Source organism: Lepeophtheirus salmonis, chromosome 4 (assembly GCF_016086655.4).
Source record: "Lepeophtheirus salmonis chromosome 4, UVic_Lsal_1.4, whole genome shotgun sequence".
In the NCBI taxonomy this organism is placed as follows: Eukaryota; Metazoa; Arthropoda; class Copepoda; order Siphonostomatoida; family Caligidae; genus Lepeophtheirus; species Lepeophtheirus salmonis.
The window spans coordinates 29,046,267-29,622,982 of record NC_052134.2 but is presented as its reverse complement, the minus strand read 5'-3'; the positions used below and the strand labels follow the sequence as shown (position 1 = coordinate 29,622,982).

General features: G+C 30.5%; 2 protein-coding genes across 2 annotated transcripts; both read left to right on the top strand.

Annotated features, from left to right (window-relative positions):
- The first annotated feature begins 26,245 nt into the window (after positions 1–26,245).
- LOC121116696 (uncharacterized) lies at positions 26,246–29,887 on the top strand. The gene is made up of 12 exons (XM_071887791.1): positions 26,246–26,359; positions 26,415–26,591; positions 26,657–26,848; positions 26,920–26,943; positions 26,993–27,160; positions 27,719–28,112; positions 28,722–28,819; positions 28,898–29,074; positions 29,134–29,325; positions 29,397–29,420; positions 29,488–29,655; positions 29,717–29,887. The coding sequence occupies exons 1-12, from the start codon at positions 26,293–26,295 to the stop codon at positions 29,725–29,727; spliced, it is 1,692 nt and encodes a 563-aa protein (XP_071743892.1). The 5' UTR covers positions 26,246–26,292; the 3' UTR covers positions 29,728–29,887.
- Positions 29,888–104,144: 74,257 nt separating this feature from the next.
- LOC121116704 (zwei Ig domain protein zig-8) lies at positions 104,145–547,493 on the top strand. Its single transcript, XM_040710994.2, has 7 exons — positions 104,145–104,318; positions 256,246–256,295; positions 377,807–378,107; positions 428,816–428,937; positions 459,512–459,734; positions 517,369–517,674; positions 546,885–547,493. The coding sequence occupies exons 3-7, from the start codon at positions 378,005–378,007 to the stop codon at positions 546,989–546,991; spliced, it is 861 nt and encodes a 286-aa protein (XP_040566928.1). The 5' UTR covers positions 104,145–104,318; positions 256,246–256,295; positions 377,807–378,004; the 3' UTR covers positions 546,992–547,493.
- Positions 547,494–576,716: the final 29,223 nt, after the last annotated feature.

Genomic DNA, 576,716 nt, shown 5'->3' with positions numbered 1-576,716 from the left:
GCTGGAGTTGATGTGATGAAGATTACGGACACTGTTAAATATTATAGGAGCCTTTTTTCAAGTTGGCCAAGCAAGAAAAAAAATGGAGAAAATCTTTCCAGGATATCAGGAAGTGGAGGGAATAATTTAAAAAGATACAAAGTTCTTGTTAAGTTTGGAGAAAAATACAAACAAGGATCCCAGTAAGTAGATGGATGGCCTCGCCAACGACTTTTCTGTGTCTCCTAGGACCATTATGAGGCCTATAAAGTGCAACTTGGGATTAGTTTCTTTCACAAAGACCCCCCACCATTTTCTGACAGAGGGCATGACCCCCTGGAGCTCTATAGGTGCATGGATATCCTCACATAGATAAAGGCAAATGAGTCAATTGTGAAAATCTGCTCGGACAAACAGTTAACAGTTAATCAATTCTACAAGCACTAGAATAACCGCTGGCTTGCAGAAAAAAATTAGAACTCCAAGGGGTTTATCCCCATCAAATAGCCAAACCACACAATGGTCCTCGGCGTTGTGACCTCTCATAGAAAGAAGATGCCTCAGTTTTTTTTAAAGGGTGGGCAGAAAAGAGGCTAGGGGACCAGTTATAAGGCCCTTAGTTAGACCATCTTACTATGGCTGAAGCCAAACTACCCGGAGGGTAACTACGTGTGGAGTCAGGACGGCACCCCCACTCACACGCTCGCCAAGTGCCAAAAATTATGAGGACATAACATGGCTCGAATCTGGTCCAAAGAGATATGGCCACCTTCCTCCCCAAATTTGAACCCACTGGCCTTTTCTATATGGGGCACTTTCGAGAAGGAAACCAACACAACCTCACACCCAAATGTGGACTCACTGAAGTCCTTCATGGTAGCTGCATGGGACAACTTGTCTGAGAAGTTTGTCATCAACTACTGCATGACCTTCAGGCAAAATGTAAAGGCTGTAATTAATAATGAAGGTCGTCATATGGAGTTAATTAATTTCAGAACAATAATTGAAAAATCCAAGAACACATAATTGTTTTTTGGTAGCCTATTGGGTTTTATAAGGGAAAAAATTGTTATCAGAATGACTCCTAAACAGATATTGTGTATGACGATACTCCCGCAGTTACGCATGATTTGAAGACAACCCAACAAATTGCAAAGATTCCAAATAATCAGTAACATTAAACAATCAACAGATAGCTACGTAACAATACCTCAGTATGTAGCTGAACCAAACTTATGATTAATAATTTTTTTGTTGATGTTTTTTTCTATAACACAAATAAAAAGTTTATTATAATAACTTTTACAAATTAAACACTGTTCAACCTCATATAAATAAACTAACCTACTCCTAACTTGCCTAAAGTAAAGTTAATACATGCGCTTAATTCATAACTATTTTAAAATTACTTTACATCCAAATAAATTAGTATCCTGCGTAATATCCAATGCTTCAATAGAATGCTCAGAAGTGTTCATTTGAATTGTAGCAATAAAAGACGAATTAACTGGTTAATGGAATATCCCCTTCATGTTACTACCTGATTAATTATTGAACAGATTGAATTCTCATAAGTGTTCATCCAAGACGAATTAACTGGCTAATACAATCTTCCCTTCACTTCTTATTTTTAATAGTAGATAGAGCTAGAAGAAAACAAATACTGTTGCTAGGCAGCAAAGACGGAGGAGGAAAATAGATAAGTTTCTTTTTGTATATATAAGAAGATAAAAAAAAAAAAGATACAAGCTAGCTTCGACTTTTTTTATCAGTTATTTACATAAAAAGCTGAAAACCACAAGTAAAAAAGTCGAAATTAAAGCAATATCTCAGATAACATATTTAGTTCTTCAGTATTTTGAGCTACAAGAAACAACAAGTTAAGAAAATCCCTCTGATAGTTGACTTTTATCGAATTTACTTCGAACATCAGGATAAAATAATAATTGGCTAATGGAGTTATTCTACGAGCCAATTTTTCAAGCCTTGTAATCCTTAAAGAACTGTTATTGGAAGTGGTACGAAATGAACCATCCAAAGGTTATTCTCCAACAAGTATAGACTATTTACACTGACTAAACTCATATTTTTATACTCCAGTCATAATTAGTGATAGAAAAATTAATTGGAATAAGAGAATCGGGTGTTTTGTCTGGGATCGGTATCGTGTAAATAATGTTTCATTTCTTTTTCCTATTCTTATTTATTATAGGTATTTCACCAAAAAATTTAATTTTTGAAATTTTTTTTTGCATAACAGTTGGAGATTTTTGAATTTTTTTTTCAAGAAACTTTAGTTTTTTTTTGAAAAAATTTAAATATCAAATTGTATGTTATGAAATTATTTTCAAAAATTTTATATTTAAAAAAAAATATAAAATATCCAAATAATTGAACTTTTTTGAAAAAAAAAAAAAAAATACTTGTTGAAGGAAATGTTTGAAGAATCATAATAATAGAACGACATCATGAATATGTTGAAATAGCGGGATAAGAAATAAAAATGGTTGATTCCTATCAAATTACATAAAATAAACTATTATTTGTGAATTTTAATACAGTCATAACAAGAGAAAGGTTCATTTCCATTGATTGAAACATTAAGATGCGGAACCCTTTAACAACAACAGCCGGAGAAGATTGATTTGATTTTCTTTGGGAATGAATTTGTAGAAGAATATAATGAAGTAATTTTTTGAAGGAAAAATAGTAGCAGAAGATTTAAAGGATACAGGTTTAACCCTTTTGAAGCATGTCTTATATTTATCGACTTCTATTTCCTTCTTGCATCACAATAAATAATTTCAGTTCAAATGATCAACGTGAAAAACAATAGTATTAAGCAATTTCTCTCCCTATCTTCTGCTCTGTATTTTTTTTTCATGAGCTTTATTAGAAGTTTTAAATTATTATAACATATTCAACAAATATCTGGAATAAAGTAATAATATTCAGAAATTGATGGGAAAAGGTTTCTATTACATTTTCACGACCAAGAAGTTTCACTTAAATTCCTCGTTATCCCAGATTCCAACCTTAAACATTACTACACACCATATAGATTTCTGGTTTTATTCTCTTTTTGATCCAAGGGTTGTGAGATGACTACAAATTAACATATCATTGTGTTTTTTATAGCAGTCAGGCTCCTCCGTCTAAAAAAAAAGTACTTCATCAAAATTACAAACATATATTTCCCAAAATACCATCAAATTTGGAAAATTTAATTTATAAATACAATCAAGGAAAACTTTTTAACATTTTCAATAAATATTGCCGCCTTTTACCTTATTGCCCAGTTCCAGTCTGGTATGAAACTTTGCACAGCAGTTCCTTACTAATCTCGACTCTATGTTGGGTCAAGCAGTCCTGACGGTGTCCTTCAGTTGGTTTTTTGTTTTCTATAGGACTCCAAAAAGCTTCCTCTTGAGATGCACAAAAATATCCCAGTCTAGGGGGGAACAGTCGGGTTTGTGGAGAGGCCAAAATCTTGCTTTTCAAGCTTCCTGAGGAAAATTTTGCAGCCGAATCACATACTTTAGTTCATCAAAATGCTTCAAACCCTGAAAAGGATTTCTCTTCCATTCATTAAGGGTTAAATATTGATTCACCAAGCGGCGCATGGTAGAGTAGCTGCTTTCAAACTCACAAGCAAGACAATTCACAGTAATCTTGCTTCTTCTCCCTTCAATGGTGTCTTGACTGCCTCAACCAATTCTTTTGGTCTCTTTAGCCTTGATTTGGACCTTGTGGAAGCTTTTGGTGTGCCTCTGGTGGTCGTTCGATCAATAGAAGAAGGGTTATAGCTCAACACTTTAGAGATCTCTGATGGTGATTTTCCACTCGCAAATAGCTCCAGAATGGTAGTTCTGCGTTGCTCTGTTGTTTGGTTATAGAGCACTTATTTCTCGGTTGACTTTGCTTATTTTTGGCTTACAATTTCTTTAGACTAGTGTTGAGGATAAATTTTTGGTTTAAACATAGAAATATACCAAATAGGAAAAATGCACCCAATTTAAAAAAGGGTTACATTATAGAAGGAGGGGCCTTTATTGTATGTATGCAATTTCCCAAGATATTTATCCATATGATATTTACCTCCACAACGAATTGAACAAAGGTTATGTTTTTGTCTCGGTTTGTTTACATGAAAGTCAAGAGGATTATGAAAAAAGTTACAAATCGATTTTGACTAAACTTTATACGAAGATTATATATGGTCACAGTTAGAGGCCATTAAAGTTTGAGAGGTCAAACTAACACAAAACGAAAAAAATGCATAATCGACCATAACTTTAGAGACACATTACTTAATTTGATTTAAGCGGAAATTTTGCACCCTCCGGAGTGCCCATTCTAGTCTTGTATCTGTATAACCATAAGATATTAATTAATATTTAGGAAAACAATTTATAGGATTGTAAGTTGTTTTAAACTTTTATGTAGTTATTAAATATTTGTTTAATGTTTTTCAGTTTATGATACATTTAATGTATAATACCTACAGTCTTCATAACTTTAAAAAAATTTATTTTTTGTTTTGTTATAGAAACAGGTAGAACTACCATAAATAAATATGATGCTGAACAGATACATTAAAATCTACTCGTAGGTTTAATTAAATTATTATTTTTTATTAGTTTAGGGGATTACTATACAAAGGTAAAGTAATTGGAATAAAACACTCTATGAATTTTCAAATGGTTATAAAAAGTAATCAGATTTGTGCACTTTTGATCCCATCAAAGTATTTATTTTAGAAATAATTTTCCAAAAAAATATAATATTTGGATTTTTTTTAAAATCCAAAAACCCTCTCCACCTCCCCACCCAAAAAATAAAAATATTACATTAATAAATACTCCTGTATTTCTAGAAATTCAATCATTTTATTGAATATTAATTAATAAGATTATAATGCTTGGAAATGATTGAAGAACTTTTATAATATATTATGGTTTTATTATACAGCCTAATTTTTAATTGGAATCCATAAAAAAATTCCACAAACTCAATCGATTCTTGACTTTGGATCACATTTCATTTTTAAATTCCACAAAAGATTTAGTCGGTTGCTGTTCAGACTTAAAAAATGTATTACCATTGTAAAAATTCAACGAAATCAAAAATAAATTTGAGTAGTTTTATCATTATATTATATTGGCTCTTCCTTGAAAATGACAATGACCTTTATATGTGATTGAGAGATAGGAGGAATATATTAACTCTTAAGAATTATACAAAAAATATAAAACTTGTCTAATAACAATACAAACACTTGAAATCTTAGATCAAACTTCCACTGATTAATGCTACCTTTGAATCTATAACTGTTGCAAAAACATATTCTCCTGACCTACATCTTTTTAATGGATTTTGTCTATAAGTTTTGGCTTAATATATCTTAGGATCACATTGGACCTAATTTCAATATTTTTAAGGTCAAACAATATTGTTGGGATAATAAGGATAGGCTTGATGCTATTTAATGCAAGAAACTTCTAACAAAATGGATTCAACTTGAGTGGCATGAGACAGAAATTAATTTATTGAATGTCATTTATTTTATAAGTCTTTTAAATAAACTAATTGAAAAGTTCAAAAAATAATGTTTTGATAAATGAATTAATATAAAACGAAAGATTCACATCATTATGTGTCATCTAATCTTATAAAAAAGAACTACATATAATTAATCAAAAGGAAGAAAAAAAAGTTTAAAAATAAGGTTAAAATATTAATATTTTTTATGCAAAAGAGTTTTAATTTTGTATAAATTGTTTTTTTGGAGTTAAGAAAAGGAATAATGAAAATTCAAGAACTTATGAACAAATGCAATTAAGATGTGTCTCTCAATATTTCATTGAATTCCAAATGGGTGTCAAAAATGATACCCTTGTCGTTCTAGTGTCAATGTGTATACATATAAAAAACATTAAACGGTCATTTTCTATTAGAAAAATGATGGAATTATGCCCCAAAATCTCAATGTATACAACAAACAAATCTCACTATGCAATGAGCTCGAACCTGATACAAGCTAGGTAATAAAATGAGTAAATTAAGAAACACAAAAATGAACTAATACGGTAGAGATTCGAGTGGAAGAAGTGCTCATCACTTATCCGTTATTAATTATCCTAAGATATTTTGGATTATTCATGCTAGAAAAGACTTCATGGATTAACGAACAAGAATATTATGAGGCAAGAGCATAATTCCATAATTATTTCAACAGAAAACAAACATTTAATGCAATTTATAATAATAAACACTACATTAATTGATTAATAATTCAAAGGGAACATCGATTTCATCCAAAAATAAGCAATAACGAAGTATAAGCCTCATTAATGTATATATTAAGGCTAATATCCTTGAAGCAAAATGGCTTTAGGGCAATATGGGTTAAGGCAAAATGTCCCCAGTTTAATGCAATGGTACGGAGTACCGTTTTTATCATGTCTCTGTTACAAAATTCTCCATCGGTGAGTGACTTACTTTTTTCGCATATAAGTTTGGTGACCTAGTAGCTGGCTTGCACACATGCTTTAATGGTCAACACAAAAATGTTATATGCTGGCTTTTATCTCCTAATTTGACTTTTACTAATAATACTTAATTGATTTTATGTAGTCCAGAGTATACTAAAAACTCAATACTTGTGTAGTTGCATGTTATTTAATTTATAACCCCTCCCCCTTCAATTGAATAAGTATGGATAGAATTGTAAATCCTAGGCATTCACTCTTGAAGAGATATGTATAAGTATAAAGTGTAACCACGAGTGTGCATCCTCACAAATGATGGAGAGTAATGCTAAGGAGTTACAAGTGTAAGTCCTGGTTGCACTCCCAAATACTCTTCTCTTAGACGAATGAGAGCATGGGCAAGATATGATCAGTCTAAAGTAGGGTAGAGGAGAGAACCGAGGAAGACTGGTACGTTCTATTAAGAATGAGTTCCATAGTTGCACTTATGAATCAATAACAAAGAAAGCCGACGAGATGACCAATATGGGACTACTTGGGCCGGTTTTACTTAATTAATTAAAAGCCTATACGAGCAAAAGCTAGCAGGCCTAAAGGCTGAGGTAATGTTCAACCTGTGTCAAAACCAATCAAGCCTGCATCCGTTTCTGTAAAGGATAAAAAGATAATTTAATCTAGCCAACGAAGTGGGAAATTCTGTTTATTTTTTTGATAAGATCAATAGACGAGTTAGAGAAGTGCCCATCCCCAGAAATTACATATAATCTTACGAAAAGTCCTACTAAATTCTTATTGAATAACTCTTGATTACAAAAATAAATTGATCAGGTTTGTGATATCATGTTGGAGCTAAAATACTCAGGGCTTGACGGGGGGTCTCCCCTAATAGATGCGTTCGTATCAAGATTGTTAGGAGAGATCCCTAGAATAGAATTGGGGTTTAATGATATAATATTTAATAACTTGTATGACCAGGAGCTCTCTGGAAGTTATTTAGAGGATAATGTTTCTCAGGAAGTATTTAATAACGAAGGTGAAGGAAGTTGCCCATTGCGGACTGTCCCCCATATCGATTGTGCTACAAAATTAATGACTCATCCACATGCATACCGAAATTTCCAGCAACATCAGTAACCTCTCTATTATTCGAACTAGTAGATGTAAGCATTCCAGTGCGCCCTACCTCCTTATTCCCACGTTTCTATGAAATTAATGACTCAATATCTTGCATACCAGAAACTCCGGGGGCATGAGTTCCATCTCAGACGCTATCGGATGGGAGCGTAGCTGGAGATACTGTACCTGAGAAAAGGATGCAAGAAATAAATCATGGTTGTGACTCTTCCCAACCTAATAAATTTATAAAATTAGGTAATTATTTACTTAGGAGGCTGTTGTGGAGTTACTATATGCTGATTTAATTGATTTATGTGCCCTTGACATCCCAGCTGTTGAAGTTGAGACTATCGGTAAGCCTAACGACCCAAGAATTAATAACATCATGTAGAGTAAAGAGGAGTTGGATTGGGTGATACTTGAAGCTTCAAGTCAAAGTGCTGAGGTATTATTAGCTAATGATGAGTCGTCGGTTGTATGATAAAAGTCGTGACGATAACTATTTTTATAGGATTTTGTTTGTAGATGTCCTCACAAAAGCTTTCCTTTAAATTTTATGCATTAAATTGAAAAAAATAAAATGTGTATCATTGAATAAGATCAACTCTGTATTTTATTAATTATATTTATCAATGATCATTAAATTTACATGGTAAATGAACAATAATACTTATCATACTATCATTCTAAATTGAATTAAAATGTACAATCGTATACATAATATATTAAATACCATTGTTCGGGCAAATGTCCCAAATAGTCTTACGGCAAAATATATGTACGGCAAATTCTCCTTCAGGAATTGTTTTTCCACTCAATAGTCCACTTCTGAATTTTTGGTACCTAAAGGTTTGTTAAAAATAACGCAGGGAAATGATTATTGTGAGTGGAAATTTTGTGCAAATGAACCGAAGCTAATAATGAAATTTATCTTGGAGTGTTGAATCCAAAATCTTATTTTTTCTCTCAGTCGTCGAATTCTGAAATATATCAGAATATAGTAATTGCGAGCTTTTATCGTTCAGAGTCATATTTACCCTTGGAAACAATCAGCAAAAAAGTGTGGGGAAAAAATGTAAAAATATTTTTAGTAATTCTCTAACTTGTTCTAAACTCGATATATATTTCAATTTTTAGGCTGAAAATGTCTAAAAACGACCCTCTTTTCTAGACTCTCATAACTTATTCATAATGCATAGTGCATATCTTATATTACAGAAAAATGTTTAATGTATAATTTTAAAAAGGATCTATTTAAAAAAAAATTATATAATATGCACCACCAAGGATTATTGTTCCATTTTGTATTTTTGAAATGCTCCCATTTTTTATTGCAGCAAGTAGGCAACATTATCATCATATTGTTTATAATTTCATGACGTGACACCCAATAATAAATAATATACTAACGCACTTTGTACAAATTAAAATTAAATATAAAATAAATAAGGGTTATTAATTAGGTATATATGAAATATTAAGATTATCTACTCATCATGAATGGATAATTTATTGTTTTGATCCTGGTATCGCATTCACAAGGAAGGAGTCCACTCCACTCTCTTATGAAGTACGGTAGTTTTGCTCAGATGAATTATCATCCCGTCGTCCCTCGTGGAATTGGGAATCCGAATTCGAACATCTTTTGAGATAGATAATCAAGTTAAAAGTATCGTCCTTCGATTGCTTCGATCTTCCTTTGGTCCTGACTTTGGGAGAACATAGAAGTCCACTTCCTTTGGTCTCAATGCTTGAAGAATAATTTTAAGCCTTTAGCTTTTAAATGTGTTGTATTTTATATTTTTATAGTAATAACTTCAAATTGTTGCAGTACCCATTTGTAATTAACATATTTCCCATTCAGAGCCATTCATTGACCGAACATTGAATATATATAAAGAATCCACTCTACTCTCGTATCATGCTTAGTTTGGTTTGGTTCTCTTCTTAGGATAAATGTTTATCCCATCATCATCCCCTTATATATAAGAAATCGAGTATCTCTTGTTGAGGATAAATTATCTTGAATTACATACGTATAAAAGAACAAAACATGTTCCTATAATATTTTTTTGGACTTACAAGGTTATTAATATACTATTTTTTTGACATAAATATAACCTCCTTTCTACTTTATCTTTTTTTATAGCGGGTGTTACATTAAAATCTGAGCCGTTACTTATTCAACAATAAATGAAGGTTTAGTGATTGAAATTAGATCATATTTCGATATATTAAAGCATAAACAATAAGTTAAAAGCCAATGCAAACCTCAGCTCTTTAGTTTACGTACAAGTCGAGAAAATGACTCTTGAATATGAGTAACGAATTTCTAATCGCGATCTCCAAGCAGTTGTGCGTCTCCAGAACCGCCGTTTACGCCGTTAACAAGTCCGATACGTCTCATCTAAATCAGGAACATCTTTACTATGATAATGAGTATATCATTGAAATATTAGTTTTTTTATTAAGAAGTAAAATAAAATAATACATCATAAATGATTTTTTCCACTTGGGGTTGTCCTCTTATACAAAGATCCCACGCCACCTGTTGACGAACACTCTGAAGGAAAGGAAACTACAGAATGGCAAGAAAGTTCGTGCATGGATCAAGGCAAATGGATCCACTGTAAAAATTTTATCTAACGAGAAGATTTGTAACGTGGGCCAGGTCTACAACCATCGGAACGACTGCTGGCTTGGGGGATCACCAGAGGAGGTCAAGGGGGTGTTATGTACAAAACATCCAGCCAAAACAAAGGTCCTGGGGGCTGTGGCGTCCGGCGGCAAGTAGATGCCTCCCTTCTTTTTTAAGGCTGGGGAGAAAATCGGCTGGGTGGTCTTCTACAAGGTGATGAGGTTCACCATACTGCCATGGCTCAAGGCTACCTACACATAGGACAACTATACGTGGACCCAAGATGGTGCCCCCTCACGCACATCGGCCAAATTCCAGAAGTTCTGCACCGACAACATGGCTGATTTTTGGCCCAAGGACGTGTGGCCATCCTCTTTGCCAGATTTGAGCTCGTTGGACATTGCTGTGTGAGGCACATTGGAGAGGGGGAATAACAGAACATCTGACATGAACGTGGACTCCCTGAAGGAAGCCATTGTGACGGAGAGGAACAACTTGTCCGAGAAGTTCATCATCAACTCCTGCAAGGCTTTCCGCTGCCGTGTGGAGACTGTGATTGATACTGAGGGTGGCTATATTGAGTGAACATGTTCACAATGGCCGTGTCTCAAAGTTTTGTAAAAAATATTCAAAGTTATTTATCAAAAATAAAATAATTGACATTTTTCTAAAATCAGTCATTCAGTCCACGTTTTGCTTCCGAACAAATATACTCTCAATAATATCGTTACTGTTATTTCATCTTTGTAAACTAATGTCTCGAGTTCCATGTTATTATGTAATTTTTATGAAATGATAATAAATATTTACAAACTTTTATTAATTTATAAATAGCATTTGACAGATAATAAAAGCTTTTTGGAAAGTGCACTTGGAAGTCATATTAAATGATAATGAGCACTTAAGTATATTAAAACATGATATAAATTTATTTTTAAACTAAATTATATTTTTATATGAACAAAAGACTACTTTTGATGTAATGTGACAGAACATGGCAAGTAGACATACAAGTAGATGATTCAAACATGCGACACTGTTGGTTATAAAAATGTCACATTAATTCTTATAAAGCTTCATTTAATAGTAAACAGTTGTTCAACGTACGAATATTCTAATTTTTTCCCAAATATCACCCGGGCCGGCCAAATCTTCCAGCGCCGTGTGGCAAAGTTTATCAAGAGAGATGGATCTCATTATAAATAATTGAATGTCATTAAATGTAGCCTTGAAATAATAATAAAAAAATATGGTTTTACTTCATCTAGTTCGTTCGTTATAAGACTTTAAAATGGTTCCAATTTATCTGGATCAACCTGTACTCCACATTTCTCTTACTCCAAAGAATGTTTTTGTTCATATGATGTTTTTCACTGCTAAAATAAACCTATTATTAAAATTTTAGACTGTTCTTTTATTTGTCAGTGGGAAAACTTTCAAATTGGCCAGTAATCAAATCCTGTTTTCTATACTGTATACACAGTTAAATTTGGAAAGAAGTATCTACTTTTTTTCATCAAAAATATCCCACTTATCTGGAATTTCCTCTTGCCCGAAAGGAAGAAAATGTGTCCAACTTTTTACTAATTTAGTACATTGGTGAATAAAATAAGATAATTTGCTACTCATTGTAAAAACATATTTGCAGTCATTTGCAAAAGTTTAGTATTACCTGGGATATTTTTTAATTCTTAGCAGAAAATGAATATATTTCAGAAGTTTCTTTTAAGTTAAATTCTTTGCTCAAACGACGTGACAAAGTGTGACAGTTAATTTGGATTCTTTTCGAATCAAATTAGACTGATTTTTTTTTGCAAGAAGTAGCAGAACATCTTGAGCAGTCAACTTCATCTCTCGTGGACGTTTTCTTTGGCCACTCTGGTCTATTTGTGTGCGTATAAATCCAAATTTTTTAAAAGAAAAAGGAAAAAAAGAGGACTATGTGAATAGCTGTTTTGTTACAGGACATATTTACGGCAATTTGGCGCTCATAATAGCCTTCTTCCTGTAATCCCTTTGAACTTAAGAAAATGTAGCTTTTTTGGCCAATAGCGAATAATATCAATTACAACTAATATGCAAGGATAACCTTTTCCTGCAAGTTTCATTATCAAAAAGTTAATAAACACACTCGCGAGACCCAGTGGAGCATGACATGTACCATATTTAATATTATAATAAGTGTTCATACACGTATATAAAACGATTATTATTCAATTAGGTGAAATATCAGAGATGTTTCAAACTTTTTCAAATAACTGTATTACATATATTTTTCTTTGATGAGTCATCCATAATTTTGATTTTATCCTTCAAAAGCATTTTCTTTAAAGAACTAATGATGAATGAGTTACTTGAAACTGATAGATGCGTTTAGATAATTATTAATGAATGAATAAAAGTTGCACACTTAAAAAAATCTAATAATGAACAGAATATATAAGTGATTCTCAAATTGTTGTAGGTAGTGACATGACTAAGGGCTGAGTAGGGGATTAAACAACCCCTTATTAAAATTTTGCTCCTATAATTAAAAATAGATTTTCTTTTTTCAAAAAATAATAATAACCATGTCATTTGTATAAAAAATGTTATCAAATACTGTATTTTATATTAATTTTGCACAATATTCTGGTCATTTTTTTAAAATTTGAAAACCTTCAAGTAATGAAGATCTTAACATTGTTTCAGGGGATTTTCAATGTAAAAAGAACCACTGTAATTAACAAAAAACAAATACCAATGAAAAAATTGAGGGAAACTGCTGGGGATTGGAGATACCATGGTACCATGTTTGGGCTCAACAACCCGTTGTTAGCCTTGCCTTTATCCTAGATTAGAAAACTACAATTTGTCTAACACGAAATTAAAAATATTTATTCATCATGACTTCTGTGTACAACTGCCAATAAGTATGTAATACTCTTTTCGTGAACTAGGATATTACACAACCCGAGATTTGTAAAAATTCTTCATATTCCTTTGAATCTATATATATCGCACATGCTTTTCAGTATTATTGAAACATTAACTCGGATTATATGCAAAAAAAAAAAAAAAAAAAAAAAATCTTGATGCATTGATTAAGCTACATAAAGAAGGTAATTCATGACTTCTTATATCAATATTGGTGTGACCCATATAAAAAAGATCAAAGTAGCAAACATACGCATACTATGTTTAATAAGTCGAAGTGTATCAAGCTTGGAAGAGAAAAATTGAGACTCATTGTACAGGCCTTCAATGGACATGCCCCTTTTCTAGCCCACCTAAGCAAGTGGAAAGACATAAGCTCAACGTGCAATGTCTGTATGGAAGAACTGCAGAGTTGAGACCATATTATCAATGGAGTTCCCGCCCTATCTTATGTGAGACATCAAGCAAGGAATGAGGAATACGAAGACTTTCGTATTTTAAAATTTATAAAATGTACAAAAAAAATATTATTCATCAAAATTTTAATATATACTTAGTTTTAGAATCTGATGTCGTAGCACAAATGCCCCGTTCTGTGGTCGTGTTAGTTCTCTTAATTTTCTAAAAATTTATTTTGTTTATGTATTGTGAGCAGTGAAATAAATATTTAACTAACTAACAATGCATTGATTAGGATTTATTAGTTTATTTAGTCATTTTTAATCTAGGTTCAGTGAATTTATTTAACTTTTTTACTTGCAAGTTGTTTTTTAAATTTATTTCATTTTTTTTTCAATGTGAGGACTTAAGAATACCAGAGTAGCCACAATATTATAATCTATTATAGACTACATGTATATAAGGACTATTCGTTAAAAGAGGAGGCGTACAAGAGCTGTCATAACAAAACGAAACGCATCTAAATAAGTTAAAGATAATATGAACAATTATATAAATACACACCTATAGTTAGGTACATAAAACGACATAGGCAGTGGTGTGACTTTTTTGCAAAATAAAAATTTATAGAGACAAAATAAGAAAATAATTATCTAAACAAAATATATTATCCTCAATTATTAGATCTTTTGACTTTATGAATGTAGGATGTGAGATGAACAACTTAGGGCATAATTTCTTTTCAATTGACAAAATTTTGAAAGCAGTTTCTTCCAGAATAGATTTATTCTTGAAAAGGGATTCTTACGAGAGGCGATAAAATCATACAATGAATTCGATGGCAAGCTGTCTGACCGCAAGGCTATCCAACTAACATTAAACCCTCTATCGAAGGAAACAAGAAATGGAAAACAGTGGATACTTAATTCAAGTATCATGGATGATCCTGATATCAACGAAAATATTATAACATAATTAATGAAGTATCTTCAAAGAACAATACGGCGAGGATGGTCTTCGCCAATGCGGCCAAAAATCAAAAATATGTGCAGAAGGAAGGGATTTATTTTGTCTGTAATAAAGTGTGAGTGTCTCAAAAATATTGAATAAATTTCTAGAAGCGACATCAGCGATGAAGAGAAAATGGTTAAGTTGGAACCAATATATAGAAAGGGGGATCTTATGCACAGAATGAAAATGAACGATATAGACGATCTATGACATTCAAGATTGCAGTGTGTGCGACAAGAAGAAATCAGTAGTAAGATTAAAAATATTTATCTAATGGATAAGAATGGCATAGCATCAAATGAACCAGAGTACATATGCAGAGAGATCAAAAAAATTTTACTCCTATCTATACTCATGTTATAAATGTACGAAAGAAGTCAAATGCAGAAGATACATCACGAGCACTGCCTCTTTTTGTGAAGAATTAAGATGTGAACCTGATGATGATTTTGGAATAGGAGAAGAAGATAAAAACCAAGGGGATAAATATTTGACATGAGAAGAAATTAAGAATGCCATAAAAAATGCGAAGCTTAATAAATTCCTTGGGCTGTCTGGCTTTACATTTGAATTTTATAAAAAGTACGTTGACCTTTTAAATCCAGTTTTGCTCTTTTTTTATGGAAAGGGGATTTCGTTAGGTAATTTTCCAGAATTTGCATCGGATGGACGGAGAGTTCTATTTCTGAAGATAAGCAGGAACTTTGGACAGCTGAAAAATTAATGCCCATTAACTGTGTAAAATTACATATAAAGATATTTTCATATATATTGGCGAATAGAATAAGGAGTATTAATAAATCTGTATGGAGGGCTGTAAGAGTCTTCTTTATGGTCTTAAACATCTTCATGAGAGGGGGATTTTCTTCTCCAATCAAGAATTTACGGCGTATAGTTACCTCATGAATAAATAATCTATAATTCGTAATTGTAATATTCAACAGTTTTTTGTAGAAAAAATGAATGTATACGTGTAGTGTCTTCAAGGCCCTCAACTAATAGTTCACTTTTAAACATAATTAAATATATATATAATAATAATAATCTCTTCACTCGCTCAACACAAAAACACAACTCCTTTATTATTAGCAGTACATACATGTATAAATTAATATTAAAAAGGATGAAGAAACAGCGAATCACAAACTGAAGGATGAAGAAAACAGGGAATCACAAACTGGTAAACTCCACAAAGATATATGATAAAATAATAATAGTTTATAATGATTAGAGGCACCACATACGTAAATAAGATTACTTTTTCAAAAATGGGTAGCTATATTTGAGAGATTAGGAACCCCTTCACAAAATGTAAGTATATATAATTTTTATATTTTAGCCTGTCAATGTTTGACTTTAAAAAAAATATTAACAGGTGTGTTTAATGAACTAGAGAAGATTCATAATTTTATAAAATTATAATATGTAATGAATCATTATTTTAAAAAGTGTATAAATTGAAGAAAGACGGAATTTTTTACCTTCAGAGTTGTAAAGTTATTAAAAATGAGTTTCAGTGAGACCCCCCGCCCCTCATCCCCAATGGAGAAAGTAAGGGATAAAGCCGGATATTTGTCGGAAAATTTAAATGATAATTTATGTAATAATTGGAAAAAAAATTAAACTTCCCTTCTAAAAAAACGGGATGGCCTTTAGAAAAATCAAAATAGGCAACATTTGTGAAGAGATACTTACTCAGATGATTGCATATCAATGTAAGTCCCTTCGTGTTATAGGTAAGGTCGAACTGAGCAAATCTGAAGTATAACACAGTTAGTAAAAGTCCTACACCTTGATGTGTATCAAGCAGCATTTGACGATCTGCAAGCTATTGACTTCACCCTAAAAGTGGCTTTCGCAGGAAAAGTGGGGTTTCAGGACCATCGGAACACACACGTAACTCAAGAAACTGAGGAAACTGTGGAAAAAGTGATATATCAAAATTAAAATGTAAACTGTCTTGATAAGTCTAATCAACACAAAACAAGTACCATTGTTTATGATTTGTGCAGGTGGTTCCACGGAGGAAATTGCAAATGTCTATGTTGATGCTGGCACTCATAAAAATAATTGTAAAGATACTCCAAAGGCCAAGAAAACTGGCAGCGTCAGAGAAACTGGTACTGAGGACCAGGGAATGCCAGATGAGCCAAGAGGAAGACCTTCTAAATCAAGAAGCAGGTGTATGTAGAAGACTCTATAAAATATTCAAATATATATTCAAAAAGTCGTGATGGTAAAAAATAGTCCCAAATAGATATGCTCCTCAATTTGGTTGCCAAATCAAAACGAAAAAAAATGATATAAAAGGATAAGCAGCTCTTATATCAAGAGGATGAAGAACTTCGTAAATTTATGAAATGTACAAGAATATTAAACAAATTATAGATAATAACCATAAAATTAAGTAGGATTAATTAAGTATGGCAAACAGCAATAAATTATTAACTAACATCACCCAAAGAGAAACCCTAGCAACGTCCTTGACTATGAACCCACATCCGTTAGACCTACCAAGACTTCTATATTTGACACCACCATATCACTTAATCCTATTGGGGTAAGATTTTCATATTACTCTTTTGGTAAATTGATTTTTCTTCCAATTACCAGTACTAAAAAAAATTAAAAATATAGTTATTTGGATTAATTAAATACACATTAGTTTATTAAAGTTCATTAAAGGGAACATAAGGCATATAAATCATTTTGTTATGATGCTAATATATTTATATTGCAAAAATCATATCTTTTGCCCAAAAGTTTCCCATATTTGAGAATTTACTAATATAAAAAGTTAAATGATAAACTTTTGTAAAAAAACAAACTAACAAACACTCAATGTCAATACTTTAAACACATGTTCATATTTAGAGAGAATATAAAGTTATTATAGTTTATACATTGACTGAAATTCATAATAATTAGGTATGTAAAAGATCTGATCGTTTTTTCACTTAAGTTTGACATTAAAATTAACATAGTTAGGATTATCTAATTTAAGTGTTTCCAAACGGTTCTCTGGCCAATCTTAAATTCCTGGGTAATTTAATAAATGCTCACATGCCGGTCCAATTCGATTTTCACCTTGGTCATAGTGATTCTAAAGAATGTATCAATTAAACTTTTTTTAGTGTACACTTACCCTTTAGAATACTTTAAGCTGTATTCTTTAATGCAATGTACTACTCATGAGATATAGCTCACTAAAGACATCTAACGAAAAACACTCTGTACTTTTTGCTAACTTAATATTCCTTAGTGTCAAATATATGTATCCAAATTTAATTCAAAATCTTTTTCAATAAGTATATTAAATTATATATCAAACATTGTTTCCATTTATTTGAAACTTCAAAATTACAAGAGTCAAATACATTTAAATGAATTGAGACACAACGTGTATATAAATTGGTGTTTTAGTAAACACTTACTTTATTCATTAATCTTGATCAAATGTTTATTATTAATTTTGAGATTTGATCAAGTACCAACTTTTATTCTAGTTCGGTTGTAAGTGCTTTTGTTAGACCGATTTAGAAATATTTTTGGGTCCAAAATGCGGTCTTATACCTTCTTTTTTGTCTCATCCTATGAATTGATTTTGTTTCGGTCTTATATATTACGAGAGAACAAGTTTATTTTTTCTAAATGTTATATCCTAGAAGTTTTCATTGTATTCAAAAAATATATTGCATAGATTATAAATTTATTGATGAATTTGAAAATCCCAAACGTACACAATATGTCCTAGAAGATATATATATATAACATGCAGAATCTATCCATCCATTTATGAAATTTTAACCATAAATCTAAATTGCATAACAATTTTAAATTTAGGTATGTATTAAATTTGATAATTGCTCAGACCTATGCTCATTTTTAATTAATTAAAACCTGAATATATGCACTTTTGTGAGTTAGAACCTAACCTTTTTAGCATTTTGATATATACCGGGTGGTCCATTGAACTTTGAACACTTACTAATTCAATAATTAATTAAGGTTGAGTGATTTAAAGTCATTCATAGTTCCATTTATAAAGGTATAAATAGCTAGTTAGTAAACAGATCCAATTTGAGCTCTCTAGCTTACATACAAGTCGAAAAAATGACAATTGAAATTGATCGGACGAATTTCCATTCGCGCACTAGCAGCAGTTGGGCATATCCAAGACTACCGGCCAGGCCGTTAGCAAGTCGAAAAAGAAAACAGCTTAGACCCATCCCCTCAATTCCACGAGGACCCATTGTTTCGCACCAGACTTTCAAGAGAGCTATTTTTATATAGTTTTTTATTTAGTTTCAACTATATATTTATGTAATGACTATTTTAACATATTGAGTGAGTGGATGTACAGAAAATGTTTTGCCAATGGTTTTTGACACAACAGCATCAAATACTGGGAAGCTATGTGTGTCCTGTATAACTATTCAGTAATTGTTGAAGAGAGTTATCCTGGATTAATTGTATACATCCTATTGTAGAAAGATTACTTACAGATTTTTGAGGTGCATTAAAAATGGAAATATTATAGAAGTTTAAAGATAGAATTTATTTGGAAGCTTTGAAAAAAGTTTAGAAATGTTTAACGAGAAAAACACTAATTGTCTTTCAATACCTAGAATAAGAATATAGATGAAAACACAAAAGAATGATCAATACCTGGTGCTCTTCACAATGACTGTTTGATAGAAAAAATGTTATACTCAATTAAAACGATACTATTATCTGGTCGAATAAGTTCATTTTCTGAACAAATAGTTTTTTAACCTAGAAAATTGGGAAAGTATAAACAATTTTTACATTTCCTTGTATATTGTTAAATTCCTGTGTAGATATCTGACCAATCTTCAACTTTGCTCCTATAAATAATTCAAATCTAATTCATGCTGTCTTACAATATAAAAATGCACAGCCTAATTTTTCAGAAGCCACTATCCAAGAAATAGGGTTCCATATGTCAGGGATTCTCAACCCTTTTTTAATGATGTACCACTTGTAAAATATTTATTACCCAAGTACCCCCTCACCAGAAAATAGCATTTTTAGCTTTGATGACAGCGAGGTTCTTAGTTTTTGGAAAAAAAAAATTGAAAACTATTTTTTTCGAAAAAAATTTCAAAAATCCTTCACCCAAAATTAAGTTTAAAAAAAAAAAAAAAGTACAGCTGTTCACAAAGAAATAAATTTTTTGGAAAAAAATTTCAAAGATTAAACTTTTGGAGAAAAATTTATAAATCCATATCTCTTCATTGAAAGTTAACTTAAATTTCAAATATTGAATTTTCTAGTAAAAAAAAACCCCCAAAAATTCTTTAATTTGGTGAGGAGCTCAAGCCCCTCCATCCGACCCCCTGTGGACGCTTCCTGAGTTATGTACCCCTTGTAAAATATTCTTTCAAAAAATCATGTACCCCTGGAGTGCCTCCAAATACCCTAAAGTACCCCCTTTGGAGAACTACTGCCATATTTATTATTTGACAGAACAATTTCTTCTATTAGCATTTTTTATTGAGGATCAGGGGCAAAATTATGGAAATAGGAAACTCTTTGAAATACACAAATAGACATAGAACTTTCTTTGAAAAACCAAAATTTACGCATGTACCTTATGAAAACACTATTTATTTGTCCTAATTCATTGGAATATATAGTTGGGCGTTGCTTCAGATATTAAATATAAGTTCTGATTTAAAAAAAAAAACACCTGTATTTACGTAGAAATAAAACAGTATCTACATTATTATTAAATAAATCGTGGAAATCCTATTTGTTGTTAATGATACCACAGGGAGGCACATCAATAAACGAGAAAAATTTCAATTTAACCAACAAGTAGTTGATAATCGTCGTGCTCACTTATAAAACACGCAAATAAATCAATTGGACATTATAAAATGGCATCTAACTCTACCGGGTGGTCCACTGAGAACCCTCAGAGGGATCATATATTTTCAGATAGCAACACCAAAACTAACTTGATTTTAGGTCGTTGATAAATATTTCCATTTGAATACTTCACTTCGGCAGTTCAAATCAAACCATCAGAACCAGGGTAGACATTGATAATACAGCCAAGAGGCCATTCATGACTTCTCTGAATTTCATCGACTACAACTACCAAGCTGTCCACCTTCAAATTTCTCCAAGCGTGTCTCTATTTTTGACGTCGTTGGAGATCGAGTATATACTCAGACATCCATTTATACGAAATCTTTGTAAAATAACAGTTAGTTTCCTCCACCTTGAACTAGGAGAATAATGGCTGTCAACAAAGCGATCCGGAAGCGATCTTCAGAAGCATCTGGAGACAAGGGAACCAAAGGGTTGATATTAAGTACATCCTCGATCTCTATTAATGTAGTATTTAGTTGTTCGACGGTCATATGTCCATTTCCAAATTGACAACGAAGAATATTTTTGTTAATTTCACCATTGTTTCCCATGCACCTCCTACATAAGGTGCATTAGGTGGGATAAATTCCCATACAATCTCTCTAGAAACTGACCATTTGGCAAAAACTTATATTTATAACCTTCAAGAATTCCTCAGTGTTATTCTAAGTTAAAAATGATTAACAAGCAGCCGTCAGGCAAAATCTCCCTCAAGTCCCTATCCAACGGCTCCAGAATATAATTTTTCAACCTCAATAGTTTCTGTTGTATTTAAATCAGAAATGAATACAATGAAACAATCAATATATTTATAAATATTTTGAATAATTTCGAAAAAAAGTCTGTCTTTCCGTATCACCAGGTTTTTTTATTTATTTATTTCACACCAATATCACTGGTAAATGAACATTTACAATCAATAATGTAAACACATAAAATAATTAAATTCCATTAAAACAAATAAAGACCACATTAGGAATAATAAATTATTTGAAAAAACAATTTATAGATTCGAGGCTTCTTCTATTTCCAGAAATGTCCCAAAAAATTAATTAGTAAAAATAATTGTATAAATAAGCACATCACATTTTCACATCAAGAAAATTGAATGAAATTTTCAGGAACTACAGAAAACAGTATTGTACAAAAGATGATAGTTTTAAATACCTGCAATTGGAATGTATAATATAAAATGGGATTATATTAATATCCTCCCACGCTCTCCAGACTATAAGTAACTATATATATATATATATAAAGAGAAGTTAAAAACTAAAGCAAAGTACTTTCATATCGTTGAGTAATAAAGATTGAAGGTGGTAATGTCGGGTTACAATTTATGTACTTTGCATTAACAAATTCGTAAAAAACTTCTAAAAATACTAAATTTAAATTTTTTTTACCGCCCAATTTTTTTTATCCATTATACTAAATGTGTGGTTTTGAAAGCTATTTTGAGATGACTTATTTCACAGCAACTGTTGCAATTAAACCAAGCAACGGATTAGAAAAAAATTTAACCTAGGTAAGAGATTAGGAATTTATCTACACTAAATATAAAAAACGTCAAATTGATTTTCTCCATTTAAGTAATAAAAATTCAGCATTTCTATGGAGATCCCCAAAACACTTCTAAGCTTCCACGCACGCCTTTTGCAAGTCTTTTTTCTCTCCATAAATCAACATTTTGTAGCATACCTAAATTAGAATTCTAATATGTATAAATAAAAATATTCAAACGTCAATTGTTTTTATCACGTTTATATTATTTACTGTCAAATTAAAATTAAAAGTAATTTTTCATAAGTGTGGCCTGTGAGATGATCTCTTCATTTCGTTGGGGCTAACAGCCAAAATTGTTGGGCCCCCCTCCTCTAAATTATTCATGAGCACCCACACTCGTCTGAAGGACAGGTTAGAAAGGACTAAGAGGACCGGTTCTATGACTGGACTGAATCGAATAAATATAGACTAACATAACACTAGGCATTAACATAATTAAGATAGACACATGATGTCATTAAGCATTTAACCTGAATTTGAGAAGGTTTAATTTTTCAAGCAATAAATTAGTTTTTCCCTTGTATTACACCCAAGGAAACAATATCTTTTATTTAAGCCCATTTGTTTATAGAATCAACGATATCAAAAAACAATAAAAATTACTACTTTATCCCCTTAAAAAGACGTAGAGAGGTAATATAAACAGAATATCTTGATCTATTATTAATCTAAAACGAAGAATTTATAATGAATAATGGGTCACCATTGGTCTAGTAGCGCCTTTCATATGATAAGTTTCAAAATATATTTAATATTTCAATTGTACTATATCTTGAAAAATATGATATAGATAAGTTTTAAAATCTTTAATTTTACTCAACATTTATTTATCAAGAGCTTGGAAGCAAAATGAATCACTAGATAATTTTAATGAACAATAAAAATTCCTCAACAAAGTTTCTGTTTTTCTAATTTACTGTTGAAAATGCATGTTTATTTTGCCATTGTGTAATTAATTTTATTAGGTTTTTTTTTTCATATTGAATAAAAAACGAATAGTGAACAATAGAAAGCAAATAAATACGAAGGTACATTTTACTGCAGAGGTCATAAAAAGTTATTTTACTGAATAGTCCCTTAAAATCTGAACACTATGAATTTCAAACTTCAACAAGATATAATTTATTAAATAACAAGAGAATATCAACAAAACCAATAATATAAATAGATGAGTGTCTGAGTTCTCTTAATAATTAATTCACCGCCCTTAGCCACAATGATGGTTTCCAGCCAGTGGATGAATCCCTGGCACTCGTTGCAGATGTAATCCTTTGTCATGGTGCTCCAGTGCTGGTTGAAAGTTTCTTTAAGGGACTTGGTGGTTGGAAGACAGACAATGCAGGCCTTTCTCTTGACATGCACCCCAAAGGTGTGGTTAAGGGGGTGGTTGGCATCAGAGATTCAGGGAGCAAAATAGTTCAAAATAACTCAAAACAGTCAGGCAATGGAGGACAAGGAGTTCTTTCATTTCCATTGTCAAAAGGGGCCTCTCCAGCCTCACAAGACTCTTTTGACTCACTTTTTTTATAGTTTTCTGAATAGTCGGATGTGAAATCCTGAGATCTCTTGAATGGGCCATTATGGACTTGAAGTGACTGGCCCGGGCTGTTTTCTTTAGCTTGGAGTGGACAAGTAGGAAATTTTTCAATTATTAGTGTTTTTAATTTGATATTCTCCACCTCTAGATTTTTCTCATTATGTATGTACCAAATCATATTATGTGCAATACTCGTTTGATCGACTCCTTTCCATATATTTTATCATTGATTGATCAATGGTGATAGGTTGTTTAACAATATACATAATATTACTTATGAACTTTTTGTAAATATGTTTATGCTTTAATATATCAAAATATGAATTAATTTCAGTCTCTCAACCTTAATTAATTATTGAATTAGTAAGTGTTCATATTTCAATGGAGAAAATACTTGGAGTAGCAAGTCTTTGAATATAATTACCGCTCCATTGCTGTCCCGCTGAGGTCAATCCTGTAAATTCATAGATCTCTTTGGCACTTATGAAACGTGTATTATAGTTTATGGGGTCGTTTGAACAAGAAGAGGGAAGGCTGAAAACATCACAGAGAACCGGGATTGAAAGGATTTTTGAGAGTTCAATATATATAGAAATTAACATGTGTGAAAATTCAATTTTATAGTTGGAGGGGAAGAAATTCATATTGTAATATTTCTAAGGAATAATTAAAGGTATTTTCTTTATAATTATGATCGGCAGTTCTAAGGTGTAGGTTATGGTCGAGTGGTTCATCATGACCTAAAGCAATGACAATACCAACGATTGAACTTTTGCAAGAAAATGTCATACTGTACCAATGGTTACCCGAAGTCTTTATAACTTAAAAAATTTAATTTTTTCCAGCCAATATTCTGTGCGAGAATCCAAATACAGTTGATCTTTCGAAGGCGTACTTGATTCTTTTTGTCCAAACGTTTTCGCTTTTCATGAGTCTTTTTTGACAACTAAGGTTTAGATTTTTACATAATACTTCGGTTTCGACTGAACCCGGTCTACTCCTTTTAATTAAGGTAATAAGGATGCTTTTGGACATAAATTGAGACAAAACCTAATTTAATTATTTATTATTTCTGACCCATAATTATATTTTTTTTATTGATCTTGTGTAGTGTAATAAGACAGGGGAACAATTTGAAGGTGAATTTTTGTATAAAGAAAGTAAAGAAAATAATCAAATCTATGTATGAGTCCAGAATCCAAAACTGATCTTAGTTTTTCTTAGTCATATGAATTCGGAAATATCTTGGATTAAAGTAATTCGGGACTATTATCATTCAGAGTCCATTTCTACTCATAAAACAATCCCCAAATTAAAATTAGAATTTATAAAAATTATTTAAAAGTGTTTTTCTATGATTAAAAGTTTTTTATAAATTCTGCATCTTGTTCTAAATTTGATATATTTCCATTTTTAGGTTGAAAAATTATTTTTGTTCCATTGTGTTGTGATTCCATTTTTTATGGACTTGTTCTAGTAAATTGTCAAGATTATCAAAATATTTTTTCCAATTTCAATGCCAACTTCATGACGTCATACCTCGTAAAACAAAGCTAGAGACAATCAAAGGGAGATACTTCTAACTCAATTATTCATCTCAAGAGATGTTCATATTCCGATTCCGAATTCTACGCGGGACAACAGGAGGAGAATTTATCCGAGGAAAACTACCAGACCTCATAAGGGATTAAAGTTATTTTTGGATCAGATACCAGGATGGTAAATATAAAGCAATTCATTCACGATGAGTAGATAATTTTGATAATTCAAAATGGGATCCCTTAAAAAATACAAAAAGGAACAAAGATCCTTAGGGAGTCATATATTTTAAATAGATCTTATTTTAAATTATACAATGAATGTTTTTCGATAATATAAGCTATGATATTCTTCATTAATATGTATTCTGAATAAGCTATAAGAGTCGAAAGTATAGTGTCGTTATTCATCATTTTTAGCCTAAAAATGGAAATATATCGATTTCAGAACATGATACAGAATCAATAGAAACACTTTAACAAAAATTTTATTAATCCTACTTTTAATTTGAGGATTTAAAAAAAAAAATGTGTTGTCCATAAAAATATTTAGCATTCCGAAAGACATACACAAATAGATGAAAGTTGAAGATCACCGCCATCAAACGTGAAAACTCTCACCAACTTGATTATTGATCTAATATAATTATAACTAATAATAAAAATACAATCGATATATTATTTCCTAATAATATCATTTAAGTTCATTTATAAAATTTAAAATTTTAGATTCATATTGTATGAATTGTCACATACTATGTCAAACTAAAGGAACTTCTACCTACTTTTAAATTAATTTTTCTTAATTGTCAAATTTGACAAGTAAAATATATATATATGAAATCGATGTATCATATATAATTAAGTTTAGACGCACACAACATATAAAGGTAATTAGTATGCCATGTTTAAAAAGCCTAGTAACAATTTAATACTTTGTTCTACAACATATATGTTTTAAAGATTTACTTAAATATATAACTGCAGATTTTATCATAATAAAAAAATGATTAGCAAATGAGTAGTTGTTCGTCTTTTTCTTAATGTGTAGTTGAAGCCTCAATTTTGAATTTAGTAATGATCTATATTTACATTTTAAATTAAATTAAAACATTTGTAAAGAGTTTACTTGTTAAATGAATTTGATGGTTAAAAATCATTCACCAGTTGGAAGAGTACAAGAAATCATCAAATCCTCTAGTCATGGAGAAACACATCTTTTTTTACTCTTTGTCCTTGATTCTTGGGATGATGGCTCTTTCATCAGCAGGTAAAAGTTCTTCAGTCTTTCAAAGCTTCAAAATCTTTTTAATATTATTTTATAGGTCAATTATGTCCTACCACTGATGGACGGAACTGTTTATTTCCATTCAAATATCTTGGTATAGAATATAAAGCGTGTACAACTGCCGATTATGGAACCACGGCATGGTGTGCCACATCTGTAGACTCGGCAACTGGTGAAACTAAAGAATACGGGGATTGTGCGTCGTCCTGCAAAAGTATGTAATATTAACTTATTTATTCGTGAGTTTTGAGAAAAAGTAGAACTACTTCTATTCTTTAGAGGTATCAACTGCGTCCACTAGTGGATGCAAATCAACAAGCGGGGTTGCCTGTAAATTTCCATTTGGTTACAATGGGGAAATATTCAAGCAATGTACAAATATTGATTTTGGAGATACCTTTTGGTGTGCCGTGTCAGTGAATGGAAACGGTGATGTACAAGGTTATGGAACATGCTCTGCTGATTGCCCAAGTAAGTACTTAGAACCGTATAAAGTACTAAGTTTCTAAATTCACAACTGGTTTTTTAATTCTTTTTTATAGGATATTCAACAATTCCTGCGGATAGTAAGTAATTTCTTTTTAAAAGGAATAATTACTAATTATTATATTTTAGAATGTGCAACTATAAGTGGAGTGTCCTGTACTTTCCCCTTTAAATATAACGGTAAAACATATGACGCTTGTACCACAGCAGACAACTCCGGATCTCCATGGTGTGCAACATCAGTCAATGCCCAAGGAGAATATCAAGGTTATGGAAACTGTAACACAAATTGCCAAGGTAAGAGATCATTTAAAAATGTAATTCAGATTGAGTAAATCTTATTACTTCCAAGAAAACTATCAAATTTTGAATCTTTGAAATCTGAATTTGAAATATTTATTTCTTCATTGTAGATGTTTATTATATATTTAGTTAAATATATAGCTTAAAATGAGGTAGAATTAGCCATGATAATAAGTATGTGAGATTTCAATAAATTACTATGTAAATTCAATTTTGGTTGATAATCTATATTTAAGAAAATTGGGAACTTAAACTCGTTCTTTTTGAATTTTATTTACACTTAATATAAGTGTTCTTTAAGAACTTTTTTATTTTGATTCGTTCCAGTTCAGTCTTAGGATCGGTCCTGTAAGTCCTTGGGAGCAGTCCTTAAGACTGTCAGTCCTAGCACTATCACTGAAATAAAGTTGAACGACGTCATCATAGACCGAACCTTATAAGTTTTAGGACGGAACTGGACCAGACCGAGACTGAACTAGACGGACTGAAGTCTTCAGTCCTAAATAAGGATCGACACAACACTACTTAATATCTAATTATATTTCTTTTTAGTGAATGATAATCCAACCCCTCCACCATCCACCACCACAACTACAAACAATACAACAACAACACCAACCAATACTACAACAATGACAAGTACAACAATGCAGACCAATATTACAACAACGCCGACCAATAATACAATAGCCACAAGTACAGTATTGCCGACCAATACTACAACAATGCCGACCAATACTACAATAATGACAAGTACAACATTGCTGACCAATACTACAACAATGACAAGTACAAGAATCCCAACCAATACTACAACAATGACAATTACAACAACGCCGACCAATACTACAACAATGACAAGTACAACATTACTGACCAATACGACAACAACGACAATTACAACAACGCCGATCAATACTACAACAATGTCGACCAATACTACAACAATGACAAGTACAACAATTCCGACCAATACTACAATAACGACAAGTACAACAATGCTGACCAATACTACAACAATGACAAGTACAACAATTCCGACCAATACTACAATAACGACAAGTACAACAATGCCGACCAATACTACAACAACGGCAAGTACAACAATGTCGACCAATACTACAACAATGACAAGTACAGCATTACTGACCAATACGACAACAACGCCGATCAATACTACAACAATGCCGACCAATACTACAACAATGACAAGTACAACAATTCCGACCAATACTACAGTAATGACAAGTACAACAATGCCGACCAATACTACAACAACGGCAAGTACAACAATGTCGACCAATGCTAAAACAACTCCTTCCAATCGAAATACCAAATCTCAAGGTGGTAAAGTAGTAGCCACTACAACTATTATAACAACTACAACCACCACGACAACAACAACTACTACAACAACAACCACCACGACAACTACTACAACAACTACAACCACCACGACAACAACAACTACTACAACAACAACCACCACGACAACTACTACAACGACAACCACGACAACTACAACAATCACAACAATGCCGACCAATACTACAACTACTTCAAATCCAAATACCAAAGCTCAAGGCGGTAAAGGAGCAGCAACTACAACAACCACCACCACCACCACTACTACAACAACCCCAACCCCAAAAGGTAATGGCAGTTTGTGTGCTTTCAATCTTTCTCTTGAAAGCCATTAATCAACGGTTTGAAATATGATTTTCTTCCTAGTTTCTTCTTGCCCTACAACTAATGGAAAAAAGTGCACCTTTCCATTTTCCTGGGAGGGCGTCAATTTTGATGGCTGTACAGATGCTTCCAACAATGGTGTACAATGGTGTGCCGTAACCACTGGTTTTCCAGATAATTATGTAATAGAATACGGGGATTGCTCTTCTTCTTGTCCAGGTAGTCTTCTGTAGTGTATTCTCCTGATTAATCCAAACTAATTGGAATTTTATATTAAGTTAATGCAACGGCTTCAAATAGTGGATGCTTTTCAACACAAGGACTACCCTGCATTTTCCCATTCAAATATAAAGGTGTAACTTATAACCAATGTTCAGTTAAAGATTTTGGAGGTATTTTTTGGTGTGCCACATCAGTTGATGCAGCTGGAAACAACCTCAGCTATGGAACATGTAGCAGCTCATGTCCTAGTAAGTGATTCAGATTTTTTTTTGTTTAAATTAAAGTCCTTTATTTAACATCACAATTATTTTGATTTCAGGGGAAGCAACAATTCCATCCAACAGTAAGATTCAGTTTAAATCCATTTGATTACATTAAAAGGGACTCAATTTATCGTTTGTTTCTTCCAGAATGTGGCACAACCGACAATAATGCCTGTATATTCCCATTCACTTATAGTGGAAAAACTTACACAACATGTACCACAAGAGATAACAGTGGAACTCCTTGGTGTGCAACAAAAGTTGATGTAAATGCCTATTATGTTGATTATGGAACATGTAACTCAATTTGTAATGGTAATTGTATACAAAAATATTTATTCCACTGATTTTACATGATTTTTTATTTATTTTCCAGTTGTGAATTAGGAAAACTGACACAATAATTATGAGTGGTTTTTTTGCATCATATTCTATCTGATTAAATGATGATAAAGATTTAAATAAGTTTTTATACAGTATTATCTTATCTATAATTTATATCATGTATTTGAAAGAAATTTTTAAATATATCTGCATTTTGAAAAAATATGAAATAGTTTTTATCAAAATCCACAGTAAAAAAAGAAAAAAAAAGGTCATATTATGTTACTGTCGTAATCTCGACGACAAAGAAGATCATGAAAGTTTTTTTTTTTACTCAGAGTAGAATTGGTGATCGACATCGGAGTTGTATATATCCTTCCTCCCTTTTCATAGCTGATATTTCTGATCTAATGAAACTTCATGAACATTATTGTTTACCAGGTTGATTTTTTATACATACCCATGCTACACTGGATTTTCGTCATTTTTTATAACCAGTGATGAAAATCTAGTGTAGAATGAGTATGTAAAAAAAATAAATCAATCAACATGGAAACCCTGAAACTTTAGAGAATGTTTTGGAGGAGGGGAAGAATAATGCCAATGACGTTTCATTAGAGCAGCTACAAGCAGCGGTCGGTGACAAGAGAGAAAAGAATATTATCAAGGACATTTGCTAGAATTCCTCCGATGTCAATCCCCAATACTACTCTGAGTCCAACTTTAAATTACAATTATAACTCTGCATCAAATCATCCAGATACTATCCGTCTTTTATGAGCACACACGAATGTACAATCAGGTTTTGAATATAATTGATTCTATGTAGGAAAGCATGTTCACTGCTCAGGAATTTAACAGTAATAACAACTGCATAGGAAAAGATAATTCCTGTTTCTGATTACCAATTGCAAAAAACTGGGGAGATAAAAAATATCACATTATTGTACCTGTCGATATCCTACTCCTATGCCTAAGGCCGGTCAAATAAATTACTATTTTGAGATTAAAAAAGGAAAATAGTTGGTAGAATTTCCATTTTTTCTTATTTATTCATTCTTTCTCGAATTATTATCCTGCGAACATCTCCTCAAAGAACCTATTGTTCGCCGAGCAACATTGAGTTTGGCCAATAAAATTAGTGAAATGCCAGAAAAAATTTCTCCCTTCGCCTGGATTGAAATTAATGGAAGCCATTTGGAGCGAATTGCCAGACAACAACAAAAAAATTTCGAATATAACAATCTAAATACTCTTACAGCTCCCCATTCAGAGTCAAACTACACTTAATGTTACCGTCTCACATGAAGAATATGAATGCATACGAGCAAAATCTGACTCATGATGATTCTGTCAACTTTAACACTGACCTCTTAAAGCTACTAGTTTCCAGTAATATATCTTTTTATACATTTTACTTAGAGTAAATAATGCAACTCTAACATTGACAGTTTTCATTATCAAATATAGGGTGATGGGAGAATTATTCTCGTCAAACACCTTTTTTTTTAAAGAAACAGTTAGTTAAATCACAAAGATTAAAAGTCTAGTATTTAACACATCGGTCAATAAGTTCCGGAAAGCAGCATTTTTTGACCAAAGTTCATTTTTATTCATCAATATAATCTCCTTTTAGAACGATACAATCATTCCAACGTTTCTCTAGCCTTTCCATACCACGTGTGTAGAACAATTTATCGAGACCTTGAAAATATGCTTAAGTTTCGACAATCTCTTGCTCATCTGAGCCAAATCCCTTTCCACTGAGCATCTTTTAGAGTTATGTAAAGAACCAATAGTCGCTGGGCGCCAATTTTGCGGCTGTTTTTACAGACTTTTGACACGGTACATTGTCTTGGGTAAAGAACACCTTTTTCTTCTTCAAATGAGGGATTTTTTGGGTAATTTTGGCCTTTAAACGATCCAATAAACCGAAATAATAGCTGCAATGAATAAAATTCCATCTGAATCCCAAAATAAAGTGGCCATGACCTTCCCAGCCGATGTTTGAGTATTTGGACAGCTTTCTTCATCTGCACACCCCTCAGCAGACTGCTATTTTGGGTTTGGAGTGAAGTGGTGAATCCATGTTTCATCCATTGTGATGTACCGACGAAAAAATCCTTCTTATTTAGCATGAACATCTCCAAACAGCTCCTTGAATCATATTCTCGTTGTTGCTTTTGCTCTGGTGTGAGCAAACGTGGCACCCATTTGGAAAACAGCTTTTCATGTATAATGGTGTAAGCACTACCTTTTGATAACTTCAGAGTGTCAGTTATCTCCTGCAACTACACTTTGCGATTGCCAATGATGATTTTAGGGTTTTTTAAATGTTTTCCGAAATAACCACCTCATGTCCAGACGACCATGTTTGAAATCGGCAAACCATTGTTTGATGGTTGTTTTCGATGGAACAGAGTTCGGATAACCCTTTTCAAGCCAAGCTTGGGCTTGAACAGGGTTTTTTCTCATCGAAAAGCAATGATAAATCAACACACGAAATGCTATAAAACCATCGTTTTTAAGAATCACAAAAGTACTGTCACTGAACCCACTGTAACTTGATAAATAATAAACCAAACGTCACGAAATTTTGACAGTAACCTTTTCAATGTTTGTACTTCCGAAAAATATTTTGTTATTTCGTTGGTGGCGCCCTCTGATAGTTAGACCCTGCACCTGTTGATCAATGTGTCAAGGAGGGGGGAGGGGAAAAAGTTCGTTCAAATAGAGAGTCTCGTTTCGTACAAAATATGCTTTTCTTCCATAGACAACTTAACTTTGACTTACCAGTTGGAAATCGACTGGTTATATTATTAAAAAATTATAATAATTATCAACATATTATTTGTGTAGCTCATGGACTCCATAACATGGCTGAACTGGCTTGTAAAGATTTCCCAAAGAAAAATGAGCTCATTTCAGATTTTTTTTTTTTTTGAATGCCGGGCTAAGAAAACGGGACTTTACTGCTGCTTACATAATTCCCTTAACTCCAGCACCTATTTTCATACGCTAGGGATGCAGTTGATTACTATTTCAATAACTTCAAAGTAATCATGGAATATTTAAACAACCTTAATGAAAAAACACCAACGGTAGTAAAAGCTAAAAAGATTATAAATGATGAGTTTATATATGAAGAATTGTCAATAATTAATCATAATCTCAACACAATTACCGAGGCCATTACTATGTTAGAAGAAAGATTCCCTTTACATGTTAGCTTGACTATTGTCGAACATTTACGCGTCGATATCAAGCTAGAGCCATTCAAAACAAAATTAAATGCATTTTTAGATGAAAATCCAGCGTACCACGACTTGCGATACCTATCAAATTCTGAGGAGACAATTTAAAAAAAAAAACCCACCTATTTTAGAATATGACTTAGAGAGGATTTTCAGTATATTGAGAGCCATTCAAATTAAAATAAGATCCTGTTTATGAGTAAAAAGTGTCAGGAGCAAGCAAATTATAAAATAGAATATTGAAATATTACATTCGTAAGAGTAAGTATTTATCAAATATCAAAAGTACATTTATTCCTAAATACAGTAATACGGTCAAGAACAACAGTATGAATAGTATCAAAGGGGGCCTTAGCTTCAAATGCGTGCCAATAGTTTGTTTAACATCAGTTTCCTTGTGTAAAGACTTTGTTAAGTTATTATCGATGTATTTTAATATTCAATAAATCATTAAAGAAATACTTCTCCAAATTTAGGATATTCATATAAGTAAATGTTCACAATTTCCGAGATAAGGTGTTAGAGAACTACAGTAATAGGGTCAAGAACAACAACATGAATGGTGTCAGAGGGGTTTTAGCTTCAAATGGCGTGCAAATAGTTTGTCCAACATCAGTTTCTTCGAGTTAAGAATTGGGTATGTTCCATGGATTCCAACATGTTGAAGTACAATTTATTTAAGATAAGTATAAGTCATTTTAAATACTGAACATGTTGATTTACTTTTTCTTTTCTTAGCTTTACAAATGACTTAGATGACAAAAAATTAGGATTTTAAATGGAATTGGAAGTATGATAGGAAAGAGACGGATTTTATTTCTACTCATAATTAGTATATTTTTTCTGTATAAAAATGTTTCATTGTCTTTGTATGTTTATAATTTATATTTGTCCCTAATACTTTATTGAATCCATTCGTAATATTTAATTTTTATAACTTCAATTTCGTTTCATTTGTCCCAAATAATTTGTTGAATCCATTTGTAATATTTAGTGTCGTTTTTTATTATTAATTTGTTTCAATTTCTCTGTATGGCTACAATTAAAATTTCTAATTAATATTTTTCGTTATAATTAATCGTAATTTATTTGTGTTTTATATTTTCCTCATACTTCTTTAACTTAATATCAAAAATATACCTTATAATATGTTATTTTATAAATTTACTAGCAATCAATTTAAAAAAAATCACATTTATTGCTACACTTCATATAAAACATACAATCAGTACGGGCACATGTAAAAGTAACTTTAAGTTTTGGTGCCCTCTCAATAGTTTGCTGGATTAGGTATCCTATTGTAGTCCGTCCTGAAGGTGTTCTAGGAATTGTTTCTCCAGCCCAGATATAAGAATTTATTGAAAACTGGGGAGCCCGGAGACGGAATGTCTAAATTTACAAATTATGGGTTAAGTGATAATCATAAGTTTTTGACTACGCATTGTATCACATATCATATTAGCGACTTTATTAATATTTCTTAATACATCTATAACGAAGTAAATCAGGTATTCCTGAATTTGACAATTTCAACTACTTTTTATATTCACTCTTCTAGTGTAATATGAAATATAGAAGATTCTCATTTTTATACCAGCATCACGTGATATTCAATCCTCCAGCTAGAGGGGCTAGTTACATAGCACATACTATGGTGATAGTCTTCAAAGTGAGCCATAAAACAATCCGTATAAGTATATTATACAGCAGTAGCAAAAAAACAGTTGATCTATACCCAAGCTACAAACAGTCACACCAGATTGCGGAGAATATATATTTTTTAGTTTGTTATGAAGAACACTAATACAAATTAAAAACGATTTTGAGAAATATGCTAAAAAATATTCCGAAATGTAATTAAATCTTGAGTGTTAACTTTTGATTTCAAAACAAGTTAGTCAACCTCTGAAAACCCCAAATATTTCCCATACATATGCATATATTTGAAAGTTAAATGATTAAATAATAAAACTTTTAATTCCAGAAAATCATTGTCTTATAAAAAAACTGAAAACGTATTTAGTGTAAATGTTTTCTTTCTATCATAGTCAAGGCTGAAATTATTGAGTCAATGTTCCTGGATAATTATATGTTGAATGGTTATTATGAACAAAATAGGAGAAACATTTATAGCAGAAACATATACAGGGTCTTAAGATCAAATCTGTTCTTGCGTGTGCTGGTTATTTTGTTATGATGCACAGTCAGAATGCTTCAACAACGTGGAATTTAAATCAGGGGGTCTCAAATGTGACTGGCTTCCCAATCCAGACCGTAGAAAAGACTCGTAAGACTTTTTTGGAGACTGAGGATCCCAGATCTGTGATCAGCAGTAAAAAGTGGACCAAGAATGTGCCAAGAAAGTTAGAATTAGCGAATTCATCCAAAAGGTTCAGACCATGATCAATGATGACCCATCCAGAAGTTTAAGCTTCACTACTGATTAGTTGGGGAACAGAGTATGAGTGCTGGTGGACCTAGATGAAAGAGCTATGGGATGAAAACTACTCAGTTTCCCAGTGATATCACTTAATATCAGAAGGAAATATGCCACCAGCAGTTCCGACCTTTATACGATGGTCGTCGTTGAATAGTATAATAAATCGACCATCTCATGCTATCAAGGATTCTTGGATTGGCTCCATCAAGGAAACAATGAGCACCATGGCGAGGAGCTACATAGTTAACGCCTTGTCCTCTTTCCGGGCCCAAATTCAGAACATGATTGACGCTGGAGATAATGAGCTAAATACATTTGGTCCTAGTCAAACTCCAGGAAATAAAATTTTTAATAACAAATCAAAGAAATTTTATACTAGTTAAGTGTTCAACTACTTTGCTGAAATAGGAATATAAACTGACCAGACTCTTTTTTGATACTTTTTGCCCCCCTAGAGCCCTGATTCCAGCCCGTTCGATTACACTTTGCTTGTCGAGGGGATGACCTGCAGTGTCTGTCATCTCAACACCGATTTCCTGAAATTACTGAAACACCATGATAGAGGACAACATCTGTAGTGGGTGTAAGGACTTCCACCACCATCTGGGAGACATCATTGGGGCTAAGGGCAGCTACATTAAGGATTCAAAGAAATCAGACAGAAATCTATAAATACTATGTATACAGTGTCCCGGTGACTTGTTTTCTTACATTCATGCCCACAAACTTTGTTTAATTAATATATATTAAATAATATTATCATTCAAGGTGTCGTAATATTTTGCCACAATTCAGTTCCACTCTCACCCACTTAGTTTACAAACTAATACAAGTTTATAACGATATGGGACATTTTTGAGGGACAGAGAACACAAACAGAATTATATTTAGTTCCATTTTAAGAACTGATACAACCCTTCCTACTTATAAGACAACTTTGGTCGTTACTTTGTTTACCTCTCTTATTAGCCAGTAGACTACTACATTAAACGTAGATTCAATTATATTTTAGTAAAACCCTTTTATTTTAATAAATACTTATGTATGTATATTCAAGGAGAGTAAAGACAGCATAAGTAAAATAAAGAGTACTTTTGTATCCAAGTACATATTTTATATATACATGTATACCGAGTGGGCCATTCAAATCTAATCCCTTTTAACTTTAAACTTCAACATGATATAATTTACTACTTAACTTTATAATCTCAAAAAATTAATATAATCAATGTCTGTCTGAGCTCTCCTAATCTTTAATGTAGCTACACTCTGACAGCGTAGACAGTGGTCCCAGAGACGCCCAACTGCTTCGAGTGTGTGAATGGAACTTAGTCGATCACGTTTAAGTGTAATTTACACTACTCAGGTTTTTTTTTGTTTTGTTTTATAACTAATTGTTTGTGCTTCAATATATCAAAATATGAATCAATTTCAATCTCTCAACCTTCATGAATTATTGAATTAGTAAGTTTTCAGATTTCAATGGACCACCCAGTATTCCACCAATACCAACGTACATACATTAATAGTTATACTACTTACATAGATTTACATAAAGGATGTGGATATTTAAATGTAATTTCCAGTATGTATAACAGATTTAACATAGGTAGATAATTATATATACGATATACATGTATAACTACTGATGTCATATTTTTCTCCCATTAATATTTTCTTTCCCTCCGAAAACTATTTACGTATGAATGTACTTGATTTAATTTCTCAATATATATAAATTCAATACTTATCTATCTACTATTTATGTTAGAGATCCTTAAATTGAAGTTGTTTCTCCAACGGCTCCCATTTCTTAACGGATAATCATCTAGATTTTAGCTATTGTGTCCTTGTTCTTGCTACCACTGTTTTCTAAAAAAGTATAGAATTGATCTTATTTAGTGTTACACTTAATATAAATTGGAATACATCGGAAATTTATTCGTCGATTCTCTTCAATCTTCCTTTAATTTAAAATTTCGGCCCGATTAAAAACGAAACAAGCGGGAACATGTGAAATAGGAGTGACATTTTGAAGCTTCTCTCACCCCATGGGCATGACCATATTCAAGGAGCTTGGGAGCAGCCGTAGCACTGTTAATCGTGCCAGGGACTTATTCACCGCCACCTTGGTCTTTGGCGCTTTGGCAAGTAAAGGCGAAGTCTGCCATTCTATTTTTGTTGAAAGGAAGGAGCGTATCAATGCAGATGCTTAGATCAAAATTCTGCATAAGGAAGTGTTACATAAGACCAGAGAAAACTTGGGGTCAACTTTGTTTTGACTCAATACCAAACTCCTTTTCATCACTCCGCCAAGACCTAGGCCTTCCTGAGAAACAACTTTCTGGACCTCAACATGTGGACATCCTTCTCTCCAGACTACTTGGACTACTCTATCCAGCTGTCTCTGAAGGAGAGGCTGTGTGCTACTCTTGACAGAAGTAGACAGTATCTAGAAACTTCCATCATGAAGGAGAAGAGAAGCTCAACGCTGACTATATAGTCGTATTCAGGCAATTAATAGACTTTAGGGCTCACATAATAAATAAAAGTTGTACCAAGCACTATTTTTAGATGATTCTTTTTTTAAATAAATGTCCTCACAAAACCTTTTGTTTAAATTTAACTCTTCAAAAATGAAAAATAGCAAAATCAGGAACTACTAGATAAGATCAAACCTGAAGTATAAAGTGGGTGAGAGGTCAAGAATGAACTTAGATTACTTTGATACGATTTTACAACATCTAATAACTTTTTTTGTAGGTCTTTATTTTCTAATTTAATAGTATAATAAGAAAAACATATAAGAAATTAGGTAATTACATTTATTAAAAATATGTAAACAAACATTGTAATTTAAAATTAGTGCCCAAAGACATCTTTAGTTACAAAAGTACACTAAAGATCTATACAATACATGAACAATAAAAAATAAAAATATGAAGAAATTCCCAAGTCTCTTTTTCAATTTTATAGAATGAAAAAAATTGGTTCATCTGGTGTTTTTTCATAATATATTCCCAAGGGGTAAAGTATTTGTTATGGTTCCGTAAATAAACCAATGCATAGAACAGCGTAATTTTTTTTTTTTTTTGCAATTTACATATAGTATACCAAATTACCCTAACAAAGCTTTTTCTCCCATAGATTTTCGTTTATTGATCTCATATATTGTGTTTTCGTAGATTTAGGCCCTTTTATCTCCGAATCAGTCAATTTCCCAGTTCCCTTATGAAATAAAAGAACCCTGTTTATTCTGTCCAATCTCCCTTCCACGTACTGTTATGTTTTTAAGCGTGAGAAGACTATTGGCTGAAAACTTTTTTGCCAAATGGACAATTTACCGAGAGGAGCTTTTGCCAAAGAATCATTTCGTCGATGAGGCTTTTTGGTGAAAAAAGGATATATATATTGATATATACGATTGTATATTTGAATTTAGGGGTAGGTGAGGTAAGTTGATACACATTTTGGTTTTTTGGTGCACAAAAAGATCAGAACCATCTATTTTGGCTAATATTTTGCAACTAAGTAACCAAAAAGGTTACCTAACAAAATTTAACGATGTATATATATGATATTTTTTCGATTTTTTCAATAATATAAAAATTGGCAATTGTAACAATTTACCTCAGGGTAGGAGTAAGTTGATACATGTCATGGGGCAAGTTGATACATGTAATTGAATGACTGATAAACAAAATGAATAATAAAAAAAATCAACATATTGATTATATGAAAATTATCAAGTCTATTCATTAATTAGGTATACATCATACCCTGGTCAATAAATACACTGTCATGGTTCTATGAAGACAATAATAATTTTATTCATATTACTTTCCAAGTACAGAAATATTTCACTTAGCTTATAGATAATAATCATAATTTAAATAATAAATAATTCTTTTTATTCACATTTTGGTGGTGTTTTTGTGACAATAGAACGTGATACTTTGCAATGTCTATTTTTAGTGGGCATAATACTTTAGGAGAGACTTCACTTATTGTTGACGATTTGTTATTTTGTATTGAACTACAAGAATTTTCTGAATAGATGGACGGCAAAGATGCTTTACTCTTGGTTGGGATGTCACATTCAGTAATTTCATAAGCTACGCAATCCGATTCTTGGAAAATATCATAGCTTAACGAAAATATACCCGTGTTTCTAAAGCTTGATACAATGCTTTTCAAAATTTTCCCATCGACCAACTTGCATATATTCAAATGTTATGTTACATCACCTTCCCCTCCTGTTTGTGCATGTAGAGGAGCATGTTAAATGTTGATACATGTATCAACTTACCCCTTACAAAGTGTCTCAACTTGCCCCATCCATATACCATTCTGTTTAAAAGTCATAAAGAAGTAAACGAAAAAAATGTTCTCGAATTTAATTCTTCAAATCATTCACTAATGCCTAATGAACAATTCCAACAGGTGAAAATTAATAAGATAACCATTTAACACATTGATATGAACCAAAAACTGTAGTGACATCAAACATGCAAATTTGACAAATATGTAAATTTTGATCCTTAAATCTTCTCTATTTTACTGAATCTTTTTATAAAATTTAATAAGAAGTTAAAATAGTGCCCCCATCAATATGTTAAAAGTAAACAACGCTGAATTTTCTATAGTTCTCTCATATTCAGTGGTGTATCAACTTACCCCGGGGTAGTGACTTACCTTACCTTCCCCTACTTTAAAATAATAGTATGATATATAACATTAGGTAAATTAACATGTGTTCTTTTACATAAAAATATTTTGTTATTATCTATAATAATTAATGATCAGTATATAAAGCCAACACAATAGTATGTGGTTCGAATGTAGTTCAAATCTTTACAGCTGTATACACTAAATAAAAAACAAACACGACATCCTTTCGAATGAAAGAAGTTCTTATCACTTCTCCGTTATCAATAATTAATTATGATTTGATGGAAAATACTTATGGATTGACGAACAACATAATATCATTATAATAATATGTTCATTCATAAATATAATTAACAGAAAAAATAATATTATGCAAAAGAACACTCATGTGCTAACTAATTTGACCTGATATACCATATGAACAATACCTTTTTATCATACTATCATTTTAAACTGAATCAAAATATACAACCTTATATATTAAATATCATTTTTTCGCCCTAGAATTGTTTTTATCTCCAATTTCTCGAGGTGGGTCGAATTAAGGGTTTCATTGAAAATCTCACGGACATCATCAAATTTCTTTTTTGTTGACATCTCTGAGACTGGTGCTCTTATTAGTTAAATTAAATGTTACAGCAAGTTTGGGGTACCACTCTGTATGTGTGCTATAGTCATAAGTATTAATATGTATTTGGTAAAAGCAAATACCAATATATGTCATTGTATATACTTAGTGGTTTCGGTTCATTGATTTCTACACAAAATAATAAGAAGAGAAGAAATAGTGCTCCTCATTCTTGGATATAACTCTTATGTAACATAACTACATACATACGTTAACATGTATGTACATATTGAACTTTTGAGCATTTATCTCTTTATATAGGTTTTTCTTCTTTTGTGCAAGTTTATTATTGATAAATTCGTAAAGGATCTTTTATGGTTGACATGTAGATGGGGGAGGTTAATGGAACAAAATAAATAATAACAACAAAAAAGAATTAATGGGGCTAAAAGATTTCCCAATAACTGATTTGTTAAGTTGTTTTATGTAAATACATACTGAGTGAGGATCAAAAACTTGCAACAATGTTCAAATGCGATTTTATTATTCTTACTTTTAATTATGAGTTTTCATTACGCAACCAAACAATAGATAAATCAAAAACAAATCCGTTTGTTTGAATCCCACGTCTCTAGGTGTAAAAATGTCAGAGAAACAGCAAAAAAGGCAACAAAGTGTAATTTTTTCGGCCCAGTCTTGATTTCCAGAAGATTTCAGAGACTGTTGTCATCCTTACGAACTGCCTGCACCAACAAGACGTCATCCATTACATCCCCACACAGACAATAAGAACAAAAGCTTCTACAGCAACAATATGGCTGACTTTTGGCCTGCCTCTACGTGGATATCCTTCGGTCCTCACCTCAACCTCCTAAACTATGTAGTTTGGCGTCTTCGAAAATATTATCTGCAGTACCTCTCATCCAAATTCAAATTCGCTCCTATCTGCGAACGGTATACGCCATGGCACATCCTTCATCGTCAAGAGCTTTAAATCGGATCGTTGGTGTGTTGAGGCTGTTATTGCTGGTGAGTAATATCATATTTAATATACCATACATATAGGTAAATATACTGGGCTAACCTTTATTATTTACTCATCTCTATTATACAAATTTTGTGAGGTTAAGGGTCATTTTTTTACAATGATCCTATGAGCAATGTTGTAGAACACACAATTAGCTGTCGATTGCTAAAAAAACATTGAGCTAAAATGTTTTCCATGCATGCCGACATAGTAAATCGTCTTTCTCGAGACACCAGTTTACTCCCCGATTGCCTTTTAGAACATTTTTGCGCGGAGGAGTGCTGCTAACTCAATCCTCTTCTGGTGGCGACTAGGACAATGTTTTTCCTAACAATGGACGGCTAATAATGTGTTTTAACACAGGAATACTTTGCTTAAATCCACATTGGCAAAAAAAATTATAAATGTGTTAATAAATGCCCAACTTTTTGCCATTTATTCTAATTATTAAATGCTAATTAATTGATTTATTTCATAATGAGGATCCTTCAACAGTTGACCATAACTGCTATTTACACCATTGTAACAAAACTCATAACAATCGCTAATACATAACGGGCGTTTCTTTCCTAACACAAAAATATACTTTTGTATTTTATTGTTCGTTGTAGAGGTTTGTATTTTTGGTTGAGCATTTTCCGTATTTGTTTTTGCGGGGAATTGTGATCCTTGTATATTGTAAGTTTATCATCCAATGAAAACAATCTTCATAATTATAGAGTAATCAAAGGCATAAAAACGTTTAAGATATCACAAATGGTGTTAAATTTTCATTTATTCTCGTGATGTATGAAATATTTTCTTCTCTTAGCAAAATATATCTTCATAATTTCATTAAGATGTGAAACTCTGCCTTACTGGGTCAAAAAGTATTCCCATAGCAAATTCAACTTCGACAAAAGATGATATGTGATCATCATTTACAGATTTGTATGTAATTTAGGGTGAATCATAATAAATATTATACATATATACCGCTAGAATATATAATGTCACTAGAATTAAAATATATGATTTTCAGTTAGTATAAAACTTCAAGAGATACGTGTACAACTTTTTTAGCTGTGGGACAATTCGTTCATGGGATATAGCATAGTGGGTGGAGTAACTTTTGTTATTGATCAAGAATTAGGTAAAAAATAATTTTGTGTGTTAATAAAGCACTACTTTTTTTTTGAAAAAATAATACTATTGAAGCCAAGGCTGGGCTTGATAAACAGTAAGTCAACCATTAAAATGGGTTTCAAAATTTAAAAGATAGTAATGTTGATCAACATGGCTGAGACTTTAAAGATACCGGATGGTCCATTAAAATCTAAATACTTACTAAATCAATAATTCAACAAACCTGAATTCTCCAGTTTACATACAAGTAGAGAAAATGAAACTTGTACGCGAACGCAGTTGCACGTCTCCAGGACCACCTTTTACATTACATGCAATTATAAAACATGGAGAGGAAGAAATGTTCTGCCAAATAAACCAAGCTAGACCTAGAGGAGTTAAAGAAAACAACCCAAGCCAATCCCTTGAAGTACATAAGGGCCTATGCGAGAGATCTCGGGGGTTCAAACAAGACTGTTCAGAGAGCTATTAAAAAGTGGTTGGAAAGAGCTGTGTGAGGATGAAGAGACTACTTTTGACTTCAATAGTCCATCTCCTTTGTTGCAAGACTCTTTTGAGTTCTTTTGAACTCTTTTTTGACACTTTTGGCCATCCTGATGCCAACACCTTTTACGTGCATGTCAAGGGGAGGGCCTGAAGTGCTCTTCATCCAAACACCGAGGCCCTCAAAGTAAATGTCAGATAGCATTTGGACCCCATGAACGAGGACTACATTTATAGAGGGTACAAGGCCTTCCACTGCCGTCTGGAAGCCATCTTTGCCACTAAGGGCGGCTACATTAATTATGAAGAAAACTCAGACACACATAAATTTATGGTATTTATTTTGTTAAAATTATTTTGTTAATTGATAAAGTATATCTAGTGGAATTTTAAACTTGCAAGTGCTTCGATTTTAATTGAAAACTTTATATCAAAGAAACGTGTTGGACATGTCTAAATATAAATATTTAGACATGCTAAAGTTGAATGCAAAGGGAGTAACACATGAGCTCAAAATCGATCCAATGCAACAATGTGTTCATAATTCAGACTAATATTGTAATACATACAATTTTTTTTTTCAGGGACCTTTACGAATTTGTTTGGCGGGCTTTGTTTTAGAAATTCTATTCACAAAAATTAAATTTTTCGTAAAAAAATATCAAAAATCCATAGATAATTCATATGACCTAATTAAATTAAAAAAAAAAATTATTTTATTAAATTTTTTAAAAAAAAGGTCTTATTTGCAGGAAAAAATGTTTTATAAAATAATGCAATGTGCCACAAATCAGCCAAAACGATGGTTCTATATTGAGAAAAAAAAAAAAGAACTTCAATAATGGCATCGGGAAATTGTATGTGGACTATAGTTGTTGTATCGCTCTCTCGAAGGTAACTACATTGAATAAATCAATCAAATTTTACCAAATAAATGTGTTACTATGTGAGCCTACGAACTTTTCAGCGGACCCGTTAAGAGTAGTTTAAAATCTTCATTATCGGGTAATGTGAAAAGGGATTTTATACAAGCTAAACAAAAATATAGATCCTTTATCTGACTTTTCAACTCTATTTGAAAAGTTAATTAAGCATATAAAACAATAATAAGTAACAATTTGTAAAATATTTTTTGAAATACAATAGCAAATAAGTAGTAACAAAAGATAATATAACAATTACAAAATTAAAGTAAAATATTGTTTTGTACTTTGATGAAGATAGGAGAAAAAAATATTCTCAAGGCGGGTTACCACATCTGTTGTGTGTGTACGCATCTAAGTATATATATAAATGATATTTTTGTTTAAGTAACTCTTCTCTAAATATTCAGTTATTTATAGTTAATTGTTGGCTATTATTAGTAACTTGTATGTAAATTTAAATTACATATTACTTGGAGGAAGTGTAGAGAGTAGGACTTGAGCCATTTGGCAATGTAAATACATTAATAAAATTATTTCATTTTTTTTTAAAACATTAATTTGAAGAAAAATTGTATTCCTAATATTCAATTGTACATATATTAAATGTATTATAAAGCCTATCTTAGAAAATACATATAAATAATACTATAGAAAAAAGCTGAAATTGATGTAACTAAGAGTGGTCTAATCGTTCTAAAAACTTGAATTTTGGATTTTCTATGCTAAAATACATTAAAAATATCAACTCGTATATTATTTTACAAAAATTGAAAAGTACAACTCGCCTTAACGCTCCAAGTACTGATTTAACTATTAATGTTGTATATAGAGTACCGTTTTAAATGTCCCGGTACCCTAGTACTAGTATAATACGGGTACCGGATGGTCCATTGAATTCTGAACACTTACTAGCTCAATAATTAATGAAGGTTGAGAGATCGAAATTAATTCATATTTTGATGTATTAAAGCATAACAAATTAGTAAAAAAAACAAAAACACTGAGCTCTGTAGCCTACGTCCAAGTCGAGAAAATGACACTTGAACGTGATTGACCAATTTCCCTTCCTGCACTGCAATCCGTTGGGTGTCTCCAGGACCATCTTCTACATGGTCAGCAAGTTGGAAAGGAAGTAGAGCTCTCTCAAAAAGAGCAAACTGGATCCAGAGAAAACAACCCAGGCCAATCCCTCAAGTCTATAATCATGCCAGGGATCTTGGTATTTCAAACAAGACTGTCCAGAGAGCTCTCAAAAAAGTGGGTGAAAAGAGTTTTGTGAAGATGGGGAGTCTACTTATGAAACAGGCAATGAAAAAAACCCATCTCCTCTGTTGCAGGACACTTTTGAACTATTTTTTTTGACAATTTGGGCCCCCTTACAGTCCTGATATAAACCCCCTCGACTATAACTTTTGGGTTCATGTCAAGAGGACGGCCTGTAGGGTCCATCATCCAAACACCGAGGCCTTCAAACCCAGCACTTGGACGCCATGCCATAAGACAACGTCCGTAGTGGGTGCCAGGCCCCTGTTGCCGCCTGGAAGCTATCATTGCCAGTAATGGCTGTTATATTAATTATTTAGAGAGCTCAGGCATACATCTATTTATATTGATAACTTTGCTGAAACTCTATTGTTAATTAATAAATATTATCTTGCTGAAGATTAGCATTCAAAGTGTTTAGATTTTAATGTACCACTAAGTATATCTAACAACATTAGTCGGTAGAAAAATTAAGAATTAATTTATTTAGTAACAACTTTCTTGGATGAACTCCAAGAAAAAGTGTACATACTTTTCTATCTTGCATGATTTTCGTAAATAAAACTTTATTTACTTCTTTCTTAGTACATTACTTAAATTAAAGTAGTTTTTTTTTTGACAAAGTTTTATACATTTTGAGTTTACAAATTTTTTCTCCTGGTAGGATTTCTACCCTATAAAAGTTAAAAGAAAAAAGGAAACCAAAAATTGTGAATAAAAAAAAATAACATAAAAGGAAAATTAAACATACAACTTTAAGTTTTTTGTTTTATTTTTAAATTGTAAACCCTTATTTGAAAGCTATTAATACTTTTTTTTGGCAATACTTGAAAAAAAAAAAAAAAAAAAAACTACAACTAAATAATGTTAAATGTAAAAGATATTTGATGTTTTTCATTAATCTTTTCTTGATAGCATATTAAATAGTAATATTTTAATTTCTCTCAATATAGGATTATGATTTTGTATTAAAATTTGATACTTATATTATCTTGATTTATTAAGGTTAATTCACGATAATGTCATAGTCTTGATCTTTTCAATAATTACGACAAGTTATTTGGCGTGATTAGTTTCAATTTTAATTGATTGATCCTTTAATGTCGTGGTTCTGAACCTTTTTACCTCCGTTACCTCATCTCATAATCTTAATAATTGTTTTACTATACAATTGACGATCTTTTTAGAAAATAAGTTATGATTATCTTCTTTTAAAGAAAATATACTAAACTTTTCTTTCCCCCATGGATATGTACAAGAGCCCTACAAAACCCTACAATCAAATTAAGAACGGTCTTTCTACATAAAATTGCTTTAAGATGTTATCACCAACTACTCAAACTAAAATTGAATTTAAATTTTATAAGTAAATTTATTTTCCCACAAATTTCATATCATTTTTTTTTGGCCATGAGATAATTGATTTCCGAAGCAAAGAATTCCTTTGTTTTCAAAAACACTGTGATACAAAATGTGAGTGGCATTTTTACGAATTTTTTCGACTGAAGAACAATCTGCCAAATGTACATTCTGCCGAAGGACGATTTGGCAATTGGACATTTAGTCGAAAAGGCTATTTAACATTCTCGTATTGTTATATACTAGTGCCTATTTTAATTCAATTTAAACCAATAGTATGATAAATAGATATTGGGCATATGCTTTATATGTGATATGGGTAATTAATAAATGTGTTTTTGTAGAATTTTTTTTGATCAATTATGTTGATTAATGATCATTATGTAAACACAACATAGTAGGACGTGATTCCAATGTATTAACCTGAAATCGTCGAGGGACTGAAAACTTCCCATAAAGTTGACCCTCATCCCTATATATCACAATTAACATGAAGAGTATAATAATTATTTGAGCCGTTTTTTTGATCATTGAATATGTATGTATAATAAATTTATTCATCAATTTCAGGTAAAGATTTGAACTACATTCGAATCACATGCCATTTTGTTGTGTTTTATAATGATCTTTAATCAATATAATTTAAAAAAATATACAATTTCTTCAAAATAACAGTAATTAATTTACCTATGTGATTTATATCTTCATATGAAAAATACCTAATCACAATACAATCCTTTTAATTGAATTGAAATATGCCTTTTTTGGCGAAATATACCTAATAGTCATTCGGCGAAATGCCCGTTAGGAAAATTTTATTTAGGGAAAAATATTTTCGGAAAACTTTCTTACACATTTTTTAAGTTTTAGAGTTCCAATTGGTTTAAAAAGTAATACATTCAATTGAAATTTAGCTAATATACAAACCAGTGGTCCATTGAAATCTGAACACTTACTAATTCAATAATTAATGAATGTTGAGTTATTGAAATGAACTCATATTTCGATATATTTAAGTATTAAAAATTAGTTACAAAATAAAACAAATTTGAGCTCTCTAGCTTACGTACAATTCGAGAAAATGACACTTGAACCTAATCCACGATTTTCAAACCACACACTCCAAACAGTTGGGCGTATTTTTATGACCACCGTCTACGCTGTCAGGAGTTCTTAAACGTTGGAAAAGAAGAAGAACTCTGTCGAAAAGACCAAACTGGATCCTGGAGAGCTAAAGAAAACAGGCCAATTTTGACACAGCAATGAACGAAACCAATTTCCTCCGTTGAAAACTCTTTAGAAATAGTCTTTTGAACTCTTTTTGGCCCATTGCAGTAGTGATGCCAACCCCCTTGGTTTTGGGTGCATGTCGAAGGCAAGGCTTGAAGTGTCCTTCATCCAAACACCGAGGTCTCAAATCCACTTTCAGCCAATATTGGGACACCATGACAGAGGACCGCATCTTCAGTGGGTACCATGTTACTGCAACTACGTGGAAGCCATAATTGTCGCTACAGGCGGATTTATTTAAGGGTTAAGAGAGTTCAGACACACATTTGTTTATATAATTAATAGTGTTGAAATTCTATTGTTTATTAATAAATTATATCTTGTTGAATTTTAAAATTAAGAGTGTTCAGATTTTAATGGACAACTCGTTATATAAAAAGTAATTGTTAATGTAATTTGAATTGAGGTCATATTTACAAAAAAGAGAGACATCTATGATCTAAAACTATATTAATACGGATCCTATGTGGGTTTTAATACATAAAAGTGGTAAATTTATTTAATCGAAACAAAAAACTATTGCCTATTCGTAGCAAAATGCCTTACAAACAAACTCTACATAAATAAAAATATCTTTTAAACTGTTGAATCAACATACAGGAACATTATTATTAAGCATTATTTGTCACAGATGTTAACTTTCATAATGATTCAAATTTGGAATAACACAAATGTTTTTAAAAACTGATGATGTTACTACAAAAAATTATTTTCAGCTTCATAGTTATGAAGAATTTAAATGAATAACTGTTGATGCCATAATAATATTGTAGAGTGTTATTAGATAAATCGTCAATTGATCTGTCTCGAAATCAACACGTCGTAACGTCAGATGGCTGTTTTAAATGTGAAAATTCATATTAATACTTAAATGTAATACTGGAAGTATTACTTTAAGTCAAGTATTTTTTTCCTCAAGATTTTTTATCAGAGGTGTTTCAAGAACTGGGCTGGAGAGGCTATAGCCCAACACAAATTAAAAATTTTGGCTTTTTAATAGACATTTTTTTGGTCAGAACGAAAAAAATTACAAAAATATGTGTTGTATAATTTTTTTTTTAAATAATGATTTACTTTTAAAAATATAATTCGGGCAAATTACGCATCATAGAAAAAATATAATATTTGAAATTATTTTATAAAAATCAATATTTTTTATTAATAGCTATGGATTTTTGTATTTTTTCCCACAAAAATATAATATTTGAAATATAATTATTGAATTTTTTTTTAATCAAATTTTTTATGAATATTTGTTATTTTTTATATTTCTTTCCTAAAAAAAAAAAAATTATATATAAATTTTGAATATCCTTACCAAAATATATAATTTGTTTTGAGTAACTATGGATTTTTGAAACTCTGTTCCATAAAATTTAATATTTGAAAGTAAATTTGTCAAATTTTTTTCCCCAAAATTTTAACATTTTTTGAATAGCTGATAATTTTTTAATTTCTTTAAAAAAATAAAAACTTTTGTGAGTAGCTGTGAATTTTTGAAATAAAGAAGGACATTGCCATGAATTACTCTGATATCGATCCCCAATTCTACTCGTAGTCTAACAAGGACTTACATTTGCAACTACGCAACATGTCCTCAAGGTTACTCTCTGTATCTAATAAGCACACACGAATGTTCTATTTTGAATATAATTAACGAAGAAGTAAAGGAGGTTCACGACTCAGAAATTAATAAATACTGAGAACTGCTACTTCAGATTACCAATTCCCAAAAAATGGGGCACCTAAAAATACACATGATTTATGTACATCACTGGACATGTATGTACTAAACATTATTTGTAATGGCATGATGAGAAGGATTTAATAATAAACTGTTTTTAAAAGCTTTTTATGTCTAAATGTATCTTTGGGTTGATTGTTATGTTTGTAATTTATGGCCTGTGAGGTCATTGCATAGAAAGATTTAAGTCTGAATGTTTGTTATATTAGAATGTACCTTTGTATATAATGTATTTGTATCAGTATAAAAAAATCGTTTATCAGTAGAAAGGTCTTAAGTTGATAATTCAACGTGGCACAGGCGACAAAGAAAGTGCCTTATCCATGAATTAAGGTGAATGTAACTCGTCAAATTACATCACTTTGGAACTTAAGCCGAGGAAATGAGTCCTTCACATTGAAGAAAAGGACCGATGGTATGATGAAGAAAGTTCAATTCATCTTGTCCAAGGTCGATGATGTCTTACAAGAAATGGAGACGAGATTCAACACTGAGTTTGAATAGGAAGAAGAGGAGACCAAGACTAAGAATATTATTCTTGAAGAGATCCAAAATACAAAGACAAAGATGTGGGACCCCCTTTGGAGTAATTACAAGCATTCCGGAAGATGAAAGATCACATTTTGTTGATGTGGAAGGAAAGAAAATTATACGTAATAGACGCTTCCTAAAAACATGTCAACCTGAATATTCTTAAAAAAAAAAGCTTACATAATGTTATTATTAGATAATTATCCTTCAGTTTTGTATATTAATGTATTTTGAATATGTGTTAATCATGTTAAGATATTAGGGTATTAAAGATTTTATGTATGTAATATTAGAATGTACCTTTGTATATAATGTATCAATAGAATCGTCTATCAATAGAAACGTGGTAAGTTGATATCTCAAAATTGCCCAATTTGTTCCCTCAATAAACGGCTTTAAAAACCAGGAATGAAAGCTCTAAAGCTTCTTCATACTCTCTATATAAGAAAAACAGAATAATAATTAGCTTTTGGGATTTCCTCTATACGTATATCTACATTCATTATATAGGTTGAGTGATTATTGAATTAACCCTATATTCCGATAATATAACTGTAATATATACAAATACTCTACAGTTTTACATATCACTAAACTCCAATCAGGGAAAATTGAGATAGTTGCCAATTTGTATGGAAGACAATGATTACCTTAAAATGGTCATATACCCATTTTTGTATCATTAATTGGTATTAATAATACAAAAAAAAAAAGAACATCAGTTTAAATTGCCCTTGACAAAAAAATACATTAAGAGGGATTGTGATAAAGTTAATCATAAATAAACGTTATAGTTTAAAATTAACTCTCTATATCAGTGGTTCTTAACCTCGTTTGAGGTACTGAACCCTGCAAGCTTCATCAATGCATTCACAGTACCCCTGAATGATTGGAAACAAATATATAATTTCTTCAAACATAGATTTTTTGGTTCCATTTGAACATCCAATTGTTCACTATTTCCCCAAATATGCAATATGCATGGATACATCTTCTTATTCATGGCCTCAGTCTAATGGAAATGACCTTCTGGGACAACTCCACATGGAATCATCTTCTCGTACTGTGTGGTTATGGTGGAGACTTGGACAAAGTTTTTCTTAGTAATAGACAGATGTGTTCTATAACATTACTCTTAGAAAAATTTGAAAATAAAAGAAGACTCTTACCTTCTCAAAATTTTTATAACAGAGATGAGTGTTGGCCCGGTATTTTCCCAAATATTCATAAAAAAGTGGTTTTTAACCCTAGAAAATGTCTGACATCAACAATGCTGACGCCAAATGAAAATGCTCTATTAGTTAGGTAAGAGTTGTATAGTTATCTCGTTTTTTCACTCATTGAAATATTAAGCTTTTCACATCTCTAATAATAAGATAATTTACTTAGAAATATGAAATAAAAATCCTTTTCAGCAAGACAAGTCTTTATTGGATTTTTTTGAATTGTCATCCTTCTCTCTTATTGAGAGCACATCTGCTGAATAAATAAATAAGTTGTGACATTTCAAATGAGTTAAGAGAATGTAGAAATTATATTCTTTTCAATGACAAAATTTAAGAAAATACGCATATTATGGGGAATGGCTCCTTACTTTGTTTTGCATGAAGTGTTGAAATGACTTAGAGAAAATAATAAGTTGAGTTAAAGGAGCAAAATAAAACAGTTTAAGATATTGTTTAAGTTTAAGATATAACAACGTAAGTAAAATTGACAAAATTTCCGGAGGAAAGTTACATTAATTTGAGATACCACACTGGAAGCTTTGATAAAAAAGGCAAGACGAGTTTTAACACAGTTATGCCCCTACATATATATAACATCTTGCCAAAGTTTCATATTAATAAGAATTGTGTATTTTTTTTGATCAAATACTTGCTATTGTACTTCAGTTTTTTTTGGTTTTTTTCAAATTCAACATTGAGGTAATAAGGAATTTAAAAGTAATAATTTTGAGTTCATTTTTTAATCCTTACACTTCAAAATAGTTCAGTACCAAATTTGAAGAGGTCTTTTGGATAAAAAAAATATACAAGAAAAAGTAGCGTCCGGTAATAAGACGTTAAAGCGACATTGAAAATTTTGCTCTGAGACAATAATCTATATTTCAGAAAGGGACTTAGAATTATGGGTTGAAATTTGGCAAACTTAATCTACTTATGAATTTTAGATTGTGTGACAAAAATCATTCAAATCTAAGAGGGCTCGATGACATTTTTTTGTTTATTTTGGTCGATTTGACATGGAATGACCCAAGTAGGACTTTAGAAATATGGGACTAGGAAAACTGCCCTTTGGAAAATTGCCCTAGAGGTAATTGCCATGGAAAAAAATTGCGTGTATTTTGATCAAACTTCATGATGAATAATAACACATTATAAATTCACTTAAATTTATGACAAATATGTAAACATAGAAACATATTTCATTGTTCCATCCCCTGAGGTAGTAATTTCCAAGTGTGAGTACTATTATTGCAATACAATTTCCTTGCAATTTTTTAAATTCAATATAATCTTCTAAGAAAAGGAGCGAAATGTTTGATAAAGATGGGAGAGGGAGAAATAGCTAAGGGCGTCTTAAAATATGAATAGTCTCCACTCTCCGATCGGCCCGGGGTAGTGTGGGATTGCTAAAAATCGCCGCCAATACATCCAAGAAACCCCTCTAATACCAAAAAAATGGTTCCAAGCCCTCAAGTACCCTGTGCAATCTGAGGGTTAGGAAATATTTTTTGATATTAGAAGGGTTCCTTGGATGTGGGGTATGCTTTGACGGTGGTTTTTAATTATGCCACACTACTCCTGGGATCGGCCAACCCTAGGGCTTTGAACTAGTTTGTGGTGTTGAAGGGGTTCTTTGGATGTATTGGATGAATAGGCAGTGGTTTTTAACAATCCCACAATACTCCCGGGAGACTGACCAATCTGAGGGAGAGACGTATGCAACCATATTTTAAGAGGCCCTAAGCTATTTATTCACCCTCCTCTAAAAATCCTCTAATTTAAAAAAAAATGAACTTTTTGACAAACAAACGACTGCATTATATAAAACAAAAAATGAAGACTTAAAAGTCTAAGAATTATTCTCATTATTCTGCTACATTTTTTGTATAGGAGAATATTAAAATAAAGTGTGCAAAAATACATAGCAACATGCAGCGAGTATAATTATTAAAATTTTACGGTCTTTATTAATTGTTTTAGATGAAGCAAAAGTGTTTATAAATAATTTTAATTTGTGAATGTCCCGGGCAGCACCAGCTAATCTACTCTTGTACATTATATTCTACATCTTTGAGACTTATTTGGACTATTTTTATACAAATGACTAAAATATAATGTTTGGTTGTCACATTATAAAGTTCAAATGCCCAGCTTTATAATACTCATAAATTTACCTATAGTAATCATTGATTAATATAATGATTATATAATTGAATTTTGTATTTTAAGACGGAAACGTTGCAATTTGTACCCTTTGCTCACACAAGTTGCAACATGTACAGGATTCACAACATATTTATGACGACATAATCAATAATCACACAATTTTATAAATATTGCATTGAAACAATTGATAGGAGTGATATTCATTCATTAACTCGGAAGATAACAGGTTCTTGATGTCCTAATCTTTGAAAACTCATATAAGAGTATTAATAATAATATGTGAATTAAACGAAATCCCATATTTATCCAATCTTGAGTAATGTGTATCTCATGTTGTCAAAAGTGTGATCATTTTACATTGGATGGTGTTAGAAGGATCAGATTTCGTATTTAAATATTTTTTAACAAGTTTTTTGATTATTTGACTCAGTACTGTTGTAGTGAGCGTCAGAGATTGACATTAGGAACGAGAAATTACGCCATATTTACAGGTTTTTTTCGAACAAGGTAAGACGAAAGGCAGATTGTGAAAATGTGAATTGTGTTTATGGTTCTGATAATGTAGCAGCCAATTACACGCAATTTCGGTTTCGTTAATCATGTTCCAGTAATATTGATGTCAAAGATGCACCACGATCTTGAAAGCAATTATAAAATTGCATCAATCATCCATGGAATATTCTATTTTTGGATTATCCTTATCCCAAGTACCATACAATTTTTTTTCTTCTAATTATTCATTTCATTTTCTAGTTGCAACTTTTACAATTTTATTATACCAGTTCCAACTTATACACAACATACATTATCATAAAAATACATTTATTTATTTATTATCTGAAAGTTAAAAACGTTATTGCTTTGATTTATTTGACCTAATTCTCTCTGTTTTGTTTTTTATTGAGTGACAATATAGAAATAGCGTGATATAAATGTACGAGTCAAGCTGATCGAAAAATCTATTTAATGAAAAAAGAATTAAAAACCTGGATTGATAAAGTGGATTTTTCTCTTTTATTTTCTTTTTTCAATAAAGGATAATTAACTAGCCTCTGTTAATAAATGATTTATAACTTCATCTTAACAACACTTTGGAAAGCCCATAACAATAAAGGCTCCATTAAAAAACAATAAAAATCGTTCTATAATATTATAAAATACAATTATTAAAATAAATATTGTATGTTTTTGATATATTGAAATGAGCTGAATGTACCTATTTTTTTTACATTCAAGTTTATGCATCCTTATTAATATTAAATGTTTCTATATACACATTATTGATAGAAATGTCGACTCTTTTAAGAGAATCAACCCTTTTGGGTCGGCTCACTAAAAAGAGTCGGCTCTTTTGGTTCCCCATAGATATATTACAATTACAGAGGTGTCCGTATAAGGGTGTCTGCAAGGGTGTGAACTGGAAGAGTTGTTGGCTCCCCCAACCCCAAATATTCAAAAAAAAAAAAAAAAAAAAATACTCTATTAAAAATTTTTTTTACAATTTTTTTTGTAGTTAGCTATGGATTTTTGAAAAAAAATTTACAAAAAATATTATTTTTTGTAAATAACTAGGGATTTTTGAATTTTTTTTCTAAAAAATTTACTATTTCATTTTTTGAAATTTTCGCCCAAAAATTAAACTTATTGTGAACAACTGTTCACAAATTTTAATTTTTGAATTTTTTTCAAAAAAATGGTATATTCAGCTTATAATTTTCATTCTACATATTTTTTTTAAGAAAACAAAATATAATGGTCAAACCTGTTACCTTATGAATGTGTGAATGAAGACAAAGATGAGATGGTTTTTGTCTAAGGCTAAAGATAAATATGAATTTTAACTTTCTTTCTATATAATCAATTAAACGCTATTCATATGGGTAATACAATAATTCAATTATAGGATAGTTGTTGTGGATTAAGCTTTCTAATAATAAAAATAAATCAAGAAAATACAATGTCAAAAAATCATAATATAAAACTTTTATTGATTTGAGGAAATTCAAAGACTTTCAAAGTTTTAAGTTATTAATAACGTCTAACTAAAAGTTAGGCTTTTTAGTGACAATATTCCACTCGGTCTTTTTTAGTAATTTTCCAGTATCTCGAATTAATTAGTGCCTCATAAGAATCAACATCATACGAGATAGTTTCTATAAAAGCTCTAAACCATGTGCTAAATATAACAATTCTGTTGTTGTAATATGAATATAGTGAGTGGTCGATTGAAATCTGAACACTTTGAATTTTAAACTTCAATAAGAAATAATTTATTGATACTCAATATAATTTTGACAAAATTAATACTATAAATAAATGTGTGTCTGATCCCTTTTAATGATTGATATAGCTACCCTTAGTGGCAATGACGACTTCCAGGCGTGGATGAAGGCCTGGTACTCGCTACATATGTAGTTTCTGCATACTGACAGTGGTTTTGAAGGCCTCAGTGTTTTGATGACGGACACTGCTGGCCTTCCCCTCGGCATGTATCCAAAAGGTGTATCCGAGGGGATTGGCACAAGTGCTGTAGGGGGGAGAAGTGTTAAAACGATTTCAAAAGAACTAGAAGAACTCATTCAAAAGAGTTTTGCAACGGAGAAGATAGATTTATTTCATTGCTGGTGTCAAAGGTCTTTTTTGATAGCTCTCTCGACAGTCTGGTGTGACACCCCGAGATCTCTTGCATAGACCCACTTGGACTAGGGGGGATGAGTCTAGGATGTGTTCTTTAAATCCTCGGATCCATTTTGGCTTTTTTAACAGATCTCTTCTTCCTCTCCAACGTTTTGTGGTGTTAACATACAGTGTAAAAAATGGTCCTGGAGACGGCCAATTGCTTGGAGTGCGTGAATGGAAATTCTTCAATCACGTTCAAGTGTCATTTTATCGACTTACTAGAGAGCTCAGAGTTACTTTGTTCTGTAACTAATAGTTTATGCTTTAATATATCGAAATATGATTCAATCGCTATATCTTTTTATTTTTTAAATTAACAAGCCTTCAAATTTCAATGGATCACCCGGTACTAACAGTAGTACCCCGCATTGTCCAGAGTTATTAGGTACCGAGTAAAATACATTTTCTTAAATAATATAAAAAATAACTATCCCAGAAATGATCAGTGTCTTTTCATCCTCTGTGGAGTTATTTAAGTTAATCATTGTTTTATATCCAAATTTCTGGGATGACTGGAGATATCCCAGAATTTCAAGTTTTATAGCTAAGAACTTTTATTTTATTTATGAAACTTTATTTGTCTTCAGTATTGTAATGCAAACAAAATTAATTATAAGTAATACTTTTTTGATCGAAATGAACGATAATTAATTAAAAAAAAAAAAAAATTAACCAAACTTGATTATAAAAAAAAAAAAAAAGAAATTTTTTTTTTAGATTTCTCTTATGTTGACTGGAAAAACATCACATAAATATTTGAATTTCAAAAGTTATAAACATTGAAAGTAGTGATATCAAACTTTTTCCTTGTTCCATTGAATGAGGCGGCTAGGCATCGTCTTCTTAGAGTACTTCTCCCTATTTTTGATTTAGGAGGATAATAGCAGAGACCAAGGTTTTCACTAGGTCAGTATTGAAGACACCATAGCTATTATCGTTGGACGGGATGATGTTGAGCACCTTCTGTGTAGTTTTGTCTCCCTTGTTGTTTAAATATACAAACTTTTTGTGGATGGCACACTGTCCATGATGTACTAGGATACACTTCCTTTTGGGTTTATAGCTAAATTTGCAAAGGCTGCATTGCAAATACTTTGTTTCAGGCACATTAGTCCTAATATTGATGTCACTAAACTCCTTACTGAACACTGAGGAGTCCACTATCTTAGGCAAGGTCAATTCAAAAAGATGGCCTTTCACTTTGAATGAATGAAAATCAATTCTACTGAATCACCGTTTATATTTATAGAGACAAAAGGGATTGTAAAAAATCTAAATAGCTTTAGTGGCCAGATGAATATGATATATTTTTGAATATCCGAGTACTTTCCCCTAAATAATTCATGGTGCGAATGAATCATCCTTTCCTCTTCTTCTTCCCTTCCTCCTACAATACTCACATTTAATCCTCCTTTTATAATAATAATTGAAATTTAAAAAAATTTGAACGTAAAAATGGCGGAGAAAATGGAAATAAAGGTCGAAAATGCAAAAAAGTGAAAATAAGAGGCCAAAATGCAAATTAAACTTAATTCCATAATTTGGTCATCACTAATAATATCAATACATTATTATTTCTAATATCAATAATGACCGTACAAATTACATACATACAAACAGACACACGATATTTTAATAAAAATAGATTACAAGTGACAACAAACTTCAATATACGTTTTTTAGACCTACTTTCACACGATTTGAACATTCTAACTCTATAATCTTAGCTGTTGAACTAATGTTTGGTTAAAAAATTAATATTGATTTCGGAAGAAATTATTTCATTCATTTTAAATATTGCCAGTTGTGGCTGTAGTGTAGATAAAATAAGGTTCAATGAGTTTGGAAGCCAAACAGCTTGCAAATTTTTGTTTAGATATATATGGCTGACCTCTATTTAATAACCAATACAATTCTTTTAAAATTGATTTTATCTTAAATCGTCATCCCATTTTAATAAAAAAACCAATGTCAAATTAAATCTTATTAAAAAAAAACTTTTATACTTTTCAAAGATAATTGTTTGTGACCTCAATAATGGCCTCAACTCGACTTCGGAAGCAGATCTTGATAACAGTCTCCTCTGGCTGGTTCGGAATTCCTCCCAAATACTAGACATAAGCTCGTTATTTTTGGTTACAGGAGATTATGTTGTTTTGTTGCTCAACTGCAACACACTCAAAGAAGCAATATAGGTTGAGGTCAAACACTGGGTCGAAAAAAATCCAGAAAAACAACAACAACTGTAATTAGTAAGCTTTTCTGTTGATTCATAATCACTAATCCCCTCAAGACTCTCCCAATTCCTTCCTTGACTCTAAATAAAGGAACGCTTCAACGTTTAAGAAGTTTGCCATCTCAACATTGTGTCGTCTGTCACGAATCGTACCAAGGACATTCTCCCTTTTCCATGATTGTGAATAAATACTTTGTTGATCGATGCCAATTTTGAACTGACGCCATTCCGGATGGCCGCAAAAAAAACAAACAACGTCTTACTTGCGTTCAATTTTCGTTGTTAAACAACGGTCTCACACAGTATGTATATAAATATTATGTTTTGTACGAGTTTGTACCACGGGTCGGTTCGGTACGTTTTCACCCTTAGTGCAGTACGCATATATATGATCACATATTAAATATTGGGAAATGTTTTTCTTAATCTTTCTTCATTTGTTTTATATAAGATACATATATAAATAAATAGTGTCAAACGAAGTAATACATTATTTGTAAGAAACATAAAATTTTTTCCTATTAAGACTTAAAAAATGATTAAATGCATCCCGGTGACAAACACCCTGTGTCATGATAGAGGGATAATTTAAATAAATTTGCCAATGTTTCCGAGTTAATTTCACAATACCTCATGACCACATGCTCATCTTTATTAAGCCATTTTTTTTTCTTTTCGACAGCTGACGATAATGTCACTACTTATTTGGCTTATTTATTAAGGGAAAATGGTGACAAGCTGATATTTCGGAAAATAAAACAAAATACATATATATTGAATAATAGTTTTAGATAATTAAAATATCTTTTATATCAACATTTTTTTCTTCAGAGAAGTTAAGTCTATTTAAGAATAATTTATTTGCACAGAAAATAAATTATTAAAGAATAAAATAATTGAAAAAAACTTGAAAAACTACTGTAATTCTATTTAAAAAGCATTTTACTACTATACAGTACCAAACTGCATGTCGTGAAGGGTGTACCGCAGTTCTCACGGAACCGTGGTTTTAGTGTACTGTTCCCTCTAGTTATGGTGTTGATAATATTTGGGGCTAAGCTATTAAGGAATTTTTATAAAATAAGCTGGTTAGGTTGCGTGGAATATCAATAACGATAATATTCTGTGAAAAAAATTTAATATGATTAAAAATTTATATGTAAGGGGATTAAAACAAGTTTATAAATCCTTCATATTAAAAATAATTGATTAATTGATAGATATATAACCAATTCAATTTTACGTCCCGGAATAATATTTTAATATATTGTCACGCAACCTAAACAACATTATATATAAAAAATCCTTAATAAATTTAAAAACAAAATAAGTCAAAAGTCGACCTTTTTAAAATACTATTTAAAAAAAATTAAAGTGTAAGGTCTTTTCTATCACCTCAACTGATATATAAAGCACTTGAAGGGAAAAAAAGACATTCGCTTCTAAGCAAGGTACTTCGTTTTACTCAATTTTGACTGGTTATATACATTTTTTATTAATTATAGTCAAGATAACTTAATAAATAATTCATTTTTTAAATGCTGAATATTTGTATCAATTTGTTATTTACATTGATTATAATCTATATAGTTCTTTTATGCCACAATATGGCACATAGTAGTAGCTATACACTAAAAACTATATTTTTTTAAAGGCTTTAATGGCCAAACTTGTAGAGGTTGAAAGTTTTAATGGTCATTTTCGTGCTCTACGGCTTTAATAATAATAATAAAGGTGGCTTCATTCAGTGCGTAAAAATGTTGTTGCATGGTGTTATGAACCTTCAGCTACTGAGAAAATAAGAACTTTTATTATTGCAAATATTGCAAGGTATGCTGCCTTCTCTTTGATGATTCTGGTGACCTCTGGATCTGGATGGAAATATGGTGCTGCTATTATTAGGTACTACACTTCTATGTTCTAAAAACATTTGGACTCTTGATAGTGTATTTTAAGGAATGAGAAAGCTTTTTTTTTAAGTCTTATTTTATTCTTATTCACTATTGCTTATTTTATTGTTATATGCTTGTATATGTCCGCCAAATTCTGGATATTGAAGGTTTTTATAAAGTTGTTTTTGTTTTGTGATATTTGTAAAATGATTAAGCACTTTTTTTAGGAGAGGGATGATTATAAGTTAAAATGTTTATTCATGCTATTTCTCTACGTGATCCTTCATTCTTAATTCATTTCTTATGTCATTTGTGCATTTATAATGAAAAACTCAATATTAATAATTTAATTTAATTAATAATATATTTTTGTTTAGAATTATGTATGATTAATAAATAAAATAATTGGTTATTTGGGATACGGCTAAGGTATTAAAAATGTTTTTATTCCAGAAATAAATCTGGTTCTAATTAACCGATTTCGACAAATCACTTCAATTTAAAATTCTTGTATGAGACAGGATCTGTTGACAACTCTCTCATATCATTATTCATTGTTTTTTTTTTGCATTTAAAGAATGATGCAAATTTCAAATTATGAAAATCAATTTTTGTATATTAGAAATTGAAGTAATTTTATAAATTGAATAAAAGTAAGCTCAAAAGTTTAATAAAAATTAGTTTCAATTTATATTTATTTTCAACGACAAACACACATTCCTCACTCTCTTAAGTATGAAAGTGACTTACTGTATTTCCAAGAAAATATTAAAACCTTGCCTCTATTATGAAATTACTTCCACCCAACTACTACTTTTACAGCCTGATTGCCACGCTTTAAAATAAAAGGAAGTTATGTTTCGGGAGTATTATTATTATGAGCGAAGCGAAGAAAAAAATCTCGAAAAAACTGAAATTATTTACCTACTTTTATCAAATGAATCCTAAATATCATGATATTCTGCTAATTAAGCGTTAAAATGACCTTCAAGAAGTTAGAAATCAGGATCTAATTTGAGTTTTGTTATTAGCAGGAGACAACTAATCTCACGATGTTATCCCACCAACATAAAATAATATTAACTAACTTTTTGCTAGCTGTCGATTTTTCTTCATTTTGTACCTGTATTTTAGTTGTACTGGGACCCTGCCCGATTTAAAGTTCATTATACAATATTGATCTTCAGACCGAAACTTGCATCACCATTAAAATTATCTGGCACATAACAAAACATTTATAATTTTTTTTTAAAATGTTGCTTTAATTGAATAGATGGAGTTGCACTGAGTAAGTATGAGTAAACATTATATTATTGCAATTATTCCAACTAACCTCGGAATATTTTGGTGAACTCTATATACAGAAATTATATTTTCCTTCTTTAGGAATCACCAGGGTGCGAACGTACACAAATTCTTCGAACAACACGAATAAATCTTTCGCCTTTTACAAATTATTTATAAAATTAAAGAACTTAATTTTGAGTGATACCTTTCAATAAATTAGCCCATAATGTTGATGGAGTATTTTCTCCCAAATAATTAGATGGGGAAGATAAAAATTATAAAGAATCTTTGGATAAAGTGACAAATGTAGGAGAAGAAGTCAACGTAGGCAAGAAATCGTTATCAAGAGGAAAATGAATATTTATTAATTCTTTGCTAGGAAGTTTGTTTAATTTTTAAAGATTTAAAAAAAAGTTGTTTCTTTTCATTGCAAGAAATCAAAGGAACGACATTTTTATAAGATATTCAATTATTTCCTATTATAAGTTGTTTTTTTCTTCAAAAATCAAGAGAGGAAATGGACAAAATTCCATGTTTTAATAAGTTTACAGCAAGAGTTTGTGAATTATCAGATCATTATTTTAGTAGTACAACTCCAGGAAAAGTAGATTTGAAAGTGAATATGTGGTAGTTCTTTATTACTTGTACAGTACAGAAATACTTGTCTAAAAATTTCCTCCAATTATACCACTGTATTTGTGGGCATCCATTCTTCTTTGAAGATATAACCTTGAATTTAGTATATGCTCTAATGACAACTTCTACTAAATCTTCCCCACATTCAATTTTTTGTTGATCTTAATAAGATTTGGAAATAACACCAAAGCTGCGATATGGCAAAAACTTTAAATGATTTTCAACAAGAAAGTTTATAGAAACTTCATTGAATGCACCACAAATGACCATGTAACAGATTCTTGATCCTTTTTAGCGTATTAAACCCTCCTATTGTAATCTCTGCTTTCTCTTTGGATATATGAATGCGCACCTTAATACTGTCGTTGTTATTTAATGTCCCATCAACCAAAGGATTTTTTTGAAAGGATTTTATGAAGAATGAGGCCAATTCTTGAGAATGATCATAACAAATATAGCTTACATATCATAATACCCAATTTGGGACACACAGTCTTCCAACGACGAATAAAAGTTGGTATCCTGCAAAATTTATCGTATCCTTGATCCAAACATGATTCTTTTTCGTTTATGTTTATTATATACAACTTCTGTATTCCAAAGACTTAGGAAACGAATTGCTTTAAGATCATAATGACATGCAACTCTTCGTGGTACAAAAATTCCATAATCCTTTATTAGGTTCGGCAATTTTTTTTATACATTCTTTTCTTCCATTAATATTTCGATTATACGGATTATTAGATGGATTTCCAGTTAACTTATATTGCGTATGAGTGAAACCATTTTTCAAATAATGAGTTTTAAAGTTCCTCAACTCTAGATTTCCTTAAAGTCATGAGGAAAGAAAATTTGTCAAACAAACTCTCCGTCCACTAATTTTAAGATTTATTTTTTCATCTTACCTATCCAAGGTATCAAAATGTCCTAACACATAAGCTTCATGACTTAAGGGAGAAATAGAAAAAGAAACACTTTCATAATGGAACTAATCAAAACAAGGAGTTTTGTTGCCTAATGAATCCATTGACCTTACATAACAGGAACAACCATTTTCGAGATATTTTTCGATTTTTAAGTCTTTCTTCTACATCCACATCAGAAATGTGACGGCTTCATGCTCCAAAGTTCGGTCTGGTGTGAAATCCTGAGATCTATTGCATGGGCTCTCATGGATTGAAGGGGATTGGTCTGGGCTGTTTTCTTCAACTCATCTAAGTCCAGTTTGACCTATTTGATAGACCCATTCTTCCTCTCCAAAGTCTCAGACTGACTGACTTCGTAGTCGGTGGTCCTGGAGACACCCAACTACGTAGAGGGCGCAAATGGAAATTCGTTGATCACGTTCAAGTTTCATTTTCTCGACATGTTTTGCAACTAATTGTTTATAATTTAATATGTCGAAATATATGTTCAATAGATATAAATTTCAATCACTCAATCTTTATGAATTATTGTCGTAGTAAGTGTTCAGAAATTAATTACTATGAGGGACTGATAAAATGAGTTATTTTACCTGAGGCTTTTTCCCGAGAAATACTGTAATATCAAGAAAGAAAGCTTAGTGACTAGATTATGTTGATTTTGTAAATATGTGTTTTCCATGGAATGATGACCTATACAAGTATATATAACTTAAATTAACAGAATGAGTATTAAATACCTAAATATTAAAACAAGAAAGATTTTTATATAATATATCGTAGGAGATAATAAACCCAAAATGCACAAAGTACAATAAAGATGTGCCAAAAAGACATTAACTCATATATATACTTTTCATTATGTATGCATTGAAGTAAATGAGCCTCGATCTGATAAACTGTTCATTTCTTATATTTATATTTTTTGATACACGTGTATCCATTAAGAAAATGATTTTGTAAATGACTTGTAAAAAAAAGATAACATATTATAAAAAAAAATATATATCCTCACCCTGATCTAAGGATAAAAAAATGGATAAATTAGTAATTAGTAAAAATGTCAGTTTTAGTAATATAATGCCAGACAATTTTTTTCTAGTTTGGTATCCTTACATCTCTTTTTTTTCCGCTTCACTTTAAAAAAATATATTAAATACTTTATTGTATTCCTTAGAATCAGAATCTACACAATCAACATAAATAATATGATTAGGAAATGATTAGTATAATGTTTTTAAATTATTAACTATAATTTCTATAATAAATTTTCAGAGATAGAGAAGCAAGTAAAGACTAACAAACAATGATCCTTGATTGGACTTTATTTTTCAACAGTGTTTATAAAATTGTTATATGGCTAGTGGTGTGCATCCACCTGAGATGGGGTCTATGATATTAATCAAGGCGGACATGTAGTTTTGAATTCCAAGTGGAATAATTCGGTTTGTACGTATTGCCCCGTAGAGCACGTGCTGATCCATCGAAACCACGTTAAGTGAACTATTTTGAGACACTCATTATATGAAGAAGATGTGACGACAAGCCAATACATCTGGGTATAGCTCACTCCAAAGTAGCACCATACTATGTCCTCTACCATTTTCCACATAGGTACATCCATTTGGAAAAAGTAAAAAAAAAAAAAAAAGAATATGTGATGATGTTTCCATATCCTTCTTATAGAAGGAACACTTTCTTTCCGCTGGACTCGATATCAATTTATTGGTAAAATTGTAGCCAATCTATATACAATCCACTTCTGTTGAGAATCGCTATGGGGTTTTTCAAAATTACTTATGTGCTTACATTTTTCATTTCTCTTTCCAGGTCCTCCAAGAGTGGAATGGTATCCCCCAGCATGGCTGATGGAAAAGACTTCCCTTAACAGTTTAACAGATATGGTTTCTCGTGAAATATATACCGGCTTTGGAGGGCCTGAACGCTTCTTATTCACTTTTTGGATTTGGAACAGTGTTTTGTCCCTTAGCAAAAGTATGAATTTGCTCAAAACGATGCTATTTGAATAAAACTGACCAACAGATGTTATCCCTTGGTTTTGAAATACTCATAAAGACTTCTCAGACGGGTGTTAAAGTTGAGGGTCTTATCGGGTACCAAAATAGGCAGCAGGTAGTTCTGCTCCACTTTTAATTATAAAAGGATTTCCGGAATAAAAGATGTGATAAAAACACTTATAGAAACGATTTTATAAAGTAATAATAAACTTACCAAATCTTTCATATTATTTATGTACTTCATTCTATTTTGATATTTTTCTTTGATGAGTAGTACCCTCCTTATAATCAAAGTTTTTGGTCATAAATTGGATGAATACCATCGTTCTTGTCTGTAAAAACTTTTATTATGAATACAAATAACATTTTCCTGCTTTCATGATTGCTTTGTTCCAGAAACTATTTACAAATTTGTATTCTTCTTCGACAATTATTTTGGTGAAGTCTTACAAATCCATTTGATGAGTAATTACGGCACCAAATAAAGATTTGATTCCTTTCTAAATTTATATAGGACAGTTAATTTTATATGTGGATATCGTTTTTCCTAGTTTTTTGATAGAAGTAGCTTAAAAATAAAGCTACTTTATACTGATCTCCTTACCAGTCTATTTTTTTATCAGTTCTTTTTTTTTATATTCAGCGGTCTTAAGGACTGATATATCGGTATTTCAGTCGTACTGTCCTAGATATCTTTTTACTTTCTATACTCATAGCCAGGATTGAAGAATATAAGAGATAACGACCGTTTTGTGTGACTGTGATATATGATTAAAGTTGTAAATTTTAAGCATTTCCTTGACTTCAATATATTTAGCTATTGGTAACCTCAACTGATGTTTTCACCGCAAAGTTTTTATAATTATTTTTTTCGTGCTTGAGGTAAACGTATACCTATAAGTTATGATGAAAAATTGATTGGGCATGCCGAAAAGAAAAGACACTGAAAATCAATATGGTAACCATGATAATTTGAAATATGTTTTCGAGGAGATAAAGAATAATACTTATGACGTTTCATTAGATCAGCTAGAATCAGCTGTGACAAAAGAGGAATGATAAAAGGATATATACAAGGTCATTTGCTATAATTACTCCGATGTCAATCCTCAATTCTACTCTGAGTCCAACAAGTTTGACAATTATAGCCCCACAAAAAATCCTCAGAGTTACACTCCGTCTTTTATGAGTACGCACAATTGTTATATCAGGTTTTTGACTCCGGAATTGAATAATAATGAGAACTGGGAAGGAAAAGAAAATTCCATTTTTAGAATATGAATTACAAATTAACAGGCCAGCTAAAAGACATGTCAGATTTAAATCATTATCTTAAAGTAATGATGTAAATCTGGTGTCTTACCGGTCAGTGTTACCATGTTGATTTTCAGTTTCTTTCTTTTAACATGTCCATTTTACACTGGATGTTCATCATTGCCTGTAAGTATTTATTAACTACATGTGAGTGTGCTGATGAAAAATAGAGAGTAACATCGATGATTTGTATTGCATTGTATTTTATTTGTGTCAAAATGCACTCGTACTCGCGATTAATTAATACATTTTATTCATTGTTATAATTTCATCAACTTAAGAACAAATTTCATATTAATCATATTCCAAGACCTGTTTTGTGATAAATACTAAATAATAGACATTTTATTATTAATGTCATTAAAGACAGACATCTGTTCAATCAAAAAGACGAGCATCAGTCATCTTTTTCTTGAACGGACATTAAAGTTTTATGCAAAATAATATGCAAATTAATTACTTATGTCATATTAGATTACAGATTATACACTGAAAGACAATATTATAAAATATAATAAACTCTAAAAATGACTAATAAAATCCCAAGCCCGCGTATATCTTTTGAAATATATAAATTCTTATGTGTATCGGGGGCACTTGTCTTTAGTTATGATTTTATCCTCCTTATATTTAATTAACAGGTTTAATTATACCACCAAACAACAGCTGAAACAAAAATAAACAAGTTTTTGTTTTAATTCCATGCCTCTAAGCTAAAAAATGTCGGAGCAACAATAAAAAATACACCGCGTGTGCAATTTTATCTGTACCCCTGGTAATGCCGAGAAGGCTGCAGAGACCGTTGGCATCTCCTTCTGGACTTCCTACAACATAAAAGAGTTCATTACTCACAAAAAGAACCAAACTTCTACAGCCAAAATATGGCTGACATCTGGCATGCCTCCAAATGGGCCTCCTTCAGCCCTGACCTCAACCCCCTGGACTTTGCAGTTTGGGTTGTCTTGGAGATCAATGTCTGCTTCACTTTTCAGCCAAATTTTGATTTGCTCCTATTTGTTATCATGACAGCGTGGTAGACCATTGACATGACCCTCATCGTCAAGAGATATAGTATTTCAACATATAACAAATTGGTTCTGATTTGTCTTATTTTGATTAAATTAAAATCACAATTTTTGTAATTTATTTATGATACTGCAACTTTTGGGTCCCCACTCTGTAAGCTCCCACTATAACATAAAATATTAATTTATTTAATAAAAAAAAATGATATTGTACAATTATCTATGCTATAGGTGTGCTCATTATAATACCGACCCTTACTCCTGTGTATACACTACTGTACTAAATGACGGAGGCTTAGACATAAGTCATAATACTTGGACTCGGGTGATGAAATCGACAACTGAATCAACTTTTTCTAGTGTATAAGGTCTTTACACTTTTTACATTGAATTCAGCGAAAATGACTTTTTTTCTTACTAGTACACGAGAAGGATAATGCATATAGTTAGAAAATATATTGCTTACTGGGGTTTGGGACCTTACTTGATACTAACATATCTTATAAGAGACCTGACTAGAAACAGGAGACTAGGGGAAAATACTTATTTGAAACTTACTTGATAGGGATGATCAACATCTTAGATACTCATGGGATATTAGTATTTAAAAAGAATTTTACTTACATTCTTCATAGATTTAATCTTTATTTCTCTTGGATAACTTGGTTCCAGCGCTGCATACACTTGTTAACAGCTGCCTCGTCGTCACCCGTGGTGACGATACTACATAAACTCCCTTAAACTCAATATTGACATTATTGATAGCAATGGAGGTCCAAAGAAGAGGCTCGTTACCTCCTGAACATAGATTATTCCCACTGGGTCATAGTAGCTATATTGTTCTTGAAAATTATCATGAAACATTTTCATACACTGTATAAGTCTCCCCGTAGGTAACACTTTCTCTTTCTATCTCGGAATCGGAGACCGTGTAAGCAATCATCTGTAATTCAATTATTGCAATCTTTTAATAATAACTGCACTAAGTGAGACGACACAACGTGAAGAATATAGAGTTAGAGGAGGGGAAGAGCCTACTTTTTATAGAACTATCTATTCGACACAAACTCACAACCTCCACCACATAAAATGAGACCTTCCTAAAAAAGGAAAACTTTGTCCTGTTACCAACTGCGATAAAGTGATAATTGATGAGTCACTTTTTGTCAATCCAAGTGGTGACACTCTTTTTTCTGACTCTCATGCATCTTGAACTTGACCAAGGCCCTTTTTATTAATTGTTTTTTTATCTCTAGAGTAGTAAGGCAGCAGTGGTTTCATCTATAGTGACAATTAAATCATGAGATGTCTTTTCTTTTTCAAATAAGGCGTGTTTGAAGGCCATTTCCCATCGATTTATTTTCCCTTTATCCAACAGATTTGAAGCCGACATATTAGCTCATTTTACAAGGCCAAGATCAACGTTTATAATATTTTTAACGGCCGCATAGGACAGGTCAAACAGTTGTGAAACCGTTTGTCAAATATACCCTTGCCGACCTTACTTTCAGACAAAATGTGATTAATTGAATTTAAACTGAGCAAATTGTTTCAATTAAGGGCATTACACCGTTTGAAGCAACAACGTGTTTTGAAAAAAGAGTGAGAGTTGGAATGGTTTAAAAAAATTCAATACTGTGGCAATGTGTTACTTGGTATGGCATTTTTGATATCACTAAATTGTAGAAGGTAAATTCCTCCTAAATCTCGTTGTATAAATTGGCGGATACATTTGTATTTGTGTTGGCTATTTCTTAGTATGACTACGACTATATTGTTTCCAAGAGATTGCTTATAGACCAAAACGGCCTATTATATTATTGTTATATATTTTATGTAATAGCTGGAATTTATGACTCTTTAGTATGCCTACAAAATAATTTCAAATGTATAATTTATTTTTTGATTATTTTCATACGGAACATTATGTAATATTGTCCATCCCTAATCTCGTCTTTTTTCATCAAATAGAATAAGTTTATTTTATCCCATAATATTCTATACAAAACATTGTTTCTCATAAAATTAAGAACTGCTTTAGAAAAAGAAAGAAACTCTGAGCCTCACTTTGCACTACCGAATGATCCATTGAAATATGAAAACTTACTGTTTAAATAAAGAATGAGGATTGCAATTAATTCATATTTCGATGAATTAAAGCATAGTAATTATTTTAAAGAACAAAATAAACTTGAGCTCTCTAACTTGCGTACAAGTTGAGAAAATGACACTTGAACGTGATGAACGAATTGTATATTCGCGGACTACAATCAGTTGAGTGTCTCCAGAACCAGCGTCTATGCCGTGAGTAAGTCCAAAACGTTGGAGTGGAAGGAGGACTCTGTCAAAAAGGCTAAACAGGATCCAGAGGAGTTAAAGAAAACAGCCCGGACCAATCTCCTCAAGCCCATGAGGGCCCATGCAAGAGATCTCGGTGTTTCAAACTAGAATTTTGAGGCAGCTATCAAAAAGTAGTTTTCAAGAGCCTTGTTAAGGTGGATAGGCTACTTTTGACACCAGTATGAAAGAAAACCATCTCCTCTTTTGTAAGAATCTTTTGAATGAGTTCTTTTAGTTCTTTTGAACTCATTTTTGATACTTTTGACCACCCTACAGCCATGATGCCAACCTCCTCAACTACACCTTTTGGGTGCATGTCAAGGAATAGGCCAGAAATGTCCCTTATCCAAAAAACCCCATCCCACAAAGGCATTGTTAGCCATGACATAGGAATACATCTGCAGTCTGTCCTTCTGTTGCCGCTTGAAAGCCATCAGTAGCAAGTACTTCCCTGGATCCAGGAACAGTGCTGGTATGGGTTTTACTGGTTCCAGCTGGACGAAGCATCTTCACATTTTTCAAAAACTGTGCTGTAGTGGTGCCTAACTACTTTCAAGCACTTTGGTAGAAAAAACATCTGTCACCCTTTTTCCCCAGATCTCACCGTAATGGACTTCTTCATAATGTCCATTTCTAGAAAGGGAGGTTAGGGTTGATTCCTACCAAATTGTTGGCAAATTTAAGCCACCATAGTGTCTGCATTGGACAACTTGTAGGAGGAATCCATCTATAGAGCGTGTAAAGCAGTCCCGAAGTATCTGAAAGCTGTATTTGCCGTAAATGGTGGCCATGTGGAATTAACTGGTACTCATTTTGGAGGAAATTCAGGCTGATTGCAATGGTATAAAAATATTTTCTTAGAAATAAATATTTGTATCTTTCTTGACTGTTGAAGTTTTCCCAAGACAAATGGGCCACCCTGTATATCCTACATTCGCCCAACAACACAATTTATTTACTGGGAGTTGAAACGGTCAAATCCTTCATCTTTCTATCACTTCTCTATAATCCAGGCTAAAATTGTTCTTTATTTTTGTAATGGAGATAAAAAACTGTAGATAAAACAATATTCAATTTAGTCCAGAGTATTTTGGGTTACTCAAAAGTACGATTTTTCAACCAAACAGTAATTATTCTCTAGAAGTCAATGTGCCTAGGTTTGTTTTTCCTTTACTCCTAAGGAAGAAATTATACATTATACGTAAAACCAAGCAAAAAATATGAATAAATAACTATTTTGAGATTAAAAAAGAAAAAAAAGAAGAAAAACCCAATTGTTTCCCGTGCTTTTTTTGTTCATTCCTAATTTATGCAAAAAGGATCAAATTTTAGTTCATAGCACATTTATTATGTTTTTCAAAAAGTCTAACGAAACCAATTACTTTGATGATTCATTTGTATTTATATATATTTTGAAAAGTTTTTACGTCTTATCCGTTGAGAAGAACTACATTATTATACAAATTTGAAAAATGATAACTTAAGAATAATAACTAATTAATTACCATAGCTTTGAACGAACAGATTAGGTTCCTTTTTAAAAATATTCCTTTAATTTGTCATATCGAATTGTACTGATCAAGTACAAGTAAAAATTATTAGAAATTAAACTTGGTAATCCTGACATTTTAAATAATGTAGAGGAGGAGTGTAGCTTTGCCTTCATGATGTGTTATTGAATCAGCTGTAAGCAACTGTGAGAGGAAGGAAATAAATACAAACGTCACACCGTATCTAGCAAATACATATACAGAAATTGCTCTGTTGTTGATTGTTTATTCTAGTTTGAGTCCAACTAGGACTTACACAACTAATTCTCATCGTTTCTTTTATTATTTCATGTGCTGGGGATTACTTTATACTTTTATTTTCTCTTCTCAAAATGAAAGAATAATGATAATGGTTTGGGAAATAAAAAAAGTCTTTACGTAGGAAACAACAAACTTGCGCTTTAGTTTTTAGAATTTTAGTAATGTTCCATGAATCATGATATTATGCAACCACATATTTGTTAACGGACTTTGTTGGTGGTTTCATAATAGTTTATATGTTCTAAAACTTTGTCTGGTCTACAATCCAAAATATATTTTTTTAAGTGCATATTCGTATTCAGACTCATTTTGCAACATAAAGAAAAAACAATTTACATTAACTTTTATGTAGGCAAATATATTTAGTTTGAAAAAAAAAGTTTTCAACATTACTTTATGTTGTGTAAAACATAAGAAAATTGTATACAAGTGTGTAAGAATGAAAAAAAAAAAATTCTATATACCTCTAGCTTATAAATGTCTCACTTAAGGTGATGATAATTGGAATTTAATTCTGCATTGCAGAAAAAATACGGATTATGAATGAAAACCATAGAACATTATCAAAAAGCCTTAATTAAGTAATTTTTAGAGTTTTATTTTTGAAAGAATAGTCATTTGTAAGTATATTTACTTACCTATCAGAGTGGTGTTTCATAAATAGTTTCAACAAATATTTTCTATTAGCCATGGATATGTTTTCTCTTGTCTCCTTATTAGTCTATTGAAGGGTAATTAATTTAACTAAAAATGTTCTAATTAAGTAGTGAATTTTTCTTCTTACGACTGCCTTAGTCTAATGATAAAATATTATTAGGTCCTACCAGGGGATAAAGTACAAACTCAGTGACCCCTTAAGCTTGTTAAGCCCCTGTGCTTCGGCCCAGATTAATCCTTGCATTAAAGTGTCCCTGTTTCTCTTCAAAATATTCCTGTTTTCGGAGTTATGACGTAATTGACAGATTACAGAATCATTTTTGGTCTTTTTTTCCCTCTTTCATAAATTAAGGGTTGAGATATGCAATTACCCGGTGGTTCATTGAAATCTGATCACTTAATAAATTATGAAGGTTGAATGATTGAAATTAGTTCAAATTTCTATATATTAAAGCATAAACAACCAATTACAAAAACAAACAAAAAAATATGAGCTCTCCATTTTACATACACGACGAGAAAATGACACTTGAACGTGATAGACGAATTTCCATTCGTGTACCTCAAACAGTTGAGCGTCTCTAGGACCTTCAGCAAGTCCTAAACGTTGGAGAGAAAGAAGGGCTCCGGCAAAAAGGCAAAACTTGATTCGGAGGAGTAAAAGAGAATAGCGCAGGCCAATCCCATCACGTCCATGAGATCACATGCAAGAGATTTTGAGGTTTTACACCAGACTGTCCAGAGAACTATAAAAAAAGTGAGTGAAAATAGCCTAGTGAGGGTAAAGAGGTCACTTTTGAACTCTTTATTGATACTTTTGGCTCCTCTACTGCCTTGATGCCAATCTCCTCGATATGCAACCAAAAGGTCGAGGGGAAGGCGTCCAGTGTCCGTCATCCTAACACCAATGCACTCAAAGCCACTTTCACAGCCAGCATTTGGACGCCATGATGGAAGACTACATCGGCAGAGGGTGCTAGGTCTTCCGTCCCCGCCTGGTAGCAAACACTACCACTTAGGGCGGGTACATTAATCCTTAAGAGTTCTAAGACACTCATCTATCTTTTGTATTAATTTTGTTAAAATTCTATGGTTAATTAACAAATTAAATCTAATAAAAGTTTAAAATTCAAAGTGATTCTAATCAACCACTCGGTAAGTTTAGTTCCATTTTAAAAACGTGTTTGAATTGTATGTAAGAGTTGCCTCAAAGAATAATTTTTCCTGTCGTCATATCTTTCAGACTTTTAATAAAAAATATTATTATGTAGTATATATATTTGTAATAAAATGCCTTTTAGCAAATTAAACACGGATGGGAAAACTGAAATTTAATAAGTCAGATTGAAATTGATAATGAATAAGGTCCATATACCCTCTTGAAAAAAAATCTTGTCTAAATAAATAGAAAAAGGTTGTTTTTTCTATTTAAAAAGTATATACATTATGTATGTTCTGACACCATGAAGTAAATATCTTTCAGAGAAATATTCTTATAAAATTTCTCTCTGTACTTTGAGGTATATATTTCTAATAATGAAAGCTTTTCATCTATTGTGTTTTGGATTTATTCAGAGGAAATAAATATAAACAGGTTGGTCTATACTGGGTGCAGCAACAAAACTTATTTTTTATAATGCACGGCAACCATGAAGTAGAAGTACTGAAGGGCCCTTTCAAATCTGAAACCTTTAATTTTTAAATTTCAATGATTCTTATCAAACAAAAAAATGAAACTTTTTTGATTTAGTAAACTTGTTTCATCGCCTTTTGAAAAAAAGTATTTACGTTGAAGGACTCTGTATAAAGTTATTTTTCAAAAATAACAAAAGGATTGGTCTTCCGGAGTGAACCTTTGCCTGTACTTTTTGACTAATTAAAAAAAGAGATAACTATAAATCTAAATGGACATTTGGTTTTAGTCCTTTGGGTCCAGGATTCATTGCAAAACATACCAAGATAGAGGGTTTTATCATGAAAGAAAATTTTATTAAGTTAATTGTCTCATACAAAATAGACTACTGATTTTTTCTATGGCATCTATAAGGCCAATATTTTTTACACAACACTAATTTTTATAGTAAAATCATAGGTAGAGTATTACATAATTGTATGTATAATAACTTAATTAACAGACTTCCCCAAAGGCAGTTCAGTATCCAAAGCACACAGTTTTAGAAAGAATGTCTTAATAACAAATTTTAATTGGCAAACGAGATACGTATGAAGGTAATTAAACTTCTAGCTACCGAAATAACGAGCTCACTCGTCGTTAATGAATCGGCACCACTTTGTGAAAAAATTATAAACGAGTTACACCATGGTGGATAGAAGAACTGACAAGATTGAGAAAGGAAACTAAGAGAGCTGAGCGAAGAGTAAGAAAAACCCAATGGAGTAATGATAGAGCTGACTATTATAAATGTAAAACAGATTATAGGAGGGTAATCGAACTAGAGAGACGAAGGCATTGGAGGGAGAGATGCACGGAATTGGATTCTTACAGAGAAATGCCAACTGCAATAAAGCAACAAAATGGTAATAATGGACCCAGTATGGGGATGTCAAGTAAAACAGATGGGGGAATTTCGGCAATGGATCGCTTAAATGATTTAGTGAGCGGGCATTTTGGTGACTCAATTAAGAAGGAAGTTCGAATGGATTGCTTGATAACATTAACGCAATATGGACAAATGATATAACTGTATCTTTGATTCGGGAGGTTTTTAAATTGTTTAAAAGTTTTAAAAAGCCATAAAAGCTGAAAGACCTATGGAAATCTTGATCAATGTTGAACCTTTACACCTAAGCATAAAACGACGAGCACTAGCAACCCTTAGGAGAAAAGAAGAAGACATTAATATGACCTGCATTCCTACTAATAAAACCAAAGAAGGGACTTGGCTGATCCAAGAAGGGTTGAAATCAATATTAAATACCTTTACAGCAACAATTGAGGTTATTGAGAAAAAAAATTGCCATAATGTTTCACTTGAAAGCAAGACGGAACGATTAGTTCAAAATTTCTCAATGTTTATACAGAGGGTTCAAAAATAGATGACAAAGTTGGATATGGCTGGTGTATAACTTATGAAGCTATCTATGCCATTGAAGGCTGTGTCAACTTAAAATGGTACAATACTGTTTTTCAAGCGGAACTGGAGGGTACTTTAAATGCATTACGTGCTCCCAGTAGTATAGAAAAGTTCGTTCAAATGCTTATCAAAAAATTTCCTGGACAGTTCAACTGCTATTTGTTCTTTAGCAAAAAATAAAGGGTTCTTCACGGTTCAAAAAGTTAGGGTGATAGGAGAGATAAAGTGTTTGAAAAGGAATGTGACAATAACATGGATAAAATGTCATTGGGATTATACAGAAAATGAATATGCAGATATGCTTGCCAAGAATGGTGGAGCTATTCAAAAAGAATCGGAAGTGGAATTTCCCGAAAGTGTAGTTTTGTCTGAGATAAATAAGTACATAAGGAAAATATGGAAACGGGAATGGATTGAAGACACAATGTGCCAACAACCCAAATTCTTTTTGGAGGGGCTTACTTCGGAATGGAAACTTCCAATGGGAATGGTGGAAGATGAATCGTGCAGATTGTTTGGAGATACAACTGAGACTCCAATTCATTTATGGGTAGAGTGTGATGTCTTGGAGAGTATAAGGAGAGAAATATGGAAGACACGGCCTAATAAAAAAGAAATTTTACACTACAATGAAGCCATTAAGAAGGCTGGCTATTTTAATGACGTTTTTTAAATCGCTGTTGTTATTTTTATAGACAGTTTTAGGGCTTTGTTTTGGTCTGATAAATATTTGTTGTCAAAGATGGGATTTTAGTAGATGAAAATGTATAGCTATCCCGTCTACGTATCCTTAAGGCGTGTAACAGTAAAACAAACAACTAATTTTAAATAAATTTTAGGTGAAGTTATATATTTTGGATCTTAGGTTGATAAATAGACTCAACATCTATACATTGTTTCCTTTATTATCGTTATTTTTGATCCTATCAACTCCTCCGCAAATAATTTTTTTGATTTTTGTATTATAGAGGGTTGAACTCCTAAAAAAATAGTAAATCATTAGAATCGATGATCGTATAAACTCTCTAAAGGACTTATTTGAATACAAATCACTCAATTTATGATAATTTGTTTAAATCTGCTATTAAAAAGAAGTAAAAATGAATACAAATTCATTTTTACTTCTTTTTAATAGTAATTGGTTATAATTAAAATATACATAAGGCACTTCAGGATTGTATCACTATAATATTTGTCTTTTCATAACACAAAGTCGTAATAATAAACCTATCTATCACATATTTATTGATTATCTATTTATGTAACTTAATTTGTATGCATTTTATGGATATTTTGGATAAAAACGCACTTCAAATATGTTTCAAAATAAATGGGTTCTCTTATATGTAATTATTATTTTTTTATTTCTCACTAATTTTACTGTTAATTGATTAATGGAGAATAATATAACATTACAACATATACATACAGAATGAAAACACATCATCAATTAATTAAAGTCTGTTAAAATAAATAAAAACCATACTAGGAATAATATAATATTTGTAAATACAATTCATAGACTCGAGGTTTTGTCAATTTAAAAAGAAAAAACTGTTCGGATGAATTAATTAGTTGTAGTTTTCTTCTTTTCTATTGGAATAAATAGAAAACTTGTAAAAACAAATGCTGCATAAATCTCATTACTATGTCGGGAAAATGACTTCTTTAAAATTAAATTCCCCTTACTACGACTTAGTTCAGTTTTCTTGAGATATGTCATCCCAAGGATATGCTCATCTCCGCCATCGTCTAGAACTTTGCCATTGTTTTGGATACTATTCTCAAAATCACATTTTGGCTGTCCGGCAAGAAGCCGTACATTAGTTTGTGCTGCGTTTGTGATTCCTAATATTTTTGAGAATACCCTCCCCTGCCAGGAAGGGTACCAAAAGTCTTTTTCCTTTTCCAACGACATACAAAGACTTCTTCCAAGGAAAATTGACCAGAAATGCTCTCTTATACCAGGAGAACAGAAGAAGTTGCCAATGAAGCATCACATCTGTCATACCCAAACCGCCTCCCCAAGTCTAAATTTGTAATCTCCTATGTCCTATTTATTTTTTTACATTTACGTAGTCAATGGGCATCTTATTCCATTTTTGATACACTCTTTGTTATAGGGCAGATATCTCATTATATGGGGTTTACTTAGAACTATCGTTGTATTCTAATATTTGATTCAAGTGTTTCGAGCTTATGTTTTTGAATGGTTAAAATCATTACTTCTATTTTATTGTCCATTTTTTTAGTGTCATTTTCCATAGTGGGGATATTTCCTTATATTGTTTCTTCTTTTATCGGACAGAACTCCACAAATAGTTTCTCTGGCGCTTCCATGCTTGTCATGACTTGAGTCATTTCCTCATTTATTTTCAAGGCCGATCCTTCTTCAAATTATTATACGACTATGCAGAGGTATCTCCAGTCTGACTCCATTGACTTTTCACTTATAATGATTATCACATCATCTGCTAATAATAGATTTTTAATCTTTTTTCGCCCTATTTTTGTTCTGCTTGATGTTTATCTATTAATAGACTGATCACTCGGGAGAAGAGAGATGACCTAATAGGATCCCCTGGGGTGTGCCTCTCTCAATATATATTTCTGGTTCACCATCAATATCTATCACTGATTTTGCTTCTGTTAGCATATTCCTGATTGCCTCTATAAAGGCAGGAGGAAAACCACACAACTCCCTTTCCCTCTACAATGATACATGCTCGAAGGAATCGAATGCTTTTTGGAAATGTAATAATGCAATTGCCAGGGACTTTCCTGACGAATTTGTTTCTCCTATTGCTGCCTTGAGGGCCATAACGATATTATCCGTTCTCCCACTTGGTCTGAACCAAAATTGTATTTCAGGAAGAATTTTATCTAAGACTGGCCTTAGTCTTTCTCGTAAAAATATTTTATATTCTATTTCCAGAACTCTTATGGTTTCAATTTTTAATATTCTTATTTTTCTTCGAAAACAAAGATATTCTTCCCCTCTTCTGAGCTTCATGTTGCCCTTTTCCGAAGAAGTTTTTGTTGAATAGTTCTGCTAAACTTCCCGACAACTTTAACAGAACATGATAAAATTATCCATTGTACTCTGATAATCCAGGGGCTTTTTCTTTCTTTAATTTTGTGCTTTGTACTCCCACGCTTCTTTCGCTGTGATTATTTTTAAAAGCGTTTTCCTATCTTTTAGGTAAATATGGTTTTTCTCTACTTTCTGATGAAAATCCATTCTCTTCAATGTATATAATTCATTAAAATATCCCTGCACGTACTTATCAATTTTTTCTTTTTTTTTTTTTGGGGGGGATTTCCCTGTACCATCTTCTCTACAGATTTCATTTTCGTGGTTTCTCTTCTTTCTTCCAAGCATCCATGTAAGATTTGACTTTCTGAACTTGTATTCTGAAAAAGACAGCGTGTTCTTATTTGAATTTATTTTATTTTTATATCCATCAATTCTTCCAAATCCTGATTTCACGTGTTGTCTTCATTCACAGCTAGTTCCTCCCTAATTTCCTTCTCTGTTCGCCTTGTCCTCTCAGCCTCAGTTCTTTTGACTACATTTAGTATTTTTTTGGCACTCTGGTAAAACACATCCAATGCTCGCTCTTACTTGATAACCACCAACTATGTCCCTTTGGACCATATATAGCCTCCTTCAATGCTTCCATCCCTTTTGTGTGCTTCAGTAGTTCATTATTTAGTTTTCATCTTGTTTTCCTATATGAAGACTTTGTTGAGTTTTATTATTATTATTTTATTTTCAAGATTATTTTAAAAATCAATGATCCTATTATTTTTGTGATTCTGTAAATTGGTATATTTTTTGATATATATTGATAATTTTGAAAGTAATTATGCTCTATAGAAATGTATTTGTAACGAAATTGGGGATATGACATCAGAATTTGCAGACAAATAATAATTATCAGTTTTACTTTTAAGAGATAATCCTTAAAAAAACTAAGGAGATTAACAACTGATATATTTTAAGTGCTTTACTTTTAGAATGAATAACATTGCGGGTTTTCTTGATTTTTAATCGTAAGATGGACTCATTATCTGTAATACACGCATGAAATTCCGTTCTATAACATTGTGTTACTTCACCTAAATAAAAACATTTTTAGGTGTTTGGTTCTTAGCTGTCCATTTTTTGCTAATTCGTGTACTGAAAATGGATTTGTTGAACTTGAGTGAGCTTTTGTAAAGCTGTGAACAACTTTCAAACCTTTATTGAATAATTCGGCTCACTACAAAATGATTTAAAGCCCTTTTTCTGTATATTTTGGAAAGAAAAGTAGTGAGGCACATTATAAGTAAACAATTGTTAAAGATAGATATATTATTTGAATTCTTTTCATAGGAAATTTGATAAGATTGAAAGGTTAAATATTGAGAGAGAAAAAATTCATAGAAATTGCAATTTACCCCAACTAAAATAAATTAGACAAATACCTTTAACATATTGTTACAAAAATAATTGGGTGCAACAAACAATCAAATGCTGAAAAAAAAAATTGAAATATACTTAGATTTGTTTATTTATGCTGTGCATTGAAGTGAGTAAAGTTCTTTTACACAAATTTATAAATAGCAGAAAATATTGTTTTTGGTAATTTAAGAAACGTTAGTTACACTTTCGACTTCCAATTGGCAGTTAGCATTGAAAAGATATATTTATATTCTGTAACGATTTTGGGTGCATTGAAACTGCATTTCTATAAGAACAGTGATTCTCAAACGTTTTACTCTGTGTACCATTGGAAATAAATATCAAGATCTCATAGTATCCCCACTATTTCAAACATTTTAAGTTCGAAATTTTGTTGGGCAAAATTTTATGTACAAAAAAAGGATAATAATGTTAATTAAATAAAATGTATTTACCTTTTGATAACATGGTACAAAATTTTGATTATAGCAATGGGTGGTTTTACCCTCCGATCGTGAACATCCTTTTTTAGCCAAGTTAGTGAACTGTGTAACATATGAATCCCAAAATAATAACGTATTTAATTACATTATAAAAAGTTGATTAATCTTTGTAGTTAAATCATTTTAATTTTGTATCATTTTTCTTTTTATTCAATCAGTTATGCATTCGTAAATATCAATTAAAATGCTACAAATATTTATTACTTAATACAAAATTTGTAACCATAAGTTTTGATGAGATTGAAGGTATTATATTAATTAATTGTTGTACATTTGAGTACTATATGAATATATTTTACATAAAGCGCTTACGCTGAGCAGGGGATTTTTGAATCCGAAAGTTAGTTACAAAAAACAATCAGAAATATAGTTATTTATACATCAATCAGAACAAGATCTTATCTGAAATCATCCTATACTTCTATTGAAATTGTAAAGCTCCATAAAGAAACAAAAAATAACCTAAATCTGATATAATGTTTCAGGAGCAAAAGAAAAGGTTTGGCTAAAAATATTTTTTTAAATCGGGGTATATAATATCCCAGTTGACTATACTTTTCCCATATTTGGATCCATATATAAAATAATTTTGTTGATAAATTTTTTCATATTGTCCAATAGATCACTTTTTTTTATTTTTTCATATTTTGCAATTCATTGGGATATGAATGGTTAATCTTATGTAAAATAAAATTGATCTTTGTTTGTTTTTTCAATATAAATAAATTAAAATATAAACCAAGAATTTAAAAATTGCATACATGCATAGAGGGAATATTTATTAGCAATGTGAACGTGTCAAAAGAATGTATATTGAAAAGTCATATATACCCCTGATTTATTTATGACTTTTTGTTTTTTGTCAAATTGAATGATTGGAGTGGACCAACTTTTTATGTAGGAATGAAACAATTACAATCAAATAGATATTGATACATACTTACATATGAAGATATCAAAAATTAAATCATTTAGGTATTAGAAAGTGATATGTATAATGAAGATTTAAATTACATGACTAAAACGTATTTTAGAAAACGTATAAATCTTCTTTGATAAAATAATATCCTCAAACATTTTATCTTTAAATAAGTAATATGATATAATCTTAATTGTTTATTTACAAAAAAGTTATTCAAAGTTGGAAATATATTTAAAGTATAATCTGGTCAAATATTTAAATTCCCAAAAAGTATTCATCATATTATAAAAACTTTGTCAATTTGTTAGCATGAATTTATTACCTTGTGAAAGAACCATTTATATAATATTGAATCTAAATGGGTAAAATTTTGTATACATCATAAGTCCTTGTACTTTTTTTATACAAATAATAACGTTTAAAATTTGCACGTTTCATAAAAACGGAGAAATAACAAAAGCCGGTTTACTTTTAGGTGTTTACTGAAGAAATAAAATCAGTCGTAGGTCTTTCAGGTGTTCCAGAATACGGAAATGGGAACTTCTGTCAAAAAATCGTTGGGCACATCAAAGCGGGTGAAAATCCCTCCGTGATTGCAAGTAACTTCGGGAACACTGTATCCAACACCAAGAAGATCTACAACAAAAACGAATCCTTTGTCGATCATCACAGGCCGGGAAGACAAAAATTGATCTGCACAGAGAGCCTCATAGGGAGTGGGAAGGAAAATATAGACGCAACCCCTCGTGACAATATCCGCCAAATTAAAGGGACCTCAGGGATCATGGAATGGCTGTCTAGGGCATCGTTAAGGAGGATTTGGGCCTCAATCCTTGGGCTGTCACAAAAGCTCAGGGTTTGGCGGCTTTACATAGAAAAAAAGGCTGAACGATGGAAGATCCTCCTTAATAAATTGAAACAACCCATTATTAAAAACCTCATTTTTCGGATTAAATTTTTTTGACAATTGACCCAGTCAGAAACTCCGGTAACCTTTGGTACATCGCCAAGACCCCCAAAGGCGCCCATCCGGGGGTAAAGTTCGCCGGGAGCTCCAAACACCCAGCCAGTACTATGATGTTATTGGTTCTGACGTTAAAGCTTTTCAACCGGTGTTGATAAAAGGGACCCTGAAGGTCAACGATTACAATATTATCAAGGCCCAGAAGGTATTTCCCGCCCTCTAGCAACCTACGGCGTTGGAAATTGGGAATGGAGCACCGTGCTACACTGCCAAGATTACCCAAAAGTATTATGGGTGGATGGATTTTGATCTAAGGAGATGTGACCGTCCAAATCCCCCAACCTCAACCCGCTTAAATACTACTTGTAGAGTGCCGTACAGAAGGAGGCCTACACCCACTACCACAACAGTGTGGAGGTCAGGAAAGCCAAGGTGGAAGAGGAATGGATCAAAGTTTCAGAGGACACCCTTAGGAAAATCTATCGTAAGTTTGAACCTGCCTGGAGCTCTGTATTGCGACAGAGGATGGAATTTTTGAAAAATAATACAAATTAAAATATCTTTCGTGATTTTAATATTTTTTTGTGTATCATGAATTTGAAGCCTAGTTTTCTCATGCTATAATGTGGACAGGGAACTGGGTAAAAAAACAATAAAGCAACAACGTATTTTAATACATGATAAACAGCTTGCGTGTATTGGATATATGTACGCCTCAGCTTTTGCATTAAAAAATGATAAATCCAAGAAACCAATAGGAAAAAACAAATGATGGTTCGTTTTATGTGGGAACATAACATTTTTGTTGCAAGATAAAAATTAAAAATTCGTTATATTAGGCTTGTTATATTTTTTTTTGTATTTCTCGCCCACTTTTTTAAAACTAAATATGGTTCATAATCGCTCACATAGGATCATACGATGAGGTGGTGTAAATAAGTATACTACAACACTTTTAACAATATTGCACTTCAAACATTCAGTTGTGAACTATCGTGCGTCGGGTATGAAGGTCTCAAAGGAAGAAATTCGGTATTTTTCATGTTTATTAACTGAAAGAGAAAGACAGGTAGAAAACGACCAAGAAAATTTGTGATGTATACGGAGCCGATACTGTTTTGGTGTGTTTTGCAAAACAGTGGTTCGAGAATTTTTTTTTATTAGGAGACAAACGGGCATAATCAAGACAACACCAGCTTGCAAATATCTTTGATGACCCACCAGAAGCTCCAAAAGCTGGGATGGGAAGTTCTTATCAATATACTCCACAGTCCAGACCTGCCACTAAATGACTACTACCTGTTCCTATCTATGGCCAACGAGGTTGGGCGTACCAATTTTGTCTAAATAGAGACCTGTGAAAATTGGTTGTCCAAGTTTTTTCCCTAAAGGAACAAGGCCTTCTTCGAAATGGGCATTATACAGTTGGAATCTCGTTTGGAACAGGTTATCAAACACAGAGGAGCATGCTTAGTTTAAATCCGATGATTGTAACACTTCATATAAAGCATTGAAATAAAGCGAAAATACGAAATTACTTTTTACCCAATCTATTATTTATCTTGTTTAATAAATACTATTAATATAAATAAAAAGATATAATTTTCTTACAACAAAGAATTCATTTTATAAAATGTAAACCAAATTTGCCTTTAAAAAATAAACAGCTTCTCTTTAATTTACAATAAAATAATTGCATTTTCTCATTTATTATTAGCTACAATGAATCTCTTACAAAGTCAAAAAAACTAATTATTGAAACAAGAAAAAACTCATTAACCTACAACCAGCAAAAGAAAACTTTGTCAACACCAAACACTGCATACTTTTTTAATTTAAAAAAGTCAAACTGAATAATACATTTGGACTGACTAGGAAATCTTCACCGTTGAGTTAGCGTACAATAACCACAACGACCGGGTGCTTAGTTAGAGCATTGATTTAATTCCCCTTAACGAGCCAACTTGTACATAGGGGCCAAAAGCCAGCCTCAAAGAATGAAATAAACATAATTAAAAATAAACAGTTCCCACAATCTCCTTTCAAAAATAAAGATATAATTTACTTCATTATCGCTAAGATGAATATTAAAGCTTTAAAAAAAAAGGAAAAAGGACCATTCAGAAATTAATGGTATTAATTGAAATAACTCATCCATTCCCGGCATTACTCAAGTTGCAAATAAACTTGAGATATAAAAGAGGTTAAGGAATAAAGTGATACATTATTCTAACCAATTTATGACGTGTAAAATTTTGGAGGGAGTACGAAGTTTGACGTTTTTTTTTTGCATCTTTTAAAAAGGCCTGGAATTAATAAATATCTACTAGAGTCTTTGATAGGTAGCTAACTTCAAGTCAAATGCTCACATTGTGTAAAATTGCTACAGGCTCACTCTATTTTGGAAACTTAGCAACACAGGAAGGGAGTCTTTTTAAATGCTCTGGATGTAGGAAAATAATAACAAAGACCACTGGGCACTTTCTAGAGTAATGTCAACTCATAAAAACACCCTTCACTTCATTTAAAAACAGCATTGAGGTATATATTGGAAAAAAAATTATCAGAGGCTCAGATAAAGTTTGGGCTAAAAGTAGATAATGGGAGGTGTATATTACACTATAAATGTATTGTTAAACTCCATATCATGGTAGTTGAGGCAATGGTGAGGAGAAATAGTATAAACAAAGGATTTGTGACCATCCCGAAGAGGAGGGTCCTAAAAACGCCTCCGATTATTCGATTTCGACTTGATGCAGACCGATATACGGACTATATGATCTTTAAATCTTAGGGGAATGAGGAGTTGCGTGTTTATTTATGCTTATTTAGTTACGTGACGTTTTAAGTATTGTTATTCTTATTCGTATATTTGGTTCAATCATGTGTATATAATATAATTAATAATTATAATAAAAAACAACCCTCGAGAAGTGAAGGATTATTCCAAAGTGCAAAAAACTTAATCACTACAATTAATAACATATATGCTGCAGTCGGTATATTTTGATTATTACTGTTAAGAATAATTTTAAACTTTAATTTAAAAAAAAAAATAAAAAAATGAGGAGAATAAGCCTTTATATCCAAGGCACTACCCCTGTTTTTCCTAAGATTGAAAATGGATATGTCAAAGCTTTAGAGGATGAGTTTTTGTAACTGTACCCTCCATTCTGAAAAAAGATTTTATTTTATTTGCAATATTCCCAAGGATCTGGACAATCATGGGCCGATTTTGTTACGAACTTGTAATAAAAAGAAATTGCTAAGGTTGGAAAATCAAACCAAAGAGGAAGTCAAGCGTGCAGATCGTGTATACGAGGCAGCATCATCATGTCAAAATAATAAATCCTATATCTCACACATCAAATAAGATAAAAAGTAAGGTCTTCAAAAATAACAAAAGTGTAAGAAAGAGATGTAAGTGGTGCAGAAGTACTAGTCATATCAATGATTGCACTCCTAGAGAATTGTCTGTATTTAGTTGCGTGACGTTTAAAGGTGCTTTCAATGAAATTCATACTCACAATTTAGCTAGCATTTATTCTTCCTTTTTAATATCATTATCCTTCAGTCCATTTTTACTGCAATAGCTCCTATTTTTTTTGGGGACCTTTTGACAAAACCTCTCCTCTTAAAAAAAAAATCAAGTGTAATTTTATGATTATTTCTTGTAAATTCAAATATTTCATTGTGATTTCTTCTCCTACAAGAAAAAAAAGAGAAGGAAATTAGAAAAAAAGAGAAGATACAGAAGAAATTGAAACGGTTCCAATAGGTTGAATGTCTGAATCAGTTTTATTTACTCACAAGTTCAAACCATATCTTTATAAGGCTATTCCCACCGTTTTGCAAATTATTTTATAATATATGGGCTGTAGCTAATTTTAAATTCGATAATTTAAGTTTATTCGATTACTTGTTTAAATATTATTTTAATATCAAAGATTAGAGATAATTTATAGTTACATTTCATTTCCAAACTATTCGTATAATTTAGAAAGATGAAGTGCATCAGGAAAGTGATGATGAGGATTCAAAAAGGTGGTCGGTAAAATGAAAATCAATTTTATACTTGTTCCATGATTATTTACCTTATCTTTATATTTTACTCAAAATATATGGTTAACCCAATAAGTTTTGCTTGCATTGTCATTTGAGGGATTCGATTTTCTCTTAACTGATTAAATAGTGGCATGTATTATAAGAGACCTATTCAATATAATCTTTCCTACGATTAGTAGCATCCACAAATGTTTTATACAATCAATGAAATAGCTAAAGTGGCAGGACTTTATTTTGATTTGAAAATTTAAATCGTTTGAGATATCCTAGACATTTCCCAGCTTCTAGCCTTTTAATTAATTCAAACAGAATAGCAAAAGTTATTGCTCTTCTCAAACTAACCAAATTATTTCAATGACAGTGAACATATGTCTTAGAATTTGAAGATTTTGATATGATCTGAAGATTGATCCTTTCTAACCAAAATAAGTTCAGAAATGATTTATTAGATAAAGTAATGCCATCATTAAATACGATTTCAAAAGTCTTTGATGGTGGTTGTCATACAAAGTTTAAACTATAATCAAATAGAAACTTTTTTTTAATACTTTTTTACCTTTCTCCTGAACATAAAAAGTTGAAAATAAATCATCCAGAACCAATCATTTGGAATTATGGCCTCAAGTGTTATATTTTATCAAATGGTTAATATTGAACGATTTACTTCCAATGATAAATATGGCTTCTTTTAAAATAAAAGTATAGGGTAAATAAGTCGAACTTCATTGTATTGTCCTGTGGAAGGGGGTTCTAACTCCATATCTATGTGCATTGTACACCTTTAATCATAATTAATCTGGATGCCATCTGGGAAATGAATTTATAAATGCCTAAATCAATCCAAAAATATACATATATTAAACATATTCGTTATTTGCATGGAAGTTAAACAATATTTCGTAATATTTAATTACTTTTCTCTGAAATTTATTTTTTTATTCTTCTATTACTTCATTAACTTATTATATGTTGTCCACCAATGTTTTCATTTGATTTTGAAACTTCACATAACAGAAATTTCTATTACTTTAGCCACTTGCAATAAAGTTTAGGCTTCATACTTTGTTTATTTGTGTTGGAAGTCGATACAGTGTTTTTGATCGTTTGAGTATCCGAAGTAGTTCGTTGGGCTACAATTTTTTTTCTTCTCCCAAATAAAAAATATTGATTATATCCCTATTTATCACTTGAGAAAAGGAACTTTAATGAAACCTTTGAAATTCAACATCATAACCTTAAAATTGAAACTATTAAATCTCTTTACAAAAATTATTTTATTATCAAAACACTACAGGTAATCAAATTAACAGGTCACCCTAAAAATAAAGTACACACGTTAAAATAAAAAAATAGGAGAAGTTTACTTTTTCTGTGACCTCTGACCTTAAAACTATACTTTATTAACATAAAATATTATATGACTATTGCTTTAAGTAATAAAGGGCTTTTATGAACATGAAATTTGCGAGTTTCTATTATTATTATTACTTTGAAAATCGATTAAAAACACATTTATGGTTGAAAAAGTAATTTTCGGGGTAGAAGGTGGGTTTTAGCAGCCGTTTTTAATTTTTTTTAAACAAGCGTAGTCACTACGAAATTTTGACTGAAATTAAATTTGCTCATTTTCATTAATTAAGCACCCCCTTCCCATACTTCAAATATTTGGTTATAAATAAAAGATAATAATCTTGAAATATTAATCAATATCAAAATTAAAACTTATTGTCAGTTCTTATTGGATATTCAAAAGTCACAATTTCTTAAATAATCAAATATAAACTTCATAAAAATCATTTTGATTACATAAAAACTCTTCACAATGTTCTTTAGTCACTAAGGAAACCTAGCCCAAGGTTTGCACTTCTTTAACATTATCCTCTAAGTGAAGATGATAAGAGCCACTCTTTCCCAAGAAATAGGAAAACTGAGACTAGGAGACGAATAAAGGGGGCCTTCTGGGGAAACGAAGGCTCCTCATGAATACATTAAATAGATTTCCAAATAGGATGTCGTTTGGTTGAATCATTAATTAAATCCCTACCCATTGCCATAATCTTATAAAATCAAATAGCCTTATAACAATATGGTTCATACTTTTGAGTAAATCACACTGATTCGAACATTAAACCGAGGAAACTGTCCAACTTCATCCGTATCTTCTCTTTATCTAAGTTCTTCCTGAAGAAGAACAAAATGCTTTAAATTATTTAAAAAAGGAGATGTTTTGTCAAAAGGTCCTCTAAATATAGAAAGAGCAGTAAATATGGAGTTCTATATGAGTGCGTAGACATTACAGTGAACCTCCCTTTATGTATTGTTATTCTTATTCGTATATTTGATTCGATCGTGTGTATATAATATAATAAAGAGCAACATTCGAGAAGTAAAGGATTAATCCAAAGTGCACAAAACTTAATTACCTGAATTAATAACACATAAATCATGACCTACTTTTATTGCAGTAAAAAACGTGATTTTAGATTTTTCCATAATATGCTAGTTTTAGAACGATACTCATCCATATCAAGCCTATTAGTTAAATAATTGTCACTGATGATGCTCAATTGCCTCCTTTGGTGTTTTGATATAACTATTGAGATACATTGTTTATGATTCCCTTTTCAACATGCCACAAACAATAATAACTAATTAAAAGAGAATGAGAAATACCACGAAACATCCTACATGCAAACTACTTCATCGGGTGAAATAAAATGATTCCTAACTTTTTTGTGAAAAGAGTTCGAGTGATAAACTTTAGTCATCAAATTAATTACTTCTACGACAAGAAGAATGGTTCTTATTGTGGAACATCTAGATATATGAGTCTGTGTCCACTCAGAGATCCATTGAATTAATATGTGTTTATGACATTGGGATATCCATTATGTTCTAGTATCTCATCTCTTTAGAAAATGTTCTCGTGCTTATTTTGGTGGACGTCATCTCATTTAATGCAAGTATCAGTCATTGTGCAGGTGTCCTTTAATGCCCAAATCTGTTACTTCATCATCCATTAGTTCAAATACACATCCGCCCCTTTATATCTTGAATGGAATTGTTGTATACTTTTCTAATGACTGAAAATATGTTTAATCAGGATGAGTAATACGGAAAGGAAATATAATGTGACTAACAAAGAGAGTTATCATACTTTATCTGCATCTCTTTGATTGAATATCCTTCCAAAGCCTACTTTATTTCGTCTCCTAATGGTCTTATATTGATTTGAGTCCTTAAATGCCATTGATGTAAATAAAAAAAAACTAATATCTATGGCACTGAGTCATTTTATAGAGCTTTATTATTTCTGTAATTATAAACAATTTCTCCTTGCTTCCGATTACATTATTACTTGTGAGTCTCTACTGTCATTGGAAGGTGAAAGTGGAAGACAATCCTGGATTATGATTTTTTTTATCAATATCTTTATCAACAAAGCAGCAAAATATATTCATCTCTCCTATTACCTACATGTTTGCATAAATAGGTCATGGGAACTCTTACGTAATACATGTATTAATAAACTATTAGTGTTCTTATAACTTTAGTAGACTTATATTTAAAAATAAAAATTTCGTTTTATATATTTGAAAAGTGAGTTGGGAGTCCTTTTTTCAATTACTAAATCACTTGCCATCATATTTAAATATCACTCAATGGGGAGGACTTAGGATCTCCACATCAAAATATTCAAAAAATAAATTACGGATTACACTAAATGCTTACAATGTAACAAAACTTTGTATAAGAACGATTATTTCTGTATTCATTGACACTAAATAAGAGATTATGTTCCTTGACAATTGTAAAACATATCAATATGCCATTAACACTAAAAATTATTTTCTTATTTGTCAATTATAAATAATGGTGTTAGGAATTTTTTTATTCAGAGATGTGCTTCATTGATTTAAGTTTATATTTTAATTTTGTCTTAATTGTCAGCCCTTATAATATATTTGATAATTGATTTAAAAAAAAGAATGCTAATGAATATTTTCATTAATAATCATATTATAAAACTAGAAAATAGTAGAAGACCAATATTTGCTGGAAATTCTTGACGTTGAATGTGATGAAGAGCACCTTTTTGATCGTTTTATATTTCGGTAAATTTTTTAAGTACATGACAAAGCTGCAATTTTGTATAGGAAATGATAATATACAGAAAGATATCAAAGGAACTTACATTCTGTCAAAAAAAGTACCAGGAATTGTTATAAATAAAGCACAAATGTCACATTTAATCATCAAAATTTATTTTTTCGCCTTCAAAGTAATCTCCATTGAATAAAATACACATTTGCCAATGTTTTTTCCAGTAATCGAAATATTTTTTGTAGGAACTTTTTTGCATGGCCTTTAGCTCCTTCAACAAATTTTGTTTTATAGATTCAATCGACTCAAAACGGGTTTCACGGAGTGGCAATTAATTTTTGGGAACAAAAAAGTTCCACGGAGCTAAATTAAGTGAATATGGGGGTTGATCGATGGCATTTATTGGGTGTTTGGTTTTGAATTCGCTCACTATTGGTGCAATGGAACGTTGTCGTCGTGTAAAATCCACAAGTTGTTCTTCCATAATTCTGACCTTAAACTCACTTAAACTGGTAGGACAGTTTTTCATCATAATTTCCTTCACTGCGTTATTTCATTAGGAATATTGGAAATGTTCTTCAACCTTTCTAAAAATATATTTCGTCCAATTGTATTTTACGATATTATTATTAATATTCAATACAATCTACACTTATTTACAATAATATACCATCAAAGAATTAAAAACATTAGAAAACCTCATATTGTATCCCCTCTCACACCCTTTCTCTTCCTATAAGGTAAGTATTCATAGGCTACACTAATCGGTAGATGATATTTCTATCGATCGATAGTGTCTACATGTAAAGCTGCTATTTTGAAAGAAAAGAAGAATAAAAAAAAAAGATATCGTAGTAATTTTGATTTTTGTTTTTATTAACTCATAATAGTAAATACTTTTTTTACGAAACAAACTATAAATTTATACTTATAGATTCAGTTTAATATGTGGAAAAAAGATATGATATAATAGTAAAAATATTGTCTACAAAACTCTACATGTCATAATTTTCGAGGCAGAAAAAAACAAGCTTCATAAATCAAAAAACTTTTATTTTTGTTTTATAATGACAGTACACATTTAAAGTTTTATCTCACACTTTTTAAAAAATCATATCAGATAGGCTACGTCCCTCCAATGCCCATAGAATTAATTTCAATATTTTAATAGCCTGTGGTTTTTTTCATTTTTTTTTATTTCTTGTTAAATAACAATACATTGAAAGGTTTAAGATGGATAATCATAAATTTAATAAAAAAACATATAATATTTTACAGTTATAGATGATGAGTCGATTTAGTTATTAGTATATGGTGACTTTCTAAAAGTCTGAATGAAGAGTATATAACATAATATTACTAAGTGATATTAAAATATAGTATAAAATAATATACTATGTAGGATTATAATTTGATTTAATTAAATAATTTTTTATGATTGGATTAATTCAAATAAATTGATAAAAAACATTAATAAGTGTATACGATTTAATATATATTATCCTAATTTATAAACTAACGTAAATTAAATTATTTTAATGTTTTCTGTAAAAAAAATTTTATATTATCTTATTAATCATTTCGAATAATTTATATTACATAATTTCTTATAAAAGTTCTTATAGTGTGTTGAACAGAATCTCAATTATGACTGATAATGTGGTGGTATTTCTCAATCCACTTGGTTTGAAAAGTACATTTAGAAAAGCTATAGTTATTAAAATAATTTATTTTGCATCTTCATTTTTAAGACTAAGATTGTACATTAAGGAGCACTCTACTGCAGTGAATGACAAAACATAATGTAGAGTCCATAAATAAATAATAGCAAATGGTTCTTTTAAATTGGAATACTTGAAATTTTAAACTTCAACATTCATTATCCATAGAATTTAACAGAAGTAATAATATAAATGGATGTGAATCTGAGCTCTTTGAATCATTAATGTACTCGCCCTTGCGGGCATATTTTGGCACTCAGAGCAATGGGCCTATCAAGGTCCACCGTCTACGCTGCTAGCAAGTGCAAAAGTTGGAAAGGAAGAAGAGCTCTATCAAAAAGGCCAAACTGGACCCGGGGGATTTAAAAAAGACAAGAGCTCAGACCAAATCTAACAAGTCTATGAGGGCCCATGGAAGAGATCTTGGGATTTCACACCAGACTCTTCAAGAGCTATAAAAAATGGGGGTGGAAAAATACTTTTAATGTATCAAAATTAATTTCATGTTTTAATTTTTCTATGGGGAAAATAGCCTTCAAGCTAAGCATTGCCTTGAAATTGTTATCGGGACTCTGATGCATAAAGCAAATAAATAATTAATATTAATATAAAAAATCAAATTTTGAATGAAAAAAGCGCATTTTCTTTGTTAAGTCCGGGACTTTTCAGCTTTTGTTTTAAACTGCAGAAGTCACCTTTAATTATAATTTAGGCAATAATTATTTTCAACGTAGGAAATTACTGTTGTTATAACACTTGATGATGTATGATGATGAATGTTGAATTTTGAGGCTGTATAGAATAGATAATTCTTAATAAATAAATAATTATTATATACATTGCATATTCTAAACAGTAGTAGAAATATTACTAGAGGCAGAAAACGATCCAAGGTGGAGTTTTGTCACAAAAAACATATTAAAGTAACTTATAACTAAACCTATGCAACTCTTGAAATCAACAAATTTTTGTCTAACATACAATTTAATTTTTTGAAAATATATTTGCTTCATTTACATTCATCATTAAACTGCTTAATTTACAGGATTAAGCTTTTTATTAAATTAATTTTTTGTCTTTTGGAATAGCGTATGATTAAAAATAAAGGAGAAGTTTTTATATTCATATTTATCTTTAACCTAAATGACAAAAACTATTTTATCTTTTTTATCATTCACAAATTCAAAGAGGAGACAAGGCTTCACCATTATATTTTGGATTCTTAAAAAAATGCGTACAATGAAATAAATATATATATATAAGCTGAATATACCATTGTCTCTATTGCTATTTTGTTCCAAAGCCTTCTTTGCATACAACTTTATGTGTTCCACCTGGGACAATTTTCCTACTCTTGCAGTTTTCCTTGGGTCGATTTTATTTGATGCAATTTTACTCCTTGGTATATCCCATTTCCTGTTCAAGAACCTTCAGCAGCAGCAGAACCAATATTGGGCATTCGTCAACCCAACAGTGAATTCATAATAATTTGCAATGTGGGATCTGAAAACATGTGGCCATATTCATCAATACAGGATTATTTAGTATGCCATCCAGATCTTATACTCGAGGGCTCATAGATCCTACATTAATTCCAGCTTCGAAAGCTTCACACTTTTTCTGAATTGAGCCAAAGACATATTGGATTTATAATTAGGATATCAAGCTGAATTTCTTTTCGGGTTTATAATTATAAATCTTCGGCTACTCCATGTCGTTGGACAGCAAAATATCCCATCGACATATTTATAGTTGTCGAATATCTATAGGGCTCTTTTGCAGTCTTCAATGACGGCATAATGGTTGTCCATTTTGGAGTATGCAGCAGTTTGATTACAATAGAAGAACTGATTACTCCGTCAATCTGAATTGTCTTTGAGTATTTTATCATATTTATCGTTGGGGTAGATCAATTATAAGAACGCATAAAAAACATTCTTTGAATTCTTGATTATTAATTCCAGAATTTGTTAATTACTTAGAAACTAATGAAGTACATACTTTCAAAAATTAAAAAAAAAAAGAAGATGCAGGATGTATACGATTAATTAAGAATCTATATCGTACATGTTCAATTTTTTAAAGTAATGAATGCTACCTCCTTCATTGATCTATCTAAATTATACCACTTATATATCTTGTTGAGTAAAGGTTAGTAGAAAAGGAGGTCAATTTTATTACAATGAAATTGGTTAGATAAATATTTTTGAATATTAAAAGACATTATTACACTATCATTTCTGTATGAATCACAGGATTTTGGTCAAATGTGTAGAAAAGTTGTCGAACTAATTTTCATTACGAACCATATTTTGCAGAAACTCATAAATATCGATTTCAAATTTGCATACACTTATAGAAACATACGTAACTCTTATAAAATATCATTGTTTCCAAAAAGAATTCAAATATAATTATTGACTTTTTAGAACATAGTTTTTTTTAAAGTTTGTAAAGGGTTAAGTGCCAAATTTTCAAAGGCAGAAAGAAATTTTTCTCAAAAAGATTATAATAATAATATCATTTATTTCATCACATTATGCATATATATATTAGTTACACTGTAAATGTTTCCGAGCACGTCTTACTTTCTCTTTCTATCTAAAAATTGAAGACAGTGACAGCAGAAAGTTGAAATTCAATTATTGAAACCTTTTAATAATAAAGAAATAACTTTGCGATATGAAGCAAAACGAAAACTACAATATTCGAGTAGGAGGAGAGTGAATACGAGTCAATCTGTGGACTGAGGATGAGGCCGGAGGAGATCACATTTCATTATGTAAAGTAATTTAACTTTTTCAACGATGTGATCTCATTTGGCCTTTTCCTCTGTCTATGAATCAACTCTGAGTCCCTTTTTTTCCCCTCCTTGTATACTCCATGAGGGAGAAACTCATAATCTTTTCCACATAATGAAACCTTCTATCTACTTTCATGATCCTCCAAAGTTTAATGTCCGAAAATCTCGAAAAAGTCTCCTCTTACTCTCATGGCTATAATATATTCTTCGCTTCGTCTAGTTATTTTCTTAGTCTCTGTCTTCGATTTCGACATAGAAAGAGAAAGTATGACGTGTGGGCAAACTTATACAATCTTCCCATATATATACTCAACCATTACATATCTTAAAACTTCATTAAATTATTTTTCACATATTATTTAAAATAACTCATAAAATCATCAAAGAATAAGAACAAGATTATGATAATAATTAAAAAAAACGAAGAAAAAGAAGAAGGAAAACAACGCATAGATCCAGGGAAGATCTCGAGTCTCTTAAAAAAGTTGCGGATAAACATTATTATTTGTTTTGAATTCCAAACCGACAGACGGTCCTCTCTCATCAAGAACACTAAACATTCTTATGTGCATCTTCACTAGCTTTTCTAAACATCTAGGCGTAGCTGACCCTCAAGACTTTGGCTCAATCCCGTATGCACCCCGAATCAATGCATTAATTACAGTTCTTACTTGCGTAATGTATTGGCAATAATTGAAAAGACATCCTGAATTTTCCTTCTCATTTTTACAAAAGGTACACAGTCTATCTTCCGGCGGTTTTTTCCCCGACTTATACACAAATAGTGACGACGTTGCCATTCGGTACCAAAACATCTTCTCCATCAGACTCATGAAGGGGTATCCCATAAAGACTTCTGGACTTTTTTTCACATCTTTGTTGGGTGTTTCTTCATCAAAATCTTTGGGGAAGATACTTCTGAAGTCTTCATCAAAGCTCAGATGACAAAGTTTGGGAGTTTAACACTTCCAAACTCCTGCGAAATGTAGTTGGTGATCTATAAACAGTATCAAGGCTTACTATTTTTACTATTGGCTCATCTGGTTCAAGTAAATGAAGTAGTACTTTAAGAGTAGAAGCCAACAAGTTCATGATATGCTCCCAATAAATTTTCAACGTTCTCACACATCTTAATAGTTTGTATGGAACCATAGCTATTCTTCTTTCAAAGATGTATCTATTCATCCGATGGTTTTACACTCAATGTTCCATGGAAATGAATATGAAAGTAAGTAGAAATAAGTTTTTCATCAAATAAATGAATAAATGTAAATATATTTATGTTAAACTTTTTAGTTGAATGCTCATAGTTATTTTTATGAACTATTCTTTTTTCACATGACTTCTCAACAAATATTTCAATGCTTAAGGATATAATTGTGGTGAAGAGGGCGCAGAAAGCGGGATTATGACTTATAATATTCATGAATTAAGGCCCTTGTTTATATTAGCTTACCTTTATAGGATTTGGGGGGGAGGGGGAATTGAATCTCAGTGTATAAGAGTAATAAGAGTCTTCTATATTTAAAATGCCACGAGGCGAAAGTATTACTTTCATATTTAAATACAGCTTTAAAAAAAAAATTCTATTGTTATTAATAGTAAGATTTAAACCATCTACGGTTTGGGTATTATGGTCTTGCACACATTGATTACGTAGTCATTCGACCTATCAGACCACTCTTTTCAACAGAGGTATTTAGGAAATAAATATTACAGTGAGGGACTTTTTAGGCCATGCTCTTTACAAAGCAACATAGTACATATTCCAGTGGCAGTTCAGTGAGGAAGTAGCCACATGTTTGGAGACCAGATATGGTTGAGGTTTTCTTTGCTCAAGCATTGAGTTGTTATAGCCTTACATCCAGTTGCTGTGTCTTTAGGCCTACAGTAATCCCCTTCGGAGAGGGTGGTATCCAAGCAGGGGTTCTCAACTTCATTCTTCACCTCCCGTTACTTGCAAGGCTTAAATTTGAAAGACCGCGCCGTTCAGGAAGTCTTTTTGTGTCCTCAACTTTCTGTCTTTCTAGAGAGACCTTCATCGCTATTAATGATATTCCTGACAATACGGACAAGCTCAACTTTCCTCTACATATAATAAATATAATATATAACATTGGCAATCTGTTGTCTTTTTGCCTCCATTGTCGTTGTTTATTGACCTATCACAGTCAATAATTAAGGATATGTAGGTATATAAATTTTGGCATAAATTTTGTTTTATTAATTCAACAATGATTCCAAGTTATATATATTTTGCGTATGTGTTTTTATTAGATGACAATTATCTCGATACGTACAATAAATACATAGAGAGTACACTAATATTCAAGATATATATGCACAATTTCCCTAGGATATCACTAAACAGTAATAAATAAAATCTATTTACAAGAATATTATTATAAAATTGATATACTTAATATCCTCTAGCGTAAGGAAAGAAAAGAAAAAAAAAAAATGGTAGGGAGAGTTGATTCAAGTGTTATTTTCTTTAATTGTACGTAAGCTAGAGAGCTCAAATTTGTTTCAATCTCTAATTATTTGTTTACGTTTTAATATATCGAAATTTGAACTAATTTCAATGACTCAACCTTCATTAATTTTGAAGTTAGTAAGTGTTCAGATTTCAATTTACCCTCCTGTATTGAGTACCAATGACGTATTTATTGATTCTATTCTCTTTAGCACCATATACCGCAATAATGATCATAAAACTTTTGTTTTCATTTACCATTACTTTAAGAATATTAATTCTTAGCTATATATAAATAATTAATTTTTTTTTGTTCTTAGAGCTCTCCATTTTGTAAGCAATAACACCCAACAGGGAGTACTGAAGAGATGGAAAATGCACAGTTTATCCATACAAATGTATATTGGAAGTTTTCAGTTTACTTAGTTGCTCTAGCTTCAAGTTTTCCCTAGTTGTCAGTTAATTTTCTGATGATAAAATTGGACAAAAAGATCCGTGTTTTTTTGTCGTGGATTGTATCCACAGGAATATTTTAAGTTTTTGACAGAAGCTCTGAATTTGTAGAAGTAATATTACTATAAATGGTAAAAAGTTCAATAGAATTTGACAACTGACACGCTGGTTACTTACCAATGTCTCAAATCAATACTAAATTAACTAGTATAAAATACACCCTGAGATATATAAAAATGCTTCTTCTTATTCCTTTGAATCTACATTTTATGGTCTATACTTTTCAGTATTCTCTGCAAACATTAAATAACATTATATGTAATTCTTTATTTAGGAGGTATTGGTATTTTTTTTGGAGTTTTCGATTGAGGTTTTGTGAGTTCATTTTTATTTTTTTGCTCAGAGGTCGTTCCGTTTGATTTATTATATTTTTCTTTTTTTATAATGTAAAACAATGTGAAATTGTAGCTATGGTTTTATATACTGCACACAACTTCGTCAAAACAGATGGCTTCTAATTTAATTCCTAAAATTCGTAAAAAACTATTTTTATTTCAGAGAGAAATATTCATACTACCAACAAAAACTTAATGTTTTTAAAATTAGAATGGTCGAGGCGTCGTTTTCGAGACTCTAGCTTTTTTGATAAAATACTGTATCGCTATTAGTAAGAGTTGGAAAGGGATTTTTCTGGACAATTACTCTTTTTGGACAAACTTAGAAATTCGGAAAAAAAAAAAAAAAAGATTCCTTGAGCTAATTTTCTTAAAATCTTTTCCAAAATCTTACTTTTTAGTGTTAGCTGGTATATAGAACACAAAAATTAGTATATTTTACTACTTTTGTGACTTTTCTTCGGCGATATGTTTAAGAAATACTAGTTTAAAAGACCATTTTCTTCATGTATAAGTTATGAAATCTACACCTTGGCCAAAAATGGGATATACATTTTCTGGCAATCCTTGTATTAATTGTTATTTAGGCATGCAAGATAGATGGAATATTTTCTAAAATCGATACAATATAAGAATTTTGTAAGTATTATAATTGTTCAACTGTTTATCATGTAATTAAATACAATTTAAATTTTGGGCAATATTCTTTAGACAGTTAACTTACGTTAAAAAAAAGAACGTTTACTAAGGTAGAGTTTGGACTCCTCAAATTATGAATTGATATTGCACAAAGTATATTTTTCAAGGATACAAATCTATATACTTATTCTAGTCATTATTCATACAACTTCTGAAATTGGTACAAGGCCCATTCGTCAGAAGGATTGTGCTATTAATAGTCATTTTTTATCTGTAAGCTTAATAAAATATGAAATATAATTTTATAAACAATTGACTTCTCGAACTCGTGCAGTTTGATCTTTTATTCTAACCTTCAATTATATTCCATTAAAATTTTAATGTGAATAATTTCCTTTTAATTTTTAAATACTCCATCACATAAAGTCTATTGATGTTTTTCCTTACATTATACAGGGTAGGGCAACAAAACGTGGACTCGAGAAATGAATTTAGAAATATCTTTTATCTTTTAATATTTTTCAATAATAGGAGCCAAAAAAATAATGTTTTGAAAACATTAAGACAAGATTTCCCCCCAAAAAAAATCACTCAATATGGGCGCCGTCATTATCTGGAAAAGCCTTTAAACGTCTCCTGAAGGCTATGCAAAAGTAGATTCCAAACTCCTTCAACATTTTGTCCCATGCAGCCACTAAACAGGAATGCAGTGAGTCCATATTTGGGTACGATGTTCTGTTGGTCTCCCTCTCGAAAGTGCACTATATAGAAAAGTACAGTGGGTTCAAATCTGGTGAGGAAGGGGCAATTTCTGTTAAGGCCAGAATGGAGCCATTTTATCAGTGCAAAACTTTTGGCACTTGGCGAACGTGTGATAGGGGGGACCGTCCTGAGTCCACACGTGGTTACCCCCTGGTAGTTGAGCTTCAACCATGGTCAGATCGTGTACTTATGCACCTTACAGTAGGCATCCTGGCCCAGTTTCTGTCCAGCTTTGAAAAAGAATGAAAGCATCTTCTTTCCATCAGAGGCCACAACGCCGATGAACATTATTTGGTCCGGATATTTGATGTGGTAAACCTCTTTGACTTATTCTTTTGTTTCCGATAGCCAGTGGTTGTTCCAGCTGGTGTGGAATTTATCAACTTTGAAAATCTTCTTGTCCGAGAAAAATTTCACAATTGATCCATTTGGGGATTTTTTTTTTGCACCTATCGAGCCCTTTTGTCTAGCATTACCATCTGTCACAAGGTGACGTGAGGTCCTTGTAAAAGAAAATAATCCCAAGTTGTGCTTCATAGCTCCCCTGATGCTTCTATAGGCCAAAGAGAATTTGTTGGCGAGGCGGTTCATCCATTTGGCGGGATCCTTCTTTATATTCTCCTCCAAACTTAAAAATAACTTTGTATCCCTCTTAAAATTATGCCCTCTACTTCTTGATATCCTGTAGAGGTCTTCTCCAATTTTGTTTCATCTGGACCAACTTAAAAAACCAGCTTCTATAATACACTTAAAAATGTCAATAATCTTCATCAAATTAACATCTAGGAGATCTTAGATGAATAACTTTTTGATTGTTGTTCCCTCATGATATGAAATGTTTAAAGGATTACTATAGTTTGCTTATGTAAAAAAATCCCTAAACCTTTCCATAGTAATGAGAAAATAAACATTAATTAGCAGTCCACGTTTTGCTGCCCTACCCTGTATACATTTCATATATTATCAGTAAGAATAAAATTCAATTGTATACCATAATCTTTTCTCTAACCAGGTCTCATTAATAATTATTTTTAACAATTTAAGCAATTGCTACAACAAATTGTTGATCATTAAATATAAATTGAATAATATTTCATCTTGTCTACCATCTAATCTAGTAATTGAAGTCTCTTGTTTATTTTTAAAACTTAATTGATTTATTAGAAGTTACCTTTTTACAATGAGAATCAGTACATAGAATATTTAAATTTGTTTTTGTTCAAATCTAATAAACAGTGAATCACAATAAATTTATTAAATCTATTATTTTCCAAATAATAGTTCTTCTTATAGTAAAATTCCCTTGTATTGTATTTTTCTCACTGTAGAAGTCAATAAAGGGAAGTTTTGGTATGAAAATAGCACTTGGAAGTTTCCTTATATTTGTGAACTTTTTCTAGATTCATAGAGGACTAGGCAGCAAAAACCTAACTGTTAATTAATGTTATTTTTTCGTAAGTGTAGGAAGGTTTCGATATTATTTGTCAACATTATGGTTCAGCCGTCTTTGTGTATAAACAAACTATAATAAATTGTGTATACATTCCTACCCAACCCTATATACATGGGTATAGTAGTGATAAATGTTGAGATAGAGTTGAGTTTTATGGAAGAAAGAAACATAATAGTTAATAAAAGTTCATCGATCCTATAACAATATTGCCAACCAGTAGTTAACAGAATGAAACAAAAGTAATATATAGCAAATGCAGCCATGTTGAATCCCTGTACAAAATTAACCATATATACGATTAAAATGGTAAAAAAATTGACGCACTGGTATGCTTAAAAAGATCGAAAAAAGTCCCTGACAATTTGAAAGCTGTTTGGGAGAAGAGAAGCTTTGATGTCCTGCAATTTTATTTAGATTAACCGTTTCAATGGATTCCATCTCTGGCTTCGGATAGGTATACAATATGTTGTTATTTTATAGAATATGCCCTAGTAAAGCATAATTAGATATAGAAGTAAATACGACACAAAAATATTTTTATGTCGTCTTGACAAAAGCTAGTAAGACTTCTTCCATTGAGACCATCTTTAACTGCTCTGATAATGAAAGTTTGAAGAGGTAAAAATATCTATAGCACATTTCCAGATAAAACGTTGTTGGATGTTTCCGTATTCTTTGCAATATCTACTAATATTACGTTTGAACATAACTGTTGGGGGTATACTTTATCATAGTTCACCTCAAAAGCCGCGCTTCAATTTCTAAAAGCATTGTTTCTTATTAAATATGTCTAGAAAAGGCTAATAATAGCTTAAATAGACCTTTAAAATCAATTGCTATGCGCTAAAAGTTTGTATTGACAACCCTACATTGAATCCTTGCAACAGTTTGTACTGTTAAATATTTAAAAATATAAAGTTTATACATTTTTTTGTGCAGATATATATTTAATAAAAGTCGATCATGTTAGTATTAGAGGATATCGACCCATCTTCATGACTAATATATTGATTAATGTTTGCTCAGCCTTGCATTTTCAATATTATGAGAAAATGGTCATTTCTGCCCTTTTTTATTGTGTTCCTTACTGCGTTGGTCTCACTATATAATGAGAATTAGTTCCTTAATATGACTTCTTTTCTTATTGATGATCTTTCTTCTGTTAATTTTCGACTATTTTATTTATAAAAAGAGCTTATTAAGATAATATGTTTTAACCACATCTGTCGTGGAATATTTTCTATCTAATGTCCATTCTTTGCTTCTATTGTCAATGTTCAACATATTTTCAGTAGAGTCTAATAATAGGGTATTTACATATTTGTATCTTCTTAATCTTAGTACAAATGAAGTAAATATTGGACAATTGTCTGGAACATATCTTGAAAGAAGATAAATATTATTTAGCTACTTTGTAATTTGAAGCAAACATACATCCAGTCTCCCCATATTTCTTGTTGATTTTTGATGAAAACGAATAAAATTGTTTGCAAAATATGTTTTTTTTTAAATTTTGAACTTCAACAAGATATAATTTATTAATTAACACTATAATCTCAACAAAACTAATACTATAAATAGATGTGTGTCTAAGCTCTCTTAATCATTAATGTATCCCCCCGTAGAGACAATGATGCCTTGCAAGGGTAGCAAAAGGCCTGGTATCCACAGCAGTTGTAGTGCTACACCATGGCTTCCCAGTGCTCGAAGGTGGATTATCTAATTATCTAGCAGGTTGTTTAAACAAAATTTGTTGTACGACTACAATACAACTTAAAATTACATAAGTCTTTGTGCATCAACCAATTAAAGTTAGTGTCATTGTTCATAGTTATATATATTTGCAGAATTGTATTTAAGTCGCATTTCCTTTATGTGTTGAATATACATAATAAATATTGAAGCCAACTTAGCTATCTTGCGGATACCAATTATCAATATTGAATGCAGTGTTAATAAAGACGGCGTCAATGTTATACCTCGGATTGGTTGTACCTAAATTGGTAATACAATGGTTGATGTGAAATAAATGAAAAAATTATATGTGCTGGTATATGTATGTAACTTTACTTTCAGCTTGTGTATACTACTTTACAAAAAATGATCTTAACAACCCGTATATTTTCCCCATATTTTTTTCACATTTGTTCAATTTATAATACTTCTAATCAACTTTGCACCAGCTTTGAATATAAAAAGAAGAACACTTTTATAATGTATATAGGGGCAAGTGTCTTCATATACGCACAATTTGAAGAAGTCCAGTTAAACCTCCTTTACTCTACATCCTTTTTATAACGTTATTAGTTAACGGGTTCAAAGAAACAAACAAACAAATAAAACATATTTAATAACATGATCAACAGTTGGACGTTTATAACAATTGTGTCATTAAAATTTTAGATCATTTTTTTAACTATTCCATCCCCTTTGCACTTGTAAATATCAAATAAAAATGGTAAAAATATTTGTAAAAATTGTTAACAGAATTTTGCATTTATAAAAGCCGTTGTCATATAATTTTACTTTTTAAGACTGGTTATATTCTACTCTCCTTCCTGACAAAACAAAGTACCGCTACGATCATTACCTTGTACCCATATTAATAAACGTAGCCTTTGTTTCACTACTTTTGTTTTAAAGCTTTATTTCTATGTATGTAAGTACAGAATAACGTTTATACTAGTAATATCCTTTTCTTGAAAGTACCAAAAAGAAGAAGAAAAAAAGAGCGGAGTTTCCTTTTTTTCTTTTCTTTTCTTCTCGTTGTGTGTAGTACTACAACTCGTTCTCAGTTTGCTTTTTGTCTTGGGTTGACGAGTCGATATTTTTTAGTGTTATAGTGAATTTTTGGGTTTTGTGCTTTTTTCAAATAATTAAATAAACAGTTTTTGTATCATACTTGTATTTTTTTTGGATAGAATAAAACATATTTTTATCCATCTACAAACGTAAATCAAGGTAAGATATACTTTACAAAAAGATAAGATGTTGCAATATACGGACATGGGAAATTGTCCAAAAAAGATATGTTTTGGTAACCTACAAATTGACAATTATACGTAAGAGCAAGTAAGAGCCCCTAAAGTTTATATAGTGATCTCTGTCAGAAGATATGCCTTCTTTGAAAATTTCCATATTTTTAAGTCATTAAAAGGCTCTTAAGCTCACCTCCGTTCTGGCAATTTGGACATCCTTAACTATAACAAAAAATTAGCTTTTGGAAAAAAAATGAAAATAATGAAATACGCTTCTTAAATTTGTACTTCCATCAAATAATGAATTCACATTTTGACCCAACAAGTTCAAACAACGGTGGAAAAAATATCATTTATCACACTTTTTTATAAGATTTGAGTTCATAGTTAATAAAAAGATTACCTAAAAATGTAATTATATAGATTAAACATTAATTAATTAATAAACAAGGACATACGTAATTCTTCTAACAACTACAATCTTTATATAAATTACATATTTATTTCAATTATAAAAATTTTCATTATTTTTCAAATGAGCGTGGAACGTTTGAAATGCTCTGCTATTCTGTGTCTTCATCTTTCTCTTTTCTATGATCAATGAATATTGGCCTATAAAGTCAATCCTTCAAATATAAGTTTTTAGAGATACGAGGTGGATTTTCAGCAAAAGCTAGATTTACATATACATAGTGGCGAGTCAAAAATGAGCGGGTTATTTGTTTTTAATCTTGTGCTCAAATGACTCATCTAGTTAAAAAGTTTGTTTTGTAAAAAAAATCTCTGTTTGAAGAGCTTTTACTTTTTGTATTATACTCTTACCTCTCACTTCAACAAAAAATGAAGAGCAACAAGCCAAACGCCAAAGATTAGACGATCTCCTTGATGCCCAAGTATACCAAAAATACATCGCTGAGATTGTTGGTGACAATATCAACACAGTCCTCCGTATCCAACACGCTGGAAAAGCCGGTTTAGGAGCCAGGACGTCTTCAGGAAGTGATGCCGACACGAGAGATGATGCCTTCATCAACATCCTAAAGTACAAGGGAGATGCCAACTACCAGCATAGGGAGGCTACACAAGTACCTCAGTGTTGACCTTAAGCCCAACTCGGCAGTTATCTATGAAGATTTGGACCTCTATTCCTATGTTTAAAGGCCAAGGCAACTCCATAGCATAAAGTTAAAGCATAAGAGAATCGAAGGGGTAGGAAAACCCGCCGTTTCCACCGGAACTCAACCCCCTTGACTATTTCTGATATAATTCCATCGAAAGGAAGACCAATGTGTCCCCTCACCACTGTGTGGACTCCCTCAAAGCTTCCATAGACAAGTAGTGGACAGACTATACTTAACAGAATATCAACAAGACGCGCCCAAGCTTTAGGGGCAGAATCAGGGCCATCATTGAGACAAGCAGATTTCATATTGCATGATAAAGCTTCAGTACCTCACCTCTTGGTATCCAAAAAAGTCAATTAAAAAATCCTAAAAAAAATATACGAACATAATTCAATTTTCCTGACCACTCATTTTTGCCTCCCCACTCCGTAAAATGGTCCAGAGTTGACACCAGGACGTTTCAAGTACCATTTTTCAAAATAATTTAAAAATTGTGAATGGTGAAAATCTGAAAATTATTTAGAAAGAAGCTTTTGAAGAAACTTTATGTATGGTATTGCCCTTGGAAAATGCAAAAAGTCACACAGTTAAATGAACTTCTCTTGTCGTACAAGAACATTAAAAGGCTATATTTATCTTTATTTTAACTATATATTATAAAATATGTCAAAATCAATGATTGTGGTGGGTCAATATAAAAACAATCTTGAACGAAAATCAAGAAAAAAAATCCAATTTTTCAACTTTTTCATGAAAGATACAGCTCAATATATTTTAGACATATTTGAATCAATTATACATTTAAAAAAATAAATAAGGATTGAGTTAAAGTACTCAATAATTTTTGCTATACCGGGCCGTGCAAAATTATTTACCGATGATGTAAATATACTTTTTAAGAGGTTTGGTGGGAACCAATCTGATTGTTTCGTATTGTTACTGTTAAAATAAACAAAAATCCTTCCTGTGAGAGCGTAACAACTTCCATACGTGAGACCATGTCCAATCAGGAAACAAAGAGGATCGAAATTGCAGCCCTCCTCCGAGCAGGAGTGCCTCATAATTACATTAAGGAACAGGTTGGGGCCTCGTTGAAGACAATTTACAACGTTTCCAAGACCTTGGAGGCCGGGGGTGATCTCAAGTATTCCCCTGGGGCTGGCAGGAAGCCCACTGTCTCAACAAGTCAAGTAAAGGCAGTGTTCAAGAGGACTCCCAACAGGTCCATTGCCGACATGGCCAGAAAGATGGGAACGTCGATATCACCTGTTTCAAGGGCATTGAAAAGGGCTGGAAGAAAGCCCCTGAGGCGTACTGAACGCCCTCTGCTAACTGAACGTCAGAGAGAAGTCAGACTTGAGCGTGCCAGAAAATCTTGAATGATATCAAGAGCTCATTTGGACGCATCATCATTTTTTCAGATGAGAAAACTTTTACGGTCGATCCTGTTTTCAACAGGCAAAATGACCGTGTTGTGAGCTTTGGAGATGTGCAAGATAAGCACTGCTATGTGGCAACAACAAAGCACCCTGCTTCGGTGATGATGTTGGGTCTGGTGGCCTCCAACAGGAAGGCCATGAAGCCAAGGTCCTTCCGTGGATCAAATCCATAGTCGGCAACTCTCCTTGGGGGTTTCAACAAGATGGATCACCCGCCCACGCTTCCAAGAAAGCTCAGGAATGGCTCAAGGACAACATGAACTTTTGGCCCAAGGACTACTGGCCCCCTCAGAGCCCAGATCTGAACCCACTAGACTTTTCTATCTAGGCGCACGTGGAGACCAAGGCCTGCAAAAAACGACACAAGAACATAAATGCCTTAAAGGCTGCTGTCAACAAGACCTGGGCCTCCATGGACGCCGATTACATCCAGCAAGTCTGTGGCAGCTTCAGACGTCGCCTGACCAGTGTCATTGAATCAAATGGTGGCTACTTTGATTAAATTTGATCACAAACTACTTTATTATTCTAAAAATGTATGAATAATTGTTTCTCAAGTCATTCGAAATGTCATTATTGTCTGCGATATGTTCTGAACAAAAATCAGTAAATAATTCTGCACGGCCCGGTATTTTAAAACCTTTGTTTGATTTAATAGACTTATATTTGCCCCTTTCAATTATAACATCAATCAATTTCTCATTTTTATTACTGTGACCATAAATTTGGTCAGCTTAAACTTCAATTTGCGACGCCTCTAAATGGTTTAAAAAAATAATTTGATGATTGGAATTAGTAACAATTTTTGGAAAAATACAAATGTAATCCACAATGAATTTTGAGAAAAATCATTCTTGCTTGCTTTGATATTGACAAGCCACACTATTTTCTATTAATATTTAAAAAATATTGTTTCTCCTTACTTATTATTTGTGATTGATAATGTAGCACAATGGGACAAAAGTCAATTATTTTCTTAACAATAGTTGAGCTTATATAAGATTAATAAATCATTAAATATATATTATTTATGTACAATTATGTATATAAATTAATAATACTAATATTTTGAGCGCCTATTTTATAAAAGAAACATATTGTTAATGATTTTCTTTCTTTAATAAACTGTTTAGCTTAATTAACTTGTTTAGACGGTCATTTTTCCTCAAGCAATATGTTTATTTAATGAAAGTTAAGACTATATTTAACAAAATAAATTTATAATTTGACTTCTCTATTTGGGGATAATATTTTTGGGTCGGACTATAATATTTTCTGCTGAAAAACATAAGAAAAACAACTACAAAATATCAGACATCCTATGCCATTTTTGATGAAAAAATGACGCTTTTCTTTTCATAGTTGTCAATTTTAGGCGTCTTGTATCCTATACAGTTTTGAGGCAAGATGTCAAAAACTTTAATCTTATTCTTGTCGAAAATCTACGAAAAAAATCAAAAAACTATTGTGCTTCTTTTTATAAGATATTGTAGATGCCTTGTAAATGTTTCAGAAAAACAGTTCTCACATTTATTTGTTCAAGTAAAAAAAAACCTAATTTGCTGAAAATAGAAAAGGAAAAGACAACCAAAAATTGGAGCTTTGAAAGCCATTTGAAAATTAATATGTACTTTGAACATTTCTTAAACACCTTAGATTATTGATTCTCAATTTTTTCTATTGGGTACATCAAATATCAAGATCCCCAAGTAGTATCAATATTTAAAACTGCTTAAATTTGGGAGAATATTGTCTTTATATAATAAGGAACCCACACTTTTGGATGACCTATTTTATGCTTTACGAACAACTAAATGATAATTTCGGGTTCCTCAATTTGAAAACCCCTGTCGTGGATATGTGAAGTTAAGGTACATTGTAGTTTTTTTTTCCTTTTATTGAAACATATGAGACAATAAGATCCTAATATTTATCACATAGCTTTAAGTTGTTTTAAATAATTGGATGATAATGACTTATTTTAATCCAAAAAAATGACTCACGATAATCGTCAAAGTATCGGTAAAATCTCCAAAACTGCACTATGTATCTTAAATTTGTTATATTTTATACTGAGCTCGTAGCACGTCTTTTTTTGTATTAAAATATGTTTTTTTAGTATTCATAATTATACTACATATAGTTCAGACTATTTGACAAATAATGTAATAAAATTATCTATAATATACTTAATTCGATAGTTTAAAGGAAAACAACTTCAGTAATGGTTCCTATGATACAATTTGAAAGAATTTTTTATATTTTAAAAATCTTACTACTTTGTAGAAAGCAATGTTCAATTTCGTCTTTCAAATATGATTTCTTTCTTTAGATCATAAAAAAATATATGTATTTGTACAGACATATTTGATGATATTCAACTTTGAGTATTTCGTACTTCTCAATGTTATCATGTATCTTCTTTTTGTTTTGTTTTTCTTTCTCTTGAGACCGAAAAAAATGTTACACTTTCATAAATAAATAAAAAAATCCCCTGGGGGTTATGATTAATTCTTTGTATAATTTTTTTGTGTTCTTTGGAACATTTTTTTAATATATTGGTAAAAAATGTAGATTTGAAACATCAATGTTTATTATACAAGTTTAAATATTTATTTCTTTACTTTTGAATGTCTATTTTAATAAATATTTGATTTTAATCTTTTTTAAAGTAAATAACAGTTATTCAAAGTTACATTGTGATGTCATTATGAAAGTTCTGTATAAATAAGTTAATACTTGTTCTCAAAAGATATTATATGTTTTGGGTTTTAGCATGGTTCACCAGTCAACTGATACAACTGATATACTTGATAGATGAATAAGAAAATAATTACTAGGTTGGGGAGAAACCTCAGCGCAAAAACTAGTTACCAAACAGTGGGAAAGACTAGATCTTCCAATGTCTGACATTGATACAAAAACACTTTTTAAAACCCCTTTAACTTCATCAAAGCAAAAATTGATTTCATTATAGAATTGTTACAACATCAATTTATACGGATTAGTCAAATAATGAGGATGAGAGTATAAATTGCACATTCTTTAGCGAGAAAATAAAAATGCCAGTACACATTCTCTATGACAAGATAAGTCCTATCGTAAAAATGTGTAACCTAGAAATAAAAAACAATCTAAATGTCACGACCTAAAAAACTGATTGAGTTGTGGCAATTGATCAAAATCTTTCTAGAGCTTTCAAATTGGGGGCCATCATAATCAAGATACAGGAGATAATTTATTCTTGCAGATGCTTCATGAAACCCATTCAGACAAATTTGGAAGGTTTAATCGATAAATAACTCGACATTTTGACTACTATTTCCGATACTAGTCGTTAATTCAAACTTTTAAATTTTGGATTAAAAAATAAAAAAAATGAAAAGAAGCCGTGATTTTTACAATCTTTTTTGTTTTCTTTTCCCATTTTTTTTAACTTTGTCAGATATGCGTAGGGATTGTATTTTATTAAGCTGAGATGTTTTTTTTTAGGCTTCGAAGAACTAAGTACTCTGTATTGCTTATTGAAGAGGATTAATTATGTACTTGGGAGCTATCAAGCAGATTTAGGACAGTTTTTTTTTTAATAAAAAAAATAAAATAACAATAAATGTTATATCATGGTAAACTGGAAAAAAAAATTAAATGTTTTTTAACTAAGTATCAAGTTACCAGTGTGGAAGTACTCGATTTCAGACTTGATCATTTTCATTAAATCAGGCAAGGTACCATTTGAAATTGGGCTTGACTTGGACTTGGTAACACGAAGAAAATAACCTGAAGAGTCAATTGCATTCAATTTTGCATTTGGGATCAGAATTGCTTTCATTCAAATTTGGAGATTTTGTAAAAACAAGGGAGTATTTAAAACTCCGTTAGTGAATATAAAAAAAAAAACAAGAAGAAGAAACTAATTCCATATTAAACAGCTTAACGATTTGAAGAATCGTATTATTTTAATTTCTTATCTTTTTTTTACTATTACATCTATTTAGCAATCGTAAAAATCAATTAAAATACTTGTATTAATAAAATATGTCAAGAAAAATTAATCATTGCATTTGAATAATCGTAACAACATTAGTTTGGGGGTTTAGCAAGAAAAAGTTTGTTTTTCTTATAGTATAAATATTACATTTTTATTTTTGATTAACATTTCTATGAAATATCTATTATTGTATGCGGATTTAGGGAATAAAATTAGTACTCATTAGTTTTGGTGAGTTTGCGTGTATTCACATAATAATGTAAAAACTACTTTATTACATTTACTAAAAAGAAGAATCCAGGAAATCTAAAGAAAAATGAAGTAAGGACTAATAGGCACAGTAGTTAATTAAATTCACAGCAACTTCAAAACGTTGTAGAGGAAGAAAAACTCTGTTAAAAAGACCAAACTGTACCGGAGGAGCTAACAAACACAGCCCAGGTGAATCCCCTCAAGTCAATGAGGAGCCATGCAAGAGAGTGTTGGGTTTTACACCAGATTGTTGAGAGAGCTATCAAAAAAGTGAGTGGAAAGAGCCAGAGACATTGGAAAGAGTACTTTTGACAGCAGCAATGAAATAAATCCATCAAATCTGTTGCAAGACTCTTTTGAATTTGCCTTTTGAACTCTTTTTTTGACACTTTCAATCCCCTTAAGCCCTGATAACAATCCCTTTGACTACACGTTTTGTGTGCATGTTGAGGGGAAGACCGACAATGTCCGTCATCATTTTGTGTTCTTAGAGCAATTAAAAGTATTTCTTGTAGTTTCTGACCAATTAGAATCCTTTAAAGATGTGGTAACTGCGTTAAGAGTTGATATTAGCACCTTTTAAACTCAATAATCTCCTTGTGCTCGCACCGAGTACGGACACACATAATAATAGCTATTCAGTGTTTGTATTCGGAGTAAATCTAATTTTTTTTTCTAATACATTTTTGTCAGCAAAATCTTATAAGCACACTTTTTTAACATGGAATTTAGGGTTAGAAAGGTATTGAGGTTAAAATTATTCTGAATTAAACAGTCTTTCCCTGTATATTGTATATTATATAAAAATTGTTATCTCAACCTCCATTTTAAAGAGTAGAAAAAAATACGTAATAACTAACTAACAAGACACATACAAACCTTGAAAAAGAACAATTCACTAATATTCTATAACACGAAAGATTTATTGTAAAATATAAATTGTCATAATATGTTTGTATGTTATTATATTGTCATGACTCTAATCTAAAAATATATAGTATACAACTTTTACTATACATATTTAAATTACTGTACAAATGAAAATTGACATGTAGTATTGACAATGGAAATAAACATTGAATAATTATTGTTCTTTCTTAAATGCCTCTGAACTGGATCTTTTTTTAAAGGTTTTTTTTTGTATGTTTCTTCTTTAATTTAAACGGAATACTGTATAACGTGTGTCTCACGTCATACTTTCTCTTTCTTTCTTGAAATTGGAGACAGTGGAAAGTTGAAACTGTATCCTCACAAGCTTTGATATTAAATAAATAGTAGAAGAGAAGTAAGTTTGCCTCTCATGGAGAAGTCTAGGGGTGGGAGGAGAAGAAGATCTAAAGTTGCTCCGTGGACTAAGGGATGACTTCAACATAACAGGTGGTCTATTGAAACTGTATCCTCACAAGCTTTGATATTAAATAAATAGTAGAAGAGAAGTAAGTTTGCCTCTCATGGAGAAGTCTAGAGGGTGGGAGGAGAAGAAGATCTAAAGTTGCTCCGTGGACTAAGGGATGACTTCAAGATAACAAGTGGTCTATTGAAATCTGGAAACTTTCTAATTTAATAATAAATGAAGGTTAAGTGATTGAAATTTATTCATACTAAAGCATAAGCAATTCGTTACAAAACGAAACAAAGTCGAGCTCTCTAGCTTACTCTAAAGTTGAGAAAATGACACTTGAGCGAGAACGACGAATTTCTATTCGCGGGCTCCAAGCTGTTGGGTGTCTCCAGGACCACCGTCTACGCAGTCAGCAAGTATGAAATGTTAGATAGTTCATAGGGCTCTGTGAAAATGGTAAAAAAAAACCCGGATGAGTTCAAGAAAACAGTCAATAGGCCAATCCTATCAAGTCCATGAAAGTCCTTGTAAGAGATTTCCGGGATTCACACCAGGCTGTCCAGAGAGTAATACTAATTTTTTCTCTTACTTCGCAAAGTTATTTTCTTATACTTAAAAAGTTGAGGTATTTGAATTTCTATTATCCACTACTGCTGTTTTCAATTTTGTGAAAACAAGTATGACGTCCAGGCAAACTTATACAATGTACGCAAAATTTTAGCCAAAAAGGGCTTTGGAACACAAAAAAAACTGAGAGGTATATTCAGCTCGGTTTTTTCATTCTACGGAATTTTTTTAAGAATCCAAAATATTATGGTGAAACTTGTTTCCTTTATGAATTTTAGAATAAAAACATTACGGAGATTTTTTAAACTCAAGATTAATGTTACTTATTACATATAAATATTAATTTACAATTATTATTTCTTTGTCTTAAAATGTATTTTTTAATTACAACATTGGTCATTCTAATTACCAAGTATTAATTAATACTAATATAATTTTATTTTGATCTATTATAATGACATGTGATTACGTATTTAAGAGTGATACAGGGTGCGACTCCAGTTTTGTAAAACAAAAAAATATTTCTGTTTCATAATGATAGTAAACATTTAAAATTGAAGTCTTAAAAAATCATATCAGATAAGTGACGACGTCCATTGTCTATACACTGAGTATCCGAACATTGGTATATATATACCAGTTGATTTTTTCTTCTTGAAATTACTTATCAATCATTGTTTTTTTTAATATTATTAAGAATTTTATTTCATATTTGTGTATTATCAGTTGATTAAATAATACGTTTTTGGGGATTTTGCAAAGGTATCAAAAAGGTTGTTTTTTTTTTCTAAAATAAATCAGGATCTAATTAGCAGACTTAAACAAATCAGCTTAATTCGAAATTCTTGCATGCCACCAAATCTGATGGGACCGTTTTTAACCCTCTTGCAATATTCATTGTTGAGTTATCCGCAGTCAAATAATATTGCAAACTTCAAATTATGAAAATTGAAGTAATAAACTCATGTTCATAAATCGCACTAATGTAAACTCTAGAGATAAATTGTAATTACCAGGTATGGGACTATGAAATAAGGCTTTTAAAATTTTATTTGAACGTTTATTGTGAAAAAATGGTTACAAATTTAATTTTCAAAGAATGAGCCTTCAATAGCCATACATTTTCCCCATCTTTCAGACGATTGACGGGTGTTTTTCCAAAAAAAATGTTCGTCTTTGGCTGCAAACCAGCCGTTGATCCATTTTTTATTTTTTTTGGTTCAGCGTGAGAATCTAAGCGTAAATCATTGAGTACTTGGCCCATAGATGCAAACAAGTGATAATATGGAAAGTGCTAGGCCTGGTGAGTAAGGTGCATGATGAAGAGGTTCCCAGTTGTACGATTCAACAAGCTGGTGGGTGGCTATAGGGCGATGTGTGGTACATTGTCATCAACTTCATATGTTGCAATTGTTTTTGGCGTATTGCATGGTTCAAGTCGGCAATTGTTGTTGTTAGCGATCACCATTAACGGTTTGATCGAGTTGCAGGAGGTCATACCATACGACGCCACACTGGTCCCAGAGCACACACAGAAATGCCTTCTTTCCGTGCTCTTTATTTCTCACGCCAAAATCACCCCTTTGGAATTTTTCAAACCACCTGAAGCATTGTGGTCTGCGTAGAGCATGTCCACCATAAGGCTCCACAAGCATTTGTTGGGCTGGAGAAGCGTTCTCTTCAATGGGTAACAGAAAATCAATGATGTCCACACATCGTAGTTTGTTGGCACAAAATTAGACATTTTTACGAGCGAAAAAAATGTGTTGTTGAATGAAACTCTACAAGCAATGAATTAAATATTGTTGGCACAAGTCAAAATAAGCATTTATATTTTTGGACCGGTTTATAATGCCTAACTGCCGACACCTAGGGACCAATAGCCAAAAGTCACATTTCATAGGCGCATACCTAGTAGTTTAACGATTTAAAATATTATGTCAAAGCATTTTTTGGCAATCTATTTTCGAGAGCGAACGTACGTTCCTCACTACTCCAATATTTGATAGCGACTGACTAACTCCAAGAACCATTTAGAGTCGTACCTCCGAATGAAACCACGCCCATCTAGCTACTACTTTCCCAGTCTGATTGCCACGCATTATAAGTAGATATATTATTTGTCTCACCCTGTATAACTGTTGGCATTTGAAATTTATAATGTGCCACACAATGCTTAAATTTTAGTGATTTTTATTATGATCGTATTTCATTACATTATCCTCATCCCAAGGACTGTAAATCATTCATCTCATTATAGGTTTGCAACTAGTACAATTTGTAAAAACAAGTTGAAAATTATGCTCAACATAGACAGTCATTTTCAAAAGCTTAAGACCACCTGGGATATTTTCATATTTTTAGCAGAAAAGGAATGTGTTTTAGAAATAAAACAAAATATGACTAGTTTAGTCAAACGACATGAAATAGAACTGACATTTACTTTGCACCCTTTTTGAATCAAATTAGATTAATTTTTTTTGGAGAAAGTACTGGGAAATCTTGAAACAGCCAACGTTATCATGGTGTCATCTCTCGACGTTTAATTTGGTCGCCTTGTTCTCTTTTTTTTTTGTATAAATCCTAATTTTTCCAAAATTACTGATGGGTGTGTGAACAACTGTTATGCAACAGTAGATCTTTACGACAATTTTGTGCATAAAAAAACCTTCTTTGTGTTACATCATTATTTTAGTTCCTTAAATATCAGAAAAGGTACCTTTTTGCCAATTTTTGAAGAATATAATTTACAGCTTATATGCGAGAACAACCTTCTTCTGGAAGCGTTATAAGGCAAAATGTTCATAAAAACACTCACTAGATCCAGTGGAACATGACATGTTCCATACTTGTATAATACATGTAAAAAAAAACCCAATTATTATTGAATTCGGTGAAATATCAGAGGTGGTTTTAAACTTGTACAAATGACTGCATACATATTTTAATTACAAAGTATATCAGGATTTGATACTTTTTCTATTTTTTTATTATTAAAAAAAAGTTGTTATTTTTATCCCATCATTTTGTAAATAATTATCTCTTTTTTATAAGCAAGCAAAGGTTTTATATTTATATCAAAGATTACTTATGATTTAAAATCTTACCTCACTATTTAAATCTTTTGATTTAGAAAAAAAAAATAATAAACACAATTTTATGACATCAAAATATTTAGCATATGCTTATTTATAAACGTACCACACCCAAGGTAAAACCTACCGAACCGCCAAACTGAACTGCAGTATATCCCCGTACCGCGCCAGCACTAGTATACAGGTGCTAAAGTGATACTAGGATACTAAAGTATTTGTAACGTTTCTATCATAAAAAAGTAACAGTACTTAGTGCGGATTAGGTAACCTCTAAACTTATGAGTTAGACTCCTTGCTTACTAAAATTGAAAAAAAAACTAACTTTTTTCTCTAAATCTTAACATGATTTTCTTTTCTTTTTAAATCTGAACATGATTTTCATTTTTTTTAAAATATGACCACAAAATTAACTTACTTACTTGATATACAAGGCCTTCAAGATAAATTTTGGGTTTTTCTAAATGCTATATCTCGGCTCCTACTTTAATGTTTGCACTAAAAGCTGTTTTTTGTGACTTTCTGAGTTCATTCTTTCAAAAAAAACTTTACATGGCTATACAAGATGATCGGTGTCCAATGCTTTTGAACTTCTTGACGCACAAGGGTCATCGCCTGTGATTCGACTAAAATCTGAGAAGTTTTTAAATCCAAGAATCTCTCAGAAGTCATGGCTTTTGAAGCTATGGCCAGTGATGGTACCATCATGTCACCAAACTTAATCAATGCTGGTCTTAAGATCAACACAGCTGAATTCCTGAGGATCTCAGATAAGAAGTTTGACCTGAACAAAGAAGTACATGTGCAGGGCTCTGCCGCGTGCCATGCTTCCTAAGCAATCAATCTTTATTCTCTGAGAGGGTCCCATTTTTTATTAAGGCTGAATTTTGGCCTAATAAAGATCCAGATTTGAACATTTTGTATAACTATCTGTGATGCATCCCTTGAGAACAGTTAAACAAACTCTCCTACAGCATTGTTAGTTTTTACGGCTGGTAAAAACATGAGCTGCAGGATGATCCCAGCTGATTGTGTAATCAAGGTTGCAGCAAAATTCAAGCCTAACATTACAAGTTTTATTGAAGCTGGATAAGGTCAAACCAAAAGAATCAAAACACAAGATGACTGGTAAAAACTTACAAATTTTTATAAGATTTTATCAATAAATTACAATACTAAAATATTATAATTTGCCTGGAATACGTTTTCAATTTGTCTGCAAAGCTTTTAAGATATTGAATACTTGATGTACATTAAAGTGTTCGGTAATTTGTAAAATTTACCAAATTCAAAATTATCATGGATCAACAGATGTGTTCAGGTGTTTCTAATTATTTCTTTATTTTTTTTTCTGTACCATAAAAACCGTTCTCCTCCATCCGTTCAAAGTTCAGTTATAACGGAAGTACTTCAAAATTAGGCCAAATTGGAAAAAGAAAAAAATCTTATTACAATTAAGGCATAAGAATTGTAATAAGGTTTTTTTCTTTTTTTAATTTGACCTCATTTTGAAGTACTTTCGGTACAACGGAATTTCGACTGGATGGAGGGTAACGGGTTTTGATGGCACATAAAAAAAATTAGGAGGTTATTAACAACATCTGCTGCAGGAATACGCCATATCGAATTACAAACTTAAACTAAATGTATTTCAACAAATTTCTCATATAACATATAAATGGGATCTCAACCTGGCTTGTCTTAAAACTCCTATAATACTCCCCTAAGAGTTTGCGTCAATTAAAACCCATTAATTTATATATAAAATAATTAAATTAGTTATATGCAAATAAATTAATAAGGTAAAACGAAATATGGATTAAATAAAATCATATCATTTTTAGATGCAGATTCTTATCACTGAGAGTTGTCCTTGGACATATGAAGAATGTTCCTAACTCTGAAACCCAGTTTCAAGGAGTCAATTGACATGAAGTCGGTTCTATATCCCATGTCCAGACTAAAGGTTCTGTCCGACTTAGATAGGACTTCAAAAGGGCACGAATATGTAGGAACCGTGATGGTTTAATCGGCTTATTTCTGACCAAAACATAATCTGATTTCTTCAAAGATCCCAACACGGCCTTTTCTAACTTTTGCACTTTCTGACAGTGTAGATGGAGGTCCTGGAGACACACAACTGCTTGGTATCACGAATGGAAATTCATTGATCTGAGTAAAGAAACTAATTAACATTCAAAATACAGAAGTCGGAGTCAGGTATTTATGTAGCAACTCTGGGGTATCTGCAGGATTATAAATTTGTATGAAGGAACACGCCACGTAGAATTACTAAATTTACAACTTTGAGGTAGTTAGTTTATCACAAGTACAGAAACACTGGCTTAGGGCCTTCATGAAATATTCAAGATATTTTATTTTGTTATAATATAGCCTTTCACTAATATTGCCTATTTTTTTGTGACAGGGAATTGTTGCAATTAAAATTTAATGAATTACTTTGTATAATTTTGTGAGCAGAAATGGAAAATAATTAGTAATTGTGAAAAATTATCCTTTTTTGTATTTATGTTGAAGGACTACATGACTATAACTAATTAAAATTATATTTTCATTATTTCAAATGGCTATATTTACAATGTCAATGAGTCCTTGATTAAATAAAGTTACGCAGTTAATTCATAACATACATTCATCTACATGTAATCAAAATTAATAAAATATGAATTTCTCGAAAGAACTGCCTTAAACTAACATGAATAAGCATTTTAGCTCAAATTAAACCTCCAAACAAGACCTATACCTAAAAAAATTCAAATATTTTAGTAAGACAGACACAAAATTATAATTTATTTTTGGCTCAGAGCTTTAACCTGAATTACGTTTATATATTTAATATTTTTCTTTTAAAGAATACTTTTTTTTTTTGATATTATTAGCTTTGTTTATACGATATAGAAAAAAAATTGGGATCCCATTCAAATCGATTTTTTCATAGATAAAGAAAACCGATAGAAGAATATTTTCATTTGGTAAATGTTTTATATTTGATATGTACTTATACTTATATTGTAAGATATGTAGAGTACAATAGAATATTTGGTATTGCAGTCAGTTGGCTCAAACTAATTTATTATTTAGTCTAAATATTACTCTTTTTTGAAGTAATGCCTTTCATTATAGGTTTTTGTTTATCCAGGAATAAATATGAAGGGACATTGTATTCATTTTGTCAACAAACTAAGATAGAAATTCAAACTTGGAAGCATTAAATTACATTATGATATCTGTACTTTAATTTGTCATAATGGAAAATTAAATTTTGATAAGTGTCGTCCAATATCTACACCATCAAGACTAAAGCAACCTCCACTAAAACTAAGTATGGATTACATTTGTATTTTACAAATAATTAGCTCCGACAACGAAGTTGAACAGAGGTTATTTGTTTGCTTCAGTTTGTTCCTTTATTAGTCACCAGAATTACGGGAAAAGTCGTAAACCGATTTTGATCAAACATATTTAAAAATGTATATATAGTTACAGTAAAAGGCCATTAATTTTTTTTTGGTCAAGGTAATAAAACTGTCAAAAATCTATAGTCGATCATAGCTTTGAAACAAATAGAGATACGTGATGGTCTAACTTTGTAATTCTATTAACCTTGCTGGATACTCTACTTAAAATTGATGACGGTATTTCAAAACTTTCAATACTTTTTCGGAAGAAATATAGAAAAAAAAAAGTAGGGTAAATAACAAACACATCCTTGGGATATTTTTTTTTGGATGAGGAAAGGGGATGTTTTTTTTGGTGGAGGAAAGGACTGTCTGAGAAATTAAACAACGCTATTTAAAAAAAAAAAAAAAAAAATTTTAATTTTGGTGAATGAGGATATTCTTTTTGGGGCGGGAGAGAGGTTCAGAAAAATGAATATTTACGTCATTGATGAGGCAATTTTTATATGACATAATTGTACTGATCTAATTTGCTTTCATCATGAGTTTTTGTATGAAAAAATAAATAAATTCTTTCATATATTGAGTGAAAATTTCCTCGTTGAATAATAAATATTTATTTATATATATTTTGCTTTTCTCGACCATAAATAATATGTGTGTATATTATATGTATGCTCAAACAAACAACAGCTAGAGCTCACCCTTTATAAATAGAGAATATTATGATAATAAAATATTTAAATATGAGAGATGAATGATAATATTTATTCACCACGACGAGATAAAATTTATCAAAAAATGCGAAAAATATATCATTATTGCTATTATATATGAATAATAATTTTTTTCTGCATTTCATTTCTTTATAAAAAAGAATTGAGGCGATTTTATTGCGTATAATTTAAGGGGAAAAAATAAAACATATCTTTGTATTTTAAAATTTAAAAAAATAGTCCATATTACTAATTTAAAAAAAAAACCTCAACCCCCCACGCTTTTTTTTTTTGAGATGAGAGGAAAAACTCTCATACATTTGACACATTTTCCGTGTCAAATGTTGGTCCATTCTCGTATAATGGAGTCCTTGAGTACATTAACACTTGAATGGCGGATGTGGGAATATTTCCTCTCGAGTACTCCCAGAATATAAAAACCACACGGATGATGAGAGGAGCCTTTAAATTTCTAAATTGCTCAGAAAACAGTCTCATCTCCACTGGTCAAAAATCTTTATATTGTTTAGGGTAGAACTTTTAGATTGTTTAGGGTAGAACTTTTAGATTGTTTAGGGTAGAACTTTTTAGATTGTTTAGAGGTGTGACACATACCTAAATCCTCTTGCCAAATAAATCCTCCATTTGAATAATCTAGACCTTTACAACGTGTTGGAGCACCTGGAAGTTAGCATTGGAGTCAATTTTTTGCCATTTACAGGACAAAAATGGGGTGAAAAGACTCTACCATATGTTTAGATGACATCCAATGCCCTAACTAAGGCTAGAAACTTAGGTCTGGAGGATTAATTCAAATTCCTCAATTGATCGAGTAATGAACCTGTCAGGCTTCCTCCACTTTTTATCCACGATAAAAATGCTCCAGAACGGTTGGGACCACTTGATCCTCTACTGTTTCATAGCAGCTGTTAAAAGTGGGATGGGATGGCAGACATAGCATTTGAAGCGTAGCCCCTCCAAATGGTTGGTGGGAGGGAAAATTCTTAAATTGATTTAGTTCTGTCGAAATCTATTCGTTTGGCCACCAATTTGTCAGAATCATCCTGACCAGGCCACCGAGCTCGTACAACAGCTCTATATGGGTCTAAGACGTTCTAAACATTGGCCACTTAAACGATTTTCACGATTTCTGATAAATCCTCATCTGTGTAGATTAAATAAACAATTTGTGGACTTTGATGTAGTTGTTTCCTCATCTTCACAGCAAACACAGCTTGTTACAACTCTTTCGGAAGCTTGAAATCTAAGGACTCTCATTGGATTTGAAGTGTATCAACTGTTTTAGGGGTAAAATATTATTACTCAACTTGAAAGTTTTTTTTAGAAACACTGTATATAATTTATTCTAACCCTTCTTCATTACTTTCCTGTGGTGTTTGAAAACCCTTTATTTCTGTCTGTATTTTCTTATTCCTATGCTATTTATTGCTTCATTTTTCAATGGAAATTCCTGATTTATCTTCATTATTCTATTTTCTTGACTTTTTATCTTATATTCTAATACTGAAAATCCATAAACAAAACGCAACAACCAAAAATAAATTAATAATAAGCTTTCAATTCTATAAGAATTGGTGTAGTAATTACAAATCTGTAATTAGGTTCTTTATATCAAATTTGCTTAAAGATAATTTTGGATTGAAACTGCATGAATTTTTTTACCCGTTTTATTGGTTAGAGGCAAATTTTGAGTATTAAAAAAAACAAAAAATCCACATTGATTTATTTATTGAAAAGTTTTGTGTTGATGACAATATGAGCCTATAATAAATATGATTTCCTCTAATCCTGAGTAAATTGAATTTAAAATTTCAAAAAACACTTTATTGTTTAAAATTGTGGTTTAAACGGTATTTGGTTTTGAGATGTCTTGTTCAGCAAAAATATCAATTTGACATAATTTTTTTTAACAGAAACTTATCGTGATTTATTCCTTGAATTTTTAATATTTCGAAAACAAGGCAATATTTTAGTTCAAAAAATGATCTTAGAACCAAATACTCTTCTGAAAATGAAACTTTAATTGTTCACTTTTCAAATTAACTCATTTGGTGTAAGAACAATGAAAAAACTGAGGGGTTATTCTATTTTCAACATACCCTATAATAAATGATGGTTTTTAACCCGTAAGTTACATTTTATCGAGACTGAATTATGGCATACAAAATATAAATCATATTTTAAATTAAAGCAGAACTTTGCACAGAATAAATTAAGTTCTATTTGGGTCATTGATTTTTTTCTTATCCCAAAACTAGACTACAAAGATACAAATACACAAAAAATTCTTTAAAACCAGATTGATAACAAAAAACTAGAACGAAAGAGTTTAGAAAAAGAATGTACAGAAATGACGTGATAACCACAAACCCTTTTATAATGTTATTATTTGGTTTTGATACATAAAGTATTCAGAGGATCATCATTTTTTTCCTATTCATTTGTATAAAAATGCTCGATTCTAAGAAATATGTGGCTTATCAGCACAAAAATAAACTAAAACAATTTTACTTAATATTGGGTGTATATATGTACTTTTCAACGAAATATCATTCATTCATATGGAAAAATTATTGGTATTAACCCTTTGAAGACGCTGCCATTTGCACCCAAAAATATCGTCACCATAAAAAAAAATATTTTTAACTACATAATCCTCTTTCCTCATACTATGCCTGTTTGTCAATTAATGAGTCTTTTCTAGTATGAATAATCCATCATTTTTAATGATAAATACTTAAGAAAAAGTGATTAGTAATTCTTCGTTTCGAATTGTTGCCGTGTTTATTTTTTTTTTTTTTTTTATTATTGAAATTTATTACCTACTTTGTTCCTGGTTCAAGCTTATTACTTTCTGAAATTTTGTTGGTAAATGTGTTGAAATTTTGGGACATGATTCCATCATATTTCTATTCTAACCTAAAACAACAATTTAAAACTTTTATAGTAGTATACATACATTTCATATTTTGTTTAAAAATGCCAAAGAACATAATTTTTAAACAAAAATAACATATAAATCTAATTTATTTATATATTCAGGCAAAATATTTTTGAAATAAAATGGCTTTAAGGCAAAATGTACTCGGGTAAAATGGTTTAAGGTGAAGTTACCTAGCATCTGTTTAGTCATTGTATGTATACTGTTAAGATAATTTTTGTATTTTTTGTCATTAAGAATAAAAATATATATGCTTATTATGTTTTGAAAAAATGGTCATAATAAGGCTATTTGTGATAGGGTATTTCAGGGAAATATTCCTATTAGGATTTGTAAGTAAAATGACGAAAGTTGAATTTGGGTTATAAAAGGAGGGTCCTAAAGATGAAAATTGGGTATTCATTAATTTTAAAATCTTACTAATATGATTGAAAAAAAAATCTTTCTTCCTTTTTGCAATTTTTTCAATCTTTAACTGTTCCATAAAAAAATCTCCTTTCTTGTATTCTAAATTGAATTTACAAACTTATATCTTACTATTCATCAAGAATAGAAATAAATTCAGATCCATTTTAATTATAAAAAATACTCATTCAATTTATATACTCATTATACATTGTTTGTTTGTTTTTGTTTTTGGTTATAAGTAGTACATTTTGAGTCTTGTAATGCAAGTAAGTGGAAGGGCAACGTGTAATTAAGATTGGGTACCTATGTAATATTGATTCATTAATTCGTTTATATACGTATGAAGACAGTCGTGTTATATTAAATAAAATCTTAATTGAGTAAGTTTATTTCATTCCTTTTTGTTACACTTATTAATAATCATACAAATAAATATTCAACATATATTTTAGCATAACAACAGAATACAATTTTAATCAGTTTTTTAAATATTTTTTTCAAAGAAAATTAGTTTTTATATAGTTTACAAAACTATAAAAAACAAATCCAAATAAATGAAAGGGTTTTTGTTTATATAATTTCAATTGTATTTATTAAAAAGAAGATACACACATATATAATACTGTAAATCGTACGTTTTTGCAACGAGCCCCTTTTTTGGAATTGGTAATCTGAAGAATCTTTTCCTCATCTGTTGTCATTATTATTTAACTACTGAGTAGTGAAGTTCTTTTTCAACTAATTGAATTACACTCAAAACCTGATTGAACATTTTCGTGTATAAATATAAAACAGAGAGTAACCTTGACGATTTGTTACAATGTTATAATCGTACGTCCTTGTTGGACTCAGAAAAGAATTGGGAGTCGACATTAGAGTAATTCTAGTGAATGCCCTTGTTTAATTATTATTCTACTTCTTCCCTTGTTAAAGCTGATTGTAGCTGATATAATGAAACGTCATGAACAATATTATTTTTCTCCTCCGAAACAATCTTCTAATTGTCAAGGTTACTATGTTGATTATCGTTTTTTTTTCTTTTTGAACGCATCCAAAATAACACGATTTTCATCACTAATCATACACGTGCGTTTATATGCAAATTCGAGTAAGTTTTTCATCAAACTATTTAAACTAAAAAAAAAAAAGGCAAATTGTAAGATGATGTCTCACAACTGAGTCTTTATAAAAATGTTCAAGAAAATGAAATATATAGATATAACTACTCCATTTTCTAAAAATAGTATATTTGTTCGAAGTGTGCAACTTGTTTAGGAGAAAGGAACGTTTGAGATATTCTCAAAATATTTCTAAATAATAACTAACAAAATAAGAAAGATTTCATATTTTTGGGAAGCTATCATATGACTGCAAAAAGGTGAATTGATTTAAAAAAGTTTGTTTCCAAAAACTAATATGTGGTTAATCAAGTCAAAGTAACCATTTTAGTAGTTTATTTGGTAATAAATTATCTATAACAATATAATTTTATTAAATTACCCCCTAAATATCCCTTTTTTTAAGTTTTTTTTGGAAAATTCCCATCAATTATCAAACAACAATTCCATAGATTGCATGAATTGGCTATTTACCTAGTAACAGACTTTGGGCCTTTCTAACATACACAAATCCCATTCCGTATGTTGTGTATAGCAAGGAGCTATAGGACGTAATGACTCTGATGTCAATTCTAAATTTTAGTTTGTGTCCATCAAAGGTTTATACATAGAAACCCAGAGGAAGCACTCATTGTTACTCTTTTCCTCTAATGAGTACACACATTAGTTAATACTTTGTAATTAGATTTTTGCTTTTCAAGAATTAAATAATAATGATTACAGCTTTAGAAAATAATAAACTCTGATCATTGGCAAATAGGGAAAAGCTACTCACGCTTTATAGGTCATATTTTATATATCTCTGGGTAAAGTTATGCACATCTCAATGTTTTCAATATTTATAAGCATTTATTTGTATGTATAACTAATAAAAAAAATACAAAATGAGGTAAAAAACGAAATGCTCAACGAGTAAAAAGTACTGACATCAAGAAATTATAAAATCAGTTATTTTATAAATATTTTTAAAGTCTTTAAATGATTTATTTAATGAGAAGGACTTCATTTGATTTTGTTATCAGTCAAAATCAACGAATTATTCAAAAAGACAAAATTTTAATGAAAAGGTCTTGTTGTTGCAACTATGATAATGGCTCGTAAATTTTGAAAATGAAACACATCGAAATTTGAATGTATACTTGAAATACAAGTTTTAGTACTGAGATAAGCAAAATCTAAACTAAATTTCGAAAAGACTCTTCTGTTCCTTTTAGATGTACTAGAGGTGATATACGGCAGGTCCAAGTCGAGTCTCTCCGGACTTTGCTCAACAAGTCCGAGAATATTTTAATCGATTGCATTTTCACTCCTTGGAAAGTGAAAATGCTTTAAAAAGAGTAATTGATAGTCCGTACCTCAGGAAAATACACAACAGAATAATACCTTCGATACGTTTTAAATTTTCTAATCCTTTAATATTGAGCTTCATATAACCTTTTAAATTAAAACAGTAGACAAATGCAAAAATACATGCAGAGTTTTATTAAAAAAGATACCCATCATTATTATACGGGAGACTTTCCCAAGTTATTGATCTTTTTGTTAAAGCCCATTTCCAAAATATGGCCTGGTTTACCATAAATAATATCGATCATATTTGGAGAAGTACTCGTAGAAAAAAAATAAAAATTGCCATATGCGATAATTTTTTGATTTATAATTAAAAAAACCTACTTTAGAGCATCCATAAATGAACACATTAAAAATATTACTATTTCTATTTCAGTGACCACACCCTCCTCTGGGATCCATATTTTCTATTTTTTTGACAAATTTATTTTCTATATACTCAAAACTAACTTTATGGAAAGTTTGGTTCTTGGAAAATGTATATTTAATAAATATAATTAACCATTTTAGATAGGAGTAAATCTATTTTTAAAAAAAATCATTTTTTTGAGACAAAATCAAATAATTTCTTCAAGGTTTTTGAGTAAAATCATCTACTTAGGGAAAATATGTATGAATAAATTGAATTAGTAAAGTGAATCACAATAAATCAGGATTAATAAATGAATGGTATTTGAAAAATGTAGATGGATATCAGGTAGACGTGAGAGCTGTCCAGAATCACAAGTAGTAACGGATTTTTTGTTGGCCATTATAATTAGGATCACCAAGTCATTGTTACTCAGTGGACAAAAACTTTTAGATATACCCTCTCCAAAATGGTTTCAGATGTACCTTGCTTAATCGAGAAGCTAATTGAATCACTACAGAAACTCAGGCCTCACTCCTACATTTCAAAAGACAATCTAACTACCTGAACCATTTCTTTGCTACTTCTAAAGGGGAAATCCCATGCAATGTGTAGGGTGGTACTGTCAATCGCTGCAGAAAGTTTAACCAGGCCATACACCAACCAACTTCTATCTGCAGAAGAAATGTTTGATTTGTGTCAAGATACAATTCCCAGTATTGAATTTAAGTATGCACCTTAGATTGAAATGGAAGAATGGTGAACTTTGCATGTAGATTTTTACGACAGAATGGATGATCCTGTTCCTCGAATCAGATTTTAACGCCAGTTATTTCTACTAAGGGGTGATAATATTTGGGCAAAGAAGTGTAGTGATCATAAAGAGTTTGTTTCTATTCATGCTTTGAAAGTTGAATTCTGCATGGACGTGGAGATTCCAGTTGGCTCATTTGTTGCAATTATGTACGGCAAAGCCTGGTGGCTCTGCCTTATTTTAAAGAAAAACAATGAAGAAATGGAGATTGAACTCAAGTTCTTACACCCCAAAGTTCCCTCAAAAAAATTTATTGGGCCCAATATGATGATGTATACTTGATACCATTTGACTATTTATTATTAATCATCGACGTTAAAAAAATAAAGGAATTAGCACGTAGCTACTCCATCTTCCAGAAAGATAAATACAAAATCGTTGAAAAATGTAGTTTATTCTGTTCAATGTTTTAATGCTTGTGACTTTAGTATACTGACAAACGAATTTAATCATATGTTACAGCTTAAATATATAATTTCAAACCGATAAATGTTCTTCGAAATTTAGCTGAACTTACTTTGGCTTTATCTCTTGAAGTGAAAATTTGAGTAAATGTTAGTCTGATCTAAAATGGTTAATTTTGCTTTTAATAGGCATTTCCCAAATACCAAACTTTCTATATAGTTAGTTTTGAGTAAATATAAAATAATTTTGTCAAAAAAGAAATACTAGAGTGTTTTGGGATATGGACCGCAAAGAAGGGTGCTGTCACTGAAAGAAAAATAGTTATTTTGAAGGCAATGCCTTCATTTATGGGTATTCTGATGAGTTTTTTTTAAATTCTGCATTAAAACATGATCACACATGACAATTTTTTTTTCTACGAGTACTTCTCCAATTATTACCGAAATGAGTTTTCAGATCCTTATGTGAACCAGTCCATATTTGGGAAATGACACTTAACGAAAACATGGATACCTCGGGAATGCCTTGTCGTAAAGACTTTTAATTTTGGCAATGGAGTTATTACATTAAGAATTAAAACATATCTAAAAATGAGAAAAATCTAAACATTGATGTAAGTTTAAAAATAAATGCTGATTTGACATTAAATTACCCACAGGTTATTAAAAAAAAAAGTTCATTGTCGTTTTAAAAACTGAGCTTTAAATTCCCCCTAAATTTGACAAAAAAGAGTTAATTTTATTTTCTGAGTGGCGTTGTTCAAATCCTCGATATTAATCATTGAAGTATCCCGATAGAGTATAAGTGGACATTATGGCTGTGCATTGAGATCACTTCTATCTCTTATGTCTCTTATTTTTGATATCCCAAAGTGTCTGTCCTCTTGCGTAGAGCTTGAAAGTAAAAATAGTAGAACATGCTTAGAGTCCAACTAATACAGAAAATTTTGGTCCATATACTTGTTTGAATAGTAAGGTGAAAATCATAACAATAAATTACCATTATATGACATAATTATTGAACTCAATGGTTCCAAAAATTAAGCTCACTCGTTTTCAGGTATCCTAGATTGTATGTATAATATATGTATATCAATTTAGTTATGCGTTTATTTAATATAAACAGGGAAACTTGAAAAAAATTAAATGTAATAACGGTCATAAATGTGAATTTAGTTATAAATTCAAAAAAGTAAGCACAAGTTTCTCCTCTCATGAAATTTTTGAAATTGTCGTAGATGATTTATCCAATGATCAATTATATACTTATTGCAATACAAAAATCATTATCTAGGAAATTGCATATGAATAACTTTCTAAATTGAAAATCGTTATTGTTTTACATTCAATATGGCTCATATCGGCAAGTCTTTTTGTACGAATCTACATCTCGAAGCATTGTAATTGTGAATGTTTAGTTCCCTATATGGTTTGAAATGAAAGTAGATTGAAACATTGTAGCCTGTACATCAGATACGTTGAAAAAAAAATGTACCTTCAATAAAAGTTACAAGTATCACCATGATATTTGTGGAAAAAGGTATGTGGCATGCTCACTCTGGGCAAGAAGATAGAAAAATCAGGATATCAAAAATAAGAGACATCAAAGATGGAAGTGATTTGGGAGATATCAGTGTACCACGATACTGTTCACCTAAGCTCATTTGGGATGCTACTTCAATCATTAATATCCAGGATGGGAAAACACCACTGGATCTATTATCACAGTAGTTATTCCTCAAAGTCAACTGATTAGTTTTGATCTCTTAACGGCTTCAACTTCTCAAATTACCATACCACAGACAAAGTTGTAAACTTGAAGTAAAATAAGTAAGCAACACCTGTCTAGCTCAAATTTGAGGAAAAGAGAGACTATACTAGAGCAATATTAAAATTGTGTTTAATTTTCCCAATAAGAAAACAAAAAAATAATTAGAAGTAATTAATGATGAATAGTTTCTTTTTTGAAAGGTTATATAAATAAAGAAATTAAATATTCATAATAAATGAAAAATATCATACTAATTCAATATAAAAATATACTTCAACAAGAACAAATCAACACTAAAAATTACAGAATGATAATATAGGTATATTCTTATTTTTAATCATTAAATTGACAGTTTTTCAAAATAAATGCTAGTAATATGCGAAACCAAAAGAGGATACGTATATAAGTTCATAGATATCATGTTTGGAAATAAATTACTCATATCGTTAGGCAAGTTAGAGAAAGATTATAAAATTATTGTTGCAAAATATGTGTTTTATCTATAATACTTAATAATATCAAAACCTGTAACTCGATTCAAATCGATAGTTTTAATGGAGCAACACCAAAATATTCTTTTTTTACGAAATTTTACAGATTTTCAAAACAAAATGTGTCTATTTGGACGTTTGATGGTTATTTTCTTGTTTAGAAGAATAAAATGCAAAAGAAAAATATCCGGCGATACCAAATTTCCAACTTTTTTCATTTTGTTACATTCTAATATATAAATATAGATATTGGCCATTTTGTTGTTTGTATAAAGAAATTTTGGCTATTATATACAAATGTTATAGTATACGCTTTTAATAAGCTATTAGTAAGCTATACTATATTCTATTTTCGAAACAATACGATGGAGGATTTTAATATTATGAAATATATAAATTTAATTCGTTTTAAAAACTGCATAGAAAAATATAACAATGATAATCTGCTTGTACCTAAAACATAATAACAGTTTATACGATGGACCTATTTGTCTAATTATCAACTGATTCTGTAAAAAAGAAAAAAAGAATATGACGTCAGGAACAAAGGAAAACTATAGTCTCTAGAGCGCTCACTGGTTGTGCATTGCCTACACACACCTGTTGCAAAACTAAATTACATATCAGATTGAGTATTTATATTTTCTAACAACAAAAAACAAACAAAAACAATGACTTTCCATTCGTACTTCTTATGTCAAAAATGTCTTATTTTCTTTTAAACATTCAGACAAAGAAACTTTGCTTTATTAATATAGATTTGTGGTTATTATTAATTCCCAATGGCTTTGCTTATATTTTCTAATGTTGAGAATTTTGCAATACTTTGATTTTTTTATTTTTCCAGCACATTGTTATTCCCTAATATATTAAATTTTAGTAATACAATCATGCCTTAAAAATAAAGGCAGAATGGAGGTGAATTAATTAATTAAATTTTTATACCTTCATCCAAATTAAGATTTAACGTATACATATTTCCATATACTTACATATCTATCTATATAATAAATAAAAACCCCGCCCCAAGATAAAAATGTGGGTTTTTTTTTTGCATTTAATTGACATTATTTAGAAACTTTTCCTTCTGCAATATTTTCATCTTCGGATACAACAATATTATAATTAGAAAAGTCGAAACCTAATATTTTTATCTTTTTACATTCAAGAAATAACTAATGTATGTTTTTGATGGAAAAGCTATACCAAGTGTTCCTTTAAAATCTAAACTCTTTGAATCCCAAGATATATGTAATATATAAATTAACCAATGCATTTCAACAATATTAATACTATAAATATATGTGTGTCTGAGCTCTTTTAATCCTTAATATAGACGTCAATAGTGGCAATGTTGCCTTCCATAGGGCGCCAGAAGGTCTGGCCCCACTGCCGATAAAATAATCCACCATGGCGCCCCAGTGCTGGCTGACAGTGGCTTTCTGGGCCTTGGCGTTAGGATGACAACACTGCAGACCTTCCCCATATATGCACCAAAAATGTAGAGGGGAAGATCTGTAGTGTTCTTCGTCCAAGCACCTAGTCCCTCAATGCCACTGTCAGCTAGCTCTGGGATATCAAGATAGAAAGCTAAATCTGCAGTGGATGTCAGGCCTTCCTCCGCCGCCTGGAACCAATCATTTCTGCTAAAGACGGCTACATTAATTATTCTCAGACACACATCTATCTATAGTATTAATTTTGTCGAAATTCTATTCAAAATTAATAAATTATACTTTGTTGAATTTTAAAATTCAAAATGTCCATATTTTAATGGACCACTCGGTATTTTACAGTGCGTCCGTGCCAATTGTGAACAAACTTTCCCAAGCACAAATTTATTTTGATTCTCGAAAAGTACAAATAGTATAAAAAAGATACTTTATTTATATTTTTAACTTTATATTAATAATGAAGCACCAGAGTGGCCATCATTGGGCTCAACCATGGTCTTGATCATAGCTCTCAAAGGATTGTAGGTCTTCTTTGTGTATTGTTCTGACATATCAGCCTACTTTTTCTCCAACAAGAGCCTCTAGGGAATTTACATGCGTTGTGGTACATGGCTACTCCTCGATTATACACAAGATCCCATAGTTGGAACGATTGCAATTTAGTAAGGAAGGAGGGCACATTGACCAGGGCAAAAATTGGCCGAGTTGTCTTCACCCCTCTATTGAGTTTTTTTTTTTTTTTTTGTCATTTTTGGCAGAACGGAGTTTTCTGGAAAATATAACTACCCTTGAGGAAGTTGACTTTCAAGCATGGAAATATCTCTGTATCCAGTATCTCGATGTACACGTCTGACCCGATCTTGTGACCCTTTAGAAAGCAATAAGATGTCATCCTTTTCCTGCTAGTTACAAAAGCCCACCACTTCCAGGCTTCCTCTAAAGGCTCTTGTTGTCATCCTTTAGCTTTTTAATCATTGTTAAATCAAGGGAAAGATGTACGAAAAGTCGTCATGGCTTATTCCCACGTCAAGAAGCGCTGACATTCGATTTGTTTTGGGCTCCATTTTGTTAGACAAAAAAATTTGTTGATTAAAAATTGTTTCTTGTTATTGCTTTGGCAGTTGACATCAAGGGGAAAAGAGTCAGCTATTTAGTAAGTCAATGTAACCTTTCCACATTTTCATTCCCTATTCCATGGAACACGCTGTATGTATATCTTTGTTTATTTTTTTGAAGGAACCAAAAATACATAACATATATATATTTACAAGATTAATGTACATACAATATATAGAATTCGAAAGAGATGATGTCTGCAATGCAGCAGCACTCCTTTGAAATGCTATAAATACATATTCCTCCTTTCTAAAGTCATCTTTTCAATTATTAAACTTTTTTAGGTAGATAGAAAATATCTTACTATATTATCAAACAAATACAAACCCATAGACTTTATTCTTAATGGTATATTTATCTTAGGTTTTTCACAGAAAAAAAAAACCGGCGATAAATAAACTCATTCCTCATCATCATCATCTTCTTTTTTTTTTTTTGATGAGACCAGTGTAAAACTTTTTCTCCTTAGATGAAATAAGAAATAAACATTTTCATTTCATATATTGGTGATTGTCAAGGCTACTTTATGTATATATAAATTTATATAGTAATAAAATATACGAGGAAACCATCAACGATGAGATTAATATTCTCTCTTTTCAAATGGTCTAAGCTAATTACATACATATGTAGTTCTTGGAAATGGAAAAAGAAAGTATACTGTGTATTTTTTATGACAGGCAAAAAGTATTATACAAAAAAGAAAACAAACATATACATGAATGAAATCAAATCCTTTATCCAAAAAGAGTATAAAAGAGTGATTTAAGTTGTTCAAAAATATTATTTAACTTGCAGTTATAAAATATTGTTATATTTTGTGGGGTTGATTTCGATCTGTCGATAAATTATGAATGAAAAAAAAATGAAAGACACACAAATGAGGAATGCACTGATTAATCAGCAACTTGTGGGCCAATTATGTCGATAATGTTAATTTTTTTATCCCTCTGTTAGTGAACTGGAACATTATACAACCCGGGTTATATGCATAAAAATTGTTCTTTTTTTTTTATCTACATTTTATCCCCAATACTTTTACGTATGCTCCTGAATTATATAAATCTGATCACATGCAATTATGTATTTACCTGTATAAGGCCTTGTTTTGGATTTATTCGTATAGGGGTGGGCAGTAGTATCCGGATATATTAGCAATTTTTTTTTAATCTAGTCCGTTTATTTTGGTAGGCTTTAACTTCACCTGAAAGTACTGTCCATAGACAACAAATTGTGTTTTTATACTTAATCTGCACAGTTTCACCTTGAAGCAACAAGAGGACAAATGTAAAGTTATTGCAGATTTGTTTGAGGCCGACAACAATTATAAATTCACACAATATGCCAGGAGCACCATCTATAACGTCTGCAAGTGACTAAAGGCGGCTAAGGGACTAATTTATTCCTCATATGGTTCACACATGGGCAAAAAGTGAACTTGCTACTTCCTGGCTAGGCTCAAGAGGTACAAAACTGTTATGTATTACCTCGACATTCGTCATAAAGTCTGATGAGTGGCCTTTCAATAGCTCTGAACTTAACCTGCGCAATTTTTAGTTTAGGTAAGACGTGAGAAAGACCGGAAAAAGAACTTCCCCATAGCGTCTTCGAATACTTGAAGCTCTGTGAAGAGGAATATGTTTCACTCCAACAAAAAAGATTTAATAAACTAATTGTTCAATTTAAATGTCATATAAATTTTATCTTGAAATACCATTCACTATTATATAAACTTCTTTGAAAATATTGTAGGGATACTTCTGCCCACCCCTGTATTTAGCCATTTTTATGTACTTATTATGTTTATATTGTAAGCATATATGTTTTCTTTTTTACACAGTACAATAACTGCGGTGTAAAAAGATAGTTTACTAGTAGAGGGTAAATTTCCCATGAAAACCAAACATTTTTTTTTTCAATTTGCATTACTCCTTCAATGGACACGATACTTATAGAAATAAAAAAATGAATCTATAAATATCAAATTTTGTTTATATATTTCTTAACTATTATTAAATAATTACCTATTTACATAAATGAAAAATTACAGAATCTAAATTGTTCACGAAACAAGATATAATTTGAAAAAGTCTCCTTACATCGAAATTTTTTTGTTTTTTTAAATTAAAAAATGGATCTATGATTCTCAAATGGTGTAGATATTAATTAATATTTTTTTTATCTATCGTGAAAAATAACCAGCATAGGAGTAACTTCAGATAATAATCCTTGCTATTTACAGAGTGGAATTTAGGTTCATTTCCTTTCGCCCACGGCTGCTTGCAGCTCTTCTTATACAACAGCTAATCTGCTCTCCTTCCAAACTTTCTTCAAATTGTCAGGGTTATCATATTCATTTTCATTTTTTTAATTCTCCATACCAACTGGAAATATATAATGTATAATAGACTGGTCCAATTTGCACTTTTTTTTGGAAATGTTGAGAGGTCATAGGCTTAAAATATGCATTTGGGTAAAAATAGATGAATGACAAATTTTGAACAATTTAATAAAAGTTTTAGAGGTCGCGCAACGAATTTAAAGTTTTGAAAATTGACGTTTTTTTCGAAAATTTTGTCTTCTTCTTTTATTATCTTTCCACCATTAGCAGATATGACTAAATCTTTTTCATAATTTGTTGTACATAATGAAAACAACTTTTTTAAAATATCAATACTATTTTGTTTTTAAATTAGTTTTTTTGGATTTGAAACGGAATAGTAGTGAAGGACATTCTTTAACCTATTACTCAAAGCGCACATTATCGATCTTTATATATATATATTAAACGGCAATATTGTCGAATCTATACAGTTAAAAATGAACAATATTATCAGAGGGACTTTGAACCTTCATTAAAATTTGCATAGGATTATTAATAAATAACTATTTCATTGGTTGTAAGTGTACTTTTGCATATTATCCTGTGCAACTATTTCATTTTGAATTTGTTATATTAGGCCTTAAAATATTAATAGTAGTACAATTTAAACAAAGAATACTAAAGTAAAGGCAGAATCGGCACGAATATAAAACCAAAAATTTATGTTTACTTGGACATGAAGAGGCCCATATATCTGGTGCAAAGTTACCTTCAAGAAGGCAGGTTTTTCTTGATTTTTTGTATCACCATATAACATGGAGAAAAAAATGATTCATGAGAGTGCTTAAAAAGTGATATGGGATGTTATATTTTTTGGGGACAAAGCTGGAGTTCCTGTTCATCCAAAACCTCATGCTATTATACAACTCAAAAAGCTTCATTGTATGTGGTAAAAGCTTAAAAAGGATAAAAACCATACATCTAAAACTCATCAATCGTATATCGATTACCTTTGAGAGTAAACTAGAAGATTTGTTTGACATTGCACATAAAAATACACTCATTCTCATCAAGAATCCAGAAGATAAAGAATTTATTTTGGCGCAGAGAGAGAAAGGATGTCGCGGATATATAGGCGTAGAAGATGAAGCCCATTCTAAAAAGCAATGAAAACAGCAAAGAGGCGATATAGAATCCAAAAGGCTACAAAAACGATAACATCCACTCAAAAAAAAGAATTAGTATTGTAAGTCATGAATTGGCTGGATCGATAGACAGTGCAAATCTATCTGATCGAAACGCAACCTTTTTACTTGCATCAACATTTAAAAGTATTAAGGATTTCAACATCAGCAGATCATCGATACGGAGGACAAAGATACATGAAAGTGATAAAATATATAGTAACTTGAAAGACAATTTTTGTTCTAAATCTCCTTTAATTTTGCATTGGGATGGCAAATTATTGAAGGACCTAACAAAGAGAAAAATGGTCGACCGTGCAACTGTAGTTTTATCTGGATTCGGTACTACTCAACTTCTGGGTGTTCCTAAGTTGGCCTCTGGAACTGGCAAAGTCCAGGCAAAGGCTATTTATCAGTTGCTAGAGGATTGGAATATCAAACATTTGGTGAGAGCTCTATGTTTTGATACACCAGCAAGCAACACTGGGAAAATCAATGGTGTATGTGCATTAGTTGAATCAAAATTGGAAAGGAATCTTATATACTTACCCTGTCGACATCATGTATTTGAATTGGTTTTAACAAGTGTTATCTACATTTTTATGGGTCCCTCATCTGTGCCTGCTTTTCAAGTTTTTAAAAGGTTTCAGAAGGATTGGGAAAAAATCGACAAAACAGACTTTATCATTTCAGATATTAATCATAGTATAATTGACTTTGCTAAGAGACAACTCCATAGTTTTCAAATAACAAATGACTATAAAGAGTTGTTAAAACTTGCTATCATTTTTCTTGGAGGTATTCCTCCTCGAGGTATACACTTTATTGCACCAGGAGCTATGCATCATGCTCGTTGGATGAGCAAGGCATTGCACGCTCTCAAGATTTATTTGTTTCGAGATCAATTGAGGCTCACTGCTAAGGAAATTAGAGGAATTCGTAATATTTCCATTTTTATCGTGAAAATATATATCAGAGCTTGGTTCACAGCTCCTGAGGTTATATATGTTCCACGGTATGATCTAGAATTTCTCTTAAGCTTGAAATTTTTTGAAAATACAAAACCAGAAATTTCAGAAGCTGCAACAAAAAAAATTCAAGGCAAATGTGGTATTTAAATGATCATAATATAGCCTTGGCATTTTTTGACCCAAAAGTGTCATTTCAAGAAAAAAGAAATATGGCCAAAGTAATTGACAATTCGGAAAATCCCATGAATCCATCAAATTCACCAAAGCGAACAATAATAAACATGAAAAATATTTGGCAATTATCCTTATCAAATTTTATTTCAAAAAACACCATAAATTTTTTTATATGTTTGGATATAACAAAAAATTTCCTTCAAACTGACCCTGAAACTTGGAATTCAAGAGAAAATTATGAGGCTGCGAGTTCAATCACTAACAACTTAATATGTGTTAATGATTTGGCTAAAAGAGGAGTTACTCTCATAAAAGAATTCAACTCTTTAATAACTACATATGAAGAGCAGAAACAATATGTAGTACAAGTTGTCCAATACCATCGAAAGAGATTTTCCGATTCGAAAAAAAGTACATTAATTAGGAAATATTTGTCAATTTTTTATCTTGATTGTTCAAGAAAAAAATAGGAGATTATCTAAGAAAATACTTTTTTGCATATTTTAAACAAATTCCATGACTTTCTGTAAAAAAAGAGCTCATTGAACAAACCTTTAATGAAGGTTAAAAGTCCTGCTGATAATATTTTTCATTTTTAACAGTAAAGATTTCATAATATTGCCGTTTAATGAAGAAAAAAAATAAAGATCGATAATGCACCCTGTGAGTAATAGGTTAAAAAAAGTCCTTCACAACTATTCTGTTTAAAATCCAAAAAAACTTATTTAAGAACAAAATAGTATAAATATTTTATAAAGGTTATTTCATTATGTAAAACAAATTATAAAAAAGATTTAATCATATCCGCTAGTGGTTGAAAGATAATGAACGAAGAAAACATAAATTTCGAAAAAAACGTCAATTTTCAAAACTTTAAGTTCGTTGCGTGACCTCTAAAACTTTTATTATTTTTTACCCAAATGCATATTTTAAGCCTATGACGTCTCAACATTTCCAAAAAAGTGCAAATTGGAGAAGTCTAATGCATAATTGATCATGAGCACCGTTAGTAAAAAAAAAAAAGTTCAAATAAATTAAATATTCATTGAGTTATTAAATATTTAAACGAGTTTAAAGAGCAAAGTAGAAAAAACTACATTTTGATCTTAACGGTTGGTCAGATGGAGTTGCGCATTATATAATTTTATTTATTCCATCACACCTAGAAAAAATTAAAGTTGAATGCATATATTAAATGTATATTTATTTTTCTAAGAGTGGCCGTGATTGGAAGCTACGTACAATGGTTTTAAGAGAAAATATTTCCCCAATGCATTGAGTAATAAGCTATGTAGCTTTATCAAGTTATTTTTTCCCCCTTTCCTTTTTAGCAGTATAAATACTTTTTACCGAATACAAAATGTTATCTCTTCCAGATCTAAAGTATAATTATTAGTATTGTGTAGGTCCTTACTTACTCGATCTTGTCCAGTCCTGTCCCAGTACTGTTCATACAGACTATAGATCCTTTGCACCATCATTACTAAAACTGATTGAAAAAATAAAAAAATAAAGTTGTTTCATGTCATCAATGACCGATCTTTATTTGTTTTTAAGACGGATATACATAACTGAACTGGACCGGACTGCAGTTTTCAGTCCTAAATAAGGACGTACACAACACGTGCACGATAAAAAAATCTTATTCAACTTGCCAATTAGAAAAAAACAAAAAACTAACACGCTAATAAATCCTTAGGAGTTACGACTCTATTGATGAATACTCAAATAGTTACATGAGTAACTACAAAACATGTGCCTTAATTGCTTGGATTTAAAAGAAAAGCAGTACAAAAGTAAGAGAACAGCGCAAGTAAGGCATATATGCTTGCAGTTACATGTCTCTCCTTTTTCCGATATCTAGAAAAATAAAGTAGGACTGTGCATTGTGCAAGTCGAGAGTTGTGTAACCAGTGAGATTGAAAAGTGAAACAAAAAATATACCAAAGTCGTAAATTCAGATAATGTGCCACAGCTCAACTTTCTATTCTTAAGGAGCTATTGTTGCACTAACTATAAGAAATTATTTAAAGAAAGTGGTGTAACACAACTCCTAAATTTTTTTCTAGAAATACTTACTTCATGCACAAACTAGCTCAGCTCTCACGAATACCTAACGTCTTTGTTAAAAAAACAAAAACAATAACAAAGGCTTTCTTATGTTTGTAAAGATTGTTTAAAATCCCATAAAAGAAGATAATTACGATATAACTTCTCAATTTGTAATATGCTAGGTTTCATATTACTTTATGGATCCCAATTTATGTTATTATATAATATTATATATTATATTAGATCCATTGAAATCTGAAGCCTTACCAATTAAATAATTAATAAAGATTGAGAGATTGAAATTAAATAATATTTTAATACTTGAAGGAATAAACAATTAGTTTCAAAACAAAAAAAAACTTGAGCTCTTTAACTTACGCAGAATTCTAGAAAATGACAATTGGACATGAAATACAAATTTCTATTCGTGCACTCCAAGTAGTTGGACGTCTTCAGGACTGGATCGACTCACTCATTGTTTATTAGCTTGTTGATAATTGTTGTCGTTTTCTTACTTTTAAAAAAGAAGTTACACAAATGATACAAATTAATACTGAAAACCAAACCTCAATTAATACCAATAAAATAAATTAACACAAATAAATAGCAATTAAATAGAGAGTCTTTCTTCAAGTTTTTTTTTTTAAAGAACACTATCTTCGTCCGTTGCTGTAGCCCATTGTAATGACTTTATATTAGACTTTGAATATATACTCTTCTTCACTATTACAACTAATCTCCCATAAAAATATATATTTCCTCAAAAAATTAAAATACATAAACGTAGAATTAATATTATTATGATATTGTTAAATATATTATTTTGTAATTTAATTTAGGCAAAATAAGTTAATGTAAGTTAATGTCAAAAAAAAAAAAAAAAAAAATTTTTTAAATTTCTATTAGTTAAATATTTAATTATATTTCAAAAATAGTAAACATTTTCAAACACATATTCTGTGTACAAATTGTAACCAAGAATGAGATTACATTTTTAATAAAGATTTTTTTTCATTTTTGTGATAAGTATACTTATAATTTTTTAACAATTGTTACATCATTTATTACAAATTTTTGTACGTAAAAATGAATTGAAGACCATAATCAAGTTCATCTTTAAGTGCAATAGTCAAAAGCAAATTGCAATTTTTCTTTTAGTCATCTCAATTCTTAAATGAATGGAATTATAGTTACTTAGGATTATAATCAGTTCACCGTTATTTTTTACACTTAAAACAATCACCAAAATAAAATTTGGATTTATATAACTTATGTAAATATGGTTTTTCTTGTTGTGAATTCGATCTATTTCCAGTTTTAGCCTGAAAATGATGAATAATGACTCTCTTCTTTAAACACTTATAAATTATTCATAATTCATAGCGATGAGGAATACTATAGCTTATATTATAGAAAATATTCAATGTATAATTCAAAGAAATATTTGTTTAAAAAACATGTATCAGTGGAGATACATGTTTCACAAAGGGTTTACCATGTATTATTTACCGATATAATGTACTTTCAAATATAATAATCGATAATTTTTGAATTTTTCTGGTAATTGGGATTGGAAATTTTTGCCACTATTAAGTACAGGATATTCATTAGAGGAATAACAGATTAAGACGATAAACTATAATTTAAAACGTCCTCCATGTGTTTTGCTATGATGACGAGCAACACTCATTAGTATGTATGCATTTTACCATTTTAGTTCTGAATTGTATATATATTATAAATAACTAATTTAGTTTATTATTATTTTTTAATGTATTTACAACATTAACCCTCAGGGACTTCCCTGGGGGGTATAAAAAACCCGGAGACTGAAATATCCATGTAATATCCTTATTTAATCCCACTTTTGATGCTAATTCTTAACTTTTCTGGGAAGTTACTTTATTAGTTTCCAACTAATTAACAAATTTTAGAACTATATATCTACGATTAACAGAATGTTTTTATGCATTTTTATTATTTATCTACCCCCACGATGAATATGAAAAAGGAGAGATAACACATTTTAATCTGTTAATAATTTATTGTCGGAAAAATAATCTATCCTTTATACCTTACAGTTTACCTAATCTAACATTATTTCTAATTATGAGTCCACAAGTATAATATATCATTGTGAAAAAGTATTGATACTTAGTGCTAGTATCACGTGTAACATCTATTATGGAATAGTCTAGGGAGTTGAGGTCTTGACTCTGCGGTAGCCAGAAGTCATTTGCAAGAAGTTCATATTGTTCTGGAGATATTGTTTGGTTTTCTTTGAGGTGTGGGCAGGTTTTCCATCTTATTGGAGCAGCCAGGGAAAATTACCGAAGATGGATTTGATCCATGGGTGAATTTTGGTGTCTAAAACTTTGACGGACTTATCATCTTGTATCCTAAAGGGAAGCACACTCTACATGGTAGTTGGTGATGGATAAATACCAGTGCTCCTCTGCTACATCCCCAAATTTCACTACTCGTTCATTCTGCCTGTTGAAGAAATGGTCAATAGTAAAGGTTTTTTCATCAGAAAAAACTTATCTTTGTTTTTCTGTCAACAGAAGCCACAGAATACGCTGCAGATACTTTTCTTTTCCCTTTTTAAAGGCCTGGACAACACTGATGTGAACTTGTTCATTATCTGGGCCATGTCAGCAATGGAATAACTAAGTATTTGCTTGAAGACCAACTTCAGGCGGTTGAAAGGCACGTAGGGTTTCCTGCCTGCCTCCGGAGAGTGTCCAAGACATTGTAAATCGTCATGCCCGAGGCCCAGTTTACTCCCATGGTCTGCTAGGACAATCCCGCGCGAAGGAACACTGCGATCTCATTTCTCTTTTCGTACTCTGTGCTCATGGTGACGACTAGGACAATGTTTTTCTAAGCAATCAACAGATTATTATGTGTTCTACAAGATTGTTTTTTAGTACATTGTATAAAAATGACTCTCAACCTCTTAAAATATTGCAGCAGTTGGCCTGCTATAGAGTTTTGTATAGCTAAAATATTCCTTTAAATGTTTTTCTTAATAACAAAGGAAAGAAATACTCGCCATTGAATTTATAAGGAATTTAAGTAGGGGTAAGAGAAACTGAGATGGATCAAAAAAACCTCACAACCTGATATTATTATTTTTACTATGTGTACTGTATTTATTAATCTTTATGAACAAGTTTATCATTTATTTTTAAACACCATCATGCAAAAAAAAAAAAAAAAAAGTATGAAGGCCTGAGGGAATCTACATACTTTTCTTTCGTTCATCGTTTCATAAACCTTTCTTTATTTATTCTTAAAGAAAAGTAAGGAATATATACTATACTTATAGGGAGATAATATTATGTCTATCAACTGAAGACATACAAAAACGTTCTACATGCAAACAGTATGGATGTAACTAGATATTTCCGTAGTCATTATTAATTTTAACTCTCTAAATTTATAGGTTCAGTACTCAAAAATTAGAATCCCCTTCGAGGCCGTGTAGCCTTAGGTTTAAAACTGACGATTTCTTGGCTTAATCAAGATCTCAAGTTGAGGGAGCCTTCAGACCATAAATCCGCTCATGTCATCGTCCTCAGCGTCTTGGCGTCAGACGGGAGCAAGATGCCTCCCTACATCTTCAAGGGCAACGAGAAAGTCAACACGGGCGTTAATTACATGGTCCTCAAGTACCATGTATTGCCATGTTTGAAGAGTAAATTTCCCAAGAATAACTATGGGTTTACTCAAGATGGGACTTCGGCACACACATCCAAGAAGGTGCAATATTTCTGCAGGGAGAAGATGGCTTCCTTCTGCCCTTCGTCCTCACAGGACGTGAACCTCCTGGACTTTGTTGTTTGGTACGCCTTGGAGGCAAGATGAACAATACTTCTCACCCGAATGTCAATGCCCTAAAGGCCGTGATCATAGAGGAGTGGAACAACTTGTCCTCGGACTTTATCAATTCCAGCTATGTTTCTGTTCGTCCCTGTATTGAAACCCTCATTCAGAATGAATGGGGACATATTGAATAAAAAGCGTAAAAAATTGTTGAATTACCAAGTTTTGCTTCAAAAGCTTGGCATTAAAAGGGCACCAAATAAAAATAAAGATAAGTGAAAACGGCTTTTAAAAGTCTCTAATTTATGATTCATCACTCTATACTTATAAAAAAATATTAATAGACTAATAAACATGTCTAAAAAATTTCTGTGAAAAAATAATGTATCTTTAAAATCTTGACCTCCAGTAGAAAGATGGGCTGAAAATCCCAGACTTAGCACAGAAAACCCTTTTTTTTTCCGTTGAAAATTGGTTTGATCCCTTAAGTTTTGCTCAAATTTTGAGATAAAATATTTAGGGGAATCTTTTTCTATTTTACAGAAAAAATATTGTCTGTCCTCAAGTTTTTTCTATATATATTCATTCTCCAATGGGTAATGTATTTGTTATACGTATATAGTTAGGTAAATGAACCAATCCATAGAAAAGTCCAGTCATTTATAATTTAAGACATGCTATATTTCGGAATTCTGGGTTTTATTATCCTCAAAGTAACCACATTTAAGTAACAGCACCGCAATTACATTTTAAACCCAACAATCAAACAAATATTAAAAATAAACAGCAGACAGATATCTAAAATAAAATGAGCTTTTAAATGACGAAATAAAGTATTTACATTTCTAAAACTAGTTTATCATTTAAAATAAACCATTCATGATCTTTAAAACTACCAGTCACAGCTTATGGTTTCTTGCTAATCGATGATAGTCTATTTATTGAAGACACAAAAATCAGTGCAATAATCTTGGACCTCATTAAGTCCGACGACGAGTAGATATCTCCTCATCATCAATTCCTAAATATTGGGTAATTCTGATTCTTCCTTTTTGTGAATATGGACACTTTAAAAATAAATGAACATCTTCCTCTTCTATCTCCTCACATAACATACAAATAGTGGTATTGCTCTTTTTCATCCATTTGTTTGTAGGTAGCGAATTCGTGATGAGCCTATAATTTACTCACCATCAAAAAATGGGAAATCAGAGGATTTTGAATGCTTTTTAATATCCCCTAGGCACATATATTCCCGTTTGTTGTTCATTGATGTCATATGATGTGTTTTTCTACATTCAAGGACCTTTTAATTTCCAAATCAGTTGACTTCCTAGTCCCCTTTTCAAATTCAAAAAGAACAAAACTATCCCACGATCTTATCTCTCTTCCATGTACTTTTATGTTTTTTAGAACTTTTTTAATCTCTTATTCCTTGAGGTAGGTTGAATTAAGGGTTTTTATCTGAAAATCTAACGAGCATAATCCATTTTATTATTTATTGACATCTCTGAAACCAATTTTTGTCGATTATTTTTTTATTAAAGGTTCCTGCCTGCTCATTGATTTAATTATCTTCGTTGACATCTCCCTAAGTATTGCAGATGTTATTCTCAAAAAGTTATTAATTTGCAAAATGACTCCTAATAATTTGACAATGTCTTGGTTCAGAACTTCGTATACCAAAACATTGTGAAAAACAGCCAGTCCCATAAGAAGCATTTCCAACCAGTTCCAAAAATCTCCTTAGATTCTTTTGTGAAAATAGCGTAACTTTCAAAACAAAAATCCCTTACAAAATATTCCAAAACCAACCAATTCCTTCAGATATGTTATTCGTTTCCATGTAATTATTTTGTTTCTAGTTCTAGGAAAGAGAAGGTCTTAAATATTTCATCTATTCTCGTGATACGTTCACAAGATTATAAGGAGTTGTCCTTAGCAGAAGGGTGATCTTTGACAGAATAAAATTATTTCACACGAGTATCCTAGTTAGTACATTGTTACATATTATACATATACTAGTAGTTTGCTCCTGCTTTTTTTCGCGATTTTTTGTTTTGTTTTTAGAGATGTCATTTAACTGATAAAAGTACAGGGAGTCTTAATTTGCGGAAAAATTGTATTCTTTTTTTAATGTATTCATATTCTAAATATCTCAGTACATTAGTTTTTAAAAATTTATTTCTTGACTTGATATTTCTTAAATTCTCGGATTATTTTTAAGTTTCTACTTAAAGATTTTTTTACTTATTCTGTAGTCCCCTGAGAATAAATTCGTAATGTCATCGTGTTTTTTTAAAATTATTATTATAAATTTATTTTTATCTCCTCTATAAAATGGAGTCACCATCACACTTTACAAGACTTTTCCCATCAAAAAGCAATTTCTAATTAATTTTTTTTTGAACCATTGTCTTGGAAATAACAAAAATAGTGTGAAAATACATCACAAACTAACTATAAAGTTAAATATAATAACAATTTATTTTATCTTGATGCAAACTCCAAACAAATTTTACTATGATTAATTTTTTTCTCAATTTTTTCAAACAACAAATGTATTTTTTGCTTTTTTTATTTATATTTAATGGTATAAAATGAATAAAATAGTTAGGAAAACATTAAAAATTTAAATAATGTAATTATTAGTCCGTATTATCATAATTTAAAACTTAATTAATTTTTGGGGTAACATTCTAAAGCAATTAAAAAAGAAGTGGAAAACTCTTAAAGGGTAGAGCAAAACTTTAGTTTTACTACGCCTAAGAATTAATTACTTAGGCATAGAGCCAAATATATTTTGTTTAGATGTAAACCAATATCCTCCTTAGACACAATGAATGTAATTAACTGAAACTTTTGTTAGTCTCGTGGATAACATGTCTATTTTATTCTACCGAGAGTTCACTTAAAATCTGAACACTTTGAGTTATAAATTTCAACAAGATATAATTTATTAATTAGCGATAGAATTTTAACAAAATTAATAATATAAATTGATGTGGATCTGAGCTCTTTTAATCATTAATATAATAACCTTTAGTAGCAATGATGGCTCCCAAGTGGTGGTGAAAAACCAAGGACTGGATTAAAAACTGAGAGGTTTTCTGGAATAAATTCGGTTTCTCAGACTTCAAATTGACTCAAACCTATAAAAAGGTTAAAAATACCCAAGAAATTCAAATTAAAAATTCTTGTAAACAAATTTAAAACAAAAAATTAATTACAGACTCGTGATTTTTGCATCAAATACTGCAAGAATTGAGTATGGAGCAAAAAAAGGGTTGTCTTGTGTAATCCATTTATTTAAAATAACAGAAGAATAATTACTAAAATAAATTATTAAAATTCCTTAGGACATCCCTTACTAGTCATGAAAATCCTGTGTACAAAGGGCATGTTTAAAAAAAGAAAACCGAAAATGAACAATCTTTCAATTTGAAAAATGTTTTGAAGAAGAGAAAGAAGAATGCTCATGACGTTTCATATGATCAGCTACAATCAGCTGTGACGAGAGGAGAAGAAAATAAATAGGGACATTAATTCCTAGAATTACCCCGATGTTGATCTCCAATTCTAGTCTGAGTCAATCGAGGACTTGGAATTATAACTCTGCAACCAATCCTCAGAGTTACACTCCTTCATTTATCAGCTCATACGAATGTTCAATCAACTTTTGAATAAAATTAAATATCTCTAGGAAAAAAGGGATAAGACTTTTCCGTAATATAATAATAATTACAATTCCTAACCTTTTTTAGATTACCAATTCCAAAAAAATACAAAAAAAACGGACTACTTGAAAAAATTTCCAGAATTTACATCATTTTCCATTGCACAAAAGTTTTTTTTACAACTCTAACTTATTTTTTTAAATATTCCTTAAATTAAGCCGATGGAGTTGCACTGATTAAGTAAAAGTAAAAAAAAAAAAAGATTACATTTACTTCATCTTACGTAGGTATCTTCTTTGAAGTCCATTCACGTAGTGTATATTTTGTTCACCAGAAATGACGTGGGCACGAACTTACGCACATAGAGCTTAGGAGTATAATTTATCCCAAGTTTGTTGTCCGTTGAGCTCCGTCTCTCTCTCTTTTATTTAACAACTATTTAATTATTACTAAATTAGAAAATATCTTCCTTATTTGACCAAAAAAAAGAAAGTGATAAAAAGAATGCGCGTTTTATCTTATATGAACACTTACTTTTTTAAATTTATTAAATTATTATTCGTTAGTTATGTAAATATTTTAATAGTAGTATATGGAGAGGCTTCAATGTGCATATTTACAAACATCGATAAATCATTAATATAAGTAGTACGTCATTTCCATATGCATAAATTGCCTAATTAAGTAGCTATGAGTATTTTTGCTTTTTAATCTATGTTTGTACTCTGAGAAAGTACACAGGTAATAGACAGAAAGATAAGGGAACTTTTTTTTTCTTTCAAGGATCTTTGTAATATGTATGTTTCATTCTTTTTCATTGCTGCTTGCATCAAAAAACAAAAAGGTAAAACTTTTTTTTATTTTAAAAAAAGTAATGAATGTTAATTAAGGACGCGGAGTTGTGGTGATGGTAAGTTGTATATTGTTGTTGTTGCTGGTTTTTTTTCTTTCTTTTGTGAGGGCAACTTCCTTCTTTGATGATGAGGATGAGAGAAATACCATTTAACTTGACTTATTGTATGTAGTTATCTACATACATAGGAGGAATTTCTTTACAAATCTCTGAAGCACCTATGTAAATAGAGGTAATTTATTAAAATTCTTTTTTTTTTCTGCTTCCGTTTCGATACCACATATACAGGGGGTCAGTGAAATTTGAACATTTACTAATTCAATAATAAATGAAGATTGAGTAATTGAAATTAAATGATATTTTGATTTGTTAAATCATAAACAATTCTTTACAAAATATAAATACATCTGAGCTCTCTAGCTTTCTTACAAGTCGAGAAAAGGACACATGAAGTGTCCAAATTTCCATTGAAGCAGTTGGACGTCTTCAGGACTACGGTCTACGTCGTCAATAAGTCTGAAACGTTGGAGAGGAAGAAGGGATCTATTCATTAGGGGAAAATGGTCACGCAGGAGTGAAAGAAGACAGTCCAAGCCAATTTCCTCAAGTCCATGAGGGCCCATGCAAATTATATTGACGTTTCACACCAGATCATTCAGAGAGCTACCAATAAAGTTGGTATAAAAAGAGTCTTATGAGGGTGGAGAGCCTCTTTTGACACCAGCCATGAAAAAAAAACCATCTACTCTGTTGTAAGACTCCTTTGATTTAGCATTTGAGTTCTTTTGAACTTTTTTTTTGACAACTTTGTCACTCTATAGCCCTGATGCCAACCCCTTTGACCACACCTCATGAGGGCATGTCGAGGGAAATACTTGCAGTGCCCGTCATCAAAACACAGAGGACTTTAAACCCACTGCCAGTCTGTATTATTACTCCATGACAGAGGAATTTTTCTGTAGCGGGTGACAGGACATCCACCGTTTCCTGGAAGCCATAACTTCCACTAAAAGCGTCTACATGAATGATTAAGAGAGCTCAGATACACATCTATCTATCGTATCAGTTTTGTTGAAATTATTTTGTTAAAGAGTAAATTATAACTTGTTGAATTTTAAAATTCAAAGTGTTCAAATCTTAATTGATCACTCTATATCTATCAAGGACATGGGCAGGAATTACTTAAAATCTATTCAGTGTCTTACAAGGACATTCATTTATAACTTCCTATCAAATCCTCAGTTTAACAACTTTATTCTCTACACACACTTTATCATCAATATTTATAGATTCATCAAAAAGACTTTGTAAAAAAAACCTACTCAGATTACCAACTATACAATTTTTTGAATGCATGTACAGTTTTTGAATTTACAACTCTAGTTATATATTCAAGAGTAAAAAGAAAATCAAAACAACAAGTGTACGTTTTAGGTCTGAGAAAGTAGCCCTTTCAAGGGGTTTATAATGATAAATTTCATTGAAATTTGTGGTCTTAAACAATAACTAACTATATTTAATATAATTTTACTGTGACACAGCGCAACTGCAGAGCACAATATAAAAGTAGCAGCAAATTAGGATGCCATAATCTCTTTTAACAACATCCTATATAATTATACAGAATTAATATAGAATTATATATTCAATAAAGAGTACGCATTAATTAAATATCCTATGAACTTGATATTACGTTCTACAAAAATCTAATATGTGTTCATATCTGAGATGGGTTTAAACAAAATAATATATTAAATATTTTTCCATACCTAACCAAGATTTTGTTAATATTAACATATTATATTAATAATTTTTTAAGCCCCCATTAGTGGACTGGAATTTTCTGTACCCAAAATTTGATAAAATTGTTTTAAATCTTTTAAAAATATTTTTTAATGCTAGAAACATCATTAGTATACTCTTGAAACATATTTCAGAATGAATCCACTTTTTTGTTGATGGAAAAATGTACTTCTTGGAAATATTCACAATTTATAATTAAGTTTTGTGAATTTGATTACTTTTTTCACCTTTATGTTGTTCCTTTGCTTTGTTAATTTCACTTTTTTCAATTTAACGTATACACGTTGCTACAAATGTAATATAAGGTGTAATCCAAAGTTAATGAGTACATTAAGTAAGTTAAAAGTATTTTTTTTAAATTATTGAAAATGTAATTATTGTGGTGTTCAACGGTGTTCCTTTATTATTAATTTTGTGTTGATTATTTAATGTGAAAGGACCCTACTTCCTTTTTCAAGTTGTATAAAAAGAATTACATTTTTCGGTTGTAGTATTAACATCAATGAATATCTCAAACAACCTGGATTGCATCCCTTCCTCCGAATTAATATATTAGTTACAAGCGCGTATACTTGGAATTATTTCAACACCTAATCTACACTAAACCCCATATTATAATATTTCAAATTATTTATTGTTGATACCCAAATCTAATGTTGAAATGACAAATATGCATAAATGGAAACTATGTCAATTGTGTATCAAGAAATAAATTTCTCTAAATATTTTGGTTGACGTTTTACCTCATTTCATTAACAGATTAATTATTCACCATTGTAATTATATACACTCAGATTTATGTTACTTGAGCCATGTTCATTATATGTTGATAATATTTGTTATCATATGGTTGTCATGCTATAGTTAACATATTAATTACAATGTGCTATTAACTGGTAAAGATGTTACTCGTAATTCAATATATTACTTAATTTATTTTTCAAACTTCTGAATGTATTTTTAAACCTTAATATTCTCAATCACGAACTTTATTATTTCATCCACTACAAAAGTCCTTTGTAAAAGAACTCTCTTTACCTAAATAATATGAGTAAATGTTGCTTTATTATTTACAACTTCTTTCTTTATCTAAGGTCATGTTCATATTTAAATCATGAGCAAAAAAGTTCCCGCCTTCACAAATAGATGGTGCTATTCATTTTTTTTATTCAACTCAATTTTAGTTATTGTCAAACTTCAATAGACAGCTGTCAAAATTTCATGACAATCTGTTTATTATTTTGTGAGTTATTTTTCTGTATGTGACACTACTTTTATTATGCCTAAAAAATTGAACTAAAATATTTTGTGTTCTGATTTTAGACTGCTTCTCGTTTGCAAAAAATACTGTTTAAGCTAAGCAATTGCTTGAAAAGTGTTATGGAAACTCCACTCCATAAATCAAATACACAAATTAAGAATAAATTAAAAGGTGACAATTTTGAATAAAAACAAACATATTTTCTTTGTTAAGCCCGTGACTCTTCAGCTGAATGTGTTGGGTCAGGAGAAATTTTAAGGTGAAAGGTAGGAAGAGAAAGGATTTGAAGCCCTAGTCATCCACAATGTTAAAAAAAATTATTGGTCACAAAAAAAAATCTAGAGTGAGCACAGACTTTAATTTTTTTATTTAATTTAAACTTTTTCATTTTTTTTTTTTTTTTGATCAAGGACCGTTTTTGATTAAGTTATTTGTATTGTTAAAAATTTACAAGTTTGCATTTGTTTATTTCAATTCTTATTAAGGTTTTATAACGAAAAAAGTTTTGTCTTGAATTACCAGAAGGTTCCCTCAAATTATTTCATAGCATATCTTACAATATTTTCTTGTGGCTATAATAAGTTATTGCGTAAAATATTTTTTTCTTTTTTTTTCAAATCTTTCTTATAAACAGTTTCATGTAATGTTTGAGGTTCCATTTTTGTATTTTCTGTATAAACCAAATCATCTTAAATAATCTACCGAAGAACAAAAAATACGATTTTACTTTTTTCTGTTTTGTTATTATTATTAATTATGATAGATTAAAGAAGTTTAGTGTATTAAAAATTGAGTTAATTATATTATTTTTGACTGACATCACAGATTGGATAATAAACTGAACACTATATAATCGTTTTATTTTTTCTACCCCAGTTCTTTTTTTATATAAAAATGAATAAAATATCCTTCTTTAATTATGGTATCATACTTATGATGATAAAGGATGTATTTTTTTAGTTTAAATTCACTTGAAGAAGTCTCTTGAAGACAAAAATGCATGATAGTATAGATTTTAATGATTCTGTAATTATAAACCCATGTTAAAGTTTATTTTTTTTGTGTGTGGGTGTGTATTTGCAAGTTATATTTGCACTTTTAATTTATTTACTTTAAGTTCACCTGAAATTGTAATTCTTTAAGATGTATTCAAAAATGAAAAAATGACTAGCTGATACAACCACCGAAAATATGTCTCACTCAATTGAGCCTCTGTTGTCCTCAGTTTGAGCCCTGAACTTGGTGAAGGTTTAAGAAATAGAATTCAATCTAAATCCTTACATTTCGCGTCGATGGAGTCCATCTGAGATATTTTTTGATGTGAGGACCTCTGTTGAGTTTGACTGAAGACAAAATAGTCTACCGAATTCGCATCGGGGCAGATAGGAGGTCAAATATTCTGAGGTACCAAGTTGTAGCAGTTCTCTGGAGCTCCTTAGTCTCCACCTGGGCTTCTTCAACTTTGCCATCGTTCTACCGTTGATCCTTGTCATATTTGAGAAATCATCATTCTTAATATACTGATTCTTGTTCAACAAAATCATTAAAACAGCACACCTGTGTTCTGCTTCTGAAAATATAATAAGCTTGAAATCTTCTGTTCTTGACTCTATGACAGTGTAATGTCCATTGAGTAAAACGTTTACTTGTATATTTTTCCACAAAAGAAGAATTGAACAATTTTATGGTGGAATCCAGAAAAAAGCGCCAGATTTTGTTGCTACACCCTGTATGTACGTTACACATCAGTTTATAATTTATAAGAGTAAGTTTTTATGAATACATGAATGTTAAAAAAAATGTTTATTTTAAAGCAATTACCATGGAAAATACATTAAGGTAATATAATTATACATATATTATATATATAATTCGGATCCATGGGTATGCCTAATACATTAACTATTACAAGAATGAATAAATGACAGAAAAATTGAATAGCAAAATTCCTGTAATAACTGCCTTCATTTTTTTTTTATTCTCATGTTTGTGTTTCTTATTAATCTTTTTACCTATTGCAGTGGTGGAAAAGTTTTATAATTGTTCTTCCTTTGGGCTAATAATACTTTCAGAACTACTACTTTTTCCAATTGTATTTGATTTCATTTGAAATTACATTATTGTTGAAGTATATTTCATTTAAGCTTTAAAAAGTACTTTTTAAATATACTTTATTTGTATATGAGGGTGAAATAAAAAGTTTCCTACCTAACCCAGATACAAATCATTCTTTTTTTATTCTTTTTTTAATGAAGTTTACACACTTCTCCTAGTGATGTTCCTATCTCAGCAAACCGTCCTAATAGTATTCGGATTTTTATAGCAAAATAATTGTTCACGCGACAATTTTTGTTTTTGGATCAATTATTCTGAGTTGGATTGATTTGGACGCGTCAATTTTTAACAGAATAAGCCACTATATGTGTGCTACTGATCGATTTTTTTTAAAGTACCACCAATTAAAGCTCAATTATCAATTTTGTCCATTTCACAAATATACTCACATCAGCTCACTCGAACGACTGCTAAGTAACAACTTTTGGTCCAAAATGGGTGAAAATTTTGTGAGTAATTGTCAACAGATGCTAGAAAATGGTGTGACTAACTTTTATTTACGAGTGCTGGCATTTCATGTTGAGGGACTACACTTTTCAGTCAAACTTCGTATACTGGGTGTTGCATAACTACGTAGGTAGTTTGGACCTCTTTATTAAAAGTCAGACCCTTCAAACAGCACGGAAGCTCTTGAAGACGTGGATAATCTAATGGGCCTGAATGCTTTTCTTTTTAGGATTGACGCTGGACTTTAATGAGTCCAAATTTTGAAAGACATATCTTCTTTTCTTTTTTGCCACTCTACTCTATAGTCTAAGGGGCTCAAATTTTGGTAATTGCGAGTGCAATAGCAGAAAAGAAATGTTTGGAATGAGGCCATACAGGATATTATTTCTAGTGTTAACAGGTGCCCCGTCCTTCTGAAGTACCAATGAGCCCTCTGGGAGATCTTGAGGGACTATGAAATTACTTTGTTTTTCAAAAACTCCAATTACGTTGATGATGTAACATGAAACAGGTTTCAAGCCAAATTAGCATCATTTGAGCTCTTTTTGATGCAATGACACCATATATAATCAAAAATGCTTGATGTTTGAGTATAGTAACTATATCTATGATAAATTATAATGAGAAAACAAATTTGACTAAAATTTTGTATGTGGTATTATTAACAATAGACCCGCTTCGAAATGAAAACATGATCTGTTTCTTATTAAATCTTATAGGGATAAAGAAATCAGCATAAGATGGGGGGAGGAGTTAGGTCGTTAAACAAAGCAATGATATGCAAGTAAAATACGTCTTTCAAGAGCAATCAGTTAGCTAAATAAAAATTATGTTTTATTTTTTTAAACATTAATGAAGAAAAAGAGGATTTTAATTTAAACTATTTTGAGGTTAGTGGTCTTTGATTTAAAAAACACCTAATGGGCATATCTCTATTTATAATAATGACAAAAAAAACATTCTAACTTTATAAAATGTAATCCTTACACTTATCTGACATGGGTAAAAAAAAATAATAAAAAAATCAAGGGAAAATAACATTAAAGATTACAGGTTTTTCGCATTTTTTCAATACAAATATTTTAAACTCCGAATTAACAACCATTGTCCGAGAAGTTTTTTAAAAACTTGAAAAAAAAATTCACAATTCAAAACCATATGGGGTAATTTACGCATTGTGGGAAGTTTCAAATTGTCGGACATTTAAATGTTAAGTAGCAACAATTCTTTGGTACTTCATCGAAGGATATCAAAAGAAATTGTTATGTATTTTTCACACATTTCTAAATATTTCCGTAAAATTTGGAATTGATTGATGTATAGTTTTTGAGAAACAAAAGTTTAAAGTTCGAGTTTTTAAATATTTGTAGTTAAAATTAAGCACTTCTATATTTTATGGTGTGTAATAATGTGAAGATATTTATTTTTGGAACAAAACTGCCTTAGTCGAGTTCAATATGACCTCTGACATTAGTATTTTATTTATTTGCTGTCTATTTGTCATATTATTGCAAAATAATTGCTGTTTGATAATATGAACAAAATATTTGACAAATTTATATTTTCGGACAGTGTTTTAAATTGACTAAATATCGAAATAAATAGCTAGATACCGAAGAGAAAATCATTCATAAAGTTGTTGGTCGGGAAGAAGAAAAGGTGAAACAGACCTGTACATTCATGGGTACATTAAACTCTCTTACACCTCACATCAATCTTACTAATATAATTAATAAAAACTAAAAGGGATCACGTTTATATCCCTGTATCACCTTGTGAAATTATCGACATTTCGTTTTCAAGCATACTTAATTGATATGGATCCCCTAACATCAGCTCATACCCCCATTAAGTTTAATTGGAATATTGCTAATATTCCTTTTGAAGGTTTGTCAATGTGGGGAGTTGAATCTTGAAGTAATTTGCATTAATTCATTTTACTGAGAGAGAAATATGAGCAACCAGCGAAAGAATCTCTAGGCAATATGATGTTTCATCTCTCTAAATGGTTTATTACCCAATGCAGCCGATATATTTAAACTAATTGATCAATTAAGAACTCAAATTAATTCATTAATGAATTGTATTTATTAATATTTAATGAATTGATTATAAAACTATAAATTTGACCATACCAAAATAATCTTTAATCATTGAATCAATAAGAAACTGAATTTAGCTATAACGTAGCGGCAAATTATAGTTTATTTGTTCCTTAATCCTGTAGGAGCTCAGCGCCGTTTTTTATTCTTAAAAACAGTGGATATATTGAGGTGTGAAGTAGTCCATGGACTTCCTTACTTATTAATAAGTCAAACCAAATCGAATATGAATCTTCCTGGAAGTAAGTGAATGAAGCCTTTCTCCACAAAGAGAATCACTTTGAATTTGTTTAACAGTAATGCAAAGATGTTTTAAGAAATTAAAATTGATAAATGCAACCAAATAATTTATAAGGTTAAAACATCAACATCGTCTATTGGAATACAAATGACTACTCTTGATTGTTTAAGTAAATGAAAGATTTAGAGTTTGAGACAATTCCACTTCGTTATCTAGGCAACATATTATCATATATTTTTCTAATTTCTTCTTCTTATATATATACCGTGTCTCTGTTCCTCCTTGTATTTGTTCTTATAGACTTCATCTCAAGGATTACCAAATAATCGGGGATTCCCCTGCGTACAATAATAGGTACGTTGTATTTTGAATTTTTTCCACCTAAGAGATAAATATTCAAACAGCATCTGCACTCGTATGTTTATTTTTCTCCAATATTTTTACAATTTCATGGTGTTTGAAATTAAGAAACATGATTCGAATAACGTCCGAAATTAAATTTTTTGATTTGAAACTTGTCCGAATTTATGAATTTTGGGCATTTTTGATAGTGTTTTTAAATCTTCAATAGCTTCATTATTCGATATTTAATGAAAATATTTTGATACAAAACTTCTGACTAACATATTTATCAATTTGTTTATTTAGAAATATCTCAAATATAACGCACGATGTCTATATAAAATATATGAACATAAACACCTCTTCGATGTGTTCAACGATGCGTAACTTAGCCTATTATGTTTTTCAAAATATATTTCAATATGTTTGAAGCCGAAAATCAACGATAAATTATGTAATGTCGTAAAATGTACTTGTAGGTCACGAAACAAAAATTTTTGGTTTAGGAAGGTCATTTTCTTGATATAAAACAATAAAAAACACACAATATTATTTTAAGAGCTAAAAATAGTTTATATTTTGTTGGCTAATGTTATTTATGCTTCATATAATTTTCGTTTGTTTAAAAATTTGTTAAAAAATGATGGTTTTTTAAACCCTTTGAAACAAAATCCATGTAAAAAGTATTTTTCATAAAATGGATGATTTGACAAGAAATATATGTCGTACAATTAAAATTAAAACATACTTTTAAAGAAAATAAGATACTATTTGCAGTAGACTATTAAGGTCTTCGCGCTCAAAAGTTATCTCAAATATATATAGGCATAACATTAATTTTTAAAACTAATATGGAATTTTTTTTTTTTAACGTAAAGCTTAATGATTTGATTATTTATTCATAGTCCAACAGGGACATATATTGTTATCCCTGCAACAAATTCTCATGATTACACTACGTATTTTACAGACTAGTGATAACTTTAAACTTATTGTTCACTTTTCACGAATAATGATAACAGCTTTGGAGAATACAAATAAAATATATTAAGATAATTATCCTAAAAAGAGAATCATTTTCTGATTTTTTTAACATATGTAAGCTTATACATATATTTACTAAATGGAGTATTCCTACATTTTGATAAACTTTTTTTAATTTTCTCTTTATTGATCCGATGAAGTTGAACTGATTAAGTGTCAGTCAACATAATAGTATTACAATAACTCCCTCTGGCCTAGGAATAATCTTGAATTCAATTGACATAACGTATATTTTCTTCTCTAGAAGCGACCAAGAATCAAACTAACACACATTCTGGGAAAAGATTATTTTCTCCCAAAAATAAAGTCAATTGATCTACGTCGTTCCATGATCAGTTTTTTTTAAATTTTTTAATTCTATTTTTCAAATTTATATAAATTTACTATTTATTATTAAATGCTTCTTTTGTTCATTTAAATATTATTAATAGTTAAGCCTGTCCATACCATTTTAGCTCATATATCATCAAAATATTTAATTTTGAATGCAATATATATGTAATAATAATATTGTGTTATTAATTAACTCGTGGCTTATGATAGAAAATCATTAGGATTTAATCAATTTAATGATATTACAATTTACAAAATATTATTCTATAATTATTTGAATATATATCAAGCATATTAGTTAGATACTTTCAATTTAGTTACTATTTATATACTTGGGCAGATTTTTTTTTCTTCATCTTCGAAAAAAATGAATAATTTCTGTGTAAGAAAAGAATGATTGAATTCCATACATACATTTCTTTATATTTTTACTGGACCTCTAAACAGAAAAGGAATACCATGTATGAGTATTAGCCTTTTCAAGAACCTTGGTCCTCTTAGATTATTATGTCTTTAGTCGAAGAAAAATATTATTTACCAGGTTGCTTCAATAAATATTTTGAGATCCAAAAGAAATCACAAAACAGAGAATTATTTTTGAAATGAAGATTCTTTTTTTACCAAAAATCCAAAATTGAAATTTTATGAGAGTAAAGGTTACCTCTCAGAATTCCGTTTTTCCTGAATTTTTGGAATTTTACTCTTATGGAAATTTTCCTAAATTTCCATACCCCCCTATTAAATTAGAGTTGCAGTGTATTTCATCGAAACACCGATGTCCTTAAAGCCACTGTCAGCCAGCATAGGGACGCCATGGTTGAACACTTTATCGGTAATGGGTGTCAATCCTTCTGGGTCTGCATAGAATACATCATTGCCTCTGAAGGTGGCTACATTAATGATTAAGAGAGCTATAACAGACGGTTATTTTTAATATTAAGTTTGTACAAATTCTATGGTAAATTAATAAAATATACCTTTTTGAATTTTAGAATTCAAAGTTTTCAAATTTTAATTTCTTACGAACGGGATTTTGCTCCAAAACAGTATCATGGGAAGTGACAACCCCTATTTGTGAGTGAATAATGGCTAAAAAAATTTAATTTTTTTTTTCGTTATTAGGAAGTTCCAATACAAGTTACTCTTACCCTTCCATTACTTCCCTTCAAATATTTATGTGAATACTTTCTTGGGGTGTTTGGTCTCTCGATCATAAATATATATAATTGTCCAAGGTTGTTCTTATCTACCGGTACACATTTTATTTCTTTCATGTGTAATATTTAAACAATAGGCTGTTGTAACGATATTTTTAACAAAATATGGAATCGACGTAGCACAATGGGCAACACGATCGAGAGATGTTATTCTCTTGAACTCAATGTTCGTAGGTTTGCCTTCCAGGCATTCCTATAGAAATAAATATACTTAATGTATCTAATAAGATTCCTTGGTCAAATGGAGTAAATTTAATGCTATAATGTTGACTTGTACTTAATCAGTGCAACTCCATTTCCCCAATTTAAGCAACATATAAAAAAATACTGCTCGACATGGCTTATATTCAATATGTGAGTCCTCTATTAATTTAAATACCTCAATCCCTAAAGCATTCACAAACTTTGACCATATGGTCTGACTCGAGCTTGACTGCACGCACCCTCTCCTCCAGATGCACCTAGATAGAGTAGTCCAAAACTGGGCTGGAAGGCTTCTAAATGTTGTTGTCCCAAAATTCTGGAGAGTTGTCTCTCAGGAACGCCTTGGTTTTAGTGGTCCAATAACATAAAGTTCCGTCTTGAGTGCAAACAAAGTTGTCCCCGAACTTTTTTCTGGCCCAAGATAGGTGTTTCTTATCCTGAAGTTCGATGTAGGCATCTGCTTGGAGCCACTCCTTCCTCACAACAACAATGGGAGGTCCAAATACAATGCTCTGTCAAACAAGCTTCAAAATTCTACTAATTTGTTGCTCCATTTTACTTGCTCTCCTTTTTCTTTTGTTTTTAATGGAATAGAACATTTACAAAAGGATTTGGAGCCATAAAATTTATCTTTTAACGAGTTTGAAGACAATCACCGAATAAATTTCCGATTTATTAAAATTTAAATTAAGTATAATACTATGTAAAATCAAACCTACATTTTTTTCTTTAGAATTGCTGTTATATATCATACTAAACTGCCAATGTCTGGCAAAATAATTTAAGAAGAGAGAAGTTATATTTGTTACAAAATTAGATATTTTGAAACCAAAATCACGGAATTTATGATATTTTACACTGGTGAAACAATTCATCCAAATAAAAATATCAATACTAATCTTAATCTTTTTTATTCAATATTATACGTGTAAAAACTAAAAGATTAAATACAATTGAACCATCAACCCATTAAAAACAAAAGAATCATTCAATTTCTTATGATGGGCGTCTGCAGGGGCTTAATACCCCCTCCGAAATTAAGGAATTCTTCCTTTTTTTTCTAATTTTTTTCTTGTTAGTAAAGAAATTTACGAAACTGAGCAATTTTTTTTGTGTATTTTGAATAGTTATAAATTTTTGAATTTGTTTTTCAAAAAAGATAATTTTTTAAATATGATTTTCGTAATGCTTTTCGAAAAAAATTAATATTTACAACATAATTCTTGTAATTTTTTTTCCTTATTAATAGATATTGATTTTGGAAATTTTCTCAAATAGCTCTTTACTTGAATTTTTCAAAAAAAAATTATACTTCAAATTTTATGTTATAAATATTTTAACAAGAAAAAGTTAGTATATTCTTTTTTTTCCACAAAATGTAATATTTGATATTTTCTTGTAAAAAAAAAGTTGTGTTTGCAATTTATTTTATGAACTTTTTTGTAAATAACTATGGGTCTTTTCGGAAAATTTTGTAAGTAACCATGTATTTAAAAAAAAAATCGGATTTTTTAAGTCCAAAAACAAGCACCCCCACCATGTAATCCTGCAGACTCCACTGCTTATACTTATGTTGTTAGCCCTCCTGTATAATTTGTTTAAAATAATATACATTTTTTGCCAGACAAAGGCAGAAAAAGAATCAGTGAACATAATCTGATACTTTTTTACCATTAACATACAGGGTTCGGAAGCAAAACGTGTAATGTTAATAAATGCTAATTATGTAATTAAAATAAAAAGGTTTATAATTTTTTCCTACGTATTCCGAATTGCCTGTCCTTTCTGCATAAGTAAACAATAATAAACATTTCTCAAATCTTTCATCATGAGTGAGTAAGAAGCAATGAAGCATACCTTCTGGATGCCAAAATTGAGGTGGCGGAGATAATGGTCATTGTGAAGTCATCAAGGATCCTCATTTTCAAGGTGGTCAAGATGAAAAAGGATGGATAATACCTCTCAAGGAAAGAAGGAAGTGGGGGACACAACTTGAAAAGGGATTCTGAGTTTCTGGGGGACCTGAAGAAGAAGATCAAGGAAGACCCCACAAAATCCATGAACCACCTCTCTAAAGAGTTTGACGTAGAGGAGGGGACAATCAGGAGGACTGTGAGGGAGGACTTGGGATTGTCCTCTTAGACATGGAGCCCACGCAAATCTGTTGATGGACACTCTGAAGGAAAGGAGACTGTAAAGTACAAGAAAGTTCATGCATGGATGAAGGCAAATGGAAGGCACCGGGTCTACAACCATCTGAACGACCTTTGGCTGGGGGGGGAGGATCACCAAAGGAGGTCAAGGGAGTGTTCTGTACAGAACATTAGTCCCAAACAATGGTCCTAAGGGGCATAGCATCGGATGGCAAGAAGATCCCTCCCTTCTTTTATATGGATGTGGAGAAAATCGGCCAGGAGGCCTACTACAAGGTGATGAGGTTCAACATACTGCCATGGCTCAAGGCCACCTATCCCAAGGACAACTATGGGTTGACCCAAGTTGGTGCACCCTCAAAGACATCGTCCAGAAGTTCTGCGACGATAACATGGCTGATTTTTAGCCCAAGAACATATGACCATCATCTTTGCCGGATTTGAACCTGTTGGACTCTGCTGTTCGGGGCACTTTGGAGAGAGAGACTAACCGGTCATCTCACCCGAACGTGGAATCCCTGAAGGCTGCCATTGTGAAGGAGTAGAACAACTTATCCGAGAAGTTGCTACTGAGGGCGGCCATATTAATGGAACATATTCACAAGGTCGTGTTACAAAGTTTTGTTGAAAAAAATTTCAAAATTATATTTCAAAAAAACAAAATTATTGAGATTTTTCTAAAATGTCTCTTTCAGTGCACGTTTTGCTTCCTACTACCTATCAAATCATAACCTAAAGTAGTAGTGTATATTAAAAATAACTTTTTTATTTTGTTTACTTTAGATAACATATTATTTGTAAATCAATAAATTATTATCAAACAAGATTTGTTCTATAGCTAGAAAATAAAACATCTCTCTTTTTCAAATTCATCGTTGAGATAAGTAATAATTAGAACGCATAAAAAAATATTCTTTAAGACTTTGATAACTATTAATTCTAGATGTTACAAGGATATTTCAGTTTTTAGGGTAAATAATCGCTCCAGAATATATCGAAGTGTTAAAACGAGACATTTATGTATAGAACACAATAATTCATTTGGGCTATTGAATTATTTATTTATTTCATAGCTGATTTACATGACTCTTATATGATTGGGACCTAATATTTTTACAAAAGTATTGCTAATCTTTTTTTTCTTTATTTCTCCTGTGGACTACAAAGTATTCTAAGAAGCTGAACTTGAAAAACATTTAAATCAAAAGATCATTTTCACACTATAATTTGTTTATCGAAACTGATATGTAGGTAAATTAAGACATTTCCAATTGGCTATACCTCCTGAAATTTCAATTGTACCGATTTTATTTTGTACAAAAGTTGTTCACCCATTGATGGAGAAAATGATTATTCGATGTATCCGCCGTTAACGGCGATAACTTTGTCGAGGCGGGTACGGAAGGATGAGCAGACCGATACGACATGTGCAGAATTTAACTTGGACCAGTACTTCACTATCAATTTCTTTGAGGTCGGCCAATCTGTTGTTGGATTTCCAGCAGACTTACTTCACTAACTCCCCCTAAAAAAAGTAGTCCATAGGGCTCAAGTTGGGGGAGTTAGAGCGACGAGTCTGTGGGCACTAGAAGTAGACACTTTACTGTTCAACAAGTCAAAGTTCTTCTTGGTCTTTTGAGCAGGGGCTGAGTCCTTTTGGAAAGTGAACCCATTGTCACCATCAAGGAGGTCAATCATGTGATGACTTTGTTTTCCATCAAGTTGTAAAACTTGTCAGCGCCGACCCACTCTTTTTAGTAAAAAAATAATAATATCCAAGGCATCATTGTCCCATTGGACTCTATGTCCCTCAACGTCAATATTTTTCTAAGCCATGGGGACCTTTTCCTTCTGATCAGCAATGAAGCTGTCGTTTTGGTTGTCGTATACAAAAGTTACGGTCCACTTCTTTTCGTCGCTAAAGAAAGTTACACGACGACGTTTATCCTTGATGAATTTCAATAATTTGCGGCTCCTGATCAACTAGACTTCATTTATCTACGATGTAAGGATGTGCCTCTTGGAATGCTTGATGGAAGTGAACTTCAGGTCGGTCTTTGCTCTCTGCACTGCCCGCTTGCTAACATTGCTATTTTTTTTGCGGGTTCGCTGCAATCGATCTTTTGAAGCCCACCATAAAGGTGGGTTCTTTCTTCTTGTCGATTCTTACCTTGTGGGACTTCCATACCGACTGCCAGGTTAGCTTCCACTTGTCGTAGATCCTGTAAACAGCCGACTTGGGGTACGATAGAGTCTTGACCCTCGTAGGAGGTTTGTGTCCGTGCAAATAATTTCGACAACGACTGATAGTTTCCCTTGCTCCTAGTTTGTTTGTTTACCTATTTGAACGAATTATTTTTTTGCTATAACTAAATTCCCTACCTCGCACTTCATGTAAAAAAATCCTGTAAATTTTTTACATTTTTTTAAAAGGATGTGCGAATTTATTTGCATATCCCTATTACATAATTAATCAACTCTTTTTCGGAGTCTAATTAAATAATAGTTTTGTTATACATATATTGTTTATATAATTATTTTCTAAAAAAAACAACATATATTTATTATTTTTTTAAATATACTATTTCATTAATTAATAGGCTTTTTAACTTTAAAATGATTAAAAAGCTTTAATGCAAAATAACTTTTATTCTTTAGGTATAATTTATAATATTGAACAAAAAAAAAGTTTTATTCAATTATTATACATATGACGTATATGTAGATATTTAAGATATATTCAACCTATTAATTGAATGTAACGTTTAATATTCTTGATCATTTTACTGGTTAAAAAATGTACGTAATTTAACTACAATTATTATTCAATGATGGTTCAATGAGGCTATTTTATAACTATATAGGGATAGGACTCAAAACTTGCGGTAACAGCCTCAAAACGCCGGCAAACATATTGCCAACTTAAAATAATGTAAGGGGTTCGGATCAGACCAAATTCAAAATTGGATGAGCAGTGCGGCAGACATTCTTCTCCAAGACACTTCCAACTAAAAAGTCCAGGGAGTTGAGGTAGGTGCTGCCGGAGGCAACATTTCTGTAATTCCTGCCTATATCATTGCTATATACTGAGTGGAGTTTGTATTTCTTAACAATTAAGCTGTTTTCTTCCGTAACTTTCTTCATATTGATAAGGCGACCACGATTATTTTCGTATTTTCTGTAGAAAAATGTGATACAACAGTCCTCCATATCTCATAAAAGTGTACATATATAAAAAGACTATAACTAAAAAAAAGCCAAGAATATTTTGTTAAGCTCTGGCACGCGTTATTCATAAATGATTGAAAAATGTTGAATGAAAGTGACTAGTAAATTGAGCAATTCCATTTACATCTATTATCTACATTAATCAATCAACATTTTTACATTAAGTAATGTATACATAATGGAGCTTAGGATTGTTTGAGTAAACATGCTGTAGTATGGATGACGAAGCATTCATTCCCTTTCACTCTGCCACGATCCCATGTTTTACTTAACATAAATCTCTGTAACATTATCTTACAAAAAGCCATAGATACGGGGTGGACAAGCTATTTGTGCTACAAAAAGGATTCGCATTTTTTTCTTCAACCAATTATGAAATTGAAAAGATAAAAGTAGATTATGAAAGCTGGATTGATATTGATTTAATTTATTCAATAAAGTGACTTCCAGTCTCTATTACAGTCTTCATACGAGGATTTTGCCACTTTGTTCCTAGTAAAATCCTGGAATTTCTTCTTGATCTGACTGGTAAGTCTGTCCTTGGTGTTGAAAGGGGTTCGGTTTTGGTCATTCAATCATGCCCCACACAAAAGAATCCATCAAATTCATATTCGGCGAATTGGGAGGCCTTAACTCCGAAGAGATGAAATTGTCTAAGGTGTGTCAGGGAACAGATTTCTTCTTCCACATTTAAGTTCTCTTATTCGCAAACTATGTATATCAAGAGCTTTACCTTCGTCTCTAGTACGTTCAAGTAGGTATCAGTGTTGACTCTGACACCTTGGGTGAACCCATGAATAGGTATGACGTTCCCTTTGAAGCTTACCACCACCAATAACATGATGTGGGTTAAAAATGGTTTATCTGTTTACTTTTTTAATTTTATTCACCAGCATAATATATAATTTATGTATTTTTTTTCTTTACTTTTGTCCAATACAGCTCAGCTTTTCATGCATGCATTAATATTAAAAGTTATCCTTATATTTACACATTACTATTAAAAAAAGAATTACTTTTCTTAAGTCAATATTTAAAGGGGAAAAAATACTTACATTATTTGTATAAAGTTAAATTTTTATTTTGATCCTGACTCAGCATCATCGGTATCAGTATTAGAAATAAATTGTTTTTCAGTATATGATATTTACTTATAATGGTCAAACTGGATATTGAAGGCATTGTTTAATCTAACACTTAAATGCTTGATTCATTCTTTGTTTGGAGAAACAAAAATCAATTTTTCTTTTAGATGAGTAAAGATAGAATAAATAATTTTTGAGAAAAATATTTATTATTTGAATAAAAATATTATGATACGAAATTGTATCTTTTCTTTTGCATATTTGCAACATCAGAAAGAAAGGCAATTAAATTTGGTAGAACACAACAATAAATACGGGTCATTTTATGAGAAAATTTTCATTACGAAATGGATTTGACTTAAATTTGCCTTGTGTGTTTTTTACAGTAAACTAGCTCAGAAATGAAATTCAGAATATGTAGCTCCATACAACTTTGGGTATTGAGGTCTTAGAGATGAATAAATGACCATTTTGATGAACTTTTTATTAGCTGTATCTTGTAAAGAAAATAAATGATAGCATTTTTGTTATGAAAAAATAAGAAATAAACTATGTCTGTATTTTTTTGACCTTAAATTGTTAATGTTGCTGTATTATTGGTTGTGATACGTCAACAAACAACGACAATGGAGGCAAAAGGGGGACGGATAGCAAAAATTCACCACGCCAATCACACTGTAAATTAGGTAGCAGACATTGTCAATTACTCCATTGAATTTGTATATAAGGTGAGGTAGTTCATTAACAGTGGCAAGAACCTGTCCTGGAAGACAAGAAGTGGAGAACACAGCAAGCTTGACACAGAAGACTTCTTTACCTTAGTGGTCTTTGAAATTGAAGCCAAGGAGAACCATTAGGTGCTGAAAGATATTGTGAAGCCCTGGTTGGATGCTAACTACTCAAAAAGAGATTACTGTTGTCAACAAGACTCAGTACCTGGTCATAACCATTTAACCTTAATGCAAGAAAAACCTAACGATTTTGGCAGAAAAACTTGTGGCCCCCACTTCATCGAACTACTCGCCAGTGAAGAACGAGGCCTGTAAAGTTGCTCAATGCAATCTTAATTTCCTGAAGGACTCTTTTGAAGAAAAAAATAGGCCTAAATGTGTACGTCTTCAAGATGTGCAAGGCCGTAAGGCCCAGACTTGAGGTCTTGTTGGCTGCAGATTAAAACTCGTTGTTATTATCTGTATATATATAAAAGAGATTGTGTGTATAAGTTCTTTATACGTTCCTGCACCATTGAACCTAGGAGACTGAAATTTTGAATGGGTCCCTCTTTTGAGCTAGGACGGGATTAGAGGGGGTGTCAATGTTTGGGGAGGTCATACAAGGGGGCTTATGCTATACCCGAAACTCAAAAACTGTTTGTTGCAGCTCCAGGATACTAGATACGGGGTTAAGTTATTTATCATTGAGTAATTGGTGTTTCGAAAACAACCATACAAATAACTACGTTTTCTAAATTTATTAAATAAGAAATCGGTGAAAGTTGTTATTTCCTTTATTTCAGGCGCAACAAAATGACCTTACAATGGAATAGGGGATTAGTAAGTGCAATACAGTTTTTATTTGTCTGGAAATTTATTTGCATATAAATTTGCCAGATAAAAATTGATATTTTACTGAAATATCTGTGATATCTCAATAATTTTTTTTAATTTTTTCTCTCTTTTTTTCTATTTTTTCATCAAACGTCTATTATAGATTTTTTTAAGAAAAAATGTTACGAGATGATGCTTTTAGCGAAAAAAAATGCCAACATAACATATCAATTTCTAGAGCATTTTATTACATAATTTTTACAATATTTGCATAAATGAACCAGTTGTCGAGTCTTATTTCTTCGACAATATTATTCTTCATGACTTTTTCTTTTTTTGCAAGTTAAAAAAATATTGGTAGGTTTCTTTTACAATTCCAATAAATAATATTAATTATTTTTATGCAAAATTAGTACAACAAAGTTTTTTTGCGAATGTTGATTCTGGAATTTTTTGAAGTAAATAAAAAAGTACTTCTTTTCTCGGCAATTTTTTTGATGCATATATGTTGGTATGGTATTTCAAGTTTATAACACATTTTTTTTGTTTATTAATAATAATATTACTAAGGTTACAAGAGGCAATAATAAGAGTTATTTTTTTTTGGGGGATGCGATGATGAGGCTTTGTAGATTAACTTACTTAACCGGATTGATACACTCTGTTGATGTTGTTCTTGATGAAGTTGATTTGAATTTACTAATAAAAGCAGTATGATTCGCTATGCACACTGTACACCTAGTTTACAAAAAACGCTCAAATTATGATTATTTTTAGTCTATCCAAACTTTTTATACAAAATCGTATATTATAAAAAAACCCAACATTAAAACTATTAAATCGGAGAATTGGTTTAATGGTGAAAATGAGGCGTTTGAAAAGGATAAATACATCTTTAGTTTCATAGTAACAATATATAATAGGTTCTTTACATTTTACTAACAGGAAATTAGTTTTTCAGAAATATTAATATTGCAAATAGTAGAAAGTTTTGATAATAAATATAAACAAAAGTGTATTTCTATGTATTTGCTTAATAAAATATGAAAAAAAATATATTTTTTATTAGATAACGAATTAAATACTAACAAAAATGTTATTTTTTTAATAAATTTTAAGTTAATTTTTTGTTCATTATAAAATAGCAACAAAAACCATACTCCTTAGGACTATTAAGTATTTTTTTGCTGGGTGATTTTGCTATAATTGCAAAGTTTCAAAATATAACCTTTTCTTCTATTGGGCAGACAGTTAAATAAGAAAATAAGTCATTTAATCTTCCTATCATCCTTGAATAGTTTTTAATCAATCACACCTGTTATAGCATGTGTTAAATCAATTATTAATAATTCATTACCTTCAGTGACTCAATAATGAAAAAAAAGTGCTATTGAATTATAAAGTGGTTATACTGACGTGATTACTTTAAAACCCGAGAAACGGCATGTTGATATGTTTGGTTAAAAAATAATGACAAACTTCTAAAAAATATAGAAGAAATCTCATGATAGATATTGTGAATTTAAAAGATTTAATACCCTTTTTTTATTTCTTGGTACGATAATAAATATTCATATTTAGATTAAATTAAATAATGAAGGCATTAAAATTCTAAAGAACGTCTGTAAAGATTTTTACAATTTACTTTGTTTTGAATGGATTCGGTACGATGAAATTAGGATAACTTCTACAAAAACATGGCAAATTTCTTGCTCTGGTCAATGTGACCTATCTCCTTACGAAACTGAAACTCTTCCATCTATGGGATCTTGTGCACCATTGAGGGGAAGACCTATGCTACCTCTCATGTTAAGATCCTAGTAGACAGTAGTAGACATTGGTCCTCCAGACGCCCAACTATTCGGAGTATGATAATGGAAATTTATTAATCACATTTAAATCTCATTGTTTCAAATTGTACATTGTTTGGTTTTGTAACTTATTGTTTCTTCTTAAATATACCGAAATATGAATCAATTTCAATCGCTCAACCTTGATTAATTATTGAATTAGTAAGAGTTCAGATTTCAATGGACCACCCGGTAATACCAATGTTTATGTATTACTTAATGTTGCCAATCTAGTAAACCTATGTGTTCAATTACTTTAAAAGAAATGGTTGCTCGTCTTCAAATCTGCCAAGTTTAGTGGCCACTGCAGAACTTCAAGATATAGTTCGCAGTTTATTTCATACTTTTAAGCCGACGTTAGAAATTCAGAGCTTGTTTGATTTTCATAGACGTAGTTATAAGATTCTACTTTGTCCCCGCAAAGCGTTGTATCCCTATTTGGTAACGACCTTGGTATTGGTCTGCATGCACTCGTTCCTGTGCTTGGCAAGTACAGCCATAGAGATGTCACGGTTGAAGGCTTTCAAACGTTTTAAACCAGTTAAAAATCCTGTTGCGATCTTCATGTAATTTTTTTGGGCTATATTTAGCTCTTTTAACCTTATTTGTGGCCTTTAATTCCTTTACAACAAGATAAATCGGCGGCTTTTTTTTTCTTTGTAAAGTTAATTACCACATTTTGTATGTGTCCATCGTAGGACAATCTACATATAGGTTTCATGCATGCATCATTCATCCTCCATTCAAAATAGATTAATTAAAAAAAAGCAAATCTTTTTTAATATTTAGAAATCTATCATTTGATTAAATTCTTATACTTCTACTAAAAAAACAAGGAAGACACATTTGAATTTTGTTTTAATTTATCTTAGAAACTCTGTAAATATTGATAATACTTATATAAGCGTAATATACATGTATATATATGTATTCATCAGACTAAGTGTTATTGGTGGTTTTTTTCCACAATAATGAAGAACACATAATTTTCAGTACTTTAAAAATTTGTTGTACAATACTACATAGTAAAATGTTATATATTTGAGAGTGCATTTTTTTTCTTTGTAATCCTTAAAAAGGGATTATGCATCTTACATATATATTTAAATTCGGATAGTCTGTTATAGAGCACTCAACATTTTATTATTTTGAACAATCGAAATTGTTCCTTTAAGTATATTTTACTTTTAAAACAAATAATTTTAAATTTATATATGTAGAAAGGGATGTTGTTGAAGATGAAATCTGTGCCCTTTCTCGTATTTTACTAAAAAAAATAATATCTGTAATATTTAATATTCTATATCAAATAAAAAAAAAGAGTTATTGTAGTTTGTGTTTCTTGAGGATTACTTAATTTAACTTCCCTTAGCCTCGTTGACGTCCTCGATACGGCCTCTAAAGCAGGAGTAGGCCTTGTTGACAAGGCCCCTGGGCATGCAAAGCGTTCCTTGATGATGGACACCAGCCTTGTCTTATTTGTATAGGGATGTCTAGTAGTGTGTACCTCAAGCTAGCCACCAATTAACAAAGAGGTATCGATTTCATGTTCGAGTCCTCTATATTACCCATAAAAAACATAATAACCCTGTCATTTTAATAGATCAAATTGAAAAGACATTATAAATTATTAGTTAGTAATTATAATGACCACTCATTATATTGTAGGGGTGGGACTTTAACTAAGGTACTTGCTAGATTCTGTCTTTGAGGGGGGGAGTATCAGACACAATTTCATTTTATATTATAAAAGAAAACTCTCCATGATAAAAAGAGCGTGACTGTCCATTTCGTGTTCACGTTCACATGTAGCTACTCAATACTTAAATATTCAATCCTTAAGAATGGCAGAATAATAATAACAGCTTTAGTTTTTTTAAATTATTTTAATGTATATAGCTAAGAAGAACTTTAGTCTCTATAATCTGTGCTTTACCATTTACAGTGCTCCAGGTAAAATCGTTGACTCAACTTTAAATAAATAGTGATTACTTTAGGTTGAATATTTTAAAATAATATTTTTCTTTATCAAGAGTAAGGACTATTTTGGTTAAAAAACAAGAAAAAATAACCTTTCAAAATCAACAGATTCAGCGAAGAGGCGAATAGGCACAGGGTGTTTGATTTGCTCCACGCCCAAGTGAAGATCGTAGGGTATTCTAAGAGTTTTTTTTTACAAGATTAAAGCATGGTAGCTTCATGTATACACTTGAGAAGTCCCCTGGTAGCGGTAGACGCCAAACAATCAGTATCATCGAGGACATAGACACGGCAATCACCAGAAATACGGCAAGTCGATGACCCAAAATGTAAATGCTTTCAAAGATAGTGATACAACTGTGAGAAGGTATGTGAAGTGTTTGGGGAAGGCCTCTTATGAACGACGATACCAGCAACTGCTTTCAACTGTAACTAAGGCCAACTGGGCCAAGAAATGCCAGAAATATTGACTTGGATAAATCATCATGCGTCATTTCGGCCACCCTTCTCCTCAGACTGTTTCCCCTTCGACTATGCAATTTAAAGTATAGTTGAAAAGGGAGCCTATAGTATCTCTCTCCAAAATTTGGACAACCTCAAATCCTCTGTCCAATGGTCAGTGGGGGGTCCTTTCCAAGCCCTTCATCAAGAAATGTTGCAACGCCTTTAGTCTCAGGTTGGAGACCATGATAACAGCCAATGTAAATCATTTTGAAGAATAGAAAGATAACTTAATAAAGAAGTATTTGATAAAGCCTCGAATTTGTGCTCCTTTTCATTATTGCAAAAGTTTGCCCTATTTGTTCCGTATCAAAAAGTCTACGATTTTACGTCACACAATTGTTACTAAGCTTATTACTTATTTACAGTCACATTCATTAGGTTCAATTTATAAATGTACTGAACAATTTTACACTTTATCATTAAAAATGAGTCCTCATCCGGTACACAAATCAACAAATACACAGACGGATATATTTACTTTGCCTTATAATTATATCTATATTTATATGGATACCATATGCTTTTAAAAGTATATACATACATATCAAAGTAATGTAATAACCCCCCATTCATTAAAATAGATATAATGCTCCTAAATGTACGTACATATTGAATATCTGTCAAAAAAAAGTTTTATCTTGAATAAAAAGTAAGAAAAATTTAAATGTGACTATTTCGAATGATGAATGCAAACCATTGAACCAATTTTCAATAAATATGATAAAATCGTCTATAATATATTCTTAAATCTCTTTACATATATCAATAGAAAAATAATAGCTACTTATACCGTATAAAAAGATATATTTTAAGGATTAAGAAGTTTTATCCTTCTTTTTCTTAAATAACAGGCTCGTTTGAGCTTCATACCTTAAAAAATTACTTTTATATAATTTTCAATGAATATATTTTCTCTTTACAAAATATTACATTGTTTTAAAGTAAAAATACTATTCATAAATATAACTTCACTTTAATCAATGAATCCATAAATTTCATATTGTATCGGCAAGGTCTACGGGATAAAGACTTAAAACTTTCATACTTCGGGGAAAAAAATAGCCTGTCATTCTTTAATGGTACATTCAAAAAAATCTTAACAAATCTTTTTCTAATACATAGCCAATGTCAAGTTGATTTATTTTATTTGACCATAATTGCCCTCACAGAAGGCAACAAGCCTATTATAAAAATATTTACAAGTGCTGCAAATAAAGTTCAGGCCCATGGCATCTTACTCCTCTTTATGACTTCTACTTTTGGGAAACATATGGTACAGAACCTCCTCTCGATATTTGGCATATTTTTAGATTAAATTAACAAAAAAAAAGTGCAAATTTGTACGTCCTTGTTCTTATAAATATTTTTATGAGCTTTCTTTGAAGAAAAAATACCTTTACAACTCAATTTTATAAAACAAACAGCTCTTGTTCAAAATACCAAATTAATATAAATAATATTTTTAAGTTTTTATTAGAATTCCGTTGCTACGTTTCCATAAGAACGACAGGATTAGTTACAGGAATTATTTGTTCCTCTGTTATTACATAGATCATAATGAGCCTCATCAAAATTGATGAGTACATTTTTAATTCTTAAAGTTAATATATAAAAAAATCCTAAAGCTTTTTATCAAAATATTATGCTTTAATAATCAATATAATGTTGTTCATACTCTAAACTAAATTTGTTTATTTTGATTTAAAAAAGATGCATTTTTTCTCCTTGACTTGAACTCAAACAATTATTTTGAGCATGTGCAACAATATTTAACCCTGTAAAAATAGATGAAATAGTTAAAAAAATATTACAAATTGAAATAGTGTAATTTTCAGTCTATGTTGATTGTGTACTGTGTAATAAAATTTGTATAATGTTTGTTGTATGGTTAGACACCAGTTCACTAAAATACGTAGAAAAGGATGTTCACTAACAAAAAGTTAATTAATTAATCATAAATGCATGTTTCTTATTTCTGTACGTTATGAATTATAATTAGTACTAGGTATGAGAAGGACACATATTAATTAAAAGGCATTAATAAAGAATAAAAAAAATGAAGAGGATTATTCTAAAGTATATTTTTTTCATTGAGAAAACTTATTGATTACATAATATGCTAATTAAAAGTAATTTATATAAATAAAAAAAACTATTCATGAAGCTTATATTGATGTCACCAAATAAACCAAATGGAAAAATTATATTTTTATGAATTAATGAGGCTCAATAATTAGATGTATGTTTTTCATTCAATTAATGACTTGAGCATTAAAGATGATGATAATTTTTAAAGTTAATATCAGTGTAAAAAAAGTGGGTTTTTTTGTACCCTATTTTTAAGGGAAAAAAATTCATTTATTTTTTATTTTAAATGTTCCTTTTATTGATTAGATGTAGTTACACTGATTAAGTATACGGAAACATTATAGTATTACAATTGCTCTAACTAACCTAGGAATCTTGTGTGAAGTCTACCATATATATATCTAAAGTATATTTCTTTCTCTAGGATTAACTCGGTGTAAACCTACTCTCCTAGAGTTCAAGAGAATAATTTCTCCCGAGCGCCTTGTAAAAAAAATACAGTGTCTTTTCCTTGTTAAAGAAAATTGAGATAAAATTTTCTCAATTTTCCAATAACTAACATTTTTTTCAGAAATTAGAGATTAGGATACAAAATTCAAATATTTTTTATATATTTACTCGCTATGAAAATCGTATGTATTATTTAACTGGTCCGTTTTTTGTAGAATAAGTTATCTGAAAAAAGCTTTTTCTTTTCTTTACTTTTGTAATAATTATTTAAGTTCTGAGTAGTAAACTTCCGTTCTTACTATATTCAATTATACTAAAAACCTTTTTGAACTTTTGTGTGTGCTCATATGATATATTATATTAATTAGATCCAGAGTATTTTCTAGGTTCAAGATGATTATTTCATCACCAATATCTATTAAAATATGATAATTAACATTGTAATCCACAATTTAAGTACCTCAAACATTTTATAGAGATGTGTAAAAGAAGCAATTGCAATATGCATAACTATATTTTATCATCATAGTCACGAAAAAAAAAATATATATTCGTATGCTTCTTTTGAGAGATAGACAATTATATCTAGTAGATCATATTATTTATATATATATATATATATTTTACCAATATAATCCCATGAATTTTCCATGAGCTGATTCATGCTATGGCATAAATAAATATTTGTATTCATACAGTGGCATGACATGAAAAAATATCTTAATATATGTATGTACATATTTATATGAACATCTTCCCGTTTTGGATCTTTTTAGGAGGAAAAATATTTCGAACTTCAAGGGTTTAAAATTTATTTTGGTCCATTCCTAATATTTTCATATTAACATAGCTCATTAGAGAATCTTGCATTATACTCTAGCGTTATTATTAAGTTTGAATTGTCTCTTGGTTGGGATCCACCTACTTTAATTTCTCGGAAATGCAAACTGTCTCCACCAATATTGCGGAGGACGTTCGATGGTCAAACTCACTCATTGATAAAATGGCTGAACAGCTATTTAGATCATGGTTTGGTCATTTTAAAGGTGGCAATAGGCCCCTTGGTACTGTTTAGGATAGAAACCTCGATGGTTTCTCTGTCCGAGATCAGGAGATGTTTCAAAAAATTAACTTTGGTCCTTTTAACTACCATTTGAAAAGAAAAAAACACCAAAATAGGAGCATATATCAGTATCAAAGTAATAAAGAGTAAATATTTGACATCTTTTTAGATATGGTTAAAATGTCGACTACTCTCAAAGCGTTGCAGGTTGAGGGAAAATTATTTAATGACGAGAGGAGTGTTTGCCTATTTTACAATGAAGCAAGAAAGACTACTGACCCTCTCTTCCGGAGCTGCAGGCTTTTAAATGTTACTGATGAGCAGATCTCATATGCGCTGCTGGTAATTTTGAAGCAACAACTGATAGAGATAAATTTTATGACACTATTGTGGGAAGGGAAAAGGCAAGGTTAACGCCATTATAACAAAAACTCAACAATTAATTTATGTAAAAGGACAAAAAAGGGAGGCAAACCTTACAAACGTCATCCCCATTATTAATTTATTGATAAAATACATTAAAGATATGGACTAGTTCTTCACTTAACTGAAGACTATGAGACTAATGTTATTTAGTTTTTAATTATTCTTCTGTTAAATTTTATCTTCATTATTAGTTAGATGATCTTTTTATTCTTACCCTTGTTTATTTAAAATTAAAATTTTATGTTTTATGTGATGTGCTAAATTTTTGGTTGTCTAAAAGTTAATATTTGTTTATAAATAAAGTTACATCATGTGGCAAAAAAAAAAAAGAACTTTACTTATTAGAGGCTATTGTTTCTAGTTGGAAATAAGATTTGTATCTATTTTTAGCTAAATTAAGATCTTTCTCTTTCAATAGCCAGTTGTTACATAGATGTTGTTTGAGTTTTTCCTGGGCACTGACTCATTTTAAAACAGTACTTAACAAAAATAATATTGCAATGTGTACTTCCAGCTCGACTACGTCATAAAAAAAAGTACTTTTATTAGTTAAAAATTGGCTGTGAAAACCCTTGTAATCTCCATCCAGGCTCCCTACAACATCAAAAAACTCAATTACAGACCCATACAACTATGAAGATCAAACCCTTTTGCAGGAGCAGTATAGCGTACTTCTGACCTGCTTTCATGTGGGCCACCTCCAGTCCTGATCTCATCCCCATGGACTTTGCAGTTGGGGTGTCTTGGAGAATTATGTCTACCGCACCTCTCATCCCAATGTATGATTCACGCTGACCCGCCATCACGAAAGTGAAGTAGGGCGTAAACACATCCTGAGCGGCCGATCTGTTTGCCATTGTATCCAAACTGTTATTGTTTGTACAAGAGGACGAATTGAATACAAATTATAATTAAATTTATTATTTATATATATCACTAATCGCTTTTGAGTTGTATTTTATGGACTATATAAAAATCACATTAATCTTGATAAAGTCATAATAATGCATCTTAGGGTCTCAACTCTGTATATTGATTTTGTTATACTCAAAAGTTTGCTAAAACCTTGTTTTATACATTTTGGCTGTACAACTCATGTAGGTCCTTTATTCCCCAGCATCCATACACTGATATCCTTAGAGACCAGATTAACCAGCATTTGGGTAACCAGTCTGCTGACCATAATGTAAGCGCATTGAGGTCGTAGTAAAAAATAGATGTGTCTACATTTAGAGCAAGTAGCTTATCTATATACATAGTTTAAAAAAAAAAAAGTAAAATCTGACTGAAATATATCTTTTTAGAGTTAGAAGTGGTAAGTTTTTAAAATTCCTCCTAATAATCAGTAAGTTTTAAAGCATTTTCATAACTTTGTAATATTAAATGCCTAAAACAAAAAACTTTATTTATTTTTGAACATGCATGAATATACAAAAATTTGTAAACGTGATTAATTAAAATGAATACCTTTGGCTATTGGCATGGAATTAACTTTTTTTCAGAATACTGAAAGTTATAATCAAATAACTTATATTCTTCATTTGTTTTTTACTTTATAAAATAAAATAAAAAATGTTGAAAATTATCAACATAAACACTTATTACTAATTTTGAGAAAGTTTTTTTATCTTTGGTTGGTAGCTATGAATTTAGAATTTTAAATTTAAATAGCAGAATAAATCATAGTCAGTGACTTTCAACCCATAATTAATTAAAATAGGTTTTTAGGTATGATTCTAGACGTTAATTTTGATTCAGTAATTATTTATGTGTTCAAAAAGAACTTTTTTTATTGGATATCAATGTTTTGAGGATTAGTCTTTTTTTTGTAGATTTAAAACCAATAAAAACAATTTCTTTCAAAAAAAAAAAAATACTTTACTTTGTATGTGATAGTGTGAAAAACAATATTTATTTTTGGGAAAAATATAATCTTTTTACTTTTAATTGGAATTTATAATTCACATGAAATCCTCATATGATCATTGAAGCTTAAACAATTTTTTACTTATTACGGTCTTAGTTATTGTAGTATTAGCATTAGCAGAGACGTGTACTACTGGTGGTATGCAAACTCAAGTTAAATGGTTCGCTAAGGCATGCCCAGCAAATCATAAAATATCCATGCAGATATTGAAAAATAAAACTGATAATGAACGTGGTAATCCTGACAATTAGAAGAATGTTTCGGAAGATAGCAGCTTATTTGTGGTCATGTTTTATTAGAATAGCTGAATAGCTGCAATCAGCTGTGAGAGAAAGGAAATAAACACTAATCCCGATTTGTATCTAGCAGAGCATTAGTCAACTCAAAAAATCCAGAGCGCAATCCCAATAACTAATAATAAACCAATTGATTGGTTTAATTAAAATAGGGGTGTCAATAAATGTTTATTGAGATTTTGAGATCTTATGTCAATTTACTACATAAAAATAAAATAAAATCCTATTTCAGTTTGGAAATTCTTTGAAAAAAAATAAAAAGTTATCTTCCAACGGTATTTCTAAAACGGAAGGAGGAGACGGTGTCTCTGGGGGAATCGATATATGAGTCTTCTTAATATGGCCAGCTACATGAGAGGCAAAATCGTCAACTGAAAAGAACAGAGATTCACATATACAGCATGGAAAAAAAGATTCGTGCTTATCTTGAGATATAACTATTTTTATTATATTTAAAATTATTCTTAATCTCTCAAATTTTTTGATGTTATCTTTCTTATAACATCAAAGAAACAGAAAAAATTATACAAAATTAAATAAACGACCGAAAATTTGAGTGATTCAATTGCTTTTCTAAAACGAGGAGAGTGCTATTGCTCTCATTCAGTAATGCGCCCCTCACAAATGCTTTGGCATATAGTAACAAGCAAATAGGCATGAATTACTCTGAACCCAACAAGGACCAACAGTTATACCTCCCAAGCAAGCCTTGCTAACTTCAGTCATTCACGAGCGCACAAAGTAAGTAGCTATCACTTTGTATAAATGGATGTTCTTTCTTAAAGAATTAAATTATTATGACAACAACTTCAAATAATAAAAAAGAACTGTTTAGATGTCCAACTAAAAAAAACATACTTTTGCTTTTTATGGCATATTATATACCTTTCGAAGTATGGTTATGAAAGAAAGGGTGCAATGTGAAGTGTTTCAAAACCAATGGTTAATTGTTGACAAAATAAATTATGTTCTGTTTTCAAAAGTGATAAATATATTTCTTGATTTTAATATAGAAGGCATTGATGAAACTCCAAATTGCTTATCCTATATTAATTAATTTAATTATTTAAAAATATATATATTTATTGACATAAATTAAGTTTGTATTATTTCAGTAATTTAGTATTAGAGTTTGTTTTCTTCAAAATATTAGGAAAATTATACTTTATTTTTTTGTTGACCAGTAGTTATAATCAAGGTCCATAACAATCGGCTAATAGTTAGTGTTTATAAATTATAAAAATTATTATTCTTAATAAAAGTATAAATATAAAAATAATGTACTAGCGCAATGAAAAAAATTAACAAAATAAAATAACTTTTAAATATAAACAATATATAGGTATGTATATAAAAATATGTCTGACAAAAAAAGCATTTATAAAATCATTTGATGTAAGCCTCACTACCCTGACGAAAACATAAATGCATAGAATTCCAAATGCTAACCGATCTATTATGTGAACTAAGCTTGAAAATGTCTATTTTTTATTTTGGGAAGTATTGGGTGGTCCATTGAAATACAAATACTTATTAATTCAATATTTAATGAAGGTTGAGGGATTGAAATGGTTCATACTTAATGAAGCATAAGCAATTAAACATCGGAGCTCTCTAGTTTAGGTAAAAGTTGAGAAAATGACTTTATGCACTTGAACGTGATCGACGAATTTTCATTTCTGCTCTTTATGCAGTTGTCATTGTCATTCTGCAGTCATCATTGTTGCAATGGACTTAATCAGGATTTTTTTTAATTTTTCCAGATCTCGGGCCCGTACATTACGATCAGGAGGACATACAGTTTCAAAATTATACAACTATTTGAACTTTATACAGAAATTTATGCTTCCAAAAGCTGAGATGGGGAGATTTGTGTGAGTTCTAGGAAAGTATTTTTTAAAAGATCTTATTTTATCGGCTGACAACTTTGTAATGACCAAACTCTTGATATACTGGATTTTTCTTTCCCTGGTACCTCTTAATCTTAATTTGCATTGTCACGTAAACATTAATTTCTTGCTACAGATTGCCCCTAGAATATTAAATTAAATGCAAACTCAGTGAGTTCAACATAAAAATATTTTGTTAATATAAATATAAAATATAAATAGTTATTGTATGAATGGAATCAGGGCATTTTATGTATGAATACTTACAAATAAATTCCTTTAGGCCTATAAACACATACATTCTTATGTTTATTGCCTGAAATATTTTTATATTTCATCAACAATCCCATTAAATCATTTATTTATCAATATTTTGTTTAAATTATAAAATTTTTGGGCTTAAATATTCATATATCAGTAGATTTAACAAAGGAGTATTTTAATAAAACAATGTTTTTTGTCCATTAGTCGACGTAATAACAGTGCTGAGCGTGACATATTTAAAAAAAATAAATCAAAAAGAAAAATATTCATAATTATATGTTAACTTTATTGTTTTTTAGAAAAGTTGACTCAAACAAATAGAGACAAATGAAAAATTATAAAAACAAAAAAAAATCATTCAAAATCGAATTTTTGAATGATAAATCTGTTAAAGTTTTAAGATTGAGTTTATTTTTTAGCTATGATATAATGCAATTGAAAAAATATTAGCTTCCAAATAAGCTTCTTCATTTTTCTTCATTTTTTCTCTGATTATTACCGTTTTTTAGCAATTGTAATCAAGATAAACCAACAAATCATAAATTTTTCATATGTTGCTATGTTTTATCAATTTATTGTAGCTTTTGTTGAAATCCATATAGTTCTTTCATGTCGATATATGGCTTTGATTCGTAATTATAACTTAGGAGGAACCATACAAATAAATTTTTAAGAGAAATAATATAAAGTAAAATACAAAGATAAGTTGATTTTCTTCATTTAATTAAAATAACTTGGGTTATTAACAACATTCTTAAGGATTACAGTTAAACTATTTAATGTTATGGAGCAGACGACTTCTTAAATTCTCATTAAGTAGAAGGTAGCGACAGGATATCTATAAATAGGGAATCTGAACACAGACGCAGATTATTGATTCATGTGTTTGAGATGTGGTAAACTAATAAAGAAATGCGTTAGTTAAATTTAGGATGCTGTTCAATAATCAGAGAACACTTTAAATCTTTTAAAGAAGCTTGAAAGCAATTACAGAAATCTAATTATAAATATAACCTGAAATCCTGTGAATATCTTTGTGTGATGGAAGCCAATAGTATACGCCAAAGCCATGATAAGTTTTTTTTTGTTTATATTTGGTTATTGTGATTTTTTATACAATTAATTGGTACTTACCGCATAGCTTTAAATACTTTATCTGTTTTTGATCCGATATCAAATTGTTACAGTTAGTATAAATAATGTTGTATACATGTGTTTTTAGTTATTGATTTGTTACCATACATATTTCCCGTCGGGATAGATCTTCCAGATTCAAGGACCAACGACATCCCAGTGTACAACGATTTCCATTACCTGTATGGAAACGGTTGAATCAAAATCCACACATTCGGCAATAAATTTATCAAAATTCTCCATGGCATGAGCACGATTTCCCTAGGATTTCGTTTAACAAACCCATCCTCCAATTATCCACCCAGAAATGTCGTTGTATCCGAAAATTGTACTCTCTGGTACACCAACAACCTCTGGCATCCTCTTAAAATTGACATGCTTGTGGAATAAATCTAGGACTCTTTGTTTTTGATATTGTTGGTTCAGCATCATATAAACTAATGAAGCGTAACACACCCCTATGAAAATCTCTAGAGTAGACGCTTTGTTTCTTTCAAAAAAAAAAAATATGTTAAACAAATAAGTATTCGATAATAAGACTATTAATTGACTGTTACATTTTGAGCTGCACACTTAATATTGACCATGCAAATACCATCCCAGCTAAATATGACTATATCATTCAGGGACTTGTATTACTGTTTTCTAATAATTAGAATTACATTTACCTGAGCATATGTATCATGAATTGAAATTTTATTATTTAATTAGGTATAACGTAAATTAGAACTTGCGTTTATCAATTTTTAAAATTGATAAGTGCATTCCTTTAGAAAAATTCATAATGTACGTATAAATAAATGGTAAATAAAGATTTTTTTGTAGTGTATTAATTTTTTTCTCCAAGTCTATAAAAATATATTAATTTATATTCAAACTAAAAATGTGACAATTAAATTCAGAAAATAAGTTATTTAGGGTTATTTAATTTATAAGATTAATGATTTACTGAACTAAATGTGTATACATATTTTTTTATGGAAAACTACTAATTTAATATTCTATTGGAAACATATACTAAATTTAATACAGCGACAGTTTTTCAATGAAAAATATCAAAATAAACATCTTTTTCTTCTTTCTTTCGAATTATTCTAAGTGTACAAAGAAAAATGTTTTCTTTTGTATACATAATTCATAGATTAAATATGATCTTTAATCTTCATAGTTTTTTTTTGTAGCAATACTACAAAACACTGTTATATGCCGTAAAATACTAAAAAAAATATATATAAATCATTTGAAGCATTTACAATTATTGGATCATTTCTTTCAATGCTACAGATATGTACATTTTAATTCCCTTTTAGTTCTTATCTCTGAATTAAGGATTTGTGGTATTTCAAAAATGAATAAATTTATATATGTGGAATATGGGTAGGAAAAATGCAGTTACCCTGGCTATAGTAATGAATGACGCAAAAGCTTATAGTTTAGTATCCTACTTTAATGATGTTATCTCCGAGTTTTTCATGTCAACTTGGTTTGATATGTCGGATATTCCATAGACACAGATGATGAAGCCCTGATTGGTTTTCAAGCATAGAATGCAACTCATCCTCTTTTTAGTACAAATTTCACAATCTGTTGAGGAAAAGTACGAAATGTACCTGGTTCAGCGTCTTAAGCTCTCAAACAGAACCTTAGAAAACTGTGTTTTGGGCCTAAATATTTTTCTCGCAGTCACAGATTGTAATAAGTTGCAAAACTTTTGTGGAAAATAGTTGGAAATCCACGTAGGTTGGGAAGTCATTAAAGATTCGTTAAAAAACTTTTGTAAACCCCAAAGACATAACTTTAGTTTGTTCCAAAATGGGCCTTGAGAAACGATGCAGTAAAGTTCTGAACCCATTTCACTTTGAAAAATAACTTCAAACGGATTAATGCCCAAGGTGCGAATCTACGAACATCGACTTTAGAGAATAATTTCTTTCGAGCGCGTTGTCCATTGAGCTACGTCGTTACATACTAATTTGACTTTTTTTTATTAAAACTGTCCTATATCCTCTTTCTTTTCTTCTACCCCATATTCCCCTCTAGAATAGTACATAAGACCAATTGAAACGCATAAAATACAACAAAAACTTGAAGAACTATCCCACAATATTTTAAAATCTGTTGAAATCAACAGCAACAAACAATATCTGAACCTTATTTTGTTTGCAAAAATTACATGAGTCAGGTAGAGTTTCAGGGGTTTGTTTAAGCGCAAGGTGGTAAATTTTTCTCGCCTTCTTCTATTAGACTTTGAATACAAAAAGAACAGAGTCGGTCGAGTTCTGAGATTTACGGTACTTTTAATTTAAGATAAAAAAAGCATTTTTTCTCATCAAAAAGGATAAATGAAAATAACCGTGTTTCTTATTGGGTATAAATGAACTTTAATACTATATTTGATAAAATATATTAATTATATTGTATTAAAGAACGAGATTTAAGTAATAAAAGGTAAGAAAAAATATCAAAATATATGGACTTATATATCGATTATATGTATAAATTTACTTGCAATATCTTTAGGACAAAAATACTTGTAGTTATAACCAAATACAATAAATATTGCATACAGTTTACTGAAAGGAATACTTCTAATTTAAAATATCTAATTTAACAAAAATCCTATTTCTCAACTAAAATTGATATAAAAAAATGTTTTTTCGGTATTTTACAGATTTAAAATCCAAACTCGAAAAAAGAATTTTTTTAGAGAATTGAAGGTTAATTTCTTGTTTGGGTGAATAAAATACAAAAAAAATTAAAATATCATTCAATAAAAAATTTAGAACTCTATTACAGTATTATATAAATTAAACTTATTAATTTAAACCGAACTATTAATTAAAATTGGCCTTTAGAATTAACGATATAATTTTTTTTAATATTATTTTTAAATGCTTACAATGTATTAGTTTGAAGATTTTAAGGGAAAATATATCCCTTTTAAGCTATTAAAATCATTGGGTTAAATATTCCATTTGTGTGTAGATATATCGTAGTACACCCTTGTGACTATATGACATCTACATTATATAATTATGACATATTATTATAATATAAATTTACTTTTGACATTTAAATTTGTGTAAAAACGAATAAATATACAAGCTTTTGAGATGCATAAAATATGTACTGCCGGCAAATAAAAAAGCCTTAAAATGAACGTGGTAATACCGACAATTTTAAGTATGTTTTGAAGGAGATAAGTTTAGTTATAATAGCGTTTTATTAGATCAGCTGCATGCAGCCGCGAGTTGAAGGATATTTACACAAGGACAAATGGCAGAATTACCCCCAATGTGAGTCATTAATTTTACTCTGATTCCAACCTGTAGTTTCAATTATAACTCTACAAAAAATTCCCAGGGTCCTTCACCGTCTTCGACCATTGCAATCTGAAAACTTACTAGTTTAATAAATAATGAAGGTTGACTGAATAAATTCAAATTTATATTTCAATATATTATACCACAAACAATCACTCGCCAAAAAAAAAAAGCATAAGCTTAGGTGCAATTCGAGAAAATGACACTTGAACGTGATCGACGAATTTCCATTTGCGCACTTTAAATGCATGGGGGGGGGGTCTCTGGAACACAGTTTACGCTGTCGGCAAGTCTAAAACGTTGAAGAAATAGGAAGGCTCTCTAAATAAGGCAAAACTGGACCCGGAGGATTTAAAGAAAACAACCCAGGCCAATCCTCTCGAATCCATGGGGGCTCATATAAGAGATCTCTCAATTTTAGACCAGCCAACTATAAAAAAGGTGGTTGAAAAGAGCATTGTGAGTTGGAAGAGGCCACTTTAGAAACCAACAATGAAGAAACTCATCCCCTACGCTGCAAGACTCTTTTGAATAAACACTTTTGGACCTTCTACAGCTCTGATTACAACTCTTTCGACTACAACTTTTGGGTGCATATCGAGGAGGGGAAGGCCTGTGCTGTCCATCATCCAAACAACGAGGCCCTCTAAACCACTGTCACCAAGCACAATCTATCGATGTATTCAGATTTGTATGGACTCTTTGGTTTGCGCACAATTTAGTAGAAAAAAGAAGTTTACTCCTCAGTAATTAAATTATATTGACAATAGTTTAAGAAAATAAAATTGACTCATCCGTTGGCCAACTAAGTCAAAAACGAACAAGCTAAAAATAGCATCCAATTTTCATCACGACAAAAAACTTTTGAGCAAACCTTCATTGCTACTCTCTGTCCTTTATAAAAGACACATCTGTGAGATGTTTCCTTCTCACGAATTAAATACTAGAATAAATATCTCTAGAAAATAAAGGACCTGTTCTGAATACCAATTAGAAAAAGCCTCTCCTACTTTATGGTAAATATTTGATACACCTCTGGTTATGAATATTGAAATTTCAAACTAATTATCTTTTTCAAATAAATTAATATTCACTTCTACCTCTGTAAATATTTTTTCATGCAAATTATTTATATATAATGTTTTTGAAATTATATTCTAGGAAGAAAAAGGGTAATGTTTGTATATTAATATTTTTGTTGCAAATTTAAAAAAAATACAACGATTCATCATCGCTTTTACTATTCGCTCAAAGGTAAATTGAACACACAAAACACTATTCATATGTAAAGCATTGACAAAAATGTATTCAAATGATAACTTATGTGTCATTTTTTCTTTGTGTACATAATATAAGGAACACGAATATGCTTTTATGTTATAATGTAGGCTCTATATAACATGCATACCCCTAATAGTGTTAAAGTAGGGATAACGAGCTTTAATTTTTTCGCTCGACTTTTAACATATTCGATATACACGCCTAACAATATTTTATGTCCGATTTTCCATTTTTTGCACTGGCTTAATCAATAGGTTGTCTTCTCTATTCAACCTGGTAAAATATTATTTTCTATAACAAAAATCAGTATATTATCACAAACCTCATACTAAAATGAGGCAAAATGTTTAAATTGGCCCTTTGTTATTTTGGAAGGATCTAATATGAATCTTTGTCACTCTGAGATATGTAACATTCCTACTTTAAATGGGCAGATTAAAACTATTTTTATTCTAAAATAGTCATCACTCCAACATATATACCAGTAAGAGGAGAGTTAATATAACCAAATTACCATTGTAATAATAATAAAAAAAAACTTTTGAGTGCATTTAATTGGATTAAAGATGAATTAATGGCAAAACTTTTTATAAATATATATATTTATTTCATTATAATTTTTAGTTTTTTGTAAATAGTTTATCCCTTTTAAATATATTTCTTATAAATAATATAGGGTTTTATCTTTTTTTTTCAGGTCAGATTGAATTTGCATGGCTTTTATGCATATATTTATTATATATATCACTTGTATTAATTTCATCTCCTTCTTTATGCATGTGCCTCATTTCAATGCGAGTATTAAAAATATAATTGGTTTTTTTAAAGTGGGTTTTTTATGTTTTTTTAGTCTTCTAAAGCACATGTGTTTAATTTTAATTTTTATTGAAATTAGAATCCTTGTCAATTTTAAAGGACAAAATTTATATTTTTTCCCCTATTTTTTTAATCAGTAAAAATCAAGGATTTTTTTATCGTTAATAAATAAAACATCTAATTTTGTATTGTTCAATGTAATTGAGTAACTCATCTTAGTGATATTTTCAAAAAATGAATCTTACATGTAAAACATCTGAAATAATATTTTTTTAATTTTTGAAAAACATGCGGGTTTAACACTTTATCGATATGTGGGAATACGTTTGAAAAATTAGACGACTTTATTTGGTTTCATGACTCATTGATTATATAAATATTGGCAATTGTAATAATAAAGCTTTATAGAAAAATATTTTCTAATATGCGCGTAATATACGGTACGTAGCAATATATTTATTGACCAATTACATCTTTAGGAGTTGAATACTTATAATTTGAAGCAAATTTTAAGAATATTGTATAAATATTTTGTATTATAGTTTGTAGTGCCCCAAGTTCCAACAAGGGGGTGGAAATTAAGGTTGCTTAAGACAGTGATTTTCAAAGAGGATCGGGGGCGCATGAAGATGGAGAATTGAGGATTGCCTTCAGTTAACACATACATACTACAAATTTTTTGTAAAAAAGGGTCCTCAGCTAAAAATATATTAGTGTACGGGACCTTGGGATAGTAAAATTTGGAAAATCTTGGCGTAAGAAATTTTATAAGTATCATTTTATTGGACCTCGACAAGATTAGTAGCGTATCGGGATTTTTTCTGTGTTCTTATTGGATGAAAGTTTTCGTGGCACAATAAAAGTAACGATATACTTCATTATCATAAAATTAAGTTGATGGAATAATAAAATATTATATGTATCCCAAAAAATACAACAAACTAAAATAAAAACACGAATTGAGACCGATATATTGGGGTTTTGGTTCCGGTTTTTCCTTGAAACGTTAAATCAATAAGGGTACAGCCTTGGGAACTACATCAAAAGATGAAGTACTTTTTTTCGGATGACTAAAGGTTTTTTTCTTGTTTATATCAACTAAATACATAATAAAACATAGCTGGCGATATCAAATTCCGAACTTTTGTCATTAAAGTAAAATTTAATATATATAAAAATCCAGATAAATAAAATTGCTATTCTTTAGATAAAAATATTTTTCGTTTATATAAATAAAATTGGGTTAACTTATGTAATAAATAATTTTGAAAAACCTCTTATAAGGCCAACTTTGTTGGATTAGATCCTATTTTTGACAGATTATTGAGGATTTTTAGCTTATCTCTGAGCAATAGTTTATATATCCCTATTGATCGAGAAACAATGCAAAATGAATGAAAAAGTAAAGGCAATATATCTCGGAACAAACTTTTCCAAAGCAAATTTACCAAAGGCAAGCTTTCTAACACTTAGATTTTGAAGTGTTGATTCACTATAAAAAATTGAAAATACTATTTTAAATTGTTATTTTTGTTTATTTAGCAAAAAAAATATTATTTACAATAATATTTAATTAGCACTTCATTATATCAGTATAGCTATCATGTATAGCTACTCAAAAAATGTATTTACGATGAGGAAAGCTCTAGTGAAGATAATTATTTAAGATGTCTGAAATTACTTGAAGAAAAATAACAAAAAAAAATCCTAGCTTTTGAAGCATGTCAATGAGGTTATATAATTTAAAAGTTTGTTTTGTTGATTATACGTATCAAGAGGGTAAAAGGCTATGTGTACAAAGTCTATCTTCCTATTTGTAGTTTATTCTATTGTATCAATAAGGATTTTTAAATTATATTGGAAAGGTTATTTGAAAAAAAAAAAAAAAAATTATGAATAAACCAAAATATTCATTCTTTTCAACAAAAAAACCCTTTAATAACCCCATTCCGCAACTATATCATCTTTTATGTATGATACTTGCTAACTACAAATTTGCAATTAATTTTATTCCATCCCGTAATTTTTTTTTAGCATAGTTAATTTTTTTTTTTTAGTTAAGTTTTTTAAAGAGTCAGGTGGACTTTTGTCAATACTAATAATTTGCATTGTTTTATGTCCCCTTCCCTTTATTATTTATCAATTACACCCTGCAACAGCATTTTGGTGCACAAGCTGATCCCGACATTTAACCCTTTCTCTCGTGACTTAAAAATAGGTTAATTACTTTTTTGTAATGTTTTGGATTTAAAAATATATGCCAAGAAAAAAAATTAATATAATTTAAAAAATTGTTAAAAATAAACACACTATTAGAATGTATATACTACAATAATGATTTATAAAATTTAAGTTCAAAATGCATTTATTACTAATTAAGAATGTTATTAAGAATTTCAGTTCATAAAACACAATTTTTATTATTACTCTATTAATAAATAATTTAACAAAATTAAATAAAGTTTATTGAAACTGAGAGGACTTAAACAATCGTAAAACAGGTAAACTCTGCGCTTCATTTTGGCTTTTTGCTCACTCATGATGACGAAATAAAAAAATGTTGACTATATTTTGTTGATGCACAAAGGATTCTTTTCCCAGTGTCCCAGTTGTCCTACTTTCTGAAGTATGCCAAAAATGAAAAGTTGTGTTATCATGATAGCCTCTTTAGAATGAAGTTTATACTATCCATGAAATACGTGGGACTTGAATTATTTTTTTCTCTTCTCGATTTTTTAAAGAGTAGACTAGTTTATATAAAATAAAGAATTGAATCACAGCAATCATTTAATGAATGTCAAAAGGATTTAAAATATAGTTCTTTTTTCAGTCGCCCTTAATTGGTCATTTAAAGGATCAGTAAAACAGAGTGCAATTTTCATGCACCATTTCGTGAATGTTGACAAAATTGATCAGTTATTTCCAAAATATATAAGCTATAAATTTGGTTAGAACTATTGATTAAATTACAATTGTTGGAGAGAAAAAAAACAAAATCCAGCATTTTTGATCTATCTAAGTAAACAGTAAATTGTCGTTTTTCCAAGATTTATTAAATAACATAAAGTAAGCACCAAATATAATAATTTAGAGCCAATTCACTCCATGTAGTTTCTTTTCGCTTAAATAACTGCATAGATTCGGGCTCTCGAAACTAGAACCCTATTTAAGTTCTAACATTCAAGGACGATGAAGTCGACGAGGAACTTTTGGTAATGTGAAGATATCTGCCGATAATAAAAGACAACAAAAAATCCATTGAATTCAGGTTGGGAGAGTTTGGTGGTGAAATACCGAGTGGTTATTATAATCTATGCACTTTGTAATAGAAACTTCAACTAGATATAATTTATTAATTAACAATAAAATTATACAATAAATAGATATGTGGGTGAGCTCTCTTAATCATTAATGTAGGCGCCCTTAGTAGTATTGATGGCCCCTCAACGGCAGTAACAGAAAGCCTTAACCCCATTGCAGATGTAATCCTCTGTCATGGCTTCCCAGTGCTGGCGGACAATGTCTTAGAGGGTCTCAGTGTTTGGATGACGGACACTGAGGCCTTCACCTACAATGCACACAAAAGATGTAGTTGAGGAAGTTGGCATGATGGTTGTAGGTATCAAAAGTATCTAAAATATTTCAAAATAACTCAAAAGACGCATTCAAATTTAATTCAAAAGAGTCATGCAAAGATTTGGGTTTCTTTCATTGCTAGTGTCAAAAGTGGCCTCATCACCCTCACAAGGCTCCTGCAACCCACACTTTTTATGTCTCCCTGGAAAGTCAGACTGTAAATCTCTGATATATTTTGCATCAGCCTTAATGGACTTAAGAGATTTCGAATTGGATTTATTCTTTAACTTGCTCACGGTGTAGACGATGGAACTGGATACGTCCAACTGTTTTGGGTAGTCTAATAGAAATTTGTCGATCCCGTTCAAGTGTCATTTTCTCAACTTATACGTAAGCTAGAGAGCTCAAATTTATTTTATTCTGTAATTAATTGATAATGCTTTAATATTTAAAAATATGAGTTAGTTTTTATACCTCAACTTTCATAAACGATTGAATTAGTCAGTGTTCGGATTTCAATGGACCACCACGTAAATTTGGAATAAGTTGTCAATATTTTTCAATATGTATTTTTTTTTTGCAAAAGCTATGCTGCATAGCATACAAAAAAGTATATGACTCTTTCAAGCTCTTTAAAAGAAAAAAAAAACTCCGTGGAGACATTATTATAAATATATATGAAAATTTAAATCTTTTTTGAAAGCTATTTAATTGCATTATTTTATATCAGTACTAAAGTTTGAGCAAAAATAATGTTAAGAGTAATGATTAGTAGGTAGGTATATAAACATGATGTCATCAATTTATTACGTCACTTCCTGGGGATTGAATTATTACATTTTTTATTAATGTTTAATAAATAAAAAAAATAATAAAGGATTCTTGAGTTGTATTTGTTACTGCTATTTTTGAGCCTAGTGTCTACATACATGTATATATAATTTATCAAATGGAATATATTTTCTTTCATAAATATAGAAGTGTACCAAATATGTACGAGTATATATTGTACACCATGTATACTTTTCAAGCTAACTTAAAAAAACATATGGAACTCATCCAAATTTAAAAAAACAAACAAACTTATTGTGCCATGTTATAGAATTCTATTTGTATTCAATAATAACTTTAATTGTCACTCGGTGGAGTAAAAACCTCCACTTATTGTCATTTTTGCCTTCACCAACGAAGTTGAACGGAGGGTATGCTTTTACCTCTGTTTGTTTGTTAGTCACACGGATTACGTCAAATGATGCAAATCAATATTGATCCAACTTTTTACGAAAATTATACACGGACAGCCGTTATTATATACTCATCTCTATTATGCAAATTTTGAGAGTCCTTTTTATACAATTTTTCTATTAGTAATGTTGTAGAACATAATTAGCTGTTTATTGATAAGGAAAACCTTTTCTTGGTCGGCAACTTTAGCACACAGTACGAGAAGATGATTGAGATAGCAGCTCTAGTTTGCTCCCTTATAGCTTAATAAAAATACTTAATACTTAAATTTAAATCAGTGCAAGTTAATTTTTTGCTTATAATATACTTATAGTTTTTACTATAATTATGGAATGCTTAAACTGAGACTTTTCTTTTCAACTTTTCTTTAATTGTTTGGAAGGAGTTGCATTGATTAAAATAAGTAAAAATTATTGTATTACATTTTTCTTCATTTGACCTCAGAATTGTCTCTGAACTCCATATACATTTAATACTTTCCTTTCGTTAGGAACGACTGAGATGTAAACCTACACACATTAAATTCTCCTGAATGTGTTGTCCATTGAGCTACGTTGTTACATTTGAGATAATTAATTGCAATATTTTTGAAAGAGCAGGCCTTTCAGTAATGTTGTTAAAACATCCATACATATTTTTGGCCTTCTGGCACCGAAATTAGTTTTACAATTTTATTACTTTTTGTTAGTTTTTTCGACAAAAAAAAATATAAAACAGGAACGTCATTCAGAGTAAGTCACAGTAATTAAAAGGGCATTTGCATTATTTCTGTGTTTTTGTTCTTGCTGTTTTTTCGGGGAAAGATGGATCTCTGAAATTTTATTATTTTTTTAAATAAAACACTGTAGTATATGTATATATGAGGGAGAGGGGTTACGTTATCAGTTGGTTAATATAGACGTAATGGTGTTGAACGCATTAGTTTCAATATGAAATCAGTATAACAGAGTTTCCAGACTAATAGTCTGGTATTACTATACTAAACAACAACGCTAATAGTAAGAATTTTAAATTTTGTATATTTTTTAAAGACCAATAACAGAGATTTGGCTGAACAGAACGGAACGTAGAAAGGAACCGTTTTTAAGTACCATATGAAGAACTGATAATACAATGGTTTACTTTCATCAAAAGACCATTAGGTTAGAGCTCTTTTATTTTCCACTTCCTATCGAATTTCCATTACATGTAGTGCAAAAAAGTTACCCTGGTATGAAATTAATGGGTAAAAAATTTTATTGTTGTACAATTTGATCTTCAAATACACATTTTGTTCAAAATGATAGTTATTGTTAATTTTGACAAATTTTTTTATAAATAGATGTATGGCAAAATTTTTATTCTACAACGATTGTGTATGCCACAAATAGAGGAAACTGTATACCAACTTTGATGATTGCGTTGAAGTCACACCTGTTTTAATGCATTACAATGAATAGTTTAAGCGCTAATACATTCAAAAGCCAATTTCATTAATTAATTCGTGAAATTCCAATGGAAAGATAACGAAATATTTCATTTTACTAAATATATTCTTAATGATTTCACCTAATTTGTTAAAACATTTAATACGATGATTTTTTATTCTCATGGCTTTAGTACCTTCAAATATTGAGTCTACAAGAATAACAAACGACACATGCGTAAGTTATTATTTCTATTTTAAATTATTATAATACAGGAACATAAAACTTAAATATTGAAATAGCACGTTTATAACATTTAAAGGCAGCTCTAATATTTATGTGCATTCTTTGACAATATAAACGAAAAACATGAAGTCAAAAAATATATTATTTTTACATTAACATTCCATAAAAAAGACCTTGAGCATTTGAACTCCAAAAGAAATACATAAATAAGATTTGTAATTACAAACGAAATGCTTATCCTTATCAGTAATCAACATTTTGGATATGAATCTTCGCCTCCAATTACATCATAATACGTCTAGGCCTTAAATTATAAATATGCATTGCAGAATGTGAATTAACCTCTTAAGTCACATTCAAAACTTATTTTCAAGCATTTATTTTTGAATAAATAGTAGCAGCTAATCGATACTTTTTAAGTTGTATACATAATAAAAAACTAAAGATTGTAAATATATATTTTATTTATGTTAGAATCACGATCACGTGTTACTTAATCTTTCTTCTAGAAAGATTATTTTAATCAATACTTAATATTATCTGAAAGTAGCAAGACATCAATATTTTCGAACATGACTTAACATCTTCTTAAGTATTCAAGGTATAACAATATAGTTGAAGATAATATTAATTAGATAGGTTTAATTTATTATTACTTAATTTATGGTACAAAATCACACTTTTTTATTCCACAATTTATAGAAATACGCTAATATCTTTTATTTCCATTCATAGGAAATCCTAGGAGTAGATTTCCCACCTCTCACACAAGTTAAAATGCATTTCCAGTCCAATTAAGACCCGGGAATGCATTTCATGAGGATTTGGGAGTTCCATCTCTCATACCACAGGAGTAGGATCATTTTTTTACATAGATAATCCCTCCTATGATGAACACCAATCTCTAATTCGGTATTTCACTTTCAGGATAAATTTACTTTGACTATTATTAAATTTTCCCACTTCCCCTTTGGTCCTATGGCCTGCTAATAAATGAATGTCCAAGAGTGTAATTATATTTATTTAAGTTAACTGTGCTTGCTTCATAAATATATAATTTGCAGTTGAAATTTGAATTAGGAAGAAATTAAAGTAGACGAAAATGCAAGTGAGAAGTGCATACTGTTATAAAAACGAAGAACCAAGCCGTATAAAAATAAAAGGCTATACCATCATGTACTCAGGCTTGCCGAAATTTTCAATTTAATCTACCTAACCAACTGCTAATATAGATTTTGACGTCATAGATGATAAAAATGCTATATTAACAGCATTTAATACTAGAAATTATATCACTAACAGGAGTAGCTTATTATACTCTTTGGGGTCACTATTAGAAAGTGTCGTGGAAATAAAACATCCGTCGGAAATGCGTCATGGTATAAACTTATACTTCTATTAACCTTGGGAAGAGAATGATTTCCACTAGAGTCTATTATATCCAAGTTTTTTTTTATATGGAGCGTTGTAGAAAGACGTAATAGGCCCAAAGTCGAAGTTGATATAAAAAAAGGGAAGACAAAGGTGACTTTAGTTGCATCTCTTAATTCATGCTTCTTCCATGGGCAAAAATTATATGTAGAAAAAATTGGTATCTAAGAAAACCATAACGTTTAGCGAATTTTCATTAAATTGGAATTTCTCATATGAACTTTTTGCTGTATAAATGTGCAAAAAACTTATAATCAATAATCAAAAAGTAGAGTACACATATTTTGCAGCAAATATTCAAGACAACTTCGTAACCATATTTAAGTATATACATATATCCAAGGAGATACACTGCAAGTTTTAGGAGGGACTAGGGCTGCAACTAAGATTTTTATTTTGCAGGTTGACGAGCCTTAGACAATATTTTTAAATTTATTACAGTCTATTTTTATAAAAAATTTAAATATGGAACAAAAATGAAATGAAATATATATTTGGTTGATATTACAGTTAGGAAGAGGAGCACACTCATTTTAAATCCCCTCGCTGAATTTTTTATTTAGTTTGATGAAAAACTAGCCTTCAGGAGTTTGTTTGAAAAACTACATTTTTGTATATAAATGTACATATAGATAGTAGATTATATTCATATGGGAGAAACACGTTTAAATTCCAACTTTGAAGCTGCTCTTCAAACGTATAATGTATGATATATTAAAATTTTTCTTCCTTACTTTTAAATTAGCTGGTGATATAAAAATATGGACCTAAGGAGGTCATTTTGGAAGAACAAATATAGAAAAAGTTAAATTTTTTCATGTTTTTTTTAATTGGTTATATGAAATTGCACGTATTATGTATAAGTAAACATAATCCTATTACAATTATTCAATTGGACATTGGAATTACTTTTGAAAGTATATTTCTTTGTATAGAACAGGGTTCGACAGACACGCTTTCGTTCAAGGGCCTGGCTAGTAAAAACCAGTAGGGTCGGTGCAGAGTCCCCTATATCTAGTGTGTTACCTTAGCCTATTATTCCCAGTCAAGTGTTTAAACACCTCAGTATTGTAACTAGTTTAAACATCAAATATCTTTATAAAAATATTTACTCAGTTTTATTTTTTTTTGCTAATGGCACTCAGGAGGATCTAGATAATATTGTATTCATTTTTTTATAAATATAAATACATATAACGTTTATATTTGTAGCTTTATTGATGCGGTTTTATTAAAAAATGAGTCATCTAAAAGCGTAGCTCATACTTTTTCTATCTATTATATATTTTTTTCAGACATACAATTTTTTTATTTTAATATACTTTTTATAAAATTAATCAGGGAATATGTCTACAAAATTTGAGACTTATAGCTTGAAAAAAGACTTACCTTCAATAGAACAGGGGAATTTTTAGATGTACTTTTTATTAAGTATAAATTGTGCTTCTTAGAAAATATTTTACTTTCTTTTTGTTCTATCAAAACTTACCTTGTTTTAAAATAAATTTACGTTGTCATTAGTTTTAAAATAATCCAGTATTTGTGGTATTCTGTGCTATTCAATTTTTCCCAGGGCTAATAAAAAATGAATAGCCCTATTGATTTATAACTAATTTTAATGACCGTTGTCCATTGAACAACGTAACTCCTTGTATGTTTCAGATCATTTTGAAATGAGTATCGTTATTAAAAAAATTAGTTTCCAATTTCAAATACTATAAATATATATCTCCCTTTAAAATTGAGTGTCCTACAATAACTGATTCTCTTTTCAATACTCTTTAATTATTATGAGAGCCAATTTTCGAATAAAATGTTCTGGGCTTGGATGATTAGACTATTACTCATATAAATACTTCAATAAATAAAATTTAACAAATTTTTCCTAGTTAAAGCCAAATTTATTACATAGCCATTATGTAGGATTAAATTTTCAAAATTAAACACATGTTAATGATGTTCGGGCTGGCTTTTTTAGAGCATGGGAATTTTTAATCTTTTGAAATATGTTACCCAATTACAAAATTTGAACGTTTTTCACAAATGCTGATTATAATTACTTAAGTCTTCCTAGGCCTACATACAAATAACATAAATTAAATTCATTCACAATTTAGAAGCTTCTTTACTAATTTCCCATAAGCCTATTTGCTCAAATTCTAATTTATCTTTGCAATTAATATTAAAGCATGACTTAACATTTCTTTCTATAGCCTTATATCTAGTACCGTGTTCGTTAAAATTAACCATTAGCCAACAAGACTAGTCAAATTTTATTATGCTAGCCCTTTGAAAAATGTACTAACCCCAAACACTAGAAAATATAAAGTAGGTCTATGTTATGCACTTGGTATATCTACGAATATATCTCATTAGCATAGGTTCGAAGGGGAAGCAACCCCTTATACAATTTAATTTTGTCCCATCAAAAACATGGACACACAGCGCTTTACTGAATATGTTAAATAGATCAGTTTGTTGTACAATTAAAATAGTGTTCTGGACTTAGAAATGTTTCTTTTTTATTTATACAAATCAATATTTCCAAACTACACGAAGTGAAATACTGGAAATTTGTCTCTTTAAAAAAATATTTTATTTTAAAATCACACGTAATATTTATTTCTTATGTTTATTCTACGTTATATCTAAGGCCTTACTCATGATTTGAACCCAAAAATGTCTACAAATATGCAGTATTTAAGGTATGGTTTTACAAAGATAATCGGGCTAGATACAGAGTACTCTGGACTATCCCGACATGTTTTTATTAGTCGAGCCCTGCTTATATCTCTCCAAAATTATAAAAAACTTTGTGATATTGACTTTTTTTTTTAATAAATTGAGGACAACGATCCTGAAAGATACTCAAATCCGTAAATAGGCTCAATTAAGTAATGATGGGCCCCACAATTGTTTTAGGTATTTCAGTGTGAATTTTTGTAATACATTTCTAAATTAATGTAAAAAAGGTCAATACTTCATATTCTATATTACTTCTACTAAAATAAATATTAAAATAAACCACTCGTAATAAATTTTTCTATTGACCTCCATGTGCTTAGGTTAGACTTATGGTGGCTCATAGAGAAATAAATATATTTATTGATAGGAACTACAAAAGACAATAATTAAGTTACCTGAAGAAGTTGTAATAGCATTATTGCTTACATTGACTGAATCGATACAACTTGATCTGCCCAATTCAAAGATTTTTTTTTTAAAGTTTCAAAATATGAAAAAAGTAAGATCAAAAACCTTCCAAAACTATATTTATAGGAAACTCACCTAATTTTAGGTTCTTAATAGTTTCGGTTATTTGGAACAGAGTTTACTTTTTGGTACATTATTCAGCTGATAGAAGTGATATTGATATATTTTTATTTTTTCTATGTTCAAAACAAAATGCAACTTTTGAAAGAAATTAAATAACTAAACTTGTCAATAACAAAAATTATTTTAAAGAGATATTAACAGTACAAAAAGGGATGGAGTGAAGTGGCCCAGTATACAACGCCCTCGGTATAAATTGTTTTTTTGACCTCAATATTCGAAGGTTGTGCATTTTAATTCACATCATTGAGAGTTTTTTCTCAGGAAAAACATGAATATTTCTTAGAGACAATTAATTCATTTTGAAAAAAGTTATAAAACAAAAAAAGCTGTATCGCCAACTGTTTCCTCGACAATTGAGAAAATAGTCCCATTTTTGGAAAAAGTTGGTAATTTTCAAAACTTTGAGGTCTTGTTGAGCTACCTTTAAATACTGTTTAATTTTTTTCTAACTTTACCAATTATATTTTTTATCGAAAGGAACTGATTTTTAACTGTCGACCTCGGATATTTATTCAAAATAAAATATAAGAAAGACCTTTATATATTTATTATTAAAAAAAAGTTTGCCAGTCTTTTTATCTGTTCATCGACGCATTCTAACTCCGAGTAAAGCAGGGTACTCCTACTAGAACATAATTAATAGTTTTATTCACTATTTTCAGGATAAATATTAAAAAGTAGCATGTTTATAAAAGTACCACAACATTAAATTTAAAAATTAATAATTCATGTATATTTAATAAAATATACAAAAAAACAAAAACATTTTTAATCATGAGTTGACAAAATATAGATCCATTTTAAAAATAAAATTAAAAAGCTCTTTCATTAGTTGTATTCTAAAGATTATCTCAATAAAAAAAAATTGAAGTTTATTTTATGTGGAAATCTCTATAGTAATGATTAAGAGTCTTCAACTTAATTGATAGTTTAATCACTATTAAATTAGTCTAATACTTATTACAAATTGGAGTATAAATATATTCTGATTTCTATATAAATATTATTATACATATATTTTTTACTATATTAAATCCCTTTTCAAGTACTCAGCTATTTAATTGGTTACTTTTATAATAATTACACATAAATCGTTAACATATTATGAATTTAAGAGGGATTATTTGAAATTACAAAAAAAATATTCTAATTACTCATCAAACAATGATTGATTTGTTGAAGTTTTAATAAAACTTGTTTGAAATAGCTCTACTATTAATAAATAAATAGTACGACAATTCAGTAACTGACCTGCTATATTTTATCCTTTTTCGTTTCGAAAAAAGTTTAAAAGATGCAAATATATAATTTTATATGTTCTGATAGTTTATCCACTGAACTTGAGTTAAATTTTATTAGATAGTAAAGACTGAACATATCAATATTCTTAAAAAGAGATATTTTTATTAATTTTTCATAGCATTATTTAAGGCCTTTTTTCTTTATAAATTTTGGAGAAAATGTGAGAATTGTAATAAATAAACTATATTTTAAAATAATCATAATATAAACTTCTACCCTTTGGTAATTAACTTTCAATTATAAACACGAACATATTTTCTTTAAATGGATATTTTGAGATCATAAAATTTTATTTGACCCTAGTAGTAGTTAAATATAACATTATAAATATCCGAGACCAAATTAAGCAATATTTAAATGTTATATACAGAGTAAAAGCAATTATTCGTAAATATATTAACTCTTGATGGTTGATGAAATGAAGTATCCCTGAAAATAACTCTTCTTTTGATGTCATATATTATAAAAATAGATATTATTGGCATTGCCCAGAGTAATTAGACGCCGGTTAAAAGACAAATTTTCCTTTAACGATATAGAACATAGCTCCCAAAAAAGTCATGAATGTTACTCTCCGTTTTTCTTGAGCACACTCATACAGATCTACTCAATAAAATTAAACTTAAATCAATTGAAATGACGTGGTTCCTCCTCAAGAATGAAAGAATAATAATAAAAATTTGAGGAATTTTTTTTTTGGATGTTTAATAAGTACTTTAGCCTAAAAGAACGCTCACTAATAAAAACAAATAAAGTCTGTTTAAACCTATAACTGTTTTTACTTTATAAAAAAATTAATATATACTCACATGAATTATGATAAACAGAACAAAAAAAAAGCTCTATATATATTTTATTAATACGACTAAATTATTATTTTTTATATCATAAATGTTTATATGATTTAAAACAGGGGCACTACATACTACATATCATCTTATTTATGCTTTCTTTATCCAGTTGGATTTGCACGCCTGCAATATTTAATTAATGATACCATATTACTATTTCTGTGATCAACATATTTTTGCTATTTACATCATGGAACACTATATACTGTGGACTCTGTGACTCGTTTTCGTACATTCATAAATACAAAAATACAAACTTTGATTTATTAAAATAGATGTATAAGCTTACACGAACGATCGCTGTGGTGACCGCCTTTGATCATCTTTTTGTTTCATATTGTGTCAAGCCAATAAAGGAATATATCTTTGAGCGCTAATTCAAAACTGATGTAAGTTTTTTTCTCAGTCATTTGAATTTTAGAATATCTGCGATCATAGTAATTTGACAAAGTCATTTTTACGCTTAAAACAATCTCAAAATTAAAGTATGATTTTCAAAACTTATATAAAAGTGTTTGTATTAATTATGTATCTTGTTCTGAAGTCGATATATATTTCCATTCTTAGGCTGAAATGATGAAAAAATACATACTTCTTTATAACCTTAAAACTCATACAAGATACATAGTGATGAGGAATATCATAGCTAATATTAGGTATCGAAAAATATTCAATGTATAATTCAAAAAGAAATCTACTTAAAAAATATGCATCTCCAAAGATTTTTATTTGATTTTGTATTTTGCATTTTCAAATATTACAACTCTCTACGCATCGGGGAATGGATCCCTTTATTGTTTAGATCCTGGTATCTCATTCCGTAGGAAGGGGTCCACTCTATTCCCTTATTAGGTGTATGCTCATTTTAATCAATTATTACGTGAAATTGTGCGTTATAATGTTAACTTTCATGACGTCATTCCCAGCTGACGTATATAAAGGGCTCTCTCATCGACTTTGTTGTCATTTTGAGGCAAAATGTCGGAACAAGAAGTTAAACAAATAAGGGCGGTCAATTTGTTAAACGGGCAGATTTAAAAAAGGGGAAATTTGTAGTATCGGTGACGTCAGTTAGATACTTGTGTCCCGATTACGGAAAGAGATTGCGGAAAGGTGCAATCATCAAGCATAAGGATGTTGGCAGGGTCCTTGGGTCGTTTCAAGCCACAGGAAAACAATGTTTTTCCATTTTCCCGCCGTGAATGACCCGTGAACACAGATTGAAGCTTTCATCAAAGACTCAAAAAATGTATCATTACTGAAGGCAGATATTTTGAATAATAAGTGTTGAATTAATTATCCATCAATTATATTTATAAATATATTCAATATTTGAATTAATTAAATAATTATTGCATCCATAAAAATAAAATTGCTAATAAAGTCGCAGCTTGTACGTCGTCTACAAGTTGTAACTTGTATAAGCAAATGGTAGACCAAGTTACAATTCAAAAAATGAGATGAAACATTTTAAATGAAAGATTGACAATACATGACATGTAATTTTATGAATTACAATTACAAAAAAATTAGATACAAAATTTTATGATCAAGAATATACACTAAAGGTGGAGCAGAAGTTTAAGTTTAATTTTTTTTAATAATAAAAAACTATTTACATTTCGTAAGTAGCTTTATTGTAAAGACACTGCTAGAATTTTTTAGTTAGGCTTTTCTCAAAATTCGAAAACTTTCTGAAATTTATGGATTTTTTTTGTATATGAATATACCAACACAAGATATTGAATAAGTAGTTCAGCATTGGGGAAAATATTGATGTGATATCAGCTATAAATATCGACATATAAATAAGAAGTAAATAATGATATGTAAATATGTATGTGTAAAAGATGAATTTGGATAGAAAAGGTGAAGATGTTATAAAAGAAATCCATCATCGATCTATGAATGTACGGATAATGACAAAGATAATGGGCCATTATAGATGAGAATAATGAGATCAAGAAGAATCCATCAAAAGATATAAACAAAACCGTGAAATGCTGGGAATTTTTTAAAGACATTTAATTGCTCAGATAATGATGAAACGACCTCTGGCGGAAGAAAGACACACGAAAATATTTCAAGAAATAAAAATATTAGTAGTATCTCCGCTTCAGTATGGATGATAAAGAATATGTAAATTGGAGTGTCTAAAAATTGCAAGTGTTTGTCCTAGGATTTTGAGAAGTAACAAAGAGATAAATCCTTCAAAATCCCAAAACTTTTTTATAATACTATGCTCAATTTATTTCAATTAAGCATGATAGGTTTGTTACAGCATTCTATTCATGCAATGTATATTTATCTTGTGAATTATTGACATTATTTATTTGCTATCAATAAAGAGCAAAAATTGCAAACTTACCAACCATTGTATAGTGATGCATTTAATCTGGACAAAGAAACTGTTTTTCAATAATGTTAAACATAATCAGTTTCAATAAAATAGATACAACTATAAAATAGAGAAAAAAATAAAAAATAGCTAAAAAATAAAAAAAAACAGTTAAAATATTTTCTCGGATTACATGTAAAATGTTGTGAAAATTGAGGATGGTCTTGTAAAAGCATTTTAATTGCTGAAATATATTTTTGATGAAAGGAGAATGTAATTAAACCATTCCTTTTTGAATTTTTTCTACACAATAAAACAAATCTTGATGACTTTTAAATTATCTTTTCAAAATTATAACTTAAGCAACATTAATAATTAGCTATATAAAAATCATTTAATTTAGTTCTTAAATAATTTGTCAATGCCATTCCACTTTGGGAATTATACATCATTTTTCAATATAAGTCCAAAAAACTATTTTCAAAGTTATTTTTTTAACACTCCTTTTTAATTTTAGTTAATTATATAATTAGTAAAATCCCTCAAACATCAAAATTGATGTTTTTATCATGAGTAAAACGTGATTACTTTTATATATATATACGAGGATGATCTGAACATCAACCTAAAGACGGGAGTACAAAATATAATATCTGTTGTCAGTTACTCGCCAAAGTTTTGCCATTTTGGACGCACTATTGATATGTAATTGTAATTTGAGTGAGTAATATCTAATTACATATATATTTTTAAATATTTTTGTGTGAAAATGGACAAACCCGAGTATCGAGCTGTGTTTAAATATTTGTAGTCCAAAATAGCTGACACTTTGATAAATAACTTTCAACAGATGCAAACATAGATCTTAATATTTTTTCACCCATTATGGACTACAAATATTTGATCAAAGCTCGATACTCGATTTTGTCCATTTTTAGAGCAAAAACTCACATCAACACACTCTAACGACTGTCGCATAGCTAAAAATTTAGTGAGTCGCGGTAAACAGCCTCTAGACAGATGAATTTAGTTTTTATTTATGAATGCTGCCATCTTCATATTGAGGTCGGAAACTTTTCAGACCACACTCGTATATGAAGTAATAAATTGAATTTATATTTTATTTATAAATATTAAGGTATAAATTAAGATCTGTTACTCATATTCACATTATTCCACTAGAAATCTGTAATCCTAGTCATAATATTTATTTAAATTCCAGTTTTCAAATGATATCACAAAAAACAAAAACATACCGGTAGGATATTAACCGATAAATCGTTACTTTTTCTAAAGAGTTTTCGACCCTTATCTTCTCTTTGTTTATGTTAAATGTGGTTATATTTTTAGTCAGTAATTATGATTGATTTACTCTTTATTCAAAGTAAACCTAATTTTATTAGTAGTATTACTTATTAATTCACTCAAAAATGATTACATTGTAATACCATATGGTCGATTAAAATTTGAATACTTAATAATTCAATTATTAATAATATGTTTGAGTGGTTGAAATTAATTATATTTTGATATATTAAAGTATAAGCAATTAGTTACAAAACAAACAAACTTGAGCTCCCTGTCTTACGAATAAATTGACAAAATGGCACTTGAACGTAATTGACGAATTTCCTTTTGCTTACTCCAAGCAGTTGAGCGTCTCCAGGACCATCGTTTACGCCGTTAGCAAGTCCGAAATGTTGGAAAGGAAGAAGGGGTCTTTCAAAAATACCAAATTGGAACCAGAAGATTTAAAGAACACAGCAGCTCAGACACACATCGATTTACAGTATTCATTTACTTCAAATTATTTTTTTATTAAATCAATTCTATTTTATTTTGTCAGTATTCATTAATATTGTATGCGAGTTAATCTTTATGTACTATCAAAATTGTAGTTAATGAGGTTTTTATAGTGTAAAAGGTTTGTATTTTCATTAAACTTTATTCATTTTGTGTTTTATAAATATAATGGAACACAAGATCATTTATCCCCACTTCAATTTTTTAAGCTTTGATTAGGAGTATTGAGTAATTAATTAAGCAAATAGTTTTATTAGTAAAGTAAACTAATAAATTGGAAAAAAAAATTCTAAATTTTCTCTAGAGCATCAAACATTCGTACAAAACTTTGCTCTTTTCTGGTGAAAATTTCTCACCTTTGATGCCATTGTGAATAAGAAGTACAACAGCTACATCATATCCGAACATCCAGACAATATATCAGCCTTATTTGGCCTACAAAAGGTAAAATCTACTCTCCCATTTGGAGTAGAGGGAGGAGCAGCTCAATACAAATGCATACATTGAACTTTAGGATAGGAAAGTACTACCTTGGGCCGGAGAAAGTTTGGGGATAACCGTGATTTCACTCAAGGCGGATCTTCGAGTCTTTGCAAAGCTAAGATCCAGACCTTCCTGAAATATAACTCTTGTACTTTGGGGACCTCTTCATTTGGTCACCCTCCTATCAAGATGTGAACCCCTAGGAATACTCGATCTAGGTGTGTCTGGAGGAAAGTGCGTATGCTACTCCTCACAGTAATGTTCATTCTCTAGAGCCTTTCATCAAGAAGAACTTGACCAAGCTCGAATTTGACAATATAGGCAAGAGGTCTGCTAGGGATATAGGCCAAGTATTGAGATAATTATTAGAGCGAAGTGCTCAGATATTGAATATAAGTATTGCCAAACACTATTATTAGCAAATTGTAATTTGATTTAACTAACATAATAATTTTTTTCCATATAAGAAAATAAGTATTCTCTTTAATTACATGATGTATATATTTTTTAAAACGTTGTTATAAAACATAAAACAGACGACTCTGAAGAGTAAAAGAAAGGGAATGGAAAAAGGATTAGCTAACAAAATTAACATTAGAAAAAAACATAATGCTATGTTACACGAAAACAGAACTCATAAATAGATTTATGGGCATTATATACTCAACATAGTACTAGTCAGTAGTCATATAAGAACGCCCCTTCTAAATATGTGAATGTACATATATATCTTTAAAAAAACTTCATACAGAGGAAAGGAGAGATGAATAAATATTTATTGTCTGCCATGTAGCATGTTGGTATGTATACAAAACTCGATCATCCATTTCAAAAAAAAAAAAAAAAAAATGTTTTGATAATACCTACATGTAAGGGTGTAGCTTTTATCATTTGGGGAAGCTTAGCCCAAAAAATATCAACACCATTTTATAATCTTATATTTATACCTATAATTCAACTTGTGTGTATATGTTTCTTTTATGGGTGCCCACACTGTTAGGCCTTAGTGCCTGAAACTTTGCATTTGTTTCTCTTATACACCTGATCAGGCTTGGATGAGGGGGCTATTTTTTGGGAGGTTGGGAGGGGTGGCATAAGACCCCAAATACAAAAATTGCTCTAGAAGAATAAATAGGGTGTTAAAATATAAATCCAAGAGTGATTGGCGTCTCAAAAACCACTTTACAAATAAAAAAGTTTCCTAAATTTATTCAAAATCAAAAAAAAAAAAAAATCGGGATAAATAAAAACTCAGTGAAAATTGTACTTTATTTATTTTTGCAAAAAATGGATTTCCAATCGAAAATTGAATTTGTAGATAATTCAAAATTTGCAAAAATTTGTCTGAAAAATAGAAATTTGACAACATAAAATTGGTGTTTAACTGATAAATCATTCATTTTCTGAATAATTTTTCAACTTTTATCTTTTATTTTGATAAAACGCCATTTTTTCATTTTAAGAAAAAATCCCAAAAATCGATGAATTTTGTACATAAAATTTGAAGACTTAACATGGCTCCATTATAGTGTTTTCAATTTGCGGAAAATTTTATTTTTTTATAATTTATGCAATATTTGCAAAAATGAACACATTATCGGGGGTTTCTTTGACGACGTTATTCTCATTAACTTTTTTGGCCTAGCATGTACAAAAAAATTATTGGTTTGTTTGAGTATGTATATGTATATAAATGCTAATTAAATTTATCAATTTTTTTTTAAACTTATGAAATGGTACATTTCATATAATATACAGCCGCTGTGTTATAATGCCAGTAAGAATACCAAAGTCTCACCCGCACTGGCATGGTCTAAAGAATTAGAAAATAGCATAACCATTTATTAATGTCATTTCCTGCTCCCTCCTTGGCCCAAGCAACGTCTGATAATGCCTTGCTAGTTACTTTTATATTTAACTATATTTTTTGTTGGATGTAGTAACCCAAATCGATTATTTTTAATGGATTCAGAAACAAATCCACTTAATTTTTCAAGCTCCACAAAAAGAGCTTATGACTTTACTGCTGATGCCCGTGTTATCAGATTTAACCTTAATGACGTCTTTGTTCAACATTTGTAATCCAACAGTAACAAAATACCAATAGCAATTCTGGTACCTTCTTGATCTGAATGTCCATGTTAAAAAAACAAAAACGTGTTTCCTACTGTATTAAGAATTGTGGATGATCTGTGAATAACATTCAGTTGAGATAAAGGAGATAAAAAAGTGTACAAGTGCATACATATATCAAACAAATCTGTAACATATGAAAAACTTGTATAACAATAAATAGATACCATGATTGAAAATATTATCAATGTAAAGATACATTCACAGAGAGTAGCCGTAGGAGGTATGAATGTTTAAAATAAAGAAATATATTATACTACATTTACTATAGAGGTTTCATGCCATTATGAGATATTGTTAACATTAGGGTAATTGCTGTTTGTTTGTGATTACAATCTTACAAAAAATAGAAAGAACCAAAACCAAAAAAATGAGACAAAAAACTATGTAAAATACATATTTTGAAATAGTTAATAAAAAAAAGGAAAATATTGGGATTTTTTTCTATAACATGTGGTTGAGTTCAAAATAAAAAGCTTTTCCTTATTTGTTTTTACATTAAGCCTAGACTAAAAAAAATCAAAATTATTTTTCTCACACCCATTAAGTGTAACAAAGGATTGCTGGTTCCATTTGCGTATTAAATGTCAAAGTACACGTGTGGGTCAAAAGTTTTTGTTAGTTATTTCACTGCTGCACGTTGGAGAATCTTTGTTTTGCAGCTTTATCTATGACTGCTGGGAGATGGAAAAATCTGTCACAGAGATCTATACCGAGCTATAACACTCTCCTACCCAGCAGACTGTTTTGAACTGGACAAAAGCCATAGGAGATAGCACTTTCACTCTGGAAAAGAATGGTTGTCTAGGACGTCACTGAAAGACACGTGGCTTTGCTAACATAAGCCATGATCAAGACCTGCTCAACTCAAGCCCTCGGTTAAGCACTTGACCAGTTGCAGCATACGTTTGTCTACCGCAAAAGAAAGGAGAAGAACGTTCATGGGGTCCTGACAGACGATCTATGATATAAAAAATCTTGAGTATCCGGATACCCCACAAATTGTTCAAGAAGAACAAAAATAGACAGAGTGATACAGAGGTTTTGCTAACAAGTAGAGGCGTTCACAGCTTAAAACAACCCCAGGACAGCCCCGACTAAATCTGAGTCACAGTTACCTTTTCCATAAGATCAAACATCTACTTCAGGAAAACGATTTTGACAGCTCTGAACGGGTTCTGTCTGGCGTGCAGTGGGCAATAAAGAAGGTGACAGAAAGGGTATTCTGGCAACAACTTTAAAAGTTATGAGACCCCTACCACGACGATGGCATCCCAGGGCGACTATGTAGTATGATTTTTCAGTTATTTTAGCCTTTTTATAAAAATTTATTTTCTTATGGTACGTGCTAATTATATACTACTCAACCCATTATAAAATATAGTTTTCCATTTTTCAGTCTTAAAAAGGAAATATCTCGAGTTCATAGCTAAATAAAAAAACCGTAAAAATATTTTTACATAAGTTTTAGATTTTAGGCTCAATGCTAAGTTCAATCTAGGTATAAAAGCCTATGTTTAAAAAAACTCCTGTTTACTAATGTAATGGGAATTATTTCTATCCTGGGAATAGTGTCGAAAGAAGCGATAAAAAACATACAAAAGTATTAAATGTATTTGCCAAAGTAAGAAATAAAATAAAATATTTCTTAGATATAAAAATAGTTTTGATGTATCAAAATTTTAGTCAAATACAAAAATTGTTTGAATATTCTTATAATCATAATGAATTATTTATAAATGAAATAATTTTCTTGCGAAAATAGGTAGAGTCTCTCCAAATTTGTAGCTGTCCTTGATAGAATACGTTTTGGATCATAGTCCCTCACAATACAAAATTAAAATTGGTTACTACTGACGTCATACGTGATCAAACCTACCAACCCTCTCTCTGCTCCTCCTTCAAAATAGGGTTTTAACTGTCGAACTTCCCAAATTGACATATTTTTACAACTATAAATGAAAAAAAAAAAAAAATCAAAGACTTAATAATTTTATAAAGAGAAATTCTTGATCCTTAAGGATTATATTATGTATAATAAACATAGTTGCACATTGGTCCATTTCAAGCAAATAAACGTCAGAAAGTAAAATGATGTGCTAATTTATCTTTATAATTAATTTCTAATGACCCTTCACTAAGTAAAAAGAGCATTTTATTAATTAATTAAAGTTATCCTCTTTTTAATATCAGACGTATATGCATATAAAAAATTAAATGGCATATATATTTATATTAAATATTAATGTAAAGATTTGACTTGTTGACAAAATTTAATTATACCTCAATTATTTTTAAATGAATGATGAAACTTACATAAAAATTAAAACTATTCACCTTATTTAAATTCTTTTATACTAAGAATGAATTAAAACTTTGTTGAGCAAAAAAGTATTTGTATTTAATTAAATATTTACAATTTTTAACCCAAAAAGATATTTTTTAGAACATTCAACCCAGAAAAATAAATATGAAGAATGAAAGAATATCTTTTATAAAAAATCATGTATAATATAGAATAAAATTTTAATTGCATCATATGCATGAAAAAAATATTTATCATTTTTTAAATAAAGCTTCTTATAATAGAGTTTTTTCCTAAATAATACACTTTTTTTCTCTTTATCTAAGAAATATTATTTTTTTTATTATTAATCAACTCATAAGGTATAAAAAATCTGAAATAGAATGATAAATTATATGGTTTTATATATTTTTTTCGTTTGTACATTTCAGTATTTGTATAAAAACATACTCAAAATTTATTTTTCTTTTTCTTTATAGAAAATACATATTTAATTTTTCACTATGCAGATATTTTTTTAAATATACTTAATAAACAGTTTAAAATGAAATGGCAAAATGGAAATAAATTAACTAAAAAAATATTTTTAATGAATATGGAGTAAACCTTATTACTTGAAGATGAAAAACATCACAAGTTCTGTAAATTTATCATTATATTTTTTGGTTGCCAAATGCAATATTTGATATATATACAGGATGTGCAATTTTTCATACGCAATTTCCTCTCTAACGAAGTTATGAAAGCTTGATAAATTTTGTTTAATTTTTTTCAATAAAATCAGTTTCAGCCTCATTTACAGTCGATTTACTTTTTGAATTGACTCATAATTTCGTCGTTGGTATAGAAAGGGTTTGGTTGGTTTTTTGTTCGATCACACCCATACTGCAAGTTTTGTAGACAAATGACTGGCAAGATGAAGTCGTCAAAATTGTTTTGTAGCCATTTGGGACTTTTTTTTAGAGGTGTGACAAGAAAGGTTCCGTGCCTTTTCCAAATATTTGGGACACCCAATTTGTCCATTGATTCCGTTTCAGTACAATCGATGCAAATTGAAACAAGTTATTTTTTCAAAAAAAAAAAAAAAATCAGCTGTAAAAAGATTTGCACAGATATCTTGCGCAATTCTATAAAATTTAAAATGATTTGTTCTTTCAAACTATGTACAAAAGTTGTTGCTCTAAAAGAGTGACGTCATTCTAAAAGTAAATGATATACTTTTAGATTAACAATTAGGATGGATATAAATAATAATCAAGTCTTTATATATTAATAGAATTGAATCAGAATAAGCTAAATAAATATGGTCAAAATAAAATAAGTGACAGTTGACTAGAAAAGAAGAAAAAAAAACCTATGATAAAGTGACGTGACCTAAAGACAACTCTATATATCCAAGTTCAAATACTTGTGAATGGAAATAAAAACATATCATTCTAACTCCAACTTAGTAAGATTTAAATATTCCATTATATGAAATTAACTTTTCGAAAGTGAACATCCTTTTTAAGAACTGATAAAAAGAAAACCCTAACATAATCGTAATCAGTTACATAATAATCATGAAACTTTTTTTTAAAGTATTCAATTAATTTGAAATTGTAGATATCAATTAAAACTAAAAAATACTTCTACGAAGATCTTTATGCTAAATAATCTTAGCAATATGAGTTTTGATTTTCAACAAGAAATAATTTTTTATTTTAAATTCATAGTAAAACATTACATCTTATTTATAGTTAAACAAATTTATAATTGTAGGTATGCAAAATTTGGAAAAAAAAAATATTTATCGAAGATATCAAAAAGAAAAATAAAGGAACGACTTTTAGACAAAATAGTTCCTTAAATTCATAGACCTTGATTTAAAAAAAGTTAAATATATACTAAACAAGGTATTATGAAGATAAATACATAAAATCATTATTTAATATAATCAGATGGAATATTTCAGGAGTAAACTGAAAGTATTGGGGATAAATATATATTCAAAGGAATTTGAATTATTTTTATAAAACTGAGGGCGGCGTATATTATACCAGTTCACTAATTGAAGAATAAAAAATGTTACGTAAAGCTATTTTACAGCTAGTTGACATTTTTCTAAGACATTTGATCATAACTTTAAATGTCATTAATCCACATAAGGGCTTGTTAATAACTAACCCGTCTTCCTGTCCCATGAATTTTTTTTACTCCGACTACAAAAATTTAAACTTCCTGCACACCAGCTATCTAAAAATAAAAATGATAAATTTGCTGACTGAGAATGAGAGAAGATGGTACAGTCTTTTAGTGTGTTTTTGAAACAATTCCATAAATATAATCCTTAATCTACCGCCGCCTACTCATACACCGCACACAAGAGCTATCCTTATTTTCACGAACCACGGAGTTTGGTAATGTGAGAATAATAGGAAGCCAAACAATTGGAGTTTGAATCAGTATTCACTACACTACTATTCATATTAAATGTGTTACCAATTGTCTTTAAACATAAAAATAGAAAAGGGCCGTTTATATGGTGGTTCATGAAGTCTGAACACTTACTACTTCAATAATTAATAAGGTTAAGTTATTAAAATTTATTCATATTTGAATTTAATCAAACATAACAAACTGTTTACAAAACCATACAAACCTGTGCTCTTTAGCATATGTACAACTTGACAAAATTACAATGGGACATGGTCAATGAATTTCCATTCGCGTACTTAAAGCAGTTTGGTGTCTCCAGGACCACCATCTACGCTATGAGTAAATTCATCACGTTGGAGAGGAAGAAAGGCTGTCAAAAAGGCCAAGCTAGACCGTTGTAGATAAAGAAAACAGTCAAGGCCACTCTTTCTAGTTCAAGAGGGTCCAAAGAGGTGTGGAAAGAGTATTTTTCGGATGGAGAGGTCAATTTTGACACCAGCAATGAAAGAAACCCATTTCCTCCGTTGCAAGACTCTTTTGAATCAGTTTTTAATTATAATCCCCCTCCCCAACACACACACAATCCTTATGCAAGTCCTCATAGACTACATTTCTTTTGTGCATATCGAGGTGAATACCTGCAGTTTCCATCATTCAAACACTGAGGCCCTCAAAGCCACTCTCAGCCAACACTGGGATACCATGACACAGGACTTCATCTGCAGTGTATACCAGCCCTTCCACCGCCGCAAGGAAACCACAATTTTCGCAAGGGCGGTTACATTTATGATTAACACAGCGCAGACATACATCTACCATACTTATTGTATTATTATTTTTGAAATTCTATTGTTAATTAATAAATTATATGGTGTTGAAGTTTAAAATTCAAAACTCTCACATTTTAATGGATGACAGGGTATTTCATTTCATGCCAACAAAGCCGGAAGTGTGCTTGCCGAAAGAGTTAGTCGGGGTTGTTTAATTTTGTGAGCCATAAATATTGAAAAATTGATGTAAATTAAGTTCCTTAATTCATTATGATGTTAACCATTCTGTAAATTATATAAAATAATGTATTTTTTGTTGTTGAAATGTTAGTATTTCGTACTTTTAAATTTAATCAAGTTATTAAGGCTTCTAAAATAGACTTGGCGTAGTAATAAAAATATATAAAATATGTTTTTTCTTTGTATTTTAATTTTTTTCACTACATATTGAATATTTCAATATTTAGCTTTTTTTTTTAAATGTTAAATTTTATGCTTAGGCAACAAAATTAGTGCTATAATTTATTGAAAATATTGAATATTTGCAGATATTCAAATTTAATTCCAAGTCGCCTCCATTTGCCTACACTACAGCCCAAAAATTATTTACAAGACTACACACCATGCCCTCCAGGATATCCTTCTATACAACCTCATCTACAGCCATTAAACACTCCTAATTGATCCCTGAGACAACTTTGGTATTCTTATGTACCTTCCCTTTTATTGCAAAGATTGCTTTCAGGTATTGAAGGAAGCCAAAAATGCATGCTTACTTTCAAGGTCTATTGTTAATATATTATTGTTTTGATTTGAATGACACTTTTTGAACAAATACAAAATTATATATATTTTTTTGTGTTAACCTTCTTTTTTACAAAAATAGTTTTTTTATAACCTTTTTTTAAAAATATAACGTACCATTATAGAAAAGTTCGTGGATCGCCAATGATATGTGTACCATAGTTACACAGAGCATATACAATACTTTCAAGTTAAGTTATTATTAAAAACAAATCTCTAGTTAATTTGGATAGTCCAAACTTTTTCTGATTTAAAACTAAATAAATAAAATCAAAACCTTTCATTTTGAGAATTGTATATCAAACAGCCATTAAATGTGAGCTTGTAATATATGGGCAATGACATGAAATTATTTAGCTAGTGTTTAATTTTTTTTTTTATGTTGTTTAAGGTTGTCCAATTTGTCCAATATTCATTTTTTTTATATAAAGAACATTGAACAGTATTTTAAAAAGTACGTTCGTATTTTTTAAACTTTGCTAACAATTGAAAAGTTGTAGTGAATTTATGAGATTCAGTTTTTTTTTTTTTTTTTTTTTTTTTTTTTTTTGTTATTGATAACACAACAAAATTAATATAACTATAGTTCAAAAAATAATTGTACGTTTCAGTCAATAATGGAGGATTTAAATATACGTTTAAAAAAATACAACTTGATTTTATGAGATAAGATAAGTTTTTGATGAAACATCTTTTTTATGTTAAGCGAAGAATTGGAAAGAGGGAAAGATCAAACGACTTCAAATAAAATATAAGCTAGTAGATATGTCGAGAACCTTCCACAATGTAGGGTTTGATTTTTCCTCATATTGGTTAAAATTCTGATTTATTACGAGCATTCTCCGTTTTGATAATACTCAGGGAATGTCTATATAAAAAAAGAGTAAAACAATGAATAATATATAGGACTACTTAACCTGGATTTTTTTTCCAAATTCAACTTGATTTTAAGACAAAAAGATTTATATTGTCCTTTTGGTTAAAAATATAAATATTTTTTTAACTAAAATTCAGGTTTTAAGTTCATTTTGGTCATACTACTACAAAAATATAAATTCATGATTATCAATATTAACTATTAAGTTTTTATTTAAAGTCTGTTTTTTATACAAGTACATCCATATGTGCTGCGTAAAATTTGCTGAGGGAAATATTTTGAAATTCATCAAAGATCTCAACTTTTTCATTTTTTTATGCCCATTATTTAAAAATAACAAAATAATATATTTTTTTTTTTAAAAATCTTCAATTATTTCAATGCAAAAAAAACTTTTTTTCTTTTTTTGTGTTTCATCTTTAACTTAGATATTGTGTACTGTAAATTTAAGAATAAACAATTTCAATGAAATCCATTATATTTACTGAATAAATATATTTAATTAAGTAAATATATAGCTTTCTAGCGTAATTACGTTTATAGTGCCTTTTTTTTTTGCAGCTAATCACAATTCTTAAACATAAAATGTACCTAAACATACTTTTTTTTTTTTTTTTCAATAGTAAGCTTTGTCAAAAAAAATAAAGGAATATTTTCAATATATAATGTTTTATTATGAGTTTTTTGAAAAAAATCTGAATACTATTAAAAAATTATTAGCTATGAAAAAATCTTTTGTTTAATTTTGTGCTTTTGAAGTTAGTTTGCTAATATTTGTATTAATTTATGTAGGGACTAGGGATAAAAATTTTGCAGTATCATACAATTACGATTTTATTTCTTGTTATTATTAATTACGAGGTTTCATAAAAAAAACCAACAACACTGGATACAAAAAAAATATGTATTGTTTTATCCTATGTCTCTAAGTGTAAAAGTGTTGAGACATAAACAAAAAAGCAAGGTGTTCACAATTTCCTCTGCACTGCAGTTAGTACCAAGAAGGATGCAGATTGGTATCTCCATCTGGCCTGCCAACAACATCAATAAGTCTACTACACCGCTGCAGTAACAATATGGATGACTTTTGGACTGCTTTAGGGTATTCTTCCTCCATCCTTGACCTTGACTACCTAGATTTTGTAGGTTCGAAGTGTTTTGCAGAAACATATAACTACACTTCTCATCCAAATTTGAATTCGCTCCGTGCTACTATCATGACAGTGTGGCATGTCATCGAAACGACCTTGTTTGTAAAGTGCTCATTTGTTCTCCGGCATGCCATGACCGTTATTGCTTGTGAAGTATTAAATAAAAAATATAGATAAATATAGTATTTAAACATATCCCTAAAGGGTTTTGTTTTTTCTTTTCTTGATTCCATAAATATTACATTTTTCGTACTTTAATATTTTATTGCAAGTTTTGGCTTCTCTCTTTGTATGTTGCATTCGTCCCAAAGGACTAATATAGTCCTTTATTATCAATCCTACATTAATTTAGATTGATTACATAAGTCAAAAATGAAATAAAGTATTATTAACTACTACTCTGTATTTTTGTGGCTTTTTGAGAATTTTCGATTTAAATTTGTTGATATTTATATACTTTTTATATGTTTCAGCCAACTTTAGCACAAGAAAAAAATAACAGAAAAACACAATAAACTATACTTATTCCTTTAAAAATTGTATTTTAATTGATAAGAATGCTTAAATATTTAGAAGATCCAATCTACATTGATATAGATAATGTGAAAGCAATTTAGGGTCCTTAATCAAAACCAACTAATTGCAAGGAAAATTAACTCATTTTTATTATTATTTTTTAGGTAAGATGCAGTTGGTAGAAGGATATTTTCTTTAGTATTACGACACCTCTTAATGACTACAAATGAACACCAAGAGAAGGTTATTAAATTATTACACAACTCAAAAAAAAAAAAAGTGTACAAAAAATATAATGGAAATGACTTTTTTAGGTTCAGGTTATGTGGGGTACAGAGTATTTTTTTATTATTAAAATGATAATCCATCACAATGATAGAAAAAAGAGTAAGTTAAATAAATAATGTCTTCAATGCAAAATGAACTTTGTTGTTTGAACTTTTTAATGTATATTTAAAGCCATCAAGATCACATTATAACAATACAAAGTCAAAAATTTGTTATCTATCTTTGTCGAAGAGAAAAACCCCATTTAATTCACGCATGTTAAACATGTAAACTCTACTGTTATTATAAAAAATTTGTTTGATTTATTTTCTTAACATTGATCTATTAAACACTTTCTTGACTTTTCAAAGTAATTATCAGTCGTTCTATCAGTCATACGGCTCTCTATATAAAAATACTTCTTTTATATTATCTAAAAGAATTTTCCCTCTTTTTTTTATTGTCGGTAATTCTTTTTCCCCGAAGCTTCTTTTTTTTTGCAAAATGATTTACTTAACTCAATGAATTGGGTATTGTCTGAATGAGACCATTTATTACTTTAGTTAAAAAAAAGGCTAATGAATGTTTTTGTTACAATCAACCATAAAGGGCATTCAAAAATAATATCTTCATGCAATGAATACTAAAATTAAAAGACGTAAGACGTCAAAGAGGAAATACGTTAATAGGTAAAAATGGGTACACTCTATAAGCTTTCAAACACCTCATACTTTGTCTTTCTATCTCAAAATTGGAAAAATAGACAGCAGGAAAGTGAAATTCAATTTTTACAACATTTTAATAATAAGGATATTTGAGAAGGTATTAGGAGAGGGACTCAAAGTCGATCCATGGACTTAAGGATGACTTTTATGATACTCCAAAGTGCTAATTGTCCAAATAACTCGAAAAATCGAGATCCTCTCCTTTATATTCATAAAATATTATTCTAACAAAGAATTTTCTTATTATGAAAAGGTTGCTTTATTTTTTCCCCCCTGAAGCTTAACACTTTATAACTGATTTAGATAAATCTCTTCATAAGGAAAATATCAAGATTTATGTGCCTTGATGAATTGAAAATCAATAGTTTATAGGGATATCTACAATGTACCACCTATATTTCAGTTAGTATTACACTGCAAGATTTTCTTTTTTTTTTGCAACCTTATTGCGTGTAAGGTAATGTACATGTTTTTTTCTGGAAAAGACATGTATACTACATATTTGTTGTATGTGTAATATTGAAAACTAGCAGGTGTTCGAAAAGTCTTGTAATGTAATCAAAATGAAAATTTAAGACATTTTTTAAGTTTTTTTTCTAAATATCCGGTTCGAACTTTTTGGCCTGATAGGATTATATATTTTTTTAATATCCCCTTTTTATATCGGATAAAAATGTTGATAGGATCATCAAGTTAAAATAAAAAGAAAAATTGTTTTATACAAAAATTTCAAATCTACTTCTTCTTATACATATATGGAGGAAAATTGCGAGTAAGGAAAATTTCCTTTATTTTTCTCAAACTTCATGATGCATACATTCTATACATTATAAATTTGTTTGTTCTATCCCCTAAGGGAGTAGCTTCAAGTATGACAAAGATTTTTCTGAAACAATTTCCTTACAATTTTTAAAATTTAATATAATATTCTAAGAAAGGGATCGAGAAGTAAGAAGGAGAAGGAATAAATAGCTTAGAGCCTCTTGAAATATGGTTGAATACGCTCCGACCTCAAATCGGTCCGGGGGTAGTGTTAGGTTGCTAAAAATTACCGCCAATACATCCAAGGAACCAATTTGCTACCAAAAATAGATCCTTAGCAATCCTCTCAATCCATTTCTTAGAAGATAAGATTGAATTTATAAGAATTTGCAAGGCAATTGTATTGCAATAATATTTCTCACACTTGAAAGTACTCCCTTGGGGGATGAAACAAACAAATATCTTTTGATATTTGTTTTCAATAATATTAAGAAAATTTATGATGTGTTATTATTTATCATAAAGTTTGACTAAAATATGCACAATTTTTCTATCTGGCAATTTTCATCCATGGCAATCTTCTACGCGCAATTTTTCGCACAAGGATGCCTAAATGCAAATGTTAAAATTTTTTGCCTTGAAATTTTTCAACAATATCAAAGGTTCCGTTATTCGTGCCAGTATTTAAACTTACAGTGTCAAAACACATTGCTTTGACTTGTGTCCAATATTTTATTATTTAAATGCTTTAAATATTAATTAAATTAAATTAAATTTTCTTGATTCATCCTGTCCCTGATGAAAGTTGGTACATCGATAATAGCTTAGAAATTCCTTTTCCTGAAAATAGCAAAAGTAATTGTACAATTTTTTTCGATTCAGTTAAGATTTGAAATAATTTTTATATCCTCATGTATGACAAGAAAAACTTCAAATCTATAATTTATTTGATATCATAAACTTTTTAAGTCTGTGCTTTGCTTTGTTTAGACGAATCGTTTCTCTTTTAACTGAAACTTCTTTCACGTTGTGGCCCAGACTTGTAGCGGCTTCTGATAATATAAAAACTGATTTTAAGTATCCAAGCATATAATTTTTTTTTGTATCATTTAATACTAGGACTAAGATTTTTGTATGTTTTTATGTGTTAAAATTGAATTAGTAAGGTCACTTTCTGTAAAGAGGTCACAAAGGTCATGATAATTGAAAAGTTAAATTTTTTGTTGAATTTAATGTGCATTAAACCTAATTGCAAATTTATATATTTATCAGTCCAATAGTTTGGTTTTAATATGGTAAAGGAATTTAAAAATAGGCCATGAGCTAAATTTTAGTTTAATTCTATTGACGGTATTTTGAATATATATATTATTTTAAGGAAATAGTTGTAAAATATATTTTACTGTTGTATTTAGTAAGCTCAATTTATTGTTTTTATATTTAAAAAAAAAAGCTTTAATTGGACCTATTGTGGACAGTATTCAACCATATACTCAGTTTTTTCTTAAAAAATGTAAATTTTTATAACTTTAGAGCCGTTGAACTACCTCTGAATATTTTCAAAACTGTTCCCAATTTTCTCAAATATTGTTGTACAATTAAGAACTATTTTTCAGTCTAAACTTTTTCCAAAAAAAAAGAAAAAGATTTTATTCTCCCAATAATTAAGGGTTCTGTTAAAAAGGCCAAATGGGACCCATAGGAGTGAAAGAAAATAGTCATGTAAAGCCCTCACGCCCATGCGAGAGATCTTGAGGTTTCATAACAGACTGTGCAGAGAAAAAAAAGTTGGGGGAAAGAGCCTTTTGAGTGTGAAGAGGGCACTCTTGACACCAACAATAAAGTAAACCAATCTCTTCCGTTTCAAGGCTCATTTGAATGAGTCTTTAGAGTTCTTATGAACTCGACAACCCCTTAACCCCTCTCCAATACATCTTTTGGGTCCATGTAGACAGGAAGGCTGGGAGTTTTCTTCAATCAAACACAGAAGCCGTCAAGGCCAATGTCAGGGAGCACTGGAGCACCTTGAGAGAGGACTAAATCCACAGCGGGTATCATCCCTTTTGGAACCACCTTGAAGCTATCATTGCTCTAAGGGCGGCTACATTAATAATGAAGAGACCTCTTACCGACATCTATTTATAGTATTAATTTTGTTGAAATTATATTTTGTGAAAGTTTAAAATTCAAAATGTTGAGATTTTCTTTTGACCACTGTTTATATTTCTTGAAAAACATTACCAAAGTAAATAATTTTGAATAGGTCGTTGAACATAAAATTAAAATGCAATCAAGAATTCAATAATTAAAACGATGTTAAGTATGTAATGTGAAGTGGTGTGATGTTGTATTTATAATGTTGCTATGTACAATATATATACAACCATATATATGTAACTTGCTTAAGCATTTTTGGGATTATATTTATATAACTTTGTTTTTTATTGTGTTGTTCAGAATAACTGTTCTATAGGGTATTGATGTATTGAACACATTATTTCATGAAATTGATATTGAAATGTCACAATGTAATTTTATAAATTGTTCTCCTGATAATATAGTCCCTCAAACTTCTGAGTTATCTCCTCAAAAAAAAAAAATAATAGATATGAAGGGAAAAAATAAATAAATTGATATGAATGGAAAAAAATATAAAATGCCTTTTTTTCTGTAAGTAAATAATTATTAGTTATATATATAGTAGGGTCACCAAAGAAGGAAAAGTGCGGGCTGCCTAACAATTCTGTTAAATACATGCAAGCCAGAACGAAAGCTCATGAATTAAAGACTGAAAACTAAGTATAGCATTCCATATTAATCACGGGTGACATATTTATTTACTAAAAAGTTGTCAAAGAAGCAAAGTTATGAAACTTTGTTAAAGTCCATATACATTCTTGGTCTAGGAATTACCTGGGTGCGAACCTACCCACGCTGAGTTCAAGATAATAATTCCTCCTGAGTGCGTTGTCCATGATCTACGGGGATTCCACTAGCTTATTTTTTTCTAGCCTAACCCTCCTCTTCACAACTGCTTGTAGCTGATCTAATGAAATGACATGACAGCGAAGTATTCTTTAAATATTCAAGGTTACCATCCAGTTAACTTTAGGTTCATGTTCCTAAAATGTTCCCTATATGCATTACTAGGTATTTCTCACACACAGTGATGCATAATACATGTCTTGACGGTATGTAAAAATGAACATGGTAATCCTGACAGTTGGAGGAGAGCAACATAGTTGTCATAGTTTTATTACATCAGCTGCAAACAGCTGTGAAATAATTCTTCACCTACAAGTCAAGATATTTAATTGTGTTTACTGCAGGATTCAAAGCAAATTGCTAAAAATATACTTCTTTATCCAACAAACAACATAATCTTGATATATATATATACCAAACTATTTCTTTGGGTTAGAAGATTAACTCTCATCATTTATTTTTCTTCTTCTTCACCATGTATTTGCTTATAATTTCTTTTGTTATTGTATATCTTTGATTTGCTTCGTACTTTTGATCTTCTTTTAGTTCCTCAATAAAAATAAATTATCATTTTCAAATAGCTGATATTTTCTATTAACAATCTATTATTTATTTGGTGGAAGAAGCAAATCAATAAATTATTAATGTTTTGTTGGACAGTAACATACTTTCTTAAAATGAAGAATACAATCAAATCTTGTAAAGCAGTATATTTAAAGAATACAAAATGAAACTTGTTTGACAAAAATACAAACTTTTTATACAACACATACATATATCATTCACTCAAATCTTACTAATAAATAAACATACACTCAAAAGCAATATTAATTTATACAAACTTATTACAATAACAAATAGTTCGTTCTCTGGAAAAGGGAGGAACAGTGATGCAGAATATATTTAGTGATGTTATATAGATTTTCTTATCTGTCCAGTTTTTTTTAAAATTGGTTATCTTAAGAATTAATTTTACTTTTCTTAGACTATGTTATTATTATTTAAATCCTGAGAATTGAAATTCCTTTTATATTTCATTCAATTTTTTGCAAACATGATGGAGCATTCTTTTCTGCACATAAACCTTTTTCGTTGCAGTAATATAATTGTAAGTCTTAGTATGACTGAATGTAGAACTGTGGATCGATATCCGAGAAATTCTTGCCAATGTACTACCTAATTTCTTTCTCACCCTCCTTCCTCATCAAAGCCGATTGTAGCTGATTTATAGAAATGTCAGGACAGTTAAGCTACGTTTCTACGAAACATTTTTCAAATTGTCTGGGTTACCATGTTGCCTTTTGTTTTATTTTAATTAAGATGCCAAAAATACACACGGTTTTTATCATAAATATTTGTAATGCCGGTATATAAAAACACAAAACGAACTTGATGATCTTGACAATTTGAAAATGCCTTGGAGAAGAGTAGCTTGGCTGTAATGACTTTTTATGGGATCAGCAGCTCTAAGAAGAATGAAATAAACATAAATACCACTGGATATATAGCAAGGACAACTATGTAGGAATTGCTCCAATATCGATCATCAATTCTACTCCGAGTACAACAAGGGGATATACTGACAAATCCCGAGGAAACCATCATAGTTTCCATTCGTCTGTTATGAACCATCCCACAAGTTATTACTTTATACTTAGTTGTTCTGTCTTCAATAATTTAATAATAATTATAATAGCTCTAAAAAGTAGAACAAAATATGTTCAGATTATCAACAAATAATGCGATCTGGCTTTTTGAAAGATGTTTCATACACCTGTAATAAGAAACACATAAATTACTAAGTAAAGGAAAATATTGTTGATCAATTTACTCAGTATATCAAGATAGTATTAATGGAATTGTTTAACGTACAATTTCTCCTTCATATGTTTTGTAGCGTGCGTTCAAGCTAGGTTGGAAGCTTCAACAATAGAGTAGAATAGACAAAGAATACCTACTTGGGTAAAAATAGGTAAAAACTCACTCCCAGCCCAATAGTTCATATTCCTGTGTATATAAATGATTCGAAATCATTAATTAATGTTAAGTTAAGTAATGATAAAAAAGTATTATCATTTTTGATGAGACTAATAATAAGACTTACTGGAAAGTAAATTTGCTCTTTGAAAAACAAAACAAAAAACGGTACACCATTTGCGAAGTGATTTCCATACACTCTTCTTCATAATGTCTTCAAGACTTTTTAGATTGCCTTAAAGAAGGAACTTGAATGGGTACTCGGTAGCTTTCTATACCTCACTCTAAAATCAAACTGAGTTATGTATATTGATGAAAATCCTGTCTACTATGGACATGTTATAAAAAAAGAAGAAACCCAAAATCAACATATTCACTTTGACAATTTGAACAATGTTTTGAAGGAGAGAAAGAATAATGTTCATTCATGACGTTTTATTATGTCAACAATAATTATCAGTGATGTTAAACAGGAAATGAACAAGGACAATGACTAGTATTACAGCAATGTCGATCCCCAATTCTACGCTAAGTCCAACAAGTACTTGCAATTATAACTCCACAACAAATCCTCAGGGTTACAGTTTGTTTTTTATGAACCCACACGAATGTTCAAACAGGTTTTAAATATAATTAAATCTTTTTAAGGAAGGTAGTTAAACTACTCAGTAATTAAATAATAATAAAAAACTGCAAAGGAAAAGAAAATTCATTCTTCAGATGACCAATTCCAAAAAAAAGGGCCAGCGAAAAAATTTACCAGATTTATGTCACTGGTTACCTATGTATTAACAATCAATAATTTGCTAATGTTAAATTTGTTAATTTGCAAATTAACAATCAATCTCAAAAATATAATTACAATACATTAAGTACAAAGTAATTAATGTGAGTTTCAATACGGCTAAAACTTATTCTGGAAATACTTCAGGCTGCCTATGGGTGTAATGATGAAAAAAGGAGAGTACCGCTAAGAATTTCTTGTGAGATTTTTTTAATAGATTTTTAAAGCATAGTTTGTCTGTTTGTTGAGTACGAATAACTCCGGGCTATGCCAGGTACTAATGATAGTTTATATACACGAGGATTTAAAAAAAATGTACACCTATAATTATTTACTTCAAAATACATAATTGAAAACAATTATATAAATATAGATTTATTTTTTTATATAAATTATCCTTCTTTTGCTCGAACACACAGTTTTCTCCTTCAAGGGAAGATTAAGAAGTTTTTTCACCTTTTCTTCTTCTTTGGTTTTAGATAAAGATTAAACATAGGTTTTTTTTTAATTTACTTTGACACTTATCCAATGTTGTTGGAGATAAGAGAAAAGAGAATGGTTATCTTGGCCATAGAATGACTTTTAAATTATAATACATCTATATAGTAAAGGATTGTATATAGATATATTAATCGGCCATTAAAGTTACATATATAATAGAAGAAAATATTTGCAGTATTATTGAGAAGTCATAAATTTTAAATAATGGTCTAGTTGTAACAAATAGAAAAAGGGGATAAAAGAGATTAAAATCACAAATATAAAATATTAGTAGTTTTTTTAATCTTGAAATAAATTAATTTTGTTTTTGTTAGACAAAAATATTGTAAGTTTTTCTATTTTTCAAAATTTAAAGTATCAAAGTATATCCAGAGTGGGAACCAAAACTTGTGGTAGGATTTAGTTGACTCCTTGTTGGTATCAGTGCCCAGAAGGCTGTAGACACCGTTGGTATCTATATTAAGACTACTTACAACATAAAGAAGTTAATTAAGGATGTGACAAATGTTGAAAGGTCCATAAATCCAAGAGGAACCAAAACTTCTGCTGTAACAACGTCTGCCTCTAAGTGGTTCTCTTCCACTCTGGCCTCAACCCCCTGTACTTTGCAATTTTTACTGTCTATGAGAGGAAAGCCTGAGCCACATCTCATCCAAATTAGTATTATATATGCGATGCTATCATAACACCGTTGTACGTCACGATGGACACGGTAATTATCCTCAAGAGCTGCTAATCTGTTCGAAAGTGTATCGAGACTGTTATTTCTTGTAAAGGAAGCCATATCGCATAACAAATATAGCTAAATATAGTATTTACATAAAAAAAAGGTTTTTAGTTGTATTTTATCCAGAAGTATCAAGTTTTCAAGTCCCAATAAAGATAATTGAGCTATGAACTATTTTTATCTTTGTTAAGAGATATTTTATTATTATATACGTATTTCTGATAAATTGAAACTTAATATAGATATAGGCATTTTCAATCCTTCTAGTTTATGTATTAATAAGATTTATAGTGACATCTATGAAAAAAATCATCATTATCAAATAACTATTTTGTTGTTCGTCCATTAGTCCCATGAAAATTTGGTTGATGCTCTTTTTTTCTGGTCATAGTCTTAAAGATATGTTAATATAGAAATCTGTGATCGTGAAATTTGCACAAAAATATAAGGTATATAATATATTGATATACTCGGTAGTGCAAATTTTGGAGACTAAAATGAACGAATTAAACTATAATCTATAATTTTGTAAACAATTACTGTTCCAAATAGTTTTATTGATATAATTTATAATAATCATATGAAGGATAATGAATCTTGAATATGACTATTGTAGACAGCAATAAAGTCTTCCGTCCTAACAATTGAATTTGCTGAAAATGCTTATGATAAAGGCCACTGATATGTCAGCCCACTGCTCATTGACATTTTTGGCTTCAACATTTTTGTGTCGGATTTTAATTGACATCAAATACTTTATTCCAGGGGATTCAGATTTGGTGATTGAGGAGAAAAGGAGTTCACCAAAAAACTGAAACTGATGGTTCACTTTTCACAATCTTTGCTATGAGGAGTGGTACTTTTTGGGCATGTAGAGAGACACAACCGGCCTCTTTGAGGCATTAACAGCTATGACTATGTCTATCATAGAGAGATAAAGAATGATTTTTAAGGGCATTGACAATAGCTTTACCATTTTTTTTGGACGATTACTCATAGGAACTTCTCCGAGATCCTTACCCTTATTCGGGCGCTTCTTGACATAGTAGACTCATGCATTTTAAGGATATTTGCCCACAGTAACTGCTTTTTGGATTATTCTGAAGGCAAACAAGATTAAAATCTTATAACTTTGATGTTCTTGCTAATAACATGAAAATAAACTATAAAGCTTTAAACTTAGCGTACACAAAAGAAGTGGACTCTTGGTACTTTTTTAGAAAGGAAAAATGGGGAAATTCTTTTAGTAGTCACTAAGTTATTAAGTTTTAAAGATGGTCTCAAAACTTTGGAACGACTAAATATGTACGTATTAATCCTTGAACGTTTTATATAGGGGACTAGATGAATATTTCATTTGTTGAAAAACGATTAATAGAGGTAATATAAAGTTGATTAGGGTTGCTTTTTAATAATAATAATAATTTGAAAAAGAAAGAATAAAGAAGAGGATATTTAACCTCAAATAGATTTTGTTGCACATTCGCAACATAAGAAAGAAGTGCCATAAAACTTTCACTTATAAAAGTACTGCCATATATGCATTTCAATCATAATGATATATACTAAAGAATTCATAATATAGCTTTTAAATAACGTTATAATGACAAGATAAAGAGAGTCTAGGCTCTTGAAACAGGAAAACATCCTACCCTTGCACGTTTACCACATAGAAGATACTAATTACTATAAGTGTATCCAATATATCATTGAAATAGGGAGTGGTTTGAACTAGTTGACAATAGAAACAAATCTGTCATCTTTAATAATTATAATTGGAAGTCCTTGTGGGACTCAAAGTAGAATTGAAAATCGACATAGAATAATTGCTGCTAATTATTTTGTTTCTTTCCTTCTCCCCCCTTGTCTAATTAAACGTCAGGATGGCTAGGTTGCTCTCTTCGAAAACATTTTTCAATTTGTCAAGGTCACAATTTTGATTTTGAGTTTCTTTTTTTTTTATTTGACCAATCTACTAACAATTTTCTTAACTATAAATAACAAATACACACTTACAATATGGTTTTTTGATATATAAAGCAAATACTCAACATTTTCGATGAATATTAATATGTGGGCATTTAAATCTAAACACTTTGAATTTTAAACTTCAAATAGATATTATTTATTAGTTGAGAATATAATTTCAACAAAATTAATTTTATATAATAGATGGTAGCCTTAGCTCCCTTAATAAATAATGTAGCCGCCAAGATGATTTCCACGCGGCGGTGAATGTAGTCCTCTGTTATGAAGTCCCAGTACTGGCTGACACTGGCTTTCAGGGCCTCGGTGTTTGGAGGACGGACACTGCAGGCCTTCCCCTCGACACGAGCCCAAAAGGTAAAGTTATGGGGCCGACATTAATGTTGTTGTTGGGCAAAAAGTGAATATTGTTGAATAACAATTTCTGTGCTTTTTTTTACGTGTGTGCAGGTGCAAAGTCCTGTTGGAAATCTATATTTTCACCATGATAGTTTGCCAGTTCCCACGAAAAAAGGGTTCCCTCCGAAAATATCAAATAGTCGAATCTTGTGATTCTGTATCCTACTGGAAACCACAACAGATGAGCTGCCTTTTCTTCAGAAGCCACAAAACCCAAAGACATGGCAGAGTTAGAATGCTTTGTAGTACTAAGAGTCGCCATTGATTCATCAACGTTCCATGGTTTAAGTACCCGTCATTCTGTCTGTTCCTTACAGAACGGCGTAAAGGAGTGTACAAATGGAAATTCATCCATCATATTAAAGTGTCCTTTTCTCGACTTGTACCTTTGCTACAGAGCTCAAGTTTATTTTGTTTTTCAACTTATTGTTTATGCTTTTATATATCGGAATATTAGTTAATTTATATATCTCAACCTTCATTAATTATTATATTAGTAAGTGTTCATATTTCAATGAACCACCCGGTATAACAAATAGTGCTATTTTTAAAGCATTTAAGGAGTTAATATATTAGATAACTAAGTTGTTATAAATATTTTTTAGTCTAATATCTGTATTAATTTATTTAAACTCAATATAATGTTTTTTGTCTTATAAATAAATTTATGACGCTTCTTATGTTTGAGTATTATTTTCTATTCATTATTGTCATTATATGTACACATTTAGTTTGGACCCCATTGTTAGTCAAGTATCTTTTTGGGTAGGTGGATGATAAAAAATGTGTTTACTCTTTTTTCTCTTATTTACTATTTAAAATAGTGGAGTAACATCTTGACGAGGCTAAAATTGAAGTAATATTTAGAATTGTTTCTAAGTATGCTACTGCGCTATTTGTATATGACTTTCATTAAACAAATAAAAATATTACTTTACGTAAGAACATTAATTATGTTCCAGTTGACAAAGAAAAGTTTTTAAATCACCTAAAGAAGATGTAACGTTTTACTATTCATTAGTAAAAAAAAATAAAAAATGGATTGACAGAATCAGTTTTTATGAGATAAAAAAATTTGTTATCACTAATAATTAATATGTCTATTTCTTTACTTTCAAATTGGCTGAGACATTTTGGTTCAAAAAGGAATCTTCTAATGAATCGAGATTTTTTTTTAAATATAAGTAAACTGAAATATTTTTCTAATCATTTGTGGAAAAATTATAAAAATGAATAGATAGAATCTTTCATTTATGAGATAAATAAATTTTTAGGGGCTTTAAAATATGAGAAGAGTGTCATGTTTGGGTTAAGCTCTTTCCTTTCCGGTCACTGAACCTAGTACAATTCATATCTAAAAAAAGTAAAGGTTCTGTGATTCAAACTAAAACAGTCCTAAATGTAGAAGGACATAATTTGAGTAAGATGATAATTGGCAAACTCTGTGTGTCATATTCAATATGTCAGTCCTAAGAATCCAGTTTTTAGTACGTGTGATTCAAGGAGAAGGCAGATGGTATTTTCGACCACGAATCTCCAGATTTCTCAGTGAAGAGCAAATGGATTTTAATAATTGAGGTATTTATGGGAAAAGTACTCCATACAGAGCGTAAGATTCCCTTTTCAAATTCATATTTTGACTTTTTTCATACTTTGTAACATACCTACCGTGTGCTTATCCAAGACGGCCATCCGGCACACACGTCCAAGAAGTTGCCGCATTTCTGATCGGCAGACTTTTGGTCTTTGTCCTCACCTGACGTGAATCCCCTAGACTTAGCTGTTGTGTGCGTCTTAGAGGGAAAGGCAAACAAGACTTCTCACCCGAAGGTTGATGTTTTGAAGGCCTTGATCATGGAGGAGTGGAGCAACTTGTCTTCAGACTTCATCAAGTCCTGCTATGCTTCTGTTTGTCCCCGTATTGAAGTCATCATTCAATATGGGAACATTTTGAATAAAAAGTCTAGAAAATTGATAAATTACCAACTTTTCCTTCAAAATTTAGCCATAAAAATGCCACAAAATAAAAATATGTAGAAATGAAAACGGCTTTTAAAATTTTTGAGTCCTCATCCCTGTATAATATATCTTGTTACCAGCGGAAGAAAAGTTTTCATATGAAATTTAAAAATTCTGGAAGTCGGCCATGTTAGATAAAGCAAAAGTAACTAAATTTGTTAGAATAAAAAATCCTTAGATCTTATTGCTCAACAATTTTGTTTATTCTTTTGAAAGTTGTTGTTAGTTTTAACAAATTAGTTTTTCATGTCTTTTAAAGTTCCTGTAATTCATGCATTGTGAAATGTACTATTTTTGTGACTTTTTTAAACGAGAAAATAACATTCAACGGAATATGTAATAAAAATAAACAAATATACATATCAACATTCTATCTTTTTTTTCTTGAAAGAAAAATGTATTATGCCAAGAAATTATAATAACTTTTATTTTGAAAGAGCAACATAAACAATATGATGTAAACGCCAAATGGTAAATTCAATTCATTCACAAAACAAGAAATTTTGCCTTCTCGTGAATTTTTATCTATGCTCTGATTTCATATATTTGAATGATGAGTTTAACTTTTTTTTATACTGGCTAGGGATGTACCTATAAGCATTTTTTATTGATTGAATTAGTACACACACTTTTTCCTTTAGATTTTTGAAGCATTGTTTTTGAATGCTTTTACCTCAAAAAACATGAAAATGACCTTTTCAGCTTTTTAAGCCTAAATAGTCGAAAAGTTTATATTCCAAAAATAATGTATAAGTAAATATTATAAGAAACTAATTATTTTTTTTACATTTTCTTGGTTTTTATTATTAAATGGGATATCTGGATAGTACAACAAATTAAAATTTTTATTACTATTATTGAAAATAAGAAATTTATCACATTTTTAAAGAAAAAGTACAGTTTTCGTCATTTTTCTTCGATTTGGAAACAAATACAGATTTAATACAAACATTTAAAAAAATGAAAACATGTAGCTTCAAACAATATCTTATTTTATTTTCTCTTATTTCAGTTTTTAAGGTGGAAATTAACATTACTCATGTAGATATTGTAAAAACATGTTTTTACAATAAAATCCTAGATTTGGACTTTACATATCATTTTAATGATTTTAAAGTAATTCATATTTTAGAAAAACAATTTATCTTAATGAGTACAATAAAATAATCTTTAATAAGGAACAAATGACGCCTCAAATATACAAGGTTGTTATGAAATACCTAAGACATCTGGGAACAGACCAAGACGATGGATTTAGGTGTTTGAAGTATGCCAAACAAAAAAAATGCAATTCATACACTGGGATGCTGCCGAATAAAAAGAAAATACAATGAACATTTGAAAGAGACTCTGGAAATATACTTTAATAAAGGTTGTCTAAAAAAGTGAGATATGGAGTTACTATAGTAAACAAAAAGAATGCATATTGAATAGATTTATAAATAAATTCCAAAATAATTGTGATTCAGGCAATATCAAACAAAAAGAGGATGAAAACTGGTTTTTAATATCAGCATTGATAAAAATAACTCGTGCTTCACAGATAGAGGGATGCTTTTTATAAATATTCCATATTTTTAAGACTTGTTATGGATAAAATAATTCCCGGAATGTTTTTTTGTTAAATATAATTTTTTCCGAAAATACATCTACACAAAGCATAATTTTTTTATAATAACCGTGGAACATATAATTTATTCAAAAATAAGAACAACCCCTGAAAGTATAACTATATTAAAAGATGGGAACACTTCCAAGTCCATCCGAAAAATTGCCAACGTCAATCGGAAAATTGTTTATAGGTGCAAAGAGCAATTGGAGGATGGAATTGAGACTGATAGGAGGTAAGGGAGTGGAACAACCAAAACTGGGATAACTCCAAAGTTGGTCAAGGCTGTTCGTGAAAAAAATTATCACCAAGATTGTTAAATATGACATCGGGAGCAACCTTACAAATTTCAGTATCGCCATCTTTTGTTAGAGGGTTTTATTACAAAGAAAAAGGGCAGACGCAAAGTTTTGCTTAACTGGCCTGCAGTACAAAAGAATGTCATCATGATTTAGTGTGACAAAGAATTATTTACTGTAAGTCGGAAATTCGTCCAGCAAAATTATAGAGTCTTGGCAAGGACATACTACTGCATTGACTCCAGCCAAAAATTTGCCAACAAAGTGCAAAATCCAGAATGCATAATGGTTTGGGGCGCTGTGGTTTCAAATGGTGCCAAATCACGTATATTGTGTGCCTTACTTAGTTACTTTCAAGCTGTCGAGAGAGGAGGGCACATGTCATTGCACCTGCTGATTTACCCTTAACTTGCAAGATTTAATTGAAGGTTCTTACGTTAGTTATAAATGTTATCTTTCATTTTTTTTATACAAAGTAAATGAATTGAGATCTATGTTTTATATTTTCTCTTGTATCAATACCCACAATTTATTTAGAAATAAGTCATTCAGTTATTAAATACGTGTATGCTGCATTTGTAAGGGAGGGTAACCCAGTTGTTTTAATAACTTAATTAATATATTAACAACACTAAGTTGTTACTCTATAATTTCATAATCGAATAATCCTATGTTTGTATAATTTATGCTCTATACTTAAAAATGCATTACACGTAGATATATTATTGACAAAGCAATAGTAAAAAAAGCTGTTCTTATTTGTCGCAATATCCTTAGGTGTAATTAAAGATTTTTTTTATATACATCACCTGTACATCCGAAAATTAGTGTTGTGTTGATCCTTATTTAAGACTGAAAACTGCTGTTCAGTACAGCTCAGGCTCAATCCAATCTAATTAAGTCTTAAAACTTATAAAGTTCGACCCTTGATGACGTCTCTCAACTTTATTTCTCCTTTTTTTATCAGTTCTTGTAATGAGTAACGAGTAACGACGCTCTTAAGTACTGGCCCAAAGAAAATATAGGACTAGTTCTAAAACTGGACTGAACAAAATAAAAAAGGTCTGACACTACACTACAAATGGGGACATTGAACCATTAGTCTTTACTTTTCTCTCAATTACCCAAATGAAAAATACATGCAATTTTTGTACACATTTTAATACCAAAGCTGGGTGATTCCCAGCCTCCTCATTACTATGGAGCAACTACCGACTACAAAAAGCCGCTCCAGTTATTGTTATTGTAAGAGTAGCAAATTCTATTTCGACTAATCAAAGTGCAGAATACTTATAAGAGGTATACAGACAAATCAACAGGTGACAGCTAAATACTTGCAAATACTTTATGTTAGTATGGTAACGGCGTGTGTTACTTGAATATTTAAAGTAAAAGAAGACGTATTTTGTATAGGTACATGGCCCTTAGCCAATAAATTAACTATTGGTATTTTTTGAAACTATAATCCTCGTTTTGGGGTAACAAAATAGTCGTTATTTTTTTCAAAATGCTATGAATATTTTATAAGTAGTATATCTGTATCTAAAACATATATTAAAAAAATGTGAAACAATCAAAAACAAGGATAATGTTATTTTTATAACTTTTTGTTTCCTTCTCAAAAAGTTTCATTGGATTTGTGTCAAGGTAAATATTAATATATTTCTATAAAGCTGTGGCTCCTTTCCGTATATGTACAGTATCAAAATAAGATTAAACACTACCTGTGAAAAAAATGTTTTTTGGGGCAACAGCCTCACACTAAAATGTAGAATTACATCAAAATAACTGGTATAAAAATAATTTATAAAATGATAAGATCACGTTCCATGTAGAGCTCTCATTTATTCTATGTACGTATGATAAAAAATCATATAGATATAAATAAAAAAAACCAATACATATTCTCTTTTTATTTAAAAAAAGATTACTAAAAAAATGCATGTGTGCACATATATTTTTTGAAAATAATTATTAAATGAAATTTAATGTTTCATAATATGATTAGCCCTAATTATTATTTTAGGGAAAACGATTAAAGATTTAAAAAATATTCAAGTTACTTTGTATATTTATACATACAATTAAATATTTTTTTGAATTTAGTTTAACTCATTAGTAAATTAAATCAGTAATATCCTTATAATTTTTAATAGGCTTAAAGACATAAAATTGCGTTTTAATTATCTATTTGAGTATCAATAAAAATTAACATTACATAAAACATGCCAAAATTGTAAATAAGACTAACTTTGATTCCATAAGAAGTATAATGTTTACTCATTATGCCAAAAATAATACTGATATGTACATATAATTTGAGTTGTAAATCCTTAGCAATTTTTGGGCAATCTGGGTTGTGTTTTCATATTCCTAGGGTGTTTTAAGTGTCAGTCTTTGTTTGACTGTGAGAAGAACTGAGGATGAAAATATACCAATGTCCTTGCTTATTCATTTTTTCTCTTCCCTTGTCATAGTTGATCTCCTCACCAAACATTCTTCAAATTCTCAGGGTTACCAGGTTGATTTACAGGTTTTTTAAACATGTCCATCATACACACGATTTTCAGCACTACTTCAGGTGTTATATATAAAGACTGCCGTTGCGATTTCTCACTCTTTCCACCATGTTGCTTGGTATGACCCTGCTACGACAAAATTATGATAATGGAATACTTTTCCTTACTTGTTTTGAATGTTTCTTGATAAATAGATCCTCTGAAAAATTAAAGTAAGTAGTATTTTATTGTTCCTTAGTGCAAGGGACAAATTAAGAAAAATTTGCCATCCGAAATGGTAATGTCTACTAGATCCAAGATGAAGGTGGCTGCCATGGTCAAATTATTCGTTGGAATTTCCAAAAAGATGGTTGCTGAGGAACTTGGGGTCACTTTTAGGTCTGTTGAGAAATGATGGGCAACTTATGAACGTGGTGAGAGTCAAGAAAACAAACCACTCACTGGTCGTCCTTCTTTGATATTGCCAATTGCAAAACAGGTCATATCCAAAAAAGTTGGGAAAAAACGTCACTCTACCCGAAAATTGTCTGCCAGGCTAATATCAAAGGGACACAAAATCTCTAGGGAGATATTGAGAAGGTACTGGAAGGACTATCTGGGTACCAAGGCATACAAAAGGCCCTCCAAACCCTTGCTCACAGATGAAGAAAAATTAGTTTGACCTTTGCAATTGACAAGAAGGGGTGGTCTGTGAAGGACTGGAAACGTTTAATTTGGTTGGATGAGAGCTTCTTCAAGCAGGATGTTCCCCCTCTCTCAGTTGTTGAATATGATGGTGTGGCGGTACATTTGGGGGGCTCTGAGAGTCAGTGAGTTTGATGTGGTGGACTGCAACAAGAGTATCAACATTGAGTACTGTCAGACAAAGATTCCGGAAAATTTTGCTCTGCCTGCGCTCACTCGCAACAGCTGTGAGGTAACAATCAGCACCTGGAAAACTGTTGCCCTCCCATCGGAGTCCATCTTCATGCAAGATAATGCTCCATCAAATGCCTCCAAACAACTCCAAAATGGTGTTCTGAGCATATACCGGGGTTCTGGATCAAAGACCAATGACTTGGTAACAGTCCTGGCTTGAATCCGATTGAAAATCTTTCGGCAATTATGAAGGAGAAGTTCCACATCTAAAGTGAAACTCATATAGCAAGTCAAAACGATTTGGCAAACTCTGGACCCCAAAATCTTGGAGACTTTGGTTGCAGGCATGCTTGGTAGAATCAGGGAAGTCATCAGGAAGAAGAGAGTCATTATAATTTAGATTTTTCAATTGTCAGTCGTTTTTTCCTATGAACTACACGGTAGTTTCTCCATTGACAATCTTTTTGTGTAACAACTTATAAATTATTTTATTTTCTACATCGTCATAGTTATATGAAGCGTTTCTAATGAAACGCCATGTCAGCTTCGCCACTTTCCTCCCGAACATTATTCAAATTATCAGTGATGGAACGACGTAGCTAAATGAACAACGTAGTAGAAATAAATAATTCTCTTGAGCTCAATGTACTAAGGTTTGCATCTCAGTCGTGCCCAGATAAGGAATTGTACTTAATACATATCGACTTCAAGGACAATTCCGAGATCCGAGGTATTGTAATACTAGCATTAAAATTTTATGGACTTTAAATTTGCAACGTGATTGAAAAATCCCATTTTTTGGGACATCAATGTATTTTTTTTCATTTAGATCATCAAAAAGCCAAATAACAAAAATAATATTCCACACAAAAAGGTCAAAGTTTGATGATGTGAAAATACAATCTCAAATGTTATGATGCTCACTTGTACTTAACCAATGCAAACCCATCAGAGCAATTTAAGGAACATTTACAAAAATGGCGAGGGTTGCAATAATAATTTTTGTTTAAAGGTGTTGTGCATCAATACCCACATGGAAGTAACAGAGGGCTAAAAGTATTTAACGAATTTTCCCGAATTGTTTTATTATTATTACATTCGTGAAGACAAAGCATCAAAGTATTAACTAATAACAGATGCGTGTTTACATGAAAGATTGGAAGTAACAGTGATGATATTCTTGGGAGTTCTAAGTGTAAATATTTGTTGGACTAAGATCGGAATTGACGAATGATGTCAAAGTAATTCCTGCCTATTTTAATATTACTAAATACGGAGTGGGGCTTGAGTTTTTTTCCTGCCTCTAACAGCTGCTTGCAGCTGATCTGACAAAATGTCATGACAGCTAAGGTGTTCGTTCTTTTCTCAAACATTCTTCAAATTGTCAGGATTATCATATTCATTTTCAGTTTTTTTTATTTTTAAATAGTAGAAGGACATATTTATTACATTTTAGATCAATTGACCATGCTGTTCTAAGTTACACATTCAAAAATGAGTCCTTTATAGACTAACTTTGCTCTATTAATATAGATGTGCTTGTATACAACAAGAAAGCACAAAAATCAACAATGGATCAATCCTTATTTAGGACTAAAAATTGAAGTCCACTTCAATCTCAGTACAGTTCAGTTAAGTCCTAAAACTTATAAATTTTGATCCTTGATGATGTCACTCATCTTTTTTTTAAATATCTGTTTTAGTACTGACAGTCCGAAGGCCTTGCATCCTATGAAACAAAGTCCTGAGGACTAATAGGACTGGTCCTAAGATTGGACTGGACCAAATAAATAATGACTGACACAATACCAACAAAAATTATTTCAAATTATGATATTCACTAAAAAAAGGACACTCCTTCAGGAAAAAAAAAATATATAATTATAAAAACCACGTCGTATGACATAAATCTTGTGGCTCCTAAAAGTATTTTTTTGAATAAATAAATGTATGTAATATGTATTAGAGAATTGTAGTTACTTGATTTATGTTCAATATTATACTAGTAATATATATGTAATTTTATAACTTACTAAAGGATTATATAGAAATAATAATAAATCTTATTATCATTAAAAGACAAGCATTAAAAGATGATGTAAGTGGTGAAGAGAGAGTAAGACACGAAAAAAAAGAAAAAAAGAATAAAAGGATTAAAAACCTTTTTGTTTATTGTAATTATAATTTGCCTCATATTTTTCTTGTATAGTTCTTATAAAATAATATTTGTTTAAGGAAATAAAATAACATTTAATGAAACTGCATGATACTTATAGTTTTAACATTATTTAATAGATGTTTCTAAACGGTTGCTTGATTTTCAAAATCTGACAGCTTGGATGATTTTTCTGAAAAATACATCTGTATCATATTATCTGTGAAATATAATGTGATAATTATGACATCTTTTCTATATACCGCTCTCCTAATACCAAGCATAATGAAAACTAATTAATTTATATTTATCTGAGCTCAATTCATTCGGACATAATCATCTGTGGGGTCTCCAATCTTCCTAATATTGATCGGCCATCTTGAATTTTCTCTTTTTCTGCTGGTAGGCTGACAAAGAATTTCAAGATCTTATCCTTAAATAAAAATTTCATGAAGCAACTCAATCTCGTGCCAATAATTTGGATCTTTTTCACACCTCCTTCAATTTTATTGTAAACACACAGTGGTGAATGATTTTATCTATCCGATCACTATCCCAGCTTAATTTCCAGCACTGAACCTATCGTTTATATATAAAAAACTCTTTAGGATACTTCAAATTTACTAAGGGTCCTAATGACTATCTCTGAATGAAGAAATTACTTTGCATAATGGATTGGGTCGGTCATTTTATCTCTTTTATCCACTCAATCAATGTTGAGATTGCCTGAAAATTAATAAGAAGTACATGCGCTGAGTTTGTTAGTATTTATGTCCAGAGGTGATCCATAAAACTAAGCATGATAACAATCACAAGGAAATTAAACGACTTGTATCTTTAATAAGATGCTCTTGGGATCCTTTCAGACAGTTTTCTTCTTCAGATAATCTACTGAGGTACAAAAAATATAAAAATAACTTTGTGCAAGTTGTTCGACAAAATAACATGAAGTTACTATGAAAGGTTCCTCATTCCAATAGGAAATCTCTCAACTCATACATATATCAGGTAGAAGAAAGTAGGTTCTGTTAATAATGGAATTGCTTTGATACGAAATAACGAAGGTCTACTCATATTAGAGGATGTTGGAATACATAGCTTCCTGCTTGAACACGAACTTTGCATCCGTCTATCAACTCAAACTGTATGTAGAGCATGAGGGTTCTATTGATACGATTCCTGGGTCCCGTCCCTCTCTGAATGAGTATTTTATAAAAAAAAAGTTTGTAGTTTAAGTATAAATATCTGTAGCACTTTCTCCACTGAGCCAGGAAGAATTAACACCTTCTTCTTGAAGAGAGCTGTTAAAAGTGTTGCCACTCTTTAATCATTTTTCAAATGGTTATGTACCAAATATGATTATAAAATGGTAAATATAGTTCCTGTCTAGAAGAAGGGAGATCTTCTTTATCCTTATAATTACAAACCGTAAGGATTTGAAGTAGATGTACACAGGGTCAAAGAACAGAAAAATATGCTAACAATTATGGAAAAATTATATACAATAAATATCACATTTGAAATATATAAACATACTTTTGAGCATCTCAGCCTATCCCCATAATACTTATGAATATTACTTAAGCGTATAGTTAAGAAATGAATACGAACCTAAACATTTTTTTGATTTTGAAAGAATTCTCCTCGATGAATAATAGTTTTCGTCAATAGAGCTGTTGAGTATAATTTAATTTATAACATTTCACAACCATGTAGTTTCTCAAAAATATAATAGCCAATAATATATTCCCCCATATAGAAAACAAAAATAGAAACAGAATATATACATTTCCCGAATATAGAGAAACATATATTTACTGAATACGCTACTTTTTTTGAGAAGAAAAAAAAGGCTCAAGTATAGCTTAAGTCTTGAGTTGTTTAGGTTTAATTTACATTCAAGTACTAAATTTTTTTTTTTTTTTTTCAAATAGGAGACGAGTCTTTACTTTGACATCCCGCATGTCCTTTAATTAAAAACAAAAATACCAAATTCACAACTTTTGAATAAGTTAAGAATAAACTTAACCTCCAGAAAAAAGCACCAATTTATGTTCTACAGACATGCATTTTATACAGTTTTTTGGTGGGATTTAATGCATATTCAATTATCAAAAAAAATATTTAATTATAAATAATCACTTGATAAAGAAAGAAAAGACAAAAGATAAAGATGATTCTCAGTATGCTTTGTCGATATTGAATCTGATGGATGCAAGAACCACGGATATTTCCGTAGTCAAGAGTAAATAGTCTAGAAGGATCCGTCCAAATTGATCTAAAGCCTGTTAAAAGGAGAAAAGAATATCCTATATGATAAAAGGAGGCTAAGCTAACGTACAATATATCATTTCATTATGAGATTGACGAATACCCTTGTTCATACACATAGTGATCTATACAAAATAATTAACCTTGGAATGAAAAAAATTGTTCCATGATGCGCACATTGGTTTTCCCCTATATTTAGAGCAGAATTACTTTGTATACTGGTTCCTCTTCAAAGAAATCCAAGGGGTCTTTAAAAATAGGAATCCTCATCAAAAATATATTTATCCTGCGGACTGGATCATGTGATAGGGCGTGGCTTCAATAAACTCTGATATATTATTAATAGAACTAGAAACATAAGTGTGCGTACAACAAATATACACATCTATGGCATACAAGAACAAATTAGAAGGGAATTATATCCATACATGAATACTACACAATCAGTTACTACTGATCCAAAGAATAAAATAAAATCAATTTACGTGCCATCAGTGTTGAATGGGTCGAAAGATGGATTTCTAAATCAGTTTTCCCCCTCCCCTTTCAGTCATATTTTTGATCGGTCTGATCTTTCTTACTATTCGACGGTCTTATGGACAGATACGATAGTACTTCATATTTACCATACCAGATAAATCTATAGCTTCCTTTCCCTCACTCCTACATAGGGTTGAATGATATAAAAACGAAAAAAATATTGCTAGAACGTATCACTTACGAGTTCTAGCCACACGCCTACTACTATAAGCTTCAGACATTATGTCTCTTGAAAGGGTTACGCTGAACAACTGAAAGAACATGGTTGATAACAACGTCATTTATAACGATTATTATCTAGTTGAATGCGTTTGAGAACCACGAAGTCAACCTTGTGCAAATGACACAATTTAAATTTACTATTATAAAAGTATGCAATATATTATAAATTAATATGCAATGACATATTCTTATCATGGTCAACTGTACGTTCTATACATATTATAATGAAAGTAACATAAAATACTACTAGCACATAATATTATCTTGAATGGGATTTAAATCTAGGATAATGTAACATGTTTACTTACACGTATTATAAACAACTATATTTATAGAAAACTATCCATACTAATCTCAATATCACGTTGATAAATAAATGAATAATATGTCATAACTAATCTTCCTGTCAAATAGTACAACTCAGCCCTGCTCATAGATAATAAAATTCCTGTTTTTGGGCTTTTCTAAAACGTCTTTTTTTACAATCTTACATAATTTTGAAATCATTACATTTTATTTTTAATACAAGACAAGAGATTTAAAAATTATATACCATGGAGTTGATGACCTTTTTAATTTATAAGCCTGAATAAAGTTGATCCCTATTGGATTCAATAATAATTTGATGTATACTCATTAAAAGATTAGTAAAATTGATTGTGTGGCTTGATTGGGACGCCATTTTTATATTTCATAATGAGGTTCACATTAAATATTTTGCACTGATGCTATTTTTAATAAGCTTTGAATTAAAACACTTCTCTTATAAGTATTTTGAAGCAGCCATCTTAAAAATCGGTGAACTCTCACCAGAGTATTTAAAAAGGTCAACCTCTGAGGGACTCCCAAGCTGTCCTTGTTCTCTTGCAAGTGTTTTTCTTGTTGGAAAAAACACCTTTACCAAATATTACCAAAATCATCAAATAAAGAGTGGGGACCAGAATTTGATTAATGACTAATTTACATAAAACGTGAATTTTATGGAATCAAGAAAGGACAACTCTAAACCAATTTTTGATATGTTTAAATACTTTATTATGCTATATTTCATGCTCTCTTTGAAAAACAAGAACAGCATCGACTAATGATGACGTGCCCACGACGTGCCACGCTGTCATTATGGCAGAGCTTTTTCTCTTAGACACACTAAACGGCAAAGTCCAGTGTGTTAAGGTCAGGGTGGGAGGAGGTCCACAGGCGAAATATAATCCATATTGTTAATACAAAAGTGTTGGGTCTTATCAATTGTATAGCTCCATTCCCATCTTTAATGGACATCTTGATGTTGTAGGCAGCCCCAACGATTATGCCATCGGGATTTGCAGCCTTCTCGGCATTTTACGGGCAGGGTAAATTTTGCAATACGTTGCCTTTTCTTGTTGGATCTAATTATGAAATAGGAACAACATGAAACAGTGTATTTTATATTTTTATGACTGCATTGTTTTCTAAGATAAATATTGTAAAAAAAAGTTCTAATTTTGGTCAAGTTGGAGAACCCGAACTGTGCACAGAAAGATCCAAAAATATTATCTAGCATTTTTGTACTTTTTGTTGTTGCTCCAACATTTGTACACTTAGAGACATGAGATGAAAACAAAATTGGTTAATTTTTGTTTCAACTGTTGTTTGGACGCATAAAATATATTTTAATTAAGTATGACGAATATAAAATCGTCAATACTTGTTACTGCAAGTTTTGGGTCCTCACGTTGTATACTTAGATTTGACAAATTTCTATATTGATTGATCATATATATATAACTGTTTGTTTGTTTTGTTGAAGTGTAAAGAGAAGGAAAAAAGATGTGAGTTTATTTTAAGTAAATAATATGAATAAATTATGGTGGTTAAAAAAAAAAACTACCACCCTACCTATTTTTTTTTAGACTTTAATGTTTGTAAGGAAGTATACAAAATTATTTGTTATATCCTGAAAGGCTATTGTTACTCATTATATAAAAGATGTAAGTTAAAAGATGAAAATGTAAATGCAACTCTTAGACCATAATGATGTTATTTTCATTTGTTAAATGTGCAGATTTAGTATTATACTTCCAGTCTATGTATTGCACATACAGATTGCTTTTATAAAACCATCTGTTATTTGTATTTGTAAAACAATTTCAATTAAGTTGAAGTGTATTATAAAACTCAATACTTTATATTTGACTTTTGGTTACGTGAAGATATTGTATTTACATAGATTATCATTTTTTTTTTTGTGTCTGTGAATGTGTTGTTGTTTTTTTGTTTTTTGTACAATCGTTGCTCAAATAATTTGAAAGGTATTAAATTTTGCTCTTTTAATACAAAATAATAGTGTATACCTTTTATAGGAACGGATACAGGGAAATAAATTTGTAAAAAAATCATAATAACACAGTACAAAAATACCCTAACTTGCGAAATATAGAAAAGTGAATTATTTTTCGGCGGTTAACCACATATGGAGATTTTGATTTGGTATATATTTTTCTTTTTGCAAAAGCCTATATTTTTTTAATGAAAATATACTATCTCTAATGCTCTATGAATTCATTAAATGTAAAACCATGCTATTTGGCTTCAACACACAATTAGAGGATACATGTCTATGCCAAAAGCTAAAAATTTTAAAAATTTGTTGTTTTTTATGAGTGGAGCTTCATTAATACTCTACTTTTCATGTTTATGAAGTAAGATAAATTGTGACTATTCCACATCCACTATTCGCTGCAGTGGTAAATCTTTTTCATAAATTTGGATTTTCAAAAAAGAATAAGCTATTATGTTTTTTAATGTTGTGTAAAGTTAAATGTCCACTAAGTTGGGGTAACACAACACTTGTTTATTCATTGAATTAGTTTTGGGGGAAATTTCCATAATTATGACTTCCACGTACAATCCTAAATACAAAATCAAGAGTATTCATTTTATCAAGTGATAAATCGTTTTTTATAACGGGATGTAAGGAATACATTCTTTACATCTGACATGTACATTAAAACGATTCAAATGGTAAGATTTATCTTAAATATATAATTCATATTTTAAATAATTAAAAACATATTTGAATACCCCTTAGGATTTTATTTTTATATTCACTTTGGTATTAAAAAACCCCCATCCATAAACTTTGTTTTGAAAGATATCCCCTACTAATAAGATTTTATTGTTTTGTTTATATGGCGAACAAATCATTTTTAAGATTTCAATGTATCAAAATATCTTCAAACAAGTTTCTTAGGGAATATATTTTTTTAATTATATCTTTTCTCCTTCTTTTTGTTTGATATCATATGAGTATTAGTGCATTCATCTCTCCCCTGTTCTTAAAAACAAAATTTTTAAGTAAGTTATTTTTCATAAAAAAACTTTTTGGGATTTTTTATTATTGATAATTTTTTACAATTATTGCTATATCAAGAAAATCTTTTTAACACCACTCAATGTTTGAGAATAACTGAAGTATTTAATTATTACTTGTTATTAAACAATGCATTTAACGATATTTTCCATATTTTTTTCTCTTTATTGTTTCTACTTTTGCTACAAAAATACTAAAAAACAGTACAAATTTTCAAATCTGTAATTTCTTAGAGAATACTTAGTTTTGTTGCTTGTTGCTAATGCACAATGTTTATAAAGAAACCTCAAAAGTGATAAAATTATTATGGGTAATAAATTAATTCTTTTTCGTAACTTTTTGAAACTTTTTCTCTTTAGAATGTATTGATTATAAATTATGTATTATTAATGTTAACTAAAATATATATATAGTGTATCAAAATTTTAGTTTAAATATATACAAATCCTTTTGTGCGAAATAACTAAAGACTACAGAGAATGTAATCCAGTATTTATTTGATTATTTTTCCTTAAGCATACGAGTATTTATGAGGATGCAATTCAGCAGGTCCACTTAGCTGCTCACACGAAAACTTTTTGTCCCAAACTTCATCCGAACATCGGGTGGTTCAATTAAAACCGAGAGTTCCATTAAAATCTGTATACTTCCATTTTTAAACTGAATGGATGAAGACTAAACAAAAACTGTCCCGACATACCAAATATATATGTTCCTTCTTTTAAATTTCATTAGAGGTCATACAACATTGTAGTTTTCAACCACAAGGGGATGAGTATTGTTTACTAATATTAGTTTGTAAATAAGGCGATATAGAGTTGCTCCATAATGCGACAAAATAATAAAACTACCTGAATGATAATTATCATATTCACATTAAGGAGACCCAGCTACCCTCAAGCGATATATACTTATTTTAGCCTAGGCTAAAGCAATCACACCATCTTGCAGATAATAATTGGTGATCTAAAAAGTTCTGAGCATTTTTTGACAATACAGTTAAAAAAGTTGGGATAATCCGGACTTAGATGGTTCCAAACGGTTTCTGTCTAATTTTCAGTTCCTGGGCAATGGAATAAGTGTTCACATGCCGGTCACATGTTGGAACGCTATCCCACTCAATAAGTCCTGAAAATTCTTATCTCGACAGAAGCTTGCGGAGTTGAGACGAAATCAGATCAAAGCCTTACTTGTTCCTATTAGATTTCTTCCATTTGATTTAAAATACTTCTCTGGTGAATGATGACGTTTAATAATGACGTTATTTATCTTGTATTGTGTACTAAAAGAGATAATCACTGGGAAAAAAAGTTTGCACAAATAAATAATTCCAAAAATCAACAGACACGCTGTCCACTATGTCTAGAAAATCCTAGATATGAGTGAAGATCTCTGGGAAGCTCCTAGGATTGGTTGTCCAAGAAAATTGACTTCTAAAGCTGTAGAGAAAGTATTTAAAGAGCAGATCCATCTAAATGATTAAATCAATATTTTTTACGCATTTCAACCCTGAAATTGTTGCTTACATATAAATATTTGATTGTTTTTGGTTTTTTTTATAAACATTTCTTATAATATATATATAATAATATACAAATTATTTTCTATTAGTAGATAAAAGGCTTTCTTTCCATAAGAATATAAACTCCCCAATTCAGCTTTATGTTGTAGTATCACTTATTACAAATTATTTTTTTCTACCAAATAAGAGAAGTTTGAAATGAAAAGTTAAGTATTTATAGAGAAAAGTTATTCCAAGATATACAATTTCCCTTTTTGTTTTGATAGTTTTCTATAGATAAACAGTTAACTTCTCAAAAAACTTCCTATTTTATTTCTAATGGAAGGAAGTGTCTTTTTTTGAATCAAAATGTAGAGAGTCCTTATTATTACGTCTTTACGACGATAGTTGAAAAAAAGTTACTCCTTCTCATTATTACTATACTAGCCGTCGTACCCAAGGGGGTCTGCAGGGGATGGGATGAAGGGACTGTGCGTGCCCCCTCTGCAAAATATCCAGATTTCAAAAAAATAATCCGTCAAAAATGAAATTTTTTGATGGACGGCTGTGGACTCCTTTTTTTTTTACAAAAAATATAATCTTTTTTAACTTTTTGTGAACAGTTATGGATTTTTGAAATTAAATTTTTAACTTAATTAATTAAGAAATTACATTATTGAAAAAAGTTATGGAATTTGAAATCTTTCTACAAAAAATTTACTATATGAAATTTAATTTTTGAATATTTTTCTGCAAAAAATTTAAATTTTGAAGTTTTTTATGAAAAGCTCTGAATTTTTGCATTTTTATTCAAATAAATTTAACTTCAAAAACCAACACCCCCCCAAATTTAATTTTGCAGATGTTCTGTACGGGTTACATATAGATATACATCCTTTGCTTAATTAAAATAGATTTTCAAAATATCATAAGTAATGGGCCCTTATTTATTTATTCTATTTTCACAAACCTGCAAAATTACCCAAGATATAATTTTTACTTTTTTGTAAATCGAAGGGTGTAGGACTACCAAAGAGTTAAATATTTGGAAAATTAGCTAATTCAAATAGTTGAGAAATTCATTTTTTAGATGTATTATAAATCTATTATGAATTCACAAATGACTTAAATAACAAATGCAGAGTAATACATTTGATCAAATGAATTTAAACTTATATTTGTAATTTGGGTAAAAGGACAAAGAATTAAGAGACAAAACGTCGTATTAAACATTAATATTTTTATTTCTTATTAATTTTGGTTGAAAAAAAAATAAAATTAAATCATAATAGGAAAAATGAATTATTTTGTAAATTCCCTTGACCAGACACATCAAGGATAAATCGATCGAATATAATTTTGACATTTAGATTATGTACTAAATTTAACAAAATCATTAAATCAATAAACAAGTAGAAGTATTACTGATACAGGGATCCGTACTTTGAACTTTGAAGGATAAGTCAACAATTTCAAAATTTATAATAACTAGAGTATAAAGTATGATAATAGTGTATGATTTTTTTTTTGTTATATATTTTAGATTTAAGTACGTACCAATTTCATTCAATATGTCCACCACTGGCATAACTCACATTCTCCAATTTAAGAATAAAGTTTGATCAGATAAGGTTGACTGTATACTGAACCATGCATAAAGGATGGCTGATTAGAACATGGTCTTGGATTCAAAATAAATTGCAGAGATCATTCAATTGATCCTCCAAAAAAGAACACTATCGAAAGGGGAAATATCTGCCATGAGGCCAATAGTCCTTATTAAAGAAAGCTGGGGCATTGTGCGAAACTTTGGCTCAGGTTGGCTATGTTTGGTATTTCTCAGGTTGGCTATGTTTGGTATTTCTCAATGTCTATACCGTATCCAAGTTGTACCATACTGCACATAAGCCTATAGATATGAAGGAAGTTAACCCTTTTAGTATTTACACTAAACGAACGTATATATTATAAAGTTCTGACAGGGATAAAACATATGAATATAAACGGATTCTACAGATCCAAAAAGTATTCTCCCCAGACTCTGCTTCGAGGTTATATTAAATGAAATACTTATTGTGAGAATGCAAGTATACAAAAATAAAAATGGTAAAAAAAAAAGTATTTGGAATTGAAATGATCAAATAAAATTAAACATACAAAATTTAAATGGTATAAATGCACACATTTGTAATTAAAATTATAAAATTAATGATCTGAATTTAAACGGAGACGAAGAAACTACACTGTATGCATGTTTTGAAACGTCAGAAGAATGCCTGTTATTCCAAACCCTGGCTTCAGTCGATCTACCGAAACAAAATCTGAACAATGTCCTAGATCCACTTTAAAGGTACGTTCGGATTTAGACAAAATCTTGAAAGGACCATTGTTCACCGTGGTTAAGGTCGGTTTAATTGGTTTGTGTTTAACAAACACATGCGTAGCTCGTTTGTCTATGAGTTGGATCTGGTTTCGTTCGTGGAGGTGTATACCTGATGTTTTGAAATTTCTCGAACAGATTTCGATCATTTGGAAATACGGTAGATTCTACCAAAAGACAGAGGCAGATGCAGTGCAGATCCTTAAAGGTGGTGAATAGGTGAGAACAAATTCCCAGAAATCGAAGGCACAGACGCTCGAAGTCCAAGGAGGACGAATGGTAGGGATTGTAACCAAGATTTTTCTTCTTGTTGCATCCTGGACAAGATAGCGGTTTTTAGTCTGCGATGAAACCTTTCTATAATCCCATTTGACTCAGGATGGTAGGAAGTAGCGAACAAGGTTTTTGCACCAAGAAGTTGTCCCAGCTGTTTCCATAGTGTCCCCGTAAACTGAGCCACGCTTCCCTAGTGAATTAACTCGGGTACACCAAATGTTGAAATGTAACCAGAAATAAGGTGTTTACTAGGCTTTCGGCCGTCGTATCCACTATTGGCAGGGCTTCAGCCCATCTAGTTGACCTTTCAAGAACGGTGAGAAAAAATGTTTAACCTTTCGTGAGAAGAATTGGCCCCACATATCAACGTGGATCACACTGAATCTGGCAGGATTCTTATGGAAGGTTGTTGCTCCTGAAGGTCTATGACGAATATCACTTTTATTCTTTTGACATACGAGGCAAGCCTCGACCCAAGTTTTGACATCATTTCTCAAACTAGGCCAGTCAAAACACTTTGATATTTCTCTTTTAGTGTTACTAAAATTTGGGTCCATTTTTTCTCAAGGGTTGCCATGAGAGCATTCTTATTTCAAGCAGGATAATCATTGTCCTCTCTGATGATTTAAATTAGCTGAAAAGGAAACCCACATAGACTTAACAAAAAAGGGGCGGTTTTTTTTTTTAACACCAGTTTCGAACTGAGTGGGCACCATGAGTAGAAGCTGAATCCTATGGGAAGCAAAGTTCTTGACGTCGAAATGTTGTTTCAGTCTTTGGATTCACTATAGTTTTTCATGCTTTAGCATTATACGTTCTAGAAATGATTTATTATTTTCTTTGTTTTTATGATCTCCAATCCTAGCTACAAGTGAAGAAAAGAAAACGAAAAAAAAAAAGAAGATAACAAACCAATAGGGTAAACTTTTGCATAAATGAAAAGAAGCTCACCCATTACATATTACAGACTAATTCATTGATATATCTTTTTATTTTTCAAAATGATTTCCTTTGGCTACCAGCTTGGCCTTCAATTTGGCCATAAAAAGCCACAATACTTCTTGATGAAGGCCTCAAACATGGCCAACCACTGCTTCACGATGTAGGCGCTGAGGTCATCCAAATTTCACTGAGAGATAGTACTATCCAACTTTGTGTACGGAGGCTAACTGTTCACCCTTTATGCTTTAACCAAGTCAACCATTTCTGGCTTACCTTGACCCTGTTGGCCTTGGTTGCTATTGAAACTAGTTGCCAATGTAATCATTCATTAAATCTTTCACATAGCTAACAGTCCTACCACTGACATTAAGATCCATGGCATCCTGCCTCATCGACTTGGCCGGATTTCCGGCCTCTGTGGTATCCATGTCCTTCATGATCCCAATTTTTCTATATATATCGCAGGTAGATAACATATTTAGGTTCTGATCTGAACCCACCATGCTTTAAATCTTGTAAACAAAACTCCAGAAGCACCCTACGACCTTTATGATCTTCTCGACACTCAGTTGGGTGTGGAGCAAATTGGACACCTTTTTTTCCCCCTTTGCTGACAACTGTTGATTTTTTAAAGTTATTTTTTATTACTTATTAACGGAGTAGTCCTTATTTTTAATTACGCATCCAAGTAATTTTAAATATTTACTTTAGAGTAATCCAGATTTATTTAAAGTAATGTTCACGATTCTACCTCGCACACCGTAGTTCTAGGATCGATATAAAAATAGTTAAACAATAAATAATTAATTTCGCAATGTTCTTAGTGATTGTTAAATGGTAGATAGATATATTTTTCCTTATTTGAAAGGAAGTGTATAAATTTATCAATGAGACCATGCCTGTTGTTTAAAGTGTAATTCAGTGGTATTTCTCATGCTCTTACATATAAATGAATGTAATATAAAAAAATACAAAGAAAGTTCATTTTATAGATTATAAAAAAACATTTGTCTTGTATATGGCAATTTTTCTACTGTTATGGGTGGTAATGAACGGTATAAACTAAACAAATATATATCGGCATGTATCTACGTATATGTAAAACTATTTAAGAAATACAATTTTTAAATATTCGAAAATACGGTAGTCCGCGGGAAAGTCCTGTTAAATGTTTATCAATGTACTAAAGGTATAACTAATTATATAATTTGCAAATAATGATATACATACATACGTCTACACAAATTTCAAAACATGTGACATGACTTCTATCCGAAATGGTCACCCTTAACCTTGATTACAGCCTGAAGTGTCCGGAATTGACTTTTCGTGCTGCACACAACATGTCCACTGGGAAGGTTACAAGGCATCTACCAGTTTGGCCTTCAGATCATCCAAATTATTGCAGAGAGGCACACAGGCTTTGCTCTAAAGAATTGACCCCACAGAGTAATCCATGTCATTTAGGTTGGGGCTGAAGGTGTGAAACCACTCAGAATTGACCTCAAACCACCACTGCGTCTCTTTGGAGCTTTTTTGGAAAAGGCACCATTCTGTTGGAAGGTATATGGCTCGTTCTGGAAAGGCTATTGGGACCAGGGAATAAGACTGTCCTCCAGGATGGTGCTGATGTACTCTTTGGTATTGATATTGACCTTGGTCGGTAAAAGCACCAAGGGGGACTTCCATATCTAAGTCAAGGCTCCCCAAACCATGATAAACTATGGTTCTGCACTCTGTTGACTCAATAGTAACTCAACTCTCCTTCTTTGACCAGAATCCGTTCATTGTGGGAGTTAAAAATCTGACAGTGAAAATATCCTATTCACTTAATACATTGTTGGAAGCCTTGCCAGTCCTTTGCTTCTGAAAAAGGGCATTGCTTCTCTCAATTATTTTATCCTTGACTTTGCTTAAAAGTTTGCCTCTTCAAGATGTAGCGATACATCCCAAAGTCATATTGGATATTGTTTCTCATTGTTGTTATACCCATGTTGAAAATTTTGGCCATCTTTGTGAGGTTCCTCTTGTTATTTCTTGCAATCCTTGCCTTGACCAATCTGGGCGTCCTTTTTTACCTTTATCTGCCTGATCAGAGTCTGTATTGCTATATTAAGTCTTCTGTACCTCTAAATGGTCCTCTTGATGAGTATTGGGTTGATTTCAAGACTTTTCAGGTTCCTTGCGATGGCTTGTTGAGATTTGCCCTTCAGGTACTCCTTGATTATAGCCTCTCTCTTGGGTTCTATTGTTGTTGACAAAGCTTTTATTTTATTCAAAATTGTTTTTGTTTTTTTCTAGTTTTGACCTATCTACAGTTGAATCATTATACATTGCAACCTTACATTCAATTGAATTATATAAAGTTAATTCAAGAGAACTTTCCGTGGACCCTGTATACGTGAGACTCGGTCTGAGGTCAAGATTATTGTCTCAGACCCTACACCGAACTTAAAACGTTTTCAGACAGTAGAACAATTCTTCTAGTTGCAATTTTTTTTTTCGTCTCACCAATTTCCTAACTAAAACTATTATTCAAATTGTTTACATATCTTACATGTTAAACTTGATATGAAGGATTTTTTGTGGGACCGAAACAGATCAAATTTTCTTTACATTGTATACACCTTCTAAACTACATTATGCCATGTGTACAATCCAAGTTCATTTTTTTACAAGGGCCAAAGTAATTTGTTTCAACAAAAGTTTAAAAGTAAAAGACGGTTCTATGATTTTTATATCCAACCCCAAAATTAGTAAATACCTTGAATTTCAAACGCTTTGATACTTCAATAAGTTGAATATATTTTCGTTTAAATAACTGTATACTAATGATTATTTTATACATAATTTATTTTTATATAAAGTCAATTTTATATTTTTTAAACCTATTCATATTTTGGGATACCGACACTTACCCAATATACATATCCCTAATTATTAAAAGTTATAATCAACTACTGTCGTTGGATTATATCGAATGTTCCATTAACATATCAATGTTTTGAATTTTAAATTCTACAAAATATAATTTATCAATTAAAAATAGAATTTCAAAAAAAATAAAATATTTTGAATAGATGTGGGTTTAAGCTTCCTTCATCATTAATGTAGACGCCCTTAGCGGCATTGATGACATCCAGATGGTGGCAGAAGGCTTGGTGCACAATGCAGATGTAGTCCGCTACCATGGCGTCCCAGTACTGACTGGCAATGGCTTTGATGGCCTCGGTGCTCGGATAACAGACACTGCAGAGCTTTTTCACAATACAATCAAAATTTGTAGTCGAGGTGGTTGTCATCAGGGCTGTACGGGGCCGACAGAGTCAAGAAAGAGTTCAAACGTACTCAAAAGAGTAATGATCGGAGGATATGGATTTCTTTCATTGCTTTTGTCAAAAGTGGGTTCTCCGACCCTCACAAGGATTATTTCAACCACTTCTTGAAAAGCTCTCTGAACTCTCTTGTGGACTTGATGGGATTGGCCTGGGCTGTTTTCTTTAACTTATCCGTGTGCAGTTTTGCCTTTTTGACACATTTGTTTTTCCTCTGCATCGTTTGGACTTGCTGACGGCGTGTATGTTTGTCCTGAAGACACCCAAATTATGGAAGTGCACGAATGGAAATTTGTCGATCACGTTTAAGTGCCATTTTTTCAAATTGTACGTAAGCTAGAGAGCTCAGGTTTGTTTTGGTTTTAACTAAATTGTTTATGCTTTAATATAACGAAATATGAATTAATCTTAATATCTTAACCTTAATTAATAATTGAATTAGTAACTTTTCAGACTTCAATGGACCACCCGGCACACTAATTTATTTCTAAGATATAATTTTAGATAAAACTTTCTTCATTAACTAGATATTTCTTTAAGACACAATAGATTCAGTTTTACAATATCAACATGTATACATATTTGAATCATTAGGTGCTTCCATATATATACTTAGTATACACAAGTTTATTCACTCTAGAAACTATTAATATAAATTTATCTACATCTTGAGTGCCTAATATAATTTTTTATTTAAGAATATGTATTTTATAGAATATTGTTTATTCAATGATATAAGAAAAAAACTTTAATGTTTACATTATATTAATGTTCATGTATACCCATATAAATGTATGTAGTTATATGTTCATATATGCACATTAATTAATTAAATAAATCACAAACGTACAAGGAGAAGAGGGCTCATCAATGATATCCATATGTACAGGGCGGTCCAGATAAATTGGGATTATCTAACCCTTTTGATAAGGAAACGGGCGTTCCACTTATTAAATTGACCATAAATTTTCTTATAATAATTCAAAAATGTTATTTTTTATTTTAAAATGGCCATCAATAACTGTATTTTTATTTATTTTATTGTCATATTGATCTTTCTACAATAAATATCTTATTATAGTTTTGGTAAATTTTAAAAATGTGTGCAACCATGTTAAAAGATTTATATTTAGACAATTTTTACAAATTGTTAGGTTTTATCACATTAGTTTTGGTAAATTTTAAAAATTTGTGCAAGCATGTTAATATATTTATAATTAAACAATTTTTACAAATTGTTAGGTTATATCACATTTTTATATAGCATTGTATATATTTAACCCAGTGTTAAAATTTCAAGTTAATATGTAATTTTTTAATTTTATTACTTTTATTCTAAAAATGTATTTTAGAAACGTGGGTAACTTGGAAGAAATTTGTCATTTGGCTTTTTCTTTTGAAATGTAGAAGATATTCTCAGAAGCTCAAGAATTCTTACTTACATTATATTTTGATAATGTTTTCGGTTCTCTCAATTAGTTAATAAATTACAAGTGAAAATGTATGATAAGTATTTATGTTTTAGGAAATAATTTTAAAATCGAAAAATACTTTTTTGTGAAAAATGATTTATTGATCTTTTTACCCTTCAGGACAATAGGAACACTGGTATTCCCAAAAAAATTTGAAACCTAGATATGCAATCTTTGCAAAAAAAAAAAAAATGTTTTGTATATCCCCTTTAGTAAAATTGAGTATAAATGCTAATAACGAACAATCGAGATTGGAAAGAATAATACTTTTTTTTTTTTTTTTTTTTTGAAATCTACATTGAATGACATTCAACTTTTCATAATGAGATCTACTTCTCTAGATTACCTCATCTTCATGGCGCCAGAAGTATTGGCAGCCACGGGGGAACTAATGTGGATCCAGCATTACCATTCTACTGGTCCTGGTTCTGCACTTTTAATTTACATTACCTATATGCGTGGATTGATGGATGGAGTGGCCTAACAAAGAAATTACACTTTGAAACAAGACAGTACACCAGCCCACACGGACAAAAAGTGCAAATGCTTATACCACAAAATGTCCTCATTTTCGGAGCCCAGATTTTTGCCTGCAAATAGCCCAGACCTGAACCCATGTAATTTCTATCTCTGAGAGAGGGTCGAGCATGAGACTTTTGTCAAATTGTGTTCGTCTGTGGTAGCACTGAAGAAGTCAATTACCTTCACATTTGCAAAGCTGGATCCGGTGCTCTGTGGCCGAAGTTATCAAGAAAGGCAGATCTCAATAAGAATAATTGAATTTCATTCAATGTTGCTTACAACTAATAAAACATTTATTGTTTTACCTCATCAATTTCCTTCGTTGTAAGCCATTTTAAGATTTTCCTAATTTATCTGGAACACCCTATACAAAGTATTCAATCAGCTATATACAGGTGTTGGCATCTAAACATGGACTCTCTAGTTTCCTGGTCTTAATATTCATATTTATTACAGTTTGTTTATGCACACGGAGTGGTTGAACAAGAATGTCAAAAAATAATCTATAAAACTCCCTGAAAAAAATAATATTAATAAACGGGTCACGTTTTGCTGCCTAACCTTTTAATAAGGTTAGATCAAAAAAATATATTAATGTTTATAATTTTTTTATAATTACTTTCTTGAGCTCAATGTGCGTAAATTTTCACCCCTATTATTCCTAGAACAGGAAATTTATGTATATGGACTGTAAAAACGATTCCTAGGACAGATGTTGTAAAGGTAACACTATAATTATTACTTATATTTATCATCAGTACAGCTCCATCTGACCAATTTAAGGAATCCTTTAAAAAAGTTGAACTTTTAATATACATATTCGTAACAAATAATCATACTAGTATATTCTAAACTTCTTTTATTTTGAAAACAAATAATTGATGCTACATATCGACAAAAACTAATTTTAAATCTTTTATAATCACACTTTTAAAAAATTTTTAAACTCGCCTTATTTTAACATTTTATATTTTTACTATTTGAAGAATACTTTTTGAATATTTCTTGTAAACATCGATAATATTTCCATTCGAACAAATCCCATTAAATTATCGATATTTTTTTAATGAATATTGATCGAAAGACCTATCTAGTGGATAATTACCTATAAATTAGTACAAATTAAGTGGTTTTCTTAAATCAAAGGTGACATATCTCATGGGGAAAAAAACGTTTAAAAAGTAAAGAACAACAATTTTCCGTCTTTTGGTTATCATGGCTCTTAACTCTACAACGACTACCAAGTCAATGGATTTTGGAGGGGATTTGGGTTGAAAAGACTCACAAGACTTTTTACCCATATGTTGATCCACTGAAGTCTCCTATCACAGAGTAGAGGAACAACCTTTTTTCAAATTTCATTAAGACCCGCTGTGCTTTTGTTCGTCCCGTATTGAAACCATCATTCAGAATGAAAGGGGGGCATAATGAATAAAAAGTGTAGAAAATTATCAAATAACCCAATTTGCTTCAAAAGTTTGCCATAATAATGGCTAAAAAAAAGTAGAAGTGAAAACAGCTTCTAAAATTTTCTAATTTTTTAGTCCCTACCCGGTATAAACCACATTAAAGTATGAAAGCAATATAAATGAAATTTTATTACATTCAACATGTTTAATATCACAATTTTTTTTACTATAACATAGAGAAGAAATTATTTTTAATTCAGTGAAAATGATCATAAGTGAAGCTTTACTTTGTGCCTATTCAAGTTGCTAAAGCACCAATTAAGTTGTTTGTCCAAAAATTGTTAAATTGCCCAAATCTGGGATTCAAATGCTCATGTATCAAATTTTTACATTTGATATTACAGAGCTATTTACTATTTTGAGACTCTAATTAAACGTTTCCAAAACCTAAGCCAGAAGTTATGAGGACATTTTTTTAATGTGAACTCCATTAGATATCCTTAATATTTGTATGTAATATTTATATATTTCTGGTATTATAGTAATTCGGAATATTATCGTTTGGAGTCTTTTTCTTACCCTTAAAATAATCCCAGAAATAAAAATAGGAGTAATAAAACTTATTTAAAGATGTTTTTTAATTAAATAAGTGTTATTAACGATTCTATATTTTATTTTGGACTCGATATATATTCATTTTTGGGCAGAAAAATGATGAAAAACGAAAGCTTACTTAAGACCCTTATAAGTTATTCATAATACATGGTGATGAGAAATACAATACCTTATAATTTAGAAAAACATTAATTTTATAATTTAAAAAAAAAAGACCTATTGAAAAATCTTTATCTCCAAGGATTTCTTTTCAATTTTGTAGTTATCCCATTTTTATGGTGGTGTGCTAGAAAATAGTCAACATTATCATCGTATTTTGTCCCATATGAATGCCAATTTTATGATGTCATGCCTCGTAGAAGGAAGATCCAGCCAAACGAAGGAAGATACATCTAACTCAAGAAATGTACGATTAAGATTCCGAATTCCACGCCGGACAACAGATGGAAAATTCATCCGAGTAAAACTACTAGACCTCATAAGGGAGTTGAGTGAACCTCCTTCCTTAGGAATTAGATAACATGATCGAAACAATTAAGCGATCTATTCTTTTTTGGGATTCTACAAAAGTGGTTAGTATTGTGCAAATGACCACAGAGTTTTTGAGGAAATAATCTGCAATTCATAAATAAAGTTTGGGGATTGGCTTCTAATGTGCCTGTCTACACATAGATTCCACTTCAAAATAGAATTCTTAAAATAACTAGAGTGCTATTTATTATCTACGCAGTAAGAATTAAGAACTCTTGCATACCTACTAGTCCTTTTAAGATCCTATAAAGTGCTTAAGAGGTTTGATATGAATTGAAATGGAATAGCCTTATAGTTTTGTTTTTAAATAAATACATTTAGCAGATTTTCGTTAAGATGTTATTATCTTTTATTATTTACCTATGTTTTTTTTTGTTAGAACCATCCATAGCAAATGATTGCCATATTGTTATATTAATTAATTAATATTATTTTGTGATTAAGATTGCTGTTTGTATTTTAAAATGTATAGATACATGAAATTAATGTACAGATAATAAAGTTATTATGTAATCTGAAAAAAACTTCGTATGGTTCATTTTTGACAAACCCCTTTTTCCTCTACAAGACTTGCTAAGGGCGTGGACGGTTGCCTGGGAGACGCACAACTGCATGAAGTGTGCAATTGGAAATTCTTTGATCACGTTCAAGTGCTATTTTCTAGACTTGTACGTAAGCTAGAGAGGTCAGATTTGTTTTGTCTTGTAACTAACTGTTAATGCCTCAATATATCGAAAAATTAACGAATTTCAATAAGTCAATTTTAATGAATTATTAAGTCTTCAAATTTCAATGGATAACCTGGTTTGAGATCTCACCTCTAAATTAATAAGGATCTACTTAAAAATATTTAAATTACATATTTTTTCAATTCATGGATATTGTTCAGACATTTAATGCTATCTCTGATTTCTAAATTCAAAAGGAACTACCTATCTAATTTTTCATTTCTCTTTGCCAAAAAGATAACTAAATGCAATTCTAATTTTTTTATCATTCAAAGTTGTACATAAAAAAATTCAAAAAACTTTAATAAATTCTTTAATTTGCAAAACTAAACCTTAAATTTAATCCAAAAAACTATGAGCTTTTTACTGAGTAAATTAATTACAATGCAATTATTGAAAAAATACATTTGTATAATGCTTGAAATAAGAAACAAATTTAATTAATATTAACTCCAATATAAATTGTTTATTGTGTAAATAAAGTATATAATTTAAGAACTTTTTTAAACCATTATTTTCCCCTCATTCATGGTACTTTCACTAATAATGATATATTAGATAATAACTTTTTTTAAACAATTATTTTATTTATTTTTTCATTAGGATCACATTTGGACTTTTCTCTTGTTGGAAACAATTTTGGAAATTGAAAGGTAAGTACAAATATGATATATTACCTTGATATTATTTTCTACTAAAAATTGAATTTTGTAGGATCTTTGGGTCGTTCCACGCAAAAACATATTAGACTTAAGTTTAATTTATACACTCATTGATGATACTTCCGCTAATAATGAAATAGGACATCTATGAATGTTCCAACATACATTTTAAATGGCTTTTATATGAATAAACTAGCATCGGGCTACCCTGTGTTGCTTGGAACAAGAAGGGATAGGGAAATAAGATATACTATGGTCAATATTATTTCTTCTTAATGCTTAGACCCCTTCAGTGCGGGCGGGTATTGTAATATTATTTTATAATAGGTATGAATTTTAAGGAGACAGTTCTTTAACTTCGAAAAAACATATCAATATAAATGCCTGAAATAATATATTGAGATGATAAGTCCATTTTTTATTTTTGTCAAAAATTTCTAAATCCAAACTTGTGAAGAAAAAAGAAGTTGTAGAAAATTCCTCATTTTTTTGAAGTTTAGTTCGTCATTGAATTGTTGTATAGACTTTATTATTATTTTTCTTAAAGATGATGCCTTAAAATTGTATACCATTCAAATAAATAATTTCGTTTTGAGTTGGAACAAATAATATTTAATAACGATGGTCAGTCCTATGACCTATAGATACCTTGAATAAGAACAGCGTTTTTCCTTTTCCCCAAAAAATCATTTTTTCTAAATTATTATATATAACAATATTTCATGAATTATATTTGTTTAACATTTATTATGTTATCAAAATACAAGTTTCAGCTATGAATTGTCTTCCTTGCATTTTATTTATTACAAATTGTGATCTTAACAATTATTTTTGCAAAATTTTTAATCATCATTTACCATGGACAGATTATATCAGATCCTGGTACAAAAATTTACTGAGTACACGTACGGTCACAGCCAAGCTTACTGGCATAGAAGTTTGAGTCAGTCCAACCTGTGGGAGCTCACAAGTTCTATCGATGGTTGTTTGAAATATGATTATGGATAGTTTACTTAATAAATTTAAAGAAAGAGCAATCAAGGTCGTTGGTGAGGCTGACGACATCCTCCTTTTCATTAGTGGAAACAATCCCCACACCCTTCTCAATGCAATGCAAAGGGCAATCAATACTGTTATTAAATGGGGAAAATAAAAATGTATAACCTTTAACCCATCAAAATCAAGTGCTTTAGTATTTTCAAAAGCTTATAAACTTAGATCAAAATATTTTCCACAATTAGAAATGGATGGCAAAAAGATGGAATATGCCGCATATATGATGCACCTGGGCGTGATTTTTGATCAAAGACTCACCTGAGCAGAGTATTTGAAAAAACCTCCAAGTGTTCTCGGATATGGAATATGGGCAAGGCAATTCTTGGACAAAAATGGGAACTGACCTCAGACAAGGTTATCTGGTTGTATGAAACTATGATCTTACCTATCATCTTCTATGGGCGTCTAGTAGGGGGAAATGCAATCACTACAAAAAAAGTACAAGGAAAATATTAAACACAATTCAAAGGAAAGCACTTTTGGCATGACTCATTTCAATCGACAGCAACAGCAGGAATGGGGAAAGTTTTGGGTATTGCTCCTATGGACATATACATTAAGGAACAGGCATCAAAATCCAGATGGATAATGTAGCATTTCTTACGTGATACCTGGGATGGAATGGGTAATCTTCCAAAACGTCGTGGGCATCGGTTGACTAGTGATAAAATACTTACACAAGTCTGAATGGATCAAATAAGTTACTACATAAAAAGTAATTGCATTTGAATAGATTAGTCAGATTAAGAATCCTGTCGCAATCATATATACAGACAGGTCTAAAGACGAAGACAGAAACACTGGAAGATTGATTGGACATCACCAAAGGTGATGCGTAAATTCAATGGCTTCAGTGAATAAGGAGGCTTCTGTGTTTCAAGCAGATATTTTCGCCATAACAATAGGTGTACATACTCTTCTCAAGAACGAAAAAACATTGAACAATGTTATAATCCGATCATTGCTGCCACATTTAATCCAGTTACTACAAGTAAAGAAGTTTTAACATGTAAAGAAAACATCATGAAAGGAATTAGTTAGAAAAATACACATCTAGAATGGTGTAGAGGACATTCTGACATTACAGGAAATGAATTTGCAGACCATTTTGGGAAGAGGGGTACAAACAACAAAAACCAGTTTACTATTTGGACGCATCCAAGCTACATCAAGAAGGTAATTCATGATTTCTTCTAGCAATATTGGTGTAACCGATATAAAAAAGATCAAAGTATGAAACATACACATACTATGCTTAAGAAGCCGAAGTCGAAGTGTATCAAGCTTGGAAATGAAAAATTGAGACTCATTGTACAGGCCTTCAATGGACATGCCCCTTTTCTAGCCCACCTAAGCAAGTGGAAAGGCAAGCTCAACGTACAATGTATGTATGGAAGAACTGCAGAGTTGAGACAATCTCATCAATAGATGTCCCGCCCTATCTTATGAGATACATCAAGCAAGGAATGAGGAAAACGAAGACTCTCGTATTTTAAAATTTATGAAATGTAAAAAAATAAAAAATATTACAGAACAAAATCTGAATATAAACTAGGTTTCAGAATCTGTTGTAGTTGCACAAATACCCCGTTGTGTGGTCGTGTTGGTTGCCGTATATTTCTAAAATTTTATTTTATGTCTGGATGGCAAGCAGTAATAAATATTTAAGTAACTACCATGGAAATACTTTAATTTTTATACTTCGTGTTAAAACGTGTTATTGACTTCTTAACGACAACATCAATGAACCTGAAGCATGCCATCATTTTACTTCATTTAAAACGAACAAGCTGTAGGAACCATTACCAAGGAGCTACAGACTTTAGTGTGCCAATGGCATCGGTGCTTTACACGATCAAGTGTTACAAAGAGACTGGGAGTATCGCTGACAGGCCCAGGAGTTGTCTCCTAAGGTCCGTGAGGACACCAAAGTTGATCAAGGCAACGAAGTCAAACATCGATCGCAAAAAGAAGAGCATATTTTTAATAAAGTAAATACACATATTTCAATCCAAAATAAGGAAAAAAAACATAGAAAGGGGAATGTGGATTTGTATGACGAAACTTCAAACAATTCCTAATTCATTTACAATTATTTATTTTAATATTTAAAATGAATAAATCATGTTACTAAAACGATCGTTTGTACTTCAACCAATTTTTATAAATATAAAAGCATTTCAATGTTAATGGTGTCTTATTAAAAAGTGTATTTATAATTAGAAAAATTATTTCTTGGCTTTTTTTTCTTGTGTCACATGTGGGAATTATTTCAGCAATACAACACAATTAGGGAAATTATTACATAATAAAAATGGATAATGAGTTGTTTGAACTGACAAAGATGTGCATTAAACCTTTTTCCACTTTTAATTAATCTTACTCGATTCAGTAAAAGCTAGAAAACATTAAAGGCGATTTTTTTTTACGATAGAAGTAAATTTCAAGGTGTGATGTCATATTTTATGTAACTTTAGATTATTATTATGTCTGATATGTGGTTGGATTACCTAAAAATTCTAAAAGAGGAAGTTTCTCGAGAAAATGTTTAAGGTCATAATACTAAAGAACTAAAAAGCAGAAAAAAGAAAGTTCAAACGAATCCTAAATATGTGGAAAGATCTGTTCAGGATAGAGTAACAGTTCAAGAGTATAACCGTGAATTTACAAAAACTGAAGGAGTTGAAACAGTATATATCTCAAGTGATGTGGAAGATCAAGAAGGAATTCACTCATCAACGAAGGAAACAAAGGCTTAGAAGAGTAATTGTTTGCAACTGAGAAACGGTCGAATAATTATGGATCCCAGGAAAATTGTAAAAAATAGTGATTTTGGAAAATGTTGATGTATCGAATAAAGTATCTCATGCAGAAATAAGCCAAGGACAGGTGCCTTCACTCTCAGTCGATGATAAAACAGGTTGATGTATAATTACAGCTATATACAGGGAATGAAGACAACAGTTCGGAGCTTTTGGAAGATATTTCATTAGATTCGAATGAAAATATGAAACCAGATACAGGGGCTTTGAAACTTCCTTAGGCAATTCTAAACATTTACTTGATCCTTATGCAGATAATGTCACATTATTTGTCAAAGCCAACACTGAACATCAGTTAATTAGAAGAATTGAAGTTATTCTAAAGTCTTTTGAAAAATATTACCACAGGTTGGCTTGATAATGAATAAAAGTAAAAATGCTGTTCTCCCATAAAGGATTGGGAAGCCAGACGCTGACTTTACTTTTTAAATTGTAATGGCACAAATAGGGTTGAAATTTTAGGTATAGAATGGCAAAGACACGGTGAAACTTACACAAACTGAACAACATTATAGGAAATGCAATCTCCTGACAAGAGTTGAATTGTATGGTACTGAAATAGTTCCCCTCGTCTTATATAGTGCACATTCTCTGCCTCTTGTAGCTGAAAAGGGAATTAATGAATAAAATTCGTGGCAAACGATCTTTTTTTTTGTCAAAGTATCACCCTTCTTTAAAAAGGGGAAAACATTTTATAGAAAGGGGGCTAACTTTATTATTTTCTATTATCCCCAAAATATATCAGAGGATTTTTATTGACATAACGAAAAATCCCCTCTTGTAATCGAGAATTACTGTATCAAGTACTCCGCTATACATGCTTCTGATGATGGGTACAAATTTTATCAAATGGATCAGTTGAGAAAGTTTCATTTTCATGGGGAGTTGTCCCTCGTGGTTTATGGTATGGAACGCCAACGTATGAGTCAAACAATACCATAGATATAATTCATCAAAACGTAGGAAAGAAACATTTTTTCAACAATACAGAGGATCCGAGCTGCCTAGAAAGTATGTATAAGCATAAATCTATTTTGACTGATCTGGATCTTCTAAAATAGACTGATTCGGTATTTGTGAAGGATAAATTTTGTTTTCTGCTTTTTAGGACTGCTAAGACCATATTCATCCAACACCCTGATATTTGAAAATGTTATATACTTGAGATATGTTAAGAGTAATATTACTGTGATATCTGAAAATTGTGTAAAATTTGAGTTCTCCCGAAATCTTCGCATAAAAAAATTAAGAGATCCTGATCATATACTCCTCTATACTTGCTTGCTTTCGTAGGTTGTCCCAGTATTCGAATTCTAAGAGTATTTATTTCCTTCAATGTAGAGGGACTAGATGACCAAGAATTAAAATTCACATAAGCACTGGTTTTGTTTGGGCTTTCAAAACGAAAGGGATCTCCCGGAAAGACGAAAGCGTTGGAATTGGTGTTATTGAATTCCAAAGCTTTTATTACTAGCAAAATCATAAATTATTAACCTTTAGCTGCTGGAGATATAGAGCTGTTATTATCTCAGCTAATTCATGTATACTGCCTTCTCTTTGATGGTTCTGGACAACTCTGAATCTGGATAGAAATATGGAGTTGATGTTATAATGTATTACCCCTCAATATCCGCAAAATATTTACACATTTTAATGTGGATTGTAAGATCATAAAAGGCTTTTAAAAAGAAATATTTTTACTACGAAGACTTTTAGTACTTTTAAAGTGGATTCCTTCTGATATCATTCTTATTTGCTCCTGATTTTGCTTTATGCTAGTATGTTTGTTCTAAACTCTGTTTGTTGAAGGATTTCATTTAGTTGTTTTTGATCAGTTATATGTGTATACTGTTAAGGTGTTTTTTTTTTTTGCAAAAGGTTAATTAGTAACTAAAATGTTTAATTATGTGATCTTTTTAGGTGATCCTTCCTCCTTCATTTATTTCTTATATAGTTTGTGCATATAAAATAAAAACCTCAATAAAAAAATATGGTAGAATTCATAAAGTTGTATATACATAATTTAGGCACAAAAAACAAAAGTATATAATTTATCAATCGTCCTATAAATATTTTCAATTTGATCAAATGATAAGATAATGTATGATATTTCCAAGTGTTTTTACTAAATGAAAAGACTAGTCACAATTATGAAGATAACCCCTATTTTAAAGGTTTTTGATTAGATGTGTCGTTTTTCATTCACGATAAGCGTTCTATTCATGTTGAACCTCTCTATTACTTCGTAGGATCTAGTAAGAGTAATTAAAGAAAGGTACAGTTTTATTAGGATAATTTAAAGTAATTAGGTTTATTTTATTTATAAATATATATTAAATAAATTTTGGTATAGTATATCGACAAATTAATATTTTAGAAAGATTTTCTTTTGTTAATTTTTGCCTTCGATCATTTATGGTAACTATAAACATATACAACACCCTCTTTATTATCGCAATGAATGGATTGAACGAAATTATCAACCACAACTACTGGCCTTGAAGGTCCGAAATAAATAAAAAGTAAATGAAGAGCTTATTGTAAGCGGACGATCTTGCCTTATTTCTAACAGGAACTCAAGAAAAACGGGCGAATTCCATCTCACACGCCATTGAAGTCATTCAAGATTTAGAAAAAATTTCGGGTCTCTCCATCAACATCGAGAAGACTATGATGTTATCCAAATGTGACCACTCTCTTAAGACGTACGATAGTCTTAGGAAGTTATGTTTTGGTAATTATTTGGTACACATATAAATATCATTTGTTGAAAGATACAACAAAAATTATTCAATAGTTAATTTTTGCCCCTAATTTACCTTCCTCAAATTGACTGTTGTCGGAATCTGGTTCCCTCAACTATCCAATCATGTAGTCATATACTGATTTCATTATATACATATTTTACTTCCAAAAAGGGATTCTAATAAAGGAGGGTTTTTGCAAATTTATTTTCCCTCAAAAATATAATCGAATGATGTTGTGTAATCAAACTAGAACCCAAAGTTTTTATAATTATTTCATAGCAGTTTGGAAAAAATGATCCCTTTTCACACAAGGAACTTAAAAATGAGCAATTTTTCCATCAAAAAGATCAAAGTGAACAATTTTTGAGCGATTGGGGTTACAAATCCTAAGTCTATTGAGTAGTTATAAGCCTTACTCCTTTTTTTTACTCGGAATAGTAATGAGAATCGACATTGGAATCATTATTTCCAATTATATTATTTTTTTCTTTCATTTCAAAGCTGATTACAACAAATTTACTTTTGACAACTATGGTTACCTCCATCCTCAATATCTTTCTCTGATCTATTTTTTCCTATATACTGTTTGTTTTTTAAAAAGATTTTTTCCTAATATTGTTTAGGTTAAAAAATAATTTCCGAGATTTATTTAAGGTTTATTTTAAATATTTTATTGCGGACTTCAAAACTGAAACATCACGTTTTTTTGATCAGCATTCTGACGATCGTATTATTTTCATCTATACAAATTTGTATGGATATAGGACTTAATCGTGGAAAGTATGTATCTATATAATTTAAAGTAATAATAGATACAAAAGTACATTTATATTGTATGTATAGTTCCACTATTGGAATTACAATAACCTCTGTTTGAAAGATATAAAATTATCTGAACTAGCATTTTTTTTATTTAAAAAAAAAACAATCATGTTTTTCTACTTTGGTCCTTACTTTATTTTCTATTGTGCTTTTTTTTCCTTCCTAACAAAAAAAAACAAAAAACTTTTACCATATAATTGCTTAATTTGTATTCAATGAGGAAACTCTTAGAAACTTTTTTTCTATTTAAGTATTAAATTTCTTTAGTCATCCTCTTTCATTTTTATATCGTCTTTGAATCAACAAAAGAAAAAATAATATAAAATACATGTGTCATTATCAATTTTCTATATATTAACACCCCATTATTTACATTTAATCGAACTGCAATTAATAATTTGGTGGTTTTATTCCCCCTAACATTATAATACAATTTTTTTAGCAATTCAAAACTTTATTTGTTTTAGTAGTCTAGTTTTTATAAGTGTTCCTAAACAAATTTAAACCTTACTTACCGTTATATTATGTAAATGTAAATATATGTTCATAAAATAAATAGTTGATGATAGGATTATTATATTTTGTTTTACTATAAAATCGTTAGAAAATAGGACATCTCTCACTCCTCTTCCATCCATTTCTTTTTTTATATTCACATGAAAAAAAAATATTTATCAAAAACTTCATTCTATATTACACCCCATGGAAGTAATTATGAATTAAATATATTGAATTTGATTATTAATGATTAATAAAATTTACTCTATCAGTAAATAAAAAAGTAAAAACCATTTTATATTACATCAGTTCAAAAGTAAAAATTATTAAATTGTAGTATAGAAAATATTATACTTAAACTGCAACAAACTTTGAAAGAAAATAATTAGACTATTATCAATGTAAGATAAATTTCTTACAAATTAAATACCTGACATTATTGATAAAATAAAGAATGACTTATTTTTTTAGAAAAAGAAATACTTCATCAACAAAGATTATAGATTACAAGGATTTTTGGTCAATTATTGATTTGAATGATCATTATTTTTATTAAATATTGATTTGCTCAAAACAAACAGTAACCTTTTAATAAGCTATTGAAATATCCAAATACTAATAATAGTAGCAATAATCGTAGATTGAAATAAAATGAAATGCCAGTACATCAAAAAAAGAAGAAAATTAACCCAATCACATTGACAGTTTAACAAAGGCTAGGAAGATGTGCTCATCATTTCAACAGAAAAAATGAAAGTTTAGTTGTTAATTGAAAATTTAGTTGTTAATCGAAAGTTTAGTTTTTAATTGAAAGTTTAGTTGTTAATTGAAAGTTTAGTTGTTAATTGAAAGTTTAGTTGTTAATTGAAAGTTTAGTTGTTAATTGAAAGTTTAGTTGTTAATTGAAAGTTTAGTTGTTAATTAAAAGTTTAGTTGTTAATTGAAAGTTTAGTTGTTAATTGAAAGTTTAGTTGTTAGTGTCCTTCAATCCTCGTCATTAATTGGTAAGGGAAAGGATACTCCCAACAATTTTGGGGAAAAACATGAAACAGTGTTCTCAAATATTTCACAGGCTTGGATAAGGATAAAATAATTGTTTTATTAGTTTTTCTTTTGTTTCCACACTATCTCTAAGATCAACCAGAATTCTTAAAGGGAGGGATGAGGGCTTACTTATCAACCCTTTATGCTGGTATCCTCAGTTATAAAATAACATCATATTTATTTATTACTGATTACTGATACATACTGCAAAATTGATCATAATATATATGTTGAATATTCGTGTAGTCTCTGTGTATTTGTTATTCTTGTCGTCATAACGATCATGTAAAAAAAAAAAATGTTGTTTTGATGAAAGAACACGAGAATTTCTGTGTCCCTAAGTAAAATTGTTTTGCGTAAGATACAAGTGTTTGAGTGAGTGATTAAGTATTTTATGATCTTTAATGAACACAATAATACGACTTACCATCTTAAAATAGGTGATTTTGTCATCGACAACCCTTTTTTCGAGGAGTTTTCGCTATGGAAGAAGGATCGTATTTGGAAGATTAAGTGAGCATAGGTGAAGAAAAACTTACTTCAATTATCTACAGGCTCCGAAGAAAAAGTTAGCCATTTAGGCTGTTAAAAGTAGAGTTATTATTGATCTTCAGTCGATTGAAGTCGAATATTATCCAAATAGGTATACTAACAAGGATGTTGAGAACGTTATTTTTGAGATATTAAATCTAGACCAAAGTGTTCTTAAGGGAGTTCGTGTTTGCCCTGAACTTAAGAATCTCATTGTTATAAAACTCAAGAAAGAAATGGATATTGGAGTTAGTTTGGATCATGTAAATGAAAAATTCATTATCCGAATTACTGATGGAAAATGTGGGGGACTTGAGAGCTCTGATAGGGGACTCAAAGCTCAATATAGGGATGAGGACGGAAATCCAATTGTTTTTAGATAAATATATTAATATATTCTCCAAATGAAGATATTACAACTAGCGATATTGAAGAAGATATAAAATAACTATGGGGAGATTCTTGTCCCGGCTAAGGTATGTTGCTTTCAGGAAAGAAACCTTAAAGGTATTTTGAATGGCAATTTTGTAATCCAAGCAATCTTAAAGAATTAGTTGCCTGAATTACACTAAATCTAAGGCTTTAAAACTAGAATATACCAAGCTGGTCAGAAGATCACCTGCCCCAAATATTTTTGTTTTGGGGAATTTGCTAGGGAGTGTTCCAATAGAGCCGTGAAATGGAATGAACAAGTAAACAATATAAGGACATCTTTAACTACTAGTCGAAGAAAAAACAAACAGTTTTAATGCATCTGCTGGGAAGAATATAAGTGAACCTTCTGACTGTAATGGAAAGACTTTAAAAATATAATAAATGAAAATAATATTTTAGTTTTATGAAATGGGAATCTCAGAAAGAGTGAAAAAAAAAAAATTACTCCAACAAAAAATGCATTTCGGAATAAGTAGAATCCCCAACTGATGATAATTTGGCAACAAAAAAAATCCAAGAAGATCGTCAATATAACTACTATATCACATCCACTTGAACAAAGTCTGGTTCTACTAATAAAAGAACATCGTTTGATTCAGGATTGTCCCCTGATAGTAAGGAAACTCCGTTAAAAGCACAAATTAATTAAAAATGATAAAATAAAATATAATGACCCTTAACTGTTACATCCATAACAGTTTCACAGAGCTTCAATGAATCATAAGCCCATTTCGTATGATCGTAAGTAGAATATAGGTATAAAAAAGAATAGTCTCCCTAAACTGAAAAGAAGGAAGGGATCATAAATCTACACACGCAATGATGAAAAGAGTCCTAGCACTAAAGGAGGCCTGATTGTGTATCTGAAATGCAAATCAAAAATGGCAAAATATAAATCATCTTGCAAATTTAACTTAACCTTCATGGACGATCCTGTGGTTAATAATAGGATTATTTCAATAATTAAAACTGACAGATCTGAAGTGACAAATGATGATGACGTTTTTTCCTGTTTAAAGAAAATGCTTAAGTTAATCAGAAAAAATAATATAAAATACATGTGTCATTATCAATTTTCTATATATTAACACCCCATTATTTACATTTAATCGAACTGCAATTAATAATTTGGTGGTTTTATTCCCCTAACATTATAATACAATTTTTTTAGCAATTCAAAACTTTATTTGTTTTAGTAGTCTAGTTTTTATAAGTGTTCCTAAACAAATTTAAACCTTACTTACCGTTATATTATGTAAATGTAAATATATGTTCATAAAATAAATAGTTGATGATAGGATTATTATATTTTGTTTTACTATAAAATCGTTAGAAAATAGGACATCTCTCACTCCTCTTCCATCCATTTCTTTTTTTATATTCACATGAAAAAAAAATATTTATCAAAAACTTCATTCTATATTACACCCCATGGAAGTAATTATGAATTAAATATATTGAATTTGATTATTAATGATTAATAAAATTTACTCTATCAGTAAATAAAAAAGTAAAAACCATTTTATATTACATCAGTTCAAAAGTAAAAATTATTAAATTGTAGTATAGAAAATATTATACTTAAACTGCAACAAACTTTGAAAGAAAAATAATTAGACTATTATCAATGTAAGATAAATTTCTTACAAATTAAATACCTGACATTATTGATAAAATAAAGAATGACTTATTTTTTTTAGAAAAAGAAATACTTCATCAACAAAGATTATAGATTACAAGGATTTTTGGTCAATTATTGATTTGAATGATCATTATTTTTATTAAATATTGATTTGCTCAAAACAAACAGTAACCTTTTAATAAGCTATTGAAATATCCAAATACTAATAATAGTAGCAATAATCGTAGATTGAAATAAAATGAAATGCCAGTACATCAAAAAAAAAGAAGAAAATTAACCCAATCACATTGACAGTTTAACAAAGGCTAGGAAGATGTGCTCATCATTTCAACAGAAAAAATGAAAGTTTAGTTGTTAATTGAAAATTTAGTTGTTAATCGAAAGTTTAGTTTTTAATTGAAAGTTTAGTTGTTAATTGAAAGTTTAGTTGTTAATTGAAAGTTTAGTTGTTAATTGAAAGTTTAGTTGTTAATTGAAAGTTTAGTTGTTAATTGAAAGTTTAGTTGTTAATTAAAAGTTTAGTTGTTAATTGAAAGTTTAGTTGTTAATTGAAAGTTTAGTTGTTAGTGTCCTTCAATCCTCGTCATTAATTGGTAAGGGAAAGGATACTCCCAACAATTTTGGGGAAAAACATGAAACAGTGTTCTCAAATATTTCACAGGCTTGGATAAGGATAAAATAATTGTTTTATTAGTTTTTCTTTTGTTTCCACACTATCTCTAAGATCAACCAGAATTCTTAAAGGGAGGGATGAGGGCTTACTTATCAACCCTTTATGCTGGTATCCTCAGTTATAAAATAACATCATATTTATTTATTACTGATTACTGATACATACTGCAAAATTGATCATAATATATATGTTGAATATTCGTGTAGTCTCTGTGTATTTGTTATTCTTGTCGTCATAACGATCATGTAAAAAAAAAAAAAAAATGTTGTTTTGATGAAAGAACACGAGAATTTCTGTGTCCCTAAGTAAAATTGTTTTGCGTAAGATACAAGTGTTTGAGTGAGTGATTAAGTATTTTATGATCTTTAATGAACACAATAATACGACTTACCATCTTAAAATAGGTGATTTTGTCATCGACAACCCTTTTTTCGAGGAGTTTTCGCTATGGAAGAAGGATCGTATTTGGAAGATTAAGTGAGCATAGGTGAAGAAAAACTTACTTCAATTATCTACAGGCTCCGAAGAAAAAGTTAGCCATTTAGGCTGTTAAAAGTAGAGTTATTATTGATCTTCAGTCGATTGAAGTCGAATATTATCCAAATAGGTATACTAACAAGGATGTTGAGAACGTTATTTTTGAGATATTAAATCTAGACCAAAGTGTTCTTAAGGGAGTTCGTGTTTGCCCTGAACTTAAGAATCTCATTGTTATAAAACTCAAGAAAGAAATGGATATTGGAGTTAGTTTGGATCATGTAAATGAAAAATTCATTATCCGAATTACTGATGGAAAATGTGGGGGACTTGAGAGCTCTGATAGGGGACTCAAAGCTCAATATAGGGATGAGGACGGAAATCCAATTGTTTTTTAGATAAATATATTAATATATTCTCCAAATGAAGATATTACAACTAGCGATATTGAAGAAGATATAAAATAACTATGGGGAGATTCTTGTCCCGGCTAAGGTATGTTGCTTTCAGGAAAGAAACCTTAAAGGTATTTTGAATGGCAATTTTGTAATCCAAGCAATCTTAAAGAATTAGTTGCCTGAATTACACTAAATCTAAGGCTTTAAAACTAGAATATACCAAGCTGGTCAGAAGATCACCTGCCCCAAATATTTTTGTTTTGGGGAATTTGCTAGGGAGTGTTCCAATAGAGCCGTGAAATGGAATGAACAAGTAAACAATATAAGGACATCTTTAACTACTAGTCGAAGAAAAAACAAACAGTTTTAATGCATCTGCTGGGAAGAATATAAGTGAACCTTCTGACTGTAATGGAAAGACTTTAAAAATATAATAAATGAAAATAATATTTTAGTTTTATGAAATGGGAATCTCAGAAAGAGAAAAAAAAAAATTACTCCAACAAAAAATGCATTTCGGAATAAGTAGAATCCCCAACTGATGATAATTTGGCAACAAAAAAAATCCAAGAAGATCGTCAATATAACTACTATATCACATCCACTTGAACAAAGTCTGGTTCTACTAATAAAAGAACATCGTTTGATTCAGGATTGTCCCCTGATAGTAAGGAAACTCCGTTAAAAGCACAAATTAATTAAAAATGATAAAATAAAATATAATGACCCTTAACTGTTACATCCATAACAGTTTCACAGAGCTTCAATGAATCATAAGCCCATTTCGTATGATCGTAAGTAGAATATAGGTATAAAAAAGAATAGTCTCCCTAAACTGAAAAGAAGGAAGGGATCATAAATCTACACACGCAATGATGAAAAGAGTCCTAGCACTAAAGGAGGCCTGATTGTGTATCTGAAATGCAAATCAAAAATGGCAAAATATAAATCATCTTGCAAATTTAACTTAACCTTCATGGACGATCCTGTGGTTAATAATAGGATTATTTCAATAATTAAAACTGACAGATCTGAAGTGACAAATGATGATGACGTTTTTTCCTGTTTAAAGAAAATGCTTAAGTTAATCAGAAATTTTTGTCGTAGAGCTGGAGCCAAAAAAAAAAAGAAAGAAACTAGACAAAAACTTTCTTAATAAAATTGAAAATATCAACGAGGATGAAATATCTCCTCAAAAAATATTATAAAATAGATCAAATGTATCGCAAAGCTGATCTTCGTCATCGTTTTATCCTATTATTCGAAAATCTACAGATGTACTGATTATAAAAATTCTACTTGTTGTATAAGGTGTACAACATCCAATACTGATTTTTGCGAGAAAATTAAGATATGAAACTGATCAATGGGCATTTGACCAGTTATGAGGAACACAACCAAATCGAAACTAATATATCCATTGACGAATTCAAGAATGCTAAAATGGACAAGCCACCTGGTCAATATGTGTTTACGTTTGAATTTTAAATAAAGTATTCATTTTATTTGGCTGCAATTTAACAACTGTTTTATGAAAAGGTAATGGCTCCAAGATTTTTTCCCGACTTCGCTTCAGAGAGCAAAATTGTTTAATTCCTAAAAAGGGCAAAACTTCAAGCTGTCCTAAGAACTTACGTCCTCCTATGATACAAAATTCAATTTATAAAATGTATTCATATATCTTCGCAAATCGTCTCAAAAAAGTGTTCAATACAATCATACATTCTTCACAATATGGTTTCTTAGAGAAAAAAATCATGAATTACGTTCTTTTTACTCCGCAGACTTTCTTAGAATCGGACCCCAATACTTCAGCTATGGTCATCGCTTTTCACTAAGGCTCTTGAAACTGTATCGGGTCAACATATAATATGTACCCTTTACTGAAAAGAACTTGATGATTACATGATTTGCATGGTTGGTGTTATCTTATCAAAATCATGAACCTTAATTCAGTACAGAAATAACCCCCAATGTTTTGAAACTAAGAGGGAGTTTGTAAAGGTGGTCCCGTGTCATCATTGCTTTTTATTATTGTATTATTGATGAGCTACTGCATAATTTGCATAATAAGTCCCTTATCAAAGGTTTCAACTTGAATCAGTTCCAACTGACGAGCTTGTACTACGCCGACGATTTAACAATCGTTATTCCGAAACAGCTTTTCAAATACAGAAATTGATTAAGAAGACCTTGAATGTGTTAAATTTATTTTCCACAAAAACAAGAATAGGAATAAATTCTGAAAAAAAACCCAGAGTTGATATGTATGCATCACGGTTAAATTGAAAAGCAGTGAACAGACTTCAAAATGGCTCAGGAGGTCAGAATTTTAGGTTTGTGGATTCGAGGCAGCAGTGTGGAAATGAATCTGCAAGATATTTATACGAGAATGAAGAAAATAATTAACTTTTTCTCTTCTATAAGATTGAACATGTGGGATAAAATAAGAACTTGGAATATGTATATAATACCGAGTGCAGTGCATTTACTTCGTGTAAGTCCTTATGAAATGTTAACATTCTTGAAAATATCAAATATGGAGCGCACATTTTTCAAATTTCACTAGAAAAAAAAAACCCTTCAAAAATAGAATCTTTAACAATTTAAATTATGGAGGCCTAGGCATTCTCAATTTGTTTGATTTTTAAAAGTCTCTCAATAGCATCTGGATTCGTAAACTATGGTGCAGGGAACATTTATGATAGGAATGTCTAAATCATATTTTGATATGAGAAAGTACTGATTTTGTAGATAACCCACAGCAGGGTCTCTAAAAAATATTATCAATATCGTCAAGATTTTCATCTCTAATAAAAAGTTTTTGTGTTGGATTTAGAAGCATTCTGGAGAAATATGAACTTTCATTGATATGGAAGATGCTGATGAGAGAAAGTTTAACTAAAATGAATATAACAACCATATGCTCTGATATCATGGGGGATGTTATATCTTCTAAGTTCTTGATCAATAAATTGCCTGCAAACGTATATCTTCAATCTTCGGCTCTTATGTGAATCTCCAAAAGCCAATTGCACCTTTCAAGTTGATAATATCATTAATTTCAACGGGTCGTCTAAGGAACTGTTCTAAAACTCCTCCCCTTGTGCCCTTCACACTTAATGAATAAGACAGAATAGATCCCAATTTAGTCCAGCAGATTGTCTAAATGCTATAAAAATTAAATTCCTAACTTTTCCATAAAAATGGCCAAAATATCGTTTACTAACAGACACACTTGAAGTCGCTGCCAAGTTCTTCAAAGACAAAAGGAATGTATGCTTTTTCTGCAAAGAAATTCCCAAAGCGACGGATCACATCATGTGGGAATGCGTCCAACTACATTTAACCTACATGGGTGTTATAAAACTAATTAAAGAGCAACGTGGTAAAAAATTTGGAAGGATCGACTTTCTGACAACCAGTAAAAATGCTAAAATTGACGCCATGATCATCAAGGCACAGTGTATTTAATATAAGCTAAGGATTGTAAAAGACAGAAATTTGAATGGAATAATTCCTATTTTTACTTCGTACATGAGAACTTTAAATTGCATTCAATTGGAATTTTAAATTTAATATCGCTTTTAACTTTTTACCTGAGATGTTTTATTCTGATGTATTGGATGTGATTTCGTTGTTATTGTACTTTTTCTTTCTAATATTGTTAAATAATTTTTAATTACATAGAGAATGTATCCAAATAAAGACCAGACCGATAAAAAAAATGCTAGCAATAGAACCATATATAATATGCTTGTAGGATATAAAGTCTATTGTATCGTCTTCTTGATGTTCTTCATGCTCTTTTTGCCTTCAATTGAATTACTCAAAATATTTTACTGGATCTAACTTGCGCCGATGTATCATCACACTGGTATAGTAGTCTTTGGGAAATTAGGAACTTCTAAAAGCATTAAGCCCCTTTTTTTTCAATCCATAATTAATGGACAGAAAAGACAAACGCCCTATGATTCTGATTAAGGATTTAAATGTAGACCTTGAAAAACAGAGAAAACCTTAGCCAAATGAAAATTTATCAATGAACTTAACTTAATCGATCTGTTTATAAACTCCAATGGGAATGATAATCTTTCTTGGAGGTTGGGCAAAAATAAAAAATAATTTTTTTTTGTCTCAGATGATTATAAATTAAAATTACAATATAGATTTAGGATTGTTTTTTACTCTACACTATCCTCCAATAAACTATATATAATTTTTTTTTTAAATCATTCGAGATACAACTATTACCTTGATTAATGAGAAAAAGAATGCAGCATTTCTTTTAAAAGAAGATTTTAAATAAATAAGGATAAAGGTTTCTTGTTTATTTGAGGTATAGCGGGGGATTTTTTTAAACATTAACGGAATTTGTGGGATGTCAGAAGAAAAAATGAGGAAAAAAGTTGTGGTAGAAGGAAATCCCAACAAAATATTGACAAGTCTATCTTCAACAAATGAACTATCTTCTAAAAGAATTAATAGAATAGTAACTGAAAAGGAAGTGCTAACTAAACCAAAGGCTATTATCAAATATTTATATAAGTTTTACCAAAATAATGTCGGGACGCTAGAAAGGGATTTCCTAGAGCAAAAAGTTTTGCAATTGTGCTTTATATACAGAAGAGAATATATTGACTAAATTAATCACCATAATAAAGATTATAAAGCATCAGACCCAGATAGTATCGAAGGGAAAATATACAGTTTATCCCCTAAAGACACTATTCCATACCTTTTGAGATTTTGAACCGATTTGGAGATAAAAGATAATATTTTTGATTCCTAAAAAAGGTGATAGGACAAGAATAAACCATCAGAGGCTATAATCAATTGTAAATTAATCATATAAAATATTGGCCAAAGTATTGGCTAAGCTAATCTAGCCTTTATTAAATTGGAAGATACGTCAGCACCAAAATGGAATTTAAAAAAAAGAGACACATTGCAGACATTTTCTAGAATAGACAGGCTGCTATTGACTCAACCAGATTTAGGAACAAGCTCAAAACAATGATTGGACTTGATTTCTGTAAAGATTTTGATTTGATTTGTCATAAATTTATGCAACACTTCGTAAAAAAAAAAGTTACCTAGACGGTTTGCAATCTTATCTGTACAGTTTTGTTTAAAAAGACCTCATGTTTAATGGAATTCAGAGAGAAAAAGCTTCAAACAATCGTGTCCAAAATCCCCTTTTCTCTTTGTAATTGCAATGGAGCATTTCAACCTTTACTTAAATCGTAAATACAGGGGTTTTAGGTTTCGTTTTGGTGATATTTGTAACCTGGTCGATTAATACACAGATGGTATTACGCTTATGATTAAGGGGAATTCGTGTAAAAAATTGGAAGAGATAATTGAAATTAACTTTCTGCTTAAAAAAAAATTCACTAGGGTTTCTTGAATGAAAAACTTTACTCCATCGGACGTAGCAATCTTCTTCAAAGTCCAGAAAAATAATGTATACTTTTTTCTCTCTAAACAACTAGACGTGAACCTATGCAAATTGAGTTCAAGAGAATAATTTATCCAAAGCATATTGTTCATGTAGATATGTAGTTACATGTTTATTTCAGAAATGTTTGCCAAAAATTAAATAAATATGTTTTTTTGGAATTTTTTCCAAATATTTCTAGAGTTTAATTTCTTATTCTACTGCATATAGGATATACTTGAATAATGAAAAGATCACCTTTATTTTTCATTAAAAATTTTCTTCCAGACCAATAATTTTTCAAAAATGTTCTCCTCGAACGCCTTTGAATAACAACAACATATTTTTTTCTTTAAGGTAATGTTTGTTGAACAAAGATATGTAAATTAACATAGCATTTTGAAATTGTCATTTATTCTTGATCAATGTCATGTAATAATTTATTCTATTTTTTTTATACAACAACAGAAGCAATGCACGTCTATTATTATTCTTTGTTATTTATTTTAAAGAATACCTACATCTTGTATGCACATTAGGGTGGTTTTTTTCCAACTTTTTCGAATAAAAAATACAGCTAGTTTGGAGAAAAATTAGGGTTTGGTAATAAAATAATCTATGAAGAAAAACTATTTTCTCTACGATGTCATCTTTACGTAACACATTTAGGTCAAAGTTTGAGATATGAAAAAAGATAGTTTGTACTTCGTCAATAAAGATTAAAATATAGCATGAATCATTATTTCACACTGAGTAATGATGAAAGACCTTATTCTAACCTGTAAAAAAAAAATTATAAAGTTTTTTTCTTAAGCTACCGTATGGAGCAAAAAAAAAGGAATATACATATACATTACTAATCCAATTTTTATCCTTCTTTTTATTTTCCTTTAATTGGTGAAATGGAGTTGCGCTGAGGAAGTATAAGTAAATATCAAAGCATTACAATTACTCTCTGTCTGACCTCAGAATCTTCTTTAAATTCCAATTATATGAAATATATGTCCTTCCCTAGGCACTAGATGGGCGTAAACCCACACACATAGAGTTCAACAGCGCGTTGTCCATTGAGTTACTCTGTTCCCTAACTTTTTAGAACAAAAGTTTCCTCATAATTTCAATATTAGTCTTTTAGAAGTATTAAAATTTCTCAGTATCCCGGAAATGTGATTAACTTTTTATCCAGGAAGAGTTTTATCATTAATTTATCACAATTTAAATATGCTAAAAGAAAATAGAAATATTCAGTGCATATTGGGTACATTTTGGGCGAGCACAGCGTCTAGTCTTTTTTGTATTGAAGCAGCAGATTGACACATGTATTTTAAGAAATTTTGGACCATTCTTCCTCGGCAAATGTATCCACATCATTTAAACTTTTGAAACTTCTACCGAAGATTGTATTCTTATCGGTCTAGTGGTTCAAGCGGTTCTGGTTCTTGAACGAAATTGAGGTCATAAAAAATTTAAATGGTCTACTTTTGACTTCATTTTTGTGAAATACATCAAAATAGTTTATTACCAATTTTTAAGAGGTTAGCTATTTTGGATACAAAAATATACAAGAAAAAGTAGCGTCAGGTTATAATCTATAATATATATCTCAGAAACAACTCAGAATTATGTACAAAAATTAGGCACACTTAAATTAATTAAGAATTTGAACTAGAGTGGCAAAAAAAAATCCACTTCTGAGCTGGTCATCCCTGTACGATTTGCCATGGAGTTACTACAAAACGCGTGTATTATGTATATGTAGACTGAAGACAATCTTCAATTCCCCATCTTCTATGTTGAAATGAAAGAACTGCAACCGATAAAACCGATTAACCTGAACCAGATACAACCTGGCTCCAAGTATCTATATTTACAAAGAAAATAGTTTTTGTTCATTTGTTCATAACTCCATTGAGATGTGCACCTAAAGATGACTTTGTAGGATAATGCCATTTTGCATTGGTAATTTTTACACCATTTGACAACTTTACCGCACTATCCACTATCGAAATTCTAAAAAAGTTAAAAATAAACCCCGTTATATTAAACATATTTACATACATATGTAAATATATACTGTATACAAAGATATAATGTGTCAAGTTTCTTTTTGTCAATATTTTTTTACTTTGTTTCGTGCAATTGAAATTTTAGCAATATTTTGTGTTTACTTACATGTCTTCTTCATCTTTAATTAAGTTTTTGAAGTAAATAAATATTTATGAATAAATAAGTTAACTATTTGATATATGAAACTTAACCCACGGTATACACATAATAAAATACGCACATATAAAAACATCGTAAATATATATTATGTGCTAAATTGAAAAGTAAAATTCAATTTATTTATTTCAGGCTCTATAAAATGTATTTTCTATTAACTTAAAATTATCCCAACATTAAAATTAGTAATAACTTACCTAGTAACAAAAAACTGTATTTATTTATATAAATTACTGAATATCGTCCTATAATAGGGGCAATATATACAGGGTATCCACGATAAATTGGAACTACTTTAAACTTCATCCAGATCCATAATTTGGATATTTGGGGTTAAATCATACTAATATAAAAGGTTGCGTGAATAATACACTATAACTTCCACCACAATTGTTTTGACAACAAACAATAGTCATCACGGAACAAGCAAGGAGAGACGCCATCCTCGAATTGGCTCGCACGGGACACAAGCCCTCTGCTATCTACAAGCTTCTTAACTACACCAAGACCACGGTGTACCGGGTCTTTAATGCCTGGGAGGTTGAGGGGAAGGTCTGCCGCAAGGCCCACAACATGAGAAGTGGCCGAATCCACACTGCCCGCTTCCTTGAAGGCCTCCGGAAGTCCATCAAGGCTTCGCCGGGGACTTCCTTGTCCAGGTTGGTCAAGAACCGTGCAGTGAGCAAGCAGCTGGTCTCCAAGGCTGTGAATGACCAAACAAGACATCCTCACGGCATCCATGAAGGCCACCAACAGTAAGCGTCTCCTCAATGACCTGAAGAGCCATGGAGGAAGAATCATCTTCTTCTCCGACAAGAAAAGTTGGACTTTCGACAGAAGTTTGAGAACTTTTGCACATCCCCCTTTATCCTGAGATGGCAATTTATTTTTGTATATTTAGTAGAAAGAGCAATTCTGGAGAATAGTGGTTAGATTTTTTTTTGTTAAACAGCGTGATATAGCCCCCTTAATACGAAACATGTGTACTATGTCTGTGTAGACTGAAAACAATCTTCAATTCTCCACTTTCCTGCCCCCCCCTCCCAGCCTCCCTGCACACCCCTACTTCGAAAGCCATGGTATTAAACAAATTAGTTTTCGGGGCATCTTCTGGACGTTGGGGTACTAGACACTTTATGTTATGTATAAGGTAGCTGCAGTCCTTTTTGTATCTAATATCATTTACTGTGTACGAATTTTCTAGCAGCACCCTTTGTTTTAAGGGATGTTACCATATTGAGCCTGAATAAAAAGGAACCAAGAAGGAAGGCCAGAATTGAGACCTATAAAGCTGAATCGAGACCGATACTGTCAAAGTGAAAGAACTGTGACCAGGACCGATAGAGAGGCTGAACTCGAAGCGGGCACAACCTTCATAATCAATCATAAAATGGCATGGTCGAAGTGGGCAGTCTGGTGAGGAGAGTATCCAAACCATCAATGTTGACCCATTATGCTGCAACGAACTCAATCACTTTAGGCTTATCTTTACTCAGTTGGCTTTGGTTGCTGTTGAAAGCAATTGTCTATGTTGTCGTGCATAAGAGGCCTTTCCGAATTCCTTCACATACCGTCTCACAGTCAACTCACTGACACTAAGACCTACTTCATGCTACCTCATCAACTTGCCCGGACTTAGTGTGTTGGTGGTGACAACATCCTCTATAATCCTAATTTTTAGACGTTTACCACTGCAAGCCCCAAGGTCTAAAGTAAACTGTGCTCTAAATGATGTAAGCAAGACTCTGGGTGCATCTTACACCCTTGATGATCCCCTCAAACCTCACTTGTGCAAAGATTAAATCAACCTTCTTTTCATTTTCGCCTTCATGCTGACAACAGTTGATTTTTGAAAGTGTCTATTGTATATTAAATATATAATCTCTACTTTCAATTATGCAAATTAATACTTAAAATAATCACCGAAAAGTAATCGAGATTGATAAAGTCAAGTTAACGGCACACTCTAGGTCAGCCACGATTTTTTTTTTTTTTTTTTGAAAGCGTAAATGAAACCAGTGTAGAGTAATTAATCCACATATAAAGTTTATTTCATCTGTCTTGAATCTCCCTACTCAATATCAATTACAGATATACAGAGTAGGGCAGCATTAGGTGGACTGAGAATTAGTATATATTTTCTTGTTCCTGTGTGTTGGATGCAGATACAGCAGTTGTGAAGAAGATGGAAGTTATTTAATACTTACTTATTGTGGACCAACGCGGCCTTTATATACTTATATATTTGGCAATAATATCATTCACCTTCAAGTGTCTTTGGCGTGTTTGATTGTATTTGGGAAAGCCAATTATTTGTAACTTGAGGTTGTTTTGATTAAGTGTCATAGTAGGCAATAATGAATAAGTGTGATTTGAGACATTCTCTAATGTGTTATCTCATGGCAAACCCTGTAAAAAGGTTTTGTGATTATTATTTGATATTCTCTTTCTACTGGCCTTTTTACATAAATAAGCTATGCTAATTATTTAGTCAGTTCGTCATCATGAGCGAGCAACAAAAAAAGGATGCCGATCTCAGATCTTGTAGATACTACAGTTGATATGATCAAGATTACAGACCTTGTTAAGTATTCCAGGAGCCTGGTTTTTCAGTTAGCTAAGAAGAAAAAAATGAAGAAAAACCTCTTCAGGATATAATAAAGTGAATTGCATTAAGAAAGAAGGATAAGAAGTTCTGGTTATGTATGCAGTAGAATATAAAAGAGGATCCTGCTAAGTCGATGAATCCCCTCGCCAATAAATTATTGTGGCTCATGGGACCATCGGGAGGGGGTATAAAGCACCACTTTGGATAAGTTTCTTTCACAAGGACCACACACTACCTTTTGAAGGAGGGCATGAAAGCTAGAAGGCTTGAGAGGTGCAAGAAAGTCCTCACATTGATCAAAGCAAATGGGTCAATCTTGAAATTTTTCACGTACAAAAATAATTTTCACAGTTGATCAATTCCCCAACTAATCCTCTCCCATAGGAGCCCATATAGGAGTACATATTATTTAATTATGGTTCATTTAGATGAAATAAACAAGAAAGCATTTACTTGTAATATTGCAGATATATTTATATGAACGGTGGTAAAAGAAAAGGTAGAAAAACAGTCAATTTATAAAGTAAGGTAGTTTAATGTTCACATATATTTACATGCCTTTCCTTACTTCTTTTTATATAAGCATGTATATAAATTGCCAGTGAAAAAAAGTAATGCATTTAATATATATTTTTATTATTATTACTTAATTTTTATATGTATACATGTAACGTAGAATATTTTGAACAGGATAAAGATGAGTTGAAACGTTTACATTATATAATTTTTTACCACTCTATGAGTCTGTCCAGGTCTGTAAATTTTATGTCCTACACTTTATAAAAATAATAAATATAGTTTACTATTCAAAGATGAAATTGTCTTTTGATCCTTTGTTTTGGAAATAACAAAAGTATCTTCACAATAAGCACAATTACTCAGAAAAAAAAGGAATAGATTGTCATGATATTTTGACAGCTATGTATTCAAAGTTGATACCATCTGAAAATGAGGCAATTTAAAAAAAAATATTTCCAAAATAAAGCAAATAATTGTAAGACTCTTTTGAATTAGTATTTTGTGTTATTTTGAACTTTTTTTTACTCTTTTGCCCCCAGCGCTGATGCTGACCCCCTCGACTATAGATTTTGGGTGCATGTCGAAGGGAAAGCCTCCATTGTTCTTCAAAAAACCACTGAGGCAATCAAATTCACTGTCAGTCAGCATTGAAATGCCGGAGGACTACATTTGCAGCAGGTACCACGACTTTCACTGCCGCTTGAAGTGATCATTTTCAGAAATTTTAGATTGTTTAGATTTTAATAGACCCCTCAGTATTTGTTACTCTTCTTATATGAAATCATAAATAAATTTAGTAGTATGATTAAACATGAAATGTTGTGAGAACGTTAAAAAAATGTAATAGTAAAAGTTTGTCAAAGTTTGTTAAAAGCACAACCTGTAAAGTTGCTACTTAACAAAAACCCCGTTTTTATGTGAGAAGACTGTAATTGAAAAAAAAATATATTCAATAATTTTTAGAATCAAAGTAAATATTTTCGAAATGAAAGTTTTTTCTAAAATGTAGGTGTTTAAGATCAAAGACTGAAGATTAAGTTTTAACTAACTTGTGAAACAGTCGAATTATCAAGAAAAAACTTTAAAATAATTCACATGAACCATATTAGTCCTGTGTGTTTAATCTTAACAGTCAATTACATACTAAGTTTAACCCAATTTAAAACTATCCTATGAATATATATATAGCTAATTTGATAATTCTTTTATTACCCAAGGCAATAAAAAGTTTATTTTCTAACAATAAAAAAATTATTACCCAAATTGGTTATGGGTGAATATTAAATAAACCTTTTGATTAAATGTTTTTAATTTTTGTTGGCATATTTTTTAATGGTTAATAAATTTCATAACTAACCAAATGATATCAAAAAACATTGAGAAATTACACAATTGTTCTATTAAATTCCTTAATAACCATAATTTTTTTTTAAGTTTGTAAGATGAAAAAGGCCTACCAATATCAGTGTTACCTCAATGACAAAAAAAATTACACCGTATTCTTTTTTTTTTTAATTTTCTTTTAATTGGTTTGATGGAGTTGAACTGATTATAGTATTAAATGTACTCCATCTAACCTAGAAATCTTGTTTAAAGTCCATGTACATAAAGTATATTTCTTTCTCTTAGAATGACAGGGGTGTGAAACTACGCAAATTGAGTTCAAGAAAATAATTCTCCCAAGTTCGTTGTCTATGAGATACCTCGATTCTATTGATAATTTTGCTTCTTTTCCCACTATCAATGTTTTGAATGAGGATTAATTGAATTCAAATTAGCTGTTGTTAAGCTGGGTCAATTTGAAGAATTATTGAATAATAATATTAGTGAAAAATTAGATAATTACCAAATGATTGTTGTACTTTTTCAGTTGTTTTTTTTTGAGAAAAAATACTATAGGGTATGTGATGGACATTTTTTCTTAATTAACTGAATTAGCTGAAAAGTCTTGGGCTGAACAAAACAAATACGACTTTTTTTTTGTTCAATTTTATTTTTATTATTCGAATGATAGAGACAAGTAACACTTTTCAAACTATTGCTTAGCTCTTTCCATCAAGAAAAATATTACAATTAAAAGACAAAATTGTTTTTGATCCATTGTTTTAAAAATAAAAATTAGTAATATAACTCACCAACTAAAGAACTTATTGATATGAAATTTCGACAGCTGCCTCTTGAAGGTTATTTCTTACTAAAAGTGGGATGAACTAAATAAAACCCCACCATCTATGTTTGGAATTTTCAGCCCATGTGTTATATATGAGTCACCTTAACAATTTAAACCAAAACAATGACAGACAAGTATAATGCATCATTGAAAAGTTAGTTTAACGATACAAATGAAATATTTGTTTTTTTATATTTTTTACTCAACAGTTTTTGTTAAAGTCTCTAAGGAGCCATAGCATTCCTTATCTACAAGGTCCGGCAGATAGTCTGCCTGGAAACAACAACGTCACTGCTGATTTTTGTCGATGTCTGGTTTCAGCGAGAAAGGGCTAAATAGCCCCTTGCACTTCATCTAAGAAATCAGACTCATGTTCACCGTGATGATAATAAGGATTATATGATGAACACTCTGTTTTATAAATATTTTATAGATGTAAGAGGTTTAGTTGATTGGCTGACAAGAACCAATCTCAATGTCACATTATTTTAATGGCAAATTGAAAATGCATCGTCTGAAGAAAACACACAAGTATATACCCCTTTTACATAACTTAAACATTTTGGAAACAGTTATCGGATCACAAGTATAAACAATCCAATTTTAAAAGAATCAAAAATCTTGCTTCTTCACAACTGTTTGGTTTTTTCTTATTGAAAGTATTTTGATGAAGTTTATGTGTGCATTTGTTTCATATCTATGTATATCAACAATTTTGCTGCCAATATGGTGTTCCCTTCAATTTATCTTGCAGTCTGTGACTTTGGTAAAAAGATTCCAAAAAATTTATATACCTCTGAAAAATAATAAATTTCATAGTCTAGAATATATTTATTTGAGAACACATGTGTCTCATTGAAACTGGGTAATTTTTCTAATAAACGATGTAAAAATATACGTTTTAGAGTATGAACTAACGAAGATATATGACGTTCAATATACAATTGGTCCTATATTTCAGGGTACAGTAAATTAATTACAAAAAATTTGTAACATTATTTTTTGAATATAGCCTACCTTTCATTTATAACAGGGTTCCAACCTTTCTATAACCCCTTCAAATGACATTTGGAAAAATTTCGAAAAGGAATATTGTCCAAGGCGGAATATTATTGTCGAAAACCCTAATTTTTATTTAACTTTGACCATAAAAAATTACTTATAAATAAATCTATGAAACAATTAAAATATCCTAAAAGCAATGAAGTGTTCTCATAAAAAAAAAGTATTTGCGTCAGCTACTTTTATCATAAGAAGGCTTAATATACTCTGGTCATTAAAAGGCTTAATTTACTTCTATCAATAAAAGGCTTAACTTACAATAAAAGTTTCTAATTGAAATAATTTTTTTGCCCTTTTGAATTGTGTTTGATTTAAAAGAAAGGAGGATGAATAAAATTAATATTTATCTTTAACCTTTGTCAAAAATAATCTTATCTTTGTGTTTATTCAAAACAAAGTTTCACCAATTAATGATGGATTCTTAATATAATGTATAGAATGAAAAAAAATAGAAAAATAACAGGCAGAATATAACTGTGACTCAATTTTTTTTGTTTTTTTCTAAAGCCTACATAGCTTAAAATTTTCTGCGTTTCGAATTTTTTTTTGAAAGTATTTATTTTTATTTTTCTTCAAAACATATATATTGTACAAACAATCGTTGGCTTATAAAAAATAATAAATCCTTTTTGAATGAGTTGGAGGCTGTCTAAGAAGTTTGAAATACCTAAAGTTATTGAAAAATTCAAAATAATGTTAATAAAGAAACTTTGGAAGTTTATAGCACTTTTTTTTTATTTGAAATTGCTCAACATTTGGTTTTCCAGACATATTTCTATGTTATATAAAACAATTTAAAGTTGGAATGAGGAACACTCTATGATTGATATATACTAAATACTAACTATGGAAAATAAAATTAATGGAACCAAAAATAAAATATATAAAATAAAAATAAAAGCAAAAAAATATCCTTAGTACCCTTTCAAATACCTTAAATGATACCTCCATTAGGAGGACCCCATAACTAGGGTTGCATTGGGTTATAGACCAGTACAGCCTTAAGACTCTCAGTTCATACAATTGGGCAACGTCATCAATGACGGAACGTTAATTGTTTTAAGGAATGATATGGAGGAATGAGCTGGATCGGTCTGGACTTCAGTCATAAATAAGGACCGACACATTATTATCCATACTCTTTCAAACAAATGTGGTCTTTTCCTTGTGGTTTTTATAAATCTCAAGATCTTCAACTTTCTCAGCAAAATTTACTGTTTTATGTTCTTTGATATAAAAAATGCTTATAATGAAGGAGACGACTAATACTATTTTATCAATTAAACATTTCTATGCCCATGGTCTTAAGATAGAGAAAAATCCAAGTTTTATATGTGTGGATCATTTTATCCTTGTAGGTTAAGGATTGTAAAAACTGGTTGCCAGTATACAACTAATCTATTTTATTAATTAAAATAAGAAAAATATTCCAGGAAAGTTTAAATGAATGAGTTCAGAAATACTTATTATATTCAAATTTAGCAGGATATCATTGTGAGATCTAAATTTAAATAAAAAAACAACAACTAACCATTACAATCTTGAATTAATTTAGCCACTTGGCCAAATTAATAACATAAATAATTATATTATAAATCCTCTTTTAAAAATAGAAAAATATCATGAATATAATTTACAAACAGTAATGTTAAAAACAGTAGAAATTAGTCATCCCTAGCTATTTTTTGAGATAACACAAAAGCGTGAAGATTTTCAAATCGTGACAACCCAGATTGAATGTGTTGTTGATGAATTTCAACTTTTTTTTTTCATATTTACTAGTATATAAAAAAATTATTATTTTTTAAATTTCCCTTTATTTATTTTTGCACCGAGCCAAAATATATCTCAATACACTCAGCAACTTGTCTGATAGTGATTCGACGGTTTTTATCTGTTGTTGACGTACTTGGGCTTCCAGTGAGAGGCTTGCCATTGGCATATTCCTGACATTCTAGGAAAAATGTGTACCTTCTTGTAAACATTTTTAACATAGAACAGTTTCACCGTATGCTACTGTCCATATTTCAAGTTTTTTGGAGCACTTAACTTCATTTTTTAGACAAAAACTTGATGCAAATTATTTGATCCATGTTTTTTAATAGCAACAAATTGCCGTACACACAAAAAAAAATCCAATTCTTATACCTGTCACAAAAAAACTTAACATATTGTATAGCTGAAACAATAATCATATGTTTGCGCAAGTTTACTATAATAAAAAAATTAAATAATCGAGCAGACTAAATATACCATGCCTGTAAAATTTGAAAAGTCACCTTTACCACGTAGCTTCTTCTTAAAAGCCTTTTCGAACCATTATCGGCAAAGCTGAAGTAGAACCAAACTGTTGAGCATACTCTTGAATGGCATTAAGGTGTTCAATAAGGTCTTTGTTCTGATTAGGTATGTCCATTACGTTTGAAGCATATCGACGTTGGAAATCTTTGTGTACATATAAATTTGGTTTTATTTTATTTCTTCAGAATTAATAAAAAACTATTGGTATGAAAATTTACAAAGATCTTTATTACAAATATTGGTAGTATTAATTTAAAACTCATGATGGATTTTTGTAGGATTCTTAAATAAATATTTGCACTATATTTGTTAAGTAAAATTTACTAATATAGAGTAACTTTCATAATAAACTTGCTTTTATTTACTCGTATTTCTAAAAACCCTTTATAATCCCCTCAAGTCCATGATGACCATGCAAGAGTTCTCGGGGTTTCACACCAGACTCTCAACAGAGCTATCAAAAAGTGAGTAGAAGGATCCTTGTGAGGGTGGAGATACCATTTTTGACACCAGCAATAAAAGAAACCCATCTCCTCCGTTGTAAGACTCTTTTAAGTGAGTCTTTTGAACACTCTTTGACACTATTGATCCCCACTCTATATCCCTGATCCCAACCACCTCGACTACAACTTTTGAGTGCATATGGATATTTTATTCAACATATTTAAAATATATCTTGAGTTTAATGCACCACTCGCTAATGGGAGGGCCTGGCTTTTTGTAGTTGTTGACATAAAAACAACTTTTGATTTTTCCAAAGCTGTTATAATTTTTATTTTATTCTTGAAGATATAATATATAGCTTATAAGTATGAAAGTACTTACTAGTGTGTGAAGGCGAAAAAAGCAATGAGGATATGTTGAGAAGTTATTCGTGAAAGTCTTTTTTTTTAATTAGTAGTAGAATTAAGGATCAACATCCCTGTAATCCCTGCTTATATCAGTGTAAGTTAAGGATTCGGTTTAGTATATAGTTTTTTGCTTCTCATAGCTTCCATCTTATATAAATGTAAATGTTTCGATTTATTATAATAAAAATAATTAAAACAATTTTTGGCTTTATAACTTTTCTCTTTTGTGTCTAAGTTGAAAAACTTTTGGCTACTTAAATATTTAATTTTTGCTAACTGTAGTTTATTAACAATTTGTAACACACTTTACAGTATATTTTTATGAGACACTATAAGATCCTGTAACTATTAGTTATCCAATTTTGTATTAAATTCTTTATTAGGATCAACTTCTATTTTTCATGATCGTCCATCCATGAATTTAATAAGTTCAACTATCATGTCCAGCATATGCAATATATTTTGTACAAAAATAAATACAAGTGATTTATTATATATGCTTTTTTTTTCTTTTAAAATTTGTCAAGGAGCAACAAAACCACATCCTTTTTATAAATATAAAAATTGACCATTTTCTTTATGCATATATATAACAGATTGATTTTGTATTTACATACAACAAAAAATATTTTAGAGACAGGAAATACCTGGAATATCAACTCAAAAAAAATTCTGCGTGTTACTTTCATATTGCCCTCTGTATGAGTAACATTAAATTTCATAATAAATATAATTCAGGCAATAGTAGTATTTTGCAAAAGACAGTGCTACTATATGTCGCTTTGTTTACAAAGTAAATAAGTAGACAACACAAATGGAATTAGGGTTTTTATAACGGGGTTCTGAAGTTTGTTGTGAAAAATAAGATTCTAAAGTTTCAAATAAATACAGTCACTTTTTATCATCCTTTGTTTAGTGGGTAACATTTGTTTGCCGTCGAAAATAAATATTGTCAAAAATGGTTTTGACATTATATTTTATGAAAATTAAATTAACTGCAATTTAATTACGTATTGGTATTCGTGCAATTTATGAAATTTCTTCAATAAACCGTTAAAGATTTTTTGAATTCATTTCCATAATTGGAAATTGGTTAAAAATATATGGTAAATAAATGAACGGATAATTATAATACATTTTATGTCATTAGATCCAGTTTGTTCAAATAGATAATTGGATCCAGATGTCTTTTGAAAAAATAAACTTTTTTTTGACCTTTGTAAAATCGTAAATTTTTTTTGACCTTTGTAAAATCGTAAATTTTTTTATTATTTAATCGACTAATTATGCAAAGTTGTAAAAATGATGTGTTGCAAGTTAAATTTTGCATACTTTAATTATTAAGAAATCCCTCCAAACCTCTGAATGAATAGTTTTTTAAATAAAAACAAAAACTTATAAAAAAACACTAGGTATTAAAACATCGACGTTTGGTTTATTTTGTGTATAGACTATAAGGGACGTCACATATCTGAAACGATTCTCACAACTATGTATAACTTTCAATGTAATATCTTTATGAAACATCAATAAAACTTCTTTGATTTATTAAACTCCTTTAATTGCCTTTCGAAAAAAGGAAATATGTTTAACTCGCCCTGTACATAATATGTACATTAAAAACACAACATATTTGCTATTAAATGTGTATATACATGATCCTTGATCCTTTTGTGGAGGTTTAATTAAACAATAAAAGGAAAAGGTAAGAAAAAAACAACGGAAAGACAATACAATACAATATAAAAAATGGCCTACCTTGAAATGGACATTTATTTGAATGATATATTTATAAACATACTAATACTAATATTTGTAATATATATACAAAGAAAACATATATTAAATATTATGGTAAAGTTTTTTTATTGTTTATATTTTGTTTGACAGAATGACCAGAATATTATTAATAAATATTATATCCTTCTGTATATAAAATAATATATGAAGAGTAACAATAGAAACATAATAGAAATGGATTCTCTATTATTATTAATTATTTGGGAATGTTAGAAATGAATAAGGATTATGGTCTCTTTAATAACTGATATGTACTAAAGATATATCTTTCATTGTAAATCTACAGGATGGCTTATAACAAACATATCTCTAAACTTCATAATCTCCTTTTTTTTAAATACAGCGATAATAACTTTTAAAATTTGACCCTTTATTTTATGTTTTGTATGATTCAAATCAGGTTATAATTTATTTTAATTTTTTAAAGTCCAGAAAAAGGCTTGGCAAGCCTACTTTAGTTCACCAGTCAACCAAAATTCATTTCCTTTTTTGTTCTTGGATTAAGATGTCATGTCCCTCATGTTTTTTACCTCGAGAAACATGAAAATGACTTAATTAACCCAACATTTCTGCTGTGGTAACCAAGAGAGTGTTTGTTTTTAATTATATTTCTAATTTAGTGTTTTCTTTTTCATCATGAAATATCCAACTAAAATTAAAAAAAGTCCCAAATAGCGTTAATTATACTGTACCAACATGTTTAGATTCCAAAAATCATATAATTATATATGTTTCTTTTTCTATAACGGAGAAAATGCTATTTAATCACAAATAAATAACAAACAATGGATTTATACTTTAAACAAGATTATTATTTGTACAACTTCGAATTTGTACTTCTTCTTCAAATGATGTATTGTTTCTACGTAATTTTATCCATTGAACGCTCAAACAATGCCCTGTAATAATTAAAGTTGATAGGCTGGCCATTTTTGGGAATACATCCAAGAATACTGATGCCATAGATTTACCGGCTGAATTTAGCGTCTTCCAAGTTTTGGATTCAGTTCATTGCATACTGCCAACTCAGTTCTATGTCGATTTGATTCTGGAGTATGCTTTATCCATAGTCACATATCGTCTGTTGAATTTTGCTCCAAATCATGAATACTTTGTTTTTTTTGATCAATTGTGAGTTCACACAGGACCTACTTTGCTTACAGCCTTGGCAAGTCCAAATATTCATTCACGATATGTCTATCAAATAATATCTTACACAACATTATTAAATATATTTTTTTGATGTTTTCTTCGATAACTGTTTCAATTTAGCAAACCATAATTGAATGGTTAAATTAGCAAGTGCAGAGTCCGAAAATATTCATTTTGCACATCTTTGGCTTCAGCTGTATTTTTCTATCCAAAAAGCAAGCTTCATTAACACTCAATATTCCTTTTTATCCATTTTTTTTACAAAAAACAAAATTTGCTCGACCCTCAATGCTATATCTCATAGATTAGTTGTATAACAGCTGACAAACTTGTGCACGTATCGTTTGAAAATACTATCTAAGAATCATATGATTTAATTTTTGTGGACTCATCTACGAATCTGCCAGGAGAAGAAGTGGCTCCTTTTAACCGTTAAATGCTCAATTAAATAGATCCTCAGATAAAATTTTCCATTCATCTCTATTTTCTTAACTAAAGAGACTCGCATTAATATCATAGTTTATGGAATTATACTTCTTCATTTAAAGCAATTTAAAATAATATAGTTCATTTATTTTATTTACGTGTAGCTCTTTTCCACTTTATTTAGAGTTGTTGGCAAAAAGCCTATTAAAATAAATAGTAGTATAAAAATGATTTTATTTGGAGTGGTGAATAAAACGGAAGGTAAGTTATTATAAATATGAATATAAATGTTAAAAAAAAGTAATAATTATGAATAAAATGGGTTGTTCCAATTTTCAAAAATATTTATTTTCTGAGTACTATGAAAAGGTTTATTGATTATTTTTTGATATTCTGTTTCCCCCGTCCTTTTTACATGAACAAAATATAAACCTAATCATCTATTCATTTAACATCATGAGCGAGCAACAAACAAAAAAGCAGCTCATTTCAGATCTCCTAGATGCTGGAGTTGATGTGATGAAGATTATGGACAATGTTATGTGGTGTTCGAGCCTTGTTTTTATGTTCGCCAAGATGAAAACAATTATGAAAATACCTCTTGAGGATGTTAAGAAGTATAGGGCATAATTTAAAAAGGGTGACGAAGCTCTTGTTAAGTTTGGAGAAGAATATAAGCTTTAGAGTCGCCTCACCAACGACTTATTTTCTTCCATTATGATCTTTTATCCAGTATATCCTGACACAATATTTGTATTTTCTTGTTAATATTGAATTATTTGTGCGTTTTATGCACTAAATTTAAAAATCACCTTATTTTTCGAAAACACTTCGTATATAAATATAGAGTAAATTGTTTTTGTCTTGTTGGTGATGTTTTTTGGCACATCAAATTATGAATTTTTTTAACATTGTCTTCTTGTAATTTTATACACTTTTCCCAGCAATGCTCCGATCTTTTTATACTTTTGTACCGTCTGTAACTTTGTCAGGAAAATTGTTGTTGACTTACAAGGAGACTATGATAAGAAATAGAATCAAAATTTAGAATTTTTTTTCCCTCTAAACACTCACCTCAATTCACTCAAACGACTCTTGAAAATAACTGCATCTCCATAATAGCTGATACATAGTTGATTAACTGTCAACAGATGCTAGATGCTTCCACATTCAAATTGAGGATGGAAACTTTTTAGACCACTATCTAATAGGATAATATGGAGAAATGTTTATTAAAGCTAAAAAAAAAATCTTTAAATGTACTGTTCAAGACCATGACATTGAAGGATCATCAACAAGAAAATAATATGATGATAATAATTTATCTTTTTATTAGTCTTTATTTACCCCATATTTTCCCAACTCCGAATTTTTTCATGAAAATTTGTAATTTGGTGTATTTTTATGAGTAAATGGTAGATTCAGTTTTAATTTAATCAAAAAAAAAATTGAATTTCCCAGGACCAAATTAATGAGCGTCAGTTTAAACTGACGCTGGTAACAGGAGGGTAGGTGTTTTTCTTCTTCCCTTCTTTAAGAAATATTAGATCCTTTTATAATTGTTCATCTAATATTTTTTTTTATAAAATAAAAAATAAATGTTTTAGAAGCTTTTCAATATATATATATATATATTCATCTTCTGTAATTTTCTAAAAATAAATATATATTTAAATTTTTAGATTATTAACACTTCTTTGTATGAAAATCCTTAAAACAATCAGGAGGAAGACCTACATTGCAATTTTCACAAAAATATTTACTAGTCTTAGAGCATTGAACACATCATCGTTGATTTCCTATTGCAATTTAATGGTCTCTTGTATCGTAACAAATATCTATTACTACTTGTTGAATGCTTCGTGATGTTGGAAGTATAGGAGTTATAGTTTTTTTATGATTGAAATCTTTTATAATAAACTTTGACAATTTATCTTCTAAACCCTAAAAGATCCAGCCGTTTTTGTCCTTGATCATGAGGTTGTAATCGATAAAGTTGATATGCATTGTTGATCGATATATCGACACAAAAGCGGAAAAGTGGCCACCGACATTTATTGTTTCAAAGATTTATCATGTAATTGCTAATGTTTTGATCCAACCTGTCAACGCCAACCATGTGCCTGTTATATACTGAAGTAGCATTTGATTGATCAATATAAACTCTTCCACCCTTGTCTTTGATGTAACGAGAGGCTCTTTTCATGGGTTCTTTTCCATACAGTGATAATGCAACTCTCACCACTTTATTATCTTTCCAACGAACAAGAGTAACATTATATTTATTGTCATTGCCAACATTAGAGATTCCTCTCGAGACTTCTTTCATTTCGTAAATAGCTATCAATGGTGTATTTTCAGTTTTATTAGCTCGAAGTGTACCGGTGCAGCAATTCCATTTTCTTTCAATAATCTCAATAGCCTTGGACTAGTAAAAAAGTTGTCCATAACTATATGATAATTTGAATCAGTGACTTTTGGTAATTTAGATACAAGATTCATAATAACTGATCCACCACGGCCAATGTCCTTATTATAACTACTATCCTTCCCAGCATAAGGATAAAATTGTAGATCATAACCAAGCGTTGTAGCTGCTGCCTATATTTTGTAACCAAATTTGACAGATTTGTTCTGAATATATTGCTTGCAACTATGGCGCCCATAATAAGGTACCATTGATTCATCAACGCTGATATTCTTCGTTGAAATAAAACTTTAGAAACAGTTTTCATTCAATATTTTGAACAATGGCCTCCCTTTATAAAATTTGTCACTGGGATCGAGATTATTGTTGTCGGCCAAATGCAAATATTTCATTATATCTAGAAATCTATTTCTGGTGAATAGAGAAGTTACTATACATAGTATTCTGGCTATCCAGACTCAATTCCCAATACATTGATGGTCTAGGATAAAAATTGTATCCTCTTAAGAGCAAAACAGTGAGAAAAAAAGATTTGAATTCATTTATCTCAATTCTAAACGTATGGTTTCCATTTTGAGCGGCGTAAGTATTTGCTTCCTTACAAATGTGTTCAATGAGTTCCTCTGTCATCAAAAGTTCAAATAAAGATCTAGGAGACTGATATTTTTCCGTTTAATACTGATGGAATATAGTAAATTAAATTAATTTTTATCACTATTTATAAAATATATCAACTTACAAGAGTTATGTGACTGTTTAAACATAGACTAAGGAACAATTCAATAAAGGATTATATAATTAGTAATTTTCAGTTATTTTTTAGATTAATTTTTTGTTACTAAAAACATACATTCATACATGTTAATAGACTACATTTATCAACTAAATCAATTGATTTTAATAGAAAGTTGAACATACCACTCATAAAAATGGCTGTCAGTTTAACCTGACGTCGGGAAGATATGGGTTAATAATATATATTAAAAAAATAGGTCATCAGAAATTGAGAAATTTCATTTAATATAAATCATGAACTCTTTTTTTATTCAGGCTGTTTTTAGGCATAGCTGAGCTCACTAGCTTATGTGAAACTAAAAAAAATGACAATTGAAAGTAATTGACGAATTTTATTCGCGCACTCAAAGTAGTTAGGCGTGTGATTAAATGTTCCAGGAGGACACTAAATAATATTTGCGATGCGATTTGTAGATTCAATGAAATAAGACGCATTTATATAACTTTTTTGGATTACTATCGTCCTCTCCAATGTTTCGAAATTGCTGATTAGACGGTAGTCTTTGAGACGCCTAACTACTTCGAGTACGCGAATGAAAATTCGTCAATTACTTTCAATTGTCATTTTTTTAGTATAAATGTAGATTTGAATATTATCTTGATAATGCATTGTTTAAGATTCATTCGTATATTGATCTATTTTTAGTCGAAGTTTAGAGAAATTTGTTCACAGTTTAATTTTAAAGTAGTTTTTTATCTTTCCTTTAAAAATTTTGGATTCACTTTTTTTTTTCTATGTGAGGACTGAGATGTACTACAAAAATGTAATATTGTAGCTATTATTTAACTTTATAGATACCATGTTATCCAAATGACGGATTATAATTTTATTTCCAAAATTTGTAAAAAAAAATGACTTAATTATTATAATCGTTTATCTGTTTGTCATGCATTGAACACTACCCGCGTTATAAAAAGTACGTTCACTAAAAAAGGTTTATTATATAGGATAACAGACATTCAAAATAATTATGGACATCTAAATTGACATCTTCTCAAGGTCTTTGTAATGATTATAAATATTTAATCTCGTTGCTTAATTCATATAATGCGAGCAAAACTTTGAAAAGTCAATACCCGGTTTATTCAATTAGTAACTTGGAATAAACTTTCGAGTAGGAAGAAAAAAATAAGCATATTGCGTCAAATTGTTTTTAATTTTTGTTTTGAGTTGTATCTCTAATTATTACTTATTACATGCAAATCTCCCCATTCGTAGGCCTTTTGTTTGGAGGAGACCATTCACGGTTTTATATCAAAAAGTTCATAGTTATTTATGATTTTTTTTTGGACTTCTAGGAATTTTTAAAAGATTTACTGTTGAGAGGTTTTGGATAATCTATTACTAAGATCTCAAAAAATTGTTATAGACTTACATAAATAAAAACAATTTTACTTTTTTGTAAAAAAGTTCTAAATTCTATAATTGATCCTTGTAATTTTTGACGTACAATTCCTAGGCATGAAAGTATTCTGTTAGGTTTTGTATATTTTGTAGATCTTAAATGACAATAATCGCATAAAATATGTGTTGCATAATTTTTTATTATTTTACTCTCCTCCCTCAAATAATATTAAAACACCCTAATTCTTCCAAAAAGAACTTTTTTTTAAATAAATATCTGTATTAAAAATATTTTAATATTCCTTCCTTTAAATGTCCTTTTTATAGATTGGAACCTACATTTTGACAACTTCAACAATAAACATAAAAAGTCAATAAATTTTAAAATGTGAAAGTTAAAAAATTTTATCAACTCCAAATATTTTTGATTGTAAATTTTTCAATCCAATTAAAATTTCTTCTTAACTGGAATGTAAATTGTACTTAAAAGATTCAAAATTAGTTATTTATATTTCAAACATTTCAGTTTTGACAAGAATAACAATTAAATATTATTAATTCTTCTAAAACTAGTTCTTAAACTATTTTTCTATTAAATATTTTTTTTTATATGTTCATATTTGTAATTTAATTTGCAATGTAAAGATGATAAATCTATTTTAAGAATCTTCCTTTTAGATTTTTGTTTTCTCTAATACTGTCTGTAACTTGAAGACTTTAAAAAACTAAATTGGTAATAAAAGATTTGTTAATACCTATATTAGACACATCATATTCATTTCCGTGATATATATCAAATACTGTTCTTCTAATAACTAATTAACTTAGTACCTAAGTAAATCAAAAACTACTATTTATTATTGCAAATTGTATTTTTCTATCATTAGTTACACATTAAAAACTACTTTCCTTTATATTGAAAATGATATCAAATAAAATAAAAATTCTTTAAACAAATGTTTTTTTCTGATCAGTTATTGATATACTTATCAATATTATTCGACTGATAAAATTTGTTTAACAAAACTTTAATATATAAAAGTAATGAACTTAAATAAGTAAAAAACAAAATATTAGTAAGCCATCAAATACTTTGCTGTTATTTGCACCGAGGGTACTGAATAAAGAAACTGTAGCACAAACAACTGTTTTTATTGGTAGTTGAAAATAATTATTTTATTTTTGTAATTATCATGTGTATAAGTATACATGCGAGAAATGTTGAGGTAGTGTTGAGTTTAAGGAAAATAAAAATAAAAGTTGAAACCACTTAGACAACTTAGAGGCTTCCGTATATTATTATCCCGTTCGTAGCTCTTTTTTAAATTTGCTTTAGTTCTTTTTACTAGATATTGAGTATTGTTTTTTTTAAGTACAATTTCTATAAATTGAACCATATACTTAAAAGATAAAAAATTACCTTGTTGCGCTATAAAAATGTCCTCTTTGGGAAGAAATAACATGGACGTATTTAGTCTCACACGGATAGTTCCTATAAAAATTAATTTTTAATATAAATCTATATATTTTTGTCTTTATACATTTATAAAGATTTAGAAAATGTAAATTGACAACGAATGAATATATATGAGGAATTACGTAACATTTACATGATTATGCATTTTTCTATAAAATTAGACCTCATAACACCTAAAAAAATCAAATATAACGAGCATAAAAATTTGTAAAACAACCACAACTTAATATTTTAATATTCTAAAATGTGGCAATCAATTCATTGGTCTAGCGTTCTAACCTCAAAACAATTATTTCTAAAATAATCAAGTATCTACCTGAATCTGACGGATTTTTTGGTTTTTTTTTTAAATGTCCTAGGAATCACCACCAGCAACAACAACAGAGGACAAAACTATTGCTGTCAACTTTTATCAATGAATAAATGTTCTTCATATTTAAACTAATGCGCAGTAAGAGTTTTTGTGCTCAAAAGAGATAAATGTATTGCCCAATTTTCAGAGCTTTTTCCACTTTGCTTTGATGCCAAGCAAAAACAAATGGTTGTCAATAAAGTATAAGCATTTTCCCTTTCTCTCTATATTAAAAATTAAATTAAATTTTTCAAGATATGTACTTTTAGGGTAAACATCACAAACCCATCCTTCTTTTAGAACATTGTGAAACCAAAGGAAAAGTTTAAAAATAATTTGTTCAATATTTCACTTAATAATATGTTCTTACTCGTTACATTGAGAGTTAAGAAGGAATTTGGTATTTAAATAGCCATTTGGGGAATGGTGTGCTTTTAAAGGAAACTATAATATATTATAATATTTTATCCAATGATGTCAATAAATTATGTTTCAGATAAAAAAATATCAAGTAACAATAACCAATAGCAAAATATTAATCAAGAAAAATACGTAACAACAATTTCACCTTTCAATTTTTTATATTATAAAAGTACCAAATCAAGTGCTACTCCAAGTTTCTGCTGCCAATTATACAAAAATATATGTACGTATGTATGTTACAAAAAAAAATATGTTCTACATATTGCAATACCACTGCAGATAAATAAATTGCAACAACTCTTTACATGCTTATTTCTCAAATAGTGTGTCTTCTTACTTTTTTTCATGCACAGTTGTACTATATAAAAAAGTGTATTACGTTAAACATATGGCCTACAAAACTTATTACTGGGATATACACAAAAATCATGAGTATTTTTAAATTAGTTATATTAAATATTTACATACAATATTCGTGTATCTTATATTTTTTTGTGTGTGTGCATTCCAGTAAAAAGTGTTCCTGCAATTATCTGCCAGCATTGATACAAATTATTACTAGAGATTGGTTCCCGTACTTCCTACTTTTCTTAAAACACTGTAATAATATTTGTATCAACAATTTGCATATGTGTGCTTGTTATTATTATTGTTTTGTTTTTTTACTTTAAATAATTACTTTTTATAGAGTACATATATTAATATACCGTCCATAAAAAATAATTACAGCTTTCAATCACTAACATATATTTATCCATCCATAAATTTCGACGATCATAACCATGGTAATAAATAAAGAAAGGAATTTTTTTACCTATCTAGAATACAGAACAAATATGATAATAGCATTATGAGTATTATAGCAAAAAAAGAAAATAATTTATAGTTTTGTGTTTAGCTAAACTAAATAAAAAAAATACTAATCGAGAAAATACAAAAATTTAGAGCTATATGCAATAAATTGCAAATGTATTAAAGTATTTACATAACTATTTGTTTGTAGATGCAATGTCTTACCCATAAAAATGAATTATGGGAAGGTAATTATATATATTTAGTCATTTCTAAATCTGCTAAAATGTTTTTGAGTTTAAATCACGATATATTCCCATTAACACAGAAATTTACAAAAACCATTAATTTATGAATACTTAGTAATTAATGAAGGTTTAGTTATTGGAATTAACACAAATTTTAATATACCATAAACAGTTAGTTGCAACTCAAAACAAACAAGACCTCTCTAACTTACGTACAAGTGGAGAAAATAACACTGATATACGAATTTCCATTCGCGCACTCAGAGCAGTTGGGTGACTCCAAAACTACCGTCTACACCGTCAGCAAGTTTGAACCGTCAGTTAGGAACAAGGGCTCTGCCATTAGGCCAAACTGACACCAGACTGTCCAGCAAGCCACAAAAAAAAGTGGATCGAGAAAGCTTTGTGAGAGTGTAGAGACCACTTTTGACACCAGCAATTAAAGAACCCTATCTCGTTCGCTCTAAGACTCTTTTGAGTTCTTTGAACTCTTTTCGACACTTTTGGCACCCCTACAGGCCTGATATCAACTCCCTTGGCTACACATTTTCGGTGCATGTCTAGGAAAAATCCGGCAGTGTCCCTCATAGCTCCAAGGGACAATGCCAGCCAATGTCTTTCATCAATGGGATGGCATAACAAATGAATACATCGGCAGCGGGTACCAGACCATCTAATAACAACTAAGCGTAACACATATCATTTTTAGAGCTTATACACACATCTATTAATTATTAGAAATCCCATCATATTGACTACAGAGTTGTGACACAAAACGTGCAGTAACATGAAAAAATTACGAGAAACTTTATTTTTATGGAATTAAAAAAGGTCAACTCGAAACCATTTTCTGATATGTAAAAACATTTGTCAAATTTCCAGAATGGCCATGAAAATACTCATATTTTACCAAATTTTTTTATGGCTGAAGCACATATATTAAGAAGGGTACAAGGATTTTGCAGTCTCTGGATTGGACAAACACCTCATAACAAAGGTAGACATATTAGCTCCTTTCAAGAAACTACATAACAACTCCATAAAAGAAGCATATGCGTTTGTTATTTTATGCAATCCATTTACGCTCGTAATTATTAAGAACTATAAAATCCATTAGATGAAACGCTTGATATGTAGTAATATAACAAAACTCCTATTTTATATCTTTTTTCTTATTTGAATGCATTTTATATACATACATTATACCCACAAGAGTAAACTTGTACGACATTTTATAAATTCATTTGTACGGGATGTTGCATAGAATTTAGGACACTCTTATCAACTTTTATAATTTAAGGTTGTGTAAACTCATTTCAAAGCATGAAAATGCATCAGAAATGGGTGACTTTGTGTTGATTTTCCTTCATCGCATGTCACTCTCATTGTATAACAAGAGCTTGAAAAGAGACGTGGATCAAGATCACTGCGCATCCGCATACAAAAAAAACTCGTATATAGATATTTGACCAGCTCAAGGTATCCAAGATCACAGTATATCTGTTTATCGGCGGTTTGTCAGCAATGAGAATGAAGAGGAAGGTCTCAGGCATACAACTGGCAGTGGGGGTATGAAAAAATGTATATACAAAATCCATTTGACCTCGATTGACCTTATATTCTAATTGCAAGTAGAGTAAAAGCATTTACCTTCTGCCACCCGAATATCACTGCTATTAAGGTATCTGTCAATTATCACTTGGAGCGCATGAACAAAGAAAGTATTTGAAATAGGTGAGTAGCCTTTTGTGCCACTTGAAGATCATTATCGCCGGCAAGGAATACCATTATTGAAATTATCATAGAAAAGTGTTCTTAATTCCAGACAACACCCCCTACAACATAGTCCAACTTTCTTTCCCTATTTGACAATGTGCATACATGAGTAAGTCTCAAGATAAGATTGAATTCTTTTACATATGTATAATAATTATTTTTAATAATGCATATAAGTTTTCATTGCATACATTTTCTGTACGCAGTCAGCCTTCCACATTGCTTCAACTCATTTTGGCTTTATACAACAACACAAAAAATGCTAACCCATTTACCATATTTGTACAACATGATTATGAAAATAAATAAATGCTTATTAATTAGTGTAAGTAATTATATCTCATTAGGGAGGTATGACAAACTCATTTGTCAAAACTTTCTTCTTCATTTTTGACAAATATGATCTCATTCGCTATTCATTCCTTGTCATCTTAAAGAACAAACATTATTTATCTTTTTTTCTAATGTGTGTTCCATGAGCATAAATATATATTTTGGGGACTACACAACTTTTATCTCGCTGGGTTTATGCATCAATCTTTGACGTATCTTACAATATATCCTACTTTTTTAAGATATGAGCGACAGTGCATCTGTCGACTCTGTTTTGGTTCCTCTTTCTAATGGTATCAGACAATAAGACTCCCCCCTCCTCTATGCGAGAAAGAAATGATTCTACATTCATACTCAGATTTATAACTTAAAATTATTTTAACAGGTTCAAACTCCAAAGATTTTTTCCTGTTATTTTCCAGTCCTCTCTAGTAGTTTAGGCTTATTTTTTATTTTTTTCATTTATCGTCGGTATTTTTTGATAAGTTAATTAGTTAGATAATACGTAGTTAATGACCAGTATAAAATACCTATTAATGTACTTTTATAATATGGTAACTTTAACTATAATGCCAAGAAAAATAATTGCAGGGATTTCCACAAGGGAGGGAAGAGATGGAAGGACTAGAGCTCCCCAAATGAATAAATTTTTGTCTTGTTCAATAAAAAGTAATTGCTCTGCAAAAAAAAAAAAAATACGGCTGGGATTTTTGTTAAAGATTTCAAAGTATAGGTTACCAACATATTCACTCTTTGCCAATAAATTGAGAGACAGGTGAAAGGATGGAAAGTAATTTATTTCATATTTCTCTATAATACCTTTGAAAGAAACAAGACAGGAATGCTTAAAACCTTTATAAATTATCATAGTATTCGAAACATTTACTTCTTGTTAAGTCAAAATATTATATTTTTAATCAATTAACATAAATTGCACACAACGGTTGATTTTTTAAAATGAACCTTTGTGAAATGTTTTTTAAATACAAATTAGATAAGATTCATAATTAACTACTCAAATACTATTTAATTATTATTAGGAATATATTTTTGCTTTGTTACTTCACAGTTTAAAAGAAACTCATTCGTGTTCGTAGAATTAATGCTTATGTAATAATAAGGAAATAGTTTTTTAGATAAATCAGCTAACAAAAAAGTGTATGTCATAAACTTATATATGAGTGGGATATTTACAATTTTCTATTATAGAAATATGAATAAATAAGAAATATATTCATATGATCTGCATTCACTATGACACAATGATAATTTAATATATTCATCATTCTTGTATTTATGTACAAATATGATAATGTATGAATATAAAATACTTTTATTCTTACACATCTAAAGGGTTTAAAATTTGAGCGTAATTAATATGTGTGATCATAAATAAATTGATGATACATAATTATTTGCATTTAAAAAATTAAATAGAAAAGCATATTACTTTGATAAATTGTATTCCACACTTTTCTGTATATTTATTAGACTGGAGAAAATGTGATACCATATTACCATATTTACCGTCTTTTTTATTAGTGACTATATATTGTTCATTATTGGTCACATTGAATAATAAGATTGTAATGCTGTGGGAGTATAATACTACAAACGCTTTATGAAAAGTATTGTGCTTGGAAAATTCAGTTGTGAATGATCCTGCGCAGAGCTGGAGGTCTTAAAGGAAAATTTACACAAATAATGAATTAAACCCATCTCCTCTCATGCAAAAATGTTTTGCATGAGATTTAAAATAGTCTTTTGAGTTATTCTGAACTATTTTCTGACACTTTTGCCCTTTTATTCTAAGACAAATGCCCTCAAGGCTATTGTTATCCAGCTTTGTTACACCATGACAAAAAACTATATCTGCAAGGATGATAGGTTTTCTGCCGCCGCCTGGAAACCATCACTGACACTAAGAGTGGCTACATCAATGATTAAGTGAGTTCAGACACACAACCATTTATTGAATTTATTTTTGTTGAAACTCAATTCTTAATTGATAAATTATATCTTGTTAAAGTTCAAAATACAAATTGTTCAGATTTTGATAGACCAGTTGGTATAGTTTAGGCCTCAGTAAGTTAATCCGCTTTACTCACCACATTTACATCCTAGAATTACATAGGGATATCTGGTTAGGTAGTTTAATCCATCTAATTATTATGATTTTAGCTCTTTAAAATTGTTTGACCGTACGGGAGTTGTACAAAACTTCCCTAAAGAGTACTTGTGACTCTTTCAACACTCAAAGGAACTGTTATGAGGCTGTAATTCAATAGAATGGTGGATATATCTAATAAATTAAGAATATTTCTTATTATAACATACTTAATAATTAAAAAATGATTTTTTTTATTGAAAGATTCAAATTTGGGCTTTATATTTAGTAATATGTTAGTACAGTGATTGTCACAATACTGAATGTAACTGCATAGTTTTCTTAATTGTAATAGTTCATTATAACTTCATCCTTTTAATACTATTAAGGTTTATAAAAAATTTGTAAATATTTACTCATTAATCTTCTGCTTTATTTTGAAAAAAAGTATATGAATAACTTTTGCTTCAGCTTACCTATACCTAGGTACATGCAGGTCTTCAATAATTTGCAAAAATAATCATAAATTATACTATGTATAAATATTATTATAAATACTTTATTTATATTTTTTTCAATAATCGTCTGTCAATACTTGCTAATTGATTTATGCACATTTAAAAAAAGAGAAATTTAGTTTGGATTGAAGAATAATTCTTTTAATTTAACTTACTGTTTCAGGGTTTCGAGAACCCCAAAGTTTGTAAGCATGTCAATTATGTTAATGTAACAGACAACGATTAGAACAGCAACCTCCTTTCTTTTGGCTTAGTTTATCATTTAAAAGTTTTTAATCTGACCTCACTTGTATTACCTAACTCAATTTTAAAACTAGTTTTAACAAAAAAAAAGGTCTACAAAGATTCTTAAGCTTTCATTTAATATCTCCTTCAATAATTATGCTAATTAAAACGTTAGTCAAAAGGCTCAATAGAATTCGGTATTGAAGTGGATCCTCCAACTTTTTTATCTTTGTAAGTAAGAAATGTTATCTAGAAATTTCGTTATCACATATCAAGGGTTTCTTCTCCAATAATCATTAGATGCCTCTACATTAATAAGTGAAATAAAATAAAATTACCATTTCCGCAGTACACCTCCATATATTTACACAATTCCAAGATTAAACAAAGCAAATATACCTTTCATTTGACATTGATTCTAAAAATCACAAATTAGAGTTATACTGTTCATGCATCCTTATTTCAAGCTCCATAGACACAAGAAGACTCGTTGCAGATCCGTAGGGAGTGAGAGATTCCAAGAAATGTACTTTTGACGGAAACCCGATCCCGAATCCTGGGTCCTAATCATAAGAGTCGAGAGAGATTTTATTTCAAAGCCTTTTCGCTCTTCCAGCTACAGTTTTAAAAAAGCTGAAGCATTTTTCAAAAATAGGTTTTAAATATATGCACATAATTTGTCTCTATCTTCAACACCATGCGCTACCAAAAGCTTTGAACCATAATTTATTTTTATTTTTTTAAAGGCCACGAGGGTAGTAAAGATAAAATAAGGCCATATTTTGAATTAGGGGATCAAACACAACTATGCTGTTCTAGTCCTCTAAAAACAAATGATTCTGTTGGACACTGCTATTAATTAAAACCCAAAGAGCATATTTTAATCAATTTATCCACCTTCACATTTGATGGGGAGCTACAAAATGTGGTGGAATCTACTTCAGACTGTCCTGATGTACTTGGCGCTCATGGGGGCCCAGGACTTGTTGACAGAGGTATTCTGGGCACGGTTACTTTTGTGGCGTCTCTTGCAGGCCGTGGACTCCATGTGCGCCTAGATGGAATAGTCCAAGAGTTTGAGGTCTGGGCTCTGCACAGGCCAGAAGTCCTTGTTCCAGAATGTCTCTCCTTCCCTACTCTTGGGTTTTATTTGCAGTGTGGTTAGGTGCTCCATTTGCTTGAAACACCAAGAGATAATTGCTACCGTTAGGTTTTATCATTCAGCCTGTATCCAAAATAGAATCAAACGGGATTAATGACCTCCCTGTCATTAATCCCGTGTGATTCTTTTGTTTATCTTCTGACCAAGTCAGAAATTTAGGAATTTGGTTTTTTCTTGAAGGCCAACTTCAAGAGGTTGAAGGACACGGAAGGTTTTCCCCCATCTCCTGAACAGTGTAACAGGTACTCCCCGACCTTCAACAGTATAGATACATTGTAAATCGTTTTTCTCGAGGTATTAGTATATTCCCAGTTTGGCTTTCTTGTACAATTCTGCGAGGAGAAGTGCGTAATATGAGTACTATTCTCATACTGTGTGCTCGTAGTGGCGACATGGACTATCTTTTTTCTTAGCAATCGACCGTTAAATGTGTGTTCTAGAATACACAATTAGATTTTCACTTACACGTGTAGATGTAGCTTTATGCATAGTAATTGACAAGTTTTATGTGAAGCTTTAGAGAAAAAAAACACTATTTAAAATAAGCTGCTTTCAAATTTTAAATCCAATAATGAATTAATCAAAAAGAGTAAGGACATTATCAATAAAAAAAACAAAAAAAAAACATTATTTTCATTGTTATTAATCATGTAAGGAGCCCACCATACACATAAATACATACATATGTTCTTATAGCATGAAAAACAAATCCATTGCATGTAGACTAAATGTAAAAATAGGACATAATGCTTATAGGTCTAAGAAACAAGAAATAGCTTTTTCTTCTTTTTTGATTTAAATGCATCACTAAAAGTTTATTTGTTATACATGTTTTCCATAGTTTGAAACATATTTGCAAAATATAATAAAATGATGGATCATGATAATTCACTTAAAATAATATTGAACCTTTTAGGAAAGTTTGATAAAAGGGATATGTTAAAGAAATTAGGATATACGTTCCATATTTTGTGTTAACCTCAAGATAACAATCTTTTCATAATCTCACTTTTTCCATATATTTTTTTTGCTAACTTCATATAAAAAAACTATCGTTAACAAAATTTCACATCAATTTATTTAACCTTCCTTTCCTGATAAGTTTGAGTAGGAGCTAACTCAGAAATGTAATGACTTTTTATAAAAAAAATTTTTTTTGATGTTTGTTTTGGCTTAAAAATTTTAAGTAATACATATTCAAACCAAAATACAAAATAAATTTTGTGCAACGAGAACATAAAACTTAAATCATCAGAAATTACAATTCTTATTTTATACTTTTTTTTTAAATGATAAAATTTACATTTATTTTAATAAACATAAATAGTTACTTCGTAATCGTAATACTCCAGCTGTAGCTGTTCACTCTGGTAAAGATCGTTCATTTAATTTTTTTTTCTCTCACCTTATTTTCTTCTCCCCCCCCTCGACCAATCCCGTTTATAAAAACTTGTTTAGAGGAGTAAGAGCAAAAAGAGATAGTAAATATTGTTTTTTACTAATAGATCTTGAGTTCATTCCCTCGAGATCTCTAGTTCTCCTTACACAATATAGGAATTTGAGACTTGATAGGTTTTTACCCAATAGGGACTCCACACTCTGGATAATTTCTTGTTTTGCCAGATAGTGCATTGAAATCTGAACACTTTCTAATTCAATAATTAATGAAAGTTAACTGATTGAAATGAATTTTTATTTGGTTTTATTAAAACATACAAAATTAGTTACAAAACACAACATATCTAAGCTATCTAGCTTACGTCGACAAAATGACGCTTGAATATGTTTGAAAACTTTCCATTTCCACAATCCAAGCAGTTGGGCGTCTCTAGGAACACCATTTACAGCGTCAGCAAGACTGAAAATTGGACAGGAAGAAAGGTTTTGTCAAAATTGTCAAATTAAAACCGGCAGAGTAAAAGAAAACAGCCCAGGCCAATTCCCTCAAATTCATTAGGGCCCATGCAAGTGATCTTGAGGTCTCACACCAGACTGTCCAGATAACTATCAAAAAAGTGAATGGAGAGAGACTTTGCAGGGTAGAGAGGCCATTTTTAACAACACTAATGGACAAACCCCATCTTCTCCGTTGCAAGACTTTTTTTGAATGAGTCTTTTGAATTAATTTGAATCTTTTTGACACTTTTACCCCCTCCTAGCTCTAACACCAACCCCCTCGACTACACCTTTTGATGACATGTCGAGGGGAAGAAGGCTTGTATTGTCTGTCAATCAAACACCGAGACCATCAAACCCACTATTATCCATCACTGAGACGTAAAGACAGAGAAAAAATCTGTAGCGGATTCCAGACCTTCTGCCTCCACCTGGAAGCAATCATTGCCGCTAAAGGAACCTACATTAATGACAAAAAAAAGCTCAGACGCACATCCATATATAATTTTGATTTTATTTAAATTCTAGTATTAATTAGTAAAAAGTTAGTATTCAATGTGTTAAGATTCAAATGACTTTTTATTCCTTTAAATCTACATTTTTGCCAATACTTTTTAAATTAAATGTAATTCATTAATTATCTTGATAATACCTTGTTGAAGATTTATTATTATTATATTTTTCCATTTTTAACTGTGGTTTAGAGGATTTAATTATCTGTTTCGTATAAATCTCGTTCCTTTCTTTTTCCATTTGATATCTAGAATCCTTATTTTCCCCAATATGAAGACTAAGGCGTAAAACAATAGCCACAAAATCATATATGTAGTAGCTATTTTATAAATTACACACAACCTCACAAAAATGATGTTATTAACTCAAGTCTTAAAATTAACATTAAACAAAAAAAAATCATAGATATTTTTAAGCAAATTATATGAGTAATAACTAGATACCTTTAATTCATGTTGTTAATAATATTTTATAATAAAACTTTATATTGTTTTATAGTCATACAGGTATTTTGAAAATTTTAATGGATATGTTTCAGTTCAAAATGTATGAAATACTTACAAAATTTAAACAACATCATTATTAAAATCAATCAACTATTTATGAAGAAATGAAATACAGCTTATTTCAATATTCATTTTTTTTTATAAATCAATTATTTGGTTATAAAACTGACATTTAATAGTGATGGGACGATTAATTGGAAACGGAAGATTAGATATTTTTTCTAGAATCGGGATCGGCAAAGAAAAAAAGTTAAATTTGCGAATTTTTTTAATATTTGTAATTTAATTTTTAGAATATTTATTTAAAAATATCTAAAGACCAAGCTTCTTATAAAATATAGTCTATTGGACGTATCTGATAGCAAAACTGGTATTTTTTAACGATTATTCAAAATGTTAAAGAATTGGATTCGGTATTGCTAATTTTTAATACATTCGCATCGGCATCATAATTTTTTTTTAATAGTTCCATCAACACTGTAACAGTAACAAATGTCAAAACTATTTCATTTTGGTAATAAAATAAATGGTGATTTTTCTTAACTAATTTAAATTGGTAAACTTAATCATAATAAATGTTGGTAAATTGAACTTTTTGTATGTTTTCAGAATATAATACATTTTATGTACTTGCAACACTCAGTCTCATTTCCCAAATAAACGTTGCGCATTATAAATGAAAAATTAATAAATAAGAAGAATAAGAAGTGTAAATACATCAAAACCCAGAAATTTTTGCTGAGCGCGTTTGTTTGTTAAATCACAAATTATGTTTTCTTCTACTATAGCTTTCACCTCTGTATATATATATATATATAAATGTAGACCTTTTCTTTCTTTTTTCTGTTTTTGAACTACATATTACTATGTATGTCAAAAATATGTAAAGCCATGTAATAAAGTCCACATATATATATATATGTATAAATAAATTATGCACATAAATCAAGGGAAAATAAAACTTCTTTTTTTCACATAAGAAACAAACTGTACACCAAAATTTATTTTTATATTTCTTTACTTTTCATCAGTTCTATGAGCAATACATTTGTATTTCTTACAGCTAAAATTTTTGGTATGTATATCTGTATATAAGGAGATATAATACTTGACTACGTTCTACTCACCTCATCAATTCATATATTATGAATAGCAAGGAAAAGTGTGAGTATTTTAGGAGTTTTAAAAAAAAGAAATCGAAAATTAACGTTCTAATCCTGACAATTTGAAGAATGTTTTGAAATAAGAGCAGCTTAGATGTTGTGGCGTTTAATTCGATCTGATACAAACAGCTGTGACGAGAGGAGAAGGAAATTGGCAAATTACTCTGATATCGAATTCAACTCTAAGTACAACAATGTCTTAGAATTATAACTCTGCTAGAAATCTTCCCTTAACGTTATTTACTCTTTTATTAATGATTTAGTTTTTCATTTGCAAATTTTTATATTATAAATAAATAAAAAATAAATAAATGGAAATGTGTATCCTAACATTATAAGCAATAAATAAATTGTTTTATTGTCACTATAAAAACAAAACCAAAAATTGCAAACCATCACATTAGTACGTAATGTATTCAAATAAATAAAATATACTCCTACTCATGATATGCTGAGGACTTTTAAATAAAGATATTCAAAATTTCAAATACATACATGGCAATGTTGGACTTATTCATAGTCTTGGTGATCTATGGATCATATTTTCCTACAACACCATAAAGTGAACGGCCGCGGGTAACCGGTATCTAACATTAAACCAAATTGATAGCATTTTTTCACCAGCTGAGGCCATCACCCCAACGTCATCACAGAGGCCAGATGTTTGGTCTTGGTGAAGGTTCTGATGCTAGTCCAAAGCATACCACCCGTTCTTTTTACTTGTTGTTGACGGGGTCAACGGTAAAGGTATTTTCATCAGAGGATAAAGTATCCGGTTGGTGTTGTACTATAAATCATTGAAGCGTTGTTGACATTGCTGAAGACGGAGTTCTTGTCGACGTTGAACAGGAATGGCCTCTCAATTCTTGTAAGCCACCTTCCCCAGAGTAGATCAATGCACCTTCTTCTTCTTGGCGTACTCTGACATCTTCATCGTTGGGTTGACCTTAAAGGCCTCCATGATGTTTTCAGGCTACACTTTTGCAGGTCTTCCACTCTTGAGTTAGCTCTTAAGGTTGTCCACATCACCCAAACGACTGTGATCTTGCTCACGTCTAAGGCCTTCATGTTATCCGAGGTGGTCCTCCTTGCGCGGATTAAATTGCCTATGATGGTTTTTCTTGCCTCTATCGTGATATTACTTGATTTTTGTTTCAATACTTTTTCTTTAGCCGGTATGATCCGATGTTATCAATAATGAACAAAATATACTTAGCTTTAAAAATGGGGTGGTAATTTCGAAATTACTTTTTCGCCAACTTTATATATATATATATACGTGTATAATATCCCCATAATACATTTAACACAATTTTTATTGTCGAATACTCCATTTCAAATGATGCAAAAATTTACTTTTATAATTAGTGTATTGTGTGTTTTTAAAATGAAGCTAATTATAAAGATGAAAGGGATTAAATTAGATGATAATTCTTTTAATTAAGACTTTCATTCACTCTATGAATATTTTTTTCTCTTAATGTAATCAGATGATGTCTCTGATCATGACTTACTTTTTCGTATTAACAAAAGTTCTCCATATAATTGTTTTCGTCAGTTTACTATTTCTATTTACAGAAGTTGATTATATGAACGTATTTAGGAATTTCAAAGGGTATTATAGTACTGGTATGTTTTTGCTTGTCCAAAAAAAGCTATGGATATCCTTGGTGGACACAAGACTATGTGATCAATATTATATAACATGTTTGCCCCTTAATACTTATTTTTCGCATATGCAAGGAAAGGGGCATAATGTGGCAATAATACTCCTTCAGCCTCAGTTAGTCAACCGGAGTATTATACAGCCACATGTTAATTTAAAATGCTTCTCATTCATTTAAATCAAATTTTTATGACCAATATTAAAAATGCCTTGGTTATAACTTATTAGTATATTTAGCAATATTATAGTATTGATCTGGTGCATCTAAATTTATAAATCTGAAACTCTACTTTTGCAGTTAAATAATTTATTTCTTTTTGATATGTACCGGTATAAAAATAACAAAAAATTTTATGCTCAAAATTTAATTTAAACTTGAAAATAAAATCTCAATCACTTGGCATCTTATTTCAATAGGGCAATTATGTTGTTTACTTATATTCGGTTGTACATAAACACATCACTAGTGAGATGCGCCACATTGCAGAAAAATAATAAACTTCCTAGAAAAATAATTTTTTATAATCCATCCCAAGAATACTAGCTACCAGCTAAATGAAAACTTCAGACGAATTTGAGTCACCTTTGACAAAAGTCCTTTAATTTTATTAGTCATTATTAATAGAGACTTTATGAAAGAGATCTATTAAGTGATAAATAAATAACAAGTATTCTTGACTCAAAGTTGTTTTTTCCAAAGATGAGCTGGACAACCCAAGAAGTTAATTCCAAGAATTTACTCTTTTCAAGAAATAAGAACGTATGAAGTCCTTCTCTGTTCTCACTAGTAGTCCTTGAATTACAATTTGGGTTTAAATCCATTACAAATAATCCATCTATTAGTTAATATTACTATTACAAGGTTAGGCAACGAGAAAATTGTCTTTCTTTTCTTCGGAAAGAGTTTCTATTTGAGTATGGACTGCCTCTCCTTGTTTTGATGCTAATATCAAATAAGTTCAATCCTCGGAATCTGTTTCTTTAGTGAGCAAGAACTAACTCACCAAGATAACGAAGAGCTATCATCCTTTTGGATCAGGATCTTCAAGATAATAAGCATAAATCCATTAATGAATTACTCATTCTCATGAAGTTAAGGGAACAGACCAATATTTCTTCCCACGGAAGTCAAGATAATTTTTATTGAGGAATGATTACTTTCTTCTTCCTTTAAATACATACAACAGCCGTCATAAATAATTTATCTTCATACAATTTATATAAATCTAAATGCTATAATATTAATTGGAGCCCTCTCATTTCTTATGCAATGGAAAGAAATAACTATGTTTAATATTTTATTGTACATTTTCTAGAATTTTGAATTAGATACTCAGGACTTACACTTATCACTGCGACTTTTCTTTTTTTATGTTAATATTTAATACATACATGATGATATCCATACGGTCCTTTTGAATATATTTTTGTATTCTGAAATATATTTCTATTTATTAATATGGTATTTACCTTATAATTGTTTTTATTAAGTTAGGAGTTTAAATATAATTATTTATTTTAAATCCAATGGTTGTGACTAATACCAAATTATTTGATTTAAGTTTATTTCATCCCTTGTTTGAATATTATAATATTATTAAAAATTAGTAAAAGATATTGATTTCCATACTACACATACATTTTCATAATTTAGGAAGATGAAGGACGTCAGGAAATTGATGATGAGGATTACAATAGTTCTTTTAAATATTTGATGAGATCCAAGATCACTCACGTATTTGAGTTTTTCGATACACCGATCACTCTTCCTCAATTTTGTGTTACGAGAACTCATTATCCTGGAGCTATGCGGATTCTTCCTGGACTTGAGGTTATAACTTATCTTGTACTCTATACTACGATAACTCTCTCTAAATTATGTACTACGAGAAACTTATCTTAGACCTAGTACCATGAAAACTCCACTTGGACTTGATTTTATTATAACTTATCCTATTCTCAGCAACATTATTATTCGTCCTAGGCGATGAAGAGTTGCCAACCCTTGCTGTAGACTATATTTACTTACTAAAATAAATAAATGACTAAATAAATACATTTTTGGCATTAGATTCGAAACACATTTCTTATTAGAACAAATTATTTTTTATTACCTTTAAACTTTTACAAACAATACAAATTATTGAAAGCATCAAAGATATTCTGATAATAAAGGGTTTCTGCTGACTTGCAGTTAAGTTTTTTTAAACTCTTTTGATTAATTATATTGATATCCAATTCTTTTCTTGTTCACATTAATTTTATACCTCAGAGAAGTATTTTTTGGTTACACTTGAAAATTTTACATTCTATACTTAGAACATATTCGTAAAAAGTATAATTTTCCTCACATTCTACTTCGGCAATGCCTGAAGCATCAGAATCATTTCAAAAATACTTTCTTTAATTAAATATTGGCCGGTTATTTTTTAATCTGAAAAAGTTTTAAAAACATAACAGCAAGTTAATAAGGGTAAGAGCAACAAAAATAGTTGATATCCACCTCATCCGGTAATTTTTGAGACATCCTATATAGTCCAATTGGTCCAATTGATGTTTGTTTAGTTGCTAAAAACGTATCATTGGTGAAACATGTTACTTTGTCTCTGAGTCTTTCTCATTCGTCAGGCTTACATGAGAAATATTTAAAAAAGTGAAGCTGAGAGCAGTCCATGGTAATTTGATTTTTCCATTCATTTCTCTTGGTAACTTCCTATTCGTGGGAATGTTGTATTTACAATCATCCACCACGTCAAAAATACTTCCAATAAGTCCGTCGTTAATAACTGATTCTATTTCATCTTCATCATTGAGTTCAGTTGAATTTTCAGAAACAAAATTGGAAGTAGACAAGGAATTCAAATAGTTCATTATGTTAAATAAAATATCACACTCATTAGTATGATTATTGTCAATGATGTTTTTAGTAATTAAAAGGAAAGTTCCTTGTTCTTGTAACTGAAAAATTGAAATATACATGATAATTAATGCATGTACATTTTAACACACTAAAATACTAATCACATTCTAATTGATGAGTCTAAATTAATTTTGGCACAAAATCCGATAAAAAATCAATGTGAATCTGAAAATTTAACATTATGAAATATCAATGCCTGATCAATGAAGTCAAAGCGCTCGTAAAATCTATTGGGTAAGTGAGCTCTGTCCAGTTTTAAATTTAATTTTGATATCGATGAAATAGTATCGGCCATTTCGAATACATGATTGTAATTCATAACATTTTCTTTTAAGATCGGAGTCAATGAGAGAGATGCTTTGCTGGTCACTATTTTGGCTGACTTGGAAAAATAGGAGGGCATGTTTGGAAACTGTGTTGGTGTAGCATCATTGTTTAATAATTTTATAGAGATATCTTTAGGCCGGTAGTTGTTCGTATCCTCAGATTGAATTTTATAGTCCGAAGATAAAAAATGCGTGTAATATATAACAGAATATTTTGAAGGCTCCTAATAGCTAATTTAAAAAAAAAAGTGCTGATCAATAAACTTCGTCATTCCTTATCCTTTGGGAAGATATGGAAACGTCCCTTGGTAGGAGGAGGATCCTTCTTCTCAGACTTAGTAAGCCACTAAGGCATCCAGGCGCGACACAAAGTTTTCCTATTACTTGGATCATGGATGAGCTTATACTTAAACGGTGTAGTCAAATTTCCTCCGTGAAGTTAAAATGAATCCTACTTAATATACTTGTTTGGAATGGTTGCGAGAGTCTTCCCTCGTAGTGACAAGAATATTATTACTCCCTTCTGCTTCTTTTTACCTACATATGAAGGGGTGAAGAAGAAGAGAAAAGAAAAAAGTTTTTCTAGATCTAAGTTGATTTATTTATCTTAAGATCTACACCCTACCTTATCTAAGAATTCATTGGTATGAATTTTAATACTAATTAATAACTATCTTAAAATTTACAAATACTTCAATATTTCAATTTATAAATATGAAATATTATTAAAATACTTAAAAAATAAATTTGCGTTCGACAACAGTTGACGTAATCTTAAAAGATACTAGCGGCATTCAGCAATCCCGTCTGATATTAGCACAAGCGACAGTGAGTCACACCCCCGGTGGACAAAGTATATTTTTTTAGTTTGCTCGTGCCCTATTAAATAACTAAATAAATAAAAAATATTGGAATGCTGGTAACCATATTGTCCTTCATCCAAACTAAGAAATAGTCTATTATCTTATTAAGTCCTCACATTATATATGAGTTTTTAAAGCCAAAACTATCTTTCTTCATCTTTTTCTAATGTAAAAACTGATTTTGTTTTGACTTAAAGCATTCTCAGCATATATTTCCCAATCATTTTCATAAAATTAAAACAACTATACCTAGGGCCAATTTATCCCCTGTTAAAAACAACTTTCTTTAAAATATTTTTATTTAAACTTTATTTTGCCTTAAACTCTGTTATTAAAAACCTCTCCCAACAACGATTTTTTATTATTGACGTATCTGATGTATATACCAAAATGCTATTCTCTGAAACTGTGTCCTTCCATTGCATTCTTTTAAAACTTTTTGGCTAATTTCTTTTTCTAAATAATTCATTTTTTTTCTTTCAGAATTAGCTTATATCCTTTATTATCTGTATAAGTCTGCAAGGTTCGTTGCCTCTCTCTCCTTCTAATGCAATGACCATTATTGCGAGGAACTTTTGTTCCAGGAATCATATCGTACGGAATCCTTATCAAAGTTCACTTAAACCACGTAAAAGACGTCGTTTTCTGAAAATATTTTAAGCTTATAAACCAAAGCTACCTATCTTCTCAAAAAAATGAATACGATTCCAAGATATCTTTATTCTTTTTCCTTCCGGTTGTCAAAATTGACATATATATATATTGTCAATCTTCTTACATAGAATATCTCAAAAAATTGTCAGTTTCAAAATTGGTAGAATCAGTAAATTTCATATTTGAATATTGTTACTATATTCTTCTTTAAAGTAATTTTGCGCTCTTGATTTTGGATCTTTTGCTCAGTTATTTTTATATACTCAAAAATATCACTTACTCAAAAGATTAAAATTTTAAAGAAAAGCTTTGGAAGTATTTGGGACATCTTCTTGGATAGACTTGTTTCGCCTTTGATCTATTTGTTAGGTACAGCTCCTCGATTTCCGTCGTCTCTTGTAAAGTTCCAAAATCCTTCTGACAGCAAAGGCCTCTTCTGAAAGTTTAACGACATTAAATACTCTATCCTCAGGAGCCAACTGGAACGACTTATTTGGGTACAATCGGCGTTGGAGCGATTAAAGGAAGCAAAATATGTTGTTGGTGTTTTTTAAATAAGCAAATAAGACCAGGTTTAAATCTATCATGTATGGGACCGTTCAAGGTCGTGGAAAGGGGTGCAAGGATTAATTTTGGACACTGCACGGATTTTGTGTTGGTTGACCGGCTGGAACCAGCTTATGGAATAAAAACTATTAATAGCATTTAAATTTTATTATTTTAAGACTCTGTGTCGGAAATTCAAAAAGGAAAATCGACCAAAAACAGACTAAATACAAAAAAACTAATATCAAGATTAATGATGATCAGGTTTAGTACCTCTAAAATTGAGTATGAAATTTAAAGGTCTATTGAAAAAGAAATCTTTTGTTTTTTTGTTTAATTACGGATTTAATTGACTTGTAAACATCTTTCCAAGGTGCAAGTCATACTTCATAGTCCAATTTGTCGTACGAGTGAGGAAACATATGAAACTTTTTATTGTATATACACCATAATGTCGCAACATAATATTTAATTCTCTAGACTGCAGTATTAAGATTGCAATGTACAGTTAAAAAAATGGTCCTGTATATTATTTTACTTTTCTAGGCTTTATTTAAAAAATGGTCAAATATGAATAAATAATCTAATTAATAAGTTATAAATAGTAATTTTTGCTACTTTTAATCGTAATTTGTAATGTCACTAGAATGATTAATCAGAATAACTTATTAGAATAAATAGAAAATATCTTAATCCCTATTCATTTGATATAAAAATCATGAATTTATTATAACGAGACCAAAAATCTAAATTATAAAATATTTATTTGATGTATTGTAGTTTTTTTATTTCGTTTTCATACAGTACACACAACAAATATAAAAAGAACTTAATTACAACAGATTTATCCTTCAAACTGCATTACTAAAGCTGATTAATATAAAGGAAATGTATTTATTAGACACGGTAGGTTTTTAATTTCCTACGAGTAATGTAAAATAATAGTATTTATGATAAAATTATAAAAAAGACATTTACATATCAATTTAAATATAACAATAAATAACCTTGTGACTAAGTCTTTTTCGGAAGTATATATTTCGTTTGATATACATAATTGTACATATATTCATATATTTCTATTGTTTTCGTTTTAAATAAAAAATTAAGAGGCATCTTACTACAAAACTGATTGTCTACTTTTTATGAGTGGCAAAAAAAAATAATAGTCATTTTGCTTTTAAAATGTAATGTTAATTGTTTTCTTCTTTTCTCAAATAAATATATATTTTTGAAGCATTTGATATGAAATAGTTATACTTATATGGTTATATAATTAAAAAAATTAATAATTTTATCAAATGTAAGCCAAGGGTGTTTTTTTTAAATGATCCAGACAGAAGCAAAATAATTTATGTGTTTCATATTGGGAAAAATCTATATTTTTTCCATAAGGATGTTGGGGACAGGACGAAAAACGTTATAACTTATACGGAGTGGTCCATTCAAATCTGAACACTTTGAGTTTTAAAATATATATAATTTTTTTTTTTTAAATAGGATTTTCTCTGAATTAAAACTATAAGCAGATATATGTCTGAGCTCTCTTAATTCTTAATGTAGCCACCATTAGCAGTAATGATGGTTCCAGGGTGCGACGGAAGGTTTGGCACCCACTTTATATGTAGTACTCTGTTATAGCATATGAATGCTGGATAAAAGTATCTTTCAGAGACACGGTGTTTGAATAACGGAAACTGCGAGTCTTCCTCTCAACATACACCCAAGAGGTTTTGTATAGGGATTTGGGAGCAGGCCTGTAGGGGGCCAAAATTGTAAAAAATTGTGTAAAAGAACAAAAAAAGAGTGATTCAATAGAGTCTTTCAATATGGAAAATATATTTTTTTCATTGCTGGTGTCAGAAGTGGGCTCTCCACCATTAAAAAACTGTTTCCACCCACTTTCTGGACAGTTTGATGGGAACCCCCAAGATCTGTTGCATGGGTCATCATGGACTTGAGAAGATTGGCCTGGTTTGTTATGTTTAACTCATCCAAATCCAGTTTTGCCTTTTTAACAAATCTTAAGAGTACGCAAATGGAAATTCTTCAGTTACGTTTTACTGTCATTTTCTCGACTTGTACGTCAGCTAGACAGGTCAGGTCTTTTTGTTAAACATCAACTCTATGTGAGAAATTTATTTGAAAATGAATTTCTAGAAAAATTTCCACAAATATTATTTTATCTACAAAATTTTATCGGAAATTTACCTTTTTTTCACCTGAAAAAAACAATGAAACTGCTATTTTCGTTGATTTATTTTTTCCCCGTAATTTATTTGATTTGAATAAATTTGGAAAACATTTTTTCTTCACATTCCTTTTTTTTTCGACGCCAGATGCTTTTTTATTAATTACTTAACCCCTAATTTAGTCTGCTAAACAAATTGGCAGCCCTGGCTTAGCCTGGCCAGCTTTAAAAAATGGGCCATAAAAACTTCAGCCTACTAGCCCAACCGTGTGGCTACCCATAAAAGAGAAACACAAAAACTCAATATATATATATACAGATAATAATGATTATTTATCTTAAATATGATAACCATGGGCATCAACAGTTGTGGAACAATTTTCTGCAGGTTAGGAGTCTACTTCTTATCTACAGATTACTTTAATCCCTGATCATTATGTTGGATTTATAGATTTTGCAGGCTTTGAACTCTACTTGCCACCATATTCTATAATCTGCTGGATTTTGATCTAAGGATTGGGGATGCCAAGAGTTTTTTTTGCTGGAGGCTTCTCTGAGATCATCACCTTAATCCAGTGGCTCCTTAAATCGTTGCCTTTGAGCAATATTTGGCCATAATTACTGTTTTTGAGAATATTTCAGAGGCAATCTTCACTTTTGTTGTTCTTGTAATATGATAACAAATTATAATGTAAGTCAAGTGAAAAGTCTCTGGGCTCTCTTTCGAAGGAAAAAATAATCAATTTTGGGTACTATTAGGGGGTGGGGGAAGGGCCCAACTTTTCGGATGCAGGAGCATTTTTTAAGCACTCTAGAAAGAAAAAAAAATTCTTACCCAACAAACTCCCCTATGCCACAAATTACTTTTTTATCCATGAATGCGTGTTGTTTTAATTTATTCAAAGTTAAAAGGAAGAAACTCGCAAATGTTGTGATCTTAAAAGTCTTTTTATGTTTTAAGAAATAGTTATATAGCATAATGAGTTTATTGAGTACAGTTTTAATGTCATATAACAAGTCAAAAGTCACAAAAAGATTAGCTTCTTCGAAATTTTTATTTGAGCGTGTGAACTAGGGTGTCCAATTTTTAGGGTGACCTGTTAATTTGATATTTTGTAGTATTTTAATGAAAAAGATATGTTTTTAAAGTTTCAGTCTTCAAAGGGCATTTTTTAAACCTCTACAGCCATTTGAAAATAACTGTTTTTCATAACATTCTCTATTTGTAAAGGGATGTAGAAGTTTAAATTTTAAAGTTATGTTGTTGAATTAAAAAGTTTCATTAAAGTCCCTTTTCTCAAGTGATACATAAAAATGTAGTCCTTATTTTTCATTTTGAAGAAAAAACAAATTGTAGCCAAAGAAATACACTGGCAAGAAAAAGTTTGGAAAAAAAAAACACTTCTTTGTCATTTCACGAATGTTTATGACTTTATTAATATTTTGTACTTTGACCCAATAAAAATTATTGAGTTAAAATAGATCCAAAAAATATTTTTTATAAATATTGTGTTTAAAAAAACCCACTGTTTTGGAGGTAGAAATGTGATAATTTGGGTTGTTTTGGGAATTGCATTGTTGAAAACTTATTTCCAAACGCAAAATGTTTATCTTTGTACCTTGAAGACAGAAACTATTCCTTCTGGACAGGGATAAATTGGAAGGAAGTTTGTTTTTCAACAAGACCAAAACCCAAAAACATATATCCAAGCTCTGCAAAAACATCTTGGAAGAAAAGAAGCATCTTATCTTTTATGTTATGACCAGCTCAATCTCCTCATTTGAACCCAATAGAGCTATTGAGGGAATACCTAGACATAAAAGTTTGTTAAAAGTGCCCCACAAGTAAGTAGAACATTTTGAGGAATGCTTAGAATTATATTACAGCTGATTATCTTCAAAAATTAAGAGCAAGATTACCAAAAAGTATGTAGTGGCAATTATAGTGGCAAAGGTAGCATTTTTTGATGAAGCTAAGAGTTAAACAGAAAAACTTTGATATTTTTACAAATAAATGATTATAACCATAGTGAACTATATTTTGTCTTCGTTGTAATAGCATAATTGCTGCGATACTTAATAATAGAGTCATAGGTAGTTGAAAAAAAAATTTGAAATTCCATTTTTTCCAAAAAATTTCTGGTCAGTGTAATTTGACCGATTTTGGCAGGAAATTATTTTTTTTGAGTGCTCAAAATATGTTGTGCATAATGACTTGAATAATTTGTTATCACATCTTGTACTTGGAATTAATTCCTACTGAAATATTTTATAAAAGAAAGCTACAATTTATTCTATAAACTTCTTAATTGCCATAAAAAAGAAATATGAAAATACAATGTACATTATATTGTGCCTTAAGATAAGCAAATTATATTGATTGCACGTAAAGAAATAACTTCATGTCATGTTAATAATAAATATATACCCATATTAATGGTACACATTGCCTTTTAAGAAATAAAAGCATAGCTTTTTGACATAAGACATGATGAGAAAGGAAAACATATATATATATATATTTGACAGACTCATGTTGTTGTCTTATAAAATATATTTTCTTTATTTTTCGAAATGTAATATAGGTTTATTAAATATTTGTATTATTATACAACTACATGTATAGGTACAACCTAGTAGGTTGGAATACGAAACTATTATTACAAGACACTGAGTAGAATTATACATGTAAAAGGTATATATGTATATCCACGTGAAACGTTTATAGAATTTTTCTAACTCAATTACTATCAGCTTTCGAAAGAGTCTATAGAAAATAATAAAACAATACTGTATTTTAAACAATGTAAAACAGTTTGAATTGTATATGTACTCACAGTGGTAGGGGAAGAGTGGAATAAGAACGTCCATTTGAAAAATGATAAAGACAAGGAAGAAAGGTTATTTGGTTTAATAATATTGAAAAAATTATGCATCTTACAGTAGTATTATGTGTATTGGAATACATATATGCCTATCCAAAATTGTTTGGCTTCCTTGTTGCGATCTGCAATAGACGAGACAATGTTGAAGTCTTGGACGATCATGTCCTGGATTGAGGAAGTTGCATCTGGAAGGCAATTCGTACAAATAAAACGGGGGTTTTATACATTTTTGGGCCTAGTGTTTGCCCTCCAAACTACCTAGACCTCAACCCCATGAACTTGTTTATGTAGGCCACAGACGAGCAACACAGACGAGAAATCAATATTCATACGATCAATAAAACAAAAAGGAGGTAAAATTACAAAAATTCATATATAACACAAAAATAAAAACGTTTCTAAAAAGGTTAATGGTAGAGTTTATTTATAAAATGACAATTTCTTTAAAAAAATTAGTTTCCCAACGGTTAAAACACTGTAGATATCTTAGTGCAAGGAAGAACGTTTCACATACAAAATTTGATGGAACCGAATAAAAGCTGAGTTAATAATCTTCTCCTATTTTCCAGAATAAAAGGCTAAGAAATCATCTTTTTTAAAATTATCCAAAAAAGATGCTCCTCTAAAAGTTTGTCCATGCTGTTATATATTCGACAGAGTGTTATGCATTCAAAGTGAAAATGATCTCTCGTTTCGTCCAATATTTGACATTAGCCACATTTGCGTATATTTACCTAAAAAAATTCACCTTTACACATAGAGTACTTGTTAGTATTCTATACTGTAGTCATTTTTTGGATAAGGATAGTAAAGGAAGTAGTACGTTTTTTCTTGTATTGGCAGCTAGCTAGAAGAGTTTGGCTTAATTTAAAAAGAATGCATCTATTAACATAGTCAACAATCGTAGAAACGGAAGAATATCCTTGTTGCAATTTATCCCGAACGAGACAATGTTGAGATCCTGGAAGATCATGTCAATCCAGATTGAGGAAGGTACAGCGGGGAAGGCTATTCGTACATCAACAAGACTCTTCTGCATGCCACACTTCAAAGAAAACGTTCACCTTATCCATAAATTTTCTTTTTTCGAACCAGTGTTTGTCCTCACGGCTACCCAAACCTCAACACCATGGGCTTATTTACTGTAGGCTAAGGACGATTGACACTCAAACAGATCCTCCTGCAACACAAAAACTGAGCTGATGACAGAGATCCGAATGGAATTACGGAATCTGCCATAGGAGATTGTCATCAACACATGCTCCTGTTTCTTACTTCGAGTAGAGGCCGTTATTGACACCAAATCGGATTATACAACAATTTTTTCGATTCATTTTTGCAATTGGAAATTTGCAAGTTTTTTTAGAGAGCTAAAACTGATATCAACGCATTCAGTGTCATCCAAGTATTTTAAATTTGTGCAGTTTGTTTGAAATAATTGAAACTATATTTATTCTTGAAAAACGAACTATTTTAAGAACTTTACATAATCAGCTATTACTAGTTTTTTGACTGAATTAAACATCCACAAATATAAAGTAAGATTTTTTATATGTTATATTTTGCATCTTCGGGTATAAAAAAATAATCCTACTAAAAAATTTGACTGAAAAGTTATTTGAAGATATATGAAAAACATCTTAGTTCGATTCAGTTAATAATGAAGGACATCATCAACTATATTACATTATTTTCAAAATTAAAGTTATGAAATAAAATTATAACTTTTTTTATGTGTATAATTTATTTTATTGTCTTTTGAAAAGAGGAAGTTATGTTGTCACACCCCGTATTATAAAAATATTTTTCAAAGGTAAAAAAAAAAAAGGTAACAGAAACCAAATAAATATTGTACATCTGTTATACACATTTAACCAAGATAATAAATCCCCTCCTAATTTTGTGATATATTTATGTACGAAAATTCTTCTTATACCAAATATATACTTATATTCCAATATATAAGTCACTTTGATGAACCATCTGCAGGCACATTGCTATTTGTATTTTATCTCACAACCTTCCATTTTTATAAAAAGATGGGATAAGCCCAAAATTAATTGATAGCTTGTCGGTTAAAGTAGGGAAATCCTCACAAAAGAGCATGAGCAAACTAAAAAAATACATTATCTGCAAGGTGTAAGAGTCTATAGTTTGTTGTTAAAACCAGTTGCTAAAAAAATCGCCGAAGCACTCTATGTAAAAAACATTTACATATAATTTTTATAAAAGAGTATCATTATGTAGGGAGTTTCATTATCCTTAAAGAAAACGGCAACCTTTGAATCACTTTGTTTTCAAATTAATATAACTAAACAATGCTTATGCACCATTAAATGAAGTTTTAATTTTAAAAAATAAGAAGTATCCTAAAAAGGAGTATGAACAGTATAAAAATAAACACTTGAAAATAAATATTATTTAAATTCGTATTTTAGTGGGATAACGTCCTGTATTATCCAAGTAATATTATGTTCCCAAAATTATTAACCGAAATGACATTTTGAAGATAAATATGATGAAATACGTTTATATTTTGATATGGGTTTGAAGGATATCATGATGAATATTATTCTTACTGTTTTGCCTTTACTAATTTATTGATAAATAATATAATATTTTTCCTGTTTATAATTAAATAAATAAGTGATCAAGTTTTAGTCAACTATAGTCTTCTCTGGAACAACGTGGCTCCATTCAAAATTCACTCGCGAGAAATACATATTTTCTTGAACACAATGTGTGTGGATTTTTGTTTGGGTCGTTCCTGGATAAGGAAATAAACTAAATATATATGAACTGGAAAGATAACTCCTAGGTCTGATGTAGTAATTGTAATGTAACATACTTGCTTATACATTATCATAATAAATTATTTTCGTATGTAATTGTGTAAAGACTTAAGAAGACACTGCAAGATACAGTACATGACTCCCAGCGAGGATTTCTAGCTGGTCAGACTGGTAAACTCCAATACAAGTTATGGATCAGGACACATATTAAGATCTTTCCATATAGAACATGGATACAAGCTAGGAGATCAAAAAGTAACTATTTTTATATTAGATGTGGATCCCTTATTATTACATAAGAGGGATAACTGAGTATTCAAAAAAAGGATTAGTGGTGCTTATGTAGATGATCAATCAGCAGTCATATTGGCTAGTAAAGTTTTAACGATGGCATCTATCAATGAAATAGATAGGCTTCGGTCATGCTTCGAAATTTTGTCAGGTATAAAAGTTAACGTAGAAAAATAAGACTTTTTATCAAATAGTAATGACACCATCTTAAAAGAATCTCCGCATTCTAAATCAAGAATCAAAATTCTTGAAGTTGTTATTGGGAAGGATTCCATGGACTACAATAAGCAGGAGATTATTTTCCTAATAAAAAAAGTACAGAGATAATTAAATATTTTAACTTTTATTGATACGAGTGAGGTCAAATCTGGAACTCATATATAGTTCCAAACGTAACTCATCTTCTATGTATATGTATGTTTGTATGACATCAAAAACGGTTCAGAGATAGATGTTACATTGAAGAAGTTCTTCCACGTAAACGGAATATCACTATAAAAAGAAAACCTCTACCTCTTTAAGGCTACGTGGACTTGGAACAATAGATTACAGAACCTTTTTTGGAAATCTCCCTTAGCAGAATGAATTCTAAAATGTTTGGAACTCTACAGTATCTTCTGATTGTTTTAATCTCCAATATTCCAGCTTTATTCAAAAATAAGTAATTTATTAAAACTCAAATATTGGTGCTCCCTCTTTAACAAAGTAAATGGTACTTTTTATACTCTTGAACTAGGCATGGGTGGGTACGATACATTAAAATGTATTTTCTTGTATAATCTTCGTAATTACAGGGATAATCTTTTATCTATGATGACGCATACAAACATTTCTAAAATGCAAAAGATACGTCAAGGGCATACTTACGGCTTTACAACAGAGCTTTGTTTAAGAAAACAGCTCACTTCGATAAAAGTTGTGTCGATAAGAAAAATGTGGTTTTAAATAGGAGAAACGTTCAATTAACTGAAAAACAAGCCAGTAATAATTTTCAGAACCCATTACTGATCCATATGATTAATGGAACCCTTGAAGTGTCAGCGTTTTTTAAGCAACTATAAACTATATTAATTTTCTAGGGAAAAGCAAAAAGCACAACATCACACATTCTATATGAACGTAAAGCACTACAGCCAATATATGACACATTGCCAGCTGAACTAAAATTGGTTTTTGGAAGGCAAATAAGAAGACATGATTATTTTGTTCTAATATAAGTTCTAATTAGTGAGGTAAGCCTGCATACAGTAATTGCAAAATTAAAGTACTCAGTTTATACAATCGAGGGAAAGAAAAAGGAAATTGCTGCATATATTTTAAACATTGCAAAAAATTATTTAAAATTAGGGTTTTATTTTTTTTTTTTTTTGTGCTGTTTTATTGTTCTTGGAAAATTTATAAGGTCTTTGGATTTTTCTATATTCTTCGAAATTTTTACACTTTTTATATTGTTATTTATTGAGCACAAGAATAAATGAACTGATACTGGTTTAAAAAAAAATAATTTAAAAACTGAAATTCAGAACTTTAAAACCTCTGCTCTACAAAAACTCAAAAATTTACTTATTTAATCGAAAATTGGCTTTTAGAGATATTTCTGCGATTTGTTGACGAACACGGTAGATACAGGCTTCTGTCTTATAAATTATTGTGAATGCCGATTCCAATTCTTTAATCATTTAAAAAATAGTTAAAAATTATACTATCAAGGGCGTCCATAGGTTTATATTTTAGGGAAGAGGAGGGGGGATGTTTTTTTTTAATTTGCAAAAATTAAATTACAAATATTACATTTAAAAAAAAAAAAATATGATAATTTTCGGGAAAAAAATCCAAAAATTGGGAAAATTATTTTCTTGAACTTGATGTGTGTAGATACGCGCCCAGATGATTCCGAAAGAAAGAAATATACATTATGTATATGGATTTCACCAAAGGATTGAAAGGTTAGATGGAGTAAATGTAATACTATAATGTTTACTGTTCACTTAATCAGTGCATCTCCATCTAACCAATTAAAGGAACATTAAAAAAATTACTTTGTAACTCGTTACAACTTTTTACAGCCCATAATTATTTATAATTTTCACAAACCCGTAATGCATTAAAATATAATAAAAGACACCATATGTGAAAAAATATATAGGCAACGTTAGATATAAAATACTTTAAAAAGCGTGGGCATTCAACATACCTATTAAAAGTATTATCATATAAAAAATTGTTTATTTGCATGAATTAATAACATTATACTGAGTAGGAACCCAAAAGTTACAATAGCATTTAACTCATTATAGGTGATAATTACATATGTAGGACAGTTAGAAATAATTCTGGGACGAAGTATATTCCAAGAAGTTTTTGTAGAGTATGTATGTTTTATCTCGTTTTCTTGTTGAAAAACAAACTTCCTTCTAAGTGGCTTCATGATAGAATTATAACCATTCTGAAGGAATTATTACCAATCTCTCATACTTTCCAGAGGGAAACATTAAAAGTGTAATTAAGCCTAGCCAAAATAATTGGATTTTTACAGGCAAATAATTAAATAATATTTTATTGATCTATTTTTTTTTATAATAATTTTCATGAGGTTAAAGTAAAAAATATAAATAAAGTCATAAACATTAATGAAAATGACAATAATGTATTTTTTTCCAAACTTTTTCATGCCAGTGTTATTAGGATACATATTTGTAATTAAATTATCAGATTTATTTTTAAAATTTATATATATATATTCAAATATGTATATTTTGTACTTACATCAAAAAAGCGTTTTGGAAAAAGATCATAAATAATACCATAATTTGTATTATTGGGATAATTGTGGAAGCGATGTGGCTCTCCTCTAACCCTAACATCAACTCCCTAGACTTTGAAAAATAATTTCTGATACAGCTCTTATCCTATTTTAGTTTATCTCCTGGTGTCCATCATATAAAGTGGAACATCATGGACAAGACCTTCATTGCTAAGAGCTGCCAATCTGTTTTCCACGTATGGAGGCTGTAATTGCTAGTAAAAGAAGACATATTAAATAAAAAATATAATATTTGAACATATCCCAAATTCGTTTAAATTGTCTTTTTGTATTTTAGTTCTACTATTCCATGTTTTGGGGTTCTCACACTATAAACATGTAATAATTGTTAGTGATTATGAGATTAAATGTAATTTATAGATTGCACTCAAATAATTAATTAGCTATTTGATTACAATTACATTATTTATTTATTTTCCTTAAATAAACATGTCTTTTTACAACACATTGAATTAGAGGATAGTTAAGTGTAAAGTAATAAATTAAAAATTTATTGCTTACATTAGTAAATGCTTTATACAGTATGGTTAAACAATGGGCTTACAAAATATCGTCAATATAATTATTCATACTAAAAATACATTAAGTTTTCTATGAGCAAGTTTTAATTCAAAAGAAGGTGACTTAAAATGTATTTCTAAGTTACTAAAATGTGAAATGCACATGTACATTATATCGTCGTCTTAAATTTTGTCTGATAACACTTAACTGTGTATGAACCTAATGAACAGTGATGATAATCAGTTCATGTTTTGGAACAACCGTCTTTTGGAGTTGGCTACCTAAGGAGTGAATTTTCCCTTCTTAACCTATTTATTAGCTCTTGGAGTGTAAACTTCCATTTCCATTAGGGAGTGGTCCATTAATATGTAAACATTTTCATTTTTAAACTTCAACAAAGATATGGTTTATTAATTAACAATAGAATTTCAACAAAATTGATACTCTAAACAGATGTGTGTCTGAGCTTTCTTAATCATTAATGTAGCCCCCCTTAGCGGTAATGATGGCTTCCATGAAGTGATTGATGTAGGTCTCTGTCATAGCATCCCAGTGCTGACCATCAGTGGCTTTGAGGACCTTAGTGTTGGATGATGGGCACTTCAAACCTTCCCCTCGACATGCACCCAAAAAGTGCTGTTGAAGGGTTCGGCATTAGAACTGTAGGTGGCCCAAAAATGTCAAAAAAAAGATTTCAAAGTAGTCTTGCAACGTAAGATATGGGTTTCTTTCATTATTGATGTCGATAGTGACCTATTTCCGCCCACTTTTTTTCTCTGGGCATTCTGTTGTGAAACCCCAAGACCTCTTGCATGGGTTCTTGTGGACTTGAAGGGACTTGTCCGGGCTGTTTTCTTTCATTCATTTTGGTCCAGTATGGATTTACTATTTGCATGTGCTCATAAAAGACGGAGAACAACCCTGATGATTTGTTACAGACTTATGGCTGTAGGTCATTGATGGACTCACAGTTGAATTTAGGATCGACCGTGAAGTAATTCTTGCCTATGTCCTTCTTTATTTCTTTCTCCCCCCTCCCCTTTTGTCACAGCAACATGTGTATGATCTAATGAATCGTCATGATAGCTGAGCTGTTCTCCTACAAAATATTTTTCAATTTATTTTTTTGGGTTACAATGTTGATCTTTGGCTTTTTTTAATAAGTCAAAAAGCTATCAATTTGTGCCATGCCAATAAACATTTCAGTTTCATTTGATTGAAATATAATTATATTAAACTTGAGCACAAACCCAATAAAATTTAGAAAAATTGACTTCACTTGAATGTGTCTTACGTTTTTTTGCAAAAAAGTTATTTAAAATTAAGATAGAATGAGTGAAAATTCAGGACATTTATTCTATTATAGTCAAATACATTGCTCAAGTACGAACTTTAATTAATGCATTAATCCAGGGATGCGTACGGGATTAAGCCAAAAAATCCAATTGCCTCGTGGCCACCAATCCAATGCCCAAAGATGGATTTAAGATTGGAACAATCACCTCTCTTTGTAAAGTCTACGGGTCAGATTTACCTGGAGATTTAGAAGAGCTAGTGGGATACAAATAAGAATTTTTGGTGTTTTTGGACGGGAGAGCCGCGATAGTAGGCTTGAAATTGTAAAATAATAATAATGTTTATCTGCATCTTTTTTTTAAAGATGGCTTAAGGTCCTCTCTGGATCTACAGGGTTTCTTTTTTTCCCCCGTTCATTTTTTTTCCTTCAATTATCTTATTCTTTTATGAGTAGATAAGTAATGGTTATGCTTTGATTAGTTATTGTAAATCATAATTTAATGAATTTTTAAAAGATAGGTAAGGGTTGAGTATGTATACAGGATAGGGCAACAAAACGTGAACTCTTAATTAAAATTTATTTTCTCATCACTTTGAAAAGTTTTAGTGATTATTTTTTATATTCTGTTTCCGCTTTCCTTTTTAAATAAACAAACTATACTAATCCTTTTGTCATTTCATCGTCTGGATAGTGCAACGAACAAAAAGGTTGTTCATCTCAGATTTCCTAGATATTGGAGTTGAGATAATGAGCATTAGAGACATTGTTAAGTGTTCTAGGAGCCTGGTTTTTAAGTTGGTCAAGATTTTAAAAAATGGAGAAGATCTCTCTAGGATGTAAAAAAAGTGGAGAGCATAATTTAAGAGGGACACAAATTTCTTGTTAAGTTTGCAGAAGAGTATAAAGGAAGTCTAAGTCGATTAATTGTGTCGCCAATGACTTCTCTGTGGCTCGTAGGACCATAAGGAGGGATATGAAGCATAACTTGTGATAAGTTTTTTTCACAAGGACCCCAAGTGAACTTCCGATAGAGGACATGAAATCCAGGAGGCTAGAGAGGTACAATAAAATCCTTACAATGATCAAAGCAAAGGGGTGAGTTGCTAAAATTTTTCGGACAAGATGATTTTCCCTGTTAATCAATTCCATAACTGTTGGATCTTGCCATATATGAAGACCAAGTACCCGGAGGATAACTCCGTGTGTACTCAGGGCGGTGACCCTCTCACACGTTTGCCCAGTGCCAAAAGTTCTGCGAAGATAACATGGCTCGATTATGGTCTAAAGAGCTATTGCCCTTCACTCACCAGATTTGAAACCACTTGAGTTTTCTAAACGGGGCACTTTTGACAAAGGAAACCAACTGGACCTTGCACCCAATGTGTACTCACTGAAGTCCCAAATAGTGGCTGCATGGGACAACTTTTCTGAGGATTTTTTCCTCCCTCCTACCGGGCTTTCAAGCGATGTGTAAAGTCTTTGATTGTTAATGTAGGTTGGCATATTGATTGAAAAAAGTTTTCCAAAAACCTTTCTCCTAGCTTCTTTAAGTTTATTTTTTTTGCCTATTATTGGAAATATAATTTTTTTTATGTCTTTTTAAATCAATCTCTGTCCACAATTGGACTGGATCGAATAACTAAGACCGACACAACATTACTTGTGTTTATGTATCCTACAAATTGTAAATTATATGATGTAGTTTTTAATTATATAGTTTTGTATAACTTTTTGAAAACGGTTATCTTCTTCCATAATAGACTAAAGTATTTATTTTTTTCTAATAATCGCAAAAATTGCCAAATTACTGTTTAAAAAAATATTATTCATCATAGCTTTAAAACATAAAAATGTTCCATTTGGGTGAGAACTAACTATTTCTAAATATTATCTATATTTTTAAAAAACCCGGAGCTTATCTGTCTGTAGAATAGTCCTTTTTGAGTATGCACTTAATATCTTAGAACTGCATAACTACTTTACCTAAGAAATAACATTTTAGCAAATGGATTGTATGATGAAAAAGAAGGACATGCCTCAAAAGTATAAACTCATGGTCAGTTATATGTTAGGACTACATAATTTATTGTAAAATGGTTTTTATATTTTAATTATTATGGGTAGTACTCAAAATACTTTTTGCATTTTTTTAGAAATTTATATCAAATAACTTTTTAAATTTTCAAGTAAATGCAGATTCTTAGGAAGACTACGTGACTTTTTCAAATATTTGGGCGAACAAATTTGTCAATTGATTCCATTTTTTTACAACTGGTGCAAGCTTAAACAAACTATGAAACAAAAACAAAAAATCAGTTGCTTAAGTGTCTTTCTCTGTTCACGAGTTTGCGCCAAATATAGATAGCGTGTGCAGCCTGTACATATAATGTTGTGCAACGAAAGCGCATTAAAAATTGGTTCTTGAATATTTTAACAAACAACTTGAAGCAATGCCATATACATTTCTTAGTGAATATTTAAGATATAATGAAGAATTAAACATCAATTGATTTTAAACGATAATTTTAAAATGAACAAAACATATAAAAATAATATTTGTAAAATACTATAAGGCCCATAGGGAATGAAATTTTAAAAGCAATAAGTATTATATGCCTATATCAACATCTATATTATAATACTTGGGAAAACTGGTAGATGGACCAAAATAAAAACATCATCCCTCTGATATCATCTGGAAAAAAATATACTACTATAAATCAACGAACGATGATTTTACCATTTTCAACGACTTTCTATACGTAGACTTTAAAAATTTGTTTGAGGGAAAAAAATACATTAAGATTAATGGCTTCAATTTTGAAGAAAAAATCCCTAGATTCATGTGGAAATGGGAAAAATATATATTCTATAGGAGGGGGGAGATGATTTTCTTTCTGTAAACCTTTTACAATAATTGGGACTTGAATATGTGTCTGAAACATGAACCCTTCAATCAATAATATATACAAATATGATTAAAATGTGTAAAATATTTGATAGTATCTGTCTTCCTGAATATAACTGCTCCGTAATTAAGACACTTTTTTAATTTGTAAAGTGGAGTTTTACTAGGGAACTATCTATAAATGTTAGTAAATTGGTCCTGCTTGTTTTTTTCCAAAAAATTACCCAAGTCTTAAGGTGATAGATGATTACTTATAATTGAGAATTTAAATATCTTGTGACCTGATATTTAAGATGCAAATATGTTACACTATGTTAAAAGGAAGGCCCGTCTAAACTAGGGAAACAATAAAAAGTATTCAAGCTTGTAACACTTTGTTCATGGTAAAACTGTATGTATCTGCTCCTGAGCTTAATGTACATATCTGAGATATCCAATCAGAGAAATTATTTGATGAAGTCCCTGCAAAATATACCAGGTAGGGTTGTGTCGATTTTTCTTTGATTAAGAGGGAGATAAGGTCAACAATCAAAAGACCTACCCTTATCTCTCTGTATGCTAAATGTGCCATTACGTATGATATTGTGCTTCACAGAATTTTGAGCAAAAAGATAACCCCCCTCCACCTAGATAATAAATAAAGAATATCTTCTTTTTTACGAAATGAAACTCTCTGAGCACAACACCATCTACCTCCCAAAACAAAAAAACAGTTTCTTGAAACCTATACCTCATGCAGTTTTTAGTTAATGCGTTTTTTTTGTGTGTGAACTATATTTTTATATATTTATTACATTAAATAATTAAACTAAAAGGAAATTAATATTTTGGCACATGATAATTTATTTTATATATGTATATTTTTTACATTATTGATCAATTCATATATTTGTAGTTTAATTAAACAGTCGATTGAAATTTGTTGGTCATAAATCAAAATTTCATATTATCATCAGTGATTCAATTACACTGAAATAATTAAAGTTTATAAATAAGAAGTTCAAATGACTTACTATTAATAGGAAGATAAATACTACCACTTGAACTATTGAGGGAGATACTCAATAGTTCAAGTGGTAGTCAGTCAAGCTTAAATATCTTTAAATTTAATAAGGCATAAATTTTATTATGTTAAATATATTAAAATTAAAAAAATCCATGTCAATTTATAGTGAGCATCAGTTACAACAATTTTCGTCAGAATTCTTAAAGCAATATTTTGTACAAAATAAAATATCCGCCATATTAGTTGAAACAATAACATACTGAAACATGGTTTTAAGAAACTTTATTTAATAAGTATACGATTCATTTCAAACTGCATGAACTAAGCAAAGAAAAAAATATATTCTATAACTCCAATCAAAACTTCAAAACTAATTATATTTTTTATTAATTATTTTTCTAAAAGATAATTAAAAAAATAGTTTATAAAGTTGCCACGTACGATATTTTGGTTCCAGCTTTATGATATATGAAATCATTTTTAATTTTATAATTCTTTGTAATATATTTTTTAAGATATTTTTTTTTAAATGATTGACTATGTAGATTTATGTCCTATAAAATATATACAAATTATTCAAATAGGACCAAACCATTAACTTGTAAATATTACTATATATACATATATTCTTTTTTGTTGATGATATATGTAAGTAATAGGTTAGACATTCACATAATATGTGAAATATATGAATTTAAACATGTATTATGTGTTGCAAATATTTTCCATAAAGTTTCAATTTGAAAAGTATTTACTAATTAAATGATAATTAGTGTGTTCATCAAAAAATCTATATCAATCAGAATCATATACATCTGGTTATATTTTGATGGAAATGAGTAACTTCGTTTTTAATTGGATTCAAAATAAAGTAATATTTATTTGAAATAATGTAGAAAGTTCGTGGATTACCCCTCAAAATTACTGAGTCATCTATTTGCATAAACAAATTCCTGTTTAATAGGAAATATTTTGTTGGGAAGAAAAAAACTTAATAATTTTTTTTGTACAATACTTAACATGGCATTTAGTAATTATTTATGAACAACAAAAAAATATTGATTAGATGTGATTGATCAACTCTTTATCTTAACAACAGCTTCAACACGTGTAAACATACTGCTTTATAGCCAATACATCAGAATAATTTAATGAAAATTGAATAACTCTATCAATGTTAAGTCTGGAATATATATGTACTGTTCAAGACATAATATGTATGGTATTAGTCACTGAAAATTTGTTTTTTTTAATGTTTAGGTAAGTTACATACGCAAAAAAGGTATAAATAAACATTATAGTTTATAATTAAATCCCTCAACTAAAAAAAATTACTACTATAGACATGGTTAACAGATACTGTACATTATTAGAGGCATGTTTTCTAAAAATTGATAAAATACGTACATAAGTAAAATACATATAGATTAAAATATCACATTAAAATATTATACAATAAAAAAAAAAAAGAGAAAAAGCTCTTGTTTCAGTGGCAATAAAAAAGACAACTTTTGAGGAGTAAAACTTTTTAAATTGTCTAAAAATGAGTATCAGGTGACGTAGAAACTTCCTATTGTTATTCAAACTTGTAAGGTAGTAGCAAATAAGATCCCCGTATTTTTCCAGGATAGACCATCCATTTTAGTGATTTTGATGTTGAAACCTGAATACTTTGCCGTGATCGCAATAAAAATAACTCTCGTTTCTTCCTGTCGGAATGGTTCACCTTTGACCAACATCCCAGCTATTTTACTTTTACAGCTGGAGAGAGCAAACTCCAAGGCACGTGTTGTTGTAGTAGCTTTGCCCACATTTTATGTGACCCGAATAATAGAAGAGGAGCTACAAACTTATCCAGTAGTCCAAATATGCTCATTGAAATAAATTCCTTCAGAATACAAAGAGAAGGACAGTCAGAAAAAGATGTATTGCTGTATTAATAAATCTCCTGCAATTTTTACAAGGAGCATTAATAGGTAGACATCCTCTGGAGATTTGAAATTGCGAAGTAAAACTTTTTATATCATTAATTTTCGCAATTGAGCTCATAATTCTCTTTTCTATGAAATTGAAAGTTTTAAAACATTTAAAATTTTCCCACTGTCGAACATAAAGTTTTTGCCAAACACGTCAATCGAAACATTATTATTTGATAAAGCCAAACATTCAAATTTTCTGGATTCTAGAAGGTTTTTGAAATCAAACTTTCTATTGCAATTGTGTTTCACCACGTCAGTGGTCGAGGACAATGAAAAAGACAATATTCCTTTCCATAAAATCGTTTGACATACTACTAAAAATTGAGAAAATTTCTCAAGATCATTATTTATGAAATCTGTTCCAAGCATAACCCAAGTGTAAAATGACTTAATGAGATAGGGGATTGCCACTCAACATTCAAATGTCGGGTAAGATTAATTAATTTTTTTTTTGGTGTATTTTCTGGGATTATTCTGGCAAGTAGAGATAGTCCTTATCTGATGAGAAATATGGTTATTTTGATTGAAGGTAAATAAAATCTATGAAACAATCGGTTGAGCCAGCTAAATTCCCTTCTGGTTGATTTTTCGGTCAGCTAGGGAAAAGCTGTTGCTTTATAAATTGTATTAAGAACTATTAAGAAGCTATACAAATCGATTCTCTTCTGAAGGTTAAATATTCCCCAAGAGGAGATTGCTCGACTAATTTACTTATCAAGAAACGTCCAGTTCGAAAAAGAGGCACTGTTTCTATCTTATCTGATTACAAGAAACTAAATTATACTCATAGCAGCGTAATCTGTAATTTGAGAATCTTTATCAGGATTTCATTTACCAATTGAAAAAATAGTTTTGTTTTTATTGTTGATTTTTAAACCGTATCTTCTTCCATATTTTTTTGAAGTAGCCCATTACAATTTCAATCCAGTTCGTTAATAATCTTGCAGAATTAGTCTCTAATATTAATGTGACGTCATCGGCGTGAATATAAGTTATATATTTGAGTTCCCAAAATCTCCTCCAAACCCCATGAATTTCTTCAAAATAAAAGCTGCAGGATCGTTTAGCACAGCATCGAATAGTAAAAGAGCTGAAGTACAGCCTTCCTGACAACTCTTTTTCACTTTTCCTATCAGCCATAGAGATAACTAATGTTCCATTGAAGAGAAAAGCTCGGAGAGGATTAAATTATTTATAAAAAAAGGTGTTTTTTTACTGCTTTCATGAAATGACATTATAGAATTGAATCAAAAGCTTTACTGAAGTCAACAACAATTATAGCTCCAAAACTTTCCTCTTTCTGGCAAATTGTACATTTCTTTAAATGTCAGAAATCATTCTTCCCTTGAAGAAGTCTTGTTTATCCTTTCCCATTTTAAAATTTAAAATTAGTTCAATTTCAGTTGCAACAACACCATAAAAAATTCCGTAGTTCTCATTGAGCACTGTAATCGGTCTCCAATCATTAACTTCCGTTGTCAAACCTTTCGATAAGATCAATCCGGTCTTTGCTAACTGATTTTGGATGTTTCCCATGGACTTTCCCAGTTGGACTAAGTAGTTAACTACCTCATCCGCACATTGAGTAAAAACCCTTCCATCCATACCATCGAGCCCAAATGCTTTATCATCATGAAAATGCTTTTTATGTATTTGAAAATACAATTTTTCGTAACAATCGTGTGCTTTCCCGATTTAAAACAAGGAAAATTAGCTCTATCACCACCAACAAGTCTTTGGACCCAAATATGAAAGAGTTTTCATTTTTTTTTAAGGGTCATCGATTGTAAGACCAAGTTCAGTAATTTTTTTAATTGAAGTCGTCGATCGATCTTTTGTACCAAATTTTTAATTCTTTTTGATGGGTTAGTTTCCAAGATGGTGTTTTCTTTGTATTCCGTCTCAGCTATATCTGAGACATGAAAAAGATTCGGAGTATCCTTTTTAATTGTGCGTTAAAATAGAAAACAAACATCTTCAACCCCCTCTTTGAACATTGAGTTTTTCCTCTTATTCTAAAAGTATATTTTAAGGAGGTGGATCTAACCATTAAAAACAAAAATTTATGCTCTTTTTTGGATTAAAAGAAGGGTTCAAATTATGATTAAATTGTTTGTTTTTTTGTAGCTTGATAAAAATTTTGCCCTCCAAAATCTGGGCATTCTAATCCTTTTTTTTTATGTCCGACTATGCTCAATATCGATGTCGATTATTTTATGATCTCATTTAGGATAAGGTCAATAGTGTGCCATCATTATCTTCTTGAGTATAGAAGAGAAAGCTAGCGCCAAATGGATCCTCAGGGATTTTTTCCCACTTCTCCAGGACATAGTGTATTCTGGACTAAGAATTCTGATAACATCATGTAAACTTAGATACATTACAAGTTAATACAGAACTTGAAGATTTGGGTAGTGAGCCTTTGAATTATAGATATCTACAAGCATATCACCATAAATACTGTTTTTGCTCGTGTTGATAATAGCCTGAAAGAAGGCTAGTTCCATAAACATTTATCAAATAAAACTTATTATTGGGATGAATATGTTATGCCTTTCACTTGAGCTTGATAATTCCTATACACACTTGAGGTTATCAATTGACTTCAAACCTGAAGACAGAGCCCCCGGCGTTTCCAATCTCTTATGAAGAAATAATGGTAATTTCTCAGAATACAAAAGTGACTACTAGGTGAACAATATGCAGAATAAGGGGATTTTAAATCTTAAAGATAAACATATGTCTTTCGCAGAGCAGGCTTTTCATCTAGGAATGTATGGAAATTTTGTTTTTTTCCACTTCTCTTATTTAGCAAAATTATTAAATTCACTCCCATATTCATTTTCTGATCCCCAGAAATCGGAAGCTTGTAAAAATCATATATACTTGATTGATATTTAAAGGCATTAAGGTCTTAAAATATAGATATAAAAACTAAAATATAAAACCAAACTCTTTGGAATATTATTTGAACCTGTCTGTTGTGAAAGATCCGAATTTGTAGACGATCTTTTAGAAAAGGAAAAAACCCTTGTCCTTCAAAGTAGGATAAGATCTTAATTTAGCTGCAGTTTTTTTAACTTGAAATAAATAGAAGTGGTATTCTCGTCTTTTGTAGGAAGACTTTACCACTTTTCCCTCTGTTTGAACCCCCAATGACTCATCAACTATCCCAACTGTCTTCACTGAGGAGGAGTCAAGTGCATCAGTAATTCCATCATTAAGTTCGGAAGGAACGTCGCTATTTTACTCAATTTCTATATCTTCATGATTTGATCGTTCATTAAGGTTGCCATAAATATTTTCAATCGCATTTTCTACTCCAGTCTTGTCAAGGATTTCATCGAGTTTCAAAAACCGATCCGACTACGTTGAGGATATCTGATGAGATGTCATTTCATACTGTCGCATCAACTCAACCACATATACTTGAAGAGCTTCTTCGTCTAAAATAAGAGATGGATTTGAAAGAGAGTCACTTTCTTTACTATCACTAGAATATAATTGAGCAATAATGTGCCTTGATATGTTGGCATATTCCTGGATATTCAATCTAACATTATTACAACCCTGTTTTGTATGTTCAAGACCAAAATCGTGATCGTGACTCGTTTTTTCTTATTTATAATAAATTTTGTCTATTTCTTTTAATCTTATTGTAACATTTACAAAGTTTCCTTCGATATTTTGAAGTCTCTTTGTGCGTATTTTTTGGAGATCTTCAATTCTCTCCCTTATATCAATAGAAAACTTTGAATTGAATCCAACTTGATGTATTTCTTACTTTGGATTAGCTCCAGCTATTTCATGTTCTTTAAAACCAAACAGAATAGCCGTATCGTATATATCTTTCAATGCAGAAATAATTCTCTTCAGTATCTTCAATCATGATGATAAAGATCTCCCATTTAAACCTCTTGTCCCAGTCAAGAGTTTTCTTTTCATTGATCTTGAAGTCCCTTCAAGATACAATATATCAAAACTGTCTATTTAGTCACAAAGGATAACTGCAATGTCCTCAAGATCCTGAAAAAGACAAAATGAGCCCTTAGAATCACACTCACACCAAACAATTAATATAAAAATCCCCCTCACTTGAATGAAAATATTTAAAACAGCTATGAAGCGTAGATGACTACATGCGGCAGTACGTAAACAAAATATTTGCTGCATGTTGAGGGTTGGGGAGAAAAACATGGACTCTCGAGCCTCGTGGCCTTTATGATCTTCGTCAGAATGTGTCAGCAGGTCCTCATGAATGAAGTTGCCCTTCATGTCCCTCCTGATGGTTCTAGCAGCCATGCAGAAGTCGTTGAATAGGCAATTCATCTTTTAGGTGGGTAAATCCTTGATTTTCTTCTCCAAGCTGGATAGGAACTCAGGATCCTATTAAAAATTGTGTCCTCCACTTCCTGCTTTCATGGAAAGATCTTCTCTATTATTCTTCATCCTGGCCACCTTAAAACCATGCTCCTGGAGCAATTCACATTGTCCATAATCCTCGCCACCTTAACTTCAGCATCTCGGAAATCTGAGATGATCTGCGCTTTGTCTTCTTGCTTGCTCATGATGACAAAATGTATATCATAGTCTATTTATGCACAACAGATGGTGAAACCAGAATTTAAAAAAAAAATCTCTAAGCTTTCCTATATTGATGAAAAAATTAACATTAACCAAGAGTCCAAGTTTTATTGCCCTAGCCTGTATAATAACAATTAAAACTGATGTACAAATAAAATTAGAGATACAGAGAGTATCTGTGCATCAATAAGAAAAAAAAATCGACTTCTATTTGAACTTATTTCTGAAATATCCTTATATATTTTTTAAATAAAAAATTAATAAAAATGATCAAAATGTATCCTAAAGTATTTTTATAACATTAAAGCTTGTCATTTAACGTAAATATAATTTTATTTTCCACCCTAATGTCATAAATCCTCCGTTAATATTTGTTGTATATACAATTTTCTTTAACTTTGAAGATCAGTTATTACAATTGTGTCCTTTTTATTACATTTTTAGAGAAAATAAAAATGATATATATTACATAATGTTTGACTAGTAATTTTTTTCACCCATTGAAAGATCTTTTTTCTTTTTTTCAAAATACACAAACTTGTTGATTTTCTTTGTTCTTGATCAAATTTGTTTTTTACTTCATAGCAAAAATTTTAGCTGGCTCATTAATTTTAACATATGCGTTTTTAATAAAAAAGAAAAGCCGTTACTACGAAATTGAGCGCTATAAAAGTTGGAAAAATGTAATTATATATAATATATATTTAATAGCTTTTTTTCTTTTTTTTTTCTTAGAACAAATTAACAAAAATAGAAAGTTTGACAATTAATAAATGTGCTTTAATTATTTGAACAGATTTGAGGATAACTATATGTAGACATTAGTCCTCAACTCGATATAAACTAATATGTAGTATTAATGAAAATAATAATATACGAGTGGTCATTGGTGTGTGAGATAACAAATAAATATGTTACCGCTAATATAAAAAAATTACATTTGAAGTCTGTAAGTATATTTACATTATATACCTATTTTTTTTTACAGTTTTCAAATGATATAACTAAAAATTAACTGATATATTGGATACTAAGAGAGAAGTTATGACTTTTTTGAGTGCATGTCTACTTTTTTCTGATCTTTGTTAATGTTTATGAGGATAATACATACTTTTATTCAATTATTATTCGTTTGATAGAAAAAAAATAATAATATTAAAAATAAATTACAAATGATGAATATCTGGTATATTTTTTATCTTGCTTTTTTTCCTATAAATGGCAATCTAAGGAATGATCTCTCTTTCCCTTAACTCTTGAGTTAAATGATAATGATAATTATAATTAAATGTAATATAATGAGAACTCAAAAGGTGAATAAACATTAATGTGTCCTCGTAAAAATATGGAGAGTAATTAAAGGTTTTAAATGGAATTATAATTGTAACTCCTTGTTGGACTTAGTGTAGAATGGACATCGGATACATTCTTGCCAATATCCTTGTTAAGTTCCTTCTCCCGATCTTAGCTAATTGTAGCTGGTTGAATGAAACGTTATGATAGCTAAGCTGCTGTTCTCCAAAACATAGTTTAAATTATCAGGGGCACCATGTTGATTTTCGTCCTCTTTATTTTTTATTATGCTCAAAATACACACAGTTTTTGTTTCTGGAAGAATTTTATAATTTACTTCTTCACTCAAGAATTTTGGTTTTTATTTTATACTTTTTTTTAAAGTGTTCAAAGCCCTTATATAAGACTGAATAATCCTGTGTCAAACTCAATCTCGCTCAAGTCTTGTTTAGTGTTGAATATCAGTGCTAATAACTGAAAAAGTTCAGTTCTTGATAATGTAAATCAAATTTATTTTTTATTTGTTTCATCAGTTCTAGTACCGACTGTTCTTCAGATTGGTTCCAAAGTCTAATAGGATAGGTCTTAAGACTAGAATGGATCAAATAAATATGGATCGACCCAACACTAAGAAAAGTCTCTTAAAAAACTTTTATTTTTTAGTATACTGTTTTTTTAATATAAGAAATAAATAAAACGGTTGAAAGGTTAAACGATAGATACAATATAATTGACAAAGGAAGAATTAATTCCCTCGGTAATAATATAACTTGCACTAAAAATTATTATGAATACTCTAATTGCTATAATAAATACGTTTATTTTACTGTCACAATAGTTTTAATTTGGTTTCTTATAACAAGGGTTGACGGAAACTTTTTTTTAAATCAATTACTTTAAGTAAAAGACTTAGAAACTCCCAAAATTAGCATAACAGAACCATACCAACATATATTGCTAGATTGTTGGATTTGTTTAACTCAAAAAGACCAAAATTTTAAATTTTGTTTAGAATTTGAACACCTTTTTCTATTGAAATCCAAATTAAGAAGAAAAAAAATGGATAAATAATTTTGAAAAGTTGTACATATATTCTCTGATTATTACTTAATAATTTAATAAAGAGCGAGTCAACAGATGCCACACCAACGACCTTTGTGCATATTAAAAGAATAAAAAAATTGATTAAGCCGTATTATACAAAGTTTTATAGCTACCCAATTCCGTGCTACATCTATTATCTATTATTTTCATGATGGTAATGTGGATTCCGGATTCAAAAATAAAATCCGATTCTTCGATTTCTAATACCAATTAATTGCCCCTCACTAGTAATAAAGAGATAAAATGCTAATCATTCATCTTATTTAAGTCCTTGTTGATGAATCAATTACTTGATCAAAAAGTATGAGTAGTAAGATATAAATTTATTTGATAAAAAATAAATATTTTTTTTTTTTAATGTGTATACAATTTATTGGTTACCAATTTTCTCAACAGAGATTAGGGCAATTTATTAAAGATTTTAGATTACTAGATATTTTAACCATTTTGAAACATAATGATGGCTGTTAGACTATAGCTTTTGAATCTTTGTCAGTAAATTACTATGATTATTTTTTATTATTATTATCATCATTTTTACAACATCACCATATACATCTTAATATAAATATTACAAACATAATTTATATTTCTCCCCTTCCCCCGACGTAAGAAAAAAGAAGTAAATAAAATAAAAATATGGAGAGTTAATGAGGAAGCAGCTCATCCCTTCCTTTTAGATATTCCGGTTAATCGTAGATTGGCTAAGTAAAACATAAGAATAAAAAAACTATCATTTTCAAAACCAACAATTAGTGTAGGGTAGAAAAACGCATAAACACAAAAAAAATAGTTCAGATATAAACTACGGATCCATTCATTTGAACCAAGTTTAGTAATATTGACCGTTAAAAAAAAGAGCGATTTTAATGGAATAGAAACTTGACAAACCTTGCTAATAAATAAATCTAATCTTGGACTTAGCATCAAATTTGATGAACAAAAGAGGCAAACTTTGAGTCGCACTCGGTTATAAAAGTAAATTTGAGTTATCAGAAATGCATTTATTCATTCAACGAAGTGTAAATACTTTGTGTATTGAGCAAATCTGGCTACAAAAATGGAGAAATATAATTTTTAAGAATTTTTTGTTATACCGATACGATGGAGATATTGGACCGATCCGTTTTCCAATTTTGATTCATTATATCAACTGGAGTTGGATCGGGCCAGAATATATCAAGATATGGGATAAGTCAAGCTTCGAAGGGTTGGGTTTCAGGATATACCACAGGATTTTTGGCTAAAATATGAAAATATATTGAGTAAAGGTTATCCAATATTACTGTTGTTAATTTTGAATAGCTTTTTCAGCGTAGGTTAACTTTATTTTTCCTTAGCCCTTTCCAGTTCCTTCGTATGTTCTTTCTTGGCATGTCTCCATAGTGTGGAAGCATTTCAATTTTGATGGGATATTAATGGGAGCATATTTTATATTTCATTATTTCATTGATCCCAGCAGTTACAACTTTCTCAAAAAATTAATATATAGAAGAAAAAATACTTTTTGCTGTTAAGGAGGTTCGCTCAAATTTTGATACCCAGCTATTTCCATAATTCTCCGAATTGAAAAAATATCATTGAACTTATTGATAGTTTATGCTGTCCAGGAGAAGATAAAAGTCATCAAAATCTATAATACTGTAATTTAACAATGCAAAAGGGGCTTTACCGTTTTATGTCTGCGTAATTTTTCGTCATTTCTGCAGGAGAGAAATGAAAGTTATCATATATATTTGTCGTTAGCCCTAAATGAACCAGTGTTTTTACAAAAGTACACAAACAAAATGGTACATTTAACTCTTTTTTATAGTTAAATTTTTATTTATCTTTGCAAACTTGATCAAAAGATACTATACCACTATTCAGAATATAATTCGGTATAATAGTATAGCTTGATGAACAACTAAGATCAAAAACTGCAAAGACTATTCAGATTTTTATATTAAACTCCAGCATAAAATGAAAAAACACCACTGGTGTTAATGTAGCAATTACAAACATTCAATAACAGCCTTGTCAGCTTTTTTGTTTTTAATAAGGTGTCAAATCGATGATGACGTCATCGAGTAGTTGTAAAGGAATGATTAAACATTAGAAATGAATGTTGGGCTGGAGGGTTTGGACAACAGGGGTTTCGGGGTTGATAAAGCTCAGACGGTGGGTTTTTGGCCTTGGGCCTAGATTGAATCCACCACTAATATCAAACCATGTCTATTTACAAAAGTTAGGTTGAGTTAAAAATAAAAAATGTTAGGAAATATTATTAATAGATAAATAAATAACTTTTATTTTTATGATATTCAATTGAATTATAGCTGATTAATATACCATAAGATACATATTTAATATATAAATAATGATTAATACAAAAAAGAGAAATTTATTCTCTAAAATGTCTTCACGACTCTTGTTTGTCGTCAAAAATTGATCAGTGTTAATTCTAAATTACTAAGAAAGAGTTGACAAAGATCAGTGATTTTTTAGCATGCATTTTTATAATATATTGGGAGTAGTAAAAGAGTTTCCTTTTTCCACAAGTAATAAAAACCAATAAAGGTTACACGTACATCATTCAAAAATTCTATGACCACTCATTTCTTCCTCTCTCCTCTGTACCTACATTAAATGTAGCTACAGATATCGTCATAAATTAAAATCACATTATCAAGAAAAAAAACATTTTCAAAAAATGTATTCACTTCCTTATTTTTTAAGTCATTCATTCATGGAGAAAAAATTTAAAACCCAAGAAGTTTCATATTTTATTTTCTATCCATCCCAAACAATCTGGTAATCAAGAAAGCATGAAATTGGTAATGAATGAAATCAATTTGTGAAAAAAATCAAATATAAATATACTTTTTTAAATTAAATGAATAGGGTGATCAATCAAAAAATCTTACACATTTTATTTCTTAAATTGAAAATTAGTTTTATGCTTGTTTTTCTCTTTTATTGAAAAGTTTAATTCAAAAAAAATCATTTGGTTTAACTACAGTTTCTTTTTTTCTTTTTTAAATAATGAAAATAGTATGTTCATTGATCTGGGAGCCTGCCCCAGAATATTTCACCCCATTAAGGTAACAAAAGTACTGACCCCTTGAAATTATTTATATCACCTTGAACATTGAATTTCCCCCCTTGCTGGCTATGGCCTCCAGACCCCACTGAAAATAGCCTCTAGACATTTTTTTTTAACCATTAGGTACATGGACAAAACTTGCACCAATGTATTGTACTTTGTCCGAAAATTATAAAAAATCAAGACAAACAAAAAAATTCTGTCAAAAACTTGAAGTCAGACCCTGCTCCTGCTGTCTTCCCCCCTCCCCACACAAGGTAAATTTACATTTTTTATTCCGTAAAAGGTATATAACATTTCCTTCAGGAAATTGAGGGCATACCCCCCGTTCCCCAAGTCGACCCAAAAAAGTTGAATTTCACCCCTTAAAATACATACCAGGCCGTGCAGAATTATTTACCGATTTTTGTTCAGAACATTCATTTTGCCTGTTGAAAACAGGATCGACCGTAAAAGTTTTCTCATCTGAAAAAATGATGATGCATCCAGATGAGCTCTTGATATCATTCAAGATTTTCTTGGCACGCTCAAGTCTGACTTCTCGCTGACGTTCAGTTAGCAGAGGGCGTTCAGTACGCCTCAGGGACTTTCCTCCAGCCCTTTTCAATGCCCTTGAAACAGTTGATGTCGGTGTTCCCATCTTTCTGGCCATGCCGGCAATGGACCTGTTGGGAGTCCTCTTGAACACTGCCTTTACTTGCCTTGTTGAGACAGTGGGCTTCCTGTCAGCCCCAGGGGAATGCTTGAGATCACCCCCAGCCTCCAAGCACTTGGAAACATTGTAAATTGTCTTCAACGGGGCCCCAACCTGTTCCTTAATGTTGTTATGAGCCACTCCCGCTCGGAGGAGGGCTGCAATTTCGATCTTCTTTGTTTCCTGATTGGACATGGTCTCACGTGTGGAAGTTGTTACGCTCTCACAGGAAGGATTTTTGTTTATTTTAACAGTAAAAATACGAAACAATCAGATTGGTTGCCACAAAACCTCTTAAAAAGTATATTTACATCATTGGTAAATAATTTTGCACGGCCCAGTAGACAAAACTTGCATCTATTTTTGATACTTTAAAAAACCAAGACTGATAACCAATTTTGTTCCCGGAAAAATAAGTTAGTACCATATATAGTATGGATTGAAAATATGTATTTATATATATCTAAATAACTTAAAATATTAGCTACAATATTACATTTTGTTAACTTTCGTTGTACGTCTCAGTCCTCACATCGAAAAAAAAAAAGAATCCAATAAATCGAAAGGAGAAAAAAGATAATAACTCTTAAAACAAAACAGGTAATTAAATTCAGTAAATCTTGATTAAAACTTGGTAAATATACAAACAAATCCTAAATATGGTATTCCCGGCATAAATAAATAATTGAATATAATCTTATTTAATTTTTAAAAGCATACTAAAACGAAGGGTAAACTTTGCTCCAATACTTGATGATAGAAGCCTTCAAGGAGTCGGTCCTATTGTGTGAATTTGCAAGGGGCTTTCTCTTTAAAAAGAAATAATCCATGGGATTAACATCAGAGGAGTTAGGGGGAAGGTATGGGGTTGTCAAAATGACACTTTCTCTTCTTTAAACAAGTTTGGGTCTTTAAATAATTCGGTTACCATGGTACTTCAGCAATTCTCTTCTTTGGGCAGCTCCGGTGGCCTTCATTTTGTCCTTAAGGATTTGTGTTTTAAAGAAGTGGGATGACTATATCTTTAGGCCAGTGTTTAAGGCTTTGGAGATTATTGTCCACCTTACTTGGATCTTTATGGCAAGAGTTGGAGTCCCAGGAGATATTTCAGGCCTATGAGGAATATAAAAGTTCGTTTTTAATCTCTCCAGAATCTGAATGTTTTTCTTTTATATGTCCTTTGCCTCGTTCCAGCGATTGTAGACGTTGAAGACAGAATGTAGGGGAAGATGGTACAGATTTACCTGAACAACCCAGTATTATATCACAGTTTACTAATGGAACGTTAAATTATTGTAAAGTAGTACAAAATAATCATCCAAAATGTTTTATTCACTACAATAGTTTTTAGTTAATTAAACTACTTTTTTTCTCAATGATTGAAATCATGTGCTCCTGATTGTTATTGCTCCGAAAAACATAGAAATGATGCCAATATTCCTTCTTTTGCGGCTTTCTTAGTGCTCTTTTGAAAAATATGATTTTCCAACAGCTACATAATTTATTCATATTAATCGTATTGAAAGATCTAAATAATATAAAAAAACAAGTTATATATTTTGTAGAAACATGTCTCCAAAATAGTTTTATAATCTTGTATTTTTGCCTTTCTAATTACTTAAAATTGAAATTTTTTTTTTTGAAAGTTTTATTAGTTTCTCATTTTGAATCACAAGACAAACGTAATAATTCATCATTAAGTTAAGATATACACCTTTTTAATATTAAAAAACAAATCATCTAATAAAAAATTCATCCTAATTTAAAAGCTTGTTAAGATTATTTGTTTGAACTGCTTCTATTTGAAGTAAAAAGAAATCTGTTATTTTTTCCAAAAGGTGGCTTAAGTAATGTGTATATGACGTTGTATAAGATATCACTTTATACTAAAAAAAATTTTTTGAGAATATTGGGATAAGTAGTGTTTGAGCTGTTGTCAAACCAACAAAAAAAGTAAATAGAAAATCCACCAGTTTTTTTCCCAGTTTATCTTCGAACAAGGCGAAAACACACAACAAATGGCTTAAAATGTGAATAATATTAAAGCTTTTGATGCTGTAATAGCCTATCCAGGGCAATTTTGGTTTCCTCGATTCTGTTCTGGTAATTTTGATGTCAAAGATACACCACGCTGTGGAAGGCCAATTGTCGGGTCCCACCGTCATTTAAACACTGTTTTGATTGTCAAGGAGATAAATATTTATGGAAAGAAAGAATCAATTAGAAGTAATGGGTTTGTTTTTAATACACTTTACATTTGTATATTTATTAACCTATCAAAGCTAGCTGATGGGATATAAAATATTACTTTGTAAATCAGAACATAAATTTTGGGCTATATAAGTTATTTTACTGTTTCTTGCGGTAAAAGCAATCTCAATCCCAGGGCAAAATTTTTCATACTAGTAGTATTAATGTAATCTCTTGTAGAGCCTTTAATAATGTGCAGTGGAGCACAGGGGTTTCAAAGTACACCGGGTTGAAATTACTGCTTTATTGTATACGAGGGTGGTCTGAAAAGTTTCCGACCTAACAGAGATGAAAGATTTTTTTTAATTTTTTTGTTTCAACATAGTCTCCTTGTAAAACTTCTCTAAGTAAAACTTTCATCACTGTATCCTATCTCAATAATATTTGCCATTTTTCCAAGGAAAATAATTGTTCTCAGGACACTCTTATTTTTAACTCAATTACTTTATGTTTGATTAACTTAAACGTGTCAAATTTTAAGACAACAAGCCTACAAAAGTCTGCTAATATCCAAATTAATTTAAAGGTTACAATTTCTTAAACAAATATTTCATGACAGCTCAATACTTTATTTCGTCCATTCTCACAAAAACACTCTCATCAACTGACTCAAACAACTTTTATATATCAACTGCACGTCCAAAATGGCTGAACCTTTGTTATTAACTGCCAAAATATAATAAATGAATAGGGCTCGTTTTTATTAATAATTGCTTCAATCCTCACGTTCAGGTTTTTCTTCAAATTGAAAAAACAATATCGCACCATTTTTATGTATGAATATCAAAACAATATTATGATACCAAGATTATTCCAACTATAAAATTATTATTCATTAATTAGTTGGTAATTTTTCATAGCTCAATAAAAACTAATTCGTATCCAACCAATCAATGTTAAAAACACTGGTTAGAGGAAAGTAAGAAGAAACCTTTCGAGCTAAAAACCAAATACTTGTCTTTTTTTGTGTGTGTGTTTGTGAACTAGGTGAACTGTGGGAAATTACATAGTGCAAATGTTTATGTAAATTTCACTCCAATCACTTATTAAGATAAATAGTGTGTACATTTGATATAGATAATATATTTTTTTTCTTGCTATGGCTAGTTAAAAAGCAATACAATAAACTTTGTAAGATGAAAGACCGCTGATCTATTTTATGATCTGTAAAAGTTTGATAACCCTTACTGTTTATGGTCTCAGTTCTTTTTGGATAATGAAAAGTTTTATTAAAAACTGTACCTGGTTACTTTGGATACGAGTCGAAGCACCGACCTATTTCTACTTGTATCGCCACAAATAAAAGAAAGTATTTAATTTTTGTTTAAAATTGGTTGTTGTTTTTTTTTTTAATATTTCAAAAAAAATCCCATCATATAAGAAATAATGATACATCCAAACAGCTATAAAACTGTATTCAAAGAAACTTTAAAAAGTGATTACCTATAAAAAGGCATGTGGAGATGTTGGAAAATTGTACTATACATAAATAAATATATAATGCCGTTTTTTGTTTGTAATATCCTTTAACTATCAAACATAAGTATAAATATTTGTTCAGGTAGAAAACTAATTAAGTTGTTCTTACTTACATAATAATTATTTTTGTATAATTGTAAACAATATACATTTACGCTTTTTATACACATAAAAATTAATAAATCAAAAATGAAACCCATTTTATATGTAAATAAAATTTTTCTTTAACGGTGATACATTATAATCTGAACACTTTGAATTTCAAACAATTATTAAAAAAGATGAAATAATGATATTTAATTAATTAATCATAGAATTTCAACAAAATTAATAATTAAAATAGATTTGTGTTTGAACTTTCTTCTCCAATAATGTAGCCGCCCTTGGTGGCAGTAATGTATTCCAAGCAGTGGCAAAAGTGATGGAATCTGCTGTGGATGTAGTTCTCTGTCATAGAGTTACAGTAGTGCCTGACTGTAGGTTTGAGGGCCTCGGTGTTTTCATGATGGATGCTGTAGGCTTTCTTCTCGATATGTATGTACTTAAAAAGTTTAGTCAAGCGGGAAACATTACGGCTTTGGGGGTCCCAAAAGAGTCAAAATAGAGTTCAAAAGAGTCTTACAACAGAGGAGAGGGGTTTCTTTCATTGCTGGTGTTAAAAGTGTCGTCTCCACCCCCAGAATGCTCCTTCTACCCACTTTTTTGATAGCTCTCTGAACAGTATAGTGTGAAACCACGAGATCTATTCCATGGATTATCATGGACTTGATAAAATTGGGTGTATGACTGTTTTTTTTAACCCTGCTGAGTGCTTTTATTTCCAAGATTTTGACTTGCTTACGTCATACACAGTGGTGCTGGAGACGCTCATATGCTTGGAGTGCGTAATTGGAAATTCGTCAATCAAGTTCAAGGGTTATTTTCTCTATTTGTACATAAGCTAGAGAGCTCGACTTTGTTTTGTTTTGTAAATAATATTTTATTCTATAGTAAATAAAGCCAAATGTAGAAAAATTTCAATCACTTAACCTTCATAACTTATTGTATTAGTAAGTGTTCAGATTTCAATTTCAATTTCATCCAGTATTCAACACACAATAAATTTCATTGCTTAAAATTAAGTTTTATTGGAATTGAACTTTGAATAACTACATTTTCTCAATAGAAATACAATTATTTTGTATTTTACTTAATGTTTTTTTAAATAAATGAATGCTTTCAGCAAAATCAAAATATACTCTTTTTTTTCTTCTTGAGTTATGCGACATTGTTTTTACATTTTATGTTAGTGTGATGTTTTTATTCAATTCTTTGAAATGTAAGTAAAGAAAAAATATATTCATACAAGACATTAAAAGACGTTCAAGCATTTATAATAAACATTTTTTTTAAGCACTTAAAAATATCCAACTTTCTGTTAAGCTTTGATTTTAATTTTCCTTTATTTTTTTGTCAAACTTTTTCGTGACTTCTTTTTTAAAAGCTTTCGGAATAAGGAAAACATCATGAAAAGGTTGTTCATGTTAGAGCTGTATTTTCATAAAAGTAAAACTTGGGTGGAGAGAGGTTATAAATAAATGGGATATTGCATGATAAAATAAATAGAGTATACTACGCATTGTATGATTAAGTTGTATCATGTCTCGTGATTTAAAATGGCTTAATTAATTGAGATATAGTATGTTTGATTTTTTGTGATATTCATGTTTATGAAATTATTGTTGTACGAAATGACATTATTTACCCATTGTATAACACCATACATATAATATTTGATGCATGAGTTTACAAATTTTTGGATGAAGTACTTTCATCATTTTTGGTTAAACAACTATATCTAAGTATTTGCAAATATATAATCAATAGATCATTTAAGAGGGGAAATGCAATTTTTCCTTATTTTAATTATTGTGTTATATAAAAGAATAAAATATATAATTAAGTAACAATATAATATGTTCCTAATATATTGTATTATCCTGAGAAGAAAAATTTTATTTGCAAAATATGTGGAATAATCTGAAAACATATTTCGTATTAGGATTAATAAACCTGCGATAAGTTTATGAAAAACTCCAATGAACAACAGTTAAGGACCGGTCTCTAGGAGCGGTTGTAAGGACCGTTCCAAATTATTGTCAGTCCTAAAGATCAATAAAACCAGTCCTAAGACTGGACTGGACCGAATAAATAAATGCCAATATAACACTACTTATGACCTTATAGTCTTGCAAATGTATGGCAAAATCGAAATAGTGCTAAAAGTTATAGTGCAAAATTAATAGTCAAAATTGAGAGGTGTTCTATGAAGAAAATCACTTGCTGGCATTCTTTTTATATGTTTTGTACAAGTTTTTCACTTGAATAAGAAAATTTGTATATGTTACAACCAAATAATGTGATGAATAATTATAAACGAAGGATTTACAGAACTTGGGATGAGGATCATGCAATTATTGGATATTCCATGGATGATTGATATATTACTAGTGTGCTTTTTTCTTACTATTTGGCTATGAACATAAGTATTATGTGGCACATAATAAAGCTCCCATGGCCACAGTAATATTATTCATAAATGCACAAGTTATTTTCATAAACTTTGCTCCGTGCACCCCTCAATTTATTTTAAACTCATCATTAAATAAATGGAAAGCCTTTTTTCTCAACACTTTTATAGTAAATTTGGTTTTGTCAGGAGTAAGGCATTAATTTTTGTAAGGATTAGTCTCTGTCAACGTAGAGCAGGGCAACAAATACCATCAAATTATAGCTGCTTATTAAAATGAGCAATGTTGTTATACAATGATAATTTTTAAGAAGAAGGAATTGAAACTTGTTCAAACATTAATAGTAAATTTGTATTATCCCAAAATATCCAAGATCTAAGACCAGAACCGGCTTTGGGCACTCAAACTTTTACAGATTAGAAAAAAAAATCCAAGGTATTCTTTGGATCTTAAAAAGGTTATTTTTGTGTACATATTATTACTTAATGCAGATTTGACAGACCTTTTATCTGGATCCAATGTATTTGGATACAGTATAAATAAATTTATATTTTATGAAATCCGAATCTGAACTGGTTTTGGGCATTTGAACTTTTACAAATATTAAATTATATCCGAAGGATTTTTAGATCTTCAAAAGCTTAAATTATTGCTGAATACTCTATCCTATTTTCGTAAAAAAGTATATCTACATCGATCGTAGCAAGTTAGAGCAACGTCTACAAAAATAGTTGCATAGTGTCGTTATACCAATGAAATTATACATTAATTCCAGTTATAACTAATAATTACCGGGTGTCCATTGAATTATGTACAATTACTAATTCAATAATTAATAGAGGTTGAATAATTGTAATTTATTAATATTTCTATATACTAAAGGATAAACAAATAGTAAAAAAACTAACTCTATAGGCGAGGAAATTTTTCTAGAAAGTGATCGATGAATTATCCATTCGCTAACTCAATGTAGTTGGCACCTCAAGTACCACCGTCTACGACGTCAGCAAGGCCAAAGGAAGAAGGGTTCTGCAATCAGACCAAACTGGACCCGGAGGATTAGAAGGAATCACTTCTGACCAATCCTCTCAAGTCAATGAGGGACAATCCAAGATATCTCAGCGTTTCACAACAGATTTTTTAAAAAGCTATTTTCAAAAAATTGGCGGAAAGAACCTTTTGGTCACCCTTCAGTCCTGATGCCAACACCTTCGACTAAACTTTTTGGGTGTATGTTGAGGGGGAAACCTGCAGTGTTTGTCATCCAAACACCAAAGCCCACAAATCCACTATCAGCCAGCACGGAGATGCCATGAACTACATCAACAGTGTGTGCCAGGCCTTCCACTTGGAGGCTACATTGCCGCAAAGGGAGGCTACATTAATCATTAAAAGAGCTCAGACAGACCACTATTTTATTATATTAATTTCTTTCAAATTATTTTGTGTATTAATAAATGATATCTTGTTTTTAAAGTTTAAAATTCAGAGTTTTCAGATTTTAATGTACCACATGAAAATAAATTACAAAGTTCGTGATTCAAATTCATCCGCCCTATCCTTATTTTTAATCCATAGCTCAAAACCCTCTTTTAAAAAAATTCAATTTTTTCGACATAGATAGATTTGTAAAAAAAGAAAATATTTTTGTTTTAAAAAAAAAGACAAAGGTTCTAACACTTCAAACCTTGAATTACTTAGAAAATAATAAAACTTTAATGCACAAAATATGTGTTTCATCTCTTCAATTTATTATTGTGAGCAAGCTATTCCCTTTGTTATCAACTTGTTTTATCAATTTTTATCGTATTTAAAATAGCTTTTCCATTTTCGGTCTAATATTATGGAACAGATACTATAAATAAAATAACTGATTTGGTAAAATTTGAAGGTTTTCATACCATATTGAGTATGGTGCAGACTATTTCAATTTGAAAAGTTAGGATTTTTTGGGACAAAGGGTTATTATAAGGGATTTTGGTACAGTCTTATTTATTATCCTTTGATTCAAAAATTATACTTCATACATGTTTGATATTTGTCTTATTTGACAAATATCTTGTTCCCTTTTAATAATTGAAAGGCTTTAAGATGTTCTTCATAAATTACAGTTTCCCTGACTTACCAAACATAGCATAGCTAAATTTAATCCTAGTTGAACTAATAGTTCTTAAATATAACGGAAGAACGTTATTTTTGATAGAACAGGGAATTCACAAATTATTAAACACACTTTAGATCTATTAAAATATTATAAACGGCGTGTATAATATTTTTGTATTACTATTTTTTACTTATAGCATCATATTTGGCATTTAACAAGAAGAGATTGGACAGTTCTTGGATTACGATCCAAAGTAACTGAGTACACTATAGGTAAACTTGTATCACCAAAAAAATCCAAGACCCGTTGTGGCTTAGGTTAATCCAACTTTTATAGATCATAAAGTAGATCCGAGGTATTTTTAAGATCTTAAAATGCTAATTCTACAGCTTAATAATTTATTCTAACCCTGAAAAAAAATATTATTGATATGGAACGTACTTTTTACTTATTTTCGTTCGTATATCGACATATACATAATCAACTCGGTGTTACCTATTTCACAAACACAACAAAAATGCACAGTATTTGGTCGTCAGCTGTATAATTTTCTTCATATTTATCTCTAATTAGTAGTCTTTACAATACGGATTATGTAGTTCTTATTAAGGTATGAACAATTATCAGCTATTATTAAATAGTAATTTAATAGTTGGAGGAATTTGACAACTACCAACTAATTTTGGCTCTTTTTCTGTTTATTTTCGGAGAAGAAGTTGTGAGATACAATAAAATTAATTACGTGTCCTATGTTATGGTAATAATAACTAATATAAAATTATGTTCGGATAATAATAAAAAGGGTTAGTTACTGTTTTGGAATCAATAAAAATATTAGCTTAGTCCTAATCTTATTTTATTTGAGCCGTCCGAATATTGGCTAAAATGATAATCAAATTATATAAAAGTATCCATTTAATTTTTGCTCCGGATTTTGAGGTTATATTAACACAAAAACAGCATAGTCACTATAAATCTATGCAACCATTGAGCTCTTTAGCAATTAAATATTTCAAATTTGTTGTAATTGGTTTTCTATTGGATTTGCATACATAAATTATCTCCTATCCTTTGACGATGATGACCTCTGCCTTAAGAACCCCAGGAAGTTTCGGATCTGTAACCACTACGAATTTTAGTTTTTAGTAGATTCTCTTTCGTTTTTTGTTCACATTTACGTACAATAGGATATATTTTATGATACTTTTTGTCATCTTCCTTTATTTATTCAAAAGTTCTGATCTTTGAGCCGTAACTATCTGGATTGGACTCTTAGCACTTTTTACAACTTTTAGTTACAAAAAAAGAAACTATGATGTACATACAAAATTATAATTATAATTAATATTAATTTAATCCCAATACAATGATCTTATTATTACAAATCTAAAAATAGGTTACATTGAACACTCTTCACATCCTTGTTAAATAAATAATGACGTATTTGGATGGATGAATAAGATTTTAATAATTCTTTGAAAAGGAACACAATGGATCGAAATTATTATCTGTTATTTGGTACATTAATTAAAGTCTTTAAAAAAGTTTCGCCAATAATTAAAATATTCGTTATACTTTTCTAATCAAGCCTTCTTGGCCATATCTTATAATGTGTTCTTAATAGTTTAAGCAAAGCTGCTTTAAGATTTACAATATGTTAATGGAAAATGTATGTCTTTATTTTTAATATATGTAATTGAAAATATTATTTTCATGAGGTTTTGATAACTATATAAAATTATAAATCCGCGTATTGTTGAGAACTTCTTCTTTCAGTACGATAATTTAGTATCATTTAGATTATTAAGAAATATATTTACTATTTTATCTCCTTCATTTGATGCATCTTCTTTGTGAAGAAGAAATACACACTAAATTGTCCTTTTCCATATTTTTTCACACTCTTCATAGTTATATATATTATATATACCATGTTCAGCTTTCTAAGCTTTTTCATTTTTTGTTCCTCTCTCGCTATATTTCATGAAATATGTATATTGCTATGAAGGAAATAAAAAGGTCTTTCTTTCTCTAAAAGATCGTAAATTATAAATTATTGGTTTCTATAAATGACTTGGGCGGAGTAAAAAGCAAAACTACATAACCTTGTACTTCCATCATGCTTTTATCCTATTTGTACCCTTCCCCCCTCCCTCTCCTAAATATTTTTTTATTAGAAAATAATATTATATATAAAACATTGAAACAAGGAAATAACAGTATGGAATCTACCTTTGTACTCACCGTGTGTTATATTTATACAATGTATAATTACATTGAAGTTATTAAAAAATACTTTTGTTTAGTTTGACAAAAACTATTTTCTGAATAAATTAAAAATATTTCTTGTTTACCTTTCTTTAGTGAACAGGGATTTTATTTTCCCAAAATTCTATAAAATTGCTTCAAATCTAGATTTTTGTCCAATAAAAATCATTTAATATTGTTCCTAACGTTTTACAACAGCTCATTAACCCCGGTAAAAAAATGGTCACAAACGGAGGGTTTGAACACAAATATAATGGTTCAGATATAATTTGCACAAGTTTGCCATTAAAGGTGAATAATAAAAGGATAATAAGGTGAAATAAAGTTGTACTTGAGTACAAAATAAATAAAAATTCATATTGATCATATTATTGTTTGATTTGAAGGAACAAAATAATTATTAAAATACAAAATTTCCACAATTTGGCTCGCCCTCCAAACTGTAGGATAATTGTACAGGGTGACCTTAAATTAAAGTTTTATTAATAAAGCTAAATTACTAGAAATCATGATTTATATTCATACTTTTTACAGGTTTATTTTTTACATACAATTGCACAATACCTCCTTTGGCTTGTCACAGTTCTATATTAAAAAACTCGGGGGGGGGGCACTTAGTCACTTACTTGAAGCTATATTTTCCCCACGCGCTTAGCACAAGGAGTCCTTTCTGAGTCTGGAAACTACATTGGACTTCGCTTCGAGCATACCCTCCATAGCAAAGTCAGGGGAGTTAAGATCAGTTGAAGAAGGATGCCAAAAGTACTCAAAATTATCTTAAACCCATTTCTTCATTTAATTTGCACTGTTGCAATTATATACATTTACACAATTAAATGCTATTAATAAATGGAAAGGGGAATATGGTTTAAATATTTATTTAATTACACCTCGAGGTAGAGCAATAAAGAAAATAATTTTGGCTGAGTTCACCTCAGTTTCTAAAGAAAAAAAATACAATATGGAATGCAAAATATTGGGTGTGATATAAATCTTAATAATTCCATTTGTAGACCATGAACAAAGGACATAAATTATTTTAAAGATGCAGCAAAGTTCATCTAAAGACAAGTATTACGGAAAAAGTGTATGATTTTTCAATATGAAATGTTATATCAGAGAGGAAAATAAAGTCAGATAAATTAAACTAAAGATCAATATACATTAAGGCTATTCAGTTAGAAGATCGAAAAAAAAATCAAATGTTTCAGTTTTTGCAGTGTTTAATTTTTCTTGTTTTGTCATATTTTGTCCCATTTATTCACATTTAGTCTATGCTTGGTTTCGTCAAGAAATCATTACGAAACATTAAAAAATACTTCATTTCGATTTTGTCTCATATTTGTCATGCAAAAATATTCGTTAAGCAATAGATTCCGTCTTGTTATAGTTTCCGAAATTAAAATTGGTTTGGGGTTTAGTTAAAAAGATTCAATTATTACAAATTTTTGTTTTATATATATTGTTAGTAAAAATAACTATTAGTCTACTAGGAAATTGTTATATTATGTATCTTATTTTTGGCCCAGCTTACATTTTGGGTACCCAAGACTTGCAGTAGCATTTAATTACGATATAACTCTGTTGCTCTTAATAACGAGGTTTCATTATGCAACTAAACGACTGCTGAATCAAAAATAAACAAGTTTTGACTATATCCAGTCTCTACATAAGTGTCAAAATGTCGGAGCAATGACAAAAAACGCTCCAGTATGAGTGTTGAGAAGGTAAGAAAGACCAATGGCATCTCCATTACGACTGTATACAACATCTAAAAGTCAATAACAGCCCCATATAGCCAAGAAAAACCAAAACTTCTGCAAAAACAATACATTACTTTTGTATGTGGTCATTCTCCAGCCTTGGCCTCCACCCCTAGACTTTGCAGTTTTGGGCGTCTTAGAAAAGAATATCTGCAACAGCTCTCATCTAAATTTAAATTCTTTTCGAGTGGCCATATTGACAGCATGATACACCATGGAAACGTCCTTTATCGCCAAAATATAGTATTTAAACATATCACAAACTGGTTTTTGGGTCGTATTTTCTTCCCTCCATAAAATTCACCTTTTCGTGGGTTAGTCATGCTACTACAAGTCTTGGATCCCAACTTGGTAAGGTCATGTTAGTTTGAAAATTAGATCCAATTTTATATTTGATTGAGAAACAATAATATTATAGAGTATTTTGAAATCTATTATATTAATTTGAACATAAGATCCATTATTTTTGTTTATATTTATGAAGTTAAAAATACATAGGAGCATTTAATTTTCGTAATTTTTTATTACGATATTTTTTGAGTTTGCACTCAAATAGGTTATAATTATAATCATTTTATGAATACTTGTTTATCATTCCCGTAATAATTATCTTATGAAGCTTTTAGATTATGGTAAATCACTTAATCAATTGTTCACAAAGAGCATGTGGATGAAGCAAACTGTATTAAATATTGAAATATATTTAATTATAATATTAAACATGCATGCCTCTGAAAAATACTGTACACTGCAAAAATCCTTAAGGCATTTTTACTCTGCATAGAAATAATTAATATTATACTTAAAATTTTATTGTTAGATACCTGTTTTTATTTTGTTATGACTTATGTATTCATAATTACTTCATAGAAATAAACTTCTAAAATTGTCCAAAAACTGATTTTATCCCTTATAAAAAATAAGCAAACTTGTGTTTAAGCTATTTAGTTTCTCCTAAAAGTGGTTGATGCATTTTGTAAATATTTTTTATGTAGAGTATTTTTATATGACGTTATCATGGAAGCATAAACCAAATCAAGTTTTGTTTTTAAAAAGATACAACTTCAAAGCGATTCGATTCAATCTAATAAAACAGGAGTTTATATTAATGCAGTATGATGTTAGAAAATGCATATCAAGCCTTGTAACCATGTAGATATTGTGTTAAAATCTGTACCTTGATCAGGTTCTGTCATATGCGTAAAATATCATTTAGTGTAAAAAGTAGTTCCATCTACACGGCCCTTATGGTACTGTGTGTCATTCAGGAAAATAAACGGTACGAATAACACCAGTTCAGAAAATATAAAACGTTTTAATTATTTTTATTTCCAATTTATACTTATGCCATAAAAATAATTGATCAAGACTTTTACAGAAGTACTTTATGGCTTTGGTGACCTTAGACGGGTACATGGTGCTTCTAAATGTGTTAATAGATAACTTGAGTATGGATATATTATTATTTAGTTTCTTACATGCAATGGTTGCAAACAAGCCAATTAGTAATAATCCAAAGACCATTTGAGGGCTTTATGTTTGCGAACAATATTTAATGGATCTTTCCATAAGGTAGGCTGTCATCTTGGCGGTATGACAAGGTCTTGAATCCTGTTGGAAGTCGAATGGCTTCCCCTAAGTAGCCTTATCCTTCATCGAGTGAATTAATTTGTATTCAAAAGCTTGGTTATGGGCATAGGTCTTTTATGGTTAAAGATGTAAGGAGGTGTCACATCCTTATTACTACATTTCAACTTTTCATCAATCGGAAGATTGATTTTTATTTTTTGTGTGACTATGATTTCAACTTTAAAATGAAAATAAATTGATTGTTTTGGCAGTTGATTAGACCATCCACAGCGAATAATTATTTATCTGAAACAAACTTGACGGTAATGGGCTGTTTTTTCCCAATTCAAGAGATTATTTCCCCATTTAAGCCTCTTGGCTTTCATGACATCAGTGAGAAGATACTTGATTCCTTTAGCCAAGATTCATTTCATGATGTTTCCCAAGTAATTTAACTGTTCGCCCAGATTTCCATGGATGACAATTGTATGTGGTCCGTTAACAAGAAAGTAGTGGACAAATGTATTCCAAAATCAATTTTGAATTAATTTTATATTCTTCAAGAAATGATGTTGATTTCCAAAAGGACATTATCAAAATTAATCATTTAAAGGTGACACAAATTGCGCTCAAATTAACATACATTTATCACAACAAAAAAAGGATTGGAAATGGATTTATTTAATTTGAAAGATCATATCGGACTTAAATTCAGTCCCACAAATCAAATAACACTTTTAATCTATAAATACAATTACTAGATAAATCAAATCACCTCATAAATTTGAATATATGTAGAGCCTACAAGTGAGAAAAATAGGACTATAAAATATTGAAATGAAGTATTGGTAATTTTTCAATTTCTAGACTTTGATATAAGATTGTTTTTCATGTTGATGCACCTCATGTTTGGTACTAAAATGCTAATTACAGAAGCCATAATTACGTTTTTCTTTCATAGAATTAACTTTGTTTGCAAAAATAAATATTTTTCTAAATAATTTGTGAATAAAGTATTTTAGTAAAGAAACTAATCAATGGCTATGTGAATAGAAGAAATAAACGAAGAAATATTTATTTATTACTATATTTCATCAGTTTACTGCAGAGAGACAAAATACACAGAATACTTATACTGAGCAAAAACAAAGGAAATTTTTTGAACCCGCCACTTAATTAGTCAAAACAATGAAGAATATTGTTATTTTTACATTAATCACTCCAAATTATCCTATACTAGATGGTCTAAGTAAATTTGAGCATTTACTTCTTCAATAGTTAATAAAATTAATTCATATTTAGATATATTAAATCATGGACAGTTAGTTAAAAAACAAAACAGACTTGTGGCTTTATAGTCGAAGTTTACAAGTCGAAAAAATGAAACTTGAGCAAGATCGACAAATATAGATTTGCGCTATCCATGCAGTTGGACATCTCCAGGATCACCGTTTTCATTAAAAATGCAAAACTGGACCCGGAGGAGTTAAAGAAAATAACCCAGACTAATCCACTCAAGTCCATTAGTACCTATACAGGAGATCTCAGAGTTTCAGCCACGACTGCCTAGAGATCTATCAAAAAGTGGGCGGAAAGGGCATTGTGAGGGTTGAAAGGTCACTTTTGATATCACCAGTGAAAAAATCCCTTCTCCTTTGTCAAAAGACTCTTTTGGAGGTATGTCGGGGGGATGCCTACATTGCCTGTCCACCAAACACTGAGGCTCACAAAGCCACTGTCATTCACCACTGGGACGCCATGACCAAGTACTACATCTGCAGAAATCTTACCAAATAAGTGGCGGCCTTCATTGTCCATAAACTGAATAAACCGAACTTTGGTATTTTAATAGTTGGTGCTCTTTACATGTTTGTTTTTCTTTAAACAACTCATAGTTGAGAGGTATTAGATGGAAAAATATTTTTTTACAAAAAGATGCCAAATTTAAGTCCCAACATAACTATTTGATTAAGTATTTAGTTATTTAGGGATTCCCCAAATGTGCTAGAAGTGTATTTTGTATGTTTTTTATTTATTAAATAAATCTTGTTACAATTAGCCGATCTGAACAAATTCTACTAATTTCAAATTCTTGCATGACTCTAAATCTGATGTTACTAATTATAGGACTTTATCAACCATATTTGTGAAGTTATTTGTGTTAAAATAAATTGTAAATTTCAAATTATTAAAAGGAATTGAAAAAAGGTTTTTTTTTAATATTAAAAGTTGAAGAAATCCACTGATTTTCCTAAATCACTCGAATAAAAGCTCAGATGATAAACTCAAAATAGTTTAAATTAATAAAATATTATATCAAACTATTTTTTGGCAATATTTATTTTCGATAGCAAACGCATGTTTCTCACTATTTCAACGCATCATATCAACAGACTGTATTTCCAAGAAAACTGCAAAATCTGACCGCTATAATTAAAACAAGCCCACCATTCTATGAAGGCTACAGCTTAATTACCATGCATAATAAATAGAAAATATATTTTCACAGACTGTATTTTAATGCGATTCAACTTACATGTATTATTTATTTTCTGTTGATGATGTAATTAAAGACAACCGTTTACATTTTCTTTCAACCCCATTTATAATCCACTTCAGTTTTTTTAAAGATTCATCTCTTTATCTTGTGTTGTTGGGCTTTATATACATGCACATAATGTGTAGAGTGTGTATTTGGGTTAAAAATATATTTATGAGCATTAAGTAAATATCTTAGCTCATGATTGATTGAGTTAGTAGTTCGAATATGCATAGAAAAGCCTTTAGTTATGATGTTTTTCATACTTTCAACACAATTATTTATCTTACTATTAATAGTTAATATATTAACTTGATTTGCATTAATATATTTCTTAGATGGATATAAAATTTTGCTATAATATTTTTTTCTCTCTGCACAAATACTTATTCTATTAACAGCAATCACAAAACTGACTTTAGCAATAGTTGTTACCTCTCAAATCGTTCTTGCCGTGGTACAGGTCATTTTTTTTTTTAAAGTTGTACTTTAGCAAACATAGCATATCAAAGTTCTACTCAAGTTGAAGTGTTTAGTTTTTGAACAGAAATCAGGAACATTATATTCCGCTTCTTTTTCTCTTGTCCCAACTTTCTGGTAGTTAATTATCCTCAAAGTAATTACATTCAAGCAAAACAAAGATAATTATCTCTATAAACTAATAACTAAGCATTTAATATAGAGATATTTAAAACAACATAATTGTTAAAATGCTGAAATAAAGTATCTACATTATTAAAATTATTAGTTTTTTGTGAATTGATAATAGTTATACCCTATACACAAAAATTTCAGCTTAAGAATATTAAGTTTTATTAAGTCAAACGACAGATGACAACAAAATATAGTGTAATTTTTTATGTAAGTATGTAACTCCTTGTTTAAAGTTAGAATCAATCATTATAGTTGATTTATAAAGAGTAAATCTTATTTCGAGTATCTCTAAGTTGACGGATCAACCATATAGCATTCAAAACACTATTAAGAGGCAACAATAGACAACGGCTTTTCAGACAGTGGGATTCATCAGCGACAGATAGTTTCATGTGTATCCTTGAGACAAATCTGTCAACCAAAATATTGAATCCCTCTGATAATATCAGGCAGGGCAGCAAAACATGGACTCGAGAGACGGATTTAAAAATACATCAATAATTTTATATTTTCAATAATAGGCAAACAAATAAAATAAAAAAAACATGTAGAAAAAGGTTTTTGCAAAACGTTTTTTGTTCAATATGGCCACTTTCAATATTACAAATTATAAATTTCTCAGACAAGTTTTCCTGTGGAGCCATTATGGAGGACTTCAGTGAGTCCACATTTGGGTGTGAAGTCCTGTTGGTTTTTATCTTCAAAGCCTCTCCTATAGGAAACTCCGGTAGGTTCAAATCTGGTGAAAAAAGGGCCATACCTCTTTTGACCATAATCGAGCCATGCTATCTATGCAGAATTTTTGTCACTTGGCGAATGTGCGAGGGGGAGCGCCTTCCTGAGTACACATGTAGTTACTCGCGTGGTAATTGGTCTTCAGCCATGGCAAGATGGTGTATCTTAGCACCTTATAGAAGCCTTCTAGTCTATTTTCTGTCGAGCCTCGAAAAAGAACAGAGGCCAGAAACGCTCATGACCATTTTTTGTGCTGGATATTTGGTGTAATAAGCCCCTCGGACCTTTTCTTTTGTTTACGCAACCCACCTGTTGTTCCGTTGGCTATGCAATTGATCAACTGTGAAAATCTTCTTGTCCGAGAAATTTTTCAAAATTGACCCATTTCACTTGATCCATGTGAGGATTTTCTTGCACATTTTGAGCCTCCTGGCTTTCGTAACCTCTGTTAGAAAGTGGCGTGAAGTCCTTGTGAAAGAAACTAATCTTTAGTTGTACTTTATAGTCCTCCTGATGGTCCTATGAGCCACAAAATAGTTGTTGGCGATGGGATTCATGGGATTTCCTTTATGTTATTCTCTAAACTTAACAACAACTTTGTATCTCTCTTTAAATTATGCCCTCCACTTCCTGACATCCTGGAAACGTCTTTTCATGTTTTTTCATGTTAGTGAACTTAAAAATGAGGCTCCTACAACGCTTAACTATTTCCATAATCATACCTTCATGCCTTTGTTGACTGTCTTCATGTTCAGTTTAAATGGAACCATATCATCATTTGTCAACGGGCAAGAATAGTTGTAAACTAAAATGTTTAAAAATGTTATATATGTATAACTCAATTCATCTACTTACCTATTGTATATTACAATATAAGTGTTTATGAACAGTAATAAAAAAAATATCCATAATCTTTATCAAATTAACTCCAGCATATACGAGATCTGAGATGTTCCACCTTTTTGCTTGTTGTTCGCTCATGATGATGAAATAACTAAATGATTAGTATAGTTTTTTCTGATAAAAAGGACGATGGAAACTGAATATAAAAAAATAATCACTTAATCTGTTCATAGTAATGAGTTTTCTCATTACTATGAAAAGATTAAGATTAAGCATTAATTAACAGTCTACATTTTGTTGTTCTACCCTTAAATAAGCAATGACATCACTAACTCCTTAATATAAATAAGCTTTACATGACATTTTTTACACTTTCCCAAATATTCCTTTTATATACAGCTCAATAATTCGTAGACGTATTTTATCAACTGTAGGCTTAGTATTCAAATTACTGTGATGAGTTCTAATTTATAATTTTTTCATTGTAACGATGAATTTTTGTAACTTAAGTACAATTAGCTAAAGTTAAAGGATAAGCTATGATGATTTATTGATATAAATCAATGATAGTTTGTCAAAAAATACAAATGTAATCCGGAATCAATTTTGAAAAAAACCTTATGGTTTGCATTTGTGTTGACTGGCTGCAAATTTAATATCATTCTGCAAATTTTCAATTTCCTTGTTAAAAATAAACATACATTTCTAATTATAATGTCCTACATTTATTTTATTATACAACCTATTATCCAAAAATCAAAATTGGTTGGTAGCTAGCTAATTCTTTCTTACAAATTGGGATAATCATTCAATAATCTGTAGAAGTTTTTCAAAGCACCTAAGTTAAAATTGATAACTGTTTAGACATCCATGTACAAAGATTTTTTTTTTTAAATAACTAAACTAGGTAATCTGCAAATTCACTTCCTGTCATATCATGATGACCTTTGCACCATTCAAGATACATAGTTTCTTCATTTTTTCCTCTGTTCAATATCTGCTTGCACTTCTTCCTTTCATCACTTGTGGCACGGGGGTTGAGAATAGCAGAAATTGCTGATTGAAAATCTAATCGAATTGTTTCATTTCTTAAGGGTATCTCTTGCTTAAGAAGAGATTCAAATATCAAAGCACCTAACTACAGGCCAATTTGAATTCAACAAATCTACTTTTAGAATCCTTAAGGAAATTAGAAGTAGAAACAACAATAGCTACCCCAAAAAATAAATGGTAAATTTTTATATTTGTGAAGCAGTACCTACTTTTTTTTCTCCCTCGGAAAAAGTGTAGATTCTATGGCAACTGTCTCAACTTAATAATTGACGCTCATTTTTGTAGCACAACTACAACTAAACTTAGATTTATAAACATTATTTTACACATTTATTTAATGCAATGTAAAGCCCTTTTTCATATGAGTTATAAGTGTTCTTTTTATATACTTAAAGAATACACACTCAAAAATATATAAATGGGTATAATAAATTTGAAAATATGTAAAAAAAAAACCCTATTATTTTATAGTATTATTATTCTTATAAAAACAGTGCACTTTTGACATACATGTATATCCTTTGGCAAGGAGAGTGCTTCTATTAAACCACTTCTGATATCCATATTTAATCATATATATAACTTCTAAAAATATGTGCATAACTCTGTAGAAAAAGCAACAAAGCCAAGTAAGTAAAAGTATTTATTGATTCAATATGGTCTCCTTCACATGTAAATAATAGCCAGTACAGGCTAGCGAACAGATTGATTGCTTTTGATGATAAAGGCCCCGTCTATACCGTACCATTCAGTCATGATGGTAGCTCAGAACAATTTCAAATTTGGATGAGATAGGGGCTGATATTTTGCTCCATTATATCCTTACATGAAAAGTCCATGGTTTGAGGAGGGCCACATGGAGGCAGGCCAGAAGCTACCCATATTGTTGATTACAGAAAAAAAAAATTACAGTTCGGATGGGGATACTTACGGTCTTTGCAGACTCATTAGTGACACCGGCGCAGAAGAGATCACTTACATGTTATCTTTTTTGTTAATGTTACGGTATTTTTACACTTAGAAACATAGAATACACACAAAACTTGTTTACCTTTGTTTCTTCCCTCGTTTGTTTGTGTAATCAAACCCCTTAATAACAGGGATAAAATCGTTATCCTACTGCAGGTTTTCGGTCCACAGATTGTAAACAAAAGCCAATTTGAATTTTTTCTTAGAAATAAAGTCTCAATGACGATTTTTGTTTTTCAGCTAATTACTGTTCATTTTTTAAACAAAATAATAACTCTTCTTAGACTAAGAGTTGAACGGCACACTAAACCCACGGTTCGGAACGAACCGCGGTACAGCATTCACAGTACTCGGTTCTTTACAGTATAGTCAAATGATTTTTATCAGAAATTATGTAGTTTTTCAAATTTTTTCTTTATTTTATTCCTTACTAATGAATAAAGATCGACATCGGAGTAATTTTTCCACATGTCCTTTTTTAATTCCTTTTCTCCCCTCTTCCTTCGTCACAGCTGTTTAAAGATAATTTAATGAAACATCATGAAATGACAACTTAGTTGTTCTCCTTCAAAACATTTCTAAAATGTCAAGGTTACAATATTTATTTTCTGTTTCTTTTATTAAACATTACCAACATACCAACATTTTTCATCGAAACTAATGTCCTTCCGTACTGGGTAAAAGGCGGTAAAAAAATCTTTTGTAACGAACCTGTCATGAAAATATCCCTAATAAATAGTATTACGAAATCGGTCAAAGTTGAATTGCCCAAAAGATTGATATATCAAATTATTAAATAAAGGAATGAAAGTAAATCATTGTCACTTTTTTTGTCGTATGTCTTTTAAGCACAAGGAACTTAATTTTGTCATACTTAATTATCACACTTGATAACATTCTTCGAATTTTTTTAAAGAATAGCAAAATACATTAGAAAATGAAATATTTATCTACTCATATTTGTTTCTCATCTCATACTCTCCAAAATTTTGTAATAAGTTCAGAAATATCCATCATGATAAAAATTAATATTTGGTAACTATGATCAAAAACTTAGAAAGATCATAATCCATAGCTTCAAAAACATAATAATCCTTTGCTGGGATTTAATGCTATGATACTCCTTTGAGCACTCCAAATAAGGGGAGGGGGGGGGGCATAACAGAGTCTTCAAAGTAACATACAACTTCCATCACGAGATATTTCATATCCTTAACTATAATAGTATAGCTAGAGAAGATAGAAAAAAAGGATTTTAAATGGAATTTATATTTTTTTGAATGCTACAAAATGCTCTTGAAATTATAACATTTTTTTTCTTATTTATGATCATGCAAAAATTATTTTACTACAAGTAGACAGGGTATCAAATAATTTTAATTTTTGTTACTGCTTTGTTCCACGAAAAAGTTTCAAACTAAATACAATAAAACTTTTAATAAAATTGTTTCATATATATTTAAATCAAAATAATAAAATGTGAGTGAAGGACATTTTGTCAAAAATACAACATTTCACATATAGATATATGCATATTTTAATAGAATATTTAATGACCAGTGATGCATAAAACATGTCCTGCTAGTATTTTTAACAAAAAAACACAAAATGAGAGTGATTAGCCTACAAATTTGAAGTATATTGAAAGAAGATTAGTTTAGCTTAAATGACGTTTTATTAAATAAGCTGTAAGTATCTGTGAGAGGAAACAAACAAATGCAAATCCCACATTGTAACATAAAGGACATAAAGGCTTGAATTTCTTCAATAAGAAATCTGAATTCAACTATGAGTTCAACAAGGATTAAACTATTAACGGGTGATCCATCAAAATCTGAACACTTATTAGTGCAGTAATGGATCAAGATTGAGTGATTGTAACTAATTAATATTTCAATATATTGAAGCATAAACAGATAATCACAGAATAAATCTGACCTTAACTCTTTAGTTCACATACTATTCAAGAAAATGACACTTGAACGGGATCGACAAATTTCCATTCGCACACTCTAAGCAGTTGGTCGTCTCCAGGACCACTGTCTAATCTGTCAACAAGTCCAAAACTTTGGAAAGGAAGGTGGGCTCGATCAAACATATCAAAATGATCCCGATGAGTTAAAGAAATCATCTTAGTAAGTCCACTCAATTCTATGCAGTCACATGCAATAGATTTCAGGGTTTCACATTAGACTGTCCAGAGAGATATACAAAAATTGATAAACAGCCTTGTGAGAGAGATTGTAGTGACCACTTTTGACGCCAGCAATGAAAGAACCCCATCTTCTCCGTTCCAAGACACTTTTGAACGATTCTTTTGAACTATTTTTTGACACTTTTGCCCCTCCCCCTACAGCCCTGACGCCAAGACACTCTACTAACACCTTTTGGGTGCATGTCCAGGGGAAGGACTGCAGTATCTGTCATCCAAAGACTGAGGCCTACAATGCCACTGTCACCCTACACTAGGACACCATGAAGGAGGAATACATCTGCAGTTGGTGCCACGCTTTCCACCACGATCTGGAAGCCATCTTTAACGCTAAGGACGGTTACATTAATGATTAAGAGAGCTTAGACCCATCTATTGATAGTATTAATTTTTTTGAAATCATATTATTGATCAGTAAATATATAAATTGTTAAAGTTTAAAATTCAAAGGGTTCATATTTTAATGGACCACTCGTAATTCCCGATCAACCCCATATTGATACTCTGAAAACAACAGCTATAAGAAATGAAAAATCCTTTTTAGATTACCAAAAAGAAAAAGCCCTACCTGCATTGTAAAACATATTTTATACACTTCCGATGACGACACATGATAAATATTGTTCTTATCACGGATGAAAATAAGGCTATAGCGGAGGAGAGCTCGGATTTTTGTAGTTGCTACCGGAATATATTCTATTTTATTTTATAAAGTTGTTCACATTATTCTTTCAATGTTGAGGAGATAACATACTATCCTTAAAATTTAATTATGGATAGTTTGTTTTCTAAATAACGGAGAGTAAAGATGAGGTGTTATAACTGGAATTCTTTGTTAGATTCGGAGGAAAATTGAGGATCGACGTCACTTTAATTCCTCCCTATTTAATTACTGAATACGGTGCGGGATTATATTAACTTCCTTCACATCACAAATAATTGAAGCAATTTAATAAAACAGCATTACATCTAAGCTGCTCTCTTTCAAAACATTCTTCAAATTTTCAGAGTGACCCTGTTCATTTTTTGTTTTTCTTTTAGCATACCTGTAAATAATATTATTTTCATCTATGGTTCTTACTTTCTTTACTTACTAAATAATTTATTAAAGATAGTAATTTTACCAGTGTTCCTTTGTATAGTAACTTTTTTATAAATTATATTCTTTTAAGATTATTATAACAGTACATATGACTAGAGTTGTATAAAATATCATCGGTAGCATTTGGATCATTTAAAATAAATAATTATATGATAAGATTTTTATTCCGGGAGTTGACTGTATTTTTAATAAGAATCCAATCTTGTAATTTTAGTGATTGTATCGTTCTTTTTTTATTTAATAATCATTTTATAACTTCATAGTACTATAAAAGTAAAGTTACTTAAATTAAAATAGGATACAAACTACATTGTACTGCGTTAAATAATATACGATGTATATAACATAATAATTATTATGAATTATAATTAATAAAAAGTATTACTCCATATACCCTCATTAATTTACCTATACGTCATCGAAAATAATATACTGCTCTTAAAATAATATTCAGCTAAGTAAGTGATACCAATGTTTTATGTCTCTATAAATTTTATAAAAATATCAATATATTATAAGTTATTTCTCGGCAGAAACGTTATCCGTCGTTTACCTTTGAACCACTCTCCTCACAACTTTAGTTCGAAATTTTAAAAACAATATATAAACTCCAGTTAATATATGATGTCATTATTTTGAAAGAAGTAGTCCATCTTAGAAGTATATAAAGCCACACACGAGAGATTTTTTGTGGCTGCAAGGTGAATAAGGTTTTCTATTTTTCAAAGTTATTATCATTGTTCCTTAGTTCTTTAGTGTTTCCTAGATTATAAAGTCTTACCAGGAGTATGTATGTGCTATTGTATAAAGGTGAGTAAGATTTTAGATTTTTAGGGGACTTATGAGTGTAAGAGTTTTCTTTAACACATTCAAGTCCAATTCGCCCTTTTTGACAGAGCCTTAATTCTTCTGCAAATGTTTTAGCTTACTGACTTCGCTGACTGTGTTCTTAAAGATGCCAAACAACTTGAAGTGAACAAATAGAAATTCGTCAATCATGTTAAGTGTCATTTTCTGGACTTGTGTGTATGGTAGAGCTCAATTTTTTTTTTTTTTTGTAACTAAATGGATATACTTTAATATATTAAAGTATAAATTAACTTGAATCACTTATCTTGTATTATTTATTGAATTAAAAAGTGTTCAGATTTCAATGGACCACCCGGTGTATACTCTAAAACGTCTTGATTGATTGAGCTGATTTATACATTTAAGTCTTTCGGGACATTGAGCTGAATATTTAATATGACATACTTGTATTGTATAAAGAGTAGTAAAACCTAAGCATTTTTTCGAGTGCCACTTTTTGGCGTTTTATTTTCCCAAGCTGTTATTATCATTCCTTAATTCTTGAAGAGAGAACATTTAAGCATAAACAGTAACCAAGAGTTTGTATGTTGATGATTAATGGAGAGTAACGCTCTGATAATTTGTTTGGGGAGCTTAGAAGTGTTAGTCCTTGTTGAAATCATAGTAGAATTGAGAATTAATATCCGAGTAATTTTTGCCTATGCTCTTGCTAAATATGATGTGAAATTTGTATCTATTCCCTTCTTTAATATCTCTATCCAGCAGATTTACTTAAAAATTGAAATGACTAAACCTCTTTCCTCTAAAATAGTTTTAAATTCTACCACATTAATTATCAATTTGATTTTTTTTTCTTGACCAATTAAATGGTATACCATTCTAAATAAAAATGCAAATATTTATTTATCGCTTTACTCTATAAATTAAACATCCTTTTTTTAACCGGTTTATAAATTATGTATTGTGCTACACCAAATATTAAAAAAAAATTATAACATGATTTAGAGACAACATAGACTCTAAATTGTACTATTTAAATTAAAATTATTATCCTATATATTTCAACCACTTTATAATCGTAAATATAAATTAAAATGCATAAAAACATAATTTATTAAAATAATCTTTATAACAAGATTATATTTTTGGCTATAACAGTGACAATGTTATAATTTTATTTTTGATCAAAAATCTATGAAATATGATTTAATTTTAGGTAATAAAAAAGTAATCATTAATGTAAATAACCACAGGTAATAATATATTAGTCGCAAAGCGTATACCTTCAATAGGAAAAAATTAAATTGTAAAAGCAAAACAACGACTTAAGAGCGAGCACATTAATCAAATTTATCAACCCTTGATTGAAAACTGAAATATTTACTAATGATTCAAAGAAATTACATTTTTACAAGAAAAAATGTTTAATTTATGCAAAAAGATGTTTCGGAGTCTTAGAATTCCGAAGGAAATCCATTTTATTCTTATTTTAAGCCATTCTATAAAATTTGGGATAAAGAAAATCCCAGTTCACTAACAAAGGGTTAGTAACTGCATCTATATACCTAGTGGTCCATAAACTTAAACAATATATAATTTTTTAATTAAACATACAATTGCATAAAAAAAAATCATATATACAAATGTTTGTGAGAGCTCTATTAATCATTAATGTAGCTTCCCTTAGCAGTAATGATGGCTTCCAGGCGGGGGTAGAATGATTTGTACAGCTGCATATTTAGTCCTCAGTCATGGCGTCTCAGTGCTGGCTGAAAGTGGCTTTGAGGGGCTCTGTGTTTAGATGAACGAGTTACTGCAGGCCTTCTTCTCGAAATGCACCCAAAAGTTGTTATCGAGAGGATTGGGATCAGGGGTGTAGGGGGACTTCAAGAGTTCAAAGGGTCAACAGGCGAGACGGGTTTCTTTAATTGCTGGTGTCAAAAGTGGTCTCTCCACCCTCACAATGCTCTTTTTTGATTTATCTCTGGACAGTCTGATCTGAAGCCCCGATATATCTGGCAATGGGCCCATATGGACTTGAGGAGATTGGTCTGGGGTGGTTTCTTTAACTCCATCGGGTGCAGTTCGTCCTTTTTGACCGATCCCTTTTTTTCTCCAAGGCGTTGGACTTGTTGACGGCGTAGACAATGGTCCTGGAGACACCCAATCGCTTGGAGTGTGCAAATGGAAATTCGTTGATCACGTTCAAGTGTCATTTTCTGGAACCATAAATAAGCTAGAAAGCTCAGGTTGGATTTGTTTCGTTACTAATTGCGTAGGCTTTACTACATCAAAATATGAACTAACTTCAATCCCTCAACCTTCATAAATTATTGAATTAGTTAGTGCCAGATTTCAATGGCATCACTCTCAGTTTACATTACACTCTGTGAGATTAATGAATAGAATCAACATATAAACGGGTATTTTTATCAAATGTGTTTTTTTATTCATATATGTTTTTTTTAAGTCCTTGAATAATTTAATCATTATCTATACGTTGAAAATATTAATAATTACACATTCTCTTTCATTCTATTTTCTACAAATAGGTCGGAAGGAGTGAATTACAACAATATATAATAGACTTAGAGTAAATAATACAAAAACATCAAATTAATTTATTTAACATAATTTCTTGAAAAAAGTTGGATGTGCATAAATTTATTCATTTTTCAATATGGTTATGTATTGTACATACACATATTAAATGAAAAGTTCAATATCCAATGACATTTTTTTTATATACGGTACGTCCGTTAGGGCGATTTTGACTTTTTTATAATGAACCCACTGGCTACAGATTAACATCGGAGGATTATGTGAAGATTCTGGCGTCCAAGGTCCTTCCGCGGATCAAATCCATTGTCGGCAACACTCCTTGGGTTTTTCAACAAGATGGAGCACCCACCCACGCTTCCAAGAAAGCTCAGGAGTGGCTCAAGGACAACATTAACTTTTAGCCCAAGGACTACTGGCCCCCTCAGAGCCCAGATCTGAACCCACTAGACTTCTCTATCTAGGCGCACGTGGAGACCAAGACCTGCAAAAAAACGACACAAGAACATAAATCCCTTAACGGCTGCTGTCAACAAGGCCTGGGCCTCCATGGACGCCGATTACATCCAGCAAGTCTGTGGCAGCTTCAGACGTCGCCTGACCAGTGTCATTGAGTCAAATGGTGGCTACATTGATTAAATTTGATCACAAACTATTTTATTATTCTAAAAGTGTATGAATAAATTGTTTCTCAAGTCATTCGAAATGTTTTGATTGTCCGCGATATGTTCTGAACAAAAATCGGTAAATAATTCTGCACGGCCCGGTATATACAAAACTGGAATAAACATTTGTGTTTGATATGGCAAAAAAAGAACAAAAAAACTAGCTCTATAAGATACTAAGATAGAAATCATCTGTTTTTGAAGACAAATCGTATACTTTTTTCTCAGCTATGTCTATGTATAATAACGAGGATGACACCTTTTTAGTTTTAGTAAATACGTAATTTTATATAATTTGTCTTCATTTGATAGAAAAATAATTGTATGAAAGATAAGTTACGTGTGATGAAAATATGGTGCATATTTTTAGCTCACCCGTTTTTTTTTATAAATGACAATCTGATTTTCCTCCATTGTTGGCATTATTATTTACTCTTGAGTAGTGAACTTTATATTCTACTACATTACACTATATTCAAAAACTGAATTGTACTTATAATTGACGGAAAGAAACCTCGACGGTTTTAAACGATATTATAACTGTAAGTCCTTGTTGGACTTACAGTAGAATAAAGAATCGACATCAGAATTTTTACTGCCTATTTCTTTGTTTAAGTCATTCTCCCCCCCCCCTCCTTTGTTAGAGCAGATTATAACCCATCTATAGAAAAGTCATGACAGCTATGTTGCTGCTTTCATCCAAAAATTATTTATATCAAGGAATGCTGATATTTTTTTTCTTTTCTTTTAAATGGGCAAAATACAGTTTATTAATATCAATAATTATAGCTATGCATGAACATAATTTTGTAATGGAGTTGACCCCTACTTTTAGTGGTTGCTACCGAATATGGGTTTTTTTCATTTTCTAAAGCTGTTATCATTATTCTTAAAGACAAATTTTATAAGTTTTACATAGTCATTAATGAGTAAATATGAAAAGTTATACTATACATTTCTTGTGGGTTATAAGAGTATGACTCGATGTAGACTTGAGTATTGTTGTTGATGTAATTCCTGATTATTCCTGGAGTAATTTGCGTTCCAAACAATTTCAAATCATGAACTGAATTGATAAAAGTTGGTTCTTTGTTTAATAGAAATAAAAGCAATAAACAAATTTTTCTAAATCGCAGTAATAGCAGCAGAAGAGGTAAATTGTTATTATATATATATATAGTATATATAGGTGATGTCAAAATGACATCCCCGCCCGTTATTATAAGTGGCATTGTGGAGATATTTTTTGATTGTTTTTTAACCATAAAATGCCAACTAATTTGAAATAAGTATTTATTCATTAATTTGATCTTATATAAGCCAGGGAAGTCATTTTGACATTCCTGGCTGTTCTAATGTTAAAATTATTTTTTGGAAACAATATTCATTTATGGAGTTGAAAAGGTGACAAATAAATTGTGATAAATCATGAAAGTTAGAATAATAATGAGTTTAGACAGACATAGATATGTCGTCTTTTTGAAAGAGGTTATGACAAAACTTCAACAACTGAAATGACGTTGTTAATAACTACGTCATTTCAGCTGTTGTAGTTACCATAAAGTACCGGCCCTAGAACTGACAAATTTAAACTGTACCAGACTGATAGGACTACAGTATTTATAGTTTTCTTTCGACCAATCCAACACTAGTCATGAGTAAAGGAATTATAGTTTCAACAGACCCACTGGTATTCTTAAGATGAAATTATACAAAGATTATTTACATGATTTATAATTTTGTATTAACGAGACATTTAAAAAAAATGCTTAGAATCAAATGAAAGATGATTGTGTAGATAGTATAAAATTTATTTCTCTTCAAAGAGATGAATCATATTTTTTTATTAAATATATTATTATTACAAAACAAAGCAAAAGAGTTCCTTCTGCTTCATTGAAATTAATATTAAATATTAAGTTGGGAAAAAAGTAATTTCGGATTTCCTTTTTTACATATAGTATATATCTTGTTCAAAATTAATCACTTTGGACCACTCGATAAAGCGATGTAAAGGCGTGAGTTTATACTAAAAGCACGTTCTGGAAATTATTGCTATTGTCCTGTTCAGACGTTATCTCGCGTCGAGTATGGAGGTCTCAGAAGAAGAAATTCTCCAGATATAAAAAATCTAACAGATCCATTTCCGAATCAGATTGTCACTGGCAATGACAAATGTTTCACTTACATCATTGTCAATTCACAAAATTTGTTGTCAAAGTCCAGTCCAGGCCAGGATGTCTACTAGGAAGTTCATGCCGTGTGTTTTGGTGGGATTGGATGGAATAATCTACTATGAGCTGCTCCTCTATGGCCCAACGCTGAATTATGCCCAACTGTGAAAAACACAAAGTTTTAAGCTGGTGATATAACAGAAGAGGCCAGCATTGGTGACTAGGAGGAGAACCGTGTTTCATCAAGACAACGCTAGGCCGCACACATCTTAGATGACTCCCCAAAAGCTCAAGGAGCTTAGATGGGAAGTTTTTAAACATTCATATTGCAGATATGGAACCAAATGACTACCACCTGTTCATATCTATGGCCAACGTCCTTGGGGTACAAATTTAGTAACAATAAAGGCCTGTAAAAATTGGTCGTTCTATTTTTTTGACAATAACGACAAGGGCTTTAACGAAAAGATAATTATGAAGTTGGATTCTCTTACCCAAAAGGTTATTGAGCAGAACGGGCCTACATGGCTTGAATTGGATGATTGTAACACTTCCGCTAAAGCAAAAATTTGAAATTACTTATTCCCCAACATATAAATTGAAGTATTATATTCATATTATGTTCTCTATGTAGTAGGGACCCATAATTTGCTAAAAACATATTTATTAATTATGATGCTTTGTGGTTTCTATTCATGTTCTGCCCTACTTATATAAATATATAATTTTTATTATATGCTCTTATTATTACATTCGTGCTCTCAATGAGATATGAAAAGGTATGGAAGCTGCCATACTAATAGGTCAAATCAATTTCAGATATCTTAAGGCAAGAAATACTGTAATCATGCACTCTTCTTTTCTTTAAACCAACTACGTGTGTCTTTAAATTTTAAGAAATGTTTTGAAATGAAGGAGTGTAGTGTAAGTGTTGGCTGATATGTAGAATTGGGGAGGTCGCAGTCCAGACTCGTCTATTTATAGTTCCGTCCAGTCCCACTTGCCGGTCCTTAACGAACGTAAATAGATCCTTTGTAACGTCTTTGACTTTTTTTATAAATCGGTTATTTAATTAATTTAATAAATTGTATAACTATGTAAAAATATTCGTAATATATTGAATTATGATGAAAAAATATGTATTTTTTGCAAGATATGTGCAACGTTTTTAAAATATGTCTAATTTGGATGTCTGTTTGAGGACCGACAGTCTTAGAGCTCAACCCCAAGGTCCGATAGGACCGTTCTTAAGACGTGATTGAATAAATATGGACCGACATAACACTAGGTATTGAAAAGTAGTCTTGCATAAAATATATCAAAGCGGTATATAAAAATAAAAGAAGCAGAAAATGACCGTGGTCACCCTGACAATTTCAAGAATGTTTACGAGGAAAGCAGCTTAGCTATTATTATGTTCCATTACATTTTTAAGGACCTCTATGAATAATGGATGAACAATTTAAAAAAAGTATATTATCCGCTAGTTGATGTAATTAAATATTTATATATTTTTTAAAACTAATATTTAAAAAAAATGATCAATATCGAAAATAATTTTCACAGCACCCTCTATGTGATTAACATACAACTATATTTTAGTTAGTACAAAATAATATTTTCTTTCTGAGAGTTTTATTAATCCTCTGTCTCTGTACAAAAAAATGGATATATCTTTTTTGATAAAACTTTATATGAAATATTAGCTACTTTACCAAATTACTACTACTCTATCTGGTTTGATAAGATTGCGAGTATTTTATTAAATAATTGGAACAGTTTTACATTTTTGAAGCTACCGTTGTACCCCTTAGTCCTCAAATTGAAAAAAAATTAGAATCCAAGAAATCAAAGGGGAAAAAGAACAACTTTTAATCAAAACTGTTAATAAATTCACTAAATTTTGAGTAAAGTTTGCTAAATGTAAAAGTGAATCCTATGTAAGGCATTATCAAGATATATATATTTTGCATATAACTTGTTTAATGTTTCAGGAGAATGCTGAAAAGTATTGCAGTTATAATCTAAATTAACTAAAATATGAAGCATCTTATGAATATCAGGGTATTCAATATATCCCTGTTTACTAACATTATGTTTTCAAAGCTCGGCATGGCATTAAATGACGTGATCAATACCGGGTAAGCCATTAAAATCTGAACACTTTGAATTGTAAAGTATAACAAAATAATTTCAACAAAATTAAAATACAAGTAGATGGGTATCTAAACTCTCTGAATAATTAATTTAGCAACCCTGTGCAGGAATGAAGGATTCAAGGTGGCGATCGAATTCCTGGCAGCCTCTGCAGAGGTAGTACTATGTAATGACGTCACATTGATGACTAGCAGTTGCTTTGAAGGCCTCGAGGTTTGGATGAAGGACTCTACAGGCCTTAGTCTTGACATGCATGTAAGAGGTGTAGTCAAGGGAGCTGGCATCAGGACTGTAGGGGGCCAAAAGTGTCAAAAAGAGTTCAAAAAACTCAAAGACTCATTCAAAGCCCACTCAAGAGAGTCTTGCAAAGAAGGACATGGGTTTCTTCCAGTGTTGGTGGCAAAAGTGGCCTCTCCAACCTAACAGTGCTCTTTCCACCAACTTTTTAATTTATCTACTGATAATCTGGTGTAAAACCACTAGATATCTTGTATGGGCCCTCATGGACTTGATGGGATTGGCTTAACCCGTTGTCTTTAACTCATCCTGGTCCAGTTTTGCATTTTCGACAGACCTCTTCTTTTTCTCAACGTTTTGGACTTGAGGACGGCCTGAACGTTGGTCCTAGTTCTTTTTTGGACTTGTATGTAAGATAAAGAGCTCAGATTTGTTTTGTTTTCTAACTAATAGTATATACTTTAATAAATAAAAATATTAACTTATTTCAATCACTCAACCTTCATTAATTATTTTATTAGTAAGTGCTCAAATTTCAATGGACTATCCGATACATAATCAATAGCTAATATAATATATTTATTTACTTTCATCATTAATATCATTCTTACTAATAACAATATTTTGTCCTTAGATGTTGTAATAACTTATAATTACATATTTGTTTCCTTCCCTTCATTTACAGATTTGTTTTGAGTATATATTTGTTGAAGATTTTCCTCAAACAAATTGGAACAACGCAATTTACCAATTAAGGAGAAGCAAGCAAAAAAAAAATGAGCTAGAAATGATTTTGACCTGAAGAAATAAAAATATTGATTTTCCATCTTTCCACAACATTTTTAAAGTTTCAAGAAATTTCAGTGATTAATTCATAAACATTATGCTATTGGCAGAGTATGTATTCATTTGGTTATTTTTTGTGCATTCGGTAACACCGTCAGCCTACAAGGATGGAGATGAAGAACTTATCACGAATCCTAGAGGTAAACATCATTTTTCTTATCATTAATATATTTTAAAAAAGGCATCAGCAGGGTGAGCAGGAGATTGGAAGCCCCTCCCGTTATTTAATTATTATAATTCTTCTTTTTTTTGAAAGATTTATTACTTAAAAAAAATTATTAATTGGTAAATAATACAACAAAGCAAGAAATTGAAAAAAATGGATTTTTTTCTATAAAAATATATATTTGAAATTTTTGTATATAAATATTATTTTTGTGAACAACTGGAGATTTTTGGAAATTTGCTTCTAAAAAAAATTATTTTTTTGTAAATAGCTATGGATTTTCAAAAGTTTTTTTTCCGAACTTTTTTTTTAGAATAAATGTGGAGTTTTAATTTTTTTTTCTTACTTAAAAAAAACATCCAAAACATAGATTTGAAAAAATACTTTCAAAACGTAGATTTGAAATTTCAGTTGCGATTTTTTTTTTTGTTGGGAGTAACTATCAATTTTTTTTGAGAACAGCTATTGGTTTTTTAAATAAATATAATATGGTTGAGATGGTATACTAGTACTATTAAGACTAACTTTGTAAACAAAGAATATATATGTGTTAGCAATGCCCTTAAGCTCATTGTAATAGTTTTACAATTTTCCTAAATTTTACAAAATTATAATAAATGTTACATTATTAAAACATATGACATTGAGCCTATGACTTTGTAAATTGTTCTGTTATTTGTTTTATTTTTTGCTCAATCTTTATTTAAGTTCACTTACTGTTTTTAAAAAAAAAAGGATATTCACTAACAGAGAGTTAAAATATGTGTTTCATTTTAAATTCATGTTTTTAATTACCATTCTGATGCACGAAAACGCCATTAACTGATTACTATGTCCAAAGTATTAGAGACTAAATTTTGTAAAAATCATTTTTTTTCATTACAAGAATATATTTTTGAAATGAATGTATGAATTGACTGTTTTTATCGACAGAAAATTTACAATCCGACTTCATCAAGAACCACCAACTATAGAAAATAAATAAATGGAAATGGATGAGATTTATATAAATATATTAGACAATAAAGAATGTTTCCAATCAATATAGCCCTAGTTTGCGGCACAAATAGCCCACAAAATCGGACTGAAATCCTTGCAGACAGCCTTGATATAATACCGGGGAATCCTTACAGATTTCCAATTTTCTATGTTTTTCAGGAAATCATTATTTATGTAGTGAGGTGTACAGGCTATTTTCTCAAATTTTGGCTCGAACGCATAAGTCAGAAGGTCGACATCTGAGCTGTAGGGGGACGGGGCCATATCAATATTTTTGTATTTTAAAAAGGGATACTATCCTCCGGTATCCACTAGGCCACTGTTGAGGTTTAAGCTGGTAAACTTACCTTCTACAAGACCTTCCAGTTGTTGTTTTTTATGATTTTGGAGATTGTCTTTCTAGAAATATTGAAGTTGTCTGTATCAACAAACTTACTCATCACTGTGGACTGTTCAGACACCCTCTTTCACAGGTTATTTTTTTTGTCAGAGTCAGGATATCTATATCTTTCTCTTCCCCAGCTTTCAAGCTCTTTATTTATAAAGTAAATTGTTCACCTAGCGGTTCCTATTCCCATTCCAATATCTGAATGACTATTTTCCGTGAAAAACAAAATCAATACAACGACTTTAGTAGCGTCTTCGAGCCTCTGTAATTTGAACAAAAAAAAACTCCACATAAAATTATCAGTGTTACTCGAAGATTTTAAGGAGCATACTTACACATGTTACTAGTGAATGCTTATATTAATTAATATATTTTTTTCTCCTCAAGAATAGAAGAGTAATAGTTAGATTTTCATACTAAAATGTAATATGATTTGATGACTGATGAATACTCTAAAGCGTTCACTTACAAAAAAAACCGAATACAATAACACCTACAAGTGTTAATTCCTTTCTACGTACGAGCGTAAATATTTCATTCAAATCTCAACGTATACTTTAAATTCATTTGAATTATGATATAAACAAATAACAAAAACAAAGTGAAACTCCTTGTAAACATGCACACGCCTGTAAAATTTCATTAAAAAGATCACATTGATGTTTCATAAATAACAAATATGTGTATGATATACATCAGGGAGCACAATATACAGTGCACCTGTATAAACACCCGATGATATATGCACACGCCTGCAATATTTTATTAATACGAAAACATGATTATTTCTTAAATTAAAAAAATGTTTATGCTATACATGAGGGAACACTATATACAGTACATCCTGTACACACAGTAGATTCTATTAACACACACTGTCAATATTTTATTAATACGACAACATTGTTATTTCTTAGATCAAAATATAACTTTGATTTATATCAGGGAAGAAAATATTAAATTTTTTTTAAGAACCATTTATTATAGATCTTGTTGGCCTTAAATTATACCCTAATTTATCTGCAAGACCATGCTATAGTTTACCTTACAACTGTTTTTAATAAATTCATACAGATAAACTTTACTTCATTAATATTCGTCGATTTGATAAATAATCAAAAAAAAATTTAACGGTTTAAACATACATCCATATTTTAAATTGTATTTGCTTTTCAAAATATTTTTTTTTTTGATTTTAGACATGATAAGGATAATAAGAGAGATATTTTAAGAAGAGTAATATTTTAAAGGGAATTGTTAACAAACAGTTCTTTATGTATTTTGTTACAAAAATATATCATTTTCTGAGAATATCATTTTTTTTTTAAATAAGCACAAAAAGATAAATGTTTGGTATAATTTTGTTAAAATATAATTAAATAGTTGTTCAGCAACATGAAAAATGTGTGGAAAAAAAAATCAAATGTTTCTGGGATGGGAAAATTAACATAGGGAAATAGAAAATGATTTAAAGCAAGTCATGTAATACAAATTCAATTTATTCTCAAAAAAAATAATAGTGGAATGGTTTTTTTTATAATTCTAATTTATGAGAATATTGAATATATGTAACTAATATTGACATTTTTGTAAAGTAGTATAATATTCATACTTAAGTTCAATCGTTTTTTTGATTACTTGCTGCTTGCTTTTAGTAAAAATTCAAGTGGAAACTTTCCAGAAAATTACTATATCATTATCATCCAATTGATTTAATTTGAAAGTTGTACTACCGGGTAATAATTCAATAATTAATTTATGATTTGATTTATTACAACATATACAATTAGTAACAAACAAAACAAACCAAAGCTTTTTAGATTATGGACAACTCGAGAAAATGAAACTTGAACGTGATTGACGAATTTCCAGCACTTCAAGCAGTTGGGTGTATTGAGGACCACCGTCTACGGCGTAAGTAATTCCTAAACGTTGGAAAGGAAGAATGGTTCTTTCACAATGTCCAAGCTAGACCTGGAGGAGTTAAAGAAATCACCCAGGCAACCCCATCATGCCCATGAGGGTCCATGCCAGAGATCTTGGGGTTTCACACCAGATTGTCCAGAGAGCTATCAAAAAAGTGAGTGGAAAGAGCTTCGTTAGGGTTGATAGGCCACTTTTGATACCAATAATGAAAGAAATCCATCTTCTCCGTAGCAAGATTTTTAGAATGAGTCTTTTCAGTTGTTTTGAACTATTTTTGAGACTTTTGGCCCCCTACAGTCCTTATGTCATCTCCTTCGACTACACTTTTTCCGTGCATGTCGAGGGTAAGGCCTGCGGTTACCGTCATCCAAATACCAAGGCCCTCAAATACACTGTCAACCAGCATCGGGACGATATGACAGAGGATGCACAGTTCGACCGAAGCTGTCTAATGCATAAGCATAAAAAATTTAATCTTGTATTTTTCAGTTAAATTTTCCATGGTAATACGTTTTTGAGAAAATTTTATTGTTTATAGTATTGTCGTTTTATTGGATTTGCAGCACCTAAAGAAACATTTTATTTGTGTAGAACCAGGGGTGTTGCTCTAGCTTTCTTCATTTCAGGGGATGCTTAATCCCAAAATTATCAACACCATTACATAATTACTGATTTGTAATTATGTTTATATTATATTCATATAATATGATGATGCCAGAATTAAGTAATAATGTCAACTGCTAAGGAAAATAAAATTCCTTCTGTATATTTTCAATTACAAACCAACAGGCCATCTAAAAATTACAGTTCATACGGAACTTTGTTATTGAACAAAATGAAAAAAAGGAGCGCCTCCTTGTGGGAAAATAAAACAACTCATTGAATGATTAGATTATTTGTTACAAGAACACATGTATGCTTCTCACATAAAGAGCACTGTCGAAATTCTTCGGAGTATCTGCCATTTTTTCAAACAACAAGCTACATACATTCACACCGCCTAGTGGATAATAGATACATACATTTTTTGTTTGCTTATGCCCTATTGTAATTGAATATTTTATGTTACTTTGTATCTGTTATTTGGTGCATACATAAATTACCATTAGATAAAAAAAGAATATGTAGGCATATTAGTAATGTGTCGTACATCTATATCCTACCTCCATCAAAATTTCTATCTCTTTTGACTTGTGATGATGTAGATATTCTTTTGATTGTCAACAAGGATGCAAATATGAGTATATATCCTTAAAAGAATATTTGATACATAACTAATGTATAACATCGCAATGAATTCATATTATTCCACTTGTGTTGTTCTCGCAAAAATATTCCCTTTCAATTTTGGATATATTAACTACTGTATCAAAAAAATTAAAGATTAACATTCAAGATGCGAATAATAAACAAAAATTGGATAATAAATAAAAGATAGTTGACAAATAAAAAATATTTTAGTGAATAAAATAACATTGTGAATGCAGGCAGTACACTAGTATGTTTATTGGTATCCCGCAAACTCTTGTTTCTTTCACGTTTATCCCTCATACAAGGCGCTCCAAGGAGTCTATTAGCTAATAAAAGGAATGTACCGGGTGGTCCATTGAAATTGGTGGTACTATTAACTCAATAATTAATTAAGGTTGAATAATTGAAAGTAATTTATATTTTGATATATTAAAGGATAATCAAAAAACGTGAGCTCTCTAGCTTACGTACAAGTAGAGAAAATGACACTTGAACGTCATCAACAAATTTCCATTCCCGCTTTCCAAGCAATTGGGGGTATCCATCCCTTACGTGGTCAGCAAGTCCAAAACGTTAGAGACGAAGTAAAACTCTGTCAAAAAAGGTCAAAATAGAACAGAAGGAGTTTAACAAAACAGCCAAGGCCAATCCCCTCAAGTATAAGAGAGCCATTGCAAGAGAGTTTGGGGTTTTACACCAGACTGTCCAGAGAACTATAAAAAATGTGGAGTGTTTTTAATGAGTTCTGAATAAGTTTTTTGAACTCATTTTAGACACTTTTGGCCTCTTACTGCCCTGATACCAAACCTCTCGACTACACCTATTGTTTGTATGTCCACGAAAAGATTTGATGTGTACGTTATTCAAACACTAGGTCTACAAAGCCAATGCCAGCCAGTACTGGGACACCTTTACAAAGGACAATATCCACAGCGTATGCTAGCTCTTCTGGAAGCCATAATTGCCGCTAAGGGCGGCTAGATTAATGATCTAGAGAGCACAGACACAATTCCGCTTATAGTATTAGCATATAAAGCATAATCTCTAAGTTGATCGACTCTTTATTCTCCGGGATATCCCAAGTACTACTGCTAGTATTTAATATTCGTAGTAATAAACTGGTGTATACATTTCGATTTTCATTTTTATGGAATACTTACAAAATCCACCTACAAAACTTAATTTTAGTACAGGATTTATTTAACATACATTAAATATTTTCACCACCAATCAGAAGATTGTGATGCTTGGGCCTTTATGAGACTTAGTGTAGGAAATTAAAACAAACATAATTATCATATATTTTCTGTTAGTAACTACTTCACTCCATCTGGCCACTCTTCCGATCAGGGGTGCCACCTTCTATGTATAAATATGTTTACTACACTTTCCCATTTTCGAAAAAAAAAAGTCCCTTGATAGGCATTCATTCTGGAGATCCTTTTATTTCCACATTGAAAGTTGAGTTGTCTCTATCCAAAACAGTATACGGACATAAATATCTTGTATTTTCTATTTTTATCATTTTTAACCAAAATCTTTTACATATACGTATTTCCTTCGAAGCCCAAACTTTTCAATGGTTGTGATAACTAGTTCCAGGATACGGTATAATTTGAATAATTTCTCAAATCTGGTTTTATATCTACACAATATTCTCCAAGGGCTTCCCGAAAATATATTACTCATATATTTTCTCCATCTACTTTTTCTGCTGGGATAAACTCACTACCGCTCATTAGATTGCTTCTCATTGTTACAAATATAATAGAAGATTTTCAGCCCATTTACCATTGTTTTTCTCTTATTAATTCCTTTAGTTTTATATGCCTTCTCTCCAGTAATCCACTAGCTTGTGGTCTGTAGGACTTAGTAGTTGTACGTTTGATCCCAAAATGTTTGATGAAATTAGACCAAATTGCACTTACGAATTTTCGACCTCTAACCGAATGAATAGGGGTATGTACTCCAAAATTTGATACTCAACACTTCATCAAAGCTTTAACCACTCCTTGAGAAGTTTGGTTAGGTATTGGATCAGCGCATATCCATTTCTGTGTATGAATCTATGCAAGTGAACAAGTATTTCTTTCTTTGACTTGATTCTTCAAATGGTCCAGCAATATCTACTTATATGTTCTTAAACCTAGGTGATGGAGTAACGGGAGGGCTAAGGGGAACATGTTGATCCCTTATTATGTTGGTCTTTTGACAAATTTTACACTCTTTGATGATCATTTTAATCATTTTTATTGCTCCATGTTCTAATATTAACTTGTACGAGTGTGGTGTATTCTTCAACATGCCCAGCGGCTTCCTGTATTGACTTGGCTTTTTCATTATACATTAACGATAAAAATGGCTTGTCAACTTTAAAAGAATTTGTAGAACATAATAAAAGATCTGAAATACATTTTTCAGAATTTAGTTATTAAATTTTAAAAATCATTAAATAAAATTAAAAAAATATTACTATGTTACTAAAAGGTATAGTTTTTGTAAATTTAAAATAAATTTAAATTACTGTAGATGGAAGAATTTTTTTCTCTATGTCAATATAAAAAAACGGATGTATGTATATTTTTACAATGAACCATTCTTCTAAAGAATACGTGTTATATTTTAATTAACTCAATATATTATTATATTGTATTCATTTAAATACTTTTATGTTTACTTAATACTCGTTCTTCCTAGTGACAGAGTTAATTTTAAATAAGTATAATACTCTTCTCCTTCAAGATGTTTAAATTTACATTATCCACTGATTTTTTTAGCATTCCCACTTGCAGAGAAAATCATTATTTTTTTTTTTTTTAATGAGAAGTATATTTTAGTTTCCAAAAACAGAATTTTTATTATAGTTATTAGGCTGGGGAAAAAATAATTTCGTGGTTCCTGCCCCTTTATTAAATGAGTATATCTTTTTATATATCGGATTGTAAAGGTGTGAGTACATACTACAAATACTTTTTGTACAATATTTTCCATAGTCAATTCAGTCATGAATTATCGTGCTTTGAATATGGTCTCAAAGAAAGAAATTTGCCACATGGTTCCTTTTTACTACCTAAAAGCAAAAAGTGGTCAAACTGTGGGCAAGCCAAATTTGCTGCCAGGAACGTAATGTCCTGTGTTTGGTGATATTTCAGGGAATAATGAACAATACGTTGCTACCGTATGGCATCTCAATTTTGCCTTTAACTCTGAACAACTCGACCGTTAGAAGCTTGCCATATAACAAAAGCAGCAATCACTATTGAAGACAACACCATCTTCTTGAACACATCTTTAATGACGCGTCAGAAGTTCCTGTTGATAGCCAACGCGCATGGGGGTACAAATTTGGCCTCAATAGAGGCAGGTGAAAATTGGTTGCTCGATTTTTTTGCCAATAGGGACAAGGGCTTCTACGAAAAGTGCATTATGAAGTTGAATTCTCGTTTGCAACAACTTATCAAACGAAATAGAGCATACTTGGCTTAAATAAAACGATTGTAACACTTAATATAAATCATTGAAATATAGCAGAAAATACGAAATTACTTTTTTCTACCAGTTATTTCGATAAAATAAAATGACTCCTTTAGCTCACAAATCCTCGTTACTTAAAAAATATGAATAAGGTTTTATAACATAGAATTAGATAACTTTAACCCTCTCATTAAGATACAAAAATTATTTCTTGGAATAAGTCTTCCAGCATGTTAATAATCCTAAGTTTTGACCGAAGTAATATTAAAATCTCTCATTAAGGAACCAATTTAAATTATCCAAATAGCAAAATATTTATATTTCAATTAACTGGTTTGGGAGATATACTGAACTCTTTGTATGAGGGGCTTTTCATAATGTCAGTGCTTTGAAAGTTTGTTTCACTTTTAGAAGTGCAAAGTTGTAATATAAAAAAACCACTTTGATCCAACTGGATTTTCAAATAGATGGAGTTTGATGTGTAAATGCAGTATGCAATTTTTAACTTTGATTGCACGTAAAAGATTGGCAACAGCTTTCTCTTTTTAATTGAAAGTTCCATTTATTTAAGTAAGAGGCTAAAGGAAAAGAGTGAACATCAATGATTTCAAAAAAATATGAAAGACTCAATAATTCCCTACCTAGCGAGGTAAAACGGAATAATTTATGAATAGATAAGTACATACCAGAACAAGTAAACTTTACCAAATTGAGTCATAAGATTTATAATTTGTTTTATGTTCCTTTAATTGGTCAGATAATTTGTACAATACGAGATTTCATTGCCCTTCACATTTTTTTTTTCCAGAACATGATTTGTAGCACATATATAGAAATTGTAATTTTCATTGAACAATATTGTTTATTTTTTTAATAATAATTTAATTTTTTTGATATTTTTGTTTCAGACAATCGATTATGATAGTTAAAAGATATTGCTAAAACATTACTTGAATAAAATTTTATAAAAATATATATGCATCCAAATACTATATCAAAAAAACGAAATTAAAATATACATATCTGTATTGAAATAAGCAAAAAAAAAAAAGAAAAGTGAAAGGGATTTTAAGTATTAATAATAAATTTTATAATCTACTAGAGTAAGTTTTCTCGACGTTGCTGGGGATATTAAGAAATTAAAATTAATTAGAAGTTATTTTTCTTAATATAAAACAAGAAATAAACACCTTAAAATTCTAAGAATTATTCTCATTTTGTTTTTATTTGTATAATATTAAATGGGTCTTATAGAGGCAGTCCTCTTTCCCGCAATGAGGAAGTAGTTGTTTTATTCTGGGTCAGAAGCCTAACCTGCAGTCTTGCAACAAGGAAGGCTCTTAATATCCCAAAGGACACCCTGGCTCTCAGGTTGTACAGATGAAGTACTGGTTGTCGAAGCAATTTAAACTGTACCGTTGCTATTGTTTAAGCACAGAAAACGCATTTAATGTGCTAGAATGCAGCACCACCTACGACTCATGGACTGTTGGTCCCTGAGACGGGTTAAATTCTTCCAACCACGCTTCTTTGAGATTCAATAATCCTTCTAATATCCAAAATACACCCTGGTCCTCAGAGGAAAGTTCTAAAAATGTTATTTAAAGGCCGCCATGGCCTTCAAGACCAAAAAATGTATCCAGAACCGTTTTTGGACCCATAAAAAGCTACATAAAAAATTCAACAAAATCCATGCATTAGTTTGGGTGTGATTTCCGGGTAAACACGCATACATACAGACTTTCAGATTTAATTTATAGATTTATTGTTCCGATTATACACTATAGAAAAAACTCTTGAAGTTATTATTTTTCAGATTGAACTATTTAACATATGGGTGACTTTGGTCAAAGTTATGTATAAGTTTATATTTGCATAAAATGACTCATTAATTAAAACCAATCATAATTTCTTTTCATTTTAGGATTACTATATTTCTATTTCTTTTTATAAATAAATTTATTTAATTTAAATGTTAAATTGAACTTTCACAATTTGTAATACAAAATCAAACATTAATTAGACAATATTTTGTTTATAATGATATTAACTATAGCTGTTTTGCTCAACTTTTCAACTGATGTGACTGATAATTAAGTAATTGTTGATAATATAAATCCTAACTGTTTTCAAGACTTACTGAACATTTAGAGCATTAGTTTTTGTCAGATGTTAAGCGAAATGTATTCGTCATCGACTTTTTTCGTTTGTTATTTTATATGACATTACGAAATAGTTTTTTTATATAAATACTAGGCTACACGGTATTTTTTTATCGGAAAACACGTGATATTTATCCGTTTATAGGGCTGTATCAACAGAAAGGTAGTGTTCCACTTCACCTAAAAAATGTTGTTATTTTTTAAACTACCGTTTACTTGTTGTGGAATCCTTCCTTACTTCAAATACCCCACATTCATTTACGATCCTATTCATGCTATTGCTAAAGAAAATCATTTGTATTTGATGGAACTTCAATTTTTTAGCAATTTGATTCCATTTGTGACTCTGAAAACTTTTCAACATTGTTTGTTAAGTTGTCGCGGTTTTAGGGCTTTATATTTAAGCTAAATAAACAACAATTAAATGGCTCTAAATGCTTAGGGATGATATATGGTGAAAATCACTCATTTTTCATAAAATTTTGCATCAGCAAAAATTTAATTAAGTACATAAAAGAAATATTAAATATAGGGGACAAAATACGGCTCACTTAGTAGATACTTATGGTCCCAAATTACGTATATAAAACTACTCTTTTTATAAGTAATTGACTTTTCTATCCACGAAATATATGTTTGGTGGACTTTAAGTTTTGTACAAAGTGGTGACCCCAAACTTGCAGTAGCATTTAATTTAAGTGCAATTTTTTTCACTATATTTTTAATTAAAAGACTTCATTAGGCAGCCAAATGACAGCTATTCCAAAAATAAGCAAGTTTTGTTTTTATTGTAAGCAAAAATAAAAAAGGTACGCATGTGCAATCTCCTCTGCGTCGATGTCAGTGCCCAAGAAGGATGTAAGGACCATTAGAATATCCCTCCAGACTGCCTAGCGTACCTATAAGTTTTTGGTGGTCGGGCCTTTACGAAAATTTGTGAAATAAGGTCAACAAACTTAGTATTTTCCTTTATTGATAACTTCACTCCCTCTGATCCCCCTTTTGGTCAGGTATGCCCATTCGATGTCTAAAAATGGCTACTACAAGGCCGTTACAGCCCCATATAGCAAAAATGAATCAAAAACTTTTCTAGCGATAATATGGCTGACTTCTGGTCCTTGTTCTTGCGACCTTCCACCAGCCACGACCTCAAACTCATGGACTTTATAGTTTTGGGCATCTTGTAGAAGAATGTCTCCCCAGTAATTTTTTGGCCAGAATAAAAAAAAATTACGATAAGATTGAGTAAAAAAAATTTCTTTCAAAGATTACTTTTTAAAAAAAAAGAAGATCATTCGGGAAAATTATACAGCACTGCAAAAAATTCAAAATTTAAAATGGGCTGCCAATCTCTTCACCGGCGTTTGTAGACTGTTATTACTTGTGAAGGACAACTTATTGTATAAAAAATATAGGTGAATATACTATTGAAACATATCACAAATGAGCTTAGAATTGTCTTTTCTTGATTCGATAAAAATCACATTTTCTTAATTTAGTCATGCTACTGCATGTTTTTGGTGTAAATGAGGACCCATTAATTATGATTCAGCTTGTAGTTTCATTGCATGTAGAAAACACATGTACTTAACTATTACATGTGTTATTATACTTATATTTGTGCATATACGAGTATATAAAATACCCATGTTCCATAAAAAAACAATTTATTTATGAACAAACTTTCGAAAAACAAAGTAAATTGTATATCTCTTTTTATTTTTTTCGCAAATATACCCACAAAGTGTATATTACTCCGAATTTATTTTTTTGCATAAATTTCTATTAATTATGGTGTATAGTTTTTTAGTTTTTCTATTTTATTTTTGCGACAACAACTAATACAAAAAGTAAAGTTTTTTTTTCGGGGTGTGAATCATTAATTTTTGTTGCTGTTCGTACATACCTTTAATTACACATATAGAGTGTGGTGGATATGCTGTTCTTTTTTTCGAAACTTAACTAAATCAAGGACGTCTAAAAGGATAACAGTGCAATTCTTCTTTTCTTTTTTTCTTTTTTTTTTGACATTTCAACGCACTCTGGCCTAAAGTACTTAATTGTCTGTTTGGTTGTTTTTTTGTTGTTTTTTAATATAGTTATTATAATGTGTGATTGAGTGAGTTCAAAAGTGCGTGGTTATTGTTATTAATTATTATGTGGAAGAAGAATTGTAATCCATTATATTTAAGCGATTTCTAAAGATCAATATCGGGATTGTACGTAAGAAGACCAGGAAAACTTTTTTCATGAGTCAATATATATTCTTCTTCCAGCAAATGACCAATGGGAGCCTACTTTAGAGTCGTAATTTAATTAAAATTACTACACTTCCTTAGTTATTCTCTCAGTCTCCTTTTTTAACCCGTCCTTAGTAAACTGATATTTTTTGTACTCCAAATTTTATATTATTTCTTCCAATCTGTTTAAAATCTGCCATAGCTTTTTAGTAGGCTCCTAAAACATCTTTTATGATAAATACAACCTTTTGTTTTTGTAAAAATGTATTGTCTTTGAATTGTTCATCAATTTTGCAATTTTCAATAAAATTTTGGTGACTTTCATAGTTTGAAAGTTTTTAAGTCCTTCTTTTACTTTCCTTATTTCCTTTTCTCCATCAAAACTAATATCTGCTGTTATTCTATATATTTCACTCCAATACACCAAAACTAATGAGTACATCTTTGGTATCTAAAATTCGTATGAAATAATTGATATTTTATAAAAGTCTTAACTTCAATAATCACAAAATTTAAATTTGTTATGAAGATTTATTAAGAAAATAATGTTTTTTCAAGTATTTTAATTGATTTTTACGAGTTTAAAGTGAATGAAATAGTCAAGATGAAAACTCAAATTTATATTGAGTAAATTTGAGTGTACGTGGACTTTGTATCAAGTAATAAACTTTGTTTAATATTTTTTGTATTTATTTATATTTAATATTTTTAAGTTTTACCCCAGTTCACTATCGATGTAAAAAAAGAAAGTTCACTAACGGAGGTTAAAAATATAAGCCTTAGTTTGTCTACTCTCAATTTAGGTGAACTTTCATGCTCTCGAGTACTCTTTGCCTAAATCATGTAGAATATTAAAACTGTTAAAAAATTACCAACTTTTTGTGTTTTTATTTTTACGTACTTTTCCACCTGCTTTTATGCCCCAAGTGTATGAATATTTTTTTTTCTTGGGCTTCCACACAGAGCTTTTGGCTTTTGGTCAATCGATAAAAGTCAATAAATTGGTGATGCAAGTGCTTTAATTTCAGCATAATATCCTCAATTTCCTCAGCCCATACTTCCCAAAGATCCTTAATACACTTGAGTATGAATATTGATTATCTTTTTGTTATAGAGTTTTCCTTAACTGGCGCTTAAAGATTTGAAACATGTATATTTTGTAAGTTTTTTTTTGAAAAAAAAATATTATTTTACAAAATTTAGTTAAATTTAAAACTGGAATTCATCTAAATAATATCATATTATAATTTTGTTTTCTAAGTAAAAACATAAAATGTAATATGAAGGAAACTAGGGAAAGGAATTTACTCTATATGTAGTACAGAAATGGTATTTCTAGTCATGTTCTTCCCTATTTTGTGACGGGAGAAAGCTATTTTCAAAACCAAAATAAGTATCTTATGTATATAAATATATTTATTTAAGCATAGTAATGAATAAGTCTAAAGTCAGTATTTGGTATCTGTGATGAAATATGGAATACTCTATATTTTTTAGTGAAATTATTTAATAATCCAACAATACAATACTTTTTATTCAAATTATTCAATGAAAACCATTCGTACGAGTCTAAAAAAAATTGAAAGTAAATTTGAGTCATCAGTGTTTGTTTTTTTTCACTTTACTACCATTTCATTTCCTATAAACATATATAACTAAGTAAATAACATTTGATTTTTCTATCAATCAGAGATTTTATTAAGATATATTATTATTTGTATGAATTATATAATCATATTTTTCAAAGTTCAATAGGTCATTTGTAGATTTATTTTGGAAAAGAGAGGAGGGGGGAAGGGATATCTTCCTCAAGGGATTCTTTTTTTTTTCATCATATACCTATATTTTATTTTTTTCATCTTCAAATGAAAAATAAAATATAAGTATTTTAGTTAGAAAACTATTTGAAGGTACTTAGTTTGTCCATTCGATATTCATATTTTTTGTATCGATAATGCCATAGGCTATATCGCTTAGCAGAGATAGTTGACTTTTTCAAATTTTTCGACTTAAATCTCAGAAACCATCCCTACAAATATTTTAAGTGGCATTTCTTCATCAAATCTTTAGTATTATTAGTAAATAATGTTTTGTTTTATTGTTAAAAAAGGTCAAGCCTTCTTATGACTATATTTAATTCTATATTAATATTTAATATACTTAATGACATTTTTTTTTTTAGAACGTAAAATTTATTTCTACATTTAAAAAGATCTTTTTTTAAACTTAAACAATGTTTTTTGTACACCCATATTTCTCCATATACAAAATAACCTTTTTATAATCCAAGACACTTTCAACTTTTTTTTTTAATCACTATATAATTAATCACAAATTTGGACTCACATCACATTTTTTTCTGAAGAAAATAATTCATGGGGTACCCCCCTCACATACACTCCATGACGAGAGCCGATGACCCTAGATAACATGTGGTAGTATTACAAAACAAAAAGAATATGACTACTAAGAAGAGTAATAGAAGTAGCTATTACTCCTACAAAAGCTATTGGTAATAAAATAGATTCAAAAGAATAAGAATCATTTTTATAAATCTTGAAGTATATAATATCTAATTTTACTAACAGAAGGTTAAAAATATAGACTGTAACAACGTAACTTTTTGTTTTATAATGCGTAGAAATCAGACTGTAAATGTAGTAGCGGGGTTGCCTTGTTTTGACTTTAGAGGCAAGATTTTAAAGTTGTCTTGGATATAGTCAGTTGCATTAGAATAGTGAAAAATGTGCGTTTGCGGTCCAACCTTATTTTTCAAAATGGCTGTCTTATTTGAAGTCAAGAAACCTTGTTGTTTTTTTTTGTTGTTTAAAAAAAGAGACCCCTCATACAACGTTTGCAACACTATAAAATGCACAACAATGTATACCATATACAAAGAACATTATTTGAGGTCATTGCTCTGTTCGTATCGTATTCTTAAGCAGTATTACCTGAGATATCGGGCCGTCTTTGGAGTTAGCAGTATAAATGATATACATGGGCAACCCCTTGTCCATGTTTTTAGTGACTCAAGCAACTAGAAATAAAATGGACAATAATTAGCGATAGACTTACTCACTATCAAGAGAGAAGACCCAACCAAGAAGAAAAAATCATGTTTTTTGAACGACGTGGACCATACGTTAAGAATTGGATCAAAATCCATTGCAAAACAAAATTGCATGGTACAATTTTGAAAATATAACACTCCGCAGACCTATAGCCTTTACTGTTCTAAAGAATTTCTTTTTTTTTGCCATTAGTTTTGTGATTGTTCTTTTGGTTTTATTTTTTTAATTAAATAACTATTTCACTAACTTTTTCGATCCTATTTTATTATGTTTTATAATTGAAGTTTTTTTTTTCTTTTTGTGATTTTTTTATTTATAAGATGCAGTATCGACTTTGTTTTACATATCAAATATTGTGATTATGTAATAATAATAAATTTTTACCAATATGAAAAAGAATAGCATAGCAAAATAGTAAGGATTTTAATAATAGTGAAAAGAAAAAAAACCATTCTAAATTATGCGTAAACACTTCAGTGAACCCTATTTAATGCTGATATAATCAGTAAAAACACTATGCAAATACGTTAGTAAATAGCTGATAACATCTGCTTCTCTATGTAAATAGCTTATATCTGATCAAAAAAGCTAGACTGAATTAAATAGTTAAAAATAAATAGATAGGTAGTTTTATTGTATTTGTTCATTTTGAGACCAGAATAATGGCTTATAATATATCTTATTTTATTCCTACTTTAAGAGTTATTTTATTTGTTTTTCAATGTATCAAATCAGAAAGAATAATATTATATTTAATTTCATGATAAGTAATATAGAACACAATGAATATATGAAGCAATCGAGATACAGGAATAGCTTAAGTTGTCAGTTTTCATTTGATATATAGAACATGAATATAGAAGCTAGAGAATGACAGTGGAGAGCTTAGAAGTTCTAGTACATTCCGACTACATAAAGTTGTTTTCTTCAATTGAGACTTTTAATCCTAACTTCGTCGGAGAGATCGTGTGCCAAATTAAATAATGTCATGATTTTACATTTTGTGAACAAAGTACAAAGTGAATGTATTTTCATTGATAAAGAATTATTATATATTTGTTGTGTTTGAAGTCATTCAGAATCGTTGTGTCTGTAAAATAAAAGGCCTATAATCTTTGTGATTATGGATATAATTATTTTTAAATTAATTTATTATTTATAAAGTGATTTTTGCATTTTCTATGAAAAAAGTTATAAATAATTTATTTTTTTATATGAACAATAGCTAATCAACAACCATTATATCACATTAGAAAAAAAATATATATTTCAAAATATTAAAAATATTTGCTCAATTCACTAGTTGCATAAGCGAATTATCCGTTTTTAATAGAACAATGAGCTAAGGATTGCGTTATTTTTGTAAAGGATATCTCAATTATTATCATTTATTAAATGTTGTTTTAATTAGTTTGAAAAAGTTGTGCTGATTAAGTATAAGAAAATATTATACTATTACAATTACTCCATGTCACACAGGAATTGTCTTTAAAGTTGATCTACATAATGTATAGTAATGAAAATCAGTATTGAAACAGCACAGAAACCCTCAAAATTTGAATAATATTTTGGACAAAAGTACCATAACTTTCATAATATTTCATTAGATCAGCGACAATCAGCTGTAAGGAGGAAGGAAGGAGGAAGGGCATTGGCAGGAATTACTCCAATGTCGATCCCCAAGTCTACTCTGAGTCCAACAAGGGCTTATAATTATAGCTCAACAACCAACCATCATGGTTACCCTCTCTTATTTCTGAGCACACACAAATATTCAATCAGGTTTTGAATTTAATTGAATGTATTGCAAAAATTAGTTCAAAACACAGGAGCTTAATAATAATGACAACAGCTGAGGAAAAGAAAGTTGATAATTGAGATTACCAATTTCATAAAAGTGGGTCAGCAAAAAATAAACAGCATTAAAATTACCAAAAATACGCACATTGAGTTCAACAGTATTATTTCTTTCAAGTCCATGAGCTATGTAGCTTCATGAAATTATTAATTTATCGTACATTGGTCATACTTAATTCATTTTAATTAATTAAAAACTTTTTAATCAATGAAATTAATTAGCATTGAAATATAATCATAATTCGGTATTAATATAGAAATATCATTTTAAATTCATAAAAAAAATAAGATCCAGTTGAAAGTCATTAATTAATGTATGAAACTTTTTATAAATATTTTAACTTTATATATAGTATATATATATATATTACACAGAATTACTATGTATAACTATCTAGAATAAATGAATCCTAAGTAGCGACGTTGATCAATGGGCAAGAGGAGGAATTATTCTCATAAACTTAATATTCGATTTGCGCTTACTCCTAAAAAATAAATATACATTATGTACAGTGATTATATGCGGTTGCATTTTTTAGCTTAACCGTTTTTTGTTTTGTTTTTTGAGTGGGCAACCTGAGGAGGGATTTTTCTTTTCATGAGCTACTATTATTATTATTTAATTCATGAGCAGTTAACTTCTTTTCTACTACAAACAAGATATCATTGATATATACTGTAGTGTCCTTTTCTATTCAGACGAATTGCAAAGGTAGAAAAGCCTACTACAAAAGAAAAATTAATAAGCAATATTTTATAAATATTTAAAAAATATTCTTTCGTTGGATATAAATTACATGGGAGACTACTAACAATAGATGTGTATTAGATGCTTTGGAGTTTAGTTTATATTTAGTTGTTTACATAGGTCTTAAGTAAATAAAGTGAAAAGTTTCCTTTAGTTGTGCAATACACTGTCTATTATAACACCTAGAAATTAATATCCGTATTACCGTAACATAAACATGGACTCAAGTATTTATGGAGTTTGGGTTTAGCACTGGCTTACTTTTTACATTCTGGATCATTCCAGATCATATTCATCGTGTAATACACAATTAGTGCAAATGATCATATGACCTCAATTCTAGATATGACTAATACACATGATGGCACGAAACTTCTCATTCAATGGCAGTAGTTATCATACATATATTTATATATTCATAAAAAATATATGTAGATGTATAGACATTAATTATTTATTCATCCAATTAACTAGATAATATATATAAGCAATTAGTATTAATACATGAGGGATATAAACAACAGTATAAAATCGATGATCCCGATCATGACAATCCCAGATTACACTTTAATAGTAAACAAGATTAAGGATTTTTGTGTTCTTATAAAAGAGGAAGAGTCATTTCGAAGATTTGTTGTTGATTTATAATTGTTAATCCTTGTTGAAGTCTGAGTAGAAGTGAGGATCGTGACAGGAGTAATTTTTCACTATATCCTTGCTTATTTCCACCCCTCCCCACAGCTACTTGTAGCTAATGAAACTTCATGGCATCTAAGGTGTTCTCCTAAAAAACTTAATTCAATTTGTAAGGATTACAATGTTGAATTTTGATTTCTTTTTTTAAACAGCCCCAAAAACACAAATGACAAATAACATACTGTATATTGACTTCAAAGACAATTCTTAGGTCTAAAGAAGTAAATGTGATATTCTAATGTTTACTTACACTTAATCAGTGCAACTCCGTCGGCTATTTAAAAGATATTAAAAAAATGAGTTACTGATGTTGTTAATTATTCACTATGTTTCATAAAATCATGTAGGAAAGTTATACATTAAAATTTTCTTATGAGTATTTTAATATATATTTTTATATAATTATTGCATTTTCATTTTTTTTTTTTTTGTATTAGGTTATTATTTGAAATGTTTTGTTTTTTTTGTTAATTAAAAAGATTACATTATCAAATAATATTATATTAAATTTTAAAAAAAATGTTTTTCTAGGTATGGTTGAAGTAACGTAGTTACTAACTCAAGAACCGATATGAAACGTCAAATTGATATTAAAAATTAAAAAGAGAATTACAAAAAGTTTAAATCCTGTCAAAAATATTTATGTACAGACCAAACTAATTTAAAGGAAGTGAATATTGAAAGATTAAAATGGTACTTTTTGGATTACTTTTACCTCAAAAAAACCTCAATGACCTTTATAACCTGAAATGGTTCCTACAGAGTATTTTTTTATAAAATCTACATTAGTAATCGATATGTTCCACTTGAAAGATCGAAAGGAATAAAAAGTGAGAAATATAGCTGTAGATACATGTTTCTAGATTTACAAGATATTTTATTTTTTTCTACCTATATTGGGCATTGAATTGCAAAAAATACTTCGTAAGTATAAAAATGACAAATAGTATGCATTTTCTTAGGAAATGTAATAAATTTACAAAGATAGAAATCCTAATTTGTTTTTAAATTAAAGGTTTACAGTCCTAATAAAGCTAAAGTTATTTAAGATTGGTTCCTCGACGAAATATTTTCGCATATTTATTAAGTTATTAAGATTTTTTGAAACTTTTCAAAACCAAAAAGCAATAAATTTATGATATTTTAAATGATGAGAACTGCAAAGAAATTATATTCTCAAAACGAAAAATTAATATGAATACAGTATACAATTATTAAATACATCTACAGCGGAATAAAATAAAGAAAGACGAAACATAACGACAAATAAGAAAGGAGAAAAAAAAAACTGGGAGACCCACCTAGAGTCTGATAAGGAAATTACTATGTGAGTGAAGATATTCGAGAAGAGGAGATCTTGAGCCAGTTCTCATAAATAATTGTTTGTAAACATAATAGTCAAAAATATTAGAAGCATCTTCAACTATTCCTCAACGAAATCATCGAGTCTTGACGTCTCTATTATTGAGCCCATGGTCTGGCTGAAGTATAATAAACACATTACTTTTGTGAATGATTGGATCTGATTTTAGGTAAGACCGAGTCGTTGATGGGGTAGGCACCAACCAAGCGCACTCCTAATTTTCTCTTCAACGATGCATTGATAATATATTTGGTATTGAATTCTGTAGGCAACAAAATTAGAAATTTTGGGTAATAAAAATGATTTTCATAATTCATGAGATTTAAGTAGTCAGGGGCACTGCAGACTTTTGTTGACTAACGGTTGGTACATTAAAGTGTAAAAAATTGGAATTTTAAACTTGAACAAGATATAATTTATTGATTAACAATGGAATTTCAACAAAATTAATGCAATAAATAGATGGGTGTCTGTGCTCTAATTAACTTGAATGTGTTCGCCCTTAGCAGCAATGATGACTTCCAGGTGATGATAGAAGGCTTGGGATCCCTTGAGTAAGTAGTCCTCTCCCATGGTGTCCCAGGGCTGGCTGAAAGTGGCTATGAGGGCCTCGGTGTTTGGATGACATAAACTGCCGGCCTTCCCCTCTACATGTACCCAAAAAGCGTAGTCCAAAGGGTCGGCTGAAGGGAGTGAAAAGAGTTCCAAAGAGTCTTTTGACGGGGGAAAGGGTTTATTTCATTGCTGGTGTAATAAAGTGGTATCTATCTCCACCCTCAAAATGTTCTCTCCACACACTTTTTGATAGCTCTCTGGACAGTCTGGTATGAAACTCCGATTCTCTTACATGGACCCTCATGCACTTGAGGGGATTGGCCTGAGCTATTTTATTTAACTCCTTTGGGATTATTTTGACCTATTTGGCAGAGTTCTACTTCCCCTTTAACGTAGTGGACTTGTTGACGGCGTATGCAGTGGTACTGTAGACGCTCAACTGCTTGGAGGGTGCAAATGAAAATTCCTCGATCAAGTTCAAATGGCATTGTCTCAACTTGTACGTTAGCTAGAGAACTGAATTTTATTTTGTTTTGCAACTAATTTTGTATCCTTTAATATATCAAAATATGAATGAATCAACCTTCAGTAATTATTGAATTAATAATTTTAATGGACTACCTCATATTGTAATCAATTAACTTTTTTATTTTAAGTCTTAATATATTTCTTGATACGACATTTAAAGTTTAAATTGCATATATGTTGAAAACTAATGCAAGGGTTTAGAAAAGTAAATGTTTCAATTAATATTAGTAAATCTATTCAAATAAAATCCTTATTTGATCCATTTTTGTAGCATTGTTATTTTGGTTATACATAAAGTTACTATTTAAGAAAAGAAAATACTAGAAAGTTTTCTACGTCAATCTTTTTTGATGGAGGTCACAAATTCTGCAGAACACAAGAAGAAAAAGTTAATTTGAATTAATTTTGGTACATATTCCTTCTTCATTCTTTCTCATTTTTATTGTGGCACACAATATATTATATTATATGGTGTGCCACAATATATAGTGTTCCAGTTGTAAAATACGGTTCTAGAATTATACACATTGAAAATAACTATGCATTACTTAATGTATCTTAAAATAACTTTGAAAGCACTGTTCTTTTGATGTTTGATAAATGATGTAATCGTCAAAAAATCATTAGACGGCTTCAAATAGTCGTTATAGCTTTTACATAGAATTAGGTCATTTTTGATCATTATATTAGGGTAATCAACCCCTTCTATTCACCGAGGATATCTTCTTAATAGATTATTTATGGATACTTTTAAAAGTAAGTCATGTATTTTAGTTATGTGGGACAAATACTTGAAATTGATGTTAAATGAATATAAAACACACAGTTATTATTAAAAATTTATCATTCGAGGGGTATCTTAATGAGATCACCTTCATTCAGGCCTGTAACTTGAAAAGCTCTTAATCGTCTTAATAGTAAATTCCGTCTTTTTATTTAAAAAATATGTAATTCTGGGTTATTCTTTCTTTCAATCCCCTCTAACTTTTAAATAAGCGTATTGGTGCCCACGTTAGAGCCGAAGAAATCATGAAAAGATTAAGCCAGTTTTTTATAGCCATGAGAAAGGAAACTAAATAATCTTTTTATTACATCCATAACATTTCGGATTATAATTGTTTTTTTCTTTAAAAAAAAGTATACGTATAAATACAAAGAATTCTCAAAGCTAAGTTTATTCTATCAGCCTAATGCAATTACAATATTGGGACTAAATATCTGTTAGTGAAGTTTGCTGTTGAGAAAATCCTTTTGGTCTAAATTGCTAAATAGCATGTCATTGGACAATTTTTCTAATCATTTGATTTATTTATATGAGTTCTTTACATATTCATGTAAATAATAATAAAAAATTGAATTGAAGGTTTTAGTCAAAATGTAATCACATTTTTAATAAATTAACAGTAACGAGTTTTTTATCGATTAGACATGTGATGTCTTAATGAAGAAGAAAAAAAAAATTGTAACCAAATTATTTTTTTATCTTTTAACAATTATTCATTTCACTTGATCGCTAATAGAATGAAATTATATATTCTCCTGGGTACGATACTGATATCTGAACACTAGGTTATAGGGAAATTGAGATGGACTGGTGAGTTTTCCAAAGACGGACATTAATAAAAGTAGGCACGTTTAACATTTCATAAAACTGAGTAAAAATTGAATTATTTATATTTTTTTTATTTTATGTTTATGTTTTTATGTAAGCGTCTGAACATGACATTCACGTGAAGATCTGCGTGCTTCTTGGTGCTGTAATTAAAATCTGGAGATTCACTTCCTCTCGCAGACTTGGGCTATATTTCTGGATGATAATTTAGTCCTACTACAAAACGTTGCTCCTGCCCACGAAGGCAAAACTTCTCAAACATGGTTGAGCAGTAACATCAATTTATGGCCAAAAGATATATGGTCCCCATATTGATCCTTTGGACTATGCCTTCAAGTTCAATATACCAAGTGGTCCATAGATATCTGAACACTTACTAATTGAATAAAAAGGTCAAAAGGAGTTAAAGAAAATATCCCAGGCCAATCCCCTCAAGTACATGAGGACACGTACAAGAGATCTCAGGATTTCACACAAGACTGTCCATAGAGTTATCAAAAAGTGGGTCAAAAGACTGGGAGATGCCATTTTTGACAACACCAATAAAAGAAACTTATCTCCTTCATTGAAAAACTCTTTGGAATTAGTCTTTTAAGTTCTTTTGAACTCTTTTGGCTCCCTTCAGCCCTGCTGCCAACCCCCTTGATTACACCTTTTGTGTGTAAGCCAAAAGGAAGGCCTGCAATGTCTTTCATCGAAATACCAAGGCCTCAAAACTTTTGAGATGCTATGAAAAAGGAATACATCTTCAACAGGTACCAGGCCTTTCCCTGCCGCCTAGTAGCCATAATTATATCGAAGAACAGCTACATTAATGTTTAAGAGAGCTCAGACACACATTTATTTATAGCATTAATTTTGTCGAAATTCTAATGTTAATTAATAAATTATATCTTGTTAAAGTTTAAAATTGAAAGTGTTGAGATTTTAAGTGGCCACTCGGTAGAATCCAGGGTATGTACCTTTAGGCACAAAACATCATCGAAGAACCTAAATGTGTTAAAGAGTTATCAAGGATTGGTGAATTGCTTACAATTGTTATTCTAAAAAAGTGATTGTTTTTTATTTTATAAATGTGAAATGTTCCACCTTCTTTCAATCAATTATAAATGTTTGTATGAATGGCTTTTATCATCTATTGATCATAAGAGATTTAATTGTTTAATTATATAATGCGAATCGTTGGTACCCCCAATAAATTTTTTTTATCTAAACTCATAATAGAACTGATGTTGAATTAAATAATTAGAATTTTTAGCCCAGAAAATATTGTATCCTGGAGAATTGGCCAGAAGACTTCCTAAATCGATCTGGCCCTTGCTTCTTCATCTACCTTATCAAAAACTAAGAAACATTTTTACTGGCCTCGTCTTGATTCAGATCATAAGATTTTGAAATTATTTTTCAATTTTATAGGCCTAAAAAAACGCTTTCAGTACCCCAAATAAGTATTGGCAGACTAAAATTTTATCAACAAACTTCCAGCACGTATTAATTAATAATAATAATAAAAACTTGCTCATCTTTTGATTCATACAGTTAAGTCTACTACCTTAGAGTTTGTTCGTAAAGAAAGAAATAGAGAAATATCGTTTCAAAAAGAAATTGAGAAAATCCTTGGAAAAGGTTCCTTATTTGTACGTATTATTACTTTGGATACTATAAACTTATTTCGATTCTCAGAAATTGCTAAATTTGAATTTCAATCAACACTGAAAATCTCACCTGTAAAAGATTAATAAACCTTCTTCCTAAACAACGTTAATCTACGTCTATGATCAAGAAAATTATCAATGTAGGCAATATTATTACAGACTCTCGGGAGTTATTGAATCTTTTCAGTTGCGCTTCCAAAAGACTGTTGGTGGTGCTAGAGTTAATTTTCCTCCGGCAAAATTAGATAAGCATTTGATTTTTACTAAAGAAGTTATAACTTCTTGTATTCTTGCAGCCAAAATGGAGCCAATTTTAAATTATATGCTCGGTCTGGAACAGAAGGGATTCCTGAAGGGGAGGATGATTTCCGAAAAATCAAGAAACTTTCAAACTCTAATTGAGTGAATACAAAATAATGGGAGATTTGGAGCAATAATTGCAATTGAGGTCTGTAAGACCTTTGATACCATTTTACATGGGCATATTTTGAGAGCAATAAATAAACTCCTTCAAAGAAGATTTTTCAACCCAATTAGAGCTCTTCTATTCACTGGTACGTCGCTAGGGTTGTCCTTTTTCTCAGCTACTTTTCGCTGCAGGGACTAAAGATCTTGGGAATATTGATATGTATGCTGCGAGATCACTTTGATATTGGAGGCAAAATGAGAAATCCAATGAACAAAGAGGATTGAAGTTTTAATGAACTACTTCAAGAAATATGAAAAAAGATCTGGATTGAAAATTAACCAGAAAAAGACAGTTATTTTCCCTCTTGGTAAATGGGATCACTTTGTACCACTTAGAGTAGGTGATTGCTCTATCAAAAAGAGTGTCCATATTTTAGGAGTTAAGTGTGAAAGTAAAGGAGCCTCGTATACAAACAGGTCTGATTTAAATTTTTTTATTAATTCTTCGATTCACAAATGGAAGAAATTTAATCTCCAAAAAGGAGTTGACCTCTTTAATTACCAAATGGTTCCTGCTTGTCTTTATAAGGCAATGCCTATTCCATGGTCAGCTGATAAGGTCACGTCCGAAGAAAATTGTTGGCTCAATAAGCTTATTCATCGAATCTACATATATTCCTTAAAAAGACCCAAAAGTCATTTGGGAGGAGGATTGTCTTTGCTCTCTTGAATTATTCAGAAAATTTACCGGAAGATTCGAATTTGTCCTTTCAAAAAACTCGGAGTCTGAGTGGTGTGCATCTATTTGTCCCATCCTGCCTGCAATTGGTTTATGCTAGGAAATGATTTTTATTAATGAAAAAATTGACGAATTCTTTCATTCTTAGACAGCTGTCCAGAGGATCATTTGGAAAGAGGAACCAGTCTTTTTATCCCCTTCTACTATTGACATTGTGCGTCAGAATAGTAATAAGAAGTTTTTCTTTAAAAACCTCATAGACCCACAAATGATGGAATGGAAAGCGATATCCAAAAATATTATCACAGTTTATGATCTCGTGGAATGTTTTTCTTCCTACTGAAAAGAGCTGTTATTATCCATCGGATAACATCTGTGATGGATATTTCAATTGTTTGTATCTATCTCAAACAGGTGACAAAATGATCAAGAGTTCCATATCTAAAATGTTCAACACTGTATGCATGCGTTTGCGAGTTGCCCGGCACTCAAAATTTTGAGAGATTTTACAACACTAAGCAACTGGAATTACAGAAAAATGCATAACATATTTATTTTTATACGGCCTTTCCTTAAAAATCCCAAATGCTCCTACAAAAACAAATGCTAGAGAGTTTGTCTTGCATTGCTGTAAAAGCATGCTTGCAGTGAAGTTGGCAGTAGTTGAGCTTATCAGAGTAGAAGAAATCAGAGCTATTCTGATCGCAGCCGCAGGTGGATATTCTGCCTCTTCTCCACATGGATTATGGATTCCAAGGGTGTATCTGTCTTCATGGAACTATGTTGGGGGCATACTACACTACTAGCACTGATTCTCAGATAAAAACTCAAAATTCTTCTGCCGTTTTATGCACAATTATAAGAAATTTAAAAATTATTCTGGATCTTGAGAATAACTTTTGTTTTATCCTTTTATTTAAATATATACTGTTCATTCTTTTTGTAAAATTTTTAGCTATTTTGTGGCTTTGCTTTGTTTATCTATTTAATACCCAATTTTATAAAAGGAACATTTTGTTGAAAATGGACTGATTACTACCATTATATATATGCATTTTTCAACATGTTTGACTTTGGCTTAGGTAATTAATTTAAAACTATGATGTTTAATTATATATATATATTATATGTAACTTCTCTAAATTAATATAGTCTTAAAAAAACATCATGGACATAAACATTGGGACAGTAAATCTAAAGAATACATAAAAAAGAACTGTCAAACATTCAGGAGACATTTTGAGGCCATCGTGGTGTAGATTAGATTAGGCAATCAAGGGTTCCAGTTGCTTTACAAATATTTTTAGTATATGTCTAGTGACTACGGAAATATATCTCGTTGTAGATAAAAGTATTGATTGTTCAGATTTCAACTTTGTACCTGACATTACTAAAATTGGCGACATATTGCATTTTCTAAATTGAATATTTTAGTATCATTCACTCCTTCCTCATTCTTCTAAATCCTGATTTCCATATTTTAGCCATAAATATGTAAACTTTAATTTAAAATGATATGTAATAAAAACATTCTAGTAAATGGTTGAATAAACTTCATTGAACATTCACTTATTTTTTGTAACATATTATATGTACGATTATATGAAGAAATGATCGTCTCCAAAAACATGACACACATATGTACAGTGTGTCCTATCGAATCGGGAATGAAAATTGGGAAAGTTTTCTTTGGATTACTAAATAATTTACTTATGGGGTTCTTCTAATATCACATCGAAGAGCATTAAAAACAAAGACAAATTTCTTCATCAGACCAAAGACAACTGACATGGAGGTCAAAAGAAATCGTCTGTCAGCTTTTCTTGAAGAGTAAATAAGTTACGACGATATCTCCTGCATCGACAACTCTGCAAATCTCTTGCCCTGGTCGATGTGGCCATCATCCTAACAAGACTACCACCCTCTTGACTATGGAATCTAAACCATTCTTGAGAAGATGGTCATCCCAAAATAATGCCCTAAAACCTGCCGTTTAGAAGGAGCAAGCGGACATGTCAGGTTAATATATGAAGAAGACCTAATAGTTCCTGTTATGTTCAATCTCAGTCCAGTACTTGCATGTCAGTTTGAAAACTTATAAGCTTCAATCCATGACGACGACACTCAACTTGATTCTTTTTTTTATCAGGTCTAATAAAGATAGTCTCAAGGACCGGTCCTAAGGACTGATAAGATTAGTCTGAAGAATGGACTAGACGGAAAAAATAAGGACTGACACAAAACAAACTGTGAGGCATTCAGGGCTAGGATGGAGGCCAAGGAGCCCCATATTATTTAGTTGTTTATATAAAGTAAAATAAATAATATACAGCCTTTCTTTTTTTACTACTTCACCTTTTGAAAATCTGAATAAAGTTGAGCTTAGGTAAGTTCGTTCCCGATTCCAAGGGACACACTGCAGTTACAGCTGATGAACGGAACTCTATGTAAAAATCAAACAAATATGTATATTCAGGATATAAAAGTATACAAATGCTAAGCTTATAAATAAACATTGTAAACTTTCAGTGATGTGTAGATTTATTTTATATTATTTTCCTTGAGTCAATATCAATGTTCACAATCTACATTTGTTAGTTTTACACTGTCTATGACAGAAACTTTTATTGTCCTAAATATATGTATATAGTCTGTGACCCACATACGAATACTTGGTTCTTAGAGTACATATATTAAATCCATACTATTGTTGATGACTACATCATAAATATGTTATATACACAATATATAATATAATGTAAATGTAAAATCATTTCATTTAAATAATATTTATGGAAGATTGTTAATGAATTTATACAAAAGTATCAATAAAAATAATAAAGTTTTTACTATTAAGTATAAAAAAAATTGCTTCTTTTACCACAAAATGTATTGAAACTTACTCTGTCGCAGTTCTAAAGTAATGCCAATTATACAACTCTACAGTTTTAATGTTTATTTTATCCAGCAGTGGTAGTCAGAACCTATTGACTTCGAGTTAGTATTTCTAAAATATAAAAATCCTCATTGTAAAGAAAAGTAATACATGTAAGTTAAGAATTTCAAAATTTTAAAAACAACGCATAAGTGCAAAATGAAAATAATACATCTATATAAATATGTAACAAAAAATAAATATCAAATAAAAATTTCTTTCTCCAACACTCTCAGATTCGTTGCAATTTTTTCACTCTCCATGGAATGAGGTCTCCAACTCTTTCTGGCAAAAACAGAAATTTATCTGTATAGAATCTTCCCGTGACTTGTTTGTAAAAATACAGGGTGTTCATAATCTATACCGTAATCATTTTTCAATGTATATCAGTGAATGGATTCGTCAAAATGACGCTTGGATCCGCATGCTCCATGCCATTACTAATACCAACCAATTAAATCAGTATTTACTTCTTATCTAAGATTTTCAGCATCTAAGAATCGATAAATAGAATGAAGAATTCCACAGTTTTTAATGTTTATGCAATCTTATCATTTGTATATTAATACTTGATTTTTCCCCATGTATGGATAACAGTAGTTACATTCAGAATATTTGTAATACAAATTTGTGATCCATCATGTTCATTGTCTCTGCCGACTAAGGTGTTATGTTTTTGCCTCAGTTTGTTTGTGAGCAGGATTACGGCAAAAGTTACAGATCGATGTTGATTAAGCTTGGTACGAGGATTATATTTGGTCACACTAAGAGGCCATTCATTTGATTTTAGGCGGCGGTTTTGAGCTTCACCGAGTTCCTATTCTAGTTACGTTGTACTTTAATTAGTTCAATTGATAATTTAATTTCTATGTTCTGGAATTAGTTACTTTGAAAAACAATTTTTTTTTCGTGAAAAAAAAATAATTCTGAAATATACTTTTGTCTTATTTGTAAAATACTAATTTTGTTCACCCTACGTTTAATAACAAACTTTTTGGAAATCGTTTTTTATTAAGGTATCATAAGTCATTGAGTTTCAAAGACTTTACTATCTCTATTTCAAATTTAAGGATTTGAGTATGTTTACTTCATCCTTAAGATGATGTTAAGTTCTTCATTACGTATAAGGGTCTAGTTTGGCACCAGTAATTTAATTAAAAATAATTTTGTAAAAAGAAAGTAATGTTTCAGGCAAAAAAATGTTTAGCAGATAATATTTCCAGAGTTATATATACTCTTTCAGTTCTTTTAAATTTAGCAGTGTATCATTTAAAAAAGGTTTTTTTTTTAAAAGAAAAAGTCGCTTTATTCTTTACATTTTATTGAATTTAAAAGGCTATCTTCTTAAAATAATAAATTTTAAATATTAGATGACTTAGACATTGAAATCATTTGTTACATTAGCAATTCATTTTGAAATTTAACAAAAATAAAACCTTATCTGTAGAATTCTTTTTTTTTTTCGGTAAAAAATTATTGGCCTCCCTTGCTTTCAATGACGGACTCTTCCTGAAAGTGGCATTACGGATGTACTCTTCGGAGAAATCATCCTATGCAACCTTGATGGCGGACTCTATAGATTTCACAAACCCGCGAGGCTTGTTGAAAGCAGCTCCCTGCACTTTTGCCTGGATAGAATAATCCAAAGGATTAAGATTAGGGAGATGGGAGGCCGCATGTTGTTGGATACATTTAAAAGAAGCTTCGTTGTAGACAAACTATTTGCTTTTGTGGCTGTTATAATAAAATTTTACATACTCTTTGATCTTGATTTTGCTCAAGTCAATTATAATTACCTTAGGAGTTTGACATTGCTCATATTCATCTTTTTCGGCATACCAGAAATCGTCCATTCAAGATTTTTAACAGGGCGGTTTTTGCCACACATAATCAAGGACTTTGTTCTTACTTTTCTTTTAATTTCGGGATTGTTTCAAGAGTAAAAATGACTCTGAACGATAGTAGTCCTGAATTAATATAATTCCAGATATTTCAAAATTCAGATGACTTAGAGAAAAACAGAGATCAGTTTTGGATTCTGCTCTCAAAAAAATATTTTTTGGCCAGAACTCATGTGAAAAAAAGGAGTGTTACCCTGTGTTATTCATACTAGAAAAGACTCATGAATTGAAGAAAAGGCATAAAATGAGGCAAGGGCATAATTCTATTATTATTCCAAAAGAAAACGATCATTTAATTTAACATTTTATAGTGATAAATATTTTAAACACATTTTTTTATTTAAAAAAATCAAAGGGAACATCAATTTAAACCAGTTATAAAAAATAACGACCTATCAACGCTCATTGACTTATATATTAAGACAAATATCCTTTGTGACACAAAGGCTTTCAGGCGAAATATCCTGAGGCAAAATGGTTTAAGACAAATTGCCCATAGACAAAATAGTTTAAGGCAAAAGTACCTAGCACTTTGATATTCACTTATTGGCGAAATTGGTCTAACTATTCTGATGGAGCTTTTAACTTCGATTCAGTTACTCACACACAACCCTTTATGATGCACATAAGATAATATATAAACTCCAAAAATATAGTTATAGAATGTAGCCAATTATTATCAATGATCATAAATTAGGCATATGGTCCATTTAGTTAGGTATTACATATGTAATGACCTTATAAAAAGGAAGTTATTCTCCTGGTAGTATTTTACTATTAATGGATGAAAGGGGGGAGAGAGGAATTTTGAAGAGATTGAAAATATTTCTACATAGAATTGTAAATAGATACAAGTAAAAACTAATTATGCGACATTCTTAGAAAACTTATATTTTTTTCCGGAATAGACTAACGACTATATGAGGCTGTAGTTATGTAAGAAAAAAGAATATGTTAAAGTAGTAATTGATAAGTTTTTAAAGTAAAAAACAATTTACTTGAGGATTAACTTTTATTTTCTAAGTTGATACATACATCATTCAAAATAGCGTTTTATGATAGTAAAAGACATATCCATTTTCATTCGTAATATATTAATATCTCAAGTATATATTTATATATATATATATTTATGTAAATGATATCAAAAGTTTTTTGAGTGATTAATTTAAAAGTATTTCCTCGGAGTTAATTTGATAAAAAAATATTTTTGTAAATTGTTTCAAGTGTTAATATATTTATATATTTATTAAATACTTCATTATCTTTGTAGGCAAACTTACGCACATTCAGCTCTTGAGAATCATTTATCTCACAAGCACGTTGTCCATTGAGCTATGTATAACTATTTTAACAAATATGATAAGTTTTAATAGAAATTGTTCACTCATTGCCGTTAGTTTTTAATAAAGAAATGAAAAACCATCCGTCTCATGTGTCATCCGTCTTAAATGACATGATTGATAATTTTAGATAGTCAATTAAGTAATACGATTAGTACGGTTTTTAATTCTTGGAGCGACAATAAATACTCACTAAAGATGTTTTTTTAATGTTTCACATGATTTCCTCCCTTAAAATTAATATTTTATAAGCATTTATGAAAAAATATATTTTACTAAATTTATTCATACTGGGTTGATTTTATGTTGTGGTACACATTTTATTATTTTCAATCTGGAATGAAATTGTTTCAAAATCACGGAATAGGACGCAATATAACTTATCTCTAAACAGAGCAAGCTAATAAAGTTGGGAAGTGCAAAGAAGAGTCTAAATTTTATCAAACCAAATAAAAATTACGTTAAAGTTTTGTTTTTTTCTGATGACAAAATTTGCATCGATGATGCCACTTTGAATAAAGTAAACAGCCGCTACATTACAACCGAATATCCGGCTGTGTACAGAACAAAAAGTGCATCCAAAACCATGTTCTTGGGCGTTGTAGTCATCAAAGGCAAAGTCTGCCCTCCTATTTTTTCGGAGCGGAAGAAGCGGTTCAATGCATATGCTAACATCGAACTTCTGGTTAAGAAAGTGGTGGCTTGCACCAGAACAAAGTTCGAGGACAATTTTGTTTTCATTCATGAAGGAGTTCCGTATCATCTGGCCGTTAAGACTCAAGCCATATTGAGACAATTTTCTGGACTTTTGTGACCTCAATATGTGGTCACCCTCCTTTCCAGACATAAAATCCTTAGACTATATCTAACTGCGTCTAGAGGAGAGGGTTTTTGTTACTCCTTAGACTCTTCAGAGGAGTGCCCAGTCTTTAGAAGCTTACATCAAGAAGGAGTGGACAAAGATCGAGTCTGCCTACATAGTACAGGTCTGCTTGGGATGTTGGTCTCGTATAGAGACAATTATTAGAGCTGAGGGCTCACATATAGAATAAAAGTTGTGTTGAGCACTATTTTCAGATGATTTTGTTAGATAAATGGCCTCACAAATCTGTAGTTCAATTTTACTACTGAAAAATTGATAAAAATAAATGTGTACCACTAGATAAGATCTATCCAGTATACAAAAACGTTTTTGACAAGAAAAAATCAACTACAACAAACATTCCAATTAAAAAATATATATATTGATACTTATATACTGTCAAAAAAGTTCAGGGAATTGTTAGTTTAAATTGCCCATACTGAAGGGATTTAAAAACATTTTTTTTCTAGGTCGGCAGCACTATCTTTTATTATGATGGCAAATTCGAGCGTAATCTGTAGATCAGTTTGCTTGCAACAGGTGGATAAGTCAGTTTACCTTACTAGTGCTCCAAGATGTTTACATTAAATTTTTTCTTCCTACATTCTGATGATTGTTGGCTTGTTTGCATGTTATACTCCTAGACCCACGTCTCATCATCAGTGATAATACGTTCCATGAACGTTGGGTCGGAATTTGCACGATCAAGCATGTCCAAAGTGTGCTACTGTTTTATCTCCTTTAGAACAAGGCGTACTACGACGCGTCTCATGCACAAATTTTCATTCAGAATGGTACAATCTGACTCGTGAGAGATGTTAAGGCAATATGATAACTCCTTTAAACTTGTATGATGTATTTTTGTGAACTAATTTCGTTATTTGTAAAAAAAATTGTGGAGCACTAGTGAGGTAAACTGACTTATCAAGCTGTTGCAAGTAAACTGGTCTTATGATTCTGCATAACCTTGGCATCATAATAAAGACAGATATGCCAACCTAGATAAAAAGATAGTTATAAATCCCTTCAGCGCAGGTAGTTTAAATTAACAATTTCCTTTACTTTTTTGACAGTATGTATAGGCTTTAGAAAGCTGAGAAAGTGAGCTAGTTTATATTTGAGCCACATCAATTTCTTTGTTTATCTAACATTATTACTTTTCGGTCTAATTATATGTAAGACATTTTTATGAGAGTAGGAAAAAAGACAACAGAAACATATATATGTGTATAATCATAATCCAGGATGATGTAAATAGGAACTTCATGGACTATAAATTTCCCTGCAGTAAATAATTAAAAATCTCTGAAAAGATACATTAGACTGAATATATATTCATAAGTATAATAAATATCTTGTTCCTTTTTGTGTATGTGGGAACTTTTAATATGAATTAAGTATGTACATAGGGTACAGTCCAGACGTTTTACTTTTAAAAGTCATTGAGTCACAAATATAAAAGTACTTTATAGTTAAATTTTTGTTGCTGATTTTAAGTAGTAGGGTCAGGCTATTTTTCAATGCGATAAAATAAAGGTTTATCTTTGTTTTTCTTCCCCATAAAGGCTTTATTTGCTTAGAAAAGTAACATATATATATTAAAATTTGTACAACTAAATCCCAATACAATTGTTAATATGGAGGGGGAGTGAAAAGATCATAAAATACTTTGTTGTAGCGTATCACATTTTATAAAAATCTTCAAAAATGAGTAAAATGATTTAGTTAAAAACAAATAAATAAAAATTATTAAAATTATAGTACTAAAAAAGTAGAATGGAGACAAAAAGAACAACAATTTAGTATAAGATTCACAAAATTTAAAAAAAATGTCTATGGATGCGTCTTTGGAGGCGGAAAAACGTCATATTATCATTCTACCCATATGGGTACTTCTTCGTTAGATTAGAAGAATACGGAATTTTTGTGGCAACGACAGATTATCTCGTAGCTGTAGAAGAAAAAGAATAGCTCTAAATTCTGCATTTCAGATAGGGTCGCCTTCTGTCAGCTTCTCTGCTATCTTACTTAAACGACTCGAAAGATGGTGTGAGTTTTGTTAGGGCACTCGAAATATTTGAAGTGAGTAGCCTTTTCTTTCTCATGCTTCTCTTATTCAAATAAGAGTCCAAATTCCAGTTAAAAGGACTCAAAGACATGGAGTGAAAAACAAACAAGTTCAATGGTTCTAGGTCAACTTGCCGAAAACATTTTGGACGAACAGACATTTTGCCAGAGGTCCATTGTGAACATTTGCCTGCAAAATTATATTTTGTACATGTTGAAGGAGTGGTTGAAAATCCGAAAGATGATTCTCCCTGAAATTATTGATTTTGTAAAAAAGGGAGTATATGTGAAGGTTATAGCAGGGATTGGGGTAGGATCACCACGAGTTCAAATCATAGATATGTTGAAAATTGTCACTAGAAAGAAAACAAAGACATGACTCTTCTCGAGACCGATTTTTTTATTTTTTTCATTTTTAGTTAATTTGCAATTATTTATTTTATAAAATATTTTGTTGCACCATTTTTGGCAATATATACTCTCGACAGCAAGTACACCTTCATAACTATTCCATGGCTTGATAGTAACTGATTGAATTAGCGAGAAAACTACTAGCTATGGCTCCAGGTTCTCTTCCAGTATTAATAATCAAGTTACACAATATGGATGTATATATGAAATATAAATATTTGATTCTCACAGTTTATGGAAAATAAGTCCTTACTTTTTTTAAGGGAAGAATATAAATTTATGAAAATAAACTCTAATATTATTCTCACATCATTTATTTGTTTGGTTATTCCCACTTTTTGTTGCACGTCATTGACGTTTTGAGTCTTTTTTAATATGTATTTTTAAAGCATTCCTCATAACTTTTTCAAAAAGCTTTTAGTAACATAAAATTATCCTTTTTTTGTATATGTTTGTTTAAAGGGCAATTTTATATAGATACAGAGATACTTTAAGCCTAAAAATATAAAATAATGGATGAACATGGTGATTTCATAGTTGTAAGGCTTTTTTCGCTTGACTAAGATTAGTTGATTCATTTTCCCTCCATCTTTTAAGGAAGAAAAAAAAGTTTTAATCATCTACTTTTAGTAATGTCATTTTTCTCATATGACCAAAAATAAAGTCTTTGTATTTCTATCTTAATCCTTATGAGTTTTGTGTACGTGTCTTGGTTAAGGAAAGGAGCATATAATGATAATAACAAAAATAATAAATTAAGTACTGACAGCCAGCTGAGGTTGGCTTTAAATGAAAAATAATATTATTAATAAAAACAGATTAGAAGACTTTTTTTTTAAATAAACAAAAACCAACATCAAACGATGGTTTGCTGATTTCAAACGTTTTCGTATAGACACCGATGATGCTGAACCCCCTGGTCGGCCAAATGAGGTGATTATTCCAGAAAACATTGAAAAAATCCAAAAAAATATGATGGGCAATCGCAAAGTGAAGTTGCAAGAGATAGCTAGTACTCCGAAGTTATCAAAAGGTAGTGTTTATTCCATCATACATGAACATTTGAGGATGAAAAAGCTGTTTTCCAAATGTGTGCCGCGTTTCATCACACCAGAGCAAAATCAGCTTTTTGGAAGTGTTCACGCGAAATGAGAAGGAGTTTTTGCGTTGGTAGATGCATGAAACATGGATTCATCACTTCACTCCAGAATCAAAACAGCAGTCTTCTGATTGGTGTGTAGACGGAAAGAGCTGTCCAAAGACTCAAACATCGGCTTAGAAGGTCAGGGCTGGTGTATTTTGGGATTTTGATCAAATTTTATTCATTGACTACTTGAAACATGGAAAAACAATCAACAATACACCGTATCACAAGTCAATACAAACAGCTGTGAAAAATTTCGAATTGGGTTCCAAATTGTTACTGCACCCACCGTTCCTTCCAGAAACGAAAAAGATAACATTCAGGCTCTCAATGACAATATCAATAAACACTAACTTGGAGACATCCAAGACCAAAAAGGTATGTGTTAGAGTCAGGGAGAGGATTTTTGAAAATGACAAACTCTGTTTTTTCCAATGTTTCCAATTAAAGTTTAATAATATTAATTATAAGATAGTTAAAAGTGTCTAATCGGAAGCAATTTAGGGATGTGAAGAAAAAAAAAACGAAACCAAAAATGAACATTGTAACCATATTAATTTTAACAATTTTTCGAATATAGCAGCTTAGCTGACATGATGGTTCATTAGATCAGCTACAATCAGCTATGACGAGGGTGACAGCATAATAAACAATGACATTGGCAAGAATTACCACGAATTATTCCTCATTTCTACTCTGAGTCCAACAAAAACTAGTTTTGTAATAATCCCTCTAAAAAAAATTCCCCGTTACACGCACAAGTGCGTACTTTAAGCTTAGAGGTTTTCTCTTCTATTATAAAAAATAAATAATATCAGCATTAAAAAATAAAAGACGCGTTTGATATTACATCTACAAAAAGTCTTGCGATCGTTAAAGGTACAAGTTTTAAAGGTAGATATGGGTATGAGTATGACAGCTTTTACATACAGGCTGTTACGTGGACAGCAAATAAGATAGAAAACCTAATCTCTTTTGATTTCATCAAGAAATGTAACTAATTTTTACATGCAGAATCTACAAAATTGTTTCCATTAGTTATGAAACATGTGAAAGAAATGTAAAATTAATAAGTTGTTCATTTCATTGGATAATTTAAAATCATGTACTTATAATATGGCTTAAAAACGAAAATATAACATTTTATTTCAAAAATATTAATACTTTTTTTTAATGATGTTAATGAAATATTTTGAATGATGCAAAAAAATAAAGTACAATATACACTAAAATTAGATTAAGTCATTTATTTTTCCATATGTGTGTTTTACCTTCTGTTGCATAAATAAAAAGCTTCTTTGTAATTGTGTTTTTGCATAAGCAAAAAAATTAATTTATTTATTTTTAAGAAATATACATTCTAAGTATAATTTTTATAGCTTTAAAAAATTAGGGCTATAAACGTGTTCATTTCAGACGCTTCATTTATAATATTATGTTTATTGTCTCGATATGAATACTACAGCGTAAGACTGTTATTAAACAAAAAATTTTAAGTGCTAGATCTGCGTAGGTAGGACATCTTTTGTTCTTTTGGCGGCCAGCCAAAAGTTTCTGGCATCAGTTTAACAATTGCATCGATGAATGAAGTATTTAATTTACAAAAGGCAGAGTTGTCTTATTGCAATCTGTGCCGTACGAGATATTATTGAGATTGCCAACTTCTTAAACGTGGAGATGTCCTTTTACTAGAGAGTCAAGAAGGAACCGGAAGAGTCTAGAGGTTATTTAGAATCAACAACAAAACGTGCTGATCACAAGATGAGGTCAGACTGTCAAAGGAATAAGGACTTTATTCCAAATTTGCGAAAAATCATTGAAGATGAGCTATTCAAATAGATGAGTACCATTACCAGAGATCTCAAATGAAGAATAAAATCACTTGGTTGACATAATGTTTGAGGTTATGAAGGAAACACCAACTACACTCTTCACGGAATTGGTTATACTTTTTATTCAAAAATAGCCTCACCTCAACCCTTTATGACTTTCTTTTAGCAGGCATGACCACCTTTGATATGGTATACAGATCAAAAGAATTCTTTTTTGCGAATTCGGGCATAAACATGACTGTATTGGTCTGAAAAGAGTGCTTGATAGATTTAAGGATGGTCTATAATGGTCTACCGCTTCAAGCTCAATGCTTGATACAGAACTAATCTTCCAGAGGCTTTCGAACACAATATATGGTGTGGCGGTTGATCCCAAGCTGTTTGAAGATGTTCGAGGTGTCATGGCCTGCGCGGATCAAAGTTGTTATCTTATATAGCCAGCGAGATATATTTTTTTGTAATTTGATATACAAGAACATCAGCATTTCATTAGTTTACCAATTTATGATTGAAACTGTTTACATCTAGGAAAGTACAGATAGAATAGTGGTGCAAGACTTATCCAATTCCCGGTAAACTTGATTGGGAGTATATCATTCGTAGACCGTCATATATTCGTTGTTTCATTTAAAATTAGTAAATATACCTAAATCTATACTGTATGTTCTTGTTGGATACGTAGTGGGATTCATTATAACATGTTGTCTTTTTTCATAGCTGCTTGAAGCAATTTTACTTATCCGCCATGACAGCTTGTTGCCATTTCCGAGAACATTCTCCAAATTATTAGGTTTACCATGTATCTTTTTGGTTTATTTTTCAACTCTTTCTATGAATGATTAGTGATGTAAATCATCTGTCTTTTTTGCTGTCTCCTTTTTTTCTTTTTTCTTTAAATTGGTAATCTGAAGAATGAATTTTCTTTTCCTTTGTCATTATTATTGAATCTCTGAGTAGTGGACTTCCTTTTTTTAACACATTTACTTATATTCAAAACATTATCAAACATTCGTGTCCTCATAAAAGACCTTGAAATTTTGTTAGGAAGTTACAATAGTAAGTCCTTGTTGGGCTCAGACTAGAATCGACGATCGACATTGTAGTAAATATTACCATTTTCCTTTTATATTTCCATCACCCCTCTTTTCTCGTCACAGTTGATTGTAGCTGATCTAATTAAACGCCATGAAGGCTAAACTCGTCAGGATTTTCATGACTATGTAACACAAAAGGCTAAAAAGTAACGGGCTTCATATATATATAGATGATACTATTTTTGTTTCTAATATACCTTATTTTTAGTTAGTACCAACCTTCAAAAGAGAGCTGTCAAAATTTCATAATAATCTGTTCTTTAGTTTTTAAGTTATTGTACTAAATATGACCAACAGATTTAAAAAATCTTATTTTAATTTTACAATGTTTCTTGAGGGAAAATTAACTTTTAAGCTAAGCAATATTTTGAAAAGTTGTTTAGGAATTCTTCAATTTTGAAGAAATAACAAAATGTTTTTTCTTTGTTCAGCCCGGAACTTTTTATCCCATGTTTTATTATCCAAGCAGCGTTGGATGAGGAATTTGGGAGTTGAAATAACGCAGGAATAATGTTTTTGACGGAGAATGAGATTATATACAAGGATAAGTAGCATTAATAGTAGTTATGTTGTTAAAAGTCAGTTATTCATGAATAAATTATATCCTAGCGCTCATTTCTAAGTATTTGTATTTTGTTCGGACATTACTTTTCAAATTATAAATATTAAATAATCTAAACAAGGTATACAAAATTGAAGAAATATAAATTTTCAACATTTTTTTTTTTTTGCATTTTAAAGTACGTAATAAACTTACATAAATATGTAAATGTGTATACTAAGGAGTAGAACTATCGTAGTTCTTCAAGTAACATAATATTTAATATTAATAAAGTTTTTGCTCTAATTCAATTTTTGTATTAAAAAATAAATGTGCATAGCTTTTTATTATACATTCATTGATATACAACAACTAACATATGAATACAGTATGTGCAAGTTATCTGTGCTGCGAAAAAGATTTTTTTTTCCTTTTCAAACGCAATTTTGACTCCAACCATTTATCCGATTTAAAAAAGTAAAATCAGACTCTTTAAGCTTGATGGATTTTATTTTATTTTATTTAAAAACTCACCACCAGTTTTAATTACTATCAATATACGAAGCCGAAAGTGCCAGCAGGCCTGCAGGGGGTTAGGTTGGTTTGTCGTTCGATTGCTCCTTACAAAAAAAAAACCGATTAGATTCAGATACGCGAGTTTGGAGGCTGAAATTTCAGCAAGATGAAGTTATCAAAATTGTTTTGGATCCATTTGAGACTTTTTTTTAGGTGTGGTAGGGAGCCATCTTACCTTTAGAGACTGCAAATTCCTTGATTAGCTAGAGAACAAATGTCTCACTGAGTCCCAGAGTTCGAGAAATTGTTATGTTGTCACTCCCGGCGCGATTAAATGTAGAGTTCCTTGCCCTTTTTAAATATTTAGAATAACGAATTCGTCAATGTATCCCAATTTTTCGGACTGGTGCAAGTTTTAACAAGCTATCTAATAAAGTTGAAGTGCCTATATTTGCCTAAGAAAGCGGGTCAAAGTGGCACACTCTGTATACATAAAGTGTGTATTTCAACAATAAATAATAAATATATAAGCCATTGGGATACATTAGAATAAATGAACCAATTTCAAATATTTCATTAGAAAATAGTAAGCAAATATTTATTTTTTGGAAAATATTCCTATAAGTATATAAAGAGCTACATAATATTTTTACGCATGTTATATCAATAATCTAGTTTCGTTTTTCTACATATATAACTTTTTACTTCTTTTTTTTTTTTTTTTTGGGGGGGAGTTTTATCATCCTATTCATTGTAAATATAATTTTCTAGGATTGTAACGTAATTTAAAAAAGATTAAAACTTTATATTTGTAAAATTTCCGTTCCACAATCAAATTGAATTCAAACCATAGACATATTACAACAATAATTTCCTATGCATATATTTTTGATTAGTTACATATATGATTTGCGTATATAGGCTTTTATTTCCTTCTTTTTTGCACATTATATGCAAAAGCAAATTGCACATCCAAGATGTATTACATGGTTTAACACTCATATATGTAGAGCATTTTGACTGGCATCAGAAAAAGTATAATGAACTGAAAACTTATATGTGTTGAAAGTATTGTTGTTGGCATACTTAGTCAATGAAATCTTGCATAATTTAACGAATTAGCCCTTAAATTGGCGATTGTTACAGTAAAGTTCACCGAGCTCTTTTCACCCTTGATAGTTCACTTCCCTCTTTTTAACCCAAGGCAGATTAATCCCAGGGCAAGTTCATTCAAAAAAAAAAAAATATATTCAGAAAATGATAGATATTTCAGTTATAAATCTATCAATATATATATATAATTACATTTTTTTACACATGAAAAAACCCCTGCAATTTTCACCAAATTCTTCTTTTTTTATTTCGAATCAATTTAGAAAACGTCGTTGTTTGTATACTTGTTTTTTGAAACGGATTTCACTTTTTGGTTAATAACTTAACACATTATCTAGTTTTCTTGTGTTCCAAAAAGAAATTTTTATGTTTGGGTATAGAATAAGGCCCCCTTATATCATATAAGGGAGCTTATTCTATTCTTCTAAAAATCAGCTTTCCTATCTTAGCCTGACCAGTTTCAAATGAGACAATTATGCAAAGTTTCAGCCTCCTAAACATAACGGTGCGTGCACCCATAAAAGACATACAGACAAACTTTTTTATGTATAGACGGATAATTAAAGATAAGTTTATTGTAAGGAAAAAAAATAGCATGAGGAAAAAACAGAGGCAAGACATATGATACTACTGAATTTAGACCCTTTTTCATATCAGCTGTCTGTTAGATTATTTGGGGGAAAGGGGGGTATTATAGTTATATAGATTAATATTTGGTCACTTATTATATATTTAAAAACAATTAACATAATAGAATGGCATGAATTCTTCCTTTATTGATATTTTATCACAAGGACCACATATTAAATAATGAAAAAAGAGTACAGGAACAACTGGGTTTTTTTTCTTTTCTAAATTATAAAAGTACTTTTGTTGGTATAATAATGGTATAGAATATAAATGGTTTTTTTATTTATTATCATTGATACTTGTTTTGGTGGTGGAGGAGGCTCTTAACTCTGAATGTTCACCTACTCATATAATAATAGTATCTTAAATGATATTTTTGAAACAGTCAAAATATGAGAGTATTCATATTAAAGTTTGAAGGGATTTTAAGGAATAAAAGGATAAAGGAAACGCACAATCCCTTCTTCTCCTAAGCATAATTGAATTTATTCAATAAAAAGCATTTTAATGATAATTGAATAATATATATATTTTTTAAATAGGTAAGCTGTCAAGAAAGAAATTTTCTTTGTTATTCAATCAAAGTAAATTCCTTCTAATGAAAGGCAAATATTGATTCGGCTTATAGAAATATTATACTTGAATTTATATTTATGTGTTAGAAATAAAGAAGGTTATAAAATTTGTCTTATGATTCAATCGGATTAGAGGTTAAATCCTCATTATTTTAGATATCTTATAAAATATTCATACTTACTTACGATATGCAAATATATTTGTGTAATATTTGTCATGGCAAATTTAAAGTTAATTCATTTAGGTATTATTATGCTAATTTTGTTTTTTGTTGTGTATTGAATGTTTGTTTTTTCATAATTTTTCATTGATGCAAAGCCATTGAAGTCTAATTTTGATTGCTGTAGTTTTTGCTTATTATATCTGATTAAAACTCTACTAAAGTTTCAAGTTTGACTGCTCCACTTAGTCGTGATGGAGAACAGATTTGCTAATTTATTATTTGAGAAGGGAACATTATAATGAAACTTGTATAAAATATTACGTTTAATTAAAAATGTTTTTGTTCTGTCAGCATTTTCAGTATGTACAAAATACAATAAGCTGAACAGTAAAATAGAACTCAGGCTATATGAATAATGTTTGAGAGGAGAGAAGATTAGTTCTCATAACGTTTCATTAAATTTTACTTGCACACTTAAGTTTGTTAATATATCGTTTGATGGCTAAAAGTTACAAATTAATTTAAACTAAAAAATATATAAAAATTGAAAAACACATTGACAATTTTAAATAAGAATATCGGAATATTTCAAGACTAAAGCTTTTTGAATATTTTCCTTTGTTTTATTAGTGTATTGATGCAAAATGCTTGTTCTAAAAAGTGAATGGACGATTAATGGCGATAAAACATCAGCTTATAATAGTCTAAATGAAGATTGAATGAAATTAATAATCGACATCGGGTAGTATAGAAATGAGAGATTTTATGACTCAAATCCCTCTAAGATCGTTTGTTCTGAGGTTCAAACTATTTAGAAATGAAAAATTACAGCCCTTAACAGCTTATCTCTGGAAGCAACAGAACAATTATGTGCTCACCTCTTCATTGCTCACAATATTTTTATTTCTCTATGACTCAAAGATTATAAATCGAAATATCCTTCTCCCATAAATTATAAATATAATGACTATCGGATATGACGTTTGTTTTTCTTAACTTACATGTACGAAAGTAGTAACGATAAAATAATAAAATGTCTGATTCATTTATTTCTTATATTATAATAAAATTCTTTATTTATCAAAAAGTAATAATAAATAACTTAAAACAAATATCTCCTTTACGTTACTCTATCACGAACTTTCTGCTGTTATAGTTCATCTTTGTTAAGATCTTAAGTCCTAAATTATTTACAACAATTTTATAAATCACTAGGGTTGTCAAAAAAAAAGAGTGTGTCCCTGTATTCAGAGTCATTTCAATATATAAATCCTTTCGATTATTTATATTTCAAGTTTTCTCTTCAAGTATAAAATATATATGAACCAAGATAAATTGATTTTTTTACTATTGGAGCCACTCTGAATAATTAGAATAGCTGCTACCTCAAAGCCGAACATCTAAACAATTTCTGAGCTTCAGTAAGACATTTCTTCAGAACAAAACATCCCATGCCTCCCCTCCCATTTTTTTTTTTTTTTTTTTTTTTTTTTGAGAGGAAGAAGCAGGTCAATGCATATGCTTATACCGAGCTTTTGGTTAAAAAAGTACTACCTTGGACCAGAGAAAAGTTCGAGGACAACTTTTTTTTCACTTTGGGTGGAGCTCCATGTCATCACTCCACTATGACCCAATCCTTCCTGAGAAAGAACTTTTGTGACCTCATCATGTGGGTGCCCTCCTTCCATACACGAACCCCTTACTCCATGTCATCACTCCACTATTACCCAATCCTTCCTGAGAAAGAACTTTTGTGACCTCATCATGTGGGTGCCCTCCTTCCATACACGAACCCCTTAGTCTATTCTATCTTGGTACATCTAAAGGAGAGGATGTGTGCTACTTCTTACATAAATGTCCAATCTCTAGAAGATTCCATCAAGTAGGAGTAGACCAAGCTCGAGTCTGACTGCATAATCAAGGTTTGCAAGGGATTTTGGCCTCGTTTAAGACAAATATTGAATAAAGTTGGTTCAAACACTATTTTTATATGATTTTGTAAAATAAATGTCCTCAAAAAACCTCTCGTTTAAATTTTATTCTTGAAAAATTGAAAAAAATACAGTGTGTACCACTTGATAAGATCAACCCTGTAAATAACATTTTTTTATTTAAAACATAATAAGATTAACTAGATGTAGAAGTCATATGATTTCACAACGTTTTTTATTCTTAAAATGTAATCAAAAATGTTGTTAAGGTCAGAGTACACTCTAACATTGTTATTACTTATCAAAAACTATCAGATATCTACGGATTGTTTTTTGTTTTTTTCTTAAAAACAGGGGGAGGGGGGGGGACACATTTAAGTTAGATCTGTATGGTTTTCTTTTCTTTCTTTTCCATATATTGTATAGTTTTTTTTCTCTTTACTATGCTTCATTTCCTTAAATGTTTTTAAAGGTTTGTTTAACAACATAAAAAACATTATATAAGAACATTTAACTATATTCTATGAAGCCACAATACTGGAAATGTTTTTATCATACGGATGCTAAAATAAAAACAAAGTTTTATGAACTGGGTATAATAAATTAAGAATAAAGGCAAGAGTCTTAATATAATTACGTAAAACATAAATATCTTATGATTATTTTATCTACTATGCCAAAATGAAAAGAATAAAATCTATTTATTCTTACTAGTTTTGTAGTGTGTTGTGTCAATTCAGTTCAGTCTTGTATATTAATTCTAAAATCTTATAAAGTTCGGTCCTTGATGATGTCATTCAACTTTTTTTTCTTCTTTGAATAAGTTATAGTACTGATCGTCTGAACTACTGGCAGTCTTAAGGGCGAGTCCCAAGGTATAATAAGGCCAGTCTCAAGGATTAATAGGAGCGGGCTCAGGGACTGATAGGAGCGTTTCGAGGACTGGATGACATCGAATAAATAAGGACTGATGTAGAACTAGTTACACAAAATGTCAATAAATAGTAACCTGTAACAAAAATAGTAGATATGTAATACCTAAGACCGTCAGAAAGCCTTTCTATTTGATAAGCGAGTTAGAGGGTCGCGTAGAGTAACATCTTCTGAAGGGATTCCGGAATATTAGTGTAATGTATTTCATATTTCCTTCCCATTGGTCTTATTATCGCCTTGTATTTTCTTTTATTATGTATTAAAGTACTGTCTTTTACGTAGTATAAATAGTCATGTATTTTGTATATTAATTAGAGTAGGTTTTTGTGTTATAAAGAAACCAGATGTTCCTTTAATAAGTGTTATATTATTCCTCCACGTGATTTCTTCTCCTCATGTATATCGGTCATCCTGGAGCTCTCCACCTATAAATAAGTTTGTTTCTCCTCTCCCTCGTCGAGACACAACAATTAGTCAATAAAGTATTTTTTTATTTTCTCTCTAATTTTTAAAAGGTGCATTGTAAACAATGTGGGAATTTTAAACACAGAAAACTGAGGGATAATGTTATATTACAATTCCCATAATTAATGCACAACTCACAAATATTTTGTTCTTACTTAACTGGATCCAAGATGAAGTCAGTCAATGAAGCAATCACTTTTAGCTGCAACCAACAGCTTCCAAACTGGCCCTGTAAACTTAATGAGGATCTCTTAGTCCATGTGGGCGACTGCCACAACGACTCAACAGTGTTATGTGCATGTTTATGGACTCTCTCTCCAAAACGCCCCACATATAGTATTTCAAGGTGTTCAGATACGGAGAGCCAGATAAGGGCACATTCCCATTGCCTAAAATATAAAGGTCTTTAAAATGTTGCTTTTTCAGGAATAAATCCGGTGCAAAATACCCCATTGGAACAAACTACCCTCTCAAACATCCTTAGCCATAGAGTTATTTACATCCTTGGTGTGTGTCAAGAAAGAAAGCCCACAATAATGGCAGCACGGAGGTGTATTCGAAAGACATCTCAAGTAACTTATTATTCTAAATTTGAATTTGGAATATGAGGAACAAACTTTCATAAACATAGATCTCAAGGTTGTTAATATATTGAGGTCTAAACTTCTTGCATCTTTCATATCCAAGCCCTGCATATACAAACATCTAATGTGGTAAAAAGCTTCGGTTCCCTATTGAGTAGAAGGTATTTGAAGAACTCCTGGGGTACATTTTATAAGTTTGTATGAGCTTCATACTCAATCTTTCTGTCTTCAAATTGGAGATTGCAACAGGGGAAAGTTGAAATTCAATTATCATAGCCTTTCAATAATAAGAAAATAACTTCACCGGCTGAAGTGAAGCAACGCAAAATAAAATATTTTAAGAGTAAGATGAGATGGATCCCGACTTTTTGAAATATTCGGTCAATATACAAGTTGGAGGATCATGAAAGGTATCATGTTGTGAGTTTGTATGTAATGGGGTATGTTGGGTGAGTGGTCATCATCGGAGTAGATCCGTGGGCTGAGGGATGAGGCCGGAGGAGATCATTATGTAAAGCACAACGACTTTTTCTTGTATGTTTCTTATTATTAAAAGGTTACAATAATTGAATTTCAGCTTTCATGATCTTCAATTGTAAGATAGGAAGATAAAGTATTGTGTGTAGGCAAACATATAGATTGTACCCACTACTTCATCTTGTTTGAAGGAAAGAGAGCACACACTATGATGAGACTTCATTCTTTGTGGTTTGTTACAACAAATTCATGAAGCGATTCATTTCAGAAGGACCTTTCATATACGTTTTGTGAAAAACAATTTGCGGGTAACTTGCTGTTATCAGTTGTGTTGTTCTCGGTCACCAGTTATAATCTGTGATTCGTCACATCACTAATTCATGCATACATAACTACAAAGTATGCATAATGCATTTCGTCTTATATATAATGAGAGCATTTCAGTTGTACAATAAAAATTATTTAATTATTTTTATCTTTATATGTTAATGAAACCATGTTTTGCATTTAACAAGTACATTAAGATTTTCATTATTTATAGTTATAGACTTTACATAGTATTGAATTGCCTTTTTGAAAAATCACCATTATCACAACGTTACCATGCTGAAACAAAAAACACAGTGAATTGTGTTGTTAGTTTTCGATGTCTCTAATTAAGTACTCTGATCGTTTCTTGGGTCAATTCAAATTGTATAATGTTAAGCTGTGAACAAATACCAACAATGATTTTTTACTAATTATGAAGAATTGGCTAACTACCAAATGGTTTTGAGCCTTCTTTTTATTTAACTTAAGAGAAAAGATTGTGTGATAAGATAAAGATAACGCCATGTTATACATGAAAAAATTTGAATAGAGGGTCTTGAAGATAAATTAGGACTGAATTTAGCTACCTCTAGACCAAAAAAAGTTGCAAGAAGAAAAAAAGTGGAATTATTCAATTTATTATTTATTTTATTCAATGTGATCTACATTTTTGCACACCTTGACAACTTCTCTTGGATCAGTAACCACCCATTGCTTAGTAATAGAGGACAACAGTGGCCTTGTAGAAGAAATGAAGTAACGTCACAAGACTCAGAAACATTGGAATTAATCACTAAACTATGTATCCTATTCGTCAATCAGGAACTAAGCCACTGTAACAACCTACCCTTTGTACCGATGTTGGGTAATTTAATTTGTTTTCATAAAATTGCTATTGCATAAATTGGAATGATTCATACTTTTTTTTTCTTCTATAAATATTCATAGACCATATCAAAAATATGCCATATAAGTATATATATTAATGTGCATAAATATCTTGAAATACTCTATTATGGCATTAATATATATGACACAAGCATTTGCATTATACATAGATATGCATGTATATTTATGAACTATATGCATATAAGTCAATCATTTAATTAAATAATATTTGTTTAACAATATTTTATGTTAGATCCCATAAGATTATGACAATTGAACCCTTATCATTCATATTGAAATAGTTAGACAATTTACTTTAGAACTTCATCACACTTCTGTAATTAATTTATCCGTATAAAAATTGTTTGCACGAATTCTAAATTTGATATTTGAGTGTTTCTATACTTTTTATAAATATGAACCAACATTTCAGTTTGAAAAAAAATAAATGAATAATTCACAGTAAGTCATCTTTTTACTGAATTTTATGTTAATTTCAAAAATATGCATATATTTGATATACGATCATTTAATCCTGAGAAAATATAATGATAATGTAGAAGAAACAACAACATTTCAAGGGTGTTTCATATATAGAAATAAAACCTCGAATTTTGAAAAAAGTTTAGGGCAAAAGAACTAATTAAATGTTTTTAAAATTCTTGATTTTTTTCAATTATATTTAGTAAATAATCAAAGACTTAAATTAAATAAGTCAACAAAATTTTACTTTTTCAAAAATCTTTAAGATTTCATATTCCATTCTAGTAGTACTTGGTGAGCTGATGACGAATTTTTCATTACTTTATGTATTAAATCTAGTTTTTAAGTTATTTTACCCTTCTTATAAATATGAGCCAATTACTGAGCATGAAAAAAATAATAATCCAAATCAAAGTTATTATTTATAAAATTCCATTTAATATAAATATATTTTTTTAATTTCAGCATTTCATATTGATATGTTTGTGCTTGATTTATTTGAAATAATTCATATCAATATTGCAGCTGAACCACACATTTTCGAAATTAATACTTTTTTGTAAATAAAACCTTATTATAAATGCTTTAAATAAGTTCTATTGTTGTAAAAACAATTAAGAAAACGAAATGTTATTGCCTTTCAAACAAAGCCCAGAAAATATGGTTTTTTATCATTATGGTTGCATTTTCTTAGGAATGGACATCAAATATAAGTATATAATTGAATAGCATTTTGCAAACAGAAATAAACTTTTACTTCAATTATGAATCGCTCAAACCTATTTAAAAACAGGGGGGGAAAACTAAACAATTAAAATACCATAATTTAAACGAAATAACTAATTATAGATTCTAAACAATCTGGTCAATTTTATAATATGGAATTTAAAATATTTGCTTTTGTAAAGTTTTGTTGACTTGTTTTATTGGTTAAAGTTACAAATAAATATTAAAATATATGTAGGAGTAGAGTTTTAAACCAGTAACTGCATGAGAAAATGATTAGAACCATGTTTGAGACTACATTCAAAGTCGTTTAAAAAATTACATCTAAATGATTGGCACGAGAGTTACGTAAGAAGAATATGTTAACCATATAAATTGTCTTTGAGTCAATAAAAACTTTTTTTAAGGGAATATAAATTAGGCTATTTTACTTCATTACCCCCTCATACCAACCAAGCTGGAATGAAAGTTAGGTTTTGCTTCATTTTGGTTGTATGCAAGATTACACAAAAAATTACAATAGATTTTGGTAAAACATTGTAGGAAAATTTAAAAGTATATGTTAACAGTAAAAGACTACAAAATTGTGAGAGGTTACAGGTCAAGGTAATTACTAAAAACCCATAATCGACTATAACTTTGGAATTAGTTCGGATATATTACTCTTATGACTATCATATTGTAGATATAGTAATAGCAAAAAATAACTAGTTTCATAAAATTAGTTCAAAGTCAAATAAATGGTCAAAAGCGGTCAAAATGTTGACTTATAACAAAGAGTAGAAAGAAATATCAATTCTAAGGGACCACTATTTCAGGAGGGAAATACACTTTCCTGTGTGCTCATTTTAGTTTTTGAGCTGTTATTATGGTTATTCAGATCTTAACAATAGTTAATATTAGTGTAGTAGATAGAACATTAATGAGGGTAAAGAAGTAGAAAAAATGAACAACTGATAACAAAATAATAATTAGTAGTTGTTGATGTTTTTGGAATACTATTGTAGCAATCAAAATATTTATCGTGTAAATTAATATATTAATAAAAATATTTAGCCTGTTACTAATAATTTGATTTTTTAATAGAAAAGAAAAATACACCCTCCAAAACGCCACAATTTAATTGGAAAATGAATACAACCGAACGAATATCCGCTGGACAAACAGTATACCTACATTGTCAAATCAATAACCTTGGCGATCGATCTGTAAGTAGATATAATATATAGCGTAACATATTAATTATTAATATTTGATATGAATCAAAAAACACATACTACTTGAAAAATAAAAAATGAGTGATAATATATAAGTATAAAAATATTGTAATTTTTTTTACAATATTTTATATTATATTATAATATCTGATATTCATAGCCATATTTTCTGTATACGTAATAAAGAATATTAGAAACTCGTATATTTATTCATCAATATCCAATACATCATTTTGACAAAAATCTCATATATATATATTTTTACATATAATATATATTTTATCAAGTATATCCTTAGGTACATGTATATCTCTAGTTACCTGTCAAAACATGTCGTAAAATTAAGAAATTGATTAAACGTGATGTACGGAGTACTTAAAAATATCTAAAGAATTAGTATTTCATTCTGGTAGAAGGAAAAATATTATAATAAAAAAAAGTACTTTTTTAATGAAATAGAACAGAATAGAAGTGAGCGATCCATAAGTGAAGCAAGTAGAGGTTTGAAAATTTATTTAGAAGCTATATAAATAGAAAAGAAAAAATTAATTCAATGTGTCCGCCATCCTCGCCAATCATTCGCTCGATACGAAGCCTAAAGGATTTGCAGGCTTTGACCATGTCCACTGCAGATACTTTTTCCCAGTATTTGATGATGGAGCCCTTCTAGGAGTCGATACTGTTGTGTGAGACCCTCCTTTCTAACACCCCTAAAAGAAGTAATCCATAGAATCCATAGGATAGGGGAGTTAGTGAGACAGGTGTGGGGTCCCAAAATGGCACCTTCTCTTCTTTAAACAAGTTTTGGGTCTTGCATGTCTTGTGAGAGGGCACCGAGTCTTGTTTAAACAGAAACTCGATAAAATTGCACCAGCTTTCATCCAAGGTATTACTTGGTCAAAAAGGAGTTCAGTGAACCTGTCGGCGCCAGCCATCTTCTTTGGCTCAAAGAAGATATGGGAATGACACTGCCGTCGCTCACAATGACCCAAGGGGCATGATGCTGCCTGAAAGTTTAGTTTTAAAGACATGGGGGGCATTAGGTATCTTTATTGCCAACCATCTATCGTTCTGAATGTTGTGAGACATATCGAAAGTCCATTGTTTCTCCACCGAATAAAAAGTTATCAGATTATCATGGGATTCCAAATCATTCAGCTAATTTCTTCAAGGGCACTCCGGGTAGCCTTCGTTTTGTCTATACGGATATGTCTTCTGTAGAGGCAGTATAATTTCTTCCTCATGTCAGTTTTTATGGCTCTGGAAACTGATACAGGAATTACTTGGCTCTTTTTGGCAAAAATGTTAATCAGAGTCCCAGAAGATGCCTTCACAGTCCTTTTCATGCATACAAGGAATTTTATCACTGTAGGACTTGTGGATTTTCTATAATTTGTCTCTTCCTCCTTTCAGCTGTTGTAAACAGACTGTGTTCTTTGGATACCAGAGGATATTCTTGATGTAAGCTGGGCTGTGCCCTGCGCTAGCAAATTCGATGATTATATTTCTCCGAGTCTCCAGCATTGTAAACACTTGTTTGGAATTAAATGTTGCGTAACTAACTAAAAGCTATTCCTTAATTTTCAATTTATATTTAAATTACCGAGTTAAATGATTTTCTTATTGTTCAGAATGTAGTTAAAGATGGTCCAGATTTACCTGAGTATCTCTGTAGAACCAACGTAAACTTGATCCATATGCAGAACAAATGCATTGTGACGATTTTTTGGTTTTGTTTAATAGTATAGAGTGTAATAGCATATTAATTTCCAATAGGACCTCTAGGGGCCTAAATCACTACCTCAATTTTGCCACATTTTACTTCATAAAGAAAAATATTAATATTGCATAAGCGGGCCTAGAGTTGATATTATTAATTTTAAAGTTAAATTTTGGTTTTAGCAGTAATGGATCTATTGAATATACTTATTTTTGAATAAATTATCTAGCCTAAATCTAACAATAGATGCTCAATCACAAAGTTTAAGAATTTCAAAACTATATTAGGCCGTATGGTATCATTTTAAACAGTTTGTATTCCTGATATTTTTCCTTAATTCAACTCTTATATCTCAATATTTACATTTTTTGAATTTATAAAGTAAAAACGATTGTAAAAATTTTACTTGATAAATACAAATGTAATCTTTAATAAACTGTCCCAGAGTTAATTCCAATAACCTATTTAGACCAACTGCACCTATTTGGAATTATTAAATAATTGTGGATCAGATCGAATCAATTACTTAACCCTGTAGAAAAATTAATTTCGAGGTTGTTTGACTATAGTTATAATGTCATAGAGGCCAGACATGGAGTTCGTTTGAAATATATCACTAAGTCTCCTTTTAGGTTGACCATAGTTGTGGAGAAATCGTACAAACTTATCTTCCTCTTGAATTTAAATACTGTATTATTATTATTTTTTTTTTTTCCAGAACATTTTCCTCAAAGTTTCGATTCCACCACATTTATAGAGCATATTCGATATTCACTTTACAGTATGATTGGTTACTAAGTCTTATATGATATATTTGACATGTTTTAAGAGAATAACAGATATCTTGTAAAAAGATTCCCTTATTAATTGTAATACAATTCAGAATGTACGTATATTTCATTTTTTTTTATTAAACAAAGGGGGAACCAAAACTGATATAAGTATGACTAAATTACGAAAAAATGGAGTCAACAAAATACAAGTCAAACCCAATTTGTGATATGTTTTTAATTCTTCATGACTGGGAATCAAAACGTGGACTCGAGAGGTTCCTGGCCTTCCTCACATCTGTCAGAAGGTGAGAAGGGGTCCTCGTATATGAGGACAATCCCAGGTTCCCCTTTACGGCACTTTTGATGTTTCTAGTAGCCACAGAGAAATCGTTGGTAGGGAGATTCATTGATTTGATGGGGGCCCTCCTTGATCTTCTTTTCCAAGCTGGAAAGGAACACAGGATTCTCTTTAAATTGCGCCCTCCAATTCTTGCTTTCCTGGAGATGTTTTCTTCATCATTCTTCCTCATGGCCAACTTGAATACCAGACTCCTAGAGCACTATACAGTGTTTATGTTCCTCTACAACTCAAATTAACTATCCCAGATGAACTGTTTTTTGGCTTTTTGATCTCCTTTGATGAGAGAAGACGAAATATTTATTTTACACCAGAATTTCAAAAAATAATCCCTGAACCTTCCTTTATCAATAAGAAAATTAACATTTGCTAAGAGTCCACGATTTGCTACCTAACTCTGTAGTTTTACCTATACTTCTTATTATATATGCCCTCCTTCACTTACAATAAAAGCCTCGATACGCTGGCAAATATATTGGCAGCTCATAACGATGAAGGCCGTGTTTAGTGCGTCACGCTATTATGATGACATTCCGGAGCTAATCCACATTTATATTTGAAGTGCAGGAAAATATCTTCTCCAAGACACTTCAAACAGCAAAGTCTAGAGAGTTTAGGACAGGCTTGAAGGAGAGCCACATAGATACAGACCAGAAGTCAGCCAAGTTATTATAGCAGAAGTTTTGATTTGATTCTTCGTCTCTGTGTGGGGCTGTAATGGAGTTCCTGATGTTGTATGCAGGCGGATGCCAACAGTCTCTGCAGCTTTCTTGGCACTGTTAATGGTACAGAAGAGATTGCACACGCCTTGCGTTTATTTGTTAACTTTGGCATTGTTACACTTAGAGGCATAGTATAAAACAAACCTTGCTCATTGTTGATTCATTTATTGTTTGGGTGTATAATTACACTTTGTAATCAAAAATAATGAGGATTAAATCGTTATTAAATGATTTTGTATGTTTTGGGTCTCCACTCTGTTAAATTTATGCTATTATATATTCGAATAATAAAGCAGGAAAAGTACTTTCAATGACATGACTTGGGATGGATTTTACCATCTTTAGTGGGAATGGCTGGGACTAGTCCTTGGTCTAAGTTAAGGACCGACAAAAACTACCTTGGTGGCTTTTTAAATAACTTTTGTAGGTTTTATTTGGGACAGTTATATCTTCTAAATTTATTATTAAGATATGTCTAGCCACTTATTCAGATTGACTTATTGTAAATTGACTATGGGAGCCTTTAAAAAGGCCCCCCTGCATAAATGTACCCCAATCAAAACAGTCTTTAATTTGCAAAACGAAATGGTACATACATACATTAATGAAATGATTATATGTTAAATAAATAAACCCTTGGGCAATAGAAATACATATATATATTCATATACAAAGATACTTTCTTATTCATATATGATAACTTACTGAATATTATATAGACAGATATATAATATACATATTATATATGTATGTAAAATAAAATACGATAAGAACTATGTAGGGGTTTTTATGGCTTTAGAACTTGGTTTATGTTTTGTTTTTTTTGGTTTTTTTTTCTTACAGAACTGAATATATGTATTATAATGTATTAAAGACCCAGAATAGGTGTATTATTATTTTTTATGACTTCGTACTCATTGGAAGTTAGATATTATATTTGCATTTCTTCCCAAATTGTTTTTAAATATTGATATTTATCTCGGGATTGAAAAAAAAAGTTGGACTTTGTGGACTGATACAGGTTGTGGCATCAAACTTCATTTTTATAATATGTGGAAATAAGGGTTCAGAAGTTATAGGGGGGTGTCGTTTTATTGTGGAGGCAAGATTCTGAAGAAGTTGTCTTGGAAATACAGTCAGTTGCTATTATGTGTAGGAGTACTGAGGAACGTGTGTTTGCCGTCAAAAGTAAATATAGGCAGAAAATGTTTTGATATACTTTTTTACATTTTAAAGGAGTTGCAATTTAGCGAATACGTTTTTATTTCTTTGAATTTTGAAATTCTGTAAATTGCTTCAAGTTCTGATATACCAAAAAAAAAACCGCTTTTTCAAACTCCTTTTCATAGGTAATTTTTTTTTTTAATTATTTGAACGCAAATGACTCCACGGATAATGATGATAAAGTATAAAAATGGGTGATTTTTGAAATTGGTGGAGTTTGTACTATTTGGAAGGTTGGATTTATTTTAGAAAAAACATAATTTTTGAGACCTTTGAAAAAATCCCCAAAAACTAACTATTTACCGAACTAATCATCCACAAAATAGCATGTGTGGTATTTTAAATTTTGCATCTGTTTGAGGGAAATTACATTCCCTCTTCCACCTCTCGATGAAAAAGTTCTTTAAAGAGAAACACAAAATATGTACAAATCACTAGATAATAAAATATTTAAGTTCAGTTTATTCAGTGTATTGGCAATGAGGGATGTACCATATCTGATATGATTTTTAAAACTTTAACTTTCAATGTGTACATTAATTATCAAACAAAAATAAAACTGTTCTGTGTTATAAAACTTATTTTATTGTTTTTTGGAAAAAGGAAATTATACCACTGCACCCCGTATTTATGAGACATCATGCTTTGTTTGTTTATATATATATATATCTTTAGAAACTTACTTTATTTTTGTAATTCATGATTATAGACTAATAGTTGTGTTTTCTTGTATCATGGAAGGCTACAGTAACTTAAAATGGTTCAACACTGTTTTTCAAGTTGAACCGGAGGATATTTTAAAGACATAACGTGATCTTCATCACATGGAAAAGATCGTTAAAATGCGTATCAAAATATTTCTGAACAGCGCAGATCCTATTAGTTCTATAACGAACAATGGAAGACTATTTACAAGTCAACAAGTTAGGCTGACGGAAGAAATAAAAAGTTTGAAAGGGAAGGTGACCATAACTTGGATAAAAGGTCATTCGAAATATTCAAGATATGAATATTCTCACCCCTATAAAGAATGAAATAATGGTTCTTAAAAATCTAAGAGATTTATCTTTTTATTCATGACTTTACCTAAAATGTTATTTCGCTTCTATTTATAACGTTGTTTTTTTTCGTTTTTCATAACCAGGATTTATTTCAAAGATTTTGAAATACTGGAAACATATGACAGAATGATTCAATAGAGTAATAAAAAACATATAAACACAAATAAACATTCATTAAAATCTTCAAGACTTAGTTTAATTGTATTTAAAATCCTAATATAGTTTCTTAAAATATACATCACGACCCCGTCAAGCTTGAAGCTGGATGATTTTATGACGTAGATGCAGAATTGAAATTTCACGATCACTGCGTGATAATATATTTTCTCATTGGAGCTTTTATTTTATAACATTTTTATTTTATTTTTATATTTTATGTTTCTGTTTTGTTTCAAGCTCAGTTATTTTATTATAGTACTGTTCTTATTTTATGTTTTAAGCATTTCGAACTTCAAATTACACTAATAAAATAAAAAGATATGAATATGCAGATGCGTTTGCTAAGAATAGCAGAACTATGTTTGAATAATCTGAAGTGGAATTTATCAAAATTGCAGTTTTGTTTCCGATTAATAATTGCATAAGGAAGACATGGAAACGGGAATGTATAGAAAACACAAAGTGTCGACAAGCAAAAAATTTTTGGAAGAGCCTAGTTTGGGATATAAACTTTTTTTAAACTGCAGAGTATCCATAAAAATTATAATTAGCTTCATTACAGAGCATTTCTCTTAAGGAAACATCTAAAGAACATGGGAATGGAGGGAGATGCATCATGCAGACTGTGTTCAGATATAACATTTTCCTTCATTGGCGAAGTGTAATGCCCTGGAGAGTATCAAAAAGGGAATATGGAAAACTCTGCCTAATAAAGAAGAAATTTTACTCTACAAAGAAGCCGTTAAAAGATTTTAATGACGTTTTTTCAATCTGTGCTGTTATTTTTATACACTCTTTAAGGACATTGTCTTGGTTTTATAAATTTTTGTTTTAACAAACGTAATTTTAATAGATGATAATATATCCTAGTATTAAGGGTACATGTTACGCGAGTTGCCACATTTAATTGAGGTATCCCTGGCTCTAGGGGGAGGTGGCTATCCCATCTATATACCCGTAATGTGTGAATTATAAAAAAATCCAACCTTGTATTCAATTTTCAAAAAAAAAAAATCATTCTACTCATATTGTTTTATTAATTATTATGTCTCATTTACACTAAAACTTTAAAACAAAGTGGCGATACAAAACTCTTTGTTTGAGTAGATTCATGTATCTTTAGTATCAAAACATTTCCCTTTCAAATACCTCATAATGCATATATTTACATTCTGTCAATGACGTCAGGTTGAGCGAGTTTTTGTATGCTACGTTGTAAATACAAATTATAACCCAATAATGAGATAAAAGTTTTTGTTAATACATCAAATGAGAATGAGTAGAAAGTCATATTAGTTATTTATAAATAAAAATCCAATGTAATCGTCTCATTATCTATTTTATAATAACCGATAAAAATATGATACATACATTTGAAATTATATTATTGACCTATGAGGTCAAGTACAAAAGGTATGGAATTTATTAATTCTGCTCAATTTTGTAAATGCAATATTTTGATAAGTATATTCATAAACAGATATTATAAAAAGTTTTGCTACAAATCAAATAAGCCTATATAATGATATCTGTCCTCGAAAAACGTTCCAAATTATAAAACACGCTCTACAAGATATCTTTTTTAATATTTTCTAGTTAAGTATCTCAGCTTACTAATTGCATTAATTTAGTAAAACTTTAAGTATCTTAAAAACACTATAATTAAGATCAAAGAGTAAATTTTTCAGTACGGCTATCTATACCAGTTTAAACAAGTAATATTTCCATGAATATTTAATTTATTTGAACTTTTGTTTTTGTTAAGCACGCTCATGATGAAACTTGTGGATATGAAGTACTTTTAATATTAATATTTGTAACTATATTGAAAGGACTCAATTCTAAAATGGCACGCCTCACATTTCGTGCCTCGGGTAATGACATTTTATACCTTTTTTTTGTATATACTTGTATTTTTTTTTTTACAATAACATAAGAAGTAATTGTACAAATTTTGAGACATGTAAATCCATTTTATATGAGAGGGGCTTTATCAAATTTTTTTGTTTGAAAAATAATTAAAATAGCTTCTTTTGTAATTTTTTTGGGGCAAACCTTTTTGCATGTTTATACTTAACTGTTAATTCATAGTAAGAGCACATATATGCAAATTTTGAGATTTATAAACTCATTTTTTAATTAAAACAAAATTATCATTTCAAAAGAAGAAGCTGATCAAATTAAGGAAAAATGTAAAACCTTTGGTGTTAACGGGTTAAAAAGATTGAAATCGTCGTTGCTGAGATTGATCAAAAATAATGAGATTTCTGGTGAATCAAATAATAAATTATGCAAAATTAGATGTAACTGGTAATTAATATATGTAATACCTCGTGTTGTAAAGAATATGACCTTTTCGAACGTAAAACTTGTTGTTGTTGCAACCCTTAAACTTTTGATTTATTTTCTTAAGCTGTTATAATTTTATTTTAAATCTTAAGTGGAGAACATCTATGTACAAAGTAGTGATGGGACGATTTAAAAAAATCCCAATACCGATGTGATTCTAATAAAAAAAAATCCAGCACTTCTTATAAAATATTCTTGAAAAAATTCCAAAAATAGGATTTTTAATGTAAAATTTTTGAAAAAAAAAATCAAATATCAATCATTTTGGGAAAAAATTTCAAAAATACATAGTTCTTCACATAATATAAGAAATTAAACATTACTTTCTGAATGCCGATCCCAATTGCAGAAAAAAAAACCGATTTTCCAATTAACTGTAAGGACGGAGAGTACCCCTACCCTAAGGATTTGTTGGTGAGTTTTTGAATATAAGCTCTTGGAGTATAGTTGAGAATCGACATTTGAATCGACATCATGAAGAAAGAAGATACAAGTAAAAATGAATCACTCGTGTGTATCCTCATGAAACGGGAAATTCCTTCGTGGACTCGGAGCTTAATTGAAGATCGACATCAGAGCAATACTTTAATCCAATCCATAGATTTCCTAGATACAGAGTGAAATTTGTGTTGATTTCTTTCATCTCATAGATGCTCGCAGCTAGTTTTATGAAATGTCAGGGCATCTAATCTGCTCTCCTCTCCAACGTTCTTCAAATTGTTAGGGATATCACATTTACTATCGGTTTCTTTTCTATTAAATACTGACATGTTATATTTTTGACAACTCTAACAATATTCTCGGTATTAGTAAATTATTTTATAAAAGAAAAGACAGGTCATATTTATACCAAGGTATATATTTCTTTGGTATTTCCTTCTATGGAGAAACAGATTAAGAAAGCATTTCTTAACTTTGATTAATATTTATAATGAATATTGGACTTTGTATCTCTTTGTATCTTGTAAACCAAAATAAAGTTTGATATTTCTTTTAATATTTGATTTACAATATTCGATTTTTTTTTATTTGAAAAAAAAGTATTTAACCAATGTAGAATGTAAATAGGAATGTACCGAAAATGAACGTAGTATCTCTAACAATTGGAAAAATGTTGAGGGGAAAAGCATTTTAGCTGTGAGGCCTCTTTTAATAAATTAGCTACAAATCCAACTCCGGATTAAGCAAGGACATATACAGAAATGACACAATTTTCGATTCTCAATTCTACTTTGAGTCCAACAGAGACTAACACATATAACTCCCCTACAAATTAACTCTGTTACTCTCAGTTATTCATAAACTAATACACTCTTGGTTACAGTTTATAACTAAATGTTTTTTCCTCACAAAATGAAAGACTGATGATAACAGTTTTAGAAAATAAAAAAACAAAAATTCGCACTTTAAAAAATGCTTAGGTTTTACAACTCTTTATTCAAGACAAGTATGCCATGTTAGATTCATATGCATAAATCAGTTCAATCATTCCAGATGTTATAGAGTATATACCGGGTGAACCATTAAAAAATCGGAGCACTTACTAATTCAATATATTATCAAGATTGAGTAATTGAAATTAATTCATAATTGGATATGTTAAAGCATAAATAAATGTTTACAAAACAAAACAAAATCAAAATGACATGAGTACGTGTTCGATGAATTTCCATTCTCAAACTCCAAGCAGCAGTTAAGCGTCTCCAGGACTACCGTCTATACCGTAAGTAAGTGCATAATGTTATAGTTGAAGAAGGGTTCCTTTAAAGAGGCCCAACTGGACCGAGAGGAATTACAGAAAACAGCACAGGATAATCCCCTCAACTTGATGGGGGCCCATGCAAGAAATCTCGGTGTTTCATTCCAGACTGTCCAGAGATATATAAAAAAAGTTGATGGAAACAGCCTTGAGGGTGGAGAGACCACTTTTGAACCCAGCAATGAATGAAACCCGAATCCTCCGTTGCAAGCATGTCTTGAATTAGTCCTTTGAGATATTTTTTTTTTCAATTTTGCCCCCCTATAGTCCTGGTACCAGCCCTCTTGACTTAAATTTTGGGTGCATGTCGAGAAGAAGGTCTAAAGTGTTCCACATCCAAGCACCGAAGCCCTCAAAGCCACTATCAGCTAGCACTGGGACGCCATCACAGAAGACTGAGATCAGACTCGCAACTCGAATTGGATTTGGAAATTCTTTACTTTACTCTTTTATATTTTTTTTTCTGAGCATTATATTTGGCTTGGACTTGTGTGGATTCTGTATAGGGCCTAAAGCCACCTATGCCTATCTCATTTTCCAAGCACGAAAAGCCCATGGCCCGAACTTTTACATTAAGTTTATTAATACTACTTTCTGTTTACTTATTGTTTTAAGGGTAAAAAATGACTCTGAACGATAATTGTCCCGAATTACTATAACCCCAGAAATTTCGAAATTCAGTTTTGGATTCTGCCTTCAAAGATAAATTCGTTTTTTTTTTTACTTTAATTCATTTTTACAAGAATGAGTGTTCCCCTGTGTTATTAATCAACGAAATTATTTTATAAAATTTAAGGAGGAATTTGTGGAAATCAGTTTTATTTCCATGACCCTGACTAAATGAATTGTTAATTCACTGACACAAAAAGTGGAATTATACAATGTTGTAGAACACTTCATTTTAAGGGGGATAAATTTTAACTCATTTTAGGTATGTCATTTGCATATTGCATATGTATTTCTGATGGAAAAGACAACATTTTATGATATATTTGAGGAGAAACCCCATTATTCATCATTATCCTTTCTTTTTTTTTTGGTTGCAGCAAATTTAAAAAGATTTTCAAATGCATTTCATGGCTGTTCAATTATGTTAATGATTACAATAAATTATGATTTATTTGGTACAAAAAATAAGATGATTTTTTTTTAAATAAAAAGGGTGTGAATAAATTATCACACAAATACCTACTATTTTAATACTAATACTTAGATTCTTAAAGGATTTAACCTTGTAATCAATTCAAAATAATTGTGTTTCCTTTCCTTCCTATCATTTTATACAAGAATGTGTTTATAGATGCTAATTGAACCAGTTAAAAGCTGCTAGACCTATCTATATTAAGAATAAGAAGAACATTTGATTTAGATAAAGCTTACCCATAACTTATGTAGCACATCTGCTATTTTAAAATTCAATAAAAGGCCTGAATATTTGAATATTCTTATGTAATTATCAACTTTTCTAGGCAAAATATAAGATACAGATCTTCATTGGATGTGTAAAAGATGGAAATTATCGAATTATTCAATATATGTATCAAATTATTTAGTTTTGTAGATTAAATTTCCATATGTTCGTCACGTCGTAATAAACTTTTAACTTGCATATATTTTTTAGTTTATTTCGACTTTCTCATCACAGTTTAAAAATAATTGTTAGTTTTACAACATATCCAACTATAGATTCATATTATAAATTACAAAAAGTAAATGAATAAAAAAATGGAGTTTTCTCAAGTTATTTAACACCCCATGAAAGATTTGAAATTTGTTAAAAAAATGGGGTAAAAATCCTCTTTATAAATAAAAATATAAAGTGTGCAACAGTTTAAAAGTTAATTATGTTTATATATCTCAAGATTGTTTTGTTTAGGCCTACTGGAACAGGTGTCATTTTTGATCTGCATGCATAAATTATCGTGAGAGTCATTATTATTATAGCCTCCACTTTATTATCATTTTCTTCTCTCATTGTAAGAGCAATGCTCAAATCTAGTTTCCTTGATACTTTTGCCAAACCTATCTGTAATCATATTCTCTACACCATAGATAATAGAGGTCTCACACGATCACACAAAGAAAGAAATGAAACAAAGAATTCTATAGTTTATTGCAGAAAAAACATCTATGGTCTGTTTTATTCGACTTGCTGGTGTATACCGAAGATGTCGTCAACGTTTACGGAAACAACTTCTGGGACCATGTAGTAAAGGGGTTTGAAGTGTAGTGTTCTTGGTGTTGATTTTTTTTTTTTAAGTTAAGATTTTTGGTTTTTTTCCTTTCCACTGAACAAATTCCTATAAGGAAGGAGTATGGCGGGCGTAGTTGTAGAAAATTAGCAGCAAAAGTCAAAGAAGTGACCCCTGCATGAAAAATCGAATGTTTTCTTAAAATCTCGTCAGTTCGCCAGTTGATATTAGGACATGTTTTTTTAGTACAGTTCCAATACACGTTTTAATAAACTTTTACCTAACTAAAATAAAACTACGTGCCTTATATTATATAAATACTGGTAGTCAAATGTATCTTTCATTTCCTAGAGTAGGATATATCTTAATAAAAAATGACCTCATCACTTCGGAGATTTTTTTGGGCTGGATTTTTTTAATTTTCCAAATCTATTATCATTACTCTTGAATTTTTGACGAGAAAACATCAAAGTAATTACTAGTTCAAGGGTTCAAGAAATGATGGAGAGTAACATTGAAGATTGATTTGGGAGATTTAAGCAGTAGTGCATTATATATCGCGTGTAGGTATGTAAAAATAAAAGAAATATAATATTAACGTGGTCAACCTGACGATTTGAAGGATGTTTGAGAGGAGATCAGAATATCTGTCATGACGTTAGACTATATCAACTCTAACCATCCGTGAGAGAAAGGGAATAATTACAAGTTTCACCCCGTTTACAGCATGGACATAAAGAAAGGAATTACTCCGATGTCAATCCTCAATTCTAATCTGAGCCAAACAGGGGCTTACACCTATAACTCACGAGCAAACCATCATGTTCACACTGCGTCTTTCATGAACACGCACACTATTTATTACTTTATACTTAAATGTGCTGCCATTGATAACTAAATTATAAAAACTACAGCTTTCTAAAAGAAAAAGTCATGATCAGATCACCAACTAGAATAAGCCTTTCCTGCTTTCTATGACAAGTCATAAAAACCTCTAGCAATATGTGTAACTCTTCGATATATTCAAAGTAGAATTAAAGATAGAAAAAGGCATTAGCATTCGAAATAAATATGTATTTTCCGCAAGGCATTGTAACATTATATATTTTGGAGGCGTTACATAAATAAATTAAAAGGGTCTTCCTTTTAGTTTTATTTTCTTGTGCTTGAAATACAATTTTAAATTTGAATTTACAAATAATAAATATTTTAAATAGTATTTCATTCTGAGAGTTGTATTATTTTGCATCAAGATGGCGCTACTCTTAATAATTGAACAACACACATTTATCATTTAATATGTATTATTGAAGCACTATTTTAGAACTATAAAATCAATACTATCACTAGATAATCATAAAAAAATAGCATAGTGACTTTTATTAATTTATTGGGGCAAGAGCATAGAGATAAAAAATAAGGAGTGATATATTATGCCCCAAACAGAATAGTCTAAAGGGTTCAATGTTGGTGCGCTGTTGCAAGACCTCCATCACATTCTCTGAATAAAGAAATTACATGTTTTGAAGCTGGTGTGACAGGGTGTCCTGACTTGCAGGCAGATCCAAAGTAGGTTTTTGATGATAAATATAATAGGTTGATAGAAAGTAATTTTGGATTTTTCACTTTATTACAATGCTTTATAAAAAGTGTTACAGGCATTCGATATAAGTCAAGTATGCCCCATTCTGGTCGATAACTCCTTGCTACCCAAAACCCAACTTCATAATGCCCCCGTCTTAGAAGCCCTTGTCTCTATTATCAAAAACCTTGAACAATCAATTTTGAAAGGCCTCTGTTGAGGCCAAATTTGTACAAACAAGCGGGTTGGCCATATATGGAAACAGGTGGTAGTTACGTGGTACCAGGTCCGGACTGTAGGGTGGATACATAAGAACTTGTCATCTGAGCTTCCAGAGCTCCTTGGGTGTCATCAAATATGTGTGCAACATGGTGTTGTCTGAGGATATCTTTTTGTTTCATATTTACCCATGCTGGTTGCTTCTGTTCAATCACCAGTAATACGGTCGATTCGTTCATAGTAAGGGCAGAATTGAGGGGGGGGGGATCGCTCGAGCGACTGTTGTACAACACGAACCGAAAGAATATATGTCCCATATACATTGTCCATTTTCTTAGTCGCTTTCGACGCATTTTTCCTTACAAGTAGTAAAAATATAAGATATGACGAACTTCTATCTTTGAATCCTCCATATTTGATACATGATAATTCACGACTGAACTGTCCAAGCACAATATTATTGGTGGAATACACTTACACCGTATAGCCAATAATGAACCTCATACACTTAGTTAAAAAAAAGGGCAGCAAATACGAAATTATTTTTTCCTCGACCTAATATAAAACTTTTATAATTTATCCCTTTTCTTATCGTTGGAGTTTTATTTTATATCTCAAACGATGTCTCGAAGTCAAAATAGTAAGTTTATAAACAAATGCAATACAAAACTTTTAAACGCCCAAAAATGCTTAAAGAGCATAATGCGATTACAACTTATAATTCTTATCGATTTGATTTACGTATTTTGTTAAGTGCAGGAATGTACATACTATGAGATAAGATTTATCAAAACTTTTTGATGCTTTTGTCATTCTCCCCAAAGATTTTATCATATACAAGGATAAACAATGTCTCCTTGTATTATATATAAAAAATTCTTGATTCAAATAACAACTATTACAACTCTTTTTTTTTTAACCACGAAATTCATGAAGGTATTTTATAAGCTTTTACTAAGTCGGAAATTTATTTCCAAATAACTCAGTGTTATTTTTTTATCTGCAGTTGGTAACAGACCTTCTGCGACCGCCTGGAAGCCAGCATTGCCGCTAAGGGGGGCTACACAAATAAGAGATCAAACACACATCTATTTATATTATTAATTTTGTTGATATTCTATCGTTAATTTATAAATTATATCTTGTTGAAGTTTAAAATTTAAAGTGTTCAGATTTTAATGGACCCCTCGGTATTTGTAGAACTACTTTTCAAATAATTCAATGATCATTTCTTGTTACTTTGAGCTCACAAGGTTTCCTTACAAATTATAAAAGTCTAAATTTAACAATAAATAATAATTTACATGTGAGCAGACCTGTATTAATAGAGGTGTAAAAAGAATGTCTTACCAAGTGTCAGAGCCTTTTTCTATTTTGTAATCGGAACAGGATTTTTTTATTTTCCAAAACTTATGTCATTATTAATTCTTGAGAAGTGAGCATCTAAGTATAAAGTATAACTAGACAGTGTGCACATGATAGACAGAGAGTAAGGGTGAGGGTTTACACGAGAGTAATATATTAAGCTCTTGTTGGACTCGGAGTAGAATAGAGGATTGACAAAGGAGTAACTACAGCCTATAAGGCCATGTTTTTTACAAAATGGGATTTGTATTTATGTCCATCCTCTTGTGGCTTTTTTGTTTACATTTTTTTACATGATCGGTTCAAGTACTGACAAATTGAATTAGGACTAGACTAATTTAAATGCAGTTATGTTAAGTTTTTTTTTTTTTTACAACGTTGCAACATTAATCCCTGGCTAGTACTAAAGGTGAGTAAAAAGTATAGATAAATAATTGTTTTGAGATTATAAAAGAAAAAACTTTTCTTGTGTGTGCTCTTTTTTCTTCTTTGTTCATTCTTTGCCAAATCATTGTTGAGTTAACATGTCCCTCTAATATAGAATATATAGTTTACCGCCACTAATATTGTAACTTGTGAAATATAGAAATATTCTTTTCTAAAAGAAAAATTTACACAATTGAAGAGACGACTCAATCAACGCCTATCAGTATCATCTTGTAATTTTTTATAAGGTTGTGTTTTTGTTAGAACTAACTATATCTTTACCAGCAAATTAAGAGCTTTTCCCCATAAATTATACTTTTTCATAGGTGCAGACAAATGTTTAGTCAGAAAATCATATAAATAAATAAAGTTCAGAAATACACAGGTCACTCATGTATTTCCTGATGTTCCATCTAGTAGCAATAATTTTTAGTAATTAATTAATTCACTGTATTATGCATAAAATCTTATATTTATGAAAGAAATAAGTGAAAATATAAAGAGCACAACAAATGATTTCCCTGGAATAGTTCCAATGAATAACGTACTCCATAATTTTTCTTCTTATTGTAATATTTTTCAATAATTAATTAATAACTTTTATGTGCTCAAAATCTAATATTTTTGAAAGAATAAAATAACAACAAATAGAACCCTTCAAATTATTTACTTTGGATACTTCCAAAAAATTACGATCTGCCAATTTAATAGAAGCAACTAAACCAAAGAAATAATCGACATATTTCTTGTATAAAATTATACATTATAATGGTTAAATTTAAATTGGGGGATGGGGAATCCATCTTTTACTTTTTTTGACCTCAAAATAGATATGTTATATATTTTAAAACTTTTTTTTCCGAATTTTCTATATAAAATATACAAATACCATTACGGGGATAGTTTGAAAAAAAAAGAAAAACCAATTCGTCTCTTGTTATGACATTTTGATTTAGTATTAAGCATTTTTCAAATTGAATATAGTATCTCATATTTGTATCTATGAATTGAAAAAGAAAAATTATGCAATATTCTTGATTTATGGGCCGTTATGTAAATGTCATGCTGGTAAGATTAATGATTATTGATAATAGGAGAAGTAAAAAGTTCTAAGTATACTATAGCTTTATTTTTACAATAAAATTAATGTAATTAGGAGTATCCCATTTATATTGTTCCAAACGGTTTTCTAGATAACCTAAGCAATGACATAGGCGCTCACATACCGTTCCAACTCGACAATTTCCAATATTTTATCAACATCTTGGTCGTCCATATTATCAGAACGGAATCGTTGGAACCACCGCTTTGCTTGTACATTCTATACTGAATTGGGTGCATTTGGAACACAATTTTTTTCGCGGCTTGATCTGCCTTTTCACCTTGTAATGATACAGAAGCATCTATCGAATTCACCCTTTTTTTTAAATTCCATTTTGGAATGAAGTAACACATAACTGACTTCACCAAACAAAAAACTGTAAATCTACTTTTTTTAAGTATACACTTAACCATTCAGCATACTTTAAGCTTTTTGGAATGGAATATATGAATCATGAGAAATAGATCACTAAAGACATCTAACAAAAAACGCTCAGAAATTTTTAACTTTGCCTTATAAAATATATTTTTTTTAAAGAACAAAAGTGTGATAAAAATTTATTGTTTCATAATTATTTATCCCCTAATTAAAAAAAGCTTAATACCTTTTTTATATACTTACAAAATTAATATAAACACGTATATGAAGGCTTTTACTCAGACCATAAAGATTTTAATGTTCCATATGAAAATATATAAAAACATTTTGATGGGAAATGCTTATTGCAATTCAGTCATAGCCATAAACCTTTTCGACAAGACTGGCTCTACTAATATAATACCTAAAATAAGTTATTCCATAAATATATGAATTTTGTGATCATTGACTTTGAAGAAAAAAAAATCCTTCAGAAGTTGCATTTAGATAAATGTCTTTGTTTTACCATCAAACACAATATCTTTTGTGAACTAAAATAAATTATAATTTATAAAATAAAGGCTCAACAAATGGAATAAATGTAGACAAGTCGTCAGAAGCCTTTAAAGTTCTTGAAGCCGCTATGTCTACGCATATAATAGTAACCTTCTAATGTTTATACGACACATCAGTTACTAACAAACAAAAGAAAAAGTAGGCACTCAAGAATTGAACAAGCAATCAATTCAACTTTTGACCCTGTTATTATAAATTACGAGGGTTCATTACTAAACCAAACGACAGTCCAAACAAAAATATACATCTTTCGTTTGTATCTTATGTTTCTAAAGACGGGTTACTATTCTTTATTACCTTATGATGTATATCAATTGATACTATATTTTATTAGTTTGTTTATTTTGATTCTAAATATATAATAAGAGAAAATCAATATCAGAATTGAGTATAATTTATTAACAAAAATTAGGTTTCATTAAACCATGAAAATATTTAAGCTACATTTTAATCAATTAAAGAGTTTCAACTTTTTCTTTCTGTATATCTTTCTGATAATTTATTTAATTTTAGAATGTTATTGAGGTCTTGCTTTGAGTCATTCTTTGACATCTCTCTCCTACTGGCTTCCTGATTCCTAATTACTCCATCTCTTGTTGCTTGTGAGAAATACTGGGAAGACGCTGGTAGGACCATTTGAAAAACTCTCTCACAACTTTGTGTATGGCATCGTCATTTTAACACTTTCATTGGTGTTTGACTAGAGCTTTTTAACTCGGAAGTTATTAAGGACCAGTTAAGAAGTGGCTATGACACTCCTTCTGACCAGTTGATCAGGTCAATAATGCTTAAAGTCCTACTGTTTTTAGGAGGCGTTTTTCTGATACTGACAGATTTGCTACCTGGTTGTCCATTTGGTTCATTCTCTTCCCTAATAGCCAGGATTTGTTCTAGCTCTATGATTATTCCCTTCTGGTCATCAAATCAAACTAGAGTTTGTAAGATCATTAACTGTGAGTATACTGAGCAGATCTTTTCACTGTTGGCATCACAAGTTCACGCAACTATTTTTTCAGGGACTTGAGACTATTAAGTTGAAATATGATGTGCCTTGGCAATTCAATCCAATAGTAATTCACCTTACTATTAAACCAAGATAGATAATACACACGAATTAAAAACTTATCTATGAAGTGCATTTTTTTTAGATTTTCTCTAGGAGTCCATTGTTAGATACCCAGAGTCTTACAATTATGTTAGTAGTGGTGAGTTAGCGGCTGTAGTAAACAGGTCAGATTTCCAACAAAGCCATCCTCCCAGGTAGAGCTCCTTCCCTGATATCACACACTATCATGTAACCGTATTGTTCATCTGTAGTCAAATATTAAATAACCTCATTACAAAGTTTGACTAGTAGTGGGTCAATAGTGATTCGGGGAAAGTTTGAACTGATATCCAAGCCTAAAACCGAGTCTATCAACTTTCCTATTGGTCCAGATAATCTATTATGAAAGATAGATACAGTTGGGCCATTAAGCTCAAGAATTAGACGACGTAATGGAAATTCCTTTGTATGCAGACTACACACCAACCAGACTAGTTTTCTCTCAAACTTCATATCAAGTTTTCGCAAGACTCATATATTTACAACAGTATTCATCTATGTTGACTCCCTCAATTAGCAATGACTTTTTTATCAAAACCCCTCTCCTTTAACCATATAAATATAAACTTTGCAATTTGTGCAGCGTGTGATTCTTCCTTGTGTGTTTTCTCTGGTATAAAGTGGAACAACTAATCAATCCCAGGCTCAATAAAATGACTGTTCACTTCCCATAGCATCTATAACAACATTAGTCAAGTCGATTCTCAAAAGTAATACAGGAGATTGGATCCTCCTCTCTAGAACTCTTCTCAAACTCGTGTATCATCTCTTTTATCAACTTCTACTGCACTTTTCTAATTTTATTTTTGTCAATCATTTACGCATTATGATTTACCAGCACGATGAAGACTCTCTACTACTTTTCAGTGATGATGCATCCTGACTAATAAAAATATCTTTCATCACCCTTTTTTATATCAGAAGAGAGGGGTATAGCTCAGATTGTAGATCAACCAATCAGATTGCAAGTACTAAATTTTGCCTGCCAAATCTAAGAGGTTGAAACTTTGGGAAACCCCTAGATAAATACAGTTAGATGTGTAACCGCACAATAGATGTGGCAACCCGCCTTAAGTGTAAAAATATCAGAGCAACAGCAAATGAGGCAATGGGTTTTCAATCTTCTCCGCACTTGTGGAGAAGGCTGTAGATACTTCATCCATATGGACTTCCTATAACATCAAAAAGCTCATACATCCCCATACAGCCAAGGAGAACCAATAATTATGGAACAACAATATGAATAACTTCTGATGTGGCTCCATGTGGGCATTCTTTAGCCCTTACCTGAACCACCTGGAGTTTTTAGTTTGATGTGTCTTAGAGAAGAATATATCCTGCACCTATCATCCAAATTTGGATTTGCACCAACCTGCCAACTTGAAATCGACACGGCCATCATCGTCCAAAGCTAACAGTGGGTTTACTGTCAATGGTTCGTGTAGAAGCTGTTATTTCTTGTGAAACAGGACGTATTGACAAGAAAAAATCGTCAAATTTACAAATTGGTTTTGAGTTTTCTTTTCTTGCTTCCATAAAAATCACGTTTCTCATAATTTAGTCAATCTACTGCAAGTTATTGCCCTCCACCCAGTAGACCATTGGAAATATACATTCTTCTAAAGTGTTTTAAATTTCTTTCAAAGTAAGCACTCTCTAAGAAAATAATAAATTATTATTTATGGTATGGTAGCACTAATCTAAAAATGTATTCAGTATTGCCCAGTGTGGCGTAACAAATACGTGAAGCAAGAACATAGTTATTCATAATTAATGAATGGTACTAAATATGGATAATCGTTAATCATTAACATTAAGTCAATAATATTTTAGACTTAATATTAGACCAAAGTAATTTCCAATTATGATGAAACCTTACGAGATAATCAGTTAATTACTACGATTGTTTATGGTATTTTTTACTATATATATTCAATCGGATACGTTGAAGGATTTTCTTATAAGAATAAAATCATTATTAAAAATTAAAACACATTTCTGCAAAAGAAGCGTATAAAAAATGCCTAAAAATTAACTAATTAAGAAGATATGAAGAATAAATAGCTAAATAATTTCCATGAAAAATATGTCAAGATCTGAAATTATAAAGAAAAAGTCCCAAATTTTTGTTGTAGTTTATTTTGTATGGTTGATCCAATTTTTTCATTCTAAATCATTAAGATCAAAAATTATTAATATTTATAATTACCTATTTTATACGTGAGTTTTGTGTTGATTTTTTTCAATCGTTACGCTTTCCAACGGTCTTGCATAAAAAATTTAAGGACTATCTTCAATAGTTTTAAGTAAGGTTGTATTGGTCCAATTAACCCTGAAAATAAATATTTGTTTTTGGCATAGGCAAAAACCAGGCCAAAAACAAATGTATGGGTCTCTTTTTCATTCTTTCATTTCTTAAATTTGACTTCTTTTTAAATAATTTCACTTTTATGGAAAATAAATTCAATATTTTCTTAGTATAGCGTTATTTTTAAATATTTTAAATAAAAATCATTTTTTTTTTTTTTTTGATACCTTATTTAAAAATTATACAGATCAACGATAAGGATAATTAGACTCTCCATAATATAAGGATTCAATTTTCCTAGGTATGAGTTAGTATTGTTGTCCAATACTTCTTTTTTTTTTTAATAAAAAGGCATTACATGTTGAACCGTGTATGCAGGGTGGGCGGGAATTTGAAATGCGAAACAAGTTTAGAACTCAATTTCTACGTAATACTTAAATCTATGTTTATAAAAGTGTGCGCATCAGATTTAATGCACAAAACTATATAACAAATATGCAAAATCTTATAAATGTCCTCCGAATACAAACACAGTTTGGCAATTATTGTGTGCACGCAAGCAAATTATTGAGCTTACGAAGCTGTCAAAATCAACTATTTACCATGTTGGCAAGTCTTCTATGATAGACCGGGAAGACTTGCAAAGAAAGCTCATGATCGTTCTTGGAGCAAAAAGATTTTCTGAAGCTTGTAGGAAAAGGAAATCTAGCCCCTTAGCCGAACCCCCTAATACTTCTAATTAGAGGGCGTCTTGAAGAGAGAGTCCAATAAATGGATTCACTGTTGAATTATCGCAAGATTCTAATTCTCGAGACACTGGCCTACATATTCAAGAAGTTTCACATCAAACCCTGTGTTTAGATCGAATCTGTGTGTGATTGGTTTGAGTAATTGACTTCATCAAGGAACCCGTCTTATAAGAACAAAATATTTGTGAATTGCTTGATTAATTTTGAGAAATAACTTGTTATATATATCCTTAAATTATCCGGATTTAAAATCCCCATTTTATATTCTATATTGAACATTTAATCAAATGAACTTTTTGTTTTGGACAAAATATCATTTCAAAAAGATTCCGCCATATTTTTTTAAGATATTTCCAACAAAACTATATTTTTGGACGATAAATATAACAATTCTTTGATTTGTGAGGGTGCTACACCCCTGCCGGGCCACTTCCTCCGGCTTTTAATATATATATGTACCAGAACGCTTTTGAAAAAATGCTGTATTTCTTGTATTTGGATTTAAACGGATTCGCGTCCCAATGTGGACTAAATCTGATTAATCTGAACCAATTAGGAATGTTAACGCACCTAATGAGTAATCAGCGTTACAGATGTTTCCACTCTAGAAGACGTTGTAATAAATATCGTTTTAGGTGAACGGGAACAGTGGTTTCTTGTATATGCAAGTCCAAAACGGATAAATATATAGCCTTTTCCACAGAAATATTGTCAGAGTGAACTGAAATTTAATAATAAATACAGGATGCATATACAATCCAGTTTTTTGTTGCATTGACTATCAGGAACAGAACCGTACAACTTATCTATCCATACTTTTCAGGCTGTTTTTTTACTCATACAATTACAGCTTTTGATGGACTATGAATCATTGATAGTAACACTTAAAAACCATCGCACTGGTCATAAAAAAAGCACACAATTTCTCACCTGTTATTACCCATTCCGTTTGCTATTAATTTACCTCCATAAATGGCTACATACACGAGTTTTATTAGCCGTAAACTATTCTTCGAAATGAATATTCTCATAAATGTTACATACATAAGGATATTTTTATGCGTCAGTGTGTTTTATAATAAATATAATAAAATAAATTACTATTTACAAAGAAAGAAGGGGGGAAAACACAAGAAAAATAAGATCATTTCTTCAATGTCTATTAAATTTACCCTTAATAAACTCAGATATAGACGATCATTTTTATTTATTCCTTAGATATTCACAATATCCTTTTTGTTTTTGTATACACTTACAAATATGCCTAAGCAGATTATATTAGCAGGTGGTCTATTGAAATCTGAATACTTAATAATTAAATAATAAATAAAGATTGAGCGATTGAAATAAATTCATATTTCGAAAGCATAAAAAATAAGTTAGTCAATAAAACAAACGTGAGCTCTTTAGCTTGCATATAAGTTGAAAAAATAACGCTTGAATGCGATGCACTACTTTCTATTTGTAAACTAGAAGTAGTTGTGCGTCTGCAGGACCATTGTTTACGGCGTCAGCAAGTAAGAAACGTTGGAAGGGAAAGAGTGATGTGTCAAAAAGGGCAACTTGAATCAGAAGGAGTTAAAGAAAACAGCCCAGACCATATGTCCATATGAGGGCCCATGCAAGAATTTCTTTTTAATTTTGGAATATTTATTGTATTGTGTATTATCCTTGAAATATCCCCAGCCTATTTGGTTGTAGAACTCGCTTACCTGGGTGCTGCACGGAAATTAGTACACTCAAGTGAGATTTTATTACTCGAAGTTGTGTGAACCAATTGCATCAAAAACTGCTGATCTTATGTTTGTTTCCTTGTAAGGCCAGTCACTCTCATAGTTAAAATGAGCAGGGAAAGAAATGTTCCAGTCAAGCTCTCTAAAATTCTAGGGCAGATATTCTCCCAGAGAGTTTTCTAACAAACTCAAGGTGTTACAGTCTACACCTTCCCCAGCCGTGCAATTGTCCTCTACCAGGATGACGCTCCTTTCCATACAGCAAACGCTACATAGAAGTTCCTCTTTCAAAACAGCAACACAGTGGACTTTTGTCTCAATTCCATGTGCCCCCCTACAGCTCTAACATGAGGCCCCTTGCCTTTACGTTCTGTCCTCACGTGGAGTCAAGGGTATGCACCATCACCACCCGAGTATCACTGCCTTGAAGGCCTCTGTCCATGAGGACTGGGAGGACATGAGTGACGAAGCTATTGGCAACGGAAGTCAACCTATAGACGGCATGTGAAGGTCATCGTCGCTGCCAAGGCAACTGCAGTGAAAAGCAATTGTTCTCGAGGAGTGTGTGAAGACAATGGACAATTATCATGCAACGCCCAATAGTGACTGACAACATCGGAGTAGAGTAATATCGTCAAAAAACTATAGTTATTCGTGACGTCATTATATAGCTGGAAAAAGATACTCCTGCATCACTAATCAACGGTTGCTTTAGTGACAACACTAAACAAAAAGGAAAACAATAGTTTTATACAAATGGTTGCAGCTACATCTGTTCCTGGAAGAGCTTTATAACACCAAGTCAGACATCATTTTATGAAATCTCTTCACAATGAAATAAAAAAATTAAAGAATGAAAAATGTGCGAGCAACAACGAAAAAGTTCACGCTTGTACGATCTATCTCCTGCCGGTGACAGTGCCAAAAAGACTGTAAAGACTGTTGGGATCATAATTCGAACGGTCTACAACATCAAAAATTTAATTACATTCCCATAAACTCAAGAAAACCAAAACTTATGCAGCAACAATATAGCAGACCTACTTCTTGCCTGCTTATATGTCGCCCTTCTCCGCCCCTAACCTACCCCCCTGGACTTTGCAGTTTCAAGTGTCCTCGAAAGAATTTCTACTGCACTTATCATCCTACTTTTAATTCTCTCCGAGCTGCAAGCAGGACTGCAGTAAAACCATGGACACGGTTTTCATCGCAAGGGCTGTCAATTTATTCGCGCGCGTGTCGAGGCGGTTATGGCTTTGAACCTCGTCAATAAAAAAAATGTGGCTATATATATAGTGTTTAAACATTTTGGGTTGGTGTTGTCTTTTCTTTATTCCAAAAATCAATATTGCAAATTTTGGGTTCCTACACTATTTAAAAAATCCTCTAATTTTAATAAATTAATTATTCCTGAACCTTATTCATTCATTAAGAAATTGCAAATGATGTATATTTATCAAATGAAAAAATATCACTCTATCTGGGGTTTTTTTGGTCACTATAAGGGGGTTATATACTTATTTAAATAACATATATACTTATGTATTCATTGAGTTTACTTTTGATTTGCTTTTGTCTTATTTACTAGAGTCGTTTGAAAAGTCAATGAAAAGCCCAAGAGCTGGCACTACTGGTGCGTATCGAGATTATGTGTATTTAGAAACATCTCTTAGAAGAACACACACCAACTTTCAGCTAGATTTGTACATTTCTTTCTGTTTGGCATTCGTTTGAATTGAGGAATCGGGTTGAAAGATATAGCGACTGTCTTTGGGATATGCAAGGAATACTTCTCATTGTCAAAAAACAAAATCCACATACTCACACCTCAGCAGTTGTGGTCGCACAATTAATGTGCCCACAGCACTAGCAATTATACCCACCTTTACTCTTTTGCAATCCATCACCATATGATGGACTTTATCAATTATTCCTGGATTAGCAACCTCAACAGGGCGTTCAGAACGTTCAGCGAAACTTGTGCCCATATTGTCACTCAGAAAATTTTGAAACCACTTATAAACTTTTCAAATTGTAGTTTCAGATTCCCCATAGTGTTTATCAAGCATTTTGTTACTCCTATTAGGGGTTTTGCGTTAAATTAAGTAATGTTAAATTAACACACGAAACTCTTTTTTGCCCATTTTTATCAATCACTCCACTTCCTCGCCAACAGAAAAAAAACAATCTGGATGAAGGTGTGTGTTCCTCCAAGAGAGGCTACTAACTAAATTTAAAAAGCCCCAGTAGTGCCATCTCCCGGACTTTGAAAGGACTTTTCAAAAGGCCCTTGTATATTTGATTATATTAAGTTTCTCATGCTTTCAAATGTTTATATAAACGTACTTAGATAAGAATATTTATTACGTATGAGGATATTCGTTAGTTCAGAAGATTTTTAGGTTCGTTGTCTCTTATTCATGTATATATTTCATATTTATGACTCCCTCCAATTGAACTCTTGTAGTATATATTATATTTTATGTATCTATATATTTATACTTTTTAAAAAGTAGAGAGAATGAAATTTAAATTATAATATGACACAAAGATAGGCATGAATTATTATGAATATTTGAAATACATATACCTACACACATGCAAAATATATGAATAGAAGATAAGGGTGTACTTGCTTAACTACATGTTGCTTTGAAAAAAGTTTTGTTAAGTATACCGGTTCTTTATAACCATATACTAGTACTGAAACAAAATTTGACCTTAGCCAGAGCCTGAAGAAATGCACTGTGCCGATATTTTTGGTTTTATTTTATAGTATAGATAGTAAGAAAATATAAATATTTTATGACGAACTCCATGGACATGAAAACGAACTCTATTATGCCTCAATTCTTTCCAATTTTTCCGAAACTTGAAATTTACTAAAGAGTAATCGTTTGACCCCATAAAGAAAAATATTAATATTAAATAATCGGTCCCAGAGCTAATAATGATTTTATAGTCAAATAATGGCTTTATTATTAGGGAATCTTTTGATTATAAAAAAGTTACCGGGCCTAGATCTCCATTTTTCAATGTGTTGTACTTTTTCAAAGAAAAAACACTTTATAAAAAAATTCAAAACTGTATCAGACCAGTTCGTAAAATTTATATCCGTTATTATTACTGACATTTTATATTATTTCTACTCTTATATGTAAATATTCGTATTTATATGAATTTATGCAGTAAAAATGATTGTAACTAATTTGATCTTCCATCAACAGTCCTGGATTTTTCTTAATTTTTTTATCTAGATACATAGCACCAATTTGGAACTTTTGAATAACGAAAAATCCGATAGCACAAATTAATTATATCACCTATTATTTGCGTTCCAAAAAATAGACTTCGGTAAAAGACAGTATATATATATATAAAATTAATAAAAACGTCTAACATTTAATCTTTTCTTGGACAATTATTAGATAATAAATTTATTTTAAATTATATTTTTCTTGCTGTAGCCATAGTAATACTAATATTTAATTAATAGTATTTTTACTCATTCTGAATTCATTTTTTTTTAAACTATGAGCCTCTGATGAAAAAGTTACAGTATTTGACTTCAAACATAAATAAATTTATTTCTAAGCATGATAAAGACTTTTTTAAATGTTTTTTGAATTTTATAAAATTAGGTTTTAATATATGGTCAAATATATTTTCCTTATATTCAACAGCAAACGCTGATGAATCTTAAAATTAGCAAGAAATACCAATAACTATATGGCCGTTTATTGAATGCCATGATGCAAAAAAGAAAAAAAGTAACCCCATATTTGGAATTAGGGAATTAAGTACTTTGTTCTTGTGCAACAAAAAAAGTTGTTGGATAGTGTTATCGATAAATATTATTAGAAAATAATAGAATTAATCGGTCTAATGGAAACAACATTTTAATTATACTAAAAACATATGTTCCATATAATCTAATAAACATTTTCCCACTATATCGGTTTCTAACTATCACATCCTTTTGTTAATAAATTCCAGAACACAGTCCGACATAACTAGATAACCAATTACTTGGACTATTCGAGAAATGTTTACCCTTTATTAGAATCAATAGTTAAATGTATATGCTTTATATATCCTAAGGACTGATATATCGGTCATTCAGTCCTTCACTCATTCTATCAAGAAAAAAAAATAAGTTAAAGGGAGTATGTCCCCGTGGCTGACAGAAGGGTGCAGGTGGGGGGTCCTTCCATGTACTATTAAAATCGGAAGTAATAGGATGTTAGACAACTATCTAATTAAATTTAAATGTCAAATTTGAAAATGTTATTTCATATTTGGGTCGAACAAAAATAAATAAAACAATATGCCTTTTGGGGCATTCTATGTCAAATTGACCAAAGCATGTAATCTAACCCTCTCAGATATCGAAATTTTTCGGCAAAAAAGCTTAAATGTATGAGTATATCAAGTGTGACAAATTTCAGCACATAATTCTAGGTAGTTGATGAGATAGAGATAATCATCTCAGTGCATTTTTTAGACCAAAATTTTTGAACGTTGCTTTAATGTCTTACTACAAGGACCCCATAAAGGGGTGATCGACGTCATTGTGATAATAGCAGCAACAAGAGCAAAAAGACGACAGTTCAAAGTCTCAAAAAAGAATGAGCAAACTATTTTAAAATAATTTCCAGCTTTATAAACACGTGATTTAATATAAACAACTTTTTTTTTTTTTTTTGTCAACTTTTAATCAAAAAAATGAATTACTGTACTTCAGTTTTCTTTTGTTATTCAGTTTAAATTAAAAAACCTGGTTAAATTATAACCAAGTAAGTAAAATTGACCAAATTTCTATAGACAAGTAACCTAAATTTGAAATCCCACCCTGGGAGCTATAATGAAAATCCCACTCAATTTTTGGAACAGTGATATCCCTACATGTGTAAAACATGTTGCCAAAGTTTCATTTTTTTTTGATCAAGTACTTGCTGCTGTATTTCAGATTGATTTTTTTTTAAATCAAAATTGAGGGCATAAGAAATGTTTGACTTCATTTTCGGAGTAATCACACTTCAAAATAGTTAAGTACCAAATTTGAAGATGTAAGCTCTTTTGGATCAAAAAATATACAAGAGACTTTTTTGGTAATAAGACATTAAAGTGACGTTGAAAATTTTGGTCCAAAAAGGTACTTGGACGAGTATCTATATCTCATGCTTAAATATAGCACACTTAATTTAATCATAAATTTGATCTGGAGTGTCAAAAATATCAAATTATGGGAGGGTCGTGTGGCATTTTTTTTTTCCGTCAATTTGAGATAGAATGACCCTATTTAGAAATAGGATAAAGCTTTTCTTTCTTAAGAATCTGTTATTAAACGTAACATTAAAGAAACTGTTATTTGATCAATATCATCAAATATTTTATGAAAAACCATTTATTTTGCTAAAAAATGAAAACGTCCTTTTTTTTAAAAAAAAGTAATTATTTCGGAATAAATTGGATATCAGTTGGAAAAATTTAAAAAACTACCCTCGTTATTTTCTTATCTTTAACAAAGTAATTAGACTCCTTCAAAGTATTAGAACATATAATTCTTCTTAAATTATTTCAAAGATTATTATAAAAAAAGCTTACTGCCTCATTCTTCTAGTGTCAAAGAGTTAATTATGAATATACAAATATTGTTTTTTTGTTTTTGTTTTTTTGTAAAAAGTAATATCTTTTGATTATTCCCAAAATCAACTTTCTGAGTATATAAATTTTAACAATCTGTAGATCATTTTTAAGAGTCAAGTGTAATCTTTATTCATATATAGAAAATATTTAGAATTTTTTTGTATAAATATATATAATACAAAAAGCTAAAAAAAAAATCCATACAAAAATTCTTAAAAAAAGACAATGAACGTTAAAGCATTATCTTTTATAGAGGATTTCCTTTTAAAAAAATAATGACGCTTTAGGTTTTTAAATCTATTTTAATGAATAATGGGTATATTTGAAGCATTAGTTTTTTTGTTTTGCTTTTTTCAAAAGATTTTACTGATTAAAGACCTATTATATATTCGTCTTTAACTGAAAGTACGACAATAAATGATTATATATTTCTTAAAATATATTAGGTAAAGTAAAAAGTTTTGAATATTATTCGCTTAATATATTTAGTGGGCTAATCTCACGACTAATACATTGCATCAAAAATAAGCTTAAAGCCTGCTTAAAGGTTAAGTATACTTTTAAAAAAGAATCGTTTACATTTTGTGTTTGTTGAAGTCAGTTGTGTATTACAGGGTTCCTAAGTGGAAATAAAAAAAGAGGAAATTCGATAAATTCTTCAGTGTCAACACAAACAAGATGAAAAGACAGAGAAGGCGGCCAAAAATTTTTGTGCTGTTTATGGACCTAATACAGTAGTATCCAATGCAGGAACAAAGCAGGGTTTCAAACGATTTCATTCTTATAATATGGACGTCGAAGATGTAGTACGATCTAGTAGGCCATTCATCGAAAATATCGATAAAGTAATAGAAATGTCAAATTGGACCGGGTTATTCATTTTATTTATTTATTTTTTGCCAAAATAAAGCAAAAACCCTAAGAACTTTTTACTTCCCCCATTATATCAAGCATATTTATGAATACCAATAATACTTCTAAGAAAATATAGGTTCAATAAATAATAATATCTAATATTTGCAGAATAAAATAAATTTACATACATTGACAGTGTTCATTATATTTTTATTTTGAAAGGTCTCTTGGATTCGAAAAAGTGATTTGAAAATACTCACAATTGGGGATATCCTCTACACAGAAGATCAGAGATTTGCTCCGATACACGAAAATGGATCTGATGTTTGGATGCTCAAAGTAGGAAAAGCAGAGGTACGGGATTCGGGAGAATATGAATGCCAAATTGCGTATCATGACGACAATGAAAAAAAGTTAACAATGACATTTTCTCTCACCGTTTTGGGTAAGTCGATATATTTAATTTCATAACGGGATATTAAAAAAAACATAAAAATTGGAAATTAATTATTTCTCAGTTAATAAAGAGAAAAAACCTGAGAGTTTTAGGTTAATTGCCTTTGTTCTTCTAAGAGAATGAAGTGGCGTCCGCAGGATTTTAAATATATAATTATTGTTCTTATTTTTTTGAAAAAAATTTAAAAATATATAGTTATTCACAACAAAAAAGTTTCAAAATTATATTTTAAATATTTAATTTTTTAGAAAAAAATCCATAGGCATTCACGAAAAATTTCAAATATACACAATTCATCTCAAAAATCCACACCAATTCATAAGAAATTTAAAATTATATTTATTTATAAAAAAATTATTTTTCTTTCAATATAAATGGATTTTTGAATTTTTTTTTCAACAAATTTAATATTTGAATTTTTTCTCCAACATTTAAAATTTAATCTTTCAAATTTTTTTCCAAAGAAAATCATATTTGAAATTTAATTTATAAAATTTTAAATGTCGGAGAAAAAATTCAAATATTAAATTTGTTGAAACAAAAATTCAAAAATCCATTTATATTGAAAGAAAAATAATTTTTTGGTATAAAAAATTGAAAAATTAAATATTTCAGAATTTTTGTTTTTGTAGAGTTAAAAGTTTTTAGAAATTTGGAGGGGGGGGGGTTTATAGCCACTCCAGTCCACCCCTTGCGGATGTCCCTGGTATGTTAGATATTTGTTTGTAGTTTTTGTATATTGTTTTGCTGTTTCCAAAGCACCTCTTAGTTTGAGTATATTTTTGGCTTAAGTGTTGGACCGGGTCCTAGTACTGCATTCCAAAGCAATCTTTTTTTAATCGGTACGGGCATTTTCACCATTCATACTAGAGTATGATACGTTTTAGACAAACACCTCCTACTTTAAACTTAAAGTATCTTGTTTCTATGAAAGAGGTTATATACGTATTTAAATATCAACAAAAGAAATATTGTATATAGTAACTATGTCATTTCAGCTGTAGCAGCAGGGGCGTCCACAGGATTTTTAGCCTTTTTTTTCGAAAAATGTCCTTTTAAATTTATTTTTTAAACAAATCCTTAAATTGAATTTTGTTGGGGGGGAGGCCTAATTTTTTCTCTATATCAGTTATTCTTTTAAATCTTTCCATGGAGGGTATACAACCCCCTTGCCCCCCCCCCTGCGGACGCCCCTGTGAGGTTACCATAATAGATTGTTACGGACCGATCCTTATTAATTAAGAGAAAATCGACTCCCTACAATTAATTGATTCCATGATTTATAGTTCGAATCAGGAATAAAGTATGGATGATACAATAATTAAACTGTTATTGTATGCTGTATTGTTGGCTCGAATGTGCAAAAGAAAATGGACTTACCTTTAACCTATCAAAATTAAGTGCAATAGTCGTTTCAAAAGCATATAAACTTTGATCAAAAATCTTACCACAATTAGAAATGGATGGCAATGTGAAGAAATATGGCACACATATGAAGTACCTAGGTGCGACTTTTGATCAAGGGTTCACATGGACAGAGCATTGGAAAAAAAAGCCTCTAATTCTTTTCGGATTTTAAATATGGTGAAAGCAATTATTGGACAAAAATTGGAGGCTAATCTAAAACAAGGTTCTCTAGTTGTATGAAGCTAAGACCACATCGATCATCTCCTATGGGTGTCTAGTATGGAGATATGCAATCACTGCAAATAAATGTGCAAGGAAAATATTGAACACCATTATTTGAACAATGTAATAATCAGATCTGACTCTCAATCAGCAATTGCTACAATCTTTAATGTATTTACTACTAGTAAAGAAGTTTAAAATGTAAAGAAACTATCATCCAAGAAATGGGGAGGAAAATATACATCTAGAATATTGCAAAGGAAATTTTGACATTCAGGCAAATAAATTAAGAGAGCAGGCCATCTCACCAATAGGTGCCCGTCCTATCTTACGAGAGACATCAAGTCATGAATGAGGAAAAGGAAGATATTCATATTTTATAGCTTATGAGCTTCAGCTTCATATCAGGCCATACAACTCAAGTTTTTGGATTTCCCTTAGGGAACATGTCTCCAACAATGCATTGATATATCTATGGAGGGGGAAAAAATATAAGAAATGGTAGAACCAAATAGTTGGGTTAAGAATTGAAAAAGGAATCAAAGCAAGCATGAGTCCACTTTTATCCTTATTTTATGTGTATGTCCCCTCAATCGAATAGATGAATCAACAGAAGTGTTTCTACAGTTCCATGTAAATGTTGTGTAATTCCGTAGATATATTCCAATGGCAATATATATTCTAACTTTAAACCTAGAAAATTGGAGGGTATAGCATGGAGTTTCAATCTTTTTTGAAATCGAGGGAAGAAAGATTTTTTCCGCCTCATAGCGGTGTTCTGAGAAGTAACTCACGAGTTGGCGGGATTGAAATGAATAGAGCAAACTCTATCATGTTTACTTAGCTTTCAATTAGATCGTGGGATGGATTGAGTACACTCATGATAAATATCTTCCTTCTTCGGGAATACATCAGGAATAACATCTGGATCATATCCTTCATTCGTATATCCTTTTCTACATCCAGGGCCACAACATATTTTAGGTATTGGGTTACACCATCAGCCAAACATAAGAGGAGTAGAAAATCGATATTATTTTCGCGAAGAAAATATTAAAAAGAACAAAATTTAAAAAATACTGAGGACTAAAAAAGCAGTTTCTTTCCTATTGTCCCCTACGATGTACACTTTTATTTCTTATTTCAACTAGTTTAAGTCAATGTATATATAGTAGTCATTGAATTAAGTAAAAATTAGCAATTACTTACACATCGTGTACGTACCAGGTGGTCCATTGACAATATTTCAATAATTAACTCAAGTTGAGGGATTGAAATTAATTCATATTTCGATAAATTAAAGCATAAAAATTAGTTACAAAACAAAACCTGAGCTCTTTAGTTTACGCACAAGTCAAGAAAATTAAACTTTAACGTGATCAACAAATTTCCATTTGCACACACCAAGCAGTTGGGTATCTCCTGGATCCCTGTCTACGCCATCAGCATGTTCGAAACGTTGGACACGAAGAAGGTCTCTGTCAAAAAGGCCAAATTAGATTGTTCAGAGAGCTATAAAAAGTGGGTGGAAAGAGACTTTTGAGGGTGGGAGGCTACTTTTGACACCAGCAATGGAAAAAAACTATCTCCTTTGTTGCAAGACTCTTTTAAATGAGTCGTTTTAACTCTTTTGGCCCCCTACAGCCCTGATGCCAACCCCCTCAGCTACACTTTTTAGGTGCATGTCGAGGAGAAGACATGCAGTGTCCGTCATACAAGCATCGATGCCCTCATAGCCACTATTGGCTAGTATTGGGACGCCATGATAGTTGACTGATTTGCAGAGAGTGCCAGGCCTTTTGCTACCACCGGGAAGTAATCATTACCACTATGGGCGGCTTCATTAATGATTAAAGAAGCTCAGACACACATCTATTTATAGTATTAATTTTGTTGAAATTATACTGTTCATTAATAAATTATAACTTGTTAAAGTTTAAAATTCAAAGTGTTTAATTGACCACTTGGTATTTAGGCCTGATTATTAATGATGTATGCAATGGACTATAAGCAATAATAATCAGTGACATTTTTCAATTTACGTACACTTTTCTATCTTATTCTGATGGATTTTTTTATTTATCCATACATTTTTGCTTTTATTATAAATGATGGTATATGTTTATGTAAGTACTTGGTGTGTGGAGATTTATAACTCTCTACCTACACCACAACAGCTACGAAAGGGTGAACTATTTAGGGAAAAAAAAATAAAAGATTTTGAGAGAGAATATCATTTTTCAAAGGGGACAAAAAAGCATTGTCAAGTGACATGTTTCTACATACACACAATTGGTAGGAGGAACAAGATGATATTTAAAAAATATGTTGTAACCATCAATAATAGCATTTCCTGATCATCATTTATTTTTGAGGAGAAAGAGAAAAAAATATATATTTGGCAATATATAATTGCAAAAAATTACATTGTAATTTCTCGTTAAAGAAGAAATAATCAATTTTCTTATGGTTCTACAACAATAGAGGGACTCGAGGATGAAAATATGTGAGTTGATTGAATAAGAAAGTAAATTCATTATCATATTACAGAGTTTTTTTAAGTGCTCCTTTTTTTAGTAGTTTATATATATACATTTTTTTTTTTTTTTTTTTTTGTAAATATAAGTGGATAATGTTTTTGAAAGAGGATATTTTGAAGGTTCAGGAGGATTTAACAATATTGCATTATTTTGGTGTTTTTTTAAAGCAGTAATAATAATCTAGTAATTTGCTTGTATAAACAATGCCAATGCTTAGGAAATCTTTCAATATATATGAATTTTGGGTATTTTTAATACCTACATTGAATGCCTTAATTATACAATGATGAATAGTGCTCTAAATCGTGTGGATTTTTTAGGCAGTCCATTTTTTGGTAATTGGAAGTATGAATTTTCATATCTTCAACTGTTGCCATTATTATTTAACTCAGGATTAGTGAAATTCATTCAGTTATATTCAAAACCTGATTGAACATGTGTGTACTCATAAACGGCGGAGAGGTACCTATACGATTTGTTGTGAAATTAAAAATGTAAATCTTTGTTGTAAACAGAGAAGAATTGAGGATCGACATCGGATTAACTCTTGTCAATCTCCTTGTTTATTGCCTTTTCCACATCCTCCATTGTCATAGCGAAATCGGATAAAAACCGAATTTTAGTACAAGTTTGGCCCAGACGGAAGTTAGGCTGAATTAGACAAAGTTTACCCGTCTCAGACTGGTCTAGAATTCCAAGACAAAAATCATAAAATAGCTTTATTTTTATTGTATCTTGCAATCTGTCATTCGTAAAGAGTCAGTTTTTACTTAGTAAGGATGATTTCAGATAATATCCGTACCACTGGACTCGAACCAGGAAGATTGATGAGAAAAATAGTGTAATTGCCGTAGCTCATGGACAACCCCCTCGGGTGAAGTTAGTCTCTTGAATTCAGTCTATGTAGGTTCGTGCCTAGGTGGTTCATAGAGAAAGAAACATACTTTATGTATATGGATTTTGCAGAAAGATTTTTAGGTTAGATGGAGTAAACAATGTTTACTTATTTTCAATCTGTGCAACTCCATCAAAACAATTAAGGAACATAGATAAAATAATACAAGCATATTACCGCCAATTTTTATTTTAAATTGCTTTTGACGGATAATATCGAATATTTCTATGTACAAATTAGAAATGATGACTATGGACACGAAATAGTTCTTTAAGTCTTATATGATGCAATAATCTGTCTTGATACTCCCCAAAAAATATCTACACTTATGTCACATAAATGTATGATTACTTTCGCAACGAAGGTGAGTGGAGATTATGTTTTTGCCTATGTCTGTTTGTTAGTCAACAGGATAACGAAAAAAGTTATAAATCAATTCTTACCAAACTAGGTACGAAGATAATTATGTATGGTCTCAGTAAAGGCCATTGAATTTTGAGAAGTCAACCTAACATAAATAGTAAAAAGTACATGATTCAGATACATTATTCAATTTGATTTTAGCCGAGGCTTTTGTAATCTGGCCAGTTCCCATTCTAGTTAGAATTGTTTTCTTCTTTGTTTTGTTATTCCACGGTGTACCTGAATCCATTCAAAAATTGGAAGGGGGGGGGGCAGTTACGTTCAAATGGCCTAATATATTCTTGACATAATTATCACGCAACTTCTTCTTCCATTTATTGTCACACTTTCTACCTAACACCCTCCCCGCATACTTACCCCTGTTGGACAAACTATGAGTCCTCACACATGAGTAACTTCGTTACATCAGTTATGTAATCTGTACTTCTGAAGATTCATTTTTTATTTAGGATATATACGTGGTATGTTCAAGAAGTAATGTGACTTTTCCATTTTTACCAGCAAAGTACATTTGGTATGTGGTGATTTTTTTATGTTAGTAAAGTCGACACAAACACATTTTTACTGGTTCAGCTATATTTTATGTTTAGTTTGTTTGTCATAGGCCTGATATTTTGAAGTATTTTGGGTGTTAGTCGATTTTTTGCTATTGAAAACATGGATCAAAGAATTTGCATCAAATTTTGTGTAAAAAGTGAAATTAAATGCTCCAAAAACTTGAAATGCTGACAGTGGCATACAGTGAAACAGTTTAGAAGTGGTACAAACTCTTCCAAGATGGTCAGGAAGATGCCAATAATGAGCCTCACTTGTGGGCGTTTTGATCAATATTTTTTTTTATTACTGTGGAGTTGTGCATTAGGAGTTTTTAACATGTGGTCGTACGGTCAATAAAGATAATTTTATTGAAGTTATGGGCTGCTTGCAAGAAGCAATACTAAGAAATCTTCTGGAATTTTAGAAAAACAACTCATTGTTTTATCTTTCCTTTTTTCTTCAAGTTCTTTATATTCTAGGTGAAGATATAGAATAGATTTTCTATTTCTATTTATAAAAAAAAGCCTATTTTAATTGATTTTTGATCAATTTAGTTTTTTATATTATTAAGATATTTTAACATAATAGGCTGGTCATGTTGCGTGAATATAAGTTATAAATATTATTCTGTAGAAAAAGATTGAATCATTTTGTATGATATTTACTAAATTAATTTATATGTAATGGGATTAAAACAAAATAATTGATTAATTGAACTCATAAGCAGTTCATTTCCCTCGGAGTATTATTGTAATCTATATTCATGCAACCTAAACAGTTAATTATATTTAAATTTCTTAATAATTATTAAAAACTAAATTGACAAAAATCATTCAAAATCGACCTTTTTTAAAGGTTCTTTTTTAACTTGAAATAGAAAATATATTATATAACTTCACCTCGGATATACCTCACAGGAAAATATATAAAAAAGATATTAGCTTCGATGTAAGGTCCTTCATTTTACTAGATTTTTTGGTAGCTATATACATTTTTTATTAATTGTAATCAAGATAAAGTAATGAATAATTTATTTTTCAAATGCTAAAAAGTTTTATCGACGTATCCTCACTTTTATGGTTCTTTCATGTTAAATATGGCACTCAATCGTGGCTATACCCCAAAAACTTAATTTTTTTTGAAGGTCTGAAAGGCCAAACCGATATCCGTTGAAGATTTGATGTTCATATTCGTGTTTAAATATAAATACCAAAAAAAATTGGGTTTCAGTATGCAGCCCATAATACTTTTGCATTATGTTACTCATAAATAACAAATCTTTTCTTTCTACCTTCATTTTTTGTTTCTATACCCCTCTATTCACCCCTGCAACGCAGGCACACTCAGCTAATATATATTATATATATATAAGTAATTATATAACGGTGTTGACCCCCCTCCTCATTATGAAAGCTAGCAACGCCCCGGAGTTGAATATCAGTTTAATAATTAGTACTTAGCAGTGAACAACTTCTACTCGTAAGTACATATGAAATAGTCCCACAGTTGGGAGTAATGTATTTTAATTGGATGGCGATAAGTTAATTTCCGGCCATTTTCTTCTTCTTCTTTTTTTGAAAAAAAAGAAGGAGATACAATAAATACTTATGTGGTATACATATATGTATCAAGTATGAATATACTCCATTACTATTTTTTTTTTAAATTATTATTTTATTTCCATATGGGATATATAGGGATTTCGAAATAAGGACAATGTCCAAACTAAACCACTGACAAAAGAAAAAAGATTTTCCATTTATTATAAAAGTATTTTCCTCTTTACCTATATGTATATGGAATTTATAATTTATTTGCTATTCCATAACACATCTTCTCCATATTAAGAGTAACTCCTGTTGGATACGGATATAGCATTAGTGACAGAAGATGGTTGTTAGTTTAATTTTTTTTATTGCTCAGGGCAGTCATCAGAGGAATATAGAAATCCTTCACGGAAAAAAAACAATTCAATGAGTTTCCAGCCAATATGATCTACAAATATCGAATAAAAGTTTACATCGCTTGCTGTTTTTTAATACTATATTAATTATTCTCTAATACTTTGAGTGCATAGTACTTCATACTTGAATAAAATATTCATTAAATATTTATGATAAAAGCAATCAAAATATAGAAAGGTATACAATTATACTTTGGGTTAACAGTATCAGTTGAATAAAGAATGCCCTTGCATGAATATCAAAGACAACGACTCATCTATATGTTTCACACCCAAGTACAACAAAAATATATCATACCTGGATGCACTCTAACTGTGTATGAAATTGACTATATGATTTTGGATAGAATGGCTCCGGACCACATTGCAAAATGGTTCATATTGGAACAAGCTGTTTAGAATTTTATGCGAGGTTTAAAGAGAAAATTTTGAAGAAATGTCCAAAAATTAGCCTTCCACGTATTTACGACCAATGGCAAGGGTTTGGAAGGTGTCCCCTCAATAATTCTAGCAAAAACAAATTTTGTAGGACTCCAGAGCCATGACAGGTCTCCAAAACACCTATTAACTCTATAGACCATCGATAAAGGATTCGAGAGGCCAAATGCAATTTTAAATTTTTTTAAAGCATAATAGTTTTAAAAAGTCCCCGCTGTTGATCAGTATCAAAACCGCCAAAACAACCAATGACCTTCAAGATTAAGAAAATAAGTCCCAGTTCTCTCCTAAAAATCCAGCCAAAATAGGGGTCCTTGGAGTGTTTGATGGGAAAGTTATGCTCTCATACTTCTTTAAACCGGGAGCTAAATTTGGACCAAGGAGTAGATGTGGCCATTTTATACCGCCTATATAATTTATGTAATAGAAAATTGATTCGTTGAATTTTTATACCAAATATATACGGAACTTATAAGAAGGTTAATTTTTTCAATTTATTTCAGCCAACGTATATATCCAGATAAAATTATTAAATCGGTATAAGGTTTAATTCTGAGCTATATAACGAGTGGTCCATATCTGGGATGTTTTCTTTAACTCCTTCGGGTACAGTTTTGCGTTTTTACAGAACCCTTCGCCCTCTTCAAAGTTTCAGACTTGCTGACGGTGTAGACGCTGATCCTGGAGACATCCAACTACTTGGAGCGCTGGAATGGAAATTCGTTGATCACAGTAAAGTGTCATTTTCTCCACTTGTTCGTAAACTAGTGAATTCAGGTTTATTTTGTTTTGTATCTTATTGTTTATGCTTTAATATATCGAAATGTGAATTAATTTATAACTCTTAACCATCATTATTTATTGAATAAGTAATTGTTGAGTTTAAATGGACAATCCGTTATACACTCCTTCATAACTTTTGTGAAAGAAACTCGATTTGTTGAATTTTTAATCCAAATGTATGCGAAACTTAAAAAAAAGTTAACTCTGTATATGCAAATAAAATTAAAGTTTACTTCTGATTTATATATTTTCAATTTGAGTGCTTTTTAATTTTATACTGATACTTTTAGTAATGGTGTAATGTAGCACCAAGCAATTCTTGTAAATTTCATACATATTTCTGTACATAGAAAAACAATTTTTTTGCCAAATTTGGTTGCAATTTGAACCAATGGAACATTTATGTTAATACAAAATATGTTTCATACGAAATCTTTAATGTTTTTGCATATGATCTAATACAAATGAAAATCAAATAAATATATTTTTTGAGTTGATAACCATAAGGTAAAACATCAAAAAAATGCAAATCTAATATATTTATGAATGATATATCTTTAAAAAGAAAGCTTTATTTAATATTTTAACTTCTTATAATTACTTTGAGGCAAATATAAGATAGGTAACTAATATACTTATATAAAATTGCATTCACACAGTGTAGAAGTATTTTTTTAATACTTCTAAATAAATGCAAAAATATTTGTGGAAGAATATATGAAGAAAAACCATTATAAAATATTTAAAAGTTTGCATTATTATTTATTATATCAAGTTTTTGAATGATAATGAAAGAAAAAAGCTGAACGAAAGAGATTATTAGTATTAATTAAAAATTTGTGGAATAAGTCTTATTATAATCTATAAATAATACCTTATATTTATATAAAATAAAATTTAAAGAGAGGCAAATGTAAAATGTACGTAAGAGTTAGCTAACTATTTGTAGAATGTGTATCATTTAATACCACAGATTGAATATATTTGTGCGATGAAAACATGCGGTTACTTGGTAAATTTAATTATAAGATATTTTTTTTTTAATATATTAGTTTTGAAAGATTTTGAAACTAATTAAATATAAAATATAATTCAACCAATAAATATCATTTTTAAATAAGGTTTTTTTTTCCTAAATTCAGTTCCATATATTATAAATTATGTATACCTATTTTATTAATTTTCTCTTTTAAATGGATGAAATATGTTGAAAACACCAAAAGTAGAAAACCTATATTTTAGAAACATATTATTTTATCGATATAAAAATTGTCTACCAAGTACCAAGCATTGAAAGTAATAGTTAGGCATTGGCCAAAAGACATATTGTGCTTTACAAATGTAAAAGATAACCCCCCAAGAAATTATTATTATAACTCTCGGTTTCTCATGAGCACACTTTAGTCCATCGAGCGCTCACTAAAAAAAAATATCTATGCTACATTCAAAACGCTTGTGAAAGTGCACATTTTTACGTAAAAGCAATATAAATTTTTTTTAGAATCTTAACAGGCAAATGAATATTATGATATGATACATTAGAGAGCAGTAACAAAAGCAAACAGTATACATGTACACTAGGGTGCATCAACCCCCCTCCAAGTAAAAGTGCCCGTGATATATGCATAAGTGCAAGACAAATATCCCAATTATATTTAAATTTATATAAGTTTTTTTTTTTTGTTATACACTTTTTTTTTAATTTATAGCAAAGATAAGTAAGAATGCTTCATTTAGAAACACCACGATTAATGAAATAACACAGATCCACTATTTCTTCTATTTTAATTTCTATAATTAGCTTATCTTTATAAAATTTCATCTACATTCATTAGGTAAATTCTACTTAAAATATATAATAATGATGATTGTTTAGTTAATATAATTTCAGTTATTTTCTGTAGTTGATTTCTATTATGAATCTGTTGATTTCACTTCTTTTTTGATTAAATCAAAATTTCCTCTCATTTGTCGGATCTTATTTTAATTATGTTATCAAATAAGTGGAGTTTTGAAACAGGTTTATATTTGTAATGCCTTAGAGAGTGGAACCCAAAAATTGCATGAATAAATCGACATATATCAAAAGAATTATGGAAAGTTCTGGAATCAAGAACAGACCATTAGGAGCTAATTTGTGATGTGTTCCATATTTCATTTACCTATATTTTTATTCAATTTGTCTTCTTTTACAAGGAATAACAGGGTCGACATACCGGCGATAGATTGGAAGTTCTTAACGATGAAGGCTATACCCATGGCGTACCACACTGTCATGGTAGCAGCTCGGAGTAAATCAAAATGTGGGTGAGAGGTACGGCAGACATTTTTCTCCAAGACACTCTAAGCTGCAAATCTCCAGGAGATTTAGGTCAAGGCTGGAGGAGAGCCACATGAAGGCATACCGATAATAAGCCATTTTGTTGCTGCAGAAGTTGTGTTTCTTCTTTAGTTTGTGGGGATGTAATGGATTTATTGGTGTTGTATTCAGTTCCAATTTTAATGCCAACGGTCTCTATAGCCTTCTCGGGACTGATACCGGCCCAGAGAAAATCGCAGACTCGTTTTTTTTTTTTGTTGTTCCGACATTTTTACACTTAGAGACATAGGATGAAACAAATCTTGTTAATTTTTGTTTCAACTGTCGTTTGGATGGGTAAGGAACCCTTTTAATTTAGAATAGCAGGGATAAAATATTAATTAAATACTACGACACGTATTTGTTCCACACTCTGTAGAAGAAGAAAAAACCTGTTATCGAGGGTTTGTATTATTATATAATTTCTTTAAGATAGCAGACTTTCATATTCGTCTTGTTGCTTGAAGAAGGTGTATAAAAAATACACAAAAGATTTGCTTAGCAACAATTTCAATTAATAACTATTTCCCTGATTTTTTAGTTCAAAATATCATTTATGAAAATTTCGCTCTAACGTAGAATATTTTATACGTCACTGCTTAACTGAGATTTGTTTGTGCCTTTTATTGAACATATCAAAGCGATATTTTCATCTTTTATAAATATATAAATGTGTGTATGTATTACAGAGACTTAGATTGATGATAAAAGTATATAAGTATGTAGTACTATGTATACATACCCTCTAAGTATACATTATTTAATATTTCGTATATATATTTTCCCCTATCTGTTATATTCATTCTCAAGAAAAAAATATATTTGCTCATCCTTATATCTATAAGATTGGCGTAAAATGTACCTCGGTGGAACTTTATTGAGAGTTGAGCACATAACACACTCTAAGTTTATTATCATGTAAATTTAATATTAAGGTTATAATTTTTTTTTTTTTTTTAAAGCTGTGTGAGTGGCTTTCTTTGGACCAATCATAACAAAGAGTTCCTACTTCATCATAAAAATCAATCAAATCTACTGCATCATTAATTCCTCCTCAATTTTAACAAATACATTTTTTAACTCCTACAGAGAACTAAAGCTACTTGATTGTTTTTACGATCTATAAACATGAAAATAACCATTATAATTCGAAATTTTTACTCCTGAATGGTAATCCTTTTTTTTCTTCTCACAATGTGTTTATCTCTTGGAATCTTCTTACCATCAAATTCACATGAAGCGATATGAAACATTTATTTACAATCATGAAAGAACTTTTTTGATCAAAGGATTCTCAGTTTTCGACCCCCTTCTAAAAATTATTACTTCTTCAAAATATTACTTAATGCTATGCCCACAGCACGTAAAGTGTTCCCCCTAAACTTGCAAATTTGAATGGACTCTGAGAGCTGTAAAATAAGCGTTTGGGCCTCCCTATAAGATGGGAAACTAGAATAGTGTCAGAAGAAAAACGTATGGATTTAAGGACACATAGGAACTTATTAATGATTATTTTGTTTTTGTGGAAGTTTATAACTGATGACATCAGATACTTAGTTATTAGACTTCCATAAAAAAGAGTCCATTTTTTGTCAACTTTTTTGTACTTAAAAGACGTCTTAACCAACTTGTAAAACAAACAGACATAATTTTTAAAAAAATTGAAGCTAGGAACTTTTATATTTGACACTTTTGTTTTTATTTAGATACATTAAGGAAAGCAATAACATACAACTGTGTAGATTTTGTACAAAAATAGTTATTAAAAAAATCACTTTGTAAGCCACATAAGAATACATTTCTTGTATGAAAGGTCATTGAAATGTTTATCCAAATAAAAACAATTAGGGGCGTAGTATCTCAATGCAATAGAATAGCCAAAGTTGAAGTTTGTTAAATTGTGATATTTTTCTTTTCAAAACACATTAGTTTCCGACAATATTGATTTGATTACAACTTAATAGCTGTAGAATACATACGATATATATGTGTATACCGGGTGGCCCATTTAAATCTGAACATTTTAATCTGAATTTAATATTAAATTAAGTTAAAGTAATTAAAACTAATTCATATTTCGATATATGAAATCATAAACGACTAGTTACAAAACAAAACAAACCTGGGCTCTATAGCTTAAGTACAAGTGGAGAAAATGAACCTGGAACGGGATCGACAAATTTCCATTCGCACACACCTTGACGCTGGACGTCTCCAAGATCAACCTCTACGCAGTCAATAAGTCCGAAATGTTGGAGAGGAAGTAGGATTCTGTCAAAAAGGCAAAACTGGAGCGGGAAGAGTTAAAGAAAACAGCCTAGGTAAATCTATTCAAGTCCTTGAGGGCCCATACAAGAAATCTCATGGTTCACACCAGACTGTCCAGAGAACTATCAAAAAGGTAAATGGATATAGCCTTGTGAAAGAAGAGAGGTCCTATTTGACATCAGCAAGAACCCCATCTCTTCCATTTAAAAAATCTTTTGAATGAGTCTTTTGAAGACTCTTATATACATTTTTTGCCCCCCTACAGACGAGATGCCAACCCCCTTCACTAGATTTTTTTGGTACATGACCAAAGAAGCCCTGCAGTGTCCGTCATCCAAATACCGATGCCCTCAAAGCTACTGGCAGGCACCATCTACCAACTTAGTAAAATTAGAGCTATATTGGAGAGTAGATTGATCTTAAAAGTCTGATTTATTTTGTTCAAATAATTATTTTGAAAATGTTTTTACTGGAAGTATGTTGGACTTTTATTTAATTTTGTTTTATTTGACATATTTGAACATGGAAAAATAAAATTTTAAATCCATTATATCAACTAGGGGATATTACAGAACTAAAAAAATGGGTTGTCATGGGTCTAGTATTAGATTTTTGAAAATATACAAAAAAAGATAAAAATCCCTTAGGTGAAGTTGCCTTCAAACAACTTTTTGATCAAAGGATTTGCAGGTTTTTACCCATTTCTAGAACTCCAGTCATTTCGTTCGTACATTCTCTGTATTAAAAGAATGCTAAACGACTCCCAAACGGACAATACTAAATCAGCAGCATTTAGATAGGCGTCTCTCTTAAACCAGTAACCAGAACAAGTACAATTTAAGTCTTATTTTACGTTGCAAATCCAATTATGGATATCATTTAAAGATGGGATAGTTGTTGGATTTAGATCATTAGGCTGACCAAAAATAAAACTTTTTTGAGCCATTGGTATTTCTTATTGGATAATATTTTGTGAAAAATCACTAACTAATGTAATGTGTAATTTATTACTACAAAAAACTGATTCGATATGGAATTGTCTAATAAAAAGAACGTATAAATAATTTTATATAACAGAATTTCAGAGATAATTCTGAAAAATGATCAATTTTGGTTTCTTGATTACAAAATTGACAAAGCAAGTTTATATTACAAATATTTAATATTTATGCTATTGATATTATTACTTACTTTTTGTAAGACTGTATACGTAACTTCTTACAAAATACAAAATTAATAAAACTTATTACCTGAATGTTCTATTTTTTTTGTTTATTTTCTTATAAATACAGAGGTGCACAACGTCTATCGTTCTCTAGAAGTGATAGATTTTTTCAAAAACTAAATTCCCCTAAAAATATATATATATAATCCTCCAGGATTTTGGCATTTTGGTGATGGAATATATGTCAGCAGAATTTGGCACGGTGTCATACATCAGAGAAAACTCCCATTTTCTCAATTAATATATTTGAGTGGCCAAGTAATTTCCCTTAATTTCACTTGCACGTTGATTTATAAATAATAACATAGGTTTTTTTAATATTATCTAATGTTTTCCATGTCCCAACTAATATACACGAGACTGTATGTAGATTCAACCCCAGGTGCGATCTTTAGGGGGGATAGGAGGCATTTTAACAACGTCCCACTCATGACAAAGGAGGCCTTTGCTGTCTAGAACATTTTTATAAATATGAATAAAGATCTTATCTAGTGGTACACATTTTATTATTTTCAATCCAGAATGGAGTAGGTCGAAAATTACGGAAGAGGGCAATATGACATCTTATCACTGTACAGAACAAGCTGAGACAGTTGGAAAGCGCAAAGATGATTCTAAATTTTCTCAATGCCAAAAAAATTCCGGCAAAGTTTTGCTCTTTTCTGATGATTTTTTTTTCTTACCGTTGAGGCCACGGTTAATAAGCAAAACATCATAGCCGAACATCCAGAAAATGTCTTTGGGCCAGAGAAAAATTGGGGACAACTATGTTTTCATTCCATGTCGCTGTATATTTAAGACCTATGCCTTCCTGAGAAACAACTTTCCAGACATTTGGGGGCTCAACATATGCCCACCCTTCTCTCCAGACACTAACTTTTCTACTTATCAATCACACACCCGTCTAGAGGAGAGGGTGTGTGCTACTCCTCACAGGAGTGTATAGACTCTTGAAGCTTCCATCAAGAAAGAGTGGAACAATCCCCAGTCTGACGGAATAGTCAAGGTCTGTAAGAGATTTAGGCCTCCTATTGAGTCATTTATTAGAGCTGAGGGCCATCATATTGAATAAAAGTTATGGCAAGCAGGATTATTTAAAGTAAATGTTCACCATACCGCTCCTTTTTTTTCTGGTCTTGAAAATAGAAGAGAGTTACATTGAATAACGTAGCTAAACAGACAAAGCGATCAGGAGAAATTGTTGTCTTAAGCTCTATATTTATGTGCATTCATTTATTGTTGTTTTCTTCCTTATTTAGGATTGAAGGATTTTAGGATTTAGGATCTACAAGTTCAATCACGGCCAGGTCCCGTTCAGTCCCTCATATCAGCCCTTAAAACTTATAAGCTTTGGTCCAGGATGACTTCAATCAAATTTACATTTTCTTTGTTTAATCCTTTCTAGTAGTGACAGTCTAATGGACCAGTCCCAAAAACCATCATGAACGGTCCTGAGACTGAACTGAACAGAATAAATAAGGAATAACACAACATTAGGTTCAATACACGTCTGTTGATAGAGAAAGAAAAATACTTAAAGTATTTGGACTTCAATGACAATTCATAGGTCAGACGGAGTAATTGTAATATTTAGACTTAATCAGATCCACTCTATCCAACCAAAGAGAGGAACAAAAAAAAAGGTTACTCTTTAAATAAAATAAACAAAAATAATCTGTAAATATGTAATTCGGTGAAATAAAAATAGGTACCGTGTAGAAACATGAAACTTACACACTTGGAAAGAAAAAAAATAAGATGCCGTTCTTTAATTATATATTTAACAAAAACCTTTATTAATCTTTTTCTGATGTATAGCCAATTTAAAAATTGATCTATTCTATTCGGCCGTCATTGTCCTCACAGATGGTAACAAGCCTCTCACAAAAAGATTTGCAAGTATTGCGAATAAAGATCGAATCCATGGCAGCCCACTCGTCCTCGACTAAAGCCTTCGTGGCTTCAACGTTCAGGTGAAGGATACTACAGGCTCTTCTCTCAATGTGCGGTGAAAGAAATGTCGAGGAGATTGGCATCCGGACTGTATGGTGGTCACATTCTCTTGTCCAAGAAAACGATGATTTTAGCTGAGAAGGTATGAATAAATTTTTTTGAGGAAATTTTCTTGGACCCAGGGAGTAGGTTGGCCAAGAAAACGAGATGTACATGACTGGTATGAACGTGTAACTCTCCACGAGCCAAATCATGGCATCTTTGAGGTCATCTGCATTAATGACGGGGTAATTGGAGAGCCCTCCTTCCTCTCTATGGTCATGTTGTGGTGCAGTCACTTTTTATAATTGTAGATGGCCTTACGAGACATTCCATCTCTGTTAGAGTGTGATCTATACGAAAGGGAGAGTTGATGCCCTAAGGCTTGAATCTTGCTGAAATGACCTTTCTTGTCCGATTTAAAAAAAATCAAAAAACAGACGGTGCTTCAGATACATCGCTACCTATACAATTACATGTAGTTATGATTTCTTCAGAGAAACTCTCAAATCAATATAACAAGTGTGTCACTTTCAAGATTCCATTCGATATAATTAAACAATTAAAAGAGAGAACTTTTTTTCTTTAAATAGAGGTAATTTATAAAAAAGGAAAGGACCTCTCTTTTTATTTTTATTTCAAATTCTAAAAGTAGGAAGAAAGATAAGGGCTTCTCTTGTGCTAAAAACCGGTCCTGGTCAAAAACTTATTTTCGAATCTAAAAAGTATCTAGTTGAAAGATACCTCTCCTCCAACTTTTTATGATCAACATACCTTTTTTTTCAGGGTTTATAGAGGATGTTAAAAAATTCATACGGAATATTAAAGTATAAGCTTTCACTAAAAAAACTGCAAACTCCAACAAAATTAAAAGAAGTAAAAGACACAAACATATTTAATTTTATGAATAAAATTAATGTTTAAAAAGTTCCATACTCATTATTAAGGACTGTTACTATCATTTCTGAAATGTGTGCATTTTATGTATGAGCTAGACTTCTTTTTTTTTTTTTGCTTTTTTGCTATTATAAGTTTTATGAAGAGAAAAAAAAAAGATATCAGGGGAATAGATATAAAAATATTCCATTTATAACTTTCGTAAAAAATATTAAAAGAACCTAGAGATAGAAGTGTGGCGGCCCTAAAATTTTGATACCTGGGCTTTTCTAAATCTGATGGAGACGTTCAATTCTTACAGATAAACTTTCCCATAAAATAATATTTCTGGAATATTTTCATCATAGATTTATTCCATTGATGTAATAATCATACACTTTTCACTACTGTTAGATCAGTCCTAGAACTGATTTCCTAATTAGCCCTTTTTATGCGTACGATCTTTTTAACCATTCAACGGTCCTAAGGACCATTAGTCGGTCATGTAGTCCTAGCTATCTATATTATTTTTCTCACTTCTAGTTAAAATTGAAGAAAACAAACGAAGGCAAGAATGAATGATAGCAAGGGTAATAAAACCAAGTTCTCTATGATATCTAAACACTTACTAATTCAATTATTAGTGACGGTTGAGTGAAAGAAATAAATTAATACTTTGATATAATAAAGCATAAACAATTAATTACAAATCAAAACGAGCCTACGTTCCTTAGCTTGCGTAGAACTCGAGAAAATTACACTTGAACGTGATTGACGAACTTTGATTGGTGTATTCCAAGCAGTTGGGCGTCTCTAGGGCCACCTTCTACTCCTTAAGCAAGTAAGAAACGTAGGAGACGAAGAAGGGTTCTTCCAAAACGGTCAAACTAGGCACAGAGCAGTTAAATGAAACAACCCAGGTCAATCTCCTCAAGTCCATGAAGGCCAATGCAAGAGATCCCTGGGTTTCAAGCTAGACTGTCTAGAAACCTATCAAAAAGTCGGTAGAAAGATCCTTGTGAAGGGGGGGGGGAGCGGGAAAGGCCACTTTTGACACCAGGAATGAAAGAAAGAAACCCATCTTCTTCGTTCCAAAACCTTTTTGAGTTCTTTTAACTCTTTTTGACACATTTGCCTCCCCCATACAGCCCTGATTCCAACCCCCTCGACTACACCTTTTGGGGTGCATGTCGAGTGAAAAGTCTGCAGTGCACATCATCCAAAACACCAAGCCCCTCAAGGACACTGTCAGCCAGCACTGAAACGCCACTAAGGCACTACATTAATGATTAAGAGAGCTCAGACACACATCTATTTATGATATTAATTTTATTGAAATTATTTCGTTTGCAGAACTTTTGATCTACTTACTTGATGTTTTAGGTGGTTTGGGTGAAAATACCAACGATTTTTACAGCCTTTTCGGCACTGACACACTTAAAGACATGGGATAAAAACAAAACTTATTTATTTTTGTATTAACCGTCGTTTCATTCCATAATGTAGTCTGTTAATTAAAAATAACGTAGATAATTACTTGATTATGTTGAATAAACTCTTACACGATATTTATATTCAAACAACAATCAATATTGGCTTTTTCTGTTATATTTTTTTATAACATTAGTTTAGGAACTACTTCATTCGTAAAAAAAAATGTAGTAACAGTGTTTCTTTTGTACTCTACGATTTCGTTCAAATTATAAATTATGACTAATCAAATTTTGCATACACATTATAAAATTGAGATTATTCTAAACTTATTTGGAGTAATACTACTTAATGTAATTTGTTTATATTCAAAGTTTTTTTTTTCCTGTAACAACACTTATACAAAAAGTTAAATTTGATTGCAGCTCTTTTGAAAGAATTATAATCAAAGAATAGAAAAAGTCTATTTATAAACACATATACAATAAGCATAAACGTAAAGTAAAAAAATGCATATTTTAACTGAAAAAGTACTTAAATATTTAACAAAATCAGTGCATAATGCATTGTTCATTACAGCATTTCAAACTAATGAATTTAAACATTTTTCGTGTTTATTAAAACTAACATACAATTTTGAGCATATATCTGATGTTTATATTCGCATTTATGCAAACTTTTTTCATTCTACTTTTTATGCAATAAGGTTTCTTAATAGAAATTGCCTTATGCCTTGCAATCAAATACGGGGGTATTTTTAGACCCACCTCCTTCTTTTTTAAATTTTGTAAATCTGAATAATGAATTGTCTATTTTTACGTTGTTGTCATTATTATTTAACTTACTATTCTACTACATTCAATTTCGCAAAGATGTGGTATGAGGATCAATCGATTAGACTTCAGAAATGAAAGTGTTGTAGGCTTCTATCCAACGTGTCAGGACGCCTTTGAGTCCTGAATATGACTTTTCAACATTGTATATTATGGGAAAGTTAAGTTTCAAAAGAGCTGTTTCATGTGAAGTTCAATTAGTTGAGACACCATCTCTTTTTCTCTCCTGATCAAGAACTGACTAGTTTATATACAAGAGCAGGATACACACACAAGTAGATTATGGCTGTAAATTCACTGGATATTAATCCTTGACATGTACAATATTTGCCTAATTGAACATTCGTGTGAAGTCATAAAAGTAAGGCCGAGGATTTGTTGGACTCAGTGTAGAACTGAGTATCTACATCGGAGTATCTCTTCTCAATGTCCTTGTGTATTTCCCTCTCCTCCTTTGTCACAGCTGTTTGTATCTGATCTTATTAAACGTCATGGCGAATAAATAGCTCTCCTCCAAAACATTCTTCAAACTGTCAAGACTACCATGATGATTTTCAGTTTCTTTTTTTTTAACAGAACCAAAATATACACGATTGATTCTTTTCACTACTTATAACTAGATATTTCTGTCAAGCAAAGATTCTCAAACTGGGGGCATGTGGAGATACTCCAAGGAGGGGGGAATATTTTCAACAAATCTTGAACCCAGTGTAAAAACTTTCTATTAGGACAAAAAGATGTATTGCTGTCATTGTTTTGGTGACTAAATCTTCACCAATATACAAAAGTAGGACATTACAATTTACCTATTATCACTATCATAACCTAGTTACTAGGTTGAAAGCTTTTTGATTATTTATGCCTAAATAAATACCAAATTTATAAAATTAATTAAGTAGGTAAAGTATCTTAAATTCAGCACTAAATTATGCTATCTGGTTTGGATTGTATAATAAAGTTCACAATTAAAGGATACACATAGAACTATTTTATTGACCTAAGAGATAATACAGTTTATTAATTTTTTTTGTTATGTAATACTTCATGTAGCCTTTGAAGTAGAATATTCTTAAAATTATATTTTTTTTAAAGTAAATAATATGGATTACACACCACTGTAACTAAAAGGTAGTTTGATATAGGCACAATATCTTTTAAGAAAAGTAACATTGTATACTAGATAGGATTTTGATTGTCACATGAAAAGATTCATAGAAACAATATAAAAAACATACATATTTCTTTAAAAAAGGCTGACAAATGGTGTATCGATAGACATTAATTGATATGGATGATATTTTAAGGATATTTTTTTTGTAAAAATATTTATAATAAGACCATAATGTAGTGTTTTAAAAATTCAGAAAATCCCCAGGAAAGTATTTGCAATAGTATTTTAAGGAAAAGAACTGAAAGTCAAGGTTGACTTGTAATATCAACTAGGGTACATTTTGCTATGGTCATTAATTTAAAATGAATTAATATTACTTTTTTGTTAAAAATCCGAATTTTCTTACAACAAAAATTATTTTTACTCTTGATAAAATTGTTTTTCTACAAAAATAAACATACTCATAATTTACAAAAAAAAAAAAAGAAGATAAATGAGTTTAATGATGAAAACAAAACCAAAAATACATATTTTTATGCAAAAAAAATAATGTCTTATCATATAAACAAAGTATCACTTATGGCCTTGTGAGCATTTGGCATTCCTTTTTCTCTGTCTACAACATCAAACTTGATGTCGGCCATTAGTCTTGGTAATGTTATGAACACACTTTACAATAAATCATATCTAAATTTTTCAATTTAATTTGAGGAGAAGACATTAACTATTGCTTTCAATAAATAAAAAACACATTTCCAATAATCAGTAATTATCCATCTTTATACATGGGGGTTTAATACAGGTTTAATTTAAATTTACAGTAAATGTTACTGTACTTTTTTCACCCAAATATTTGTAATATTTGATACCACTTGTAGGTTAATATATGAAGGGACCTTGGATATTAACTCATGTGAGTATGATACGTACAGCCTTTATAGGGTTAAGATATAAAAAAATGAATCTGCATATAGTAATCAAAAACTGTAATGGCAAGACGCATGTTTAAACTCTGCTGTACTACAGTTTATACATACAGGGTTGATATTATCTAGTGGTACACATTTTAATATTTTCAATTTGGAATTATATTTGTGCACAATCACGGAGCAAGTTGAGACGGTTGGAAAAATTCGGGCAAAGTTTTAATATTTTCTGAAGAAAGTGCTACCTTGGGCCAAAAAAAAAGCTTCGGAGACAAATTTGTTTTTACTCAAGACGGAGCTTCGTGTAATTGCGCCGTTAACACCCAGGCCTCTCTGAAAGACAACTTTCCGCCCTTTTGGGACCTCAATATGAGGCCACCCTTCTCTCCAGACGCGAATTCATTAGACTACTCTATCTAGACGCATCTAGAGGAGTGTTTGTGTGCTACTTCTCATAGGCGTGTCCACTCTATAGAGTTTTACATCATGAAAAAGTGGACAAATCTCGAGTTTGAATAAATAGTGAAGGTCTGGTAGGGATTTACGCCTCTTATTGAATCAAAGATTAGAGCTGAGGGCTCACATATTGAATAAAAGTTGTGTAAAGCACGGTTATTAGATAGTTTTGAAAAATATATTTTATCACAAAACCTCTTGTTTAAATTTTACTCCTGAAAAACTGAAGTAACCAAAATGTGTACAATTAAATTATATCTCTGTAGAGTAGTTTTCGGTAATCTTGAAGTGCACAAGGTATTTTAGTCCAAAACAATGTTCAGTTTCTGCAAGGCTTCTCCCAAGAGGATACTCCATCTTTTGTGCGAATGTCCCAAAGTACTATGGACTATTGAATATAATGTAGTTATCCTAAAGATACTTAATTATAAAAGCTCGAAAACTCGATAAAAATTGACGCTATATGTAAAACAAAGTAAATTTGCAAATTATTTATTACTTCATTGCTAGCATATTTTGAGGTTTTTTTAAAACTTTTCTAATAGTTGTTTTTTATGAAATTGTTCGAAATGTGATTGGCAAAAGGATTTAATGTTCGTCAAATTATATTTTTAGGTTGTTAGGAACATATGAGTTCGTTCAGTCATTAAAGTAAATTTCCAAGGCACCATCAGGATTTTTTTTGAGGGGGCCCCCCTTACTTTTTGGAATTCACCCAAAAATTAAAATTATTGGAAAAAAAAATTCAAATAATATATTTTTTGCCAAAAAAATGTTCAAATTATATATTTTCTGCAAAAAAATTCAAATAGGTATATGATTTTTTCAAAAAGAAATACTAAAATGCACATATATATTCAAAAAAATTCAAATAGGTATATGATTTTTTCAAAAAGAAATACTAAAATGCACATATATATTCAAAAAAATTCAAATAGGTATATGATTTTTTCAAAAAGAAATACTAAAATGCACATATATTCAAAAAAAAAATCAAAGTCCACAGCTATTTACAAAAAATTAATTTGTTTCGAAAAAAATTACAAAAATCAAATATCAAATATAAAAATTTTTGAAAAAAAAAAATATATTATATTATTTGCTCTCCTGCAGATTTTTCCCGAAATAACAAAAACAACTACTACAACCCTCCAGTCTACCCCCTGCAGACGCCCCTGAATCTGCATATGGTATTCTGTTTTTTACAACTCTACCATTTACAGATAACAATCAATGCTTAAGCAAATACGTTGTAAGGTCTTATTGAAAAAATTCGGTTGTTTTTTGTTTAACAATATCCTACGGAGAAGTAAGTTGTCTTTCTTTCAATTATCGGTAATTGATTTTAAATATTATTATTTTCATTGATTTAAAAAAATGGTTTGAATTATTGGTTTATGCAAAATTGAAAATGACATCCCTGAACAAAATGTTAAATCGAAAAATCTATTTAAAAGTTGTAACTAAATCTGACATATTTAAAATTACGTTTTTAAATATGTTATATTTGAGTGTATCCGTAGAGGTTGCAATTCGTAACAAGCTCATTTTTATCTATACAATATATTGTTACCAGTAGGTCGCAATTCCTTTTAATCCTTTGCAACAAAGGTAATGATAACGATACCAAGAATATTTTTTGTAAAGTCTAAAATTGTATACATACATATATTTTGCAATATACAATATGTCAAGAAATTAATGAAAAAAGTGGCCAAAACTCAACGTGAAGTTACTAATGATATTGGAGTATCGATCATCACTTGGAAAATGTGGTGGACCAAAATGAAAAAGTATGAGCATCAGGTGTCGTATGAAGCTGTGAGAAAACAGTTTAGGGAATATCTACGTAAAGTGTCTTACATTCAAACCCAAGCCTCCGGCAAAATTCATATGGTAGAAGACCTTAAATTCTACAAAGAGAGAAGACATTGGAACATTTTGGAGAGAAAGATAGTATTATTTATTGATGTGTACACATTATGATCGAGTTTAGGCTTGTAGTGAATAAGAAATTAAGCCCACTAAAAAATATGAAACTTCACATGAAAATTAATATATGGTAACTTCAGAGCTACAGAACACTAACTAAGTTCCATATTACGTCACAGGAGCAAACTGTTACTTTCAAATACTATTTTGAGCACATCCTTGGGAACTCTCTTTTGCCAGCAATACCTGTACAAGGAAATTTTTAAGCGGGATGGAGCATGGTCTAATCACTCACAATTGATATGTAAATGGCTTCAAAAGAATTTGTATTAATTTTGGACCAATGTTACATACCTATCACGAGTCAAAATTTGTTTCGAATTAAAAATGTCAAAAATGAGGTCAAATCTTTGAATCAAGGAATAAATGAAAAGTCCTTGATTGAAAAAAGTCAAATTGCCCTGATAAAAAAAAAGTCAAGATATTTTAGATAATTTAATTTCATGTATACCAGAGGTATCAAAAGGTATACAGAACTTATGGGTAGTTACATAGCTACATAAATTCATGTGTTATTTTAAGACTTTGTTGTGGCATTTACTATTTCTTAGTTCCTATCATGAATTTCCTGGCATTCTGTATTTACACCCTTGATTTTAATCTTCAGATATTTAAATGCCTATGCCTAGCTGTCACAGCTGCCTCAGAAGTAATACATTGGCGTCAGGGCTATATAAACCAAAAAGAGCTGAAAATCACTCAAAAGAGCCGTGCAACGGAGGAAATGAATTTCTTTCATTGCTGGTGTCAAAAGTGGCCTCTCCACCTGCACAAAGTTCTTTCAGCCCCCTTTTTGGATAGCTCTCTGGACCGTCTGGAGTACAAACTCGAGATTTTTTGTATGGCCCCTCATGGCCTGTTTTGTTCAACTAGTCTGGGACCAGTTGGGGCTTTTTGCAGAGTCCTTCTTCCTCCCCACATTTTACACTTGCTGACAGCCTAGAAAGGGGTCCTGGAGTTGCCCAACTGCTTCAAAGAGCACGAACGGATATTCGTCGATCACGTTCAAGTATTATTTTTCGACTTGTACGTAAGCCCAGCTCAGTTTTTTTTTTAAGTTATTGTTTACGCTCTAATATGTGGAAATATGATTTAATTTCAGTCACTTAACTTTCATCAACTATTGAATTAGTAAGTGTTCAAACTTCAATGCATTACCCAGTAGTTTATATGCATAGAAAAATAAACTTATGGAAGGGTTTTTTACTACTTTTATGTTCAAAATTTGACCTTCGTAATATATAATTATTAATAAATAGTTTTAAAAATTTACAATAGATTGAAAGAGAATCATAAAATAGATAATATCATTTTTTCAATTTATATATTTTTTTTTAAAATAGAGGTCATGTGTGAAATTGTAATATTGAAAAGAAATGAAGAAATAAGAGATTGAGAGCTTTCAAATAATAATTTTTTTAAAGGTTCAAATATATTGTATTTGTATGATTATTTTTTTCTTAAAAGAAATGATATCAAGCAATTCTTCAATGATGCAAGATTGTAGGATATCTTTTTACTTAACTCTCTCCTTCTATTTCACTCAACCCATCAAGATCAATAAATACGTATTCTTTGTGAATCCTTTCTAACTTTATGAATAAAAACCTTCAAAAATAAATGAAAGTTTCACATTTATTCTTTTCCCCATATTAAGTTTATTTTAATTTTATCCCTATACCTGGAGATTATTTGTAATTAAATGATTATATCTCAAAAAAGGTATTTTATTAGTTAAAGAAAAATATATATCAAAAATACGTCACAATCTTGGCACATACCGGTGGTCTTATTAAAATGTAAAAACTTACTAATTGCATAATTAATTAAGTTTGAGTCATTGAAATTAATTCATATCTCAATAATTTAAAGCATAAACAATTAGTTACAAAAGAAACAAAACATAGCACTCTACGTTACGTAGAAAAGCTAAATTTCAATTTGTTTAATTCTATAAAATATTATATTAAAACATTCAGTATTTTGATGGATTGGAGCTCGCTATAAATCCCTGGTTTTGATGTTAATATACTGATACGACAGTTGACGACGTTTTGTTTTTAAAGAAAGGAGGAAAAATAAGGTAGCATTATTTCGTTGCTTTATCGCAATCAGCATTTTATTTTACCATCTTGCTATGAAAACAATCAGAAAGGAGTAAAAATAATTATAGAAGGCGATGCTAATTGGTAACATTTTAGGTTTCCTATATTATTTTTTTTTAGTTACTTAGCAACTGGAAGAGTTTCCCAAACTGTTGTCATTATTATTCAACCTTGAAGAGTAAACTTCTTTGTACTACAGGTAACCGAAACCGGATGGTTGTACGTGCAAAGACAGAAAATAATCCAGAGAGGTTGTTTCAGAGTTATAATTGTAAGTCCTTGCCAGACTCAAAGTAAAAACGAGGATCAACATCGGAGTAAATCTTACCAATGTTGTTATTCTCATCCCCCTTGCCACAGCTTTTTGCAGTTGATATTAAAAAAAGTCATAACAGCTAAACTGTTCTTCTTTATCCATTTTTCAAATTGTCAGGGTTACAATATTTTTAATTTTCGTTTTCTGTGTTTTTAAATTGCACAAAATGTTAAATTTGTAATTCATATAAAAAATAAAGTATTTTTCCTACGGAAAATATTCTCTTTATGTCAAATGTTCGAAAAAGAGTAATCATGAGTATTTAAATTTTGCAAAATGAATATATTTCCTATCAAAGTTTATAAATGACCCTTCAATAAATTTTTAGTCCAATAGCACAGAATATATTAAACATTCAAAATCTTATTTATTCAATCTTTAAAGTCAGAAAACTGTTTTTATAAGTATTAATGGGAGTATGCAGTAGTATTTTTAAGAAGGTAAACAAAGAAAATTCCGTAGCTTAATTATGCAGTACATTCATATTTCTTAGATCTTAATTAACTATTTATATATGGCAAAAGACTTCTTGGAGTAAAATATTGATATTTTCAAAGCATGTCTATATTCTGTTTGAGGGATACGTTAGATTTACTAAATACAATATTTTTTAGTATGCCCCTGAAACAATAAATATGATTATATGTGATTCTTTATTTACCTTGAAAATGCCTTGTTCTGGATTGATTCACATATTTAGCCCTCTTGATGGAGATTTTGTGAAAATTATAATACATTCACTATTAGTGTGTACGCCACCTCATCAAAAACTTATGGGTACTTATTTGATTCCATAAATTTGCATAAAGTAATGAATATTTAATATTTATTTTGATCAACGATAAAAATTTAATGTTTTTACAATAAGAAACCCCAAACTCATGTTCCTAAGATTATCTTATATTCATAGAAATATGTTTAGCATTATAATTAATATTTAAAAATGAAAAATGAATAGAATGGTTGAAAAAAGGACACAAAATGGAAATGACATAATTATTAAAACCGTTCTACTGTTGAATATGTAATTAAATACCTTTCTTTTTGTAGTTTCTTTTATACTCAGTTCAATAGCCTTATTATCAAAAGGAAATACTGTAAAAGCATTATCAATTAAATCATTTCACACCTTGGTGCAGATATACTTTGTAAGGTAAGTTAGTGTTACCCCAATTTATGTGGAACTGTGATTATACTTATAAGTCTGAAATGTAAAACTAGTTATGTACCAAACGAACTGTACCTAACAGAGTTGAGTACTTAATCATCTTCTTTCTAACAGTTGGGTATAAATAATACTGCAAAAAAGAATTTAGTTGTTGACTGGGGTAATTAATAGGATTCAATCTTCAAAGAATTAATAACAAGAAAGAACCAACCAGAAGGATATTTTCAAATAAGAAACTTTAATTTGCTTAATATTTTAAAATGGGAGAAATGTAATATTTCTATTAGAATTTAATATTTTTCGTTGTTTTCTATCATTTATAAATTCTCAAAATATGTTTTGATAGATAATAAATAATTATTTGATGTTTTTCTTAGTGCAAGAGATAAACGAAACATTCTGTTTTTTTTTTTATAATATAATAATTAAAATTATATTCAACAAAATTAAATGCACTTTTTAATGCATCAAAGCAAAAATAAAGCTTTTATGCTTTAAAAACATGTGGTTTCAATACCATTAAAAAAAGGTTTACCCTTAATTTTAGTTTATTCATATACTTTAGAATTACCTATACTTTCATGAAAAAAGTGATAAGGTGGAGTTTATTTAATTTGAGATACATTCACTATTAAGTACAAGTTTTTTTGGTTTTTTTTAAAGTGACATTTAAGTAACTCTTCTGCTTATTAGTACTCTGAACGCTGATTTATAAGACAAAAATTAAATCCAACAAATAAGTAAATAACTTCCTAGAAACGAAATTAATACGCATTTTTAGTCTAACCTCTCAAAAGTAATAAAAAGAATCCAATGCCTTGGAGAAAAATAAAATAAATCTCTGTTAGACTGCTTGTACACCAAAATGGAAAACTCGTTTACCAACTCGAGTCAAAAATGGCTCAAGTACAGTCTCACTACCTAAAGAAGTTTGGTCTAACTCTAACGAACGAAAATTAGATGTTTGCGATATCACCTGGAGGTCTCAAGTCCTTAAAAGTGGACTTTATTCTCACCAAAGCCATCTCCATGATGTTCACAGCCAGGTCGGCCCCTTTCCACAGGTATGGTCGATATCATCAGGAGAAACGTTGACATTCTTCGGGGGCTGTAGGAGGTTTATACGCTAATATAGACATATACAAAATATAATCATAGACACAGGTTGTTGAGTTAAAATTAGAAAATAGTTCTGAGGAGCAAGAAATTATAATATGTACGTAAGGAGTTGTCTACAACTGGAATTGAAAAAAGTATGTACCTTCAGAAATGATCTTTCCTTTTTGAGTCTTAGGTCATTGTAAAAAAGATCTGAAACCAAATTAATTGAGAGGTTTGGGAGACGAAGCGCTCTGAATGTGGCTGGAATGCGAATTTGTAGAGTGTTTACTAACCCCATTTTGTCTCCAGCTGAAAAGTGGTTTACTTACAGAGTATGTACGGGTAAATTTGAAGTTTCTTCTATTATGAAACCAGAGGAGCGGTGTTTTTTTCAGTAAGGTGGATGAAGTTTGAGTTTGAGATTGAGAAATATGAGTTTAGGACTCATTTTTAACAACGAGCATATGTAGCTAAACTTTATATTAAGAAAGGAAACATATGGGAAATACTTTAAACAATGTAAAAAATAATGATTGTGACTTTAGATTTGGTTTAGCAACAATTTTGTGTGGCTAGAACTTAAGCAGGGAGTACTTCAGTCTCTAGACTAATCACATCATATTTAAAAAAAAAAGTTACCAAGCTGTTATTATTATTCTTTTATTCTTGAGGAGATAACATCTAAGTACTGAGTACCTACGTGTGAGTGTCCTCATGAAAAACGCAGAATAATACTGAGGATTTATAGATGAGTTATCTTCTATATTATTTTAACAAAGTTTGTCTTTTGGCTGAGATATCATAATCGTGTACTTCCTCCAATACATAATATATTCAACCACTTAAAAGGGCTAATGTTGCTTCATTTTGTCTAAAATTTTAATTTGTTGTAATATAACATAATATAAGATATCCTGCCAGCAACAGCTGATTGAAAAAAAAAACATTTTTATTCTTCTTTTTTGTTTCATTTAGTCCCCTTATATTTCTCTATTCCTCAAACAGTTATTTTCTACATCTGAATGGAACTTAAAATTAATTTCATAGAACAAGCTTTGATCAATGGCAACAGCTTAGATATTTGTCTCTGACTATCACTATAAATTGGCTATCTATATTGGATGTCGCATGGAAATAAGGACATTCCTGTTAACTTTTCTAACTCTAGGTTGTACGACCAAATTTCAATGCCTGCCGTTACGTTAGAAACATCTTAGCTTTTGTTTATTTCCCAGCATTGCACGTCACTCTCACGCTAAAATTGACCAAAGAAAAATACATTCGGATCTCTTCTACTGTGGGAGGGAATAAATCTCACTGAAATTGCTGAACAGCTTAGGTGTCAATGAACACTGTTTACTTCCTCAAAAAAGGGATTGTCCACATGGGAGATGAAGAACAACCTCTCAGACGCAAAACTGGCACATGCCCCCTCCCCCCTCCAACCTTACTAATTTTAACTCACTTTACTTTACATACTGGCAAGGTATCCGTCAATTAGCACTGGGAGGTCATGAGAAAGGAGACTATCTCCAACGTCTCGGCAGCCCTTAGACACGGACTGAAGGTCATCATCGCCACCAAGGGGGATTGCATTAAGAGTTAGTTGTTCTAAAGAGTTTATTAAGAAAATTGAAAAAAAATGTATTTGTACCTATAATTAATGTCAAAAAAATTCTTGTTATATACACTATAATTGAAATGTGTCCTAATTTCCGTGCAATGCACTGTTTATGTTTGAGCCATAAACAGTAAACACTTTATGTTTTCAAGAACATTATATACTTTAATTAGGAATTAATTAATCATAATGGCATAATAATATCATGTAATTGTCAAAGCTAATAAGTATACCAGTGAAAAATTCTTCAAGTTTTACTGAACAAACTCAATTGATAAACTTAAGTTTAAACTTATTTAAGTGAAAAAACAAGTTTTTGAAGGACAAAAAAATAGAGTCGAAAGGATGGAATGACCATAAATCTCATATTAAAAACTAATACACCCCAAACATAAACAATAATTTTTTACGACTGGATATGATACATTTTTTATACATTTATAAAATAATTTCGCTTAAATTTGGGACTTTTACGACTTAAAAAAGGATTCCTATTATAAAAATATTAAAATAGGATACTTTATGAGATACAAAATTAAAAAATAAATTGTTGGAAGCATATTGTTAAAACCAGAACATTTTTCTTAAATCTATGTATAGAATATGTCATTAAAAATACATATACATCTACATGTATACATGTCTGTGTTATACACATATACCGCTAATCGTATTTTAATTTAGTTCGAACCAAGAGAAAAGCTTATTTCCCGGGAAAGATCCTAAGTTTATGTTTGAATTTTGGATAGTGTGTGAATTATTGATTGGTCTTGTTGATTGTTTGTTATTGATTCGCAAAGGAAATTTGTTTGGAGCTTCTCTATATTCAATATATTCAGGCAACATAATAATAAAATGGACCAATATCTTTGAAATTGCCTTAGGTAGTTCTGGAAAGACTATTGGTGGGTTGTCACAACAATCATGCTAAAATCATTGCGTAATAATTTACTCTTAGAACTTTGCATATTATAATCGTCAAATCTTATCAATTATTCTTTTCAAAATAAAAAGAGTCTTTGATTTAAAATGTTTCTCGTTCAGAGGATAAAAAAATACCACATTAGTCATTTCCATGCTTCCAACATGTAATTTATCATTATCTATTTTATTATTCCTCCATTTTTTTGTCTTCAAATCAACCTCAAAACGATAATCCCAGGTCTTATACAAAGGAATTTCTGTTTGGCAACCAGTATAATACCTCTGTTGGCCAACTGCATAAAGAGTCCGTGAAGTTGTGCTCCAAAACTTTTTTACATCTTAACCGAATTAATGAAATAATAAACATATAAGGTTAAACCTTTGATTCTTACTTCCTCGGTTCTCCAATTCCCTTTTTACATTACCTTGAAGATCCTGCTACTGAAACGAGTTTTTAAGTATATCAATGGAAGCCTTAGAGATTCTACCAAACTTAGTCAAAGGAAGAGGTTCCAACGTCTTTAATCCCTTGTGAATGAAAATGTTACTCTTCAGAAACCCCTTCACAAGTGAAAGGAAAAAATGGTATCGCTCTGTGATAACCAATGATAACGAAATTAATGGACTGCATTACTTACTCTATAATAAAACATTGGACAATAACATTGAAAAATCCCGGATTTCCGAAAAAATTACCTTCGCCCTACTACACAAATTTTTATTTAATATCTATTAAAATGACTTTTATTTATATATTTTATCTAATAAGCTAATTCCTAGCACAGAGATGAATAAGAACTTCTGTAACCTATCCCCCGGTTATATTTAATAGCCTTCCTCTTGTGTACTGGCTTACTCAATTTACAAGATTTACGTTAAACCCCACTATATAAATTGAGATTACAGGTCACTGATCTGATCACACATACAATAGGACATTAATAACATACGCGTATTGAAATAGAGTTCTATATTTGGAATGAATAATATAATAATAAGAATATAAAACACCTCCTTACTTTTGGAAAAAACAGGTGAATATAATCAGGGTCACCATTAAGTAATTATATGGCCAAATTTGTTAAAAATTAAGATTCCAACAATCGACCTCTTCAATGTAGGTACACCAACAAACTTATGAAAGGTATGAAAAGTTGTTGTATCTGTTGCTTGGAGGAGGAAATCTTTTTTCTTTTATTTCAAGATTATCTTTAAGTAAGCTGCAAGTATATGACTGTTGTGCTCTTGGAGGCATCCTTTCAAACATCACGTCCTACTTATCCTCTACTCCACACGTTCACATAAGTCCAGGAAATATTGATTTGGTAATCCAACCATAAAATGAGAGTAGCTCTTCCACATTCACACATTAGATGCATGCCTTTAGTTTATTCCATTTCAAAAATAATGACCGCGCTATTATATATCTATGTAGGTATATGCATATAAATTGAGAAAGAAAGTAGAGAACTAATTGATAAAATCTACCTTAATGTATAATTATATTTTTAGGAGAAATAAATTACATATGTTTTGTTCATATGGAATTATTATTTTTCCATTTCATATTCTGAAATAAGAATAAAAAGATTCCAATCGTACATGTCTATTTTTTGGTAGAGAGTCTTTACGTGATAACTAAAATTTTCAAGTATGCACATTTCTATAAATAGATAGATTCAATTAGCCAATTTTTTTTTTTTTTTGTAGGTAGCTTTCTTTTCTTTTAAAATGGGAACCCTAATTTTTCTTAACTTACAAAAAGGAAAAAGAAAAAACATAATAGGACAATTTTTGGGCGAGCAATGGGCAAAGTAGAACTATTAAATCATACTCCAGTAAATTCTCCTAAAAAACGATACAGACAATAGGGAAGGGTCCATGAGCAATAGGGTATAGTTCTATTGCCAATTTCTCCACGAAAAATTGGCCTGATGATTCATCTAATTTTTTACAAGGATAATCTTGTATAATATTTGTACAAAGTGTGGATGCAAAACTTGCACTAGCATTTAACTACGATTTTATCCTCGTTATTTTTGTTGACAATGTTTCATTACGTAATCAAAGGACGGCTGAAACAAAAATAAACAAGTTTTGTTTTTTATTACATACCTCAAAGTGTAAAAAGGAATAACTACAAAAAAGCTAACACATGTGCCATCTTCTTAAGGCTAGTGTCACTACTGAAGAAAATATATAATTAAAAGGAAGGCTGATAACTGGGAGTAATGCTTATAAGCGCTCTATTATAATGCTCTCCCGCACTGAAGGGGTCTAAGCATTTAGAAGGCATACTAACATTTAGTCCATGATTGACCATTGTTAATGTCATTTTCCGCTCCTTCCTTTGCGCAAGCAACACCAAGTAACCCATTGCTAATACCATACAAAGGAAGTTAATAATTTTATAAATTATACCAGTAAATCTATTTCCATTAATTTTCCACTCTACAGGTGTTGTTTTTTTTTTTAATGATAAGGGTTCCACCATTTTATCACAACTTCTTTTTTTTATAACAAAAAAAAATGTATAACATAACTTTTGTTAAGCTAATAGATATCTATTCTATTGTGTATTTAACTTACTTATAATTGTGGGTCTCTTAAATATTTCTTACAAATCTCCCATCTCTTTTTGTCATTTTCATCTTCGAGATAGATCAATAACAATACAGAATAAGAACATAATTTGAAATCTTGATAATTAATAGTAATGGGACGGTTCCAAAATTAATCCGGATGCCGATTCCGATGCGAGTCTATTAAAAATTCCCGATTCCGATGTTTTAATATTTAAATAGTGTTAAAAAATACAATTAAAAAAAAGCTCAACTCTGGATTGAATCCTTTAAGTTGAAAAAATCATCATCATTCATACAGTCATGGCGGGACTTTATAGATTTCCAGAGTATATCATTCAACTGAACTGTTTTAACAAAAGAACTGAATCTTTAAAAGAACTGAATCACAAAAGACCTGAATCCTTTACAAATTATTCGTATTTCGTACATTCAGGTAGCTGTTCACTTGAGTCTATTTAAACCTTCGAATGAAACATTATTCCACAGCCGCTTACCTAAACATCATAAATTCCATATAATATTCAAAAATACATCCCAGCCCACCGGTTGTACAGATTTCCTTAACTTAAAATTATTTATTAATTAAAATGAACCCTTACATTAATGTTAGGTTAACTAGAGGACAAATTAAAGATGTTTATTATTATTCATGCGAGATGGAAGTTTTATGATATAAAGAATGTTGAACTGAGCCCAACCAAAGGCAGCTAGATTTTATTCCTTCATATTAATTTGGATTAAATGCGCTTTGATCCAAATGAATACTGTAATTTAGTAATCAATATATATCACAATATTTTTTAAATGTATATTATATATATGTATATTAAATAAATTTATATTTATTACTTTACATATTTTTGTTACAATTTAATATTTAAAATTTTTGCTTCATTGATTAAATAAAGGATCTTTTTAAATATCAGTTTGAATCATTGTAACAAAGTATTTTTATTGGAGGGGGAAGGGGGCTATCTTAGATCTAATTAGGTGACCGGTTCTTTTTAGTGAACTGATTCAGTAACCGAAAAGGGAATTACAATTCCCAGCACGAGACAATGCATAACTTTAACGGGAAAAAAAGAAGAAATTGGCAATTAAATAATCATTTTCGTACAATATTGCAATATAAAATACCATAGAGGGCATGACTTGGCGTCATATTTTCGAAAACTCGCAACTTCTTTAAATATTCAATGCTACAATCTACATAAGTAGAATTGTAATTTGTCCTAGGAGAGAATAAGACTCTACTAGGAGAATCAACGATTCTACTGGATTTCAATCTCTACTGTGAAATCTACATTAATTAATGAAACAGTTTTTGTAAATGTGTAAAAGAAGTAGCGGTCAAGAAAGTAACGCTTGAAATAAGAGATATCGACAGAAAAAAAAAGTCTGACCATTTTACTTTTTACATTTCTATTTATTATATTACAACTCAATGAATTTGACTATTTACCACTCAATCATTCAAATTATATTATAGGTACAAGTTTTAAAAACGAAGTCCAGTTTATCTACTTTAAATTAACATAAAATCATCATTTATTAAGATTGATTAAAAAACTAAGCAGTATCATCAAGAATATATCTATCTCAATGTAGCCTCTTTTGGTCTAAAAGGCGGATCGGGAAACTAGAGCCCGATCTTAATTCCAGAACGATGGATTCGATTAGGGACTTTTTGGTGCGTTGGGTATCTTTGTTGACCATTGACCCAATATCACTTGATACAAAATAATAAATCAGATTCAGTTAATGAGAGCTAGAAGGCCAAATATCCATGTACACCCAGTCCTTGCAGTGCTCCTTGAGCCAATCCTGAATCGTTTTGGAGGTGTGGCAGGGTGCAAGGCTACATTGACCTTTTCCTGTCGATCCCTGTCCTCTTTGAGACCTCTGCATTGCTCTTATTCAGATAGTTGTTAACCAAAATCATCACAACCGCGCACCTACGTTGTGCCTTTCAAAATGTAGAAGGACCTAAATTTCCGGTTGCTGCCTTCAAGGCTGTGTTTTGCTTACTAAAAGAAACGTTTATATGTATATTTCACCAAAATATAAAAAATATTGAATAATTTCGTCATCATTTATACCAGAAAAATCTGAATATCTAAAGCGCGGGATTTAGCTGTTACAACTTATATATCAACTTATTTACTCAATAAATACTTTATTCATATATTGTTATACGTTATTAACTTTTGTCAAAACCAAAAGGCTTGGCCTTACATTTAATCTATCACTATGTTATTATCAAAAATTCGAAATGAATTCCATATTTTGTCCCCTAATCATTTTTTACTTATCTTGCTTCATATTAAACGTCCTGAATGTTGATTGGTAGAGCTCAAAAAGGCTAAAAAGGAAGTGTCACTTTGAAAAGAGGTGAATATCAAGGAAATTATGTAATATATGGTGGTAGTCACTTTTCTAGGGATATAAAGATGGCACTACTTTGACGTCACGTCTAAATCCTTATTAAATTACGTCGTCATGGATATCAGCCTAATTCAATTGGTAAACTAAAGTATATTATAAAATATGTTTTCGTAAACGAGAGCCTCTTTTACTAGTTTGCTATCTTATCAGTATTTTTTTTTAATTTTCTAAAGGTGATACCATATTTTTTTAATTAATAAGAAGGTAATATCTAAGTATAGAGTAGTAACTAGTGCATGTACTCATGAATGACGGAGAGTAACAATGAGGCTTTGCTCGGTAGTTATAAGCTTAGATCAAAATAATACTTTTAATACTATCTGCAACCTAACAGTAGTTTTCCTTTCTTTTTTTCTAAAGATTTTCCCATTATTTTTTCCTTCTTGAGGAGTGAACATATTATACATATAAATTATTAAGTGTAACGACGAATGTATTTACTTATGAATAACAAAGAGCAGCTTATAGGTGTAAAAGGTTGCTGGACTTCAAATAGAATTTATTATCACCATCAACGTATCTTCTGCTTATATTATATATTATTTCCCTTATCTCATAGCTGCTCCAAGCTATTTTTATTAAACGTTAGGACCGTGAACCTACTCTTTCTTCCAATTATCTGGATGTTCCCCTTAATTTTCATTGCCTTATTTTAACATACCGTCAGATAATATTGATATATGATTATAAACGTAATTTCTGTTGGACTCGAAGTAAAATTGAGGATAGACATTGGAGTCATTCCTGTCTTTATGTCCTTTGCGCTTACTATATTGGGAGTGGGACTTGTGTTCATTTCCTTTCTCCTACAATTGCTTGTAGCTGATCTAATAAAAGCCAAAACAGCTAAGCTGATCTCCTTTCAAACAGTATATATACATTGTCAGGGTTACCATGTTCATTTTCAGTTTATTTTCCATATTGGGAGATCATATTTCTTGCATCACATAGTAAAATAATGTCCGGAAGAAAGTGCTTTAATATATTGAACTTTTTTTCAAAAATCGACAACCCTAAGCGTCTGCCTAATGATCGAAAATCCATCACATTCGTCACATGCAGAGAATGCCCTAATTATAACAAATGTATTCTTTATCGATTTTTTTCAACATGAAAGAATTGTTGAAGAAATTATTTGACTAGTTTTTGTTCAAGGATTCTCATTAAAAAATACTTGACAAAGAATGTGACGTAGGGTAAACGTTATTAATGAGCTTTTGTGAGTGAGTGCCTTGTCTTTAAAAAAGTGTTTTTATGTACTTTTGAGGTGGAAACTTCAAATACATACCTAGATACTGTACATGGTCATATTAAACAATTAACAAAAGATCTAAATTTGAACAAAGAAGTTCATTTTTTAATCAACGCTCCTTTGATAATTTAATTAGGTTTGTAGGTATAACAACGTTCAAACATAGTCAGTATCTTTTTCATTAAGCTTTTTCTCAAACCTACTTTTACGAATGAAAATGATAAGGGTTTAAATATAAAGAACAGAGTACCTATGTTTCTTTATAGTACTAGAGCAGTATTGAGGTATTGAATACAAGCTATACTAGCTCATAAAAATGGCTGGCCGATGACCAAACCTCTCAAGTTTCTAAAAAAATCGTCTTTTTTAAAAAAGAAATAAAAGAATATAAAAAAGAAGTCCTAAAGTTTTTATGTGAAGTACCATTTCAAGCAAAAATTATGTGCTAAGTACATTAACGACATTTTAGTTTTTTTAGTTTTAGTCCACAAAGTAATGTAAAATACCAATATAACGATATCTACAGAGTAGGTAAATAAAACTTATAGTATCATGACTAGTTTACGAAAAACATGATTTTTATGGGATCAACAAAAGACGACTAAAAACAAGTTTTTGATATGTTTAAATACTGTATTTAATTTGAATTTTATTCAATACATCCTCTTTCACACCCAATAACAGCCTTGAGACGTGGCTAACAAATTGGTATCATTTGAGAATGAAGTCCGTGTCCAAGGCGTACCCCACTCTCATGATGGCAAATAGGAGCGAATCCATATTCGCCTGAAAGGTGCAGCAAACATTCTTCTCCAAGAAAGCCCAAAGAGTAAAATACAGTGGGTTGAGGTGAGGGCTGGAAAAGGGCTACATGAAGACTTTCCATAAGTCAGCTATATTGTTGCTACATAAATGTTGGTTTTTATTGGCGTTATAGGACAGGCGCTATTTTGTGTCGATACGTAATTCCCCTCAGGATATGTGTTTGCCAGCCACGATAAGACTGTGTACATTAGTACCTTGTAGTATTCTTCTTTCTGCGTAGGAAATTGCACTAGTCTGCCTTTTTTGTTGTTGCCCAGACATTGTACACTCAAAGTCAATGGATAAAAACACTTTTTCCACTGTTTTTGTTGGTTCCGTAATAAAACCTTCTAATAAAGTTGAACTGCTACTGTAAGTTTTTGTCCCCAATATGTAGGTATACAGCTGTACAGGAACCATCACTATAGTGGTTTATAAAAATATATATAGCTGAGTAAAGAGGAATTAAGGCTTATTTGAAGATGTTCTCTTGTGGATTTTCTTTGCAGAGGCCTTCTTAGCGGCCATTCTCGTAGCTTGCTTATAGGGAGCTGTTTGTCTTCTTGGGGGTCTCCAACCTGACTTTTTTCTTCTAAGTAGCCTTTTTCGCGGGAGTTTTGAGCTTGTTTTACAGTTTTTCACATGTCTTCTTAGGGACCTTGGTCACATTAGTTTTTCTTGTTATAGAAACCAAAGTACCTTCGTATTTTCTACAAATAGTCAAATTAACACTACTACATAATGAGATAGTTGAACATTATAAGAAAATTATCTGCGAGTATATTATTTAAATGTGTCAGATTTTTTTTTTCTTCTGAAATATTCACAAATTAAAATTACAGTTATTTTATTACAATTTATGACCATTTAATGTATGTGTTATAGTGTAGCTACAAACTACAATTATGAATTGCTATCAATCTATTCCAGAGTATCAGTCAGATAGATAAATACATATTGTACAATATATTTGCAAATAACTAAAACTTACCAAATGGCATGTCGTAACCTTTACTGTATATCAATATACAAAAAGAAAAAGAACAAAAGTCCCAACTTATTTTGCACTAATTGTCCAACTCATCTTACAAATTTAATATTTTAAATTTTCTTCTAAAAATTTAATTTTTGTGAACAGCTGCTGTGGATTTTTGAAAAAAAAAATCTTTAAAATGTAACTTTTTGTGAGCAGCTATGGGTTTTTTAAAAGAAAAATCAAAATATGAAATATTTCAAAAATGTTCTCAATTAAAAATAATTTTAGTTCAAAAAGGATGTTTTTTTTTATAACGTAAAAAGATCACATAAATAAACATTTTAGTTTATAATTATCCCTTTCCAAAAAAAAAAAACCCACCTAAACATAATACAAATATTACTTATTAAAAATAACTCAATAAAATCCTTCATCATATAGAATTTCGAATACACATACAAGCATATAACTAAAACCAAAAAAGGACCAAATAAGAATAATATAGGAAGCAATCCACCATTAAAAGTACAAACAGACTCCAAAGTAAGACTATTTCTTTTTAACAGCTTTGTAAGATCTTACAATCTACTTTAAAGAGTATAAATACTTTGCCGACATTGATGGGTAATACCTAATAACATTGCCTCCATATTTCCATCCAGATCCAGAGGTGTCAAGAACCATCAAAGAGATGGTAGCATACCTTGCAATAGCTGAGATGATAACAGCTCTTTTCTCTTCAGAAGCTAAGGGCTCATAATTCGTAATTTTGCTGGAAATAAGAGCTTTGAAATGTAATAACGCTAATTCGAACGCCTTTGTCTTTCCCGCAGATCCCTTTAATTTTGAAAGTCCAAACAAAACCAGTTATTTTGTGAATTTTGATTCTTGGTCATCTAGTCCCTTTACATTTAAGGAAATTAATACTTTTAGAATTCAAAAACTGGGATAATCTACGAAAGCGTTAATAGAGGAATTTAAAAAGTTTCCACAGTCTTTACATGGAGCATTATAAAAAATAAGGACAGCCGAGATTTGAAACTACACAGTAAATTTGTTGTCGTCATAAATTTATATAGTAAGGATCTCCTTATTTTTTTATCCCAAGATTTTGGGAGATCTAAAATTTTTATAAAATTTTCACACATCACAGTGACATTACTCTTAAAGTCTCTCGAATATAACATTTTCAAATGCCATGGTGTTGGAGGAGTATGGTTCTTAATAGTCCTAAAAAGTGGAAAACAAATTTAACCTTCACAAATATTTTGGAAGGTCATTAACAGTCAAAATAGGTTTATTTATTGCCATACTTTCTAGGTAGCTCGGGTCCTCTGTATTGTTGAACAAATGTTTCTTTGCTACCTTTTGATGAGTTATATCTATGATTGTGTTCGACTCATACGTTGCGGTTCCATACTATAAAACACGATGAGCAGCACCCCATGAAAATGAGATTTCTCGACTGATCTGTATGATAAAATAGTACCCATTATCAGACGCAGTACCTGATACAGTAACTCTCCATTCCAAGAGGAGATTTTTGTTATGTTAATAAAAATATTCTGGTATATCTTGGGGATAATAAAAGATAAAAGAGTTAGCCCACCTCCTATTAAATTTTTTTGCCTTTTGAGAGCAGGGAGGTACTTTGAATAAAAAAGGTCTTCAGCCACAATTTTTTTTCATTAATTGCCTCCTCAGCTAAAAGAGGCAGAGAATGAGTTTTATATAAAGCCAGGGGAACTATTTCAGCACCATACAATTCATCTCTTGTCAGGAGATTGTATTTCCTTAATTCTCTTTCTTTTTTTTATTTACCAAATTACACAGTGTTGTCAAATTTGTTTAAGTTTCACCCTGTCTTTGCCATTCTATGCCTAAAATTTCTACCCTATTTATGGCATTACAATCTAAAGGGTAGTCGAAGAGTCGGGCTTCCATATTCCTGATGGAAGAACTGCAGTTTTACTTTTATTAATTAACAAGGCAGACCTGTGGGAATATTTTTCAAAAGACTTTAAAATGACTTCAATTCTTCTAACTAACTGACGTTCAGTGTTGTGCTTCGCACCTATGCATCAAGTAAATTTAGAATTGTCTTAGGAAATTCCAAAGACCCTATATCTCTTTAGCAAAGATATGCAAAATTCAAAAATGTTCCCTTCTGTCCAAGATACATGACCTTCTTCCTCACCCAACGTGAACCCCCCCCGGACTTCACTGTTTGGTGCGTCATAGAGGGCAATACTTCTCACTTAAATATCGATGCCTTGAAGGTTGTGATCACGGAAGAGTGAAACAACTTTTCCTTGGACTTTATCAAGGCCAGTTGAGCTTCTGTTCGTCCACGTATTGAAGCCATCATTCCGAATGGAGGAGAACATGATGAATGAAAAGTGTAGGAAATTGTTGAATTACCAACTTTTGCTTCAATAGTTTGCTATAAAAATTGCATATAAAAAAATAAGTGTAAGTGAAAAAAGTATTTAATATTTGCTCATTTTTGGTCTACCCTGATAAAAAAAACTTATCTAATTAGAAAAAAATAATAAATTATTATTGTCAAATAGAGATTATGGATTTAGTATCAAAAAGTAACATTTAATGAATATAATATGTTAATTTAGTATAATAATAAAGATATTTAAAGCTTATCATTAATAAATTACAAAAGCATTCTTTAAATTTACATTCTTAGAAGTTACATTATTTCTAATATTTAACAAAAAACTATTTATAAATTACTCAAACTTCAGCAAAAATTGTTTTTGTTTTTTTAAACTGCATTCTTTATTCTTTAATTATAAAATTAACTTTTAGAGATGTTTTTGCTTATAATTGTCATTCTTTGGTATGTATATTATTGATACAGAGTTTTTACTGACGTTACACCTAACATAAAAGCAACATCATGTTGGAAACATTGTTGTGAATATATTTATTAAAGGCCACGAATGAACCAATCCAACCCCAAAAAAAAAAAATTACAATAAATAATTGAATCTTTCTATATCTTATATACCTATGAAAGATGAAAAAAGAATGAAAATTAGTATTTTGTTTTGTGTCCTGAACTGTTCTGAGATCCTTAAAGTGTTTTTTTTTTAAATTCAATTCAACTTTTAGGGTTTTTTTTTTATAAATGTTCCTTTAGTTGATCAGATGGATAAGTAAACATTCTAGAATTATATCTACTCATTGACCAAGAAATCTTCTTTGAAGTCCATAAACGTGAATTATACTTCCATTTACGTATAGGAACACCCGGGGCCCAAGCCTACGCACATTGAGTTCAAGAGAATAATTTCATGCGAGCGTTCCTGAGATTCAAATTTTGTCTGGACTGGTGTCATAGTGAAATTCGATCTTGTTCTGGTTCTGCGTCATTATATTTTAGAAAAAATGAAAACTTATATGCGATTTTTTCGTTTATAATTTCAAACTAGATCAAAATATCGGTGTACATCCCTCCTAAAAACGCAAAAGATTAAACTGAATAAGTGTCATTCTTGTATAGCTTAATTACTTATATAGAACAATTTTGACAATCATTTAACATAAAGTAAAGCTAAAAAAAAATCACTGCATGATTACTATTTATATATTCGGTTACAAATATATGAAAGAAAGACTCTTTACTTCTCGTATTATATAAAAAAAATTGATTGGATTTGCCACTTGTTAAGTTGAATTTTTGAAAAATATGCAAGATTTATTGTCTTCCAGATGGAGAATATTTTGTTTATTAAATCAAACACAAAAGAGGCTATAGAGATATTTGTTCTTTTTTTTGTTTTTCACTTGTTAATAATTTTCTAAAGGAGGAAAAAGTATATTAAAACTATTTTCTATCCTCCTTCAGTCAAAATTTATTCATGAGAAAATAACAACAGAAAATCCAAGTTAATATGCCAAAACAGTAATTAATAAATTCTATAATAAGAGAATAAATAATATTTTTATTAAGGAATAGTTCCGACTAATACTCAAACCAAAAAATCCATGTAAAACACACCTCCATATTACCTACAAAAACAGGAACCCTGTGGATAGTTGCTCATTTTAGGGTAAAATTTAAAAAAAAGTATTTGGATCCGAGTATTTCTTAGATCGGATCTATCACTATTGAAGGCATATAAACACATTTAATATTAGCCCAGACAAGGTACATTCCTTAGTTTCCTTTATCAGAACACTAAATAACTCGAATACGATTTAGGAGTTAGTTTAAGGATTGTGAAGTGTTCTATATTTGTCCAAACGTTTTGTATTTGGAATATTAGATGTGTTTTGGAAGCAGTATGAGATGTGAGGAAAATCGGAAGCATTTTTTAGCTCCCCATTTTTTTGGAGTTGACAAACTGAAGAGTGAATTTTCATATCCTAAGCTGTTGGTATAATTAATTAATTTCCGAGGAATTAATTTCCTTTTCCACTAGATACATCAAATGTATACAAAACCATATGGAACATTTGCGTGCGCTCATAAAAGACGGGTAGTAAAAATTTGTTGCAGAGTTAAGTCTTTGTTGGACTCCGAATTGAATTGAGGAAAACATTGGGCTAACTCTTTACTATGTCCTAGTTTTGCCTCCTTCTCTCCATCCCCTCTTCACAGCTGCTTGTAGTTGACCTAATAACAGCTAATCTGCTCTCGCCTAAAACATTCTTCAAATTGTCATTGTTACTAAGTTTATTTCTGGTTTCTTTTTTTTTCTTTTTTCAACATGGCCAAAGTACTCCCAATTAGATGAAATATGATATTTCAGACGTCTCATATTTTCATAAAAGAGATTCTAGTGATTGGTTTACCAATCTTTTAGCACCCAAGTTGAATTGTAATTTTCCCAATTATACAACTCACAGCTCCACCAATAAGTAGCTTATAGTTTTGTTGTTGGTTGGATAATTGGAGCTCCCGTGGGCTCTAAAAACCAACCAATATAATTGGCGAAATAAAAAGTTCTGACTGTTCTTTCACTTTACTTTGACAATAAAACTAATATATTGTATCCGATTTATATGGTTCCACACAGTTTTCTAGCCTATCTTCAGCTCCTTTGCAATAGTAAATTGCTCACATGCAGCTCCAGCTCAACGATTTGGATCATTTTATCGACCTTTTTGACATCGATATTACCAGAAGGGAAGCCTTGGAACGACCACTTTGATGTAGCATTCGATAATGTATTGTGTCCGTATACATCACAATTTTTTTAGCCGACTGGTCCAACATTTTTATCTTGTTCCTAGTGATAATGAAGAATGTATCGAATTTTCTCTTATTTAATTTCCAATTTGGGACGCTGTAACATTCAACTAGCTTAAACAATCACGAAACTGTTAATGAACTTTTTTCGAACATTTAACCTTTAAGTATACTTAAGTTTTTTTTTTATTATTAAATGTATTAATCGTGAGATATACCTCGCTAAAAACATAAATTCTTGCATTCCAGGACAATGAAGTTGATCAGGGTCTTCTTGGTGGTGAAAGGATCTTGGGTGACCTTTTATTTCAAGGTAGCTCCAAATAATATAATCTATCAGATTGAGGTCAGAAGATCTAGGAGGCCAAATCGGCGTGCTCTTGGAACCAATCCTGAGTCGTTTTGGAGGTTGTAGGTGTTCTTGACCCATCAGAATCCTTGAAAGCCTTTGCAATATCGTAAACAATTGAATTGAGCATCTTTGCAAACTCAATAATCTTTTTGGGTGTGCGTCCGCCACGGAGTCACACAATAGTGGCCACACGGCGCTTATTTTAGATGGGCATTTAATAAAAAAATTAGTTTTGTTGCCAAAATCTGATGAGCACACTTTCATATACATATATCTCAAAATTACCAAAATATTGAGGTCTAAACTTCTTCTTGATTTAAAATCCTCACCATGTATATCTAGAGATTACTTGTGCAATTAAAACACACAATTCAACCCGAAACTCGAGTTCACAGTTTAATTTCCCTTGTGTATTTGGTAGGAAAAAAAATATCTCAATCCATTCTCAAGTATTTGATACAAGAAAAAAATTGTGTCATATGTACGTCTATACTTCAATCTTTTTATTTCCTTTTTTTCTTCTCAGAACCATAATTCTCTAATAAATTGTTGCTATATAATGTATATTTTCATTAGAAGAAATATTGTTGATCCCTTGAGATTGTTTTTATGTAATCCAATTCAGGATTCAGGTGAAGAGAGAGGCATCAATTCATATATTTTTGGTTAGGTTTTTAATCATCACTTTATATACAAACTTATATGTGCACAAAGAATCAATTTACGTTCAAGTATCTACGGCAAGGATGTCCAATCTTTTAATATAGTGGATTGCATTCCTACTTGAAATATTTTAATGGGCCATGTAACTTATTAAATTAAATGTCATGAATAATTTGCCTCATATAACGTAATTATAATTATATAAAAAAGTCCAATCTAGTAACCCTGATCAAGGCTGTCCGCAGGATAAAATATATTTATTTTCTTTTTTTAGGGGGGGGGGGAAGAGCATTTTTTTTAAATTACTATTTCTTTTGGTACAACTTTAAAAAACTAACAGAATAAAAACATTAATAATCTAAAGAACAGTCAATAATCCTTTATAAATATGTGGAGATAAAAAAAATCGAAACTAAAAGTTGAATATATATTTTTTTTTAACAAGGAGTAACAATCTAATTTTTTCCAATGGAACATTTGTGGTGTAATTAATTGCTTTAAGCGAATAAAGGTAATAGTGTACTTTCGTTATAACGGAATGATGTAGGATGTTTTTTGGGGACGTTAAGCGAAAAAGTCGTCTCTCAGAATTATTGCCTCTAAAAGATTACTCACCCTCCTTGGCAACGACGTTGAAAGCTGCCCGGAGAGCCTTGCAGTCATATAAAATGTGATATGTGGTTTCCTCATCTACCTTACAGAAAAAACAACCTCCTCCGGTTTCCGAATAGAAGAAACTTCAAATTTACCCGTACATATTCTGTAAGTAACCCACTTTTCAGCTCGACAAATTTGTTGTCCAGCCACATTTAGACCTCGCCGTTTCCCAACACTCTCAATTAATTTTCCACAATGATCTCAGATCTGATAATCCCAAAAAGAAAAGAGCATTTCTGAAGGTACATTCTGTTTTCAGTTTAATTTATTGGGGTTGATACTCATATCAAAAATAATTCTTTTATACTGCATCTTAGCCAAAAGTATGTAACATTTTCCAAGATCCCCTACAGTGTTAACATTTGGAATGTTTTGTAAAGACTTGGGACTCTGTAATTTTGAGCCTCTCATAGGTATATTTTGACCGAGAGATAACTCAAGCTTCTGTAGAGGCCATTGTAAATAACAAAGAAGAGAACTCAAAAATTAGTGACAGATAAGATGCTGTATGATTGGTTGTAGACCATTATGAACATGAACCTGTCCTAAGAACTCGAGAGGTATTAAACTGTTCCACAAATCTTGTTCTCTGAGAAAATTCAAAATCCTTTCCGCCTGAAGAGCCCTCTAAAATCCTACAAATGCCTTTGGGGATATATTCGTTTTCCAGAAATATTTCTCTTTTTCTCGAGATCTAAAAAGGATTTGATGTAACCATCGACTTATTGGCATATCATTTCGTCAAAACCTGTTACTTTAATAATATGAATGATTTAGATATTATATATATATTCCACACGTCTATGCGTTCCCATCGATGAAAGTCTTGATGTTCTATACTTCCGGTGTGGAAGTCAATCTTTTTTTAAATAGTTGCATTGTTTATTGAAGAAGTATTGTTGCCAATTGTTAATCCTAAAACGCTGATGTCAGTTTTCACCGAATAATAAAAAGTTTCCAAAATAGCATTTTTTTTGAGACGATTTCTGTCTTATCTCCATTGATTTCAAGACACAAGAGTTTTTCAAACCAATACAAGGCCCGAAATATTTCTAGTATTGGAGCAAGGGTGAGGACTCTTCTAGTAATAATAATGGCTGTAGTATCATCAGCATATGCATACATTGATTCTCCTCCACATACTCTGATCTTATGTATTAGTCTGTTACCGCCTATAGCCCTAAAAAAGGGGTATAATGCAATAATAAACAAAATCGCTGCAACGGGGTCTCCCTGCTTACATTCTCGGCCAACGTTAATAAACCTAGCACATACTTTCTTGTTTTTTACGTAAGGAAGTGAGTGTTTGTGATGTGTAGTGAAAAATAAATAAAGGCCATTTATTGTAGGTTTTATTTCCTATAATGTGTCAAAAGTGGACTCAAGTGTCTGGGGGTCCTTCTGACCGTCAAACATTGATATGAAAGGACCTTTAAGTAGCTTCCTATACAAATAATTTATCTTGGACTTTGAATCTATAAGAAAGAAATAGACAACATTTTTTTTTCTTCTTCTTCATTCATCATCAACGTCAATACAGTCTTCCTCCCTTCTAGGGGGAAGGGATTCTTCTTCCCCTTGTGACGCAGTTGATTAAACACCCTCTTTTCGCATGTGTTAATTGATTTATTGATATAGAAGAAACTTCGAACCCGGATCCGCTGGATCCCAGAAAGTCCCAAATCACCTATGCAAAAATCGCTGCTCCTAATGACAGATTGATTAGATCAGCTTCTAGTGACATTAACTTAAATATGGATTTTAAGGGGAATACATTCGTTCTTGTACTCACTGATGAGATAGGTCGTCCCTTTAGACAGGAAAACATGGATTTCGTCGACGTGTTCGACGCTGCAGTCTTTTTTGGATTTGCTGAGGAGGAATTATATGGTGCAAATCCTAAGCAATCATATGGCATACAAACTTTTACATCAATAACTCAATTTTTGTTCAAAGTCGATCAACGTGTCTCAAGCAATCGAAAAAATAAACTATAAAATCGCATGATTGTATTTCAAAAGATCTTAAAATGACAGTAAAAGGTGCAGAAATCCTTAGCGGGCAGGTCATTAAGAAATTGAAGATCCCTGCACTCAATACAATTAGAAGAGTAAAAGATGATGATAGTTGAATGGTTATCCCAATTTGGAAAAATTGGAGAGCATATGCGATCTAAATGCCCACCTACATCTAAAGCAAATCCCTTAAAAAGATAGAATATTATGAGAGGTCCCAATTATATTTTCGAAATTGAAGAAAATCCTGATGCTATTCCCCAAATTGTTGGAGTTGACTTCCAAACTTTATACCATCAACACGTCACTCGTTTTGTCTTGAAGTTTAATTCGTTTTAGAGGGGTTTAAAGTTCATTTTCACATTTTTATTAAATTAAAAAGTGGTATAAGTGCACATCCTTCCTTTTCTTCCTCTTTCTTCAGCATTGGGCCTCAGGCATCTTTATTCGAGCAATAAAGGGATCAATCGAAAGCTAAGAAAGATACTCCAAAGGCCAAGAAAATGGCAGTGTCAGAGAAACTGCTACTGAGGATCACAGAATGCCAGATGATCAAAGAGAAGGTCTTTCTCAATCAAGCAGCAGGTGTAAAAGACTCTGGAAAAATTTCCAATATATATTCAAGAATTCATGATGGCAAAAAACAGTCCCAAAGAGATATGTTCTTCGATTTGGTTACCAAACCAAAATTTTATGCAATGTACAAAAATATTAAACAAATTATTGATAATAACCATAAAATTAAGTAGATCAACTTCTGTTGTAGTAGCACATATACCCCTGAGTGTGGTCGTTTTCTTTGCCGTATCTTTGTATAGTTTTGGAATGTATGCACATCTGTATTATTTTATAATGTATGTATGTACTATGGTAAACAGGAATAAATTCTTAACTAACTTCCCCAAATTGTTCCTATTGGAGGTAATTCATAACTCTCCAATTTGATGGTGTTAAGCCGCAGTGCTATCTATGTTTTAGTCTTGGTCATATGATACTAAATTGTAAATCAAAAAGAGTGCAATTATATAAATGAAATAGAAATAAAAAATGAAATAGAAAGTATGGAAAACGCCTGTAAGAAGATTTCAATTGAATGCGCTATAAGAGAAGCAGTCAAAAGAAAAGTAGATAAACTCAACATAATCAAAATGGCCCAAAGCATCGAAAATTAAAAAAGAAATAAGTCTTCTTATAGATAAAAAAAATTGAGACAGCTTTTCGGAAGTAAAAATTAGAAAAATGGAACTAGCAAGAAAAGGCAAAAATTTATGAATAGAAGAGTGGAATAAAAAAATTCAGTGACTTGCACTAAATATACACATAACAATGCAAATTTCGCAAATTACATCAAAGTTCAAATCCCAACTAGTATTCCCAAATCAGTGTCTGCCTCAGAAATATATATTTCTGAGGCAGACACTGTAAATATAATTATAATATTTTATTTGAACTAATACTATGTAATGGTAGAAAGTTTTTCTCTTTATAACACCAATTCATATTCTCCCACCAAAAGCAAACATTAGGTATCTGATATTAAGTAATGTCTTTATTTAGTATTGCCATAAGTGTTGCTTCCGTGTTCTCCTTGCAATTTTATAAATTCTTATAATAATTACTTGACGTATGAAACTGTAATCATTAAATAAATTTGAATAAATCAAAGTTTTTTTATAGGTTTCATATAATTTTTGAATAATAAATATAATCAGGAAGAAACTGAAAATAACTTCAATTTTTAGTAAAATAACATAAGTATAGTTTTTTTAACGTGAGGAATTCTAACTAAGAGGAAAATTAATGCGAAGGTTTTTTGTTTTGTTTTTCTGTTTTCAACAGTTTTTCTGAGATAAATGACGTCTACATTTTTCATCTGTTAAAGAGAAAAAGAAAGATATTGTATGTGTAATTGATCTTATATTTAATAAATAGTAAATGTATCTTTAAAAGTAGTTTTCAAACTTTTTAAAGTGGTTTAAACGTGAGAATATATCAAGATCCCCATGCACCACTTTTATGATCATACATATTATACCAGATAGGCCATTGAAATTTAAACACAAACTAATCTAATAATTGAAAAAAGTTGCGTGGTTGAAATTAATTTATATTTCAATATATTAAACCAATAACAACTAGTTACAAAACAAAACAAACTGGAGCCCTCCAGTTTAAGTATATCTCGAGAAAATGATACTTAAATGTTATCGACGAATTTCCATTTGCGCACTCCAAGCCATTGGGGTTTCCAGGATCTACGCAGTTATCAAGTCCAAAACGTTGGATAGGAAGAAGGACTTTGTCAAAAAGGCCAAACTGGACCCGTAGAATTTAAAGAAGCGCAACCTCTACATTCCTTCAGAAACAATGCAATAGATCTCGGGGTTTCACACTAGACTGTACAGACCGGTATCGAAAAAGATGGTGGAAAGAACCTTTGGAGGATGGAAAGGCCACTTTTGACTCCTGCAATGAAAAGAACCCCATCTCCTTTGTTGCAAAACTCTTTTGAATTAGTATTTTGAACTCTTTTTTGACATCCCCCCCTACAGCCATGATGCCAATCCCCTCGACTACATCTTTTTGATGTATGTAGAGTGGAAGGCCTGCAGTGTCTGTCATCCAAACACCGAGTTCTATTTCGAGACGCCATGACTACAAATTACATCCGCAGCGGGTGACAGGGCTTCCTCTACCGCCTGGAAGCTATCACTTCCGCTAAGGGTGACTACATTAATGATTTAGAGAGCTCAGAGACACGTTCATTTATATTATTAATTTTATTGAAATTATATTATAAATTATATCGTGTTGGAATTTGAAATTCAAAGTGCCCAGATTTTAATGAACAATTCTCTACAATAAAAAAAATGTATAAAACAATAAAACGTATTTTGTCCATTTGCATTTATAATTAAAATTTATAATGATTAATAAATATTAAAAATAAAAATGTTTCTTCCAATAAGAAAATAAAACGTCTAATTAACTGATTTGTTTAATGCTTATAATATTTTATAAATATAATATTGAATTTTTCATAAAAATTCAATGTCTATGAGTTTTTTTTTAATTAAAATGATGTCAATCCAAAGAATAAAATAATAATTAGTATATTTATTCATGTAGTGACATATTTTCTCAAAAAAACAAAAACAATTTGAAATCAAAATTTAATTAAGATGTTCATTTAAAGAAATTTAACAAATTAATTTTTCTGAAGAATTTTTTCTCTCTCTTTAGCTTCTTGTTTAAAAAAAAACAGTTTTTGAAGGTTTTATTCATAGAACAGTATATTTTTTCCAGTTTTTAAAATAAAATGGAAGGGAAAAATGTATTTCTAATGCCTCAATTTCTTTATTTTTTAGTTGTAGCGTTAAGCATTACACTATGACGATCAGCTATAGGAAATAACACTAATATTTATAGAAGCTGACGTAGACCTAATGTCCCCATCTTCAGATTTTCGAGTCACAAGAATTTGACCCTCAACCCTCAAAGAGCTTACATTTACAGCAAACGAGAGTAAACGCTCCTATTCTCCGATGAAGACTGGGCTCCACATAACGTTGAGTCCATGTCCATTTCGTGGCGATAAAAAAAAATCAAGTTTTTATTAAAAACCCTATTTTTTGATATTTTTTTATAAAATACATTGTTTTTTATACAAATTTTAAAAATTATATTTGTAGTTTTTACATTAAAAATTTAGTCAATCCTCTACACACCACTCCCAAGAGTTCCCTTACTTCTATTTCAAACCCGCTTTATCAATTTTATTCTGTAGTTACCTTCGGCAATTGGTTAATTTAAGTAGAATTTGAGGTAGCTTTGATTCATTAATCAGAATAATTTATTGTTGTTGATAGTTGAGATATTTTTGCATATATATAAGAGACTCATACAGTTGGAAAAAAAAACAAGAATTTTCTACCTTCGTTCTTATATTTATCAATCTTAAAGGGGAATATGATTTTTATGATACGATTACTGCAAATAAAATAATTTAAAAGGTACTATATTTGCTATAAAAAGGTAAATAAAATATAAAAATTATATTTCAACTTTTGTACTATTACCTTTTTATATACATATTCCACTTCTTTTTTATTCAAATAAGATATACATATCTCGTATAACAATTTCTACATTTGCATAAAAAAACATAATATGGAACACCAACCATAAAAAAGCGATCCAAGTATAAAAATTGTATATGAGCTTCTTTTTTTTTATGCAGACGCAAGAAAATATTAGATAAAGTAACAAAACAGAGTAAACAAATTGAGCCATGACTTAAAAATGCTTTCATTTTCATGTTCAGCTCATTTTAAATATATTTAGGTGTTTTTTTTTATTACTAGGAGCAAATATTAGAGAAAAAGTGTTCCAAGTGTGTCAAAAGTGTGTTTGTGAACAGTATGTGAATTATAGGATTTTGTCGATCGCTATCAAAAATTGGAGAAGTCCATCCTTTATTTCTGTCAAAAAAATTGCCAAATATGAACTTTGCAAACAAAATTTGAAAAACAAAATTGTACAAATTGTGAAAAAAAAAATAGTACATAGTATTTATTGGAATTGTAAATGGAACACAAAGCTAGCAAGATTTTTTTCGTACTTGCAAAAACAAAATATCAATGGAGAATAATACCATCGAAAAAATAAGCCTGGATGAATGGTTCATATTTGCAAATATTACAAAAAATATGAATTAAAATGTTACCAAAATTAAACACACAATAGTCTGATGTTAAAGATTAAAATTTTATGTATTAAATACATCTTTATTTAGAATTTCTTATTAAAAATTGACATTTGATCAAAAAAAAAGAGACGAAAAATTGAAAAATATTTGGAAAATGATAAAAGTTTATGTTTAACTGAAATATGTAAGTGTCAACTTTATATGCAAATGAATTTAAAGATAAATTTCTATAAATTTTATATTAGGTATATACAAATCCAATACTCATTTGGAAATACATTTTTTGTACCTGAAAAAAAACTAACTAAAGTGTAATTTTCACCGATTTCTTATTTTGCCCATAACTTTTTTGATTTTGTATAAATTTAGAAAATGTCGTTATTCGTAAAGTTGTTTTTGAGACAACAGTCACTTCTTAATGCACACACAATAACACAAATGCACACACACAAACTCTATTTTATATACATACATATTAATTAATCTGCTTTTTTCATTGGATAATTAATTATTCTTAATTAATGGCCATATTTTAAATATATATATATACTATGCAATATATATTGTAAATGTTGAATTTTTTTTATTTGATAATTGATCACATAATTGGATTATTTTATAAACTATACTTTCTATACGTTATATGTAATAGGAAAATCCACAATTTTTATGAATTTAATCCTTAATTCAATCTATTTAAAAGTATATTGAATATCGTGCACCTTAAAAGACAATCATTAAAGTTTAAAAAACACTTCAATTAATCCACGATGTAGTGTCATAAATCTAAATCTAATTACATATATTTACCCTCATTTCAATGCTCAACGCTAACATATTTGTAGCTAGTTAAATTATTTAAGCCTTTGAAATTTAGTTTTTTATCATCTACTTGATAGCATTGAAACACTGAATAAAAAGCTATAAATGTAACAAATGAATGTTAGACATATAAAAATAATAATGGGTAAAATTAAAGTCGACTCATGGGAAAATAACATTGACATACATTCCTAAAAACGCCGGGTAACCCTTTGTTAGTTAACTGTAAAAAAATTATTTAAAAATTAATTAATTTCTAGTGAGATCATAAAAAGTAAGATTTTTTACTTTACTATACACTTATGTCTTGATATTTTAACTATCTCTTACATTCCTGAAGTATTTGGAATCTACTTTATTTCTATGTACAAGGTGTTCAAAAAGTCTTGGAATGTTATTAAAATGAAAAATTAAGAGGTTTTGTATGGATTAAACATGTAGTTCGAACTTTTTGCCAAGATAGTTTTAGAAATAAGGTCAGCTGTTTGGATTAGATTAAATACTCTTAAGTAAAAAATAGAATTCACCCCTCTAGTCTGCGCCGATCACACCAACACACGTCAGTCATCAACCAAACAGTCTGGAGGGTAAGGAAACTTCTTGAAGCAGAATGCAATATTAAAGACAAACCTTGAATTGCTCAACTAAATAAACTAATTCCAGAAGCTCCCCAAGAGGCCTATCAAAACTAATCCAAGAATGAAAATGACTGAGCTAGACAAGAATAAAGCCATTTTATGGAGCTGTAAAAGTTTCATATGGTAAATCCTTAAGACTTCTGAAACTACCTATATTACTAAGGTCCAAAAAACACTCGTTCCTAGCACTGTACCGGTTGGGCCATTGAAATCTGAACATTTACTTATCCAATAATTAATGAAGGTTGAGTGATTAAAATTAATTCATATTTAGATATATTAAGCATAAACAATTAATTACAAAAATAAAACAAGCCTGAGCTGTCTAGCTTACGTACAAGTCGAAAATATGACACTTGACAGTTATCAACGTGACTTCCAAAAGTGCACAAGAAGCAGTTAGGGTATCCAGGACCACCGTTTACGCTGTTAGCAAGTTCAAAACTTTGAAGAAGAAGAAAGTTTCTGTCAAAAAGTCTAAACTGCAACTGGATGAGTTAAAGAAAACAACCCAGGTCAATCCCTTCAAGTCGATGTGAGCATATGCAAGAGATCCGGGGCATTCACAATAGAATGTCCAAAGAGCATAAAAAAAAGTGTGTAGAAAGAGCCTTATGAAAGTGGTTAGGCCACTTTGGAGACCACCAATAAATGAAACTCATCTAATCAATTGCAAGACTCTTTTGAATCAGTCTTCTGAGTTTATATTTCTTTAAACGAATTTAATTTTTTTGGAAAAAATTTTCAAATATTACATTTTTAGGAAAAAAAATTCAATAATACACAGTTATTTACAAAAACAGAATTTTTGGAAAACAATTTCAAAAATTAAATTTCGAATATTAAATTTTTTAGAAAAAAATTATATATACCCAGAGTTATTCACAAAAAATCAAATTTTATGGAAATAACTGAAACTATAATATTTTTTGGAAGAAAAAATGCTAGTAAAGAGTCAAAATCCCTTAACTTTGGGGGATGTAGCACCTCTAACCCACCCCTGCGGACGCTTCTAGAATGACACAACTAAGAGGAACAATCGTTTAAAGAGTAATGATTTCATTCCTTTAAAATTGATAACCTTTCAAATCTGAAGCTATTAATATTTAGCTTCTTTTTTTCTTATTTTAATTTCGATTAATCTATAATCGGTTTGTATATTTATAGATAAGTAATATAAAGGATTATGGTTATTAATCATGATAATAACCCAATAAATAGGAATTCAAGTATGTGTTATCATTTTCACATTTAAAACTAAATTGTGCAATTGCGTGTGGATTGAATGTGTAATTTAGGTTCCAAAATTAAGTTTATATTCTTATTTATTATAGAGTGGTCTTATAGATCAACATTTTGTGTTTCAATATTCAAATAATAATACAAAAAAAATTTTATATTCTTCTTTTTTATAATATTTCTTGTCTATGTTCGTTCCTCTCATATTTCAATTTTCCAAGTAAATGGTTTTGAACAACCCTTGTTAAGCTTTTTAGGTACAAAGAAAATATTGTTATAAATACTTAGTTATTTTTGATAATGTATTTTTTAAGTTGTTATTGTTGTTGTTTTTTTTTTTGTTTTTTTAGCATTGGACCCATCATGCTGGGCAAGAAATAATCTACACTCATTTTTCAAATATATTTTTTTCTTTTTTGATTCACTAATGATTAAATTTCTATTTTATGTAAAAAAAAATAATTTTAAAAACAAAAGAAGTTATTTAATAATTGTAAGCATATAATAATTAATTCTATTGAAAAAAAAGGAAAATATAAAAACGTTGCACTCAACACGTTTTATGTGTACTATTTTTCTCTTCAACTAATTTGCATTGTAATTCAGTTTACATATTTTATTTTTTATTTTGTTCTCAGACCATCGATAATATTTCTTAAAATAAGTTAAGTCATCTTGAGAAAACAATATCTTTCATAAAAAGCTGTATCGTGAACTATTTTCAAGATAATCTAAAAAGAAGTCAAAGTAGCACATTACGTTCAAAATACATCATGGACAATATCTTTTGAACAAATTAAGGTACAAAACTTAAAGTGGTGTCATATTGTAGGTTGGATAAATAGACTTCATATAGCAAATAATCCAAAGTCAGATAAACATTCAGAAACGCACAATTGACAATCAATTTTTAACAAATTGAGATACAAAACATGTCAAAAAAATAGAAAACAATTATATTGGTCTCATATCTAGAGAAAATTAGTTTTTTTAGTCACAAGGATTACAACAAAAGTTACAAATCGATTTTGATCAAACTTGGTACGAAGATTATACATGGTCACAGTAAGATACCATTAAATTTAAGGGAAAACAAAACGTAAAAAAAATATAATCTTCCATAACTTTGTAATAAATTGAGATGCATAACTTAATTTGATTTTAGGGGAGGTTTTGCAAGTGCACGTCCATTTAAATGTTACTCATGGTAAAACATCCTTTAGTTGGTCAAAAAAAGGGTGTGTGTTCCATATATAGAATATTACTTATCTTATATAAAAGCGAGAACTTTGCATCATTGTACACAAATTGTCTTAATAGAACCCCATATTTTATTTTCCAGATTCTAGAGCCTTTATACAAAAAAGTGCAGATCTTCACGTTCAAATTGGAAGCAAGTTACAACTTAGTTGCTTTGTTCTAAGACCATCAGCACCACCCAACTACGTGTACTGGTATCGCAACGAACATGTTCTTAATTACTCTCCATCAGTAGACATTCGTAGTCAAGTCTTTAAAGACTCCATAGCCAACGGAACTGAAATATCACACTTGACAATTGATTATGTATCAGTGATTCATTCTGGAAATTATTCTTGCTCTCCCTCAAATGCTTCTCCAGCGTCAGTCATGGTTCATATAGTTAATGGTAAGTAAAAAAATTATTTACAGATACTTTGATTGGTATATTTATGTCAGACTTTAATCATTATGACTGAAAAGTTATTGAGTAAACCAATTATAAACAGCGTTTTCACTTATGTATGTCGCCCATTTTGAAGATATTAATAATCCAGTTCTATAAGAATGAAACCCCTTTTTTATTTAAAATCAAGGAAATTGTGCACTATTGAATGTTCAAATAGAACCAATAAATAAAAGACCTGAAGCCATTGTGTTTTTCTTTTCCATTTATTGCCGAGTTTTAAAATATTTATATGACACTTAAAAGTTGTATTAAAAATATCATTATACAATCTTATTTCCATGTTGTAGATAAAATTGAGATATCACAATGGAAGAAATAAGATATTTTCTCCAAATAACCTATGTTTCTTGTCCCTAATCGATCAAAACAAATGTAAAAAAAATAGTCATTTAAGGGATTTTTAGTACATTTTAGTGATAGGACGATTAATTGGAATCGGGTGTTTTTTCTAGAATCGGCATTGGGAAGATAAAGTTTAATTTTCAATTTCGATATTTCATAAAAATTTAATATTTGATTTTTTTTTTTTCAAAAAATGATATACAAGAAATTCAATCGTTGAATTTTTTTGTGATTAGTTGTAGATTTTGAAAAAAATTTCAACATCAAATCATATATTTAATTTTTTTTTTTTTCAAAAATTTAATATTCGAGTTTTCAATTTTTTTTTTTCAAAAAAAAAAAATGTTTCTCCCTTAAATATAATTCTGTGGACACCCCTGACAGGAAAATTTTATTTTCTTATTATTATTTAAAATATTAAAAAATTTGAATTGACATCGTTAATGTTTACTAGAATTGCATCGGTATCGGGATTTTTTTTTTTTGGAATCATCACTTCAATAGTACGAATTACTTTGATTAAATTCAAATATCCGTGTTTATCATTAGCATCAAGTGACAAGCAGTATTCTATGTAGATGTTAAGTCTTTTTTATATTGTTTAAGCCACTTGATGGAGTTTCATCAAGGTTTGTTGAATATTTGTTTATTTGATGTAATACAAATATCAAAATGGGGTATCCTTCCATTATGATGTAACTTAAGACATCAATGAAAATTCTTTATAGAAAATTATTGAAATGACGTCATCATCTTCATGCAAGTTGGAAACAAAAGTAGACAATTTTTATTTTTCAAATGTAATATTCCTTCTTATTAAACGTCATTTTCACCCAAAGTCAATGGGGAAACTAAACCCTTTTTTCTATACAAAAAAGTATTATAATCTCACTAAAGATTTACAGAGTAGGCAGTAATACATGGAATGTTAATTAATGTTTATTAAAAATGATCGAGAAGTGTAAGAAAATCCTCACATGGATAAGTTGTAAAAATTTTCTAGGACAAGAAGATTTTCACAATATGGCGAAACTATCGCTGGCTTGTGGGGAAAAAAGAAGAGGTCCAAAGGGTTTGCCACACCCAATATCCGACCCAAACAATATTTTTTAGTGTTGTGGCGTATGATGGAAAGAAGATGTGTCCGTTCTATTTCAAGACTGGACAGAAAATCGCCTAGGAGGTCAACTATAAGGTGCTCCAAAGTGGCATCATGAGACAACTTGTCAGATAATTTTATCATCAACTCGTCCATGGGCTTCAAGCGACGTTTTAAGGCTGTGATTGTTTATGAAGATAGCCATATTTAGTGAAAAAAGTATGGCAAAAACCTCTTCTACATGTTTTGTTCACATTATTTTTGCCGTTTATTGAAAATATGAAATTATTGATGTATTTCTAAATCCATCTCTCGAGCAACGTTTTTCTGTCCTACCCTGTATAAGCCTTATATTTAACTGTGGTAATATTGAACGAAATTAAAACTCTCAGAAGGCTATAGAACATAAGTATATTACTCCAAAACCAATTCTACAGGGATATAAGGGTTATAATTTGGACTCATTAAAAATTTCCTACTCAGAGTTTTGGATTCGATTACAGATCTAAAATTTTGTTTATAACTAATTCATTGGGTACTTTTTTTTTCTTGCTCAACAAGGTTTGTCTATATTTTAACTCAATGATAAGATGAAAATAAATTTTTTAACTTAATACACACATATACAGAGTGGGGAGTCAAAAATTTATTTTTTCTAATCCTGTAGACAAACGACTCATCTGGTTAGGAATTTTATTTTGTAAAAATTGATCTCTGTTCAAATAGCTTTTATTTCGTGTACAATGCATCTCACTTAGACAAAAATGAACGAGCAACAGGAAAAACGCCAAAGGGTACACGATCTCCTTGATGCCCAAGTAAGCCAAACAGGAATCGTTAAGATTATCGACGCCAATGTCAACACAGTCCGCCGTATCTAACACGCTAGAAACGCTGATTCGGGCACCAAGATGCCTCTAGAAATTGATGCATACAACAAGGTTATAGATGAGGCCTTTATCAACATCCTAAAGCTCAAGGAAGATGACTACCCCCCGACCAGCATGAGGAGGCTACTCAAAGACATCAGCATTGACTGGAAGACCATTCGGGTGGCTATTCGTGAAGATGTAGACCACAATTCATATGTTTGAAGACCAAGGCACCCCCTCAGCAAAAGTTAAAGCAGGAGAGACTCGAGAGGTGCAAGAAAATCCCCCAGTTCATCAGACCTGAAGCCACTCAACTATTTCTGATGGGGTGCCATTTAGAGGAAGACCAATACAACCCATCACCCCAATGTGGACTCCCTTAAAACTACCATCGACAGTTAGTGGATAGACTTCCCTGAGGAGAGTATCATTTTTTTTTTTTTTTGGGGGGTCTTTTGTTGAGAAATTGTTAAATGATACAGGTAAGTTAGTGATTTAAGAATTAATAGTTATTATCCAATAATTGAATCAAATCACTTTACATACATATATAATTTTTTATCATACTTATAATGAGTTTATATTCGTTTCAATCTATTTAAGTATCATGGTGTAAATTTTTTAATGTATCTTGGAAACATAATTCAATGGACTCTTTGTAATGTTATCCACATAAGATGAAAATTATGTTTTTATATGTAAAGAAACTATCTAAAAAAAAAAAAATTTGGAAACATGTCAGTCACATGCATGTTTCTAAAATATATTTTTTTGTATCTGAATATATTTTTCCATAAATTATAATTAACATTTCCTTTCTCAAAAGTTCCTCTGAAAAATAAAGTATCATGAATTGTAATATCAAGGATCCTTAGACTTATATTCTTAGAAACATTTCAAATGAATAAAACACTATTTGGTCGAATGATAGATCAAATATTTGGGAAGGTGTGAGAAGTATACAACTTTTGATTAAATTAAAACTATATCATTCATGCCATTGTGTAATGGAGTCATAATTACTTAAGGCTCACGCAATGTCCTAACCATTCTTCCAGATCAGAAAAAGGAAGTCCTTTGTTCTCGATTTTTCTCTGCCATTAATGTATCCTTCATCGCCCGTAGTCCATCTACAGAGACATTGATGACTCATCCCGAGCTGCTAGCAATATAGAATAAAGAAAGTTCCCGTTGTTGTGAGTGGAACAGTCAGAAGGGGGCTCATTTATTTAACGGATTGAAACATTTAAAGATACATCTTAATATATATAAACACATCCTGGACCCATGTTAACTATTATTGTCATCATAAAAACTAGAAAATGTGCTTTATTTGAGTTTATATTCAATTGTATTTCTGTAGTTGTCTTGTATACAGAGAGGGGTTTCAAAACTTGCAGTAATAACTAATGACTAATTTATCACTGATAATTTTAACTACAAGGTTTCATTACGCAGCCAAGTGAGAGCTGAAACGAAAATAAACATATTTTGTTTTTATCCCTTGTCTCTTATTGTAAAAAATGTGAAAACAACTACAAAATAGCAACGTAGGGTGCGATCATCTCCGCACCAGTGCAGAATCAGTCAGTAGATACCGTTGGCATCTCCATCTGTATTGTACACAGCATTAAGAATTCCAATAAACATGGAATTGGAGATGAAACTTGTATTCTTAGTCTGATTATCTTACATTTCTGTTAGCAACAATATGGCTGAATCCTAGGCTGTACCCATGTAGGACTCCATCAATCTAGTAAACTTTCAATTTGGACATCTTGGAGAAAAGTGTCGGCTTCACTTCTCATCCAAATTTGGAATATCTAATCATGAAAACGTGGTACGCACTAGACACTGTCTTCATCGTCAAGAGCTTCCCATCTGTTCACCGGCGTGACATTTAGCTACATTAGACCTGTTCAAATTTTTACTTTTTTTTCAACCCTTTTAATATTTGACTTTCTCCCGTTCTCCAAGGTCTATAGAAACTAAATATAACAGTCATTTGTATTTTGGAGCGTAGCTATGCCTGCCGCATGGGCCTTGAAAATTTATTGTCGGTGGCTTTAAAAAAGGGCAAAAATATCAAATCAAAGCCAATAACCTGTGCTTCAATTTGTATAAATAAGTTATTAACCTTTTATTTGTGACCATGAGTAAATTTTACCCCAGATATTAAAAAATGCTTGTTTCTATATTTTTTCCTCTCTATTTTTAGATGTTCTCCTAAGTTATTATTATCTTGGCGTATATGTGTACAAAAATAGAATAAAATACAAATCAATACCAATAATTTGTGCTTCAATTTATAAAAATATGTGATTAACCCTTTATTTGTGCACATGAATAAATTGTTTGTAGCATACCCATAAATAATATCTTCAATGTACTTTTCTTTGTTTTATGTTATTAACCCTCTATTTGTGCCCAAGAGTAAATTTTACCACAGATATTTAAAAAAATGCTTGTTTTTTATATTTTCCCCCCTGTCTTTTATCTCCTAAGTTATTATTATCTCATAATATAACATACTAAAAAACAATACGATATAACATACTAGAAATATTCTTAATGGTTTAAATTATATTTCTTGAAACTTATTTATTTATGTCTGTGGTATTCCACAGCTTGCGGTAAACCGTTTCTCTGATCTTGGTCTGTGGTAATCCTAGTTGTAAAGTCACTCATGAGTTTTACACCTCTTTCTGCAACATCATTGCTCACCTTTACTGACTTAACAAACTCCCATGCTGCTCTATAGTTTTCATTATTTTCCCAGGTATCAATCAGTGTAATAAGCCAGTCACTTTTCAATCCGTGAGAGTCAAAAAGAAAATGTGACTCAGGTCCTACCAAGTCTGTGAGGGATGTAGCTTGAGTGCTGACTGGAAAAACTGGCTTGCCTTTTCTATAATACTCTGACTTTTCGGTGTTTGATAGCTTGATTGCTGGCTTTTGTTTTATAGGCGTTGTCATGCTCTTATGTGAACTGAGACAGATACCAACTGTGCTTTCTCATTTTCTTCAGAACAAAGGTTGTGAGTTCATTATCAATATGTTGAGAGTGAAGCATGTTCTTAATCAATTGCAAATCGTGGATAGGAGCATCAGCTGGAGATTTGGCTGTTCTTCAGTGCTTTGTAAAGAATAAAGTCAGGAATTTATTTATTCTCTCTAATTTAATAATTGTGTCCTTTCCGTATTTTAGTCCATTTGAAAACATGAACCTTTTCATAGCATATATATTCTTGGCCATCCAACGTGTTTGATGAATTGCACCGGGCTTGGTCCAATGAATACCTCAACTAGATTTCTTACCGAGAATAATCAGACACAGCTCTGCTACTTCTCTGAAGTCTCCCCTTACAGATGTCTTTTCTAGAAAATTGTTTATGGCATTAATTGATTTTTTCTTCATGGGGTCCAAATTTTTATCAACATTAGCTAATATTCTTGGATTGTCCTTATCTAATATGGTCCAAACTTCTTTCAATTTACCAAACATTGTATTGTCCGGACCCTGACTCTTTCCAAAAATAGCCTCCCATGCTTCTCCAAATATATCCTCTGTTACATGATGTCTACCAGGGAAGTAGAAAACTTTTCGCCCAAGTTCGTCTTCGATCAGTTTTTCTGCACCGTTGTTGATACCACTATTGCTAGATTATGGGTCAAATCCTAGACCAACCACGTTGTTTTTCAGGTTCTATGTTTTCAATAGGTCCAATGCAGCCTTGCATTGTTGAAGTCCGGTTGAACCTGTTATGAAAGGAACGCCGAGCAATTCCCCTTCATCGTACTGTGGAGCACCTGAGATGAATACAGCAAGACTATGAACAGGGCAATTCTTAGCAAGAAAGTCCCTTAAAAGTTTGCCATCCCAGTATAATGTAGAATGTTTTGGTGGATTTTCCTTAAAGCTATTCATGTATATTTGGCACAAACTATAGCGAGTATTGATCCTATTTCGTCTAGTTGTTGAGGTGGATAAGTTAAAATGGTTAAGATCTGCACTTCCTACTTTTATACTGCAGATACTATGGGTGTAGTTTGGTTTTCAGACTGTAATAAACCATTTGCAGTACTGCAAATATCTTCATTGGTAAGAATTGATCGAGGAAATTTGAGATCTATTGTATTAGGGTTTGATGATAATTCTTTTTGTTATCATCGAATCCTCACTAGAAAAATAACCTTCACAGTTAACTGGATCTTCATTGTTTAAGATATATTCAAGTTCTGTTGATGCAGAGGGTACTTGTGTTAAGATTATATCTTGCCTTTGTTAGCAGAAGCTCTTCTTTATCAACTTTTTTCCATAAATCTTATCATGCCCTGACATGTGTGCCAGTCGGTTTGTCTGTTAATCCTAGAAGAATTTAAAGTCCTAATCTTTATCCTGATTTGAAAGTAGTCGATTCCTTCTAATTTCATCTTCGGCATCTTTTAACCCAATATCAAATAGTTTCACCAAATCTTTTGAAAACTTAATTCGTTCCTTTTATCGAGTTCGGTATCTCTTTTCTTATTTTGACAATTTTTCTGTTCCTTTCATGGATCATCTTAAAAACAATTACTGCATTTTGAACGGAACGTACTTTTATTCTCGCCATACTCCAGAACAGCATAACGGCATATATTGTTGCACAAGCAAGAAAGCCAATATCACTATTTGTATTGGCATTCCTTAAATGCAAAAAATAACGGCAAATTTGATGATTTGTCAAAAGTTGAGATCCCCTGATGCTGGAGCTGGGTTGTCCAATGAGGCATCCATCACTGTGTGCTTTTGTGGAAGGGATTCAATACTTTTGTTCGTATTTCCACTGACTCATCCTACTTACGTATCTCGCCTATCACTTTTCCGCTCCGGAGTTCTTGTCCAGATGACCTATCAAGTAGTGTCCGATGAAAATTTCTATTAGTGGAAGTGTTAGATGATATAAGCATCGCTTTTAATTAATAATGTGTATCTTAAGTGAATAAATTTAGGTTTGAGAGAAAAAAAAATTATAAACAAAAAAAAACATCTCAACAATTAAATTGGTATTTCTTTTATTTTTTTTTATTTTTTGGTTTTTAGAACTTTTTGGATGATGCAATACGTTTGAATCACTGAAAGCACATAGATAAGAAACTTGCATTTTTTTCCTGTGTAATGAACAACTAATATATTTACAAGCTACTGAGTCCAAATATTGTCAAACTGCTCAAATGGAAGATTCCAAAACTGATGTATTAAATATGATCTGTATATTTTTGTAGGGTTTAGTAGTGAAAAATTATATACGTATTTTGAAGACTAAAATGATGAATAAGTGAGGAAGCTGATAGAGTTAAAAACTGTTATTTAAAGACATTAAATATTAGTAATGGGATGATTTTTCGGAAATCGGCATGTGGAAAATAATGTTTAATTTGTAATTCCGCTTTTTATTTATTATTATTTAATAGTGGTATTGAACTATTTATTACTTTTCTAAGATACAAAATAAAAAATAGCCCCCCCCCCTTCCCCCAAATTAAGAAATTTTTGCTATTTACTAGTAAATTCAATATTTTGAATTTTTGCAAAGAAATTTATTATATAGAATCTATTTTAATTTTTCGAATTTTTTTCCAAAAAAATTAATTTTCTATGAATAACCATATATTTTTGATATTTTTATCGAAAAAATTTAATATTTGATTTCTTAATAATAGCCATGAAATTTAATTTTTTGTGAATAGCTGTTAATTTTTTTTTTTTTTATTTTAAATATCAAATTGTATATTTTGAAAAATTTTATTTTTCAATTTTTTCTCATTTTTGGATTGGATTGGAAGCCACCCCCGAATATATATTATAATACCTGTGGACGTCCCTGATCGCAAAATGGTATTTTTTAAATGTAATTTAAAATATATAAGAATGGAAATCGCCATCGATGATTTTTTTTCTAGAATCGCATCGGCATCGATTTTTTTTTTTTTAGAATCGTCCCATCACTACTAAATATAAATTTACATTTTTTCAAATATATGCATAATATTCACATTTTTGAAAGCGATTTAATCTGAGTATAAGATATCTATATAAGGCATTATTTTCATAACTTCTATATAACAATGCAGACTTATGTATGTATATATATTTTTATAAAACCTATATATTAATCTACTTCCGCTACCTATAACCAAATCATTTTTTACAGGATATTATATACCTTAATACATTTTTATATAATAAATCATATTAACGTAAAAACGTCCTTTCCTAACAATGATTTCCCTCTTAAATTATCATGATCAAGGATATTTATGTAGAACATAGAAATGTATATGTTATTCGATATACAGGTTGCTCCAGAATTTAATATCCGTCAAAAGATTATGCTTTGTATTATAATACCGAATGGTCCATTAAAATCTGTATACTTTAATTTTAAACTTCAAGAAGTTATAATTAATTAATGAACAATAGAATTTCAACAAAATTAACACTATAAATAGATGTGTGTCTTAGCTCTCTTAATCAGTAATGTAACCGTCCTTGGGGACAATAATGGCTTCCAGGCGGCAACGGAAGGACTGGCACCAACTACAGATGTATTCCTCTGTCATGGTGCCCCTGTGCTGGCTGACAGTGGCCTTGAGGGACTTGGTGTTTAGATAAAAGATACTGTAGGGCTTTCACTCGACAAGCACCCAAAAGGTGTACTCGAGGGATTGCCATCAAGACTGTAGGGGGGCCAAAAGTGTCCAAAAAAACTCATTCAAAAGAGTCTGCTACGGAGGGATGGGTTTACTTGATGCCTGTTGTCAAAAGTGGCCTATAGGACATTTTTATTATTTCACAATGTGATGTATTAAATATGATCTGCCAGTATAAAAAATAAACCGAAAATGAACATAGTACCCCTGATAATGTATATACTATTTGGAAGGAAAGCAGTTTAGCTGTCTTGACTTTTTATTAGATCAGCTGCAAGCTGTCGTAAGAGGAAACAAATAAACATATACCCCACTCCTTCTGTATTAAGTGCAAATGTCATATAGTCTGTAATTGCTCCAATATCGATCTTCTATTTTACTCCGAGTTCCAACAAAGACTTACATTCATAATCATATACCGGTTGGTCCATTGAAATCTTTTTAATTCAATAACTAATAAAGGTTGAGTAATTAAAATTAATGACGCGAACCCCTTCGACTACACCATTTTGGTGCATGTTGAGGAAAAGGGCTACAGTGTCCGTCGCCCAAACACTGAGGCCCTGAATGCCACTGTCAGACACACATCTATTTATAACACTAATTTTGTTGAAATTTCTATTGTGAATTATATTTTAATCTTAATATTCGAAGTGTTCAGATTTAATGGACGACTCGGTATATATAAAATAGTTATATAAGAAATTATTTAATGTTGTTGATAATTTTTGGGGCTAAGCCCTCCCCTCACCTCCACATGATGAAAGCTTGTAACGCCCTTCTGTAGGACTACAACTTTGTTTTATTAATAGAGAAATAGATATATCTAAAAAATAGTGAGTTGTTTTGTCCGTTTTATTTTGTAAAATTGATATAAACAAAACTTAACTCAAAAGGATTAGAGTTCCGAAATTCATGGTAAAGTTTAAATATACAGCTTAAATCTAAAAAAGATAATCAATGTATGTATAAGAAGAAATATAGTTTTTCATATTTTTAAAAGAAATGAATCATTTTTTCCTTCATACTGAGTAGCATGAATGATTATATCTCTCATTTATAAAGTTTCCTATATTTTTTGAATAAGTTTATTAGACTTTTGAATGACTTAGGAAATCATAGGTATATGTTAGTAAGTATGTATATATAATGTAAAATTATATATTTATACGTAAATACATAAAGACGGTTTGTTTTTCAACTTTTTTCGAATTTCAAATACGGCTAGTGCGGAAAATTTGTGATTTGGTAAGAAAATAATTAGTGATGGGACAATATCAAAAAAAATCCGGATACCGGTAATGATGTGATTCAAGTAAAATTTAGCGATGGCGATTTTTTTTTTTTTTTTTTTTAATGTTCCTTTAATTGGTTAGATGGAGTTGCACTGATTAAGTATGTGTACGTAAACATTATAGTATTACATTTACTCCATCTAATCTAGGAATATTTTGGTGGAATCCATATACATAACGTTCATTTCTTTCTCTAGGAATCGCCTGGGCGTGAACGTACACACACTGAATTCAACAGTATAACTTCTCCTGAGTGCGTTGTACATAAGCTCTGCCGATTCTGATTCTTAAATAATAATTAAAAAATACCATCTTGCTATCAAGGGCGTCCACAGGTTTATTTTTTGGGTAGGGCTTGCTATTTTGAAAAATAGATATTAAAAAAATGTGGAAAAAAAAAGAAGAATTTAATTTTTTGGAACAAAATTTCAAATACTATGAATTATCGATTTTTTTGAAAATACATGACCATTTTCAACAAGTTGAATTTTGCGAAAAAATTCAAAAGTCCACAGCTGTACATAATAAATTAATTTTTTTGGGAAAATAAATTTTTTAAATCCAATGCTATTCACAAAAAAATAAGATTTTGGGAAATAATTTCAAAAATTCAAATTTTTCAAACATAATTTTTCTAAATTTCCTGTTGTTCTCAAAAAAATTATATTGAAAAAATGTTGAAAAATTTCAAAAATATTTATTCACAGAAAATTAAAATTTTTGGAAAAAAAATTTGAAAAATTAAATTTCAAATATTAAATCTCTTGTAAAATGCAAAAATTCGTGAATTTTGGGGGGAAGGGGGCCTAACTCAAAAAAGCAATAAATAGTTATTATTATTATAACATTATTTTCCCGATCACGATTTCAGAAAACATACCCGATTCTGATAAATCCTCCTATCACTTAAAATAGTCTATGTAAAATTATTATTTTATTATTTCATGTTTAGGTTGTACATCTTGTTCAAATTTTGAATGGAAAATTAACTAAATATTTATTAAAATAATGGTTCAATCATTATTTTGCATCTTTTAATTATGATAGATATTATACCAACTTATAAAAAATATTTATTAAGTTTTTTTTTTTTCTCAAACTACCTCTTTGGATCAAAAAATAAGAATAAAATAAGAAAATTGTTGATCCTTCCTTTCAAAAAATGTAAAAAAAAAAAAATGATTCGTGCTGTACTCGGATTATCAAATTTTCTTTAACTTTTTTCTCCTCTTTTCTTCCATAAAAGATTATTATAAAAAACTTGTAAAAGACGGTTTTTACTAAAAAAATATTAAAAATGTCTAAAAAGTAAAGAGTTTTTGTCTTTTGTCATATTTTGATCGAGATGTGTGATCTAAAGATGATTTCGTAGGACTATGAAATTTTGTATAGGTAATTTTCTAAAGATATGACAACTTTTCGCACTAGATGTATTCGAAATTCGAAAAAAGTAGGGGAAAAACCGGTCTAACTTACATACTACTGCTGAAAATTGGGTGTAAAAAATGTAGCAATCTATTTTCACTTATAACCAGAGTTTGGCATAGTCCATTTTAGGACTAGTTGTAATAAATAATTACTATTTTAGAGACAGGAAAATTACCACAATTTAAGTTTTATAGATACTCAATGTATTTGATTATTATTTATAGATTAGATATAATTAATCTAACCGACTCCTTTACGTATATTTATTTTTTGAAATTGTTGACCTATTGCAGTTGAGACATTATAAAGATATTTTTTGTGTTCTGTTACTTAAATAACAATAATAGGTCTGGTCAAAGGTCAAAGATCTGAATTTTGGTGCATAGTATTATTCATTATTTTGCAATCAGTTGATATAGTCCTATATTCCACATAAATAAATTGCTTTTGATGAAGGTTTTTCATGCATTACGAGGGTGGAAATAAAGAAAGAGGGACATATTATATGGGATCAACAGAAAACATATCAGCACAAATGTAATGATCATAATTTAACATAATTTTCTCTAAGAATATAATTTATTACCTTTGTAATTTTTACATTTTTTTATTAAATGAACACAATTATGATTTACACATTCAGTTATTACATTAATAAGAGTACTGTATGAAAAAGTGCATTCATAAATACATATGAAGGGCATGTACATTTTTTGTTTTTTTTTCAAAGAAAGGAGCATTCTTTTAAAATAAGATAATGGAAGTGTATAAAAAAACGGATTCACTAGGGAGAAGAAACTTAAATTTTGAAAGAAAGTTTGTTCTATAATTTATTATAATTAAATTGTAATTTGTGGTTCTCTAAGGATTATATATAGCTATATATTTACATTCATATTGTTTTGTATACCGGTACTATAATGGTGCCAGGATGCATATATACCTATTTACAACGGTACTATATTAAATTGATATTGAAACGAGTATTAGAAGTACTTTATATCTAGTATTCCATGTATGATCTAATGGAAGTCTATCAGGTCATTTTCCTTTCCTTTCTTCCCTACTTGAGTCATGGATACTTCTTCATATTAAATGTGCATCATCAAATCGTACCATGCCAATTAGAGCTACATAAAGCTATTTTTACATTAAATCAAGGTTGGGTTATTTATAAAAAAATGTTTTGCAATTTATTAGCTTCCACACACTTTAATATTGGTTCCGATACGTCAAAAAACAACAACACATGAAGCTAAAAGACAACAGATTGCATATCTTCTCCCCTCCCATCACTCTGTAAAGGAAAGAGGCATGTTAACAGCGGTGAGAGCCTTTCAAGGAAGATAAGAAGTAGAGGATACAACAAGATTGTCACTGAAGACTTATTTACTGTAATTGCCTTTAGAAATAAAGCTGAGAAGTACCAGGTGATGAAAGAAGTTGAGAAGCCCTTATTGGATGTCGTTTACTCCGAAGAAGAGGATTTCTGTTGCCAACAAGAATCAGCAGCACTTGGAAAAAAGGCTATAACAACTTAATCTTAATTCAAGGAAAACCTTATCGACTTTTGGCTTCCTAACTTGTGCCCCCCCCCCTTCTCATTACGGAATTCATGCCAGTAGTCATCCAACGCAATGTTGATCCCCTGAAGGCCTCTGGTAAGAAGGAGTGGGCTGGCATAACTAATGACTCCGGAATTCCTTTTCAATTTGTTTTTCTTCTGCCTCAAATTTAATTTTAATTTACAAATAATGAATATATTAAATAATATTAGTATTAAGAGACTACCATTATTTTACTGTAAAACGGTGGCACTGCTGATCTTTTGGTAAACAAACATATATATAAACAACACTCATTACCTCTGAGACAAATATTTAGCTTTTATAATTTGTTTGATTTTCTAATTTTATAAATGTAAACAAAGTAAAGTATTTGACCCCTCGTATTTGACTTATAAAAATCGTTTCATATAGCGAGCCTGGAAAAAAAAAATTATCCACAAAAGAAAAACAATTTATTTTGTATTCACAGTTTGAACCTGCGGTCTGCATCGATCAGTCAAATTAAGTTAACAAAAATTCATTATGACTGAATCAGACCGAGTCTTAAGAGGAATAATATTAAATAACATATTTTGGTTTTTTTTTACTAGAAAATTTAATATTTTACATTAAATTTTTGATTTTTTTTTTTGTAGACAACTGTGTATTTTGAAATATTATATTATAAAAATTGATTTGTTTAAGAATACCTATGGATTTTGAAGAAAAATAATATTTTTAATTTTTGTGAATGTCTGTGGATTTCTGAAAATTTCAAAAAAGTTTGATATTGAATTTTTTTTACAGAATTTAATTTTTAAATTGTTTTTCATAAATATTTAATGTTTCAAAATTTTTCAAAAAATTTGACAAAACCAAACCCCCCAAAAAATTATATAAATATAACCCGGTGGACGCCCCTGGGACTCACCTCTATATAAAAAATAAAATAACTAATAATTTTTTAAAAAAGTCAATTTTGAACTGTGAAAAAACATGTTTTCCTTGTTATGCACCAATACTTTTCAGCCCATTTGTTATAATGCAGTTAGATCTTTCATATTTTATACAAACCTATTTTACTTTTTTATCAATAAATATTTATATTATAATAACTTGAAGTGAAGGAGGTGTTTTTTTTATTTGACTTATCTATTAAGAAAAACTTTTTGGCCAGTCTTCCATTTTATACATACACTTGACTTTTAAACTGATTAGGGAATATTTTGAACTAAAAAAGAAATAAATTACATATTTACACACAATTATGGATCAAATAAAAAAACATTCAATTAGGGTTTTCTTTCAAATTTACTAACAAATTAACAAAAATAAACAAAGTTTTTCCCTCGAAATTGAAATTGACCCTACTGATACTTACTTTTTAATAGTTATTATGACAGTTTTTGATTAATTTATTCTTGGAATATTATTTATTTTTTTCAAGGTCTTCTTGAAATGTTCGGATGGAGTTGTACTCATCGAATATAAATAAATATAGTAATACAATGACCCAATTCGATATTGTCTTTGAAGTCAGTACATACAGATCCTTCCGTCTAAAATGCAAAACTTTTTTTTGAATGGCATATAGACAAGTTTTCAATAAAACTTGATGTAACTTTCGGATATGTAATTAACTGCTGCTTTGAATATTCCTTGATGTCAATTATGGACGGTGTTATTTGAATATAATCAAAGTAATATGTACTGAAATCAAATGTCTAAATTTGTACAATTATTATTTTTTGATCAATTTGGGATGCAAAAAGTGGGAGACTTAAAGAAAATTTATGATTATGTATATTGTAATATTTAATTTATTGTTAACAATATGAAAATACGATAGTATAACGATATAATGACATATTTTAATATACTATAATTAATTATAGGCATACTATTCAACATAAAGTTGTTTTCTATCACCTCTCAAGGAAACCTTAAAGATAATTATACCCAATTAGTCACTCCTAAGTTTATGTAGGATGTGTGTTCAAAAAGTAAGGTGATTTATATTTTTAGAGGGAAATATTAATTTATTCATCAATATATATGTTCTCCCCTTCAAAGTAATCCCCCTCAGACACAATACACTTGTCCCAAAGCTTTGTCTAATCCTCAAAGTACTTCTCATAAGCACTTTTTTGTATAGGTTTGAGCTCTTCTTGCGATGCAGACTTTATTTCCTCAATCGTTGCAAATATCTGTCCTTTCATAGATCTCTTCAGTTTTGGGAACAAGACAAAGTAAACTGGGGCTATATCTGGTGAATATGATCGCTAAGGTATGATTATGGTGTTGGTTTTGACCAAAAAATATCAAACAAGCAACGATGAGTGAACAAAGGTATTATCGTGATGCAAAAGCCATGAATTCTGTAAATTTTCCTAGTATTTCTTCTTACAAACGGCGCTGAACTTCAAAATAATATTCTTTATGCATCGTACGATCATATGGTAAGAACTCCTGATACACTACGCCACAGTAGCCCAAAAAAACAGTGAGCAAAACTTTTCTCGTCATTGGCATCTTGGAAGAGTTTGTACCACTTGTAAACATTTTTTTTACGCAGAATGGTTTCACCGTAGGCCACTGTCAATATTTCAAGTGCAAAAAATCCTTTATGTCTCTGACAAACAACTTAAATATATTATAGAACTGAAACATTAAATATATTTTTGTAGTGAGTGTATTAACATAATAAAATAAAAATATTGAGCATACTAAATGTACGTTGCCGCAAAATTTGAAAAGTCGCCTTACTTTTTGAAGACAGTTTTGGGTCAGATATATAATTTTTAACTAGGCAATAGAAAGGTAAATATTTAGTAGCCGCTAAGGTTACATTTCTTTCATTTTGACATCCAATATTTCAGTATTTTCCTTAATATTGAAAAAAGATAGATATACAAATTTGATTAGTTAAAAATTGTTTAAAACGAAAATAAATGTTTTAAGCTTTCAATAATTATTATTATCATAAGAAACTCCAATCAAGAATACATAAATGTATTAGAGAAGTAGGTTACTTCAATGTAAGACAACAAGAAAAAAGGATTGCAAACAAAATATTGATTGTATGCTAAAATACTGAACAAATAGATTGTCGATGTAGTTTCTATTCTGTCTATTTATTTAGTGACTCAGCTCTCAATCAATATTTTGTTTCCAAAAAGTTTTTTACAATATTTCTACATATTTATATTCTTAGGTAATAACTCATAAAAGTTTTTTGCTTCGCTAAAGATTCTTTCTGAAATTGGTGAATTAAAGTATAAATAAAAAATTACGTTCATTAATCTAAATCAATTCATATTTAAAAATGTTCTTAAATCTTTTGCATTTGAGAAATATAATATTTGGTTATATTTAAGTCAATAAAGCGTGACTCTCGCATCTATACATTTTTGAACAGATATAGACATATTCAGATAGAGTAGGAATACAAAACTTGAAGTAGCATGACTGAATGACGAAAGCTTGATTTATATGGAATCAAGAATATAAAAAATCAAAACAAATTTGTAATAAGTTGTATTACTATATTTTGTATTTTTTTTATTCAATATGTCCTCCTTCACAAGCAATAACAGCCTTGGCACACTGGCGATCAGATTGACAGCTCTTGACAATAAAGACCATGTCCATGGCGTATCACGCTGTCAAGCTGGAAGCTCTGAGCAAATTTAAATTTTGATGAGAGGTGTGGTAGTCATTCTCCTCCAAGAAAATTTAAGCTGCAAAGTCCAGGGAGTTGAGATCAGGACTGTGGGAGGGACATTTGGATGGAGGCCAGAAGTCAATCATACATTTGCTGCAGAGTTTTTCACTTTTCTTGTCTATATGAAGCTGTAATGGACGTCTTGATGTTGTGGGGACTCAACATAGAGATACCAACGTTCTCTGTAGCCTCCTCGACTAAAAGATGAGACACACATTGCCTTTTTTTGCTATTGGTCCGTCATTTTTACACTTACAGACATGGATAACAACATGAATATGTATAATTTTATTTCAAGTGTCGTTGGATTGCATAATGAAACCTCATAATTAGAAATGAAATCGAAATCAAGTGCTCCTGCAAGTTTTATATCCCCACTCAGTATAAAATTGATATAATTAATTATAAAAACATGAGTTGGCAGTCATATCCAAGAAGAAAATAAATTATGGGAGTAAAAGGTAATTAAATCAAAATATAACTATGCATAATAAATATTAAAAAAAGAAACCGTTCTAATTAGTATCGACCACTAAGAAATAGTGCTGGTTTCTTCTTGTTTCCACACATTTAGCCTCGTTTTTATTTCGTTCAAGTTTAATATAAATTTTAAAAAATGCCAAAATGATATGATTTACATCATTAAAAAGTCAAAAAATGGACATATTTTCGAGAATGAATTCTTAATATATTTTCACATGATGTGTTCAAATGAATTAAAGACAGGCTACTCTGAGATAAAGCAACTAATTAATGAGAGCTTATACATTGCCTTCCATATAATTTATACTCTAAAATTATGTGCTATCTTTTCATCTCATTTTGACTAACACCCAAAAACTGTTGAGAACCAATGCCTTAAAATAAGCTCGTTTCTTATCCTTTTATTTACATTTTCTCAGAATATAATCATTACACAAGAAATATATACACATATTTGAAATTAACATCAAGTTGTGCTAATAATAAATTTATTTAAATATGGTATTACGGATTTCTTTCTTCCTCAAAAGTGAGATCAAAACTATAAAAATACTCAAAATCCAGATTTATTACGAAAACACTATTTACATATTTGTAATCAACGCGTCAAGTATTACTAAAATTGAATAAAGAACTTGTTTCCATATTTAACAATTGATGTATTTATATAAATTATATATAAAGAGATTTTTATTAAGGACGCTTCCAATTATTTTTTTTCTATTAGGGAAAAAACAACGCCATACTTATTTTCTTCCTATGACATTTAGAAACTCTATTAGTATACAATTCATCATGGACCGACATACATTTTTGACTCGATAGCAAATTAACCAAATTTACTATCAAAATAACCGTTCAGTATTGATGCTGATTTTCATTGCAAAATCATATTTAGTGATGAAGCTCATTTTTGATTCAATGCCTTTGTGAATAAGCAAGTTAATCCTTATTGGTCAGGCAGCAATCAACAAGTGCTTCAGGATACGTTATTGCATCTTTTGAAGTATCCATGCTGGAGTTATCGTTGGGCCTTATTATTTTGTTGATAATGATAATCGCCACATTAATGTAAAGGGAAATTGATATTACTCCATGACAACTGATTTTTTTGTCCCAATTGCAAGATATGGACTTGGCAAATATGTGGTTTTGCACAACAAACATTACAATCAATTTATAACAAAGCAAATTTGATGATCACGTAATTTCGAGAAATGGACCAGTTGATTGGCCGCTTCGGCCATGTAATTTAACGCCTTTAGATTATTTTCTTTGGGATTACGTGGAGTAATTGGTCTTCAATAATAAGCCAGTGACGTTAAAAGAGCTCAAAGAAAATATCCAATGCAAAATTGCTGCAATATTGGTCAATTCATTTTAATAATCATAATGAAAAGCCCTTTCATTCATTTCCTTTCATCAAATGTATTTCAAAAAATATATTTTTATTCATACTTTATTTTAACGAATTAAATTATAAATAGTTGGTTTGAAAAAAAAATGTATAACTTTATTATCTGCGACAACGTTCACCGATTCGTTAAACGTATTCAAGTAAAAATAAATTTGATACATTGAAAATCATTTGACAAAATTGATGAGACGTAAAAAGTAAAAAAAAAAGTTATAGGTAAGTACATTTGCATATCATGGTACAAATGTGATTTTTTTATGTGAGATATCTTTCAATAGTCATATTACTTTTTTGAATGGATAGAATAAAATGATTTTTGCAGATATTTACCTAAATACTTTAACTTCTCACCTTTTCACAAATGTAGATCATTGATTTTTTTTTTCAACATTCTTTATTTGTTTTATATATTATATAGAACATGCATATATAAATAAACCGGGCCAATTGCGTAAAGAGTACATAAATAAACTTGAGAGGTCCTTTAAATTTTTTAAAAAGAACTTTTTATTTATATTTTGCCGAATAATATAAATGGTTGAGTCATTTCTAAATGCAGAGTAAGCATCCAAATTATTATCTGAGCTGAGCCCCAAACTGGAGAGATCAAAGATGTAATTTTGTTGGTCAGATTAGTCCCCATCATAAGCTAAATGTACAGTTCTCGATTCGTTATATTTCTTCTCCATTCTACTGCTGGATCTCTTGAAATATCCACGAAAATTTTGGAGTAAATTTTCGGGAAAATACGAGATAGTTGGGCTACTCAACCACCTATATGGAATTTAGGTCTTTTCATGGCATCGATATAATTCTTATAAAACTAGCAATTAAGCAGTATGTCTTCTTCTAAAATAGCTTCTTCAGCTAGTTGCGGACTTGATGTAGTCTTATATAAAATTAAAGGTATTACCAAATTGTCATAAAAGTCAACTCTTTTTGAAGGTTGAATCTTTTCCAAAAAGAAATTCTTTTGTTGACGGAGGTCCGATTTTCGGTCCAGTTATCTTCAAGAATACCACTGCTATTCCATTTGATACCCAAAATTTCCAACAATTCTTCTAACTTTATAACTTCAGATTTTAAGATTCTCTTCAGACTTCCAGGAGCCCAAAGGTAAAATAGAGGTATTATTATTATTCACAGCTAATCCTGTTTTTTCTTGAAACTTCCGAAAATAGTTAATTAAAACTTTTATTTTGGCAATTAGCTGAGACTCAATATTCGCCTCTACGGTTAAAGTTACATCATCTGCATACACATCAATAATATGCTGAGATCCCTCAAAGCAAATCCCAAAGCCTCTGTACAACTTTGTAAACATAAAACGAGTTCTTCGATTGCAGCTATGAAAAGAAGGGGAGCCGAGGGGCATCCCTGACAACAGGTCTTTTCTAAAATGATTGGCTGGCTTTCTAGCCCATCCAATGAGATCGTTGAAGTGCCGTTATATAGCAAGACACGCACGGGGTTAAAAAAACGTTTTGGAAATCCCTTTTTGCAGATCTAAGAATTTGCCTATGATAAATAGAGTCGAGAGCTTTGCAGAAGTCTATTGCTATTATGGCTCTAAACCTCTTCCTACTTCCTTTAAAAATCCTTTTTGTTCAATTCCAATTTTTTTTGTTGAGAATTGGTTGCATCTGTTTAGCCGAAACTCCAGAGAGAATCCTATATGATTCATTGAGAACCGTAATTGGTATCTAATGGCTATTGTTTGTCCCATCTCCTTTTTTCGGAATCAATGCTTATAAACTTGTTTCTATCCTATTTTCCAAAAGAAACCGTGAAGTCGTTGAATGAATTATTTTTATGAGCCTTCGAGTCGCTTGGTTGGATGAAAAATAATCATTAAAAACCTCCTGGCAATTCTTTTTTTTAATTTCGTTTTGTATTTATCGTCTTCATTCAACCATCTTTTATACTTATTTGAGAAATTTTATAAGGTTTGTGTAATTCCAAGCAGATCAATTTATGATCAGAGGAAGGTTCAGGTTTATAAAATGTTTTTTTTTACCATATGAGTCAAGGTAAGAGAAATCAAAGCCAAGTCAATTCTGGAAGACTGATTCCCTCTCCTCCAACAAATACTTTCTTCCGGACTGAATTTTTTGTTAGGTCAACAAAATAGAACTTAAGAATTATATTTTGTAGAGCAGTAAGGTTTGGATAGTGTGAATCAAATTTATGGAGATCAACATTAAAATCCCCACTTAGCAGGAACGGAGTTGAGTTCTTTATTTGGTTATTAAAAATTGCTTTAAGAAAGGAAGTAGGCCTTTCATTCGGGCCATAGGCATTTATAAGACTGAAACTCATCCCATTTTAAGAAATTCAAATTTTATGCGAATCGCTTTTGTAGGAGAACTCTTTAACACAGGAAACATTTTTGATTTTCTTTGAAATAAGAGTCAAGACTCCTCTATTAGATCCATTTCCACAAAAGAAACAATGAAATCTTTTAGGTAAGGAAATGGGACAGTTATTATAGCAAGAAGAAGAGATCTCTGATTTAATATCCTTAAGACAAACGACGTCAGGATCCAATGACATCAAGTGATTAATTACTGCATTCCTAGATGTTCTATCTTTACCCCTCCTGTATTTAAAGAAATTATTCTATTGATACCCATATATTCAATTTTGTTCCTTGCAAATTTTATTAGGAAAGAAGTTCACAATTTGGGTCCGTATTTTTTGTTTGATAGCTTCATTTCATAATAATGTAAAAAAATAAATAAAAGCTTAACAGGAGTGGTTCGCCAACTATCAAGAAGCATTGGGGTTTTTTTTCTCTTTTCTATAGTGATACTTATTTTAAGAAGTTAGAAGTAGTTTTAAGAATATGTAATTCAATTATTTATATATACAGCATATAATTAGGATTTTATTCCCCTCATTTATAATCACAATGTTTTATTACACAACCAAACGACAGCAGCTGAAACATAAATACACATGTTTTTGTCTCTCAGAGAGGCCTGGGTTTTAGTGGCGCAACGACACGGAGCTCTGTCTTGGGTGAAACAATGTTTTTATACCATGTCTCTAGACAAAAAGAACCGACAGTTATGTAGCGACAATATGGCAGACTTGTTGCTGCCTCCATGTGGTAGCCCTCCAGCCCTGGACATTGGAGAATGTCTGCTTCACCTCTCCTCAAAATTTGAATTCGCTCTAAGTTGCTAACTAATCACTAGTTTGTTTGGAAGTAAATTTAAAAGGAAGGAATTTTTTTTAAGGCATACATTGCCCCAAAAATATATAGTAAATTATATAAATTTCATAAGACTTATACAGTTTGATAGCCCATAATATTGGCAATTGAAGTATTTGAAAGAATATTTTAAACTGAAGAGTTATGTACTAATATAAAACTAAAATACACTCATTTAGCCTCTTGAATTAAGAGTAATATAATTTTTTTGAGTGGACTATAATTTTGTATCAGATTATATATGTATATCTCTGTATATATTCATATAAAGTTCATTTACCAAATGAGTTTATTCAACCCTTGAACTTATTAATTAAATTGCGACATCGGCAACCGAGGCTCTCTCTTTTTGAAAAATATTCCGCCTTTCAATTTTGGTTAACTTTTCGATATAAACAATTAGTTAGAAAAAAAAAAAACCTGAGCCCTTAAGCTTACGTACAAGTCGAGAAAATTACAATTGGACGTGATTGAAAATTTCCCATTTACGCACTCAAAGCAGTCGAGGGATCAAATATCAATCAAATAGAGTTTTTACTCCATCATGAAGGGTACAACAGGATCGATTGGTTGAAAAAAAGAGTCAACGTCACTTTTATTCTATTCCTTCGAGAGGAAAAAAAAGACAAACAAGATTCCATTGTGTCTAGAATTCAATGACTCGCCCTACAGTTTTAGCTCAGTAGATCCCACTTAAGTCGGACCTCGAGGGACCAACAAAATATTTTGCTATAATAGAAATTCATCTTATGGAATAAATAATTATAGCTGATTAAGATAAAATCGGCAAGTTTGTGAGATTTTGTTATAACGCAGCTACCTGATGGCATCTTTTTTTATTCTCAAATGATGTGACCATCATCCTGATTCGGATCGTGTAAAAAGATCCAGCAACTTGTCACGTCTCAAAGAGTTCGCTGAAATGGTTGAGTGAGTACTGCAACTACTTCATTGAGAAAGAAATATGGATCCCAGCACTCGGGATCTAACTCTTAAGGATTTTTATATCTAGAGCTTCATTGAATCTAAAGCAAATCAAAGATCTCATGCATTCCATTTATCTCCGATTGCATCCATCAAGGAGACAATAACCAAAATTCCAAGGAACTACCTTGTCAACGCCAATTTTAAAGTAAATCCCTCAAAAAATGAGGCATAAGTGAAAAAGATATTTGAAAAATGTGCCGATTTGATCAAAACAGCCAGTATTTGATAAAGTATAACTTATTCAAGTCTTTCATAAATATCCATTATAAACGTATATTTTTATCTACTATATAATTAGATATCTATTTTGGAAAAAGTAACAAGAGAAAAACACTCATCATTTAAAGCGAATATCACAACGTCCCCTTCAAAAACATAGTTTGTCTACAGTTGTGAATCAACAACGACTAAAAATATATAATTCAATTTATGACGTGACATATTATCAAGCAAAAAACTCTAATAAATCAAATCTCAGCATAAAAATATAAATGTATATGTAATTCAAAAACTTTTCCATAGACTTTATATATTTATTTCATTTTTAAAGTAGAATTTATTGCTAAACTCGTAAAAGAAATTAAATCAAACTATTATAAGATATACATGGTGGGGTTTTTTAATTTGGAACCAGTTTAGACCTCAATATCCTTGCAACCTTTAGCATGCAATCTATGTATATGAAAGTATACTCATCAGATTCAGCTGACTAAGCAGGAAAAAGCTTAAAATCTTTTATAGGGTTACCGAATATGAACGCTGTTCAGCCACTATGGTGTTCCTCTCTGCCGGGTGCACGCCCAAGGACACAAATCACACTTTAGATAATGACGCTAGATAGCTTAACTGATGGTAACAGATCGAATACTACACTAGAATTTGAAATGGGTGTAGTTTGTATAAATTGGAACTGGATTGATTCTGGAAGAACACACATTTTGAAGACCTTAATTCTTTGGGCAACGGAAATGTGTCCTCTTAGCTCGACAGATCTGAACCCCCTGGATTACTATGTGTGGGATTTTTTGAAGAGAGGGTTCAATAAACGTGAACATAACACTGTTGTCTTCTTATGAGCTTCCACAAGTGACAACATGGACAAGGAGTTCATCACCAAGGTCTGTGCCAGGTTCAGGGCCAGGTTGGAGGTTGTGGATAAATTAGGAGGTGATTGGGTTAGATGATTGAATGCACTATGGAGCATTACATGTAAGAGCAACAGATTTGTGATTACTGAAGTGAACTCTTGGGATTTGCTTTCTGCTCTATTAAGAGCGAATTTTTTAAATATTTTCCGAATTTAAACACTTCTTTCTAATAAAAGGATATTTATTTAAATAAAACTATAAGACACAAAATTTGGATATATGTACAAATGCTTTAGTATTCTTTAAATAAAGGTATGCATGAAAAAAAAATTGCAAAAGAGTCTCTGAATTGTTGTCCACAAAAGATAAAATATTATAAATATAAAAGCTCCCTTTTTATTTAAAAAAAATTGCACATATCCGATTGTTATCCTTCTAAAATATCGTATAACTAGTGATGTAAACTGTGCGTATTTTTTAGTAGGCCCACTTTATTGGAATAACTAATTTGAAGAATGAATTTTCTTTTCCTCCGCCGATGTCATTATTATTTAACTACTGAGTAGTGAACTCATTTCATTCATAGTAAAAACCTGATTGAACATTCGTATGGCCTCATAAAAGACGGAGACTAATCTTGAGGATTTGTTGCAGATATATAATTGTAAGACTTTTTAGGACTCCCGACTAGAATTGAGAAGCGTCATCGGAGTCATTCTTGCCAATGTCCTTGTTTATGCAATTTTCCTCCTCCGCCATTGTCACAGCTAATTTTAGCTGCTGTGACAATGAAACGTCATGACAGATAAGCTACTTCCCTCAATAATATTATTCAAGCTTAGAGATCAGAAAAGGAAAAACAGTTAATGTGTCTACTATTTATTTTATTTGTTCATTATTCAATAAGTAGTGGGGATTTTAACGTCTCCCGAGTTATTATCGCCTATCTTTGATGTAAATAGATTTAAAAATAAATAAATATGAATTTAAATATAAGTACAGTATTTTTCCTACATTTTAAATGTTATCCTCTTTATAGCAATAATTCAGTTTCTCCCCCAAACCCCTATAACAAGGAGCTGATATGAACAAGGTTCTTAATTCAGATGTACCATATTTGTTGCTAACGTCTTCTCCTTGCACCCCCTAACAAAGTTATAGGTAGAGAGATTGGTTCAACATTAAACAAAGTATGTCAACAAAATGTAAAAAATGTGGTTACACTAGGTTAAAAATGTCAAGCGTGCAATTATTGAACTAACTGAAATAACTAAAGCTACAAATATTTATTTTGAAAGTACTTAATATCGAAAATATATAAAAATAAGGTATTATCTCGATCCTCATGAGCATCGTTAGTAAAAAAAGAACTTGGATAAAGGCATAACTATCAAAGAGATATTTCATGTTTCAACTGGAATAAATAGCGAAGAAGAAAAATCCGCACTTATATCTCAATAGGTATAATTTTGTCCCCGCTTATTGCAGTTTTTGGGATATAGAAAAATCTGTGATCTATGAAATCCACGTAGTACGCAGACTTTTTAAGTAATAAACCCCATAAAATGGAAGAAATCAATTTTCAAAATACGCTTTTAACTATTTCTATTTTGTTTGTTTTTTTAGTCTGGATAGCCAATACAAAAATTTTATTTATCATAAATTATTTACAGGTGTATATGCTAAACAAGATACTTTTAAAATTTAATCTTAATCCGGTATTATCTACTTCAGATTTTAATTCGGTCATTTCAATACTGTAAAATTTAAAAAATAGGAACTTAACCAATATTTTTTCAGCAAAATGCAAAATCAACGGCGTTTGGAGCCACGTTATACAGGTAGCCCCTGTACATTAACATTTACCCTCCGTTAGTGAACTGGGACGTTTTACAGCTCAACATATATAAAAATGTTTCTTTTTCTTTTAAATCTACTTTATATCGCCAATTCTTTTCAATATGCTCTTAAATTATTATCTTGATAATGCCTTGATATGGATTTATCCGTATATTTAGACATGGAGGTTTTGTTACTTTAATTATCTTAGTATTTTGCTTAAAATCGGTCTATTGTTTCTCATTTTAATTTTTTGGATGCTTCTTTATTAAGAATGTGAGAAAATGTAAAATTGTAGCCAATATTTAATGTAATACACACTACCTATCAAAATGGATGGGTATTGATTTGATTCCCAAAAGTCGCAAAAAGAAACATATATTTGTTATAAATATTCTTACTAAAAACGAAAGTTTAATATTTTGAATTTAAAATAACAAACTAAATATTGTAAAAAAAACCCACAAAACGTATGTTGCTGAGATTAAAATTTGTATTTTTTAACGATATCTTATATTCATACAAGTATTTATAACGTTTAAATTGATATTTTCTTTTGCAAAATGGATGGAATAGTAAAAACTGAATAATACTAAATATAAATGTTATAATTATTACAATCGTTCAATTGTATTATCACGTAATCAAATATGTTTTTATTTTGAGGTATATTTTTTACCCATTTCAGTAGCTATGCTATTAAGAAGATGTCCACTAACGGAGGGTTAAATTTTTTGGATTTAAAATCGCCAACCTGTATATGAATTTATATATAAATTATATACATACAAATCAAGCTATGTACTAAAGACTTTTTCTTTTCTTGGTTATTTTATAAAGGATGTTTGTAAAGGAAAGAGGGCTTAGAAAATTTTGGTGATGACATCATCCGAGGAGGCCCAATTTGCATCGACGTATACTAAACAACACTATTTTTTATAAACATATTTTATATCCTTGAGTTAATAATATAAAATAGAATTCGGAGAAAATAATATCAAATTTTGTAAACTATAGATGACAGCTTATTTCAAAATTAATATGTTATTATCAAATAATACATATTATTTACGAAATAAGACCTCCTCTAGGGGTGTGTTGATCCTTATTGATTAGTTCCAGTAGAGTCTGTATATGATTGGGATCCGTCCTTAAGACCAACGGTGCTTGGGATCAGTCCTTAACTGTCGGTCCACGGATTTTTTTCCAAAAATGTCGATGGTATATTTAGCCAAACAAAATATATGATAAATGTATGAAGATTATTTCACACACCTTACAAAAAATATTCCTTTTTTCCTTATAATATAATATAATATGTATTTTATGTCTAAATATTAGGGCTGGGAGGGTGACCTAAACCCATATATTAATATCTTTTCGGTAAAAAATGGCTAAATATAAGAGAAAATAGCATTAATAGAGGGGAGTATATAATTTTAGTACTGAGGTCCGCCTATCTAGATGTTACTCTTTGCCTTCATTTCAGTGGATAATTTTGATACTTTGATAATAAAATATTTAAAAGTATTATTCAAAAATTGTAGTATTTTACTTTAATGTGGTTGTTTTTTTTGTTTTATTTGACATTCATTTTATCTATACTTTTTGTTCAAAAACTACGCAAAATCATCAAAAAAGACATGTTGAAAAAAACTTTAAGGCCAATGAAAAAATGATTTTTGAGCTTTTCAAATAGTTCTTTCGATATTTTATTTTTTGCGTATATTTAGAAATAATTTATTTGTACAGAAAATAAATAATTTGTTGATGTTTAAAAAAACCAAAGGATGATATAAAATATACACTGATTATATAATAAAATTCACCAGCTGTCGAAAAAAATATTTTCCTTGATAAAAATGTACCTGTAATTGTGAGGTATCGTAAAGCTAGCTTGAAAACATTGGGAAATTTATTTAAAGTATCCCTCAGGATACCACTGGGTTTTCGCTCACTGGATGTATTTTATCATTTTTTAAGCCATTATCTCTTTTTTGTATAAACAAAAAGGTAAATTATTTATTATATAAAAGGATGTTTATGGATTAAAATCTTACCTCACCATCTAATCTATTAAGAATGAAAAATAACGATAATTTTATAATATTTAGTATGGTATTATATCTCGTATAAGACAGGGTTGATTTTATTTTATTTATTTTTCAAGAGTAAACTTTAAGCGAAAGGTTTTTTGAGGACATTTATTTAAGGAAATCATCTGAAAATAGTGGGCATCAACTCTGATTCAACTCTTAACTCTTATGAGCCCTCTACGCGTGTCTCAATATAATAATCAAGGACTACAAGGGATTTACGTCTCATATTGAGACAATTATTAGAGATATGGTCCAATCATTCTTGATGGAAGTCTTTAGAGACTGGGCACACCCGTGAGGAGTAGCATACACCCTCTCCTTCAGACACCCCTAGATAGAGTTGTCCAAGGGTTATGTGACTGGAGATGAGGTCGGCCAAATGTTGAGGTCGTAAAAGTTCAGAAAGTTGTCTCTCAGAGAGACTGGGTGTTAGCAGCACAATGACACAGAGCTCCGTTTTGGGTGAAGCAATTTTGTTCCCGAACTTTTTTCTGGTCATAGGTAGCACTTTCTTATACATCTACATTGAGCTGTTCCTTCCTCTTCACAAAAAGGGGAAGGCAGACTTTGCTTGTGCTGGCCACAACGCCCAAAACCATATTTCTGGATGTATTTTGTTCTGAAGGCATGTTTCACTGAAGCAGCATCCGAGCTCCTTAGTTATGACTATGTTGGCATGCCACGGAAGAGAAGTTTCCAAATTTCACTCTTTTGTTACTCCATTATACGCGTGCTGGTTTTTTTTTTTTTTTAATGGAGTCGAAACTCTACATAAAGAATCTTGACTCACAAATAATATCGTTTATTTATTAAATTTTATATTAGTAACATTTAAATTAACTCTGCCGCTGGATAAGATCAACCCTTTATTGATATTATTGCACATAGCTTGCAAAATATTTTTTTTTTTTTCATTACAATAAATTATAATCATTATTTTTATATATACAATATTTTTATGTCCTCTTGAACAAGTATAATTATTATTAACCTAACATTCTTTCCCCTTTCTATTTACAGATGAAAATCGACCAGCGGCAATGCAGCACGGGAACTCTGTTCAAAAGTTCTCCCATCACGGTTCCTCATCACTCATATTCCTTATTCTAACTGTTCTCCTTCGATGATTGAAATATAGTATCTTATGGGAAAAAAACTTTTCGGCCATCATCGATATTCTATATTTTGTTGTCATCATTGTATATACGTACACACAAAAATATATTAAAATAAAAAATAATTAATTTAGTGTAAAATATTTTCTTCTTTTAACAAAATATAAATACATTTTCATATCACCTTAATTTTTTTATAAAAATTAATTTAAAAAAAAAAAAAAACGATAACAGAAATAGTCTTGTGTTTGATTTAATGTTATATGTATATATAGTTATAGTACTATCAATTCGATATTGTTCCTCTCAAAAGAAACATTAACAATTAAAAAGAAATCACAAGAGAGAAAAAAACAAAAAAAATATTTGTATTGTTTATGTTTTATTTATTATATTATTTTATTTGCTTGTCTTTAATTTATATTCTAAATTAATCATTTAATGTGTAGAGCTCTTGTAACAATGGATTGATTGTATAATGAAATAAAGATTTTCTTTCATATTATAATCTCAATTGTTTGTTTTTTTTCTCTTGTTGAATTCATGACTATTAGTTTTATATCAAGATGATTATTGAATACATAGGTATACCCGGGGGAAACTTGATACTTACAAGCGTGTATCATTTTGATTTCAGATGTTAAGTGTTAGTAAATTAGAACTGTACCTAATTGTATAAGTAGCCATGTATTTCAAATAACTGCTGCTTTTTGAATTTTTTAAATCGGACTAGAAATGTCATGACAACGAGACTCAAGGCTTAGGAAATCAACTATTTTTCTGGTTGGTCACACTCCAACAGATGTGGCCAGGCTGATAGGAAGGCCTTGTAAGCCAATGGTTTAGTGGAGGCTAGATAAAACAAGGCCATAGAGAGGGATCCAGAAAAAGCCCATTATTAATGTGGATACCCTCAAGGACGCCTAAATCCTTTGTAGACCTTGGCGCTTTAGTCAGACTCGAGCTTGGTCCACTTCTTTTTGATGGGAGTCTTTTTGAGCATGGTCTCCAACACGTCGTTTGCGATCTACTAGTAGCTCACAGGCCCATTGCAAGTAGCTCGTCAAAGGGCGTTGGCTGGATAATACTTTATTTTTATATTTTTTAGATATGAAGTCATTTCAATAAAAATGATTGTAGCTTGTATATTCATAATAGCAACTTCAAAAATGGCGTGCCTCTTACTTTGAACGTAGTGTAACGACATATTTTTTTTTTTTTTTTTTTTGGCAAAATTTTATTTCATTTTTACGATATATTGTAAGAATTACAAGGGGCTATATGTACAAATATGAAGACTGTAAGACGGAAATCCATTTTTTTTTTTTTTTTTAATATCATTTGGATATGAGAGAGGTATTATGAATTTTTTCTCTTATTTTGACAACAATTAAAGAGTCTCTTTTATGAAACAAAATTTTGAATACCATTTTGCATATTAATAATTAATAGTTAAAATAGTCAGAGAATATATGTGCAAATTTTGTGACTTATAAACTCATTTATATTTAAAAAATATAGTTTCAGTAGAAAATGTTGTTCAAATTCAAAGTAAATGTTAATCCTTCGGCATTAATGGGTTAAGATGGCAACAAGTGTCCAATCTAACAAGTGTGTGAAAACGTAACATTTTCACCAAGATAGGTAAATAGAATTTTGGTTTACCAACATAATCAAAAATTGTTGTGTGTCTGATCTGTGGGGCCAGAGTGCCTCTTGGTAAAAGTTGTAATCCTACCGACACTTCATCAAACTCAACGGCAACTTTGACAAGACTTTCCTGTGGGTAGCAGTCTGCAAAAAGGCAACGCTACAACGACAAAAGTCTCTGTTTACCAAACAGGCAAAGAAGGATAATATAGCAACAGAGCCTTCGTTTAAAGTGGTGGACATTTTTACGAAACGGCAAAAGCTGTTTACCGATGGTGGGATCGTAAAGGAGGCCATGACCGTGGTGGCTGAAACGCTGTTCAGGGATTTCAAAAATAAGGACGAAATTTGGTATGCTATTTCCAATGTACAGTTTAGTGCCAAAACCATGGCAAGGAGAGTGTGTGCAATGTCTAGCGGATGTGGTAAAATAGCTGGAATCGGACATGAATAGGTGCAAATGGTTCTCTATTCATTACGATAAGTCTGTGAACCACAGTGATACAGATCCCCCTGTTTTTTTTAATCGGATGGTGTTAGACTACTTTTCCACCAAAGTAGAGCTCGGTACCTTAACTCTACTGAAAACTACAGCCAGGGGAATTGATATTTATAAAGCAGTAAAGGATGACTTTGTGGAAAAGAAGATCCCCTTTGAAAAGAAGGTGTCTGTTACAACTGACCGATCACATGTAATGACACTCTTGATTTATTGAGTGCTGCAAAGGGGAGGCTTTTTGTGCAAAAGCTATGGGATTTGACCATACCATGACACCTGTTATCAGATTGTCAATTCCATTTGAGCAAAGGCAAAGCAACGCCGGAGCTTCAAGCTGTTCCTGGAGGAATGTTCTGTAGAGTATGGGGATATTTCCCTCGAAAATTAGTTCAGATGGCTAAGTCGAGAGAAAATACTACAGTATTTTCTTTCAAGAGATTCATTTAAACGAGGAACGAGGATAACAGCCTATTATCTATTGCAGAGTGACTACTTGATCTTGCTTTACTGGCCGATGTTAGTGAGCAAATCAACCACATGGACCTACAGCTATTAGGTAAAGGTAAAAAAATATGTGACATGATCAGTGATGTCAAGACGTTCAGTGCAACAATGTCATTGTAAATTCAGCAAGTCAAAAACAAAAGATTTCAGCACTTCCCCTCTATCTTAAAGATACTGGACTGTCACACAGGTGCAGCCAGCATTTTAAATGTGTCCAGGTATTATGACCTCTTATCAGGGCTTGGCAGGAGTTTACTGACATATTCAGTGACTTTAAGAAACTCGAGCCCAGTCTGGCATTTATGACCAAATCTTTCATGGATGTGGATATCAGTGACATTATATGAGAGATGGCTGAACTTTTCTGTGTTGATCCTACGGAAAAGGGAAATGGATGTTATAAACCTGAGAAAAACCTGAGACATTGTCTGGTTGTGATATAGCAGTTGTTCTGGTTATTTACAATGGCATCACCGGCAAAAAAAATCATCAGAAAAGAACTAAACTTTGCCAGAATTTTTATGGCCTTGATAAAGTTTATAATCTTCTTTGCTCTTTCTTTACTAACTTAGATCAACCCTGTATATACTTGTATACTGCTACAAATGTTAAATTTATCATGATGGGGTGATATTAAGTAACTTAAATGAAATTATTCACCCTTTTAAAATTGTGTTAATATTTACATCCTCTTAAAATGTCACTTTACTCAAAACCAACATCCTCACGTGGATCTACATTTAAATAAACTTAGTAGAAATATTGACATTTCTATAGTTGTCAATATAAAAATTTGTATCCATGGATATCGGGAAAGAACCCTCCGTAGGACAAAATCTCCTGCGAACAAAACCCCTCCGAATATAAAAAATAGCTCCTATATTCAAGTGTATCAGCCATAAACTCAAAAGTCACCAAGAAAATTTAATTTCAACTACTGACTATTGTTTTTTTTTCAAATCAACTCCTTAATTTTTCAAAATTTCATTTATAATTAGCAATTCATGTTAAGATACACTTAGTTAGGAAGTACATAATTAAGGAGGAGTATAAAAATGCAAAGTTTTAATTATATACTGTTTAGTAATATTTTTAATTAGTAAATGGAGCAGTTAAAAAAAGTCGTAGGATTTTAATTTTGTCATATCAACATTATCACAACAGTTATACCCAAGTCAAAAAATGAATTCTACTTAGGCTTTGGACTAAATGAGGCGTAAGGCTTCCAAACTTTATAACCCATATGAGCACTATGTCACTTGTCCTCAAGCACAAATATACAGGGTGGGTGGAAAAAATCTCCCACCTTTTTAAAGACGACAAATACAAGCTTGTTTCATAATATTTATTGATAAAATCAAAACAAATATCTTTATTAGGATATAGAGCAGCTAACTATTCAATGTAGCCGCCGTCTGTGGTCAAACCCCGCTCAATGCGGCTACGAAACCGAGAACAGGCATTTTGGATCTGTGCTGCTTCTATCTCACTGAATTTCTCCTTGATGCAGGTGATGAGAGACTGCTTGGTGTTATGGGAGGAGTGGTTGGTCATGTTCTCCACGTAGGATCAGACAAAGTAGTCCAACGGGTTGAAATCTGGTGATGAGGGAGGCCAAGAAGAGAAGGGTACGAACGCAAAAGCATTGCTTTTCAGCCATTCTTGCGTCCGCTTAGCTTTGTGGGCCGGAGCCGAGTCCTGCTGCCACATCCACGGCCTTGATGTCCGTGCTCACCCTGATGCCTGTCTTGAAGATGTAGGGCGGCATGACATGACCCTCACTAGACATGACCCCAAAGACAATGACAGTGGCCGTAAACTTGGTCTTCATTACCCTAGGGACGTCTCTTTTGTTCACGGCAATCCAACGATGGTTCTGGGAGTTGTGGATTTGATCCTGAACACAACTCTTCTCATCAGAGAAGAACCAGAGCATGTTCGGCTTGAAGCTTTTGAGCAGCCGCAACCCTTGAGCCTTTTCAGTCAGAAGTTGGCTGTCTGACCCCTCTAGGAATATGACCCGGGAAAAAATTTTAACACCAAAAACAGACGAATCAGACGTCCGCTAATAGAGTAATATCGTCTTTAAAATGCGGCAGACTTTGTCCACGCACCCTGTAATATACGTTTTGGGCCACCAACTACTTTTTTATGGCTCTTAAGTAAATAAAAATAGACAAATATGAACAGAACTATTTACTTGGTCGGGAGAAACCTAAACAGAAAAAATAATAACCAAATAGTTGAACAGACTAGGTCTCTCGAGGTCTGTCCATCGATACAAAACACTACTTATAAACCATTTTACTTCATTTAAGGAAAAATGGCTCTGCTACAGATTTATACAAGTTAAATCGAATTATTAGGATGAGAGTATTAATAGCACATTTTGAATTGAGAAAATAGAAACGACAGTATATATTCTGAACGAGTATGATAGGATAAGTCAATTGGTAAGAATGTTTGAACTAAAAATAAAACAAAATCTGCAAGTCTCGACCTCAAAAACTGATTGTAGTGACTGTGAGCTGGGGGCAAGGATCCGAATCTTCCTAGGGATTTAGAGATGAAGGCCATCATTAGCAAAGTGCATGTAATAATTTAATCTTGTAAATGCAACATAATAACAAAAAAAAATGAGCTCTCTAGCTTACGTACAAGCCGAGAAAATGAAACTCAAAAGTTATGGACAAATTTCAATTAGCGGACTCAAAGCAGTTGTCCGTTTCCAGGACCGCCGTCTACACCGTCAGCAAGTCCCAAGCGTTGAAGAGGACGAAGGATCTGTCAAAAGGGACAAAATGGTGCCGGAAGAGTTAAAGAAAACAGCCACATGTCCATGAGGGATAATGCAAGAGATCTAGGGTTTCACACCATACTATCCAGAGAGCTATCAAAAAAAGTCAGTGGAAAGAGCCTTGTAAAGGTGTAGAGGCCACTTTTGATACCAGCAATGAACGAACCCCATCTCCTCCGTTACAAGACCCATTTTAATTAGTCTTTTGAGTTCTTAAGAACTCCTTTTCACACTTTTGTCCATCCTGTAGCCCCTTCTGCACTCTACTCCACCTTTTAGGTGCAAGTAGAGGATAAGGCCTGCAGCGTCTGTCATCAAAAACCTAGGCCCTCAAAATACTGTCAGCCAGAACTTGGACTCTATGACAGAGGACTACATCTGCAGTGGGATCCAGGCTGAAACTTTGTATTGGAGCCTCTTTTAGACCTTGTCAGGTTAAGACGGGGATGCCAATTTTCAGGAAGTGTCATTTAAGGGGGCCTATACAAAAAAAAATGTTTTTTGGAACTCAAGGAGACTACAAGTTTCGGAAGCAAAACGTGGACTGTTAATAAATACTAGTTATATAATTAAAATAGAGAGGTTTCGTAGTTTTTTCTTGCATACTCTGAATCTCCTGTTCTTTTTGCATAAGTAAACCATAATAAACATTTATCAAATCTTTCATGATGAGTGAGCAAGAAGCAAAACGGCAGAGGATATCAGACCTTCTTTATGCCAAAATTGAGTTGGTAGAGATTATGTGATCCAGGAGCCTAATTTTCAAGGTGGCCAAGAGGAAAAAGGATGGAAAAGACCTCTCAAGGAAAGAAGGAAGTGGGGGAGTGGGGGACACAATTTGAAAAGGGATTCTGAGTTCCTGGGGGATCAGAAGAAGAAGATGAAGGAAGACCCCACAAAATCCATGAACCGCCTCTCTAACGAGTTTGACGTGTACGAGGACGAGGGGACAATCAGGAGGGTTGGGCAGGAAGTCCTGAGGTTGTCCTCTCACAAAAGAACCCCACGCCACCTGTTGACGGAAAGGAGACTGCAGAGGTGCAAGAAAGTTCGTGCGTGGATCAAGGCAAATGGATCCACAGTAAAAAAAAATCCCTGACGGGAAGATTTTTACCATGACCAGGCCGTGTGAGAGGACAAAACTATTCCCGAATCACTTTTCTATATTTTTGGCTCCAACCCATCTGAATACAGCTAAGAACTACATTTCTTTGTATGAAAATAATAAGTGCATATCAACGTTATGCATATATTCGTGTAGTTGTTATATTTAAAATTTATTTTGTAACACTTGTCTACAAGGTTGGGCACTTATCGGTCTAGCGGTATGGTGTCAATTCTAATCATCATTTATTTAACCTAGCACTCTCAACCATTTTTAAGAGAAAAAAATCTTTTCCATATTTTTTTAATACATATTTGTACAATATTTACACTTACATATAACTTTTTTTATATTTTTATGTATATATTGATAATATAAGCTGCACGGCTGACGTAAATTAGTCTCAAGAGAACAATTACATCCATTATTACAAAAATTAATGCTCTGTTTCTGCTCTTCATTATCCAAAGACTTTTTTTTCCTTCAGGACATGAATGACTCCCGCAACCTCTTGAAAGTTCGTGTTGTTTTCTGTTTTCTTTAGTTACATTAAATACATAGAACTAAGTGAAGTAAATATTTTCCAGTCTATTCAGTTATCAATAAATTATAATTATTACTCACTAGCCAGAATTTGAGACTCGGGCACGAGTTGTACTTCGCTCTTATTAAATTGGGACTTCAAACACCACGAGGACTCTATTTAGATTTTTTTTTTTTTAAATTCAGATTTTACTACGACTCAATGAGAAAGACTCGAAACTCGACTCGAATTCATCATAAGATTGACAAGGTTCAGATTTTAATAAGGCTCAAGGTTTGAAACTAACTAACTTACGTACCCAAAAACTTGCTACTTGACTTGGACTCGTATTTGGAGATATTGTACTTTACATTTGAAACTTCACTCAAGTTCCATTGAGAGACTCTACTACTAGTGATCGTAAAGATTATTAGTGAACAGGTCCGTTAGCGGATATACATATAACTAGTTACACTTAATTTTTATTTGATGAAGCGAAAGAATTCTACAAAAGAATGATCCTTATCACATACAATTCTTAATTATATGGAAATGAACTCTGTTTGCTCTTGAATTCAAGTCATAATTATATGTTTGAAAATAAATTATTTGACTGACTGAAAGAAAATATGATCCTCTTGTTCCATTATCGTTCGTATTTTTCATAAAAAGTCTCACAGTGAAGATACTAGATATATAAGGTGAAACTAATCAACCTCTATTATTCATATTTTATCTATTTTCTTTTAAATGGTTGAGCTCTATCAACTCTTGCACATCATCGAATAAATAAAAGATTGGTTGTAGTTAATAGCATTCTTGGCATTTTGTACTTTTATAATGGACCTCGCCATACATATATACTGATTTGTAAAAGACAAATATTTAACATCTTTAACAGTGTTGTTGATGTCAATTTTGAGCAGCCCTTGATTCACTTTTTGTGCCAATTCATAAAGATCTTTTTACATAATATACTACATTATCAGAGATTAGAAAACAAAGGATAGTATCATGACAAAAATCTTAACAAAATAAGTGAAGCTTTATTAATAACAACGAATACTTAAACCCTAAAAATAAAAATACACAATTGTTCTAGATGAAGATATTAGTTATTGGAAAAAATAACTAACACATGTTATCATACAATATATGAATTATGTATAAATCTGTATAGATAAAATAAATATTACTAAGTAACAATCAATTTACAATAACTTAATTAATGAATTTATATGATACTACAATTGTAATGCCTGGTACCTAATTTCTTGGAATTGCTCTTCATCATTTATTAATCATTTTGACTTCAGTAGGGAAGTCATGTATTGTAATTTTTGATTAGTTTCATTTTTATTTGACTGGTATCCAGTTTTATATTCTGAATAGTACATATACTATTTTTACACATATTACTAACTAACAAAGTATATCCAAGATAACACACACTTTTTTAGAATAATATAGCTTAAACAACATATACAACTTTTTTTTTTACTTTCAATGAATAATAACCAGTGAAAGAAAACATAACAAATGATAATGTGAAAAGATAGGTGACATTGGCTTTGAAATTGTTTTAGAAAATTATTCATCTTCCATGTCATTCATTTCCTTATTTTTGTCTACAAAAATATATCTTTAAAAACTATTTCCAGAAAGTTTGCAAATATAATATTTTTTACTTGTATCTAGCTCATAATTTTACGACATTAAAATTAATATTCAATTAATCCAAAAAAAATTGTAGTTTATGTGAATGGATAATCATGATAATTAAAAAATATATACATAAATTATAATAGTAACAACTAATTAGAAAATGAATAGTACGTAGTTCTTATAAAATACCCACGCTCGTTTTTAGCGCTCAAGTCTTGTAGTAAAAGATGTCTTTGTTGATAATCAGATTGGAAAATAATGATGTTCACCGGCATAACGTGATATCCCTGAAAATTGAAGAATGTTTTGGAGAAGAGCAGCTTAGTTGTCATGACGTATACTTGATAAGCTTAAAACAGCCCTGAGAGGGTAGGAAAGAAAGTAAACACAAATCTGTATCTATGTATTGTATAAACTAAAATTATTGCCGAAAAAGACTTCGGAGTCGTTCCTAAAAACTAGTCTTAGTCCAAGAAGGACTTTTTATCATAACCATATGATTATCACATTCCAACTAATGATGTATAGCCTAGAATGGTTACAATATTAATTCAGTTTTTATCAAGGTTAAATGACTTACCAAATGTTCAAATTTGAAGAAAAGGATCCAATCCTAAATCATTTGTGTCCTAAAATGGTAAAACTCTCAATAAAGCTATGAGAAGAGTAAACTATATGGATCCTTGATATCACAATATTAAACCGCCATGTCTTTTAAATATTAAAATCATATTATTTTCTGAATTACAAAATTATTATTGCAAAGAATCGTTTTTAATATTATGTAGAACGTCAAAGAACAATTCTATCGTCATCATCAAAACTCAAAAAAAGACAATTCAAATTGTTTAAATGTATAATTGTGATGGATATTACAGAAGTTTGATTAAAAATTAAATAAACGTGATATCAAATTTAGAAATAGAAACTTATGTTAATTTATAGCATGTCTTCCTTAACGTAAGATATAATTTATACACATTTAAAATTCTTTATGATATAACTTCCATATTAAAGTTACTTTAATTTTTTTAAGTGTATTTATTCTGAAATGCATTGGACCTACAATTTCAATATAACATAATTTTCGTTCGAAGAATTCTAACAAAAAAATTTAAATAAAATATTATGCATGGAACAAGAAAAAATAAATATAACAATTATATATTATTTTTTAACATTAATGTTAATGTTATATTAATATATAATTTTAATTCTTTTTTCTTCAATAAAGAAGGAAAAAATATATAGATTTATGGCAAGGCTTCAGGATTTTTGTCCCGTGGTCTTTGTGCTTTTGGAATCCAACCCTTTAGAAAATGTACATTTCAATAGCATAAAAAATTGTATTGACAATAATAATTTGAAGCTTTATTCAAAGTAAATAATTGAATCCAATCCTGCTGCTTCTCATTTTATGTTGGATATGAACAAGATGCATGTCTCCTGCAATATCTCACTCCATATTGATACCCATCTAAATCTTGTAAAAAATTTGAAACTGTATACTGAAAAAGTCATTCCTTATCGCTACAACATCACAAAGTAATTGGAGTCCTAAGCAAAGTATTGTCATCAAAGATTACGAAAAAACTTGTAAAATATTATAATCTTCTTCTCTTGGACGAAACTATGATCAATGACTGCATTATTGATTGGACCTCTGTATAGTCATTGTTAGGTTGCCCATATTTAATAAACGTGAAAGATGTTAAGAAGGTTGACAATAAAACAACTAATATAAAAGTCTTAACAACATTTTTGGTACAGATTTCTGTTGTAAGATACTAAAAGTTTTCATTATCGATGGAACAGCTTATTTTATAAAATTAGCCAAAAATCTTAAGCAAAATTTCCAAATTATGTTGAATGTCACTTGACTCTCTTGTTCGGAACAGATTAGCCACGAACTCTCCGAATTACTTCGAAAATACCAAGTTTAGTAAAAATTTTGTTTCTTAACTCTGTTGATCAAAAACGATTATTTACTACGCCGATCACTTCAATTCAGTTTCAATGATTTGGAAAAAACAGTGATAAAAACTGTGTCGGTCCTTTAGTAAATACTAAATATAAATAAAGAAAAAAGTAAAGATCCAGTATTTTGCATCTTCATTATAGATCCTCTTCATACGACATAAAATATTAATTATTAAATAATCATTCTAAATAGTAAATATAATTAAAGAAAAGAGTAAAGATTCACTCAGGTAACAACTGCAAAAAGGCGGACCCTCATTTTAAATAGCATTTCATGCAACTCTGTTCATTATCTACAATGATGAAAATACAGTATAGGATGGGCATATTAAAAAAAAAGAAACCGAAAATCAATATTGTAACTCAGACAATTTGAAGAATGTTTGGGAGGAGAGAATGAATAATGATCATGAGGTGTCATTAGATCAGCTGTGAAAAGAGAGGAAGGAGGGAAGGAAATAAAACAAGGACATTGATACCTAGAATTACCCCAGTGTAGATCCCCAATTCTACTCTGAGTCCAACAAGGACTTACAATTATAACTCGGCAACAAATCCTCAGGGTTACTCTCCGATATGAACACACAGGAACGTTCAAACAGATTTTTAATATAATTTAATCTGTATAGGAAAGGATGATCACAACTCAGGAATTGCATAATAATGGCAACTGCTAAGGAAAATAAAATTCCTTCTTTATACTACCAATTAAAAATTTAGAGAGAGAAGAAGAAATGAGATATAGAAACAAAAAGGGAGAAAATGAAAATTGATCTGCTACGACGACTTCCTTCAACGTCCGTTTTTTGGAATCCCTTACTCATTATGGGTATGCAACGAGTCCTCTTGTGTCCATGAAGCTTGAAATAATTTATGTATACAGCTTGAGAGATGAGGCTTAATGTTATAACAAATTTTATAATATATTTTTCCTTTTTCTTTTCTCTCTCTTTGTTTCTATATCATTTCTTCTTCTCTCTCTTTGTTTCTATCTCTTCTTGTTGGGGCATACGAATACTTATTGAATTTTATTATGAGATCAATTCAAAAATGTGTTTTATCTTTGAAATTTTGTCGTGGCCTTGGCTTAAGTTAACAATGATATAGAGTATTTTTGGAGAGGCTCATACTTTCAGTTATCAAATGCAATACTTTTTGTATCAATTCGTCTTGAAGCTATGAGTCCTTAAAAAAAAGGGCACCTATTTTCCACTTTAAACAAAGATAACTCCAGTTAAAAGTATGATGTAGACATTTTAAAAATGGTTTTAGAATTTGTTAGCATTCCGCTTTAAAATATATTTATATAATTTATCGCTATCTTCAACAATTGGGAGCTTAAAATTGCTTTGAACCTTAAAAATAGCCAAAAATAACAAAAAATGTCTGGCCTTTTTCTGAAGGCCACGACGCTATGAGAGAAAAATAAGACCATATTTGGAATCAGGGCATCAAACTGTACTAAGTTAAGCATACGCTGTCCCTGTGCATAAAAAAAAAAGTGTGATTTTGTTGGATAGTGTTATTTATATCTAAGGATATAAAAAAGAAAAAGAGTTTATGAGCGAACACTCCTGCCTCCCTTCTAGAATTCCAGTGGATCATAGGGAGACTATATAAACATAAGTATAAATAACTATCATTTTAAAACCAACAATTAGTATAAAGAAGTAAACTTATATGTAATACACTTTTATATTATATATATTTTCCCCCCATACATACATCCTTTCCTATACACAGATCGATTGCTCCATACTTTTTCAAAAAGCCAGGAATCCTCTTTCCTCTGCATCGGATCGCGTAGAGGATTGAAAGGACTTAATTTTTCTACAGATCCAGTACCGGCTCGACGTTGTTATGAGCCAGTCTTGGTTGCCTAGTTTCACAACGTACAGCGTACTTTTTCTGGAATCGGGATCGGCATGGGGGAAATAATGTTTAATTTGAGATTCTGATTCCTATTTATTACTGGTATTTAACTATTTATTAGTTTTGTGAGAAATATAAAAAAAAACTTCCCCTCAAAATTAAGGGATTTTTCCTTATTTAATAGAAGTTTCAATTTTTGAATAAGATATATACTTTAATTTTTCAATTTAATAAAAAAAAAAACTCTCTGATTAAATTTATATTTTTTAACACTTTTGTTCAAAAAATCAAATATTTGATTTTTTTTTTTTCAAAAAAAATTCTACCAAATATCACCCCTCTTTAATATAATTCTGGGGATGCCCTTGATAGCAAAATGGTGTATTTTATTTCGTAAAATATTAAATAATTGGAATTGAAATGGACATCAAGAATTTTTACTTGAACCGCATCGGGATTTTTTATGGAATCGTCAAATCACTAATTTACAATATAATTTATTTACAGAAAATATTAAGATACAGGTTTTTTAGTCCCAAAATCTGACTAATTTAAATAAATTCAAATGAGCTAAAGGCAAAAAAAAAGTTTATTTCTGAGGAATATTTAGAAATATTTCTTCCCTTTCATTGTTGAATTATATATTTTTGTAACATTATGCATCATTTGTCTTAGGATTCCGTAAAGTATATAGAGAGGATAACTGAAGGGTCATGTAATACCTCTAAACTCGATAGGCAGAGACATAGCAAGGGCTATGCATGGTCATTTGTATATTTAATGTGATATATAAGAATTAAGATTGGGACTTTACGCTAAACCCAAGGTGTGGTATGAACTACGGCACACCCTTCAGGGTACGCTGTTCGGTATTTCGTATAAAAAAAATTGATAAAATTAATCTAGTTTTCAAGTTTTTTTCAATATTTTATTCTGGAATAATTTATTTTCTGTACAAATAAACTTGACTTCTCTAAAATAACAAAGATTAATATAAAATGTATACAGGTTAGTATACTACTATTCATTAATTTATTTATTTTCAAAAAAACATAGCTTGTCTACTCTTATTGGACATAAACAAAACCGATTAGCAGTCATAATATCGCCAGCTATCAAAAAAAAAGTTCCTATGATACAAATGTACCTGTAATTGTTAGGTATCGACAAGTTTGCTTGGAAACATTGGAAAATAAATTTAATTTATCCCACCATCATACCACTGGGATATTGTCAACTGAGATGTATTTTATCAATTTGTAAGTCAAGTAAGTTGAAGCAACTTTCTTATGATTAAGCTCATATTCTTTTCTTTTTTTCCCCTTCAAAAGTATGAAAAATGAAAGGTTGCGTTAAAAGTTCCGGGTAAATTTCTATGAGCAGTTAATCTAAAGACTGCCAGAGAAATAAAAATAAAAGAACGAAGAAGATTTGGTTTGACATATATGTATACTTTGCGTACATCAGTGACCCCACCTTGTATCATCTAATTGTTCTTCTTTATACAAATAAAATTCATGCAAAAGAAACGTTTTCCAAAAATTTACACTTTTAACAATATTATTATTATTTTACAGGAATATAAATAAATTTCAGGCTGGGTTGTAATTTTTTATCCATGAAAATTATCCTAGTCATATCCTATTAAGTAAAAATAGCTATAAAATAAAAAATGATGTTTCCTCGTTTTTCGTTTTAAAATTTCAGGATCTTTTTATGCTGCCTCTGTACATTTGTACTTAGTTGTATAATTTATAACATAATATAATAGAGTAATGGAAAAGCAAAATCCCTTTAATAACGTCACGAGGGATCCATATACCCTCTGTTAGGACGAGAAGTGATACTGGACTGAACTGTGGTCCTCAGTTATAAATAGTGACAGAGGACACAATAATCATAAGAAATTAGAGCAACCAAACCTGTGTCAGGAGTGTCCCAAAGGAATTCATTCCAAGGATCAGCTTAATCCATCAATTAGCTTAAGAGTTTATACGTCTCAGTCAAACAGATGGTCGATAGAGTTCTCAAATTATACATACAATATTAGATTGCAAGAACAATAATAGAACTTCTATATGTAGAAATATATATACTTTATTGGTATTTGTCTGATTAATCTTTAAATCACCCTAAAAAACAATTAACCCACACCTCCCTAATCCTTAAAATGAGGGAAATGAAAATGTTTCTTTGATAAAATAAAGAAAAAAAGTGTACGTAAATCAAAACGAAAATATTTACTAAGGAATATAAAACTCATGCTTTGTCTTTCTTTTTTCTATTTATTAAGAAACAATTCATTAATTTTCATTTTCTGTGAGTAATTTATGATCTTACACTAATATTAATGGAGCTATGTGTTCATTCCTAGTACATTCATTCCCTGTAAAATTTATTCCCACACATTTTATTTCCACTTTGGAGAGGGATATTTAGTGACGTCATACGGTTTATGTTCCCAAATTACTTAGTAGTTTTTGTGTAGGGGTTTGAGAAGGGGCTGTGCAGTTGGCAATCGGCACTGGAGATGAGTGATGAGTTATCGATAACTAGTGACAGATATGAAGGATTTTGGGAAATGGAAAAAGAAGAACAGTAATGGCGGGATTTAATTTTATTTCCCAAGGTATAAATATTATCCACGGATCTGGACTCCATTCTTACTCACTATTAAGATTTATCATGACGTCATTTCTAATCCATAAGCACCATTCATATGTGTCCCTCATCTATCAATAGTAATCACTCATCTCTAGAGGGGATCACGACTGCCTAGGCCTCCCTCTACAGCCCTACACACAAACTACTAACTATTGTAGAAACGTAAAACGTATGACGTCACTAAATATCCCTCTTCAAAGGGGGAATGAAATGTCTGGGGATGAATTTTATAGGGAATTAATTTACTGGGAATGAAATTACCGGTAACGAATATTAATATACCGAGTGGTCCATTAAATTCTGAACACTTTGAATTTTAAAATTCAATATTATATAATGTATTAATTAAGAATAGAATTTCAACAAAATTAATACGATAAATAGATGTATTTGTGAGCTCTCTTAATCATTAACGTAGCTGCCCTTAGCAGCAATGATGATTTCCAGTCGGCGCTAAAAAGCCTGGCATCCGCAGCAGATGTAGTCCTCTGTCATGTCCTTCCAGTGCTTGCTGACAGTGACCTTGAGCGCCTCGGTATTTGGATGACGGATACTGCAGGCTACGGCCTTGACATGCAGCCATAAGGTGTATTCCAGGGGTTGGCATCAGAGTTTTAGGGAGGCCAAAAGTGCCAAACCACTCATTAAAAATTCATTTAAAAGATTATTGGAATAGAGGAGATGGCAGTTGCTAAAAGTGGCCTCTGTCCACCCACTTTTTTTATAGCTCTTTGGACTATCTGTTGTGAACCCCCGAGATCTTTTGCATGGACTTGAGTGTATTGGCCTGGACTTTCTTATTGAACTCCTCTGGGTTCAGTTTGGCCATTTTGATATAGCCCTTCTTACTTTCCAACGTTTTAGACTTGCTGACAGTGTACACCGTGGTCCTGCAGACCCACAACTAAATGGAGTGAGGGAATGGAAATTCGTCAATCTCTTTCAAGTGTCACTTTCTTGACTTGTTAGTAAGCTTGAAGCTCAAGTTTGTTTTGTTTTGTCACTCATTGTTTATGCTTTAATATATCGAGAAATGAATTAATTTCAATCACTCAACCTTTATTGATTAGGTAAGTATTTAGATTTCAATGGACTCCTCGGTATATTTAATATATAGAATACACGCAGGAAATGAAATTATTTGTGAGAAATTTAAAATAAGGTTCAGAGGGTATGCTTCTCAGAAATAAATTTTAATATATTTTGATGTTTTAAAAGAAAGGAAAGATGCAGATACCCCTTAAGATGAGGATTTTTTTTTCTTCTTATTTGGAGATACTCCAATTCTTGTTATTAGCTTCTTTTTTTTTTAACATGGTCTTTCATTATGATTCTCTTCTTGAACATTTATTATGTTTTAACGTATGAAAATAAATATTCTATGTTTTTAACTTTGCATCCAAGGTTTTCATTTTGAATCTACATACAAGATAATATTGTATTTAAGCGATAGTACCAAGCATTGTCCGGAGTTACGAGGCGTCAACAAACATACAAATTTTGCTTTAATAATAAAGAAGACAACTCATTAACAAATCATTGGTGTTATCTTTTCGTCATTTATGAGCACAACCACAAGAAGCTAATAAAAACCTATCAATAACAGCTTGAGAAAAAAAAAAAAATATGACATGATGAGCCCGGGAGTATTTAGCTAGTTGCTACACCTCATCTAAAGTCAAAATCATTTTCTTAAATGTTATATAAAATAATTCCCTATTTTATTTTTTGATATGAGTTGAACTAAACGCCTGAAAGATATCATTCATAGTATACTGTACTCCCTGTATATTAAACTCCTTTTTTTTTCTTCTTAAAATTGTACTGTTATATGATTAGAGTTGACAAATTTCTAATGAAAAACTTCAAATATTAGGTTATGTAAATGTTCTGAGCGTTTTTCGCGAGATGTCTTCTGTGAGCTATATCTTAGGATGAATATATTACATTAAAAAAAGCTTAGAATATTCTTAAAGGTTAAGCGTACACTTAAAAAAGTCAATTTACAGTTTTGTGTTTGAGGAAGTCAGTTGTTTGTTGCAGCATTCCCAAATTGAAGTAAGAAAAGAGAAAATTGGACACCTTCTTATGTATTATTACGACTAAGGTGAAAAGGCAGAGCAGGCTGTCAAAAAAGTTGTGTTGTTTATTAACCAAATACAGTATGGAATGCAACAGCAAAGCGGTGCTTCCAACGTTTCTGTTCTGGTAATATGGATGTAGAAAATATGGATAAAATAATGGAAATCGTCGAGTAGTAGATACGGCATGTGAGCACTTATTCCTTTGCCCAATAACTGAAGAGGAGCTAAATAACCGTTTGGAATCATTAAAGTCGGATTATCCTAATTATATTTATTTTATTGTCAAAATGAAGCAAAAAAAGTCTCAGAAATTGTTACTTTAACTATTATAAGAAAAGAAAATTTAGTGTGCTCTTTCTTCTTCTTTGTTCATTATTTAATAGGGCGCCATTAATTAATTAAAGTCCCATTAATTGTTACTCGAGTTGTATGAATTAAACAAAAAATACACAAAACACTCGTCTCATGTGTCTAAAATGCGTGTATTTACACGTAACTCGTCAAAAATAAAGTTTATTCCCTTCTATTTTTATTTATTTAGTCTTTTTTTTTCCTCAAAAGTATTTTTTTTTTAAATTCAGATTCGAAGGGTTTGAGTTCAAAAGAAGAAAAACGCCGCATCATCCGAGGCAATTAAGAATGTGAATCCTATTATTAGTAATTAGACAAGGGAAACACAATTTTTAAATGACAAACTTTAGTTAATCCTACATAAAATTTGATTTTTTGACTGACGAAATTCTTGGTTTGCAAAAAGTTTGATCCCCATGAGAGTAATGAGTATTCAAACGAGAATCACGTATTCAAAAGAGTATCAAGTATTCGAGCGAGTAACGAGTATGCAAACGAATTAAGGTTGTAATTCCTCGAGTGATTTTTTTATAAACTCTAAAATACTCGAGCAGCAAAAGTCAGCTTGCGGTATACCACTATTTTATTATTATTTACACATGCCATATTAGTTTCAATACATAAAAGTTTGTCATCCAATACAGAAAACACTAGAATGTCCAAATAATAATTATAAAAATAAAAAATACAAACAAGTTAATGTAAGAATTTGAAATATAATATGTTTAATTAAAACAATGACGGAGGAAAAGAGAAAAGAAACCCCGGTAATGGAATCGCAGTAGCTTATGAACAATGTTCTCGAGAGAAGTTATTCTTTTTAATTCAATGCATTTTCGCGCCCAGGCAATTCCTAAAGAAAGAAGTATACTTTCTGTATATGGATTTTACCAAAAAGATTTCTAAGTCAGATAGAGTAAATGTAATACTAAAATGTTTACTTATACTTAATCAGTGCAACTCCATTTAACCAATTAAAGGAACATATAAAAAAAATGGTAGATAAGTAATCAGTTCAAGAAGTGAAGCCCTCAAGCGAGCTTTTTATAGAGCCCTCGCTTGCTCTTTTCCTTTTCTCCAATATATGTATTACTCAGTATATTATATGACGTACTATCGATCATTCTATGTTGACATCATTACGCAGGTATATCGTTCATTAATTTAATTCTATAATAAGTTAAAAGAGCCGTCCCGAATCCCTCTGTTCTAGAGAATTCCCGGGTCCGTCGGTTAGCTTTATTCACGGTAAAAATTCATGATTTTCCTGTAATCTCTGACTGGGCATAGACAGCTTCTAGGATCTCCATTGAATGGAGTACATACTCTTACAGCCTTGGTGGAATAGGCAATATTGTATTTTTAAGCCCATATATTATCCCTTGGACTTTAGAGATAATATATTCAATTTTCAGGTTCTGTTTGTATTTCGAAGACATTGCTACAGACCAATCAGAATGGCAGAGTTCTTGGTCGTACTTTTCATGGATAATACAATCCACCATTTTAATAACAGGAGCCACTTTTGAGCAAAAATAAAACAAATGGAATGAGGTCGCCATGTTTCCTTTGACTAATTTTTTCTCTAATTTTAACATATAATATGTTCTATATTAAAAGAGCTACATAAAAAAATTTAGGTCCATCCATTAGAAGGAAAAGTAAATTCAGTATTACGGGGATTATATATGAGCTAATAAGGAATAAATTTCCTTTTGACCATAGAAAGGCACTAAAATTTTAAATAATTTTGATTTCAAATTATTTAAAACTAATTATGATTGATATATTTGAATCTTTTCTCGTCAAGCCCTAATTAATAAAAAGTTAATAATTAAAAAAAGTCAATTATTTTTTCTTTATTCCTGTAATTTTTCTATACATATTATTAATAAGTTAGTTGGAATTTTGGTACCAGTACATCCTCAATTCTATCCTATCTTTGGTGTAAATTGTGTTAAAAATTAATAATAAAATTAACATATTTGAATTTAAATTTAATAACAATATTTTCAATGCAATAATACTATTATTATTTATCTTATGATTAATAATTTCAAATTTAATATTAATTTATCGGATCATTTACATTATTGAAGCTACTGCAAATACTATATAAAGGAAGTTAAATTTTTTATAAATCTAACCATTTGTCTTAATTTCATCAAACTTCCACTCTACAGTTTTATGTTCTTTTTTTAAATTGTAAGGGTTCTCCTTTTCATTCACAAGAATAGAAAATTATAATTTTATTCGGAAAAATAAGTTTACTTTTTGTTAACTTACAATTACGACCCTTTCAAAAAAAAAAAAAAAAAAAAAAAAAAAAAAAAAAGAGGGACATCAAATAGACAAAATCATAATTTAATATTCTTCTCAAAGGTTCTTTCAACCCCTCTTTTTCTCGAATAATATATATTGACACAAATTTACAACAAACAGAATGGATGAAAGATGAACTGCTAAAGAAGTTTCAAATAAAAAAAATTGATTTAATTCTTGAGGGTAGTCATCAATTCAATTTAACACATATGTATGCATATACATTAGACTGTTCCGTTTTTGGGCTAATATTTTTTTCCCCCTGCACATAAGTATAACACATGGGGTGAAAAGTCCAGAGCTTAACAAAGAAAACACACTTTTTCCTTGGAAATTGCCGTGATTCATCAATTGAATCTCCTTCAAAAACTAACACAATCATTCCGGACCGGTCTTACATTCCAATGCTACTTTTATAAAACGCTCTATCCTTTGCATAGAAATAGGCCTTAAGTGTGAACCATAACGTCTTCATTGGAGCGAAATTTATAACAAGTAAGCATAGTTTTTTTTTGTCCACGAACAGCCAGTTGTTTCTGGGAGCCAAATCTGGACAATAAGATATTTACAGAAGCAATTCAAAGCCCAATTCATGTATTTTTGCCATTGTTTTGATTCACTTGTGACAGGGTGTGTTATCCTCGTAAACTGTTGGTAATACTTTCTTCATTTTAAAATGGGTGATTTCGTCTTTCAAACGCTCGAATAGCGCTCTATAAATTTATTGTTGATAGTATTTCCCATCTCAATCTATTCTATGAATATTATGCCATGCATCTTGATCCTTTTGATTCCAAATTAAGGGTATGTATCTATGTTTCATCCATTGTCACATATCGGTGCATAAATTTTGGTTTGTTACGCTTAAACATGGTCAACCACCGGTTAGAACAATCAGCACGTTTTTGTTTTTGGTCAACAGTGAGCAAACGCAACATCCACTTTGAACAGAGCTTTTTCTTATAAAATGAAGGCAATGCGTTTCTTTGATATTTTAACCATGTCAGCTAACTCAAGCAACTTCAATTTTCGATCCTTTATAAGGCTTTTGTGATTTTGGAGCGGAACTGCTTTCAGCATACAACCACGTTTGTAGTCAGCAAACCAACGTTTTATTGTTGATTCTGATAAAGTTGAGTCACCATAACACTTTTCAAGCCATTACTTAGCTTGAACAGTATTTTATCCCATCAAGAAGCAGTCTCAAATTAAAAGACGAAATTGTTCTTGATCAATTGTTTTATAAATAACATAAGCAGCATCACATTTAGCACAATAAATGCACATACAAATAACGGATTGTCATGAAATTATATTTTATCTTTATGGTTTCTTCTCAATAATAATTCCAATTCTATCCCATTTTTTTAACATGATTCTGAACTCTTACATAATTTCCAACATCGAAAATGGGATATATTTTGTCTTTTCTTTGACTTGCCATCATCATTTATTCTATACCTTCTTTTCCCGATGTCTACAAAAGAATAAGACATTTCCTTCCAATATTTTCCAATCTGTTCCAGACTTATATGTAAAAATGTAAATATGTTATTATGTAATTCAATCCAGTATTAAGAACGGTCCTATCACTCCTTAGGACCGTTCCATAGGGCAGTCAGTCCTAAAGGGGATCAGTAATAAAATTGATTAAAAAAAGAAGAAATAAAATTGAGAAACATCATCAAGGACCAAACTTTATAAGTCTTAGTACTAATATGCAGAAATGAACTTGACGTGACTGCAGTCTTCAGTCCTAAATAAGGACCGGCACAAATTGTATATACACTATATTCAACAGCTAAAGAATTCATATTGTTTATCTTGTGAATTATGTGAGGAAACCAAATTAAATTACCTCTGAAATTGATGGATTCTAATAAAGGGATTTATGCAGATATTTAGTTGATTAATGAACTAACATTATACTTAAAGTTATGTTCACTCTTTATGTATTTTTTTTCCACGGCCTATTATTAAACAAATGAAAGAACGTAATATTAGTGTGCTCATTATTGTAGCCATTACTTTAATATTACATATTTTTATATGTATATATATATATAACCAGTTAAAAAACGACTCAAGATAAAAACGAATTGAATATCATTTACAGAGATATAATGTAATCATTGATATTATCTATTTTTATATAGATTCCATTTAAATACTAATATCCCTTTCATATTTGTGTTCCATGTTTTCTTAATGTCTATTCATATATATAAATACAATTTAATTATATATGCATATGTTGTACATCAACATAAAAACAATTTTGAGCCATAAACAAACTTTTTCATTGATAAAAGCACTAATTATTCGGGTCAATCCCTGGCATCATATTCAAATTTATGGGATGGCTGAGAGAATCAATAATATTTACCGGGCCACCTGGGATATTATTTACCCATTTTAACACACAAAGTATTGAAAGTCATGGCAGTATCCTAGGCGAATTAGGAAACAATTTTATCAACTATTAATTACACTCTTCAAAAGTAAAAATGGTACAAAAAAAGTGCTGGGTTGTGGAAGATAGAGATAAATTATGTGAATATATTTTAAAGCCTAATGTTTAAAAATTCTGAAACTATTTTTAATGTATGTATCCTGCTTATAACTATAGTTATGAATGCTTAAGGATAAAAATAAGTGCTTCTTATTCAGAGGCTCATATTTAAATTTATAAGCGTCTCACTTGATATCTAAAATTTGAACTTTAGTTTAAAAAGTTAGCTCCCCCAAAAAAGCTCTATATCGTTGTCAATTTGAGATAAGGCCACAACAATATTTTAAGGATAAAACTCATTTTTTAATTGATCTCATAACAAAAAGTCCATAAATTTAGACTGCCCTAGCTGTTAGAGAGAGAAGGCAAAAGAGGGAAAGAAAGAGAGGAAGAAACAAACTAAGGGCTGAAATTTTAAAATGAAATCCCTCTTGGCTCCTTAGATTAGGATCCTAGATCAGTGTTCATCAATGAAGAAGTATCCATGAGGGGTATGGAATTCCTTAAAAACTATCTTTGGACGCTAGGATTTTATTATGTGAGGGCTTACTTCAGACTCCGTCGAGAGTACGTCCCTTGGAATCCCTGACTCACTACGGATCTGCAACGTCATTTTATGTCTATGGAGCTTGAAAGAAGGATACATGAACAGTATAACTCAAACTAAGGAACTTCAGAATCAATGTAAAATGGCAAATCTATTTTCTAAGTTTAATCTTGGATCTGTGTTATTAGATGGAGGTGTGTTGTGGAAAAGGTAACGTTACTTCTCATTCACTTATGAATGTGGGGGCATCTAATCATGATGGGAGAAAGACCCCTTGATATTTGATAAAAAAAAATCCAGATAACGGGTCTTAATTACAAAGATAAGAAAGTTGGAGGATCCACTTTGATATCAAATTTTCACTGACGTTAACATTTGCATAAAAATAAAATAAGGATGTATGAAATATAGCCATAATGGTCTATGGTCATGTCTAGATGAGTGATAATCATAGTGCAGAATAAAAAGTTAATTATTTATTGGAGTATTAATTCTATGATTTACTTAATAGACTTTATTTATCTCGATGCATCACCAGATTTTTAGATATTGATGAATCAAATAATAATTCTGAGCCAATGATAAAAATGGTAATGGTGGAATGTTTTATGCCATTGAGTTAGAAATGTGTTCAGTATATATTCTATAGATGAGTGCTGCGATTTCAAGACTCTTCTCGTACTGTGTGCTCATTGTGGTCACTAGCAAAAATGTTTTTCTTAGCAATCGAGATCTAATTATGTGCTCTAACATTCCTCATCAGAGTCATTGTAAAAAGTGACTCTTTATCTCTCAAAATTTGCATTTTGGTACAGTAGGTGTATTCTTTAATAGATTTTGATACGTTATTGTGCTTTGATTTATGGTATGGCCTTTCAAATAGAATCAATCTATCATACTCCTTTTATTTAATGGTGACAGGGATTTTTTTTTTCTTTTTTCAACCTTTAAGTGCAATTTGCGTGCGACACTTTTGAAGAATTAATGGTGATAATTTATTAATAAAAATGGAAGATGATTATTAAAAAGAATAGAAATTTAATATAGTCTTATTATTGAAACAAGTCATCCTGATATATTTATGTGTTGGCTAGCTATATATATATAAGTAATATTAGCACAAACCATCAAATAGAGATGGATACTCATACTTAAAGTTGTAAAATATATGCCTTTTAGTTAGTAAAAGGAAAATTTAGTACATAATTGCTAACTAAATATAAGTTTTTAAGCTGTTCTCAATATTCTTTCATTCTTGAGGGGGAGGTTGGGAAAAAAATAATTTCCTATTTTTCTTAACTATGTATGTCTTGCTTATTATTGGTTGCATCACATCATCGGATACGGTGTTGTAAATGTGTGAGTATATACTACAAACCCTTTCCATACCGTTTTGCGCTTGACCTATTCAGTCGTGAATGATTGTGCATCGAGTATGGAGAACTCAAAGGAATAAATTAGCCATATTTTACATTTTTACTACTTAAAAGGGGAAAATGCATCAAAAGCGACCAGGAAAATTTACAATTTTCTTTTATTTCCCCACAATTCCGACCGTTTGAATATGGCAATTGAACAAAAGCAGTCAGTATTGGTGAATAAAGAAACAACAAGACATCATCAAGACAACCCCAGGCCGCACACATCTTTGATAACGTGTCAGAAGCTCCAGGATTTCGGAGGGGAAGTTCTTATGCATCCATACTACAGTCTGGACCTTGGTACCAAGTAACTACGACCTGTTTCTATCTATGGACAACACGCTTGTGGTACAAAATTGGGATCGATGGAGGGCTGTGAAAATGGGTTGTCCCAGTTTTTGCCCATAGGGACAAGAGTTATTATGAAGTTGGATTCTCGTTAGCAACAAGTTATGGAACAGAACGGAGCATACTTGGCAGAAATCGGATAATTATAACACTTCTTATTAAGCATTGAAATAAGCATAAAATACTAAAATACTTTTATCCCAGCCTCTTATCATTTTGTATAAGCTATAAAGTGTGACAACGGATGCTCTAGCTATGAATTACGGAGAGTGATGCTGAAGAGTTACAAAATGCATCAAAATTCTAACTTGATCATCTTTTAGACTTTTTAGTTTGATTGAGTTACGGATCCAATATTTCATTTCTGAGTAGAACTATTATGAATGATACCAAATATCAAATTTGAGTCAAATCTGTTTTCTCGAAGAATGATCCACCTTATATATGTTACATATTTATAAGTATATTAATATTGTTGGAGCTCAAGGAATTCAAAACTGTAGAATATATCAGTCTGCGATGTAGCAAAAAGACTTATAAAATAATCGATCATGTTCCAATGATATTTTTTGGGGCCTCTGATATTATTAAGGGGCTGATTTTAAACTCTAAATATAAATGGAAAAAAATGTTTCCCCTCCTGTCTTTCTGTATTAATATTCTTATCTTTGTCTCTCCCCTCCTTTTGTTCTCTTTGTGTCTCCTTCTATATCCATCTGTCCTTCTTTTTTCTTCTACCTTCATTCTTTGCATCTATTCAACCCTGCAAACGGGTACCTTCTGTAAGATTTTTATTTTCCAAAGCTGTTGTCATTATTATTTGACTCTTGAAGACAGAACATCTAAGTTGTAATTAATAACTAGTGCCTTTGCTCATGAAAGAAAAACAGTAACAATGGGGAATTACTCGAAGGTTAAAGGTGTAAGTCCTTGTTGGACTTGGAGTAGCAAACTGATACGCTGGGAAAGAGTAAAGAAGATTAAACATTTCCTAAAGGCAAACAAAATTGGGCCAAAGTTTTGATCTTTTCATATGAAAATATTTTCACTGTTGATGCCACAAAACAGCCGCTACATCGCAACCGTAAATCCAGGCAATGTCTCAACTTCAGTGAGGATAAAGTCCTCCCATTATTGCGTAGCGGAAAGAGCGGCTTAATACAGATGCTTAATCGAACTTCTGGAAAAGAGAGTTAAAAAGAGTTTTCCCAGAAAAAAGTTATGGAACAACTTTGTTTTCTCTCAAAACGGAGGTCGAAATCATCCCACTGCTAAGAACTAGGCCTTCCTGAGAGACAACTTTCCGTACTTTTGGGAACTCAACATACTAATTCAATAATTTATTAAGGTTGAGTAATTGAAATTAATTCATATTTCGTTATATTATGCATAAGCAATTAGTCAGATAATAGAACAAACTTGAGCTATCTAGCTTAAGTAAAAGTCAAGAAAATTGCACTTGAAACTTATGGAAAAATTCCCAATGGTACACCCCAAGAAGTTGGGCGTCTCCAAGACCACCATCTACGCCGTCAGTAAGTCTGAAACGTTTTAAAAAAAGAAGGGTTCTGTCAAAAGGGTCAAACTGGACCCGGAGGAGTTAAAGAAAACAGCCCAGACTAATCCCCTCAAGTCTTTGAGGGCCCATACAAGAGATCACGGGTTTTCACACCAGACTGTCCAGAGAGCTATCAAAAAAAGTATGTGTAAAGATAGTGGAGAGGCCACTTTTTATACCAACAATGAAAGAAACTCATCTTTTCCGTTCCAAGACTCTTTTGAAAAAGTTTTGAATGAGTCTTTTGATTTCTTTGGGTGCATGTCGAAGGGAGGGCCTGCAGTGTCCTTCATCCAAAGATTGAGGCCCTCAAAGCCACTGCCAGCTACCACTGGGACGCAATGGCAGAGAACTACATATGCAGCCAGTAGCAGGCCTTATAACGCCGCCTGGAAGCCATCATTTTCACCAAGGGAGTCTATATTAATGACTAAGAGAGCACAGACATACATCAATTTATAGTATTATTTTTTTTTTTTTAAATTCTATCCTATAAATTAATGAATAATATCCTGTTTCAAATTCAAAATTTTCAGAATTTAATGGACTACTCGGTATTGTTTGAGTCAATTTAAAGATAATAAAAAAACATGGACACTCTATTGTATTTTAATGAATTAATGTCTAAACTTTCCATGCTATGGTATTTATTATTAAATTTCAATGTATTACAATGAATTTTTATATATGTATTTTAGGTCATTGATAAGTAATATAAATGAGAATATAGATTAAAAACATTCATATTCATCTTAAGAACCCTTCCCTAAAGCATAAATATATTAAAAGAAGAAATCCAATACAAAGGAAATTTGGAACAGTTGTTGCAAGAAAGCCCTTTGCACTTAGTGTTACAATATCTCAAATTTCTTCTCAATTAGGGAGTTTTGAATTATGATAAAATAATATTAAGTGATAGCAAATTATAGATTCAAATTATATCAGCTACGGGGAAATAACGAAAAAATTACTGCATTATTTATAAAATAATGACGCAACAAAATAGTTTTTATCCAATATTTGGAGAACGACTTTACAAAAATATTAATTTATTGAAAAATTTAATCCACATTATACTATAAAATTGTAATTTGTCTTAGTGGTTGTAGCTTTATTAATGTTCAAAATAAAGGAGCGATTGGTACTGTACTCTTTTATTGATAGTATATGAATTAGTGATGGGAGGATTTCATGAAAAAATTCCGATTCCGATGCAATTCTGGTAAAAAAGACCGATGCTGATTCTTTAATATTTTAAATAATCGTTAAAAATACAATTTTTCCACAAATAAGTAAAAAAAATTGAACATTCTAAATTTAATTTTTTGAAATTTGTATCCAAAAAATTTAATTTTGCAAATTTTTATCCAAAAAATTTGATTTTGGAACTTTTTTTCGGATAAATTTAATATTTGAAATTTCATTTTTGCATGTTTATTTTTAGCAATTTAATTATCTGTGAATACTTATAGATTTTTAACTTTTGATTCCAAAAAATTCAATAAAAGAAATGTAATTATTTTAAATTTGGCGAATGGCTATGGATTTTTCAATTTTTTTTTTTTTCTATGAAAAAATATATACATATAGGACTTTTAAGACAAGACAGGTTAAGATTCTATTTACTTTCAGTTCAATTTAGTAAATATTCGTGGCGTGTTCCTTCATTGGTGACCCCAATTTTAACTACAAAATGCCGTCTCCCCGTTCAAATGACTTTTCTTCTGGGCGTAATTGCCTTGCGATTTCCGAGCGCAGTCCTCCATCCAGTGAAGCGCACACCGTACGACTTCCAAAGTTCGAAGAAGAGTATCTGTAGACCTGGATCTTGAGGGCGGAGTAAATTTTCAAATCCGATAAGGTAAAAAAGTTTTCTGAGAAGCTAAACATTCTTGTATATGTGCTACCTTCGCATATCCTAAGAGATGTACCTCCTGTGGATTTGACTTCTTTGTATGAAAATTTATAATTGAAAGTACTGAAACAAGGGGCATTTCACCTAAAGAACGTGTAAGAAGAGCATTGATATTCTTACAGACGAATCGATGTCGTCCGAGAATGTTCTTGCGACTTTTAATCGCGTATTGGACCCATTGTTCGTTTCTAACCTGTTAGGGACTCTAAGTAAGGAGGTTCTCGTTAGATCTGTTCCAACCTCCCACTGGCCTATGGCTCGTACAATAGTCAAGCTGGATCCGGAAGACTTGGTCGAATAATGTGAAGGTCTTAAGGATTCATCTAATTCATATTCCGTGGCCAGTCTGACAAACCCCTACTACGCGTATCAACTGTTATTAATAAGAAAAATAGAGGAATTAATAGAGAAAAAAGAATTTGTAGACAGCATATGAAGTATGGAGTCAAGACAAGAATGTGTGCCAGATCCCATTGCCCTTTATAGCTACTGTTCAAACTGCTGTCAAAACTGCAGGAGGCCGGACTTCGCCTCTCCGGGGAGAAGTGTGAAAGGGGAAAACCTGCATGAATTTCCTTGAACATAGAGTGACAGCAAAGGGAATTTCTCCGCTAAATGATCGGTTAAAATCCATAAGGGATCTTCTTCCTCTTAAGTCTCGAAAAGGAAATCCAAGCTTCCTCGGTATGGTGCAATATTATTCCAGATTTGTTCCCAATCTGGCACAATACACAGGTAAACTGCATCCATTGTTGTGCAAGCAAGCAAAATTATATTGGGAAGCAGAGCTTGATGAGGCCTTTCAGAAAATAAAGATTGCTTTGTTAAAGCGGACCTTATTAGCTTTTCGTGTCGAAAGTGCTCTTCTAGCGTTTACAACCAACGCTTTGTTGAACGGTGTGGGTGTGTCACTTGAGCAGTAAATTGATGGTGTGTGGACTCAGTTAGCCTTTTGGTCCAAATCCCTCCCCCCAGCAAAACAGAATTATTTTGCATTCGACAGGGACCTCCTGGCTTTTGAGGAAGCGTTATTTCACTTTCGTTGGTCCTTAGAAGGGGTTAAATTCACAATATTTACTGATTGCAAGTAGTTGGTATAAACTCTGGAGTCTTGTAATCCATCCGGGACTTCGAGGCAATTCAGATACTTTGCATTAATAGCAGAGTTTCACTGTAAGATCCTTCACAAGTCCGGTGAAGTAAGTCCAATTTTGTGGCGGACACATTATCTAGGCTCTTAACATCGGTCACAGCCGAGGGATTTCCCTTCTTCGAGGAACTTGTACCTAACAAAGTATTGTCTAATAGTCGGAGTTTGGATTGCTATATCCAAGCACATCCTTTACAAGACACTAAAGCAGAAATATAGTGAGTGCCTTTTTTGCGGAATGGTTAGCGAGATTCGAATTCCTTCAGACCA

Excerpts from the sequence above, each read along its gene's own strand:
- LOC121116696 (XM_071887791.1), top strand. The coding sequence starts at position 26,293 with ATGGAGAAACACATCTTTTTTTACTCTTTGTCCTTGATTCTTGGGATG. Across the intron at positions 26,849-26,919 it reads ATGCTCTGCTGATTGCCCAA|GATATTCAACAATTCCTGCG; the intron begins GTAAGTACTTAG and ends TCTTTTTTATAG. Across the intron at positions 29,421-29,487 it reads AGCAACAATTCCATCCAACA|AATGTGGCACAACCGACAAT; the intron begins GTAAGATTCAGT and ends TGTTTCTTCCAG.
- LOC121116704 (XM_040710994.2), top strand. The coding sequence starts at position 378,005 with ATGCTATTGGCAGAGTATGTATTCATTTGGTTATTTTTTGTGCATTCG. Across the intron at positions 378,108-428,815 it reads ACTTATCACGAATCCTAGAG|AAAAGAAAAATACACCCTCC; the intron begins GTAAACATCATT and ends ATTTTTTAATAG. Across the intron at positions 459,735-517,368 it reads ATTTTCTCTCACCGTTTTGG|ATTCTAGAGCCTTTATACAA; the intron begins GTAAGTCGATAT and ends TTTATTTTCCAG.